The sequence below is a fragment of the Globicephala melas genome, chromosome 16 (assembly GCF_963455315.2).
Source record: "Globicephala melas chromosome 16, mGloMel1.2, whole genome shotgun sequence".
In the NCBI taxonomy this organism is placed as follows: domain Eukaryota; kingdom Metazoa; phylum Chordata; class Mammalia; order Artiodactyla; family Delphinidae; genus Globicephala; species Globicephala melas.
In genome coordinates, this window is record NC_083329.1 from 80,456,209 (window position 1) to 80,948,899 (window position 492,691).

General features: G+C 45.0%; 1 protein-coding gene and 1 non-coding gene across 8 annotated transcripts; both read right to left on the minus strand.

The window, feature by feature from the left end:
• Nucleotides 1–116,397: 116,397 nt before the first annotated feature.
• DISC1 (DISC1 scaffold protein) lies at nt 116,398–464,546 on the minus strand. Of its 7 annotated transcripts, none has more exons than XM_030839535.2 (14): nt 464,203–464,546; nt 408,522–409,477; nt 402,134–402,203; nt 368,560–368,707; nt 354,622–354,751; nt 345,984–346,210; nt 327,412–327,466; nt 322,409–322,511; nt 308,771–308,959; nt 188,780–188,840; nt 147,860–148,136; nt 130,174–130,292; nt 120,319–120,482; nt 116,398–118,731 (listed from the first exon to the last, which is right to left on the minus strand). In XM_030839535.2, the coding sequence occupies exons 1-13, from the start codon at nt 464,537–464,539 to the stop codon at nt 120,344–120,346; spliced, it is 2,811 nt and encodes a 936-aa protein (XP_030695395.2). In that variant the 5' UTR covers nt 464,540–464,546; the 3' UTR covers nt 116,398–118,731; nt 120,319–120,343. The 7 variants fall into 7 exon arrangements, with proteins under 7 accessions (XP_030695395.2, XP_060142253.1, XP_060142259.1 ...); XM_060286270.2 differs by lacking the exon at nt 464,203–464,546 and adding an exon at nt 443,552–443,615; XM_060286272.1 differs by lacking the exons at nt 116,398–118,731; nt 120,319–120,482; nt 130,174–130,292; nt 147,860–148,136; nt 188,780–188,840 and adding exons at nt 297,594–301,283; nt 302,207–302,320.
• Nucleotides 174,319–174,445, minus strand: LOC115843543 (small nucleolar RNA SNORA25). Its single transcript, XR_004035804.1, has one exon. It is a non-coding gene; the product is annotated as a small nucleolar RNA SNORA25 (small nucleolar RNA).
• Nucleotides 464,547–492,691: the final 28,145 nt, after the last annotated feature.

Genomic DNA, 492,691 nt, shown 5'->3' on the forward strand with positions numbered 1-492,691 from the left:
ACCTGGGAAAAGAACTTTGACGCCAGTTGTGTTGCAATCGTGAGAAGAGCAGCTGCATCCGTGGCAGGTCACTGGCATGGACCATGATGGGGGCGCGATTCCTCCAGGACTGGATCCTCTTACTGGGTTTCTGGGAAAGCCTGCATTCTGGGGAATCACTCCTGATGGTAAAGACACCAGTGAGAATAAAGGGTGTGGGCTGAGATCGTGTGTTGGGATGGCCTGGAATGCTGAGATGCTAGGAAAGAAAGTCAGTTGTGTGTAACATTGACTCGGAAGCACAGAGGAAAGGTGGTGAAAGAAATGAGATTTGGGTCAACAGGGCTGGCAGCTGACAGCTCCCTCCACTGCTTCCCTGGGATCTCTCCTAACTTTCTCTCTATGGGATTCTAACTACTGCGGGGACCAGTAGCTGGAGGAGTGGTTACGACAAAGGTAACCAGGACAGGAAGAGTCCCGAGGAGACCAAGGTTTGAAATGATGTTAATACATCGGCTAAAGTATAAGGAGCTCTAAATGCCAATCCCAATTCTAAGGGCTTTACCTGTGTTACCGCTTCAAGCTTCACATATGCTGCAAGGCACAGTACCATGATTAAGTCCCTTTTAGAGATGGGGACGTGAGGTAAAAGGAGGTTAAGAACTCACTGATGTTTACAAGGTAAGTAAATAGCAGAATCCGTCTGTCTGTCGGTCCGTCTGTCTGTCTCCAGAAACTGTGCTATTTTCTTATACTGCTGGGGGAAGAGGTGGGTGGCACAGAAGGATGGAGACGTGGAGAAACCTAAGCTGCCTTAGGACAGGCTTGTTCCGATACCGCCTTTGGGCAGTATCTTGGTGTGGCGTCCTCCCAAAAGGCTTTTCAGGACCTTTTATTGACAAAAGGAGCACCTCACCTGCTCGAGGTTCAAACACCCACAGCCCTACCTGGGCCCAGATGTAGGCACATCCCTTCAGGGCAGGGAGCTACCCTGTAGCTAGCTGGGTGGGTGGTCCAGGGTCCTGGGGTGCCAGGACGAGCATCGTACAAGGGCCCATTCATTTGTCTTGATGACTCAAAACATACCTGTAGTGTTTGCTTTGAGCTACCTCGGCAGCTTGCCCCGTGGCTTTTGTGCCCTTAAAACTTCTTTATTGGTAATATCAGGATTGACTGCGAGAATAATACTGTTTATTTCTGCCACGTCTCAGGCCATCCGAGGAGGTACCTGGATGGTCAAAGGGCTTCTTATGAGCTCTCTCCTTTGCCCTTTTAAAATCACTGAATTTTGTTTCTTTTTTTCCTTTTTTTTTTTTTTGCGGTACGTGGGCCTCTCACTGTTGTGGCCTCTCCCGTTGCGGAGCACAGGCTCCGGACGCGCAGGCTCAGTGGCCATGGCTCACGGGCCCAGCCGCTCCGCAGCACGTGGGATCTTCCCGGACCAGGGCACGAACCCGCGTCCCCTGCATCGGCAGGCGGACTCTCAACCACTGCGCCACCAGGGAAGCCCAAAATCACTGAATATTCTTGGTTGTTTAATGCAAAAGGAAAGAGAATATCAGACCCTTTGGGCCCAGGCAGTTTGGGAGGAGGGCTGGTGACAGCCTGGACCACAAATCTGAGGCCTCATAACTGTGGGATCGTATTCCCAGCCCACCCTCACCCCGCCCATCCTTACCTCCCCGCCACCACCCAGCTACAGGGTCCCACTTTCTCCAGGGCCACTCCACCAGCACACCTCCACCCCCATCTTCTCTCTGTGTCTCTGTCTGAAAACTGAGTGTCCTCCTTCCTCTGTGTGTGGATCAGACACGGCTGCCCCAGCCTCGGTGTTTAATCACTTCCTATTTCAAGACCCCAGAAGGAATTCTGAAAGTCCTCTGGTCCTGATCCCAAATCCTAAGAAAGAAGATGCAGGGTTTCCCTGGTGGCACAGTGGTTAAGAATCCGCCTGCCAATGCAAGGGACACGGTTTTGAACCCTGGTGCGGGAAGATCCCACATGCTGCAGAGCAACTGAGCCCATGCGCCACAACTACTGAGCCTGTGCTCTAGAGCGCACATGCCACAACTACTGAGCCTGCGTGCCACAACTACTGAAGCCCGCGTGCCTAGAGCCCGTGCTCTGCAACAAGAGAAGCCACCACAATGAGAAGCCCGTGCACCACAACCAAGAGTAGCCCCTGCTTGCCGCAACTAGAGAAAGCCCACGCACAGCAATGAAGACCCAACACAGGCAAAAATGAAAACAAATAAATTAATTAATTAAAAAAGAGAAAAAAAAGAAGATGCAATAGGCTGATTTTAGCGGGGGTGAGGGAGTGCAGCGTCCACCCCGGGTCCGACCAGCAGGCTAGAGGCGGATTCCCTTTTTCCTCTGTCCACCCAGCTGGGGTGCAAAAGGCTCCCTGAACAGGGCTGCAGGGGTTTCTGTAAGAAGGAGCGCATCGGTCAGAGGTGGCCGCCTGCCTGAGAAAGGGGGCACTGTCTCTCCACCACGCCTGTAAGGAAGTGACTCTCAATGGAGCCTGCTCTGGCCCTGGCCGTCCCCGCACACTCCACAGCGGAGAGGGACTGGGGTCTTCTCTGCAGGCCTCACAGATGTTGGGACGTGTGTCGCCCGTGCAACACAATGTCTTATCCCATCCCTCTTTCCTACATCCTGGCCCTCCCCCATAGGACTGATCTGCTACCCTGAAGTCCTGGGCGTGGTCAGAAGGAAGGTCTGCACCTTTTTTTTGTGCCCAGTGCTTTTTCAGAGTTCATAGAAAACAGCTCTAGGCCAAAGAACAACTCTAGGAAAAGGAAATTCTATCCTTGGCCGAGATCCCATGTTCTATATATACTGTTTCCTTATTTTTTTTTTTTTTTTTTTTGCGGTACGTGGGCCTCTCACTGCTGTGGCCTCTCCCGTTGCGGAGCACAGGCTCCGGACGCGCAGGCTCAGCGGCCATGGCTCACGGGCCCAGCCGCTCCGCGGCATGTGGGATCCTCCTAGACCGGGGCACGAACCCGCGTCCCCTGCATCGGCAGGCGGACTCTCAACCACCGCGCCACCAGGGAAGCCCCTGTTTCCTTTTTTTAAAACAAAAGACTGGAACAACGTTTTAAAAACACATGTGATACCCTTACAAAGTGACCATCCACAACCCGTGAGTGCTTGCTTCTGCTCATTCCAGAACCTTCGGGCCGGCTCTCCTGGCCTGAGTCCACACCACGAGACCCCAGGAGGTGCCGCGGGGCCTGAGCCAGGCACGAGTCAGGAATGAATGGGCGTCGGGGTCACACTCCCCTACACGTAACCTGCCACCACCATTTGGTGTGTGCCCTGCACCCTCGGTGTCTCGATATTTTATGAATGACACCGGCCAAGATTGGCTGGTCCAGGCTGGGACGCCTGCCACGCGGACATCCTGACATGTCCTTGGGAAGAGGCGGTGCCGGCCGAGAAGGTCCAGAGGGCACAGGCTGTCCTGCACCAGCACCAGCTCCTTGCCAGGCTAGGCAAGTGCAGGTTCTTGACCTCACGGAAGTGGGGTGATGGGGGAATTTTTTTCTCCCTGTGGAGTATTTACCTGCCCCCCAGCTGGGTCAGCAGCACACCCAGCTGACAGAGCGCCCACCAGAGCTCCTGGGGTCCCCAGGCCTTTATCGCGCCCTCCACCTCTCAGCCCGGTCTGGACCTTGCTGCAGAAAAAGTGTGCCTTCTAGTGGTCTGAATCCCACAGAGCTTTTGAAACCACAGACCTCGCAGTCCCTCGTGATGAAGACGGACGAAGTCTGCATCAGCGCTTCCCCACCTTCCCCTATGCCCACCCTCGGGGGGACCCGGCAGTCCATCGAGGGAGGGAGGAGATAGAGAAATCATTCATTTTTCCCATCTCAAGAGATAGAAAATAAATCATGCTTTACTGATACTGATGTACACAGTGACCATAGCGGACATACATACACCACCAAATGTAAAACAGATAGCTAGTGGGAAGCAGCCGCATAGCACAGGGAGATCAGCTCGGTGCTTTGTGACCGCCTAGAGGGGTGGGATAGGGAGGGTGGGAGGAGACGCAAGAGGGAAGAGATATGGGGACACATGTATAACTGATTCACTTTGTTATACAGCAGAAACTAACACACCATTGTAAAGCAATTATACTCCAATAAAGATGTTAAAAAAATGTATTTAAAAACTGACTTTTTTTTTTGCTTCTGATGGCGTACGCAATCCAAAACACCTGGACACCAGTGATTCAGAGCAGGGATCTGGGTCGGAGAGGTACTGGGAGTACTGGGAGTACTGTCTCTGCTGTTTTTGGCTTGTGTGACGCTGGGCGGTGCTCGAGCCTCTCAACACCCCCGTTTCCTCATTTACGGAATGAACTTGACAGAAGACTCGTAAGACAGAGGATGAAATTAGACCATGCAGCGCAAGCACTGTGCCTGGAACACAGGGATCCCTGGATAAGCATCATTTATCGTTATCACTCACTGTTCATGTCCGTCCTCAGCACATGGCAAAAGCGGAAGCCCCCAGATGGCTCAAGTGCAGCTGAGCCTGCAGCCCCAGAGGGGACCGCACAGACTCAAGAGTTAACCTGTATCCATTCCGTGGTTCAGCCACATCTGCCCTGTCACGAATATAAGCACTTGATGTGGAGACAGACGCAGAGCCTGGGTGGGCAGAGGGAGCTAGAGCCAGAGATGGGACCTGTGTCGAAAGGAAGTACGCCTGAGTGGTCCACGCGTTCCTGTATCGCCAGTCTCCCCACTCCCTGGCTGTGTGACCTTGGCTAAGTTACTCCCCTTCTCTGTTCTAGTTGGAATGATGCTAGCTGCCGTGTAACATACAAGCCTCAAAACTGTAGGAGCTCGGCGTGATAGAAGTTCACTCTTCACTGCCATCTGCACCCCACTGCGGGTGATCTTGGCTGAGCACAGCTTCCCTCCACAGCCTGATTTGGGGACCCCTTGTCACTCTGTCTTGCAGCCCCATGGTCCCCTCAGAGTTGTCAGCGTCCAGCAAACATGGGGCGAGAGAGTGGAGAAGGTGCCTTTTGATGCAAGGAGGGCTGGGAAATGTCATCCCTGGCTGGGCAGACACTTCTCAGAAACCACTGAGAAGGTGACAATGGAAGGTGGGGAAAAGCTTGGGTGGGCAGTTCCCTGTCTGCCACACGCTCTGGGCCACCGTTTCCTCCTCTGTGAATGGGGATGAGAATAGTAATACCTGGCTTGTATGGTTGGCGGGAAGGTTAAATGTTAATCACGCAATAATCATCAGTTGTTCTCATTACTGCTGGGAACTAGACCTTGCTATCATTTACCAAAGATGAAAGGCTGCACCTTGAAAATGAATCCAGATACCTGTGAGGTCTGAGCTCCGGGGGTTTAAGAAGCTATTCAGGCACAAAGTCCCAAGCAGAGAAGTTATATCTGAATGTAGGTCCTTCACCTGGCTGTCCCGCGCCTCTGCCGTTTTTCACCCGCGTGTGCCTGTGTGTTTGGCATGTCCGCTGTCCCCGTGGCCGCCCCCTCCCCATGCAACCCCTCGCCTCGCCTCGCCTCTGTCCCCTCTGTCTTTCCAGCCCGCAGGTCTGCCCTCTGGTTTCTGGCTGTGTGTCTGCTGCTCTGGGCTCCCAGCCTTCCCAGCTTTACCTCTAATTCCACCCAGACAGAGAGAGCATTACCTGCCCCCAGGGCTAGACCCTCCGTGACATGGGTAGCTGATTTATGGAATTGCCTGAATCCACTATGAATTCAAATAGGAAGTGATTTTTATGTTGTTGTTGTTGTTGTTTTAAATCACTCCCTGCAACTACACCCTTTCCCATCCGTTAACGACACTGGGGGCAGATTCCACAACATTCCGGGCACTTTCAGTAACCAAAACAGTGCGGCCCGGTTTCACATGTCAATTTCACAGACAGTTTAATGATGAATTCCTTCCTCCTGTCCAGTCCACAGCCACACTCCATCTGGGGACCTGGACTGGGGAGGGAACCCGTCTGCTCGCCCTTCCTCCTCTGTCTCCCCTGCAGAATTCATTCATTCAGGAAGGACTGGGAAAAGGATCAGGGTCCCTTAGCTGTCGGGCAGGTGCTGGCTCTCTTGTGGACCCTGGGGAGTGGACCAAACCCGTGACCTTCCGCAGCCTCGGGGCCCAAGGGGCCCTCACACTCTCTGCCATGCCCGTCTGTGCGGGCACTGACTGCCCCATCCTCTCTGCCCCGCCCTCTGGGCCCCGTCTCCTCTACACCTGCTCACCTAGCAAATCTGCTGCCTACGCAGATACTCGCCTGGCTGAGGAAACGTCGGTCTCCGCTTCTGCCATCCCCACCTCCCCTGTGTGCCCCTCCCTTGCTGGGGACTCGGCTTCACAAAGGACATGCTTAGATTAGCTCCCTGGCGCAGGGCTACCTGGGGACACCTGGAGCTGTCCTGAAAAAGTGACAGAGCTGATGAAAGTCCGTCTTGGCACCCAGACCTTCTTGGAATAGGCTTGGTTGTTGCCCGGCCCCCAGCTTGGCCTATGCTGACTTTTTCTGACCTTCCCTCTGCCCTCCCAGCCAGATCTGCCATGCTAGCTCCAGTTCCTATCTGAAACTAGGGTCAGACAGGCATGTGGGCACCCTAGGCAGCCTCGTAACTTGGCCCACTTTCAAGATAAAGCACTTTAACTATTTGTTCAATAAAAATTTATTAGGGCCAAGGAGAAACCGATTTTCTGATGATGATTATAGAAAAACAGATTTCCTTTATCATTTGTTTCTCCCGGCCAAAGAATTGATGTTCTGAAAACTAAACAGCCAAATGTCTGGTGAAACATGTCTCACTGTTTTCCGTTCATTCTCCTCTCTTCAGTCTTTCCAGTAGTTTCTGAAAGGAGGTAGCTTCTTAGGAGGCATAAACAAGAGCTTGAAATTTAAATAACAGAATGGAACTCATTCTTAATACACAGCGCTACACTATGCTTTATTCATTCTCACAGTTCAAACTGACTGTCAGCTTCTAGCTGCCATGAATACACGAGAATGTGATGAACCCACAGAGGACGGGCATCTGCCTGGGTGAGAAATGTGTTTACTTCCTTCTTTCTCTTTCTTGAATCTTTCATCTTTTTCTGGTTGTTGCTTTGCTGGTTTATTTTCAAGGTCCGCTCCAGCTTCACCCACTATGTCAGAGTGGGAACCGTTTATGCCCACGGTTAGGTGCAGCTGGCGTGGGGACCAGGGTCAGCCAGTTTGATTCTGGGGATGGTTTTGTGCCCTCGGGTGCTACCCAGCGGGGGCATCTCTGCTCTGGATCCTTTACAGGGACGCCCCACCTCTGCTCCAACGAGCACCTCCACCTCTCACTCTCCCAGGCCACCCTGCACCTAGGTCTCTGCTTCTTCCCTCCAGTTCTTGGGCAACTGTGTGGTCTTCGCATGTTCCCCATGGTCAGTTCTGAAGAGCTGAATCCTGCCACTTTAATAGCTAAAGCAGGCGGGAAAATGTTGTTCACCTGTTCAGACTTGCCTGGCTCGAATCCAGGCCCAGCCCCTTACTAGCTGTGTGGCTTTGGCAAGAAATTCAGCCTCTCTGAACCTAAGCTTAGTCAGCTGTAGGATGGGGTGATGGTCCCGGCCTAGCCAAACAATCGAGAGGATTCCAGTTAGCATATGCGCAGTGAAGCCCCGGGAGGCCCACAGCACAGGCATAATACCCCTGTTAGGGTTACTAGCTCGGGGGCTGATTTGCTTGAAAGTGAGATCAGAGTTCCCCAGTTTTCACGTAAAGATCTCAAGCTGGTAACTTATGTCTATGATTAGAAGGCCACCCAGACATCAGTTCTGATCTCCCCTGTTGAGGTCTCGATCCCTTTAGGTGGAATTGGTACTAAATGGCTTCTAGTCAGTGTGGAATTGTTGATGGGGACCCAATCCTATGTACACCAGCCAGACCCCCATCTCCTGCCCACGGTGACATCACACCAAAACGCGCCAAAGGAGAGAGACCATAGGTGATCACCGTGCCAAATCTTGGACGCATGCATTCCTGAGTCCTAAGCGAGCAATGGCTTAACGGCTCTCACCAGCTGGTCGATCCGGGCAAACCAGAAGAGTGCATCTTCATCACGGGGTTTTTTGAGGACTGAGTCAGGTGATGGGTCTGGAGTTCTCAGCACGTGTCCAGCAGGAATAATTACTTCCTTTCTTTTCTCCCACCCAATCTGGCCTGTTGCTGATGCCTGATTTGTTTCTTTGAACTTACTCTGCTAAGTAAATGAAGAGTCCACTATCTGACTACAGTATTCCAGGGAGGGGGGCTCAGGACACCGTGGTTCCTCCAAGAAGCATTTAAGGAGGCTGAGGGCCATCAGGCAGCATCACCGTGGGTTTGTCAATCTCTTCTGAGAGGCAGCTCAGCCCATCTCCCTCTGCCACCTCCAAGCAGTGATGGTGACAGAGCAGAGATGGCGTCTGAGGGTATGCACTCCTGGGAGGGCAGACCTGGGCATGATGTGCTCATGGAAAGTCACAAGGCACTAGGGGACCAGACTGAGATGCTGGACCCCTGTGAACGGGAGATGATCCAAGAGGAAAAGAGAGTCTGGCGGTAGAGTCTGTCTACCCCTCTCTCAGTTTTGCCTTAAGGACACTCAAAGTGAAATTGGATCCTCTTAACCAGTCGTGGGTCAGAGGACACAGCAGACAAGTCTCCCACTTCCCAGGCCTTGTCTATCCTAGAGTTGGAAGGAAGAGTTTCCGTAATGACCTTTAGGTCAATGTCACCCCCTCCCCAACACTAAGCAGGGCTGGCTGCCCGAGCACAGGGGGCCTGGGGCAGACCTGCAGGCTCAGCTCCCTCCCGACAGACACCGATCAGAAACAGGCACGTATGCAGTACATTTCAAACAAGCAAAGAAACAACCCACGCCTGTCAGAGAAGACCAAACTGTCTATTAGAATAATGAAGTGTCAGAAAAAGCACAATTCCACCAAGGAGAGAAAACATAAAGAACCTTGAAAGACCTGCTGTGACTTGGAGAATGATTCTGTACAGATTTCCTGGTCGGGGAAAGCCATGCTGAGAATTAGAGGGAGAGAAAAGAAAGATGAACAGAATAATATCATGTGTGACTTGCAAGGAAGTTGTAAAGATAATGCTAGTAGAAAGGGTTAAAGGAATAGGAGGGCTTTTTTTTTTTAACCAATGCATCAGGGGAAAAGAGATACTGAAGTTAAAATAGGTCTGCTAATAAATCAGGCTGGGCATGAAATTAATGTTGGGTCTGAAATGGCCAAGATATTGAACTCATTCTTCAAAACTGTCTTTAGCAATAGAAATAAAAAGGAAAATACAGACAATGATGGGGTAACAGAAATCTTTTGAAAATAACTACCGGCAGAAGCAGATATGGGACTCTTGGAACATCTGAGGACCACACTGAAAAAGAGTAAATATGCTTCTTGGGGATTATGGGAAATTGATTAGTATGTACTGGATCATGCAAAACGGTGCCTTAAAATGCCTTTGTAGGGCTTCCCTGGTGGCGCAGTGGTTGAGAGTCCGCCTGCCGATGCAGGGGACATGGGTTCGTGCCCCGGTCCGGGAGGATCCCACATGCCGCTGGACCCGTGAGCCATGACCGCTGAGCCTGCGCGTCCGGAGCCTGTGCTCAGCAACGGGAGGGGCCACAACAGTGAGAGGCCCGCGTACCGCAAAAAAAAAAAAAAAAAAGTCATTGTCATAATATTGTATTCAAAATAAATAAAGTTAGAGGAGATTCTGAAAGAAGATGTCCAACATTCTGGGTAAAAACATTAAAAGGAGGGAGTTCAAAGGACCTGTGATCCTGTTTGGCAAATCTGATGGTAATTACCGGGAAAATTGTGACACCATGTTGAGGACCACCTAAAAGCTCAAAAGGCTAAATAACCCTAACATTTATTTGAATCAAGTTGTGTTTAAAAAAGTGGTTTCATGCCCCTCTTTCCCAGCCCACAGGCCAAACTGGCGAAGAAAAGGCTGCTAACTGGGTCTATTTGTATCAATATTTTCAGTGTCTCTGTATCGGCACAGTTCACAGGACGCAGCAGTAGGAGAATATACCAGAAGGGCCCGTGCACAGGAAATCCAGGAGAGGACCGCCCCCCCACCCCGTCGACGACCCTACCATTGTGACGGCCACCCCCAGGTCCTGGAAGGCAGGGCTGTACAGAGCTTTTTGTCACCTCCTCGTGGCCCCCTCCCTCCCTCTCCCCCATGTGCGGGCACATCATTGCTCCCCGCTGCGCCCCCTGCAGGTTCCCACATCACTGACATTCTCAGGGCTCTCTTCACACCGCTGCCTGACACTGCAGGCTGGGCCTTTCCCCGGCCTTATCCTCTTAGGGCCTCACTTGCTATGGGGTGACAAACAAAATTACGCTAAATACTGAGAGGGTCAACGTGCCAGTGTTTTCAAGGCCCTTTAATTGATAAAGTGTTCCTCCAGAGAAATAGCTCATGGCGGTGATTCAGACTCTGTGGTGAGGCTGTTAGTAGTCTTTTGACTCATTTTCGAGACAGGTGCACCTGAGTAGGGTTGATCCTACTCTGATGACAGGTGTTACTTATGATGGACCCAGGGCCAGGGATGTGGCCCCTTAGTCAGGGGCCGCACATAGGTATGCTGGGGACACAAAGAGGAGGCTAACTCAAGGTCTATTAAGTCCTACCTCGTATCTCAATTAACTCACTACTGATCTTTCAGAGAAAGAAGCGGCAATGAAATAACCTCATTTGTGTGAATCCCTGCATATCACCACCAAAAAGGATTATGTTAGATAATACCTTTATTTGGCCGAAACTTATGGAATTAATTGAGCTAAAACATAATGAGGTGTGCGCGTAAAATCTATACACACCCTAGAGCTACGTACTGATGAGAATTATTATAGGTAACAGATGTAGTCTTGAAAAGTCGTATGTAAATATAAACGTGTACCATTTTCAGATGCGCTGAGGGAAGGGCTCCTGCTCCTTAAAGAAAGCCTGTAAGGATACCTATTTAAAACCAGTGCTTTATAAAATGATCCATCACCGCTAAACTTAGAATCTTTAGGCTGCTATTTATAGTACATTCTACTTGAACGTGCACTTATATGCCACAACTGTATACATATGTGTGCATATGTGGGCGTATGCAATAGGTATTAGGGGCATATATTTAAACCAGTGGTAAATGTCTTGCCCAGGTCTTGCATTTCTTTTTTTGGTTTCTGCCCTAATCTGCAGCCATGAACAATTCAGATCCTACTGAAGGCCAGTGGAGTTGTCCCTGCAACTTCCATAGGAAAGATGCCCCCTGGGGGCCCAGCCACGCAAACACATCCACATTGCTCCCCATGGTGGGTAATTATTAAAAAAAAGAAAATAGGACCTTCTATTTCCAAGAAAGACTCAGCAAACTCTTTGTTATAGCGTTTCCTTTCCTGCAAACTGTTTTTCTTATTTTGCTTCTGATTTTGCCTGGGACCGGGGAGACCTGAGCGGACCATTCCAGATGGAAATGTTGCTGGTTCAGCTTGGTTGGGAAAAGGGAGACCGTAACCTTATAGATTTGACTGCAATGTTCTGAACAGGGGCTTTCCTTTAGCCGTTATTTATTATCTGGGCTTACTGGTTTTGTAGGTCACTGACTGTTAACTTTATTCTATTGCTGTTTTAATGAACAAGTCCAAAAGCTTCCAGTCTTAAACATGTGAAACGATTACATTTGTGATTTCTGGGCTGGCCGTAACTGCCATATAAGAATATGTTTTAGGAACATGCTTCACATAGAATCCTGATGTTTAATTCACAGAAAATACTATGTGACACTGAAGCGGTCAGCAGAGGAAGGGAGAGGAATGGCTGGTTCCTTTCTTAGACATTTCATTTTATTTCTTTTTTGACTTAATAGTAACATCACAGGTAGGGGGTCTCCAGGCCGTTGAAAGATAATCTCTTCCCACTAAATTAAGTAACTCCTCTGCATGTTATTTCTCATTGAATACCCCAAAAGTTCATCCTCGATGGTCAGCCATCTCCCCAAATGTCTTCTAGCTCTTTCTCCGCCCATCTACATATGCCCCCATATTGGTCATCACAGCTTCTAACAGCCCGCTTCTCATGCCAATGGTGTAAAACCTAGGAAGCTCTTGTACTGTATACCCTGATTCAAGGTTTGGAAAATACAGTCACAGTATTTATCAGCTAAGAAGCTCAGAGTTACAAGGGGAGTGGGAGAGGCAGAGGCCCAGGCAGGGAAGAGATGAGTAGCTACACGGAATGATGTGGAAGGGTGTCGACTTGCTCTGAACCTTTATCTGTGCAGGATAGAGAAGGGCCAGCACTGGCCAGCTCCCACTGACCCTCTGAAACCATCACGAGGAACAGCCTGGGGTCCTATCGTCTCCAGAGCAGGAAGGGACACATTTCACCTTATCCCTCGCGCATCCAGAAAGATTCCCCGAGGGCTTCTACTGTAATGTTCTGAATATGAGGGTAGAAAAGCTAATCAGATTTTTGTTCATAAATTGCTGAGTTGGTGCCTTTATTTGTAGAATAGAGTTAAAATGTTAATGGTATTCAAAATGGATGGCATGTAATTAATTTATAAATCACCTCATCTATATTTCATAGGCATTGAATTTGGTCCTTCCTTGCCAACTGTCTCTCCTCGATCTCAAAGAGCTAAGATGTAATAACAGTGGAGAATCCTACCACCACCGTCGCAGCTTCCTTTTTTAGGTACATGTATTGATTAGACGCTAATGCGTGTTGCCTCCTTTATAATATGGGTGATTCTAATGAAGTACGGGCACTGGGCCATAACAGTGGCGCTCAGATGTCCACATAGCATCTCCTGCTGGATCAGCTAGGTTTTTGTACCAGAAACGACAGAGACTCAGAAAGAAAACTGAATTAAGGGGCCAGAGTCCCAGGTTTAAATCCTGGCCCTACCGTTAAGTTGCTGTGTGATTCTGGACAAAGTCATCTCAGTTTCCTCGTTTGGCAAATGAGGGGATAGCACCCTATTGGGTCTCCAAGACCCTTTACAGCTCTACCATTTTATGGGCCTGTGATGTGGAAGTTCTAATAGTCGGGGAAATGGAGAAATCAGTGGTGGCCAATGGCACTGAATTCCTTGTGTGCGATCAGGAGAGCTAAGTAAGAGAGCCATCTAGCCACAGCGGGAGCATCTTGGGGACACGCTAAATCAGGAAGACTCACAAATAGGGGAAAACTAGAATTATTGTCAAGGGGAGCCACGGTTCTGATGAGGAAATTGGCACTCAGCAGCAAACAAAAACTTGTGGTTCAAGGGCAAACAAGGGCAAACAAGGGCCATCGGTCAGTAGTTGGGAGACTCCGAGCAGAGGACTTCAGGCTTGAGAAATGACCCAGGAGTACAGGTCAGAACCGAGACCACAGGTGATGGGTGTCTCCTGGGCCCCCCCTTTAAGCCATTCCAGGCATTGCTTTTTATTAGAATTGCAGATGCTGTACAGTAATATCTTATTTTTTGAAATCCAAATGACAAAGCCAACCAGAGCTTTTGAGGACTATTTTCAGAGTGGTATTTCAGCATCAGTGGCTCACGGAATCAGCCTCTTCATGTCACCCTGTTCTCCGTGAGGAAGGACACACACAACAGCTAGTCTTTTGAGGGAAAGATGGATTATTCACTAAGTGACGTTAAGATTTGGGAGAGAAAAAGCCAAGCATTTAGATAAAAGATTAGATTCCCTACTTCATATCCCATGCCAAAATAAATTCCAAAAGCATTAAATACTTCAGTGAAAAAAATGGCAAACTGGAAAAAAAACTTTTGAGTTATTTCTGGAGGCAAAGTTTAACATCTTTAATATACAAATCCTGCTTATAAATAAATTAATAAAAGAAGAATTTCTAATGAAAAAAAAGAAATGAAGAACAGAAGTCAACTCATAAATTGAGACATAAGATTGACCAGTAACCTGATGAAAACATGTTCAACCTCATAAAGAAATCAAAGAAAATGAACATTAAGACATTTGAAATACAAGTTTAGCCCATCAAAGACTTTACTTTAAATGTTATTCGGTGTCAGTGTAGATTTGAGGGAAGCGTGAACCCGCTCTCTATGGGTTGCAGATTTTCTGCTGGGTGTCAGGGCCCCTGGGTTGAGTTCACGTGGATTATACTGGTACCCTGGCATGGCGACTAGCCAACGGCTTGCCAAACCCATTTTTCTTTCTTCTGGGCTTACAGCTGGACTACATTTCCCAGCCTACCTTGAAGAGAGGTGAGGCCACGCAACAACATTTTGGCCAAAGGCATGTGGGCGGCAGTGAGGTCCACAACTTCCGGGCCTGCATAGATGCCAGGCAGGTGACCCTCTTTGCTACCTTCCCCTGTCTGCTGACCAGAGGCAGAGGACTCAGGAGAGGACCCCAAGGCCCTAGGAAGCCACCAGTTAGAGAAAGCCAGAGCAGAGCAAACCCCTGCTCATCAACCAGCCGCCATTTTGTTCTTCATGGACAAGGAATAAACTTCTTTTGTGTTAAACCACTGAGGATAGAGGTCCATTGTAATATCAGCTAACGAGCATTGCTGTCAGAGATTTTTTTAACAATGATGCCTCAAAGTCAGCTGCTATAATGAAAAACTTGAATGTGTGACAATGGCTTAGTGATTGAGTGACAGGTGGAGAAGGAAATTGATGGAGTAGGCTGGATGGTTAGCAAGTCATGTAACTATGGCAACTCTTTGGTAAATCTGTTGCCTATCATGTCTTGGAAGGGCAACCTCAGGTCTAACGAGCCACAGCTCTGGGCAGAGTAGTGATAGGAGTTAAGGTGACCTGCTAAATCTGTCACTGGATGCCTTAGTTAAGGTACTCCAAGAAAGAGATGACCTATAGCAATAACTGATTGGTTTTCCAGCAGAGATCAAAGGAATGAAAGTCCACAAATAAAAGACCCTAAAGGTAGAAAGGTCAATTGCTTCGGGACCCCAAATAATAGGAGATAAGACTGGAAAGTCTAGTCAAAGTTCTCAGTCAAACAGAGAATTGGCTGGTGGCAATGATCCAATTACCCAAGGCTGTTTTAAAAAATTACATCCAGGCAATCACCCTGAACTTGAGAGGGGGAGGCTTGGTGAGGATGAACCGAGCAAAGGCTGAATTGAGGATGCTTCTGGGAAAGTCCCTCAGTGAGGCTGCCAGCCCAGGGCACTGACTGAAAGAGACAAGAAGCTACTGAATATTGAATACCATCCTGCCATGAAAACCAGAAGAACAGACCATAAAAGTCTTTCATTTGTTGAGACTAAATCACTTAGGTCTTGAGCAGGAAGGGGATTATAATATTGATAGATGGAAAGTCTCCTGTATTAACTACATCTGTGATTGGCTGTATTCTGAGGCTTTGACACATGCAGACTAGCTGGCTCCGGAACGACTTCCCCTCCCAGGATCTGTCAGTTCCTAGAGATAGCAAACAGTGCTGAAGCCCCAAGGATTGCAAATGCAAACTGACCAATCCAGATCCCCCATCCCCACAACCTCTTCAGTCAGGTTTTAACTCTCTAGGCCATTACCTCCAGGGCCAGGTACCAGACAACTAGGGAAGCCCCTAAGCCCCAGAGCCCTGAAATGATTCAAACCAGCCAATCCTAGCCTGCTGACCCTGCCTCACTGGTTCCTTCCCCCAGAAATCACAGTAAAGGCTCCTGCCCACGTTTACCCTCTCCCTCTGCCCTCTGCTGACCCTGGTGCTTTCCTGTGTGGCCCCAATACAGCACAGTGTGCCCTCTCCTCTTGGAAGCTGTAAGTAACAACCTTTTCAACGGCAGTCGTCTTCTGATCTGTTAGCCTTTTACTATATTTCACATTTTCTATTAATACACTCTATTTTAAAATAGCCCCAGGTAAGGCAAACTCCTTAATCCCATTTTACATGTTACGATGAAGAAAACTTGATGAATAAATTCCTTCCAATGAACAGAATCACATCTAATTGAAGAACCTCTCTATCCCTAGGGTAGGGAGCCTTTATTATGCCTGCCTGGCAGGATTTCAAAATTGCTATGGACAAGTGGCTGCTCTGTGTTTTCTGTTCTTCCCTCCTCTAAATGGGAGTTTTACTGTGTTATCCTGTCCCTGGTTCACAATCTTGTATTGGGTATAAGGAGGGGTAAATGAGTCTTTTGAATTTATAGGTTGCTGGGTCCTTAGGAGCTGCCTAGGGTCCTGAGAGAGAGGAGGGCTCATTACCCAGAGATCCTGGAATTCGGGGATGGGTGGGTCTTTGGGTTGTTCTCCATGGGGAGGTTAAGTTTGTTCCATGTGGAAAAGAAAAAGGAAAGGGAAAATAAACCATTGGTGATCAGAAAGGTAGACCATGGCCTAGATGACTAAGTTCCTCACAAGATTCTTCCTGTTTCCTGGGTTCACGGCTGATGTACATTTCTCAATCTCCACTGGCAACAAACATGACAACATGTCTGATTTTAAGCAAGGGGATGGGGTTGAAAAGATGAATACAATTTCCAGCCCTAGCTTGGCCTCCTTACTCTCTTTTCCCAAAGAAGTAAGAACATGTAAAGAATCCAGTATGGGAATCTAAGGCCCTGGAGACATAGATCCGGGATAGAAGGAGCCTGGGTCCCTGAATGACTGCCTGGAGCAGACCCTCCTGGCTGCCAGGTGGACTTTATGTGAATGAAAACATTGTCTGCCTGGAGAGTTGTGTCACCTGGCAGTCCTGGCAGGGACAACCTGGAAATACACCGCAAGCCTTACCGCCTGTTATACCCTCTGATCCACTGTGGAGTAGTTAAGAGCATGAGACCCAAAGCCACATGTCCTGCCACATACCAGCTGTGTGACCTTGAGCAAGGTACTCTATTACTTTGTGCCTCTGTTTTCTCACCCACGCACTAGGTATTCTAATAGCATCTAATTCAAAGGTTGTGGGGAAGATTAAGTGAATTGATATTTGTATAGATTTTAGAATATCTAAGCTTCAGGGTACTCTAGAAGTTAACTTTTATTTGAATTTGCAATTTCACTTCTAGTGTTACTCTAAGGTTGAAATCATAGCTTTCATTTACTTATTCAGCAAACACTTAGGGACCTCTGACCATCTGCCGGGCACTCTGATAGGCACTAAGTAAAACAGTAGTGAAAAACTGATGTGACCAAGGATTTGTAAACAAGCCTTTCATTGCTATATTGTTTGTGCCAAGAAAAATCTGAGAACAACTTGGATGTCCCCAAATAAGAGATTATTAAATAAATGATGCTATATCCATGCAGGGGAACAAAATGTTGACACTCATGGATCAAGTAGAAAAGCTTCTAAATACATAAAAATATTAAAAGATATCCACAATGTAAGTGCCTGCCCCAGGGCCTTTGTACATGCTCTTCTTTCTGCTTAGAAAACCTGAAACATAGAAATTGCTCAGTAAATAATTGTGAATGAATGAATAAAGTGAAAAAGACAAATTGTAAGCAATGCATACTATATAGTTGTATTTTCTAAATACATACTTTAGAAAGACTTCAGAGTTTATACCAGAATATGATGACTGTTGTAGATTGATGGGACTGTGGATGATTTTGACTATTCTTTTTGCCTATCTATATTTTCATAATTTTCTCCAAACAACCATGTATTTTTTTAATTTAAAAGGACAATTTATTTTTAAAAAGGAGTCTAAGTATGAAGGATCAAATGCAGTTCACTTTCTGAGTAAAAATAATAATAGTAATAATACAAACCCAGGGACTTCCCTGGTTACGCAGTGGTTAAGAGTCCGCCTGCCAATTCAGGGGACATGGGTTCGAGCCCTCGTCCGGGAAGATCCCACATGCCGCAGAGCAACTAAGCCCGTGCGTCATAGCTACTGAGTCTGCGCTCTAGAGCCCGCGAGCCACCAGTACTGAGTCCACGCGCCGCAACTACTGAAGCCCACGCGCCTAGAGCCCATGCTCTGCAACAAGAGAAGCCACCGCAAAGAGAAGCCCGTGCACTGCAGCAAAGAGTAACCCCCGCTCACCGCAACTAGAGAAAGCCCGCGTGCAGCAACGAAGACCCGACGCAGCCATAAATAAATAAATAAATAAAATAATAATAATACAAACCCCAGAACACTAATAGGAGCTAATTTTATCAAATACTGACAACGTACCAACCAGTGTGCTGTTGCCTCACATGCATCGTCCCCTTTGTGCATCACCACAGTCTCACGGGGTGGGTACGACTATTATCCATCAGTGTCTGACAGCAACCGTCCGAAGATTCCTATGCCTGGAACAACCTATTCTCCCCAGAACTGCACTGATTTGTTCCTAGTTCACGACCCAGCAATATTTTGACATTTCTTTTTTTACTGTGGCAAAACATATATAACATGAAATCTACCGTTTAACCATTTTGAAGTTTAAGGTTCAGTGGTGTTAAGTACGTTCATATTTTTGTGCAAGCATCACCACCATCCATCCCCAGAACTTTTTTATCTTCCAGTCAGAAACTCTGTCCCGCAATAAACCCTAACCCCCCATTTCCCCCTCCCCTGTCCCTGGCACCCATCATTCTACTTTGTCTCTATGCATCTGTCTACTGTAGGTACCTCATACAAGTGGAATCATACAGTATTCGTCCTTTTGCGTCTGGCTTATTTAACTTAGCACAACGTCTTCAAGTTTCATTCATGTGTCAGAATTTCTTTCCTTTTTAGAGCTGAATAATAGTTCACGGTGCATCTATACCGCATTATGTGTGTCCATCCATCTGTCAATGGACACTTGGGTTGTTTTCACCTCTTGGCTATTGTGAATAATGCTGCTGTGGACACGGATGTGACGCGTAAGTTTGAGTCCCTGCTTTCAATTCTTTTGAGAATATATGCAGAAGTGGAATTGCTGCGTTATTGGTAATGCTATGCTTAACTTTCTGAGGAACAGCCATACTGTTTTCCATAGCGGTTGCACCGAAGTCCCGGAACTCAGAGGAAGCCAGTCTGGTGCCACGTTCCTCGGTGTTTCTTCTTTCTTCCTTGGTCTCTCAGTACTCCTTGTCTTACTCTTTAGCAGCCCACTGCTCTCCTTTGCCCTTCAAGAGGACCACAGAGGAGAAAACATTAAGTAGTTGCAACAACTCAATGCCAAATTCAAGGTGAGATGCTTTTGCAATCACCTGCTTCCTGCATAGGAGGGTAAGACTCCGTGGGTCCTTGAGTTGTGTGAAGATGGCAGTTAGGATTCTAGCCCTGACTTCACAGATTACTAGCTGGATAGCACCCCTGGGAAAAGTCAGGAGCTCAGTTTTCTTATCTATAAAATGCCTTTTCGGGGCTTCCCTGGTGGTGCAGTGGTTAAAAATCTGCCTGCCAATGCAGGGGACACGGGTTTGAGCCCTGGTCCAGGAAGATCCCACACGTCACAGAGCAACTAAGCCCGTGAGCCACAACTACTGAGCCTGTGCGCCACAACTACAGAGCCCGAGTGCCACAACTACTGAAGCCTACATGCCTAGGGCCCGTGCTCCACAACAGAGAGAAGCCACCACAATGAGAAGCCGTGCACCACAACGAAGAGTAGCCCCCGCTCGCCGCAACTAGGGAAAGCTCGCGTGCAGCAACAAAGACCCAACGCAGTCAAAAATAAAAATAAATAAATAAAATAAATTTATTTTTTTAAAAAAAGCCTTTTCTTTCTGGTTCTCAGAACCGGGCTCCAGGTTGATGACTCTAGACATATGCATGCTTAGACAAGAACAAAATGTTACGCAAAAATATTTCAGTTTTGAGGAAACACTATTCTGAGCAAGGAATATCCTCTCGCTGTTGGGAGAATAGTCCTGACCACAGATTGTATCCATCAGGGAACAACTCAGGTAATGCCACACCTGGCCCTTCCATCCTGCCCCATGCACAAGGGATACAGTGCACCACGAATGCCTTCTCTTCCTGCTGCAGATGGCTGTCTCTCTCTACTGCACATCACCAGAGTTTTTATGTTCAAAAGATTAAATCTTAGAGGTGACACTTGCAAAATAGCTGAATCAGAAAAACAGCACCAACAACAATAGCAAAGGCCCTGGGAACCAGAAGGAAAACGCTGTCGCTTTTGCATCTGATGGGAAGCAGGGTTCTTTGATGGTCCCTGCATCTCTTCTCTTTTCCTCGCTTCTCCTAAGAGATGAGGTTCCACTCCATCACCCAGGGACTCACCATATCAGTCACGTGAGCATCCAGGCAGCCTTTCTGGCACCTTCCATCGCAGGGGATTGATGAATTTGCATGAGGTTAGGGGAGGGGCACCCCAAATAACCTCAAAAGATGGACCCAGGGGCTTCCCTGGTGGTGCAGTGGTTGAGAGTCCTCCTGCCGATGCAGGGGACACGGGTTCGTGCCCCGGTCCGGGAAGATCCCACATGCCGCGGAGCGGCTGGGCCCGTGAGCCATGGCCGCTGAGCCTGCGCGTCCGGAGCCTGTGCTCCGCAACGGGAGAAGCCACAGCAGTGAGAGGCCCGCGTACCGCAAAAAAAAAAAAAAAAAAAAAAAGATGGACCCAGGAGATTTCCCACAGACCACCCCAAGTCCAATCCTGAAGGGATACAGCTTGGTTTATGATTTCTCGCACAGATGTTTATTTTTCAGATTTACCCAAATTGACCTTTGGAATGTGCAGCTGCCTGAGCTGTGCACACCTTCAAAGCTGGATGTAAACCAGACAACCTGCCCAATCCATCACCTCAGATCTACACTAACAAACAGACAAGCCCAGAAGCAGAAGCAGCGACTCTGTCCCACAGCCTTCTGTGTCATTGTTATGATTTTACGCCTTTGCAATAAACTACAGGGCCACGCTTCCCCACCCCCAAGCAGCCTTCTGTCTGCTCCAGGAACAGAGAAAGAGAGAATCTTGCGGTAGATGGAAGCTGGTGACCTATAAAGCAGGCATTGCTGGTTACCTGCCTTTAAAACTTGACTCCGTTGTGAAAAATGCTCACTGACTCCCGATTTTCATAGGTGATAATGTCCTAATGACCGAGCTTGGTCTTGAGGCATTGTTACGTTTTGATCTTCATTTACATTTTTAGCATCTCCTTACCCTGCCCTGGTGTTACTTGACTGTGATGCTCTCCAGTGGAGGGAAGTCCTCTTCCTCATCTTTGCAGCATATAATAGATGTCAGGCAAATGGTTGTTGAGAAGAGAAATGAAGCCCCCCATAACCTCAAATTCAGTGCACAGTGGCTTTTGGAAAGGGCATGGAAGTCCACCGTCCTTGGAATGGCGAGCGGGCACTTAAGAATTCTGAGGATCCACCCTGCTGACCTGGAGTCCCCCCCAGTCCTAGTGTCTGGAAGGGAAGCCCATGCTCTCAGGCAGGGTATCCTCACGTTAGCCGAGGAGAGGAGAGGGTCTGGCTTACGCCTGTTGGTGCATTCTCCCACAAGTTCAGAAGACCTTGCCAATCTTTTTTTTAACATCTTTATTGGAGTATAATTGCTTTACAATGGTGTGTTAGTTTCTGCTGTATAACAAAGTGAATCAGCTATACGTATACATATATCTCCATATCCCCTCCCTCTTACCTCTCCCTCCCACCCTCCCTATCCCACCCCTCTAGGTGGTCACAGAGCACCGAGCTGATCTCCCTGTGCTATGCGTTGACATCCATACACTGCCCTTGCCAATCTTACCAAAGTCAGTCTCGAGCCTCACAGTAAGGAGGGTTCCCAGTTTGGGCAGGTGGTCTTGCGGCAGACAAGCCTGTGCACTGAAATCCCATCTCGCCGTCTCTACCTCCCAAGCTCAAGAAAATGCCACTAACATCCTTGCTTTTTGTGCTTTATAATGCTAATGCCACCGTGTGTCATACACCTCGTAAAACAAATGCGCTTACCTGTGATAATGCATGCGGTTAATTTAGATGTTAAATACAAAATGAGTAACGTGATAAACATCGTGCTGACTGATTAAAATGAACCCTACATTTCTTGCAATTGTTCAAGAAGGAAATTGCAGGAAGGTGTTAATGCTTTTTATAATGATAACTTCACTAGGGGCAAGCAGAAAGCCACTATTTTCTCCTGGGATCTCATTTGTCCCAATTCAATACAATGAATTCAATTAGAGGCCCTAGTGCCATTTTAAAAGGCATTCTTCTACCCAATTTTAGCAACAGACAGTATCTTTAAGCTTTCACGTGGATTCATGGAATTTTAGATCTAGAATTAACCATTGAAGCCATATAGTCCAATATTTATTACAGACAGGGAAACAGAAGCCCCATCCGTTAATGACCTTGTCCGTGGTCTCATAGGTAACAATGGCAGAGCAACATAATGGCACATTTTAGGGAAAAATATTTGGAGAATAGATTTTCTCCACTGAAGCCTATGTCATTGCAAGGTCTTGGCAATCATAAAAGCTATGTTTTCTCTAGGTTAATTAATCTTTAGCCAAATGAACTCCTTCAATATGATGCTACGTGCAGTGCTTCTTTCTTACTTGCCTCTCCCAGGCTCACTTCTCCACACAAGGCTACAAGATCTTTGACACCATCCAAGAGCGGAGAACTAAGTGTGGGCTTGCAGACTTCAAGGAGAGGGTTCATCAGGGGAGGAGATCAGCAGGTCCCTGGGGGAGTGCTTTCCGGCTGCTCTCATGTCACGTGCCGCGCAGACTCGTTCTATGAGGCTGATGGGAATGCTCCTGGCTGGGGCAGCTGATTCTGGGGCTCCAGCTGCCCCAGGGTCCACCTGGCAGCCCCGAGGGCTCAGAGATCGATACCTCAGCTCACCCGCACCCGTCCCTGAAACACAATTTGGAGAGCTGTGGTCTATGGGAGGTCCAGCCAATAACTGCATCCCAACTCCTGAGGCCTGGTTCTGAGGGGTCACCAAGCCCCAGCTCCTGGAGGCTTACGTGGTAGGAACTTATTTCCTGTTCCCTCTGCGTTCACCTTGAGCGATCAGAGATTGGATTCAGGCTTCGGTGCGATCTTTACTTAACCAGAGCCAAGCAGCTGAACGCCCCGTGAGGTCATGTACAGGACACCATTCTGAGGCTGAGTGGACCTAAATATTTTATTATTCACAGTGACCTCGGGTACCTCGAAATGATAGCTAGGTGGGAGCACAGAAGATTAACCCTGCTGGAGAGGACCTGGACAAGGGGCTACCTTTCGGCGGTAGCTCCTCTCCAACTCTCTCTGTTGCTCTCCTGGCTCCTTTGGTGAGATATATCTTTAAGCACTTTCATAACTGAGTCTAGCCAAAAAAAGGACAGTGAAGTATTGGGGATTTCGTCTGCCCTGTCCTAAAAGAGACGGCATATGTGAAACACCCAGCATGACGCATGGCCCCTGACCGGCACTCTCTGAATGGCGCTTCCCTACCTTCCTTTCTGTCTGCCTCTTTAGATAGTTTTTGTTTTTTTCAGAAAAATGCAACTTTTGTCTTAGTGTCCTTGGTGATATGAGAAAGTGAGTCGCAGTGAAACAGGTCAGGTCAGCCAAGTAGGAAAAAAAATACATTAAAAAATCTTAGAAAAAATTAATGAAAAAGAAAAAAAGGGCTTCCCTGGTGGCGCAGTGGTTGAGAGTCCGCCTGCCGATGCAGGGGACACGGGTTCATGCCCCGGTCCGGGAGGATCCCACATGCCGCAGAGCGGCTGGGCCCGTGAGCCATGGCCGCTGAGCCTGCGCGTCCGGAGCCTGTGCTCCGCAGCGGGAGAGGCCACAATGGTAAGAGGCCCGCGTACCGCAAAAAAAAAAAAGAAAAAGAAAAAGACAAAAAATGGAAAAAATATCTTAGAACTTCTAGAGGACTGGCTACATGCTAGCTACCCTTCTAGGTACTGAGCATGTTGCGGCAAATGTTGAAAATATGTATGCTCAATCCCTTCCAGCTTTGCTCTGTATGATGGAGGCTGGGAGATAAACTCTGTATTTGCCAGATTCCTTGCAGGTAGGGTGCTACGTGTGACCTGGGTTCTAATTAGCAGATGCACCTGGTAAGCCTGGGAGATGGCCGTGAGCAACACGGACGAGGAAAGTGCATGTTCCGCTGGAGCAAGCAGACCCCTCCAGGCTGGTCTGGCGGAAGTTCTGGTGTGCAGCCTGCCCTGTCAGTTCTGCTGAGTGAGAGGCTCTGATGGTAGTTGTTTATCACTAGGACAGTCCTGTCCCACATTGGGCATCGTCGCCAGCCAAGCCTGGTTCTCTGGCACTCTCAGAAATTCTCAAAGCTAATAGCTAACTTTAATTTCCGGTAGCTAAAGTTTACTCTGTTGTCTTCAGTTAAAAACCCAAAGTAGTGTGACAATTAGTATCAGAAGTGGTTGTAGGTAATAGAGCCTTGAGAAGCGAGGGTCTAGCATTGGTTACCAAAGGATCCAGTTGATATTAGAAGGTGGAGCAGTGACGATCCATGGGGTGCAGCGGTGAAACATTTGCTTAAGTTATAGTCTGCGTTCATCAAAGATGAAGAGCCATGAAGGACAGGCTCCTGCTCTGGACAAATATGGAGGACATTAAGAATATCAAAACTGTGAGATAAATTGGCTACTTCTATTCCTGGAAAGCTGAATGAAAGAAAATAACAAACTCAAGGTTTTAAACTCTCAACTCGAGGCGTAGTTGGGTAGGCTGCCTCCAGGATGACCCCACTTAGTCCCGTCTCTTAGGATTCATATCTTGTGTGATCCTCTGAGTGCGGGCTGAGTTTGTTGACTCATTGCTAATGAATGGAATATGGAAAAGTGAAGGAGTGTCACTCCCAAGATTAGGTGATAACATGACTGTGGCTTGCATTCTGGGAGCAACCTCTTCTCTGTCTTGGACGGTTCACCTAAAGGAAACCAGCTGACATGGCACGAGGCAGCCCCGTGGAGAGGCAAGGTCTGCCAACAACCACGTGAGTAAGCTTGCAAGAAAACCCCTCCCCCATCTCCAAGCGAGTCTGCAGATGAAACCAGAGCCCCAGCCCAGAGCTTGACTGGAACCTCATGAAAGACTTTGAGCCAGAGGCACCCAGCTCAGCCACACCTGGATTCATGACCCATGGAAAAAGGTGAGGTAGTGATAATAAACGTGTGGTGGTTTGCACCACGACATTTTAGATGGTCTGTGACGCAGCAGTAGATAACTAATGCGGATTTCGCTGACCACCAAGTTTCTTGGATGGTCCTAGAAGAACCCCTTGCCTGTTTTAGCTACAGGGAAGACACAGTTGAAAAACAGGTTCTGAATCTGATTTTGCAGGGCTGATGGATGACGAAAGTTGTCCCGTGCAGAGGGACAACAACAATCAGGTGGATGAGACGGGTGGCTGTGAGTCTCTTTTCCCAGCCACTCTCGTGCTAGCCCCATGGGTTCACAAACAAAGGAGCCAACAGTGGCAGGGGCAGGGGACTACACGGGCTCTAAAACGAAACTTAGCTTCACCAAGGCTTTGCTAGCTACTATCCAACCGCAACAAAATTCAGCCCCCAGTACAACACCATACCTCATGGGAACCTAGCTGACTCAGAGGCAGGTCTTTATTTTTAGCCCCTCCTATCCTTGAGGGAGAAGCGATTCGTTCTCATGAAAAGGACAAACATTCTAGATTTAAATTCATGCTGTCTGTCTGCCATGCTTCTGCAAGGAAAACAATCCCTGAAGTTATCATTCACCATGACAGTATCTTACACAATATTGCTTCTGTTCAAGGAACTGACATTACAGTGAGCAAATTAAGGCAATGAGCTGCTATGGGAGGTGTTTTAAAATATAGGCATGGTGAGGCCAATAGATCAGGAGACAATTGCCATTGAAAAGACAGCTTATTACTCACAGCTCCAAGGAGGAGGGGGTATGCCTCATACCAGGAGGGTATGCCCCCTCCTGGGGGGCACAGGAGGAAGCACCAGAGTCAGTCAGGGAGCAAAGGGAGAGAGGAAACATGGCTGAGAGCCTTTACTATGGCTTCTGCAGGGGGATAAGAAAGGTGGGTAAACAGGCTGGTCTAAGTAATTGCAGGGCTCTGAGGCATAGGGGCTGCCCCTAGTTGTCAGGAACCTGGTTCTGTGGTGATTAGGACAGGGAGATAGTGGCCTGGAGCATAAAAGCCAGAGAGCAGAGAGGGTGGGAGTGTGGCTTTGGGTTGGTTCGTTTGCATATGAAATGTATACTCACAAGCCAGTCTCGTACTATCTCCAGGGACTGGCTATGCTCGGAGGATACCTTTAGGGTCAGCAAGGCCTCAGATATCCAAGCACCAGCATACAGAAAATAAAAAGGTATGATTGACACAGGTAGGGTTCTCTGCTGTAGCATGTATCCCTTCACCCAGGAAGCCGCAGAGAACATGAAAATCAATGTATTAAAGACTTGGGAATTACACTACCTCAGAGACACCTCGTGAAGTTGGAGTGGTGTCATGATGTAGTAGAGGCTCTTCGTTGCTATTTCTTTCACAGTCAGAATTCAAGAGTTGGGAAACCAAGAGGTGGAAGCGGGGATGTCTTTTGGCACTATTACAATTAATGACCCACTTGCAAAATATTCACTTCCTACCCCCAGGACTGTAGGCACTCCTGGATTAGAGTAAGACTCATAATCTAGGGTCATAATGTTGGTTCTGCTCGTCTGGGGCTTGAGAATCCCTAGACCTTTCTCATGCCGTGGAATGAAAAGCAATAAAGGATAGGCTGATGGACCCTTATGATCAAAAGAAAATGAGATTGCTGCTTGTCTATAGCATAGCCTTACCTTCAATAAGCTCTTAATTTCAGATGAGTACAACTAATCATTTAAACGTGGTGTTGTGAAAAGTATATAGGGTTTGAGTCCATACATTTGTGTTTGAACCTAGTATCTATCACTTACAGGTTTGGCTATGGAAAAATTATTTAAACTCTCCAAGCATCTGTTTTTTCATCTGTTTCTCCTACCCCCCTCTTCTTCTCTTTCATCCTCTTCTCCTGGTCTGCTAGATTCATGGGGGTAACATAATATAAAGGACAATAGTATGGGCTTTGGAATTAAACTACCTAAATTCAAATCCTGCCTTCCTGCTTACTAGCTTGGAGTTCTTGAGCCACTCTTTGTTTCCATTTCTTCATCTGTAAAATAACATCAATGATAATAGAATCTTCCTCATAGAATCACTATGTAGATCAGTTTGAGTGTAATGGGGCTCTTAGTTGCAGAAAAATACATATTCTAACTAGTTTTAGCATAAAATGGTTTATTAAAAGCTATTACTTTTCCTCTAGAATTTCTCAGAGAGCCCTTCAGGGAACCAGGCTTAGAGAGATCTTTCTTACTTTCCAGGAAGGAAGACGTTCCAGGCTTCTCTGGTACTTTGCCTCGCCCTGACCTGGAATCAGAATGGGATAGAAGTTTTAGATACCAGGTGAGTTTATTGGTATCAGATGCCATTGCTTCTAGCCCCTCTCAGTGAGTGGAACTGGGAACATATCCACAATTCCATACTGATAGAAATATGTAATTGAAAAAAGAAATCAAGGGAGAAGGGGGAGCTCTTTGCTCAGTAGGAGATATGAAGAAATAGAAAATCACCATTTGGCAAATACCACAGACGTAATTATCCCAAACAAGGATCATCAATGGAAGCTAAAATTAAGGGGCAAAAGTATGATGGGAAACAGGGCACTTACATCATCTCGAGGTACCCCACCCACAAGACACTTATTACTTACAAAGAGAAAAGTAATCAATTTACAGTGAAGGAAACTGGCAGACACACAACTTAGCCAAGAGATCAGAGTTACCATCACCAGCAGTGGGACAGGCAAGTTGAGACTGTTGTGATCCTTTGTGAGAGGCACTGAGAAGCACACAAGACTTCTGTGCCCGAGGTTCATAATCTGAATCTAATCACGAGGACACAGCAGGCAAACCCAAATTGAGGAACGTTATCCAAATTAATTGGCCAGTATTCTTGAAAAGTGTCAAGATCATAAAGGGCAAAAGAAAGACTAAAAGATGATTCCAGAGTAACGGTGACAGGAAACATGATGACTAAAGGCCACACGTGATCCTGAATTGGATCCTGAATTAGAAAAATCTCATAGGAAAACTGGTGAAATTTGAATAAGGTCTGTAGACTAGGTACCTGCCCTTCCAGAAGACCAGGTAGGGGAAGATTCTTACCTACCCCATGGGTACCCTAGGGGATATTTATGTGAGAAAAGACAATACTTTTTTGTTTGAAATGTACTTTTTAGTTTCATACTTAAAATTTTTGATATGATCTCCAGCTCCCAGAAGCCCACTCTTGACATTATATATTTTGAGGTTATATTGAAATGCACAATCAATGCAGCTATTTTGATGAGCTATCAGTTGTTCATTTTTATATTTTGCAACTTGGCTACTATGGTCCAAAGAGTTGGTAATATCCAGAGTAAGGGATATTTAGAAATCTGCCATAGCTTAGATTTACATTATGAAGAATAAGCACTTCTTTTTTGCAGCATGAGAAAATGTTTTCTGACTTCAAGCACTTGTAATAAAATGCAAAATTAGTGAAGTGGTAATATTTTTATCCTCTCCCTGAGGGAAGAGACTTTAATGGCATACTTTGTCCACGATATCTTGTATAGCACTCAACTCAAAATAGGTTCTCAAACAGATTTTGAAATGATTTAATATTTGTTGACCCTCACACCTCATCTGTTTTGGAATATTTGCCTATACATTGACTTTTTAAATTTGTTTTGTCTTACATCTGCCCTGGTTTGTATTGTCCCTATTGGAACAAATGTCTGATCATCAGTAGAAGTTCGTCTTCTTTGAAAACTAGCTTCTTTTTGAATTTAAGAGTCCAACAGTCTTGTTTTTCTCTTTTGGTAGTTTTCAGTTCCTGCAGCCTCCAGGGCGGGGTGGGTACCTCTGAGGAGCTCTTGCCTCCCTGGCCTTTCCCTGAACTTTCTTGACGGGGCCAGTGCTGTAGACCCTCTTCTTTCTCCAGTATGTCTAAACATCCTTACACTATCATTTTTTACCTTGTAAAAAGGAGCCCTCTACCACACTGAGTACACTTAACAAGGCCTGCAAGCCAACTGTTAATCTGTAGGCTATACACAGGAAGTTTAAGATATTTAAGTATATTATAAACCATATAGTTGACACACCACATGCATTGACTCACGCATATGTATACCGTGTACACAATTCTGGGTGTTTATACACATGCAACTAGGAATAAAGTGGCTGACGCTTGCATAGATGAACCAGACACTCTGCTGAAATCATAGTGTCTTGGATAATAATATGAGTAGGAAAATCCCCAACGCTCACAAAAGCTTCAATGAGAACAAATATGTATAATATATTTAAGTGACTGATACATTTTAAGTGTTGGAGATTAGCGCTGTGGAACAGTGGAGGGAATATTGGACTTGAATTAAAATATACACATTCTAATCCTAACTCTACTGCTTTTTAAAGCACCATCTGACTTGTCTGAGTCTCAGCTTTCTTTATTTATCAAATGTTGTAACTATGCCCATCTTCCAAGTTTGAGTGGTTTAAATAGGAAATGAATGTAGTCACTCTTTGTAAGTATTAAGCAGCTTTGTTCAGGCATTCCTCAGATAAGTCCTGAATGCCTCTGCATTACATTCTAGGGACACAGCCTTGAATAGGTGGAAGTTATCCTGCCCGGATGGACTATACCTTTGGTGGAAATGAACATTAATAATAATAATAAGCTTTTGACAAGAGGACTTAAACAGACCGGGTCTGGGGAGTCAGAGAAAGCTTTCTTGGGTGGGTACGTGCTGAGCTGAGTGGGAATTAAAGCTGGAAGTGGGAGGAGGGAAGAGAGCATTCCAGGCAAAGGAAGTAGCATGTCCAAGGCCCAGAGCCTCGCCCTCCTTGGTAATGACAGCGATGGTGCATTTATCCCCAATGCAGTGGGAGGACATCCAGAGTTGTTGTCATTGTCATTGTCTTAATAGATTTATTTTTTAGGGCAGTTTTAGGTTCACAGCAAATTTGGGCAGAAAGTACAGAGTTTCATATACCCTCCACGACATACATGCTCAGACTCTCCCACTATTGACATCTCCCACCAGAGGGGTCCATTTGTTACAAAGGATGAACTTACAGCGATACGTCATCATCACCCAGAGTCCAGAGCTTACACTGGGGCTCACTCTTGGGCTTGAACATTCTATGAATTTTGACAAAGGTAGGACACGTGTCCATCATTATAGTATCACACAAAGTATTGTCACTGTCCTAAGAGGTTTTTTTAATTTTTAAGAGTGTACAATTTAATGGTTTGTAGTTTATTCATAAAGGTGTGCAACCAACACTACAATCAATTTTATTTTATTTTTTGGCTGCATTGGGTCTTCATTGCTGCACAAGGGCTCTCTCTAGCTGCAGTGAGCAGGGGCTACTCTTTGTTGCAGTGCACGGGCTTCTCATTGCGGTGGCTTCTTTTGTTGCAGAGCACGGGCTCCAGAGCGCAGGCTCAGCAGTTGTGGCGCATGGGTTTAGTTGCTCCGCGGCATGTGGGATCTTCCCAAACCAGGGATCTAACCCCTGTCCCCTGCGTTGGCAGGCGGATTCTTAACCACTGCGCCACCAGGGAGGTTCCTGCAATCAATTTTAGAACATTTTCATCTCCCTGAAAAGAAATCTTGTAACCTCATCTCTTGTTATTCCCCGTTTCTCCCAACCTCCTCTCCCAGTCCTACACAGCCACGACAGCTGCTTTCTGTCTCTGTAGATTTGTTTATTCTGGACATTTCATATAAATGGAATCATACAATATGTGGTTTTTGTGATTGATTTCACTCGTTTAGTATAGGGTTTTCAAGGTTCATCCATGTTGTAGCCTGTATCCGTGTGTTGTTCCTTTTCATGGCTGAATAATATTCCACTGTGTGGATAAACCCTTTTTGTTTATCCATTCATCCATCGGTGGACATTCAGGTTGTTCCCACTTTTCAGCTCTTGTGAATAATACTGCTGTGAACATTTGTGTGTAAGTTTTTGTGTAGATGTATATTTTCATTTCTCTTAGGAATATACCTAGGAGCGGATTTCCTGGGTCACATGGTCACTGTATGCTTAACATTTTTAAGAACTGCTAAACTGTTTTTCAAAGTGGATGCATCATTTTACATTTCCACCAGCAATGTGCAAGGTTTCCAATTTTTCCACATCTGTGCTAACACTTGTTATGGTCTTTTTGATTATAGCTGTCCTACTGGATGTGAATTGGTACTTCACTGTGGTTTTATTTGCATTTCCCTGATAGCTGATGATGTTAAACGTCTTTTCATGCACTTGTTGTGTATCATCTTTGGAGAGATGTTTATTCAGATCCCTGGCTCTTTTTTAAAGGTGGTTCCGTGGAGTAATGGATAGCACAGAGTGGTTTTGGTAAGCGGAGACACATGTTCAAAACTGCATTTAACAAGATCTCTGATGGCAGTGTGGAGAATGGATTGAAGATGGCCAAGAGTCGGTGTAGGAAGACAAATGAGAGAGAGTAAGACAGGGATAGAGCCCAGTATAGGGTAGCAGGAAGTGGGCCAGAGCAGGGAGGCAAGCAGGGGCTCCCCGAGGAGAGCCTGTGTTAGATTCACCGTAGGCAGACTAAACAAGGTTTGTGCCAAATCAGAGACACCAAAAAAAGTGAGTCAATATTTTTGGAATAAAATTTGATATAGGATATTGGGAAAAAAAACCCTCAAAGTCTTCAAGTACTCAGCACTGTGTTCTTACACTGTGTTTTAATTACACCTTGGGGGATAGGGTGGGTTCCACCTTATTTTCTGTGTGTGGAACCTACAGAGACTTAACTTGGCTCTAAGGAGAGTGAAAAGAATGCCAGACAGAGCAAATGATGGCCAAGTTGGATCCTCTAAAGGCTTGACATCTAGACAAGATGACCCCATCCTTCCCTCGTAGGCCCCGGGAAGCTGCTCTTCCACCCAGAGGTGTATGACAGGTGGGCCGTTCCTTCCTTTCCCCGCCCTCACCCAGGGGTGAGTGTATTTCAAGGCACACAGTCTAAAGCAACGGACTCCCGACTTTTCTGATTGTGAAGCCCTGTTAGTGAAAACTGTTGGACCATGGGCTTCCTAGGTATTATCACAAATATAAACAAATATATTACATTATGTACACTTGCTCAAATATAGAAAATATAACAGAATGGGAAAAGATAAAATGAACCATTTGAACTTCCTTGCCTTCTAGGTTATGTTCCCCGGGTACAGGCAGAGACTATGGAGGCCGTAGGTTTGGGGAGAGCCATTGAGCTGGACTTGGGCTCTGCTGGGGCTCCCAAGTGCTGGGTGAGGCTGTCTGAAGCCTGTCACTTGGCCCCTGGGGTGGGAGGGACAGCAGGCCGGTTGGGAACGAGGTCAGGTAGCTGCCAGGGCCCTCCACAGAGCTGGGCCAAGATGAAGGGCTGAGGCATTGAACTGGGTCTGGTGTCAACACAGATAATGAGGTTTTGGAGGTAAAGAAACATAAGTTTTGGAAAAATAAATAACAGTATCATTGGCAATATTTGCAAACTGCTCTCTCCACACCATGAGACGCTCCTGAGAAGCCTTCCCCTTCTCACTGTCAACTCGTCGCCTCTGTGCTATGTGTGGTTTTGTGCTCCGCCTGGACGTGCATGTTCTGTCTGGTCTTCAGAAACATCCTACTCACAACGATGTCATCACCAAGTAGTCTCCACATTCGGAACATTTGTTTTTTTGTAACTGAAAAACGTCTGATTCGTCTTTAAACTTTACAACTCTGATTTATTTGCCCTGAGATTCCTTATGAACCTCTAAGAGGTATAAATTATTTTCGTGGTCGTTCCCTCATATTATTACAAAATATCACAATGACTCCCCCTTCTAAGATAACATCTGTAGGACTATTGACAAAATTTCCCTCCTTGCCTAAGCGCTAGCCAGGCTCTCCTGAGCTCGATTCTCAATCAGACCTACAGAGACTTGAAGAAACACTAACACACTTTCTAACAGCTCAGGCCACATCCATAGGATGACCCTTGCTGCCCTTAAAGGGCTTGTCTGAGAAAACTCAAGGCTGCAAAAGAATTTACTGTTTGTTCCAGCCCAAACCTGAAGACAGGGCTCCTGTCTTCCAGCTCTGTGGGAGGGTAGGAGCATACCTTGCTAAGTGCCAGTTAGCAAACCCAGATTTCATACCGACCTACCCTCTCCTTCTGATACTTTGTAACTTTCCCTTCCCTGACTACAGCTGTTCCCCCATTCTCCCTTTAGCATGCCCAGTCACATCTGTACAAATCAAAGTTGAATTCCATTTCCTATTACAATAGTATATGACTGATTAAAATCTGTCCTTACCACGTTAGTGTCCAGCTTTGTTTATATTTGACACGATTTAAGCCCAAAATAGGTTAACTGCAGATCACAGCATAGAGAAGATAAACAGACATGGGACATTGCTGCCACAAACCCCAAGGCCATGTGGAATTTCCAGGGAAGGGCAATTGCTTGATACAGACTTCATCAAGATGCCAGTGTCAATCTACGTATTAAATATCAATAGAGCTGAAATTTTTTCTTATCTTCATTAGACCAAAAAGCAAATGTCAGTTGACCTTCTAGTATCTTCCTTCTGCATTCCAGTGAGCCATCTTGTCCACGCCCCGATGCACACACCATACTTTTAGGACTCCTGATCTGTGGAGCAAACTTCTGTGCAGGGAAGCCGAGTTAAAGTTCACACCCCACAATCCTTACCCCATAGGAGATGGATTCTGGACGGGGTGACTCAGGCTTTCCCCCAGTTACTCCAGCCCAGAAATGCCAGGCTCTCTCCCAGCCTTGGCAACCCGGGCACACATGGTATTCCCATCTGACAAGGAGGGCTTTCTTGGACCCACTGGCACTACGCCCAGGAGATGAAAAATGCAAGCAGGACAGATTTGAGCCACTCTTGTCTTCTTAAAATAAGCAATTCATTTTGTAGGGAGTGAGAGTTATTTTTAATAGCATGAGTTACTTGGTAACTGTTCCCAAAAGGGCTTCCACAATTCTGTGGCCTGGCAGGGTCCTGGGTGCATGGAGATTCCAGGGGGAGCTGTAAATGTCACCTTTCGTGCTCAGAGTTCACAAAGCCCTCTGTAAGGCCAAGGGCCAGGGTCGGCAAATTCCCGGACAATGGCAAACAAGAGCCAGTATTCAGTTGTTTGTTGCTCAGACACTCTTGTGTTTCCCAGAATCCTGTCGGAATCACAGACACTAGCGACAGGAAACCACTGAGGTCTTTGAGTCTGTTCCCTGGGTGCCTGGAAGGAATCACTTCCTCACGGGCTGTTTTCTGGCACCTGCTTGTCTTCACATTTGCTTGTATTACTTTTTGCTTTCAGTTCTATTATGTAAATACGTTTCAGAAAATAAAAAAAGGCTGTGTAAATTTATTTTGGTTTTTGAATGTTTCAATTGGTTTTATTTGCTCTTCGTACTTGGTATAAAAAATTTTAAGCAAGACGAAAGCATGGAAAATGAAAAGTAAAAGTCTCCCAGCCAACAACCCTTTCCTCACTCACATTTTTCAGAGTTAATCACTGTTTGAGTTTGTCTTATTTCCCTTTTTACATATTTTATGTAAATTAAAAATTATGAGTTTATTATGCCATATTTAAGACAGATGAGGTAACCACTATTACCACTTGGTTAGATATGCTTTGAGAGAGTTTCCAAGCATACACATACCTACACATATGTTTACATATTTATTACATTTATTTTTGTTTTTCTGTTTTTAATGGGGTCACACTATGTTCACTGATCTCTATTTTGCCGTTTAACTTTGCATTTCTTTCCACACTGACACAATTGCCCTTATAATGGTTGCACAACATTTCTCTTATAGAAGCACTATAATTTATTTCATTGCCTTGTATTAATGGAAATTCGAGTTGCTGCAGGCTTTTACTATGACAGTGTGCTGCAGTAGGCATCCACACACTTAGCAGTCTTAGCAAATTGGTAAATTTCTAACCGTGGGATCATTAATATGCATATTATAAATTGACTAAACATCTCCCAAATGCATTTGGAGAAAATTTCACCTTAAGAGTCCCACCAATCTTCATCCCCGTCAGCACTGAAAATTATGTTTAATGTACTTCAAAATTTTTTGAATTGTGGTTAAATAAACATAAAATTTACCACCTTAATCGTTTTTATATGTACTGTTCAGTGGCATTAAGTACATTCATATTGTTGAGCTACCATCACCACCATCCATCCACAGAACTCTTTGCATCTTGTAAAACTCAAACCGTCCCTGTTAAATAATAACTCCCCATTCCCCCTTCCCACAGCCCCTAGCATCGACCATTCTACTTGCTGTCTCTATGAATTTAATTCCTCTAGGTACATCATATGAGTGGAATCATACAGTATTTGTTCTTTTGCGACTGGCTTGTTTCACTTAGCATCATGTCCTCAAGGTTCATCCATGCTGGAGCAGGTGTCAGAGTTTACTTCCTTTTGAAGGCTGAGTAATATTCCACTGTATGGTTATACCACATTTTGTGTATCCATTCATCCATCCATGGACACTTGTTTAAGGTATTTTAATACCCACTCCATTGCAAATTCTCTGATACTTCAATAGTCTAATTTCAAATGGAGAAATTTAAGAAAACATATATAATGTAATCGCAGGTCTACAGCCCCCTGACTCCCCTCATAGATGAGAGGGTAGCTATGCTTTGCCCTTTTTCTATACAAGCATCTTTGGAAAATTCCTTCAGAGGGGAGATGCCATCACCACCCTTCTCACTGAACCAGGGGACTCTGCCTTCACCCAGGGCCCCCGTGGCGGGCACAGCCCCTGTCACCCAGTCAGAGGAATGCATGGGGGGAATTGCTAACACTCAGAAGAGATCACTGAATGGCACGATTCTTCTGGTATTGTATTTTTGTACATTTCTTTCTCATTTTCCATGAAACTTGGCAGAGAAATTTAAGAACTGTAGTCAAAGTATCTGCAATTGAATTTTTAGCCCATTGCCTGTATTCAGAGAGATGCTGTGGGCTTAACCTACCCCATGAGTTTGTCAGGTTAGATTTTGGGAACTCATTTTGCCAGAATTCCAATAGGATTTTTATCTGAATAACTTGTATTGATTTTTTAAAAATAAAAGTCTCGGGCTTCCCTGGTGGCGCAGTGGTTGAGAGTCTGCCTGCCGATGCAGGGGACACGGGTTCGTGCCCCGGTCCGGGAGGGTCCCACATGCCGCAGAGCGGCTGGGCCCGTGAGCCATGGCCGCTGAGCCTGCGCGTCCGGACCCTGTGCTCCACAACGGGAGAGGCCACAGCAGTGAGAGGCCCGTGTACCGCTGAAAAAAAAATAAAAATAAAAAATAAAAGTCTCCCTCCCAACTCATTATAGAACACAAAATCTTGATTCCTTCCTACTTACTGCCCCCAAACTCCCAACTCCACCTCATGTTCAGACTAATAAATGGTAAAAATGAGATGGAAAACAAATTGCATATGCACTCCAGCTGCTGCTTGATGGAAAGCAATAAATCTAATTTTCAAATAAAGCAAAGAAAAATATTTTTAGCAATAACTGAATAGAACTAGTGTACTATTGACGTTATTATTGTTGTCCTTAAATCTCAAGCTTTTCTACAGGTATTGCCTTGTAAGTCTTTTTAAAGGCACCCGGAAATAGAGAAGGTACATTAGGCTGAGTGAACAATTGAGGCTTTGAGCCGCACCTGGCGTAGAGCGCGCACCAGATAACCATCTGCTGAAGAAAAGGATGAAAAGTGCAACAAGTCATGTTACAAACCACAAAGTTATTTATTCTGACACTGGGTAAGAATCTCCATGTTTAAAGCCACCGGCTTCCCTGCATACATCTTTTGCCAAAACAGAACACTTTGAAGGAGTTACACTATTTTATTAAAACCAATCTATAAAGGATGTTTAGAGAAAAGAGCCTCCCAGCACATTACTTGTAGTTCACATACAACATTTTTCTGAGAAACGTATCTAGTGCCAAACACGTATACAATTACACCACATTTCCTCACAGATGGTTTCCTGTTCTTTAAAAATTTTTTTCCTAGTGATTATTTTAATCTCTTATTATAAAGCTTTCTTAGAAGAGATGATGGCCATTCTTCCAGGGAAATGAACAAACTATAACTTTTTTTTTTTTTTTTTTTGGTGGTACGCGGGCCTCTCACCGTTGTGGCATCTCCCGTTGTGGAGCACAGGCTCCGGACGCGCAGGCTCAGCGGCCATGGCTCACGGGCCCAGCCGCTCCGCGGCATGTGGGATCCTCCCGGACCGGGGCACGAACCCGTGTCCCCTGCATCAGCAGGTGGACTCTCAACCACTGCGCCACCAGGGAAGCCCTATAACTTTTTTTAAGGGCATAGTTTAAAGGAAATTAAGAACTTCCTGGGTGAAATTAGATTTTTTTCCTTAGAAATATGATTTTTTTTAATTTATTTATTTTTGGCTGCATTGGGTCTTCATTGCTGCTCGGGCTTTCTCTAGTTGCGGCGAGTGGGGGCTACTCTTCATTACAGTGCACGGGCTTCTCATTGCGGTAGCTTCTCTTGTTGTAGAGCACGGGCTCTAGGTGTGCGGGCTTCAGTAGCTGTGGCACGGGGGCTCAGTAGTTGTGGCTCGCAGGCTCTAGAGCTCAGGCTCAGTAGTTGTGGCACACAGGCTTAGTTGCTCCGCGCCATGTGGGATCTTCCCAGACCAGGGCTCGAACCCGTGTCCCCTGCATTGGCAGGCGGATTCTTAACCGCTGTGCCACCAGGGAAGTCCTAGAAGTTTTTATTTAGAACATCGACAGAAAAAACATCTAGGAAATATGAAGAAAGTGGTTTTCAAGGTCCACGGGCATTCTGAGGTTGCCAAACTTGTGTTAGGCAAAAAGCAGACAAAACTGCTGGCTGTGAATTGGCCAAATGCCACAAATAAAAAGACGTCAGCAGACCCCCCCCCCCCAGCCAGGTCTGTGCAGGTGCACACACTCCCTCTGTGACTTCGATACTGGGGAAGATCTCGCAAAGTAGTCAAGACAGTGGCCCTTGCATCACCGAACAGAGGCAGGAGAGGGAGCAGGATGGGATGCAGGGAGCGGCGCCCAGGATTCTGTGGAATTGCGCCTGCAAGCTGGGTGCCGTAAACCGAACTTGGAGGGCAACCCACTCTGTAGACTGTCCACCCAGCTGACTTTGGATGGCAGCCAGCTCGTCCCCACAGCAGTGACACGAAAGAGAAATAGGAAAGGCGCTGGCAACTTCTGTACCCATCTCTCTTTGCTCCATTTTAGAGCAACTAACGTTTTCCCAAGTAAGAGTTAAAGGCAATTAGGAAAAGTTGACTTGTAGGTTATTTCTTTAGTACATCACAGACAGATCACGGCATTATTTAAGACAAAAAGGAAGAAGAAATTAAATGAAATGTAATGAAAAAGAAATTAATTTAAAGAAATTAATGCAATGTAATTAATGCAATTAAATGAAATGAAACAGGCAGGTCTTCTTTCATCTCTATAGCGGCAATTTAGGGAAGCCATAATCCACAAAGAAACATGTAATATCTACTGAAAGCCTGGGCAGAAGGGCTGTGAGTGGTCACCCGTGTCCACTGCAGGTCAAACAGTGCGTGTTAAATTTCCCTTGTCCCACTTTATGGACCCTTCACGGTCGTAGTTTGAACCTTACACTCTCTCTCCCGCTCTTCCAATGGGAGGACTTCAGCTACATCGCAGCAAGAAGGAAGAAGTGTTTGTTTTCTCAGACCCTCCTGCGTCCTGCGCCTGCTTATGCTTGGACGTGGGTTCTGCCTCCCTCTTTTCATCACTAGACTTTGCTTAGGATTTATACTCACCAGGAGACGGAGGGACAACGGAACCAAACAAAAGGCCTCTCCACTTCAGGCCGGCGTGAGGAAAAATAAACATGGTGGCGCTTCTGTGCAGCCCGCGATCCAAGCACAATGCTTATGCTTTGCTCTCAATGGCAATAGCTGAAAATAGCATGTTTGGGAGGCAAGAGCCCAACGAGCGGGAGAGAGGTGGGCCTGAGTGTGCAGCTCGGCCCCCCAGGGACAGTAATTACGGAGGGCGTCCTTGGAGGGAGAGTGTGACTAATGAAGGTTGCGGGCACAGCAAGCCCTCCGCCGGGCTTCCCATCCTCCACTTTCTCCCAAGATAATGGAAAGTGACTTCGTTCCATGCTGGTAACGTAGCCTAGCGCTGGGCCTCCACATACACACAGACGCTTGCCAGCCACTGGGACTCGGGTTTGGCTGACTTGGCCGTGGTGGGCATTTCATCTCCCGAGAGGTCACCTCCCACTGCAGGACTGCAGCCTGCAGGCCCTCCTGGGCTGACGGACACTGTGGGCGATGGGACCCCGGGTCCCAGAACGTGGCTCCACGTGGAGACGCCAAGCCAGGTAACAGAGACCTTCTTGACGGTGCTTGTGTTTCCTTAAGCTGTCCTTGCAGGATTTTATTTGCATCTTGGAAAAATATTGTATTAGCCATTTTTAATTTTTTTTTAAGTTTTTTTTTGATGGGAACCATTTTAAAAGTTTTTATTGAATTTGTTACAATATTGCTTCTCTTTTATGTTTTGGTTTTTTGGCCACAAAGCATGTGGGATCTTAGCTCCCCGACCAGGGATCGAACCCGCACCCCCTGCATGGGAAGGCAAAGCCTTAACCACTGGACCACCAGGGAAGTCCCACCATGTTTTACATTCTGATGATTTGACACCTGGGGCCTTATTGACCCTGTCGGGACTGCCCGTCCCAGGGTTAGTCAGTTCCTGGAGAAGGTAAGCAACTGGCTTGGGAGTGTACCATCCCACAGTCCATACCCTGACCACCTGCTCCATGGGGGGCCTCTCACACTCTGGGCCACTCTTCCCCCCACCCTAGTCACCCCAGGGCCAGTACCAGACAACCAAGGACAGCTCTTACACCCAGAGTCCACTGAAATGATTCAAATGGGCCAATCCTGAGGCTGCTGACCCTGCCTCACCAGTTCCTTCTCATGGAAAGCACAGTAAAGGTCCTATAGTCCACATTTCCCCCTCCCTCTGCCTCCTGACAGACCCTGGTGCTTCCCCCTGTGGCTCTGCATAGCATGGTGCCCCCCACCTTGGAAGCTGTGAGTAACAGACTCTCTTTTCAATGGCAGTCATCTTTTGATCTGTTGGCCTCACCATACCTCAAATTTTTTATCAATAAACTCTAGTTTATTTGGTTTTTTTGTTGTTGTTGTTTTTCTTTGCAGTATGTGGGCCTCTCACTGTTGTGGCCTCTCCCGTTGCGGAGCACAGGCTCCGGACGCGCAGGCTCAGCGGCCATGGCTCATGGGCACAGCCGCTCTGCAGCATGTGGGATCTTCCCGGACTGGGGCACGAACCCATGTCCCCTGCATCGGCAGGCGGACTCTCAACCACCGCGCCACCGGGGAAGCCCTGCAGCCTGTTCTTGATGGCCCTGGGCTTCCAAGCAAAATGACCCCAGGCTTCCAAGTGAAATATTCTAAAAGGCTTTTATGGTTATTAATAAAAAGTCTTGTTATTTTTATTTTTAAATTTGTTTATGTGAATTTGTTGTTTGGTCCATTACTGTTGATTTTAGTGTTTCTAAGTAAAGTTGGTCACCCCTGTGATGTTTGCCATGGCCTCCTTCATTTGACCTTCAGATTTACAAAAACAGCTCTATAGAGGTTATCTTCTTTCCTCCCTCCTTCCTTTACCTTTTCTTCTTTCTAATGTTTTTTAATTTTGAAAACTTTAAAAATTTTTAGAAAAGTAGTGAAAGTCCTGAAATAAACATACGTGTGTCTCCTTCCCAGACTAGCAATCATTATTTATAATGTTTGTTTTGTCTTTTTTTTTAAGTAAATGAAATGAAACATTTACAAGTAAAACTACAGATTCCTTTGTCTTCTATTCCAGGCCTGTCACCTCCCTTCTTCCTAAAACTAACTACTGTTATCAATTTGATGTATGTTTTTCTACCTGCTTTTTATAACGTTACATTGCATATACATGAGTCCCTGAGCAAGAAAAACATTGTGCTTTAAACTTTTGCATAAGTGGTTTCATGCTGTAAGCAGTATTCTGCAGCTTGTTGAGTTTTTAAAGCCTTACCTGTCTATATCATCTCTTTCAGTAGTTTTTTAATGATTGTATTGTATTCCATCATATGAATTGCCACATTTATTCAGACAATCCCCAACTGATTCTGCAATGACAATTCTTCTGTGTGTCTCTCAGGCAGACATGCCAGGCTTCTCTTGGTAGAGTCATAAAACAAGAGCTTGCTGGGTCTGAATTTATGCACATTTAAAATTTACAGGGACTTCCCTGGTGGTCCAGTGGTTAAGACTCCACGCTTCCAGTGCAAGGGGCGAGGGTTTGATCCCTGGTCAGGGAACTAAGATCCCACAAGCTGCATGCAGAGTGCGGCCGAAAAAAAAAAATTATGTAGGAACTGTTAAATTTCTCTGCAGAGGAGTGGTGCTGGTCATTTCTTTCTCTATGAAATTGCTGCAAGGTCAATGCTAGGCCTCCAAAATATTTGGAAAAGTAAGAGAGATATGCAAATGAGTTTGTGAAACTCCAAAGTTCTACTAAATAATGACAGGAAACATGAACAAGCTATTACTACTACCTTTTATTATGTAAACTTATGTCCAGATGCATACCCATACATTTGAAACTGAATAAACATTTGGTGCCCTTGCTGTTGCCTCTAACCCTTACCCACAACCGTGTCATGAATGCTTGTCTTTCCATTCTCTCTGCTTTAAGGACAAATTCTTACCTTTCCATTCTCTCTGTCACATTGAGCACTTGCAGGACCTCGGTCTTATAACTATGCACAGCTCTTCAGAGAATCACTTCTGGAGCTTCTGCCAACGCCTCATTCCATAGCTGTAGCCATGCTGTCCCCTGGGGTTTGAGACACTGCGTCTTCACAAGCTCTCAAACTTGCATGGCTTCTTTCATGCCTCACCCTTGCCCCTAAATTGCCCTTTGAGACATTCTAGTTTATTCTTATCCTCATGGTTAAGGCTAATTTGAAGGAAAAGTATCTTTAGTTTTTTTTTTTAAAAAAATTATATTAATCCCTAAGATACTCTCTTTCCAATGAGAAAAACAAACAAACAAAACACTTAATGGGACTCTTAACTGCTGATCACTCACTCACCTCTAACTGTAACAAGAAGATAAGGATATTAGAAAATAATAAATATGCATGGCTTACTTTTTTTTACATGTATTCACCATATACATGGTAAATATACATAGTAAACATTTAAAAATTTTAACTGCTTTTTTTACATAGCTTTTCTCACTCTTAAGTTGGATGTTCCTCATTATAGTTGAAAATTTTTTAAATTATTTGAATTAAAATATATACATTTTAAAAACAGTTTTTAGGGACTTCCCTGGTAGTGCAGTGGTTAAGAATCACCTGCCGGGCTTCCCTGGTGGCGCAGTGGTTGAGAGTCTGCCTGCTGATTCAGGTGACACGGGTTTGTGCCCCGGTCCGGGAGGATCCCACATGCCGCGGAGCGGCTAGGCCCGTGAGCCATGGCCGCTGAGCCTGCGCGTCCAGAGCCTGTGCTCCGCAACGGGAGAGGCCACAACAGTGAGAGACCCGCGTCCCAAAAAAAAAAAAAAAAAAAAAAAAAAAAAGAATCACCTGTCAATGCAGGGGACACGTGTTCGATCCCTCTTCTGGGAAGATCCCACATGCCGCGGAACAACTAAGCCCGTGAGCCACAATTACAGAGCCTGTGCTCTAGAGCCCGCGAGCCACAACTAGAGAAAGCCCACGCGCAGCAACAAAGACCCAACACAGCCAAAAATAAATAAATAAATAAATTTATTAAAGATAAGTAAATAAATAAATTGATCTTTAAAAAAATGTTTTTAAGGTTTTTCTTAAATTTTCTTAGCACATCATAATTGACACAGTTTTAAGCTTAATTTGTAGTTTTTTCATTAAAAGATCAATGAGGATCTTAGAAAAAAAGAAAGCCCGAGAAAAAACGAATTGGTTTGAAATTCTTCAAGTCCTTACATGTATTATATAGAAAATGCACTAAGCATTCTAACATGTATACTTTGCACAGCAGGCTCAAATGTGTGTTGAAAAATGCTGCAGTTATAATACACCATGACTGAGAAAGGGCATCCCCAAGGCAATAGTATTGGTTATTTTAGTTCCTGGCCACTCAAGAAAATAAGTATAATATTTGGAGTGACTCAGACTCCAATTGATATGTCTACATTAATTAGATCCAGCCAGAAAGCTTTTATTAAAAAGCAGGAACTTCATAGGTAGGGTCAGAAGTCTTTGATCTATAGATCTCTATCTCTCTTTTTAATATTTTTCTTTTAATATCTTGACAAGCAGGGTGACCAACTTTCCTGGCTTGCCTGGAACTGAAGAGGTCCCCAGGACACAGGATTTCCAGTTTTAAAACTGTGAAACTTCCAGGGAAATCAGAATGAGTTGCTTACTCTATATTTATGATTACAAATACAATTAGTTTGACTGCTGCCAAGATCAGAGAAAGCTCAAACAGGTGAAGGTGGAAGAGAGTAGCTGGTTTGGGGGATCTCATGGGTACACTTAGCTGATGAGTGATGTCAGTAGTCTGGCTATAAGGTCTAAAGCAAGATCAGAAAGTTTGGGACATGATTAGTCAAGATGGAGAGGGAATGAGAGTCAAGATCAGCCATGAGCCAGGTGTGCCCAAGATGTCAGAGTCCCAGCACTCAAAGACAGCATTAAACACTTCCACATCAAGGCTTCTCATTTGCTTTTCCTTCTTTCTTTCTTCCCTTGCATATGGACATGCTATCGAACATCCTGAATGGGTAAGCCAGGTGGGCTTACATGGCAAAGAAGGTTGCTGGGCCATTCTGTACTAGAACTAGGTTGATATGGTACATTATATAGATTCATTCTTGGAAAATGAGAACTTGTTTCTTGTTGTTTTTTATAAGACTCTCCCCAGTCTTTCAAGATCTCAGACTTATTGTGGTTGGGATAGTCAAGGGTTTTCACAAAAGTTGGTAGTATCTTACCTTTGCTTAATACTTTTAACTTCTCAAGGTACTTTGCATCTCTTTTCTTTTATTATTTGTTCTATAGCTCCAGGAAGTACATAGAGAATTATTATTACCTCCTTTATGTAAGTGAAGAAAATTAAAATTCCAGGGCTATAAACAGAAGAGCCAGCCTAGAATCTATGTATTTGAATTTCTAATCCTCTCCTAAATTAGTCTATACACTTGATAGAGTACAGAAAAGGTTTTTTATCTGAAAAAATCCTAGAGATTATCTAATTCAGTGGTTTCAAATTTTTAATGTTGAAGAATCATATTGTCAGATAAAATCTTACATGGAACTCAAATAAATAAAACATAAGTGGAGCATCTCAGATTGGCATAAGGAGCCTGGAAATCCTCCAATTCCACCTTTTTACTCTGTGAACTTCTTCCAACCTCCTTGGAACTCAGTTTGGAAACAAATGGTGAGGTCCATCCCATTCATTTGCCAGGAGAGGACAAGCCAGAGAGAGCTCAAATTCAAAACTATTCATCATTGCTTGAGTTTTTCATAGTTTTCCACATCCAAGCCACTATCATAAGCTGTGTTCTTGTATAAATTCTTTTGCTCTCATGACTTCATTTGTGATTGCTAATTTATTTATTTATTTATTTGTAGAGCAAAGTTGAAATTGTAAATAAGCAAATTGCTTCACACTTGACTCCTTTAGTTTGTTTTTAATTTAGTGGAATTTTTTTCAAGCATTTAAGCAATCACATGGTTAAGTTACCATAGACAATACAAAATATTATACTTGGCAATCTCAGCCTATCAGTGTCAACACATAGAGCAGAGAGAAAAATTTATCAAGAAAAAATTACAGTGATATCAGCAAAACGGGAGAGTAGGGAGCTCCAAGCTTGTATCCCTGACATCAGCAACATGGAGAGTAATTAGCTCAGAGCTTGCATCCCTCCACAGAAACATTAAGAAACAAGCTGAACTGCCAGAACCAACATTGACAGAACTCTGGAAGACAGTCAAAGATTTACAGAATCAAGTAAATGCTGACTCAAGAAAAGTCAAGTTAAAAATGGTAGGAAAGTTTTGTGGTATTTTTATTTGCCCTTGCTCCGCCAGTTCAGTAGAGGTCTTGAGAATGGCAGCCTGCATTCCCAGTGTGGGAACCTAGTTTCTGGCTCTGGAGATGGCAGAGCAGACTTTTTTTTTTTATCATTGTGTTTGTCTCTTCGACTCTGTCTGGAGGCTACCTGAAGAACTGATACAAGCTGTACATGTCCTATTTGCCTGTCTCTGTTTTGGAACTCACTCAGGGCTGAAAAGCAGCAGGCATTGCTCAAAGATAGTGTAAAGTGAATGAAAAACTTGTAGCTGCAAAAGATTATAATTGAGACAAAAAATAGAACACCTAAATTTTGTAAGGAAAAGCTGGGGATAGCGTTTCTTTTAGGATATAGGCCATTCAAAAACACCTATGTACACTGAGAAATCTAGAAAGCCATATGCATGCCCAAGGAAGAACATATGTTCAGAAAAGACTTGAGACGATCCTAAACTTTCAACTTCAGTTTATTTTTAGGCTCATTGGAGCCAGGAAATGAAGGCTGAGGCAGAGTTATAAGAGCCTGGCTAAGTGTTGAAGAAGTGGATCAGCACAGAGCCATCTACAAGACAAGGAGAGGTGGGCTTGAGGGTTTTGTCTTGGTTTTTGTTTTGTTTAGTTGTTTTTTGTTTTTAGCTCTTAGTATTCAAGAAAGTTGTTGCCAAAACCTTAGCTGGACTCAAGCTAAAGGAACAGAAATTTCAGGGATCACACACAACATAGAATATAGTTGGTAAAAACAGCTTGCATGAGTCACTAAAGAAACAAATGTCTGTAGCCTCCAATAATCAAAAAGAGCAAGTCTTGGAGAAGAGAAAGAATCTGATTTTAAGGGTTACAATATTATAGTATTCAAATATTCAGGTTTTCAACAAAAAATTACAAAGCATACAAAGAAACAGGAAAGTCTGGCTCATTTAGAAAAAAATATGGACAGAAACAATCCCTGAGGAAGAGGAAGCTCAGTCATTGGACTTAGTACACAAAGACTTTAAGTCTTTGTGTCTTGATTATTTTCAAAGAGCTATAGGAAATCATGGACTGAGAATTAAAGGAGACCAGGAAAACTGAGAAGTCCCACAACCTGCTGTATACAGGCTGGAGACTTAGAAAAATTGGTGATATAGTTTGAAATCCTGAGAGCTAAAGAGTTGATGGCATAGATTCCAGTCTGAAGGCTTAAGAATTAGGAGCACAATGGGCAGGAGAAGATTGATGTCTCAGCTCAACAGAAAGATAGAGAGGAAATTCAACCTTTTTCTCCTTGTTCTACCCAGGCTTTTAATAGATTGGTTGATGCCCATCCACATGGAGGAGAACCATCTGCTTTATTCAGTTCACCAATTCAAATGCTAATCTCTTCCAGACACACTCTCACAGATATACGCAGAAATAATGTCTGACTGAATATCTGGGCATATCTTGGCCTGGTCAAGTTGAGATATGAAATTAACCATCACAGATATCAAGAGCAAATTAGAGCAGGCAGAAGAAAGACTCAGCAAACTTGAAGATGGGGCAATCAAAATTATCCAGTGCAGTGGTAGAAAGAATAAAGAGTGAAGAAAAGAGAGCAGAACATAAGACCTGTGAGACACCATCAAGTGAATCCACTATGCATTATGGGAGTCCCAGAAAGAGAAAAAGAAAGAAAGGGGCAGAAAGAACACTTGAGAAAAAAATGATTGAAATATTGCCCAATTTGATGAAGCACATGGATTTACCTACAGATACAAGAAACACAAGAAATTCTAAATAATAAAAACTTAATGAGAACTTCACCAAGATACATTATAATCAGAATTGAATCTAAACACAAGAGAGAATTTTGAAGCAAGAGAGAAGTGATTCATCGTGTACAGGGCTCATCAGTAAGATTGACAGGTGATTTCTCATCAGTAGTCCAGGAGACCAGAAGGCAGTGGAATGACTTACTTAAAGTGCTGAAAGGAAAAAAAAAATCTGCCAATTAAGAATTTTACATGCAGCAAAACTACGTTTCAAAAAATGAAGGAGAAATTAAGGTATATGCAGATAAACAAAACCTGAGGGAGTTTGTTGCCGGTAGATGTCCTACAAGAAATGCTAAGGGGGTTCCTTCAGGTTGAGACAGAAGGACACCGGACAGTATCTCAAACCCGTATAAAGATATAAGTATCTACTGTAGTGGTTACTACATAGGTAAACATAAAAACCAGTATTATTACATTTTTTTTTGCAGCTCTACTTTTGATTTCCTAAATGATTTAAAAGACAATTACATAAATACAATTATAAATCTATGTTGTTTGGCATGCTATATATAAAGATGTAATCTGTGGCAACAACATAAGGGGAGATGGAGGTGCATGGGAATAGTTTTTGTTTGATACTGAAGCTCAGTGTCAATTTAAACTAGATTGCCATAAATTTAGGATGTGAAATGTAATCCATGGTGAACACTAGGTACAACTTTTTTAAAAATACACAAGAGGAAATGAGAAAGGAATCAAAGCGGTATACTGCAAAAAAAATCAGATAAACACTAAAAGGGCAATAATGGAAAAAATGAGGGACATACAAACTATAAGACATACAGAAAACAAATATCAAAATGACACAAATAATTTATGTCTTATTAGTAATTACCTAAAATGTAAATGGATCAAACTCCTCAATCAAAAGTCAGAAATTGAAAGAATGGATTTTTTTTAAAAATCATGATCCAACTATATGTTCTGTCTACAAGAGACTCATTTTAGATCCAAGGACACAAATAAGTTGAAATTGAAAGGGTGGGAAAATAAATTCCATGAAAATAGTAACCAAAAGTGATGTGAGGTAGCTATTCAGATATCAGATAAAATAGACTTTAGTCAAAACCTGTCACAAAAGACAAAAAAAGGACATTATATATCAATAAAAGACTTAATTCACAAAAATATTTTAACATTTATAAACATGTATGCACCAGTAGAATCCTAAAACATATGAAGAAAATACTGACAAGATTGAAGGGAGGAATACAGTGTTTTACAATAATTGCTGGAGACTTCAGTATACCATTTCAATAATGGGTAGAGAATCTAGACAGAAGATAATAAGGAAAAAAGGCACTTTTAAAACACTCTAAGCCAACTACAGCTAACAGATACATATAGAACACTATATCCAACAGCAGCAGAGGACACATTCTTCTAAAGTAGAAATGGAAAATTATCCAGGATAGAACATTTATTATGCACAAAACAATTCTCAAGAAATTAATATAACTGAAATTATGCAAAGTATCTTCTCTGACCACAATAAAATGAAGCTAGAAATCAATAACAGAAAGTAAACTAGAAAATTTATAAATATGTATCAATTAAATAACACATTTTTAAACAAGTAAATAGTAGAAGAAATCACAAGGAAAATTAGAAAATACTTAGAAACAAATGAAAAGGAAAACAGTGTACCAAAACTTATGAGATGTAGTAAAGGTAGTGCTCAGAGAGAAATTTAAAGTAAGTAAACATTAAAAAAGATAGAAGATGTCAACTCAATAAACTAAATTTATAACTTAAGGAACTAGAAAAAGAAGAACAAACTAAACATAAGGTGAGAAGAAGGAAGAAAATAATAAGAATTAAAGTGAGAATAGAAAATCAATAGAGCAAATCAATGAAACTAATAGTTCATCTTTGAAAAGATCTACAAAATTGATTTAGCTAGACTGACAGATTAAAAGAGAAAAGATGCAAATAACTAAAATCAGAAACGAAAGTGGGGATATTACTACTGAACTTACAGAAATAAAAAGGATTTAAATGAATGCTATGGATAGTTATATCCCAGTAAATTAGATGAAGTGGACAAATTTTTAGAAACACACAATACATCAAAACTGACTCAAGGGGCTTCCCTGGTGGTGCAGTGGTTGAGAGTCCGCCTGCCGATGCAGGGGACACGGGTTCGTGCCCCGGTCCGGGAGGATCCCGCGTGCCACGGAGCGGCTGGGCCCGTGAGCCATGGCCGCTGGGTCTGCACGTCCGGAGCCTGTGCTCCGCAACGGGAGAGGCCGCAGCAGGGAGAGGCCCGTGTACCGCAAAAAAAAACAAACACTGACTCAAGAAAAAAATTATCAGGTCAATAATAAATAAAGATATTGAATCAGTAAAACAAAAAACAAAAAAAACCTCCCAGCAAAGATAAGTCCAGGACCAGATGGCTTCACTGGTAAATTTTACCAAATATTCAAAGAAGAATTAACACCAGTCCTTCTCAAACTCTTCCCAAAAGAAGAAGATGAGGGAACATTTCCTGGCTCATTCTATGAGGCCAGCATTAACCTGATACCACAGCCAGACCAACAAATCACAAAAAAAATCACAGACCATTGTCCGTTGTGAATAAAGAAACAAAACTCCTCAACAGAACACTAACAAAGCAGATACAACAGTATATTAAAAGGATGATTCACCATGACCAAATGGAATTTATTCCAGAAATGTAAGGGCAGTTCAACATAAGAAAACTAAACAATGTTATACATCATATTAGTAGAATGAAGGGGAGAAAAAGCACATGATCCTCTCAACTGATACAGAAAAAAGTATTTGATAAATCTAACACCATTTCATCATAAAAACACTTAGAAAAATAAGAATAGAAGGAAACTTTCTCTACATGATAAATGACATTTATGACAAACCTACAACTAACATCATGCTCAATGGTTTCCCCCTAAGATCAGGAATAAGACATGTATGTCTGCTTTTACCACTTCAATTCAACTTTGTACTGGAAGCTCTAGCCAGAGTAATTAGGCAAGAAAAAATAAATAAAGGGCATCCAAATTGGAAATAAAAAAATTAAACTACCCCTATTTACAAATGACATGATGCTTTATATAGACATTCTCAAAGAATCCACAAAAAAATGACTGGGACTAATAAACGAAACAAAGTTAACAAAGTTTCAGGGCAAAACATCAACACAATAATCAACTGCATTTCTGTATAACTGCAATAAATAATCTAAGAGGGAAATTAAGGAAAAATTCTATTTATAATAACATCAAAAAGAATATATACTAGGAATAATTTAAATCAAATAGTTGAAATATATATACCAAAAACTACAAAATATTGTTGAAACTTAAGAAAACATAAATAAAAGGAAAGACATCCTGTGTTCACAGAAAACTTAATATTCTTAAAAAGCCATTATTACCTAAAGCAATCTATGCAGTCAATGCAATCCTATCAAAACTACAACTGCATTTTTTACAGAAATGGAAAGATGATCTTCAATTTCATATGGAAATGCAAGAGACTTGGAATAATCAAAACAATCTTCAAAAAGAAAGACAAAATTGAAGGATTTACATTTGCTGGTTCCCAAACTTACTGCAAATCTACAGTAATCAAAAGAGTGTGGCAATAGTGTAAGGATAGAAATATAGATCAATTAAATAGAATTGAGAGTCCATAAATAACCCATGCATCTATGACCATTTGATTTTCAACCAGTGTGGCAAAACCATTCAATGGGGAAAGGATAGTCTCTTTAACAAATGATGCTTGGACAACTTCTTATCCACGCGTAAGGGAGTGAATTTGAACTTCTGCCTCTGGCCATATACAAATTTTAACTCAAAATGGGTCAATGACCTAAACACAAGAGCTCTTAGGATAAAACATAAGGTTAAGTATTCATGATCTTGGATTTGGCAATGGAGTCTTAAGTATGACACCCAAAGCACAAGCTATGAAAGAAAAACTAGATACATTGGACTTCATCAAAATAAAAATCTTTTGTAACATCAAGAAAGTGAAAAGACATCTTACAAAAGAGGACAAAATACTTGCAGATCACATATCTGGTGTGTTTAATATCCAGAATGTTTAAAGAACTACAACTCAACAGCAAAAAGACAACCTCATTGAAAAATGGGCAATGGATTTCTCCATAGAAGATATACAAATGGAAAATAAGTGCACACAAAAGATGCTCAACATCCTTAGTTGGATATGCAACTCAAAACCCCAGTGAGGTACCACTTCACACCAACTAGGATGGTTATAATAAATCTAAAGAGAGAGAGAGAGAGAGAGGGAAAGTGTTGGCAAGGACGTGGAGAAATGGAACCCTAATACATTGCTGATGGGAACGTAATGTAAGTGCAGCTACTGTGGAAAACAGTCTATAAAAATAAATCAATGATTTCACATTAAGCTGGCTAATGCCAATTGTTTTGTGGTTCCTCAAAAAGTTAAACATAGAGTTATCGTATGATTCCACTCTTCCACTCCTATGTATATACTCCAAAGAATTGAAAATGAGCCAGTGAAGACATTATCTGGTTATTTGGGGAATGTATTTTTCCTGATGTTATTTGAAACCCTAGTTAATAATTTTGATTAACCAGTTAACCCTAGCATTAGCCAAATCTTACCATTAATCAAGCATTCCCATATGTAATGGGTTTTGCTGAATCTTACAGTGGTTTCACAATGTTATTTAGACAGGAGCTACCCCATCATGTCCTTTGTTTATTTCATAATCCAGTAGGTTTGGGTCAGGCACAGAATAAGCATAATCTGTAACTCAGAATAATTATCCAAAACTAAGCAAATGCCCTTTCATTTCTGCTGAAGCCTTTTGTGAATTCAGCTATTGTCTCCATCTTCTTGTATGTCGTCTCTAGACTTTATGGTATTAACATACATGTTTGTTACGTATTATCAACAGAGAGAGGTATGAACTTTACTGTAACTGGTATGACACAAAGTAGAATGACCTATGAGGGGAGACCTTGACATACTCAAATGGATACTCAAATCTTTGGCATCTTGCCATCTCATCCTGAACCTACTCTGCTGTGTATTGAGGGCTGAATTAACACTGCTACCAAGCAAGGCATGCATTAGATCTTTATAAGGGATAACTTTTTAATCTCTTTATAAAACTAATCTCCTCTAATTGTTTCCCTATTAAATGTCATAATCAAATTCAAGATGCTGGAAAAAAGAATTGACTTGGTAGCCAAGATGCTAAGTCCAAACTGTGTTATTTATGGACTGCAAGTATTACATCAAGAGTCAAAAGAGGGGCTTCCCTGGTGGCGCAGTGGTTGAGAGTCCGCCTGCCGATGCAGGGGACACGGGTTCGTGCCCCGGTCCGGGAAGATCCCACATGCCGCGGAGCGGCTGGGCCCGTGAGCCATGGCCGCTGAGCCTGCGCGTCCGGAGCCTGTGCTCCGCAACGGGAGAGGCCACAACAGTGAGAGGCCCGTGTACCGCAAAAAAAAAAAAAAAAAAGAGTCAAAAGAGATTACTCAGAAGATGGTGATGAATAAGAGTGCTTAGCAAATTGCCTGGTTTCATCACCCTGGGTTAGAATATCTAGTGGTAGATAATAATAACAATAATGACCATCTATTAAAATCTTACTATGTGCTAGGCCCTGGGCTAAATGATTTATTCTACATAATTCCATCTTACAAAGAAAGAAACAGAACAGTTAAATATTTTACTTTTATGTGGCAGATCCAGGATCTAAACCCAGGTTGGTGTGACTCCATAGTCTGACTGCTTAACTCTCACCATTTTATAGAGCCTTTCACGCCGTGATGTTTCTCTTAACCCCGGAGAAGACACGCACAGAATCATGTGAGATTTTCTCCTTGGCCAATTTCAATTTGATTTAATGAAAGATTGTTAGGAACTAAAAGGGTACTTTGTGCAACTGGGTAGAACTTTTAAAATATCTCTAAGATTCCTCACCAAGATCCTGACAAGGTGTGTATAAAGGGGAAAACAACGTCTTTAACATATACTATTGATTGAGTCTCACATTTATCAAGGGTTTGGATTTGAAATGTCCACGGGCTTTATTTGCAGTCACTTTTGAACCACCACCTGCCAGTTTGGGATCTATGGCCTTATGTTGGTCGAAAGGAGAGAGAGGTTCACTTGAGTTTGAGGTTTCAGGTAGAGCCTGAAGGAATCTCGCTCCCTGGCCTAACTCAGGCCAGGTAAAGAACAATTTCATCATCAACATATCACACTAGCATTTCTTTTATGGAAGCCACTGAAAAGGGGGATCTAATCCTCAATTCAATTCAACTCCATTCTAATCCAATCCAATTCAGTAAACATTCACTGTGTGCCTTTGACACCACGTGGGACACAGACATAAGGAAAAGGTCCCTGCACCCAAAGAACTCATAGGCCAGTGTCCAAGACAGGGAGTCAATTCCACTCTGGGAGACAGTCTGAGGCTGTTGATTCAACCAGGACAAAAAGAGGGATTCCCAGAGAAGGCCCTCACCGAACTGAGTTTTGTGGGATAAATCAGACTTCATGGATAGACGAGGAAACAACGGTCATCAGAGGGAATGGAAGGGCATAGTGTAAAAACAGAGCAGGGCTGTTCAGGAGACTATAAGTCGTTCTGGCAAGGGTGGTCCTATCCACTTGTTCCTCACCCACCGATTTTCACCTACCCTCTGCCGCATCTGTGTCTCCGCCTATCCACAGTCCCTCCTTGGCAACCTAACCACGGCCAGTCGTACCCACTCATGGTTTAGGAGCAGACTAGTAAACACCCAGGGCTCCCAACGTGGGGCTGGAGAGACTGGGAAAAGCTTTACGTTCTATTTTTTCTGACGAAGCTAAGATAAAAAGTCTTTCCCAGCAAGATACTATTATTATTCTTGAATACTTCTCTATTTTTGAAATTTGGGCCAGATCATGCCTATCGCTTTGGAGTTGGGTCAACTGAGATCATTCCACTTCCCAGCCCACTTTATTTTTAAAATCACCGTCTGTATTGAATTTGAACTTGAGCAGGATCTGTTTCTGAGATTATCTTGTCACAGCTGACAGTGCTCTGGTGCCCTCTTGCTTTATATGGGTTGGCTTATAGGGCTTACTGGCTGGTCTAAAGTCAACTTTTGGGACTTTTCATCTTCCCATATTCTTGTAACAGAAACTCACCGCAAAGAGGAGGTTGAAGAAGGCGGGAGTCCTGGAGAGGAAAAAAAAAAAAAGAATAGGATATTCTTTCAATATGCTTAGCCTCATATACATAATTTGGGAGAAGGGGAAGAATTGCACTGTAAACAGAAATATCTCAGCCATCTGTACAAAGCTCTTCCAGCATAATTACATCACACTGCAGCTGATGGCTGGTTGTTAATCCAAATATTTGGCAGAGAGGGTGATACCCTCCTGGGATGTCACAGCCATCACAGCTTCCTGGCTCATTACCATTTAACCAGTTTTATATTGACAATTAGGATTAATAGAGAGTCCAAAGATTTTACTGCGATAGAAAGTCTCCGACTTGGTAAGTTAAGTTAGCAACTGAGGATGTCTGAGATTAACAGCCTGCATGGTTTCAAGATTTCTTTCTTAAGGTAACGAGAAACAAATTCAACCTGAAAAAAAAATGCCCAGGAAAAATTCAGAAGCATCTTTCATGATCATCAGTCTTCAGACTCACGTGTTTGCACGCGGCAGCCTCAGTCAGCCTCCTTATTTTGTTAACAATTAAAGGTCCTTTCTGATTCTTTTCCATTATAGGTTATTACAAGATACTGAATATAGTTCCCGGTGCTATACAGTAGGTCCTTGTTGTTTATCTATTTTATATATAGTGGTTTGTATCTGTTAATCCCATACTCCTAATTTATCCCTCCCCCAACTTTCCCCTTCGGCAACCAGAAGTTTGTCTTCTATGTCTGAGAGTCTGTTTCTGTTGTGTAAATAAGATCATTTGTACTATTTTTTAGATATAAGTGATATCATATGATATTTGCCTTTTTCTGTCTGACTTCATTTAGAGGTACTGTATATAAAATACAGATACACATACATATACATAACAGAATTGCTTTGCTGTATACCTGAAATTAACACAATATTGTAAACAAACTATTATTAAAAATAAAATATATATATATTTTAGACTTCTTTCCCTCCAGTCTGCCTGGAAGAAGGAGTTTGAGTTTTTTGTTTGTTTTGTTTATTTTTTGCTTGTTTTTTTTTTTTGCGGTACACGGGCCTCTCGCTGCTGTGGTTTCTCCCGTCGCGGAGCACAGGCTCCGGACGCGCAGGCTCAGCGGCCATAGCTCACGGGCCCAGCCACTCCGCGGCATGTGGGATCTTCCCGGACCGGGGCACGAACCCGTGTCCCCTGCATCGGCAGGCAGACTCTCAACCACTGCGCCACCAGGAAAGCCCTGAGTTTCAGTTTTAATTGTGTGAATTTAAATCAAAGTTAAGACAGGAAGAGGGCCCTCCTTTTATCATGTTCCCCTTGGAAGTGAAGTCCACCTTTTCTAATCACCATCCAGAATCTGATGATTCTTACTACCTCTGGATAGTCTACTTGGCTAAACGTCCCCCCAGAAACGTGACAACAAGCAAGTCAGGCCTTAAGACCCGCCCCCCCCCCGATTCCTTTGCCTCCATAATTATCACTCACTCTGGCCTGACCTAGCAGGACAGTTGAGTTTACTTATTTGATCATCTTCACCTCACGATTGCTAGCTGAACCTATCCGAAGTGTTTCTCCTTGGTCAAATTTCTTGCACTGGGTCAACATAAGGCGTGGGGTGGAATTTCATCCCCTTCGAAAGCCCTACAGCTCAAACCATCAGGTCACCCTGGGCACTGTTGCTTATTTCACCCCCTTTTATAAACAGACACAGCGTGGTGTGCAGTTGATGACAGTATCTTTCCGTTTTCACCGCTCTGCCAGGTTTCTGGCTTTGTACCCACAGCACTCCAGAGCAGACGGGAGTGATTCACAGATGGGGGCTGCAGTTACAACTTGCTCAGCTGGCCAGGAGGTGAAAGGTCATGGCAGCGTCTGGGCGGGGTTCCCAGAGGTCCACTTCCCATGCCCCTCCCCCTGCTCCACCCCTCTGAGGTCTCGTGTCAACACTGGACCCCCCTGGTGATTGTGGGAGACCAGAGGCAACGCTCACGGCAGATGGGTGACCACACTGACCGCCTGGTCAGAGGTGCAGTTGTAAGAGGGTGGCTGGTTGGTGGTGGTAAAGCGTATTGGCATTCTCACCTTTGGAGGGGAGAGGGGATGGCCTTGACACCCGAGGGAAGATGTCACAGCTGTGGGTCCGGTTCCACTACTCAAGCTAAGTTGATGGTTTGGGGGCTTATTCAGTCCTGGGGCCAAGTTCTTTCCTTTTTAGTTGCATTTCATGCTGCTAGACCTGCACTGTGGGCGCCATTATTTCATCCCATATGGGGTCCAGATGTATATGGCAGAAGGGAATTTCTGTTTTTCTAGAGACTTTGGATGTATAGAAAAATGCCTTCAGATTCCAGTGTGTTATTTACCTGCATTCTGTAGCACTCCGTGCTCACGTGAAAGGTGCTCTGGGAGCTGGGAATAGAGTTCATAAAGGTGTTGAGGTTACTCAAGTCAAACAGTGAAGAAAAAAGAAAAAGGTTGAAGGAAATTCCAAGGGCTTGACACAGGGTAGACAAAGAGAAGTAGGGAAGAACTGAGGGCTGGATTTGCTAAGACCCTTGGGTTGGTCGATTGCTTGTATGATCAACTCAATAAGAAGTTGGGAAGAAAAATAATTTTAATTGACTTGAGAGAAATCAATCCCTCTGTACGCGTGACCATCAAATCAGCCATCTTCTTTCCTCCTTGGACAATGGCAACACAGTAACCTAAGAGTTACAGTAATAACTTTAATTTTCTTAGAACTCCTACTTTCAAGGCCTTTTCTCCTTGATTCTATAGACTTTCGTATACACTATCTCATTTATCATCTTCAGTCCTTCATTCCACCCCAGGGCTCAGAAATATCCTGGGCTCCTAGAAAAGGCACAGAAGGCAAGGGCTGAGAATCAGACAGACCCTGGTCCAGATCTCCAGTTTGTCACTTGCTACCCATGTGATTTAGGGCAGATTGCTTAATCCTGACTATCCTCGGTCATCTCATCTGTGAAATGGGGGAAAACAATGTGCACCCCACATTTTTGTTTGAGGGCTTAAAAGAGGCATGAGTTAACACTAAACCAATGGTACCTATTAGTTTCTAACCCTATTTTATGCACAAGGAAGTTTATCTAACATCACTTACAACCCTGTACTCCAAGCTGAACTTGTTTATTGAGATCTGTGGTCCCCAAGCCTGCAAATTAAAACAAAATGTGCTCAAAGAAACATTGAAATACAGTAGAATGCATGATGGCATGGAATGAAGAGACCCTGGTTTGTCCTAGCTCTTCAAGGGTTTAAAGAATTGAGAGAATTCACATAAAGTACTAAAAACCGTGTCTACCACATCAAATACAGTCTCTAAGTGTTCTTTCCTCTTGCTCCACACTCAGCTGGATAGAAATCCTGTTGGCTCTAATACACACACACACACACACACACACACACACACACACACACACACACACACTAACTCCTTCTCACCACTTCCACTGCTACTGACTGATCTGAGATGCAACGTCTCTGGCCTGGATTACTGACCGTAGCCTCCTAACCAGGCTTCCTGTTTTGTTCCCTGACCTCCTACTGTCTATACGTAACATAGCAGCCAGCATAACACTTAATTCAAACCATGCCATGCCTCTGCCTAGAGCACTCCAAAGGCTCCCAACTTCACGCAGAGGAAAAACAAATATCCTTGAAATGGTCTAAGAGGTCCAGCCTAATCCACCTCCTGCCTTCCCCTTCCTCCCCAACCCCTTCCCTTCCTTCCCCACCCTCCCTACCTCTCTGATTTCTGACTGCACCTCTCACTACCCTCTCTCTACTCACTCTGCCAGGGACCCTGGGATTCCGGGCTATTCCCCAGGCCTGTCCCACAGCAAGACTCAGCGCTGGCTGGTCCCTCTCCCTGGATCACCTCCCACCATATCTGCGTGACTCACTTCCATACCTCCTTCACACCCTTGTTCAAATATCACTTTGTCAGGAGACCTACCAGGCTACCTTCTACAAACCTGGACCGGCCCCAGCTTGCAGCTCTCCTGACTGCCTTACCCTACTCCCCTTTCCCTGCAGTGCTCACCACTAACTTACCATGTAAGTGACTTATTGATTCACGTAGTCTGTCTCCCTTGATAAAATGTCAGCTCTATGAGAGCAGAGACTTTTGTTGTCTGTTGTGTTCACCACTATATCTTAAGCAACTGAAATGGTGTCACCATACTGTAGGGACTCAATAAATACCTGCTGGATAAATTGATAAGTGGTCGTCTTTTGAAAGTCTCAACCTTTCAGAGTTTGTAATTCTCCTTTTTTACAAATGTGATTGGCTGTAGGGATAAAATAGATGGCCTTAAAAATGTCTTTTAGCTCTGGAAGTCAATTAAAATTCATTCATGCATTCATTCATTCATTTGTTAAAGAAACATTTATTGAGCATTTACTAAATGCTGGGAATGCAAAAAAAATGTAAGTGCCATAGATTCTCTAATTTCAAGAAATTCCTAGTTGAATGAATAAAGCACATTTGTAAACCAGTAAGTGAAGGACACTGGGGTGGGTGTTATAGAGAGAGGTGTATATGGATTCAGAGAAATGAATCATTAACTCTTTTGGAGTGAGGTGAGGGAGCTGGAAGGTTGGGAATGGGTGTAGAGAGAAGATCAATCTGAGAAGACTTCATGGAGGAAATTTGCCAGCTGAGATGGAAAGATGGATACAAATCCATAAGTTGACAAAGAAGGATGACCTTCTAGGCAAAGGCATAGAACTCAGTGGGGGATGGGAAAGGGCAGGCACGAGGCAGAGAAGGAGCTAAGGCCACTCATGGGAGCCCCGATCTGATTTTTAAGCTGTGCAGTAATGTGATCATACTTAAACTTCCAATAGACTGCTATGTCAAGAGAAGTTGGAGGTGGGAGAATGAAGATGGAAGCTATTGCAATGGTATTGCCCTTGTATGTAAGGGTCGAGAACCTAGTGGTCAAGAATCAAATGTTTCGTAGAGGTCACATTCAAATGCATTATTTTGTAACCTGCTTTTATTTCAGTTAGTATGTTATAAACCTTTTTTTGTTGATCAATATAGATAAACCCCATCCTCACCCTTAATGACTGCATTATTCCATTCTCCGGTGTACCTAATATATTTAACAGGTCTCCTAAATCATATTAAGATATCATAATTCTTTTTAATAAACTTATTAATTTAATTTATTTATTTTTGGCTGCATTGGGTCTTTGTTGCTGCACACGGGCTTTCTCTAGTTGTGACAAGTGGGGACTACTCTTCGTTGAGGTGCGTGGGCTTCTCATCACAGTGGCTTCTCTTGTTGCAGAGCACGGGCTCTAGGCACACGGGCTTCAGTAGTTGTGGCACGCAGGCTCAGTAGTTGTGGCATGTGGGCTCTAGAGCACAGGCTCAGTAGTTGTGGCGCATGGGCTCAGTTGCTCTGCAGCATGTGGGATCTTCCCGGACCAGGGATCGAACCTGTGTCCCCTGCATTGGCAGGCAGATTCTTAACCACTGCAGCACCAGGGAAGTCCCAAGGTATCATGATTTTTTAAAGCATTTATACCTATATTTATCATTTTGACTATAATTGTATTAGATCGCAGTCTGAGAGAGCCTTAACTAATTTCAACATATAGCAACTTGACAATAACTCCTGGTGGTAGGTACCCTTATTTTATTTAATAGATGTGGGGACTAAGGTTTCGTGGAATAATCCCCTTGCTTAAAGCCACAGAGCTACAAATGACCAAACAGGTTCCAATCCAACATATGTACGACCTTTCATACTCAGCCCATTGCATTAATAATTTGCATAAATACTCATGGAATCCTCTAGCTGGAAAATAATTTACAGTCATGTAATTCATTCTCCCAAAGTTCTATCAGGTGGTCAAGGCTCTTTATAAGTAAGGATTCAAACTTCTTGTATCTTGCCCTCCTTTTAGAGCAATTTTACCCTAAATTAGTCAGCTGGTGACCAGCCGAGAGCCCAGCCTCTCCTCTATCAGTTGGAGCTCCAACCTACAAAGGCTTTGTAAACCTCACAAAAATTCCCTCCAGAGTTTTGGGGTTTTTTTGCGGTACGCGGGCCTCTCACTGTTGTGGCCTCTCCCGTTGCGGAGCACAGGCTCCGGATGCGCAGGCTCAGTGGCCTTGGCTCACGGGCCCAGCCGCTCTGTGGCATGTGGGATCTTCCCGGACCGGGGCACGAACCTGCATCCCCTGCATCGGCAGGCGGACTCTCAACCACTGCGCCACCAGGGAAAACCCCTCCAGAGTTTTTCCCATGGTTTTGCCTGCTACACAGATATGTGCCTAAAAGTAGTTCAGACTAGTTGTCTAGAGCAGAAACCAAAAACTGGAAGCTATATTTAGAAGGAAACATGCTTTATTAGCACCTGGACCTCTGAGACCATGATCCTCTGGCCTTGGATGATGTGTACAGGGTGGGCTCTTAGCAAGCACACTTGCTCAGCTGGACCATTTCCTCAGAGCATCTTCTCCATGGCGCCTGGTACACAAGACTATACGCTCTGCTTGTCCCACCTCCCTTACGACCCAGAACGTGCCTTCAGATGAGTTACTCCCTCTGATCTTAACCAAAATCATGGATTTGAAAACTGTAGCTAGATGACATCATCACTTGAAATAGGGGAGGGAAAAGGACAAATTTCATCTACTCAATGTCAAGCAACCAGCTTGACTGATCGTTTTTAGCGACTAGACCAGATCAGTAGGTTGTTCAGTCAACACGTTGACATTGATTAAATCAATGCAGTTTGATTTGGAGGGAAGAAGGCATATCTCTGCAGCCAACACTTAAGCAGAGAGCATCTGGGCGCCTATTGTGTGTCCTGGGGTCCTCGTGTGCCCTCAGATCCCTCCAGTGCTCATCCTAACCCTGTGAGGTCAGCACTCTGATTATCCCCATCTTACACGTGAGGAAACTGAGCTTGCCCAAGGTCATCCAGGTGGTGATCTGAGCCTAGTGTGTGACCGCTTTACCTACTTCTATCGCGAATTGCTTGACCAATGCTGCAGCACGTAGCTCTTGGTGGAGGTTCATGGCTCCGTCGCCCTACCTGCCCTCCAGGTGAAGGGCGGAGAAGGGGCCAGAGCCCAGTCAGCACGTCCTTCCTTAGACCGCCTTTGCTGTGCTATCACAGTGCTTTCCTCTGTTACCTAGTGACAAAAGTGTGCTCTGGAAGTCACACACAAAGCTAGAGTGAGTGTATTTATTTGGGTTTTCATGGTTCAATGCCTTGAGGTTGGAAGTGAGGAATAGAAAAGCTTAAGCCTTGGAAAACTTGTGCTGCTGGGCACCTCACGTGCCCAGCTCTGCGTAACGTGTGTGTTTGTAGATATTTATTTCCCTGCCTGTGTCAGCATCACTTGAGCCCCTGTGCTTTCTACTTGAAAGGATCTTCAAAGGGCGACGTCCTCTCAGATGTCTGGACTTCAAGCTTCTTTTCGCCTGCTTTTTCTGTGGTTGTTTAAGATCACAGAGGGATTATCTTTTCTCTCCCTGATTGTGGCCTAACTGTTCTTGCAGCCTCAGAGAGACTTGGTATTCAGCACCTGCCCCAGGCCAAACTGTCCCTGTGGCCAGTGGACTTCAGCAGAAGGAAAGAAAAACAGTGCTCAAAATTTCCAGCCATTTAGAACCTTGTGTTTACCCCTTTTTTGTTCATTGTTTTTATTTCGACTGGCAGAGGTATAATAATACTGTCAAGAAGCGGGTTCCTCAGGGTTTCTGATGCCCCCACGATACTCGTCTCTCTTCCATACCCCACAAAGTTATATTTCAGGAGGAGAGAGAGGGAACAAGCATAAAGAAAAAATTTTTCCAATAAAAATGGAGTTCTAATGCTCTTTCTGCTGATTAGGAAGTTCAGGGACAGAGGCCCACAACATTTTACAAAAGGAGAGTCATCTGAAGCCTGGGGGACTGCCTGGAGGAAGCCTGCTTTGCATTATCGTGATGGAGGAAGGAAAGGCAACCCAGCCATCTTTACAGGAAACTTCACAATAGGTTACAAAGAACCTCGACCATAAATACTGAAGGGTATTATTATTATTATATTTGCTATGGTAATCTGTGATCAACGACCTTGGATGTTACTGTTGTGATTGTTTTGACAATTTTTAGCTATAAAATATTTTCTTTCTTGAAACATTTTTTAATTACTTTTTATTGGAGTATAGCTGCTTTACAATGTTGTGTTAGACACAGAGACACAACGTGAGCAAATGCAGTTGGAAAACGGTGCTGATAGATTTGCTTGACGCTGGGTTGCCACAAAACTTCAATTTGTGTAAATTTGTGAATTGTATAAAATTGTGAACTGCAGTAAAGCTAAGCAAAATAAAATGAGGTATGCCTTAAAAAAAATAATGAAGGGTATGCCAGTCGCGGAGGGCGGGAGGTGGTGGATTGCAATAGGACCAACAGACAAAAGAACAGGATTTGAATTGACTTCAGCAGTCCCTGGGTTGGCTAAATACATCTGCAGAGCTAGATCACTCAAAGGATGTTAAGAGTCTGACAGCTGAAATCTCAAAAAATAAAAGAAAGTTAACACCAGGGAAAACATATAAAAATCGCATTGCACTTCTTCATACTCATTTTATGGTTGTGCATTGCATTGGCATTTATCTGTGCTCTGGGGAGTAGAGTGCTGGGAAGTGACACTCAAACTTTTTGATGGCCGGGACAACTAAAGGTCCGTCTTTCTCAGACTTTCTCCTGGTATCTGCCACCATCTGTGTGACTCTGGGCACGTCCATCCATCTCTTTGAGTCTCGGTTTTCTTCTTTGCTGTTGGGCAAGGTTTGCTGGGGTCAGGGGGATGAGGTAAGGGCGGATGACCTTTAAACTTAAAAAGTCTGGGATTCCAATTAATGTTGATGCTATCTGCTTCCTCCAAGAAAAAATGTTTTTTTTTACTTAGTTTTTAAATTTCATATTGGAGTATGGTTGCTTTACAATGTTGTGTTAGTTTCGGGTGTACAGCAAAGTGATTCAGTTATACATATACAGATATCCATTCTTTTTCAGATTCTTTCCCATAGAGGTTATTACAGAATAGTGAGTAGAGTTCCATGTGCTATACAGCAGGTCCTTCTTGTTTATCTATGTTATATATAGTAGTGTGTATATGTTAATCCCAAACTCCTAATTTATCTCCCCCTCTCCCCCTTTGGTAACTATAAATTTGTTTTCAAAGTCTGTGAGTCCGTTTCTGTTTTGTATATAAGTTCATCCGTAACATTTTTTTTAAAGAAAGATTGTTGATACAAACTATAGACTGGTTGAAAGAAGAGCCACATTCCAGGGCACCTGCTGATTGAAAACGTTTTCTTCTGAAAGCAGTGAACCATCATAGCTTTGGACGAAGGGCTCTGTTGGAATTTGGAGTCTATCAAAGCACCAAAGGGAGCAGAGTGGCTCTAACTCCCAGAAATCTCTTAACATGTGTTAGAGATGTGAGAATGATACTTAAACATTTCCAGTGGCGACTTCATTGTAATTTCAGGTCTAGAAAACAAAAGAACACTTGAAAAGAAAACACAGACCCACGGTTGATTTTCGCAAGCATCGCCGTCTTGGACAAGCGATGACTCAGAGGGGCCGGCTCTCCTGCTTCAACCACCAGACAGGAGGGCCTCCCTGTTACACATCGGACAACCGGTCCACAGCCACGTCCCAGAAGAGCACTCTCCTCCTCACATAACTTATGTTGAAGACTTAACTCTGCATTCCTTTAATATATAATTTCCAGTATTTTACACACAAGAGAAAGAAGTTTATGCCAACCCGTTTCTGCCGGGATATTTAACCTTGGGGAAAAGTCACCTCACCTACCCGCATCTGTCAAACTAGCCAACAGCAGTGAAGAACCCACCAAAGACGCGGTGGTAAATGTTGGCTTTCCTTTTATTAATATTTAAAAAGCTAACTGAAATCAAGTAAAGTGATAACAGTTGCCACCACTTGACATAAAATACCCTTTACTGAACTCACACCACGCCTTTCTAGACGTCCTGTCTTTACTTACTGTCTTTCTCCAAACTGAATGCCCCACCTTGAACCGTTTGTTTACCTGCTTCATAAGAGTAAATGTCAAAGTCCCAAAGGCATGATTACTTTCTCGATTGCAGGAAGCGTGTCTTGTGTTTGTTTAGATGGCCTCAAAAAACGTGTAGGATGTTTGGTGCATAACAAATACCAGCTGAGATGAAGACATCATTTAGAGCTGGTGATAAAAGACAGTCTTTTTTAAAAATTTTTATTTTATATTGGACTATAGTTGATTTACAATGTTGTGTTAGTTTCAGGTGTACAGCAAAGTGATTCTTTTTTTTTTTTAGCGGTACGTGGGTCTCTCACTGCTGTGGTCTCTCCCGTTGTGGAGCACAGGCTCCGGACGCGCAGGCTCAGCGGCCATGGCTCACGGGCCCAGCCGCTCCGCGGCATGTGGGATCCTCCCGGGCCGGGGCACGAACCCGTGTCCCCTGCATCGGCAGGCGGACTCTCAACCACTGCGCCACCAGGGAAGCCCCGCAAAGTGATTCTTAACGGAGCTCATGGTGAATAATTCTGGCAAATGCCACCAAAGCTAATTAGCCCTTAGATGCAGTACCACATTATTTAAAAATCGTGTCATGCATTTGATCTCATCTTCCTTACTGGTTTGTAAGTTCCATGACGGTAGACAGTCTCCCTACTGTTTTAGGTCTACTTTTCTAGGTCTCTTCTACATATACATAAGTACCTAATAAATACTTAAGAAGAAAGTCCTTTATCCCAATATCCTAGACTTACCATGGAAATGGTAAATTATGTCCTGGTAACTTAGAAAAGAGCTCTGTGAATTTACCAGCTCATTGAAAGTGCAATTGGCCTCTTCTTTCAAATACAGATCAAAAGTCTGCCACTAACCCATCCCCACTCGGCGTCTCTGTACCTCGACAGCTGCGTTTCCCTTTGGGCCCTACTTTAGTCACAGCTCTGTTTGGAGTAATTATGGGTGTACCATGGCACATATCCAGCGAAGGAAGTGAAAAGTGAGAGAAATCAGAATTTGAGGACGTAAACACATGCCACTGTCCTCTTTGCAACGCGCTTGGCTTTATAGCTACAGTCTGAACAGAAGACCAGGGGACCAGTTCTCTTCTACAGTGAAACCTTCATTCCCAGGTCCCAGGCAAGAGGCTGACGTCCACTCTGGGACTCTCCCCTGCCTGAACAATACTGTGTAGAAGAGTTGGTGTCTCTGCATTTCCAGAATATTTACTACTGTGCTCCTCTATTCTTAAGCAGTGTGTTTTGATCGTTTCATGTGCCACAAAGTAGGTATTATTTGTCCATTCTCTAGTTCACACAGAAGTGTAGGATGCTGTTTAACTTACTCGAGGTCACAGGGCTTGTACGTGGAGGAAACTTTGTCTCTGCACTTCCAGTGCTCTTTCCAAAATCCTTTCTGCCTGCTTCTGGGTTACCCTCTCTCACTGATCAGGCATCCACCAGGGAGCTTTATAAAGGGAGGTAGAAGGAGGCACAGCCCAATGTACAATCCGATATCACACAGTAGGGAACGCAGACACTGACTTAAACACACAGCAACACACGACTTGGGATAACAGCAGGGTTGTAATTTATAGGTGAGGAACAAAATTTTCAGTAAAGGTGCTGTATCAATTGATTATCCATGTGGACTGAAATAAATTTAGATTTCCTATCTCACACCATGCAATTCTAGATATATTAAAGACCAAATATGAAACATGGAACTTGAAACTTTTGTTCAAGATGTTTTGTTCTTTTCCAGGTGTGGTGGTACAGATTCTAGAAAGGCCAACACCACCGAGAATGCCGCCAGGTGGCCTGAGCAGCCACCTCAAGGAAGGCAGGAGACACCTCTGTTAGGGACCCTTCTTGACCTTGTTCTGTTGAAGTTTGGCGGGATCGATGACGGGGGGGTTGGCTCCCTCGCAATCACTCCTCCGGGATGTAGAAGGACGGAGGGCGCTGAGCTCTCAAGATCACTGCCACATGGCCAAGCTCCTAATCCAGAGCTGGCTTCTTGATGCCCCTGCAGGCTTACAATGTATTCTCGGGTCTTCAATATAAAAGTCAACGGGGGGCGGCTTCCCTGGTGGCGCAGTGGTTTAGAGTCCGCCTGCTGATGCAGGGGACGCGGGTTCGTGCCCCGGTCCGGGAAGATCCCACATGCCGCGGAGCCTGCGCGTCCGGAGCCTGTGCTCCGCAACGGGAGAGGCCACGACAGTGAGAGGCCCGAGTACCGCAAAATAAATAAATAAATAAAATTTTTAAAAAGATAAAAAAATAGGGTCATCTCATTTTCACCTAATCGGGTCCCAGTACTCCTGCTCGTATCTTATCTCCAAGTATCAGCAGGAGACCAGCTGCAGCTGTGCAGCCTGGGGCTTATCTCCTACCTCACGTCCACTAGGCATCTTTTCAACTCAGACTTGGAACCTCAGCTCCTGCGCCATTGCCACAAGCAAGGCTTCTCCCCAACACGCCCAGGTGTGGGTAGAGCCGCTGAGGTTTGGGAGGAAGAGAGGTTGACAGCCCAGCAATGACCCTTCGGGGGAAATAGTTCCCTGCGCCATGGACCATCCATCCCTGGGCAGCTTCACCCGTTCTCACGCAGTCTCCGTCTCCACCTGTCTTGCAAGCTTCTCTCTTCCCATCCCCCCTTCTCTCCTCCATTCAGTTTGTTTGTTTATTTATTTACTTATTTTAAATGGAGGGTTTTTTTTTAAGCAGTTTTAGATTCACAGCAAAATTGAGCAGTAAGTACTGAGATATCCCACGTACCTTCTACCCTGACACACGCAAAGCCTCCCCCGGTTCAACACCTCCCCACTGCAGAGGTACACCTTTTACAATCGATGAATCTTCACTGAGGCACCAGCATTATTATCACCCAACGTGCATAGTTCATCTTAGGGGTCCCTTTTGGGGTTGTACATCCTATGGGTTTGGACAAATGTATAATGACGTGTATCTAACATCATAGTCTCCAACAGAATAGTTTCACTGCCCTAGAAATCCTCTGTGCTCGCTTCTTCATCCCTCCTTCCCCTGTAACCCCTGGAAACCACTGATCTCAAGACAGTCTCCACTGTCTTGCCTTTTCCAAAGTATTATAAAGTTGCAATCATAACAGTATGCAGCCTTTTCAGATAGGCTGCTTTCACTTAGCAATATGCAGTTAAGCTTCCTCCGTGACTTTTCATGGCTTGATAGTTCATGTCTTTTTAGCACTGAATAAAATCCCATTGTCTGGATGTACCACAATTTATTTACCCATTCACTTGCTAATGGACATCTTGGTTGCTTCCAGGTTCCAGCGATTATGAATAAAAGCTGCTATAAACATCCTTGCTCTTCTGTTCCTCTGTAGTAGAAAAATAGCCAGTAATGCCCCTTTCCCACGCAGAGCCCTCTAGTGGTTCGGAGCCCCCGCTGTCCTCAGGGTCTAATCCCTCCCCTCCCACTTGGACTCCTCAGCAAGTGCTCTCAAACATGCTCTCCCCCAAAGAGGATGCTAAAGCCAACTGTTCAGATAATTCTCTCGTCTCACTATGAGACACAAGTGAATTAAACTAATCTTTATGGTAGCATCCTCATGCCTGACTTAGCCACGAGTGAACGGACACTCAGGGAGCTTGAGAAGAGACCATGACAGCATCCTCAAAAGAAAAGGCTGGGCAGGGACACTCTGGGTGCTTTCTCTGCCAGGTGCCCTCAGACCCTTTTCACAGCTGTGTGCCCCCAAACCCCAACTTCTGCCTGTAACTTCATAGGGTCCTGTCAGGCACGGGGGCAGCCTTGCCCTTCAGAGGCCTGGAAGTGCCTGGGATATCTCCCCTCCCTTCCCCAGGGAACTCCATCCATGGTGACGGTATGGGGAGCACCTTGATGAGGGACAAACTCAGGTGTCATCTTCTCACTGGGGCTCCCCAGGGGCTCATGCAGAGCCTGGGGCTTCACCTGAAAACCACCTCTGCTTGGCCTCTCCCTCCTCTCCATACCCTGCTCCCCCCCCTCCCCTGCAGGTTCCCCCTGGGAGTACTTTCTTTCTAAAGTGTTGCATCATCACAAATTCTTCCCTTGAGTCTGCATCCAGGAAGGATCCAGTCTAAGATGGAAGGAAAGGAAGGAAGGACTGACTGCGGTCCCCTCTCCAAGGCCCTGCCAAGGGAGCAGCCCTGGGCATTCAGGCATTCGGTCTCTGAGCTTGTGGCACGTTGACCGGGCTGCCACGTTCACAGAGCCCCTAGTCATCATGTCTCTTACTAAACCCTAACCCTGAAGCCTTGAGAAGGACAGAAATACCAGATGACTTAGGATCACAAGGTAGTCAAGGAAAGCCTGGATGACAAGAGGATCAAAAGAACCAAATAAACAAACAATAACAACAAAACCCTGACTTTGGAAGAAATGAGCTAATGTAGAGAACAAAAAATAACTTCAAAATAAATGTAATTCCTGGAGATTCGATAAGTTACTGCATCCAGAAAATGAGGGGAAAAAAGGGAACCAGAGAATTAGAAAGAGGTCTTAACATTTAACAAAAATTGATTGCTGGGCTTCCCTGGTGGCACAGTGGTTGAGAATCCGCCTGCCGATGCGGGGGACATGGGTTCGTGCCCCAGTCCGGGAAGATCCCACATGCTGTGGAGCGGCTGGGCCCGTGAGCCATGGCCGCTGAGCCTGCGCGTCCGGAGCCTGTGCTCCGCAACGGGAGAGGCCACAACAGTGAGAGGCCCGCGTACCGCCAAAAAAAAAAAAAAAATTGATTGCTAAAATAAGAGAAAGTCAGTACACAGTTTGGAAGATAAAGTCAAAGTAATCTCCCAGGATGCAGACCCAAATATCAAGAGATAAGACAAATAAGAGAAAAGATTAAGAGATTTGGAGATGGTCCAACATCCACTACTAATAACAGTTCCAGAAGGAGATAACAAAGAAAACAGATACATTATCAGGAAAATAACACAAGAAAAGTCCCTAGGCAGAAGAGAGACAAATATTTCCCAAATGAAAGTCATATAAGCAAAAAAGACCCACATCTAGAAACATCATTGTGAAATCCCAGGACACAAAGGATAAAGATAAGATCATAAAAGCCTTGAGAAAGAGAGGAGAAAAAAATAGATCTGCACTTACAGAGAAACGAGAATCAAGTTGACATTTGCTAAAAGAAATTGGACAGAATCAGCTTGGCATCAAAAACTACAGGAAAACAATGATAACCAACTGTATAAGAAAGATATGGCCCAAACATGGCATAATTTTCAACAAATCGTGAATAGTAGCAAAGGAAGCTTCTTTTAAACATTGTTGACATTGGAAAGGAGGAGATGTGCATGTAAAACTGTGCGAACTATTTCACAAAGCAAGTGTCACTCAGAAGCCCAGACCAAGGTTCCAAGGGAAAGTCTTCTGTCACAAGAGGACTCAAGGAGGAGGGAGAGTTGCGGGCTGTCACTGCAAGTCACTCCTTACACTACAGTTCCCTCTACAGGCACCAGGTAAGGGTTAAACTCTACTGGTAGCCGTACTGGAGGGAATTAAGTGTCGTATGTATCTCACCCTAGCGCTAAGTGCTAACACAGGGGCAGCTTTCTCCTCCTCTGGGTTCAGCTACTTGGGAAGATGTTAAAGTTGGAGTCCTGTCCTCCTTGAGGCCATCAGGATGGTGAAAGGGGTAATAAGTGAGAGGTCAGAAGGGGAAAGTGCATCTCAGGCTAGAAAGAGCGGCATAATCCACCTGCCCCTCCCCACACGGACATTCTCTCTCCATTGTCCATCATGAGAGTATAGGTTTTCACGGTTTTTAATTCATTTATCCAACCAACATTTATTGAGGAGCTACCACGTGCCAGCACTGTTAATAAGTGCCGGATGGTGAACAAGACAGAATCCCTACTCTAATGGATTAAAGGAGACAAACAATATCATTATCTCAAGAATATGAGATAAAATTCAAAATTCATTCATCATAAAATTTCTTTGTAAGCTAAAAGTGGAAGAGACCTGTCTTACTATGATAAATTATTTCTATCAGAAATCTATATAAACATCATGTGGACTGTTGGGCTTTAGAGACCGAGAAGACAAAGACCGCTTCTAACTCTCCGTGGAGTTCCGATGGATACAATTAGAAAAATAAAAGAAATAGGAAGCAATCATTGGAAAGAAAAACAAAGATACCATTTTTATTTCCAGCTACAATGTCCACATACATAACCTAATAAGAGTCCAGTAACATAATGAGATACAGATACTCCAGTGTTACACAGTACGGGACCCAGAAACTGATCTAAATATATGTTGAAACATGTTGTAAGATAAAAGTAACATTATAATCTACAGGTAAAAAGTGAGTTTTTCAGGAAAGGTGCTGTGACAATTGATTATGTGGACTAAAATAAATTTAGATTTCCTATCTCACAACATGCAATTCTAAATATATTGAAGACCAAGTATGAAACATATAACTTTAAACTTTTGAGGAAAACATAGGGGAATGTTTTTCCCACTTCTGAATAGGGAAATGTTTCTTAAATCAAAATTTTAGAAGATATTTGATTCCTTTAAGGAGTTTAAATTTATTGACATTAAAAAGCTTCATAATTAAAGGGAAAAGATAGCCAAAGTCTGTAAAAAGATACTGCAAGTCATCCAACTGGCAAAGGATTAGTATTTAAGTACATACACATACATATACAGGTATATACTCACATATATAACAAGATAGATAGAAATCAAGATATATAAAGTACAGAAGTAAAGAATTTGAGACATGTATGAAATTAGCTTAAGATACATGTAGGTATGTGTATGTATAATAAGATATAAACAAACTTATTTTTTTAAAAAGGATAAAACAAATATTTCACAGAGACGGAGGCCTAAATGCCAGCGAGGATGTAGAAAAATAAGAATTCTAGTACAGATAGACCTGAAAATTTGTAGAATCTTACTTCGGAGAGTAATTTGGCAATATCTAATGCATTAGTCTGGGATCTCCAGAGAAACAGAACCAATAAGATACATATACACGGAGAGAGACAGAGACTTACTATAAGCAACTGGTTCATGTGATTGTGGAGAAGAGAAATCCAAGAACTGCAATTGACTTGTGCTTCAGATAAACACAATAACAAGGTCATAATTCCCCCTCATGTGATACAAGTATCGTAGTACAACTGGAAACACACTAACTTCCTTCTCCAGAGAGGAGGTAAAGTCCTTGAGTGACGTTTACTTTTCTCCTAGAAATTCCTTAACTTGAATACTATGATATAAAGTGAATTTTTCTTGTGTTACATGATAAGGAAATAAGAGAAGGAAGAAAACAAAAATTATATATGTAACACATAATACATACACACGAACATATTCATAACAAAATAACCCTACAGTTCCATTTCTGTTAATGACTAAAGTAAATGTTTGCACATACATGCAAGGAGACATGCACAAAACTGTTTATTGCAGCATTGTTTCTAGTAGAAAAACAACCTAAATATCTGCCTTCTATAGATTGCATAAATAACTTATCATATATGCAGATGATGGCATACTACCCAGCAATGAAAATTAATAAACAGGAGCTAAAGATGTAAACATGGGTTAACTCCAAAAAGATGATGTTGAGTGTTAAAAGCTAGTAACAAAACGTCAAACACTGTATGATACCATTTATATAAAGTTTAAAATAAAGCAAAATTTTCAAAAGCAAATTATTTTTGACAATTTTGTATGTAATAATAATATAAAAACTGAATGGAAATGACAAATATAAAATTCTATCCCCTCTGAGGATAAAGATAGGACATGGGATCTGTAACTATGTTTATAATATTTTATGACTGAAAAAAACCCCTAAAGTAAATATGGCAGATAAAGTTGGATGCTGGGTATAGGGTTTTCATTACATTATTTTCTATAGATTTCTGTATGTTTTTAACTTTTTGCAATAAGACCAATTCTCTCCACTCTCACACAATACTGTCAGTGTCCCTGTTACTATTGCTGCTCCAAAAATCATTTTATTATGATCACAGATTTTGTGGGTCAAAAATACAGACAAGGCACAGCAAAGATGTCTTGTCTCGGCACCGTGATATCTGGGATCTCAATATGGAAGACTGGAAGGCTAGGGTTGCCCCAGTGCCTGGGGCTGGAATCCATAGGAGGTATCTTTACTCACATGTCTGTGGCTTGGGCTTCTGCACAGCGTGATGTTCTCAGGTTAGTCAGACTCCTTACATGGTGGCTCAAGTTTCCAAAAGTGTGTGTCTAAAGAGAAGCACACAGAAGCGTCATGGCTTCTTCAAACCTAGTCTCAGTTTTGTAGAATCACTTAACATGGTGTCCCCTTGTTGCCAACTAGTTCAGCCCAGATTTAAGGAAAAGGGACATAGATCCCTCCTCAGTTGCAGGGGGGGGAGTGGCAAAAAATTTGGAAATATGCAAACCAGCAAAGTCCACTCTCTGGACGGTAATTATATACATTCCTCCCATGTGCAAAAGATACGTCCTCTTTCCAAAACCTTCCAGAAGGCCTCATCTATTTGGCGCCAGGTTGAGGTCCTGTTCCTTTCACAAACGAGGTTCCCCTAGGTGCATTTCCTTCAGTTGAGCTGCCTGAGTCGGGTTTCCCTCAATCTGAAGACCTGTGATCTAGAGACAAGCCATCGGTCTGCACACACCTGACGTAAAATGACTGGACAGACAGAGGATAACCATTTGATACCCTTGTGCAAAAACATGGGAAAAGGGAAGGACACAGGGGTCACTGGCCCATAGCAATTCTGAAACCTGCTGGATTCAGTTGCCAGTTCCTTGATTAAAATTCAGTCTTTCTCCCCGGACCTAGTCTCTGTGGCTCTTCACTCTAGTCTCTGAGCTCTTGGTTCAGCCCCTCTGATTATCTTCTTTCTCCATAAGAAGAGTGAGTATGTAGCCAAGTGGCCTTCTCAGCCTGTTTCATGCCTGTAAAACTTGGAGCGTTAAAGGTCTCTGTCCTTTTGGACTTTGTGTCTCTTTTAGCTCAAGCTGGCACTGTTTCTGTGAGAAAAATTCTCTTAAATTGTCTTCAAAGACTTTGGAGGCTCACTCATTAGACAAATTTTATCAGCATAAGCTCTTCACTATCTTGGGCTACCTGTGAGGCTTCCCTTGAGACAACTCCCTTAAGCGTCTTCAGAGCCCAATTGTTTAATGGAGAAGCTTTGCAAAGTACACCATGATGGTCCTAGAAGGCCTTTTGATTGACTGAAAAGGTCTATGTTTCTTTTCCTTTATACTTCCTGTGTGCTTACGAAGTATCATATATCAATAGTACCGTTCTGGATTTGGTCTTTCACCTGGAGACTTTTCTTAATTTGCAAATTCTGCTGGCTTAAAAGACTGATCTGGGCTTTTATATAGTCTCTCAAAATTTCATTAAAAAACGGATTGATTCCTCCTTTAGTTCATCTCTCTCATCTCTCATTTTATTATAGGCAGCTAGAAGAAGCTGGCTGTTGGCAGTGTTGGTTCCTTTTGAGGGCTGTGAGGAGGAATCTATTCCACGTCTCTGCCCTAGCTTCTGGTGGTTTGCTGGTAATCTCTGATGTTCCTTAGATTGTAGACATACCATCCCCAGCTCTGTCATCATGTTCACATAGCATTCCACCTGTGTGCATGCCTGTGTCCAACTGTCCCTTTTTTATAAGAACACGAGTCACATTGGATTAGGGGCATGCTCCACTCATGTGACCTCATCTTAATGAATTACTTCTGCAACAACCTTAGTTCCAAAAGGTCACATTCTGAGGTATTGGGGGTTAGAACATCAGTAAATGAATTGCGGGGGAGAGTGCAGAGGTGCAGGGGGAGTAACTTAACTCCTAGCAGATCCCTAGGTGAAATTATCAGAGGTGTGTGGATAGGGAACACAACTGGATGGAGTTTGTCTCTTTAGTCCCAGCTCACTCACTCAGTGTGCAGCCAGACATGAAAAGAGTCAGCATCCGGCCTCAAGGATTCCTCCAAAGCACCTTCCATGCTCTCAATCTGGTCGACTCTGATGTTGTCTCAACCTACCTTGCTCTCTGAGTCTTGTGGCTAAATCCATATCCCAGACTCCCACACACACTTTGCTCTGGAGATCCTTTTTTGACGTGTGTCTCTGGTTGTGATCCTGAACATTGCCCCTTGGACCTGATTTAGTGGTTTGCTGCTGTTCCCAACTCAGCCATTTGAGAATAGAGATGCTCTTCTCTTCGACCTGGACCCTGGGACTCATGCCAGCCAGCACAGACCCACCAGGCAACAACAAGCAGACTCGGGACTCTGTCTACCCCTGCCATCTTCAACAGGTAGTGTAGGCTAAACCGTGGAATGTGATGGCTTGATGAGTCATCCCGAGTGAACCAGAGAGCATCCGGGTTAGAAAAGGTAGCAAGGCAGGCCAAATCCATGCGACCACTGACCCCATGCAAGAGGAGCAGAGAATGCACACAAAGCTGCTGCAATGCTAGTTTACTTTCAAATTTCCAGAAATATAAATCTGTAATTGCACTCGGCATCCACCTCCAGTCAGGAAAGCCCTCGTAGCCAGGAAAGCCATGGGATACTTCAACCCTGGACAAACAGCTCTTGGTCATCCTCCTGTCATCTCCGGCTCTGGCTCCAACTCCCACTTCAGAAGTGTTCTAGGGCTGCCATCACAAAGCTCCACAGACAGAGGGGGCTTAAACAGCAGACATTTATGTACTCAAAGTTCTGGAGGCTGGGAGTCCAAGATCAAGGTGTCAGCAGAGTTAGTTCCTTCTGTGGCTTCTCTCCTTGGCTTATAGATGACAGTCTTCTCCCTATGTCCTCACATGGGCCTCCCCTGTGTGTGTCTGTTTCCTAATCTCCTCTTCTCATAAGGAGATCAGTCAGATTGGAGTAGGGCCCTCCTGATGACCTCATTTTTACTTACCTCTTTAAAAATACTGTCTCCAAATATGGTCGCATCCTAGAATGCTGGGGGTTAGGACACCAACATGAATTCAGAGGGACACAATTCAGACCATTCTCCCTTGGCTGTGAACTCCTCAAAGATGAATAATGAATCTAATTCACTGGCCTTGCACAGACTGAACTCATGGTAGATGCTCAGTAAATATTTGTTGAATTGAAACCCATCATTAAGATATTTCAAATGCTTTCTCTTTGGACAAAGTGACACTACTTCTTTTATTCTTTTCTACTGAGTTTACCTTTAACCATTTGGTTTCTCTGATCAAAATCTTACTAGTCATTACTTTGAGGGATTAGATGGCAAAGCAGCAAACTAACACAGCAAAAATCCAAAAATGTGTACTACTTTAAAGGAATATTACATAGCTAAAACACTAAATTGTAAAGAATTTTGCATAGTTTAACTTATATCTTTTTTCAATAATAATTATAACTCAGCTATAAATTGCTATAAGACCTTTGAGAACTTTGCTCTAATGAAAATAAGAATACAAGATAATTAGCCCATCTCTGGTTCATACAGGGTTTTTTTAAAATTTTGATCTCCTAATGGTTAGGTATTTTTCTTACACTTGTAAATACTATGGGCTTAACAAAGCTTTGCTTTTGTTATCCTTACAGTTATAACTAGGATTTTGCTAGAACTATTTCCTTTCTAGACATAACAACTAGTGTGGAACCACTGCAATGCAATGTCCTACAATAGAAATAAAGTTGACTATTAAAATGTGACACTATTCCATTATTTCAAATCTACTTGCTCTGAGATCAAGCAATGCTAGATACTTACTGGAAGTCTAAGGTTTGTATAGAGGATGAAAACAAAAGGAGGGATGGCAAATATGAAGGGAATTGGAAATAGGATTAAATGCAAGAATGGAGGAAAAGAGAATTAGAGAGGAGAAATAGAATAAAAGGAAAGAATGGTGAGAGGAGAGAAGAAAGAGGGAGGCAGAAGCAGATAATTGAAAAATTATGATAAAGGTGTCAAACTGTCTCTGGCGTTAGGGTCTTGATCTGTCTCCATGTGACAAAATTCACTTTACAGAATGTCCTTTGTATTAAAATTAAAACATGACACATGTCGCTGTGATGCCCCATCAAAAATATTCTTTGGAGATAACAGTTTATTGGACTAGAGAATTCCACTAATCCCCTCACATCCACAAAGCATCTGGTGGAAAATAGCCTCCAAAGACAGTCCACATCTGATATTTCTATACTAGCTCCATGAAAAGAGAGTCTTTCAATTAGTGACAGGAATTACACGTGTGTTACCGCGGGTCGTGTTCACAGGATGGAAGTGATTACAATGCAGTTTACATCCCTTAAAGCTAAACGATCTGCTCTTTCTAGTTGCTGGTATCAGAAAAAATAGCAAAACGGTCCAACAGATAACCCCCGAATCATGACAAGTAATACATCTGCCTGCTGAAACATCTTTAAGAAAACTTCCTCTGAGGAAAGGGAAGACGTAGGAGGTAAAACCACATGTGCAGAGTTGCTGATATCAAAATTGCAATATTGCTCCCAGATCAAATTTCCTATTTTATCCTGTTACAATACGAGACAGGACAATGCTGTGAAGCCCTCTTTGTGGAACCTGAATTTTTAATGCAGTGTGGCCTGTGAACCAGACTGAAAGAAAACAGCTGGAAACCAGTACATTTCTGGCAACTGTTATTTTTGAAAACTAGTGGAAGGAATAAGACATCAAAATGGTCTTTTAAATTTTGTCTTCAGCATGAAGCTTCTACCCTGGAGTGGGGAAATGTAAAACTCCAACTGACTTTGTTGATTAATGGAAATTTACAATCATACAATGTCACCCCGAGGAAGAACGGGCACCATTTTGCAGATGGCGAAAATGGAAGCTCAGGAACCAGACAGAGGCGGCTTCCTGGTACTTACCTCTGGGGAGGTCACATGATGGGGGGGCCGGGGGTGCTGGTTTATGGATACAAAACATGAATGCCCACCTTCTGTGATTCCCCCTCCTGACACACATTTGTGGATAGGGAAAATGGAAGAAGGCACTGGAGTTTATTTGATCTTTCTAGATCTACTCATGAAGCAGTGTGTACTGTGAGATCCTACAGGTAATTGTTATGTTTCCCCTTCTTAAATAGTGCTTACTTTCCTAAATGTACTTAGAATGAGTCTACAATTCAAGCCACAAAATCTGCAAATCTCAGACTTCAAAGAAAAAAACCTCAAACTATATTGTCTGTCATTTAAACCCTAACCGTAACCCTCACCACCACCACCAACCCCACAACCTCTCTTTTTTTAAAAAACACAGTTCTTTTTTTTAAAATTTATTTTATTTATTTATTTTTGGCTGCATTGGGTCTTCATTGCTGCATGCGGGCTCTTCTCTAGTTGTGGCAAGCGGGGGCTACTCTTTGTTGCGGTGCGCGGGCTTCTCATTGCTGTGGCTTCTCTTGTTGCAGAGCATAGGCTCTAGGCACGCGGACTTCAGTAGTTGTGGCGTGCAGGCTCAGTAATTGTGGCTCGCGGGCTCAGTAGCTGTGGCTCACAGGCTCTAGAGCTCAGGCTCAGTAGCTGTGGCGCACGGGCTTAGTTGCTCCGCGGCATGTGGGATCTTCCCGGACCAGGGTTCAAACCCGTGTCCCCTGCATTGGCAGGCGGATTCTTAACCACTGAGCCACCAGGGAAGTCCTCCCCACAACCTCTCTTAAATGCCAAAAACCTGGAGGTTCTCTTTAAGCCTTCTCCTCAACTTTTATACCATAAACCTCCTCACTGGTGGTGGCCTGAAAAGGCACCTGCCACATCTTTGCTATGTTTTGTGTTTGCACAAAATTAAAACCATCCCTTCATTCTTTAAGCAAAATGGAACCCCCAGAAGGATGTTAACTGTATCCAACCTGCTAATTTGATTTACCCAGACACACCATCAAGTCTCCATACTACAGTTTGCAAAATGCTGCTAAAAGAGAACTAGACCAAGATCCTTAACTATCAAAATTTCTCTGAATCTTCTGTAAAATTCAGGTAAATAGACATTCCTTAAGAGAGTTACATGAGACTCTGCAGAGTTTATAAATATTTCCAAGAATGGCAGTGGGTCCAGACTCATCCTGGCAAACTCTCACTGTGAACCCCAGACATACAGGTCTCAGGGGTGAGGCATACTCCTCACTGCAGGAAAACAGGAGGAAGGAATTGCTTTTATTTTTATTTTATAATGTTCACTCACTCAGTAATATCTATTGAACCTCTATTATTTGCCAGGCAAAAAAGTTTCTGTTTTTCCAAGAAATATTACAAGCATTTTCTTATTTACTGAGAAGAAATTCTTGCAAATGTATATGAATTTGCCGATTATTTTTATACACAACGTGAAGGCGGTGTGGAAATTAAATCCATGCAGATGCACTGACGTACCCCACTTCCCCTGCACACACTTACATACACACACACATCCATTCTCTTGTATTATTCTTTTTTATGGGAAAAAACAGGGAGGATCAGATCCTTAACAACAGCATGTAGATGTCAGAGATCCAGAGATATGAAAGTGGTCTCTGTTAGGAAACGATCATGGAGCACTTGCCCTGGGGAGAGAGGGAAAGGCGTGCCCACACCAGGGAGGTGGCAGGAAGCCCCACACCTTCCATTCCTTTGCTCTCAGAACGTGTCCCATGTGGTCTGGCATGCTGACCCTGAGTCAGTGTGGGCACTGCAGGGCTTGCTTGGGTGGGAGAGTTGGTGACACTGAGAGTCTTTGGTGCCCAGCTAAGCAAAGCAGGATAGGCCCTCTCGGAAGCCACAGCCTGCTGTGTCCAGCATTCGGGTTCAGGAAGAAATGAAGAAGCTCTGGTCGCCCAGTGCCACTGTGGCTCTACTGCTTTGGCACAGTACTTGCCTCCCTACAGGATTCCCCGTGGGGCTGGGCATGCTCACCAGAGCTTGCCTAAAGATGGGTCAGCTGAAGCTGAAGGATTTGAGTTAGGAATTAAAAAGAGCTTCCTGGTTGAAAAGGCGAAAAGACATTAAAAGTTCCGGAGTAAAGGGAATCTTCCTGCACCGTTGGTGGGAATGTAAATTGGTGTAGCCACTATAGAGAACAGTATGGAGGTTCCTTAAAAAGCTAAAAACAGAGCTACCATATGATCCAGGAATCCCACTCCTGGGCATATATCTGGAGATAACCCTAATTCGAAAACGTACATGCACCCCAATGTTCATTGCAGCACTATTTACAATAGCCAGGACATGGAAGCAACCTTAATGTTCACTGACAGATGAATGGATAAAGAAGATGTGGCACATATATACAATGGAATATTACTCAGCCACAAAAAAAGAATGAAGTAATGCCATTTGCAGCAATGTGGATGGACCTAGAGATTATCATACTAAGTTAACTCAGTCAGAAAGACAAATACCATATGATATCGCTTATACGTGGAATCTAAAATATGATACAAATGAACTTATTTACAAAACAGAAACAGAATCACAGACTTAGGGAACAGACTTATGGTTACCAGAGGGGAAGGGGGGAGGGGTAAATTAGGAATTTGGGAGTAACATATAAATACTACTGTATATAAAATAGATAAACAACAAAGACCTACTGTATAGCACAGGGAACTATGCTCAATATTTTGTAATAACCTATATGGGAAAAGAATCTGAAAAAGAGATATATATATAGATATATATATACATATGTGTGTGTGTGTGTGTGTGTGTGTGTGTGTATAAAACAAAGAGGGCCGTCAGGAGATACAGGTCCAGGGGGTTATGATTGGTTTGGACCAGCATGGCCACCAGGAGATGGAGAGAAGAGGCTGGATTTGAGATGAGCATTTATGAGCAACTGATGGACCAGGTATGGGAAGTGAGGGGAAAAAGGAATCAGGGGTGGCCCTGGGGTCTTGATAAAGCATCAGTGTGGCTGTCAGGCCATTTATTACGACAGGGAAGACAGAGGGAAGAATAGGCTTGCTCTGCGCACGTGTGCGCATGTGTATCGCGGTTGGATTGACAAATCCAAGGAGATGTCAAGTCCGAATTGTATTTTCTGACCTGAAGCTAAGGGAGAAATTTGGATTAGAGCCAAAGATGAGGGTACCTGCAGCTTATTTTCATAGCTGAAGCCTAAGGAATTGATGAAGTTGTCCAAACAGAGGCTGAGGAGTGAGAAAAGAATTGATGGGGTGGGGGGAGTTGATCAGAATAGTAAGGGAACCATATAAAGGATGGCAGAAGAATGGAAGACCCCGTGTGATGCTAAGCAGAGGCCAGAGTAGGAGGAAGAAAACCAAGAGAATAGGGTATCCTGTGGGCAAGGCAGGAGAGAGTTGAGAAGGAGAAATGATCGGGTGTGAGGACGTTGGGAAGAGGTAAGCAGGATAAGCCCAGAGGAGTGATCATGATCTTGGTGAGAGCAGCTTCAGAGAAATATGGCGGGGAAGCTGGGCTACACGGGGAGGGTAGGTCAAGGCCACTTGGAAAGGGCGTTGGCTATGAAAGGGCAGAGACGGGGCCCACTGGGAGCGGGGGTTAGAAGTGTCACCTGCACACCTGCACACAGTCAAGGAGAAAAAAGTGTGAGCCGAGGCATTGGATAAGCTTCCCTCTAAGAAGCACAGCCAGAGCTGGGCCTTGAGCGATGGCTAGGATTAAACCAGCTGGAGGAGGGGGAGAGATTTTTTCCCATGAGGAATGAGCCTGAACAAAGGCCCAGACCTACGCTGCACAATATGGTAGCTACAAGCCATATGGCAATTACAGAAGGCTATTGGGCTCTTGATACGTGCCCAGTTCAAACGGAGATGCACCCAAAGTGCAAAATACACGCTGAGTTTCAAAACAAGAAGAATGTGAAAAATCTAATAATTTTATATGATTACATCTTGAAAAGATAATATATTGGATATAACAGGCTAAGTAAAATAGATTCTTACAACTACTTTCACCCATATCTTTTTTTGTCCAGTTTCATCGATACAATTGACTTACAATATTGTATACATTTAAGGTGTACAGCATAACCATTTGACTTACATATGTCATCCTTTTTTTTACTTTCTTTAAATGTGGCTCTTGAACATTTTTAAATTACGGCTTGCTGCCTGTTCTATCAGCAGTGCTGGCCTAGAGATGAGACAAGAATGCAGGTGCAGGGACCACTAGGGGACAGGTGGGTGTTCCAGTGGGAAAAGAGGTGAGTTTGGATAACTTCAGTGGCATCTAAGTGAAAGGAACTTCCACATGCAAACAGAGATGTGCCGGTACAGAGCTATGGAATTTCCCGAGCAGGAGAAGAACGCTGGTCTATAAGGAAATTCAAACACGGGGCAGTTTGTGTCTTCAACTTGATGGAAAACTAACCCCTTAATCACTAACCAAAGAAGGGCAAGTCATTTGTGAAGGGTGACAGGATGGGAGAGGAAAAGCCAATGGTCCCACAAAACCTCCTTCCTCTGTTTCCTGTTCCTCCAAGCACCTCAATCAGCAGAACAATCTATTCAAAGCATATGGTCCCGACGTCAGAAGCCAGAGCTTGGCTTTGAACGGTGAGTGCCCTGGAAGGGAAAGGGGTGCTCAGTCGGTTGGTCCCTCCTGTGCATGTACCTTGCCCTGTGTGAGGTGTCTTATCTCCCTGAGAGCATGGACTTGGGAGGCAAGCGGCCTGGGGGGAAACCCCATCTGCCCCTCTTACCTGCTGTGGCTTCTCTGGACTCAGTTTTCTCTTTTGTTCAAGGGCTTGGATACAGTACCTGCTGCATGTAGGGTTGTAGCGAATTCTAATAAGGTCATGTATGTATGTAAAGTACAAAGCAGGAGCCGGGAACACTATGAATTCTGGTTAATACTGGTTATTGTTGACGTTTAATCCCTTTAACAGCTCCGCACAGTGGGGATTAGGACTCCCCATTTCATAGATGAAGGTGCTGGACAAGAGCTATAGCCAGAGCATCTGGGTTGAAGTCTTCTCTCCACACCACCTTGGACAGATCACAGGTTAATGGGAAATTTAGCCAGTGCTAACAAACTTGCCATCCACATTTCCTGGAAGCTATTAGAATTTGCACGAGTTGGAAGACACTCAAGACTTCATTGAGTACTCTGAACTTTCAACAGAGACCCCGTGGCAAGCAAGACCATGCCATAAGAGTAGGATAATCTAACCCCAGAGAAAAATTATTTTAGGCCCATCCAAACAAAACTTTAAAAATACTCCTTAATAGCATGAAGCTTGTTTGAGAATAAATTAACCTTTCAGAACAAAAATTGACCTGCAATTAAGGAAGAAAAAAAACCCAAACCACTAAACACCAAGCAACACAGCATTGATGATGCCCAGAACGTAACAACAACAAAATACAGATAAATGTTCAAAATAACCAGGAAAAAAATCTGATAATGAAAATTATCTTGAAATGACAGAGATGATGGAATTAATAGACACACACTTTAAAAACGGTATCAAAAATATGGTAAGGAATTTAGATAAAAACATGAATATAATGAAGAAACAAATAAGGACTTTCAATAGAGAAATAGGACCTATAAAACTGGAAATTTTAGGAGTAAATAATGTGTTATTTAAAATAAAAAAATTACTTCATGGGCCTAAAAGCTGAGTAGACACAGAAAGGAAGAGTGAATTTGAATTCAGGGCTAAGGAAATTATCCAAACTAAAGCAGAGTGGGAAAAAAATGCTGGAGAAAAAAATAACGAGTGCCTCACTAATCTGTAAGATAATGGCAATCAGGTTAAAATATACATAATTACAGGGCTTCCCTGGTGGTGCAGTGGTTGAGAGTCCGCCTGCCGATGCAGGGGACACAGGTTCGTGCCCCGGTCCGGGAAGATCCCACATGCCGCAGAGCGGCTCGGCCCGTGAGCCATGGCCGCTGAGCCTACGCGTCCGGAGCCTGTGCTCCGCAACGGGAGAGGCCACAACAGTGAGAGGCCCACATAGCGCAAAAAAAAAAAAAAAAAAAAAAATATATATATATATATATATATATACACACACATAATTACAGTACAGAAGTAGAGGAGAGAGATGTGGGAGAGAAAAACTATTTGAAAACATAATAATTATATATTTTCCAATTTTGATGACATATTCAAGATCAAAAAAACTCAAGTAAAATAAGCTTAAATAAAACCACACTAAAGTACATCATAACCAAACGACTGAAAACCAATAATAAAAATAAAGTATTAAAAGCAACCAGAGGACAAAAAGGCACATTACACATATTTGAGAACAGTAAGAATGATTCCTGACTTTTCCTCAGAAACAGGACAATTCAGGAAACAATGGAATGAGATATTTCCATTGTAAGAAAAGGTATTTGCATTGCCAACCTAGAAGTCCAGCAAAAACATTCTTCAGAAATGAGGGTAGGGACCTCCCTGGTGGTCCAGTGGCTGGGACTCTGAGTTCCCAATGCAGGGGGCCTGGGTTTGATTCCTGGTGGGGGAACTAGATCCCACATACGTGTTGCAACTAAGACCTCGTGCAGCCAAATAAATAAATAGACAAAATAGTTTTTAAAAATGAAGGTAACTAGACAAAAATGTAATAGATGCATGCCTTCCTACTCCTCCTCCTAAGGTATGGTAAAAAAAAACCCTGAATATTATACATAAAACAAATATAAAAAGACTATGGAAGATGGAGAGAAGAAAACAGATCCAAAGAATTACATGTGGTGAGTTCTTGGATTTTCTTTTAGCCTTTTATATACCAGTCTGGGCACTGCAGAAATAGGTAATGGGGAAGTAGGAAGTAAAAAACACTAAACAAGAAAAGAGCCCAAAGAAAAGACTTCTCTCTCTAGTCAAAGGACCAAGAAAGGGAGAAACATGCAAGAAAGAAAACTTTTAGACAAAACTCCTTAGACTAGTCTCCTACCCCTGCTCGTGTGGTCTCAGAGCCATTGAGTGGGGAGCTGGTAGTTTCACTCCTACCTGGCAGTAATGATACATCACATGGTATCAGTAGAGATGACGTGAGGATACTGGACCCTCATTTAGTAGCTCCATCCTCACCGTCCCTACCTGGACTAGTGTCAGAGGAGGCCAGATGGGAAACCAGGCCTTTCACAACCATCCAGAACAATTACTGAACAACCAACTGTACCTGACTGATATTTAAGAAACACTGCATCCAGCAACTGCAGAAAACACATTCTTTTCAAGTGCACATGGACCAAACACCAAGACAGACCATATATTGGGCCATAAAACCAGTCTGAACAAACCTAAAAGGATTGAAATTAGGCAGAATATATTTTTCAACCAGAAGGAAATTAAATAAAAAGTCATTAATAATAAGCAGCCCAGAAAATCCTCAGATGTTTGAAAATTAAACAACACACTTCTAAATAACTAATGTCAAAGAAAAAAATTACAAGGGAATTAGAAAATATTTCGAACTTAACAAAGATATCACATATCAAAACTTGCAGGGTGCAGCTAGAGGGAAATTTATAGCTCTAAATGCTTGTATTAGAAAGAGGAAAGACTTAAAAGCTTTAAAAATCTATCTTTAGAGGCAAGGAGAAGAGCAAATTAAACCAAGGTAAGGGAAAAAAAGGAAATTTGAAACAGAAGAAATCAATGAAATAGAAAACACAGATAAAAAAGTAACAAGTTTGTTCTCTGAAATTATTAATAAAGTGACTGATAACTTCTTAGCTAGAATGGACAAGAAAAAAAGAAATAAAAGAATATCAGAATGAAGGAGGGGAAATCACTACAGATCCCACAGATATTGTAAACAACTCTGTGATATAAATTTTTAAAAGTAAAAAATAGAAAATCTGAGTAGCCCTATACCTATTCAAGAAATTAAATTTATAGTTTAAAGTCTTCCCACAAAGAAGATTCTAGGTCCAGATGAACTCACTAAGGAATTCCATCAATCTTTTTTTTTTTTTTTTTTGCGGCACGCGGGCCTCTCACTGTTGTGCCCTCTGCCGTTGCAGAGCACAGGCTCCGGACGCGCAGGCTCAGAGGCCACGGCTCACGGGCCCAGCCGCTCTGCCGCATGAGGAATCCTCCCGGACCAGGGCACAAACCCGCGTTCCCCGCATCGGCAGGCGGACTCCCAACCACTGCACCACCAGGGAAGCCCCCATCAATCATTTTTTAATTCTATTAATCATTTAAGGAAGAAATAATAATACCAAAATAATTTCCCAAATAAATCTATATATCAAATCATTTTAAGTCAAATTCCAGCAGTCTGATTTGCAGAAACTGACAAGCCTCTTTTAAAATTTATGCACATGAAAAGGGCTTCAAATAGAATAAACAATCTTGAAAAAGAAGAAGAAAATTGAAGTACTTATACTACCTGTTTTGAAGACATAAATTTATGTTAATGAGGTACATGTTTAATGGCATGAAATTGGGTAAATGGTATCTATCTGAAACAGATACACACTTATACAGTCAATTGGTTTTAGGGCAAGCTACCAAAACAGTTCCACGCGGAAAGGATTTTCAGCAAATGATTCTGAAACAACTGGTCATCTCTTTGAAAGAAAACAATCTCAACTCACACCTCACTCCATACAGATGTTAATTTACAATGGATCACTGACTTAAACATAAAAGCTAAAACTATAAAGCTTTAGAAAATACATATTAGAATACCTTCACAACATGAGGATAAGAAAAAATTTCTTAGATTTCAGAAAGAAGAAACTACTGAAAATGAGTTTATCAAATTAAATAATTTTACTCATGAACATTTATCAGTAACATTTACTAAAAAATGAATAAGCAAGCCATAGATCAGGAGATAATGTTCACAGTACATTTATCTGACAAAGGGCTTGCATCCAGAATACATTAATTACTCCTGTGACTCAATCATAAAAAGACAAACACTCAATTTAAGATTTTTTTCAAAAGCCTTTAAAAATCAATTCACAAAGACAGATACACCAATGGCTACTATAAATATGAAAAAACTGCTCAACATCATCTTTCAACAGGAAAATGAAAATTAAAACCACCGTAAAATATCACTGGACACCCCTTAGATTTGCTAAACAACCACTAAATGTTGGCCGAGGCACGCAACAGCTAGAAGTTTCATAATTTGTTGGTGGAGAAGTGAAGCACTTTGACCACTATGGAAACTGTTGTGCAATTTCCCTAAAGTTGTGTGTACTTACCTTATGATTCATCTATTCCACTTCTAGGTATCTACCTAAGATAAGTGAAAACACGTATTCATGTGTTTCATACCTATAATTTTCGTAATGTATATGTATTCATACCATAGTCAGTTCTTGTTACTTACGGTAGTTCTGTTCTATAAAGCCACTATGAACACTGAATTAGCAAATACTGAACTGTTACTCCCAGGGAGAATAAAGGGTTAGGTCCCTGAGAGCCTCTGGTTACAACATTTTCATCAATCTATCAATACATAACCTTGTTTTACGTGTGTTTCTGTCTAAAGGCACCTTAGTTAATATATATGGTTGATCTGTTAGCATTGAACTCATGGCCAACAGCACTGTAATCCATGAAACAAGCTCATCTAACACACATACTTTCTCCATAGGGCACATCACAGCCTTTTCGCACTGCGAAACACTAGACAGCACTTCAGCACTATGCTTGGGGGTTACTTTAAACAACAAAATCACAAATGCAAAGCACAAAGGGAAAAATTACACGTAGGACACTTGCAGTGTGAGAGCTGAAGCAAGAAGGTGAGCATTGCTTTGTTCTGTCCCAGCTGTGAACATGCACGTTAGCTCAACTCACGTTTTTGGCTGCTCTGCCCATGTCGATGAAGGACCACAAAAACACCACAAGAACTGCAGTATTTGGGGGGTTACAAACACATTTTGTACAGTAGACAAATTCACAAATACAGAATCCATGGAAAAGGAGGAGCAGGTATAGTGATTCTATATATGTAGTGTTCTAGGACAGGCAAAGCTAATCGACAGTGAAATAAGTAGAACAGAGGTTGCTTCTGGAGGGATGGGGACCAGAGATTGCTAGGAAGTGTCATGAAGGATCTTTTTTGGTATGATGTAAATGTTTTATATCTTGACGGGCTGTGTGATACAGGGGAGGGTGTGGTTTGTCAGAAATCATTAACCATTACATATATGTCATCATGTGTAATTAAACCCCAGTAAAATAATAAAACTACACAAAAGGAAATTCAACACTCTCTACACTAAAAGCAAACAACAAAATAATGATGTATCAAAATTAAACAGTGAAAGCAAACCCAAAGAAAAAATGATTAAAAGATATGAGAAATCAGTTCACAAAAGGAGAAATACAATATTTCTATGGTGAAGCGACTGTCTCGAAGCATTTAGTGGCAGAACAAGGGCTTAAGTTTAGATCTCCTGATTTCTTTTCTATTATATCAAGGGAGTGGTGACTGATGTCAGCAATGTGGAAACCATTTAAGGGCAGGAGACATAATAGTAACAACTGTCTCCAAATGAATCACACGGTTGCGTAATATCAGTAGAATTCTCTTCTTGCATCACAAACAGGTTAATTCTGAATTTTATCAGAACAATCAATATGAACGAATACAGAGACGATTCCGGGAGAAAATTTTTAAAACTGACAAAATGACAGCGAGTTACAAATTATTACCGTGTAGCTATAATTAAAATGTATTGGAGTAAGAAAATAGAAGTAAGTTATTGGAACATTATATACACCTCTTCTGTATACAGAATTGTTAAAAGGAGGGAGACTATTAGTGTATTGCACTGGGATAACAAGTAAGTCATCTGGGGGAAAGGTATTGGTAGATTCTCACTACACCATACTATTCCTATACTACAGAACAAGAGGCGGTTTCTGCCAGGTAAAAGATTATCTTTAAATAAGATTTTAATCTTAATTGAAGTGTAATATTTAAACAGAGAGGTGCACAAGTCATCAGTGTGCAGTCATTAACCTCTACTTAAAGGTAACCTATATTCCAACTTCTAATACCGTAGATTAGGTTTGACTACTTTTGAACTCTACATACATGGAATCATATGGTGTATGTTATTTTGTGAATGACTTATTTCAGTCAACACTATGTTTGTGAAATTCCTCCACGTTCTTGGCTACAGCCGTAGTTCATTCATTTCCATGGCTGTAGAGTATTCATTCTACTATCTGCAATTTTGATGTATTAAAATAATGCTGCTATAAACATTGTCAGACATGCCTTTTGGTGCAGGTATGCGTTCATTTCTGCTGGCATACATCTAAGGTAGAATTGCTGGTTTATAGGAATATATACGATCTTAGGTATATTCACCAAACAGGAGATCAGAGTCTCCATTGTTACATATTGTGTACTTGGTATTTCTGTCACCTTTTTTAGCTCTTCAAGGATGGGAGGTGGGGAGGGAATCAGGGGTGTTGTAATACCTTGTGTTTTTATTTTCTATTTCCTCAGTTAATAATGATGTTGAGATACTTGGTATCATCTTTTATGAAATATCCATTGAACTTTTTGGCCCATTTTTTAATTGTTTGTCTCTCTTTTTCTTAATGATTCTTAGGAGTTTTAAAAAATATTCTGGATTGAGTCCTTTGTCACTTACTTATATTGTAAATATCTTCTTTCAGTAGATTTCCCTTTTCACTCTCTTATTCGTATCTTTTGATCAACAAATGTTCTAAATTTTAATGAGGTCCAAGTTATCAGTCTTTCATGCTGTTTTTGTGTGTGTGTCCTTTTAAGAAAGTCTTTGCTTTTCAGGGTCATGAAGCTATTCTCCTATGTTGTCTTCTAGAAATGTACTGTTTTACCTTCCACATTTAGATGTACAGTCCACCTGGAATTTCATTTTGTGTGTGGCGTGAGGTTGGATTTGTTTGTTTTTTTAATGCAGATATTCATTTAACATTCCCCCGACACACACACACATATACACATTTATTGAAAACACCATCTTTTCCCCTTACGTTGCAGGTGCATCTATTTTTTTTTAATTATTTTTTTATTTTTTATTTTATTTTTTTTAGCAGGTGCATCTTTGTCATAAATCACGTGTCCAGGTTTGCTGTGATTGACTCAGTCTATCTGTTTAGAGTTGAAGATTTAACCAACAAGCTGGGTTTTTTTTGTTGTTGTTGTTGTTTATTTTTTAGAAAATTGCAAATAAAAAGTTTAATTTCAGAAACTGAGTTCACCATTTATAAATACACTACAACACAGTCAATGCAAATTCAGATTAATAATAGGTACAGTATTTTAACAAACGACAACTTTTCTAAAAGGTCATAGGCAAATCAGCGACATGTTTCACCCAGAATATTTAAATGAGTTTAGGGGATTATTATTAGATGCCATTTGCTCAGGTTCTATTTATGTTTACATTTGAATGAAAATTTTGTCAAAGGTTGAAAGTTCCAAAGTCCTAGCGTCGTCCATTATTTCTGTTTCCCTGAAATATAAATTAATCACCTGGTTGGAAAAAAGGATCACTAAAGAAGGAATACTTTTGTTGATGGGGGTAATAAAATGAGGGGTGGGGGAGAGGAGAATAATTTGGAATTTAAGAATTGTAAGCGTCTAGATACAGTTAGAATAATAACTTGATAAAAATGTAACTTTGAATTTTCAAGTTATTTAGAATTGGAAGTGACTTTTTGTGTCTGCTATATATGGTCAATAAATGTTTCGTTCCCAGAGAGCTAAAAAGTATTTTGAAATCCCTATTTATACCACACACTTGAGATCCAGCCGTTGGTACTTATTTAGCATCTAACGTGATCACTTTTATTTCTTTCCCTCCCAACTGATCATGCTGTTGACTTGCTTAATTCCAATAACTATGTTGCTAAGGCTGAAGATTTGACACTTTGGGCCCATCTAAATGGTCTTTGTATCAATTCAATTAATCTTCTTATCATTGGAACACCACTACTTTTTTGTGTTCATTTCCTCCTCATTTTATAAATAAAAAATGCAAAATAAATAAATAATTGCATGAGCTAAGACCGAGGAACAAAAACGGCAAAGTTGCCCAAATGGAGCCATGGATGGGCAGATACCACGCTCACAACACCACACCTGGAGAGGTCCCGTTTCCTGCCGATGTGACCTGGGACAGAGGAGGAGATTGGTGAGAAGTTGACTGTGCAATATTTGAAGTCCCTGTGTAATTACAAGCTGCTCCTGAAACATTTCCATCTTCATTTGGAGTACATACAAATAGGAGAGGCATGGGAAGCCAAAACATCACGCCCAGGTTAAAAAAGAAATAATCAGTATGAAGGAATATCTTGAGATGAAGAGGTAGCGCAGAGAATGGGCTGGTAAACTGATCTTAAGGTTCCCTGGAGGAAGGAGGCTTTTAGCTCTAATTTAAAAGTTGGGAAGACTTTGGTTTTAGCAAACCATGTCTAATAGTTGTACATAGATATATGTACATATGAATAAGAGTTTGTGTATATGTTCACGTGTGTGTGTATATATGACAGAGAGAGAAAGAGAAACTATTTAGTTTCTCCATAGCTTCTTTTTTTGGACTATACTTGCTAGTATGTAAATAATAGTAAGATTGTACCTGTATGGTACCATCTTTTTTATTTTTAATTGAAGTATAGTTGATTTACAATGCTGTGTTAGTTTCAGGTCTACAGCAAAGTGATTCAGTTTTTTTTATATATATATGTATATGTATATATATATATATTCTTTTTCAAATTCTTTCCCATTATAGGTTATTACAAGATATGAATATAGTTTCCTGTGCTATACAGCAGGTCCCTGTTGTTCATCTATTTTATATATAGTAATGTGTGTGTGTTAATCTCAAACTTCTAATTTATCCCTCTGCCCCCTTTCCCCTTTGGTAACCATAAGTTTGCTTTCAATGTCTGTGACTCTATTTCTATTTTGTAAATAAGGTCCTTTGTATCATTTTTTTAGATCCCACATGTAAGTAATATATAATATTTGTCTTTCTTTGCCTGATTTACCTAGTATGATAATCTCTAGGCCCATCCATGTTGCTGCAAATGGCATTATTTCATTCTTTTTTCTCCATAGCTTCTTTATAAGTCCGTGTACCAAAACATTAACAATATCCCTGAATAATAGGAATTCAGGAATGGAGTCTTTTTTCTGAATTTTCTAACTTATGTACAATGAACACCTATTACTTTAATAAGAAGAATATATAAATTGAATTTAAAACTATTGAATGGAAAAATACATCCTCAGGGGGTGTTGTATTTTCCAGTAGGAAGACTGTGTTAGGAGTGAAAAGACTTTCTCTTTGTTGGTAGAGACCCCAGAGGGATGTCTCTGGGGAAAAGAGATCTCTACAGGGAAAAGTCTCTCCACGGAAAAGCTTGGCTACCACAAAGTCCCAAGAGCCCCGTGTCAGCACATCATTTAATTTTTTTCATTTCGAATCAGATTATATCTGGCTCTAAGCCTTCGATTTGTCAACTTTGGTAAAAAATTCAATCTCGGCCATTTTCAGGGATCCTCCCTTCTTTCACCTTCTTGGGGTTTTATGAAAGCCTCATGGCTAATGCAGCCCACGACACTGGAGAAGGCCTTCTGGGTTTCAGTCTTTGGAGACTGCACCCCAGGACTCTGGCTACTGGCCAACGTGGGGCTGGAAGGGAGATGCCTGTTAGTCCCTTCTTCCTGCCATCAGACCCTCCCATGGGGACCTTTGCTGTCTCCTGCTATCTACAGTGACCATCCACTCACCTGGAAGATCTCCAACTTGGGAGATCTCCCAGTGTTTCCAAGAGAAGCCAGAAATCTATGGGAAATTTATGGGAAAATCTCCTCAATATTCTAAGGTTGGCAACAAAGTAAACTTTTTATGTGCATTATAGCTGTCCACTTGCCCAAGGGGTGGATTGGCCAGAACCCAGATCCCAGTGGCCTAGCAATCTCTCCTATGAGGGTGCAGTAAGCAATTCAATGTTCTCTCTCTCTTTTTTTTTTTTGCGGTACACGGGCCTCTCACTGCTGTGGCCTCTCCCGTTGCGGAGCACAGGCTCCGGACGCGCAGGCTCAGCGGCCATGGCTCACGGGCCCAGCCGCTCCGCAGCATGTGGGATCCTCCTGGACCGGGGCACGAACCTGTGTCCCCTGCATCGGCAGGCAGACTCTCAACCACTGCGCCAACAGGGAAGCCCCAATGTTCTCTCTTTTTTGCTGGTAAGTCAAAAGATCAAAAATGACAGCCCTAAAAAGGAACGAAACTGAGTTATTTGTAGTGAGGTGGATGGACCTAGAGACTGTCATACAGAGTGAAGTAATTCAGAAAGAGAAAAGCAAATACTGTATGCTAACACATATATATGGAATTGAAAAAAAAGAAAAAAAAAGAAAATTGTCAGAAGCACCTAGGGGCAAGACGGGAATAAAGATGCAGACCTACTAGAGAAGGGACTTGAGGACACAGGGAGGGGGAAGGGTAAGCTGGGACAAAGTGAGAGAGAGGCATGGACATATATACACTACCAAACGTAAGGTAGATAGCTAGTGGGAAGCAGCCGCATAGCACAGGGAGATCAGTTCGGTGCTTTGTGACCACCTAGAGGGGTGGGATAGGGAGGGTGGGAGGGAGACGCAAGAGGGAAGAGGTACGGGAACATACGTATATGTATAACTGATTCACTTTGTTATAAAGCAGAAACCGACACACCATTGTAAAGCAATTATACTCTAATAAAGATGTTAAAAAAAAAGAAAAATGACAGCCCTACTATTAATTTTTCCGTAACTCACCCTGCCATAAAAGGGAGTGTAGGAGCTGGTCGTGTATGTTTGAGGTGCCAGGGAACACCAATATTATTATCTCTAAAATGGGACTCATAAAGCCCTTGCCTGACAGACTTTAGAAGGTTGCTGTGAAGATCAAATGAGTTAAGAGATGCTAAAGAGCTCTCCATACGTAAACACAGTGCACGCGTTGGGGTAGTGCCTGGTGGAAGAAGAGAACAGACAGGGGCTGGAAACAGCTGGCAGGTGCTTTCCTGGCCGGGCTGCAAGCGCTGTCGTGGTCAGAGTCTCTCTTATTGTCTTCATATTTAAAATAACTGCTTGTGACAGTGCACATCAGCAGCCCACATACTGGGCAGGAAAAGGACAGTCCCCCTACCATGTCAAGTAGCTCTGGAAGAGTTGAAAGAGTTTCGAAGGATTGCACATTAATGGACATAGATCACAGGTTGCGTTACCCAGAAAGAACAAAACAGCGATACCCAGCAGCATCGTTCTTTACGGATGAGGACATGATCATAGCCAATATCCTTGTCTCACTATGGGAAGGTCAGCCAGCCAGGGTGTGTCTGTTCTAGGGCATGGAGAGGGGTGACCTCATATCCATCACCTAACCCTCTGGTCCTTGGACAGGTAAATGGAATGGAACTGTAGCAACTAGGAAAAGAGGTTCTGAGTATCATAAACACAGACACTTTGTGTTTTCCAGCTCTTCCTTCTTGCTCTGCTAGTATTATTTATTCATGATAACACGTAATTAGATTGTGTCTTTCAGGGCTGGCTCAACAGATGAGGAAAATGTGACTGGGTATGTGTGTGTGAGTGTGTGTGTGTGTGTGTGTGTGTGTGTGAATGTACACGAAATATGAATGGGGGTCTGTAAAGGCTTCACAAATCACACCACGAATATTTTATATGTTTTACAAAGCTTTAAAATTTTCAAAGCACTTTCTTCTGGGTTCTTGCATAAATGATACATCTTGATGAACATCAAAAGTCTGTGAGAATGGACTGGGGGACACAGGTATCTGAGGTCTAGGTCACAACCACTGGCAAAAGGAGTCAAGTCTCTCCTGAAATGGCCATCAGACCTGAGGGCTCTGTCCTCCTCATGCTGCACCTTCCACCAATTCATCGCAACCTATACCTTCCCGCTCTCTGGGAAGGGCTGCTAGGGACAGGACAGCATTTCAGAGGGTGCAGGGGGAGCAGGGCCATCCGGAAGAGGCCGCTGACATCAGAAGAGGCACAAAGAGGGATGCATGGAACAAGTGCCCAGGCGGTGCCGGCAGCAGGGCCCTCCCCGGCCTCCTGCAAGAAATGATGTGAATGGTAGTGGTTGGAAATGTACCAATTGTGTACAAACATGCTTCATGCAAACAAGGTCAGCTGGAGTCCACTTACACCCTCCTCTTCGCCTCATCCCCTTCCACAAACATGCCCAGACTCACTCACAGATACACACATGCAAACACTTTCAGGTCCGGTGTCCTCCCAAAGATTCACCTGGTGTGGACAGCTGGCTAGCTCTCAGGAGGGAGAGTTAGAATAGAACCGAGCAGATGCCAGCCACAGGAAAACGCTGAAGGAGAAACACAGAAGGGCATGCTGAGCCGGAGATGGAGGACGAAGATGCTTTAGAAACCGCGGTAGCAATCATGAGGTGGTACCTGAATCTGGGTTACACACCAGCTCCTAGCCAGAGACCTGAGGGCTTTGCTAGCATCCCTGGAGAGGGGCTGTCACTTCCATTTTGGCCGAGGAAATGCATAAGGGAGAAGAACCAGATGCACCTGACCAAGGGCAATGAGTCATTCTGATGGGGAAAGCGCCCAGGGTCCTTGCTTTGCACCCTCTCCATTAGATTGGTTCAAATAGCTGGGAGTCCAGCCTGCGCGGTAACGCCAAGCGTCCCTACCCTGGACGCCCCCAGTGACTGAAGATTGTAAGGCTTTCTCTCCCATTTATCATGAATCCCATGCCACAGGAAGGGAGGTCTCTAGTCAAGGGCTCTATCTTCAGCCCCACCCTGCTAAACATTTCTAACAAATTTTGTAAAACCAAAGACCAACCTGTTTACTAAATTTGCAGCTGCCCAAAGCTTGGGGAGAGGACTCTTTTCTTGGATGACAGAATTGCACTGTGAAAAAGTTTTTTTTTTTTAAGCTGGAATGATGGACCCTAAAACTAACATCATAAAATTTAAAAGGAATCAATGTGAAGTTCTTAAGTCAGGTTCAGAATGTCAACCTCACTGGTACATGACAGAAGACACTAATGATAGCAATCTCTATGACAAAAGCCTTGAGCGGAAATTAACACAACATTGTAAATCAACTATACTGCAGTAAAAAAAAAAAAAGGACGTTGAGTGTTTAGTTGGCTCCAGTGTTTATAGAAAAACTTCCAAGAAAGCTAATTCAACCAGTCAAGTTCATGGGTGTATATGGTGACGTAGTCACAGAAAAGCATTACCGTAGGTGACATTAGAGGTCATTGACCCACCTTCTTCATTACATGAAGTCTTTAGAAGTTACATAGGCTGGTAGGTAGAAGGGACATGAGATGGGTCCCATCTTGGGTACCAACTCTAATTGATAGGGAGTCACTGCTTGGAGAGCTGATTTTGAGAAGGATGCTGACTCCTTGCCTGATGGTGCCCCGCACTGCACCCCTACCCCCAAGCCCCATGGAGCTCACCACTCCAGCGTGCACTGCAGCGTGTCCTGCTGCAGGCACCTGCAGTCTCTGCCCAGGCACTTCCTGCCAGGCTGCCCCTGGAGCCCGTGGATTAAATCCCTCTGACGGACGAGAGCTGGAGGATAAGTATCCTTAACTTCCACACCCCGTGGAGGGCAATATTCAGAAGTGTGCTCGATGCTCTCCCAGAATTGGCTCAATAACCTGCCCAGAGTGTATCCTTGACTGGCGTTCTTCCTTGTCTGTCTCACTTCCACACAACGTACAGGGGCTTCCTGGAATCAGCTCCCCAGTAAACCACGTGTACTCAAATCCTCTCTCAGGATCTGCTTCCGAGGGGGCTGACCTAAGTCAGCTACATAGTTGCCATCCCAGCAGAACAAAGGAAATAGTAATCACCCAGAGCTAGCCAGGTGACTCAGCAGTGTGTTGAGCACCAGATCATCGTCGGACCAGGATAAACCTAAGGACAAAGAGTAGGACCGCGAAGGGGTCAGTGGCTCTCAGGCAACAGGGCAGGGCTCAGATGCAAAAGGGCATTGTGTCTGGAAAATGGAGAGGGTGGATTTTCAATGAGATGGAGGTAGTTTAGCCCCGGCTTTGGTTCCACCCTCCTTGGTATACAGGTCAGATCTGCCACCTACTAGTTGTGTGGTCTTGGATACGTTTTTTAATTTTTTTAAACTTCTCTAAACCTCTATCCATGCTAGAGGAATTAATAACATCTACGTCTTCAGGTGACTTTGTGAATTAAATGCGATAAATGCATGACCCAAAGTAAGCACAAAATTAGCCCTAGTTACATATCAGAGAAATAAGGCATCTCTTCCTGGCTCTTGAATATGCTACCAGAGCAGTGTTTTCATATGACGGGCAGTCAGAAGCAGGTGTGATCATCGTATTTAAATGATACTAGTAGTGTCGTGTCGTCTGGTGATGAGACTGGCTTCCTTATGATTGTCCAGGATGGATGACCTCTGTTGGCCAAGATCTATCTGCTCCTCTGCCTGTCTCCAGCCCCTTCTGCCAGCTTTCTTCCTATGTCCCATCCAAGGCCCCTGACTGTTTAAAACCCCCAGGGCCTCCTTTGTTTTCTCTCCTTCTAAGCATGTCCCCTGCCAGGCCGATCTCAAGAGGCTATTTGGTACCATCTGGAAACAGCACATCCAGCCTCCCGGCACTGCACTTCAGAGACGCGTTTGCAGGGAACCTCAAGGCAAGTCGTTGGCAGCACGCTTTCAGGGGAACATATGGAAAAGGGAAGCCACCCACAGGGATCCTGGAGCTGGAAGGGGACCTCCTTTCTGCACTGACCTGGGCCGTGAACAAAAGTTTCGTGCGGGGCCCTGAACAAAACCAGTGTCAGTCCCCAGCCGGGAGCGGAATCCAGCCCTCCGGGACTGAGCCCCTCCGACTGGCTGGACCATAATAGCCACAAGAGGTTGCTAGCCTTCCTTACCCTCGTGAAGCCTACCTTCCCTGCCTCTCCACATCCCACACTGTATCCTTAGACTCTTCAGAGGGAGTACACACACACAGAGCTGGTACACTATTAAAATACCTGAAACATGAGAAAAAAACTGGCTCCAGGTCACACACAAAGCGCTCCCAATCATATCAGAATTAACAAAGGATTATTCATGTGTTCATTATTCATATGTCCACCCATTACATATTTAAGTCACTACTCATAAAAATATACCGTATTTGAAAATGATTTGAGTTAGAATTAGAATTCTAATAATTAGCATTTCCAGTTCACAGGTTTCTGCGCAAGCTCATGGTACTGGATAAAACACAGCCAACTGTAAACTAAAGGCCCTACTTACAATCATCATTTTATTCTGTAAGGATTGATTGATCGTCTTCATGTTGTTTGAGGTGCTGGAGATCCAACCGTGAATGAGAAAGATAAAGTCCTTGCCCCTAGGGAGAGAGTCTTTCAAACATGAAATACCGCCCAGGGTGGGATGCAATTACCTAATGATGTGGGGTGGAGCTATCAAAGTTGGAGCGCCCGGGTCCACAGAAGTCTAGACCCGCCAACGCCCACTGCTGCCTTGACCACCTTGTACATTGTTAATTCATAGCTACAGAATATAACGAAGTAGGAAGGGAATGTCTCGTGGTGTGGAGATGTGTTTCTTTTCACACGAGGCCACCTAGAGAAAAGAGTATAGACCATCAAGCCACAATTCCCTGGGCCCCAAGGTTATATTTTTAATAATTTTTATATCTCTAGCACTTAGCACATCATAAGAGCTCAATAAATGGTTGTTAAACTGAAAAACCTAAAAGATAAGGTTGGTATTACAGCTAATCTTTTTTATCCTTAGGACTTTATGGTTGAATGTGGTTTAATTTACTGGTCCGCACACATTCCGTGACTGTGATTACACAGGAGCTATTCCCACACACAGTGAGGCATTTCTCACTTCTGTAGCTTAATTAGTCCTCATTTTACCTTTTTAAAACTCAGGTTTAATTGCAAGAGAAGCAGAATCTACTGTGAAAAATACCAACAAAAAAAGAAAAGAAAAAATGTTATTTTTCCTGCCACCCAGTAATAACCAGTATAAACATTTTGGTGAATGTACTTCTATATCTTTTGTGATGTGTAACTCGAGGATCAAAAAGTCCCTGACTCAGGCTAAAGGGGATAAAGATATATAGAGATATATAGACATAGATGAGATGGGTATAGATATATATAGATATCTCCCTTACCAGGAATAAGGGACTCTGTATCTTTATGCTGGTTATTCAAGCATTAATCCAGCCCAAGGTCATTGCAAAGTTTAGCCCTATCTTTGTGTGGCCCCAGCGTTAACCACTGGAGGGAGATGGCTCTGTTGTTAGAAAAGGCATCACATTGGATGCTGTTGCTTGTGCACCAGGAGAGCTTCGGCAGAGTCAGTGCAGGAGGCTGAACAAGGTAGAACTACATTCCTCTGAGGAACATTATCTCCGGTGCGGGCAAGGCAACTTTTGGAGATTTTGTTGCATTGAAGAAATCGTGTCTCTTCCTTTCTTTGGATTTAAATCGTGGACTCTGAGATGCAAGCCTGTACGTTTCATCCAGCAGGTGATCCCTGGAGGGTCCCAGGAAGAATGTGGTGTGTGTCTACCTCACAGCAGATGACAGACCTCATTGGGAGGCAGTGCTGGACTTGAGGTAACAAAACCCAAGTGTTTTCTCAAAAGTCTTGCCATCTCTACTCACTTCCCAGGGTAGTAGCTTCCCTGACTAGTTCAGAATTTGGGAGTAGAGTCTGTTATTGCCCCGATGGTAGAAGACAGTAGGATTCTAATCCTGTGAGAAGGTAGTGGGATTTTTCCAAAAGAAGGACGTAGCATGCATCACTTAAGATAGAGGTCAGTGGATCTCCTTCCAAGAAGAGAGAGGGCAGATTTCAATACAGGGGGCAACCCCATAAAAATGTTATTTAGCATCCAGGATCACTTTTAGCTCTCAGCCCCATCCGTTATGCCTAACCCTACACTTACACCTGTGCAGACTTGCACAGGTGAAGTCATAGGACCTGGTGAAGGGCGGTAAAGGAAAATGTGTCCACCCTCATCTCCACTCCCAGAACGCTGGTGACGTTGAGTCTTTCTGTCCAAGAACATGGGATGCCTTTCCATTTGTTCAATTCTACCTTCCTGTCTTTCAGGAGTGTTTCCAAGTTTTCTTCACATTTTAAGATATACCTAAGCATTTTATATGCCTCATCATCATTGTAGATAAAATCTTTGATGTCATCTTCTAATTGGTGACCTACGCTTTTCAGCTCTATTCTATCCTATGTCTCTGTGTAGAGACTATTAGATGTATGTACGTTAAATTGTTGGCTAATATTTCAAAACCAATGCAAAATAGTAGTGACTTTACTGTTCTTGACTTGAGCAGGAATGTCAGTGTTTCCTCATCAAATAAGACGCTGGGCTGGGGGCTGAGATAGATATTGAGATACTTGTATGCTTTTTATGTTTAGGAAATATATATTTTTTCACGGTTTTTATTCATAAATGGGTGTAATTATCCTTGTGTTCCTGGAATTAATCCCACTTGCTCGTAATGCACTACTACATATTCTTGGAACTATTCTATCATTATATGTTTTCTGGGAACAAACATTAAGTAAGGTTTTGCTATGTGAATTTATCCATAACACTAAAATAAATAAAAGGAAAAATTAATTAACTGATAATGCACAATATTTTTCTCTCTTTATGTGATAGTCCTTTATAATTTTCTAAAGATTACTCCTAGTGGCCGTCAAATAACTTCAGCCAGCCCCTGAGCAACTTAGGATATAAATTATAGGGTTTTTCAGATTTGGACATATTCCATTAATCTGAGTAATTTTAACTATATTTTCTCTTATTCAGTGTGTATGGTAGCAACACAGTTGTTTTTTGACACAGATTAGGTCCAAATTATATGATATTCCAGGAGGTCTTTGGAAACATCTGTATTTTCAGTCACAAAATTATTTCTTTCCTTTTTAGTTAAGAGAAGCCTTTCCTTTTAATCTTGTCATGAGTCTCGTACATGGACCAACATATTTCTAGTTCCTCGCCTGGCTCTTGAAAAATGCACGTTACTTTTCAATTTTGTTGTTTTTTTTTTTTTTTTACATCTTTATTGGAGTATAATTGCTTTACAATGGTGTGTTAGTTTCTGCTTTATAACAAAGTGAATCAGTTATACATATACATATGTTCCCATATCTCTTCCCTCTTGCATCTCCCTCCCTCCCACCCTCCCTATCCCACCCCTCCAGGTGGTCACAAAGGACCGAGCTGATCTCCCTGTGCTAATTTTGTTGTTATTACGTTGGTTCTTTGGCTAGTTTGTTTCCTTCCCCGCTTCTTCCTTTTTCATAAGCTGTTATGGTAGATTATTCTCTTTTTCCCGACATTTACTTCCCCCTGTGCTGCATTGCCCACAGCTATGGGACTTGCATGCCTCCAGTGAGAGGAATCTCCATCCCACCCCACTTGAACTGTGATGTCGGACTTGGCCCTGCAATGTGCTTTGATCAATGGAAGGTAAGTAGAGGTGACACATGCCATGTTTGAGCAGAAACTTTGAGAGTCTTTGCAAGTTTCATAATTTATACAACCACCAAAATGCTGTTGACTCTTTGGGAAACTTTGTATTTTTTCTTGTGCTACTGTTAGAATGCAAAACATCTTTCAAACTTCTCTTTTGGAATTGGCTTGAGAGTCATTTTCGGAAATCTTTAAGGGTGTCAGATCTTCGTTTTTGGAGGCATATTTACTCATTGTAAAGAACTAAAGTCAATCACAGCCAAGTACATCGTAACGGTTAACAGCATGAGCTTAGATTGGGGTAAACCTATATTCAAATGCCCTTTAGTTTACTCAGGGTAACCATCTACAAATGGGAGCAGTCATCGTGCTGGATGTTTTTGGTAACCAGCATCCTTTCTCACTCCCTTCTCATCTCTTCACTCTGTCCCAGGAAAGATTCCCAGGCTATCTTGCCTCTGACCACCTGAGTGGAATGAGATAGTCCCATGTGGAATTGGGACGTGGAGGCCGCATACACATCACTTCTCTGGCCAAGGGTGATCGTGCACAGACGTGTGTACCCGGGTGTGGTGGGGTTCTGCAGTGGCCTCCAGACGTTCCCTCTGCATTCACTCACCTCTGCGCTGTAGGTTGACTAAGACATTGGCGGAGGTTTCTTGTAGTATACCATAACCGAAACCATAACCATAAACAAACATTAGCAGTGACCTTCCATAACTTGTTCTCCTTTAGTTCTCCTAATGACTGATTCCTTACCTTAAATCCCAAACTGCTTAGAACACTTAGCAAGGTTCTGGTTTTTTTCTAAGAAACTGTATTTAAAATGCTTAAGATATGCCAAATATGCCATAGGTGTTATTACTATTAGGAAGGTGATCAAAATGGGTAATATGCCCTTAAGTCAAAAAAGAGGTGTGACTATCTAGGTGAGATTGGTAGTCACAAATGGTGTAGAAGCTGGACCTGAAGACAATCCCAGAAGAGGAACTAGACTCACTAAAGTAAGACTCTCATCTCCTGGAAACCTTACCTTTTAAACAATAGTCACTTGCATTGATAACCTTTGATCTGTTGGCTGTTAAATACTTCATTAATTTTTAATTGTGCTTTGGAGTATTCTGCTCCGATCTCTCTTCTATGTTAGGGAACATAAGGGCTGTGAATCAGAGGAAGAAAAAATATCTCCTACCACCACCATTTCTACTTTTTGTCCTCCTTCTCAAACCCCAAGAATAGGGAAGAATTGAATTGACCAGCATCTTCTTAGATTTTCCATGACTGTTGTCCTCAGACTCAGTAATACCAGACAAAAATCCAAACATCACTTGCACCTTGGGAAGGGATTTACCTTCTTCACATTTGATGTGGGTGTCCAGGTTTCCCAGACAACGAGGAAAGGAGGGAGGGGCAGAGATGGCCTCATGAAGGGCAGATTACTCTGTCATGTATCTATAAATCTGGAACACCAGAGAAGTCCCGTTGTAGCAAAGGACCGAGTACCTGGGCTGAGGCACTGAAGTTCCTGAAAGGAGAGAAAATGATGTAGAAAGAAGAAGGAGGACCCTAACTATAAACTTTAAGTTGTGATCTTATTGAAAACGGGCTCTGCTGCTGAGTACCAATTAAACAATTTACCAATTAACAGTGAGTGCTCATCAGCTCCCACTGCTTCAAGAGTTGCCTAAGACAAACTGGTCACGCACATCACAAGCTGTTGCTGTATTAGTTCTGTGTCTACCTAAATACCGTATAATATGCAGTAAGAAGAGAAACAGATTTGCGTGTGCATTAGCTAAAGACCCTCTATTTTCATCATAAAATACCATGAAAATGGAAGCAAGGTGTTTTTATTTCCTGGTACCATGGCTTTTTTTGGATATCTGGACGGATGGAATCCAACATACATCCTCCTTATAGGTAGTAATCCATAAGTTTAAGTTTCCTTATCCGTAGAAGAGGGATAATAGCAACTACCTTGCGGGGTTGTTGTTAGGATGAAGATTAGTTATGCAAATCTCTTGGAAGTTCCCTGCTGTCTACAGCACCACATCTCTGCTGTTCTTCACGTCACAACTCCTCCCGAGCGTTTTGTTAATTCTTATAATCCCCCGTGACTCTGTCTCCTTTTCTGCTCTTGGACTTCTCTCTCTCTCTTCAATATTCCTCTCTCCCTACTCGTTCTTACAGGGTTCTACGGCTTTAAGTACCATCTATGTGACATGACGCTCCCATCCAAATTAAACACATACTGCCTATTCCACATCCCTTCTGGCAAGTCTAACAAACACTTCAACTCAACATGGCAAAACTACTGATACCTTTTCCCCTTCTCTGCACCCTTCCCCCAACGCGCGCGCGCACACACACACACACACACACACACACACACACACACAACACATCCTCTCTTCCTCAAGGCCCTCTCTGCCTCCGTAGTTGATACTACCATTTACCCACTTGCTCACACCCCAAACCCGGGGCTTGTATTTGATTGCTCTTCTTCCCTCACACTCTGAACAAACGAGCGTGAGATACCTGAAGACCAGGATTCAAGGCTGAGAGCACAGCCGTGAGAAAGGCCCACGTGGAGATAGATGAGGAGCTGAGGAACGGTGAGTAACCCAGAGCAACTGGAAGGATAGTTTGGCTACAGACAATGATCGTCCTTCAATAAAAATTTTGTTCTTTGGGCAATAGGAAATCATTAAAAGATTCTGAGCTTGGGGCTTCCCTGGTGACGCAGTGGTTGAGAGTCTGCCTGTCGATGCAGGGGACACGGGTTCGTGCCCCGGTCCGGGAAGATCCCACGTGCCGCGGAGCGGCTGGGCCCGTGAGCCATGGCCGCTGAGCCTGCGCATCCGGAGCCTGTGCTCCGCAGCGGGAGAGGCCACAGCAGTGAGAGGCCCGCGTACCGCAAAAAAAAAAAAAAAAAAAAAAAGATTCTGAGCTTGATCTGACCATTGGTTTAGGTAGGTAACTTTGACCAAGAATTTAAATTATGAAAAATGAGACACAGAGAAACAAATTAGAAACCTATAGCAATAGTTCAAGGAAGTATGATGAGAATCTGGACTAGACAGTAAATAGAGGGAACGTGAGAGATATAAAAACTTGACATGACAAAAGCATTAAGACTTGCCTGCTTGGATGTGGGACAGGAAAGAGAAGGAGCATAAAGTAATTGTGAGGGCTCCTGTCAGTTTTTCCCGGAAGATGGACGCATCAGGAACTGCAGTCAAGGACAGCTGAAGGGTAGGCAGATTTTTAGAAGGAAAAACAAAATGAGGTTGGCTTTAGACACGTTGAATTTGAGATGCCTGTCATGTAGCGATGGGAATGTCCAACAGAATCTAAAACTCAGAAAAGAAGACAAAATCCGAGAATGATTGGAGGGTCTCGAACCATACACAACTTTCAGTTAGGTACCCAGTACCTAACGTATGGTGGGCACTCAATAAATACTGTCAATTGAATCTTATACCTTTGGGAATAATCACTATGAAGGTGATGTTAAAATTGTTGAAGCAGATGAAATTGCCCAGTAAGAAAAGAGATCTGAGGATAGAGCTTTGGGGTATCCACCTTTTAAGCACAAGAAAGAGCAATCCTGCAGGAACACTGATGTAGGATGAGACCTCGGGTAATGTAGTATCCTGGAACCCCCTAGAGGAGGGAGACTCAAGAAGGAAGAGGTCTGTTTCAACACTGGACATTGCTCCCAAAATGTAGAGTAGAATGAGGGCAGAGAAAATGCTGTGGGATTTGGCAGGTCACGTGCAAGAAGAGTTAATGAAGTGGGGGAATAGGAGCCGCATCCCGGGGGCTGCAGAGTGAGTGTGTACTGTGAGAGAGAGCACAGTGACGCAGAAGTAACTCCTAGGGCTGAATCTTTATCCCAGATGTTTCCATGGTCAAGTTTCACAGTTCTCTGGTAGTTGTGTGGGCATAAATGAATTTTTTAGCCCTTCCAACCATACGTGTAACCATTTCTTTGAGCATAGGAAGTATGCCCATTTTGACAGTTCTATTCAACTTTCCATCATGGTTCAAAACCAAAGTACAAGTCTGATCACAACAACACCATCTGGCTGACATGTGGGAATCATGTGTCTGTCCCCGGAAATATCTGGGGAATAAAAGCTTTCATTCTGTGTGCCTTTATAAATGTTTTCTTCCTAATTGGGGAAGTCTTTCAGTAGTTCAAGAAAATCCTTCACTTCCTCTACCGGAGAAAGGCATCTCTTTATGATTGAGTAATAACAGTACAGCAGAGTGAGTCATAGTCTCTTTTCTTTCTTTTTTTTCTTCTTAGCTATCCATTTTATACACATCAGTGTATACATGTCAATCCCAATCTCCCAATTCATCCCACCACCACCCCTCCCCCTGCCGCTTCCCCCCCCCACTTGGTGTCCATAGTCTCTTGATAGCATAACAAAGGGAAAAATAAGAACTAGGCGATTTGAGAGAGATTATTGCAATCTTCTTAGTGCTTATGAGTTCAGATTTGCTGTAACTACCACAAATGAATAGATGATTTAACGAGAAAGAGGTTTAACGAGAGAGAGAAAGGGAGAAGGGGGCAGGCTGGGGTGGGGAGAGCAAGGAAGTGATTCAATGTTGGTCCTCAACCTCCCCACCTGAGTCACTCTCAGTTCCCCACGTGGCTGCACTGGTGTCGCCCCCGAGGACACTTGCTCTGGGTGAATCTTCCGCTGGCCTGTGCCCTGACTGCCTTTGAAATTCCACCCTGGGCTCCTGACAGAGCACAGACTCCCAGGGCAAGGACCAGATCTGATGCCCATACACCACGCTGCCCCTCAAGTACTGCTTGCTCATGGGACAGAGACACGGAACCGAAGAAACCCTTTCACTGTGACTTTGCAGCCGAGAATCTTCCTCACAGCCGAGACATACCGTGGTGCATCTGTCTCACGATGGGAAAGGACTCGGGATGTTCCCAGCACAAAATACCCAGACGCCTTTGCTTACTTCAGCACCGCTCAAGGTTAAGCATCTCCCTGGTGACTGCCAGCTCCTCAGGCCTGGAAGAGATGCTTTTCTGCACTTGTCCTTAAAAGTCAAAACCCCACTTAGCAAGATTCTGCTTGGCCCGTGCCTTCTGCGTGTCTGATTTTCCTTGTGTGGAAAAATAATGAATCAGAGATTGTTTTCTGTGCTTTGTGTGGGACCTGCCATTGCACAAAAGTCTTTTACATCCCCCACCCCACCCCCTGTAGGCTACGACACATCATTTTCCTCCCTCTGGCCTCATGACTATTTTCTTATCTTCTCCCATCTTTTGTAAGAGTGCATTGTTTTATTGTCATCTTCATTTTTCTCCCACATTATAGATCTTTATTCCCTATATAAAGATCTTTTTTATTATTATTATTTTTGTCTGCATTGGGTCTTTGTTGCTGTGCATGGGCTTTCTCTAGTTGTGGCGAGCGGAGGCTACTCTTTTTTTTTAACATCTTTATTGGAGTATAATTGCTTTACAATGGTGTGTTAGTTTCTGCTGTATAACAAAGTGAACCCGCTATACGTATACATGCATCCCCATATCTCCTCCCTCTTGTGTCTCCCTCCCACCCTCCCTATCCCACCCTCTAGGTGGTCACAAAGCAGGAGCTGGTCTCCCTGTGCTATGCGGCTGCTTCCCACTAACCATACGACCCAGCAATCCCACTACTGGGCATCTTCATTTTTTAAAACAACCTCCAGCAGTGTCTTTGCACACAGCGTGTATTATCAAGGTCTCTCCGGGTCCCCTCGTGTTCCTGTCAAGGAGGACTTACTCATTCTACTTGTAAAGGAAGGAACTCTGGGCAGACACAAAGCATCAGACACTTCCATCCCGCTGAAGAAGGACTTGGCGCGGGGTTTGTATTTACAGAGGCTCCTGGGGAAGCAGAGTCTCCGTTCCCAGCGTCTGCGGCTGTGCGGTTGTTACAGATGTTGTTGTCCTGCTGAGAGCAGAAGTGCCCTCTGAAGGCGAGATAAATGCCACAGCCCCAGCCAGGGTCCCTTCAAGGTTAGCAAATGAGGAGGGTGCTTTCGAATCACTGAGTTCACCCTGGAGCTCTCAAGTCATCAGGAGCTGCCACGTTTTCTTTCCCCTCTAAAGAGGAAATGCAAATAAAGTAGGTAAGAAAAAGACATCTAAACCCTCAAAGCCCCAAGGGGGGAAGTATTAGTTAACAGTTAGGGAAAGGTGTGGTTGGGGTGGGGTGGAGATAAAAAGCACATGGCGAGTCAAGGGGGCAGGCATGGAAATGCATCTTTGGAAGGAGACCGAGAGCTGGGGTATCTCACAGGTGCCTGGAATCTGCATTCCCACATGCTCTGGGGCCGAGGATGTGAAGTGGGTGGGGGTCAGGCAGGGAGAGTGCTCTGGCTCTGGGCATGCAAAGCCAGGGTCAGGTTCGTTTACAGATCTGCACTGGGGAGGATGCTTTAGAAAGACCCTTGGGTGTTTATGAGAATTTACCCCTCAGCTAGGCTGGGCCGCGTAGATTAAATAGAAGTTCTCCAAAGCACTTTCTATTTCAACCTTTCACGTTCTCCTGAGCGTCTGAGACCACCTTGGGAGTTGGAGCAGGAAGCGGCACACGAAGCCACCAACTTGAAACACCCCTTTTTATACTAACAACAACAAGAGTCACCAGAGTGGCCACGTAAACCTCAGGAGTTATCCCTTTTGCGGGGGACACAGTAATCTTGACTGGGCTGCCTTCCCACTTAGATTGATTTTGTCCACTCCCTACACTAGAGATTTTCCTCATTTTAAAATGCCTGTGTATGTTGCTTTATCTTTAAAGTCCTTCATATACATTGACTTCTTTGCGTTTTTTTCCCACAACCCTGAACGGCAGGATTTACTATTATCAACTTCATTTTGCAGATGTTCAAACAAAGGATCAAGAAGACCACTGGCAAGTAGGAAAGGACTTCAGTTCAGACCTTTGGTCTTTAAATCCTGGGTTTTTGCGGGACCCTACTTATTTTATCTGGAGACAGAAGAGCGTGGGCACAGACCAACGAGAGCAGCATCGGAGATCAGTGAGATGCAGCTGCGGAGTCGATGCTGTTCATTTTCGTGGTAGAAACGGCCCAACTGTGATTTGCCTGATGTGGCGATCGTGGATATATTCACGACAAGAGGAAACACCATGAAATCAATGAAACCCATCAATACCTGGTTGGGGATCCCCCCAGCAGAGGAGGGGCTGCTTGCAGGGCTGGCTGTTATCTTCAATTTGTTCACTAATGCAAGTTTCATTTTAAATGTGGCACTTTTTCTTACCTTTTATTCCAGTATTCTCACTCCTGGGAATTTCTCCTAGGGACATAACTCAAAGGAAAGAAAAAGCTATATGCATGAGGATGTCATTGCAGCTTTATCTATAACAGCAAAATACTGGAGAGATTTAATGCCCAATGACATAGGAATATCTAAGTTATAGCAGATCAATTTGATAGAATATTATGCACCAACAAATACAATGATTATAACGATTATGTAGCAAAATGGAAAATACCATCACCTTAAACGTAAAAAGCAGAATAAAAAACAGACCAGCTACAGTTCGGTGAAAATATGTTTTTGCGTAAAGACTGGAAAAATGAACATATTGGTTTATACATGAACCTTTTTAAACAAGTTCTTTTAAATGCTGTTCCTAACAAATAAAAATAATATAAGAAAAATAAAATAATATAGGAAAAATAAAATAATATAGGAAAAATAAAATAATGAGTAACTGTTGCTTAATACTAACGAACTGCTATTGGGTGTCTGTGTGTGTGTGTTTCTGTGTGTGGGCATAATCTAATTAAATTTTTCATGTAGATTTAAAATGAAGGGCTTCCCTGGTGGTGCAGTGGTTGAAAGTCTGCCTGCCGATGCAGGGGACACGGGGTCGTGCCCCGGTCCGGGAAGATCCCACATGCCGCGGAGCGGCTGGGCCCGTGAGCCATGGCCGCTGAGCCTGCGCGTCCGGAGCCTGTGCTCCGCAACGGGAGAGCCCACAACAGTGAGGGGCCCGCGTACCGCAAAAAATAAATAAATAAAATGAAGAGTCCTGAGAAGCAACACACAACATTTTCATTACTGGCTGCATGATTTTCACTAAGCTTTTAACCTCTGTAGTCATAAATTCATTCATCATAGAAGAACAATTTTTATAAAAAGAGTTCAATAAATGTTTCTGGAGCAAATGAATAGATAATGGGAAGAGATCAAATTCCTCTGATGAAACTGAGCTTAGTTTCTAGTAGATGCTTTTCCAACTCTTGAGAAGGAAAGGACAAAATCAAGAAGTTCTTTTGTGTTATTGTAATAATGAGGAGAGGTAAACATATTTTCTAGACTGTCCTTCACTCTAACGTCTGTCATAACCTCCTTTCTCTAGTGTGAAAGTGTGTGTGCTAGGTATATTTAAAAGCATACCTATTTGAATAAAACACTGACTGCACAAGTAGCTCTTGAGGAGCGATGGGGGACAGATGTAACTCCATTCCCCCAGCCCTCATCTGCCCTCACAACCAACCCACAGCCCTCTTTCATCTTGTGTTTGAAGGAATGAGGCTTTGCCCAGCTCCCTAAGCCAGCACCAGAACTGAGATTACAGAAGGGACTGACTTTCTGGTACTTTACCACTGGACATCCTTGTTCAAGTGTCTAAAGAAAATTCATTCCTTGTCTTTAAAATGGTAATATTTATAATATTAATTACTTCCTTTAGATTATTTGATCATAATATGTCACAGTTGTCTTTTTATCACCAGTACGTGGCACTCTCCCCAGTGTGGTGCTGTGCACATAGGGCGTGCTGATCAGGTGGTGAACCCTGCAGCAGCGTGGTGGGGGCGTGCCTGGGCTGGTGTGCCTGCCCTACCCAAGGGCCCACTCCCAGGCTCCAAGATCATGTTTTGTTTTTTTTTTAAAGTTTTATTCTTTATTAAGCAAATAAGAATTTGGTGATCACTGTTACTGATGTATTTATCTCTTTACTGGATTAAAAGTTGTGAAATAGTAGTCCCATTTCCCACCCACTCTTTTTTTTTTTAGTTTATTTTTTACACAGCAGGTTCTTATTAGTTATCCACTTTATACATATTAGTGTATATATGTCAATCCCAATCTCCCAATTCATCCCACCACCACCCCATGCCCCACGCACTTCCCCCTTTTGGTGTGCCCATACGTTTGTTCTCTACATCGGTGTCTCTATTTCTGCCTTGCAGACCAGTTCATCTGTACCATTTTTCTAGATTCCACATACATGCATTAATATACGGTATTTGTTTTTCTCTTTCTGACTTACTTCACTCTGTTTGACAGTCTCTAGATCCATCCACGTCTCTACAAATGACCCAGTTTCGTTCCTTTTTATGGCTGAGTAATATTCCATTGTATATATGTACCACATCTTCTTTATCCATTTGTCTGTCGATGGGCATTTAGGTTGCTTCTATGTCCTGGCTATTGTAAACAGTACTGCAATGAACACTGGGGTGCATGTGTCTTTTTAAATTATGGTTTTCTCAGGATATATGCCTAGTAGTGGGATTGCTGGGTCATATGGTAGTTCTATTTTTAGTTTTCTAAGGAACCTCCATACTGTTCTCCATAGTGGCTGTATCAATTTACATTCCCACCAACAATGCAAGAGGGTTCACTTTTCTCCACACCCTCTCCAGCATTTGTTGTTTGTAGATTTTCTGCTGATGCCCATTCTAACTGGTGTGAGGTGATACCTCACTGTAGTTTTGATTTGCATTTCTCTAATAATTAGTGATGTGGAGTAGCTTTTCATGTGCTTCTTGGTCATCTGTATGTCTTCTTTGGAGAAATGTCTATTTAGGTCTTCTGCCCATTTTTTGATTGGGTTGTTTTTTTTAATATTGACCTGCATGAGCTATTTATATATTTTGGAGATTAATCCTTTGTCCATTGATTTGTTTGCAAATATTTTCTCCTATTCTGAGGGTTATCTTTTCATTTTGTTTATAGTTTCCTTTGTTGTGCAAAAGCTTTTGTTTCATTAGGTCCCATTTTTTGTTTGTTTGTTTGTTTTGCGGTACGCGGGCCTCTCACTGTTGTGGCCAGCGGCCATGGCTCACGGGCCTAGCAGCTCCGCGGCATGTGGGATCTTCCCAGACCGGGGCACGAGCCCGTGTCCCCTGCATCGGCAGGTGGACTCTCAACCAGTGCACCACCAGGGAAGCCCTATTTCTGTTTTTATTTCCATTACTCTAGGTGGTGGGTCAAAAATGATCTTGCTGTGATTTATGTCAAAATGTGTTCTTCCTATGTTTTCCTCTAAGAGTTTTATCGTGTCTGGCCTTACATTTAGGTCTTTAATCCATTTTAAGTTTATTTTTGTGTATGGTGTTAGGGAGTGTTCTAATTTCATTCTTTTACATGTAGCTGTTCAGTTTTCCCAGAACCACTTATTGAAGAGACTGTCTTTTCTCCATTGTGTATCCTTGCCTCCTTTGTCATAGGTGCGTGGGTTTATCTTTGGTGCTTTCTATTCTGTTCCATTGATCTATATCTGTTTTTGTGCCAGTACCATATTGTCTTGATTACTATAGCTTTGTAGTATAATCTGAAGTCAGGGAGTCTAATTTCTCCAGCTCTGTTTTTTTCCCTCAAGGCTGCTTTGGCTATTCAGGGTCCTTTTTGTCTCCATACAAACTTTAAGGTTTTTTGTTCTAGTTCTGTAAAAAATGCCACTGGTAATTTGATAGGGATTGCATTGAATCTGTAGATTGCTTTGGGTAGTATAGTCATTTTCACAATGTTGATTCTTCCAATCCAAGAACATGGTATATCTCTCCATCTGTTTGTGTCATCTTTGATTTCTTTCATCAGTGTCTTATAGTTTTCTGAGTACAGGTCTTTTACCTCCTGAGGTAGGTTTATTCCTAGGTATTTTATTCTTTTTGTTGCAGTGGTGAATGGGATTGTTTCCTTAATCTCTCTTTCTGATCTTTTATTGTTAGTGTATAGGAATGCAAGAGATTTCTGTGCATTAATTTTGTATCCTGCAACTTTACCAAATTCATTGATTACCTCTAGCCGTTTTCTGGTGGCATCTTTAGGATTCTCTATGTATAGTATCATGTCATCTGCAAATAGTGAGAGATTTACTTCTTTGTTTCCAATTTGGATGTCTTTTATTTCTTTTTCTTCTCTGATTGCCGTGGCTAAGACTTCTAAAACTATGTTGAATAACAGTGGTGAGAGTGGACATCCTTGTCTTGTTCCTGATCTTAGAGGAAATGCTTTCAGTTTTTCACCATTGAGAATGATGTTTGCTGTGGGTTTGTCATATATGGCCTTTATTATGTTGAGGTTGGTTCCCTTTATGTCCACTTTCTGGAGAGTTTTTATCATAAATGGGTGTTGAGTTTTGGCAAAAGCTTTTTCTGCATCTGTTGAGATGATCATATGGTTTTTATTCTTTAATTTGTTAATATGGTGTATCACATTGATTGATTTGCGTATACTGAAGAATCCTTGCCTCCCTGGGATAAATCCCACTTGATCATGGTGTATGATCCTTTTAATGTGTTGTTGGATTCTGTTTGCTAGTAGTTTGTTGAGGATTTTTGTATCTATATTCATCAGTGATATTGGTCTGTAATTTCCTTTTTTGTAGTGTCTCTGTCTGGTTTTGGTATCAGGGTGATGGTGGCCTCGTAGAATGAGTTTGGGAGTGTTCCTTCCTCTGAAGCTTTTTGGAAGAGTTTGAGAAGGATGGGTATTAGCTCTTCTCTAAATGTTTGATAGAATTCATCTGTGAAGCCATCTGGTCCTGGACTTTCGTTTGTTGGAAGATTCTTAATCACAGTTTTAATTTCATTACTTGTGATTGGTCTGTTCATATTTTCTATTTCTTCCTGGGTCAGTCTTGGAAGGCTATACCTTTCTAAGAATTTGTCCATTTCTTCCAGGTTGTCCATTTTATTAGAATAGAGTTGCTTGTAGTAGTCTCTTAGAATGCTTTGTATTTCTGCAGTGTCTGTTGTAACTTCTTTTTCATTTCTAATTTTATTGATTTGACTCCTCTCCCTCTTTTTCTTGATGAGTCTGGCTAAAGGTTTATCAATTTTGTTTATCTTCCCAAAGAACCAGCTTTTAGTTTTATTGATCTTTGCTATTGTTATCTTTGTTTCTATTTCATTTCTTTCTGCTCTGATCTTTATGATTTCTCTCCTTCTACTAACTTTGGGTTTTGTTTGTTCTTTCTCTAGTTCCTTTAGGTGTAAGGTTAGATTGTTTATTTGAGATTTTTCTTGTTTCTTGAGGTAGGCTTGTATTGCTATAAACTTCCCTCTGAGAACTGCTTTTACTGCATCCCATAGGTTTTGGATCATAGTGTTTTCGTTGTCATTTGTCTCTAGGTATTTTTTGATTTCCTCAGTGATCTCTTGGTTATTTAGCAACATATTATTTAGCCTCCATGTGTTTGTGTTTTTTATGGTTTTTTTCCCTGTAATTTATTTCTAATCTCATAACATTGTGCTCAGAAAAGAGGCTTGATATGATTTCAATTTTCTTAAATTTACCAAGGCTTGATTTGTGACCCAAGGTGTGATCTATCCTGGAGAATGTTCCATGTGCACTTGAGAGGAGAGTGTAATCTGCTGTTTTTGGACAGAATGTCTTATAAATATCAACTAAATGTACCTGCTCTGTTGTGTCATTTAAAGCTTGTGTTTCCTTATTAATTTTCTGTCTGGATGATCAGACAGAAACTTACACGTTGGTGTAAGTGAGGTGTTAAAGTTCCCCACTATTACTGTGTTACTGTCGATTTCCTCTTTTATAGCTGTTAGCATTTACATTATGTATTGAGGTGTTCCTATGTTGGGTGCATATATATTTATAATTGTTATATCTTCTTCTTGGATTGATCCCTCGATCATTATGTAGTGTCCTTCCTTGTCTCTTGTAACATTCTGTATTTTAAAGTCTATTTTATCTGATATGAGTATTGCTATTCCAGCTTTCTTTTGATTTCCATTTGCATGGAATATCTTTTTCCATCCCCTCACTTTCAGTCTGTATGTGTCCCTAGGTCTGAAGTGGGTCTCTTGTAGACAGCATATATATGGGTCTTGTTGTATCCATTCAGCGAGCCTGTGTCTTTTGGTTGGAGCATTTAATCCATTCACATTTAAGGTAATTATCAATATGTATGTTCCTATTATCATTTTCTTAATTTTGGGGGGTTTGTTTGTGTAGGTCCTTTTCTTCTCTTGTTTCCCACTTAGAGAAGTTCCTTTAGCATTTGTTGTAGAGCTGGTTTTTTGGTGCTGATTGCTCTTAGCTTTTGCTTGTCTGCAAAGCTTTTGATTTCTCTGTCGAACCTGAATGAGATCCTTGCCAGGTAGAGTAATCTTGGTTGTAGGTTCTTCCCTTTCATCACTTTAAATATATCGTGTCACTACCTTCTTGCTTGTAGAGTTTCGGCTGAGAAATCAGCTGTTAACCTTATGGGAGTTCCCTTGTATGTTATTTGTCCTTTTTCCCTTGTTGCTTTCAATGATTTTTGTCTTTAATTTTTGTCAATTTGAGTACTATGTGTCTCAGCGTGTTTCCCCTTGGGTTTATCTTGTATGGGACTCTCTGCACTTCCTGGACTTGAGTGGCTATTTCCTTTCCCACGTTGGGGAAGTTTTTGACTATAATCTCTTGAAATATTGTCTCGGGTCCTTCCTCTCTCTCTTCTCCTTCTCGCACCCCTATAATGCAAATGTTGTTATGTTTAATGTTGTCCCAGAGGTCTCTTAGGCTGTCTTCATTTCTTTTCATTCTTTCTCTTTATTCTGTTCTGTGGCAGTGAATTCCACCATTCTGTCTTCCAGGTCATTTATCCATTCTTCTGACTCAGTTATTCTGCTATTGATTCCCTCTAGCGTATTTTTTATTTCACTTATTGTATTGTTCATACCTGTTTATTTGTTCTTTAATTCTTCTAGGTGTTTTTTTCTTTAATTCTTCTAGGTCTTTATTAAACATTTCTTGCATTTTCTTGATATTTGCCTCCATTCTTTTTCCGACGTCCTGCATCATCTTCACTATCTTTATTCTGAATTATTTTTCTGGAAGGTTGCCTATCTCCACTTCATTTCATTGTTTTTCTGGGGTTTTATCTTGTTCCTTCATCTGGTACGTAGTCCTCTGCCTTTTCATTTTGTCTATCTTTATGTGACCGTGGTTTTCATTCCACAGCCTGCAGAATTGTACTTCTTCTTCACAGTTTTTTTCTTAAAGAACTTACTTTATTTTTTGTGGAAGTAAACATAAGCACTTGGTACAAATTTTTAAAAGAAGAACAGGATACAGGAAGAGTAAGTCTCCTTCCATCCCTCTTCCCTAAGTCACATGGGCCCATTTGGAGTGATATTTCTGCAAATGCAAACAGACGTGTGTAGGAAGATCTTTTAGCAACTCCAAAGCATTCCATAGCGTCACTGTACCATGATTTATTCAAAAATAGTTTACCACTGATGAAAATTTAGGTCGTTTCCCATTTTTGCTCTTACCAACAATGGTGTTGTTACAAAATATACTGAGGCACGTTATACATTTTAAGAGGTTTTTTTAGCAAAAATCCATCTGAATCAGGAAGTGCCACACCGGAAGTGGTTGGGAGGCACCACCGACAGGAGCAGGAAAAACTTTTACAGAGAAAAGCTGGAAGCAAAGAAAAGGGAGTATTGACTGGCTACAGTTCAAGGCCTAATTGTCCGTTTATGATCAGTCATCCTCAGGTTTCAATTTCATAACCTTGAGGCATTTACAAGCTTAGCTGTGGGTTTGCTGGTGTAGGCTCCAGGGCTTTAGAGCCCCCTCGGGCTAATGGCCTCCTTGTTTAACTGCTTTAACAGTATAAATGCACGTGGCAACTCTGCAAGTGTGTAAGTACATCTGTAGTTCAAGTACGTGGATGAAGAATTGCTTGAAAGGATGAAGCAGAGAATGGATACTGGGAATAGCTAGACATTTGTGACTCAGGATCAGGTAATATTTATGAATTAATTTACAGAGATTTGACAATTTATGATGACTTCTTACTCAAAAGTTTCACGTGTCTTCCTCTTTATTCTTCTCTTGTGTTCTTCATCTTAAAATTTCCTTCATCTAAGACTTAGACGTTTCTTATTTAAATTTGTTCCTAGCTGTTTTTTCTTTTTTGCTGCTATTGAAAGTCAGATCTTTCCTTACACTTTATTTTCTGATTATTGTTTGGATATGTAAAGCCTATTGATTTTGGTAAGTTGATTGTGCTGTTATTTGTGTAAATAAATTTTGTGTTTGTGTTTTTGTTAATTTTCTTTGGTTGTCTGTCTTACAGCAACATCATCTGTCATTGTTAATGTTGTATCTCCTCCTTTCCAGATTGTAACTCTCATTTATTTTTCTTGCATAACTGAATTAGCCAGTATCTCCAGTAAAATATTTCCACTAGTGTTAATGGGCACCCTGTCCTGTTCCCCACTTAGTGGTGATGCTATTTTCAATTTCCTCAAAGGGTCTGGAATAGAAAATTCCATCGTTTTCTGACTGGTTAATATCTGAAAGTAAACACATACACAACTTCAAAGCATTGATTTATTAGAAACATTTGGTGCAATGTAAGTAACCATACAATGAATCATCCTGTAACAGAAAGATGAGATGAGGAAAACTGATACATTTTTCTGTCATCCACACTCCAGAAGATAAAAAAATGTTAAAGGTGCACCATGGCTTGGATAACAGTTTTAATTTCACATATGAAAAGTAAGTTTCATGAAGTAATAAATTACATGACAAAATTCAAAGATTAAGTAAGGTGAGGATATTCAAAATAAGAGCATCGAATCATTTCTCAAGAAGGCATTAAACAATGAGTGCAATGTTGCTATCTTGACTGTTTTCTGAAAAATACCGATTAGATGGGGGTTTTCAAGAAAATCTGCCTGCTGTCAGGCAGTAAGTGGTTGTTCCTGGCATGGCTTTTGAGGTGGATGGGGAATGAATGGCTGGTTAGGACAGTGGTGGGTGGTAGGTCTGTTGAAGGCTGTCTGAGCCTAGACTTCATGGTCACAGAGCAGCGGGGCTCACCTGGGGGTGTGGGAAGCCAGGGTTTCCCCAGGCTCAGTTTCTCTGATTCTCCAGTCAGGACTCCCACGGTGACCATGAGTTCTTAAGGGAACAAATAAGCTCCTTGGGTCACAGTTCCAGAAATACATTAAAGGCACTTTAGGAAGAGCACAGTTAAGAGCGGTCTACCTGTCTCTAATGGCTGCTGCTGGCCCCCCGCTCAGCAGCTCTGTGCCACGGGGAAAGTTCATTGGTCTCCTAAGGCTCGAGTGCATCACGTGCAAACACCTACCCCATAAGGTCGGAATAAGAAGTCAGATGATAATGATTATAAAGGTCTTGGGACAGTCCCAGCACACACGTGTGAGCCCTTCTGTGCTCCTGGGGTGGGGAAACCAGCCTTACTGCACAGAAAGCTAAGTGTCCAATATGATACCCATCAGAGATCCCCAACCCCTGGGCAGTGGACCGGGACTGGTCCACGGCCTGTTAGGAGCTGGGCCGCACAGCAGGAGGGGAGCGGCAGGTGAGTGAGCGAGGCTTCATCTGCCGCGCCCCAGCCCTCACATCGCCACCCGAACCATTCCCCCACCTCCAGGCTGTGGAAAAATTGTCTTCCACAAAGCCCGTCCCTGGTGCCCGAAAGGTTGGGGACCACTGATATACATGCTCACCTGATTTGAGGAAGATCATTTTGATGTTGAAATTTCAGGAAGGTGCAAGGAACCGGGAGTGTCACTGACTGAGAACATGCTCGGGCTGGTGGAAGGTAAATGGGTGGCATTTGGATGCTAGCGTCTCAGCGTGGAGGACCATGTAATCTATCGTGGATTCTCTCGCATGGTGCCACAGTGAAATCAGACCCAAAGGCAGCATTTTCCACCTGCACTTGTGCTTGTGGTCTTCACTGTCTCCATAAAAGCTTGGATTTTTATTGCTATTGCTTTGTGGCTTTTAAGTTCAAGCCCTGATCTCTTCTTATGTTGCCCTGATAGAAACTGCCCTATATAATGATTTGGGATACACAGTCCTGGGTCTTCTGGGGTCACAGTGGCAGAAGAGGGGCTTGTCCTGAGAAGGTCATGTGGCCAGAGGAATCACCCTGGCCTTGTACAGGCTTCCTGGTTGCCTCTGACACCAGCACAGACCCCAGATGAGCTGTAGCATCATTCACCTGCCTTGATCTGCCATCTCAACAAGGAGATGGACATGTTGCCCACTGGGGCCACCGGAGAACCCTTATGTGGGGCACACTCAGACAGTCATTAGCTTCCAGAGTTTTCAAATACATCATAACCTCACAGAATTATTCATGATGGTGTCTGAGTAAATACAAAACACTTGGGTTAGTGACTGTTAAGATGCCTTGTGGGGCTTTTTAAAATGACACTTCTCCAAGTAGGGATTCATTAGAGACAATCCTGACTCTTTCCAAGTTTTGCTTCACTGGAATTAATTCAAGGATTCAAGAATTCCATGTGCCATGTGACTAGTATATAATTATTTTTTAGACATGATAAATAATTCAGGAATTTGCTCCAGCATTGCAAAACCAAGCATTCCTGGAACAAACTAATTATACCTATTATTAAAATATGTATAGTATACATTTTTAAATGCTCAACAGAAAATTGCCGGAAATACAATCAGAAAATTCACAATGTTGTGCTTTTGCTTTGTTCTCTGGACTATGGCCACTTGCTGGCTTAAGCAGGGCCATCTCCTGACGGAAGCACAGCACAGCACGGAAGGCTGAGCAGAGCACCAGCTGCCTTCTGGAAACGGCAGCATGACTTCAGGAAATGACAAAGACTGTCTAGTGTCCATGGATCCTGATGGAGGCAGGAGCATCTCACTCCTGTATCAATGAGACAGAAGCACAAAAAGACCAGTTAGTCAATTACACTCACAACTGCGGCAAGTCATTATTAACTCAACACTGCAAAAGTTTTGAGTTTCATCTCTAATGCATACATAAGTGATGTAAATCAGCGTTTGGATCACGACGCTCCTGGAGAATGCAGTGCTGCACAGCACTAGACTGATGGAATATTAATAGAATTTAAATTTAAAAAACCCTATGATCCATTAAACGTGGGAGTTCGGGGTTAGACAAAAACAAGAGGGTTTCCTCATTCCAAGCATTATCACAGGCTGATATGCTCATTGCACCGTGGTCTCCAAGCGGGTGATGGCATGGCACACTTCTCAAATGGACTCACGCCAAAGGAGAGCCGTACGACTGTGGAGCATCTCTCAAGGCTGCCTTCCTCAGCGCACCTTGAGGAGCGCTGCCTGGTGAGCTCAGCCTGTTTTACAGCTGCCTCAGCAGGGAAGGGCCTGCAGTGCCCCACGTTGCTGAGTACAGCACTGATGAACTGAGTATAGCACCGCCTCACTGAGTACAGCACTGATTCACTGAGTACAGCACTGATTAACTGAGTACAACACTGATTCACTGAGTACAGCACTGCCTCACTGAGTACAGCACTGCCTCACTGAGTACAGCACTGATTCACTGAGTACAGTACTGATTCACTGAGTACAGCACTGATTAACTGAGTACAGCACTGATGAACTGAGTACGGCACTGCCTCACTGAGTACAGCCCTGATGAACTGAGTACTGCACTGCCTCACTGAGTACTCTTCTGCATTGAAGGTTTCTACATCCATGTCCTGCCTGACACTAAGTGAAACAGGTTCAAGGGAAAATAGGAGAGGATTAAACGTTTAAACACGTCCCCTGACCAATTCATGCCCCTCACTCCCTTCCTGCTCTCGTTGTGGGTGAATTTCAGAATGTCCTGATGAAACATCAGGGACACATCCTGGAGAGACAGGCAGTGCCAGACAGGACAACCAGAGGGCTACATGTGATAGTCTGTCTCTTTAAAAAAATATATATCGTTTGGAATTTTTCATCTTAATTCTTGTGAGATTATAGAGAATCACAGGGGAAATTAAGGTGAAAAGCTGTTAATTCCAGATTCTGGGGTTAATTAGCTCCCTTATATCATGTGCCTGTAGGAAGGTAATGGGTATGATAAGAGAGACATGTATGGTTTCTTTTTTATAAGTTCTTAAATCAGGAGATATTTTAATTGCATCAGGAAGCAAGATGGTACAGGAAAAGAGACGTCTTTCTAGCAGAAATCACCCCAACTTCTGTCTAATGGGGGCTGAAATGGAAAGATTTTTCAAGTCCTGTGCAAGATGTTCCTGTTAATGACAGTAAAGGTGCCTCGGACCAACATTTATAAGGAAATCGGCAGTTCACTCCCCCTGCCTATTCCAATCTGCAGACCCCCTGATCTCAGGATCGGGAGAGCGGACCACTCTTCTGCTGGGCGACATCCATCTCCGTAATTGTTTTGGGCACATTGGTTATGCAGAGGAGGTGGGAGAGGCCCCGGAGCACCCACGGTGATGACGCAGTCACTCACCCTCCTTCCCCCATCCTGTGACGCCTCAGGCCGGTGCTTCCCGGACACCAGCTGTCCCACAGGAAGCTGCAGCCTCCCTCTCTCCCGCCTCCTTTGCTGGTTGGAGCTGCAGGATCATGGCCTGCAGAGTTTCCTTCACCATCTGGAGCTCCCTCTTGAGAGACTGTGCACACGTTGTTAAGGAACACAGGCGAAGGTGACAGGCGGCCCTCTGCAGCCTCTCGGGGATCTGGTGAGAGCCACATGCCTGCTGGAAGCAGATGGGCACTCCCCTCTAACTGCGGTTTCAAGTTCCTCCAAAGTGTAGGCATTAAATATTAATACCAATGCTACGCTTCTTTTAAGAGCAATTGCAATTTCTATGAGGCCTGAGGTCATTCACTATCTCAAGTAAGGTTTCCAAAAGGAAAAGGAAGAGTCAGCTCTTAGACGGAGACAGATGGCAAACTGGGACGCTCCACGGAATATGGTCAGTGTGACTGTATCCCTGCTCAGCCCCAGGCTGGGGGAGGGCAACTGTCACATCCAAATGCTCTGACAGTGGAAAGGGCAGAAGGCTGGAACTCAGAGCTCCAGGATTGGGGGCCACCATACAACCAGACTCCGAGCGATGAGCTACAGTCCCTATGGGTCATCCGCCAGCCTTGTCACCTTGTGCAAATCACTTTGAACCTCAGTTTTCACATGAAACAGTGACTTCTAAACCCCGTTAGGGTCTAATCTGCTGTCACGTGTTATTATACCCCCAGGTGCTCGTAAAATAGCCATTCGGGGCCTTGGAGATTTGACGGAGTGCAGGGAGCTTGCCTTTTCTGGGTTGGTTGGTTGGTTTTTCTTTAAATGGTTGGGTTTTTAGTTTCATAACCTGTAAAGTTGTTTCTCATATAAATAAAACAATCATAGAGAACTCAGTGAATAATTATATGGAATAAATAATATGCCCGCCATTCTCTTAAAAGATGAGCTCTCTTCTAGGGGTTTAAGCTGGGGAACATTTAACCAACAGTGAGTTTCCTGTCTGTCCACAGTCAGGTCCCTCTGTTCCTTCCCTTTTGTACCAGAACAATCCTAAGATAAATACAGGATGAGTGATGGATTGAATTCTTTTAACTTAATAAGCCAACTAATTTAACTTCATCTAACAGGAACTAAGAGGAAACACAGAAATATGTTCACACCACTTAGATGCTGTTAAATCGTCACAAGAGGTCAGACCACTTAACTATTACGAGATCAGATGCGGAGCAAACAGAAAGCTTCGGGAAAAGTAGTTTGCAGAAATCTTCCCACTCGCAGACTGTCCACACCTACTACAATGTGGTTTTACTTAAGTACAATGTCAAGAGAAAGAGATACCTTTAGGTTATGACTATGGAAAGCTTTCTTTTTTCCTGTTTAAATAAGGAACTCCAAAGGATCCTGGGAATTATGCAAATGAACCTCACCTAAGCAAAAATGCTGAGCCACCCCGACAAGCCTCTGGCAGCTTTTCATCCTCTTGAATCCCCACCAGACTTCATCATTCATGTAATTTACATACACCTACCATGATGCTTCACTCCTTGCACTCGAACTGGAGGGGAATGAGGATGGGGCTGAGGAGACGGGCAAGAGGTGGGGCAAGAACCCAATACTTGTGTTTTCTTTTTTCTTTTTTAAAAGACTTCATTTTCCTGCATTTCTCTGAACAGCTCTACTAATCTTTAGTGAAAACACACATGACTTTATACAAGCGAGAGCGTAAGTGGTCCCAGACAGAACAAGCTGCAAAGGAATCACAAAGTTATGCTACATTTATAAAGAATAAGCGTGGCGCTTAAGCAGTTTATGAATCTCGACAAACTCCCGAGACTTCATTACCTTTGATATGCAGCCCGGGACTACAGGCCCCGCTCTGTAATATGCTGAATGACGACCAAGGTTTTTAGAGAGAGAAACTGAACCAGACTGAACTGCTTCTTAAAGAACTCGTAAAATTTCTAGCACTGGCAGAACACACTGAAAACGTTTTTAAAAAGAGAGTGAGAGAAGCCACAAAAGAAAAAGACTAAGTTATATAACACATCAGCCCCTCAGACAACAGACAACAGTCTCCAGGGACACAGGGAGGAGTGACAAGCAGAGGGATTTGAGGATGTGACCACCAGCTCTGGAACCTGGCAAACCATAGAATGCTTTCATTGTCTCACTCATAAAATGCAGATTCCCATACCGTCTTCACAGGGCTAGGGTTAAAAGAAATATTTTTTTCTTGTGAGAGTATAGTGCCTTTTGTGAGATGAGATTTAAGGTTTATTTACTAAAATAGCAGAGGTTGTTCTGTCTAAGTAGGGCCAGACCTCAGAAATCCTGGGAACCTCCTTTAGAACCTATGGGGTAATAATCATCAAAATGATTAAAATCATGTTTTATTTACAAAATACTTCCCTCTAACCAACCTGCTTGTATGATTCCATACTACATGTGAGTTCCAAAACATTTTGAATGTGCTTATATGAAAGAGAGTCCAGGATAAAATGTGGAGTGAGGGGGGGGAAAGCTAGTTGTAGAACAATGTGTATGGAATGATCCTAATTTTGCAAAAACAAAAAGGAAAATAGGGATAAGCCATGTCTAGCTGGAAAAGCACCTTAGAGGACACAGGGGTGGACTTCTCCTAGACATTGGTACTGGGAGGGGGATGGAGCCTTTTTTTTCATACTTCTGTAATATTCACAATGGACATGCATCCTTTCATAGTTCAATCAATGTGTTTGTTCAAAAAGATACATGCATCCCAATGTTCATAGCAGCACCTTTCACAATAGCCAAGACATGAAAGCAACCTAAGTGTCCATCCACAGAGGAATGGATAAAGAAGATGTGGTACATATATACAATGGAATATTACTCAGCCACAAAAAAAGAACGAAGTAATGCCATTTGCAGCAACGTGGATGGACCTAGAGATGATCATACTAAGTGAAGTAAGTCAGACAGAGAAACACAAATATCATATGATATCACTTACATGTTGAATCTAAAAAAAATGATACAGATGAACTTATTTACAAACCAGAAACAGACTCACAGACATAGAAAACAAACTTATGGTTACCAAAGGGGAAGGGGGTGGGGGAGAGATAAATTAGGAATTTGGGAGTAACATATACACACTACTATATATAAAATAGATTATCAGCAAGGACCTACTGTATAGCACAGGGAACTATACTCAATATCTTGTAATAACCTACATGGGAAAAGAATCTGAAAAAGAATGTATATATATATATATCTGAATATATATACCTATGAATATATATCTGAATATATATATACGAATATATATCTGACTATATATATCAATCACTTTGCTGTACACCTGAAACTAACACATTGTAAATAAACTATACTTCATAAAAAGATAAATTAAAATTTAAAAAATAAAAAAGCAGAATAAGCATTTAGTGAAAATAATTTAGAAATATCTTAAGAGAAGTATCTTTTTATCACAACTCTTAAATATTAGGATAGGCTTAATTTAATCTATTATTCTGATTCAGCAATTTTAAAAAGTTAAAAAAAAAAGAAAAGAAAAAACACTGGAAACATTTTCCCATCTAGCAGTTGGGAAAACAATCATGTAGCTAGAGATCCTCACTCTTTCCTTCATTCGATCAAATAAACATTTCACAGCTCCTACTGTGTGCTAAGAAATGTTCTAGACATGGGAAGTAGGGGAGTGAACAAAGCCACTGCCATCATGGGGCTTATGTGCCACTGAGTGAGAAGAAAATAAACACACAAGGGCATGCGGATAGATCGTGAGATGGAGTCATGGCAGGGTTTGGAGCCGGGGAGAGACGTGATCTCCCTGGCTGCTTTAATCGTTAGTAGGTTAACGGATGCGAGGGCAGAAGCCTGCAGATAAGAGGAGGATTTTGCAATAATTCGGGCCATAACCAGGTGGTGGCAGTGGAGGTGGTGAGAGATGGTCAGATTCTGGATGTTTTAAAGATGGCGCCAATGGCATATGTGACAGACTGGAGGTGAGATGTAAAGGAAGGAAAAGGCAGCAAGAATGACTCCCAGATTTTTTTATCTAAGCAACGAACTGGAAAAATAGACTTGCAATTGATCAAGAAGGAGAAGACTGGGAATGAGTCAGGGTTCTGGGGGGTGGGAGTGGGGAGGAACTGGAGTTTGGACACGTGAAGTTGGAAAAGCCTATTTGTCAGCCAAGTGGAGATGCTGAGGAGGAAACAGACGTGCGTCTGAGGTTCAGAGAGAGGTCCAGGCTGCAGATGTGCACTTGGAGGTTATACTGAAAAAGATATCTTTACAAACATTTTTGCAACATTTTCTCACTGATTTATAGAAAGATTAACTAACCCACTGGATACATCTAACCAAAATCTTTTTTTTTTTTTTTTTTTTTTTTGTGGTACGTGGGCCTCTCACTGTTGTGGCCTCTCCCGTTGCGGAGCACAGGCTCCGGACGCTCAGGCTCAGCGGCCATGGCTCACGGGCCCAGCCGCTCCGCAGCATGTGGGATCTTCCCGGACCGGGGCACGAACCCGCGTCCCCCGCATCGGCAGGCGGACTCTCAACCACTGCACCACCAGGGAAGCCCCTAACCAAAATCTTAAGACTACTAGAGTTGGATTTTCTGATTGCTCCTCCAATAAGCTCATTGTTTTTTGTCCAAGTGCTGAGGAAATAAATTAAACTCCAGTACTGGAAGTTATGTGTATAAGAGGTGCTCACTCCATCTAAGTGCGAGAATAGGTCTCAAAAGAGTTAAATGATTCTTCGAACGCCTGCGCCCTAGAAACCTCTCTAGCTAAGTATGTGTACCATTCCTCTGTAACAGATATGCCACCAAACATCTGTGGCACCTAAGAAAATTGCACATTAATTACAACAGTGGCACAAGGATTAACATGCCAACATCTTTAAAAACACCTTTGAACCCAAGACCACCTTGGGATAGACTACACCTGAATTAGGCAAGAACATTACTTCTTTTTTTATCTCTTTTTTTAAAAATTAAGTTTTATTGGAGTATAGTTGCTTTACAATGTTGTGTTAGTTTCTGCTGTACAGCAAAGTGCATCAGCCATACATATATCCCCACTTTCTTGGGTTTCCTTCCCATTTAGGTCACCACAGAGCCTTGAGTTCCCTGTGCTATACAGTAGGTTCTTACTAGTTATCTATCTGATACATAGTGTCTATGGTGTATATATGTCAATCCCAATCTCCCAGTTCATCCCACCCCTCGTCCCTTTGCCACCTTGGTAGCCATACGTTTGTTCTCTACGTCTGTGTCTCTATTTCTGCTTTGCAAATAAGATCATACTCTTGATAGTAAAATTGTGCAGACCGTGTTTGAACTAGTTTGCTTCCAAAAGAAACAACAGTATGTCCTTTGCAACAGCTACTCATTTGCTAAATTATTTCTTCATATCAGCAGTGATTCCTCAGTCCTGGGAATTTTCTTTCCTTCCCAAAGCCAAAGGTGAGGGACACAGTTGTTGAAGAGCAAAGAGGAAAGCCCCGCCTACATGCGACCTGCTTCAGTGGATGTGATGCTTGGACAGGGGCCCTCCCTGTGGTGCCCACCTAGGGCTAAGCCAGCAGTGCCAGCCCGGTGCCCGCACCCTCTCCTGGGCTCCCTCCTCTCCCCCCTGTGAGGCTCCAAGTCCTGCTCTTGCCATCCCACTCCCTTTGGTGGGAGCCAACGGGAAGAGCACCGCCCGCCATTTGCATATCAGCCCAGGGTACGCAGTGTTCAAACAGCAGCCTCTGAGGGTCTCAGTTTTCTCATCTGTGAAACTGTGGAGCTCCACGATGGTCACAATCCCTCTCGCAGCTCTTTAGCGCTAGAAGCAGACAGCATTTCCAAGGAGGCAGAGCAAGCCCCTCAAACTCCCCTTCCCTTTGTCTGCTGCAGCTGCACATCTGAAAGCTGAACCAGGCAAGGGCTCCTAAGGGGATGTGGGGTTTGTGCAAGTGCCTGGATGCATTCAGAGTATTTGCACGCCATCAAGCGCCACCAAAACTAATCGATTAGGCACCACGTGTTCCAAATAAACAGAAAGAACGGAATTCCAGGAGAGCTTCCCGGATGTGAATGCAAATAGAAACACAAACAGAATAAGTCTGTCCCTGTCTTATCTACGACTCAGAGGCGAGCAGCGCTGCCCTGGGGACTCCGAAAGATGCCCAGAGTCCAGATCCTAGGCGTCCTTCTTTCCTTTTGAAAGTATGTAGTAGAAGCTGAAAGAGAAAGGAAAAACTCCCTGCTAAAAAAATCCACTTAACCTAGATGGTTTTCAGTTCAAGCATTATAAACAGGGAGGAACCATTCCATACACTCAAAATGTTTTTCAACACCCAACTGCTAATTAGGATCCCAAATGACTGAAATTATACTAGAGAGTCAGACTAATGCCCCTGAAAATCCCGGCTTGAGTGGCAGTGAAGTCACACCTCCCATCCTCGCCTCAGACACCAGGCGTGAGTCACCTCTGCGACGCCAGCTCTTCCAATTAATGGTGCAGACGCTTCTCACATGCTCGCCCCCAGGTGGCTGACGGGCTGGGGGTGTTATTTGACTACTTGTAATTCAGTGAGCCTGTCAGGATGATGAAGAGACACGGCCTGTCTTCTCCCCCTCCTCCGATCTGTCAATCCAGTGTCTTCTTCATAAAGGCGAGAGACTCCCAGCCAGTTGCCCGTGGCCTTGATGTTAAGTCAGGATACCCAGAGGATCTGTTGGGAAACTCAACCCCACTGCTGGCGACTGGTCCACCCTCTGCTGATGCCACACTACCAGGGCCTTATCACACGAAACGGTTTCTGCAAAGCTCCGTGCCTTCCACTCGGGGAATGAACATCTGGAGTGTCCAAGGCTTGAAGCTTCTGGACACAGACACTGATGGGGACGCACAGGAATCACGTTCACTCCGCAGCTTTTGAACAGGAGGCCCTGGCGGAGCCCTTAATGGAATCAGACAAAAATATTACACTTGCTGGGAAATTCTTTCCTGTTGCTGACGGCAAGCTGTTTCTTTCAACTGCACTCAGCTTTGTCTCTTTGATCAAGAATGGAAACACAAACCAGTCGGAGTGCGGCCAGAGGATTTCAGCGGCCTCTTGGAATCTCTAGATAAGTTCTCATTGGAAACGAGGGCTTTGGTTTGTGTAAGAAGCCTCCGCAGAGCCTTGTATATATGTCTTTCTAACTTAGGGCGCCGAGTCCACTTGAAACTAAGTGCTGCTTTGTTAGAACTCAAAGATACCTTCTGTGTATTTACTGTCAATCCGTGACGCAGAACGAAGCCACGGTTTCAGAGGAAAGTCTGCGTCGAAATCCGTATTGTGGTGTAGAGGTTATTTTTGCTGGGGGAATGATTTCAGTACCTAAAGCAGTGCTTCCCAACCCTGGTTTGACATGCCCCCTCTAGATCCTCACTTATCTCAGCAAGGATCAGCAAAATTCTCAATAAACGTAACTTCACTAAACAACTTTTGTTATAGCTTAATATTTTTATAGTAACTGTATGTTCCACAGAACAGGCCTGTCCAGCTCCTTACAGGCATAGCTGCCTCCTGACTGGCCGTGAAGGACCATGGGGCTTGTGGCCGGATGCTTCTGGCCCCTCATCAGAAACGACCTTGGACCAGCCACGCAATCTCCAAGCCTCAGTTTTCTCAACTATCAAGGAGGAAGAATAATCCCTGTCTATGGCAGTTTTATTAGAATTAAATGACCACATAAGTCACTGTGTAGTTACCAATTAATTCTTTCAAGGATTTATTACAAAATGATTGAATCAACTTACCTTGAAACCTCATCTACAAACGGGATGTCTGAGCTTGTGACAGACACTGAGAATGGTTTTCTACCTAAAACCAAACACTTTACCATGTGTAAGAACTATGTTAAACATATTTTCTGCATATAACCTCATTTAGCCCAAATGAAAACCTAGAGGTACATGTTATTATCTGACTTTACAGATGCTGCAAGAGGCTTTATCCACTCTCTGTGATTCCCACCGCTCCTGAATCTGGCTTGGACTGGCTGTGGGAAAACCAAAAGCATTTTTTTTAAAACATCTTTATTGGAGTATAATTGCTTTACAATGGTGTGTTAGTTTCTGGTTTATAACAAAGTGAATCATTTATACATATACATATATCCCCATATCTCTTCCCTCTTGCGTCTCCCTCCCTCCCTATCCCGCCCCTCTAGGTGGTCACAAAGCACCGAGCTGATCACCCTGTGCTAAAAGTATCTTATTTATACACAGCTCTGTCTCTTCTCAGCCTCTTGCCTACCACCCAACCCTGTTCAGGAGAAAACCCCATTCCCTAGAATCAAACTAACCTTCTGGAAAATTTCTAAACAAGAGACTAACACAGACCCTGATTGCAGCTCTCAGAACTGCTACCTGAGCCCACCACAAGCTGGAGGGATTTCCCACTGAGGAACAAGCCCACCTGCTAGACTGCAGCCAGGAACCGCTCTGTGTGCACTGGCCGTCTGCAGGGCTTTGCTCCCAGGTACTCACAGCCGGTTACTTGCCCATCTGCTGGAGGCTGTGCCACCTTACGACTGCTCAATTCTGCGTGATCCATGAACGTGGAATAAACAAAATTGCAGAACAGAAATGCTTCTACTGTTTCTTTGGCCAACTTTTTCATAAGAGCTTAAACACCAGTTTGTAAGGGGCAGGGAGTTACCAAAAACAGAATGTCTGCTTTTAAAAATCCACCTTGAGCCATGTGAAAATAATCACGGATTAAGTTGAAAAAATCTCCTGCTAAGTTTAACAAGCAAGGCAAAAGATTGAAGTTTGTAAGGAGGAAGGAAACGCAACATTGAATCTGTCATTAAACCGCGGATCTGAATACTTGTGATTAAGATTAATCCTTGACCATCCAAAGCTCCTTAAACATACACATACATCCACACACACACACACAGACTCCCGATAAAGCATGGTAAGAACGAGGATTCTGAAGAGTAAGACAGCGACGAGAAGCAAAGTCCAAAATAGCTACACTTCTCACAAATACATCTAATAAAAGTCACACTACTGAACAGAAATGATGAATGAATAGAGAAGTACTTTCATCTAGAGGAGTGTCAGCTTACGATTAAGTAACCGAAAAGGTACAGAATGGGGCTGTATATGCCTTCATGCGTCTTGCGCCCACCCATCTACCCTCGAAAGAACTAGGCAGGGACACACGGAACGCACGCACATATCTACATGTGATTCAGTGCTCCACCGGCTTGCACACCTAAGCCAGGAGATTCTTGTGCATCTCGGTCACTGGCAACCAGTTTTGATAAAGGTTATTTGCAGATGTGACAGGAAATGCACTGAATCTTGTACAAAGGACTGATCCAAAGTCCTGTTACTTGTGACACTCTCCTGCCCGTTATACGGCAGAATTGTATGGAAAAGAAAACCAAAGATGGATTTGGGTTTCTCGGTATTCAGAAGGCCCCTGGAACACTGAGGCAGGCAGACCCATAACCATCTGAGCCCCACAAACCCAGCTTCACAGCCCCTGAAACTCCATTTTTCTTTGGCCTCGTCGTGTGCTTGTCTGAACTGCACTGCTACTTTTTAGCCGTCAGGTTTAATAATCAAAAATGCTGACTTACCAAAAACTAGAGAGAAACATCGCATACTGAATAATCTCAGGGATCTGAGGTGTGTTGAACTCGAAATACCAGGAGTATCTATTTGTTTGCATCTGCTGAGGCATGGGGAAACGGTATAATTTTTTAAGACTTTCTTTTACAAAATAACCTAACAGGTGCTTAACCTGCAGGGAAAAAAAAGGATATGAATGAGATCTTCATCGTGACTGTGGATCGCAGTGTGAAGTTGATCTTCTAAGTATAATAATTTCTTGCCAATGGCTTCACATTTTTCTCCAAGTTCTGCCGAAAGGACGTAAGATTCCTGGCCAGAGAAAAAGAAAAAGATCACTCATAAACTACTGAGTTCTTCAGGGCTGTGAACACATCTGTGATTTATCCAATGGTCCACAAAGGGAAGACTCCCCTACAGAGCTGCACCAGCTCCTGCACCCCATTAGAATCATGCTGGAACCTCTGTCTCCCCTGGAGGTCGTTCTTGAGAATGACAATTTCAGGTTTTTACCGAATGATAAGCTGTGTCTACATAGCTCCACAGCTGACCTCCCTCATCCGGTCATTTCAAAGACCTATTTCCAGTACATCAACCCCTAAAGTGGATTTATCAAAGGGGAAGCCTGGGTCTTCAAGCCGCATCCATGGGCAAACTCACACTAAAATAGGAATGCTAACCAAAGAGGGACTGGGCAAGTCACGAGAGCAACTGAGCTGACCTGTGAGAACAAAGAGATGCTCCTCTAGGGGTACAGGAATCTAATAGGACACTGAACGTTGTTCGCATGCTGTCACAGTCCCTGAAAGCTAGAATATTGAGGAGACTTTAAATGCCACGAGGCGTGTGTTATATGTACAGCTGCTGCCACTGCCAGCATAGGTATTGATTTTCCCTCTCCCTCACCAGAGCGTAAGCCCCATAAAAGCAGGAAGAATGAATGTCAAGCCCCGTAAGAGCCCAGGCAATGATGTCTTGCTAGCTGCTGGGTCCAGAGCTCCTGGCACAGTGTCAGACACATGGTAGGCACATGGCATTCATTTGTTCCGTGAATGAGTAGCCAAGTCTGGGAGCTCCCTCCTTCTCAAGTGTTTCCCCTTCGTACTTGTATTCTACACATGAACCAGCAGAGAGCCTTCTTTATGTCACTTTCCTGTACAAAACCACCACATGGAGAACAGTATAGAGGTTCCTTTAAAAACTAAAAATAGAGTTACTGTATGATCCAGCAATTCCACTCCTGGGTACATATCTGGAGAAAACTCTTAATTCGAAAAGAAACACACACCCCTATGTTCACAGCAGCACCATTCACAATAGCCAAGACATGGAAGCAACCTAAGTGTCCATCCACAGAGGAATGGATAAAGAAGATGTGGTACATATATACAATAGAACCTTACTCAGCCATAAAAAAGAATGAAATAATGCCGTTTGCAGCTACATGGATGGACCTAGAGATGATCACACGAAGTGAAGTAAGTCAGACAAAGATAAATATCACAAGATATCACTTATATGTGGAATCTAAAATATGACACGAACTTATCTATGAAACAGAAACAGACTCACAGACATAGAAAACAAACATGGTTACCAAAGGGGAAAGGGAAGGGGAGATAAATTAGGAGTGTGCGATTAACATATACACACTACTATGTATAAAATAGATACACAACAAGGACCTACTGTATAGCACAGGGAACTATATTCAATGTCTTATAATAACCTATAATGGAAAATAATCTGAAAAAGAATATATATATGTGTGTGTGTATATCTATATCTATATCTATATATATCTGAATCACTTTGCTGCACACCTGAAACTAACACAACATTGTAAAGTAACTATATTTCAATTTAGAAAAGCCACCGCAGAGCAGAGTCGGAACCCTGCCCTCCTACAACCTGGTGCTAGGCCCACACTTCATTCCGTGCCCTCTGTTCTCTTATGTACCACCAAACCTGTGCCACCTGGAACGGACCCCACTGCCTTCCGTCACATGAGTCTTCCTGCCTGTGCCCCCTCCTCCAACTGTGTCTGAACCCCAGCGCTTCCTCCAAGGCCCCAAACAGTGCTTCCACCTGTAGCACAGATTCTGACATGCGTCAGTTTCTCACAAGTGATTGTAAACTCCCTGTGGGCAGGGCCTCAGGGTAATGCCGGGCATCTAGAGGGCCATGGATTTTTAAAAGAAAAGAATAAACAATGTCAAGAGAATAAGGAAAGAAAAGAGAGAATCTTAGAATAAAGGTAAAGGAAAAAAGCAGCACTGTGCTTGGCGAGATAAGCCAGACAGAGAAAGACAAATACTGTATGATGTCACTTATATGTGGAACCTAAAAAAACTGAACTTGTAGAAACAGAGAGTAGAGCAGTGGTCGCCAGGGCCTGGGGGTAGGGGAGTTGGAGAAAGGATGTTAAGAGTATGAACTTGCAGTTAGAAGATGAATAAATTCTGGAGATCTAATGCACAGCTGAGTGATTATAGTCAACAATACTGAATTACATACTTAAAAAATGCTAAGAGGGCTTCCCTGGTGGCGCAGTGGTTGAGAGTCCGCCTGCCGATGCAGGGGACACGGGTTCGTGCCCCGGTCCGGGAAGATCCCACATGCCGTGGAGCGGCTGGGCCCGTGAGCCATGGCCGCTGAGCCTGCGCGTCCGGAGCCTGTGCTCCACAACGGGAGAGGCCACAACAGTGAGAGCCCCGCGTACCGCAAAAAAAAAAAAAAAAAAAAAAAAAAAAAAATGCTAAGAGACTGGATTTTTTTTTATTGGAGTATAATTGCTTTACAGTGTTGTGTTAGTTTCTGCCACACAGTGAAGTGAATCAGCCATACGCATACACACATCCCCTCCCTCTTGGACCTCCTTCCCCCCCGCCATCCCACCCAACTAGGTCATCACAGAGCACCAAGCTGAGCTCCCTGTGCTACACAGCAGGTTCCTACTAGCTATCTATTTTCCACATGGTAGCGTATTTATGTCAAACCTAATGTTCTCACCACAAAAAAGAAATGATAAGTATGTGTCGTGACAGAGGTGTTAGCTAAAGCTACAGTGGTCGTCAATTGCAATATATAAACGTATCAAATCAACACGATGTACACCTTAACTTACACAGTGTTATATGTCAGTTATATCTCAATAAAAATATAATAAATAAACATGCAGCAAAAAGTGAGCTCAGAATTGAAAAGTAACCAAATGCAAAAGTAATATTTTCCCATCTAATGGTGAAAGTCTTAGAAGGCATACTAAAAAGAATTTTGCATAGGAAAAACAATTAAGATAGATATTCAGATTAAACTGCAGAGTTACTACAAAAACTACAATTAATGCCCAGCAAAAGCAACAAAATCCCCAGGTGTGGTGATATTTAGAAAGTCCTTAGAGGCCGTGAGTTATATAATATTATAATTGGAGTCCAAGAATAACCATTTAACCCAGATATGTGATTTAACATTCACTATACCAACTCCAGAATGCCCTAAAGTTTATATCCCAAATGGTCAACTACATCAGAAGAAAACAGCGCTGATTGGAACTACCCATAACTACCGTAAATATTCAAGAAGTCTAATAAGCTACAAAAAAATGTATGTACAAAAGAATTCTAGTGACAACAACATAAGATTTTGCAGACAAATGGACACAATTACACAAGAAGGCATGTGAAGCGTACTTGAAGGTTTGTTCAGAACTGACCATAGCAGTGATGATGAGAAAACAGCAAATACATAAAAATCACATATACATATATATTTTACTGATCCTAAAAGTAGTAACATTATCATTCAAAGATGCAGAATTATGGAGTAGACAAATTACATGGAAGTTAAGACAATGGGCAATGAGTAACGCCACAGTCACGCATGAACTAAATGAGACATGAAGAAAGAGAACATCTGGAGAAAAATGATTGACAGCAGTGAAACCACAAGTCATACACGAAGGAAAAAAATACAGTGTTCGTGGGAAAATATATATGACTGAGAATACACTTAAAAGAGACAAAAAAGCATAGAAACAGAACGTGGAACCGAGGAATGTAAAACACTCTTCGATGGAATCAAATGATTCAATCCTGATCTTAAGTCTAAAACAAATAGAAATCTAAGCTGAATTAAATCCATTTAAAATATGTCTTTACATCTTCCTCCAAACACATAATCCCCACCTATTTTCCTTTTAAAATTATGTACAAATTGATAGTGATTGTATGAATTCAGGAAAGTAATTTAAGACCATGTAGCAAAACTTTAACTGTTTATACTCTATGATCCAATATTCCCCTTTCTGGAATCTATCAAAAAGAAAATTTATATATTTAAATTTAAATAATTTTTATTAATCATTTTAAATAAATATAGAAAAATGTCTATCATATATGTTAAATAATAATTTATTATTTTAGTAATGCAAAAGTAATTGCATTGAGTACAAGAAAGAGGAAATAACATAAATGTCCAACGATAAAAGGGACAGTTAAAATAGGTCCTGGTATATTCAATTTGTATTTAGCCATTAAAACCATTTTAATACAAGAATATTTAATGATGAGGAAATACTCAAACAGGCAAAGCACTAAAATATTCACAATTATTTGAAGGGGCAGCATTATAGCACATTTTTCTTTTCTTTTCTATACGTTGTTGTATTTTCCACATCTCTGAAAAATAATAAAGAAAAAAGTTACTAAGAACACTAACTCAAGCCATAATGGAAAAGTATGGAAGAAATACAACTGAATATTTTTAAAAAACAATTTTGAAGATTAAAAAGCACAAGACATAGAAAACAAACCTATGGTTACCAAAGGAGAAGGGGGGATAAATTAGGAGTATGCAATTAACAGATACAAACTACTCTACATAAAACAGATAACCAACAAGGACCTACTGTAGAGCACAGGGAACTCTGTTGAATATCTTATAATAACCTATAATGGAAAATGTTTTATATATAACTGAATCATTTTGCTGTATACCTGAAACTAACACAACACTGTAAATCAACTATACCTCAATAAAAAAATAAAGACTAAAAAGCGCAAAGAGGCATAAGGAAACAAACTCAGCGAGATCAAGGTTCTCTGACAGTAACAGAAGATCTGATTGGCATTCTCTCGTAGGGCTGCTCCTCCAGGTTACAGAATCCCCATCAAGTTCCTGCACAAACCACTACGGACAGATGCTGATCCTGTATTGAAAGGATACCGAGTGTGACCTGGGTGAGTATTATTTGAGTGGTTTATGGCTTTACCATAATGCTCTCACAGGGAATCTTGGGCATGACATTAGTTTAAGACCTAAACTGAGAAGTGACAGCCGATGAGAGGGCAGATTTACATATTTTATCAATCTGATGAAAAATTCCACTCCATCCAAAGAAATCCCATCTGTCCACAGAGGGCAGGACTGGACCAGAGTCACGAGCATCAGGCGGACAAAGTTGTAGAGGTCCTGCCTGTGAACCCTACCCTGGAGCGGCCAGGCAGAGCTTCATTGTCATTTCCATGCTGTGCCCAGGCATGACGGAGTGTGTGTCCAGGCACAGCAGTATGGCCTTCAGAACCTTTCCTCTCTGCTGTCAAGAGACAGTTTATTACTTCTCCCCCTTGAACATGGCTGGGCCTTTAAGGATCCTCCGATGAAAAGAACACGGTAGAGGTGACATGCCTGACTTCCAAGGCTAGATCATAATAGTTGATATGTCTCTCAGATCACTTGCCCTGGAACCCAGTCTCCATGTTGTGAGGAAGCCCAAGGAAGCCCAAGCCACCTGGACAGGCCAGGTGTAGGCACCTGGTTGAGAGCCCCAACTAAGGACCCAGCCAACAGCCACGTACGGGAGGAACTGAGCCTTCAGACAATTCCAGGCTCCACCTTCAAGCTATCCAGCGAACACTCAGACATTACGGGGCAGACAGCCCTCCCCACGGATTCATGCCTATAATAAATGTTTTTTTTAAGTCACTGAGTTGGGGGTGATTTGTTATGCAGCCATAGTAGCTAAAACAGCAGGATACATGGGTATACCCCACACAGGAGCCTGCCTGGATGGACAGGACCTTTGCAAACGCGAGCAGGAAGTACTCCCTCACCAGTCCCTAGACCAACCGGATCTTGAAGTTCACTAAAGTGCTAATGCTCTGACTTGTCTCGGGGTGGGCAGCCAGCTGAGAACTGTGGCTATGAGGCCGAGAAGTGCGAGAAAGAGATTTCAATGAGTGGCCAGCGCTGTTGGTCACTGGTCCCCAGATCCCTGGCTCCTGGTCGAATGTGCAGGAGCAGATTCTGAACACCATATTTGCTTAGCATGTAACCAAGGGGACCTTGCTTCCTTCTAGCTTTGGGGAAAATGACTCTTTAGTGGACACGGCACTTCACAAGAGGCAGAAGGGTAAGACACGAGTGAATTCCTGTCTCGGGATCTCACACCCCCCTTGGGGGCACACTCACTGCCTGGGATGAAGGACGAAATCGCTGCCCTATTTAAATGATTGCATCCTCCTGGGAATATGAGTCTCTGTGTGTGTGTGTGTGTGTGTGTGTGTGTGTGCGCGCGCGCTACAGTCAACCGGGATGGCAGGTCTCTTCAGGAAGCATAAAGCCTGTTACCACTGGTTTCTCTCTTGCTGTGAGAACACTTTTCTCAAGTGTGTCCTTTTAAGCCAGTGGGTTTTAGGCTCACTCTGCAGAGAACCCCCTGGCAGGAAAGCAGAGAGCTTTACTGTCAATTCTACCCCAGTCTCTCATTTTATCCGTATTATTTGTCTAAGCCAGAGTGGAAAGTTAAAAATAAAAAGGGAAATAGGAGCTACTGAAGGGCTTTTGTTTGCGTGTTTAACAGAAAGGAAACTTCTTTTCAAAAAACTTGTCCTTCAATAGATCTTCAGAAACAGCGGCATTTCTCTTTAAGCCAAAATAGTGACCTGTAAGTCAGGTGCACTGCTCTGGAGGCCCCAGCTTGGGATGTAACTGCAAGAAAGTGGAGCCCCTCATTTTCGCTCCCACCTGTTTCCCAGGACGTCAAATGCCAGCATTTACAAAGGGCCACCTCAGTCAGGGCTGCTAAGAATGTCACGAGCCCGCCCCTGCACACCTTCACACCTAGAAGCAGAGGGAATTGGAGCTGGCGGGGGGCTAGGAACCTCAGCCCCATCTAGTTGAGTTCCCCCTTATACACACACTGAAGGCGTCTCCAAGAGTCCTGTGACTCGCTGAAGGTCACACAAGGGGACAGCGGTGGGTTGGGGTCCAAGATGCAGGTCTCCCCACATCTAGCTAGCTCTTTCTTCTGGATCTGACTTGTGGGGGGGAAACACAGAAAGGGATCTGCGTTGGGCTGGCCCAGGGTGGGAATGAGGGGGCTACAAAGTGATGACAGAAAGAAATCAGAGAAGCAAACGGCGCCTGAAGATGTCTCTTCTCCTCCCTTTCCTCCCTCAGAACTCTGCAAAGTCTGCTCTGATTCCCAGAAGGCTCACCCTCACCCAGTTAGGTGGTCCCTCCACGACTTGGATACACATCACCTAGAAGTGGCGATTATGGTAACCAGGACAACGTGGGATGCAGTGATGAGCGAGGGACCTTTGGTCCCCATGCCCATGAAACACAAGGCTGGAAGCAGAAGACAGCAGGGGAGTGTCACTTGGGAAGGACCGTGAGTTTCTTCTTTCTGAATAAGAATATGACAGCTTTGACTGCCCATCGTTCGCATTGCCTTGCTAGATTCCCAGTGAACATTCTCTGAACCACATCCAGTAGCTCTTCATGCACGCGGCTCTTCTCAGCGTGAAATTGGTAACGTTTGCTTTCACTTTATTATTTAATTAAATGTGGCAAAAAAAAAACACAAAAAACCCTACATCACTACATGACGGATACTCGAAAATTAAAATATCACCCACTACAAAGTCATTGGTATTCGTAGCTGAAATGGAGTTTTGTAGGATTTGCAAGACCGAATGGACAAAGTACAGGTTTGTTCGGCATTTCAAAGTGGCTTTGAAAACCCTCCAGTCATTCGTCCCATCAGGCAGTCTTTTCAGCCATTCAGATTATTACTTTTTCTTTCTATACATCCATTCCATCGTTTAGCCCTAGGAGTAACTATTTTCCCCGTGCGCCAGAATGAAAGAAGCAGTACCAGGAAAAAGGCCTCTTAAGGAGCCTTTCTTCCCTCCTCGGCCTGGCTCATGCTCCCTCTATCTTCCCTCCAGGCAGGCTCCTGGATCCCTGAATCTCCTACCACCTCAACTCTGCTAGGAGTGTTCCTCCAGCACCACGAACAGAACTTCTTCCGCACGTATATACCTGCCTGTCTCCCCAGCTACACGGTAGCAGAATGCGGTCCTGCCATCCCTGGAGCTCCAGTGCCACCTGCCTAGTTCTCAAAAGATGCTCAGGACACATTTGTCAACGCAAGGAATGGAGAATTCTTTTTCGCCACGTCTCGAGGAAGCGATGCTGTTTCTCAGCCTGCCTTAGCCAAGGCCGCCTCTCACCAAGTGTGAAGAGCCTGGCAGAGACAGTAAGACCTCTCTGAACAGCTCCTTTCTCTGGAGGCAGCCAAGAGCAGCCTCGCCTGGGGTAATTCCTTGCCTCTAGGGCAGCCGGCGGGTCCCAGGCGCCTGTCCCAGCCCTTCCGCACAAACACGCCTTTTATCGGCCTCAGGAAGAGCCCTAAATCTTCCATACCGTCCCTTCACACATGTCTGATTTGGTAGCCCTAACTCGGTCAGACAATATTTCAAAGAGAATTTGCTTAACTCACCTCATGTTCAGAACCCGTAGACTTTTGAGCGTTTAGGCAGAAATTTTCAGCTGTGTTGAATTAGACCTGATGTCAAATTTCTGTCCTGCTCACCAAACTCGGGAAGCGTGATTTAAAAGAGAAAATAGGATTTCCTTTGTTGGGAAGGATTTTCTCATTAAAATGACTTTCTAAAAACATTTATCTAGAAAAGTCTATACTCAGATCCAAAAATGCATTCAGTTGCTATGCTGAGCAGATGCCTGCACACACTGGTGAAAACCACAGTCACAGACTCTGGGGCCAGGCTCAGCAAGGAGTTTTTTACTTAGTGATTTTCCCATAAACAAGACTATGCCCTTGCCTATGAAATTTGGAAAATATCAACATTGAAAGTTTTAAAACTGGAGGACATATTGAAGCTCCCTACCAAGGGTAGGGAATATATTATATTATAATAATAATTGTTTTGATAAGAACGAGTATCTGGTGAAAACATCTCACCTAGTTACATCCAGAGTGATAAGGAAATTATATATATATAATTTTTTTTTCCCGAATAGAAAATGTATTTGGAATAGAAACTGTTTGGGTTAAACTGCTAGTCAGGCAGGTACTGCTGTAGCTACCAACTTTACTTATGAAAGGCTACCACACCTAACAAAGCAACACTTTCAGAAATGTTATTCGTCAGCGGTGACCTGCCACACGTTTGAGCAGACTGGCTCCACCTTGGGTTAAGTCATTGCATCAAGAACACTGAAGTGGCTCGTGTTTTAAAATGTTGTCAAAAGTAGTTCTAAAGGCAGAGGCAGTACGATGTCTGGAATGACATCAAGTAGTAGAACGAGAAAAGCCTGATAACTGAAGTAAGAAGTCTTGCTATGATTTAAAAATTAATCTGAGGAAATCAACAAGTACCCTTCGGGTCTATATATCATGTGGGAAATGCACTGTGCTGGGTGCTGTGCTTAAGGAACCCATCAGTACAGACGAATGGATAAACAAGATGTGGTACGTATATACAATGGAGTATTACTCAGCCATGAAAAAGAATGAAATAAGGCCATTTGCAGCAACATGGATGGACCTAGAGACTGTCATACTAAGTAAAGTCAGATAGAGAAAGACAAATACCATGTGATATCACTTATATGTGGAATCTAAAAAAATGATACAAATGAACTTATTTACAAAACAGAAACAGACTCACAGACATAGAGAAAAAACTTATAGTTATCAAAGGGGAAGGAGGGGAGGACGGATAAATTATGAGTTTGGGATTAACATATATACACTACTATATAAAGCGAGAAAGAGGCATGGACATATATACACTACCAAACATAAGGTAGATAGCTAGTGGGAAGAAGCCGCATAGCACAGGGAGATCCGCTCGGTGCTTTGTGACCGCCTGGAAGGGTGGGATAGGGAGGGTGGGAGGGAGGGAGACGCAAGAGGGAAGAGATATGGGAACATATGTATATGTATAACTGATTCACTTTGTTATAAAACAGAAACTAACACACCATTGTAAAGCAATTATACCCCAATAAAGATGTTAAAAAATAAATAAAATAAAATAAAATAGATAAACAACAAGGACCTACTGTATAGCACAGGGAACTCTACTCAATATCTTATAATAACCTATAATGGAAAAGAATCTGAATATATATATATATATATAATATATATATATATAACTGAATCACTGTGTTGTATACCTGAAACATTGTAAATCACCTATTCTTCAATTTAAAAAAAAAAGAAAAAAAAGAACTTGTCAATAGTTCCCATGCTTGCCAGGACCCATGTTCCCATGCTTCCCTGTGGCGTAAGGGAAGGTCCCCACCTTGGACATCCCACTCTGTGTCCAACTACCCTGCTCGGATCCTTATTTTCCTTGGTCGTGTAATAAGGAATCAGCAATAGTTGCCTATCCCTAAAAATGTCTAATTCCTGCAATGAAATTCACAGGCTACATCATAAAGAAAGGACAGGTGACGGAGCAGTCTGCATTTACAGACTGCTGAGCCATAGAAATACTTAAGTTTAAAAATCAATTAAAATCCCTGCATGCGCACATACATCCTTACCCACCAAAGACGCGGCTTGAGCCTTAAGATGTTTGTTCTGTGGTTAAGGTTCATTCCCTCTCCTATAGCTTGAGGTAAACCAGATGTGATTACCACCATCCGTGAGCTTAGCTGATGCATTAAAGCATTTCCTTAGTTCGCTATTAAAATCACAGCCTTAAATATGTTTCTCTGGGCTGTTTTCCAAAATATTTGCTTGGCAAATACATTCCAGAAATGTTATATGGTTTTCCCTTTTTTTAATCGCCCACATAAAGAATATTTACCTCAAACTCCTGTCCAATACCACAAAGAGTATCTTTCGCATCTATTTGAAATAGCTTTTGTAAGTATGCGTGTTTTCACATAAATGCTGAGTTCTGCAGTCATAATGTAATGCCAATAAGCAGAGAGGCACACATTAAGACACTAACGGTACATCATTACTACTCCATATAATACAAGTATTCATCCAACTATTCAAATTATATGGTTACACCCTCAGTAAGTGGGCATTTTTTTTAAAGGCATCCAGATGTTGTCAGTGGTAAGGAAAGCATCCGAAATATTTAGATGTCTTTAGATCAGAACGAGCAATGAATTGTCTTCAAGTATCTGCACGCTTATTACAAAGAAAAGTTCTGAAGCATTAACAGAACCAAGGATATGGATGAAAGAAGAAATGGCCTGATAATTCATGTATGCTCATCGGCCTGTGGTTTCTAGTTCACGTGAAGGGCGAGCTTCAGAAAGCTGTATTTCCTATTCCATGATCACGTGAGAGAATTTGGTCTGCTTCCGTTTCACACCAATGTTGTGTAAGGCCAAACTCTGTTAGAATCTTCGGAGGAAAAATCTATTTATAAATGAGATTCACAGCATCAGCAAATACCTAAACAGTCTCTATTTAGCACAAGGGTTCGGATTCTGGGGATAGTGACATCAAACCCTAAGACCTTTTTGTATGAGGAAATGAAGACAGAACACCTTTGGGGGCACTGCATTTCAGGGGATGTGCCCTGCCAACGGCCTGTTGCTCAGAAATACTGAACTACAAGGAGGACAGAATCAAATACCAACTTTCATCTGTGTTCATCTTAGATTAAAATTTTTTTGAATTTCTAAATGCTTTTTGTGAACTATGCAACTATGAGATGACTAGAATGACTGCTTTTAACAGACTGTTAGTTCACTTTCCAGAAAAGCCTGGATTAAACATCTCTCAGCTACTCAAAGGAAAACACTGCATATTCGTTAGACCAGCCGCCTGTGCTGTAAGTACCATAACTCAATCCTCACCAGCCAGCCGGTGACCAGCCTCTATCCACCCCTCAGTGTTCATCAATGAGTGACAAGGAATTTCCAAGGTGAAGGAGGCTCCGAGGGCCCCGAGGCTGTCTTCTTCAGAAGCACAGAGCTATTTTTAATTAGTGGAAGAAGTCACAGTTAGGCCCTGGAGCAAAGAAAGTGGTTTCGTAATTTTCCAAAAGCAGGGAAAGCAGCGGATCCGAGGCCCCCATTTAGTCTCCTTGGGCAGGAGGCTGGCAAGCTAACATTAATTAACTGAGAGAACCGGCATGAACCAGTTAACTGAAGGCCCAGAAGCCTCTTCTTCCCACCTGCCAGGTGTCCTGGGCTCTGCTCCGCCGCCCCTCCCCCCATCAAAGGCAGGGGCCAAGGCCAGGGCCGGGACGTAGCCTGTGAGCCTGCCAACTTCCAATCCTATTGGTGGAGCTGTTTCTAAACCTATTGATGCCCAGTCGCACTTAAATTAATTACATAATTAAAATAAATACTATGTAAAGCAATGAAATGTTAGTGGGAAAAGAAGGGGAGTTCTTGTCTCTACATAAACCAAGTTGAAAACCTTGGGAAAACTCAACAATATTTAAGAGAGGGAGAGAGAGGGGGAAACTGAGGACTGTTTTGCAAGTGTTCTTGAAATTTCCAGTCCTCTTTAAAGAAATGCAAACTGGTAGTTGTAGATGGTGCATTATTGGTGAGGGTTCTGCAAGAACGGCCACGGGAAAAGCCATTCAGGAAGACCTATACAAACAAAAAGCCTTGGTCTTATAGCAAGCTTAAAAAAAGAAAGTTTAAAATGCACATGTATCATTTTTTTATGATTCTCTGGCTTTTTCATTCATCAACCAATTACCAATCCTGATGGCAGCCTGATTGCTTCTACTGCTCTACTCTTGGGCTAAGGAGGATGGATTTGCAACACGAAATACTAAATTGTAGAGAAGGTGGAATTTCTCTTCACACCCAAGCTTTTTGCTTTCTTCCCAGAGACAAAAAGAGTAAAAGCAGCTGATGAGCGAGTGAGCAGTCCTCCCCACCCCCGGGGGTTGTCTCATAAGTTCCAAGGTGTAAGAACGATCAAGACGTGTAGTTCAGGATCTGCTCTTTCAACCCCGCTTCGCTGGGGGGGCTGCTGCCCCTCTGAGAGCTCAAGGGAGCCGGGAAGTGAGAGCAAAGAGAGAGAATCAGGTCTGCATCTGTCAGGACCAAAGATGAAGCCCTTTGACCACTTCAGGTGTTTCTAGAATTAGAAACCAGTTTAAGATGGTGAGGACACACATCTTCACCCCAGATCCATTTTCCCAGCTTTCTTTTCTTGTGAAATGGAGTAAAAAGGAATTGGGAGACATCAACAATCATTTCTGGAGACCCATCTAATAAATAAAACTGGAAATCAACTAGACTTCCATAAAAAAATAAAAATGAAAAACATAAAGCTACCCTGTGTCTTATTGCTAATTCCTTTCACCGCAGATATCTTAACCCTGGCTACTCAAATCCTGCATGAGATGGCTCAAAGCTGCTGGATCTTTTTTTGGCCTCTTTGAGCCTCTTTGGTGGCAGCTACTGGCTGGGAAAGGAAGCAGCTGGAGGCTGGGAGGGTGACGCTGTCCGGGGGAACTCTGCGGGAGGGGAGCCCACTCTGTAGTAAAAACAGAAAGCACCCCAGCAGCGCAGGCTGCAGACAGGAAAGAGACAATTACGCAGGTATAATGGCCAGTACAGCGAGTACAAAAGAGCAACTTCAGAGCAGAGGAAGCTAGCTCACTGATTTCCCCAGCTCCTGTCTGGCCCCCATGCAATTTCTGTAATGTCTATAAAGCAGCGGCAAGGGCACCTGATCGTTTCCAGGGTCCGAGAAAAGGCTTGCAGGAGAGCTGTAATGAAACTGAAAAAGAAGAGGGCTCTCACCACTGGGGAAGCGCAAGAGAAAGCTGGCCCTTCGCCCTGTGGCTGACTTCCTCGGTAACAAAGCTCCCAGCAAATTACTATGCCTTAATGGGCCCAGCTGTAAAATGGGGAAAATGGTGCTGAGAAGCCCGGTGGGACCCTAAACACAGCAAAATCTTTCATTAATGACAAAGCACTTGTTATAACCAGCGCAATCAAAATGCACGCACCCACGTGGGGCAGACGCGCACAGGGAAGGCTTTGAAAATCCATCTCCCTGTGGACCTTCCTAAGGAGTCAGCAATTTTTCATGGAAGATTCGGGTTAAAAAGAAATTGACTGCCTTCGGGGCATCATATGCTTCAGTAGAGAAACCCGGGCAGGGTGGCCAGACCCAGCAGGGAGTTCCACAGCCAAACCAGCTCACAGCTGCAAAGCAAACAGACACTGTAGCCAGGGGATAAATACACAAGGACCCAGCCTTCAATGACTCCCTAGAAACCGAGGCAGGAAAACAAAAACACCTTCCGAATGAGACCCTTGGTTACAGTTTGCGCCTTCAGTAGCCTGAGATCGGCCATCCAAATACAAACACGACTTTTCCTTTATTAAGCCTTTCTTTTCTTGAATATCTTCCACTGATTCATTGCTCAGCGCTGCTTCTTAATAAAGGAAGCAAGGTATATTATTTTTAAAAGGTCTTAGAGATTCTTGTGACTGCCGGAAAGAGTGATAAACACACACACAAAACATTATTTAAGCCTCTACTATGTACGTATCGCTCACTTTTTTTTCAAATTGGGATATAGTTGCTTTACAATGTTGTGTTAGTTTCTGCTGTACAATGAAGCGAATCAGCTGTACCGATACATATATCCCCTCCCTCCCACCCCACGCCCACCATCTAGGTCATCACAGAGCACCGAGCTGAACTCCCCGAGCTATACAGCAGGTTCCCACTAGCTATCTGTTTTACACATGGTAGTGTATTTATGTCAATTTCAATCTCCCAATTCGTCCCACCATCCCCTTCCCCGCTGTGTCCACATGTCCGTTCTCAACGTCCGTGTCTCTATTCCTGCCCTGCAAGTAAGCTCATCTGTACCATTTTTCTAGATTCTCCATATATGCGTTAATATCCCTTTAGATGCTATTTTATTTAAATCTTCACAGCCGCCTCATGAGATAGTTTTCATTATCCTCATTTTTTGTTTTGTTTGTTTTTTTTAGCAGATAAGGGAATGCGCTTGTACACAGCCCGGCAGCCTCAGCTCTGCTCATTCTGCTGTACCGTCTTCCTATAGCCCTAAGACAAGGGCAGCCAATTCCAACATCTGTAGCCTCACTTTTAAATAGGGAGATGTTATTTTTTTAAATTATAGTCACTTTTGTAACATTACATGCAGTAGAGTTTTGGGTGTAAAGTTACAAATTTAGACATACGCACACAGTTATGCAGCCATTGCCACATTCAAGATACAGAACAGTGCTGTCACACACTGCCCCCCACCCCAGTTCCTTCATGCAGCCCTTTGTGATCGGTCCCTTCCCCCCAGTCCCAATTCCTGGCAACAACTGATCTGTTTTCTGTTTCCACAATTTTGCCCTTTCCAGAAAATACCTACCATCTTAACATTCCTGCCGCTCCCGAGTTCAGAAGATGCCCGCCTCCCTCTGTGAATATAAACCCAGAAAAGCAATGCAGGGACAGCACATGGGACGGGAAAGACACAGGATGGGAGATGGCACTGAGCTGGCAGGAGCTTTCAAGGCCCCTCATCTCTCTCCCACCCCCAAAACTACAGAACATCCTCAGCGCTTCAGCTGGTGGAGCAGAGCTGGGGGCTCAGTCCTGGAGCTTGAAGAGGCAGCCACTGTGCTCTTCTGCTCTCTCAGTCACAGCCCGCACCTCCTTCCCACAGAAACTTGAAGAATCATTCTGTGATAAAGCTCTACGCCATTCATCCTTGACTCTGATTTTCTTACTTTTAAGCAAACAAGCTGTTTTCCTATAGCCAGATTGGCAGGTGCTTACAATCTTATAGAGGAGGAATAATCCTCCTATACTTAGGAGAGTCATCCCCCAGAGAGCCTGGAGGGACACATGGGCACAGTGATGAGGGAAGGAGGGAAGGAAGGAAGAAAGGAAGGAAGGGAGGGAGGGAGGGAGGGAGGGAAAGAAAGAAGGAAGGAAGGAGGAGGGAGGGAGGGAGGGAGAGAGGGAGGGAGAGAAGGAGGGAGGGAGGGAGAGAGGGAGGGAGAGAGGGAGGGAGAGAGGGAGGGAGGGAGGGAGAGAGGGAGAGAGGGAGGGAGGGAGAGAAGGAGGGAGGGAGGGAGGGAGGGAGAGAGGGAGGGAGGGAGAGAGGGAGGGAGGAGACTCCACCTACAAGGTCCGACCTGCTGAAGCAGGCATGACCTCCAGAGGTGTTCACTGCCCCAGCAAACCCCACCATGTACCTGGCTTGGCTCCTGTCCTGGCACTGAGCTCCCGGGAGCCCCCTTTGGAGAGCCAGCCCTACTTTCAAAGACTCAGCCCCAGGGCCTGCAGTTTCTTCCACCCAGGGCTCCCTTCCCCTCACTCAGGCAGTGTGTCTCTCGCATCAGAATATTCTTTGAACCTGGCCAACTGCAACTGGCCACAAGTTTTCAACAACTGTAAGCATGAGCTCGGGCAACCAGGATTTGTGGAGGATTCCACCTGCAGGGCCTCAGCTAACAAAGGAGTTGAGATCACTGACAGCTCAGTGTAGAGCCTAATTTTATGAGGCCAGCAGGATTCCAGAGAGTGACAACCGCCTGCTTTCTCATCAGGTTGTCCAATTCAAATATACGATCAAGTATCAATTTTCCCAGCAGTCCAGAAGACGGTGACTGTAGGCACACATTGTCAGCGAGCGTGTGCTCTGTAAAGACCATGGTCCTGCACACAGGACGGTGGGGAGGCACCCAAATGGGGTGCGTTCCCTGGTGAGTCGTGGCAGAGACCCAGGGAGGGGGCACAACTAATGGCAAATGTGAGATGTGAACGTGAAATGACACGTTCCTCCAGTTCCACCAAGGTTTTACTTTCTTTTAATATTCAGAACACCCAGGAATCTGGCCAGAAAAGCGCTCTAAAACCTCCTGTCATAGCATTAAAACTGGAAAAAAATTCCTGGAGCCCTTTCGTGAAAGAATCTTATTAGGGTTAGAGGGGAAAGTGGGAGAGGGGAGGGGAGAGAGGAGAGATGAACCAGGGAGAGGAGGGGTGGGGAACTCTTCTCTGTTGATCTAGGTCAGCCTTGGGGTAAAATGCTGAATAAATCTACACTTTAATTTTTAATGCATATATCACAGGCCAAGTATTAGGTTGTTTTAAATGAAAAGAGCAAATTCTAACATTCATTATGATCTTGCTTTGGCAAAAACAGTTACTGGAATATATACATATATTTGTTTGATTCTAATGAATCGATATTGTAAGATATGGATTCTAAATACAAAATTAAATATCATATATGACATATATAATATATGGGACATACAGTAGCTATATCTTATATATGACATACATAGTGTGGGCCATATATATAGTAATTATATATTAGATTGTATATTCTAACTATAGCCATGAAATTAGAATAAAAATAGAACTAATTCTTTCCATTCCCCTATATTTTAAGCAACTTCTATAAAAGTTCTACATCATTTTGTAATCATATTCAGGAGTTGTTAAATCTTTAAAGAGTCTGGGTGGTTCAGTGGGAAGCCCGCCCAGTATTTACTGCTCTCACTTGAAGTGTGGTCCCAAATCATCCCTCAGAGTAAGGCCCCTATTGAGGCTATGAGGATGGACAGACCTCTTTCTGTTCGCTGCCAGCACAGGGAGGAGAAGGGGTCAGGTGCACCTTCCACTCTTCAAATGCTTGCAAAGGGGTCTTCCTCTCATCTTCAGAGTGGGGCCTCGGGGGGATGGCCGGAGCTGTTACACAAGCACTTCCCCCTAAGTCATCCATCTGTCTCTCATCTTCTGCCAACAGGCTGCCCCTGGCCTCCTGGAGCTGCAGGCTCTGGATAAGCAACCGACAAGCTTCCAAGTCAGCTTCCCACACTTTTCCAAGCAGTGGACACTTGCAGCTAAGGCGGAGAAGAAACAAAGGCATAAAAATTAATTCAGTGATGTTTCATCATACCAAACCAATAGCTTGTCTACCTGGCTAAAAGTTAGAGTTAACAAGTTAAGTTTACGTAGCGATGGATTATTTCAACCAGAAGATTCAGAGGGGCTAAATCTCTTTACCGTGAAATAAGTACAGTCCTTCTTAGCTACTTGGTCTGTAAGGCTACACAAGATCCTAAATATTTTTCCAGACTCAGTGGCCCAATACAACACCCCCACTCATGTCTGTGCTCTAGTCCTGCTGCCTTAATTTGAGTCCCCAGACCTGCCCAACTCCCCCAGGGTAAGTACTTTTTCATGTGCTATTTCATCTGCCTAGATTGTCCCTCCTCCACCATTTTCCCTTACTAAACTCACCCAGGTAACACAAATGAGTGAAGCAGTGCAGGGGTAATATAAACCGTAACAACTGATATTCAGCCTCAGTGGCAGAAAGCAATAGAGAGAAGTGAACTCTTGCTAGTAGAAAGGACATATCCCTGCACAGAGAGTCCTTCCTCAGCTCAGGGCAACTAAAGCTATGAGGAATGTAGACTCAATGTTCACAAACAATTCTGACTTTCATGGAAAGCCAAAAACCTGAAATTTTAAATGAAAGTATGTATTTTTCATCCATTCATTCAGCTTCAGGCTGGATATTTTCTATACACCTATCTTCCATTTAATAATCCTTCCTTCTACTGTGTCTAATCTGCTATTCAATTTATCTCTGTGTTCTAAATTTTAGTTGATGTATTTTTCAGTTCTATAATTTCTATTTGATTTTTAAAATATATTTCAGTTCTCTGCTGAAATTATCTATCATGTCCTCTATCTTCCTCAACATATGAATCATCATTATTTTAAAGCCTGTATCTATAAAGGATGAAGCCAGAAGTAAAAAAGAAAGAATGAGACAGAAGCCATATTAAAAGAGCTAGTGTTGAGAATTTTCAAATAATTGACAAGAGACATCAAATTACACATTCGGGTAGCACTACAATCTCAAAGCAGGGAAAATCAAACTAAAAAACACACCTAGGTTCATCTTAGTGAAACTGCTGGACAACAAAGACAGATCGCAACTCTTGAAAACAGCTAGTGGGAAAAAAAGACATTCACTTCAAGGAAGTATATCGGTGACAGAAATGGTGGATGCCAGGAGGTAATAAAGCAACATCTTAAAAATCGTGGGAAAAAACCTAACAATCTATAAATTACACAATTATTTTTAATTTCCTTCAAAAATAAAAGTAAAAGAAAGATATCTTCAAATAAATAAAACTGAAAGAATTCCTTGGCAGTATATCCAAAATAAAGGAAATGATTCTAGCTGGAAGCAAGGACATGCATAAAGGAATGAAAAACAATGGGAAGAGTAAATGTGTGGGTAAATTTAAGTGGCTGTTGATATAAAAAACAGTAATAATAATTTCTTTTGTGATCTAAAATATATGAAGAATTAAAATACATGATAGCCAGCACAAAGAGAAGGAGGGAGTGAAAGGAATTAAAATAGTTTCAGTTCCTTGTGTTGTCCAGAAAGTAGTAAAGTGCTCATTCGTATTAAACTTTAAAAAGTCATGGATTCGGGCTTCCCTGGTGGTGCAGTGGTTGAGAGTCCGCCTGCTGATGCAGGGGATACGGGTTCGTGCCCCGGTCCGGGAAGATCCCACATGCCGTGGAGCGGCTGGGCCCGTGAGCCATGGCCGCTGAGCCTGCGCGTCTGGAGCCTGTGCTCCGCAACGGGAGGGGCCACAACAGTGAGAGGCCTGCGTACTCCCCCCCCCAAAAAAAGTCATGGATTCATATTGAACCCCTTATGGTAGTCATAAAACAGAGAAATTAAAAGAATGTATAACTAACAAGCTTGGGAGAAATGTTTTTAAATTAAAAAATACTTAAGTATTGGTTTAGTGAAAGCAATAGAGAAGACAGGAATGAATGTGGTACAGATAGGGAAAATGGCAAAATAGAACTATTTCTTCCCTAATATATTAGGAATTACATTAAATATAAATAGATAAATACTGTATTTAAAAGTCAAAGATTTTAGACTAGAATAAAAAATTCAAAATCTAATTACATGTTGCTTACAAGAGATATACATAAATATAAGGATACAAACAGGCTGCAGACAAAAGGATGGAGATATGTCATGAAAGCATTAGTGATAAAGTGTAGTGGGGAAAGGACAGTCTTCTAAACATGCACTACGTCAGCTGGATATCACTATAGGAAAAAGAATCAAATTCATGATTACTGGCTCATACCATGCAATCATCAATTTCAGGTGGATTGTAGATCAAAGTGTGAAAAATAAAGGAATAAAACTTCTAGAAAATAATTCAGGCATACCTTGCTTCATTTTATTGCACTTCACAAATAATGAATTTTTCTCTTTGCAATTTGAAGGTTTGTGGCAACCCTGCATCAAGTAAGTCTATCAGCACCATTATTTCAACAGCACTTTCTTATTCCATGTCTCTGTGTCACATTTTAGTAATTCTTGCAATATTTCAAACCCTCCACCAGCAAAAAGAGTTTCAGCAAACTCGCTGAAGTCTCAGATGATGGTTAGCATTTTTAGCAATAAAGTATTTTTTAATGAAGGTATGTATATACATTGTTTTTTAGATATAATGCTATTGCACACTTAATAGACTACAGTATAGTGTAAAAACTGAGAAAACAAAATATTCATGTGACTTGCCTATCACAATATTTGCTTTATTGCCATGGTCTGGAACCAAACCTGCAATATCTCTGAGGTATGCCTGTGTAGGATAATATCTTTATGACTTTATAGTAAACAAAGATCTCTCAAACAGGATATAAAAAGTACTAACTATAAAGAAAACAAATGATAAATTTGACTATTAATATGAAGATGAAATGGTAAGCCACAAAGTGGGAGAAGCTATTTGTAATACATATAACCAGCGAAGGACTGCTTCTGGAATATAAACAGGAATCCTACAGAACAATAAGAAAGAGACAGACAACCCAATTTTTTAAAGGGCAAAGACCTGAACAGACACTTCACAAAGGAGGGCATCTAAATGGCCAATAAATACCTTATGAAAAGATGCACCATGCCGTCAACCATCAGGAAAATGCACATTAAACTACAGTGTGATGTACTGCACATCATCAAGATGGCTAAAATCTAAAAGCCTGACAATACCAAGTGTCAGAGAAGGTAAAGAATGATTAGTCCTCTCCTATACTGCTTATGGGACTGTACATGAACACAGTGTCTTTGAAACCTCTTTGACAGATGTACTAATGTTAAAAATATGTCGATCACATGACCCGGCACCACGACTCCTAGGTTTATACTCATGAAACGCACATATTCTCAATGTTCGCAGTAGTCACGGTCTGTAGTCACCATGAGCACTGAATGAGCAGATACTGAACCACTGCTCTCAGGGGAAATGGAGGGTTAGCTTCCCGTGAGCCTTTGGTTACAACGTTATCATTAACTGATCAGTATATAACCTTGTTTTATGTGCGTTCCTGTTTAAAAACACCTTATTTAATATATATTGTTGATTCACTGACACTGGACTCATGGTCAGAGCACTGTAACTCAGGCCTGAACAAAGCTTACGAAACACACAGGTTCTCCATACGACACATCACAGCCTTCCTGCCCTCAGGAACACCAGACAGCACTTCAGCACTGTGCTGGGGAGGGGGCCATTTGAACAGCAAAATCACCAAGAAAAAAGCACAAAGATGTGAAAAACACGGCATTAACCAGACAGCAAAAAGGGCACTTGTCTACAGTATGGAAACTTTAACGAGGAATCAGAGCACTGCCTTGTTCGACCTCAGCTGGGATCGTGCACATCAGGTGACTCAAATTTTTGGCCACTCTGGGCACGTCCATGAATGACAGGGAAAGCTCTGCAGGTACTGGTTTGGGAGTTACAAATAAATTTTAGTAAGTAGACAAACTCGCAAACACAAAATCCACAAATAATGAAGATCAACTGTATGTATGTATGACTGGACAACATTATGTGTAACAGCCAAAACCTGGGAGGGAAAACAAATGGTCATAAATAGAAGAGTGGATAAATTGTGGAATGTCCATTCATTGGAATTTTTGCAAAGAAGATGAACAAATTAGTACAATCTGCAACAATATGGCTGAGTCTCAAAAACATAAGGTTAGACAAAGAGGAGGCACGAGGATTCCATTTATTTTATGTTTTTAAACATGCAAAACTAATTGATGGTGTTAGACATCAGGATAGTGGCTTCCCTGGGGAGAAGAGGGGTAATGACAGGAAGAGGGGGCTGCTGGCGTAACTAGAAGTGCTTTATTTTTCTATGGTGGTAGTGATGAGTATGGTCATTTTGTGAAAATTCACCAAGCAGTATATTCACAACATGTGCACTTTCTGATCGTGTTATATGCCAATCTAAAATTTAAAAAAGAGGGGAATTCCCTGGAGGTCCAGTGGTTAGTGATCCGCACTTCCACTTAGGGGGCACGGGTTCAATCCCTGGTCGGGGAACTAAGATCCCACATGCCACGCAGCGCAGCCAAAAACAAACAAACAAAAAAACCCAACAACAATAACAGCAAAAAAACTCCTAAAGTAATAAAAAGAGAGAAAGAGAACACAGATATCTGAGCCATGTCCTGGAGCAAGAGAGCAGGAATGGGGTCTGGTACACATGAGAAGAGACCATCCTTATTAGAAAAACTGGACTCTATCGTCCAGTTTCCTAACTGTAGCCAATCTGATACGTGACAAGAGGCATCTTGTCTGAAGTTGTGTTTCTCCACTGCAATCGCTTCACAGCCACTCAGATCTCGTCCTGTGAATTGTCTTTACCTCTCCATTGCCAGTTTATTCCTTGGGTTCCCCATCCTTTTCCTAAGGCTTTTGCTGAAGAAAGCATTTTATTGCCAGTTCAATATCTTTAATTTTTAGTCTACTGATTTTCTGTTTCTTCTTGTATCCAGTTTAACAATTTATATCTGTTATAGAAATCAATCCATTTTCTCACAGGTTTCATATGTATTGTAATGTTTGTTCATAAATTAAAAAAATTTTTAATTAACTATTAATTACTTTTTGGCTGTGTTGGGTCTTCGTTGCTGCGCGCGGGCTTTCTCTAGTTGCGGCGAGCGGGGGCTACTCTTCGTTGCGGTGCACGGACTTCACATTGCGGTGGCTTCTCTTGTTGCAGAGCACGGGCTCTAGGTGCACGGGCTTCAGTAGTTGTGGCAGGTGGGCTCAATAGTTGTGGCTCGTGGGCTCTAGAGCACAGGCTCAGTAGTTGTGGTGCACGGGCTTAGCTGCTACGCGGCATGCGGGATCTTCCCAGACCAGGGCTCGAACCCGTGTCCCCTGCACTGGCAGGCAGATTCTTAACCACTGCGCCACCAGGGAAGCCCTAAAAATTATTCTTAAAATCAGTTGTCTCCATAGACATTTCTCCTTTTCATTCTGTACTTTATTTAAATATTTATTTACCTCTTTTCTGATTTATCTTGTTCAGTCTTATCAGAGGCTTGCTAGCTTATTAATCTTTTCAAAGAACAACCTTTTGCCTTGTTAATCTTTGTTATTGATTTTTGTTCTCTCTTTCCTTGATTTCTCATCTTATCTTTATATTTACTTTTTTGTCATTCTTCAGATTTATTATCTTTTTATTAGTTTCTGCTGTTAAATGCTTGTTAGTTTTTCTTTGATTTTCCTCTCTTACTACTTAATTTTTAGCTAATGTATTTAAAGCTCTAAATTTTCATCTGAGTAATACTTTAATCATCTCCAATATTTTTGTCTTTTATTACAAAATTTTTTTTAGTTTTAAAAGTATTAAAATATTTTAAATATACAGAAAAATATGGAAAACAATTTAACAAACACTTGTATACCTACCATCCAACTTATTCATTTTCATATTTTTCTGTAATTGAATTCCAGAATTGGCAACATTATTGTCCCCAAAATTTTACACATAGTGCTAGCTTGTCTGACATTATAATTGTTACCCCAATATTCTTTTAGTTCCACTTTTCCTGGCTTCTATTTTTACCACACTTTATGTTCAACTTTATTTTTACTTTTTTTTTTTCAGAAATGAATGCAATACAAAACATTTGGCTGAGTTTTATAAAAATCCATTCTGGAATTTAATCTTTGGGATTACTGGCTTTAACCAGGGTGTTGTAATTACTGTTTAACTGTTGCTGTTTTTGTGATATATTACAACGAAGATTTCTAATTTTAAAAAGTTGTATATGTCTTTGTTTCTTTTCTCCTACCTTCCTTTTTCTTTTTATTAATTCACATAAAATTGTGAGAAAGAATACAGAGAGATCCATGTATCCTTTACCCAGTTTCCCACAATGGTAACATCTTGTAAAAATATAGTACAGTATCACAACCAGGGAATTGGCATTGGTGCAATCCACTGATCTTATTCAGTTGTCCTCTCGTGTGTGTGTGTGCGTGTGTATGTCTATAGTCCTGTATGATTTTATCCCTTGTGTAACCTCCTGTATCCACCACCACATTCAAGGTACAGAACAACTCCACCACCACGAGCATCCCCATATGCCGTGTTATAACCACATCACTGCTTCCCACCCTGGCGCCCATCCCAAGTGTCTGGAAACCACTACATCTGTTCTCCATTTCTAAAATGTTACATAAATAGAATCATAAATAATGCACCTTTTGGAACTGGCTTTTTTCATTCTATACATTTCCCTGGAGATTCACATACCAATAGTTTGTTCATTTCTATTGCTGAGTAGTGTGCCATGCTCTGTCTGGACCACAGTTTATTCAACCATTCACCCACTGAAGGACATCTGTGATGTTCCCAGCTTGGGAACATTATACATAAAGTTGCTATGAACATTTGTGTACAGGCTTTTACGTGAAATTAAATTTTCATTTGTCGTCTGAGGGACTTGCAGTAGATCAGGGGAGGAATGAGGCTACCTGGGCTGCACCTTAGCAAACGTCCACCACCTCCTCATTCTATCCCCATCCCATCTGCAAGGTGATACATTTGTATGTATCTCGAGGCCATATTTTAGTTCTAAATTTTTACTAAGATACATTTTTGTTTTATTGTAAGCTCCCTATTTCCTCAACAGTAAAATTTACTAAAGTTTTTTTTATGGACTCTCTCACATACTCACACTGCCCTCCTGAACTTATTTTTCATTTAAAACGTTTTTGTTTTTTAGTGGTTTGAGAGACTGCCTGTTTATTTATTTATGGCCAGGTTGGGTCTTCGTCGCTGTGCACAGGCTTTCTCTAGTTGCAGCGAGTGGGGGCTACTCTTCGTTGTGGCGCACAGGCTTCTCCTTGAGGTGGCTTCTCTTCTTGTGGAGCACGGTCTCTAGGTGCATGGGCTTCAGTAGTTGTGGCATGCCGGCTCAGAAGTTGTGGCACACGGGCTTAGCTGCTCCGCGGCATGTGGGATCTTTCCCGACCAGGGCTCGAACCCGTGTCCCCTGCACTGGCAGGCGGATTCTTAACCACTGTACCACCAGGGAAGCCCTGTAAATCTTAAGAACTTACAGGTCTGAGAACATCTTTATTTCACACCCAAACTCTAAATAATGGTTTGGCTTAATATTCTGCCTTCTCGCCTTCTATGCTGTTATTGAAAAGTCTGCGATCTAATTCTTATCCCTTTCTAGACGATCTGCCCTTAGAAATTTCTTTTATCTTTGTTATATATAAAGTTTAATTACAACCTATTGACCACCCCACCCTTTTCTATTCTGTTAGAGTTATTAAGCCCATCGGTAAAAGGTCTTATAGCTTTTCCTTTTTTCTGGGCAACTTTCAGTCATTAGTCCTTCAAATATTTCCTCTCTTGCCTCTATTAATTGTTTTCTTTTCTTCTGGCATTTTTTTTCATATGAACTTTGATCAAATAACCCTATTCTGTACGTTACTTAACTTTTGTTTTTTTTTCCTTCTCTCTGTTTCTCAGGCCCTCAGAGTTTTTGAATGTTCGTCTGGCTCACTAGTTAGTTCTTCAACAAAATCCACCTAGCTGTTCAACCCATTTACTGAGACTTTTTTCAACTTTTACATTCTGCCTTCTCTGAATTTCCATTTGGGTTTCTTTGTGACTTCCTGTCTTACTTCCTGTCTCCAGTATCCTCCCTTATTTTATTTATTTATTTATTTTTTGCGGTACGCGGGCCTCTCACTGCTGTGGCCTCTCCCGTTGCGGAGCACAGGCTCCGGACGGGCAGGCTCAGCGGCCATGGCTCACGGGCCCAGCCGCTCCGCAGTATGTGGGATCTTCCCGGGCCGGGGCACGAACCCGTGTCCCCTGCATCGACAGGCGGACTCCCAACCACTGCGCTACCAGGGAAACCCTATCCTCCCTTATCTTTGGGAAATACGTGATACATCTATTGAACATCTTGTGTCTAATTACACTTCATCAGGTAACGGTCCTTCCACTGTTGTTGTTCCTTTATAGCAGTTGCCCTCCTAAGAAGTCTTGTGTATTTTCCATATGAGTTCATGTTTCCTTGCATATTAACCACTTTGGCTGGTGATGGGTCCTTGGAGAAGGGGATGATGCCAAGGCCCTAACTTGTGCCCAACCTAGTAGGTTTATGTGGTGGGAGGGTGGGACATCGTCTCAGGGAAAAGAACCTCTGATGGAATAATCTGTACGTCTGTGCTTGAAGAAAAACATAGATTCCCTCAGTTGTAATTATCTACCCCTCATGGAACTGGGAGGGCTGGAGGAATGCTCGAGATTCAAGCCCTCCCATGGTGGCTCCTCTGAGGCTGGTCTTCTGGTCCTACCTCCCCTGATTCACTGGCCAGCAGGCGCTTGTGTCTTTCCAGAAGCAACGCAGTGGGCACTGGCCTTCCCAGGCAATGTGGGAGAAAGAAAGGGACGTGCCCGATAAACCTCTCTTCCACTTTATCATCTGTTTCTTCCCCACATGGAGACCAAATCATTTTCAGTTGCCCTGGGGCTTCTCGGATAGTTTTTATTATTAACTTGTCAGATCCATCAGCATCTCTCTGATTTCTCATGGTGTGTGCAGGGCTGGATTGAAGGGAAAGAGCCAGCAGCCGACCTCTCATAAATTTCCTAAGGGAAAAGAGTTTGCTCATTTTGTAAATAATTTTCTACATTACAGTGATTTGAATATTAGAACTCTGTGTTCATTTTCTTTTTGATGAGATATAGTATGTGTGGTCTTTGGGTGAAAGTGAAAGCTATTTATCCTGAAATATCTCTTAGAATGCATATGTCAAAGTTTGGAAACCAATTTTAGAGACACATACTGAATGGTGAGTAAATCGCTGTAGATATAAAATTGCAGCGCTTCATTATAGCCCATGTAATAATTTCATGAAGCTTTAGATTTTTAAAATATCTTCTTACTGAATCCATTTGTAATAAAGAGAGTAGTGGCTCATTTCAGAGTCTTGCAATGTTTTGCTATTCCTGTACAGAAGAAGAATTAGGTCTTTAGTAATAATCCCTTAACTGAATGACTTACAGCTATTTGAGCTATGTGAGATCTTTGGTGATGTTTTCACAACTAATAATGAGGCAATTTGAAGATACAATTTCAGTGTTTGGGAGAAAGTTCTTGAATAGAGAATTGAGATTCATCATTTCTGTTATTCCTCCCAGTTAAAAGTTAAATGAGGTCCAAGAGAGATCATCTGATTGTGGCTTGAATCCTCATGGAACTGAGGCATGAGTGTGTTATTTACAGAGAATGATGTTAATAGAGGGGGTAGGCAGGAAATTTGTGGGCAAGCTTCTACCCATTTTAGAAATGGAAATACTGAATTCTAACACAGACACCTACAATTTCAGTTCTTCTTACCAAACTCTCTTTCCTGACTTATTAATATTTTCACTTAAAGAGTATTAGCATTTGGGGACTTCCCTGGTGGTGCAGTGGTTAAGAATCTGCCTGCCAATGCAGGGGACACGGGTTTGAGCCCTGGTCCGGGAAGATCCCACATGGCATGGAGCAACTAAGCCCGTGCGCCACAACTACTGTGCCTGTGCTCTAGAACCCGTGAGCCACAACTACTGAGCCCTCGTGCCACAACTACTGAAGCCTGTGCGCCTAGAGCCCGTGCTCCGTAACAAGAGAAGCCACTGCAATAAGAAGCCCGTGCACCGCAACGAAGAGTAGCCCCCGCTCGCCATAGCTAGAGAAAGCCCATGCGCAGCAACGAAGACCCAATGAAGCCAAATTAATTAATTAATTACTTAATTAAAAAAAAAGAGTATTAGCATTTTACCTCATTCTTTAGAAACTTTGAAAATAACCAGGTCTTTTTCTATAACTACGATGGAGGAAACTATCAAACCGATATGTGAATGCCCAATGGTACTAAACTGTCAACTGCAAATTGCTTAAACACTACTAGCCCTCATGTGTCTAAAATCTTTCCATTCCTTGGGCAACAAAGATTTAATCTCCAATTTTTAAAAACTGTTTTTCTTAGAAATATTTAAATTTTATTCCTTTGTCTTTTATTTTCCAAGAAAGAAGATTAACACAATTCTCCCCTGAACAAAGACTTTTGGGTATTTTAGCCCACTTCCCAGAATGCCATCTGATGGTATGACAAGAGGAAATGTAGTATATGAAAAAGTGTTTGTCTAGGAAACTGTAGTGGACACTGTTGTGTTCTGAGCCAATGCCCCTTCTTCTTTTTACCCTTCCTAACAGAACTAGGGGAGTATTCAGGTAACCAATCCTCCCTCCTTGGGACTTACTGGATAGTAACCCCATCCTAGCTCCTCAGCTAGACTGTGATTTGATGAAAATAGTTGACCTATGATATTCTACTGGACAAGCCTTTATGGTCCAGGGGTTGGCAATCCCAGATAGCTGAACTTAGCTCAATCAGACCACGTTCTGTGGCCCATGCTGGGGTGCTGGTGGGTGGGGAAGAGTTTTTACTGTCTCTCCCCAAACAGCAATGAACAAAGAAACCACTGTATCTATCTTGTGACCCTAATGGAAGCAGCCTACAAGCAAAGCTGATGCACTGTGAATGGAAATGGCTGAAAAAAAGAAATGGAAAGAATCTGGGTGTTTGAGGACAAGTCTTAGTTGCTGAAGCAACCAATGCAGGTGTCCATTCCTGCTTTTGTTTAAGCCATTTAGAGCTGGTGTGCCTATTAGTTGTGGCTGAACAGAGCTGATTCAGCCAAAATCAGATGACTTTGATGGGAGTTTAGCCTCTGCTACAAAGTTGGTGACCTTTGAGAAGTACTTTCTCTCCGTTTGAGTTTCTATATTTGTAAAATAATATCTCATGTCTATCTCAGAGGATGGAGTATAAAAAGGAAGATATGAAATGATATATACAATATATAAAAGAGCTACAGTAGTAGAAAAAGTATATAAGTTCTCAAATCTTAAATAGTAGTAGGCACTAATAAAATGAAAATCAGTCTTAAATGTGCATGTATGGTGGCCAAGGTTTGACCACTGTGGTCCATATTTATTTATTATTCTATTATTATGTAAGAAATATAGATTGGGTGAGACCAGCAATTAATTCCATCCAAGAGTAAACGTTCCAACAATAATAAAATATATTTTGCAGAAGGGTAGTGCAGTCCCTCACCCCCATCACCCCCGTCATCTCCACCATCCCCATCATCCCCATCACTACCATCATCATCACTACTGTTAATTAACAGTGATTGGTCAGGAGCTGTTCTTAAGGTTGTTAATCCTCAAAATAACCTTATGAAGTAGATAGTATTGCAACACTGTGGCAGCTTAAAATCACAATTCAAATTCTTTGACATTCCTACAATTGAGAGGTGGAGTCTCAGTCCTCTCCTCTTGATTCTGAGCTGCCCTTAGTGACTTTCTTGTAAGCAACGGATTCTAGAAAAGGTCACGCAGCTTCCACCAACTCTTCTGGGACACCTGCCCTGAGGGAAGCCAGCTGCCGGGCAAGAATTCCATCTATCCTGAGATCCATGCTGAGGAGACTACATGCAGTTGCTCGGTCAATGGCACCAGCTACAATCTCAGCTGCCAGTCATGTGAGTGAGGCATCTTCCCATCCAGCTGAGTTGACATGACTGCAACCTCAGTTTCAGGACCACAACCCCTAGTGAGAACTGCCCAGCCATGCCCTTCCCAAGTGATGACCTACAAAATTGTAAGCAAAGTAAAACGACTGTACTGGGACAGACCTCCATTTTACAGGGGAGAAAATTAAGGCATCCTCAAAAGCCAAAGATATATTCTGACCATGGGTCTGCTCAGTTCCCTTTCCTTTGTGGATAAGCCAATCAGCCACGAATTTTAGAAGGCTTTTCCAACTTTGTAGCCTGTTTAAAACTCTAAGCAACAAGTTACCTTTCTTCCCCCCTACATCACTCAGTTGTAAACACCCAGATTAAGAAGGAAAGAGGGCTTCCCTGGTGGCGCAGTGGTTGAGAATCTGCCTGCCAATGCAGGGGACAGGGGTTCGAGCCTGGTCTGGGAAGACCCCACATGCCGCGGAGCAACTAGGCCCGTGAGCCACAACTACTGAGCCTGCGCGTCTGGAGCCTGTGCTCCACACCAAGAGAGGCCGCAATAGTGAGAGGCCCGCGCACCGCGATGAAGAGTGGCCCCCGCTTGCCACAACTGGAGAAAGCCCTCGCACAGAAACGAAGACCCAACACGGCCATAAATAAATAAAAAAATATTTAAGCGAAAAAAAAAGAAGGAAAGAGAATACTATTAGAAACAACTAGGTATATAATTATCTGGAACAATTGAACACTCAGTTTTAGAACATGAAGTCAAAGTCATCAGGTATCGCCATCAACCCAGCTCCTCCCCTTAATTTCTCTATTTATATTCATGGTCTCTTATTCCTGCCTTATCCTGGCTTATGTGCTGCTCTTGCACCATTAGAATTCAGTCCTTTGAGAGCAGCAGTCCTGTCTACCGTGCTGACTGCTCTGTTCCCAGCGCCCAGCATGTTGACAGGTACTAGGACTCAACACGTGCTAAGAGTAAGTTGACTGTGTACATGTCAATCTCAACTGACATGTACACAGTGCTATATTTAAAATGGATAACCAACAAGGACCTACTGCACAGCACAGGGAACTCTGCTCAATGTTACGTAACAACTTAAATGGGAAAAGAATTTGAAAAAGAATGGATTCATGTATATGTATAACTGAACCACTTTGCTGTGCACCTGAAACTATCACAACATTGTTAATCAACTATACTCCATTATAAAATACAAAGTTAAAAAAAAGTAAATCAATTAATACAACATTGTAAATCAACTATGCTTCAATTTTTTTTTAAAAAAAGAGTGAATTGAATGAAGGTCAGAAATCATGGTCATTTTCAACATTTTTCTTTCCCTCCATCAAACTGTAGATCAAAAATGGAGAACATTGTTCAGGTCTATTCTTCCCCTTGTTGACTCTACCCCAAACTAAGCAATTCATTTCTTCACCCCTGCAGTTAATGATGAGGCGTTCTGCCTTCAGACATTTCACGCTTCCAATCTATCCCGTCCATTATTGCTCTAAAAACGTTAGTGGCTTTCACCGCTTGCCAGATGGAAAGCCAAGTCCCTCAAGGCCTTTCACCAGTCGACCTCAGCTCTGCTCCGGATGCCTCCCCACGGCTCTCCTGTGTGGTGCTAGATGACACCCAAGCGGACCACTTGCTCTTCCCAGGACAAACGGACAAGTTTCTAATTTCAGACTACTACTTCCCTGACTTTTCTTTTCCAAAATCCCCACCCACTAAAAAGCCAACCAATTCATCAAGGCCCATCTCAAACGTCACTTTAGTAAAGAACTCTTCCCTGATCCCCACACCCTATATAGTCTCCATTCTCTGAACTCCTATGACATTTTATAGTACTTTTAAGACAGTTATTATATTCCTCCTTGATGTCTGGGCTTTATGTACGTATACCTTCTACTGTAGGTACTTAATGAGGTTTGAGAATAGGTCATACTCATTTTTTTTAGTCCTAAGAATCATATGGTCTAGCAAGGTATTAAGCATGATAGAACTCAGTAAGTATTTAATTAACTGAATGAACTTTCAGGGAAGTTACACTTAAAGGACTCCTCCAATTTGAAGCAGATAAAACAATTAAGTTAAAAAAAATATCCATCCTAATAAAGGTTAATAGGGGAAAAGCTTTCCTGATAAGTGATCCCAGTGGACTGACTACATGAAAAATTAAAGTCAGAGTAAAATCTCAACACGCCACTCAACTGTGCCTCTGCTGCATTGTTTTCTAAGCCGTGCAACGACTCAATGGAAATTTTAAATCATTTGACTACAATTTTAAAGTGGGGAAGACACAAAAACCTGGAAGTCAAAAAGGAAAAAAATGGACAGATCTGGATACATATAAATTGCAACTTCTACACAGTAAAAAATGCCATAAATGAAAATCAAAATACAAATGACCTATTAGGAAAAACTATTTCTAATATATAGCATAGTCCAAGGGTCAAATTCCTTAACTTTCAAGGAAAATCAATAAGAAGAAAAACAAACATCCCAAGAGAAAATAGGCAGAAGAAGCAGCAGAAGAAATACAAATGGCCAAAACATATATAAAAACATAATCAGCCACCTCCAAGGTAAAGATGCACAAATAAATCATTACCCTTTTTTAGGAAAGTCATTTGGCAATGCTTGTTAAGATTAAAAAAGCACATGGTCTTTGAGCTAGCTATTCCACTTTGAAGCATGTACCCTACAGATATATTCAGACAAGAAAAAAGAGCTGTGTGAAAACGTACAGTAATTGCATCGCAAGAAACAACTGGAAACAACCAAAGGGAGAAAACAAATCAACCAAAGGTATGGTTACACACCGTGCAACCATTCACAATAGAAGGCTAAGCTAAGCCCCTTAAAATGGAAAGGCTTCCAAGAAAAATTAAACGAAAATAGGTGAAGCACAGAACAAACAATATTCTGTTAAGATCTCATTTGAGTTTTTTTTTTTTTAATAAATTTATTATTTATTTATTTTTGGCTGTGTTGGGTCTTTGTTGCCGCGCGCGGGCTTTCTCTAGTTGCGGTGAGCGGGAGCTACGCTTCGTGGTGGTGCACGGGCTTCTCATTGCGGTGCCTTCTCTCGTTGTGGACCACGGGCTCTAGGCGCTCAGGCTTCAGTAGTTGTGGCTCACGGGCTCTAGAGCGTAGCCTCAGTAGTTGTGGCGCACGGGCTTAGTTGCTCCGCGGCATGTGAGATCTTCCCGGACCAGGGCTCGAACCCGTGTCCCCTGCATTGGCAGGCGGATTCTTAACCACTGCGCCACCAGGGAAGCCTTCATTTGAGTTTTTAAAAATAACAAAAGGGCAGGCATATACATCCATATATGCCTATGAATGAGTGAAATATTTCTGGAAGGATATACTCGAAACTGTTCCCTCAGCTGGGGGAGGAACAGGGGATTTTCTTTATATTTTACCTTTCTTTCTTTCTTTCTTCCTTCCTTCCTTCCTTTCTTTCCTTTCTTTCTTTTCTTTCTTTCTTTCTTTCCTTCCTTCCTTCTTTCTTTCTTTCTCTTTCTTTCTTTCTTCCTTCCTTCCTTTCTTTTTCTTTCTTTCTTTCCTTCCTTTCTCTCTTTCTTTCTTTCCTTCCGTCCTTCCTTCTTTCTGTCTTTCTTTTTCTTTCTTTTTTCCTTTCAAATAAACCACATGCATACTTTACTTTTATAACAAGAAAGAAATTTAAACTATTTTTGAATTTGTCCACTTCTTTTCCTTTGGCCTTTTTGCCAAAATCTGTAGCCTTACCTTTGGCGCTAAACGTCCTGCTCTGCAGAGCCCCTGTCATGGTTTGTGGGGACGTGTTTGATCAGTGGCAGCTGTGGAAAGGGCTTCTAAATCAGAGCTCTTCAGAAGTAGGAGAGCTACACTGAGTCCTGAGCGCCACAGGATACATGTAAACACACGCCCACACCGAGGGCAGACAAGGAATTTTAAAGGGAAGCAGGAGCCAGACGGGGAGAGACAGTGTCTGGTACATCGCATCCCAGCTTATCTCCTGGGCACTTCCAGCAGCTCCACTTGAAAAGAGAAGGAGCCAGACCGCACCCTGTAGGTGAAAGCTATTATTCTTCCCGCCTCTCAGAAGAGGCGCCTTTCCAAAGACACCTCAGGGGTGGGATGGAAGAGGGACCTGCCAAAGAGCTCCCACCTGAACATTTTATGGGACAAATGTGCAGCCAGACAGTCAAGGAGGCAGAGCACCCACGCAGCTCTGCAGACACGTGCAACTGGCCGTGCAGAAAAGAAAACAGAGAAATGTCCCCAAACTGTGTTCTATCAAGAACAGTAAAAGCTCCTTGGGAATGAGCGACGCCGTGATGCCGCGAGGACCAGCCTGGTGATGCTGTCGGCTCAGCGTGAGAACCGTGGGGATACAGCGGGGCTGGAGCCGCAGAAGCTCATCCTGTCATCGTGAATGCCTTAGGTGGGCTTTCCCTGGTGTCGGTATTCTCTGTCCACAAACCACAGGAGGTGTAACGTGAGCTCCAAACGGACAATGGTCACGGCTCCTGAGACAGAGAACAGCACACTTGCCAGGGACGGAGGCTTTGTATCTAACTTTGAAAAGGGAGCCCAGCCAGCCAGCTGCAGCCTCATCAGGGTGGCCACAGGCTGAGCCGCAGTCCCCAAAACAAAAGGCGTGATCAGTGTCTACCTCCAGCCAAAGGAGCTCAAACGAGACTTCTTCACAAGCGATAGGCCACACGGGCGAGAAGGAAAGGGCAGAGGGAGACACCTGCACGGTCCGACAGCGCCAGGCACCGGGGAGGTGATGCACGGACGGGACGGGACGACAATACTGGGAGCGGCCGGTATACACCACGCTCATCCTCCATTCGTGGTCCCGCAGAATCTTGCCCATACCTCTGTTTTGACGTATATCCTAGATTGTAACCATCCACATACATTTGCTCCCTCCCAAAGCGAGGATGCCTTCAAGGTCAGAGCGTGCCCTTGATAAGTCAGTGAGTGAACAGACTTCTCCCAGGGTGAGCTGCAATCCGCCTTGTGCTTTCCTCAGGCCACCATCGAGGCTGGAAGAAATCAAAGCCCAGAGCTCCCAGCGGGGCCTGCAGAACGGACGCCGCCAGCAGAAAGAGTAAGAAGACCTAAGAAGCCTTCCTCTCCTCTCAGGAGCCCACGCGCGTGCGCAGGCGCCTTGGTACCGATACCTCTCAGCTGCTCCCACCGCAGGTTATTCTAAACCCACTGGCACCCTGGCCCTACACTGAGGATGGAGAAAGCCAGAGAGCAGAGCGGTCCCACGAGTAGCATGACAGCAAGGGCTGGTAAACGAGAGCTGCAGGGGTGAAGGGGCTGGAGAGATGACAAGTGTCTACCTTAAATGTACGAGATCAGGCATCAGAGTGAAGGTTAGTCCATGGAACGACCCAAGCAGCAACACGGGTCAGCAAGGCGGGGGGGCCCATGGCCTCAGGGATCCACCAGGCACACCCCCAGATTCCCAGAGAGGGGTCTTACTGAAGTTCAGGGAACCGCACTCACTAAAATGCCCTGCAAAATCTTGTGTGTGGGTGCATTTGCATGGAAATAGGGTCCACAGATTTCATGAGATTCTAAAAAAGCCTTGTGATTTTAAAAAAGAAAAAAAAGGGATTAATGTGCATATGAATCACTTGGAGATCTTGTTAAAATGAAGTTGTGGTTCGCACGCCGGGGTGGGCCTGAGACTCTGCCCTCCAAGCAAATCTGGATGACTCTGATGTTACCGGTTCACAGCCCGCACCTTGAGTAGCAGGCACCTGACTGGGGGCCCTACCTGCTGAAACCTAAAGCCTCTGGATGGCCACGCCGCCGGCACCCACAGGATTCAGTGTGACACTGACTGATCTGGATTTTAGCGCATGTGACAGGAAACACCCGACACGAGACAAGCGCAGACAGGTATTCCTGGCACGTCCTAAATGCCTCTGGAGTTTAGGACCAGCTCATCGTGAATATGGAAGACCTAGAAGACTGCCTTCCATCACTGCTGAAAAAAGATAGCCTGGAGTCCCAGGTGTCTAGGCCCTTCTTGTTAGTTCAGAAGGAAATCCAGCAAAGAGAGAGTTTTCCCTCATTCTGGCTTTCACCAACCACCTCCGGGAAGCTGACAAGAAAAGCAAGGATGGTCAAGTGACCTCGTTTTGTTTACAGAGAACGTGCTGAATATCTATGCCTATGAAAGATCAGATTAAACCTTCCCGGGCAAACTGAAGCCCGGCGGCCAGCAAGTTCCACTGGCAAACACTGGCCATACGGAGCGCGTCTTAGCCCTCCCGGCCTGGCTGGGCTTTCGGCCACCAAGCAGGGCACTGACGGCTGAGCCGTGCTGAGACCCCGTCCTGAGACAGGAAGCCTGCCGGGGAAAGTAGAAAGCCCAGGATCTGACAGCCAAATTGGGCATCAGCAGCTCCATCCCCAGTACACAGAGTATCCTAAAGGCTGAAATCCAAACTGGTCTAAAACTAGCACAATGAGAATATTTCCTTCCTTCCCTCCACCGGAGAGCAAAGCAGCTGACATCAGTATCCTCCGGGCACAACTGACTTCTCCGAGTTTACATGGAAAGAACGATTACACAACTGCCCTTTCTCACCATCAGACCTACTGTCCCAGGAAAGAAGGAAGGGGAAGCAATTACACTGTTGCTGAAAACCCATAATGGATATGTGATTCCGATTATTAATGTGGAAAGAAAGAGACAGACTGCTGAGCTCCAAGCAACCACTAAGTGAATCTGCACGAGATTCCGAGAGGGGGATTAAGTTTTTGTTTTCTTTTCATCTCTCAGCCAGTCATTGGAATGTGACCCCAAACTTTAAGCATGGCCTGTCACATCCTTATCAGTATTCACTGCCACTGCACTGTGGTCACATTATCTCCCCTGGATTCCCAAGTGACAGGTTCCTTGCCGTAGGGGATTGTTTTCTCTTTGCCTCTAAAGGGGAGGCGGGTGCGGCAGGGAACTGACTTGTCAGGTGCAGGAAATTAACTAATTTTCAAGACAACAGAAAGACATTTTGTAGCAAATATTTACTTCTCTGTTTCTTTCCTACTGATATCGAAAGTACATTATCTAATCTGAAGGATGCCGGATTTACAATCCCTCTGAACAAAGGGATGTTATGGCTCATTCTAAAGAAATAATGCCGTCAATTCCTTCAGCCCCTGGTGAGAACACTACTGCCGCAGGAAGTACATTTGTCATAAAAGAATAGAATGGACACTGAGAGGTGCAGGTAGAGAGGAGAGTGTGAGATTCCTCTGACTTTATATGACACCCTGAAAGCCCGTTCCCCTATACCACTTACCTATCCATCGAATTTCCAATTACTATCTGGCTCAAGGTCCGTATAAACATGGCAGCTTCATCCAAAGTGGGCCATTAGAACTGGAGATCCCCAGGGGGGAAGGCTGGGAACAGGGATGCTGCGTGAGGAGGAGACCTGTGTGTATCACCCTCTCTGTGCCTGGTGGGGCTCTAGGCAGTTTTCACGCCTTATTTCATTCTGTTGTACGATTTCACCATGAGGTGAGTATTACTACGATGATGCTCTCAACTTTACAGATCGGCACAGAGACCCGAGCTTCTGCTGTTTGCTCAGTCGCCCGGCTAGCTAGTTGGAGGAGCCGAGACTGAATGCCATCCCGAGGACAAAACCCACGACCTGATGGCGCCAGAGTCTCGCTCATTTTATGAGAAATATTTAGTCTCCCTTCTCCACCTGGGAAACACGATTTCCTATCCTATACCGAAACCAAACAAAACACACGGGGACTCATTTGACTACTCTCAAATACACTGCCTAAGACCCACAAAGCCACTCTTACTCTTAGGTCATTTTTTGGTGGTAGATCTTTGCCCATTTTTTGTGCAGATCTAGGAACATTTCCCTTGAGATGACAAGAATAATCGTAGTTGTTGTAAATGGTGACAACATGGGCATTCATTATCATGGGCAAAACTGAGCATTTCCCTAGGCTGCCTGTCACAAAAACAAAGGTTTCAACTGAAAACTATTTAAAAATTCTATATACATACACACACATGCACATATGTGTCATGAAACACTTTTTTATCGAATCCTTATTATTCTTTCCTGGACTCTAATATCCAGACTTTTTCAATAATAATAGCAATAATCATTATTATTATGTTATAAATAATATTATTATTGCAAATAGTAATAATAATGGCAACAAGCATTTTACTGAGCACGTGCCATCGCCGGTGAAAACAGGCTTCACGTATCTCATTTAATCTGTGCAACAGCTCTGTGAGGAACATTTCTATTCTATTTCTTTTTCTAAACAAGAAAACTGAAACTTAGATTAAATAATTTCCCAAGGTCACTAACGTAGAAAGGATAGAGGAGGCCTGGATTAGATCATGGGACCCAGAACCATCTTCTTGGCTGCGTATCGTCCTTCTTCCCAAACCCCCATCGGTCCGGGTCCTGGCCAGACACTGGCCCTGAACCGACAGCGTCTTCCAGCTCTTCATCCAGCTCATGTGCTACCTTTTCTTGCCACCTTCCCTTGACCCCCTGCACGTGCAGAACCAGCGGGCACTACCACGCTGCCTTAGACCTCAAGAAGCAGCCGTGTCTCAGCCACAAGACAGGGCAGGTCTCCCTTCCCTGCCCACCCAGCCCGGTGTCGGGTGCCCCGTGAATGCCACACATTCCCATCCCACGAGCCCATCCACGGGGACCATGGCTCTGTCCCCTCCCCACCCAACAGTGATGAGAGAAACATTGTCAAGATCTTCTGGGTGACATTTCTTCACACCCGTAACAGTAATTTTGCACTTTCCCCCTTTTCTCTGGTTTTGTTATGCTCAAGGAGCCCCCAATCCATCAAACCACACTCAAAATGCTATTTTCTAGTATTTTAATCACATCACCCGATTTCTTCACCTTCCCCGCACATCCTGTTCTATGTGCCCTGGTACACGTGTAACTTACTTTAAAAGTAATTAAAATGACAGCATTTATACAATATATAAAATAGAGGTGGCTGGTTTAATCACAGAAGGCTTGACTGCAAAGTTCTTTTAAGTACTTATCTCTCCTGACAGATTTATCTGTTGGTTCAAAGATCAGTAATGACTTGAGTCTGTCAGGCAGACTCGGGGCCAGGCTGCTCAGGTTTGAATCCTGGCCCCGCCCCTCACGAGCATGTGACTGTGGGCAAGTGACTTCACCTCTCTATGCCTCAGTCACCTCGTCTGTAAAGCGGGGATAATGACAGCATCTGCCTCACTGGATTGTGAAGATAAAATGAGTTAAAATACATAAAGCGCTAAGAACAATGCCTGGGCGTGATGGGTACAACTACCAATACTTCTGCTGTCATCACCGCCATCACCTGCATTACAAGGCCCTCCGGGATCAGGGCTCTGTGTGCCAGTTATGAGTTCACTGCCTCTCAGCTCCAAATCTATGCCTCACTGCCTGCTTGGCAAACATTTAGCTGGGCCCTTTAAAAAATTCTCCTTTGTCGGTAGAGGGACGGGGGGAGCCTTTCTAAGAGGAGGCAGTTTCCTTCCTTGTTCCAGTGTGCTCTCAGCAGCCTCCTAAGGGGATGGCTTGCCTAGACCCTGCCCCCAGCGCACACACAGCTGCTGCAGTGCCCAGCTCCCGGAGCACCTGTGGTTTCCCAATTCCCAGCTCTTGCCGTGGGGCTGGTTTCCCCAGCGCTCGGCTTCCGTGGCTTCTGCTGAACAAGGATGCTTCACACACAGCTTCCCCCGCGTCTGGCTCCTGCCGTGTGGACGGCTTCTCCTGCACAAGCCTCTGCAGCACGCACAGCTGCTCCGGCACCTGCGTGTCAGCGGCTCCCAGGAGCCAACCGTTTCCCTGCAAACTCCTTCAAGCCCTTCGTGAGCAGACTGCCTCTGGTGAGACAACTCCCCATGAATAATCTTCTTTGGAACCCTGGAAGGTGGGTCCCAGAAAGTTCCAGGTAGACGCCTGCCGGCAGGTGCACTGGTGCAGGACTCGGCACTCCAGACAGCATCGTCACGCCCTCTTTAAGGAGGTCTGCATCTTAGCCTGGGGGCAGGGGTTCCCGATCTTAGCCCTGTGGGTGGTGGCTAAGTTCTCTTTACTTCTTCCTGGTGGATCCTCCATTACTCCAATCGTTTGTTGTAATGAATAATTCTTTGCATTATGCTATCCGTGTTCAAGTTACTTGTTTGGGTTCTGTCTCCTGATTAGATCCTGACTGAAACACTCTCTGTCCTCATCTCCTTGCCCTTACTGGGAACCATCCGGTACCCTCAGCCTTCTTTTTGTTTCATGCTCTCCAAGTCGGTTCTTGTCTTAAGATTTTTTTTTCATTTTCCAGAATGTCCTGAAATGACACCAAGCCTTCACATGGCTGCTTCCTCTGAGTCACTTTCCAGAGTTTGCAACCTGCAGTTTTCCAACCCAGGCCCTACAAACCTCAGTCACCATCCAGCACATGGGCCTGTTTCACTTTCTTCACAGCACTTATCACTGCATGAATTATCTTATTCTTTCTTCCGCCTCCTTCCCTAATTAAATGCAAGTTCCGTGACAGCAAAGACTGTGCTTGTATTGTTTACTACTAGAGCCCCAGGGAACAGTTGTCAGATATGAAAGCACTTGATAGAGAGTTGTATTAAAAAGATGAGAAGGAAGAATAAGAAAGGTTTAAAAAAAAAAAAAGGAGGAACCTGGTTCCCAGCCATAATGCTCCTGATCTAATGAATTGCTTCCATCACCCATTCTCCCAGTCACTGCTGCCTCAAGTCCTGGAAGCACCACTGTCTCTTACTTCCCACACTCATAGATTATTTTCTTTAAATGTGTCCTTCCTTCTACTCTCTCTTCTCCTGTAGTTTCATCATTCTCCATACATCAGTCCTGTCTCTATGAACTCAGGACTTTATTAGCTCCATCGCCTCCTTACTGGCCTCTCTAATTCCAAGTTCCTTCTCTTTTTCAATCTATTCTGAATAGCGTTGACAACCAGTTTTTCTAAAACACTGCTTTTCATGAGCCCTCCTCTCTTCTTTACAGACCAGTCGTTACTTGTTTTATCCAGCTAAACGTACTTGTCTCCCTTCTAAGGCCCCCCTATGCTGGCTCTGTGCTGCGTGACAAGCTGCACTGCCCATCTAGGCACAGCAACCCTTCTGCCTGTTCACACTGGTTCTCCCTGGCCCCATGAATAAGCCAGGCCACCCCCGTCCCGGAGCCCACTCACAGGGGCTCTCCCCGCTGAGATTCTGGAAGGGGGCAGCTCAAACTCTCCGCCCTACATTGGCAACCATGGGATCACTTGATAATCTCCTTCTCTCACCTCCTCTACTCCAGAAAACATCTGAAACTTTTTTAATATAAACCTATGCTGTCTTTTCCTCATCTTATCAAAAGAAACGCGTAAGCTCCTCAGTTCTCTGAGGCTTCAGGTAAGGTATTGAACAAGTATGGGGAACGATGAATGATGAACAACTGATAGCCTCCCGGTTGAGGATCGATGTGAGTTCTCGGACCTGGAGAACCTGCCTTGGGGTAGTCTAAGATCCTGTCCCGCTAGCAGGCTCTAAGAGACTCATCTGACCCAAGTCACCGTCTTTATCATCATTCACGTATTCAATCTAATATGACACACTTTGCATGTACCTCGTATAAAAATTTTTCTTTGGAAAAAAAACAGAAGTGAGAATTTTTCACAAAGGTTTTTGTTCTGTTTAAAGGTCCTCCTCCTGTCTATTTTCATCCTGTGTATGTTTTGTATTTTCCTTCTTTCGAAAGTGTTAAGAAAAAAGACTTTCTTTGGGAAGAGCTACATCGTTCCACACACTTCCACCCCTGGAAACAAGGACCCGAGGAAAGAACACAGGTGCCTGTTAGGTAAGGGTGTCAGTCCCATCAGTTCAATAATTCAAGGCTCTTGAGCAAAGAGAAATTAATTTTTAAATTTGCCATGTAACAAAAACAGGTGGAAAACAACAAAATGCCCTTCAATGAAATAGGGTTAAGCAAATTGTAATACGTGTGCTTATTGAATGTTCATTACTACTAAAACCGTGGTTAGAATCGCCATGTAGTAACATAGAAAAATACTTCTGACAAGCCACCTGGTTAAAAAGAAAAAGGTATTTCCAGAATCAGTATTTGCAATTAATTATAACTGTTGTGAGTCCTGGGAGATCTTGGGGGTGGTACAAGCTAAGTATGAGGAAGATAAGTACGAGGAAGAAAATAAAAATGTCAGCACAGAATGGGTCTCAAACAGAGCTGTGCAAAGTTGAAATCTAGAGGAGTCTGGCTCCCAGCCCTTTAGGGCTTGACCCCTTTCTGATTAAATGGACTGCTGGCTCAACGCTACAATATGTGGGTTCTATTTCCTATTCTCAGGGAATTTTACATTCGCAAGTCATCTTGGCAGGTGTAGAACAGCGTGTGTAGTACTGCACCTTTAGTCTAAGAGAGGATATAAATATATGTGGCTATGTCGTTAAAAAGCAGTGGCAGGATAAAGCAAAATTGAACTAAAATGGTTTCCTGTAGGAGAAAGTCAGGAAAAGGCTGAAGAGAGGGAAAGACAGCTATACTTTTCTGATTGCACCTTGTTTTGTACATTGAACTTTGAACCATAAAGTTTGTGTTATATATTTGTTTGTGTTGCTAAAAGAAGCAACCACTCACTTTGTTATACAGCAGAAACGAATGCACCATTGTAAAGCAATTATACCCCAATAAAGATGCTAAAAAAAAAAAGAAGCAACCGCTAAAATAAAAGGCAAAATAATAGAGGTGAGCCTACTGTGCAATGAGCTAACTATGCATTGAGTTGATGGTTGAACTACACCCAGGGGAGTTAATTAAAGTGACTTTAAACCTCTGTAATTTAACTGTGCATCCCCGGTGGGATATATCCTAAGAACAAAAAGAACTGCAAAGAAGTCTTAGGTTGTTTTCAGTTACCATATTATTAATAAAAATGTCAGTATTATTATTCTGAAACCATACACAAAATGGATATACCAAATATAATATAATATATATACACGTATATATAGTCAGATATACTACGTACATGTAATCAAATATATTTCATAATAGAGATAGATAAATATATAGATAGGTATAGAATTCTTTTAACGATATAAGGAATAAAATTTTTCAGCATAAGGGAAAAGAAATACCCGTATAAAATCAAAGAAGTAAAACTATGTAACCCTGAATTTGAACTGGAAATAACAGTGTGAACCTGTGATATAATTTGTCTGAAAAAAAAAAATCCTAGCTCTGTCTACTGAAAAGTTCAAAAATAATGATAATCCAGTAGCTGTGAGCAACCGCAGGGCCCAGTCTGTGGTCTCTAAGTATCATTTCCTACTAAAAATAATAAGAGCTCCTTGCAGAAAATGCTGATTCTAGATCTGGGCCATGAAATGTGCAAGATGAGCCTGAAACATCTTGTTCAATCAGAAAACAAGGAAGCATTTAGGTTGATGTTAAAAGATTCAGGGGCCAATTTGAAAGGGATCTCTGCCAAAGATGGGAAAATTTGAAAAAGAACACTTTCTGCAAAGAATTGAAACATAGCAAATATGTTAAAAATCCATGACTTGGGCCTTCCCAGGTGGCGCAGTGGTTGAGAGTCCGCCTGCCGATGCAGGGGACGTGGGTTCGTGCCCCGGTCCGGGAGGATCCCACGTGCCGCGGAGCGGCTGGGCCCGTGAGCCATGGCCGCTGAGCCTGCGCGTCCGGAGCCTGTGCTCCTCAACGGGAGAGGCTGCAACAGTGAGAGGCACACGTACCGCAAAAAAAAAAAAAAAAAAAAAAAAAACCATGACTTCATAATGCTACATGCACACACACACACACTCTTTTTGTTCACCTTTAGAGGATTCTAGAAAACCAATTATTATTCTGAAACAGGTGCATAAAGAGAAAGAATCAAACATTTCTTTCTTTTGTCGATCATAACTCAGGACAATTAAATAGATGTTGAAGGAAACTTTGTTTTTAAACTCTGAGACATTTACTTACTTTCTCACATCACGAATCATGGATTATTATGAGTGAAACTGAGTGTCTGTATCTTTCATCTCTTCAGGAAAGCAGCACTACTGAGTGCCTGTGACATCCTATGGAGAATTTTAATCTTTGGTCATAGCATTAAGAGCTCCCTGTTTCACAAACCCACAGACCCTCTCTGAAATAACCTGAAGAAATTTCTTTTCTTATAGAAAAATTTTATGTAAAAAAATGATGACTGTGATGGAATTAGAATATGACTATTTCACAATCCACTAATGAAATAATAAGTCTAGTCAATAATGACCAATTTAGGTATAAAAAGCTGATGGAAAATCTGATACAAAGAGGGCGGGGCTCCCAGTCCTGAACCCAACAACCAATCTCAACACCACAGGAGAGAAAGAACAGATAATATTGGCTTCCTTACGTAGAAAGTAATAACGCTATCAGTGAAGCACTGTGACAATAAAATCAAACCTCAGTGTAATCAAACCTATAGATCTAACTACCAGTTTATAGGAAATCCATGGGAAAAAGAAACATGTCGATGAGCACAAGGACACAAGTAGCCAAACTCTGCAGGACAAAAATACTGGTTAATTCAACAACAAGAAAGTGAAGTAAAAGGAGTAGGAACCCGTAGGTTAAAGAGCCCTGACACATTTCTTGATGTGAATAAACCACGTGTCAACATAAAATTAGGAGACAATTTGGGAAAATTGGATATCTGATGATGTGAAGGAAGTCTTGTTAATGTTTTTAGGTGTGATAATGGTATGATGGTTATTTTTTTTAAGTCTTTATCTTTTTGAAGATATGTGTTGACATATTCATGGGTTAAATAAAACGAGATTCACTTCAAAATATTCCTGTGGGGGGCAGGGTGGATGTGGTAGGCTGAATAACGGCTCCCCAAAGATGTCCATGCCTTAATCTTCAGGACCCATGAATGTTACCTTATATGGCAAAGGGGACTTTACAGATATAATTAAGTTCAGGATTTGGGGATGGGGAGATTACCCTGGATTTTCTGGTCCGCCCAATGATGTCATCCAATGGTCCTTGTGAGAGGGAGGGAGCAGGGTCAGAGTCAGAGGAGAAGGTGATGCAGAAGCAGAGACTGGAGTGATGTGCTCTGAAGATGGAGAAAGGGGCCACGAGCCAAGGGTTACAGCTGGCCACTAGCAGCTGAAGAAGCTCATGAAGCAGATCCTGCCCTGGAGCCTCCAGAAGGAAGCAGCCCTGTCAACACCTTGACTGTAGCCCAGTGAGACCCACATCAGACCTCTGGACTCCAGAACTGGAAGACAGTAGATCTGTGTTGTTTCAAGTTGTTCACGGCTCTCTGTTTCAGCAGTGATAGGAAACTAGTAGAGTGGGGAAGTGGAGGGGAGTACAGCTGCAATCAGTCCAGCCATGTACTGAAAATTGTTGAATTGGTGAGATGTGCACATGGGGGTTCCTTATAAGTTCTCAAGTTTTGCATGTGTTTGAAAATTTCCACAATAATTTGGATTTTTTTAAATAACGTCTTACTAAGGGAATTTAAATCAAAAAGTTCATTCTTAAGACACAGTTTTCAAGTTTCATACCTCTGTCCCACACCCAACTCCAGAACGTTGTGGTAACGTTAGTCTTGGAGAACGAGGCGCTGAGGGGGTTTGAGACAGACAGATTACAGGTCCCTGGGGCACCTGAGGGAAGGTGCTTGATCTCTGCCAGCCTCAGCCCCCTTATATATTCAGATAATCACAAAGCCTGAAGCTCACTGGCTGGTTGGGAGGCTTCAGTGAAATAATCCATTTAAAGTGTTTCGTGGATTACCTGCATACAGTATCTCTTAATAAGGGTCAGCTACTGATATATATCAGCATTGCATGTCATTCCTACAAACATGTGAAGAACGTCTCCAGTCAGTCTCAATCCTAATTATCACAATCCTCTAAAATGTATCTGTGAGAAAAGACACACGCACCCCAATATTCATTGCAACACTATTCACAATAGCCAAGACGTGGAAGCAACCTAAATGTCCATCGATAGATGAACGGATAAAGAAGATGTGATATACATACACAATGGAATATTACTCAGCCATTAAAAAGAAGGAAATAATGCCATTTGCAGCAACATGGATGGACCTAGAGATGACCCTACTAAGCGAAGTAAATCAGAAAGAGAAAGACAAATATCATACGGTATCAGTTATATGTGGGATCTAAAATATGACACAAATGAACGTATCTACGAAACAGAAACAGACTCACAGCATTGAGAACAGACTTGTGGTTGCCAAGGGGGAGGAGAGGCCGGGGGAGGGAAGGATGGGGAGGTTGGGGTTCGCAAATGCAAACTATTACATATAAGATGGATAAACAACAAGGTCCTACTGTAGAGCACAGGGAACTATATTCAATACCCTGTGATAAACCATAATGGAAAAGAATATGAAAAAAGAATATAGATATAACTGAGTCACTCTGCTGTACAGCAGAAATTAACACAACATTGTAAATCACCTATACTTCAATAAAATTTAAAAAACAAAAAAGAAGCACCCCTAAAAGGCCCTGTTGGGTGATGAATGAGAGCTACAAAATTATCTTTTGAGGCTTAGCATAGAATGCAATCACAGAAAATTCTTCCAGCTCAAGAAATGGCATCTTTACATTAGCAGCCACAGAAGGAAAGAACTGCTTTCCTCCCTGAGGTGTTTGTGATCAGGGATTTAGAACCCACCCTGGGGTGAGCTCCCTGATAGAAGGGGACACAGCATAGCACAGAGAGCGTCTGCAACTCAGTGCTTGCCGCTTTGCAGCTAATGTTTGCACAGCTGCTGTACGACTCAGGGTGCTGGGAGGGAGGGATGCGGGGTCGGGGAGTGAGGAGGAGAAAAGGAGCAAAAATGAGTCGCAGACAATGTTGTGTGTAATATTTCGTCTAACCTACATTTGCCAAGGATGCTGCAGCCCTGTCACCTCACTTTACGTGAGCTAAGAGCACTGAGCAGAGTCTTAAAAATGACTGCACACTGAAAGTGAGCATCGCAGAAATTCCAGGAGGAGCTCTACTTCTATTAATCATGCGTCTGAAGCTAACAGGTTCATCCCATGTTAGCAAATTAAACTATCACACAATCTTGACAACGCTTCCTTAAATCGTTAAACGTCTTCTCATTTTAATTAATGACAAATTGGATATCTACCTGCTGGGGTTTCCATTGATACAGCAATTAATTTTTCTTTAAGATTTCTCAACTCCCTGCCAAAATGCATCAAAAACACTCAAGCTATATGGTTTCTCTTGAGCTTGTAAAAATCATCTTAGGGCTTCCCTGGTGGCGCAGTGGTTGAGAGTCCGCCTGCCGATGCAGGGGACACGGGTTCGTGCCCCGGTCCGGGAAGATCCCACATGTCGCGGAGCGGCTGGGCCCATAAGCCATGGCCGCTGAGCCTGCGCGTCCGGAGCCTGCGCTCCGCAACGGGAGAGGCCACAACAGTGAGAGGCCCGCGTAACGCAAAAAAATAATAATAATAATAAAAAAATCATCTTAGTTTGGACATTCCGTATTGATTAGTCATTATCGCCTTTTTAAGAATGTGACAGGCCCCTTGAAACAGGCACATCGTGAAGCACACTGGCATATCTGGGGGACAAGGGCACACGGGCCCCCAGAGCACAGTGGACAGAACGTCCACTCGACGGCCTCCCCAAGTTCAGGTTTACATAGTAATTGCAATGGAATGGCTTTCCACCACCTAAACCAAACGGAGTAAAGAAAGAGGAATCCCTGGGCATCTTGCCAGGCCTCAGGCCTCCTTAAATACTGGTTGATTTCTTAATTGATCTCAGTGGGCAGAATGATCATATCATTGCTTTAAAACACACGCTTTGGGAGGAACTGGACAAACCACAGGGGAGTCTGTTAGCAGAGCCTTCTGTTTTAATAGTCAATCTCCTATTTGCTATTAGACAAGATCACGGCCATCTTTTTTATTTTTCAGGCCATCTTTTCAGAACAGCCCCACGTCCGATGAAGGGTTGAAATATCAGTGACAGAAAATGATGCCAGATGACCAAGACCTTTGGTCCACACTTTTAGTTCTGATGCTGCAGTCAAAAATCTGTCTTGTCACATACAGATGACCAACAGGCACATAAAGATATGCTCAATACCACAAATTATTGGAGAAACGCAAATCAAAACTGCAGTGAGGTGTCACCTCTCACTGGTCAGAAAGTCTACAAATAATAAATGCTGGAGAGGGTGTGGAGAAAAGGGAGCCCTCCTACACTATTGGTGGGAATGTAAATTGGTACAGTCACTATGGAGAACAGTATGGAGGTTCCTTACTAGAGTTACCATATGACCCAGCAAAACAGAGTTACCATATGACCCAGCAATCCCACTCCTGGGCATATATCTGGACAAAATTATAATTCAAAAAGGTACCTACACCCCTATGTTCATAGCAGCACTATTTACAATAGCCAAGACATGGAAGCAACCTAAATGCCCATCGACAGATGAGTGGATAAAGGAGATGTGGTACGGATATGCGATGGAATCCTACTCAGCCATAAAAAAGATTGAAATCATGCTATTTGCAGCAACATGGATGGACCTAGAGATTATCATATTAAGTGAAGTCAGACAGAGAAAGAAAAATATCATATGATATCACTTATATGTGGAATCTAAAAAAAAAGGATACAAATGAACTTATTTACAAAACAGAAATAGACTAACAGACATAGAAAACAAACATATAGTTACCAAAGGGGAAAGTGGGGGAGGGATAAATCAGGAACTTGGGATTAACAGATACACACTACTATATATAAAATAGATAACCAATAAGGACCTACTGTACAGCACAGGGAACTATAGTCAATATCTTGTAATAATATATAATGGAAAAGAATCTGAAAATGAATATATATATATATATATATATATATATATATATATAACTGAATCAATTTGCTATACACCTGAAACTAACACATTGTAAATCAACTATGTTCCGGAAACTATACTCATCATTAACTGAACATTTCAGGGGAAAAAGTTATTTCTGAGTAAAAATTCATTACTAGAGTTCTTAGAGAATGGAAAGTATTGTAGTGAACGGTAGCGCAAATGCAGACCTCCAAAGTTTACTATAAATTCTACCATTCACATAAACTTTTTCAAACATTACTTAGTTTTATATACGTATCAGTCATACTTAATGTCTAGAATAGAAAACGGCTGTGGTGGTGACTCTAATCCCTATACAAATGTTACCAATATTTTCCCTACCCTTGTTTTTCCTTCTTTTTTTTCCTACTTTCTAAATTCATGCCATCTTCTTGTATTTTATGTATTATTTTTCTGTAAGTATGTATTTTTATATGTTTAACCATTATTATTTTAAGTATACTGAAGGATTTTCTGTTATAAGATGAAATAAGATTAAAAATGAAATGTGAACAATCAATGGTTACATATTAAATTAATGGTTATGTAGACCTTTGTAGAATTAACTGCTTTAAGATTTCTTATCAGTTTGAATTTCAAAATAGTATTTTAGATCCTTGTTTCCCCTGGAAAATTAGACAGTATAGCCAAATTTCTTCAATATTCAAAAGTGGGAAAATCTAACAACGAATATTTTCACAAAGGCTTTCATGTACATGATGTGTAGGATCAATTTATCCAGCTTTAGAAGGAAATGTGGACTTGCGGCAAAAGACCAACAATGGATGAAGCCACAGTATCTCCTGGGTGGAAGGACTGAGCCCTGAGTGGGCAATTGAGGTGAGAAGGCAGAACAGGGACATAAAAGGAAAATTCATGTCCCAAGACAGTGCGATCAAAGGGCAGGCGAGAAGCAGACGGGAGACAGGACAGGAGCCAGAGGACAGAGAAGTCCCTGTGGGCTATACCTCCTCAACAGAGTCTGAAAGGACAGACAGGAGTCAACCCAGTAGAGAGATGGCTTATCGGGAGGGGATGAAAAGGGCTGATGTACTTCCAGCCTCTGCATCCTGAACGTCTCCTTCTGCTAATGAGACAGAGACAGAGAGAGATAGAGAGACAGAGAGAAAGAAAGAGAGAGATAGAGACAGAGAGAGACAGAGAGACAGGAAGACAGAGAGAGATAGAAAGACAGAGATAGAGACAGAGAGACAGAGTGACAGAGACAGAGAGACACACACAGAGAGAAACAGAGAGAGAGACAGGGAGAAAGACAGAGAGACAGAGAGAGCTGGCACAAATACAAATAGCTCCCAGCTGAGAACAGAGGTGAACGCAGGAGGGTCACGCCAAACAGAGGAGGGAAAAGAAAGAAGCTGAGAATCTGCCTTTCTGAGACGCAGAGGAAGAAAAAACGGGGCTGAGGCTGTGAAGTCAGGGTGAGCGAGGCTCTGGTCTCCCAGAGAAGCAGCGGGGTCTGGGGAGGTACTAACGTGTCTGGCTCGTGCCTCCTAAGAGGGGAGAAGGGACGCCTGGGTCAGCAGCAAAACAATACAATAAAAATGCGGAAAACAGAAGCAGGTGTCCACCCGCGCTTGGTCGCTTATCTCCTGGCCGCCATTTCTTATAGTCACTTCCCCCGGCAGTTTTCAAAATAAGGTCAATGTGGGTTGTTCCAGGTGCACCGAAACGTCGAAATCGCCTGGCATAATTCGGAATAAAGAACATTCTATATGGGATCCCAAAGAATTCTACTCATCGTTAAACGCCTGTTGGGGTGCTGGTGTGCAGCCTCCAGGCTGCCGGGAAGCACAGCTCGGTCAAGTTTGGAATGTACCCCTGGGAGAAGCAGCCTCCAGGGCTTTCAGCTGTTATGCTTTTAAGGGCCGCACACCCGAACAAGGCTCGGGAATTCCGGCCTGAAGTTACCAATAGCTCCACGCTGTAAACTCCCTCTCCCCCGCGCCTTTTGTAACTCTGCCCATTCCCTCTTCATGTCTCTGCCTCTTTCATCTTCTTTGTGCGTGAGTGCCAACTCTTCTGTTAGACAATGAACTCCTTTTTTTCCTTTGTGGACGTGAAGACAAAGACAGCTGCTGCATAGGCTGGTCACACGCTGCACGTGACATCTGATTCAGTCATCGGAAAACAAGCGAGTGTTAATGTCAGCACTGTCTCATCAGTGAGAAAATTACAGCCATGCGCTCTGATTTTTGTTTCACAAATTGTATGCATGTACTACTACACACATATATAAACAGGTTCAAGGTCAAACCTTAAATGAGTGAAATGAAAAAGTAAAGCAGAAATTCTAAAATGTTCTTCCCACATCCTAGTGGGCCGCCTCATAGGCAGCTGCCTTGGAAACTAGTGTTCCAGGGACCCCATCTTCAGCCCTCATTCCCATCTTCCTGAGATCGTGGGCAGGTGGTCATCAACACTTGCTTGTAGTCATGACTGACCGGCTCCAGGTGCCTTCGGTGAGGGGACAGACCTTGACCTCTGAGGCACACTCTGGGCAGCGCACTGCTCCCACTCTAGACGGCACGTCCTCTGGGCAGAGAAACGGTGCCTTAGTCTCTTGATGTCATCCATATGGTACACTGTGCCGACTTAGACAGAAGGTCAGGACAGCACTGCCCAACAAGTACTCTCAACTCCAGGAAGCTGTGTGCCTCTCAGGCCTTGCTGGTTTCTGGGCTGAAGGCAAAGCCGTCCAGACAGACCAGCTGGGAAGGTGATGGTGCCCAGGCAGCAGCCACCACGGCTCTCCCTCCCTGCTTACACCCTGCTGGTCACTGAGCAGTGAGTCCCCTGAGCTACCATTTCGTGGCAGGCTGTCCATATTGAAACTGCAAGATAATGAGAAACTAAACATAAATTAAAAAAAAAAAAAGAACAAAATCACCTTTAGAAAAATATATGTCTCTAAGTAAATTTCAGGTAAGACCAATGAGTTTTTAATAGTTTCCTCTAAAGCTAAGAAGACCTCTGAGAAAGTCTCTATTTCTATAGTCAAAACAGACTTTAATGATTTTTGTTTTCTTTTCTGATTATGAAAGTATGATGCACATTCCAAAACAAAAAAAAAAAAACGTGCTTGAGAAATACAGAAGAGCACAAAGAAACAGAAATCACCTATAATCCACTAAACTGTGCCTATAGTTTGTGGCAGTTTTTATGTTTAACCTTAGAAAAAATGCTAGGGAAAAAAAAGAGAAATTTTCCCATCAGTCATGCATACAAGAGACTCTGTGAGTTTAAATGGAGCCTTAGGGTGGAGGGCTTGGTGCCCACGAGCCAGAGATGTGAGCTGGCCATTAGACAGTAATAAATTTCTCCGGTACAATGGTTAGATACAAGATATAACATAGGATCAGTAAACAGCGTAAGCCATCTACAAGACTTTTGAATATTCCTTTTGCCTCTTTGAGAAAAATGGCTACCAGAGAATACGAATACTTGAGAAAATAAATACCACATCTTCTATATACAACGGAATATTACTCAGCCATAAAAAAGAATGCAATTCTGCCATTTGCAAAATGTATAGACCTGGGGGGTATTATGCTTAGTGATTTAAGTCAGACAGAGAAAGATAAATACCATATGTTTTCACTTTTATGTGGAATCTAAAAAATAAAACAAGTGAACAAATATAACCAAAAAATAATAATAATTGAAAAAACAGAAATTCAAGCACGGTTCAGCTGTAAGGAAAAATGAGCAGGGCCAAAATATCAGGCTTAAGTACTACCTCCAGAAACAATAAACCTCGGGGGTAAGAAGTGGAGAAAGCTCTTTAAGAGTAGATTTTTTTTTCCCTTTTCTATTATATCCCACTGAGATCTGATGTCAAGACAAATGGATTTCTGGAGCATTACATCTTCTTAGGCTGCCTTGACTTTTTGAATCAAACAGTTGAAAATAACATTTCAAGATACAATGGCTATTTATCCATTCATTCTTTTTCTTTTTTTGCGGTACGCGGGCCTCTCACTGTTGTGGCCTCTCCCGTAGCGGAGCACAGGCTCCGGACGCGCAGGCTCAGCGGCCACGGCTCACGGGCCCAGCTGCTCCACGGCATGTGGGATCTTCCCGGACCAGGGCACGAACCCGCGTCCCCTGCATCGGCAGGCGGACTCTCAACCACTGCGCCACCAGGGAAGCCCTCTCCATTCATTCTTGCATTAAATATAATTTTATTGAAATTGTGCCAGACAGCATGCCAGCCACTTGGAACACAGAGCAAGTGAGCGTCCTCAAGGATCTCACAGTCCAACGGAAGCAGACAGAAGTCAGTGCAACAGACTGTTGTCAGTGGCTCCTACTGTGAGAACCAAGAAGGAAGCAGGAGGAAACCAGAGAGGCTTTGCAGAGAAGATACGGTGCTGAGCCGTGAGGTGAGCGTGCACCCAGGAGCTGGGAAGGGGAGGGCTCCCCAAAGGAGCTGCTGGGGGCGTGAATTAAGGAACTGAAAGCACAGGCTAGTCTGGGGCACCGGGCACCCAGTGAGGGTGGGGACCCCAGAGACGAGGTGGCAGTAGGCTGGAGCCCCTTCACGGGGAGACTGGGGGCCTGATGAGGACTGTGGGGTTTATGGTGGACGCAAAGGAGCCTAGAAGGATTGTAAGCAGGACGGTAACGAAGTCGTCCTGGCTGCAGGTGAACAGTGCGCTGAAACCGTGTGAGCCCAGAAGGGAGGCTGTAAGATGCTTTACTGACTCAAGTCAAAGGTAGCAGCGGCGGGAATGGAAAGGAAAGCAGCGAGGGAGTGGGTCTGTGGAATGATCACGACCCTGTAACTGACCGCAGCCACCCTCCGGGCTCTCTGGCTGTAGATAAGGGGAAGGCGGGACATCCCTGAAACAGGTGGGGAAAACATCCACAAATCCCAACTCCTTTGTAGAAACGAGGAGAAGCAACGTACATGCATCTAACTTACAACTTGGATTATTTTTTCCATCGGTTCATTTTCTTCTTGAGAACAAGGTGTATTTGCCAGCGGTCTGTTGCTTCTCTGCCCCTCACTGATAGAGAGATAATAAGCCAGCTTCTCCCCAGCCTCTAAGTCACTCCCTGATCGTAAGGCTGGATGTAAAGGAGAGAATGTCACCTCCTCCCGATCCACGAACTTCCATTCAATGCCTTGTTACTGAAGGGGAATTTTCCATTGAGACCGACACATATACACTATTGATAGTATGTATAAAATAGACAACTAGGGGCTTCCCTGGTGGCGCAGTGGTTGAGAGTCCGCCTGCCGATGCAGGGGACACGGGTTCGTGCCCCGGTCCGGGAAGATCCCACATGCCGCGGAGCAGCTGGGCCCGTGAGCCATGGCCGCTGAGCCTGCGCGTCCGGAGCCTGTGCTCCGCAACGGGAGAGGCCACAGCAGTGAGAGGCCCCCGTACCAAAAAAATAAATAAATAAAATAAAATAGACAACTAATGAAACATACTGTAGAGCACAGGGAACTCTACTCAGTGCTCTGTGGTGACCTAAATGGGAAGGAAACCTGAGAAAGAGGGGATATATGTATACATAGAGCTGATTCACTTTGCCGTACGGCAGAAGCTAACACAACGTGATAAAGCAGCTCTACTCCAACAAAAATTAATTTTAAAAAGGGGAATTTTCAAAATAAATAGAGTAACTGTGAAATGTTTATTTTTCAATTGCAAGTTTGCGTGTTTATACATGTGGAAGTGGATGTATACATGCATAGGTGTATATATGTCTATATTTATTCTCCTGTATAAGAAATAAAGAGTTTATGGGTGTAATTTACAAATAACGATTTTACTATTGATCTATTTACAATTATACTTGACTGAATAGATACCCTGAGTACATAAAATAACATAATTGAGATACTTTTAAGTACATCAAATATTTGGCAGCCTTAACATTGTTTGATAGCAAATGAAATCATGGTTTTAAAAATCAGGTTTTGTAAAAACCTTTTTGACGAACATTCAAACTTAGAGGGAAATTTCCTTTTTTATATAACTCAGATTATTAAAAGGCAAATCTTTGTTTACTATATACTAGAAGCCCCTATTTAATATCTGCCCACTTTTTTGTTCCGTACCGTGCAGGAGATCCTTGTGAGCTGCTGATAGCATCAGTTACTTCCTAATTTCTAATTCATTTGACTTTTTTGATAGAGAGGGAGACACTGAACCCACCCCAGTTTGTCTCAGTACTTGAGTCTCCAGGTCTCAACAAAGATATTGTTGTCATTTAGATTGGTCTCCAAAATCATGACTAGCCAGATCTAAAGCTCGCCGTGGCACTGACGATCAAGTGTGTCCTCAACAACTTTCTAACGGGAAATAAGCATTTTAGTCAATTCTCAGCAACTCTCCTTCTAAACCCCCGTAAGGCCCAGAGATGCTCCAGACAGTGCAAATAAATAACAAAGATCTTCATCGGCACCTATCACCTTGCTTTCGTCAACATCTCGCAATATTAATTGAGCAGCTACCATGATGCCAACCACCAAGGGCTAAAGACTGGTTTTGTGTTTCAAGATGTTGATCCTCTTGAAAAGAAACATGACTGAGGCAGCATCGTGCCACCGTCACGCCTCAGGCCTGCTGGGAAGGGCAGTTCTGTCCCAGGAAGGAGAGCCCGGCACTCACCACACTTCCGCCGCCTCCAGGCTGGCCTCCCGCTCCAAGGCAGCAATAACGCCCCTGCGCGCACCTCAGGGCGCAGCAGTTCCCAGCCTCTGTCTGCCCTTCTACCCACGGCCCAGGGGTTACAGAGCCTGCTGCCTTATCTCCTCTCTATTTGGGTGGTTTCAGCACGGCAGTTCAAACAAATCTGAGGCAGACCTCCTCACAGCTTGAAACAGCAATGGAAAGAGCCCTCAGGAAGTAGGCTGGAGGATGGGCCAGCCACCATCCTGGTCCCCGGAGACTGTTGACGGATCCCAAGTAACGAACCTACGTGAGTCACGCAACCACACTGGCTGGAGAGGTGATGGAAACGAGACCGGGCTGTCTACAGATTGGCTGCATTCATTCAGTCATCTATTCAATCATTCATTCAGCAAATATTGTTTGTCACCTACCCTGTTCAGACCTATCAAATCACTGAGGATACATCCTGAACAAGACAGACATAATCTTCCACACCTGACGTGAAGCACTTTGAAAGCAAGAAGAATAATTCAGTGCAAGCACATGACTCAGTCCTGGGGAGTCATGGAAGGCTTCAAAGAGGAGACGTCTAAAACTTGAAGGAGGCACGAGGCTTAGACACATGGAGGGCTGGTCAGGGCTGAGCTGGGAGAGGCCCCCAGGGGCACATGCCAAGGGAGAGGTGAAAGCCCGCACATCCATGCACGGGCCAGCGCGCCGTGGGGAAGGACACTGGCCCGTCTCAGGCCGTAGCATCGGACCTCCTGAAGATTACTCCAGATCGCTAAATACTGGGCTGCGCCGTAAACGAGCGCCATCTTTCTAGGTCGAAATGGTCTGATATCAGTAATTTCACACGGTTCAACCTAATACTTCCCAGAACAATAATCCCTTGACCATTTTCCCTTCTAAATGAGTTTCTCTCTCGAAAAAAGCCACAGTGGCATTGAGAAACATACGAGAATCAGTAGGACTGGAGTAGGGCAGTGACGGGTGGTGATGGTTGATTCCGAAGGACCCACAGAGGCCACGTGGAAGAACGCATGAGCTGCAGTGGGACATTTAGGCTTTATCCTTCAGGGGATGGGGAAGCACAACGACCAGATGTGCACTTTAAGATGCTCACTGGAGATCACCCGGAGAATGGAATGGAAAGGGCAACACTGTACGGAGAAAAATGGAGAAAGCAGTCCTCACGGCCATTCAGCGAGAGAAGACAGACCCGCCCTAGCGTGGTGAACGCAGGTGGGCTGGAGGATGCTTGCAGGGGCCTAAGTGGCAGGACTACAGACTGACTCCAAGGGGGAGATGAGGGAAAGCGCAGTGAACCTGAGTCCTGGTTCCACACAGGCACCAGGTGGGAGGGCCTCAACAGGTGCGGCGGGGGGTGGCGTTCCCTGGACTGCATACACAGCACAGGGGCCTGGCTTGGAGGGAAAAGGATGAGTTCTGGGCATGACTGTTCAGCCAGCTCTGACGATCAGGACAGCAAAGATCAGAAGCAGCAGGAGATGCAGGGGACGAAGGTTGGCTGACAGCTGACTATGAGGGTGCTCTATAGACAGCGGATAATAAAAGGCACACACCTGGAAGGTAGGTACCCACCCTTCTGTTTAAAGATAAAGAAATTGAAGGTGAATGCTTACCTGAGGTTAGGTAGCTGATAAGTGATAGAGCTGCTATGTAAAGGGGAACTTCTCTACCTATACCCACGTCTCACAGCTCCAACCTGCCACCCACTCACCTAACAGAACGCAGGGCGTGTGGGATGCTTACGGCTAAAACACGGTAAGCAGAGTTCAGATCAAGAGGGATGTGCAGAAACCTGGCCCGGCAGAACACGCGGTAGAGGAGGACACCAGCCTCAGGGCAGTGCACCTGACCCAGCGGAGTGCCCTACTTTCTAAGGAGGAGAGACAATTCCTTAGAGGATGCCTTCTACCTGCAAGCCCTCTCACCCCACACCTGCTCCAGGCCACCTTCGTTGAGGTTCCTCCCCACATCTAGGGCACAGGGCTCAGGGCAATACCAGTCAGTGGTTGGAAGAACTTGCTTTCCAAGCATTAGAATCAACCCTGCAGCACCTCACCTGCCCTGTGGAGCAGAGCTCAGCTAGGCAGCTCCCCTTAATATCTCTTAAGGGAGAAGCGGTATTTTAGCCGATGGCGTTACCCTGGCAGACAAAGGTTTAAGGCATAGCCTGTTTAAAGAGTTATTTAACAATTTCCAAAGTAGTAGCAGAACATTTTCCATAGAGCTAAACGCGTCCCAGGGAGCAAAGCACACAGTACATTTTCCTACTTTCCTTAATTAGGAACAGATCCTGGTGGCTGGGATTTATTTTCACGAGTACCCATCCACAAAAACCAGAAACACCTTGACACGATGCAGCATCCCTAATGTTCCTCAAACCTGAATTCCTAATTGGGTTTAAAAAAAAAGGCACAAGAATTTTTCACACTTGTTTTGATTCAGGATTCAAAACAGAACCTAAGATGTGCATTCTTATATTGTTCTAAAACGTAGATAAGCTGGGTCAAAACCCATGACATCCACTTCAGACATTTCAAAGAAGAGAAAGACAGACCAAGCCATGATTTCTGAATTTAACATACCAAGAAGATTCTTCTTCTTCTTAGGAAACATGAAAACAATCTTGTGATCTCCCCGGACGCTTTTCAACATCTTAATCTACTTACTTTTTATAAAAAGAGAAAAGCTCTGGGAGATGTCTGTACGGCACCTGCTTCTTCTGTTACAGGATTCAAAGGACTTCTTTTCTTGTATTTTTCTTTGTTAATTTATTGTAGAAATTGGCTAGCCTTTTTCTTTGCTTTCACCAAATTCTGATATAATAAAGAATCCAGACGTGCCATGGAGTCTGTAATGAAGAAGTTACCATCCCTACCTGTGCAGTTTATCCTCAAGCATTTCCATGTACTTCATAGTATTCACCTTCACACTGGTTTCTGCAAAACAAAAATCCGAAATTGATGCAACTGGAGTCAGAGATTGAACAAAACCCAGAACTGCTCAACTAAAAGCCCAAACCCGAAGGATTACAGTTGAGCCGCTAGTAATGATAACATCCTATGTTTGGAAAACACTCGAATCCATTGGACGGCTTGCCTGGAGGGATGCGTTGGAAGGGGTCTGAGGCCTCCAGGCACTGCCGGAGTCGGAGCCGGGGATCGAGGGTATGATGCCTTTCACTACGTGTTTTCAAAGGCAGCTTAACCGGTGCCTGGCGTGGATCCCGTTGTGCTCTGTGCCCCTCACTTTTCCCACCTGGTAGCCAAAGGCTTGGGAGTTTGGGAGTTTGGGAAAGAGTGAGAGAGAGAAGAACACCCCATCCTGTGGTTTAACCAGAGAACCTCACCGATGCTACCTGAGGATTACAGACCCTTCCGTTGAAAAACAAACAGGAACCGGATGCAGCCAGTGAGCTGACATCAACTACTCAGCTCCCAAAGCTGTGAGATCAGCTTCTACTAGAGGTAAACTCAGTGCCTCATAACCACCGAACACTGAAGGAATAGATGACTCTTATGGCCCATTGGGTCAAAGAGGCACTTTGCTAATGTAGAAGAGATCTGGTACCTTTGGGACAAGCTCTGACACCCTCTGTTTCCTCCTCCTGTGAGGGGTGAAAGTGCCTTGGTCTGCAGGTGATCCCCGAACGAGATGGGACTTCCAGCCCCAGAAGAGCGGCCAGCAGAGATGCCTCTGGAGGATGGTGGCGGTAACCTATTGATGTTGTACCCTTTCTGTCCTCACCGGTATTACGGCCATTGTGATATTTACCATTCTTTTTATTCCAACCTTCATTCTCAAAGGTAATTTGTGCTGAAGGGCTCATGAACACCCAAAAGTTGGGGTACATGGAAAGCATGCTGCCTGGCTCTCAGCCCTGAGTGTCCGCCTGGGGGACACTCAGGACCCCACCTTGGTCAACATGTATGTGTGGGGTGAGGGACAGGGGCTGTATTGGAAACTGGAAAAAGTACCTTGAAATTCCTCATCAAGAAACCAAATATTCCCAGGAACTACAGTACTTCATTGATCCCATTTTGGGAAATACTGCTCTAAGAATACAAAAGCCAAACTGATGACCTTTCCGATGGGGGAAAACACACCTTATCAATGAATCAGTAAGACAATTATTAAAAGGCTATGATTAAACTGATTATTCTGCTTCAGTTGGAGTTACATGAAGTTATTTAATAAGGCACTGTAATTAATTTTCAAGAATAATTAAGCTACTCTTAATCCACACTCTCAGACCACTCTGTTTTGTTTTCATCAAAACATTTACCACTACCTGTTTTTTGTTTGTTTGTTTATATGCTTTTTATTGTCTATTTATTCCCACTACAAGGTAAGCTCCGTAAGAACTGGGATGCTGTCGGTCTTACTCAATGCTGTACCTCCAGTACTTTGAATAGCATTTGTCTGTACTAGTTTCTCAACAAATGTTGACAGAATACTTGAATAAATCTAGTACTTTTCTCTTTGTTAAAAAAAAATAAAAAGAAAAGAAAAGAAACCAAATATTTAGATGGAAATGACAACAAAAGTTCTGGTTAATTCGTTGATGATAGTTAAAACAGAGATACATACAGTGAAAGGAACTGTTGAAGTTGATCTCTTATTGATCTGTGCTTGCCTAAGCTACAAGTTAAGGTTTGCTAAGTTTTTTCTCCAAATAAATCCGTTAAGTATGTGTTGTCAGCTCCTACTATGAGTCAGGTCGTGTGCCAGCATGGGGATTTAGTCACGGGGATGTGGTCCTTCAGAGCAGAGATCTCACTGGTTCACCTGGAATAAGTACTGCAGACTCAGAATATCCCAACCAGACATGCTGTTTCACAACATCAAGAGAAGGGGGTCAGAGTGGGGCTGCAGAGTGCTCAGGGCAGGCTTCGTTGAGAAGGTGACATTGAGTAAAAGCATGGAGACGGCGGGGAGAGCATGTGAGCAGTACGCCGGGAAGGGCAGAGACGCAGACCGGCCAGCCAGGGCAGGAGTCTGCCTGAGTGTCTCACCAACATGTGGCCAGAGCAGAACGTTCCCTGGGGAGAAGCGATGAGGGCAGAGAAACAGCTCAGGTCCAATCACGCAGGGCACTGCAGCAGACTCTATCTCCAAACACGGCCACAGTAATATTGCTGGCCCCATACGCTCTTCCAGAACTTGGCCACTGTCCATCAAACAGGGAAACCTATTTCCCTCCCCTTGAACCTGAACAGGCTAGGACTGTTCCCCCAGCTGCGCGTGGCAGAAGGATGCTGTTTAACTTCTGAGGCTAGGGTCCAGCTCCTGCCTGGCTCCTCCTCCCGGGAACCCAGCCGCCATGCCGTGGGGAAGCCCAAGCCACACGAGAGGCTGTGTGGAGCTGTTCTGGCTCCCGGCCGCCGGGGCAAAGGGCTCAGCCTACAGCCCGCATTTTTTTTTTTTTTGGCCGCAACATTTTATTCAGTTAAGCAGGCTCACAGAGCAGGAGAGAAACGCCAGCTGCAGGGGGAAGGTCCTGCAGATCCATGCCCTGCATCCCCTCAGAGGAGGAGGTGGGGTCCTGGGGACAGCTCCCTCCGTCCATCTGTCCCTCCGTCCAGAGTCCCAGGGAGTGGGTGCCCCCGGGCAGGGAGTGGTTACTGGGAGGTAGGGTAGGAAGAGGGTGGCTGGCTCCCTGCCGCTCTCAGCAGAGTCAACCCTGCCATGGCTGCTGCTGGGCCTCCACTAGACCCTGGGCGGGACTGTGGACCCAGAAGCCCAGCACGTGGCTGGGGACAGGTGGGAGGCAGTGTTGGGAGCACACGCCACCAGGAATTGCTTTTTTAAAAGTATAAAGTGTTTTGGGAAAAAAAAAGGAAAAACATCTATATAAAAATGTCTTCACATATAAAATCCTGAAGAAGGTACAAGGTAAGACCCAGTGCTAGGGGCGTGCTCAGATATGCAGAGTGAGTGTGTGTGTGTGTGTGTGTGTGTGTGTGTGTGCGCAGACGTGTGAGTGAGCGAGCTTTCAGATGATTTGGGCCTTTCAGTCTGAGGGACCCGGACATCACGGAAGGGAGACAAGCCATCCCTGCTACTCTCCGTCGAACCCCCTGACTCACAGAATTTGTGCACATAATAAATGGTTGTAAGTCATTAAGTTGTGGGGGTGAGTAGTTTTATAGCTGTAGTAACTGGAAAGCCATCTCGGGATTTGGGGTGTTCTGAGTGAAATGGGAAAGCACTGCATAAGAATGGCAAGCAATTGGCTCGTGGCTGCTGTGTTGAGACCAGACTGTAGGAGGAGGTGAGGTGATGGGGACTGAGACCAGGGCGTCAGCAGAGGCGGCGATATGAGGCAGATTTTAGGTATACGTTAAACAATAGAAACAACAGGAGTTCCTGACGGATTGCATTTGCATGTGTGAAAAAGAGCCACGTCGAGAATGACCACAAGGTTTTTGCCCTGAAATAAAAACAGAGTCGCCATCAACCGAGAAGGGAAGATGGCGGTGAAACCCGTTTGGGGAGACAAGCAGGACTTTAATTTTGGATTGAAATTTGCTAAGAAAGTAGAACTCTGATGTCCCCCCCGCCAAAAAAAAAAAAAAAAAAAAGATAAATACGTGAAGTGATGGATGTGTTAATTAACCTGATGAGGGGAAACTCTTTCACCATGTATATCACACATCACGATCACGTTGTACACTTTATCTCACAACGCTATTTGTCAATTATACCTCAATAAAGCTGGAGAAAATAAAAGCAATCGAAAAACTTAAAAAGAGTCCAATTTTGGATACGATAAATTTAGGTTTATTAGACATCCAGCAGGACTGGCAAGTATAGAGTTGGATATATGAGTCTAGAGAAGCTCTGGACTGCAGACGGACCCTCAGAAGACCCTGGCGACTGAAGCAAGGAGACGAGATGTCATCACGCAGGGAGTGAGAGTAACTTAAGAAGCCCTTGGTGATTCCATATAACTATGATTATATTGTGATAGCACTTTTCACGCAAGGGACAAAAATTCACAGCACCTCCCTTGAGGACAAGACAGCCATATTCTCGTGTTTAAAATAATCCAGAGGTACACCCTATGAATGATTTTGTTAAGAAATCGGACACCAAGTACTTGAGTCATCTAAGCACTTGACGCTCCAGTTAGTAACCTGCTAGACCCACAAGGAACATCTTGCCCACTGGCCCGGAGGCTGTCATCTGCAGAGGATGCTGTGTTGATTGCCTTCGCTGGATCCTGACTCATCTCCCAGGCCAGTCTTTGCTCACATATTCCTGGGTTGACTCATAACCTTCCAGAGAGACCCAGACCATAGACGGGGAGTTTAGGTTTTTAACTTCCTAAGAGCTATGCAACTTCCTAAGAGATACGCCCACAGAGGAGACACTGACTGAGAACAGAGCTCATCCTTTCTTCCCTTATCACCAGCCCTCCTCTTCCCTCCTTTCTCCAGCATCTTAGAGCAGGGACCCAGGGAATGGCAGTGGTGGTGAGGCAAGATTCCAAGAACCAAGGATGGTACCGAGGGAAGCTGAGTACTAAAGGGAAAAGGAGACCAGGGGTCACCGGGCATCTTGATGTGGAAAAGGCAGGAACACTTCCCCTCCTCCCCTCATGCTAAGAGAATCTGATATCCAGAATCGGGCCAAAATATCAGAATGGACTTCATATAGTTTTATGAATCCAATTAAACAAGAACTGATTGATCATTAAACACAGCAAAACTGCGAAAACATTTATGGCAGTGCATGGCACAGACACAAATCAACGTTACAGGAATGGAACCTGGGTCCCACTTCATGCGAGACACTACGCTAGGCACTATTTAAGTATAATAGAGATACGGCCTCGAGGAGCCCAGAGAGCGCTGTAGGGCGAGATGCTAACATTGATTTCTCCTGGGAGTGCACAGCAACATTTTCCGTAAGTCTTCATCATAAGTGATGATCCAAAAGTATCCCTATGAGTCTAACGAAAAAAAAGAAATTACCAAGCTACCCAGCAATAGCCTTTTCAGGATAAACTAGGAAGGTAGGAGAATGTTAAGTAGAAGCAGGTCTGACTAGGTTTCATTGCATGAGCTCCTTTGTTTGCATAATAAAAGGACAGCAGTATTTGTCATGATAATAGTACAGGGAATGAGTGACACCCAGGCAGCCTTGCCTTCAGATTGAATGAAGCAGTGATTCCAAAGAACTTCAGGCCCGCCTCAATTAACAAGGCAGCGTCATGAGATCGGTACAGTAGGATCTCAAATTTGAAAACGGAAGCTGAAGGGACCTCATCAGTTTAGCATCAATCACAAATTTTGTCTAACGTTAGCCGTTTTATTGACGTTTTTCTAAGATAACCTAAGCACCAAGTGAGGTCTGACCTCGTTTTATGAAAATAAGCCAGCAGATTTCAAAGGTAGATTTAGACAAGATGAACACCCATTAGTGAAATCTTCCAGAAGGAAGATGTGAAAGACAAAGGAGAAATTTTAGAATTCTGAGAAACGTTTGAACATCTGAAGTATTATTCTTCCGCTTGAGTTAACGGAAGGACTTCTGTTTACCTGGGTAATTAAACCACACAAGGAGATGAAGTAGTAAAGCGGCACTAACGAAGAGCCAGGTAGGCCAACAACATGGGAAAAATGGACTTGCAGTTGGATTGTCTTAGTAGGTGGGATGGAACAAAATTGTGTGACCTTGAAGTCTGGCAGGATCTGTTACAGGAGGTGCTACACAACTCAAATCTTACACTGAAGATGGAAACACCAGCCTGAACCCTTGCTGCTACCAAAGTGATCTTGACTGTCACACTGGAAACCCAATATGCAGAAATACTTGATATCAAGTTAATGACATCAATCTAGTTAACATTCGATTGAGCACTTCCTACGCGTCAGGTACTGTTCAAAACATCTGCTCTAAATGCCACACAATAATAGTACCTATGAAGCAGTTATTATCATCCCCATTTTGCAGTTAGAAAAACAAAGGGGCAGTGAGGATCATTCCAGCTCACACAGCTAGTGAGGGACAGTCCCAGGGCCCCCACTGTTAGAGAACACAACCGCAATTTTAAATAACAGGAGTGAGGAAATGCACACTGAACAAACACATGTGAAACTTCAGCCACCAGCAAAATGAAGCAGGTGTTCAAAGAGAATCAATTCAGGAGAGGCCAAAGACTGCTGTAAAAGTCAGAGTTACAAGGAGCACCGGCCATTACAAAACAGCCACCAACAAATGGAAACCTAATAGCATGTAAACTGTGGGGAAGAATACTGCTAACATAGCAGCATAAGATACATTACCATTGTGTAATATATTTATATCATCTATCTGCTGACATATCAGCATAAGATACATTACCACTGTGTAATATATTTATATATCTGCTGACATATCAGCATAAGATACATTACCACTGTGTAATATATTTATATCATCTATCTGCTGACATATCAGCATAAGATACATTACCACTGTGTAATATATTTATATCATATATCTGCTGACATATCAGCATAAGATACATTACCACTGTGTAATATATTTATATATCTGCTGACATATCAGCATAAGATACATTACCACTGTGTAATATATTTATATCATCTATCTGCTGACATATCAGCATAAGATACATTACCACTGTGTAATATATTTATATCATCTATCTGCTGACATATCAGCATAAGATACATTACCATTGTGTAATATATTTATATCATATATCTGCTGACATATCAGCATAAGATACATTACCACTGTGTAATATATTTATATCATCTATCTGCTGACATATCAGCATAAGATACATTACCATTGTGTAATATATTTGTATCATATATCACATATATACGTGTGTACATATATGCATACGTGTGTGTGTATCTATATATATATTGTATAGGCCAAGGTGATTTCAAAGTAGTTTGCAATGAGAAAATAATTACTAATTTTCCCAGGCTTACATTCAGGTTGGGTCATTCCTCCCAATAATAAGATGTCAAATTCATGTGGTTTTACAAGGTTTTTGTTTGCCTCTATGGAGTTGTTCACAGCATTCTTCTGCCATCACTATGTGTAGCGGTCATTTACATAGAACTCTCGAGAGAGAGATCCTGAATTAAACAGGATATAATCCTTCCTAGGCTTTAGACTTGTCACTGCATATCCGCTGGGGTTGGAACCAAACGAACACACCATCACTAGATTAGCAACGGACTCACTTCTCATCGGCAGGACATCATTCCGTGTGGTGTTGTCAGTTCTCTCTGATGTTGGTAAGAGATTTGCAGAGAGAAGAAGAATGATCAGATATGGGTCCTACAGAGCTAATAAACACTAACGAAGAGCAGGCGTCTCTTTGGGGTTGTATCTGACTCTCATTCTTACATCTATCTAATGCTTCTGAAATGCCCACCACGTGCTAGGTTCTGCATTAGGTACTGCGGCTTCAGACATGAACGTGATGCTACCCTTCGCCCGGGGAAAACCAGGTTTGGTGACAGTCACACAAATAGGTAGCTAATAAAAGCAATGAGTTTGGTCCGATGCTAGAAACGTAAAGCAGCGGTCACTCTGGGAGCATCGCGGAAGGAGATTCAGCCCAGCTTGAGGGGATAAAGCATGAGTCCCAGCGGAAGTGACTGAGCAGAGATCTTAAAGGATTTTCCACGCTGGCTGAAGCCGGAAGAGGCGTGCGTAATCCAAAACATCAATGGCACATAAAATAAGATTTGCGTTTTAGAATATCAGACATTTAACGCCATATCATTCTACCTTCCCAATAATTTCTGAATCATTTTTCCCTAAGCTTACACGTAGATTACTCGCTGTAGGGCATGATTCCACACCAAGGGAAGATGAGGTGGGCTATAGGAGATGGGCAGGTCCAAATGTCCCAAGGCACGGGCTCTAAGCCTCCATCACCACTGTCACGGCGACTCTCGGAAGTGGAAGCAGAGATTCACAATTCGTCCAGATTTTCTCCTCTGGGCAAGGTGAGTGGGGCTGTCCCGTTACGGTAACTTCAAAGGCAGAGAGTGGGAAAGTCTTTTCAGAAGTGGAGCATATCCTAACATGATTCAGTTGTCCGTGAAGAAAGTAAAAGCAATTATTCTTGGCTGTGTTGATGTTTATGCCACTGCTTCCTACCGTTTTGTGCTGTGTGACGGTGTCTGGCCGCAGCTGCCCCGCCAGAAGCCCTGCCCTGTCGCCCTTGAACCCAGAGTGCATCTCAGGGACTTAACCCGGACACTCATGTCAGTAGAAACCATGCCTGCTTAGACGGGAAGAAATCGTGGGCAGGAGGAAAGGGAGGAGAGTGAGGAAGGAAGCTCCCCGAGGTTTAAAAACATTAACTAGATAGTGAACGCTTGCTCTACGTAACAGATATAGCCCCACTTCCAATTTGACCTGCTGTGCTTATCACCAGTTAATTGGGTATCATCTGATACAGTAATTCTCACTTTCCCTGTTCAAACCTGCCTCTACATGCAATCTCCCCGTGCCCTTGAAGCACACAGCCTATAAATCAGCACCATTCAATGACAAAAAGAAAACCAAGGGCACACGGTATGGAAAGCTAGGCGGAAAAAAGCTAACACTGTCAGTTCCATGCAGCCTCCCTCCGCAGCTCCCCTCACTCACACACCCTCGCCAGCCACGCGCTCCCACTGACTTCCCAGCTTTCCCTGCTGACGGCAGGCCTTCGGTCTGCTTTCTTGCTTCCTAGCACGTAGCCTTGAAAGAGCTGTGACCTGGAGACCCGTTTACAATATTTTGGAAGTTGCTTAAAATGTCTATTTACTAGTTTTGCCTGGGAGTGTCCGTTTGAGACTATACACTCACGTTCTGTGATTCTCTCTCCTCCCTTCCCTCAAAGACACGCACACCTCACACATGCCCACGTGATTTACTTCTCTTCGTCCTTTTCAAAAGGCAGACAAGGAATAGAATTGGGGACTTTATTTTTAAAGTGGAACACTATTTTCTTAAACAACTAGTATTAAAAATAGTTTAAGCCCAAATCCACACTTGATCTTTTTTAATTTTTATTTTATATTGGAGCATGGTTGATTTACGATGTTGTGTTAGTTTCAGGTGCACAGCAAAGTGATTTCAGTTATACTTTCTCAGATTCTCTTCCCATTTAGGTTATTACAGAATACTGAGTAGAGTTCCCTGTGCTCTACGGTAGGTCCTTGTTGATTATCTATTTTATATACAGTTGTGTGTATAGGCCAATCCCAAACTCCCAATTTATCCCTCGCCCCGACCTGGATCTTCTAAAGCTAAGGAGAGTGAGCTCACACTGGCTGCCAGTGTGATGCTTTCAGTTGTGTACGTTATTATGAGAATTATCTCTAATTCTCATGGTAACTCCCTAAGTCCCTTTTGAGGATAAGGAGACAGGCTGAAGGAAGTTCATTCCAGGAGTAAATAAAAAATAAAGGTTCATTCGGTTTTATTCCAGAGTCTATGTTTTTTCAAATGCGCAATACTGCTGCCCAATTGTTAGGGAACATAACTTAGGAATTCCATGAAGGAAATCCACATTTCACAGAAGGAAAGAATTTACTTTTGCCTCTGAAGCAGAGGCTTTACATCCATTAAAGGCCTGAAACTGGAATCTCTCTATTTGACACAAAACCATCCTAGTCTGACGGTCTGTCTGAGCTATTGCCCTTGGAAGAGAGATCCCAGACCGTGGGTGGGGAAACTCAGATTGTGCTCCAGGGCAAGGACTGGCCCGTGTTAAGCTGGTCAGATCCCCGACAACACCGTGTATCCCAGGTTGAAGATGCCCTGCTGCACCGTCTTGGGACATAACTTGCGCCTGGCAGGTTGTGGCAGGGTGGCGCCGGGGAGGGAGAGGGGAAGATTTTAACATCAACCTCTCCGCTTACGTGAATCACACCCACGTCCCCCTCCTCCGGCACAGGGACTCCCTGCCCGACACCCTTCCCTCTGGGGGCCCATCATCCTCAACCCAGCCCCCTGCTAGCAGGTCCTAGCCCTCACCTGCTTCTCAGCAGTCTGCGGTCTACTGAGGGCACACGGATGGGAACAGTCAAGCTCCCTGTCCCGGAGTTTCCAACGCTGCACTGAGTGAAGAGGCCCTTCCCTTTCCAGGGCCCAGAATGAGGGCTGCAGCCACCGCAGCCAGGCTTCTGTCGCAGCGGGAGGATGAAGGTGACACTCAGAGGTCAGCAGAGGAGGGACAAAGGGGAGGGAGTCCTGACAGCTCCTGAGGCCCCCTCCACCTCCAGGAGGGTGACCTGGGCCAATACAGACCCTCCTACTGTTCCTGGAATATCCTCCTCACATGTTTCTGCCTTTCTGCCCACCGAGACGTTCCCTGCTTCCCACGTGTTCTCTCCCTTTCCGCACTCCTACACACATTCCCCACCTTCCTATAGCCTTCAAGCTCATTTCGGGCACGGCTGTCCTCTCTGCCGGAATCATGGACGTTATGTCCTTTGAACCCTTAGCGCCCGGCACAATCACGGGCCCAGAGAAGGTGCCCAGCGCCTCAGGCACCAGGTCCCAGGGGCCAGGGCTGCGCCAGCCTTGACGGAAGCCACAGTGAGGAAGACACGTGTATGTTCTCAAGGAATCGACAGCCTGATGAGACAGAAATCAGAACAGATTCTCAGGATGCCGAGTAACTGAGGTCATCAAGCAGTGAGTTACCGGAGAATGGAGGACACACGAATGCAACCCAGCCTGAAAAGGAGAGAGGGGGCCGCTTGGGCTCCCTGGAGCTGAGAAGGATGTGAATACAGGGCTATACTTCAGTCTCTAGTACAAACAAAGCAACGCATGTGGAAGAGGAGAGGGGGTGTGTGATAGGGAGAAAATAAAGAGGGAAGATTCCCAAACTCCCATCTTTGGCACTAAGCCATTCACAAGGCCACCAGCATCACAGACCGTCGGCATCCTGCCCATCCCTGCTGCAGGTATTAACCTGCTGGGCACCCAAACAGTGCAAATCCAGATGAAATCCATTTACACATGGACTACACAGACGTTCCCAACCTCTTACAGGCTGGGACAAAGTCCAAAAGTGAACTGGCTTTTTTTTTTTTTTCCTAGATAAGGGCCAGACAGGGGCCAGCACTACACCTGAGGTGGAAAACTTGGAATCTGGTTCCACGTGAGGCTCCGAGCGCGGAGTGTGCCCATCCAATCAGTGCGTGTCACTCAGCCCCAGGCATGAGCACAGCTAACTCAGCCCCAGGGTCCAGCTCCCAGCCTCCCAGCCTCTCCCCGTGAGGGCAGGTGGACTCAGGCATATCAGTAAGACACCCCAAGAAGACAAGGTACCTGTGACTTTAAACTCTAAGATGCAGTGAAAGGTAATGATTATTCTGATAAATCTTCTACATGTGCTTTGGAAAGACTCTACCTACAGGTTTTTTATTGCCTTATTTTCTCAAGCCTTTTGCAGAAGAAGTGGGTTTTCAGTTGGCTCTGAGATTCCACCCCCAACACACGTGCACAGGGTGCCCACGTCCAGGACCGTGCATCACTCCCACATGGCCGCACAATGGGGCCACACGTGGCTGGGCACCTCTTGCTTACAGGCCAAGTTTTGTCAGAGGCCAAACCCACATGCCTGTCCTCTCCTTCCACACTCAGACGATGCATAGGCGACAAAACAAATAGGTTTTAAAAATCAACAGAGAAAAAATATGAATCTTTGCATACCTGCTTCATCAGGACAAACACATGCCAGGTGAGAAAGGACCAGGCAATATGAAATCTCACAGGAAAACAGCCCGTATGAAGCCTCTTACTTCTGCCTGAAGCAACTCATCCTCCCAAACTCTTGAATCCAAGATTGTATCATGACGCATGCAAGAGCGCCACCTGCATGTTCCCACAACATGCCTAGCGTCCGGAGGAGGCCGCCTCTCCTTCCAGGAGGGAGGTCAGGGCAGTGCAGGCGAGCCTCACCACAGAGGAGTGGCCAGAGCTAGGACACGCAAGCTGGGCTGTCCACACGCTTGTATGCGAGGAGCTCATGGGGGCAGATGACAGAGGTGGGCAAAGACGGGGGTGCTGGGGACTGTGGCCAACTCTCCCTCCCCTCTGCTTTCCAGCACGGAATTCAAGGGATCCGAGAATTCCAAACTCCCACCTGGTCTCCTAGCCATCAGAGTTATATCTGTCAAGTGTATTAATCATATTGTTTTATTTTCTGCATTTTAAGATGCTTTGACACCTGAGCCTTGCTGACCCTGGAGGGACTGCCCCTCCCAGGGCTGGCCAGTTCCTAGAGACAGAAAACAACTCACCTGAGAGCGAGCCTCTTATATGCAAACCAGACATGCCCAACTATCTCTTCTGTCACTCTCCAGGCCACTCTCCCTGCCCTAATCACCCAGGGCCAGGTACCAGACAGCTAGGAACAGCCCCTATGCCCCAGAGCCCTGAAATGATTCGAACCGGCCAGTCTGACTGACCCTGCCCATCCCTTCTCAGGGAAACCACAGTAAAGGCTATTGTCCACATCTCCCCCTCCCTCTGCCTCCCAACAGACCCTGGTGCGTCCCCCTGTGGCCCTCCCATGACACGGTGTGCCCCCTTCTCTTGGGAGCTGTCTTCTCAACAGCAGAGGTCTCCTGATCTGCTGGCCTCACCATACCTGAATAATAATAAAACCTACCTTTTAAACCTCAAGTTAAGACAATGGAACACGCTGTATTTAGCCACTCACTAGACTGACTCACAACTTTAAACATCTAGATCTACAGTATCTGCGCCCCGTGCTGTGTCTCTGCCCCAGCCCCACACGTATTAGTGATAAGCCTGCTCTCACCAGCATTTGCAGTTAATTCTATAACGGACGAGGGGAAAGAAAGAGATAGGCTTTATCAGCCACAAACACAACATTGTGAAAGAGCTGGATTTCAGCCTTATCAGGACAGCCGACGGGGAATGCAATCCTTGATCTCCCAGAGCCTGGGCAAGAACGTGTGTTATGAGACGCCCAGCCGGCACCTTCCTGGGGGCAGCATCTGCACAGAGACAGTGTAGGGGCCTCAGCACAGGGGTAGTGAGTTGGGGGCTGGGAATGCCCACCCTGGCTGTGCCTCTGTGGCCCCAACATGGTGCCCTGAACCGAGGTTTGGCACATCTGGCTACTGCATTTTCCACGTCCACGCAGTAGAGCTGGAAGGCAGAGGAGGCTGAGTGCAGAACTCAGATGGAGACCACGCGTTCTCCGTCCTCCAGGCCACTGCACTGGGCCCCAGCTCCCCCTCTTCACACGGGCCCTTCTCACTGGAGAGAGAGCCCACAAAAAGCAGCTTAACGCGTTGCGTTGGCTTCTCTTTGCCCTTGCAACAAAACACAAACCCTCCGCGGCGCCTGCAAACCCTCCAGATAGCGCTCTATCGGCATCGTGTCCACTCAGCCCCTCCACCCACGTCTGGCCTCACCAGCACACCGGGCTCTTTCCTCGTCCTCGCCTGGCATGCTCCCCCCCTGCACCCCCAGCAGGGGTGGTTTTCTTTTCCTTTAAGCCTCAGTCTAAATGTCACTGCCTCAGAGGGCGCTCCCCCTCCAGCCATTGGCTATCTTCCCCCTGGGTTTTTTTCCTTCTGATCCCAGACTGTTGCCTCTGTAGGCCTTAGAGCTTCTCTCCTGTAATTATTTTATTTATGGGTTCATTCACATGTTGTTTACCATTTTCCATTTTCTGTCCCTCCCATTAGAATTCAAGTTCAGGAGGACAGCACCCCACAGTGTGTTCCCGCTACGTGTTTGTTTTTGGGTTTTGGTTTCTTTGGCTGTGTTGGGTCTTGCTTGTCGCGCACGGGCTTTTCTCTAGTTGCTGCGTGAAGCGGCTACTCTTCGTCGCGGTGCGCGGGCTTCTCGTTGTCATGGCTTCTCTTGTTGCAGAGCACGGGCTCTAGGCAGCCAGGCTTCAGTAGTTGTGGCACGCGGGCTCAGCAGTTGCAGCACGTGGGCTCTAGAGCGCAGGCTCAGCAGCTGTGGCACATGGTCTTACATGCTCCGTGGCACGTGGGATCTTCCCTGACGAGGGCTCGAACCCGTGTCCCCTGCACTGGCAGGCGGATTTTTAACCACTGCGCCACCAGGGAAGTCCGCTGTGTGTTTGTTAGTTAGATTATGTATTCACTCTATTACAAAGTGTGTCTGATTTCATGTTCCTGGCCTCGCTGCTGAGTCCCACTCTTGCCCTGTAAAGCCGAGAAGGGCACGTGGGGAAACATCCTGGTTATGAGCACAGGCGCTGGGCGTTCGGCATCCCTGGGGAAAGCTGGAAAGCCGGCTGTGTGCCGGGCGTTAGGAGACACTGGTGCCTTACACACTGGACTTGAGTGTCAACACGCAGCACCGCCCGGCTGCAAGGAATCTCTAACTCACACCCCAGGTGTGCAGAGCGGCCGCAGGTAGAAATCTATGTGAAATCGGAAGGTTTGGTACCAACTCCTAACCTGAGAGCAGGGATTCAGGACTGTGGGTGAAGAAGGGCCCCCCAACCACCAACCTGTTCACAAGGATGCCTAAGAGAGCAGCGTTTGTAAACCGGGGCCACAGGCCCCCTGCTAATGCTCTCATCTTCATCTGCTCCCACCCGCTGTCTGCAGTGGGCACAGTGGAAACGGGAGCATGTTGGCTGGGAAGCAGAAGACAGAAGGTCAAAACTCCTTCCAGGACTCAGGGTGCAAGCCCGCCACGGCCCCTTGTCACAGTTGAGAACGTAATGCAGCAAATGTTGAGACTGACTCTGATTTTCAGTCTTTGTATTTGGGGCAAAGCTAAGTATGAAAATGAAAGGTACTAAAACAAAGTGCAACAACACCTCTAACAGCTTCTGAGGGCCTCCCTCCCACGCACACCCTGAAGAGCACAAGATCCATGAGAATTTAAAAATAGCCTAACATGGGTTTCAAATAGAGTAAACGAAATGAGTCCAATTTTCTATGCCTTTCATTTTAAATTATGCGCCGTCTAGAAGCAGACGATGCGAGTGAGGCGGATGGGACATTCAAAATCTAATTTTCAAAAACTGGGTCCTAAGGCAGAACGGTGAAAATGCATTTACACCTGTAATTGCGCCTGCAGGTCAATCCCGGCTGAGCGAGTGGCCCTTTGGCTGGCAAGGGCGCCTGGCCTGGGCTCACGCAGCCTCAAGAAGCCAATTCACAGGCTCGCGGGTACCTAGTGAGCCCCTGCTAGGTGCCAGCTGGTGTGCTAGGTGCTGAAGGAGACCCCGCTCTCCAGCCCAGTGCCTCAAGAACGTGGTGAACTAGCAAGAGGGTCGCACAGGTAAAGGGGTCTTTACGGCACATGGGGAGAGGCCGGGACAGACTAGCTGGTGAGCGAAAGGCAAGCACTTCACGTGGTGGAGACGGATGGAGACCACGGAGGTGTCACGGGGAGGGGCGTAGCCAAGTAGAAATAGGAGGGATGGGCAGGGAGCAGGGGGGGTAGCAAGGAGTGAGCTGGGCAAGGAGCCAGATGCCAAGGCTTGGAAGTAAGCAGAGAAAGGGCATAGTTGGGAAACTGGATGTTGGGGCCACTGAAGACTGAAGTGTAAGGAAGGAGGGGAGGGTGAGAAATGAAGATGGAGAAAGCACGTCAAGAAAGGCCGTTCGAGCGTCTACCAAGAAGCATCGTGGGCCCGGGCTCCTGGTCCATTACATCGCCTGCAGTGCACAGAGTGGATTGTAGGTGGGTGGGATTAGATGTAAGAGGACCGATGGAATAGTGCTGCTGAGATGCAAGAGGCTGGGAACCAGAAAGTGCTTGTGGGATGTAAGAGGACCGATGGAATAGTGCTGCTGAGATGCAAGAGGCTGGGAACCAGAAAGTGCTTGTGGGGTGGACAAAGGTGGGCTGATATCAAAGATACTAAGAAAATAGAATTGACAGGACTAGTGTTCGGTTGAATCCATTCATTCATTCATTCACTCAGCTGCCGCACACCAAGCAGGCACTCGGTGCTAGGCACTACCATCAAAGCTAGAAACACCACAGTGAAAACGGAGCGTGAAATAAGTGGGTATTTGTAAAAATGCTTAAAGCAGTGCCCGCTATTTGGGAGCTATTGGGTTATTGCTTAAATAGAATGAATAAAATAGAACAGCCGTGGAGCTTACGTTCCGAGTGGGGAGAGAAGCAAAGAAGTAAGTATGATACAGCAGCTGCTGATAAGGGAAAAGGGACCACACGTGTATCAGGCGAGGGCTGCCATCGTAAATAGGGTGGTCAGGGGAGACCTCCTTGAGACGGTGACAGTACAGCAAAGACCCGGCAGAGGTGAGACTACACGAATCGTAAAACCAGAGAAAAGGACCGGCCTGATGCCAGGGCTCTGGCTTGGCCAACTGGCAATGGACAACACCAGAAAAAAAGATTTGGGAGGACAGAAAATTAAGTTCACTTTCCAACATGTAGAGCTAGATCTGTGTTTAAGATATCCAAGTGGAGTTGCCCGACAGAAGGTGGTCGTGAGGGGCAGGAATTCACGAGGTGGAGGACAGAGATCCAGCCAGGAGTGGGGCTCAGCTTCTAGAGGCCACCCACGTTCCCCAGCTCATGACCCCCTCCTTCCAGCCTCAAAGCCAGCAGTCCCATGTCAGGTCATTTCCTGCCTCAGGTTTCTCCACCTCCCCTTCTGCCTCATCTCTCCTCTGCTTCCAGCCGAGAGAGTCCTCTGCTTTCAAAGGCGCTTATGATTCGATTGGGCCCCTCTTTATAATCCAGGACACTCTCCTTCCTCAAGATCCTTAACCTCAGTCATGTCTGCAAAGCCCTTTGTAACATCACATATTCATAGATTCTGGGGACCAGGGCGTGGCTATCTTTGGGGCCATCATTCTACCTAGTATGCCAGCCACGTAGCATGACAAGAAAAGGTAGCTGGGGACAGAATCCCAAAAGGAACAAAACCTTAAAACGATGGGCAGAGAAGGAGAAACTGGGAAATATGACAAAGATGGAGTGGCCAGAGAAGCAGCAGGACCCCCGGAAGGGCAGGGTCTACGGAAGCAAATGAAGGATGAAGTGTCCCTAAGTGTCACCAGGACTAGACATTGCCAAGAAGGCTGGAAAGGATCGCCTGGCACAATAAAAGGATTACTGGGGATCCACAACTGCCTTTACACACACACACACACACACTCTCTCTCTCTCTCTCTCTCTCAGAAACCCCTCTTTCACATGGCTTCCTACCAGGCTGCTGTGCCCCACCCAGCACTGGCCAGCAGAGCTGCGTGGAGGGGACAGGGCTTCAATGGCGTCACACAGGCTGGGTGCCAGGACCTCACCCAATACACATGAGCCTGGTTTTGCAATAATCAGCCTGACTTGCATCCCACATGCTCACTCTCCCTTCTGGGGAACAAAATGAAGTCTCCACGTGAGAAGTAGGAAAGGATGGAGCCCCTGACTACTAAATCTGCTGAGATTGACCCCCCCGATACGGAAAGCACTAAATGCCGATGGAAAATCTATTCTCCCATCCCCATAGTTTCCTGGCATTTGTTTTAGGTATTTAAAATGCATTTGCTTTGACTCTAGAATGGTTAATAAGTTAATGTCCTAGATATTAAGGAAGAGGTAGGTATAAAATCATTGGCTTAAAATGATCCCAGTGAAACCATTTCTTCTGACAAGATCATAAAATGCACTTTCCCAGTGAGCCGCCATACATAACCGGCTCAACTCTGTAATAAAGCGGGGCTGCAGGTTTAACGGAAGACAGAACCGGTTCCACCACAGATTAAAGTGCAATTTTCCTCTGCCTTGCCTTGTGGTTGAGGGATTGCAGTGCCTTTTTTCTGATACTCTTTCTGTCATCGGACCCAGAGATAAGTGAGCAGTTTCTCCTTATCACGGGGCCACGTTATAAATATGTGAGTTGGATGGTGACCGCTTTGACCAAAATGAAAAAGAAAAGATAGGAAGTGTCAGCCATGTTTTTGACTTTACAGACAATACCAGAAAGGCCCTGTTACCATCCCAGGTTTTAACAGGGAGTTAGTTTTAAGGGTTAGGAAAGTAGATCTGTTTTGTTTAAATATCAGGAAATAGAGTTTCCCTAGTGGTGCAGTGGTTAAGAATCTGCCTTCCAATGCAGGGGACATGGGTTCGAGCCCTGGTCCGGGAAGATCCCACATGCCATGGAGCAACAAAGCCTGCATGCCACAACTACTGAAGCCCGTGCACCTAGAGCCCATGCTCCACAACAAGAGAAGCCACCACAATGAGAAGCCCGCGTCACATCCAAGAGTAGCCCCTGCTCGCCGCAACTAGAGAAAGCCCGCGCGCAGCAATGAAGACCCAACACAGCCAAAAATAAATAAATAAAATAAATTTATTTTTTAAAATATCAGGAAATAACATGGGTGAAACTCCTATGCACTTTTTCTTTTCTTTTTAAATTTATTGAAGTATAGTTGCTTTCATATATTGTGTTAGTTTCAGGTGTACAGCACAGTGATTTGGTTACACGTATACATGTATCTACCTATATTCTTTTTTTTCTGATTCTTTTCTGTTATAGCTTATTACAAGGCATTGAATATAGTTCCCTGTTGGGTTTGTTCTTTTTTAAAAAAAATTAATTTATTTATTTTTGGCTGCGTTGGGCCTTCATTGCTGTGCGCGGGCTTTCTCTAGTTGTGGCGAGCGGGGGCTACTCTTTGTTGCGGCGCGTGGGCTTCTCATTGAAGTGGCGTCTCTTGTTGCGGAGCACAGGCTCTAGGCACAAGGGCTTCAGCAGTTGTGGCACGTGGGCTCAGTAGTTATGGCACATGGGCTTAGTTGTGGGATCTTCCCGGACCAGGGCTCAAACCTGTGTCCTCTGCATTGGCAGGTGGTTTCTTAATCACTGTGCCACCAGGGAAGCCCTGGGTTTGTCCTGAATTACAGGTGTTGGGATCCAGGGACATTACGGAAAGCGGCCTCGGCCTCTAGTGTGACAGTGGCCATTTTGACAGTTGAGTATTTTGAGACAGGTTTGTCTGCCTTTTCGTAAACCCAGCCCTGCCAGTTTCACACCTATACCATTTTAAATATGTGATTCTTTTTGTCATCTACCTTCCACCAATAAAAACCTTTAAAAACTCACTTAAAACAAAGACTATAATGTTGTCACTGCTTTCCCTGGTGTGGGTGGAGGGCCTGCAGAGGGACAAGATCTACCCCACATAATTGCACGTGGCCGCCTGGTGCCCAGAAATGCATCGCTGACTCCTGGACAGAGCGTATTGCTTTGTCCTCTGTGACATGCCCACCTCTATCCCCGCTTGGCTGGAGAGTGACAACAGTGCCCAAGTGTCTGTCCTGAGGGGTTGCAGAACTATGAACTGGGGCCAGGAGGGGCTGGATACTGGGCGAGCACAGGCAGGATGAAAACAGCCGGTCTGTGTGGGAGATAGCAGAGGGTGGCTGAGCTGGGTACCAGGTGCTACGGGTAAGTTCCATACATTCAACTAGGTGAGTTTTCAGTCATGCACCAAAAATATGGGAAAATCATATTCTGCATGCATTTTCCATTAAATGTTGTGCATTGTACATTTATATATACTCAAATCAGGCAGTATATATATACACACACACACACACACACACACATATATATATAACTTTATAACATTATCTATTTTATTTCATGGGCAGCTTAAGAGATTTTCAAGGGCAATTTTAAATGTGCTTAATTTTTTTTCCCGCGTGTCTCGCGGGATCTTAGTTCCCCGACCAGGGATTGAACCCGAGCTACGGCAGTGAAAGCACCAAGTCCTAACCACTGGACTGCCAGGGAACTCCCTAAATGTGCTTACTTTTTGCCTTAAGTGTTACCTTTAGAACCCAACCCCTGCGCAAGGTGAATGTCCCTCTACCAACTGACCTGGCTTTATAAGGCTGACCAGTTAACACCAGGATTAGACAGGGATGCAAAGTAGTTGAAAGGTGCTGTCCCGGCTTTCCTGGTAAAAGGCTTTACGCAGGTGTGTTCCCTGAAGTCAGCTCTCTCTCGTTGAGCAATGCTGTGAAGGACACGTGCAATTCGGGAGATCTTCCCGACCTTCAATCTAAACTCTTCCTGCTTTGGAAAACTCAGGATCTGAAGTTGGAAAACCACTTTAATAAAATGTAGCACTTTCTCCCCACCCTTTTGTGGATTTATTTCCCTTGTATTCATAAGATCGTTGAAAAAAAGAATCTGTGTTTAAAAAAAAAGGAAGGACCCACCCACCATTGTTCCCAAGTGGCTTGACTTCCCTAGTCTTCTGTCACTTGCATATTATACCGTGGGGATGTGCTCCAGTCCCTGGAGGCTCAGTTCAGCGCTCCCCATAAAGCCCAGAGAACAGATGGGATCATCCTGCTATATTAAGATGTCCTGAGCTCTCTTGACCACAATCCCGCCTTGTCCCATTTTGGCAAGAGCTCTCTCTGAATGTGAGCACACAAGGCCTGTGTCATTTATCTCTCTGGCTCAGACCCAAACAGGAGTTAATCCCTGCAGGCTGCACAAACAGGAGGAGGCTCAGAGCTAAACCCCTTCCTCGGTGCACCAAACCTCTCTCTAAATCAACCCCAGTACAAGTCACATGTCCAGAGTAAGCTCTGTCCTCCAGTGGGGGGAGCGTGGACACCCCCTTCACTGCCTGGAAGCTTCAGATCACCTCCTCGGAAATGGAACTCAAGCTTTGATTGTGAAATTTAACCATTTCCCATCCAATGAAAATAAGAATATATAGATATATTTCTAACGGAGTCGCTCTGCTGTATAGCAGAAATTAACACAACACTGTAAACCACATATACGTCAATTAAATGTTTCAGAAATTTAAAAAATAAGGAACTACACATTTTCTATCATTTCATCAAAGCATTCACCTACGACACCTAAGAATAATTGATTTAACTGTTTTTTATCCAATTAAGTGGCAATATATAAAATACACATCTTTCAACTCCAAAGGACTGTATATTTAAGAAAAACTAACACAAAAAAGATTTCACCTTCTAAGTTTAATATTTCTATTGGGATTTTTGTTGCTTAAAAAAAAAAATCATTCCCTTTTTCTTTCATTTATCTGTACAGCGTGGTGTCCACGCACACCCAGCACATATACTCTAAGAGTCCCCGTCCTTGACCGCAGGTACTGTCTCCCTGAGCATGGCTGTCAGGCGGTGGATCTATGCTGAGGCTGAAAACTACTCCCATGAAACCAAAGGAAGAAGAAGATGGGGGTGGAAGCAGTGTCCCTAGACCAGAGGCTGTGCCTACCTGCGACTGGGTGGCACTTACAACCACCGCTACACAGGCTTCCTCCACCTTTGCTCCTCCTTCTTCTCCTCTCCCACTCCCTTTGCTGTCTCTTTCCTCCGTCTTTCCTTCCAAAGACATAATGGGATAAGTCTCGGCTGTGCTGAAGGTTGTAAACATAAGTTAACATTGGCTTCCTCCTTCTGCCTCCTCTTCGAGTCTCCTTTTCACAACTAGAATTTTGCGGGCTCCAAGAGGGAAAGCCTGTAGAAGGAGTGAAGAGCGGCTCTTCCATGTGCCAGGGAAGGTTCTCGGTGACCCACACGCACGCGGATTTGGGGAGGGTGGGAGGCCCGGCCAAGGAGAGGACTCTGGCCAGTGAAGAAACTGCTTGATTTTGTCCCAAACTTTTGGGTTGTAAGTATATCCCTACTGAATTTGGGACACCAAGCCTTCCCCACTCTCTTGGTCCACTCAGGCTGCAATAACAAAAACAAAAACATAGACTGGGTAGCTTACAAACAACAAAAATATGTTTCTCACGGTCTGGAGGCTGGGAAGTCCAAGATCAAGATAATGCCAGGTTCGGTGTCTGATTAGAGTGATACTTTTCTGGTCATTTCACTGTGTCCTCACATGTTAGGAGGGGCAGGCAACTTCTCTGGGGTCTCTTTTATGAGGGCATTAATCCCGTTCTTGAGGCATTCACCCTCATGACTTAATCACATCTCGAAGATGCCCCCTCCACATACCATCACATTGGGCATTAAGATTTAACATATGGAAACTTGCTAAAGCCTCTTAGATAGCCTCATCCACCAGAGGGCAGACAGCAGAAGCAAGAAGAAATACAATCCTGCAGCCTGTGGAACAAAAACCACATTCACAGAAAGACAGACAAGATGAAAAGGCAGAGAACTATGTACCAGATGAAGGAACAAGATAAAACCCCAGAAAAAAAACTAAATGAAGTGGAGATAGGCAACCTTCCAGAAAAAGAATTCAGAATAATGATAGTGAAGATGATCCAGGACCTCGGAAAAAGAATGGAGGCAAAGATCGAGATGATGCCAAGAAATGTTTAACAAAGACCTAGAAGAATTAAAGAACAAACAAACAGAGATGAACAATACAATAACTGAAATGAAAACTAAACTAGAAAGAATCAATAGCAGAATAACTGAGGCAGAAGGACGGATAAGTGACCTGGAAGACAGAATGATGGAATTCACTGCGGTGGAACAGAATAAAGCAAAACGAATGAAAAGAAATTAAGACAGCCTGAGAGACCTCTGGGACAACATTAAACGTAACAATATTCGCATTATAGGGGTCCCAGAAAGAGAATAGAGAGAAAAAGGACCCAAGAAAATATTTGAAGATATTATAGTTGAAAACTTCCCTAACATGGGAAAGGAAATAGCCACCCAAGTCCAGAAAGCACAGAGAGTCCCATACAGGATAAATCCAAGGAGAAACACGCCAAGACACATAGTAATCAAATTGGGAAAAATTAAAGACAAAGAAAAATTATTGAAAGCAGCAAGGGAAAATGACAAATGACATACAAGGGAACTCCCATAAGGTTAACAGCTTATTTCTCAGCAGAAACTCTACAAGCCAGAAGGGAGTGGCACGATATATTTAAAGTGATGAAAGGGAGGAACCTACGACCAAGATTACTCTACCCAGCAAGGATCTCACTCAGGTTCGACAGAGAAATCAAAAGCTTTACAGACAAGCAAAAGCTAAGAGAATTCAGCACCACCAAACCAGCTCTACAACAAATGCTAAAGGAACTTCTCTAAGTGGGAAACACAGAGAAGAAAAGGACCTACAAAAACAAATGAATGCAAAACAATTCATAAAATGGTAACAGGAACATACATATCAATAATTACCTTAAACGTGAATGGATTAAATGCTCCAACCAAAAGACACAGGCTCGCTGAATGGATACAAAAACAAGACCCATATATATGCTGTCTACAAAAGACCCACTTCAGACCTAGGGACACAAACAGACTGAAAGTGAGGGGATGGGAAAAGATATTCCATGCAAATGGAAATCAAAGGAAAGCTGGGTAGCAATATTCATATCAGATAAAATAGAATTTAAAATGAAGAATGTTACAAGAGACAAGGAAGGACACTACATAATGATGAAGGGATCAATCCAAGAAGAAGATACAACAATTATAAACATATATGCTCCCAACATAGGACCACCTCAATACATAAGGCAACTGCTAACAGCTATAAAAGAGGAAATCAACAGTAACACAATAATAGTGGGGGACTTTAACACCTCACTTACATCAATGGACAGATCATCCAAACAGAAAATTACTAAGGAAACACAAGCTTTAAGTGACACAATAGACCAGATAGATTTAATTGATATTTATAGGACATTCCATCAAAAAACAGCAGATTACACTTTCTTCTCAAGTGCACATGGAACATTCTCCAGGATAGATCACATCTTGGGTCACAAATCAAGCCTTGGTAAATTTAAGAAAATTGAAATCATATCAAGAATCTTTTCAGACCACAACGCTCTGAGATTCGAAATCAATTACAAGGAAAAAAAACGTAAAAAACACAAACACATGGAAGCTAAACAATACGTTACTAAATAACAGAGAGATCACTGAATAAATCAAAGAGGAGAGCAAAAAATACCTAGAAACAAATAACAATGAAAACATGACAATCCAAAACCTATGGGATGCAGCAAAAGCAGTTCTAAGAGGGAAGTTTATAGCAATACAAGCCTACCTCAAGAAACAAGAAAAATCTCAAATAAACAATCTAAACTTACATCTAAAGGAACTAGAGAAAGAAGAACAAACAAAACCCAAAGTTAGTAGAAAAAAAGAAATCATAAAGATCAGAGCAGAAATAAATGAAATAGAAACAAAGAAAACAATAGCAAAGATCAATAAAACTAAAAGCTGGTTCTTTGAGAAGATAAATAAAATTGATAAACCATTAGCCAGACTCATCAAGAAAAAGAGGGAGAGGACTCAAATCAATAAAATTAGAAATGAAAAAGGACAAGTTACAATAGACACCACAGAAATACAAAGCATCCTAAGAGACTACTACAAGCAGCTCTATGCCAATAAAATGGACAACCTGGAAGAAATGGACAAATTCTTAGAAAGGTATAACCTTCCAAGGCTGAACCAGGAAGAAACAGAAAATATGAACAGACCAATCACAAGTAATGAAGTTGAAACTGTGATTAAAAATATTCCAATAAACAAAAGTCCAGGACCAGATGGCTTCACAAACATTTAGAGAAGACCTAACACCCATCCTTCTCAAACTCTTCCAAAAAATTGCAGAGGAAGGAACACACCCAAACTCATTCCATGAGGCCACCATCACCCTGATACCAAAACCAGACAAAGATACTACAAAAGAAGAAAATTACAGACCAATATCACTGCTGAACATAGATGAAAAAATCCTCAACAAAATACTAGCAAACAGAATCCAACAACACACTAAAAGGATCATACACCATGATCAAGTGGGATTTATCCCAGGGATGCAAGGATTCTTCAATATACGCAAAGCAATCAATGTGATACACCATATTAACAAATTGAAGAAGAAAAACCATATGATCATCTCAATAGATGCAGACAAAGCTTCTGACAAAATTCAACACCAATTTATGACAAAAACTCTCCAGAAAGTGGGCATAGAGGGAAACTACCTCAACATAATGAAGGCCATATACAACAAACCCACAGCAAGCATCATTCTCAATGGTGAAAGACTGAAAGCATTTTCTCTAAGATCAGGAAAAAGACAAGGATGTCCACTCTCACCACTATTATTCAACATAGTTTTGGAAGTCCTAGCCACGGCAGTCAGAGAAGAAAAGGAATCCAAATTGAAAAAGAAGAAGTAAAACTGTCACTGTTTGCAGATGACATGATACTATACATAGAGAATCATAAAGATTCCACCAGAAAACTACTAGAGCTCATCAATGAATTTGGTAAGGTTGCAGGATACAAAATTAATGCACAGAAAATCTTGCATTCCTATACACTAATGATGAAAAATCTGAAAGAGAAATTACAGAAACACTCCCATTTACCATTGCAACAAAAAGAATAAAATACCTAGGAATAAACCTACTTAGGGAGACAAAATGACCTGTATGCAGAAAACTATGAGACACTGCTAAAAGAAATTAAAGATGATACCAACAGATGGAGAGATATACCATGTTCTTGGATTGGAAGAATCAATATTGTGAAAATGACTCTACTACCCAAAGCAATCTACAGATTCAATGCAATCCCTATTCAAATTACCAATGGCAGTTTTTACAGAACTAGAACAAAAAATCGTAAAATTTGCATAGAGACACAAAAGACCCCAAATAGCCAAAGCAGTCTTGAGGGAAAAAAACGGAGCTGGAGGAATCAGACTCCCTGACTTCAGACTATACTACAAAGCTACAGTAATCAAGACAACACGGTACTGGCACAAAAACAGAAATATAGATCAATGGAACAGGATAGAAAGCCCAGAGATAAACCCACGCACCTATGGTCAACTAATCTATGACAAAGGAGGCAAGGATATACAATGGAGAAAAGACAGTCTTCAATAAGTCGTGTTGGGAAAACTGGACAGCTACATGTAAAAGAATGAAATTAGAACACTCCCTAACACCATACACAAAAATAAACTCAAAATGGATTAGAGACCTAAACGTAAGACCGGGCACTATAAAACTCTTAGAGGAAAACATAGGAAGAACACTCTTTGACATATATCACAGCAAGATCTTTTTTTTTTTTTTTTTGTGGCACATGGGCCTCTCACCGCTGTGGCCTCTCCCGTTGTGGAGCACAGGCTCCGGACGCGCAGGCTCAGTGGCCATGGCTCACAGGCCCAGCTGCTCTGCGGCATGTGGGATCTTCCCGGACTGGGGCACGAACCCATGACCCCTGCATCAGCAGGTGGACTCTCAACCACTGCGCCACCAGGGAAGCCCAGCAAGATTTTTTTGATCCACCCCCTAGAGTATTGGAAATAAAAACAAAAAGAAACAAATGGGACCTAATGAAACTTAAAAGCTTTTGCACAGGAAAGGAAACTACAAAGAAAACAAAAAGACAACCCTCAGAATGGAAGAAAATATTTGGAAACGAATCAACAGACGAAGGACTAATCTCCAAAATATATAAACAGCTCATGCAGCTCAATATTAAAAAAACAACCCAATCCAAAAATATGCAAAAGACCTAAGTAGACATTTCTCCAAAGAAGACATACAGATGGCCGAGAAGCACATGAAAATCTGCTCAACATCACTAATTATTAGAGAAATGCAAATCAAAACTACAATGAGGTATCACCTCACACCAGTTAGAATGAGCATCATCAGAAAATCTACAAACAACAAATGCTGGAGAGGGTGTGTAGAAAAGTGAAACTGCTTGCACTGTTGGTGGGAATGTAAATTGATACAGCCACTATGGAAAACAATATGGAGGTTCCTTAAAAAACTAAAAATAAAATTACCACATGACCCAGCAATCCCACTACTGGGCATATACCCAGAGAAAACCGTAATTCAAAAAGACACATGCACCCCAATGTTTATTACAGCACTATTTACAATAGTCAGGTCATAGAAGCAACCTAAATGCCCATTGACAGATGAATGGATAAAGAAGATGTGGTACATATATACAATGGAATATTACTCAGCCATAAAAAGGAACGGAATTGGGTCATTTGTAGAGACGTGGATGAATCTAGAGACTGTCATACAGAGTGAAGTAAGTCAGAAAGAGAAAAACAAATATCGTATATTAACGCATATATGTGGAACCTGAAAAATGGTACAGATGAACGAGTTTGCAGGGCAGAAATAGAGACACAGATGTAGAGAACAAACGTATGGACACCAAGGGGGGAAAGCAGCGGGGGGGGGGGTGGGATGAATTGGGAGATTGGGATTGACATATATACACTAATATGTATAAAATGGATAACTAATAAGAACCTGCTGTATAAAGAAAATTAAAAAATAAAATTCAAAAAAAAAAGATTTAACATATGAATTGCGGGGGCGAACACAAACATTCGGTCTACAGCACCCATAGATATGCTTAATGAAATATATTTCATTTTGAAAGAAGCCAGGTTAAAATCAGCTTTGCGTATTTTTTTCCAGAAATTCACAAATTCAGATACCATGAAATTTCACAAAACTAGGGATAAGAATAAATGCTTTAAGAAGACGTAGCTGATGCTTTATAATCAAAAGGACAGATGCTTTACCCAGAATTGCTTTAGAGGTGGCAATATGGCTGGATAATTTATTTTTGCAGGGTCATTTTTAGGCTCATTATTATAGTACTTACTTGTTTTTGCTTTCAAAGCAAGAGTCTGAAGCTCTTCTTGTAATTGGGAGACTGTAGTGTAAGTTGTTAAGGGTAAGGCCTTGCACTCAGGCTAACCTGGGTTAGCTCTGACACTTATCAGCTCAGTCAAGTTGGGCAAGCACGTCATTTCCTCTGAAAATCAGGTCAATACTTGTACTTCCCTCATAAAGTGGCTGTAAGGCGTCAAGGAAATAATGGGTACTCAGTAACTGTTAACTTTTATCCTCTCCTGCTATTTTCATTATCATCAATTTCACTGTCATCATCATGACAGTGACCATCAGCAGGTGGCCCAGGGACATTAGATAGCCTCCATTTCACATATCATTACATTGGGTTTTTCTAACATGAGTATAAATTGCGCTTAATTTGTAAAGGAGCTTCACAACTTGATTGGAGCTCTCCAGGGTTGAGAATCAGAGGCATGATATGATTTTTCACAGGTTGCAAGAAAAATAGAAGTTTTTAATTATAGTATATTAATACTAGATAAATATTAAATACATCTAGTATAAGATATATTATTATGAATTTTAGGATTATTTCATAGCCTCAGTCGCTCATTGAACCTAAAATACTGAACAGACTTAAGAAATCAGCTCCTGAAGGGGCAGACAGGTGAGGTAGAAAGAGGACAGCTGCAATTTGCACAACTCCAGAAGTACTGTGCACATGACCTCTAATGTGGATGGTGCCCCTGGAGTTGGGTGGTGCCACTGAGGCTCAGAGAAAGAGCATAGGCAAAATGTGATCCAAACCCAGCCCCTGCCATGGGCTCAGGCATGTTACCAAACCTTACATTCACTTCCTAACATGTAAAATGAGAAAAATTATTCCTATGTGTTAGGTTACTGTCAGAATCAGAAATTTAATTCAGACCATTTAATCAGATGGTCCTAATTATGCACCCCTAAGAGAAGACAAGAGACTCATGGTCATGTTGGTAGATTATTTTGCAAGGTTACATCTTCCTAGGTAGGGCTACCACTCTGCATAACTCCAAGGGCACCATTCTCAGGAATACCATGCTTTGATACTGCCACTGATTTAACAGGCACTTTGCTTGCAATTAAGGACACTGCCACTAGGTGTCAGTGCCGAGCTATAACCACATGGTACAAATAGTCTGGCTCCCCACAGGCAGCAGCAACACACAGGTCAATGCTGACACTGAGCTATATAGCAAGTAGATTAACTGTGTGTCCGAACAGTGCAGACTTCCTATTGCTCTGGAAACTTCTCAGCCTACTTTGGTTCATTCGGTCACTCAACAAATCAACAAACATTTATGGACCCTGCTGGGAACTGCTGAGTCAGGTCAAAGGTTTGTAAGTGAACCCTCTCCTGGTCACTACGTCATAAGCAGGTCCCTAAGGCATCTTCTGTAGATCCACATGCCTACAAATGCATAACAGGAGGAGCTGTGCAGAGTTGAACACTCCTCTGTCTGAGATTAGCGTGATTCCTAACAGGGGCTCTGAACATCTTGAGTCCAGGCTGCTTCTGGCTTCTTTCATGCAAGGGACCACCAGGAAATCAGGACCACCTTAAAGAGGGCAGGGGTGGTCTGGCTCCACTCTGGGCAACTGAGAGTGAACTCAATCTCCTGGGAGTCCTCCCAGGATAGAACATGACCCCAGGACTCAGCCAAAGTGGGTCTCTGAAGCATAGTCTAGTTTGGGAATCGATATTCAGAAGTAGACCAAAAGCAGAAGGACCCAAAGGGAAGCAACTTGCCCCACCTTGAGTTTGTCGGGTGAGATACAGGAAGCGCGATGCTGGCTACTCAAGCAGCGAGTGGGGAAGTGACAGTAAATCTGAGTGGTTTCTGGGCCTCCATCCATACCTCTGCTTACCTGTGGGCTCCTGAAACTAGACTTGCATCAGGCTGGCAATCTCCACTCGGTCCCCAAGCCATCAGCGCTTCCTACGACATCATTCTGCTTTCTTTCTGCCCAACAGCTGCAGCAAACAGCCCTGAGTTCCCGGGTCCCCTGGTGCCCATCTGTGCTGATGGGTCCTTTCTCTCTTAGGACCCAGAACACATGTTTCCCCAGGGATGGTATGTTATAAGTGGTGGTTAGGATCTCAGACCAGCCACCAAAAGGCTGAGCGGGCCACGTGGGGTAGCGACCAGGGCACAGCTCCCAGGGCCCACCACCCAGCTGGAATCCCACTGTCACTTCCCAGCCATGGAACTCTGGTTGACAGACTGAACCCCGTTATGCCTCAGGCTCATTGGGTAAAAGTGGATCAAGAGAACGGCAGCAACCTCACAGCATTACGGTGAAGACTCAACCTGTTTAACGTGCAAATCACTTAGAGGGATGCTGGGTGAAAAGAACACGGGACCAGCGGCCGCAAGACCCACACGTGGCCACGGGCTCCCTGTGAACCTGAGCGTCTGAAGCTGCCACTAAACTTGTGTGACCTCACGTGCCTGATCTGTAAGTTGCAAGGGTTAAAATACCCGCTCTCTGAGGTCCTTCCAGTTCAAAACCCAAAGGAAAATGTTAATGGGAACATTCTCTCAATTTGTTTTCTGAAATTCCCCATTTAACTTTTTTCTTTTCTTTTCCAGTGATGTTGATAGTGAGTGCCTGCTTGATCTCAAATCCCCTGCCTTGTAACGGGTCCCAGAGGTTTTGGGTGACCTCTCACTCCAGGCTGGAGGTCCACAGCCTGTGGCCGGCTCCACGGACCCCTCTGCCACTGAGACCCATATTGCAGTCAGGTTTGAGCAGCCACTGCCCCTGCCACGCCCCCATCAAATGCCCCTGAAATACAAGACCTGAGGAAAGTCAGGAGTAGTTGCCCCTCAAGGAAAAAGGAAATCTGGAATGCCCCCTTTCAAAGCACCTTCCCCTCACAGTCTCCAGAGAAAACCAGGCTTCCCCTGCATTTGTTTCCTTCTTCCCATCTGATTTTTAAAGCCACCAAAAGCCCCTCTTCTGCCCCCCTGAACTCCTGAGCCACACTGGGCTTCCTGCCCCAGATCCACTGCAAACAGTCTGCAAAAAGCATCTGCCGGCGGGTCCTGAGCTTGGCGGTCCTGAGCACCTTCCCTTGGCTGTTCCGAGGAGGCCGATGACTTGCACTTGGATGAGCCGTCCCGTCTGTGCCCGGAGCCGGCCACGTGCTCCGGGCAGCGGGGCTGCAAGGCTTATTACTCCTGGGAAAAATAACAAGCCAGCAGCAGACTACTAGACGACAGCAGGACCGATTTAAGCCATTCTCGAAGGCTCCGGGCTAAAAATACATTCTTTTGGCTGTGTGATGGTGTATTGTGATCACGACTACTTGGGGACAGGATTTCCATATTTTGTCAGGAGTTGGGGAGGCGAGCAGGAGAGGAAGGATGGCGAGAACAATAGCGTGGCTCCGTGGACGGCTCGCACAGTGCAAGCACAGGAGGGCACGGCCTTCCCACCGAGGACACCCGGGCAGAAAGCAAGCAGAGGGCATCTCCACATGCCACTCCGATGTTCACAGCAGCATTATTTACAACAGCCAGGATATGGAAGCAACCTAAGGGTCCATCAATAGAGAAACGGTAAAGAAGATGAGTTACGCATATATATATATACATATTCTATATAGAGAGTCCATATATATATATATATATAATGGAATACTGCTCAGCCATAACAAAGAATGCAACGACTTGAATGGACCTAGAGAGTTTTATGCTGAGTGAAATAAGTCAGACAGAGAAAGACAAATACTCTGTGTTATCACTTATATGTGAAATCTAAAAAACAAAACAAACAAACGTATATAACAAAACAGACTCAGATGCGGAGAACAAACTCTCTACTGGTTACCAGTGGGGAGAGGGACAAGATAGGGGGAGGGGATTAAGAGATACAAACTACTATGTATCAAATAGATAAGCAACAAGGATACAGCACAGAGAAACACAGGTATCATTTTGTAATAACTTCAGGTGGAGTATAATCTATACAAATATGGAATCACTGTGTGGGACACCTGAAACTAATGCAACATTGTAAATCAACTCTACTTCAATAAAAATAAATAAGTAAAAAATAAATCAATAACCTGATGATCATGTCTCAATGTTCCTAATCTTGAAGTGTGCATATATGCCTCATGCTTTGGAGCAACATTGGTCTTGGAATTATAGGCCAATAATGGGCTATCAGTGGAGATCCTGTGACCCAGCTGCAATAGGGTGGAAATCCAGACAGGGAATGAGAATGCTGAGGCTTCCCATCCTTTGTCTCAGAGAAAAGGGGATTCTCTTTGCAGTGAGACAGTGTTGAGTTGGAAGGACAAACCCTGGCGCTATCGCTGTTCCCAAAGGCTTTATGATTGGGCTACAGAAACACACTGCAGCAAACACATGTGCCATCCACGGTGTGGGTGACAACCATGGTTCTTAAAACACTATTGCTGGACTATCTGGAATTCTAAGTAAAAATTCCAGGAAACCAATGGATTTCTGAGAAACGTACATGAAGTGATAAAGACAATGTATCATACCCCTTGGGAAAGTCTCATTTTTCAAAGCCAGCTTTTCTTAAAGGAGGTCACGAAGGGAGCATGAGAGTTGAATTCACATTTGAACCCGCTCTCCATCCAGGCTCTCAGTCCTTAGATTTGGTGGAAGATAAATCTCTGCCCCTGTCTTTCAATCCAAGGAGCTTCCTCTCTCTTTGTTCCCCTTGGCTTTCCTCCTACTGTGTGTAAAAGTGTTATTACCTGCCCTCCCCCAGCTCTCCTTCAGCCTGATCTCTTGACATTCAGACTCAAAGGCAGCCACTGAAACTGGGTCAGGTACAGATATGAAAGCCTGAGACCGATCACCAAGTTTATAAAAGTCACAACAGCTAAATCCCCAGATCCCGCTGTCCTGGGCCAGGAGGATAGACGGCTGTTGGAATGTGTAGGTAAGACGGTCATCCAGCAAGAGCTCTCTCCCCGCCATAACTGACGTTGTCACACTGGATCTGGCATTCGGACTTTTACTACCCTAAACTTTATATTCTATACTTCCTGGAGGTAACACACTAGTGCTTTTTATATAAACCTACTTTTGATATGGGTTTGGATTGTAGCAACATTCTATTGATTAATACCAATAATAATTCTATTGATTATTCCTAAACAAGCACCCTTGCTCTCTGAAGTCTATCCACAAAGAAGAAATAAAAGTCGAAGAGCTTCTACTTTCAGTAGGTCAGCTGACAACAACATTCTGGGTCCCGGAAGGTTCTCGGAAGTGGAATAACTAATTCTCTGCAAGAACACCTCGTCCTCCTGGGGCTAGCAGTCACCGTAGCGGCAGTCTTCGCAGCTAGCATTCATGGGGTGCTTCTTATGAGTCAGGTGTTGAATTCGTTTCCTGAAACGGCTGTAACAACGTACCACAAACTGGGTGGCTGAAAGTAACAGAAATGTATTGTCTCACAGTTCCACCAACCAGAGGTCCAAGATCATGGTGTGATGGGGCTGGTTCCTTCCAGAGCCTCTGAGAAGAATCAGTCCCAGGTCTCTCTCCCAGTCCCTGGTGGTGGCCACTAACCCTCGGCATCCTCAGTCGCAGACGCCTTCACCTCCACATGGCTTTCCCCTCTGTGGTCTCTGTGCCTCAAACCTCCCTCTCCTTTCTCTTGAAAGAGGACCAGTTGTTGGATTCAAGGCCCACCCTAACTCCAGGATAATTCCATCTCAAGAAGCTAAAATTAATTATCTCTTCAAAGACCCTATTTCCAAGTAAATTCACATTCACGGGTACCAAAGGTTAGAACTTGGACATATCTTTTTTGCAGGGGGACACAATTCACCCCATGACAGGTATAATCAGGCGGACTCTGTATGTGTTATCTCACTGGTGGAGGAAATCTCTGAGGTCATCTTGTCCCCTCCTCCATGACTGTGAAATTCTCTGCTATGATCCCTGACAGCAGCCAATCAGCTGCAGCTTGAACAGCCCAGTACCAGGGAATTCTCGACTATGACGGAAGCCTTGACCGCCCCACACGGCTCTGCTATTTCTAAAGATCTTCCTGGGTGCACAACTTCATCACGGAGGTGCTAATCCTATTATCACCAACATTGTAGATAAAGACCAGAGGCCAGAGCAGTCTCCCGTAGGAAGAATGCAGGGGGACCGGCAAAGTTTCCAGACAAGTTCTCAAGTCCCTCCGTAGCGCTATCAGGATGCACCTCCAGCTACCCCCAGAATTACCTTGCCATATATGAGGCCATCCCAACTTCACCTTGTCCATAAGACAGACAAATGCTGAGCTGACGGACACAGGGCAACAAGAGAATCATTAAAAAAAAAAGTTGCAAGCGTCCTTCCATTGTCTCAACAGAGCAGTTGCTTCCCTCTTCTGCTTGGCCGGGGAATACCATGCGTCTCTCTCAGGAGAATTAGGGTTCCCAGGACCGCCCCTCTTCCTCTTCCGCATCATTCATGTGGCCAGTTATCTTCATGTCGCCCACACAGATGTAGTCACACCCGCCCCAAACACTCTCTCCTGAACATCACACTGAAAGTGTTTCATTAGATTTTCCAGGAGAATCGTTTTGCCCCGTAGGTAACTCTGGTGCTCAAATGTGGTCTCCTTTGACATTAACGCTCCTTCCTTCCCGGTTCCAACAAGTGAACAGACTCACAGCCTCCCTTGCAGGTGCAGCTGTGTGTGCTCAGCCTGAAGGCTCCGGGGGCACAGGTGTGGGCTGTCCCCCCAGTGCGGGGGGACAGTGAGGGGGACAGACCTTTCCTTGGCCCTTTCTTCTGCTGCTTTCCTTGGATTGACGGTCACCCTTACTCACTGGGGGAAAACGTTCATCTTTTTCCCTTTACATGTATTTATATAACAAGCTCCTTAAATTCTGTCATTAAATCGTTACTGAGCTTTCAGGGAAAATAAAGAGACATTGAAACGAGCCACCCTTAAGCCCGTAATACAGGAAAGAACAAATAAAGGGACACAGCAGGACTTGTCCAATGAACCCAAATGAGAGCTCGGTTTTATGACTTCAGAAACCAAACACATCCCCCTAAGCCCCCGCCAGGCCTCCTCTTGTGCAAACAGTGCTCCGGCCAGAAGACGAAGCTGTTCAGAGCAGAATTCCTGCTTCTGGGTCTCAGGAGGCTCTGGTTCTCACCATCTGACGCCCTACGTAAAGTCATCACAGGAGGATCTTGAAAGCCACAGAGCTAACTGCCGACACCCTTCCTGCATGATGTAACACACGTGGACCAAATCCACACCCAGAAGCCAAGCTTTCTTGGGCAGAAACCCTAAGAAGTAGCCTGTACATGCACCCCACAGGTGCGTCTGAAAGTGTGCACGTGGGTGTGAAGTTTTCCAGTGAAGAAAACCAGCCCAGGTGAGGTGAGGTCTGCCCGCAGCAGTCAGTGAGGGAAGGTTCCTTCCCAGGCCCCAAAACATCACAGAAGAAAGAAAGGCCACATTTCCCATCAAAAGTTTAAACTGTTAACACCTTGGAACACCCGGTGAGTGGGTGGGTTGGGAAGCAGGGTCCGTAGGAGAGCAAGTGTGCTGAGCCCCGGGAGCCCAAGGCCATGGTTTCCCACCTGCAGGAGAGCTAAGTGGTAACTGCCTGACTTCCTATTTGAGTCAGTGTAGGAAAATTAAAACCATTTTGGTTTCTGTGAAAAATCAGTATTGCATTTTCTCAAGCTGGGCATTGGTGGCTTGAGTCCTGACTGCCGTGATACTTTGCCAGGTCGGGGCCGGGGGGAGGAGGGCGAGAGGTTCTGAGTAGGTTGGAAACACAAAAGGTGTTCTAGAAGGAGCATCCTTCCTGGGGCTGGGCTTGAGGGGCTGCAAAGGCCCCTCTCCTGGAGCCTGAAGGGAGGGACCTCCCGCCTCAGTGATCCCCACGTGTGTCATTTCCACTCCCTGTGTAGACAGCAGTGTAGCTGAGTGGTTAGGATGACTAGTCAGTCTGGAATCAGGATGCCCCAAGGCCAACCCCAGCCCCACCACTCACTTCCAGTAAAGTAAACTTCTCCGTGCCCCAGTTCTCTATCTGTGAAAGGGGATTATAATGGTCGAAACCTCATGAGCTCAATGATCCTCACGGGATCAAAAGCAACAATCCATGCAAAGGCTTTAGGCTGGTACACAGTAAGCATTTAATAAATGTTAGCAATCACTGCTACCTTTCTGCCACCAAAACCTCACCCCAGCTCAAAGCTGAGTCGAGTTGAGCACCTATGTGTACCCGATATTCCCACAGCCCGAGCTGTATCCGAATGACCTCCTTTACCCTCCTGGGGACCCCACTGAGGAAGGCATTCATGTCATTTTTTTATCCTGATGAGGAAACCGAGGCTGGCGGTGCAGAGCCAGGATTCACCCAAGTCCCTGTGCCTCGGAGGCAATGCTCTAGGCGGCCACATGTGACTGTCCTCAACCAGGTAGAAATAATCTATTAAGTGGCTTCTCTGGGTGGTAGAAAAAGCAAAATGGAAAAAAGGAAACAATTTGAAATGGAGACAAGTAGCCAGTGAGGATCCCACCTTGTTTCTTTAAGTTGACTTTTTGAAGAATCTGATCATGATACTATTTCTCTACAGTCACCTTAATACACGTTAATTTACCAGAACCACTGTGGGTGCAAAACAGAGCGAAAACAGTAGGTCGATACCTCCATCACTTTTCCCAAATTGAGAGCAAATTGCTGTCGATTCACGAAGTTTAAGGAAAGTAGACGTTAATGGTGTCCACATGTTCTGCATGAGCTTCTCTGTGCTGGGGGGTCTTGGAATCTCCCAGATTTTACCTGCAAGTCATATGTGACAATCCCAGGGATGACAGCTGTCCTTGCAGCCCCGAGCCAGGGCCCAAGGAAGGAGGGCAGCGCCTAGGGCCATGGGTCTCCACTCAGTAGGATTACTGACCGGATGAAATCAAATACAACAGCTTGATGATGCCCAGATGGCCAGTTAATGTGAGTATCCGATAAACAAGGCATATTTTTAACATATAAGTATATTCTGAAATTGCGTGGGACATATTTTACTAAGAAATCATTCATAAGCACTAACGTTCATAGCGGACTATTCACACTAGCTGAAATGTGGAAACAACCCAAATGTCCATCAACAGACCAATGGATAAATAAACTGTGGTACAGTTGTACATAGGAATATCATTCAGGCTTAAAAAGAAAGGAAATTCTGATGTGTGCTACGGTATGAATGAAGCTTGAGGACATTCTGCTAAGGGAAATAAGACAAATGCTAAAGGACAAATACCACACGATTCCACTTACATGAGGTACCTAGACTAGTCAAATCCACAGAGATAGAAAGCAAAACGGTGGTTGCCAGGGGCTGGTTGGGGGAGGGGCTGTAAGAGGAGGGGAGAGGGAGTTAGTGTTTAGTAGGGATAGAATTTCAGTTTGGGACGATGAAAAGAGTTCTGGAGATGGATGGTGGTAAAGGCTGCACAATAAAGGAATGTACTTAATGCCACTGAACTTTATACTTAAAAATGCTTTAAATGGTCATTTTTATGCTGTGTATATTTAATCACAATAAAAAAGTGTTTACAGTTTATCTGAAACCCAAATTTAACTGGGTGTCCTGTGTTTTTATTTGCTAATTCCGGCAGCCCTAAGCCCAAGGGACATTTGGCAAAATCTGGAGACGTTTTTGATTGTCACGACTGGGGAGAGGGTACTATTGACATCGAATAGGCAGAGGCCAGAGATGCTGCTACACATCCTTCAATGCACTCACTGGACAGCCTCTATAACAAGAGTTATATGGTCCAAAACGTCGACAGTACCAAGGTGGAGAATCCCTGCTCCAGAGGGATGCAGGGAAACCCTCGCAAGATGTTGCCTGGGGCCTGGAAAGCTGAACTTCAGCCACTGATCACAAACAATAGGTTGCCACAGGAAAATAAAAGTACACAAATCCTAGTTGTATCAAAGGACACCTAAACATTGTTTTGAAGCACTTCTCACGTTATTTTTATATTCAAAATTCTGTTTGTGAGAGAGACCGCAATAGCTCTTACTTATAGCCAAAAACAGACGTCCTAACGGGACTCATTCCAATTAAGATTAAGAACTAATCAGAAAAGGTCTTTATATCCAATCTCAGCAGCAATATGCCTGGTAAGGCACTTCAGCCACAAAAACAAAACATAGGAAATTAGCTAAGGATGGATTAGCTAATCCCCACAGCAAAGTTCCATGCAGCAGACACGCACTTCGGCCACTGTGACAAACACACCCCAGGGGCAAGCCAGGGAGAAGCTTAGCTGTCCCCATGCGACCTTCCATTCACTCGCTAAACCTTTTAAGCATAACAAGAAAAGAAAATCCATGAAGAACTTGAGAACAGCAGCACAGCGAAGTCTGAAACACATTCCTCACTGTTCCGGATGATAACAGAAATGGATGTTTTATTAATGCTGAATTCAGAATCAAAGACAAAGGAGCGGCTTATTGTCAAGGCTGTCCTAACAACAACAACAAAACAAGACCAGTGTCACTGAACTGTGTATACATTACACAGATGATCCATCCAGAAAATCAGTCAGTGAGGAGAGAAAATGGTATTTCCTGCTTCTTCAAAACCATCAAGATGCATTCATCCACAAAGACTTTTTAGTGCAACCGGAAGGGTAAAGTCCGAAAGAAACAGACATTGGTTAAGTTAAGCGCTAAAGGCTGGAAAATCACAATTTTTTTTAAATTGTGGGGCTTTATAGAATGTTATACCAGGAAAAACCTCTACGGAGAAGGGGATGTAGACAACATATAAATAAGAAAGGATGTCTATAGTCAAAATTAGGTCACAATGGGACAGCTGCTACTGAGGTTTCAGAAGCAGGTGCAGGTGTACAAGTGCACGCTACCTCACAGGTGTGGAACTTTACCTGTTTCCTCGGCCTGCTCCCATCTCTTTCCTTCCTTCCCCAGCTGTCCCTTCCTTCCTGCTGGCCTAGGGTCTCACAGCCCCTGTAAGCATTCAAAGAGCCATTGAAAAATCTCAAGGAACCCTCAGAGCAAGAGAGATCTATTTCTCCTAAACGGGGGCCCTACGGGATCATTGCAGGTGAAATGCAAACTTTAAAACCATCCTGAGATTTTACAAATGTCCTATTCCCAGATAACACCAGCTCGGTACCAGTTACCTACAGTCACACGTGTAACACACGAGCGTGCAGAGGCAGGGTGAGGGCTATGACCTGACTCGACTGGAATGCAACATCACAGGCTCCGTGCCTGGAACACAGCCCAGAACGAGGCATCAAATCTGAACACTCACCCAGGAGCCTACAGGGAGGTCACAGGGTTTGTGAAGCCGCTCAGTTCAGGCTCTGTCTCTAGTCAATTCCATTAACACTTAGAGTTCTAAGTGGTCTTGGTTCTCTCATTTCTGAGGAGCCATCAGATGAAAACAAACAAATTAAATAGGAAAGAGCTGAAATAGACAGGAACATCGCTTGCACAAATATAGGTCACAGCCTGGATGGGGGGAAAGGGAAGAAAATGGAAAATGACGAAGGAGATCACAACTTGAAACATAGCAGCCCCGCGGCCTTATGTGAAGGGGCCCAGGCCACACACTGCTCCACAGACCCTGAGGGTATCACCCTGCAGACAAAGTCATGAACTTGGAGTCAGATGTTCCGGTTCCAGTTCTAATTTTCGCTGTTACAAGCACAGGTAATTTAGCTTCCTGGAATCTCAGCTTCTTTCAATCATAAAGTGGAGATGACCACATTGCCTCTCCTGGTCGTCATGTTTCGCATGAAAATGGTCTTAGAAATAAAGTGTGATCGGGCTTCCCTGGTGGCGCAGTGGTTGAGAGTCCACCTGCCGATGCAGGGGACACGGGTTCGTGCCCCGGTCTGGGAAGATCCCACATGCCGCACAGCGGCTGGGCCCGTGAGCCATGGCCGCTGAGCCTGCGCGTCCAGAGCCTGTGCTCCGCAACGGGAGAGGCCACAGCAGTGAGAGGCCCATGTACCACAAAAAAAAAAAAAAAAGAAAGTGTGATCATATGAACAGTCAAAGAATACTACTTAACTAATAATTAGTATTCATAATATTAACCCTAATTCATCAAGAAGAGGTGAAAGTCTGTGTCTGGAAAGCAAATACCCTATTTTCTTATAACCATGCAGGAAGGGTGAAGGGTAGGCTCTGTAGGGGTGCAAAATTGGCCATCCCCAAATGTGCCACTCTGGTATGAGGATTACTTGGAACTGAAAACAGTCAAGGCCCAAAAGACTAAGGCAGAAATTTTAACCTCCCCCTCACCGACTAAAAGAATTTGGATAGCCGACCTGTCCCAGGACGGGAGCGTTCACATCCATCAGTATCGTATGAATTAGGTGGGAGACAGGGAGGAATCTAGCAAAGCCTGTTTGTTTGTTTTCAACATCTTTATTGGAGTATAATTGCTTTACAATGGTGTGCTAGTTTCTGCTGTATAACAAAGTGAATCAGATATACATATGCATATGTTTCCATATCTCTTCCCTCTTGCGTCTCCCTCCCTCCCACCCCTCTAGGTGGTCACAAACCACCGAGCCTGTTTGTTAAAGTTCCTCTCTGTGTCCCATTGTTTCTTTCGGCCCAGCAAACAACCGTTTAACAAACACGTGCTTTTCCGTCTTCCTGTGAATTGTCTTCCGCGACATCCCCACCGTCCCCTTAGCTCAGAATAGCACAGCCTCCATTGCCTGACTGTCCTCATATTCTCATGGAGCCCCTGTATGTAACTAAATTTGTTTGTCCTCCTGTTAATCTGTCTCTAGTTAATTTAATTATTAAGCCAGCCAGAAGAACCTAGAAAGGTAGAGGAAAATTGTCCCTCCCAAATGCCTTGTCTCTCTGAGGCCAGCCACTGTGCTCCCCAAGCCCCAACCCGCCGTCTCCCAGCCCTACTCCTGACCCATCCTGGCTTCCTCTGGCTTGCAGCATCTAGAGAAGAAAGACACAGGAAGAGGAGACATGCTCCTCCCTGCGCAACCTCAGGAAAGCAAACAGAGCTCTTAACCTGAATTTTCCTCATTATAAAAATGCCTGCCTATGTGATTCTTAACTGTACATTATCCTATCTGGAGCCCCCAGTATTACATAAAGCATCTTGGAAACCCTAACACACTCCCCAAATGCAAGAGATCACTGTGATTCATATTACCCGACGCATCAGGCAGTAACACACACCTGCATTTTCTTTACGGAAAGTGAGATGTATTCGTTCAGTGAGGATGAAATACACTCCTCCTCAAGTTTGATTTCTCCTCAGTAGAACAGAAGACTTTCAAACCACTAGCTCTGTCCAGTAAAGCCGCAGGAAAAAGATGGAATGATCCTTTATCGAGCATATTCGAGACAGGTAGCCTTCATTATGTGAAAGGATCGTGTGAACGCTGCTATTTCCAACTCTTGGAGTTTTCTTAATCTTTGTTCTTAATGATTAAATGACGGAGTATTTGCGTTTTAATAGTACGATGATTCCCTCCAGCTTTTCCATTTCCATTTCTACGTCACACCCCAAGAGCGGGTGTGGATGACCCAACTAGTCACTGAGAAGAGGCATTTCTGGCACAATGGAATCCATATAAAAAAGCAAATCCCGAGAAGATGTCAGTGGGGTTTATGACCCTTGTGGAGAGCAGGTGCACAGAAGCCCACCTACCGGTCCAAGTTCTCACCTGCTAGGCATCCCCTGGTAATCAACTCATGCGACGATGCTCGGCCACTAGAGCCAAACTGAATTCACCTTCTCAAGGAGGATAAATTCTTTGTCTACAGTATCTGCATCATCAACAAGAGCAGTGGATTAAATACAGCTCTAGCAGCTTTTCTAGACCAAAATGAAATGTCCAAAGAAAAGAAAGATGGAGCATCAAATAAGAGGTCTCAGGTCAAACAAAACGTGCCTCTGTGGGTCACAGGAGGGAATGCTGTGCTGTGCAAATCCTACGCGGGAGAAAGGCAGAGATTTGAGATCCAAGAACTCTGAATCCTTCTAAAAAATTTCAACCTATGCAGTTTGATGCTATGGTGCCTCCTTGGAGAATTCAGTTAGGTGACTTCCACGGGAAAACTTTCTACTACTCTTTTCTACCGTAGCTAAAAATGAGTGAAACTTCTTTTTTTATTTTATTGAAGTACAGATGATTTACAATGTTGTGTTAATTTCTGCTGGACAGCAAAATGATTCGCATATATATATATACACACATATATACATTCTTTTTCATATTCTTTTCCATTATGGTTTATCACAAAATATAGTTCCCTGTGCTATACAGTAGGACCTCGTTGTTTATCCATTCTCTATATAATAGTTTGCATCTGCTAACCTCAAACTCCCAATCCTTCCCTCCCCCATCCCCCCTCCCCCTTGGCAACCACAAGTCTGTTCTCTATGTCTGTGAGTCTGTTTCTGTTTTGCAGATATGTCCATTTGTGTCATATTTTAGATTCCACATATAAATGGTATCATATGGTATTTGTCTTTCCTTATCTGACTGACTTCACTTAGTATGATAATCCCTAGGTCCATCCACGTTGCTGCAAATGGCATTATTTTATTCTTTTATATGGCTGAGTAATATTCCATTATATATACATGTACCGCATCTTCTTTATCCATTCATCTGGACATTTAGGTTGTTTCCATGTCTTGGCTATTGTGAATATTACTGCTATGAACACAGGGGTGCATGTATCTTTTCTATGGTTTTGTCCAGATATATGCCCAGGAGTGGGATGCAAAACGTCCTGTGCTGCCAGGATTCTACATTGTTCTGTGGAGAAGAGCTATTCTTTATAATCCTGTAAAAGCTGCTACTGACACTCCCCAGGCTGTTTTCAGAGGTACGATCCACCCTTGTAGGAAATGCCCATGGGCTGCTGGGAGGAACAAGTACAGATTCATGCCACCCAGGTCCCCTGGGAGCCACGGCTGGGGGATGCCTACACTGACCTTCAGACAGAGCGGCTAACAAGAGTCTGTGCCTCCCAGTATCCAATCTCCTGCCCACCCGCAGAATACAGCCTGCAGCTGGGTCCACCCGCAGAATACAGCTTGCAGCTGGGTCCCTCAGAATACATTTCTTGGCCTCCTTGGGAGGGAGGCCGTGAAGGAGGAAAGGTTTCCACACACTAGGAGCCCCTTCGCGGGCGGAGACTTTGGGTGGAGGAGGGGGGAAGCTTTGGAGCCGCGGAGGAGAGCACAGCAACAGGGGTGCGGGGGGCAAAGCGGAGAGATTCCCGCACAGAGGATCGGTGCCGACCGGCACTCACCAGCCTGAGAGGCTTGTCTGCTCACCCGCCGGGGCGGACGGGGGCTGGGAGCTGAGGCTCAGGCTTCGGTCGGAGCTCAGGGAGAGGACTGGGGTTGGCGGCGTGAACACAGCCTGCACGGGGTTAGTGCACAACGGCTAGCCGGGAAGGAGTCCCGGTAAAAGTCTGGACCTGCCGAAGAGGCAAGAGACTTTTTCTTCCCCCTTTGTTTCCTGGTGCGCGAGGAGAGGGGATTAAGAGCGCTGCTTAAAGGAGCTCCAGAGACGGGCACGAGCCGTGGCTAAAAGTGCGGACCCCAGAGACAGACATGAGACGCTAAGGCCGCTGCTGCCGCCAACAAGAAGCCTGTGTGCGAACACAGGTCACTATCCACACCCCACTTCCGGGGAGCCTGTGCAGCCCGCCACTGCCAGGGTCCCGGGATCCAGGGACAACTCCCCCGGGAGAACGCACAGCGCGCCTCAGGCTGGCGCAACGTCACGCCGGCCTCTGCCGCCGCAGGCCCGCCCCGCACTCCGTGACCCTCCCTACCCCCCTGGCCTGAGTGAGCCAGAGCCTCCGAATCAGCGGCTCCTTTAACCCCGTCCTGTCTGAGCGAAGAACAGACGCCCTCCGGCGACCTACACGCACAGGCGGGGCCAAATCCAAAGCTGAGCCCCTGGGAGCTGTGAGAACAAAGAAGAGAAAGGGAAATCTCTCCCAGCAGCCTCAGAAGCAGCAGATTAAAGCTCCACAATCAAATTGATGTACCCTGCATCTGTGGAATACATGAATAGACAACGAATAATCCCAAATTAAGGAGCCGTGTGGATGAAAGGCTCTTGGTGCTGCAGCCAGGAGTTAGTGCTGTGCCTCTGAGGTGGGAGAGCCAACTTCAGGACACTGGTCCACAAGAGGCCTCCCAGCTGCACATAATATCAAATGGCGAAAACCTCGCAGAGATCTCCATCTCAATGCCAGCACCCAGCTTCACTCAACGACCAGCAAGCTACAGTGCTGGACACCCTATGCCAAACAACTAGCAAGACAGGAACACAACCCCACCCATTAGCAGAGAGGCTGCCCAAAATCATAATAAGTCTACAGACACCCCAAAACACACCACCAGACGTGGACCTGCCCACCAGAAAGACAAGATCCAGCCTCATCCACCAGAACACAGGCACTAGTCCCCTCCACCAGGAAGCCTACACAACCCACTGAACCAACCTTAGCCACTGGGGACAGACACTAAAAACAACAGGAACTACGAACCTTCAGCCTGCAAAAAGGAGACCCCAAACACAGTAAGATAAGCAAAATGAAAAGACAGAAAAACACACAGCAGATGAAGGAGCAAGATAAAAACCCACCAGACCTAACAAATGAAGAGGAAATAGGCAGGCTACCTGAAAAAGAATTCAGAATAATGATAGTAAAGATGATCCAAAATCTTGGAAATAGAATAGACAAAATGCAAGAAACAGTTAACAAGGACCTAGAAGAACTAAAGATGAAACAAACAATGATGAACAACACAATAAATGAAATGAAAAATACTCTAGATGGGATCAATAGCAGAATAACTGAGGCAGAAGAACGGATAAGTGACCTGGAAGATAAAATAGTGGAAATAACTACTGCAGAGCAGAATAAAGAAAAAAGAATGAAAAGAACTGAGGACAGTCTCAGAGACCTCTGGGACAACATTAAACGCACCAACATTCGAATTATAGGGGTTCCAGAAGAAGAAGAGAAAAAGAAAGGGACTGAGAAAATATTTGAAGAGATTATAGTTGAAAACTTCCCTAATATGGGAAAGGAAATAGTTAATCAAGTCCAGGAAGCACAGAGAGTCCCATACAGGATAAATCCAAGGAGAAATACGCCAAGACACATATTAATCAAACTGTCAAAAATTAAATACAAAGAAAACATATTAAAAGCAGCAAGGGAAAAACAACAAATGACACACAAGGGAATCCCCATAAGGTTAACAGCTAATCTTTCAGCAGAAACTCTGCAAGCCAGAAGGGAGTGGCAGGACATATTGAAAGTGATGAAGGAGAAAAACCTGCAACCAAGATTACTCTACCCAGCAAGGATCTCATTCAGATTGGATGGAGAAATTAAAACCTTTACAGAGGAGCAAAAGCTGAGAGAGTTCAGCACCACCAAACCAGCTCTACAACAACTGCTAAAGGAACTTCTCTAGGCAAGAAACACAAAAGAAGGAAAAGACCTACAATAACAAACCCAAAACAATTAAGAAAATGGGAATGGGAACATACATATCGATAATTACCTTAAATGTAAATGGACTAAATGCTCCCACCAAAAGACACAGATTGGCTGAATGGATACAAAAATGAGACGCATATATTTGCTGTCTACAAGAGACCCACTTCAGACCTAGAGACACATACCGACTGAAAGTAAGGGGATGGAAAAAGGTATTTCATACAAATGGAAACCAAAAGAAAGCTGGAGTAGCAATTCCCATTAAGACAAAATAGACTTTAAAATAAAGACTATTAGAAGAGACAAAGAAGGACACTACATAATGATCAAGGGATCGATCCAAGAAGAAGATATAACAATTGTAAATATTTATGCACCCAACATAGGAGCACCTCAATACATAAGGCAAATACTAACAGCCATAAAAGGGGAAATCGACAGTAACACATTCATAGTAGGGGACTTTAACAACCCACTTTCACCAATGGACAGATCATCCAAAATGAAAATAAATAAGGAAACACAAGCTTTAAATGATACATTAAACAAGATGGACTTAATTGATATTTACAGGACATTCCATCCAAAAACAACAGAATACACATTTTTCTCAAGTGCTCATGGAACATTCTCCAGGATAGATCATATCTTGGGTCACAAATCAAGCCTTGGTAAATTTAAGAAAATTGAAATTGTATCAAGTATCTTTTCCGACCACAACGCTATGAGACTAGATATCAATTACAGGAAAAGATCTGTAAAAAATACAAACACATGGAGGCTAAACAATACACTACTTAATAACGAAGTGATCACTGAAGAAATCAAAGACGAAATCAAAAAATACCTAGAAACAAATGACAATGGAGACACGACAACTCAAAATCTATGGGATGCAGCAAAAGCAGTTCTAAGAGGGAAGTTTATAGCAATACAATCCTACCTTAAGAAACAGGACACATCTCGAATAAACAACCTAACCTTGCACCTAAAGCAATTAGAGAAAGAAGAACAAAAAAACCCCAAAGTTAGCAGAAGGAAAGAAATCATAAAAATCAGATCAGAAATAAAAGAAAAAGAAATGAAGGAAACAATAGCAAAGATCAATAAAACTAAAAGCTGGTTCTTTGAAAGGATAAACAAAATTGATAAACCATTAGCCAGACTCATCAAGAAAAAAAGGGAGAAGACTCAAATCAATAGAATTGGAAATGAAAAAGGAGAAGTAAAAACTGACACTGCAGAAATACAAAAGATCATGAGCGATTACTACAAGCAACTCTATGCCAATAAAATGGACAACCTGGAAGAAATGGACAAATTCTTAGAAAGGCACAACCTGCCAAGACTGAATCAGGAAGAAATAGAAAATATGAACAGACCAATCACAAGCACTGAAATTGAAACTGTGATTAAAAATCTTCCAACAAGCAAAAGCCCAGGACCAGATGGCTTCACAGGCGAATTCTATCAAACATTTAGAGAAGAGCTAACACCTGTCCTTCTCAAACTCTTCCAAAATATAGCAGAGGGAGGAACACTCCCCAACTCATTCTACGAGGCCACCATCACCCTGATACCAAAACCAGACAAGGTTGTCACAAAGAAAGAAAACTACAGGCCAATATCACTGATGAACATAGATGCAAAAATCCTCAACAAAATACTAGCAAACAGAATCCAACAGCACATTAAACGGATCATACACCATGATCAAGTGGGGTTTATTCCAGGAATGCAAGGATTCTTCAATATACGCAAATCAATCAGCGTGATACATCATATTAACAAATTGAAGGAGAAAAACCATATGATCATCTCAATAGATGCAGAGAAAGCTTTTGACAAAATTCAACACCCATTTATGATAAAAACCCTGCAGAAAGTAGGCATAGAGGGAACTTTCCTCAACATAAATAAAGGCCATATATGACAAACCCACAGCCAACATCGTCCTCAATGGTGAAAAACTGAAAGCATTTCCTCTAAGATCAGACACAAGACAAGGCTGCCCACTCTCACCACTATTATTCAACATAGTTTTGGAAGTTTTAGCCACAGCAATCAGAGAAGAAAAGGAAATAAAAGGAATCCAAATCGGAAAGGAAGTAAAGCTGTCCCTCTTTGCAGATAACATGATACTATACATACAGAATCCTAAAGATGCTACCAGAAAACTACTAGAGCTAATCAATGAATTTGGTAAAGTAGCAGGATACAAAATTAATGCACAGAAATCTCTGGCATTCCTATACACTAAGGATGAAAAATCTGAAAGTGAAATCAAGAAAACACTCCCATTTACCATTGCAACAAAAAGAATAAAGTATCTAGGAATAAACCTACCTAAGGAGACAAAAGACCTGTATGCAGAAAATTATAAGACCCTGATGAAAGAAATTAAAGATGATACAAATAGATGGAGAGATATACCATGCTCTTGGATTGGAAGAATCAACATTGTGAAAATGACTCTACTACCCAAAGCAATCTACAGATTCAATGCAATCCCTATCAAACTACCACCGGCATTTTTCACAGAATTAGAACAAAAAATTTCACAATTTGTATGGAAACACAAAAGACCCCGAATAGCCAAAGCAATCTTGAGAACGAAAAACGGAGCTGGAGGAATCAGGCTTCCTGACTTCAGACTATACTACAAAGCTACAATAATCAAGACAGTATGGTACTGGCACAAAAACAGAAATATAGATCAATGGAACAGGATAGAAAGCCCATATGGTCACCTTATCTTTGATAAAGGAGGCAGGAATGTACAGTGGAGAAAGGACAGCCTCTTCAATAAGTGGTGCTGGGAAAACTGGACAGCTACATGTAAAAGTATGAGATTAGATCACTCCCTAACACCATACACAAAAATAAGCTCAAAATGGATTAAAGACCTAAATGTAAGGCCAGAAACTATCAAACTCTTAGAGGAAAACATAGGCAGGACACTCTAGGACATAAATCACAGCAAGGTCCTTTTTGACCCACCTCCTAGAGAAATGGAAATAAAAACAAAAATAAACAAATGGGACCTAATGAAACTTAAAAGCTTTTGCACAGCAAAGGAAACCATAAACAAGACCAAAAGACAACCCTCAGAATGGGAGAAAATATTTGCAAATGAAGCAACAGACAAAGGATTAATCTCCAAAATTTATAAGCAGCTCATGCAGCTTAATAACAAAAAAACAAACAACCCAATACAAAAATGGGCAGAAGACCTAAACAGACATTTCTCCAAAGAAGATATACAGACTGCCAACAAACACATGAAAGAATGCTCAACATCACTAATCATCAGACAAATGCAAATCAAAACTACAATGAGATATCATCTCACACCAGTCAGAATGGCCATCATCAAAAAATCTAGAAACAATAAATGCTGGAGAGGGTGTGGAGAAAAGGGAACCCTCTTACACTGTTGGTGGGAATGTAAATTGATACAGCCACTGTGGAGAACAGTATGGAGGTTCCTTAAAAAACTACAAATAGAACTACCATATGACCCAGCAATCCCACTACTGGGCATATACCCTGAGAAAACCATAATTCAAAAAGAGTCATGTACCAAAATGTTCATTGCAGCTCTATTTACAATAGCCCAGAGATGGAAACAACCTAAGTGTCCATCATCGGATGAATGGATAAAGAAGATGTGGCACATATATACAATGGAATATTACTCAGCCATAAAAGGAAACGAAATTGAGATATTTGTAATGAGGTGGATAGACCTAGAGTGTGTCATACAGAGTGAAGTACGTCAGAAAGAGAGAGACAAATACCGTATGCTAACACATATATATGGAATTTAAGAAAAAAAATGTCATGAAAAACTAGGGGTGAAACAGGAATTAAGATGCAGACTTACTAGAGAATGGACTTGAGGCTATGGGGAGGGGGAAGGGTAAACTGTGACAAAGCAAGAGAGAGGCATGGACATATATACACTACCAAACGTAAGGTAGATACCTAGTGGGAAGCAGCCGCATAGCACAGGGAGATCAGCTCGGCGCTTTGTGACCGCCTGGAGGGGTGGGATAGGGAGGGTAGGAGGGAGGGAGACGCAAGCGGGAAGAGATATGGGAATATATGTATATATATAACGGATTCATTTTGTTGTGAAGCTGAAACTAACACACCCTTGTAAACCAATTATACTCCAATAAAGATGTTAAAATGGAAAAAAAAAAAAACAGTAACAAGGAGATTTCAGCTTCCCTTGCAGACAGGGTTGCTGGAGGACACAACAGTGACCAAGGGGACAAAGCATGAGCTCCTGGCTGCGCTTGTGAGAAACTACTTACTACAGAGGTAGACTCCTCTGGCATGCACCTTTTGCCCATTGTCTTCTCTCTGACTGGAATGCAGATGCAATGCTGGAGAAGGGGCAGCCATATTGTGAACACAAGGTGACAAGCAATGCTAAGGATGGTTCAGTGGGAAGACAGAAGGATCCTGGGTCTCAGGAAGTCACCACGCCAGCCCTGGACTGCCTACCTCCAGGTTTCTCATTGCAAGAGAAAAGCAAATTCATTTGAGGCACTGTGTGGAGGCTTCTGTCACTGACAGCTGTATAAAATTCCTCAGTGATACAGAATTTCTTACCTGGAAGTAGGATGCTACAAGAAACAGAACCAAAATGAGGCCTTGGCCGAGTAGAGAAAACAGAGCTTTGGGTATGTGGCTGGAAACTTGGTATCTCGTGTGATGGCAAAAATGTGATGAAACTGTCACCTACTATACCCTGGAAATGCTACTTGTCAAAAGAGGTTATGATATCGGGGAGCATGGTGGGAAAAATTCCGAGCATTGGCATCTCCTGGCTGCTTCTTGACACACAAAAGAGAGATGAACCCAGATGGTCGTGGGCCAGGCTGCAGGACCAGGACCAGGACGAGGCAGTGAGGTGCCTACGACACATTTAAGAAGGCGCCCACCCTGCCCTTGCACAACCCTAAGAGTTGAATTCTACGTCCTGGGGCTTCCGTGTCCACCCCACCACCCACCCCCACCCCCGTCCCAGCCCTGCCCTGCTGCAAGCACAGAGGAAACAAAGGAAATGCAGCCTTTCTAGAAGAGACCTCTGACTGAAGCTTCCGAGACAAGCTGACTGAGAATGCCATCATTTGAAGACTTTCGTGGCTGAAAAGGCCAATTTCTTTTCTACCCCAGAGTGAAGCATTACTAAGCGTTCGCCACAAAATGACAGCCTTAACAAGAGATAAAACTCGTGCCCCACCAGCCACGAGGGCAAGCTTGCTGGCAAAAATGGGATTACGGATATCCCCCTGGGGGAGGGACAAAGCACAGAAGTGAAAGACAGACGCGACTCTTCAGCTTACAAAACTACATCCCGACAGAATGTCTGAATGCCGTCATTCGCTCATGAGACTCACTGGAAGGAAACAAAATAGAATCCACTGATTTTTTTTCTTTTTATACTTCCTTCTATTTGTGTTTCTTCTCCAGTACATATGCCGCTCATGTTTTGCCTTCAGATATAGTCAAGAAACATGACCACGATATCTGCCCAAAAGCACAGTCAAGGCACCTGAGCGGCCTTGGAGAACCGACATCATCAATTACAAAGCGGGCACAGCCAGCTCCGTGCAGAGCTCAGCCTGGCCATCGGAGGGACACGGCAGCACTTGTTTTGTTTTGTTCTCATTTGCACACACCACTGTGCTATCCCGAGGAAGGGCCTGTATTCGCCTTGGACTCGCCCTACCTCCCACTTGCAGCGAGCACCAGGAATACTTTATGATCTCTAAACACGTGGGAGAGCATTTTGTGGCTGTAGGTTGCCAGCCTTCAGAAGAGGCCAAACAATCGGGCATTGTACCTCTGTCGCCACTGATTCGTGGATTAAAATGCCTGCCCTCAGTGAATTTACTGTAAACGATCCCAAGGTTCAGAAAAGTTGCAAATACAATAGGAGAAACTTTTTTTTTCCTGAACCTTTTGAGAGTTGACCCTACGCCCCTTCATTCCTGAATACTTCAGTATTTCCTACAAACAAGCATATAACCTACATAAACACAAGAAACCACCGAAATCGGGAAATTAATACTAACAGATGACTATCATCAAATTCTCAGGTTTCATTTAAATTGTTTCAAATGTCCCAATAATATTTTATATAGTTTATCGCAAGATATTCAATATAGTTCCCTTGTGCTATATGGTAGGTCCTTGTTGTCTACCTATTTTATATATAGTAGTTTGTATCTGCTAGTCCCAAACTCCTAATTTATGCCTCCGCTACCCTCTTTCCCCTTTGGTAACCATAAGTCTGTTCTCTATGTCTGTGAGTCTGTCTGTGTTTTGTAAAGTTCATCTGTATCATATGTTAGATTCCACATATAAGTGACATCATATGATATTTGTTTCTCTGTCTGACTTACTTCACTTAGTATGGTAAACTCTAGGTCCATCCGTGTTGCTGCAAATGGCATTATTTCATTCTTTTATATGACTGAGTAGCATTCCATTGTATATATGTACCACATCTTCTTTATCCATTCGTCTGTCAATGGACACTTAGGTTGCTTCCATGTCCTGGCTATTGTAAATAGAGCTGCTATGAACATTGGGGTGCATGGATCTTTTCAAATTAGAGTTTTCTCTGCATATGTGCCCATGAGTGGGATTGCTGGATCATATGGTAGCTCTATTTTTAGTTTTTTGAGGAACCTCCATACTGTTTTCCATAGTGGCTGTACCAACTTACATTCCCACCAACAGTGTAGGAGGGTTTCAGAACATCCCAGATTGAGGTCGTGTTCTTCTCATTGCTTCCCATCGAGTGGCACAGGACTTCGATCTGGGAGTTACTCATGTTAACTTTGATCACTTGATTAAGATGGGATCTGCTGGACTTCTCACTGTAAAGCTACTCTTTGTGTGTGTGTGTGTGGGGTACGCGGACCTCTCACTGTCGTGGCCTCTCCCGTTGCGGAGCACAGGCTCCGGACGCGCAGGCTCAGCGGCCATGGCTCGTGGGCCCAGCCGCTCTGCGGCATGTGGGATCCTCCCGGACCGGGGCACGAACCCGCGTCCCCTCCATCGGCAGGCGGACTCTCAACCACCGCGCCACCAGGGAAGCCCTAAAGCTACTCTTTTCATCATTGTATTTAATAAATATTCAGAAGGAAGGTAAATTAAAACTAGGTAAATATCCCATTCCTCAAGAAACTTTACGCGTTATTTATTTGTATGCACATGGGGGCAAAAGAAAGTTAAATCCCAAACACAGGCTGAACTATTCAGAAGAATGTGTCTTAAGTTAATGCTATAATAAATAACATAACTTTATTTGCATAGTTTCAGAAGCTTTTACTCTACGAAGAAAATCTTTATCCTAGATACACTAAAATGACGTATGTACTTCTGTATAAGTCACGAAAATCCAATAAATCTAGTCTTATATGTCTATTTTGGGAAGCAGGGCAGGAGTAGGATGTGTAAAATAACATGGAATGAAAACTCTATTTTTGGTCACTGTAGACAAACCTATTTGGTACTGTATGTACAAAAAGTGCTTTTCTCTTTTATTGGCAATTACTGGAACATATGACAACCTCAACAGAAAATAATAAGTGCTTGTGCTTGGATACTAAAACTACACTGGGGTGACTGAGATCTCTGCTGTCTCATTTCAGCATGAATGATGGTGATGATCCAAATATATGTATAAAGAAATCAAACCTCAGGCTTTGATAGGGAAAAGAGAACACTCTAAATAAATACTTATTGCCGTAGGAGTAATTTCATCCACAAATTAATCCGACCATTCAAAACCAGATGCAGCAATTTTTTTTTTTTTTTTGCGGTACGCGGGCCTCTCACCGCTGTGGCCTCTCCCGTTGCAGAGCACGGGCTCCGGACGCGCAGGCTCAGCGGCCATGGCTCACGGACCCAGCCGCTCCGCAGCATGTGGGATCTTCCCGGACCGGGGCACGAACCCGTGTCCCCTGCATCGGCAGGCGGACTCTCAACCACTGCACCACCAGGGAAGCCCCAGGTGCAGCATTTTAAGTAGATGAAACTTAGAGCCACTTTAAATAACAAAAGGAAAGGACTGGATTCAGTAGTAGACCAAGATCCTCTTCCATAGTTTGATTTTTTCCAAAGTGATCTCAGTGTTGATAAGAGCCCAGGGGCCAACACAAGAACTTGGTCATGGGCCCCACTGGCCCCAAAGGAGTGGTTCTCCAAGTGTGGTCCCTGGGCTAGCAGCATCAGTGTCTCCCGAGAATTTCTTAGAAATGCACATTCTCAGGACCTACCTGTGGAATCAGAAACTGTGTTTTAAACACGCCCACCAGGTGAATTGGATGCACACTATATAGTTTGAGAACCACTGCCCAAGAGATTTAGGTAGGGAGCGTAAGGTAGAATTCTATCCTTTTCCTGACTCCTTGGAAACTAATCTGAAAACCCTCAGGACAGACAATCAGTTTGTGGCTGACTGACTGGGGAAAACCTCACTGTGTTATGGGAATTTTCTGGTGTTATTTGTTGCCGTCTGGTCTAGTTAGATACTGATGGAAATTTATTGATGGAAATAGGCAGCAACTATCTTCAACTCTACTCGCTGACTTTCAACATCAATTCCCAAATTACATTGCGTTTTACGGTCTTCTATTGACTCTAGAACTTTCCACAGTGAAGGAATCAAAGTCCAGGTTTTTCTCCTCTTTGCCTCCCTTGCAATTCAGTTAAAGGAAACCTTTGTTTAGCCAAAATATCCTTCCCTCCACCCCCCTGCCCAGCACAGATCTCAGGCCCTCCTCGCGAGCACCCCTCGTCTTCTGGACGTCTGTCCACTTGAGCGGCCTGCAGTGCCCCTCGGCACGAAAACGTGGAAGAACAAGAATATGTAATTCTTCCTTTCTAGAGTCAGTATGTTACTTTTTTAAGATCCTAAGTACATAGACAAGTACACGGTGGGATAATGATGTGTGGTTGTACGAAATCTTATCATTACCATTATTTAACATTTGCTGGAGGTCAAAGTCATGATGGAACTAAACCAAGTATATTTGGCTTTAGCCCTTCTCTGTTCACACTCCTGTGTACATTTTATACTGCTTTAATTCACATGATTACATCTTGCTATTTTATCTAATATTCATACCTAATACTTAATATAATTCTCCATGATTCTAAGCTCCTTGATGGCCACAACCACATCTCCTTCGTCTCATGAAGTAGAAATGCTCTCGTAATGAGACTCCATATGTATTTTCTTGCATATATTTAATCAAGTACCTTCTCCCCCTGGCCCCAGGAATGAGCCTCTAATATCCTCCTTTGGTGATTTACCACTTGAAACTAGATTTTCCCCGATTTTAAGAAAAAACAAAAATTAAGACACCCCTGGCTTAAGATAACCTTAAAGGAAACACTGACAGAGAAAGCGCTGTCTGTTCCTCAATATGCCAGTGATCGGGTGTGAAATAAACAGCGTGTTACAATGCACCAAGGGGCCTGGTTGTGACACCAGCACGGGCAGACCAGCTCAGAATCAGCCACGTAACTTTGCTGTCCAGCACTGACAGCAGCCCAAGGCGGTAGACTCCACAATCAATGACTGCAAAACGTCACTGCAAAGAAGGTTTTCAGACAGTACAAATAGGCTGAAGATTGTTGCAGAAAAAGGAAAAGGAAGGGAATGGACAATTTAGTCAGCACTGTGTGTGAAAGAAATATTGTGGCCTTGTTCCATAAATGATAACTGAAATGCTATCTGGACCAGTCAGTTTATCAAGGGAAAATAAAGCAACCTGCCACTGTAACCCAGAGAGGAGAAAAACAAGGATAAAAGATGAAAAATCTCCATTCATTTCAAAGAAAAGACACAGTGACAAAGAAACGACAGCAAGGTTGACTATTAATCCAAGACCTCCTATGATTCCGCAGCAGCACGCCCAAGGCGGTTCACCAAGGTCTGTCTGCAATCCGCCCTCCCTCTGTTCCAAGCGCGCTACCCACATCCTCTATCTGATGAAATTTCACTCTTCCGTCAAGATTTACCTCCAGTGTCGGGCTTCCCTAGTGGCACAGTGGTTGAGAGTCCACCTGCCGCTGCAGGGGACGTGGGTTCGTGCCCCGGTCCGGGAAGATCCCACATGCCACGGAGCGGCTGGGCCCGTGAGCCATGGCCGCTGAGCCTGCACGTCCGGAGCCTGTGCTCCGCAACGGGAGAGGCCACAACAGTGAGAGGCCCGCGTACTGCAAAAAACAAAAAGATTTACCTCCAGTGCCACTTCCTCTCTGAAGTCCTGCAAAACCCTGCCAAGCAAAATGAACCACCTGCCCTTTCCTGCTCCCAGCTATCACTGCTCTGCTGATACAGACTTGGCCCTGTGACTTCACAGGCCTGCTCGTGTGTGATTCTCATCCCATGCCAATCGGTGATGCCGGAAGGGTGGGGGACCATTTCTCAATCACCTTTTTTTTTTGCCCACGGAACCTGACAAAAGGTCTGGTACCAGTAAGCGCTCAAAAAAATCTTCTACTAAATTGTTAAACTGAATTAAAGACAGTGCTTCAGTCCCCAGTGGTGGGAACTTTATTGGATGTATACTTCACGTACCACCTTCTTTAATTCCTCATGTCAATCCTATGAGGACACTGGTGCTCAAAGAAGTGGAGAAACCACAGCCCTGAGATCAAAACCAAGTCTGACCATAGGGTGCATTTCGTGCCTCTGCTCTGCTGCATGGTCACATGTGTCCCGGGGCCACTTACACAACTTCTGTTAGCCTCAACGTTCTCCTCAATAAAACTGGAATGATTATCTTTTAGTGCATTAGCCCACTTTCTACAAGGGCATCAGGAAGGTAAAGGAAATCCCACCATTTATTGATGAAGGGAAAACAGTGAAAAGCATACACTAAAATGGAAAAAATGTTGCACTTGACATATTTCTTTGGGAAAAGTTTCAGAAATGGCACCTTGCCTGCATCTCTGGAAGGAATAGCTCTAAGTAGAAATTATACCTCAGAGGGTTGTCTCCACCTCTATGAAGAGGCAACATTTTTTGCACAGATTTTTATACCAATCATTTAAACACTATATCCTGCTGTAACAGTCTGCCCTGGACCCCAAATTCAGGGAAAATACAGAGAATGTCAAGTCACTGCATTTGCAATGCCATACCCATGACCGTTCACTAAATGTTCCCCATCTATTCAGACTCCAGATCACACCACACAAGTAATTGCATGAAAAATGATGGTGGGGCAGTAGCTGTTAACACCACCATTGGTACAACTGAAACTCCACATAAAGTGGGAATATGGATAGAAAAGCTGTTGTGACCCAATACTGGTCTTCTGGTCACATGACATCATGGCAGCTGATACGGTGGTAGAGAAACCCCAGAAAAAAAATAGTTACTGAGTTACTAAGATGAGCTCTGAACTGTTCAAGTCAAGGGATGTGTATTTTTTAAAATTTATTTTTAAACATTAGCTCAGATTCCTAATTTTTTTATTATAAATTTATTTATTTTTGGCTGTGTTGGGTCTTCGTTTCTGTGCGAGGGCTTTCTCTAGTTGCGGTGAGCGGGGGCCACTCTTCATCGCGGTGCACGGGCCTCTCACTATCATGGCCTCTCTTGTTGCGGAGCACAGGCTCCAGACGCGCGGGCTCAGTAGTTGTGGCTCACGGGCCCAGTTGCTCCGCGGCATGTGGGATCTTCCCGGACCAGGGCTCAAACCCGTGTCCCCTGCATCGGCAGGCAGATTCTCAGCCACTGTGCCACCAGGGAAGCCCTATTTATTTATTTATTTTTAATTGGGGTATAGTTTCTTTACAATGTTGTGCTAGTTTCTGCTGTACAGCAAAGTGAATCAGCTATATGTATACTTATATCCCCTCTTTTTGGGATTTCCTTCCTATTTAGGTCATCATGGAGCACTGAAAAGAGTGCCCTGTGCTCTACAGTAGGTTCTCATCAGTTATCTATTTTATACATAGTAGCGTATATATATAATCCCAATCTCCCAATTCATCCCACTCCCCCTTTCCCCCTTTGGTGTCCATATGTTTGTTCTCTACATCTGTGGCTATTTCTGCTTTGCAAATAGGTTCATCTGTACCATTTTTCTAGATTCCACATATATGCGTTAATATACGATATTCGTTTTCCTCTGTCTGACTTACTTCACTCTGTATGACAGTCTCTAGGTCCATCCACGTCTCTACAAATGACCCAGTTTTGTTCCTTTTCTGGCTGAGTAATATTCCCTTGTATACATGTACCACATCTTCTTTATCCATTCATCTGTCGATGGACATTTAGGTTGCTTCCATGTCCTGGCTATTGTAAATAGTGTTAGAAGAATCACTCCATTGTGGGAAATAGTCTTGGGGGCAGAAGTGTGTGACAAGACAAGAGTGAACGGGTAAAGATGAGATCCCAGGCTGCTGCAGCAGCACAGGTGGAGGAGGATGGCAGCCAGGGAATATAAAATGATGGACAGTTTCCCAGTCATCTTACGAGACTGGTATAACCTCAATGCCAAGACTGGAAAAAGGTAGTGTAAAAAAACAAAATTCTACTTAATTTAACTTATTAATATGAATGCAAAAATACTTTAAATTAGTAAAAATCCAGCACAGTATTAAAAATCACAGAGTTTATCCCAGGAAAAGGAACAATAATGTAATTTTGAAAGTCTTATTGATTTGTGTTTATAATATATATAGAAGTAAAAGAATGACAACAAAGAAGAGGAGGGGAAAATATAAATATACAGCTGTAAAATTCTTACTACATTTTATAAAAATATGTATTACTTTATTTAAATTAATTATATTTATAGTATACATGGTATAACATTGCCTGAATACAAATTGTGATAAATTGAAGGTGCATCACATAAACCGTAGGGCAACCACTGCAGAAAATAAAACAAAGTGCGATAGTAATACTCCAAGAGAAGTGATAAGGTATAATAGTGAAAGATACTCAACTGTAAATGAAGGCAGAAAAAGAAGAAAACAGAAAAAAGAAACATAGGAAAAATAGAAAGCTAACAGCAAAGCAGTAGACTTACACTCAAACATAGTAATCACATTAAATATAAATGGATTAAAGATAGCAGTTAAAGGAGAAACTTGCCAGTCTGGACAAAAAAGCAATATCAAACGATAGTATGTTTCCAAGAAATCCACTTTAAATATGAAGACACAGATAGGTTAAAAGTAAATGAATGGGGCTTCCCTGGTGGCACAGTGGTTAAGAATCTACCTGCCAAGGCACGGGACACGGGTTCAAACCCTGGTCTGGGAAGATCCCACATGCCACGGAGCAGCTAAGCCCATGCACCACAGTTCCTGAGCCTGCGCTCTAGAGCCCGCGAGCCACAACTACTGAGCCCTCGTGCCACAACTACTGAAGCCTGCACACCTAGAGCCCATGCTCTGCAACAAAAGAAGCGACCACAATGAGAAGCCCGCGCACTGCAACTAAGAGTAGCCCCGCTTACTGCAACTAGAGAAAGCCCGCGTGCAGCAATGAAGACCCAATGCAGCCAAAAATAAATAAATAAAAATTTATTTTTAAAAAAAGTAAATGAATGGAGTATAAAATAGATAACTAATGAGAACCTACTGTATAGCACAGGAAACTCTACTCAGTGCTCTCTGGTGACCTAAATGGGAAGGAAATCCAAAAAGGAGGGGATATATGTATACGTATAGCTGATTCACTTTGCTGTACAGTAGAAACTAACACAACGTTGTAAAGCAACTCTACTCCAATATTAAAAAAAAGAAGAAAGTGGGAAGGGTGGAGGATGTTGCTGTGTTACTTCTGTCAAACAGCTAAAGGACTAGAAGAGAGATGGATGTTAAAGCAAAGAGTCCACAAGATGGAGAAAGGGTGCTATAGTGAGAACACACTACCTATGTGTGCATTTTTATGTAAAACCCTCAATCAAAGCCCATCTGTAAACTTTACAGTAAAGTCTACATTTGAAGTAAAAAAAAAAAAAGTAAATGAATGGAAAAAGATACATCATGTTCATGCTAATCATCAGAAAGCTGAAATAACTGTATTCATACCAGACAAAGTAGACTTCAGGAAAAAGGAGTATTGACATAGATAAAGAACATTTCATAATGATAAAGTGGGCACTTTGTCAAGAATACTTAAAATTCCTAAATGTGTATGCTTTTAATAGAGCATCAAAATACTTGAAGCATGAAATGCTTAAATAATACAGGGTTGAAATACATTATCTGATAGAATTAAAAGGAGAACAGACAGAATTATAGGTGGAGATTCCAACATACTCCTCCCAGTAGGTCAAGTAGACATTAAGTCAGTAAGAACAAAGAACGTTTGAACACTATCAATCAACATAACTTAATCGACATTACAGAACATACACCCAATCATTGCAGAATTTACATTGTTTTCATGTGCACGTAGAACATCACCCAAGATAAACTATATGTTGACCCATAAAACAAGTCTCAAAAATTTCAAAAAAGATTAAAATCATACCAAGAATGTTTTTTTGAACCCAACATAATTTAATTAGAAAGCAGTAACAAAAAGATACCTGGGAAGTCTCCAAATGTTTGGAAATTAGGCAATCTATTTTCAAACAATGTTATACCATATATACTGTAAATATAATTAGATGAAATAGAAAAGTTTCTCAAGAGTACAAATTACCAAAAAAAAAAAAGACAAGAAATAGATAATCTGAAAACCTTATATCTATTTAAAGAAACTGCATTTGTAATCTGAAACCTTATTTAAATAATTCCAAAGTCAAGTAGTTTTACTGTTAGATATTATCAAACATTTAAGGGGGAAAAAAGACACTAATTTTATACAAACTTTCAGAAGGGAATACTTCTCAATTTTATAAGGGCAGCATAACACTGATCTAAAATACAGACGAATCATCTTCATAAACACAAGCATAAGAATCCTTAATCAAATAGTAGCAAATCAAATCCAACGATATGTAAAAAGCATAATATTTCATGACCAGGTAGGGTTTGTGCAGGAAATCCATTATTTAGCATGTGAAAATCAATCAATGTAATTAGTCACATTAACATAATAGAGGTAGAAAACAGATAAAATAGATTTCCTGAAAATTAGAAATTTTTAGTCATCAAAAGATACCATTAAGAAATAGACAGGATAGACTTCCTGGCGGTCCAGTGGTTAAGACTTCACCTTCCAATTCAGGGGCTGAGGGTTTGATCCCTGGTCAGGGAGCTAAGATCCCACATGCCTTGCGGCCAAAATAAAAACCAAAACATAAAACAGAAGCAATAGTGAAACAAATTCAATAAAGACTTTAAAAATGGTCCACATCAAAAAACCCTTTAAAAAAAAAAAAAAGGAAATAGACAGGAAAGTCCCCAGATTAGGAGAAAACAGCTGTAATAAATATACATGACAAAAGACTTGATACCAAGATATATAAATAGCTCCCTTCCAAGTTAATAATTCACAGAAAATCCAACAAAACTCTGGCAAAAGATGTGAACAGGCACTTCACACACACACACACACTATATATATATATAAATGATTAATAAACACATGAAAAATTGCTCAATATCATCAGTCATCAGTACATAGCCACTAAAATGGCTAAAATGAAAAGGACAAATACCGTCTAATGTCGGTAATGATATAGAACAATTATAACTGTCCAACATTGTTTACAGAAGTATAAAATGGCACAATTTTGGAAGTTTCACATAAAATTAAACGTGTGCCTGCACACTGTGACCCAGTAATTACACTTCTAGATATTTACTCAAGCAAATGAAAACAAGAAAGAAGTATACAAGAATGCCCACAGAAGCTTTAGGCGTATTAGACAAAAACCAGAAACAACCCCAATGTCCATTAAGAGGAAAATGAAAAAACAAATTACATGCATATAATGGAATTCAACTCGGAAACATTCCCAAAGGAAAAAATGGACCAAGAACTCCTTGTTTTGTGCTGATGGAATCAATCCTGTTGAGGCGTCGTTATGGGGGACGAGGCATCACTTCTGTGGAACCCACTTCTTGTTTCTGACATCCCCCTCCTCCACCTGAAGCATTCACACGCTCCACCTTTGGGTGGTCATTCCCAGGTGTGTAAACACGCTCTCAAGTGTCAGGGGTTTCTTGCTGTGTAGGGCAACTAAGCCCAGAAGAGGCTCCGAGGTGAGGGACCCCCTCTTGTGATGTATGTGGAACCCCTAGCCGGAAACCTTTGTGGCATTAGGCCACACAACCCACCTGGGGCAGTCGACTCAGGGCAACGTGTCTGTGTTGAGCTGAGGCTGGAGTGTGCCTTGACCAAGGGGAGGCCATAGTTTACAGCCACTTCTCAAACACGGACGCTCAAGCCCACGTGGATCTGTGGTGCCGTAACACCCAGAGATGCTGCCTCTCTGCTGGGAATGACCCAGTTTTGAGGTCCCGGCTAGAGGCCGGCCAGTTCCCCTCTGAGCAGCCAATTAAGTCCATACCTGCTACCACCTCCTCTATGGGGTGCACACTCTCCCTCCACCCTCGTCACCCAGGGCCAGGAGCCAGACACCTAGGGAAGCCCCTACACCCAGGGCCCTGAAGTGATCCAAACCAGCCCGTCCTGAGCCTGCTGACCCTGCCTCACCTGTTCCTTCTCATGGAAACCACAGTAAAGGCTCTCACCACGTTTCCCCCCTCCCTCTGCCTCCTGACCGACCCCGGAGCTTCCCCACGTGGCCCTCCCATGGTATGACGCACTCCTCCTCTTGGGATCTGTGAGTAACAAACTACCTTTTCAATGGCAGTTGTCTACTGATCTGTTGCTCTAACTTTACCTCAAATTTTCTATTTAATACACTACACTTTAACACAGCGGAGGGCAGCTTTCCCCCGAGCCAGTGGGCAAGGAAGCAGTGGGTAAGATAACTCCATGTGAGTGACCCCACCCTTCCAATCCCGTAAGACTTCTGTGCGTCTGTCAAACAGATGGTGAGAGACGAGTGCCCCGATTCCCACTCTTTGTCATGGGGGGAAAATGAGAGCATGGCTTTAGCTGTTAAAATAATCTAAAATGCTGAACAGGGCACCCAAAGGAAAAGAATCAAAAATGCGTTCAGTATGGAGAGAGAATACATTCTCAGGTGGGATTACCAGTAGATGGGAGATGTGTCTGAAATGATCAGGATATAGTGTCTTTTTAAATTTTTTTATTGTGGTAAAATATACGTAACATAAAATGTACCATCACAGCCACTTTTAAGTGTATGATTCAGCAGCACTAAGTATACTCACACACACTGTTGGGCAACCATCACCACCGTCCATCCCCAGAACATTTTTTCATCTTCCCAAACTGAAACTCTGTGCCCATTAACACTAACTCCCCATCCCCCCTCCCCCATCCCCAGACAACCACCCTTCTACTTTCTGTCTGTATGAATTTGACAACTCTAGGTATCTTATATAAGTGGAATTACACAGAGCATCATTTTAAAGGAATTCCAAGTACTCTGTGATATTATTTTAAAAATAAAAATATATAGCAGATGCGCCTTCTCTCTTTGACTTTCATTTTTGCTTTGTGAAGGTAAATTTGTGCTTGATGAATGCCGTATAGACAATTCCATATTTTGCGTATGCACAGCACATAATTTCATAGGGACCTTACTGAAAAAGAAATTCCCTTCCCTGTATCTCAGCAGTCACTATGTGTTTTGCTTACACAAGATCAGAGCCATCAAAGACACAGATGACGCCCATGGACAGAGTTAAAATATGCACAGTTTACATCAAAGCCCTGTGCAATTGAAGAGCAACTGTACAACTTACGGCACACCTTGAAAAATCCATGAGAGGAAATCAAATTTTTAGCAAATCAAAAACACTCACTAAGCAAATTCTGGAGGCTAGGAGAAACAATTTCTCATAACAACAGTTCCAAAGCCCAAAAAGTACTAGAACAACAAATGTGGAACAAACTACAGCTCCCTTTAGTGTTAACCGATTTCAGTCTTTTGAGCACAACCTGAATGACCGACTGCATGTGATAAGCAACGTTGTTCTTCTAAAAAGCTTTTGGAAAGGCAGTTCTCAAAGGGAGCAGCTTCTACTTCTCATAAGCGAAGCCGATGAGGCATCACCTCACACCAGTCAGAACGGCCACCATTAAAAAGTCTACAAACAATAAATGCTGGAGAGGGTGTGGAGGAAAGGGAACCCTCCTACACTGTTGGAGGGAATGTAAGTTGGTGCAGCCACTATGGAGAACGGTACGGAGGTTCCTTAAAAAACTAAAAATAGAGTTGCCATGCGATCCTGCAATCCCATTCCTGGGCATATTTGAGGACAAAACTATAATTCAAAAAGATACATGCACCCCAATGTTCATAGAAGCACAATTTATGATAGCCAAGAAGGAAGCAACCTAAATGTCCATAGACAGATGAATGGATAAGGAAGATGTGGTACATATATACAATGGAATATTACTCAGCCATGAAAAGGAATGAAATAATGCCATTTGCAGCAACATGGATGCAACTAGAGATTATCACATGAAGTGAAGTAAGTCAGACAGAGAAAGACAAATACCATGTGATATCACTTATATGTGGCATCTAAATATGATACAAATTTACAAAACAGAAATAGATTCATAAACATAGAAAACACACTCATGGTTACCAAAGGGGAAAGAGGGGAGGGGTAGATTAGGAATTTGGGATTAGCAGATAGAAACCACTACACAGAAAATAAAATTGATACAGCACAGGGAACTATATTCATTATCTTGTAATAAACCAGCACGTAAAAGAATCTGAAAAAGATTATACACACACACACACACATATAACTGAATCACTTTGCTGTACACCAGAAACGAACACACAATTGTAAATCAATTGTACTTCAATTAAAAAAAAAAAAAAATCTATTGTCTACATGGAAAAGAGGAAAAACTGCACAGTAGGAAGCTCGTGTGCGTCTGGCGAGAGGAACTCTAAGCAGAGCCATCAGGAAGCCCATGTTTTAGGTGCAGTGCTGTCCCCTCCTCTGCTGGCCCAGCTACCTTCACCTCCCAGGGTAGGGCGCTCCCGCAGATCCCAGAAACAGGGTGGAATGCTCCGTATCGAAAAGGAAGACTCGCCATTCACTCGCCAAACACAATGCCTGGCCCTCTTCAGTAAGCATTGAGTTTTGAGGTTGTACCACACTGACGATGATTAGAAAATGAAGCCCCACATACAAAATGTTTTTTTTTTTTTTAACAAAATGTTTTGTTCTCCGGCTTCAGTTTCCCATCTCTCTTTCTTCCCCTCCACTGGATATGCTTCTCCGCATTCCTAAATGCTCTTAGTGCCACCCAGGCCTCGGCCTCAGTCTCGCATTCCACACAAGGATGGCTTGTCCTGCCGTGTCTCCAGGCCATCCCACCTCGCAGATGAGGATACTGAGCCTGGGAGAGGTAGACCCAGAACTCGGAGCCCCTGCCAGCAACTCAGGTGCTTTCCGGCTGGAGCCTGGAGGCCTCGACCTGCTGAAGGCCACAAAGTCTGCCATCTAACGGTGCCTCTTGCTGCAGGGAGAGTGGTCAGGCCTCCAGGATCATGGCACTGGGGCCCTGAGACAGGGTGGAGACACTCCTCACCTTCAGCCTCCCCAGAGGGTCCCACACAGGGCTGCAGCAAGGTGGTCCCCACCGGAATTCTGTTTTCTAATCCAAAGCTCGTCACCCAGTCAGTGCCTGCATCCCACAAATACACGCCTCTGTGCTTGACGAAGCAGCTGGAGAGAAGGGGGACGGGGCAGTCATTCCTCTGAGCCTCCAGAGAAAGATTTAAGGCTGGAGTTGGGAATCGTGAAACTAAACTTCTCGAACACACCATTAGCAGCAGATCTCTGGGATTCCCCTTTATTACCATACAGATGCATTAGAAAGGAAGACGGATCTTTCTAGATGCTAGAGGTTTTAAACAGGCCTTAGCATGCCTCTGTTGGGCACCTTCCAGAAAGTTAGAAACAGCAGCTCCTATGTCTATTGTGGTGACTTGAATGTCAGATTCAAGGGCCCCGCCTCAAAGAAAATTGGTTTTGACTTTTCATAAGCTAGGAGAAGCATGTGAGGTGTTCATACAAATGTTAAAGAGCCTGTCTTTCTACCAAATGATAAACTAGAAAGAACCAAAAAGAAGAAAAAGAAGGAGAAGAGGGGAGGGGAGGGGGAGGGGAGGGGAGGAAGGGGAGGGAGGGGGAGGGGGCGCAGTGGTTAAGAATCCGCCTGCCAGTGCAGGGGACACGGGTTCAAGCCCTGGACCAGGAAGATCCCGCATGCCGTGTAGCAACTAAGCCCGTGCGCCACAGCTACTGAGCCTGTGCTCTAAAGCCCGCGAGCCACAACTACTGAGCCCGCGAGCCACAACTACTGAGCCTGCGTGCCACACTAGTGGCACGGGAGGGCAGGGGAGGAGGAGGGGACGGGGAGGCCCCTGTGACGGCAGCCCGGGCCAGAGCACACCGCAGCTCAGAGGTTGGGACCCTGAGGAAGACACACTTCTCCAGGCCTCCTAGACCAAGGCAAGGCTGCCTCTGTGTGGATCGTCACCTCCCCACGACAGAGAGACTCGCTGGCATCTCTGGTCTCCTTCCTCCACCAGGAACCTGCCCCTCCCCCACGCTCTGCCTGCCTGGGAGCCTGGGGCTGGCGTGCCTTCCAGGTACCTGCACTTGTTCTTCTCGACTCTTAAATCCACCCTGTTCCTTCTCATACCTCACGCACTGCCCAGCTTTTCTCCTTTTCTTTATATGTGTTATGGGATACCGAAAATACACAAGCGATGAAGACTGTAAAACAAGCACTATGGGCCAACAGTCCAGTTTATAGAAGAAGATTTTACTGAAACTGGTGAAGACCCCCCAGGCTGCTCTGTGCCGCACTGCCTGCCCCAGAGGCGACGGTTTTTAGGTGTTTATCATTCCCACACATGGATTTATGCTCTACCTTCAAAAGTATGTAGCCTTAAACATATAAAATGTTGTTTTGTGTATTTCTGAACAAAATAATTGTTACTGTACTGCATGTATTTTTCTGGAACTTGCTTTTCTCACTGAGATTACGTATACAGAATGTATCCATGTTGATATGTGTAGCTGTAGTCCATTCACTTTTATAACTGTACAGTATTTTGTTTACTTGTTCATAAAAGAAATACTCCAACTATAAAGCAAGGATTCTGGACAGCAAATCGATGTGAGGAAATACTGTAAAGGGTCCTAAAATTTGAAAGAAACAGATCGTAGTTGTCAATCCCTGCTTTATTTTCCTTACTTCCTCACATCGATTTGATATCCGTAATTAATTTAAATGCTAGGTTTGTTTCTAGAGTGATTACTTACAGATAATTCCATGTTTTAAAGAACAGAAATAGGTACTTGTAGCAGAACACAGAAAAACTGGACTAATGGTCAGGTAAGAACTACCTGGTCCCGTAGATCTCATGGCATAACTCGCAACATACAAGTCTGAGAGAAAAGCCATGGGGAGAAGGATTACACATCATCTAAAGGGTGCACCGGGGCTCAGATACTCCACAAAGGGAGTGAACTCTTACAGAAATGGAGCAAATCCATCTGCCAGTGAATACAATAATCCAGTCTGGCACCTTATGTTCATCTTCCGAACATCAAATGAAAAATAAAAAGTCAACTCTAGACAACTGCTTGGTGCCAGGAGAACCGAGGCTGGCATGGGAAGAAGTTGGGGCAGTGAGCGGGTTGGGAAAACGGCGGCCACAGAAGCCGCCAACACTCTGAAGAAATGGTCGGTCCATCTGTCTTCACGAGTTGTTTCAAGAAGGAACCAGCTGTCTGATATTGGGGAAAGTGGAGTAATAACTTGCATTTAAAAGAAAATTATATTAGAAAGCAGACGGATCTGTTCTGTCTTACTTGTTTCCAAATCACACCCAATGTCTTCATCCCAGTTTATTGGCTTTTGGAGCTAAGCACTGGGTATTTTAAATCATTTTGCAAAATTTAGCTAAGGGGACTAAATTGCCAGGAAACTTGAGAAATCCGTATTACTTGTATTCCACAAGACACATATCTGGAAATACACATGCCAACTGGACTGACCCAGCTACAGCATTCAGCCCCAGGGGAAGGAAGGGGGAGACAAGGACATTTCGGTTGTCCTCAAGTTTGTGTCCTTTCCTTAAAAACTCAGACACACCTTTCCTTCATGAAAATTCTTTCCTCAGTAACCAAGCTCACTTGGAACTTTTAAACCACAGAAACTACCTGAGGGTTTTGAAGACATACCATAAGCAAACCACAGAGAAGGAGCCTTGCCAATATTGTTTAATAAGTAAAATCGCCATGAGGTTATTGCTCATTGCTCTAAGGAGTGTGACAGCTGAGGGAGAGTAATTTGACTTCATAATCTCAGTTCTTTGATTTTAGGTGCAAGCTCCCCACAGCTCTTTCCCTTGCTCTGTCCCCACTCCTCCTCCTCCCCCTTTCCTTCCCCTCCTCCTCCCCCTTTCCTTCCCCTCCCCTCCCCCTCCCCCTCCCTCCCCCTTCCCCTCCCCTCCCCTTACCCTCCCCTTCCCCTCCCTCCTCCTCCCCCTCCCCTTCCTCTTCCCCTCCCCTCCCCCTCCCTCCTCTTCTACTGCCACCACAGACAGGATCAGGGAGAAAATTCCTCAGAACCTCATTCATTCATAGAATGCTTATCCACAGGATTAACACATAAACTTACGTTATCTGGAAAGATCCAGAAAATGGTGACACTGTTCACACACACAATCCCAGGCCAGCCGCACACAGGAGCAGGAGAAGGCACTGTTTTAAAATTTTGAAAGAGGGGCACCTAGACTTCAGCCCGTGGTCTTCAGCTGAGGCTTCGCTTTCCCGCTGGGTTGCTGTGGACAGGCTAAACCAGGCTTGACTAGCCAGCTGCACGCTTTCAGACAGACAATAATTATCAGAGGAGTGGGGAAATTACTCCCCCACTGCACGCCTTCCCTCCATCTTATCTCAATAGTTCAAAAATGCTAAAAATATAAACTATGATTCAGCTTTTAAAACTTCTGTGGTCCTGTCATAATAACAGCAGCTAGACGCCAGCGGGCAAGAAAGAAAATCCAATTACCCCTTCCCTGCTGGGCAAACCACCTTATCAAATATTTTCCTTTAGCCCCAGCAGTAGCTTTGCATGAAAGATCCCACCTGTCAGTTTTTCACATGTTGCAGTCCAAAACTCTCCGAGGCAGCATTTTTATTTTAAGTCAGAGGTAAGTTTTATTAAAAATGCCGGTTACAGCCAGCTGGTGTCAAACTGTTGGTCTGCTAACTAGGCAACAACTGAAGAGCCTGTTTCAGGAGGATGAGCACCACAAACTATAAACGACGACTTCTGAAGCAGGTCTGCCCTGAGCCGGGGGACCACAGAAGGGGGGAGATTCTGGCGGAGACAGGAGGATGGAGGAGAGGGGCATCTCCCTTACACCCCCTTCAGGTCACATACTCCTGTCTTAAATTCATTCCTTCTCCCATCTTGGACTGATTCCTTCTGCAAAACCCGATCACACAAAGACACATCACAGATTCACATCCCGCGTTTCCTGTTACCATATATGTTGTATTAGCGTAACATATGATATCACATACCAACAACATACATGTCAGACACAAAACGCCCCAGAAAAGACTCAGAAAAGGTCCTTTCCTACGGGGAGGTGTTTTCACAAGCAGGTCCGTCACAGCCCAGAGAACTTACCCACCAGGCATGGGCGGGCACTGGCTGAGCGGCCAGGATGGCAGATGCGGAGAGAGCATTTCTCACCTGCCGAACTCCGATAAGGAATCCAGACGTGCCCCTCAGCTGCTACCCTCCCTAGATCCCTAGACACGGGATCCCGAGAACCTCACGTTAGGACACTAGGAGTTGCCATCCACCTGGCTGACGCTCTGCCGTGGGCACTGCGAAGCTGCAGGAGGGCAGGAGCTGCTATCACCTACCTTTCCCTCCTGGGGCTCAGGCAAACCCTGTTAACAAACCCGGGGGGGGCTCTTAGCGGAAGACCACTAGTCTGGAGTCCCTCACCCCAGGCTCGCGCTCTGGTTCCCCATGCTCTGCTTTTTTTTTTTTTTTTGCGGTACGCAGGCCTCTCACTGTTGTGGCCTCTCCCGTTGCGGAGCACAGGCTCCGGACGCGCAGGCTCAGCGGCCACGGCTCACGGGCCCAGCCGCTCCGCGGCATGTGGGATCTTCCCGGACCGGGGCACGAACCCGTGTCCCCTGCATCGGCAGGCGGACTCTCAACCACTGCGCCACCAGGGAAGCCCCATGCTCTGCTTTTTAACCAACGCCAGCCTTGGTTTCCTTTCCCCACAGTGGAGGTGTGAATAGTCCCTCATATGCCGAGGGCATTGATGTCTTTGAAGATTACGTATGGGGACCAAGTTTCCACAAACAGTAGTAAGAAGACCTTGTACTTCTGATGTGCTCTCAGGTGAAGCCTGCGGAATTTCAGAATTCACAAGCAAGATGGCCAGATATGCACTGGTCACAACTCCCGAGACCTGACCCTCTTCATCGGTCCCAGCCCTCAGTGGTTGGCACTGTCACCTAGTGGAAAGCTAGAACTCTGGGGTCATCCTGGAATCCACACTCCTAATCTTCCCTGCGCCTCCCCACCATGGTATTGCTCATAAGAGCCGGATGCCCTCCTGCCCCGGCGTCCGTCGCGTGTGTCCACACGTGTGTCCCCTCCTAGGGTCAGGCCTCTGCCCAAGCCCTGCTCCTTCTACCCCGCATGCTGCCGCCAAGCGCTCCAAGTCCAAAGGCGGGACCCCCACAGAAACCAGCAGGGCTCCTGGTGGCCTTTGGAAGACAGTTCCTGCTCCCTGGCTTGGCATACAGACGCCTCACTGGGGGCCTGGCAGTGGCCCTGCCTGCCTCCCTCTGACCAGCCCCAAATCCCCTGGGTTGTGCAAACCTCACTCTGAAGCCTGTGCTGTTCCTAGCCCCAGGCCCACCCTTCCCACCTGGCTGCCTGGCTACCCCGTACCTACAAGGACACGAGCTCCCCGAGGGCAGGATGGGCATGGCTTTGTTGTTCATTGCTCTATTTCCTGTACCTAGAACAATGGGTGGTACATGTGAGCAGGCATCTGATGAATACAGTTGAAAGACGAAGGGAATGTTCTTCAGGATTCAGAGTAAGCATCGTTTTCTCTTGGGAACGCTTCTTGGTCCCTATGCTTAATCTCAACAACGACATTTGTGGTCCTCCACTTGTGTGTCTTTCTGCCTACATCCGCCTGCAGGTACCTGTCGTATAGCATCTGTTGCTCTGTGTTCTGACTGCTGAGTTTCCCACATGTCTTCAGCGCTACGCTACGTGCCTCTGAGAGCGGAAGCTGTCTTATGTCTGCTCTTGTGCTCTGTCTCTGCCTCTCTCTCCCTCTCCCCCTTTCTCTCTCTCACACCATTCCCTCTTCTCCTGCGTATCTGATACAAACAAGTAGGTACTCAGCCGTGCACCCTGCGTGCTGTAAGCATCTCTGCGGGGCCCATCATTAAGCACAGTGATGAATACATCATGGGCTACTCATACATTTTAGGCCATTCCACATTCACACCCGGATAAGGAATCTCTTTTCCAAGCTAATTCACGGGCCTAATGTTTTCAAGGACACGTTCAAATACACATCAACCATTCAGTTCCATGATGCAAATCTGATGAGCGACAGCGATTGGAGCTTTCTCACCAGGAATGTAACACCACCTCATTGAACAGACAATGGATGGTGTACAAAGGACAATGCATGGGTACCGCAGTGAGACAGGACGAGATAAACATGACATTTCCTACTTAATACGCTTTGTTTATTCAAGCAATGCCTGAAGGCTTTGTGTAAGGAGAAAGTGAGCCAGACAGATGAGAAGAGCAGGAAATAAACTGTTCTGAGGTATGGAACAGAAAACTCAAACACTTTTCCTCCCAAAGATTTCCAAATCTAATTCCAGTCAGGTTCCTTTCTCTCTTTTTCATGAATGGATGAGACAGGATGTGGGGAATTCCGGAGATCACTCCGTTTGAGATGACGGGGAGTGTGTGCCACCCTGAAAGATGCTTCTTTATCTGGTGTTTCTCATGGCTCTGGGAAGTATTTAAAGATGATCTCTTTCCCCAGCTGTAGGAGCCCTAAAAGCCCTGCAAATAAATCAGCCTGAGTTGGGGAGAACAGTACATTCACCCAAAAGGTAACTACTAAAAATCACTGTGCCAGTATTTGCTCTGTCTGGCTAAGTCGTGTCTGTGAAACCTAAGAGAGGAGCCAGGTCCCCGTGTGTCCCTCGTGGGCCTGAGCCTGCAGCCGGACAGAGAGGGGCCGGCCAGCGGGCCCGGGTGCAGACGCCGCATCTCTACTGACCAAGCCTGTGAGCCGAGTCCCAGGTTGCTCATCAATTCAATGAGGTGGGAAATAATACCTCCTTCACGGGGCTGCCGGGAGGGCTACGTGTGAATTTGCAAAGATACAAGTTAAAGAGCCTGGTACACACGAAAGGCCCGTGATCATGATTATTATGGTTTTGCTTCAACATTTCTGGTTGGTTGGAGGCCTCGTAGGTAAGAAAATTTTCACTGACTCCAGAAATTGTAACTGACTAGCTTGGTTGCCAAGGAGACACAAAGTGGGTACCAGGTAGAGTTCTCTGAATGCGGGGGGGGGGTGGTGAAGGACGGGCGAGCTCTGGCCTGGAAGCAGTATCTTGGCTGAGAGGGTATCACAGGATAAACCATGTCCCCCTGGGAAAGAAACGTTGGAGTCCTTAACCCCCAGGACCTCAGAATGACGTTACTAGGAGACAGGGTCTTGAAAGAGGAAATCAAGTCATCAGGCCGGGCCCTGATCCAATCTGACTGGTGTCCTTTGAAGAGGAGATTAGGACACAGACACAGACAGAGGGAGGATGGTGTGAGGACACAGGGAGAAGACGGCCATCAACAAGCCAACGAGAGAGGCTTCAGAAGGAACCAGCCCTGCCGACACCTTGATCTTGGACTTCCAGACTCTAGAACTGTGAGGACATAAACCGTTGTTGACGCCCTCAGTGTGTGGTACTTTGTTAAGGCAGCCCCGGGAAATTAATACAGAGACACTCTGCCCCGGCCCCGTGACGCCCTGCAGCAAACACAAACACGTTTCCCATTTCCTGGCCCACAACACAGCATCCCTGTTCCCACCACATAAACAATGGCCTAACGATCTTCAACCTGAAATAAAATGGAGAGAAAATTTTCCTTTAAAGTGTGTTCAAAAGTTTCATTAGAGGCCTTCCCTGGTGGCGCAGTGGTTGGGAGTCCGCCTGCTGATGCAGGGGACACGGGTTCGCACCCCGGTCCGGGAGGATCCCACATGCTGCGGAGCGGCTGGGCCCGTGAGCCATGGCCGCTGAGCCTGCGCGTCCGGAGCCTGTGCTCCACAACGGGAGAGGCCACAACAGTGAGAGGCCCGTGTACCGCAAAAAAAAAAAAAAAAAAAAAGTTTCATTAGAAAAACTGCTCTGAAACTAAGAAATTATGGGACTGGATTGGCCCTGCTCTCCCCCCGCCCCCAGCCCTGGTGACCTCTACGCACCGGTGCTCCTGTGGTTCTCCATGTGCGGTAGTCCTCCCCTGAGTCAGTCCCCTCTGTCTAACTGCCTTCGTCTCTGAAGACCCTCAAATCAACGTGTCCAGAACTAGAATGAGGATCCACACCTCCCCACACCCGGTCCATCACCAGAATTCAGACGAACACCACCATCTAACCAGTCACGCACGGCAGCAGGAGGTGACGAGGTCTTCTTGTCACCTCTCCCGCTCCCCGACCCAGACCAGCCCCTGGGACCATCAGCATGGTCCCCACCAGTCTCTCCTGCAGCTGTGCACTTCTCTCCACCCCAGCTGGCTTCACCCACCCCATCCCCACCCGCCCTCCCTGACCCACCGGGACAGCCCACCTGGGTCCCTCCAGGCATGCCACCCTCTACAATCCACTCTCCTCCTAGAGGCCCACGTGGTCTTGGAAAAGCATAGATCCGATCACGGCACTGTTTGCAGAAAAATCTATGAAAAACTTTCACACGTGGCTGACAGGGGAGCAAATCAGAACAGCCACCTTAGAAACCTGCTCGTCAGGATGCGTTACAATTTAACACACGTTCAGACGGCCCAGAACTTAGGATGGCTGGATTTTTCAGCTTTCCGACGGTGCAAAAGCGACGTGCGTTCAGTAGAAACCTTACTCTGATTTCTGAATTGTGCTTTCTTCCCAGGCTCGTGATGTGTGCCGAGATCCTCTCTCGTGAGGCTGGGCAGTGAACAGCAGCTCCCGGTCAGCCCTGAGATCACGAAGGTAAACGACTGATACGCTTACAACCACGCTAGACCCAGATGACCACTGTTTTCCACTTTCGGTATGGTATTTAATCAATTATATAGACATTCAATACTTTATTATAAGAGAGGCTTGTGTTCGATGACTTTGCCCAACGGCAGGCGAAATGGAAGTGCTCTGAGCACGGTGAAGGTAGGCTGGGCTGAGCCGCGATGCTGGGGAGGTCAGGTGTATTCAATGTGTTTTCAGTTTACAGTATTTTCACCTTAGAGTGGGCTCACGGGGAAGTGACCCCATCGCAAGTCAAGGAAGAGTTGTACACCTTAAATTCCAGAAATCCCAGTGTTAGAAAAACAGCCACTAGAAAAGTGAAATTGAGTCACCAAGTAGTTCCCGGGAGCGCTATTCCAAATAGCCAAACCCAGGAAGTGACCCACATGTCCATCAACAGTAGAACGGATAAATTATGTTATATTCACATAGTAATCTATTGTTACAAGCAGCAAGTGGATGTGTCTCATACTGTTGAGCGAGACCAGCTGAACCAAGAATACAGGGTATGCCTCCATTTACGTAAAGTTCAGAAATGGTCAGAATCAGTCTATGGCATTACGAGCTAGGAAAGGGTTACCTTGGGAGCATGCTAGTAACCAGGTAGGTTCTGGGGTGTTAATAATGTTCTGTTTATTGGCCTGGGTGCTGGCCACATGATGTGTGCACTGTGAAAGTTCATAAGCTGACCCGTACAGGCACTTTTCTGTAGGCGTGACTGTGGAGTAAACGTTTGTGTCCCTCCCAAGTTCATATGTTGAAACTCTACCCCTGAATGTGATGGTATTAGGAGGCGGGGCCTTTGCAGGGTGATCAGGATTAGATGAGGTCCCTGCATCACAGGAGGAATTAGTGCCCCTGTAAGAGTCGAGGGAGCCCTCGCTGCTCTCTGCTGCCCCACCAGGTGAGGACACAAGGAGAAGGTTCGTGTCTGCAACCCGGAAGCACGTCCTCACCGAAACTCTACCATGCTGGCCCCCCGAGCTTGGCCTTTCAGCCTCAAGAACTGTGAGACATGAATTGATGTTGCTTATAAGGCAGCCAGTCTGTGCCATTCTTCATAGTAGGCCGAACAGACTAAGACAGCTTGTTATACTTCAGTTAAAAAAAAAAAAAAAGACAAGATATGGGAACATATGTATATGTATAACTGATACACTTTGTTATAAAGCAGAAACTAACACACAATTGTAAAGCAATTATACCCCAATAAAGATGTTAAAATAAATAAATAAATAAACCACCCATCATTACAAGATCCAAAGAAAGCTACTCTTAACCTTAAAAAAAAAAAAAAAAAAAAAAGACAAAATAAACGACATTGATGACTTTCCATTGCTCTTTATATAAAGATCCAAGTCATTAAAACTTGCTTCAGGAAAGAACCTTCCTGGTTGGGTCCTTGGCTATATTTGAACCCAGGGCTCCCCACTCTCCTCTCCCTTTCTCTGGGCTCCAGGTGCACCGGCCTCGCTGTTCTCTCCGTGCTCTGAAGCCACAGCTCCCTTGGCCTGGGGTCCTCGCAAAGGCTGCCTCCTCAGCTGGCCTGGGCTACACATTCTGCTCCCTTCGCCTGTTCCTTTCTATTCATCCTTCAGATCTCAACTCAGCCTTGGAGAGATCTTCCTCTAACCCCTGGCCCCAGACTGGGTGCCCATTTTACACTCTTGGACTGTCCTTCATGGCCCTTTTTCACAGTTTATAATTACCCGTTTGTGTCTTTGCCTAGTATCTGTCTTCCCCACTAGACTTCAAAGCCACGTAGTCAGGGTGCGTATCTGTCTGTTCATCGCTGGATCTGTAACACCAAGCCCAGCGCCTGCCTTGTAGTATATATTCACTCCAGAAAACCTTATGGGCTTAAAGAGTGAGCCATCATAAGACATCAGCAGCGTTTCTTTGCATCAGACATCTCAAAAGACCACCCTCTAAAGTTATGAAGTTTCCTTCTTAAGATCTAATTCCTTTCTGCTGCAATTTGAGTTCATTTATCCTCATCTTGCCCTCCGTGAATATGAATGGAGGTACTTAGCATGGAATTTCCGTTTTCCATACACTCTCTACAGCTTTGAAGTTAGCTATTAAGTCACTTTTGATTTTCCTCTGTTCAGCAGAAATAAGCTAATCCACGCAGATCAGTCATTCATGCCTATTCTCTAATTGTGTTTTGTTTAAATGTAAACTCAGACATGCAGAGTTACGTGGAGGAGAAAAATGGATCTGAACATCTATGTTTCACCAGGGATGGTGGACAGCCGCTTCACACAGCCTCGTGGAGGGTACCTAAAATAATACTGACAGCCGACCTCCACTGAACACCCCCCCCCCCAGACAAGGAACCATGAACTCAGAGCACTCCAGTACGTGTCGAATAACCCAGCTCCTAAGAACCCGAGACAGGACGAGGGCACGGCAACCTCGAGTCAGCATCCAGACCTTTACCCAGACAGAACACAGAAAGACTTCTTACTTTCCCTCTGCCAGTAAATGAGCTACAAAAATAACAAAACGTTTTATTTATATTTCATCTTAATTCTTTTGATGTTGTAAATGTACTTTTTAAAAGATGGATTATTTGAATGTTTATGACACCTACCTTGAAAAAACAAACTACAAAAAATACATTAGAATCACTAAATTGTGTCCCTGTGTTATCAAAAAACAAAAACAAAACAAAACTTTGGATGCCTATGTCTTGACTTTTCTTTAAACAGTAACGGATGGGACTTCCCTGGTGGCGCAGTGGTTAAGAATCCGCCTGCCAGTGCAGAAGACACGGGTTCGAGCACTGGTCCAGGAAGATCCCACATGCCGCAGAGCAACTAAGCCCGTGCACCACAACTACAGAGCATGTGCTCTAGAGACCGTGAGCCACAACTACTGAAGCCCACGTGCCTAGAGCCCGTGCTCCACAGCAAGAGAAGCCACCGCGATGAGAAGCCCGCGCACCACAACGAGGAGTAGCCCCTGCTCACTGCAACTAGAGAAAGCCCGTGCGCAGCAACGAAGACCCAATGCAGCCAAAAATTAAAAAAAATTAAAAAAAAAAACAGTAATGGAGATAAGGTTTAGTCCTAATGTACACTGAATTTAGCTACTAAATTCATGATGAGTAACTAAGTAGAACATGATCTTATCCCTTTAGTGTTCAGAGTCATAGCATAACTTGTCCATTGTCTAGATCAGATCATGAATATTATAAATAAAAATGACATATGGGACCATCCAATTAATCCTTCTAGCTGTACAGGTTTGGGCTAAAAAGACAGACTCTTTTTAGCCATAGCCAGAATTGTGGGTGTCATAACACGTTATAGACGTCTCGATGGAGAAGGGCATCCTCATATTATGCTAAATGTCTCCCTTCTCATTTTCAGCCCATCTCTTGTGGGGGAGATTTCCCTGTGACTGCTGACTTGGCCCTTTGATCACGGAGCCCCCAGTCTACTCTCCCTCCAGCGTGGCCCTTTAGCTGGGTATAAAATCAGCACCTGTTCTATGGCTCCCACTGGGACTGTTCTCCATCCAGATAGAACCGTCTCTCCTAAGCCGTGGGCATGCTGTACACACCCCACAATCCCCGAAGGCTCCTCACTTCACCATGAGCAATGGGGGGAATAAAGGGAGGTGGTGGGGGACAAGAGAGCGGAAGCGTACGGGTCCGTGGCCCAGGGGTTGGGGCCCCCTGCTCTATTGGAAAGATCTGATTGTGAGGTAGATTTTTCCTTTAACAGCTTGAAATTTATTATGTCAATGTTCCTTAATGGGTTTCCGAAGATGCTTTACCGTTGGTAAAACCTGTGCTTGTAATCCTAAACCCTTTCTACTCAGTCCCTTACCTGATGGCTCTGTTACGTTCTAGGAGTACTGCCTTCACTCCAGTTTTTACATCATTCATGGGCTGGTGCATAAGTCCTGCCATGATGGGGCGCTGGACAGGGATGCTGGGTGGGCGCTTGGCCAAAGGTGCTGAGACACAGCCCCGGGACTGCTCACCAGGCCCACTTCTGCTTTGCTTCTGATGTGTCGCCCTACTAGAAATCCCTAACCTGTTCTCCGCTTTAGAATAACCAGGAACCCCTGTTGATCATTCTGCCCCCTCTCTCTTCCTCGTCTCTCATCAGGTCCTGATGAAGAAGGATGCCCAAATCGCTCGTGGTGACTCCACGTTAGATCATGAGGTTTCTCCTCCTCAGGGCTCCTTAAAATGGTGACGTATGCAGGTCTTGTCAGGGTCTGGGCGAAGAGAGGACCCTTGTGGGGCTGGGCTCAGGTGTGGAGTCCCTTCCACAGCTGCAAGGGAAGGGTGTCAGGGCCCCTCTAGTGATCTTCCACGACCGCCTCTGTGGGAAATAAACTGAAGCTCACGAGAGGATGCCTGGAATACATCTTTATACGTGGTGGCGGGAAATTACATGCAACAGGAAATTATTTTAGAACGTAAAAGGAAGTATTAACACTGAGAGCATATGTCAAAACCAATTGCTTAGACAATTGCTTCTCTGGGGTAAAGGAACCTGTCTCAGAAACACGCACTTACCTTGAAATATGCAGTAACCCCAATAATAGACTGTATATGGAAAATGAGTTAAGTAGGCGAGTAATTAACGACAATATTCTTCTACTGGTTCCCAAAGCACTGTCGAGGTTGTGTTCCTGTTACCTGGACTGGTTTAAAATAAAACTCACTTGCTTTGTTGTTCTTCTTTGTTTTAAGAACAGATGGAAAGAGGGACACAAAGGCGAACAGGAGGCAAACAACAGCCGAATTTCAGACAGCGGTGGGTCAAGGAGTGGAACATAAACGTGTAAGTCTAGGAAATAGCTACAACTTCAGCCCTAGAAAGACATCCTCCAACCTATTCCGCAGGCGCTTTCAAAATAAAGAATCTCTGTCGCTCTGTCTTCAGCCACGTCAGACCGTGGACCTGTTAGGGACCCAGACACGGAGGGACCAGGAGACCAGAGTCGGATTGGAGGAGCTCTTCCAATAGCTAAATCAATCAAAGGGGCTGGGAGTGATAAGCAAGAGTTTTCAAGTGAATGGAGAGAAATGAAGCTTACAACAAGAACCAGTATGACACATATATTGTTTTTCATTACTAAGATGAGGAATTTTTGAAAATAATGAAAGAAAGCCGATGTAAAATGCCTACATAATTGAACAGAGTAGACGATCAAGTACCAAGGCAAAATTCTCACTTTTGAGACACGGGAATTGATCTGCCCGGACAATTGCGTCCGCAGAGACCGCATCAATCAGGCTGCCTGCGTGCTGCAGAGCAGGGGTGTGGAGAAGGCTCCCCACGCACCACCCACGGAACTGCCCGCCACACGGGCGAGGGTCTGGGCGCCGCACAACCGCAGAAAGACCGGAGGACGCCCAGGGCTCACCTGCGGGGGTGAGATGGGGTGTCTGGAACCTCCAAAAGTGAATCCAGTGCCCACAGGCAGGGGCTCCCCTTGAGGGTCATGTCAGGTGTGGAGAGGAGGGAGACGCCAGGAGCAGTGGCAGCCACCCTGTGCCACCACGAGGCTCTGGGAGCAATTCCTAAGTGACCTCATGCCCCGACTCCACACCCCACACACCCACGACACACACCACACACACCACACATGCCCCAAATGTACTCTATCGTTCAACGCCAGCATCGACCTGGATGTCTGTTCTTACAAGGGCAGGGCTGGCACCTTAGCACCGACGTGGCTCAGGGTACCAGGGTCAGAGGTCACATAGGTCTGAGTGAGTGCTACAGCAGAGGCTGGGGCGGGGGGTCGATCCCGGAGAAGTACATGGGGTTCTGGGCAGGCAGATTAAGAATCAGCGCCCTGCCCCCGTCAGATTAGGGACCCGACGGCAGCGCCGGCTGGGCCAAGGCGGCTGCAAGGCAGGCCGCGGGCTGAGTTTACTTCTCTCCCTCTCCCTTGACAGTGACCGCCCAGCACCACGGGTGTGGCTTTCCTAGTTCAGGAGACGCAGCCTCAGCAGGGGGCTTGCCCACTCCCGGAGGGCACGCGGTTGGGCCCCCGAAACAGGGGAAATGGATGGAAAATCATTCTACTGTGGTGAGAGGCTGTCAGTCAGTGCTGAGTTAGGCATCTTAGTTCCCCAAGCACATGACCCCAGAGATAAGACTATTTCCGATGCTACCCCAAAAGCAGAGGGACCGGCCAGGCCCATCTCACTGCCTCGGGGCCAGGCCGGAAGGAACCTGCAGTAGCTGCAGGCCACCTGTGACGGACTGATCTTGCAGGGCACGCTCTCCCAGCATGACACTGAGTCTGAAGACTATTATGGGCTGTTTATCCAGATCAAAGCAATATTCCCTTCCAACGCGCCTGCAGAAAGCTGACGGCACGCGCTCCGCGCTCCAGGTAGGACACGACACACAAACATTTTCATCAGTTACCGAGTTAGCGTTCAACCCCAAGAACAAAGGACTCAGAAATGCAACCAGGAAATCAGGGCACCTGTGGGGAGACAGGCAGGAGGAGCAGGGGGCGGCCCTGGGGACGTGTCGATGAGGCATCTTGGTGTCACACTGGCGTACGAACCTTGGTGTGCAGACATTCAACCTGGACTCAGAACGCTCTGTCTGGGTGACCTGAAAGCAAACTTGATCATTAAAAGGAAGAAAAACATGTAAGATGCGACCTTGATCACGTGGCTTCTACAATGCACACAGCCCTACAACCCAAAGCAAAAGCCAGTCCAGCGGAAGAAACCGTGAGTGTCAGGAATCCAAACGAGGGCTGGAGGTGAGGGATTATACTGGACGTGAGAAAAGCACGGAGGACACCTGAAAGCAAGTCCAAACCTGACAGCAGAGCCAGAGGCTGCTGGAATTAACCTCCCCCAGCAGACAGGGGTGCGCTGCAAAGGCCGCAGGTTCGGTTTCAAGACAGTAATGGGGCAGTTCACCAGGCAAAGAGGTGGCTACGAAGACAGGGTCGGCCCATCGTGGTAGAACCCACCAACGGGAAGGTGCCACCAGCCACAGATGGTCTGAACGCAACTGTTCTCCTCCACCAATGGCGTGGTCCTGGCCAGAGAGCTGCCCCACACCCGTGGGCAGAAGGCTGAGTCACCACTGGCGGCGCCCTGACCAAATGCACCAAAGGGAACGCGGGGGTCTGTGCCCAGCCAGCAACTGCTCCCACACCCTTCCCTCTGCCCAGCGGGGTCTCCTCTCCCTGCAAAGGCCCAGAACTTTCTATTCTTCTCTTACCCCTGCCCTCAGAACCCACCAAAACCCTGAGGAGACAATGCCAACTAAAGGTTGCACAGCGTATAGAGCCCAATCCAGGGGGAACCTGTCACTCCAGGCTCCAGGCAGCAACCCAGCAAGAAGGGGAAGATGGCAGGTCCCTGGGCTGCTGCATCAGCGGGGGAGGCCCGCACCGAAGGCCCTGGAAGGTCTCGGTGAGCCTGGTCCACGCCCACCCGGCCTCAGCCCATCCTCAACAGGAGCAGGCAGAAAAACGCTGGGCGCGCACCCCGAAACGCAAGATGCGGCTTCATTCTCAGAGACCGGATTCCTGGAGCAAAATTAAAGTCACGATATTCCATACAGAAGATCACTTTAAGAAAAATATTTATTCTTTAAAATATCCGAATCAATGTTTAAAATAAGCCATTTCACCGCTCACAAAGACCCCCAGGCATATCTCAGTTTAGGAAGGCAGGACGATGGCACAATAAGGGAAAAAACAGGTTAACTGCTCACCTCTAAAAGCAGAGCTGTAGTGCATTAGCATGCTAGCCATAGTGAGAGTATGTCCACCATTCTTTTTTATAATTAATTTTTATTGGAGTAGAGTTGCTTTACAATGTTGTGTTCGTTTCCGCTGTACAGCAAAGTGACTCAGCCATACGTATACGTATATCCCCCGTGTCCATCATTCTAGCTTGTCTTCATGAACAGGTTTTTGTGGCCTGTATAGGCTGCGGCCAACGGTCACTCCTCGTCAAGCCGGCCCCAGGCAGGGACAGAAGGAGCTACAGCCAGCCACGCCCCCTGGTCCAGTGGCCTTCATGGCACAGGCTCAGGGCGACACAGCAGAGAGCGCAGGCCCTGAGGACAAGTCCCACGAGGCCTGCGCAGGCTGGCCACCTACTGAGCACACGCGGGTGAGACACAGCACCGCTCCACCCACCAACCCCCCCCCCCCCCGCCCCAAGATCATCTGACGCGCTCAGGGGAAAGGAGAGAAGACGGGCATCAATAATTAGAACCTTCTGCCTCTCTGGTCTAAGAAAGAACATTAAAATCGTAACAGTCTGTCCATGTTTTATTCTGAGCACTACACGGGATGCCCAAAGGAGCCCCATGCGCTCGCCAGGCTGGCTCTGGCCCCCGGGAGGAGGAGGGCCAGTCCTACCCCGAGTGAATGGAGTGGATATCTTTGCCACCTTTGCCCCACCCTGGGAAGGATGCTCCCACAGCAAGAGCCCTCCCGGTGGTACCAGGCGTTCACACCTCACCTCGGTGCCTGCCTCACTCTCCTCTGGCTTCCCATCCCCTCAGAGACCCACCTGCGCCCGGGCTCGCAGGACCTCAGGCCCCGTACACCCAGCCCTTGTGGACTCCAGGAGCACCCCCTAGAGATGCTTCCTCTTCTAACGTCTTCCTTCTTGAAGTCCAGCCTCGGACTAGGTTCCTCAGGTGCCAGCTCTCCTCCAGGGACCAGGGACAGTAAGAGCTTTCATCCAGAGAACACTGGTGACGACTGAGGTAAGGCGAGACTCCTCCCAGGAACCCAGGCCCGAACCGTTTCGTCTCAAGGTCTTCACGAGGAGCCTGTAACCCTGAAAACCTCCAGGCCGCGGGTTACATAATCCTTGCCAGGGCCGACGATCACTGTTGTGCTTCTGAGAGAAGCGTGGCTGGGAAAACTAGACACACTCCTCCCAGGGCCAACCATCTGCTAATTCCGCTGCCTGTCATCCCCCCTCCTCCCTCCCCCGCTCCAGCAGCCTGATGTTTCTGAGCATTTTCCCCCTAGACTGCGTCTCGTCAAGGTCAGCACTCTCTCTACTAAGCTGAAGAACCCCCCATTACGGGTCCAACAGTATCCTTTCCTCTTTCCACTCACGGAAGCGGGGGGCGGGGGGGGGGGTGAAAGGCGCTACCCACCCGGGCGGGGCGGGGCGGGGGGGGGGAGGCGCTACCTACCCCAGTTCTCGTCCTAATTATTACCAGCTCTGTGGTAACAGTCAGATGACCTCCGGGGTGGTAGAGCGGTGCTGTGTACCAGCTCAGCACTTCCCATCACTAGTTCCAAAAACCATACAACCACTGACCCTTTCTAAAGGCCCTGGACTGGATTTCACGTCAGTATCTTCTTCACCTCTCTGGCAAAGACAGCAACAAAACTAAAGTCTGTTTATGCTAACGGCTGCTTTGAGGATGCACGGCTGGAAGGGTCTAAAGCCGGCCCAGGAGCCAGTGCAGGCCTTGGGCCGGATCCTGCCCACCAGGCAACCACAACCAGAAGAAGGAGTAAAGAGAGATGAGAAAGAAATAAAAGGAGGAGAAAAGGGATGGAAGGGGAGAAGAGGAATAAAGGAAGGAGTGGGAGAGGAGAGGGAGGAAACAGGTAAAAATGAGACAGAAAAGAGAGAGACACAGAAGGCAGGTCCACACAGGGAAGCGAGAAGGGTTTGGGGCCGGGTACGAATTCCAGCCACATGCACGTGGCTTGTTCAAAAGCAGAAATAACTGTTTATTTTTATTCCCCCAGAGATGAGTGTCCTCTGAGGTTTGTGTTCTATGTGTGTTTTTTGTTTGCGTTTGGGGTTTTGCCGTGTCAGCTAAGCAGGACCTTTGACGTTCACGCAGCACCAAGACGCACTCCTTGCAAAGCAAATGGGTTGTCAGCAGAGGGATGCTAACGGTGGCGGGGGTGGACTTTTCTGTCCCTTTTCCCAGGAGTGGGGTTTCAAGTGTTCTGCTCACTTTCTAGAGATGATCTGAACCAAACGAATGATTCAAGGCTCAGTGGATTAAAAAGATGGTCCTTGTATTAAACCAAACACAGAACTGTGATTGCCTCCTAACCAGGCTTTGCAGTGCTTCCGTCTAGAATCATTTACAAGGGCTTAACATCTTTTCCTAAGCAAATATAACCGTATGGGAAGACCTGTTTTACGTAGAGACACAGTAGGAGAGGCAGCAGGACGATGACACCCGGGCCATGGGGCTGAACAATGAACCCCTCTTGTCCTGCACACTCAGGCGGGTTTATCAACATCCCAACTAATGAAACTCTGTACCTCACTGGACTCTCCCGTGGCTGAACAGGCACTGCTGTTTCTCCCAGGTACCTTGCGATTCCCTCTACTATTTTTTTTTTTTTTTTTTTTTTTGCGGTACGCGGGCCTCTCACTGCTGTGGCCTCCCCCACTGCGGAGCACAGGCTCCGGACGCGCAGGCTCAGCGGCCATGGCTCACAGGCCCAGCCGCTCCGCGGCACGCGGGATCCTCCCGGACCGGGGCACGAACCCGTGTCCCCTGCATCGGCAGGCGCACTCTCAACCACTGCGCCACCAGGGAAGCCCCCCTCTACTATTATTTTTAAACACAGTTCCAAATGGCTCTAGGATCCAGGCACAGGGAGCCTTCCACGAGCCAGCCCCAGCTCTTTCGTGCTGCTTATTCTTGTCTGAAGCAAAATAGGTATATCCGTTGAATATTAAACAATTGCTTTCTTCAAATCTGTCTGATTTCCCATCACATGGGATGGCAGTGTGATCGCGAAACGTACATGTGAATAAGTAATGAAAGATAAAGAGTGGATTTAAATAAAATATCCCTCATTATCAGGCTTAAGTCTCTCTGCTGCTAAAAAGACAGCCATCTGGGACACTGCAGCAAGGTGGGCTGTAGGAAAACACGCAGAGCCAGGGAAGAAGGCTGTGACATTATCAAGGAAGAGTGTGATTGTGTTTATTTATCTGTTAGTTTTATTCTGAATTTTACAGGAATCATGACTGGCTGACCCATGTTGATACGTGGAGTCCTCGAAACGCCATGTGCTTCTTTGGAAGTTGGTCCCAGGAACTTGTGCCCTCCTGAGGTAGAGGACGCGCGGACAGTAAGCTTTGCCAGGGAGGCCTCTAGTGTCCAGAGAGCCACAAGGATGCTATTCCCTAATTCCCCTCCCTGTCTATGAAACACTATTATTACTTTAATGACAGATTTAGTACATCCTTTCATCAAGGTTAGAAGAATCTATACAAAGCACGATGGCTAGAGGGTAGAAGAGGTGCTTTTTGCTTCTTATTGTGACATCACAATAAGATGTGACATGATTTCTTTTCAATGCTTTTTCAATGTAGTGCTACTGTCGTTGAAAACTGGGCTCTGGAGTCAGACACTGCGTTCCAGGCACAGTTCCCTGGCTTTCAGGCTGCCCTTGGGCAACTTAGTAATTCTCTGTGTCCAGTACCTATTTCCTAAGGTAGCTGTAACAGTAAAGGCAAAAGGACTTCGAAAGTGCCTGAAGCTTGTAACACATGTTAGAACGCTCGTCGTTATTGTAATTGTTTTAATAAATCAGAGAATTGTTACATTTGTGCTTGAAGTGACTTCAGAGATGTCCAGCCTCCTTGTATTCCAGGTGAGAAATCTCCAGTTGGAAGGAGCAAAGTGACAGTCACCCAGCTATTCCACAGCAGAGCTGACACAATTCTTCTGGCTGGACAAGCCCCAAGTCCTCCACTCTCGATGCTCTGAGTGCATAGGTTATGGACAGCTGGGGCAGGACCACAGGCCGCGAGGGATGCGTGAGTGCCAAGCCTCATAATCAGAGGTCTGGGCTCCGGAGTAACGGTCATCCCTGTCTGCTTTTTATTAGGATAGTGTCAGGGCGATGACACCTATAGCCCAAGACTGAGAACAGGACGCTGTGAACCACAGGCGACCTAGAAGGACTGGCCTCACACACTTTCAGGAAGCCTAAGGTGACCACACACAAACAAGGAACATCTAAGACTTGTAAACAGATGTGCTTGCAGACTACACTCCCAACCCTCCCCATCTTCTGAGATGAGCTGATTCCAGGGGCCACGTTGTCTACGGAGCTGACTTCTCCCACGGAAAGGTTCTGTTCATTTTGCTTTCAAAGAAGATACTGTACCGCAAAAGGACAAATGTGGTAGGATCCCAGTTACAGGGCGGGGTCCCTACACTCGGCCAGTTCGTAGAGACAGCAAGTAGGACAGAGGCTGGGCAGAGGGATGGGGCGTTCTTGTTTTGTGGACCTGGCCTATATCGCCAAGGAAATATATGCCAATCTGCAGATTAATTAGTTCTTGTGCTTTCAAATCTCAACCTAATGTTTATTTTCTTGGGCTAAAGAGTATCGTATCGTGGATTAAGACTCGTAATGCAACCAAGACTTAATGAGGCAACACGTTACGTGAACCTCTTGAACCAGCCTCTGGGACTTCTTAACCTCCTTTGGTTTCCTGACAGCACTGAATACTGACCTATCAACAAACGGGTGTAAACACAATTACTGGCCAATGTATCTGGTGGTCTTGGGCACACGTGAAGAGTGGCCACGAATGAATGGTACAAGAAAACTCCCTTCCAAAGCAGACACAGACACGTGGACTTCAAATATGAAATCAGCACATGGCAATTTACCAGACTCACCAAGTCAGCACGCTTGTATGACACCAGCTCCAGCACAGCACTGGGAAGATGGGTTCTCATCACAGCTCAACCGCTCACGAGCTGTAGGACCCTGGCCAGGGGCATGACTGCTCGGGGCCTCAGCTTGAACCTTCATACGGCCAACTCACTAGGGGATCTCTAAAGGCTGTCAATCATCTTTCTGTGATCTGAGCCGAAAACTGGTCATGGAGTAAGGTACTATCCCCAGCTGCGGAACTGAAAAACTTCCAAGAAAAGATTCAATTGTACTAAGGTTACGATATTATCCGCCCAATTTTTAAAATTCTCTCTTCCCTTTGTGGACTAATCTGCCAATGCGGAATGAAAAGCTGAACATGTCCGAACAAAAAGCAACTTGGGAGAACAAGGTACAAGAATTTTGGGTAAGATGTTCTTCTTACCACCCATTCTTTTTAAACACGCATGCATGCAGTGCGGTCCTGAAAAAAATGATGTCATATCCCTTCCTCAGATTTTCTGACGACAATCCCAATAGGTAGAAAATAGAGGCAACTCTGATGAGTCATATAAATGGAAGACCAAGCCTTTCTTGAAATCCAGACAAGATACATGCGAGCATGACCTGGGGCAGGGGGTGAAAACTTCTAAACTTTCTTCCTTCTTTCATCTGAAAATTTCCCCTCAGAAATGAGAGTAATGAAAACTTAGGAATATCACTGTATAAGTAGGATGAGTCTCGCATGTTTTATATTGTTAATCTTGCACGGCTAAAACTACGTTTAAGCTCAGATGCTTATATATTGCTAGCTGGCTGTTCTCTGCAAAAGGATGTATGAAAAAGATCTTCATTAAAAAGTACCTATGGTGTCAGCCATTACAGTCATTTCATCTGAAAAGGCACTAAAACAGAATTCCCCTGTGCAAGACTTGCAAGGGGTATTTTTCTCTTTAGGGGCAGAGATCTCCCCAAGTAAGGGAAGAACCCAGTACCCTCTTTATTCTGAGTTTCCTCTTGTGGACTTCTGACCTAGCTGGTTCTATCCCTCCCCATCATGCCCCGGGGGACTGGGAATAAACTAGACACTGGCAGAGCTTCCTTTTCTTCTTACAGAGAGTAGAGACAAGGGACTCATTGCCCTACTTTCTGAAAAGTTCAGGACAAAGAAACAAATGACCTAGTCTAAAGATTCTGGTGTTGGAAAGAAGTTGTGATCTGTCTCTTGACAGTCTTATGACTTTAATCTACACAAACGATCGGAAAGAAACCCCACCGTCTTATTAAAAGTAATCGTTCAAATTTATCTGAATTTGACATGAAACTATACTTTCATTAAAAGAACGTTTTATAAACGATGTCAATCATAACTGGATGCTTATGAACCCGACATTTTTCTGGCAATGAAGGCTGCAGGCCCCGAGGGGGCATCGTTATGAACTTTGTGCCTGCTGCCCTTGGGGCTGACCCAGAAGCTGATGAGGGCACGTTTGTTGTTTATTACCCCTTATCAAAATGGGGAGACCACTGATCATATGAAAACCAGAGCAAGCCTTCTGGAGTCAGGCAAAACTGGTTCAAACAGCAGCTCTTGTCACTTACTTGCCATGTGAACATGGGTAGGTTTTACCTACACAGCAAACTGAAAACACTAGCGTTTACCTTCAAGGTGACAAACTAAGTGAAGTCCATCCAGTCCTCCCAGCTGTGCCAGGCACCCCAGCAAACGGCGGTTGCTACCATCATCCTTCTGCACTGCAAGTCGTTTCGAGATGACCACGCTCGTAATGTGAAAATACTGCTAAACAAAATGTTTTTCCACATGCAACAAAGACGGTCAGAAGTTTCCCGGATCGCTTGAAATGGCTTAGAGACATTTATTAAATCCTCTATAAGAAAAGAGGAACAAAGAAGTTCTTCTGGTTCTGCTTCTATAACATTACACAAGGGTTGCCTAAATACTGCTCGTAAGTGATAAAATATTACAAAGCAATCATACCCCAAACACTTTATCTGAAGATAGAAATGACACCCAGAGATCAGAGAGAAAAAATTCTCCAAGCCTTTTTATAAGCAGGATACTGAAGGATATCCTCGAATAATTCAACAGGAATGATCAACTAAAACAGGGGTTCCCAATCCCCGGGCCACGGACCAGTACCGGTCCGCGGCCTGTTAGGAACCGGCAGGCTGCACAGCAGGAGGGGAGCAGCGGGCGAGGATCGCAGCTTCATCTGTATTTACAGCCGCTCCCCATCGTTTGCATTAGTGCCTGAGCTCCGCTTCCTGTCAGCGTTATGGTGAGTTGTATAATTATTTCATTATGTATTACAATGTAATAATAATAGAAATAAAGTGCACAATAAATGTAGTGCGCTTGAATCATCCCAAAACAAGTCCCCTGCCCCGCCCCGGTCCGTGGAAAAACTGTCTTCCACGAAACCGGTCCCTGGTGCCAAAACGGTTGGGGACCGCTGTACTAAAACAACAGAAAACTGACCAGTCATTTCTTTTTTTTTTTAACATGGTCAAAGTAGGTGCATTTTATTGTTAACCAGTTGTTTCTTGAGTCCACCTCTTTAGAGTTCCAAAGTGACACCATTCAGGGAATCCTCCCAAAGGGCCCCAGCTGCCATGAGTGACAAGAGAACTCCCCCCCCCCCCGCTCTGCCCAATACCAGTCGCCAGAGCTATTCCCAGTCCTTGAGGTTCATCGGGAGCTCCACCATTCACACAAAGGGTTACTTTGTAAACCAGAAGTGAAATCATTAACGCTTTTCATAATCTTTAAAGCAATACTTTAAAGTAATTCCAGGGGCCACGTTGTCTACGGAGCTGACTTCTCCCACGGAAAGGTTCTGTTCATTTTGCTTTCAAAGAAGATACTGTACCGCAAAAGGACAAATGTGGTAGGATCCCAGTTATAGGGCGGGGTCCCTAAACTCGGCCAGTTCGTGTTTGCAGCCAGCTCATACCCCTGGCAGAGGGCTGATGGGTAAATTTTCAAGAATTTTCAGAGATACCCGTTAAACCACTGGTAGCTGGAAATTAGCCATTTACACCACGGAAATGGTAGACCTTGCAACTCAATGCTTTTTTTTTTTTTTTTTCCTGGAGAACTTGTTAGTCAGCATTTATCAGCATACCACTGGTTCTAGTCAATATTGTAAATATCTGTGACGTTTCCAAAGCCTACAGATGAGTGAACAAAAAGTTGAGGGAAAAGGAACCTACTGTGAGATGATATATCTCAATTTGATTCTTAAAGAACATGGTATTCAGAGAGAACGAACACAGTGTAGCACATAAACGTGATCAATCAAAAGATAATAGAACAGTATTTGTCTTATTAATAATGCAAGTAACACGAGAGTGTCCTAGGAGATGAAAACGGAGAGATAGCACGAGTTACTGAAATCTTCTGTACATCCTGTGACCTGAATTTGATCTTGAGTGACATCATCAAGATGCAGTCATTAAAGAGCTACCAACGGTGGAGGGGAGGGATCAATTAGGAGTTTGGGATTAATAGATACACACTACTATATATAATATAAAATAGGTAACCAACGCGGATGTACTGTATAGCACGGGGAACTCTACTCAATATCTTGTAATAATCTATAACGGAAAAGAATCTGAAAAGAATAGATAGATGTATAATTGAATCACTTTGCTGTACACCTGAAGCTAATATAACATTGTAAATCAATAAACAAAATTTTTAAAAAGAACCACCAAAATGTAAAAACAAGTTAAAAGATAGGCAAAAGTTACACAAGATATAGAGGCTATCGTAGTGAAACCAGGAAAAAAATACAAAGAGGTAAATAACACTTAGGTTCTGAGCAAAATTCAATAGGTAGGTCCTTTCTGAGAAAGACGTTTCCAAAGCAGCAACCACCGAAAAAACCTTGTGGAAACAGAGACAGGAAAGATTCTCCAAAGGACCCAAAAACGGAAGGAATACACCACCTGAAGGAAATCTCATCCTGTATCGTGGGATCTTTGCTGGACACATAACCGGTCTCCCCCCGAAAGGATCCCCATTCGTATGGGGCTTCACCAGGGAGCCCGGAGAAAAGCCCTATTCCTGCTGCTGTTGCAGCTCAGGGCTCACACGTGCCCACATGGGCAGGAACAAAGGGAAACAGAGGTGGAGACTTTCCTCCGATACAGAAAACAGGAAAAATATGGTTCTTACTAATCTCGTTCAAAGGCCGAAATGCTGTCTAAAAACGGCTGATGAGGCCAGAACCATTTTCAGATGCTTGGTCCGAGAACGCCATCTGGAATTCTGCCAGACTCCCCCGAATGCTGCGGACACCCTGGCTCCCCGGGTCCTCGCCTGGTACGGGTGAGCCCCCCGTCTGTGGCACAGGGTGGGAAACCGGCTTACAACTGCAAAGATCTGCCCAGAGTCAAGAAATGGACTTGAATTCCTTGGCAGCGATGAGAGGTAGAGAAATGGGTCTCATTCAAGCCAAATTTCAGTTTTTATAGGTCCTTATAAGTTTACTAAGGCACATAAAGGTAGCAAAAATGAGGAATGAGAGGAGTATAGAATGCCTGGTAGTGGCAGGTCTGAAGTAGACTGTCTTCAGTGGGCAAACTCCTCGCGACTTGGACCAAGGGCGGGAAGAAAGTCAGCCCTTGCTTTCTTCAATTTTTTTCCTGAGAATGCAGACTTTTCACATCCGCTTGACTGAGGAGATTCCAAAGATGCCCCTACCTCTCTCTCTCTCCGTCTCACGTACACACACACACACACACACCCCCCACAGAGACATTACCGATATATTATTATGCTGAATGTGTCTTTAGCTTAGAGTACTCAACCTTTCATAACCTAGAAAAATCAATCAGAGCCCAGATTCCTTAAAGTCTTAGTAGCTTTCTAGATTAATTTATCATAAGCTTTCAACTATTTAAAATTAAGTTAGCTCATAAATAGGAAATAGTCTGAAAATAAGAGACACCACTGCCTATCTTAACGTCAGCACTTACATTTTGAGGTTCTTTAAGGAGCTTTCCTATCATCGTTTCTGACAATTTCTTAAAGACACCCCTACATTTTGCCCTTGATTTCCAGATGTCTGCGGTTTAGATGTAAGACCTCCACCCAAAGGCGGGCTGAAGCGCTACATTTAGCCTCGGTCCTCACCAAGCTCTTTACAGGCCGTGAAAGCAGGCAGTCGCTTTGCCGTGTAACCTCACACGTGCTATGTACTGTCGAGGCAGCAGATGGGCAGAGGGAGGGAGGACCCCCCCCCATAAGGGGCTCGGCCGGGCCCCCTCTGGATGCTCAGTCTTTGTCTAACTCAGAACTGGCGGGAGAGCCCCGGCTTCCTGACTTCCCAGTGCTCAGAGCACCCCATCTTCTGATGGAGCATCTTGTTTCCTTAAGAAGAAAAGAATTCAGTCAAAATGCAAAAGGAGAGGAAAGTGAGAGCTGCATAGAAATGTGCGCTCAAAAGGAGCCGAAGAGATTTTGAGGCAACAAAACATTTTGAAGTCAGCATAAAATGGAGATAAACAGAAAAGGAATACAGCAGGGTAGACAGACTTGGACAACGGATGAAGAAAGGGGCGAACGTGTGTCAGGTAGACATAGGGCACTTTGCAAAAATCTTGGAGGAAAAAAGCTGTAAAGGAAACAGAAGCTTCTTCTTTTTTTTTTTTTTTGCAGTACGCGGGCCTGTCACTGTTGTGGCCTCTCCCGTTGCGGAGCACAGGCTCCGGACGCGCAGGCTCAGCGGCCATGGCTCGCGGGCCCAGCCGCTCCGCAGCAATGTGGGATCCTCCCGGACCGGGGCACGAACCCGTGTCCCCTGCATCGGCAGGCGGACTCCCAACCACTGCGCCACCAGGGAAGCCCAGAAGCTTCTTTTTAAGTTGGATTCTCAGAAGTATGCTGGTTCCCAAAATGTCCCAGGGAACGAGACCCAGCTCCCATAGATGAGACAGTGAGCTCAGGCCCCCTTCCCCCGGGCCACCGGATACTGAGTCAGGACTCAAGGGTTATTATAACAAGGAGGTGCTTCCAAATAGGTGGCATCTTTTGCATTCTGAAGGCTTTTCCTGGAAACCACCGACCGATCAATACCATTTATCAAGGTCACAGGCAACTCATCAGTGACTTACATCCAGGGCCCATTCTCTGACATTTCCACTTTCCCAGACACCCAGCATGAGGACATCCGAGCAGCCAAGCAGAGATATCAAAATACCAACGAGGCCAGAAGCACGAGACCAAGGGGACCCTACAGCGCCCTGGAGGAAGAGAACATGAGGGGGAAACTTGGACCTCACGACAGCTTTCTGAAAATCAACAGAAAAGGGAAACCACAGGAATCCACTCCAAATTATGACCTGCAGTTGAACAACAACAAAAGTCATCTAGAATGGTGAGTGGGGGGGACAGTAACGGAGACAGGCAGGAAGGGACTGTCCCAGCCAGAGGCCAGCACAGCAGGAGGCTTCCATGCAAAAGAGGGCTCTGCCCTCTTTCAGAGAGTCCACAGGGAGTCAGCCAGTTTCACCCATCTGAAGTCTGGTGATCAGTTATAATTATAAACTGAGTGAATATTAGAGTTACCTGGAGATCGGACATAAAGGCCACCCACCCCCGCCCCTGCCATTCTGAGTGCGGCCAAGGAGGAAAACCTGGCTACAAAGGGGCACCAACCTACTGTCTCTGAAAACACGGCCGTAAAGTCAGCTAGGCTCTATTTCACGGGCAACTGAATCACTGACTGAGTTAGTAAAATCGGTTTTACTTTTTTGTTGAAACAACTGAATTAGCATAGATGGTTGCTTGTTTTGACGTCCTGCGGGCTCAACCTAAAACCCGCCCTGAGCACCGCAGGCCCAGGGATGAACTCCCCCTGGGATGGGACCCGGGCGGACAGCTGAGCGGGGACACCCTCTCTCTGCTCAACGTGGGATTCGTGGCACTTCAGGGCCGGGTGGCAGCAGGTGCAGGGCAGGCGGTGTCTCTTCAGACAGGCTTAGAAGGTGCTCGGAAAATACAGCCACAGAGAGCAAGTGCCATTGGATGTGGGAAGCGAACTCCCCTCCCCGCAGCCCTGCGCCGGCGGCGCCCGGGTGCCACACCCAGTTCTGACTATGGGAAACCACAGCTGCAGTGCGGCCAGAAGAAAGTAAACCGACTGCAGCTAACTTCAAGATTCTAGCCAACAGTGCTAGGTTACTGTTTGCCTGTGTTGGTTTTAAATTCACAGTCTCACAAAAGAAATACTGCAAGGCCCCTGCAGAGTATCTAGTACAAACCCTTACTTTGGCCACCAGGAAACCGAGGCCCTGGGTGCCTATGGCCCATGGCCAGTGCCATCAGCTGATGAGAGACCATGATTCCCAGGCCGGTGGCTTTCCCACACACCAGGAGAGCTGACACCTTGTGTTCCCCTTTCCCGCAAGTGGGTTCAGTGACAGTCATCCACGTAAGTTGAATATAAAAATTTTTAATCGGTTAAATAGATCAAAGCTTTCCCGTGCTCCATCGGCTATGCTATCCACGCTGGACTGGCTCCCTTCGTCCCGGCTACACGAGGACCCGCAGCCTGCGTGGGGCGAGGGCTTCAACCGTAAGTCATGCTTCTGAGCACAGCACAATTCACCTGACCAGGAGCCGGGGAGGAAAGCAACGCACGGGCCTGCAGTAGCTAAAAAGGCATAGAAGCAAATTCATCTGTAAAACAATGAATTGTTCGAACAACTCTGATTTTGAAAGAGCTTTTGCATCATCCACCGCGTTGTAATCGGTAACCCCGAGAAGCGGAGAGAAACACAGCGAGGGGAAGGGGACGTTTACTGTCCTAGAATCCCAGACTTGTCACCGTCTTCCTCTTCATCACGCTGGGTTTCTGCCCTTTACCATCCCACAGGTCACAGGATACAGTAAATTTCAATACACTGTGACACATAAATATACAATCCAGCTAAGGGCTCATAAAGGTCACCATCCAAATCGGGCGGCCCATCTTCCACCCAATAACTCTAGCAGCTAATGAACTGTTCAGCTCCCACAGCCTGACAAACATTCGTAGGAATTTATGTTCTCCAAAGCCATCAGGATGAGCACCAAGCCAGAAACAAAGCTGTGAGTACAGGGCCCTGAATCACAAGGAGAGTGACAGCCTAAGTTTCCCAGCCCTCACATTCTCAGGGCAATTTTAGGATTTGAATTTAAACAGTAGGGTGGCTGTTTGATTTGCATATTTCATCAAACGGACCTCGTGATGACCAGCTCTTTTAGACTATGCGTGTGAATATGGCCCGTGAAGACAGAGGTGTCCGGGCTTTTCAGGCTTTGAATCAAGTTCCAAACTGGAGGGCTCACTGTTGTGGATTGTGAAATGGGTCAACTGAAGAAAAAGGAGGAGGAGGGGCCCTTCCCTTTGGAAATAAGCGTCCATAAAATAATCTCACAGTTAGCAAAACAAATCATACTTAGGGAACAGAGAGCAGGGCAGAGTTTTGGTTTAAGGATATAAGTAATGTCCCAATTTTATTCCTCTCCCCAGTCCCTGCCCTGCAGTATGTGTGATTGGAGTTGTACATTATAAATACCAGAAGAGGGACTACCTTATGAAGAGAAGGCAAAAAAAAAAGTGGAATTTCAAGTTTTGGAGAGAAGACTGTTTGGATGAAAATCAAGTTTAATTGCTTGTATCATATGGGGAATTTTCATCACTGTGGGTGAGGTGACTAGACCATTTATAGAGAGGTATTATTTAAACATAAGACATTCTTATCTGATTCTTTATACTATAGTATACAATTAATGCCTAGAATGAGGCGTAAATGTTCAGAAGTGTCATTTACAAATGTAATAATTTGTGGAGGAAAACTGCATGGACATTGAAAACCACAAGTGCTTCCATTTTAAAAACCTGCCCAATAAGCCTCTTTCCTTATCTAGAAAGTTTCCTGAGATCCTTATATCACCTCCCACCAAGTACATGGTAATACACTAGGCAGCACATGGAATTACAGGGACAGCTTTGCAGTCTCAGACGCAAAGATGAACATTTTCAGTACATAACACATACAAGACACGCCTGCAAATGTTTACAAAAGGATGAAAAGCTAAAAGGAGCAGCAAGGGCACATGATAATTCGTAATTGCAGCCAGGTATTTGGTTAGAGGTTTTATACAGATTCCTCTGTATGGTACATAAGAGAATTAAACGTAGTAGCATACGTAATATACATATGTAATTTACATATTACATGTACGCTACATATAGGAGTAGTATATGTAATACAGATATTAGCAGGCGTATCTGCTAGGAGTTGTTCACACATTTGACAACTTAGGCACTTTACTAGAAGTTTTACACATTCTGTACCGTCACATCGATTATATTTTATATTATCATATACGTTACCTCAGTTATCCCTCACGATGGCTGTAACACAATCAAACAACCAGTGAGAGGTTCATGAGGTTGAAACCCAAGCAACAAAGCCCATGCAAAAGGTGGTCTCATTTTGTGTGTTCATTTGTTAGTTTCTGGGTTGCTTTCAGCCCCAGGGTAAGGATCTCCCATGACGTCCTGTGCCTTTGTGCCAGGCCCTGCCGCCCTAGGCCTGCTCTTTATCTGCAATGTTGCTACATTCATCCCAATCCTATGCAGACAGCATGTCTATTTAGCTGTCAATTTAGCTGTAAAGGAGGTTAAAGGAGACCCATCAGGGCCACTAGGCTCCACAAGCTTCAAGGTCAACCACAAACTCAGAGATGCAGCCACGGAAGACGCAGGGCCAGCCCCGGGCTGTATCTTGGCCCTGGAAGCAGCCTGGAGCCCATCCGCAGCCCACGTTCCACCCACCAGCTCTGTGAGCATCCCTCACCATGCAGCCACCTTTGAGAAAAGAGGCCGTACCTGTTCCCTCTGCGCCCTGTCAGTTCCGAACCATTTCAAGACTAGGGTTTGATTATTTTGTCTCTGACAAACGTTTCTCTCTCCAGTCCTTTTTCCAAGGACGGCAGCATTTGACTAAAGAAGTCTAAACACCTCCAGAAAGAACACTAAAGGCAGAAATATCAGCAACGTCGTCTAGCACAGCTTCCGGGCATACATAAACGGCATCACTCCTAAAAGCAGAAAAGAGTGGAATTCATCTGGTTCTGCTGAAAGATCAAATCCAGAGGGCGTTCTCCAGCAAACGGCCATCTAACCTTGGAGAGCTGCTATACGGTCAAATACCGAGCCCAAGTCCAAAACCATCTGGCATAATCCCTTGTCCTTTAAAATGGGATTCGCACTGCAGAGAAACTGAAACTTAGTTACAATAAACTGAAACTTAGTTACAATTCTAAAACTTAGCTACAATTCTATTTCCCCTTCATGCTGGGGGAAATAAAGGCTCCGACTTCTTTCTATTCAGTATCACTGAGAGTCAGACAAGTGCCTTCTCCCGGATAATCTTCACTCCTGACTCATCCCACACGGGGACGGAATGGGTGGCCGTCCTCACTGTGACCAAGCTGACGGGCTAACGCAGCCCGTGACGCCGATGCCGGATTAGGCCGAGAGGAAGCCTAAACTGAAAAACAAATGTGACTGTTAAACCCGGAAGCTGAGGACGTAGAAGCAGCAGCCCCTCTTGCCAAACTGACCCGATTTAAACAAGATCACGAGCATATCGTTTCCCCAATGTCAGCATCTGAATGCTTACAAAATACTAGAAAAACTAGTCGTGATACTGACTGTCTTTTTTTGGTGAAAGCTGATGTGTACAAGGAAGACGCATATAACAGCCGCATGTGTGTTTCTATCCTTGGAACCCTTGCTGTATTCATCTCTGCACATACTTCTCCCACTTTTCTTTACTTCTGCAAAGAAGAGGGACACCAACCACAGCTTTCTAGAGCCTTCCAAATCCAAAACCTGAGATAAATAAAGCTCAGAGATAAAGATTCAGAATAACTGAAGAAATGATCAGTTCCAAATGCAACCTTCAGATGTCGTGACATGAGACAGCCCTAGTCCACTGCAGAAGAAAGGTAAGAAAAATTTTGAATTTTTAGGTCCGTCCTGTTTTGGAGGTTCCACCACTCACTAGCTGTCTGATCTTGAGCCAGTCACTGAACCTTTCTAAACCTCAGTTTTCACTACTGTAAAATAGGATTAGCAATCATCCTCCTTACTGTGCTCCTACCACACCCACAGAATGTTCCGGCCAGGCACACACCTTAGAGGAGAGATCTCCTGCTAAGCACCCTCTTCCATAAAGGAGAACATGTTGGCCTGGTGGTCCCTTCACCTTATTCTCCAAAGCTGCCCTTATTCATTCTTCTCCCAGGTTGACCCTTTGCTCCTCCCTCTTCAAATACAACGTCCCGATTTTATATTCTAAGCCTTTCGTAAAATAGGGGATCAGAAGACTAGGGGGCTCCACTTTCCTCAAACGATGGTCTGAAGGTGCATGTGTTCCCCCTCCTGCCCCCAGCCTGCTTTCCACTCCACCTGCCTTTATCGCTCTGTTCTTCCATCATCTCCCTCGTCCCCATGTCCTCTTTTTGGGGGGGGGGGTACGTGGGCCTCTCACTGTTGTGGCCTCTCCTGTTGCGGAGCACAGGCTCCAGACGCGCAGGCTCAGCGGCCATGGCTCACGGGCCCAGCCGCTCCGCGGCATGTGGGATCTTCCCGGACCGGGGCACGAACCCGTGTCCCCTGCATCGGCAGGCGGACTCTCAGCCACTGCGCCACCAGGGAAGCCCCCCATGTCCTTTAAATCCTATAAGATGGGCATAACCGTGCTGGGGGAGACCCTCCTCTCCTTTCAGGTTTGCAGTTCCACTGGAGGCATAAAATGGTCACGTTTCCACCCACTTTGAACCAGCCGAGTTTTCTTCCCAGCTCCACCTCCTGTGAGAGGAGACTCAGTTGCCCAGGGGTGTCATCTCTGTGCTCACAGTTTCTCTAAAGCACAGAGTTGAGGAAAAGAAGTGAATTATCCACTCAGAAGACTTCTGGGTCTAAAGGTAGATACCAGTGTGTTCTTAGGCACTGAAAGTTGTCATAGACAAATACAGCTCAAAAATATACTCAGAGGTTCTTGTAATCCAAAATACCATCGACGTGTAAGGATACTTACAGTAACGACTACTAAGTGTATGTATTGAAATGTATGGAAGGTGCAGAAGCAGCAAGTCTCACCCTGTGGAATGCAGGGCCCCTTGGAAAGTCAGGGGCCTCACCAGACGCAGACCTCACCCGACACGTGCTTCTGGGCACACTGCTGCCCTTGCTCTGACCTTCACATACTCCTGACGCCAGTCTCCCTCTAAGGGTGTCTGAGATGACTAGGTGACAGTGACAGCCTGAGGAAATCTAAAATTAAAACAATGAGCTATTTGTGGTCCCCACTCCTGCTGATGATTGGCTGAAATAGAGCAAAAAGCCAGAGCCTCAAATCTTCCCAAAAGGAAGAGATATCAGGACAATTCAAGATAAAGAATAGGGCTTCCCTGGTGGCGCAGTGGTCGGGGGTCCGCCTGCCGGTGCGGGGGGCTCGGGTTCGTGCCCCGGTCCGGGAGGATCCCGTGTGCCGCGGAGCTGCTGGGCCCGTGGGCCGTGGCCGCCGGGCCTGCGCGTCTGGAGCCTGTGCTCCGCGGCGGGAGGGGTCGCAGAGGTGAGAGGCCTGCGTACAAAAAAAAAAAAAAAAGCATCTGGACTCCTTTGCAAGCTCACAGTTACCTACAATCTTTGTCTTTAACTTAAAGGTACATACCTGCATAGAACCCAAATGATTATTTGACAAGCAAAGTGATATGAGATATACACACACACACACACACACACACACACACACAGACACCCATCCTCAAAGCCCTGCAGGTTGCTGACCTGGGCACCTTGGGCATCGTGGGCATGTCGTTTAACCTCTCTGAGCATCAGTGTCCTCTTCTGTAAAATCAGGCTAATTCTGGAAACCTTGCAGGATTGTTGTGATAAGTAACATGTATCACGAGCCCCGCAAGCAGTATCTGCACAACAAGCAGTGTCTGTTGATACCCAGGTCAAGAAAGGTTAAGTAACCTGTTGAAAGTCGCATATCTCATTTTTGGACAAACGAGAATAAGAACCCAGGCCTTCCAACAACAAATCAGCTCACAAGACTGCCCCTGATCCTGCTGGCAGACATCCCAGCACATACACCAGAGCCCAGCTGGGCAGAGGAAGGCCTAGGCACCAGTGGCAGCAGAGCCTGGAGGCTGGTAGAAACGTAGACTTTCAGGCCCCTACGCCCTCCTGAATCAGAATTGGCATTTTAACCACTCAGGCATAAAAAAGAATGAAATCTTGCCATTTGCAGCAACATGGATGGACCAAGAGATGATCATACTGAGTGAAGTACGTCAGACAGAGAAAGACAAATACCATATGATATCACACATACGTGCGATCTAAACTAGGACACGAATGAACTTATCTACAAAACAGAAACAGACTCACAGACATAGAAAATAAACTGGTTACCAAAGGGAAAACGGGGGTGGGGGAAGGATAAATTTGGAGTGTGGGATTAACAGATACACACTACTATATATAAAATAGATAAACAACAAGGTCATACTGTATATCACAGGGAACTATATTTAATATCCTGTAATAACCTATAATGAGAAAGAAAAAAAATATATATATATATGTATCACTGAACCACTTTGCTGTACACTAGAAACTAACACAACATTGTAAATCAACTATACTTCAATAAAAAAAAGTTTCAATTAAAAAAAAAAGGAGTCAGCATTTTAACAAGCTCACCAGGTGATTCAGAGACACATTAAAGTTTGAGAAGTGCTGCCTTAGGAAACTTCAAAAGACTGTCAGCTCTTATCATTAAATATTTGCTCATTTAGTCACTGTTTCACTCTGCAAACATTTACGGTAGGCCTGCTGCACGCAACACACTGCAGGGGATGAGACAAGCATAATTCCTGCATCACAGAATATAGTCCAGTGGCCAGAGTTCGATGTTGCCCAAAACTTGCTCCAAGATATCACGTATGATATGCAAGGAAAAGGGAGAAACAGGGCATCTGTGCACGTCTCCAGGTCACACTGTGGACAAAAATGTCATCTGCTTGTGATAAGTAACATGTATCACGAGCCCCCAAGCGGTATCTGCACAACAAGTAGTATCTGTTGATACCCAGGTCAAGAAAGGTTAAGTAACCTTTTCTTGTTAAAATAGTCCTGGTCACAGAACGGCCAAGCGCCCAAGTCAGAACAGCCTGCTGCCGCCTCTCCCTAGCATGGGACCTTGGGCAAGTTGCCTCCCTGCAATGGGTCCCATTTGAAAAAAAGAGTCTTGGACTTTGGGAACTCTGTCTTCTTCTGACTTATCTAACTTTATTCATTCATTCAGCAAATATCTGAGTGGCACTATCCCCTGGGGACCACTTCGGTGGTGCTGGAAATGCATTGGTGACGGGGGAAAGGAAGCCCTGTAAGCCAGTGCAAAGAGCTCTGTGGAGAAGGGTGGTGCAGCGGGGCTCCAGTGGGATGGTCAGGGGGCTTGGTAGGGGGCAGGACTCAACTTGAGGCTGGAAGGGCAAAGAGACAGCACCGTGTACAACTGCAGGGAAGCATCCAGAATGTGGGGACAGACTCTGAAGGCGCCCAGCCTCGTGCAGCTAGATGAGTAAGATGGAAGGAGGGCTCGGGGCGTGTGGGAGAGAGGGGGTCTGACAGCGAGGGAGGCCCAGCCCCGGAAGCCTGCCCAGCCAAGGGACGGGGCTGTGTTATTCCCTGCATGTGAGCAGAGGCCCCAGAGAGTGTTAGGCAATGACCTGATTTTAAGTTCCCTTACTATAAAATGTAGCATTGGGACTTCCCTGGTGGCGCAGTGGTTAAGAATCCGCCTGCCAACGCAGGGGACACGGGTTCCAGCCCTGGTCTGGGAAGATCCCACATGCCGCAGAGCAACCAAGCCCATGCGCCACAACTACTGAGCCTGCGCTCTAGAGCCCGCGAGCCGCAACTACCGAGCCCACGTGCCGCAACTACTGAGCCCACGCGTCTAGAGCCAGTGCTCCGCAATGGGAGAAGCCACTGCAGTGAGAAGCCCACGCACCACAACGGAGATTAGCCCCCGCTCGCCACAACTGGAGAAAGCCCGCACGCAGCAACAAAGACCCAACACAGACAAAAATAAATAAAATAAATAAATTTATTTTAAAAAAAGAAATGTAGCATTGAGTGACCCGGTATGGCCTGAACTGTGCTCCCCCCAAATTCATATGTTGACATCCCAACCCTTGTGCCTCAAAATGTGACTGCAGTTAGACATAGGCTCTTTAGAGAGGTAATTAGGGTAAAATGAGGTCACTGGGATGGGTCCTATTCCAATATGACTGGTGTCCTTATGAGAAGAGGAAATTTGGAGCGCACACACACACACACACACACACACACACACACACACACAGGACAATGCGAAGACGCAGGGAAGAGATGGCTGTCTACAAGCCAAGGAGAGAAGCTTCAGGAGGAACCAGCCCTGCAGACACCTTGACCTTGGACTTCCAGCCTCACACAAGAACTGCAAACTCAACAGGAACCAGAGAAGCTGTTCAGGAGACCGCCTGAGGCCAGATGAAAGGAACCACAGAAACTCATCAGGCCACCTGAGGCCAGATTAAAGGAGTGCAGGCCCTGCACACACCATAATCCTTATCAGCAAACCCGTCCTCGAACCCATTGCTATAAAACTCCTCACCAAATCCTCCTGGGATGGGACACACAGTTTTGAGAAGCATGAGTCCACTGTGCCCCCGCTTTGCCTTTGGCAAAGCAACAAAGCTCTTCTTTTCTACTTCACCCGAAACTCTGTCTTCTTCTCACCTCCAAGCCCTGCTTTCTCCTGCCCCAAATGTGCTTCCCATACTTTTCTGTTTCAACTTTTCCGTGTCCTAAGTCACAGCTTAGGTATCATTTATTCCAGAAATCTTTCCCTGGCACCCATGCTTCACCATCACAGCACTTCTCAGGCTGTACTGCAATTGTCTCTTTTCTGCTGTATCTCCCACAGTTCTCCCATCTCTGAAGCCTGGACACAGAGTGACTGCTACAAAAATTAATTGAAAACAAGGGCAGATTTTCCATAAATCTAATAATACATACACCCCAGGGCCCCTCACCTTCATGGGTCCCCCCCAAGCCCTGTAACTAATTTTGATTCATAATTTCATGTCGTTTTTCTTAAATAAGACCTACCTCCAAATTGCGTATGTTTCAGGGATCCCCTGCTGGTTACATGAGTAAATGAGGCAGAAACTGAGGCACACAGAAGTGAAACAGCTACCCCATCTCGGGTCCCACTTCATAACACAGCACAATCAGGATCTGAGTTTGCATGTATCTGACCATACAGCCTCTGCTCTGCCGGTGCCCATACTCAGAAAGTCAGCTCGTCATGCTGGCCTCAGGAAAGAGAATACATGCTTCATAGGACTTTATAAGGAATTATTCCTAAAAATCTCCAAAAGTACCTACCCAGGAGTTGGGACATGAATGATTCTGAATATAGGACTGTTGGGTGAATAATACTTTGAAACACCTCACGTCACAAACTCCATTCAGTTCTCAAATTCAGCATCCACCTAGTTCATCCAGGCTTTACTAAGCCCCTATTCTATATGCAGACCACAGACCCGGGGGTTGTGTGTGGGGAGACTAACGATCTCAAAAAGCTGTCACAAAGGTTGGGAAACTAGATGTTTAAACAAGTAACTATGAAATCTGAAAAAAGATTTCAATTTTTTCATCTTTTTTTTACTGTTCCTCTTTGTTTAATATTTTGCTCTTTTTTTCTCTAAGGAGGTATCTCCCACCCTCTGCTCTAAGTCTGACTATGTTGATGAATTACCGGCTCTACTCAGCCACGGAGCTGCCTGGGTTACAACCTGAATGATATTTAAGGGGCCCAAGTGAAAGCTGTGAACTGGACAACAATTGCACGAGATTTTCACAGTGTCACTGTAAACACCCTCTAGGGAAGTAGTATTTCCTTGAAAAGAAGCCAAATTGAACTTAGCCAATAGTATAAGTTAAGAAGTTAGGGATGAAATAGGGAATGGCCAATTCCCTCTCTGAGACTAAGCACTTACAAAAGCCATTTCAAACTTATCCCATTTGGGGCTTCCCTGGTGGCGCAGTGGTTGAGAGTCCACCTGCTGATGCAGGGGACACGGGTTCGTGCCCCAGTCCGGGAGGATCCCACATGCCGCGGAGCGGCTGGGCCCGTGAGCCATGGCCGCTGAGCCTGCGCGTCCGGAGCCTGTGCTCCGCAACGGGCAAGGCCACAGCAGTGAGGGGCCCGCGTACCGCAAAACAAAAAAAAAAAACCTTATCCCACTTGTAAAATTTGAAACAGCAGGGTATACAGAGCACCAGACACTGACCGTCAGCTGGATAACTACTGTGCAGCCTGGCCGTGAGGCCAAGAGAAGTGGCTACTGCCCCTCTCCACCTCCCTGAGGGCCGGCATGCAATCCCTCAGGCCTAAAGAGGGACACAGACCTGGCTGGTGCCAGGCTCCGCCTTCCAGAAGGGATGTGACCTTGGGCCAAACCTCACGAAGCCTCAGCTTAGTCAATAACAATAATAGTAGTAGATAATATGATAATAAAGATAACAGCATCGACCTGTTGGAAGATTAAATGAGATAAAACAGGTAATGCATGCAGTTAATGAGCTATTAGAGTTTTCAAAGATTTTTTATTTATGTACAGTAAGATTTACTTCTTTGTGTGTGTGTGTGTGTGTGTGTACAGTTCTGTGGGTTTTAGCCCATGGATGGATTCCTGTAACCATCACTATAAACAGGTACAGGGCAATCCCAACATCCCCAAAGATTCCCTTGTTTTGCCTCTTTTCGGCCAAGACCTTCCTCAACCCCCTGACCTTGTCCCCGGAGGTCTGGGCTGTCCAGAGTGTCATATAAATAGAGTCGTGCAGGATAAAGCCTTTGGAGTCAGCTTCTCCGATGTGGCATAATGCATTTTAGATGCACCCAAGTGTTGTCATATTAATAGTTGCTCCTTTCACTTGCTGAGTAGCATTCTACTGTGTGGATGGACCATAGTCTGTTACTCCACTCATCCACTGAAGGACATCTTGCTGGTTTCCAATTACAGGCAATTGTAAATCATGCTGCTATAAACATTTGTTACACGGCTTTGCATGCACATAACTACTTATTCCTATAGGATAAATAAATATCTAGAAATTGAATTGTTGGGTCACCTGGCAAGTGCAATGTTTAACTTTATAAGAAGCTGCAAAGCCATTTTCCAGAATGGCTCTACCCTTTTACATCCCACCAGCAACATATGAGACATCGAGTCACTCCACGATATTGTCAGCACTTGGCATTGTCAGTACTTTTCATTTTAGCCATAATAGGTGTGTAATGTTAGTTATTTAAGATGGAAACATTTATATGTGACTGTACCTAATCATCTACTTTATAAGGTAACAATGTTCAGAAGCAGCTGAGGTCACAGAAATCAAGTTTCTTTAATGGCTAACCACCACCTTGGAAAAATCTAGAAATTTCCAGCACGGCTAAAAGGCATCTCATGGTCTGGCTCTTCCCCACTTCTTCAGCCTCATCTCCTGTCGTTCTCATTCTTGGACCCTTCAACCAGCTAGATCAATAATAACATTAAGTAAGATGGATTGAGTCCTGACTACGTGCCAGGGCACTAAGCCACATCCGTCACATGTATGATTTCATTTCCACCTCTCACTGCCCTGTAAGGCCCATATTAGCAGGAATCTTATTTCTGTATTACAGAGGAGAGCACTGATACTCAGAGAGATTGGGAAACTTGTCCAAAGATGCACAGCTGCTACATGGCAGGGCTGGGATTCGACCCCATCAAGCCCCAAACACGACGTGCTCCCCAGACCCCTGAGTCTGTGCTCTCCTCTTGCTGAGAGGCTCACGCTTTGCCTTCTCTGGGAAACTCTCTCCGGCTCTTGCAAGGCACGCGTAGCAGTCCTCATCTCAGCTCTCTCATCAGCCTCTGTTTCTTTATTTCATCCCTCTCCACTCGGTGTCCTGCTTGCCTCCGCCACCAATGGTCACAAGCATCTCGAGGCAGGAATCAGATCTTTTCACCCTTCCTTGCCCGGCGCCTGGCACCTACGAGGTCCTCAACCCCCGCTGTAGCTATCCAGCCGAATGAGGGACCAGGCAGGTCCTACAAGAAACCCTGTTGCACAGAAATTTTAAACATAAGCTGACAGTCCTTCAAAATACATCCATCTAAGACCATTACATACCGAGTAAAAACTTACAGTCAGAGAAAGGACATTACACAACCTTACACATAACTCTTGAGACAGACTCAGAGCTCCATCCCTGTCAGCATCAAACAGAATTTGGGATATAATACAAGAGGACAACAGAGACATTCACCCAAGGTTAACAGCTTTAGGCCAAAGGGCAAAAAAGAGTGGGAGAAAGAAGGAAGGAGCCCTTTCTCACATTCATGCTATAATGGTTTGCCCTCTTGTTTACATAAGCACTGTGGGGTTTTTTTTCTCCATTTATGTGTAGCAGGGCTATTACGATGTTTTATTCCTCTCTTTCTATCACTCTCAATTTACAAGGATCATTTTTGAGAGTAAATTAATTAAAAAGCAATTCATTAGCCCAGAAAGCACCTTGAGGGATGTGGACTCTTTGCCTCTGGAAAATCTGACTGCAAACCATTCCAGAAAGATGGTGAATCTGCCACTGGAGCACAGCTCACACCCAAGAAAGGTCTGGAAGAGGCAGCTCTCCACACTGTCTGGATTCCATGAATAAAGCTGAATGAACAGGTTAATTTTTTAAATTGAGGCATTAATGGTGTCAAATGGCAATAATCAGATGTTTCAGGGGACACAGACTCTTCTCCACTGTTCTCCCACGTAAGGAATTTGAAAACTATGGAGACATATGTACAAACGAATGAATCCAAGGCTTTCTATCCAACTTTCCCATCTATTGATAAGTGTTTGCAAATTCTAAAGGCCTGAATACAGCAGTTTAGCCTCTCACAATTCAGAGCAAAGCAGCTTAGGGACAGAAAGAAGGAAAGTGAGGGGCTGTTCGTCCGCAGAAATTTATTAACATTCCCACCATGGCAAACCTAATTTGCTGTTCCCAAGGCCCATGAAGAAGCATTTCCTCCAGCCTAAGCTCCCGTGACCCACTCCTCCAACTGCATTATCAGGTTCCCAAGAAATACCTGCTTGAGCTCTACGGTAGGTTTGTCCCTTCACAAGCTCCACAAAAGCCCCATCACCCGGACTCAGGGTCATCTCCTCACCTCATCCTGTCATCCAAGTTCATACGTGGAGAATTAAATACAATATCGTTCCCGTACTTAAATGCAGATCATCTGTTTTTTAAAGTAAGGCAGAAAAAGAGATAACAAACCAGTGTCTTGAAGTCCAATGTCTCTACACAAGGTTTTGGAGACCCCACCACCGTCATGCTTCAAGAAAGGAAAAATCACCTCATATAACTGAGTCACAAAGAACACAGAGGAGGATTTACTTCAGAAGTTTCCATCTCTGTGTCCACATAGTATCTGAGGCCAAACGACAGGCGTGTTTCGTGTTTGTAGTCAGATGTAAACAGCTCTCCTTTGGAATAAGCAGCATCATGTCTTCCCTGTATGTATGCGCACACCAGCGCTCTGGCGCATTTCCCAACGACAGCCATGAGCTGGTTGATGTATCACACAGCCTGGCAACACAAGATGACCTTCCTAATTGTCACGATGAGAAGCACCATTGCAAGGGACTTGGAAACGTATGGTAAACGCCACTATGCTAAAATATAATAGCTTCTTCTGTGGGGCTCATGATGAATATTAATGTCAGGGCTCCTGAGGAAAATGTGCCCTCAATTTTATACTCTATAAAACCCCTTCAGTACCAAAGAGAGCATTTATTTATTGTCTTCAGGCTTCTTCACAGACGCTGTTAAATATTCCATTAAACGTGGCAAAATGGAATGAATAATCATGGAACACTGGAGAGGGTTGGGATAAAGATCCCCTTAACAGTATCAAGCCAAGCTCCAGGCAGGACAAGAACAAAATGTCTTGGACTAAAAATACAGGTTCAAGGAGGACACAGAGTATACAGAGAGGGGCCTCCCTGGTGGCGCAGTGGTTAAGAATCCAGCTGCCAATGCAGGGGTCACAGGTTCGAGCCCTGGTCCGGGAAGATCCCACATGCCGCGGAACAACTAAGCCCGTGCACCACAGCTACTGAGCCTGCGTCCTAGGGCCCGCGAGCCACAACTACTGAGCCCACGAGCCACAACTACTGAAGCCCGCGTGCCTGGAGCCCATGCTCCACAACGAGAGAAGCCACCGCGTTGAGAAGCCCGCGCACCGCAACAGAGAGTAGCCCCCGCTCGCCGCAACTAGAGAAAGCCTGTGCACGGCAACAAAGACCCAACGCAGCCAAAAATAAATTCAAAAGAAAAGAAGAGTATATAGAGAGGAAGTCAGTGAGCTCTGCTGCTAGAGAGCGTCTTCACAGAGATCTCAGGGGAGCTGCTCCTGGAGAGATGAGGGAGCACTTCACATGCTGCATCCGAGCACGCGGAGACCGAGGGAAGTTGAGCAGGTCAGAGGAAGCGGTCAGGGTAACGCCCAGAAGGGACGTAGGGAGTGAGCACTTGGGTGGATGAGGGTGCGGGATATTCCAAAGGTAGAGGAAAGAAACCCACAGCCAAAAGGCATAGGAACAGGTGATTGGGGCGGTGGGAGAATCTGATACCCAAGAGCGGCAGTAGGCAAGGCGGTGCCTTCCTAAACCCCAATCGTAGTCATTTACGGTGATGACACATCGTCCGTGGAAAGGGATCTTTGACTTAACACCCAGCACCGCTTATTGTCTGTGAAGAGAAGGGGAGAGACATGCCGCAGGCCCAACTGCTCTCCATGAAAAGCCAGTGACAGTTTCCAAGGTCACCCCATCCGTCTGGCCCTCACCACGCCAGGCCAGCCTCCATCACCAAGTCCTGTGACTCTCCCACAAACTGCAGCCTCAGCGGCCCTACACACCATCAGCAGACACGCTCCTTTAGTCCGTGAGATAACAGCATGCTTGGGAAGAAAAAAATTCCTACCGGCAGGAGCGGTTTTTCTAATGGATCTATTTAAGTAAATGGGAAATTTTTTTAAAAGGCCAAAATACAGTGAAGTACTCAATGTAAGATGCATCGTACAGAAAAAGTAAGGCAATGGACATGACACTGCACGTTTCTCTCAGCTTCTTTATTTTAATGGTCGTGAAAATGTAAAACGCTCCCTTCCACAGATTTCTTGTCAAAAGCGAGATTGGTCTATTATGGTCCCAATTGCAGCTGTTCCCTCTACATCACAGTTGTTTTAAAGGCCAGGGCCAGTGAATGTTAATACACCGGGTGCAAACTGCCTCTACTCGGGAAAACCTACGTTGCTTGTTAAATGCTTTGCACCCTAAGCCTCAAGAGATTTCAGAATTCACTCTGTTACCTCAACATGTTATCATTGTTTATAAAGATTTCTCCTCTTGGTCCTTTATTAATCATGATACTGGGTTAATTTCACACATATACACACAACATACAAACAGGAAAAAACAATAATAACCATATTAGGTAAAGATTAGGAAACCATCAAGTTCCCCCCACCACTCCCCCCAAAATAGGACAAGGGTTATGGACAACACACAATGGAAAAAATCATAAAGGCACCAAAAAAGCAAGTTCAACCTCATTATTAGTCAAATATATGCCAAAATAAATCATGAATCAAATACCATTTCATTATTGTTATGATGCTACATAATTTTTTTAAGAAATAACCTTTAGTGTTGGAAAGAATGGACTGGGAGTATCAATTAAACTGGTATAATCTTTTGGAAAGTCTTTGCAGGATGTATCAAGTCATAAAATGATTGTGCTTTTTGGCCCAGAAATCCCATTCTCACTTCATCTTCAGAAAGGAATTCATAAACTGATCATTAACCGAATCAAAATAAGGAGAGAGTTAAGGAGGTCATGGTATATTGATCCTTAGAATGTTATACAGATTCTAAATACTAAACTGGAACGCTGTGTTACAACAAGGAAAGGAAATACGTGATGAGGAATCCAGCTCTGGAAACAGACAGGTCTGAGTCGCGTTCCAGCTGTTCACTCCCATCCACAACGCTCCCAGCTCACTGAGCCTCTGTTTCAGCATCCGTAGAATAGGATGATTCATTTTTCTGAACGTACAGCCATAAGGATTGAATGATGTAATGCTTTCATTACTGTCACATAAGGCTAAGAAGGTACAGTTGTGCCCATACTCTGAGTACAAGTGTGAAAAATGCCTACATGTGGTCCAGGCACTGGAGGGGACAGCAAAAATGCACCCAGGGGCTCTGCTACAAAAGTTGGATGATGGACAGTTTTTGTTCGATTTTTCAAATGTGTTTTATTCTTATGATATTTTGTGAAATAAATTAAAAATTGAAAAGAAAAAAAAAAAAACCCGCTAGAGCAACTCCAGGAATTTCATAAGCTTCAACATCAGAGGATTCTTGTGTAATCCGTCAGGAAAATTACTTCACCTCTGAAGGCTGCTACATTCTCAGGATTCCAGACACTGGGGAATTTCAGTGTTGGGTGACCTTCTCAGGGCAGACCTGGAGTTTGGTATTCAGTCCCTACTGTTCCTCAGTCTCTGAAAAGAATACAGGGTTGGGTGAAGGGCAAAAAGACATTCGCCAAATGCTAATTTATGTGTCTTGCTGATACAATTGGGACACATGGACCAAAGTCAAACGCTGGATCAGATACAAAGTTAAAAAGAGGCTCAAGGACTTCCCTGGTGGCCCAGTGGTTAAGAATCCGCCTGCCAATGCGGGGGACACGGGTTGGATCCCTGGTCTGGGAAGATTCCACATGCCACGGAGCAACTAAACCCATGCTCCACAACTACTGAGCCTGCGCTTTAGAGCCCAAGAACCACAACTACTGAGCCCGCGTGCTACAACTACTGAAGCCCGCGCGCCTAGAGCCCGTGCTCTGCAACAAGAGAAGCCACCGCAGTGAGAAGCCCGCGCACCGCAACGAAGACCCAACGCAGCCAAAAATAAATAAATAAATTTATTTTTAAAAAAGAAAAAAAGAGACTCAAGACTCTGGGACTCAGTCACCTTGTCCCAGCAGGACCAGGCTTCCTTTCATTAATTATACCCTGAAGTCATAATATATTTGCATTAGACTCTTTCTTGGGAAAGGCAATATAATATTTAGAAATACATAAAGTGTAAAGCAGCTTTAGTAACACAGATGAAAAGAGAGCTGCTCAAAACAGCGTAAAATAACCAAAAGTTTAACATCATTTGGCAAATGAAAAGAAAAGAAGTCTGGTTATCATTAAATTTAAAAGCAAAGTATGCAATCAGTTGTTAATGAGTTATAAAAACTTTGGACAGTTTAATGTCAAAAGACAAATAAAATTACCTTCTATAACTATGTGAGTATGTGAGCTATCAGCATATCTGGTTTACACATTTTTGATGTCAAGTCAGTAGATCTTTAAGCAATTCTTGATTGTTTCTGCCATGCTATAAATATTAAATTGCAGTGTATTGGCTTAGAATTGTCCATCCCAACAGGGATCCAACCCTCCCCAATTACATAAAAATCTGGAAGGAAAGTGGATGAGGCAGGCTGGCCCTCCCCAGAACTATGGTGGGACCTGGGCAGCAAAATTTGGTGCGACAAAATCATGAGGGCAGAAAACACTTACGAGCATACTCTCTCTCCTTTACAAGAGCTAGGAAAACCTGAAAAACCAAATTAGCAACAAAGGATCTCTCAAAAAGAATTGTCTCTCTTGGGTTGCAAAACATATGGCAGCTTCAAAGAAGAGGAAGTGCACAGCAAAAATGGCAGGAGGCCATAACTCATGGCAAAGCCAAAGAGGAAAACAAGGCATTTCTTATAAAATTAAGCATTGAAAGGACTGTGACAGTATAAAATAGGTCACAGCACCAATAAAATTGAATTCTGCAAAACCTCACAAAGTGGGACTCAGAAAAACAAAAAAAGAATCAGTCTTAATCTTGCAAAACCCTGAATTAAAGAATATAATAAATGTTGTTTATTTAAAGTTCAAAAACTCACTCGAGAGAAGCTTAGAATGGCCATCACATTTTGCAAGTTAATTCCTTGTAATTAATAGGGTGGCATGTTAGTAAATTCTTACAGGCAAACAGGGCTTATCGTGGTTCTCCCCCAGAAACTCTGACTGGGGTATCAATATACTATTAATGCCTGAACTTATAGGAATACAAAGGAAAACACTGACATTTAAGCATTTGTGAACAGGAAGTTGAACTAATCATGGTTCTTCGAAAAAAATATCAAAAAGTGATTTGAAGTTACCAAATATGTATCCAGTTGAATTGCTATAGCTCAACCTTTTTCTCATTTGTGGTAGTATGCTAAGTCCCTGTTAATCATCCTTCCAAAATAAAGAACTTGGGTTTTAATACAAAATATGTGAGTATCACAGGGGTGATAACCTATAGAACCTCCTAGCAATTTCAATGATCCATCAGGTGTAGGAAAACTGCAGGCAGCAGATCATCATTTCAGGCATGAAATATAGAGCGTGTACTCAGAAATTTCAAAAATGAAAACAGCCTCTCTTTTCAGGACACTCAAGAGCATCAAGAGATCCTGTTAGTAGACTTTTGTTTCATAGTCATGACTCTGAGTGTGGTACTGAGGTAGGGGGTGGTGAGGGTGAGGGAGGGTGGAAAAACCTCATGTTTGGGAATCAGGTTCATGAAGAACATAAAAAGTGAAATCGCAGGAAAAGGGGATTCAAATCCTGGCCCCGACCCCTCATGTCTGTGTGACTTCGGACAAGGCGCCCATTCTCCCTAAGCCTCTGCGTCTTCATCTGTGAAACAGAGATGGTGCTGGGTTAGCCACACAAAGTGTCCAGATGATCAGATGAAATGCACGTGCAGCCTTGGCGTAAAAAGGAGAGAAACCAACACTTGTTACTGAAGAGAAAGGGACAACATACAGGGGATCATTCCTTCCTTTCAAAGAACATATCAAATCCATAAAAGCTAGAGCGAATCTGCACACCCGGTCAAGGGATCTAATAAATATATGCTAAATATATACAATAAAGATCAAAGGAAGAAGGAATCCCAACAGCACTCACTTTTAAACCCATAAGGATTTATATGAGGATAATATGAATAAGAGAATTAAGTTCCACTAATTCCAATTCAGTTCTAATAATCATAACAATAACATGCTATTTTCAGATCATAACATAATGCTGAAGTTGTTCAGGTAACTGAGGGTAGTACAACTCCCACCCAGGGACGTTTGAACACAGGTGTGGAAAGATATAAATGGAAAAATAAAACAATGAGGCTAATGGAAGAAGAAGCAGGAGAATGTCTTTGTGACTTAGGATGGGGAAAGGTTTCTTAAACAAGACCCAGATATACAAAACTTCAATCACTAAGATGTATACTTTAAATATCTTACAATTTTGTTTGTCAATTATACCTCAATAAAGCAGAAATTTTCTTAAAAATGAAGAAAAAAAAAACAGGTGTGGGAGGTACAGGGGCACAAAAGACAATGCTGATGGATGTGAAACATTCTACAATACAGGATACAGGCCCACACCACAAACAACCCCCTCACCACCCCCCCACAGCCAAGGGCACTCCTCCAGGAATCTTGGCATCCCACTTACCACTATGCTTAGCTTAATCTTCAGGAAAGAGTGTATGAGTGTGCACAAGTGTGCACACACCAAGGTCTTCAAAAGCCCTGAGTCCAAATGATGAAATGTAGCAAGGGACTAGGACAGGCACTGACTGTCCTGTCAAACACCTGTCAAATACCTAAGATTCACATGTACCCACCTTATAATACAGAAGCAAGTCCCTGCTCCAACAAATCAGCACGTCAGAAAACTGCCTGTTGCAATTCGGTCTGAAATACCGTTGACGTTGTCATTGTATTCCCACCTAGGGGCTCTGTTAAGGGAGTATTGTTACGGGAGTATAAAAAGCAAATGGAGAGACAGGTAGAAAAGGAAGTAGCATCAGTAAGGATTTCTAAAAAATAACTGCATGGATAAAAATAGGAGAAGGAAATCAGAAATAGTTGAAAGCAAGAAAAAAAGGGAACAATGCTGGAGAGAATCATGGGAATTCAAGACCAGTAGGGACTAGAGTAACTGGAGTAACATGGAGACTTCCTCTCTGGCAGAGACTGTCTGATTCATTCTGGAACACAAAGGTGAGCACGGTGCCTGGCATATTGTAAGTGCTCGATAAATGCTTATTAAAATGATGGATGCACGCAACAGATGAATGGATAAAGAAGATGTGGTACATGTATACGATGGAATACTACTCAGCCATGAAAAAGAATGAAATAATGCCATTTGCAGCAACATGGATGGACCAGAGAGATTACAATACTCAGTGAAGTAAGTCAGAAAAAGAAAGACAAATACCATCTGGTATCGTTTGTACATGGAATCTAAAATATGACACAAATGAACCTATTTACGAAACAGAAACAGACTCACAGACATAGAGAACAGAGCCGTGGTTGCCAGCGGGGAGGGGGTGGGGGGAGGGTCGGAGTGGGAGGTTGGGATTAGCAGATGTAAGCTTTTATATATAGGATGGATAAACAACAAGGTCCTACTGTATAGCTCAGGGAATTATATTCAATATCTTATGATAAACCATAATGGAAAAAAACATAAAAAAATGTACATATATATATAACTGAATCACCTGCTGTACAGTGGAAATGAACACAACACTGTAAACCAACTATACTTCAATAAAAAAATTAAAATGATGAATGCATGGGTGGCAATGAAACTTAGAGATCCGGTTCTCCTGTGTCATACATCAAGCACCTGGGAAGCAGAAAGAATTTCATCCACCAAACCTCACACCGTGATGCTATACGTGCCAGGTGTGACGCGGGTGATGGGAACCAATAGAACGGAAACTAAACTGAGGCCTCCTATGAACTAATACAGGCTTTTTGCACTGCTGTGGGGATGCCTCCCAAAGGGATTATCACCATTGTTTAATAAAAGAGGAAGGAAGTTAATTACGAATTTCAAGCTTAGAAATTCACAGGCAAAAGTGGCTGAAGAGAAATAACCATACTCAGAGAGAGGCAAGAATAAACTAGAAAGAAGACGACCTTGGAGAGAAACAAAAAATGCAAATGCATGTTTAACTGGGATCCTGATAACATAATTAATAAGATGAATCAAAGATAAATGATTAGAGATGTGAAGGCTCAGCTCACAGAAAAACCCGAGAAAAAAAGATTTTGTGATTTTAGGAAGAAGTTTCCCTTCAAAAGGTTCATATTATACATATATTCAATCTAAACAAACAAAAATTTCCACTCAGAGAGGCAGACACAATTAAGATATTTCCCATATAACAATCTAAGTTCCTTCACGTACAGAACCTGCAAGGGTCATCTGGTTCCCAAACAAATAGCTCGGGTCTCATTTACCGAAAACTCTATCACGATTCTGGCCCAAAGACAGCCAAGTTGTCCACCAAGCAAATTTTAGTCAAAGCTCAGGGGAAGAAGAGACATTTGGTGTGTCTACAGAATGGGATCTCTAACCATCCCTTTAGGTTCTAGGGACCTAGGACCGGTGACGTCAGGTCACTGGAAGATTCCATATTTAAACTCAATTAGCCCAAGCCCTTCCTAATTCACTTCCATGGCATTATACGTTAACATAAGGTTTCTTAACATTTGGAGGAACTTAGAAAGACTCCTTCAAAAATCTGCTGAGTAACTGGATCTCTGTGTGGAAAAAATGTACAAAATCACAGATATGAAATCTGTGTACCGTTTCACAGTCTACCCATGAACTCCTGCTTTCATCCGCTAACTTTTTTTCTCAAAAGTGGTTGGTAACAGCCATGTGTGCTTTTGCATTTGCTATAAATCTATTCATGAGGACTTCCCATTACACTCTCAAAAAAATCATCTTTAAGAATTTAACACCACTCCACATTCCTGAAAACTTCGGGCTTTAAGCTACTTTTGAGGAAAACAGACGACGCTTCACCTATCTTTTTTGCTCTGGCTTCTAGGAAGTTCATGATCGCATCATATTCTCAACCAAAATAATTAACACTCATCATTAGCATTTTCTTGTCTCGACTTTTCCATTGTATCTGTTAATTTTGTTGTTTCCATCTTTGATATGTACTTATATATATTCCAGGCCTCCATTTCTTCCCCCCTCCAAAAATAAGACAGATTTTATTCCCCTGTTCTCATTTTTCTTGAAAATTTTATCTAAATATAGCTAATAAATGTGGAAAGGGAGTGACTGCCTATATATGCAGAACCTGTAAGGCACACAATCTCTTAACCAAAAGCTTCTCCTTAAAGTGACTTATGAAAGATGTTTCACCAGTGGACTTAAGAGTTAAAAAAACGAATACCTCACTAAGGGGCATCATACTTCCTTTTATTAGCTATCAGGAGGCAGTCCAAAGATAAGGGCAGGATTGTGTGGGTGTGGCCTTTCTAACCTGAAGCAAAAGGTAGGTACTAGTCCCAAACCATAACTGAAAAGTTACGCCACTTCAACTTTATCACCCTTAAAAACTGTCCCTTGGGACTTCCCTGGCGGCCCAGTGGTTGGGACTTCGCCTTCCAACGCAGGGGGTTCGGGTTCGATCCCTGGTCCGGGAGCTAAGATCCCACATGCCTCTTGGCCAAAAAACCAGAACATAAAACAGAAGCAGTACGAATTCAATAAAGACTTAAAAAAAAAACAAACCTGCCCCTTACCTGCCTTCCACTTCCTCCTTGCTCACTGAAAGGCAAATAAGTGAGTTTAAGCTGGACACAGACAGCCATCACTCCCAGAAAAAAACAGCCTTTGACACCCACACTGAGAATCTCTTTACGCATTTCACAGACCCTACACAGATTCCTGACAGCTCACTGGGCCACAGGCCCCGCCAGATTTTTGAGCTACATCTGCAGTATCTTTTCTACTTGGGCAGCTCGCGTAAACTGGGAAAATTCATTAACATGCTAATGATACTCTATTTAAAATTCCAGCCCTGATTATTCTGTGATTAAATCTCTCCCCTTGACGTCTGCTTCCTTTATATCTGAGTTATAGTACGAAATCAACAATATTAATAAAGTACAATACACATTACCAACTTATCCACAAGGGATGGAAAAACAGTTATGTAAATCTCGGGGTTGTCTTTTTTTTCTGAAAAGCAGATGTAGCAAACTGTAAAAAAAGTTACTGATTTTTTTTCATCCCACTAGTTCTGTCTGCTGCCACCCCAATCTGAATATCCAACTCAAGCATCTTCCATGAAAGACAATCAAACTTATCACTGCTCTCATTAAATTGGAAAATGAATTTTAAACTTTTTTTTTTTTTTAAAAGAAGATCCAAGGTCTGGGTCTGTGATTCAAACTAAGGGAAGAAAGGACTAATGTTTCATTTTAACATCTGGCCCCAGTAAATGAACAAATATTTGTGGTCTATTTAACTATTTTTAATGACATCGTGCTGGGTACTGCCAACGACGCAAATGAAACCTAAAGACAGTGTTTTCACCTCGATGGACTTACAGTCAGGCCAGAGACACAGGATGTAATGACATGGTAAGTGATCAGCAGAGCAAGTTCATCTGTGATGAGGCATTACACATACTCTTCCCATCATTAAGAATCCTCTGAATGAGACAGACTGTGCCCTAAGACTGCAAATCTCCCCTCCCGCTATAGAAACAGAACCCTTGTACACACACACGGCTGGGTCAGCCAACTTGGAGCCAGTGTCACAGAGCCTGGGTCCCTGACCGTCAAGGAGTGACTTGTTCATCCCTGAATTGCCTTTTGCTCCCAAACGCTGCATTCTGCAATCACTGCTGGAAGTCAAAATCTGTTTTTGCAAACACCACACAGCGCTCATTTTTTGAATAGTCTTATTTTAAAACGTTTTATCTAAGATTAAAAAGAGTCAGCTCACGGTAATACACGCAGAAGCGCACTACGTCTTTGTATGTGCTCCATGTTTAAACTCGAGCACAGAGCTCCCTCCAGACTTTTAACTCTCAAAATGCAACAAATGAGAGAATATGGTCTCTGGTCTAGTCTGATTACTATCCATGGGTAAAAGCTTCATGTTACCAAGCAATTCTTTTTCTCTTTCTTGCTTTGTCTCTCACACTATCTCCAACCCAAGATTATTAATTTGGTTCACCCAAAGCCAAGTCACCTCAGATTGCTTAAAAATTAGCTTCGGCCTAAAGCAGAGGGAAAAGGGTAGCTGATCCAGCAAAATCCAAGTATGAAACATAAAGAACGCCTTCACCACAGTAATGAGCCATCTGCAATTTAGACTCATCCATGGTAACAATCTCGCGTTCCATTTGTTTATGTTTTATTCATCATTTTGAAAATACTTAGTCAAGTGACAATGATGAGATTCAAAAAATACTTTACAGCTCTTTTTTTTCAAAAAAGAGATATTAATGGCTTTCAAGAGCTCAACTGTTCAAATGAAAATATTGCTGCATCCTATTATATATAGGATGGATAAAAAAAGGTCCTACGGTATAGCACAGGGAACTATATTAAATATCCTGTGACAAACCATAATGGAAAAGAATATGAAAAAGAATGTATATATATATATATATATATGTATAACTGAGTCACTTTGCTGTACAGCAAAAATTAACACAACATTGTAAGTCAACTATACTTCAATAAAATTTTTTTAAAAAAGAAAATATTGCTGAACTAAATTTGTCCAAACTGGTTCACATCTTTATTCTTAGATATAAATTTCCCATTTTGCACCAAAAGACTTGGGATGATAAGGTGAGACATTTCATAGTTATCATTTTTTATTATTTTAAAAATTTATAGCAAAAATTCATTTAAAATATACAAAGTTAATCCTATAATAATGTAATAAACTGCACCGTCACATCTTAGAGGAATGTGTTGTCATTTCTCAGGACTATAGTTATATATTAAGCCTCAAATGCAGTCTCTAGTTACATATTTGGCAAAAACAAAGCTTTGACCTACAAAAGTGAAAAAAAGATAAGGCGTTCTGAGTTGTTGAACAAACTTGAGGGTGTCCACGGCTAAGAAGACACGATAATGCTTGACCATCCCATCTTTCATTCAAATAACTGTGAAGAAACCTCTCTCTACAAAATTTAGTAAGTCTTTAAAACTAAATTTATTCATAGTGAAATGACACACCTATTTCCGCTAGCTGATTTCATATTTATTTATTTGGTTTTAAATACTAATCTTCATTTACTTCAATTTGTGGAATATTTTCAAATAGCCCTATTTCAAATCTGGCTAACTAAAATCTCTATTCTTTTCTTATTTCTTTTTAAACAAGCATACTTTGTAAATACAGTCCTTTATTTGTATATATGCCTTTCACTTTCCTAGTAAATACTTATTTAGGGAAATGATTTACTATGCATGAACTTTGCCTTCCCACAACCTCTGGTTCCCAGGGGACGTGCAAGGGTGTGTGCGCGCGCGCACACACACACACACACACACACAATCTCAGGATCTTGATAAATTACCTCACTTAATTTGTACCACTTAACCAGCCTATGAGATGGAAAATACTCTTCCCATTTTACTGATGAAGAAACAGGTTCCAGCATCTAACATACTTTAAATCTAAATTTTCTTCCTATGATTTCATTCTGTATATTAGAAATTGAATCATCAGAAATTCTTCACTGTGTGTGTGTTTTGGGTTTTTTTTTTTAAGAAATAGGTTTGGCTTTATCAATTTGGACTGAACCAACATCTTCTGAAAGTATTCCTCAGAGTGAAGCCTCAAGGTGACCTCCTTTACAGTTAACAACGGGACAGGAAAAGACCACACGAATACTTTCACTCCCCCAACAAACAGATACTTTGGCCAAGACAGCACCAGTTATCTTCGGCATCATTCTTCCTGGGGAAAGCAGCTCTCAGAAAAGCCCACACAGAGAAGAGGCACTTCCTGGTCTTTTCTCAGTTTTCCCAGAGCCAGCCTGCTTTCATCTGCGAATGTGCAAACCAGAAGGCCGAGGCAAGGAACAAAAGGGAGATAATTGTCAAACAGAGAAAATTCTCAAGAACTGTGCCAAGGGGGAGATGGCTCTGAACGATCACAAGGCCATTAGCAAGTCCAGGGTAGAGGAGGGGGGAAAGACAGAAAATGAAAAGGCATCTCATGCGATAGCCAAACAAAAGCTGACAAGAAATTCTGCCGCATTGGCCGAGGCTCCTGCCAAAACTGTCCTCCAGGAAAAGGGCTGTGTGTCTCCAGGACACCCTTCCCAGTGACGCTCACATAAAGCAGTACAATAAATAGCACACAGACACGAGACACCCGTGTGACCACTCACCATAGGCAGTTCTCCCCTGGTCCAGTTCTCTCCTGAGGCTACTGTAATCTTCTTTAACACTTGCCAATTTCTGGACGTTCCTGGAACTCAGCACCAACAGTTTGTGGAGAAGTCCCTCCAGCCCTTCCCTCTCGGATGTTAATGATCTAATCTCCTCCGTGAGCTCCTTGGCTGTACAGAAATGGTTTCCTGCGGAAAAGGAGGGAAAACAAGCGTTGCCGCATCCCTACCTATGGAAGGTGCAGCGAGCGTGCACTAACGGTGTGGGGAAAGGGGGATGAACTTTGCAGCTACATCCAACTGCATTCACGTCTTCTGTGGAGGAATCTGGAAACACACTGACTGTCCTCCTTAAGCTGAAAAAACCACCAGTCCCTTTAGCAACTTATTATATTCTGTTTTAGGGGGGTGCATTGGCTAATTCACGTCCTTCTGAAACATGACGACACAAAAATATCACAGTGAAACCCAGGGCAGCCACATGGCATCATTCCATACAAACGTCCAAACGTCAAAGAGGTGAAAGATTCCAGTAGGGTGGAAAGGGACCGGGCCTTGGAGTCAAACTAGACCTAAATTCAAATCCCCAATTCAAATCCCGGTTACACAAACTGCATGACCTTGAGCAAAGAAATCAGCATATGGGATTTCAGGGCAAACTTCTTATAAAATATGATTGTGCATTACAGGTGGCTACAAGAATAAATGTGAAATTCTGTAAAGCTCTGAGCATTGAATTTATTAGCAGGGTTGCAAGAATCAAGGTCAATATACAGAAATCAATTGTATTTCTAAGTATCAGCAGCAAATAATTGGAAGGTGAATTTTTTTTAATATCATGTATAAGATATTTTAAAACTCAAAACACTTAGGGGTAAATTTAAAGAAATATGTGTAAAACCTCTACACAGAAAACCATTTTAAAACTTCTGAGAGAAACTAAAGGAGACTTAAATAATTAGAAAGATATACGGTATACACACACATTGGAAAACTGAATACTGTTAAGGTTTTCATTTTCCTCAAAATGACCTATTGATTCAATACAATTCTAATCAAAACCTCATGTGGGTCTTTTGTAGAAACTGGCAAGCTTATTCTAAAATGGTAAAAGAAAATGCAAAGGCCTAGCTAAAGCAAAACAATCCTTAAAAGGGAGAACAGAGTTAGAGGACATTTGCTACTTGATTTCAAACTAACACTGAAGCTACAGTAAATGCAGACAGAATGGCACTGGTGTACAAACAGACAAACAGATCAATGGAAGAGAACAGACAGTTCAGAAGTAGACCCACCCTCACACAGTTAAGTAATTTCCAACCAAAGTGCCCAAGCAAGTCAATGAGGAAAACAAAAGACTTTCAACAGATGGTACGGGAACAACTAGCTACCTATATGGGGGAAACATTAACCTTGATACATACCTCAAATCATACACAGAATTTAATTAGAGATGGATCACAGACCTAAACGTACAAGTGAAAACTATAAAGCTTCTAGAAGAACATATAGGAGAATATCTTTCTAACTTTGGAGTCAGAAAAACTTTAGATAAGACACAGAATATACTAATTACAAGAGAAAAAATGAATAAATGGGCTTCATCAAAATTATAAACATCTACTCCTCAAAAAATACCATTAAGAAAATGAATGGGCAAGCCACAGACTGGGAGACAATATTTACAATGCATACATCTGATGAAGGACTTGAGTCCTGCAACTCAACAGTTAAAACACAAATAGCCCTATTGAAAAGTAGGCAAATGACACCACAGGCACATTACAAAGATATATAACTGGGGCCGAAAAGCGTATGAAAAATGTTGATGATCATTAGTTGCCAGAAAAATGCACATTAAAGCCGTAGGGATTCCACTACAAAACCATTCAAGTGGCTCAGATTAACTGGACTGAAACTGCCTGGTTGACAAGCACGAGGAGTTACCAGAACTCTCCCGTGTGACGGGAGCATGAAATGTACAAGCACTTTGAGACAGGTTCTGTCCATTTCTCATAAAGTTAACATACACCTATCCTTTGATTCAACAATTCCACTGCTAGGTATTTACCCAAGAGAAATTGTTGCAGGAAGAGGGACCCCTTCCAGGGCCCGAGAGCGGGCTCTTCTCTAACACTCAGAAATGAATTGTCCGAGGAGACACACGTGCTGACAAAGCAAGAGACCTTATTGGGAAGCGGCGCCCGGGCGCAGAGCAGCGGCGCAAGGGAACCCAGGAGGACTGCTCTGCCACGTGGCTCGCAGTCTTGGGCTTTATGGTGATGCGGTTAGTTTCCGGGTTGTCTCTGGTCCATCATCTTGATTGGCCCACATCTGGTCTGACTCGGGGTCCTTCCTCGTGACGCACGCATCTCTCAGCCAAGATGGATACCGGCACAAAGGGTTCTGGGAGGTTGGCGGGACATATGGGCTGGTGTCTCCTCCCTCCTTTTGGCCCCTCCCGAATTCTTCTGGTTAGTTTTCAACGGCAGTCCCTTATCGGGAACTCCTACTGTGAGAAAACTCACAGTATTATTATCGTGCCTGGCCAAGACAGGCAGTTTCGGTCAACAGTTCCCTAATAAAAATGAAACATGCAATCAACAAATACTTGACTCAAATGTTCACAGTTGCTTTACTCATTGTCCCAAACTGGAAACAACCTAAATGTCCATCTAGAGGAGAAGGTAGAAACAGTGGTACGTCGGAACTACCCAGCAAGGAAAAGGCACAAACTCTACATACACGCAGTGACGTGGGAGTATCTCAAGAAAAAGACACAAAAGAAGGCATACGACGGGATTCCGTTGATATTAACTTCTGGAACAGGCAAAACTAATCCATGGTAGAAGACGTCAGAACAGAGGCCATCTGGGCAAAGGGAGATGATGACTGGGAACAGGTACAAGCGTGATGTTTCTGGGGTGATGATAACACAGGTGTCAAAATTCATGGCACTGTACCCTTAACATCTGTGCATTTCACTGAATGTAAATCATACCTCAATAAAAAAGGAAAACTGTATTAGGGAATATTTAAGTATGAAAATGATACCATAATTAATAACATATCACATTAATAAGCACTCCATAAACAACAGTTATTGTTGTCAGAGGGCTCCACTATATTTCCTAAGAGTTTATTATAACCATAATCATGATAACAGCTACTAACTTTCTCTCCTTCAAATCTCACCACAACCCTTGGTGATAATACACTCTATGTTATCTATTCCAAGATGCACTTTGTTTTTTACATTTTAACATCTCTGAAACGGATGTGTCTTACAATTACTGTTATCTAGGAGGTGGTCTGGATGAAGTTGCTGTTACGTGATTGTCATTCTTGGTGGCCTGACTGAGCATCTATATCCCCCTGCTGTTTCAATGTACAAACCATTTAAGGACACTTTGAGTCCTGTTACCTTCTGTTGAAATGGATTTGTAAGATTAGGAAAGCACCAGCATTTAAAACTTGAAGAATGGTGTTAGCAGCTTGGCAGAAAATCCTACAGAAAACAGTAGTTCGTTCTTGGAGAAAAAGAAAAAAAGTTGCATCACCAGTCACCTCACTGATGCAGAGGATGATACTGTGTGGAGAAACAGGAGGCTTGACTTGAGTCGAACTGTGTTTTAGGCCAGACTAAGCATGAAACATCTTAGGGAAACCTTAATCCATTCATTTTCCTTTTTAAAAGAGTGATATGTGATTTTTTCAAAAGCTTAACTACATCTAAAAGAGCTATTTCAATAAGTATAAAATAAAAACTCTAAGCCACAGAAAGCACCGTATCATTGTTTAATTGACAGCAATGTTTCCTTCTTAGTAGTATATAAAATAATGGCTCATTTTATGGTCACTAAAATATACATTGTTATCTCTACGGTGGAGAAAACTGAAATCTAGAGAATTACATATCTTGCTGAAGCTTCCATAGCAATAAAAGGCTGGGCAACTTTCCAACTCAAACATAGCTCCAAAATCCCTCCTCTTAAGTATTAAACTGTGCTGTTTATTTCTTTATTCTTATTATTTCATAAGGCAGATTTCAATACGGTATCAGTGTGGGAAAGGTTACACAATTTTGTCCCACTTTAAGGGCATTCTGCACACCCAGCCCATGCCATTTCTGTTACTGAAATCCATAGTTTCAGATTCCATGATTGCATAAATATCTTTTGAGACTATTTACTGTCTCTCACTATGTGGGCACATACGGAAAGGGACAAGGCACTGGCCCTTCTCTCCAGGAAGTTACATTGAATAAAGGGGATAAGATGTACAGTAAAAAAAAAAATAGGCAAATATGCTCTAGGAGGGCTCAGAGAAGAGTGATCATTCCAGAAGGGGAGACAGAGGCAGGTTCACCAGCAACGAACGTAAGGTTCCCAAAAGGCGAAACGGGAACCTTGTTAAGCAAAGGGCATTGTCTTGCGGGGGGTGGCGCTAGCAGAAGAGAGGCACGTGACCAAAGACGGGCCAAGACGTTGACAAGAGGGCTCCAAATGCTAATGGGTTTGGACCCATTTAGGAGAAACGAAGTCCTGATAAGGAGAGCAGACTGGATGCCACAAACTTTGAGCTGTCAATGGACACACAATGGAAACGTTTCTGGATCCGCGATTTCTACGTGAACAATGACCGGTGGGGGCCGTTGCGAGTGGAGCCCCCTATGAAGGGCCACAGAGAAGCCATGGGGAGACCGCGGGAGGAGCCCGCAGCCCCAGAAGTGTGACGGCCTCTGGACAGAACTGCGTGAGCACCCGCGGGGCCTTCAAGTTCCCTTCTCGGCCTGGGCTGAGGGAGCTCCCACCTTTCTGCTGGGCCATATTTTCAAGCCAGAGGGTTAGCAACATGGTGGGGTGAGCACCGAGACTGCCCCAGAGACACCAGGCAGGAGATGCCAAGTGTGCAACTTCCTCTTGAGAACAATTCAGAGAGAAAAGACCTCCCAAAACAAACAGGAAGACACTCCAGAGACGGAGTGAGTGCCAGCATGGAAGGTTTCCTGGAAATACATCCTCAGGCCCTCCTGCGACTCATCACCGGCTCTAGAGGCCAGAGCCTTCCTAAAACATGAGGAGAGATCACTCATTAGGGTCCCTTGATCCGAAGGGGTGTGGCTTGGGAAACGCAGCGTGCTGTGCACGCTTCCCATACACAGAATGAGCGTGAATTCCCAGAGAGACAGATAATATCAAAAGCCGTGCCGCGATAAATGCTACGCTGTCCTCGGTTAATATTTCATAAGCATTTTGGCCTCAGATCCAAGCCCATGGGGCGAATCTTGCCTGACGCAGCCCTCCCCGACTGCTGCAACTGACCAGAGCTCCGTGATGAAAACTGAGAAAAGGAAACGCTGATCCCTGTAGGAAGTCCCATCAGTGACCGGGGACCCCAATCTCCATCACCCTGATGCGTCTTCCCCTAAAGCCAAGGGGGAATCTGTGTACGGATGCACATCCGCCTTTGCATCGAGCTGCGCATATGCCTGCCTGCTCTGCGGCAAGCGAACCGCACTTGGGCCCTCATGTAGGTTTTCTAGAGCACCTGTCAAAATATTTTATGCTACAAGTAACACAATTAAAACCCTCTGGGTGCCTGCCAAAGCTGAAACTGATTTTACTCAACCTGCTGTTTCTAAGTACATCCTCAGTGTCTCTGAATTTTAAATCGTTACCCTCCTCTACTTCATGCTATCTGGGGGTTATTTTTTGAAATCATTATCTGAGTCTCATTTTATAGATGACAGGGCTCTTGTGAATTCTCATTTAGTCTTCCCAACAATCCAGGAAGAAGGTCTTGTAATGACTGCCCTTGGTTTCCAGTTGAAGAAACTGAGACCCAGAGAGTGACCTTCGTAAGGTCACAATGTTTCGGAGTTCTACGATCACACGTGAGATTACTGAACTTGAACTTGGTTCTTCCAACCTCATGTTAGGTGCTTATTCCATCAAATACATCTCAGTAAGGGACTTGGTCAAAACACGGCCACGAGTCATCCATAAAGGGAGGGAGAACAGAGATGGCTGAGGTTAAATCCTGTGCTCAGACAGGCTGTCTCACCCAGTCAGTCCACGGGCCTCACTATTACCTTCACCGGGGGACGTGCCCACGCACGGTACTCGCTGGGCCACAGACATTTCCATCTGTGACGATCCTCCTAAAGTTATCCTCTTCTACCTACCCGAATTTGAGCTATACTTCTTTTCGAGGGAAAAAGAAATAAAGCCAGTGTTGAACACCATCAAACCCCCAAATCATAGAGTGCTACACCTCTTCTCTGGCCTGACACCAGATCTTTCGAGGAATTCCAAGCTCAAGTCCACACCCGCTGGTTGGGCAGGACCACACCCTCTGCCTTCCAAGCCTCACGCTCAGCGATGTCAAGGCCACGATCACCAACCAACTGTTCCCCGAACCCCCTCTGCACGGAAGCTCCTTTGGCTGGAATTTGCCATTTTCCACTCGTTTTGTTTCTTTCTTCCAATTACCATGATTTCCTGAGATACCGAAAAGCATTTTCTGTGAGCAGAGCCCCGGTTTTGCACATCAAACATTTTAGAAATGGTCACATTTGATAGAGAAGACAAGGGGAAGAGAACGCCGGAAGACAAGGGGAAGAGAACGCCGGAACACGGCATTTTACATGAAACACAGACTGCTTCAAATAGCTTGAGAAAGCGCGGTGCCTGGCGAGAGACAAAATATACAAACAGACGATGGTCACATCATAAATAGAACAGAAGCCCAGCCTGCAGCAGCCTGCCCGGGAAACCCACCCCTGTGTACAGTGACCAGCCCAGGAGGCCAGCTTGTAGGACGTCAGATGCCATCTCTAGTCACAATCCAGGAAGCTGAACAATAACTTCTGTAACAACCAGAGTAAGTCAAACATGCTCCCCTTACCAGTCACATTGGACGCTCTAGTTAACCCACCCCCAGCTTCTCCAGGCCAACAGCCTCCAATCACACGTGGAACCTTCCTCTGTTCCACCACGAAGCTTTCCCTCTCCTCTGCCTGCCTCAGAGTCTCTGCTGAAACACAAGCGCTGGTGGCTGCCTGCCTTGCTATGGTAAGCTCTGAACAATACCCTTTCCTTCTTCTCACGTGGTGGGTCTCTATTTCCACCCTGGATAAACATCATCTTTGAAAAATCTTTACCGAGCCGATCAGCTCCCCCAGCCATTGATCTAAACCATGAACTTTTTTAGAGAGAAGGAAACATTTTGCACTTATCTAGAAAATCTCGTGTTATTTCTAAGAATGTTCCTATTTCCCTCCAAATCATAAACTAAGAAAAAGAAGAATTCAGGTAATTCCCTAGTGGTCCAGTGGTTAGGACTCCAGGCTTCCATTACAGGGGACACGGGTTCCATCCCTGGTCGGGGAACTGAGATCCTGCGTGCTGCAGGGCGCAGGCAAAAAAGAAAAAAAGAGAGAAAGATTTCAGGCTGCCGTTTAGACACATTTGTCTCTAACTAATGCATTTTAAGTAGAGGTCATTTTTATTCTCTATAAAGGAAAAGTCAAATCAGATAGAACCATCTTTAAAAAACAAATGGCTTGGAATACCAGAGATATCTGGATATGCTATTTAAGAATAAATGGTTATTGGAACTGTTTGTTCTTTGGAAACAGACAATCGGAGGCAGATGAGAAGGAAAATACACCACAAACGGAGGGGAGATCCTGAGGTGTGGAAACAACAGATTCTGGGGATCAGAAATCAACAAATGAGGGTCCCATTTTTTCAAACAATTACTCTCATCGACTGTCTCCTGAGCGCCAGACATTAGGCAAAGCCCAGGAAAAAATAACAGCAAAGGTAACTCAACACGTGGACCAGAACAATAAGGGGGCTGCTTCAACAGGGAAAGGATGGAGCCGGAAACTCACGCAGGATGTCAATATAAGCAAAGCTTCAGAGCCCGCGCATCAGAGAGCTGGGCCTTGATGCTGGGGGTGGGGAAACGGTCAGAGCACAGCCGGCCCCGTGCAAGATGACCATGGGACACCAGTCAGGTTACAGAGCATGACGGAAGCAGAGCCCAGTGACAGGACCCGGAGCCCAAGACGGAAGGCCGGGGACAGCCGGGAAGGATGCCTGTTGCGGAGACACGGACGTAGGTTCCCGCCACTGAAACATCTTCTGTTTCTGGGAAGAGAAGGAGGGTAAGGAGGCCACAGCTGTGAAAGGAAGGAACGGCAGGCAGAGAGGGAACGGAGCTAAGCTCAAGACAGGAGTGTTCATCGCCAGAGGTCAAAGGCTGGGCAAGGCCCGGTTCTAGAAAAGGAGATAGGCCATTGACATCCTGACCACAGAGCCTGAGGCAGGCACACCCATCACACCCTCCTTGGGGCACCGAGACCACCCCCTCGCTCTCCCCGCAGCAGCCTCTGCCCAGCCTAGGGAGAGGCCAACGCAGTCAAGCTTCACGTGAAGCGGGCAGTTTGGGAAGCACAGCCTCACGGAGCCCTGGTCTGGGCGGTTCCCTTTGGTGAAGCACCCTCCTGAGATCTTTGCTCTCACGTGCTGTCCAGCCCGCCAGTCGACAAGGTGGGCCTGAGGCTGCCTCTTGCGGAGAATGGCCTCTCGAGCTCCAGCCAGAAAAGCCTCAGTGAGGCCCGGGGGCCCGGGGCCTGAAGTGGGCAGTCAGACCAGACCTGCTCCGGGCCTCAGGGAGATGCCCCGAGCCCAGGAGCTTGGGATCCAGCCATGACATTGACCGGGCCTCCAGGGCTAAGGTTAATTTCCGGGCCTGGGGAGGGGACCAGCAGGGCTCTGGGCTTCTGAACTCAGTGCTGGAAACCAAAGGGACAAACTGAAGGCTGGCCATCAACGAGCAGCCCCGCCTAGTTCAGCGGGCAGGAGGCTGTGCAGGCCTTTGGGGCCGAAGCCACTTTGCAAGAAGGGACGTAGGTGCCACCACAAGCCCTTCCGCTGCAGGTACACGAGCCAGTCACCTCCTGACGAAACCTCCTCCTGCTTGGACGCTAGTTAAGCATCCGTTGCCTCTGCACACGGAGCTCACACACATTAACTCCCCAGGTGTCGGTGTACTGGTGCGCCATATTAGTCTAGTTCACCCCCCATCTAATTCTTACAGCGCGCTAAGGTAAGAGTGTGACTGTTATCCTCCTTCTATAGATGAAGAAGCAAGATTTTAAAAGATCAAATAATTGGCCCAAGGGCACCCAGCCAAGTGCCGATTAAGCTGGGCTTGAACACAGACCTCTCAGATTCCGAAGCCAAAGCTTCTATCTGCTACGCAGGGTGGCCTCTGCTCTCAAGAAGCAAGAGATCCGTCAGCCCCGGTCAGCTCCCCATTCTAAGCCACTACGCACAGACGTGGGGGGATGACCTTCTCTAGGATGGACTTGACAACAGTACCTACCTGTCCACAGGGATGAAAGATGGGTGTGTGCTTTCAACCACGCTATTCTCTGCCAGACATCACACGAGTTAAGGCAGAGACAGAGAAGGGAAAGAAAAGAGAGGAATAAGATACAGTTTAGTCAAGAGTTGCGTAGGTGAATGAAGACCGGGAAGAAATCTAGGTTCCTTGGAGTTTTGAAAGCCACGGGAGCGGCAGTGAAGAAGAAGGCTGAGTTCCGTGGAGAATCCACTGTGTATCGTGAAATAAAATCTAGATGATGGTTGCGTTTGATGTATTACCGTGGTCTCTGTTCTTATCTCATGTGACCTACACTTAAAAAGACATGATAAGCTTTCTAGGTTTTCTTAACGTATATGAAACCACATTCAATGGGCTATATTAATGCCACCACAGCTCTTCTAAGCATCTGTAGAAGAGTTCATACGCTAGCCTTCTTTTCTCCCTTTTTCAATGATAGCATCTTAGTTAAGTCAGTGAGTTCCAGCCCCAGACATTCCCACCTCTATCCCACCGTGTACCCCACTGCAGACTGGGCTTCCTAAAGTCTGGCTTTGATCATGTCCTTGCCTTGCTTAAAAATAAATTATCGCTGCTCCTAGATACGTCTACCCTTAGCCTGCTGTACAGAGCCCTGGACAGCCAGGTCCTAACCAGTGATGACTAGTTTATTCCTACCACAGTACTGACCCTACACCGGAGTCAATCTCAACAGCTCTTCCCACTCCGAACACAGCCATGTTTTTCCACCACATCCAGTCCAGGCATATCTCGCTCCACGCTACTGCATAATTCTCATGAAGGAAGGGTTCTTGTCCTGTCCACTGCTGCACCCTCAGTACCTACAGCCAGGCCTGGCACTCAGGTGCCTGATGCCACTACCTGTGGCTGAAAACCTGTCCACGTCTTTAGTTCACGGGCTCCTACGGGCTCTTAAGTCACCGTGGCACACTGTAAAACATGGCCCCCAAACTCTCTGCACCCCTCCCACCGACAGCTGTCCCCTGTGTCCCTTCCTCTTGAACCAGGGCCCCAGGACTGCTCCAGCAATAAAATCAAATGGCTGCTGTGATGGTTTTAAAATGTGCCCATCAGATTCTTCAACGCTCCTCCCTTGGGGTGGCATCTGTCTCCCCTCCCCTTGAGTGTGGGCTGGACTTAGCAATTCCCTTCTAGTCGCTAAAGCAGAGATGACTGTGCGAGTTTGGAAACTAAGGTCCAACAGGCACTGTGTCTTCTGTCCTGTTTGCTTTCACTCTCAGATCACTTGCTCTGGGGGAAATCAGTGACCGTGTCATAAGCGCCCTACGGCGTGGCCCACGTGGCAACGAACCAAGACCGTCTGCCGACAGCCAAGTGAATGAGCTTGGAAGCAGATGTTTCAGGCCCCATCAAGCCTTCAGAGCACTTCAGCCCCACCCCGTATCTGGACAGCAACCTCGCGAGAGATCCTGAGCTAGGATCACCCAGCTAAACTGCTTCCAGATTCCTAACTCTCAGAAACCGTGGGATATGATAAATGGTTGTTGTTCAAGCTACAAAGTTTTGGGGTAATTCATCACCTATTAATAGAGACCCATGCCAGTTTCTGAGTCCAGGCCTTAAGAAATAAGAAACTTCCATGTCGTATCTCTTGGGACACTCACTGTTAGAACCCGGCAGCCACGTTGTGATGAAGCCAAGCTGGCGATAGCGAGGTTACCAACAGACGTGGTAGAACCAACGTGGAAGAACCAACAGACAGGTAGACAGACCAGCCTGCTAGTCCCAGGAGTCCTGGAAGGGGACCCTCCAGCCCCCGCTGCCACCCCCTAGCTGACCCTCCCACCCCCTGCCCAAAGAGCAGGTTCACAAGCAAAATAAGTGACTGGTGACGTCTTAAGCCACGAAGTCTTGAAGCAGTTCATTATGCAGCAATCACTAACGAGGACAGATGTCGGCAACTGAAAGGAGAACGCGGCTGCTACAAATCCTACAACCTGAGGCGCTGACTTTGGGACCGGGTGGCAGGCCTCAGCGAAGCCTGAAAGGAAAGGAAGAGAAGTATTACTGGAAGCCAGAGGAAAAGGGACCCCTATAAGATAGTGACAGAAAGTCTGGTAACATTACCAGCGAGGCAATATAGAAAACAATTCCTAGTGAAGTTAACCATAGGGCCAAAGAGATTTCCAGGCAGGATACAGAAGTGGCTTCTGGTCGCTGCCTGTGATCAGGTGCAAGAAAAGGGAGATGAGTTAGAGCACATACATTTAAATACAAAGGAGCCAGGACTTCATATTTAAAATAAAAATAAAGTTTTGAAACAAAACTGTTTCTTATTCCCCGTCTCTGCAGAGAGCAGATGATTCTCAAATGAAGAAAAGACCTCAGTCCATAGATCAAATCCAGGATGAGAGCTCTAGAAACTTTCAAACAGATGAAAGGCCCTCTAAGAACCTAAGGGTATCCCATTAGATCCTCTCCATTCAATAGGGCTTCTGAGAATCTCAACAGCACTGTCCCAGCACCTACACAGAGAACCCAAAATAGGCCTCACTTGGAGAGGTTTGTGGTCGTGGCTTTTGTCTAGTGGAGTGAGGGTCCAAAACATCGGCACCACCAGCACCCTAAGTGAGGTACCTTCTCCCTCCTCGGGCCTTCCCTGCTGTGGAGCATAGCTCGAGAGGAAACAGAAATCGCATTACGTGTGGAAGCTAACGATGATCAGCCTGCCGCTAGCCCAACCCATGCGGCAGCCCGTTGACTGAAAGTCCTGTTCTCCAAGGGGCTCAAGAGTGACCAGGAAATAGGGGGGTCGGGAAGTGAGTTCCCACCCCAGTTAACTCCCTCATCCGATGAGGCCTCACCAATTTCCCAGCTGATCTAAGAGCTACACAGAAAACCCAGGCCCCGTATGCAAGATACCATGCTAAGAATTTTCCCTGGGATCCTAACAGGAGATCATGCACATGTGAGAGCGGGTTCCCCTTCTGCTCCAATGATGCATCTCCGCCCTTGGGCTTAACACAGACACATCCACCTGTATTCCCGGGAAAGATACATTGATTAAGAAAGGCAAAAACCCTAACTCAGAAGCAAGGCTGCGTTCAGTCTTCTTTTTCCCTCTTAGCAAGTGGGGCTGTAATTTCAAGTACATGGCACGTGAAGCTGTTAACAGCCAAGTCCCACATTCACATGCGCGTGTTCTGCGGGTTGTAAATAACACGCGTGACTACGCCGGGCACCAAACTGCTCGTTAGCTGCCGACATTCGTTGTTTAATGATCTGAAAAGCAGAAGCTGCCGATTACTGTATTCCTTCTTAAAATGCCACTTAAAACCCACACGTGTAATTATTATACCTTTTCATTAAATTTTTATGCTTCTTCCGAAGCTGATGAGCTGTGGATTCATTCAACCTATACAACTCAGAATCCTTGGAGGCCGTCATTACGTAACTGGGTTAAGAATCCACCTCTCACACCTGGACTCTAGCCTCCCATCCATCACCCCTTAGCTGATGGAGTGAACTTCACCAGAGGACACACCCCAGGGCCTCAATCTCCCCCTCTGTTCCTCAGCATTGCAGGATCTCTCCCTCCTACTTGATAGAGCTGATGTGAAAATAAAATAAAATAACCGATGCAGAGGAATGTTCAAAAACACTGTTCAGGTGATGGAGTAAGATCCTATTTTCAGAGGCTTGTGTCTTCAGCCGACCGATTAATGGGAAAAGACATCCCTTAGTAACTACCGGCTTAAGGAAGGAGAATAATCCACTGAGTACCCTCCAAGAATCTATAATCTGTGACTAGATTGTTACGCTGAGTACCTCAGTTTATCTCCTCTTACCACTCCTTCCGCAGAGGAAGGGGCTGATCACACCCGATAACCCTCACTGAGCTTCTCCAGATACACCTGAAGCTGTAGAAACATCGGCTAGAATTGCATGGCATCCAGAGTACCTAGTCTCTAAACTCTTAAAGCAACAGGAACTGCAAGTCCAGACTACGGCACCTACACGAGTAACTATTTTATATGACGTGTGCATGTGTATTTTTAGGAGTCTCATCCCTCCCTTATAGGGAAAAGCACGCTGCCCATCTATCCCATGGGTTGTAGTGAAACTCCCCAGAAAGGCTGTGAGCTGTTGAGCATGACATCAGTTACAGGGAGAATGTTAATCCAAGACAAGATACGGACGCGGCAGTTGTCATCACTCGCTCCAACTGCCTCCCATGGTCCCTCTGCCCCCAGGTACCTGAGATGGCAAGCGCTTTGGCTTCAAGCAACGCCGGCAGTTGGGTTTCAATATCGTTAACTTTCTTCCTCAGGGCACTGCAGAGTCTTTCGCTCATACACACCTAGAGGGAGAGAGACAGCCATGAGTCATCATGTATTTACGTAAAAGTCAGAGGGCAACAGAGCGCCAGACAGATTCCTGAGTTTATGAGTAATAAAGGGGGTGATAAAGAGTAACTGGGGACCTCCCTGGTGGCACAGTGGTTAAGAATCTGCCTGCCAATGCAGGGGACATGGGTTCGAGCCCTGGTCCGGAAAGATCCCACGTGCCACGGAGCAACGAAGCCCACAAGCCACAACTACTGAGCCCACATGCCACAACTACTGAAGCCCATGCGCCTAGAGCCCATGCTCCACAACAAGAGAAGCCACCGCAATGAGAAGCCCGCGCACCACAACGAAGAGTAGCCCCCGCTCGCCACAACTAGAGAAAGCCCGCCCGCAGCAACGAAGACCCAACACAGCCATAAATAAATAAATAAATAAATTTATATTTAAAAAAAAGAGTAACCGCAGGAGAGTTCTTAAAAAGCAAGCAATGCATAAAGGAAGGAAGGAAGGATGGAAGAAGGGAAGGGAGGGAGGAAGGGCTAAATAAAGCAGGCACTGGCATATTCCCAGCATAGATCCTACAGCTCTCACACACCTGAACACAAAACTGAGAGGCCCTCACACAGCAGAGCACAACCACAAACTAAAAGAACTCAAGCCCTCTGCCTGCTCCCTCCCAGGGCCTCTGCGTTCTTACTCCTTCCTTCTGAGTGGCTCAGCTTGTCCCTGGTGACTCAGTTCACTCACAGCCCTCAGGGCTCTGCCCTGGGAAGAAGGGCCTTGCCGGCTACCCACAAAAAAACAGCAAGCCCTCGGCCCTCCCTCCCCTTCCACCTGCCCCCTGCTGGATGTTTATCCGTAGCGCTCTCTCCAGCCGACACACTGTCTTCCCTTGTTTTTTTATTGCCTTTCTGGGTAGGATACGTGCTATGGGAGCAGGGATTTTGATCTGTGTCTAGCACGTAGTAGGCAGGCAAAAATGGTACACAGATGTTACAATCAAGGGCAGAGCGTTCCCAGTCGACGTTGTCTGATAATACTCGAGGGCAGCTACTTGCTGGGACGTCAGATTTGCAAAAAGAGACAAGTAGATCTCAAGGAGGTTTGCAGGTTTTATCATTTCACTTCCTACATGTTTCTTGTTTTTTAAAAAAAAAACCAAAAATCTTAAATCTCAGTTTCTTTTTCTCAGTTTCTTTTTAGGTCATTTTGTATCTGTTCGAAGCTAAACTATCACAATGTTTTTCTTTTATTTAAAGCAGAAACCTCATATTCAATTGCTATCTATACTCAGGTTAATGAGCTACCAAAAAAAACCTCCAGTGCAACAAAAGCACAGAGCACAGTTGAGTAACAATGAACACATACGTGGACACATTTGGGGGGGAGCCCACAAAGGACGTTACCTAGAAGCATCCCTCTTTTCTTGCTAACAACCTTAAATTCCATTCCGACACCAAAATTAACCCAGTTGGGTTCACAGAGCCCAGAGAAAATGTAAAACGTCATCTCCCCAGAAGTTTCCAGATCTTGCTAGATACCATCAACTTGAAATCCTTTGTGTACCGCAGACTGAAATGGAGATTGTTTCTAGAAGCAACGCAGACCTCACCCCCCCCTGCCTAAAGTGTGACACCATTTCCCCCATGGCCTTCAACATGTTCTTTCCCATTAAGCGGCTGTAATTTCCCACATCTCTTTATAAAACTTACTTGCTGGGTGAAGGAGACGGCGTGGAGGCCTCTACCCCAAAACTCGTACCAGGAGAGCTGGGCAACCATCACCCAAGGCCATTCATCTGGAGACCCCCTCTCAACAGTCCTGAGGTTTGTCAGGGTGTGTCAGGACACCCGCCCCGGCACCAAGTCTCACGGGCTCAAGGCCAGGGACGGGCACGGCCCCTCCCATTGGTCTAAGCCTGTCACCAGAAGTCCCAGGACATTTCTGTGAGCTCCGTAACACCAGCCACAATTGTGCCTCATCCAAGTCCATCCAGTATTTCTGGGTTTAGCTCGCAGCCTCTCTTAATCATAACTGGGTCCGTTTCTCTTTTGTTGAGCAATCTGTCACTATTCATATGAAACCACCTCTAAATCTTCTTATTAAATTGCAATGTACATTCTTTCAGGCACGGCTGGATGTAATCTAATATCTACCAACCTCCGGATACCCCATTTATTTCCAATGCTTTCTTCCATCTCATTTATCCCCTAATTACCTTTGGTTTGGGGAACCCGTAAGAGTTGAAAAAATGTAATGAGTGGAAGGCAGGTGCCAGCTCTCTTTGAGGAAGGATTTGAAAGAATATCAGATTACTCTGTCTAAGTCACTGAAGAAAGAAAACTGGGCCAAACTGCGACTTTTACCTCAAGGTCACCAGTCCAGAGGGGAGAGAGAGTTGTTGCGTGTGACTGGGCAGTTTTGTTCTAATTCTCTGTAGACTAACATATGCCCCCCCATACACACACGCATTCATGTATGTGCACGTGTACACACCCACCTACATACACACACGCGCGTGCGCACGTGTGCCCCAGAAAATCTGCATCTCCTTTCTAATTCCAAATTAAATTAGACCCTGAGGAACTCATTATCAAATGGAGCTTTTAAGTTTACACTTTAAGATCTTAGGCATGCATTCCTTAATTTTATGGAAAAGCAAGGGAATTGTAAGTTTTTGTAAACGTATTAGAGAAAGGATGCGAACGAAACAAACCACTTCTGGCATCTGAGCCACAGTAGCTGGAGATGATCGACAAATCCCAAGGTCGTGTGCATATGCCTACGGGTGTGTGTACACAATATAAAATGTCATAGAAAGCACACACAGATAAACACCATCTGTGTTACATATTATGCACACCTGCACCCTCACTGCTGGGATAGAGACTCATTTGTGTTACACACACACAGTAGGGTCTGATGCTCAGTAAACCCAAACCCAAGAGTCCTTCCACATATGAATACTACACAGAAATTAGGACACACCTGATAAATGGCACAGTTTACAGCAGGAAATTCAGGAGGACACCGCCACCACCGCCCCCATCCCAGAAGCTTTGGTCTCGCCTCACCTCCCCACTGGCTCCACCTCGAGGTCACAGTGGCAGCTAGGGCACGAATGCCAGTGGGCGACATCACCGTCACTTATAAGGCAGAAATTCAGGCCTGCTCTCCAGCATCCCCTCCTGCCTCGTATAATAAAACTGGTGGGGCTTCCCTGGTGGCGCAGTGGTTAAGAATCCGCCTGCCGACGCAGGGGACACGGGTTCGAGCCCTGGTCCGGGAAGATCCCACATGCCGTGGAGCAACTAAGCCCACGAGCCACAACTACTGAGCCCGCGTGCCACAACTACTGAAGCCCACGCGCCTAGAGTCCGTGCTCCACAACAAGAGAAGCCACCGCAATGAGAAGCCCGCGCACTGCAACGAAGAGTAGCCCCCATGCGCTGCAACTAGAGAAAGCCCACACGCAGCAATGAAGACCCAACACAGCCAAAAACAAAATAAATTTTAAAAAAAAAGTTTAAACAAAACTGGTGAACCAAGCCAGTCGTCCTTGACCTGCAGCTGGGCAGGGGGCAAGGTCTCAGCCGCGCTCAGCCTGGGAGCCTGAGACAAAGCCCTTTCCCGAGTTCTGCCTGCGGATTCAGGTCCCCGCACGGCCTTGAGTCTCGTCCTGCCCTTCCTCTCTGGGTAAGCACCCCTGGGTGGTTCTCTGGTTCTCCAGGAAGGCAGGGCGGGCTTCAAGCATTCCGCGGTTCCAGGGCCCAACGCAGTCCAACTAACTGGCAAGACAGTCCTCACAGGAAGCTCTCCTTCCATGCAGGGCAGAACTGCCCATCAAACTGCTGCTGTGTGATTTTCAGCAAAATCATTTAATGTTTTTTTCAGAAACAAATTAGACACAAACACTGGGAAAAGGACCAGAGCCGCTGTGGACATTTTTGCCAACAACACATCCCCCATCTCGGCTCAGCCAGGGTTTCCAAGACCCCAGAAGGTCTTCCTGCTCTGTTCCCCGGGGAACCGAGAACAAGAAAAGCTTCCTTCCAGGCCAGCAGACTCTTGTCTGCTTTGCTCTCCGCTCAGAAACCTGTTCTTTTCACATTTCAACTATCTTATAACCGCCCTGGTTCCCAAACCTAACACAAATCATTAATGATTAAGACCTAGCTCTCAGCCTCACCTCTACTAATAAGTCACAGGGTAATTGATCCTACTTCACAGTTTGGCAATAAGTCGGGTGGGGTCTAAGTATCTCTGCAAGGAAGGGTTTTGTTTTGCAAACTGTGGTTTTCCTAACTAACCAGACACAGACTATTTAAGTGAATTGACGACGTGCTCCCAGGGAATAACGAAGGAGGCCTCTATCACTACACAAACCAAGGTCTGAAATGAAGTAGATAGCAGATAAAACAGGCAAAATGATTTTGAAGTCCATTTAACTTTGAAAAACAAAAGATAATCATCCACTATACCACTTCCCGTCTGTTTGTGAGAAACCTGAACCCTGCCCTTCCCGAAGGAAATGTAATTAACTGCTCAGTTCACTTCCATCCTGGAAGCCTTTCAAGCAAAGGCATTCGACTGCACTGCACGGTAGCAATCACCTTCCCTTCCCCAACACTGCAGCTCCTGCTGAAGCAAAGGCCAAAGCCGTCAGTCCCCAGGGCCCGCAGTCAGGCCCTCCACCATGGGGGCAGCCAGTCCCCAGGGACCGCAGTCAGGCCCTCCACCACGGGAGCAGCCCTCGGCCCTGGCTCTCTTGGCTGGCTCATCGCTTGGGCCTGTAGGATGGCTTTCCCAAGTCTGTATTTTGTCCAGAGCGCAGGTGTTCTGTGACATGAAATTAAGTCGAAAGGAAACTTCAGAGACTCCTTTAGAAAGTGGGCATGGAAAGGTACTTACCTTAGCAGTGATCTCCTTAAGTGACAAGTTGAGGGATTTTATCCTTTCCTGGAGGCTAGAAGAATTAGAAAGAGGACATTGGTCTTCTTGGTAACAGTTCAGTCCCACCACATGTAGGAACACTGAGAAACAGTGAACCTTGCATCAGCCTAATGGCTGAAGAAGTACAGTAGCAAAGACAATGCCAAATTGGTTCCATTTGACTGTAATTAATAGGTTACTAAGAAGCAGATTTTTCCCTCCCTAATTATTCTCTACTTAGGCTGGTATTAAAATCTGTTATCGTTTCTATAGTGCACTTCTACTGACAGAATGAACAACCCAGACGTGCTCCTGGCAGCAAAGGATTAAATTCCATTCCTACAAACTACCTTCCAAGAAGGATGGTCTACACAGGGTACTGTTTCACAGGCAGGTAATCCAGGATTATCTATTTGGGTTTACTGTGCAATTCAACCAATATGTTTTCCCCTGCTTCTTTTTTCTCCTTAGCACTATGCATCTTCACATATTTATTTACTCTTGGAATTTCTCTCTTCCCCCTTTGGAATAAGAGCTCCACAATCGCGGCAACTGCCCACATCCCCTTGTGTCCGCTCCTGTATCCTCAGCGCTTAAAATAATTCCTGGAGCTTATAGATGGGCGCTCAGTCAACATCTGCAGAGTGAACGAATGAACAAATGAATGAATGAAACTAACACTCAGACTTTATTCCCAGCGTTGTTCTCTAAAGGAGAAGAGGTATACGCGATCATCTATAACATAAGCTAGATGGAAAAGTTACGATAAGGGGAATAGAAACCCAATACTAGAATCAAACTGCTACATTAGAACTGTCACAGGCGGCATACAGTTCCCAAGAGAGCAATAGGACAATAACTTGTGTAGCGATTTAGAAAACTAGGGGATCGACGGGAAAGCTCCCTGGAAGAGGTGGAAAGTGAACTGGGCCTCAAAGGTAAAGGAGGGAGAGGGAAATTTCAGGAAGAGGAATCCAACTGGCCAGAGGTTCACAAGGGTGAATTGTGAGAGATAAAGGTAAAAAGGGGAGTGATGGGGGCAGGGACAGGAACAGGAGGTCTACCTGCATCTATGATGTTTGTTTATTTAGGAAAATAAGTGGGGAAAATGCTAGTATTTGTTTAATCTCCATGGTAGGTAAATGAGTATCTGTCATATTTTTCAAAGTGTCTGGGATATTTACAACTCAAATAATTTTTAAAGGAATATAAAGGACTATCCATCGTCAGTATTGAATGAAGGCTAAGGAGTTCTGAGCTTCAGCCCACAGCCAATGGGAAGTCATACCATTTCTGAGCAGGAGAGCAATAGGAAAGAAATGGGGGTTTGTTCTGGAAAAGTGATGGCATTTTGATCAGCGAAATGCTGTACACCTGAAACGAACACACTAAATCAACTATACTTCAATTTTAAAAGTAAATTAATTTAAAAAATAATAATGATAGTATCTTATAAATAGGCTTTCCCAGGCACACACAAAGACTGGCTCATGTGTCAATAATTAAGACAAAATTAATGGCAACGTTGTTCCAAGCAACAATGTGAGAAGGGATTCAGAGGAAGAAACACTGAGTGCGACAAACCAGGCAGGCACCTTGAGCAAAATTTGTGAGGTCTAAGGGCTGCACAGAGTGACAGAAGTCAACAAGGAAAGGAAAAGCAGTGAGGGCATCTGATCTAGAGCTCTGCACTCATCCATTCCTTCACAAACGCATTAACTCTCCCCTTATCTATAGGGCACCTTCTAAGTTAGAAACTTGGAGCATAAAGACAAGGCTCTTGCCCTCAACTCCTCAATGCTGCTAGATGGGAGGCCCCCTTCAAAAAAAAAGTTACAAGTACGAGAAGGGAAGTGGTCACTTAGTTAACCTGTGAGCTGCAAAAGGGGAAGGTCAGGTTTTCTGGGGTCTTGCGGGGTGTCAGAAAAAGCTCCTATGCAGGGGTTGCAAAGTATCGGAGCTAGGTTGCCAATTTACTGATTGCTGCCAATTTCTTCAACTCTAAGAACTGGTTTTGAATGTCATCACCTCCACCAATCTGTGATTTCTGAGCACAGGCAAGCTCATTTCATTTGCAAATGCCCTGAAACTGGTGCAGGTACATGCTAAGCAAAGTCATCCCCACTTTAGACCTACATTCAGCAGAGGAGGGTGTCCCAGGGCAGCTGAGGTCAGCCCAGATGACAAACCGCAGGGCACATGGCAGCAGATCTTTCTGAATTCAGGAGTCACGGTATGACGAAAAGCAGTGTGATCGATGGGAACAGTGGGATCCCGCCTGGAGAATTCTAGACACTGGCTGCGTGGAGATTGGGTCTTTTGAAGGGAGGTAGGTCTGAAGGGCAGGCTAACGTCTAGAGCGGGGAGCTGAGCAAGACGCTGGAACTGCTGGGGAGAGATGGGCAAAGGATACCCGAGATGGGCCCCTACTGATTCTAGTGGCAGCACCACTCTGCACTGGTGCTGTCAGGTCTCCAAACTTGGGCAGAGATGCACAGCCTCTGTCAGGCTCGTGGGAGTTCATTCAACTAACGCCTTCTCAATCAACGGTTTTCCACAAAATTGATCCTATATTTAATAGTATCTTTTTTTTAATGTGGAATCTAAAAAAAAAAAGATACAAATGAACTTATTTACAAACCAGCAACAGACTCACAGACTTAGAAAACAAACTTATGGTTACCAAAGGGGAAAGTTGGGGGAGAGGGATAAATTAGCAATTTGGGATTAACACATAAACACGACTATATATAAAATAGATAAACAGCAAGAACCTACTGCATAGCACAGGGAACTCTACTCAGTATCTTGTAATAACCTATATGGGAAAAGAGTTTGAAACAGAATGTATTGATATATACGTATAACTGAATCACTTTGCTGTACACCTGAAACTAACACATTGTAAATCAGCTATACTTCAATAAAAAATCAATTAATTTAAAATAATAAGAATAATAGCATCTATAAATAGGCTCTCCCAGCCTCACACATAGAGACACGTGGAGAAGACGGTCATTTACGAGCCAAAGAGAGATGCCTGGAGCCGATCCTTCCCTCACGGCCTCGGAAGGAACCAACGTTGCCCACGCTTTGATCTTGGACTTCCAGCCTCCAGAACTGTGTTTAAGCTCCACAGTCTGTGGTCCTCGTCATGGCAGCCCTAGCAAACTAATATATGTGGGATTTTCCATTTTCAATAATACGGTTAATCACATGTGTTATTAAGATTCTACACGCTGGTGCTCCAGGGTCCAAAGAAAAAAAGTATACACTGTATGGCAGCCACCGGACGACAGGAGACAAGATGCCTGTTCTGTTTGCTTCAGACTAATAGATGGTTTCATTTTCAACCCACCCAAGTGGGAGACTGAGAGCCCCTCCAACCATAGAGTGTAAATATTCTTGTCTTATAGTGTAGGCGCTAAAGACTACACAGGTGGCTATAGGAAAGTTGTATGTGAGAATGTCTTTGAGTTTTTAAAAAAATGATTATGGGGCCATTGGGTTAGTACAGAAGCTCACAAACGCCTTAGCTTCAGGTTAGGTGTGCAAAGGGGCTCCCATAAATCCTCCTGCAGTATCACAAGAAAAACACTCCCATGGATGTCGAAAATATCAATAATAAAACATTCGATATGGGGAGGGACAGACTGCTTTCCAGCAATCATGAGAAGGCAAGTGGAACTGAAGTCAGTCATAGTAACTAATCTAAAGACTTGGCCAAGGGCAGAACGAGACATTTATAGGGAAGCGTATCAGCCAGACGATTTGGGTTCAATGACTCAGGGTGAGACACAGTTCTGAGGAAGAAAGGTCCGACCAGAGGAGCACCTCTGCTGCTGCCATGCTGGCCCAAGCCATGGACACCCTCCTCTGAAATGCCCCAGTGGCCTCTGAACTGGTCCCCTGCTTTTGCCCTCACCCCTCTACAGTTTATTCTTAAGCCTGTAGCCAGAGCGAGAATTCTCAAGCACCGCAGTGCAAATCCCTTCTCTAATGCACCCAGGTAAAGCCACATCCAACGAGGACCAACACGGCCCATCTCCCATCACCTCTCTGACCTCGCCTCCTACGACAACCTCCTCTGCTCGCTCTGCCCGGCCACAGAGGCCTCCTGCCTCGAATCCACCTTGGCTGGCGCAGACCCCTCTGCCTGGACGCTCGACCGCCCCCCACCTAGACACTCGCCAGGTCAACTGCTTCCTACCTTCCAGTCCTTACTCTACTCTAACCCCTCAGGGAGCCCAGGCTGACTACTTAAGTGCATCTAAATCCCGTCTCCTAGAAGTCCTGGCCTCTTTGACTTATCTGTTTTGGCTGGTTTCTTTTCATAGACTGTGTACGGGTTGAATTGTGTTAAAGTCCTAACCCCCCATATCTCAGAATGTCACCTTACTTAGAAACAGGGTCACTGCAAATGTAGCTAGTTGAGACGAGTTGCTAGGGTGGGTCCCGCGCCCATATGACTGGCGGAGAATCTGGATTCAGAAGCACACGTGGAGGAAAGACAGTGTGAAAAGACACAGGGAGAAGATGGTCATCTACAAGCCGAGGAGAGACTTGGGACAGACCCTTCACTCAAAGCCCTCGCCCACCGTCACCTTGATCTTGGACATCTAACCACAATAAACATCTGTGTTTAAGCCACCCACCTGCAGTACTTTCTTATGGCATCGCTAACAAATTACTACAGACTGGCGAGGGAAGGGAGACATGTGGAGAGCCAGAGGCTGGAAGTAAGGTCCACGGCTGTGCAGAGGGCACCCGGAGGTCTCAGCCTGGAGCCCACCTCCAGCCGATGCTAAGTGAGCCCTCACTGCTGATACACTGCTGAGACCAGAGGGTCACTCTACAAAATTCAGTGACGGTGCTTAGAGCACCTTGCTCATCTTCCTCAAAAGCCTACAGCTGCATTGGGCAACTATTTGGTTACAGAATCCCATGTCCTAGTCTAAGAGGGACTAACTCTTTACTCCCTGTTTCTCCAGATGCTGTCACTTAGGGAAGCATAACTCAAAGGCTCATAAGACACTTGAACCCGTACTCTCTCGCAGTAATGCTTTCAACACCTCTCATAGATCCAGGCAACAGAGGCCTCTGCCTGATCTCCTTAATCCTGGAGTGAAGCAACCCCAGGGTCAAAGGTACACACCCACCCGGAGCTGCTCCAGGCAGCCGAGACCAGAAGTGCCTCCCCAAGGGCTGCGGGCCTGCTTCCCGCCAGGGCCCCTTCTCAAGGCCTTGCTCCCAAGCGTGGCCCACACTGCAGGGGTCAAGCACTGGCTACCTGGAAGGTGTGGACAGTTCTTGGACATGCAGGCCAGGGGTCCCGTCACGGTGCGGGACAGACCTCACGATGGGAAGACAAGTCAGGAGTTCCACTGCTCTGGGCCACGATGTCGGGGGGCCTGGAGGACTCCTCTGTGTTCACGTCGTCGAGAAACCGCCCGTGTGCTCTTCCCCAATTTGTTATGCTCGTTCCCACCCCCGGGAAGCCAGCCACCACCGCCTTCAGCACCAGCGTCGGCCACCAGCATTAAACCCACAGCCAGGACGCCAACCACACACGCACCCCCAGACAAGCCTTTGCAGGACGAACCCTACTGCTGCTCTTGTCCAACCTCTGATGCAAAAGAATAGTAACGGCGCACAGAGAATTCCACTATCACCCCGCTCGCTTTCTACAGAACCTCCTCACCTGCAAAGCGAGGAAGCTGGAGCAGGTGACTTCTGAGAACGTCCCAGTCCTACCATCCAGTATTCCTTTACTGTTCTACCACTCAAGATGCTTCTGCTAATGTTATGTTATTTGTAGACATCTGGAGAATCTAAAAAACACACAGGTCATGCAAAGTGCCAGACAACATTAGTGACAGAGGCAGAAATATAGGCCATTTTTACTAAGCGAGACACGATTGTTTCAGCCCTCAGAACAGAGTTGTGCAGAAAGTCTGCTGTCTGCTGGCTGTTGCCCGTCCGTCTTCCTGTGGGTGTATACCTGGCCGTGCGCTGAAGTCCCGTTTCAGCAAAAAGCTACAGGAGGAGGAATGTCAGTTTCATTTCCAGTCTTCTCCCTGTCCCCTGTCCTCGTCCCCAGTTCCATCCCCTGTGCCTTGTTTACTAAAAATAAGTTTAAGAATGAGAGATTGTTACCGAAGCAAACTAGAAAGACATAAAGGGCAAAATGACAGCTGCCCTGGCATACGCGCTACCTGGGTCTCAAATTAAAATACATACACATATACAGGAATCCCTGACATTAACAACGTTGCCAATTATCACTCAGGCCTCTAACCTTCTGTCAGGGGCAAGTGGTTAAGAAAATGGCAGCAAAAACGGCTCTAGGAAATGCAGGATTTTATCTGCTTGGCTTTTTCCTTCCTTCGACCCTTCTCTCCTCACAGCTGATAACGTCACATGTCACCAGTGGGACACAGATGGGGCACAGACAACAAAAAGGCCAAGAACTTCTCCAAGCTTCAGATGATCTCATAAAGGCACGATGGGACACATGTAGTCGTCAGAAGCAAGCCATTCTCTGTGGCTGTAAATGCTACCAAGCTGGCCGTCTGAGACATTTACTCTTGGGAAAGGCTGCATGCAGTGGAGAGAGATTTGTACCAAGGGCTGGCACCCCTGTGGACCGTCTTTGTCACCTTGGGTACAGCACGGAATCTCTGTGCAGTTCAGTAGGGTGGACGGGAGCCACACACAGGACAGACCGATTCACGCTCGTCAAACAGCTAGCTAATGTTTTGGGGACCTTGGGCGGAATGAAGTATAGAAACACTTTTTAATAAATCATTTCTACAAATAGCCAAACCTATATTAGACTAATAAATATTTCTGAGTAATCTGACAAAAATCAGCCCATGAATTTTTAACTAATATATTGGAGGTTTTCCTCTCTGGCCCAAGCTGGGGAGATAAAATGAAAGAACCAGAGCAAAACTGGCCAGAGAAATACTTGCACTTTTAGCCTTTTGATCCTTCCTCTGAATCTGGATCGCATTAGTGACTCATATCCTTACAGAACATTTCTCCGAATTTCAGAGATCCTGGGTCTCAACTTGAACGAGGATACTTCACTCCGCTGCTTTTGAGCCTCTGTGGTAAAGTCCAAATTCTCCAACTGACTCAGCAAACCGACACTGAGATGTCACATGTGATTAGGTCATAAACTCTTTTTAATAAAATACATCTATGTAGCTCCTATAAGTACTCCTAGAAGGGATAGCTGGGAGAGAGAGATGAAATGCAAGGATTTCCAATTTCTTAAAAAAGACTTCCTGGGGTCAAGGTGTGACGTGAAGATACAGCAGAGGAAAGAGCCCCAATACTGAATTTGCAGAATTTCCCAAATTAGCTGAGAGGAATGAAACAGTGCACACAGGCATGCACGCGTGCACACACACACACACACACACCCTGGTCCCAGGCCATCCCTTGTCAATTCCCATCTCCACTGAGAAACTCTGCCTGACTTTACAGAGTCACAGCTTGCATCTAAGTCCAGTTCCATCAGGAATCGCAGCTTTATTCTGAGCTGGTGAATCTGGTGTTTGGCTTTATCCACATATTCCAAGCGTTAACTCAATCTGCTCTTTCTCACCTCCTCTCACACAATTTTATTCCAAACCGAAACTAGAATGCATAGGCCAAAACCATTTTGACTTACAGACATTTGTCTGGAATAGCTTTTAGCTGTCCAATAAATAAAAATAACACGAGACAAAAATAGAGAACAGCCTTATGTTTAGATCATAACTACTCTCCTTTCTACTCCTTCCTCCCAAGTTGTTTAAAGATAACTTTTTACACACAATCAGAAAATAAAACACTGGCCTCTTATTTTCTGAAGACTGGTAACCAAGATGGTACCAGATTTTCAACTACTGTCATAACCCAAATGTATTTGAAGATTCAAAATGATTTCAATTCCTGGGCCTCTAGAGCTCTTCTCCGCACAACTCCTGTTGAGTTCAATCCTTCAAACACTACAATTTGATCCAGGGGGAATACGATCCTGCCTCTGGGTTTATTCTGTTAAGCGATCCAAAGGCAACATCAGATTTCCATTTCAACCACTGTCCCCCTAATTCTGCCTACTTCATAACTAAGATCCCATCTTTCCCAGGGTTTTTAAAAGAAATGCTTACATTTCCATTTAATCCTAATTTTTTTTAATATATGTGGTTTCTTCTACATTTCTAAACACGTATACTTTCCCTAATTCTGAAGTTTACCCAAAAGGTTTTACTTCCTGCTCTGTGTCCATGGTGATTTTCTGAGTCATCTTTAATTACCTGCTAAGGACAAGCATATTCACATAAAGCTGCAGACACAGTTTACACCTTACGTTTCTCTCAGGCTCTTCCGAAATCCGCTTACAAAGCTAAAACAGACTGCTGATGAACAAAATGAATAGACAGCAAGAAAAAACATCCAGTTGACTCAACAAGTAACTGCATAAGGAATCAAACACCAATACCAGTACCGCTCAAAGAGGAAGCTGAGGAAATCTGCCCAAAAGGATGTACAAAGTAGTTACGACAGTGGTGGCCAGGATGAGCACAGTAACAAAAACGACCCTCACGTATAAGGCACAGGGGCCCCCTGCACGGAGCTAAAGGAAACCTAGAGGTTTTGGGTTGGGTCCTCCCCAGCAGCACAGGGAAGATCAATCAGCCCTTCAGCAGTTTGGAAAAGATGTGCTAATGACTGACTGAAGTCCAGCCAGCAATGAGCGGGCGTTCCCAACCTGGGGGTGTTCGCTACAGTCACTGGGAAAGGGTCTCTCTGAGCAAAACTGAATTACTTCTGCTGGAAGAGCTTAAACCCTTCAGCTCAAGGTCTGAAAAGCAGTTTAGTTTGGTGTATTCCTTTAACATCTGAGAAGTTAAAGCAGGGAATAAAAACATATGACCTGCAGACAGGAAAACACTCTTGGGATATGTCAGGAATAAGAAAGTCTGGTGAAAGGGAATAGAGGATTGCAGAAGACACCCAAACTACACAGAAATTAAGTGCAGGACAGTTCTCAAGTTGACAATAATGAAAAATAACAATTGAAATTGACCAGAAGAAAAGCTCTTAAAATAGGCCGCAGGCATTCACATGGGCCGAGAGCTAACCCAGAGTCACAGCACTAGGAGAACCAGGTACAGTCATTTCAATCTTTGAGAATCCATGAGGCTCCAGTTGAAAATAATTTATCAGATACCTAAGATATAAAAGAGGAGTGGGGCTTCCCTGGTGGTGCAGTGGTTGAGAGTCCTCCTGCCGATGCAGGGGACGCGGGTTCGTGCCCCGGTCCGGAAGGATCCCACATGCCGCGGAGCGGCTGGGCCCGAGCCATGGCCGCTGAGCCTGCGCGTCCAGAGCCTGTGCTCTGCAACGGGAGAGGCCGCAGCAGTGAGAGGCCCGCGTACCGCAAAAAAAAAAAAAAAAAAAAAAAAGAGGAGTGGATGAGTCTACATATTACAAGCTTCCCAAATGAACTACCTAAATAATAATAAATGTTGTAAATTCCTTGAAGAAAATAAAGCACAGAGAATTCGTAAAATATTAAAATGCAATATTTAAAAATATATAGGCATTTTCCACCCTCCTTTGGTCTATGTTTGTTTTAAATCTTAATAAATTTACTCCAGCACAAAATAAAGGTTTTTTTAAAATCTGTACCTGAGATGAGACTCCTGCTTTGAATTCCCCAAACACACCCAACAAAAAACAGAAGTCAGGGTCCTGTTCTTCAGGGTGAGTGGCATCTGGACCCACCCAGATAGGTGGCAGTTTCAAGTCTCTTCCTTCTTTTCCAACCCTTTCCATCTTTTCCAAGTTGTGCCTTGATTAATATTTCCCATTGCCTGTGACAATGACTTTCCAAAGAAAATGGGAGGACACAATGGTGAGTTCCCAATTCTGAACAGCGGCCGCACGGCGATTTCAGCTCCATCCATGTCTAGTGCCTGCTCGTCATAAGCATTAGAAAAGAAAGAACCTGAGCACCGCAGCGGGGATGGTCATGGGCTGCCCAGGGAAGGTTGAAGGGAAACTTACTTGGGGGCTAGGAGGAACAGAACTACTGTTTTTTTAAAAAGCAATTTATTTTAACCTATTTCACAAAATCTGAAAGTGCAAAGTGTTCTATTGATAAATGCAGAAGGGACCTCCAGCATCACCGAGTTCACACCTTCATTTATAAGCAAGACTTCCTGTTCCTCTGGCGCTGGCTGGTCCTCTCCTCTGGCAGTTCCTCTTCTGCTCTCCTGTCTTTGGAACTGCTACCCACCTCTCTGACCCAAGCCAGTTGCCTGGTGGTCTCCCGGGGTTGCCCGTGTTTAGAGACCCGTTTGCTCCGATCCCTTTCAGGGGCCACCAGGTGATCCGTGGGGCATAGAGAGAACTCACTGGCCTGGAATGGCAGTGTTCTCTTTTGCTTGGACCCATGACCCATGCTCTGCCCAGCTGCACACCTTTCCATTGCCTTTCCATTGCTTGCATGGGCACTTGACTCCAAGCCCCGCTCTCTCCCAAGCCATCCGTGTTAACCTTTTCTCTCCCTGCCCTATTTCCAAAAGTGGTCAAAGACATCAGGACACTACTGCTGTGTGAATCTAGACCCTCGGCAGCCTCCTCCGCAAAATATACTGCAAAAGGATACAAAATTAATGCACAGCAGTCTCTTGCATTCCTATACACTAATGATGAAAAATCTGAAAGAGAAATTAAGGAAACACTCCCATTTACCATTGCAACAGAAAGAATAAAATACCTAGGAATAAACCTACCTGAGGAGACAAAAGACCTGTTTGCAGAAAACTATAAGATACTGATGAAAGAAATTAAAGATGATACAAACAGATAGAGAGATATACCATGTCCTTGGATTGGAAGAATCAACATTATGAAAATGACTATACTACCCAAAGCAATCTACAGATTCAATGCAATCCCTATCAAACTACCAATGGCATTTTTCACAGAACTAGAAAAAATTGCACAATTTGTATGGAAACACAAAAGACCCCGAATAGCCAAAGCAATCTTGAGAAAGAAAAACAGAGCTGGAGGAATCAGTCTCCCTGACTTCAGACTATACTACAAAGCTACAGTAATCAAGACAGTATGGTACTGGCACAAAAACAGAAACATAGATCAATGGAACAGGATAGAACACCCAGAGATAAACCCATGCACATACGGTCACCTTATCTTTGATAAAGGAGGCAAGAATATACAATGGAGAAAAGAAACCCTCTTCAATAAGTAGTGCTGGGAAAACTGGACAGTTACATGTAAAAGAATGAAATTAGAACACTCCCTAACACCATACACAAAAATAAACTCAAAATGGATTAAACACCTAAAGGTAAGGCCAGACACTATAAAACTCTTAAGAGGAAAACATAGGCAGAACACTCTATGACATAAGTCACAGCAAGATCCTTTTGACCCACCTCCTAGAGAAATGGAAATATAAACAAATGGGACCTAATGAAACTTAAAAGTTTTTGCACAGCAAAGGAAACCATAAACAGAACGAAAAGACAACCCTCAGAATGGGAAAAAATATTTGCAAATGAAGCAACAGACAAAGGATTAATCTTCAAAATATACAAGCAGCTCATGCAGCTCAATATCAAATAAACAAACAACCCAATCCAAAATGGGCAGAAGACCTAAATAGACATTTCTCCAAAGAAGATATACAGATTGCCAACAAACACATGAAAGATGCTCAACATCATTAATCGTTAGAGAAATGCATATCAAAACTTCAATTAGGTATCACCTCACACCAGGCAGAATGTCCATCATCAAAAACTCTACAAACAATAAATGCCGGAGAGGGTGTGGAGAAAAGGGAACCCTCTACACTGTTGGTGGGAATGTAAACTGACAGCCACTATGGAGAACAGTATGGAGGTTCCTTAAAAAACTAAAAATAGAACTACCATATGATCCAGCAATCCCACTACTGGGCATATACCCTGAGAAAACCATAATTCAAAAAGAGTCATGTACCACAATGTTCATTGCAGCACTATTTACAGTAGCCAGGATATGGAAGCAACCTAAGTGTCCATCGACAGATGAATGGATAAAGAAGATGTGGCACATATATACAATGGAATATTACTCAGCCATAAAAAGGAACGAAATTGAGTTATTTGTAGTAAGGTGGACAGACTTAGAATCTGTCATACAGAGTGAATTAAGTCAGAGAGAGAAAAACAAATACTGTATGCTAACAAATATATATGGAATCTTAAAAAAAAATGGTTCTGAAGAAACTGGGGGTAGGACAGGAATAAAGACACAGACATAGAGAATGGACTTGAGGACACAGGGAGGGGGAAGGATAAGCTGGGACCAAGTGAGAGAGTGGCATGTACATACATACACTACCAAACGTAAGGTAGATAGCTAGTGGGAAGCAGCCACATAGCACAGGGAGATCAGCTCGGTGCTTTGTGACCACCTAGAGGGGTGGGATAGGGAGGGTGGGAGGGAGAAGCAAGAGGGAGGGGATATGAGGATATAAGTATACGTATAGCTGATTCACTTTTTTATACAGCAGAAACTAACACACCATTGTAAAGCAATTATACTCCAATAAAGATGTTTAAAAAAGTATATTGCAAAAACCAATATATTGCCCAATATATCTTACAGGGTTGTGAGCAAAAATGAGCATTTTGCAAACAATGGTGACATTTAAATTAATGTGTTATTATTATAAGAAAGACGTCATGATAAATATGAGAGCTGTCCCAAACGCTGAGGATGCCGTCTAATCAAGGAAGCCTTCCTGCAAGAAACGTCAGTCTCACGCTCCTTATATACTCCAAACTCACTGCATTGACTCTCTGGGCAAAGATCTGTCTGCCTCAGGAATTCCTGGGAAAAGCAAAGTATCTGCTTTAAAAATAAAGAGAAGTCAGAATCTCATCTAGCACTTTTAGCAACACAAAGCAGTCCTTCTCCTCCAGATGAGCCCTCATGCTCTCTGTCTCATGGAGCCATTGTTCCTGACAAACCAACCAGGTGAAGAAGGACAAAGGCAGAGAAGGAAGAAAAGCAAAGACCAGAAGCAGAGACTGAAGAACAGAATCACAGCAAGTGGAGAAGCAGCCTGGAGACCGCGGGCATTTCTTCGGAAGTCTCTAAATTGTCCCAGTTTGGCACCATCCCCCGGGCGCATCACTGGGACACACACAGCTGTCCCCCTGCACACACCCACTGAGAATCTGCCTCGCTCCTCCCGGGTCCCGGAGTCTGTTTTCCGATTCAGGCCTTGCTGTTTCACTGTCTTTTCACTCTAATAAGATACGTATCTGAGGGGAAAGTGGGACGATTGATTTTTTTTCCAGTCAGTTGTGAACTGCTGAATTTCATTATTTTAAATCTCACTTGAAAAGAGCCGTGACAAGAGCCTGGCTGCTCATCGTGGGCTGAGGGCAGGTGTCATGGGGAGGCCGGAGCACCTCCAAGAGTCGGCCGGCCTCGCCGGGGGGCCCTGAGCGGTTAAGCAACGGGGACCAGGGAGCAAGCCCGGCTCTCCACCACCACCCTTCCCCAGCTCAGATGCGCCCACCGAGGTCTGGCCAGCCTGGCCGTAACCAGGGCTTCAGTTTGGTTTGCAGTTTGTGCCAACGGCTTGTAAAAAGATGTGACATGTTTCTTCCAAATGTACAACGAGAGACAATCCATCCATGAGCTGCCACAACACATTTCAGGCAAAGCATGAAAAATTCCAGGAGCTGAGGAATGAACTCAACCACAGACTAATACAAACCAGCCAAGCGTCTCTGAAGAACGCTGGAAAGTAGCGTCCACAGCCCTCACTCAGCTCTGTCGTTGCTACTCTGATTACTCCTACCTGGCTTTACGGTCAGCCAGGGTCACAGCTGGCCCTGTCCCCACTGATGTTCAAGGCACTCAGACCAAAAGAGGGGCAGAGCTGATGGCCCTCGAGGCAGATGAGCTGCAAATCACGACCCCCCTCCACTTACAGAAATAAACAGACGGACACTCACACCCTGAATGCAGGCACGCCGTCCAGGAAAACCGCAGAAACTGTCACCTCCTTCCTCCCTGTGTCCCCATCCTTCCCCTCCCCTACCCCACACCCCAATCCCACTACAGAGAGGGGGGAGGATGGGTTTCCGTAGGGGAGGATCAGGTTCACTAGAGAAACCCATCCTTCTAGACCTCTCCCATCAGAGGAAGACTTGCAGGAGGAAACAAGGAGTTTGTTCTAAAGCTGAGGGATTGGAATCCCAGGGATGAAGGCAAGTCCAACTAATGTACAACATACATCTTTTGAGTGGCTTTTGTCTTTCAGCGTCCCTGCCCTGTAAGCTTCCATACTGCAGAGTTCCTGATACCCAGGTACTTAAGAAAGTTCTCCTCTTATTCATTGGAAGACAACCATTCTCTCTGGCTCTATCAAAAGGCAGCTCTGGTGTCTGGGAAGGCAGCTCTTTCATTCCATCCTGCTAAGACATTTGATCCAAAACACAGATGTCAGAAAATTCAACCTGTTGCTTTGATTTCTATGCCTCCCCGTGGAACTTGAACACTGTGGAATCAGTCAGAATCAGCTCCTCCCCAGACAGCACCGTGAGTTTCTAGCTGGCCTCTCTTCATAAGACCAAGACTTTCCTATTTCACAATTTGTCTGGATCTCTTCATCTGGCCTGAGAAGAAACTACAGTTGACCCTTGAACGACACAGGTCTGAACTGCAAGAATCCACTTATACACACATATTTTTCAATAGTGAATACTACACGGTCAGTGGTTGGTTGAATTCCGGTATGCAAAGGAACCACAGATCCAGAGCGCCAGCTTTGAATTACACGGGGATTAATCCCCACATTATTCAGGGGTCCACTGTACTCTCACAACAAACAAAGACAGCTACTGATGCAGATAAGATGCGTTCTTCTAGCTGGGGCATCTATGGGATATCGTTCTAAAAGAAAACCAATCCCTCATAGCAAACACTGTGATACAATTAGTTAAGATACTAGGTCAAGCAATCTCTGCTCTGTTGGCCAATAAAACCACATCGGCTGCTTTCAAATGCTCCATTTCTAGGAGTGAGTACCGCAGCCTGTCAGCTTGGCAAAAGCGTGCCTTCCTTCTTATGGAAAGCACACATATCAATGATGGTTTTTCCATTTGATATCTATGGCGAGGAACAGCACGATGCCGCCCTCCTCCAGGTGGAAGAGACGAAGCTGACCAGACGAAACCTGCACCTGGGAGGCGCCCCCTGCGCCACCAAGTAAATAAAGGAGATGCCAAGGGTCAGCTCCTGCAGGGTCCCCCAGATGACGAGAATGCCTCAGGGTGGTCCCTCTCCAGCAACATGGAACCCCACTCAGTGCTGGCGGTGCTCTCAGCACAGGTGGGAGGTCACACTATGAACTAGCCATTGAATTGCCCGTGTTGCTTTTTGTTTGCAGTCACTCTGGGACTTTCCCTCCCACCCTTGCCACACAACCGTTAGTCCTTCTATTCCTAAGACTCCCTCCTACACTGAGCCCTCATGGGTTCAGGTCACTGAGATGCCCAGGTGTTCCTGCAGGCAGATCAGCACAAAAAGTGAGAGCCTGGGGCTTCCCTGGTGGCGCAGTGGTTGGGAGTCCGCCTGCCGATGCAGGGGACACAGGTTCGTGCCCCGGTCCGGGAAGATCCCACATGCCGCGGAGCGGCTGGGCCCATGAGCCATGGCCGCTGAGCCTGCACGTCCGGAGACTGTGCTCCGCAGCAGGAGAGGCCACAGCAGTGAGAGGCCCGCGTACCGCAAAAAAAAAAAAAAAAAAGTGAGAGCCTGCTCCTGACCTGAACTCTGTAACCTCCGTGGGCACAGGTGGATTCGGGGATGATGGGTCCTCCCCGAGGAGCCCCCAGACGGCACTGCAGCACGTTCAAGAGCCATCCTTACATCGGATTTCCCTAACAGCGTCATAGAATCAGATTGCCACAAACCTTGAAAGGTCTTTCAAGAGTCTGTTCAGTTGATTAGAGCACTGGATGACTCGGCTAAAGTCACACCTCTATTTCGTCTGCATCTCGTCCTGGTGAAAAGGCAGCCTGGAGCACATGGGCAGAATAACAGACTAGACATGGTAAGGTCTGAGTTCAGGGGCCCAGCTCCATCAGCTGCCACACTCTGGAGCTCTTTGCTTTAGACTAAGAGCTCTCTAAGTGGAAACTATCTAAGTTAGGTCTCTTACTAGCTGCATCCCCAGGAAATTTTCTGAGTTCTTATTTCCTCAACTGTTAAATGAGAATAACGAGGACAGCCTGCCCACCACGCCGGGCTGCTCTGCCTGCCATGAGTCAGCAAGTGAGAAAGCAGGCGCCCTGCCTCCTGTGTGTCTCTGTATGGGGACAGGGCACACCTGCAGGGACGCTGCCCGGGAGTTCAGCTCAAAACACAGAGGCTTTGTGAAATACTGCAGTGGGCTCTAAGCTAAGCACGTCCTCCTTCTTCCCCTCGAAGTGCTTGTGCGAGAGATGAGAGGAGTGAGACTAACCTCTGCGCTGTTCAAAGCAAAAGGAGAAATAAGTAGGACACATCTGGGTGGCGGGACCACTTTAAGCTTCACGTGTAAATGTGTGCTTTTATACACAAAATAAAGGCACATGTGTATTTCATCTTGTATGTTACACACACTCCACATATACATCTAATACAATGCGTACGTCACACGGATAATTACATGATACGTAATGTGTGTTATCGTGTGCGTGCATTGTGTATGTGCGTGCATTTGTATGTGTGTGCGTGTGTCTGTGCATGTGTGTGTGCATGTGTGTGTGTGCATGTGTGTGCATGTGTGTACTGTGTGCGTCTGTGTGTGTAGCATGACTTCCATAGGAGGGACAAGGGAAGCAGGAGTAGGAAAGATCCCTAGAGGCCAAGGCTATACCGTAAGGACGCAGGCGAAAGTGAAGCAGAAAGAGCGCAGGCAGACTTGATGGTGAGTTTCTTCTGGCTGAAATCTGGCAACAACACACATCTCTTCCCCCTCTCCACGGGCATGAGCCCGGGGTTAGAGTTCTGCAGGGAAATACCAGGGCTGGGAGGGGAGGGGAGGACACCATGGGCAGCTCCCTGGACAAGCGTCCAGCTTCGATGGGCTGGATCGGGTGTGGGACACGTGTGAGAGGGGACAGGTACTCGCTGGATAGTCTAAAACACATTTGGAAGGCAGTTAGAAGGCTTCAGAAGACTGAAAGCCCCGTGATAAAAACGACAGGCAGTAAGCATGGTAAAGCACTTGTCGCCACCCAGGCACCGTTATGCGAGCTTTATATGTGTTAACTCAGTGCATCCTCCTAACAGCCCGTCCCTCCCCCAATAATAAGTGGTTCCAGCTAATAAGCGGTTGAGTGAGGTAATCAGATGGTAGAGTCCACATTCTCAACCGCTACAGGGGGTGACGTTTTCTTAAGTATTTTCTGCAGCGTAATAACCAGGCAGAACTTCCATCCCCCTCACTGCTCCACACCCGCCGCACCTGCAGGCCTCACCACACCTGCGTGTTCATCCAGGCACGGCTCACTTTCTGTCTAACATGAGTAAGGGTGGGTTCTGCCTTTCGCCATATAAGGTTATGACCTCCCCAAAGGCAAGAGGTCCACGTGTATCTCTTGGGTCTCCCAAGACACAGAACACAAGGAAAGTTCTCCCTCTATAGCAAGTGGATAAGAAACTAGGCTATGAGAGGGAGGGAGACGCATGAGGGAAGAGATATGGGAACATATGTATACGTATAACTGATTCACTTTGTTATAAAGCAGAAACTAACACACCATTGTAAAGCAATTATACTCCAATAAAGATATTAAAAAAAAGAAATTAGAAAGTGAAAAGTAAAACTAAAAAAGAAAAGAACTAGGCTTTTGACGTAATGAACAGGAATTTAAGTATCAGTTTTGCTCTTATTAATTGGGACTTTGGGCAAATTATTTGACCTTCTTAAACGCTCTTGTCCTCCTCTGTGAAATGGGTATAATAATAGAAGCAACTCATAGAGTAAAGCTTAGCACAGTGCCTGGCACATAGTAAGACTCAGTAAATGTTAGTGCCATGAATAATGTCTCATTCTCCCAGGCCACTGATTGGGCCTCCTCCCTCCAGCTCACCAGCCTCTCCTGTCTCCAGCTGGTCACCCTCAGCAAAGGCTGGCATCCAAATCTCCAACCAACTGAGCCCCAGCAGATCTCAAAAGGGAAGGAAGGCACCCCTGGGGCGTTTGGACATGGGAAAGGTCCGTATCAGAATGGAGAGGAATCGTGGTATTTAGCGGGTATGTAGCCAGGGTGTAAAATACCCTGCGATGTGCAGGACTGCCCGACACCATGAAGAATTTTGCCACTCGAAATATCAACAGTGCTTCCCTTGAAAAAACAAAGCGCTGCTTGGAAAATAATTTATATATGCGGGCCAGCAGACAAAATCAATCCCATAAACAGATGAACGAGATGAGCGATCCAAAATCAGTTAGGAATCACCAGTACCTCCTGATGGTTTCGGGCGGCTCTGCACGCACGGGAATCTGCTCGGCCAAGGCCAGGGTGTCCTGCAAGGTCTTGCTGACCTCCTGCAACTCGCCCAGGGACAGCCCTCCCATGAGGTCGCAGCCCTGCCACGGGAGGACCCACTCCTGCTCTTCTAGTTCCCGTCTCAGCTGTTGATCTTTTGCGTCCAGCACAGACATCCTGGCTTGGAGGGCTTCGATCTCTTTCTGTAGAGAATAGAGAGAGATTGTGTAAATTCCCCCTGCTCGCGGCAGACTGCACTGCTGAAAATGAGTCCTTTCCATGAGAGTCCGCCATATGCACGAGAGCCGTGAAGTTGCCCTTCTGAAGCAGGCAGATTTTTGGAGGCTTGCTGAACTGGAAAAACCACGCCAGCTTTGTATTTCTGATTAGTTGGCATAAGGAGAAACATTCCCTCCCAAGCGTGAAATAACTCCGGGTGGCGAGCCAAGAATTTGACTTGGAAGAAGGCAGCAAATATATAAACGACTTACTTCATTTCAGGTGACAGAGCTAGAACACAGGGCGGCAAACTTCATGGACTTGAGACACCAGTAAGCAGGAAACACAACCCACAGACCAAAAAAGAAAAACAAACGAGGCTTGGCTGGTCTGTCCCCAAACATGCAAATTTACCATGTAGAGAAAGATCAGAAATAATAGCCTCTTAAGGATACAGGATTGCGAGAAAAATGACATGCCACAGATAGCACTCTCCTGTCTCGGTTCATAAAAATAGTAAATAAATTTAACTTCCACTAATACAACAAACCAAAATCCAAAGAATCGAGTATTGTCCAATCTTGAGGTCAATGGATAAAACAAGCAGCAGGTAACTGAATGCCCGCTGTGCGTAAAGTGTTACGGCAGCTCATCATCTCACTGACCATAGGATTCTGAAGCTAAAACGAGACTCTTTTAATTAACATACTCCCAGGTTCCATGCGCTGGTTTCCAGCTGATAAGAGCATAGCTCTAACCCTGGCTGTCCCCCCATCTCTCACCCACGTCCTCTCAGCCTCAAGGTACAGATCACCCACTGACCCCTCTTCCAGTAGGGGAGGAAGGACACACAGCAGGAGGTACTGAGGATCCACCCAAGACACCCTAAGAAAACAACAGCGTATATCCCACTGGTCCAAGATTATGGTATTACTGACACTGTCTCCCATCTCACCTCCCTACTTCCAACCTTTGAACTCCCATCCCCTATTCTTTTCTTTTCTGTTTGTTTTGGGGTTTTTTTAACTGTGGTAAAATACAGGTAACATAAAATGTACCATCTTAACCATTTTTAAGTGTAATTCAGTGGCATTAAGTATATTCATATTGTTGTACAACCACCACCACCATCCGTCTCCAGAGCTCTTTGCATCCCGCAAAACTGAAATTCTGTCCCCATTAAACGCTGACCCCACCATTCCCCCTGCCTCCAGGCTTGGTGGTCATCATTCTGCTTCCTGTCTCTAGAATCTAACTCTTCTGGGGACCTCGTATACGTGGAATCATACAATATTTGTCTTTTTGAGGCTGGCTCATTTCACTTAGTATAATGTCCTCAAGTTTCATCCATGCTGTAGCACGTTTCAGAATTTTCTTCCTTTGAAAGGCTGCACTGTACGTATACACCACATTTTGTTTATCCATTCATCCGTCGATGGACCCGTGGGTAGCTTCCACCTTTTGACTGTTGTGAATAATGCTGCTATGGAGATGTCTCTGGGTCTCTGCTTTCAGTTCTTTGGGGGCTTATACCCAGAAGAGAAATTGCTGAATCACATGGTAATTTTACTTTTAATTTTTTAAAGAACCACCATCCTGTTTTCCACAGTGGCCCTCCACCCTATTCTCACACAGATGTCAAAGTGACTCTTTAAATTGCGGTCAATTACATAACTTCACTGCTTAAAAACCCCCCATGGTTCCCAATCCAGTCAGAGAAGAGCCCAAGACCTCACAAGGCCCTGCAAAGGCCCTCTCATCACTGACCTTCTCCTCTGCTGTTTCCGCAATCCTGGCCTCCTGGCTACCCTTTGAAGGCATGGGGCACACTCCCACTGCAGCCTTCGAGTGACTGTCCCCTCCATGGGGAACGCTCTTACTGGAGATTTCTGCAAGGCCCCTCTCCCTCTTCCATCAAGCGTTCGCTTCAATCTCCCTTCTCAGTGAGTAGACTCCCCTACCCCAACACTCTGGTCCATGCACTGTAGCTCTTACCACCCTACAACATTCTAGGCATAGAATTTAGGCTTTTATCACATTTGCCACTTCTTGTCTATCTCCGCACTCCCACCCCCACTAGGACATAAACTCCACAGGAACCCTGAGCATTGCAAACAGTACCTGGCATGTCACAGGCACTCAAAAATTCCTGCTGAATAAATGAATATCCACCTTCCCCCAGAGTTCTGCCACGAATGCTCCCTCCAAACACTGAGTATGTTCTGTACACTCTGATGTCATCAGGAATTGGGGAGACCTTCAACTGGTGAATATTGTTCAGAACCAAAAACCAGACTTCACATTTTCAGCTACGCGAACCTTGCAGTGATGCCCACTGAATCTGAAAGTGCCAGTTTCTCATGCACCAGAGGGCAGACAGCAGAAGCAAGAAGAACTACAGTCCTGCAGCCTGCAGAACAAAAACCACATGCACAGAAAGACAGACAAGATGAAAGGCAGAGGGCTACGTACCAGATGAAGGAACAAGATAAAACCCCAGAAAAACAATTAAATGAAGTGGAGATAGGCAACCTTCCAGAAAAAGAATTCAGAATAATGATAGTGAAGATGATCCAGGACCTCGGAAAAAGACTGGAGGCAAAGATCGAGAAGATGCAAGAAATGTTTAACAAAGAACTAGAAGAATGAAAGAACAAACACCCAGAAGAATTAAAGAACAAACACACAGAGATGAACAATACAATAACTGAAATGAAAAATACACTAGAAGGAATCAATAGCAGAATAACTGAGGCAGAAGAAAGGATAAGTGACCTGGAAGACAGAATGGTGGAGTTCACTGCCGCGGAACAGAATAAAGGAAAAAGACTGAAAAGAAATGAAGACAGCCTAAGAGACCTCTGGGACAACATGAAATGCACCAACATTCGCATTATAGGGGTCCCAGAAGGAGAAGAGAGAGAGAAAGGACCCAAGAAAACATTTTAAGAGATTATAGTCGAAAACTTCCCTAACATGGAAAGGAAATAGCCACCCAAGTCCAGGAAGCACAGAGAGTTCCATACAGGATAAACCCAAGGAGAAACACGCTGAGACACATAGTAATCAAAGTGGCAAAAATTAAAGACAAAGAAAAATTATTGAAAGCAGCAAGGGAAAAACGACAGATAACATACAAGGGAACTCCCATAAGGTTAACAGCTGATTTCTCAGCAGGAACTCTACAAGCCAGAAGGGAGTGACGATATATTTAAAGTGATGAAAGGGAAGAACCTACAACCAAGATTACTCTACCCGGCAAGGATCTCATTCAGATTCGACAGAGAAATCAAAAGCTTTATAGACAAGCAAAAGCTAAGAGAATTCAGCACCACCAAACCAGCTCTACAGCAAATGACAAAGGAACTTCTCTAAGTGCGAAACACAAGAGAAGAAAAGAACCTACAAAAACAAACACAAAACAATTAAGAAAATGGTAATAGGAACATACATATCGATAATTACCTTAAATATGAATGGATTAAATGCTCCAACCAAAAGACACAGGCTCACTGAATGGATACAAAAACAAGATCCATATATACGCTGTCTACAAGAGACCCACTTCAGACCTAGGGAAACATACAGATTGAAAGTGAGGGGATGGAAAAAGATATTCCATGCAAATGGAAATCAAAAGAAAGCTGGAATAGCAATACTCATATCAGATAAAATAGACTTTAAAATAAAGAATGTTACAAGAGACAAGGAAGGACATTACATAATGATCGAGGGATCAATCCAAGAAGAAGATACAACAATTATAAATATATATGCACCCAACACAGGAGCACCTCAATACATAATGCAAATGCTAACAGCTATAAAAACAGGAAATCAACAGTAACACAATAATAGTGGGCGACTTTAACACCTCACTCACACCAATGGACAGATCATCCAGACAGTAAATTAATAAGGAAACACAAGCTTTAAGTGACACAATAGACCAGATAGATTTACTTGATATTTATAAGACATTCCATCCGAAAACAGCAGTTTACACTTTCTTCTCATGTGTACATGGAACATTCTCCAGGTTAGATTACATCTTGGGTCACAAATCAAGCCTTGGTAAATTTAAGAAAATTGAAATCATATCAAGCATCTTTTCTGACGACAATGCTATGAGATTAGGAACGAATTACAGGGGGGAAAAAACCCGAAATAAACACAAACACATGGAGGCTAAACAATACGTTACTAAATAACCAAGAGATCACTGAAGAAATCAAAGAGGAAATCAAAAAATACCTAGAGACAAATGACAAGAACATGTAGATCCAAAACCTATGGGATGTAGCAAAAGCAGTTCTAAGAGGGACGTTTGTAGCGATACAATCCTACCTCAAGAAATAAGAAAAATCTCAAATAAGCAATCTAATCTTACATCTAAAGGAACTAGAGAGAGAAGAACAAACAAAACCCAAAGATAGTAGAAGGAAAGAAATCATAAAGATCAGAGCAGAAATAAATGGAATAGAAACAAAGAAAACAATAGCAAAGATCAATAAAACTAAAAGCTGGTTCTTTGGGAAGATAAACAAAATTGATAAACCTTTAGCCAGACTCATCAAGAAAAAAACGAGAGGACTCAAATCAACAGAATCAGGAATGAAAAAGGAGAAGTTACAATGGACAACGCAGAAATACAAAGCATCGTAAGGGACTACTACAAGAAACTCTTTGCCAATAAAATGGACAACCTGGAAAAACTGGACAAATTCTCAGAAAGGTATAACCTTCCAAGACTGAACCAGGAAGAAATAGAAAATATGAAGAGACCAATCACAAGTAATGTAATTGAATCTGTGATTAAAAATCTTCCAAAACACATAGGCAGAACACTCTATGACATAAATCACAGCAAGATCCTTTTTGACCCACCTCCTAGAGAAATGCAAATAAAAACAAAAATAAACAAATGGGACCTAATGAAACTTAAAAGCTTTTGCACAGCAAAGGAAACCATAAACAAGACAAAGACAACCCTCAGAATGGGAGAAAATATTTGCAAATGAAGCAACGGACAAAGGATTAATCTCCAAAATTTACAAGCAGCTCATGCAGCTCAATATCAAAAGAACAAACAACCTAACCCAAAAATGGGCAGGAGACCTAAATAGACATTTCTCCAAAGAAGACATACAGATTGCCAACAAACACATAAAAGGATGCTCAACATCATTAATCATTAGAGAAATGCAAATCAAAACTACAATGAGGTATCACCTCACACCAGTCAGAATGGCCATCATCAAAAAAATCTACCAACAATAAATGCTGGAGAGGGTGTGGAGAAAAGGGAACCCTCTTGCACTGTTGGTGAGAATGTAAATTGATACAGCCACTATGGAGAACAGTATGGAGGTTCCTTAAAGAACTGAAAATAGAACTACCATATGACCCAGCAATCCCACTACTGGGCATATACCCTGAGGAAACCATAACTCAAAAGGAGTCATGTACCACAATGTTCATTGCAGTTCTATTTACAATAGCCAGGACATGGAAGCAACCTAAGTGTCCATCGACAGATGAATGGAGAAAGAAGATGTGGCACATATATACAATGGAATATTACTAGCCATAAAAAGAAACGAAATTGAGTTATTTGTAGTGAGGTGGATAGACCTAGAGACTGTCATATAGACTGAAGTAAGTCAGAAAGAGAAAAACAGATACTGTATGCTAACCCATACATATGGAATAAAAAAAATGGTTCTGAAGAACTTAGGGGCAGGACAGGAATAAAGACGCAGACGTAGAGAATGGACTTGAGGACTCAGGGACGGAGAAGGGTACGCTGGGACTAAGTGAGAGAGTGGCATGGACATATATACACTACCAAATGTAAAACAGATAGCTAGTGGGAAGCAGCCACATAGCACAGGGAGATCAGCTAGGTGCTTTGTGACCACCTAGAGGGGTGGGATAGGGAGAGTGGGAGGGAGATGCAAGAGGGAGGGGATATGGGGGTATATGTATCTGTATAGCTGATTCACTTTGTTATAGAGCAGAAACTAACACACCATTGTAAAGCAATTATACTCCAATAAAGACGTTAAAAAAAAAAATCTACCAACAAAGAAAAGTCCAGGACCAGAGGGCTTCACATGTGAATTCTATCAAACATTTAGAGAAGAGCTAACACCCATCCTTCTCAAACTCTTCCAAAAAACTGCAGAGGAAGGAACAGTCCCAAACTAATCCTACAAGGCCACTATCAACCTGATACCAAAGCCAGACAAAGATACTACAAAAAAAGAAAATTACAGACCAATATCACTGATGAATATAGATGCAAAAATCCTCAAAAAATACTAGCAAACAGAATCCAACAACACATTAAAAGGATCATACACCACGATCAAGTGGGATTTATCTCAGGGATGCAAGGATTCTTTGATATATGCAAATCAGTCAGTGTGATACACCATGTTAACAGATTGAGGAATAAAAACCATATAATCATCTCATTCGATGCAGAAAAAGCTTTTGACAAAATTCAACACCTATTTACGATAAAAACTCTCCAGAACTAGGCATAGAGGGAACTTACCTCAACATAATAAAGGCCATATATGACAAACCCACAGCCAACATCGTTCTCAATGGTGAAAAACTGAAAGCATTTCCTCTAAGATCAGGAACAAGACAAGGATGTCCACTTTCACCACTGTTATTCAACATAGTTTTGGAATTCCTAGCCACGGCAATCAGAGAAGAAAAAGAAATAAAAGGAATACAAATTGGAAAAGAAGAAGTAAAACTGTCACTGTTTGCAGATGACATGATACTATACATAGAGAATTCTAAAGATGCCACCAGAAAACTACTAGAGCTCATCAAAGAATTTGGTAAAGTTGCAGGATACAAAATTAATACACAAAATTCTCTTGCATTCCTATACACTAACAATGAAAGATCACAAAGAGAAATTAAGGAAACAATCCCATTCACCATTGTAACAAAAAGAATAAAATACCTAGGAATAAACCTACCTAAGGAGGTAAAAGACCTGTACACAGAAAACTATAAGACACTGATGAAAGAAATCAAAGATGACACAGACGGAGAGATATACCATGTTCTTGGATTGGAAGAACCAATATTGTGAAAATGACTATACTACCCAAAGCAATCTACAGATTCAATGCAATCCCTATCAAACTATCAATGGCATTTTTTACAGAACTAGAAAAAAAATCTTAAAGTTTGTATGGAAACACAAGAGACCTTGAATAGCCAAAGCAATCTTGAGGGAAACAAATGGAGCTGGAGGAATCAGACTCCCTGATTTCAGACTACACTACAAAGCTACGGTAATCAAAACAATAGGGTACTGGCACAAAAACAGAAATATAGACCAATGGAACAGGATAGAAAGCCCAGAGATAACCACACACCTATGGTCAACTAATCTATGACAAAGGGGGCAAGGATATACAATGGAGAAAAGACAGTCTCTTCAATTAAAAAAAAAAGTGCCAGTTTATTGGAGAATATTTTCAAATAGCAACAATGTTTGCTTCCCTTTGCCACCTTGCTATTGTATGGACTTGGATGGGCAAACTCAGATAAAAAGAACACTCTGCTTGAGGCGGGGGCAGCGGGAGGGCTTCCAGTAACATGTCTGAGCCCCATTAACTTGTCTAAGGTCATTCAGCTGTTTGGAGCCTAAGCCAGCTCTTGGACTCAGTGTTAAAGCCCTCTGCTCTTTCCAGACATCAATGCTCCCCATTCCTGCCTCAAGGCCTCCAGGCTCAGGCAGGTGTGGACAGAGTTGCAGGGCTCCTTGTCTCTGGGGCACACTGTCGACTTCCAGAGCTCCTGGTTGCCTCCTGGCTGGAACTCAGGGCTGCACCAAGATTTCTAGCCCCTGATGATTCTCGGCCAACTTGCATCCACTGCTCTGGGCCTACCTGGAGCTCCCACGGAGCCCCAGTCATTCCCAGTCTTTCCCAGTCCCGCCCACTTTGCCCAGTCCACACTTACAGCTCTGCCTCCTGACAGGCGCTACTCAGAGTCCAAGCTGACGGCAGTTGCCATAAAGCACGGCCACAGCTCAGATTTTTCTCTGCCTCTAAAAGAACCTTCTTCAGGGCAAAACGAGAAGAGGTGACAGACTGGCCTGGCAGACAAGGAAAGCATATTCAACAGGTAATGAGGAATAGCAAAGACAGGCACACACACCGCCAAGCTTTCAACCCCTCGTTGGTAATGAAACTCCCGACAGACCCCCTAGTCACCACCCTCCACCCTGTGCTTCCAGGTGGACAGCCAACGCTCTAATTGCTTCACTCAAGCAAAGCAAAGACCCACTTTGCTACCTTTGGCTCAAATGGATAAGAAAAATGATGTCTTGTTTCTTGAAGATTCTTCACCCGCTTACCTGTAACTGCTGCTTTTCTTGGAGAAGCCAGTCTCGCCTGGTGATGGACACAAGCAGGTTGTCCTGAGCAGTGGGTTCCAACATCTTCGGCTCCGTTCTGAGCTGGGCTTGGGTGTCGTCACTGCCAGCTCTTAAAACAAAACATACATATTGGTACAGATATGGATGAGCTGAAATCCTCAGATCTACAAGAATGTTAATGGAAAGAAGGTCCACAAAGTGGCCCCCAGCGGCTCTCATCCTTAGGAGGGTCATAGGGATGAGGTCCCTAATGTAAGTTTTTGTTTTAATGACAATCTGTCGGGGCTTTGGCTGTTTCCCAGAGCCACCTTGCTTAACTGGACTGGGCACTGTCCAGCACCGTAGCTACGCGTGTGGCTATCTGCACTGAAAGTATAAAATACACACCAGAGTTTAAAGACTTAGTATGAAACGAAGAGTGTAAAATAGCTCATTAATGATATTTATGTTCATTACCTGTTGGGATGACAATGTTTTTGACATACTGGGTTAATTAAGTATATTTTAAAAATGAATTTTACTTGTTTTTTCTTACTTTTTAGAAATGTGGCTACTAGAGCATTTAAAATCATGTATGTTTTGCATTATACATCATTGGACAGCTCTGCCTGGGCCATCCAGAGCAAACTTCCAGGGCTGATCTTGGCTGTGGAGATGACAAAGAGGGTTGACTGATGCCTGGGTCAGAGATTCTCAGAAAAGATTTGCTAAAAGACTGTCAAAAACCACTAAAAATCTTTCTCCCATGCTCGCAAGAGTTGGCATGTTTGGTTGAAGCAACGCTGGTGAAGATGTGGCCCAGGCTGCCACCTTATGCTGGTGAGTTGCCGTTGCAGGAGCCTTGCAGGTGTTTCTCATCAAAGGATGACAAATCAGTTTATAAGCGGTTACAGCTGTAAACAAGACTTGTCCCCTGCGCAGAGCAGAGGCGATGGGTAAACCAAGGCCACGGACAAATGCTCCCCCCTGGGCTCAGACTTACTCACTGTAGGAGTGGAAAGGTAGACGCCCTGCTCCCATTTCCTACATCTTAACATGGCCCTTACGTTAACAAGGGGGCCTACCCAGCAGCACAGTGAAACAGCCCTAATATTCTTAGAAACAATGATAGAAAATATGTCACCTCAGCTTTTCTAAGTTAGAAAACAGTGGCCACAGAAAAGGGAGCCTTGATTGAATCTCTGGGCCAGACACAGATTCAGACTCAATAATCTCGAAAGCTGCTTACTTAATATAACATACCACGCAATTTAGAAGCTTATTTTAAGACCTGTTACTCTCTGTAACAAGTCTCTGTGTGCGTAAAGGCAAATCACAAGAGTAGTAGTAGTAATAAAAAAATTTAACTGGTAATAACAAAATAATCCGGTATAATTGAGAATTTACTGTACGCCGGGTGTTATCAGTGTTGCCAACGAAGAAACAGAGCATCAGGGAGATCTGAGCAACTTGCTCTGGTGTAACCAAGCAGGACCCTATGGGGCCTTCCCAGAGCAAGACTCCCCCTCCAGGTCCTCCGCCTGCCTTTCGTCTGTAGAAAAACTTTAGTCAAAGAATAAATTTAACTGGAGAAAAGAAAATGCAGAAAGAAAGGAAACTTTCAAGCAAGACAAAATAATAATGGTTTAGCCATTAAACAAAGAAGTCAAAAACCTTTTGTTCCTCCCCAAGGGCTATAGATAACATTCTGAGCCATGTCCTTAGAGCTGTTTTACAGAGACTGAAACCCTCACCAGGTAGAAGATGTTAACTGTATGCTGCTCACAAGCACACAGACCCCAGACCAGTTGGAACCAGAAGGCTGATGATGTTGACTCCCAGTTACCTCACCACCAACCAATCAGAAGAAGGTCCACGAGCTGATCACACACCCCACAGCCCCCCTCCCTCACCCTGTCTTTATAAACTTTTCCCTGAAAACCATCAGGGAGTTTGGGCCTTCTGAGCACTAGCTGTCTGGACTCCTTGCTTGGCGCCTTCGATAAACACTGCACTTCTCTTCACCACCACCGTGTGTCAGTAGATTGGCTTTCCTGGGTGTGGGCAAGCGGACACAAGTTTGGCTCCACAACACTGGGTCACACAGAGAGCAAGAAGCAGAGGTGAGGAGTCCATCAAAGGGCCGTGAGGCTGGTGGCCACTTTCCAGCCCTTCCCTGGACACCATATACCAGTCAGGCTTCAGCAAGATTATAAACTCCTGTTTCTTCCTGGCTTCTAGCCACATGCCACCCACACCTGCTGGCTAAGTCCCCTTGCCCATGATTCAACACAGTCAGCTGAGAGTGACAGCTTCAGGGAGGTAGATGAGCACGGTTTGAGCCCTAACTCCACCTTTTTCTAGCTATGTGTCCTTGGACTTACCAAACCTCTCTGAACCTCACCTCCCTCGTTTTTAAAATGAGAATGATGGTGATGGTGATGCCTTCCCTATATGGCTCCATATGGCTGATTACGGGATCAAATGTATTCAACAAATGGCCACTGAGTGCCTACCCTGTGCAGGTCCCACCCTCACCCTGGGGCCACAAGGGGACTCTGTCCTCGGGGAGCTGGCCGCTTCCCCCCAACCTCAATGTTGGCATCAGGAGACTGGACAGTGTGTCACGTCCACTGGACACACCGTCCTTTGTAATGAAGAGTAAAGATGAGATGTTTCCAAGGACCTTTCCATGTATCGGAAGGGGGAGGGGGTCCCTGGAAGGAAACCACCATCAGCTATTGTGGGAATGGAACCCACCTCCTCCCCTGGGCCCCCAAGTCTCAGCCTGTCCGCCCAGCCTCTCGCTCTGGACGGCAAACCTCAGCCCATCTCGTGCTGCTGTCCCCAGGGCCCAGCACTGAGCAGGGCTTAGCAAATATTTACCGAGTGACTTCATGAGTCCACGGCCTAGAAAAATCCAGAAGCTGTTTATATTCAGCTTTCGATTGCATTAGATCATTTCTTCACACTAATTTATTTCCCAATTTGCTCTGCTTATGCAAATATTAAGAGTTTCCTGAATTTCCTAAATAGGTACCATCTGGGTCGGGATGGGAGTTAGTGAAGGGAATCAACACAGAATTGAAAATGAGCTGCAGGGGAACTACAGGTGGGTAACTGGGAATTCTCCTTATTATCGTTAATCACATTCATTACTTAATCCATAAAAAAAGCCCCTGTGATTCACCGAAACTCCTGTGTCTCTCAGACTTTAACTCTGGGTAGAGAAAGCCGTGCACAGATGGCTGAGTGGTGGCCCCAGGACAAAAGACAGCTCAGGAATGAAGCCGGGGACCGGTTTCCATCTCAGCCCATCAGCCCTCAGAGCCACGCTCCCTCTGCCTCCTACAATGTTGTTCCCTTTATTTTAATAAACCCCAATGTGTAAACCCAAATGTCAGTGCAAATTAGCCTTGCTATAAACTGATCAGTATGGAAAACGAGCAAATCCCTCAGGGGCAAGAATTAAAAACACGTGGGTTGGAATGTTAGCACAGCACTCGGTGCCCACGGGGACTCGGGGTGTCTAGGACCACACTCTCAGCCCCAGGTTTCATGCAGGTCCCCATCTGCCCAGTGCTGGAAAAATCCTGGCCTTTCTACTTTTGTCTTTTCCACCGATCACTTAAAGAAGGATAAAACCCATCTGTAAAATAAGATCCTACACCACTGCAAACAGTATAGATCCAAACTGCACAGGACAGCATACCGCATCCCAGGGATAACATGGACCGCGTGACTTCTGTGAGTACAGAGTTCAGTAATTCAGAATAAATCCCACCTGGGGGGAGGTGTTTCCTGAGAGTGTGCACCTGTGATGAACCCACCCGGTCACCTCCTCTGCAGCTGGCTCGCTGGGCCCGGGGCCCTCCAGTGCGCTGCCTTTGCGCGGAGGGTCGCCTTCGGGAACGTCTAGAGTGAGACAGGGCAGAGGGGAGCCCAGACATTCCACCGGCTGGGACATCCCGTGCCAGAACGGCTCGTGACAATTGCTGTGGTTTATACAGTTGTACGTATAACACAGAGGGTCCCTTTCCAGACAGGAGTGACGGACGGTCATCACGATGCCAGAAAAATTGCTCTGTGGTGCCACTGCTGGAATCGTAGAGTTTTAATTGAGGAAAGAACCAAAACGGATGCTCTCATTTTCATAGTGAGGAAAACCTCAGCTCAGATGACCACTTCCGGCAACAAGACTTGAGGAGGACCTTCCGAATACCTTTGCCAACTGCTGCTCCATATCGAGGGCTATCCTATCAAATTTATGTCATCCGACGAATGTGTTTCCATCTCTCCCTCGGTGGGATGATGGCGATAAGGAAGTGGTTTGGGCCAGTTATGCAATCAATGAAGTGTGCGTTAAATCTGGAAATAGCTTTCTTAGCCAAACAATGTCATAAATGACTAAGGCCACTCTGATGGCACAACTGAACATTGTAAACTTGCCAGGGACAATGAAGGTAACTTTACAGTTCTTCCTTATATATCTGACTTGGGTCTAAAAGTAAGGAGAGTGGAGTAAAAGTCATACACCTTAGAAAAGTGGACATCACTGGTTTCTACAATCTCATCCCACATATAGAGGTGACAGCCTTGCAGGAGGGGCACGTGGACATTTACTTGGGTTTATAATATCCATGCCCAATACAACAGGCTTCAGACGGACTTCAGCTGAATTTGAGCAAAGAGGATGACACAGGAGACCTTTATTTGGAAGTTTTATCTATAAGCCACTGATTTTAAAACAAATTCCGATGAGTCTTCTGTGACTCCCTTCAACTGGTTTTTCTCCTCTTTTCCTTCCTCCCTTACTTCTCAAGGTGATGACAAGGGATCAGAGGTGGGTCTCCTGGGAGAGACACAGGCCGTGCTAGTCCCCATTTGGCTCGAGCTGTGATCAGGGGTTCAGAAACGTCTCCTGCCACGTTGGTAACCGGGATCATTTTTATGCCACCTCATTTTACATCTCTGGTAAAATGTGTCTGTAACAGTTATTTTCTTCTGCCGTGTGTCTCCATTCCAGCCTGTGAACTTAGAGCTGATCATCGTTGAATTCTGCGGTGTGATGGTCCCGACATGACAAATGGAAACAAAGTATCACATGTTTCAAAGGGAAGAGAGGAAGAGCGGGTCAGAGGAAAAATGACTCAGTCCAGAAGCACTGTGAGCTACACAACGTTCATCTGTTCCAATCAGAAAGGAAGTAGGTGAGCAGGAAGTATCCGGACAGGCAAACCAGAGCCCTGCCCTGATAACCACATTGGAAAACCATCGTATAGCTTTGTTTTTAAACTCTGTTGTACTTTGTTTACTTGTGTTTTAAGTTATCTATTGGGAAAAGGTCTTTGATAAAGGACACTTTGCATACACACACACACACGTGCACACACACAACTGAAGATGTAAATATGACCCGTTTTCATGTACATGGTGGTGAAGGTCCAGTGGGAAAACACACAGGATGTATAGTCAGAGAAAAGCAAAGTATTCCTGAGAAAATTATCAGTCATATGTGCACAGTAGACCAAACCTCTCTCTTAGGAGAAAAGAAAAAATAACTTTCTTTGGACTGGGTGAAAGATACAGCAAAAGTAGATTCCCGATCATTGACTGCTGTGCTAGGATGTTGAGGTGGAATTTTCCAGTTGCTCCAGAATCAGACGCAAACGCTGAAGGACACAGGCCTAAATGCCCTCCACCCCAAATCGGGAGCAGCGAGGGAGGTGTCCACCCAGGGCTGCACAAGTTGCAAACCACCAGCACCCTCACTCACCACCATGTTGACCGTGCAGGAAATGGAGTCTTCATGAGAGATGCTTCTCTGCCCAAGCCCCCAGCCCCGCATGGGGGCAAACAGGGAGTAAGCTCTCCCACCCAAACCAAAGGAAGGAAAAGTAAGTCCACTAGACCCCCTCTTCCAGCCAGGGGGTGTCCTACAAGGAAGGCTGACGTCTGGTTCTCCCATATGAACTTCTATCTGCGTCTGGTTCTCCCATATGAACCTCTATCTGTGTCTGGTTCTCTTTGGAGCAAAATCTGAGACAAGGAGCTGAGTTCGGGCTGCTTTTTGGCGAAGTGATTCCCAAGAAACCAGAGTGGGTGGTAGGAAGGAGGAAACGTCAATAAACCGTGTGCTATTGAGCTGATCACCACAGAGGCAACTGGGGCGCCAACCAACTGGGAAACGTCCTGGGAGAAAATGTATGCAACACTCCTCGAAGCTGTCCCCCGGACGTGGGGGGGCTGGAGCATTAATCTGCCCTCAGGGGCATCACTCACTCCCCTTCCTCGCGAGAGGCAGGGAAAGCCCCGTGGCAGAGAAGCCTGTCGGGCGCAACGCTGTCAGTGGGCACAAAAGCGTCCACAGCTGGAGAGGGAATCAGAGGGAGGCCAAGGGGTTGGGACGCGGGGCATCAGGTCTCTGCGGCAATCCCCGCCCACACACCGACTTTGTGATGCACCGCTGCCCGTCGAGCAGGGATGAAGGATCGGGAGAGCCACAGCAGGGCAGACGGCCTGGAACCGGCGACCCGCATGCCCACCGTTCAGTGCGGCGAAGATACTTGAGCTTCCTGTGAACCAAGTGAACACAACAAAAGGGATCCTCCCAACGAGGGCGCCCACTGGCCAAGGAGACCCAGAGAAAGAGGTTGGGTGACACATGAAAAACGGTGGTTGCCCCATGAAAAACGGTGGTTGCCCCTGTGGGGTGGAGAGATTCTGTTCACGTCAGGATCAGGGAGGTGCTGCAGTGGCCTCTGGGGACCCCGCATCTGAGTCCCACAAGAGAGGGAACGTGTCAGCACATATTCACGGGGGTATCAACACCTCTGTTGGCCGGGGGGCAGCGATGGCCCACAAGGAGAGGATTACAAACTCTGGACGGGGAAAGATTTGAATTGGACGTACGAATGATGCTTCAAACTAGACTCACTGGATGAGCAACGGTAACTGAAAATGCCCCAGACATCTGTATTTTCTGCCCAAGACACCATAGAGACAAACCACGATGCCTTTGTACCCTGCTGAGTAGAGATACCCCAGTGACCCAGTTATATTACAGAGCAGTGCGGTGCCAAAGACAGAGAGAGACGGATACCAAACCATTTGAGTACCAGTAATCTGCTTTAGAGGAGCCCAGTTAACCCCTGGGGTGACAGCTAACGCTCCCTGGGCTGCTGGAAGGACCTGGACAAATCGAGCACGATTCAGGGTGACACACAGAGAATTAACCAGTGCTTTTTAGAACGATGCATTCAACAGGGATTATCATGAACAAAATGACAGTGAAATTACAAATGAAGTACCTGATTGTACGTGGGAGTTTACATTTCCTCAGATCTTATTCTAAACCAAATTCTCTTAACTTGAGAGCCAAAGGCCCCCTAGAGAGGGAATCCATAAGCTCAGAAGATCTGCATGCAAGTGTCTGCATGCAGTTGTCCGTATGTTTGTACATACGTGGTTCTGTGATGGAAGAAATCTATAGCTTTCATTAGATCCTCTAGGAAACGCTTGATCCCAACAAGGCGAAGAGGTACTTATTTGTGCTGTTATTAATCAGTATTGAAAATGTGCCATATGCCGATGCAACTTCTTTATTTCTACAGGATAAGCACCATCATTGGGAAGCATTCTGTTTCTCCCTGGACTCGGAAAGCCCCTGGCCTGGGAGAAACCTTGCCACCCAGGCGCTGGCTGCCTGAGCTCGGGCCAGACACCCCGTCCCCCTGGTGGCCACTGTGAGAACTGCAGTCAAAGCCCCTGGTTCGGGGGAAACCTGTGAGTCCACATAGTCCTGCTGATGACGAACGTCACAGGCTGGATGGGCAGTCGGCACGGAGAGAGGCAATTCTTTAAATTATTAATGACTATGCAATTATGTTAACACGCAGCAGAAAAGCGTAAGAAAGGAACTAATTTTGAGGCATTGTTCTCTAATTGTGTTAATCATGGGACAGATGGCTTTGGCACGAGAAAAGCCAAGATAATGCTTAAATAACTGAAGTGTGGAAAAGAGCGATCTAATTCAACCCCCTCCTTTTCTCATGAGGGGAGTGAAGTGTGGAGAAGGTAGGAAACTATGTCAGGTCACACAGAGCTGGGTAGCGCAAGAGACAGGACCAAATCCAGGTTTCCTGGAGCTCCAATCGGGGGTTCTTCAAGATACTGTGGGGACTTCCCTGGCGGCGCAGTGGTTGAGAATCCGCCTGCCAATGCAGGGGACATGGGTTCGAGCCCTGGTCCGGGAAGATCCCACATGCCGCAGAGCAACCAAGCCCATGCGCCACAACTACTGAGCCTGCGCTCTAGAGCCCGCGAGCCACAGCTACTGAGCCCCCGTGCCGCAACTACTGAGCCTGTGCTTTAGAGCCCATGAGCCACAACTACTGAGCCCATGCACCACAAATACTGAAGCCCGCACACTCTAGAGCCCGTGCTCCACAACAAGAGAAGCCACCGCAATGAGAAGCCTGTGCACCACAACTCTGCCCCCGCTCGCCACAACTAGGGAAAGCCTGCATGCGGCAATGAAGACCCAAGGCAGTCAAAAATAAATAAATGAATGAATTAATTAATTTTTTTAAAAGAAGATACTGTGAACCTCCTCCTTGCTGGGTGTGTCAAAAGCAAGGCTGAAGGAGTGTTTTCTCCAGGGCAACTGAACCACGTTAGAGTGAAGGTTCTTCCTCTCTCCCTCTCTATACACATGCATCTTGGTGAACCTACATGTAGATACACATATGTATCACATTCATTCATTCAGTGAATATTTACGGAATACTTATCATAGGTCAGCCACTGCTCTAGTGTCTAGGAATAAAAAGATAAATACAATACAGTCTTGTCCTCGAGGAGCTCACCGTCTGTCAGAGTAGACAGACGTTCAAGGAAACAGATTAATTTGAAAGCCAAGGCAGGGGTGAGGTCATTCAAGGGGCTCCAGTAATTCAAGGGGTAGATGCTGTGACTGACACGGGCAAGGCTTCACAAGGATGGGAGCTCAGCTGAGTCGTGAAGAATGAGCAACAGTTAGGTGACAACTTCTACCACTTCCGCGTGTGTCAGCGGCAGGGGCTGGTGGCGCCTAGTGAAATTCCGGCTGCTGGAAAGCTAGGCAAGAGCTGCACTGGAAAAGCTTTGAGTGTCATGCTAAGCAGCACAGACCTTATCCCAAGGACCATGAGGGCCGCCGTGCATGACACGACATTTCCACCTGAGGCATCGCGGAAGGTGAATGAGAGGGAGTAATACTGGGGTCAGGAACACCAGAAGGAGACCACTGCAAGAATCCGGATTACAATTATTAAATCAGAACTGAAGCCCTGACGTGAGGATGGGCGAGGGGAGCAGGGATGCAGTAAAAGACAGCGGAGTCCACAGGACGTGGTCCCCAATTAGACTGGGGAGTAAGGCCTAAGGGGAGGAGCCAAGGCTGAACCCGAGTTCTTACTTGGGTCACTGGGGAGATGGCGGCATAAGTCACTGAGACTGGGGGTGCAGGAGCAGGGACTGACCGGGGACAAAGAGAGTGAATTTAATAACTAGATAGTTTTAAAAGATAGTCAATTTAGGGCTTCCCTGGTGTCGCAGTGGTTGAGAGTCCACCTGCCAATACAGGGGACACGGGTTTGTGCCCTGGTCCGGGAGGATCCCATGTGCTGCGGAGCGGCTGGGCCCGTGAGCCATGGCCGCTGAGCCTGCGCGTCCGGAGCCTGTGCTCCGCAATGGAAGAGGCCATGACAGTGAGAGGCCCGCGTACCGCAAAAAAAAAAAAAAAAAAAAAAAAAAAAAAAGATAGTCAATTTAGTAAAGGCAAGAATAAAACAACAGTAAATTTTTAAGGTAAAAAGGTAGTACACTTAGTAAAGCTCAGGGAGTTGTTCAAAAGAAAGCCGAGTTGTGGGCTGGAATTTTAGAGAGAGACCAGGGGTAGGGATAGAAATTTGAGGGAAATTAGGAACTTCCCTGGTGGTCCAGTGGTTAAGACTCCACGCTGCCAGTGCAGGGGGCCCGGGTTCAATCCCTGGTCAGGGAACTAAGATCCCACATGCTGCATGGCGTGGCCAAAATAATTTTAAAAAAAGAAAAAGAAATTTGAGGGAAATTAGTCCATTAGTGGTACCTGAAGCACAGGAGTATCTGAGATCCCCCAGAGAGAGTATATAAAGTGGGAGGAGAGGATGGAGAAGAGAAGACAGGGGAGCATCAGTATGAAGGGGTTGGGAGAGAAACAGGAGCTCTTCAGAGATGGAAAGGAATGGCCAGCAGCGCAGCAAGAGCAGGGAAGAGTGATTTGAGAAGGCCAAGGTGAGAGAGTTTTAGGGATGAACCCGATTGATCAAAAGTTCTAGACGGTGCCGTGACAATGCACAGAAGAAGCATTTTAAGATGTTTTTTCAATGAGCAACTAGAAAGTCATTACCAACTCTGGTAGCGGCCGAGATAGAAATCAGAGCCCGGTGGGCTCAAAAAGTGAATGGGAACTAAAAACAGCATCCAGGTAACTCCTGTGAGGAAAGGAGGCAGGGGGAACAAGGTGCGCCACGGGTTTACATGGGCTTCATAAATGATTAATAATATACTTCTGTGGGGAACGTATTCGGCTGAGCGACGGCAACATGCTACCTTTACGGGTCACAGTCAAATACGAGAAAGGGCAGGGGGTGTAACCTGAGTGAGAGAGCAGGACACTGCCTTTATTTTAGTTCACCGTGTTCTACGAGACACTCAGCTGAGACCATAACAAAGCATCGCTCTCCAACCACAACACGTGTAGCTAGAGACATGATCATTGGAGAGCAGGGGCCAGCTTGGACTCAGAGGGAGAGCGCGGGAAGCTAGTTCCAAACCGGGACTCAAGCCAGACGCGAGGTTTGTGCCCAGGCTCAGTACCCACCCACTGGAGGCCTGCACAAGTCCCTGAAGCCTTCCTGGGCCTCGTTCCCTCATCTCTAAATACAGATAGGGAAGCAGATGATGATGAGGTAATCTCCACAGAGATACATATATCAGTATACAAAATCTGCAACCCCCTGGAACTGTCTTGAGGATTCAGCGAATTACTTCTTATTCATCAAAAGAAGAACAGATAAGCAAACTGTGGTACATAATACAACGGAACGTGATTCAGCCTTCAAAGGGAGGAAATTCTGACACGCCACAACAGAGATGAACCTTGGCTCAGTGAAAGAAGCTAGTCACAAATGGACAAATACCATGTGATCCCACTAAGGTGAGGCACTCAGACTAGTCAAATTCATAGAGACAGAGAGTAGAAATGGTGGTTGCCAGGGGCTGGGAAGGGGGGACAAGGAAGTTAATGGGTTTTGTTTTTGTTTTTGTTTTTGCGGTATGCGGGCCTCTCACTGTTGTGGCCTCTCCCGTTGCGGAGCACAGGCTCCAGACGCGCAGGCTCAGCGGCCATGGCTCACGGGCCCAGCCGCTCCGCGGCATGTGGGATCCTCCCGGACCGGGGCACGAACCTGCATCCCCTGCATCGGCAGGCAGACTCTCAACCACTGCGCCACCAGGGAAGCTCAATGGGGTTTTTTTAATTGAAGTATAGTTGATTTACAATGCTGTGTTAGTTTCTGGTATACAGCAAAGTGATTCAGATACATAAATATATATATATATATTCCTCCTCATATTCTTTCCATCATAGCTTATTACAAGATACTGAATACAGTTCCCTGTGCTATACAGTAGGACCTTGCTGTTTAGCTATTCTATATAGAGTAGTGTGTATCTGCTAATCCCAAACTCCTAATTTATCCCTCTCCCCCCCATTTCCCCCTTTGGTAACCATAAGTTTGTTTTCTATGTCTGTGAGTCTGTTTCTGTTTTGGAAATAAGATCAATTGTATGATATTTCAGATTCCACATATAAGTGTTATCATATGGTATTTGTCTTTCTCTGCCTTTGTCTGACTTATTTCACTTAGTATGATAATCTCTAGGTCCATCCATGTTGCTGCAAATGTCATTATTTCATTCTTTTTTATGGCTGAGTAGTATTCCATTGTATATATGTACCACATCTCCTTTATCCATTCATCTGTCGATGGACACTTCGGTTGCTTCCATGTCTTGGCTATTGTAACTAGTGCTTCTATGAACACAGAGGGGCATGTATCTTATTGAATTAGAGTTTTCTCTGGATACTTGCCGAGGAGTGGGATTGCACGATCATACCATTGCTCTATTTTCAGTTTTTTAAGGAACCTCCATACTGTTTTCCATAGTGGCCGCACCAATTTATATTCCCACCGTCAATGTAGGAGAGTAGGGAGTTACTGTTTAATGGGGACAGTTTCATTTTTGGAAGATGACAAAGTTCTGGAGATGGCTGGTGGTGACGGCTGCACAACAATGTGAATGTACTTAACGCCACTGAACTGTACACTTACAAATGGTTGAAATAGTAAATTTTATGTTACGAATATTTTATCACAATGAAAATTTTTTAAAAATGAGTTACTTCTTAAAGCACTCAGTAATTCTTATGCAAGTAAGAGTGTTACGCAAGTGTTTGTTAAATTAATAGAAACACAATACACTGGCAGATGCTAAAAACGGCCTGAGACTGGGGTGGAGGACCAGAAACACCCCCAAAGATCAAAAGAAAGAAAGAGGGCTTCCCTGGTGGCGCGGTGGTTGAGAGTCAGCCTGCCGATGCAGGGGACACGGGTTCGTGCCCCGGTCCGGGAAGATCCCACGTGCCGCGGAGCGGCTGGGCCCGTGAGCCATGGCTGATGAGCCTGCGCGTCCGGAGCCTGTGCTCCGCAACGGGAGAGGCCACAACGGTGAGAGGCCCGCTTACCGCAAAAAAAAAAAAAGAAAGAAAGAAAGAAAGAATTAAGTAGAACGTCAAGCTGGGAAGGGCCTGTGTGAGAAGCGGACAGGAAACAAGGTGATACTTCAATGTCAGATGAAAAAAGAATAGAAATGGGATGTGAGATTCACCTGTTCTTTAAGAGAATCATGTAAAAGTTCACTCAACCAACACTTGTAAGGAAGCACCTACCAGGCGCCAGGCACTCTGCGACGTGATTCCTGCAAAACTGCAGGACAGGCACGTGAGAAAACCACCAGCCTCGCTGTCAAGACAGGTTCTACGGAGCTGCCAAGATCAACCGAATGTAAAATGAGGACTGGGCCACACAGGCCTGTGATTGTCAGAGCCAACTAGAAGTTGGAAGTGCAGTGTAATTGCTGTGGCCGTGTTTACACCCAAGCAGAAGCAGACCCGCGCTCTGATTAGCCTAATCGCATTCATCACTACCGCTTCCGCCTCAGGCCTTTACCCAAGGAGAGAGGTCACCAGCAGACAGAGGAGAACAATGGTTCACAGACTTTTCCAACAGGACAGCACCTGGGACCCGGCGCCAGACAGCCTGACTTAGCTGGTCTGGGGAAGAAGCTGGACGTTGAAAAACTCTCCAGGTGATTCAAACGTGCAGCCAGGATTGAGAGCCACCGAATTAGAAGTAGCTTCTGGCCTCCACCTAGTCCCGGTCCTGGGAGACCCTTGGGTAGCCGAAAGAGCAGAAGATGCTCCGGAGGAAGAGTCAGGAGGAGGATGTGTTTTCATCCCTCGGTCAGAGGGGACCATGGGTGGATCTTACAGGATGACAGGAGACCCAGCTGCCCTCGGCAAGAGGAAATCCACCTCCACCTTCTCAGCGGGTGGGCTTCCCGAGGGAGCTTAGCACCCAGCCGCGCCTGTGCTTGTCGACGGGCCCTGCTGGCACTTAGCAGAAGGGCTTCTTAGGGCGTGTGACCCACCCCGGTCCCTGCCTCTGGAAGGAGCCCCCACCTGTCCAACCGGCAGAAGGGTGCTTCCCGGGAAAACGCAGCGAAGGGTCTCCCGGGCTCTTCGCCACTCAGGAGCGGCGAGAGGGAAGCGGGCCCCCAGGGGAGAGCACGTACCTCTGGGCCGCCTGGTGCAGGGTGGCCTGGGCCTGTGCCCTCAGGTGGCCCAGGAGGCCACTGACGGCCGGCTGCTGTGAAGGGAGCTGAAAGTGCAGGCTGCTTCTCTCTTTCTCCAGGGCTTCTAATCTTTGTTGGATCATCTCAGCTGGAAAACAAAAATGATGAGAGGGGAATAAAGAACCATAAAACTCAAAATAGACAACCCAGTGTCCCTGGGCTCCAACCCCAGCCAACGGTCACCTCAATGACATAATACAAAGGTCACCTGTTTCTAGGTCAGCACTTTCATCTCTTGGTTCACGCTTTTAAGAATCTTCCATCTTTTTATTGAAAACACAGCCCCGCTAGCTTTCATTCTTCTAGCTGTCGGAGGTTACAGTCTATGTATTTATATGGTGATCATAATTATGACCATCACATAGGAGGATACATCATACTAATTATTTTTAAAACCATGATGGCTATTTGGGAGAAAACCTGCTAATTTTGATGAGTCTGTATAACCGGTTGAAAAGTATCAGTGCTCATGGGGCTCCCCTGGTGGCGCAGTGGTTGAGAGTCCGCCTGCCGATGCAGGGGACACGGGTTCGTGCCCCGGTCCGGGAGGATCCCACATGCCGCGGAGCGGCTGGGCCCGTGAGCCATGGCCGCTGAGCCTGCGCGTCCGGAGCCTGTGCTCCACAACGGGAGAGGCCGCAGCGGTGAGAGGCCCGCGTACCGAAAAAAAAAAAGAAAACTATCAGTGCCCAAATGTTGATTTTTGAGAATGTTTCCTTAGAAACTGTCCATCAACAGAGAACCAGTCACAATTACTGAAGCCACAGAAGTGATGTTCAAACTGTCATGCTACAGCTGACCAGAGACCTGCTGCAGCTTGGGTGGAGGGGACGCGGGCTCAGGTGTCGTGTGCAGCAACCCTGAGTCTCTGGGGATGCCAACTGCAAGACCTCCCCGTCAATTTGCCGTATGCCTTGTGACCAGTAGCCAGAAACTTGCTCAGAGAATTTGCCAAGGATTCATTCTAGCAATACCAGAAAGGGTCGTCTACTTCCTGTTCAAGACCAAATGACAGCTACTGCCAGGGCTCTCCGTCTGTGCCACCTGCTTCAAAGAGACAGCGGAGCTAATTCAGACGCTACACTTACAACACACGGTGGCGTCTGGCCTGACAGGTCTGCTAGGATAACACCGAAAGGTACCAGCCCCGTTCTCTAACACCAAGCTTCATACTTTTAAAATATTTTAATTAATTTTTACATTTTTGTTAATTTATTTACTTTAGTATTCAGTTATTTCTTGCTGTATAAAATCAAAACTTCAGTGAAAAGCGATCAAGTTCTTACCTTGTATGCTTTAAAATAACATACTGATGCAGTCCTGAAGCAGTAGTAAAGATATGTTAAGATACTGTTACGTAGGGATTAGGAGAAAACTGAGTTTGCACCTCAACTCTGACATTTCTAGCCGTCTGACCTTCAAGTGACTTAACCTTTCTACGCTTCAATTTCCTAATCTGCAGAAACAGGCCTAATAATAGTCTGCACATCATAAGATCTTCGGAGGATTAAATGAGATAATACACACAAAGCATTTAGCACCACGCCTGGCACCCAGCACGCGTCCAAAAGGAGTGGCTATTATTAGTGGTACCAGCAAGTCCTGGCCTTCAAGTGTCCACAAGGAAGTCAGAAACCCAGGCTGGCCTCCCTCTGCCGGCCACCACATTGTAAACTGCACCCTCCCACCGCCAGGTGAAAAGTCCGCAGAGAACACAAGCTGATCCAGCAAAAGCAAACACTGCAGATGGGAAGGCGACCGCTACAGATCACATTCACAATGAATGGCAAAGGAAAATATGAATTACCCCAGGAAACAGCTGTGATTAGGTATGTTCCGTGCTGTCATTCATCTGCAGAAGTGTGGCTATCTTAAGTTATTTCTATTTTATGATTTTTAAAAGTGCACTAGATCACTCCACACCAATCAGAATGGCCATCATGGAAAAGTCTACAAACAATAAACGCTGGAGAGGGTGTGGAGAAAAGGGAACCCTCTTGCACTGCTGGTGGGAATGTAAATTGATACAGCCACTGTGGAGAACAGTATGGAGGTTCCTTAAAAAACTAAAAATAGAACTACCATACGACCCAGCAATCCCACTCCTGGGCATATACCCCGAGAAAACCATAATTCGAAAAGATACATGAACCTCAGTGTTCACTGCAGCACTATTTACAACAGCCAGGACATGGAAGCAACCTAAATGTCCATCGACAGAAGAATGGATAAAAGAAGATGTGGTACATATATACAATGGGACATTACTCAGCCATAAAAAAGAATGAAATAATGCCATTTGCAGCAACATGGATGGGCCTAGAGATTATCATACTAAGTGAAGTAAGTCAGAAACAGAAAGACAAATATCCTATGATATCACTTACATGTGGAATCTTTTAAAAAATGACACAAATGAACTTATTTACAAGACAGAAGCAGACTCAGGGACTTCAAGAACTAACTTATGGTCACCAAAGTGGAAACGTGGTAGGGAGGGATAAATTAGGAGTCTGAGATTAACATATACACACAACTATGTATAAAGTAGATAATCAACAAGGACCTACTGTAGAGCACAGGGAACTCTACTCAATATTCTGTAATAACCTACATGGGAAAAGAATCTGAAAAAGAATAGATATGTAAATACGTATAAATGAATCACTTTGCCGTACACCTGAAACTAACACAACATTGTAAATCAACTATACTCTAGTATAAAATTTTTAAAAAAAGAAAAAGTGCACTAGGATGGTCATCACCGACTTTATAGCTTACCATTGTCTCTAATTTCTAACTTATCACCCACTCCATCCTCCCAATGGCTATCCCATTTCGCACAACTAAATGCTGTATTTGTGACTTCACGTCATTTGCGTGAATCCTGCTGTTTCTCTAAGAAAATCTCTCCCATCCTGCTCTCTATTTGGCCAGTGGTTTGAGGAAACATAACTTCACTGTCTCTGGCTTTTCTTTCTTGTAAACGTCTGCAAGATTTCTGCAGACACTGTTCATCTGATTTCAGTTTGTAGCTCAACATCGAAAGCCAGAATTGCAGAGAATGCTGCACATGGCAGGTGCTGAATAAATGGGGTTGACTAACCGTCTGACTGATAGAACACCAACAATTTAGAATTTGGGGCCCATTTATAAACAACGCTGAACAGTAAAAACAAAGTTAACCATGAAAGACATTACCAAGCGCTAAGCAAAACGATGCATTGAATAATATGTTCTTAATGACACTGCAAGTTTACTTTATGATTCTAACACGCTTCATTTGTAGGACCTCAGCAAAGAAAATGCTAACCAACCTCTCATTCCATTTTGGATCAAGCAAATGCGTTTTTTGATGCTGCTACAGCGTACTTATTAATGTTTAATTTAGGGGCAGTGCTCATCTGTTATTCACCGGCACCTCAGTCCTAAGTGCCTGTTCCTTGGGCGACAGTATGGAAACAGAATGAAAGAAAAGCACTTTCTACGTCTATGCATAAATAAGCAAATAGGCATTTACAGAGCATCCTGCTAAACAGATTCAATTCCTACCGCCTTGTTCTGTCTGTGGGATGACAATATATGGTGTAAACCATTTTCTTCGCTGTGCAGCCATTCTACATTCTAAGGAGGCCCTTTAAAGTTAAGAAGCAATCAATGTCTTCCTAAGTCATTTTCCCTTGGTTTGTACATAAGAAATGCTATTCACTGAGAGCAGAATATTGTAACAATTCCACATCACCATACACATCGTGCGAGATGACCAGTTTACAAAGAACAAGACTGTGATGAAAGGGCTTCCCTGGTGGCGCAGTGGTTAAGAATCCGCCTGCCAATGCAGGGGACACGGGTTCGATCCCTGGTCTGGGAAGATCCCACAGGCCGCGGAGCAACTAAGCCCATGTGCCACAACTACTGAAGCCCGCGCACCTAGAGCCCGTGCTTCGCAACGAGAAAAGCCACCGCAATGAGAAGCCCTCACGCTGCAACAAAGAGTAGCCCCCAACTGACACAACTGGAGAAAAGCCCACACACAGCAACAGAGACCTAACGCAGCCAAAGATAAAATAAATACATTTAATAGGAAGAAAAAGACTGTGATATAATGTATTTCACACTAATCCAAGCCAGCCTCTGACATTTCAGTGTGTTGGAATTTGCTGGACTCATTATCATAAAAATCAGCCACTATTGGGGCACTAAAGCCTTCAGGCATAATCATCATTTCTGAGCAACTATTACACGTCTGGCACCATATATACATTATTTCTGAGCTTCACAGAAACTTGTAGAGCAGGAATACGAATGCAGAACCTAAAATGCAGAGAATTTAAGTAATGTGCCCAAGGCCTCAGGATGAGTAAGGAGCAAAGTCAGAATCTGAACCTTGACTCTTCTGGTGCCAATCCCTGGGGTTTTTCTATTATACTTCCCAGGAGCCACGCCTGAAGCCATGCCTGCTCCTATAGTTTCCCCATCACACAGGGATGCTGTCTCTCTATTCATCTGTCTGGCGCCCTGGAGACTGGGATCCACTGGGCAGGGCCGAGCCTCAGTCACCTCTGCCAATATCCAGTTCAGCGCTAGGCACACAATAGGTACTGGGTAAAGGTTGAATACATAAATGCATGTCTACATTTGTATGAAGAGCACTGCAGACGCAGAAAAATAACCACCATTCTACCTTGCTATCTGGCAATCACGTTATCCTCACAATGACCTCGTGAGGGAAACACGGTTGTTCCCACTTTGCAGATTGAAACACTGAGGCTCATGGAAAGTTTAAGAGATTTTTCTGGGTTAGTCGCACCGCTATGTGGATTCAGAAATAAAGCCAAGGTCTGTCTGACTCCAAAATCTGTGTGCTTCACACTGTGTTCTACAGGGACGATCCCATCCTACGGTGTACACCATAACCTGAAATACATACCCGGATGCGTCAGGCACATGCAAACGATCAACTCATCTTTCACCTGACCCACCTTTCTCACAGAAAGCAGTCCGAAGCCAAAACAAACAAACTGGCAATAGTGAAACAGCCTCAGATCCAATTCTAGGGGAATGGTTAAATAAACTATGGTATGGCCACTCATATGGAATGGTATGTAGCAAGTCAAAAAACAATTAGAAAAACTGTGAGGGAATATTTTAATTTACAAGAGAAAAACAGGATACAAAATTATATGCACATAGGATCTGTACTGTAAGATATAAATATGGTTTTATAGCTAGTGGGAAGAAGCCGCATAGCACAGGGAGATCAACTCGGTGCTTTGTGACTACCTAGAGGGGTGGGTTACGGAGGGTGGGAGGGAGGGAGACGCAAGAGGGAAGAGATATGGGAACATATGTATATGTATAACTGATTCACTTTGTTATAAAGCAGAAACTAACACACCACTGTAAAGCAATTATACTCCAATAAAGATGTAAAAAAAAATCCAAAATAGATTTTTAAAAAAGAAAGAAAGAAAAAAAAAACCCAGGAGGAACTAAGAGTTTTGGCAATCATTCGTGCGATTGTAGGTGATTTTTTTCTCAATTTCACTGCTTATCAAATCAGCTGTAAAATCTTGAGCTGTTTAGTATTTAGAAAAGTATTCCATTTTTTTAAAGCCTACTGGTTACTTATACTGCTCTTTGATTTCTGCATTAAAAACGGAGATTTGATTTCCTCAAATTCTTAATGCTAAACTGCTTAGGGTAAGCTTGGTCTGCCTGGGTCACAGAGCTTTTCAGTGTATCCCAAAGAGGACTGCCAGAAATGTTATATTTTAAGCTCACCGATGTGTGGAAAGAAGACTAAGAAATCACTGTGGTTGTGGCATAAAAGGAAAAACAAACATTTGGGGGAGATACAAAAATTTCGGGAGACAAGCAATAATTTAACCATGACACTTGCCCACTCAGCAGTCAGCCTGTCACCTTGTTCCTAGTACATGTGTGTTGATTCACTCTGAAGTATTTCCACAGAATATCGGGTTTGAAGCATCTGTTCTTCCTCAGTAAGGCTCTACCAGCAAAATGAATTGTGAGTGATCAAAATAACAAAAGTAATGATACGTCCAGGTTCCTCCCCAGGTCTTAGGTGTGTCATAAGACTAGCAAGCACTGTGTGTGAGCGTGTGTGTGTGTGAGTGTGTGAAGGGTGTACACACAAATGCTGTCACTTGGCTTGCTTCAAGTAGCAGTATCCAGACACATCAGAAAACACCCAGAATTCCTCAGGATCGTGAGCTTTTCACAGGAAGGCATGGTGACGGGTCCCTCCAAAATACTCTTCGCCTCAACTCTTAAAACTAAATTCATAAGAAGATGTTTCTTTCACCAAATGTCAATCACCAAATGTCTTAGGGAAGTAACCGACCAACTGAATTTTGGTTACTTTTTATAAAAGCCTCAGATTTTCGGAACCCTAAAAATCGTCTCTAAAGTATGTTTTCACAGATGCCGTGGAAAACTGGATCACTGCATCTGTGCGCTCTGTGCTCATCGTTCAGAATCTGCGGAGGCTGAATTTCCACTGGCAGCTCAGTTGTCCGTGTATTTCTAAGAGCCACGGAAGGGGCCCCCCAGCAGTCCAACCGCTTCCGACACCACTGTTATCACCACTTCCACTCCCACCATCACCACCAGCCCTGCCGCCACTGCCTCGTTCTACTGAATACGTTAGGAAGAGAGACCCATCCAGCTCTCCAGCTGTTTACTGGGAGACATGAGTTGAAAGCACTTACAAGATGGAGGAACATTCATTTCCAAATAGCTGCAAAGCAGAGAACCCAAAAGAGGACAAGGGAGGAAAAGCCACTTAGCAGCACAATGAAAAAAGTTCAAAGGAACACACCCCAGGGCTCCCCTGGTGGCACAGTGGTTAAGAATCCACCTGCCAGTGCAAGGGACACAGGTTCAAGCCCTGGTCCGGGAAGATCCCACATGCCGCAGAGCAACCAAGCCCATGCGCCACAACTACTGAGCCTGCGCTCTAGAGCCCGCGAGCCGCAACTACTGAGCCCGTGTGCCACAACCACTGAAGCCCACATGCCTGGAGCCCGTTCTCCACAACATGAGAAGCCACAGCAATGAGAAGCCCGCGCACCGCAGTGAAGAGTAGCCCCCCATCACCGCAACTAGAGAGAGCCCGTGCGCAGCAACGGAGACCCAACATGGCCAAAAATAAAATAATTAATTAATTTTAAAAAACACACACCCCAAAATATTAACAGTGGCTATCTCAAATAAAGGTGATTTTTTATTTATATTTCTGAACTTTCCAGATGTTTTTACTATGATCATGTATTGCTTAAAATTCCACTTTTATATAAAATCATCTAAACACCCCAGTGAAAAGGTAGAGATAGTCAGATTGGGTAGAAAACCAAGACTCAGTTATATGCTGCCTAAAAGAAGCCAGTCCAGCTTTGTTTGGACTAGCATTAGGATGATATCTCTCTTTTCATGGTATTACTTTAAACCTTTTTATGTTTTTACATTTAAAATATGTTCCTTAACAAGGACCTATGGTATATCACAGGGAACTATACGCAATACTTTGTAATAACCTATAAGGGAAAAGAATCTGGAAAAGAATATTTTATACACACACACACACACACACACACACACATATATAACTGAATCACTTTCCTGTGCACCTGAAACTGACACAACATTGTAAACCAACTATACTTCAATTAATTAATTAATTAACTAATAAAAATGAATTTTGATAGATTAAAAAATTCCATTTTTAGAAATAAAAGGCAATTATCAGCTGGTTCATTCAGGCAACGGCAAGCAGAGTTCCTACCTGGAGTCAACTAGCATGAATTATGAAGTAAACACAGCTGGGTGTGATTTTTTTTTCAGCCATTTAAAAATGTGTAAACTGTGAAAGAGAAACCCTTGTTTAAAATGTAACGGCAGATCGTCCTCCACGAAACAATTTTTATGCCATGTTCTTAATTTTAATTGAATTTAGATATATGATCAGCCATTACCCAAATGGCTCAATCACTGCGGCAATTACTAACTCACTCAGCAATCTAGGTGCACGGCTGATAAATGGAACACCTCTGTGTCCTGAATATTGAAGTTTATTGGTATGAAAAGAGCAATGCTTTACAGCAGACTGACCACACCAACAAGGCTGTGGGACATTTCTGGAAAGCAACAGCGCAACTTAAGGATTCGGCCATTGATTCCTGGGCCTCCTATAGGATGACACTACTGCAAATCCAAGCGGCCAATTTTGAGCCTCTCCTTCACGGGCTCCTTTATCTTTCTCCACCTCTGTTAAAGGGTCTGGGACCATTTCATAGTTGACACGCCTCTCAGTCCTCCGAACCTTCTACTGGCACCGAGGTTATTTTTAGAAATCATACAAATGTAAAAAGTTCAAATGCCTGTTCATTCTCTCTGTCCACTGGTTTGGGCTACACTCCACTTTCACTATCAAACTGGACATGGCGTTCAATTAGTTCCTATGAGCAGATTTCTCATGAGTAATTTGCTCTGCTGGTATTTTCAGACAAAATTAGCTGGACACATCTGCTTGTCACCACTCAAAAACCACAGGCTCCCCCAACCCTTTTCATAGTAATCGCTGCAACCTGTAATCTTTTCAGACTTAATTGTTCTCTTGTAGAACATCTTTGAAACACAGTCATCTCTAATGGAATTCGGGATATTAGGAGTGCACTGTTGACCAACCGCTGTCATTGTTTTAAAACTATAATGCAAATCACATTGATGTGTCTGTCCCTTTCGACAGTGGACAAATGGAGCACACCAGTGTGCTCGGTGCCCAGAGGATTCTACTCAATTGATCTCTGGCTAATGACATGGCAACACGAACAGCTTAAATTCTTTGAGTGGCATAAAGGGATCGAGGCAAAATGGCATATTCCAACAAATAAAACCGTGACCTTCGATTCAAAGGCGACGCTAATGGAGAGAAATCACAAACCAGCAGCCAGCGACCAGAATTACTAACGAAGAGCAACCGTTTCAGCGTGCTGTGAACCTGCAAACGTACTGGTTTCAAGCAATGCCTCTATAAAGGGTGAGGAGAAGCTATAGGACGCAGAAGGCTCTCTAGTTTTAGAAGCATCTTCCTGGAGTCCTTAGGCACCTTGAAGATTTTAGAAATAAAACTGGAGTTGGTAGGAACATTCTCCCGGAGCAGGAAGGCGATAGTAACAAAAAGCAGATACAAGAAACACCTTGAATCCTTTGTGGAACGAACTAAAAATCCCCACATGGTCCCAGGTGGCAGGAGGTCACGGTCCCCGGCCGTTAGGCCCTTCAATACTTAACTATAACTCCAAGGGCAGAGCTTCCAAACCCCTGAGCTACAAAAATAAGAGTGGTTGGCGGATCAGTGACCCTTACTTGATAAAGAAGTCCAACTCCTGGACCCAGAGGGGGACTCCCGGCCGGTGCGGACCCGGGGCAGGAGGACCGAGCTCCTGAAGGCGGAAGATGATGTCGCCTTGTTGATGGCTGTCTCCCGCCACCTACCACAGTCAATATTTATGGACTTAGTCAATATTTATGGAGTGAGTGGGGAAGGCTATGTGCACAGTCTCAGGACAAACCTTGGCTTTCAATTCCTGAAAACTAGAATCTTAAAGATAAACGTCACAGATTGTAGGTTACCCTAAAGATAGTATCTAAGGATGTATAAAATGATCAGGTAAACAGTTTAAAGGGGAGTGGTGTGATTCCTCTCTCTGTGTATAAGAGCCTCTAGTATGAGAAGAAAATCAAACATGTTTAATGATTTCTTTGCTTAAGGATCAGAAGCCCCAGGTTTTAGTCCCAGATCCACTGGGCCCAACTTTGTAATCCTGGGATCATTTAATTTCTCTAAGACACAGTTCCTCATCTGCGGATATCTGAAGAATCATATTAATCAACTTGTGCCACCGGCTTACTGTGAAATGGCAAGGAAAAAACACCTGTGAATGGTTTTGAAAAATACAAGTGGCAGAGTTATTACAAAAAGTAAAAATGATTCGGAGAACTGCTGTGATGGCCCAACTTGTTGATTCAGATTTAATTCAACTCAAATGACATCGCTTTAGAATGCAGCATACATTCCGTGTGGCCCAGCACCTGGAGGGCTGTCAGCTATGGAGGAGTTTATGCCAGGTCTTGCTGTGTGCATCCTTTAGCGTAACGTAAACCGTACATTAGCTTCCTGGCTCCCTGCCCATCCTCCGTTCACACACGTAGGCAGCACAAGCTTTAGCTTCTAGGGTACCAATGGTTCTGAGCCACCCAGACGTCAAGAAGCCCCTGGAGGAACATCATGACACACTGATAGACTAGGAACTCACAGAAACATCCATAGGTTTGCCAGATAAAATTACAGCAAGCGGCTTCCCTGGTGGCGCAGTGGTTGAGAGTCCGCCTGCCGATGCAGGGGACACAGGTTCATGCCCCGGTCCGGGAAGATCCCACGTGGAGCGGCTGGGCCCGTGAGCCATGGCCGCTGAGCCTGCGCGTCCGGAGCCTGTGCTCCGCAACGGGAACGGCCACAGCAGTGAGAGGCCCGCGTGCCGCAAAAAAAAAAAAAAAAAAAAAAAGACTGGCAACAACTTGGGTAGAGGGCCTGGAGCGAAAACAGGCCATTAGGGACCCAGCTCACTGCTTCTAGAAACAGACAGGGACCCCACAGGCAATGGAGAGCCCGTCCATGGTGAAGGGGACAATAAAGAACAGGAGTGGACAGGAACCCAAGCCTGTAGAGAAAAGCACGTACCTGGTCAAACGGCAGTGGCATGCTGTTTGTAAGAACAAAGCGGTGCTGGGCACTTGGTCCTCAGGGTCACCTGGATGACTAGCCTCACCGGACAGAGTGAGACTCAAGACGGCAAAATAACCATCGCGAACCTTTCCCTCCTAGGGAGAGGTGGAATCGTTCAGAGGAATGTCGGGATTACAGTGGACACGGGCCACAGTTCAGAACAGAAGGTAACGAGGCGGCCCATCCATAAGGCCAGACTCTGGAGCCAGCTCTCCGCCCACAGACCGCGGAGAAAGAGTTCCAGGACACGTCTGCCCTGTGTCTACACACAGGAGCCAAAGAGGAGAAGCAAGGAGAAGAGGCTGTTTGGGAGGACGGGGTGGAAACAGAGCCCACAGCACTGCACAGTCCTGCAGGGCAGGGGTTACTGCACACTGTTTCTCTCCCCGAGGTCAAGGACCTCAGAAAAGCCACCTTGAAGCTGGGGGGTGTCTGAAAGAAGGGTAGCTGCATCTCACTTGGGGCTAAATGTTTGCCAAGTTCAGAACCCGCAGGCCACTCTGGTGCTACCTTCAAACATGGTAAGAAGTCCTCCGGGAGAAAGCAGAGTGGGGGAAATGGCAAAAGTCTCTCCTGGAGCCCTGCTGTTTCCTGAAGAGCCAGGGATTTCCAGGCTTCCCGAAGACCCAGGCAAGCAGGCAGGGGCCCCTGGTGTCCCCAGAGACAGCCCAGAGGAGCATCACTGCCCCAGCCCCAGGCAGGGCATGTGGCAGCTGAGTATTCAGTCATCTGAGGAACAGAACTGTACTTTACGAAATGCTGGCCCAGCCCGTTAGTGGGTGGTAATATCAATTTAAAGGATGGAGACCAACATTCACTTCTCCTGAACTAGAATAGAACAAATGCCGTGTCGAGTGGGCTGTGTTTTCGTCTGTGCATGTATACGGTCAGGGTGGATTTTTTCCTGTAGGTCACTGCCAAAAACCATGAAGTTCACTGACCTGGGCAATGAATTGTCCAGACAGCAGCACGCTTGCCACCAAACATGTGAGGTTCCTCAGGTGAGTGTATGAAGCCCTTCCACAACCCCCAAGAGTGAAGAGGAAGGGTGGGAGAGGATGAACCTCTGTTCCGGGCCCTCCTCATCCCAGTGGGTCCTGGAGGCTGCAGAGGCTGATGTGCAGGGGAGGAGGGGGCAGAGGCTGGAAGGCTGAGTTTGAGGATAACACTGAGTAATAAGCCGATCGATGAGACAAAAGTCTCCAGAGCAGACTATATAAGTTATAAACCAGAAAAGGACCCATATTTTAAAATGTCTGCTATGGGCTGACTGTCAGAGAAGTCTGATGTGGTCATTGTGTTATAAGAAATCTAACCGTTGATGGAAGTGTGAGAAGGAAGGACTCCCACTTCATCTGGACCAGAAATAAGTTCCATGAAAAGAGTAAGTCCATAGCCAGTGCATCTGACCTCATGGCAACATTTCTGGAGGAGAGGGGTGACCGTCATCACCTTACAGACCTGAGTCTGCAGGCAAGCGACTTCCTGCCCAGGCGCTCTGCCTGCAATTAGTACATGTTGCCACCAGGGGGAGAAGGAGTGCTCAGTTATGGTCCTGGAGGCCCCAAAAGCTAAGTTCCCATAATTCACATTAATCGCTGCATATTTTTCTTTTCACTTTTGGGTGGGACTTTTTCCCTATAAAAATCTAATTGTCCTGCTCATTGCAGCACTGTGTACGATAGCTAGGACATGGAAGCAACCTAAATGTCCATCGACAGATGAATGGAAAAAGAAGATGTGGCACATATATACAATGGAATATTAGCCATAAAAAGGAACAAAACTGAGTTATTTGTAATGAGGTGGATGGACCTAGAGTCTGTCATACAGAATGAAGTAAGTCAGAAAGAGAAAAACAAATACCGTATGCTAACACATATATATGGAATCTAAAAAAGTGGTACTGATGAACCTAGTGGCAGGGCAGGAATAAAGACACAGACGTAGAGAACGGACTTGAGGACACGGCGGGAAGGGGAAGCTGGGACAAAGTGAGAGAGTAGCATTGACATATATACACTACCAAACGTAAGGTAGATAGCTAGTGGGAAGCAGCCGCATAGCACAGGGAGATCAGCTCGGTGCTTTGTGACGACCTAGAGGGGTGGGATAGGGAGGGTGGGAGGGAGGCTAAAGAGGGAAGGGACATGGGGCTATATGTATACGTATAGCTGATTCACTTTGTTGTACAGCAGAAACTAACACAACATTGTAAAGCAATTATACTCCAATAAAGATGAAAAATATTCAAAACAAAAATCCAATTATCCAAACAGATGTTGAACAATAGTGGTTTTTCACACCATAATAGGGGACTGGGACATTAGTGGGGAAAGTCTTAGGGTGGGAAGAAAGGCCCAGTTGACTTTTCTCAGGCCCATGGCCAGTATCCAAACAACTGCTATCCTGAAAGAAAGAGAGAGAGAGAGAGAGAGAGAGAGAAGAGGGGCAGGATGCCTCCCTGATCTGGAATGAGCATATCCTTCCATCGAACTCCTCTTTTCCTTTTGTCTACAGAAGTAATGGTTGGCTCTGTGTATATCTGTTTGTTTTGTCTCATTTAAATTTTGGAAGTTTCATTAATAGGAGTTTGGTTTAGGATGTCGAGGTCTCCCTGGTGGATCCAAAGCAATTGGTTCCACTGCCAAAAAGAAAATACATCCCTCTAAGTGGTACGGACACAGAATAACATCACTGACCGAGACGAACAGCGCTGGAAGCGCCTGCTGTTTATGCTGGAAAGCCGCACTTGTATGAGCTCATCGGACGCACCCGCGCTATGTGGGTAGCTAGAAGGATTTGTTTCATAGCAAACCACGCTCGCCAATCCTGTCCTCACTGGTCAGGACCAGGTTAGACTCAAGTTCCATTGTCCTTCCAGGCTGAGCCCTTCCAGCATCCTATGTGTCTTTGGACACTCACAGGTCAAGCTTCCGTTACATATGAGAAAGAAGCCTGGATGTTGAAGGGCTCTCTTCCTTCCTCTCATCCAAGTTTCAGAGTTTCTGAGGCATCATCTTTAAGTCCTTATCATGGTGCTTTTCAACTATTTTTGTTTACTTCTTGGTCTCTCATTTTGTTTTGTTTTGCTTTGCTTTTTTAGCAGCGGAACACTTTTTGCGATGAAATCTCAGAGGAGTCCTAAGAACAGAGAAAGCCAAGGCACTCTGGTGCTCCGGACGGTTCCCCAAGGCAACGCTGGGACCCCTCAGAACACAGCTTGAAAATCACAGCCTTTCTGCGTTCTGAAGAAACTATACAGATTCAGAAGTGTTAAGGAGGCACCAGTCCCGAGTTGCCAAGCGTTGTTGCTGCCCCAACTTCATACGATGTAAGTGAGCATTTCACTGTATGAGGTCTTTAAGAACAACAAAAGGTTTACATCTTCATCCACTGTTTTGATAGAGACTCTTATTTCAAAGATGTGGGTGAATTTCTGATTCCACAGATATGCATAAAATATTAATCTCAGCAAGATTCACTTACTTGAAACATGAGGCTAAGTCCCCAGCTGTGGTACTGAGGGCTTTATCAGATTTCTAACTTTCCAAAGCATGTTTTTAATATTTTCTTTTCCCTCTTAAAAACTTTTTTCTCTTTCTGTTTTCTTTTTTTTTTTTTTTTTTTTAATTTCTAGAGACCACTATCCACGGCTCCCCAGAGACAGGTCCAGCCAACATTTTGGCAAAGTTCTTTCAATCAACCCACTTTCTGTATCCATTATTGCCTTTGTCTCCCACACGGGTTCAGAGAGGGGGACAGGGCAGATGCAACTGTCCCCATTTAGCAGATGACGACGTGATTTCTCACATCAAGCAGCTCTGGCTTTGGAAAAAGTTCCAGAATGACACACTCATTTTCCATTTTTAATTTTCATGATTGGGACCACCCGCTGCCCTCCACTCCAAACAAAAATGTCATCCTTCCAGGGGTTTCCTAAAGCGATGAAGTTGATCACCTGCAGTCATCCATGCAGTTGGTACCAGAACTAGGGTGACAACCTAAGTGGACTGGTGCTCAGCAGCATGTCCCTCCACCAAACCCACCAGGCTGAACCTCAGCATACGGCTTCCCGCTTCCCAGAGCCACTCCTGCCCCACCGCTGTCTGGGGACGGAGCAAACGTGCGAAGGTCACTGGCCAGCCCTCCTGGGGAAATCACTCCATGGTAGAAAACTAAAGGGAAGTATAAAGTATAGAGAAAGGCAAAAATGAAGCTACAGAAACAGTGGGGAGACAACATCCTGTGACGTTTTGGCAAAGAGAGGAAGAGAGCTAACAAAGACAGAAAGTCACAAGAATACAGAGGGATCAAGTCCACGGCAATAAAGATTCATTATGAACAAACCTCAGTGAAAAACAAACTCCCAGAGGAGCTAATTACACAAGATGCTCTGGCAGTGACTCAGGCAGCAGGCATTCTAAGCCACCCCCAGGGACAGGCGAGTCACCGCATCCCACAGCTAACGGGCTGCCTCAGCGACTATCTCCTTGCAAACAATAAGCTTCTGTCAGGTTAGCGTTCTCTCAAGCCTGTCAATTGTAACCCAGTTTGTGTTAGGAGACAGGCTGGCACATTGTATAAAGGTCAAGTGGAAAACTGTCCCTTCTGCTACATCACTGTCATCAGCTGATAAAGGTCATCCCACCCAATACACTGCCGTGACAGAAAATAACATAGCTTGTCTACTGTAAAATATTCAAGAGTCCCGCTGCTATGGGCCTTCTGGTCTCTCTCTGCTCTCGGAAGGCATTGAACTGGGCACTCCAAGGTATTCCAGCTGCTACTATGACAACAACTTGTTTGCAAACAAATTTGAACAGAAAAACACAAAGACAGCAAGTTTAAAACACTGTATAGACTCATACTATGTAAACATTTTAATGCTGATTATAATTGTAGTAACTGACGTTCATTCAGCATTATATATAACCCAAATATTTAGCATACACCATCTCATTTAGTTCTCAGAACAACTCTATTATCCCATTTTACAGACGGGAAAACTGCAGCTTGGAAGGATTAGGTAATTTGTCCAAGCTCATACAGCTACAAATTGTCAGGTTTTTAACGAGGCTGACCTGAAAGGCACCAATACTTTATGATTCAATTGTTAGAATTATCAACTATTAATAACACGGTAACTAACACTGCTCATCATCGTTCATAGATAAGATGTATCTTAAACGTTCATTTGTTCATCCAACAACCATTTCTTGAGAGTCTACTTTGACCAGGCACGATGCTAGGTGCTGGGGATAAAGGCTAAAATGAGAGAGGGTCTCTGTCTCTCCCCGCAGGCAGCCTACAGTTCAGGCAAGGGCACAGCCAACGGCTACATTAAAACATAATATGGGACTTCCGTTGTGGTCCAGTGGGTAAGACCCCGTGCTCCCAACGCAGGGGGCCCGGGTTCGATCCCTGGTCAGGGAACTAGATCCCACATGGCGCAACTACAGATCCTGCCTGCCGCAGCAAAGATCCCAAACACCGCAACTAAGCCCCGGCGCTGCCAAATAAATTAAAATAAATAAATTTAGTGTATACGAGGCTAGGGAAATGTGCAGAGCACCCAGAAGAAGGGACCCCGAAACCAAGTCCTGATGGCCTAGTAGGATCTAAGGTGGAGAAGGGAGTAGCAGGTGCAGGCAGAGGTGAAAAACCATACGGGAAAAGGCACCCGCCTCCCGTACGGGAGTTAGGCTGGGTGGAAAAGGAGTGGTGAGAAATGAAATCAGTAGGCCAGGCAGTGGCCAGAGCGAGAAGGTGTTACCCGAGGCCAAGTTTAACATTCGTCTTGAGAACGTCAGTCATGGACAGAGGGGAAAGGGAAAGTGGTCCTCTAGGCACTGGAGAAGGACGGCTGGCTGCAGTGAAAGCCAAATTGGAGAAGGGTGGGGAGGGAAGCAGGGACCCTGGAGGGACTAGTGTGTGAGTCCAGGCGAAAACGGATGGATCTAAGGACAGAAGGAAGAGACCTTCAGGAGATGAAACCCAAGAGATGGAGTGGCTCAACGTCCAAGGAAACGTGAGAATCCGGCACGGCTCTCAGTTTTTCTTGCTCGAGCTGCCATTCGCTGCAGGAGGAAATGCAGCAAGAAGAGCTGGGCTGAGACCTAACGGAGTTCAGGACTTTATACGGGGAGGGGTGGCGGGAAATGTAGTCTTTGGATCTCAGGTTGGACATTTTATACAGTCGTATTGGAGGGGGAAGTGATGCCACAAATTCAGGTCCAGTTTCTCTATTTAGAGACGTTTGACCGTCAGAAAACAGACGTACGATGAAAACCATTCTCAGGAGGCAACTGACGTTAGGAGGTGACAGAACTGTCTGATGAACGTGCTGATAGAACACGCAACGGAAAGGTGTTCAGTTCGTGGGTTTGGAGACTGATGGCCGAGGTCGTCTCTCTCTTCGCTGCTTTATTTTATGACCCCATTCAGTCCCTGCTCCGAATACATGCCTTGCCACCTCGACCCACTTGGTCTTCCTTTCCTCCTTGACAAACAAGACCAAAAGGGCAATGACCCAGTGGCTGATGACCCAATGGCCAATGACCCTTTGGCCACTGGACACACACTAATGTGAGGCTCAGTGAGGCAGAGGCAGCGGGGGAACTGGTTCCAAACGGTGTCAAGACTCTGGGTTGTGGCGCCCAGCAGCCAGCACCTAAGCAGAGGTGAATAACTCCTCCTCCACCTTTCCACCCACAAGCCAAGAGACGTCCTTTCCTTCTGCAGAGTGTCCGACTCCTTCCAACTGAAGACCTTGGTAAACCTTCCACTATTTATCTACCATAAAGGTTTTTGTTTCCATGTCTTATAGAAAACGTATTCAAATTTCCCTAGATAACTGTTTTTTTAAGTGGGTCACAATTAATCTCCCAAAGACAGGCCTCCAGAGCCGCTGATGTCTTCACACCGTGCCTTCAGTCCTCATGGATGTGGGAGCAGTAGCAAAGAGGGCAGCAGAAGGTGGGCTGCAGAGCTTGCGAAATCCGGGGGGAATCCCCACTTGTTTTCTTCTGGTGTGTCTCTGTCACCCACCATGCGTTAGTAGTATATTTGCTGTCAATTTTTTATTAGAGGGAATGCAAGATTTAATTAAGTGCCTGGGCAGTTTATTAAAAAAAAAAAAAGTGTCTGTCCAATGATGCATCACCCCGTGCAAGAAGCCATGAAGAAGCAGGGGCACCATATCATTGCCGTTATGCAGAGGAAATGGACACCGTGTTTACAAATGACTGTGTTAAATGGATTAAATCATTGTCTGGGACCTGCACCTTCACCCTCTCTGCCCATGAGGGTACAGGTCACAAAACAGCAGAAAAAGGACCAGAACAGAGAACCAACCTTTCGTCAATCTCTTCGTCTTCATCCTTGTCTTTAGCCCTCCATGTATGTCTCATTTTCTTCCTTTTCCATTTTTTTCCATGCACACTCAAAACCAGGAAAAGCAATTCTTTCAAAGCCCAAGCAGACATTCAATTTCGTTTTCTCAGTGTCATCCAGTGTCATGCAACAGAGAATGAGGCAGAGAACGAAAGACTCGAGATCACGAAATTCAGACTGCAGGGAAGAAAAGCAGTTTGCCACAGGAAGACGTGAAGAGTAGTCAGGCTCTAATCCCTCATTATAATTTGCAAGTTTTATTATATATTGCTTTACCTCATTTCCGAATTTTTTGGGGCAGCTTGAAAGAAATCAGGCTCTATGCAAATAAGCTGCTAATTGCCAAACAGAAAATAAGCCACATGATTCTATCTTATTTTCTGCGTGCTACTGATGCTAACTGCTGGCAGAGAGGTTATTCAGAAGCAGCCACACCCTACACCGCAGTTTCCAACACGTGGTACCCAGGTACGCGGGATGAGGGTGAAGGGTGGGCAAAGAAAGAAAAGGGAACGAGCAATCCATCAATATCTGTGTACCAGGCACCCCACATACCCACATTAACCATGATCGTGGTTAACCTTCCACCCACACAGCAGCACAGGGTAATCCCTGTGCTATTCCTAGTTTATCCAGGAGCAAGCTGGTGCCCAAGGACAGATGACAGGACGAAAGGGCACCACCACACTGACCCTGGGTCTCCTCGCCCACTTCCAGGACTCTCCATTCCGCCTGCTGAGCTGGTGAGTAAACACTTCACAGCTCACTGTAAGTAAATTACACCTCAACTAAAAACATACAGAATTGAAACTAAATATGTAAATAAACACTCGATAAATTTTTCACAGCTCCCGAAGGTGTTTTTAACTACTGACTCTCCGGGGTTGAGTAAGAGTAAATTATTTCTATACAGCAGAAACTAACACAACATCGTAAAGCAATTATACTCCAACGAAGATGTTAAAAAAAAAGAGTAAATTATTTCTGATTGTCACTTCATGTAGAAATAGAAGAGTTGATCCTGCCAAGTGAATTCACCCATCTATCAATTCAGTGACAGGATGTGAGCCAATCAGTCCCACCTTATACATATATATAAAGTAACCTGCTGATGGACTGAACTGGCCCCGAGTCAAACACACAAAGCCCCCCTAGATGCTGCCACAGTCAGAGACAAATCAAAGGTTACCTTGCTTCCCTGGGAGGATTAGGACAAAAGTCTCCGGAAAATCTCTAATAAGAGGCAATCTGTGAGAGCAGGTTTGCGGAAGGACTGTGTGTAATCCAACCCACTCCCCACCATCCAGCAGTGCTGGGAAAAGGTGGGCATCCAATGGACGCTTCCTGACGAAATGAATGAACTCTGGTGAGTGTTTTCATCGTAATCGCCTTGCATGTTGTTAACATCCCTCATTTTGAAATTCATGTTGCTCTGAATCATTCTTTTTATTTAATTATTTATTTGTTTGTTTATTTTATTTATTTATTTTAGGCTGCACTGGGTCTTCATTGCTGCGCGTGGGCTTTCTCTAGTTGCGGCGAGCGGGGGCTACTCTTCACTGCGGCGCACAGGCTTCTCATTCCGGTGGTTCCTCTTGTCGCAGATACCGGGCTCTAGGCATGCGGGCTTCAGTAGTTGCGGCGCATGGGCTCAGTAGCTGTGGCTTGCGTGCTCTAGAGCACAGGCTCTGTAGTTGTGGCACATGGCTTAGCGGCTCTGTGGCATGTGGGATCTTCCGGGATCAGGGCTTGAACCCATTTCCCCTGCATTGGCAGGTGGATTCTTATCCACTGCGCCACCAGGGAAGCCCCGCAATCATTCTTAGTTACCTTCATGTGTGTGCGTTTCACTCAGCATTAAGTGTCCTGGATACTATTTTTACCTGCTCGGCAACCTCATCTTCTTGTAACAGATGAGCCCCACCTCATCACAGACACAGACAGGTAAACATGCTTGGCTAACGGCGGTACCTCGCCACTTTAGCTGCAGTAAGTGGTCCAAAAGAAGTTGGCACCTAACCCAAGCTCTCCCTGAAAGTTTTTGTACTGGATCCAAGGAGGGAGGTTCCCATCCTCCTCTAGTCATGGTCCTGTTAGCACAAAAGCTTTGAATTGCCACATGGAATGAAGTGGTGTGATCATTTTAAAACATACCTCCAACGAAAAGTGGTCTACTTCCTCTCCCCTTGAAGGTGAGCTAACTTTAGTCACTTGCTTCAAATGAACAGGATGTAGCAGAATTGACACCACATAATTTTTTAGATGAGGTCATAAACGATGATAGAATCTCTAGGTCCATCCATGTTGCTGCAAATGGCATTATTTCATCCCTTTTCATGGCTGAGTAATATTCCATTGTCTATATGTGTGTGCGTGTGTGTGTGTACACACACACACGCACACACACTACATCTTCTTTATCCATTCCTCTGTTGATGGACACTTAGGTTGCCTCTATGTGTTGGCTATTGTAACTAGTGCTGCTATGAACATTGGGGTGCATGTATCTTTTTGAATCTCTGGGTATATGCCCAGGAGGGAGACTGCTGGATCATATGGTAACTCTATTTTTAGTTTTTTAAGGAAACTCCATACTGTTTTCCATAGTGGCTACACCAATTTACATTCCCACCAACAGTGTAGGGGGTTCCCTTTTCTCCACACGCTCTCCAGCATTTATTATTTGTAGACTTTTTAACCGGTGTGAGGTGATACCTCATTGTAAATGATCTGATTCAGAAACAGACTCACAGACATAGAAAACAATCCTATGGTTACCAAAGGGGAAAGGACGGGTGAGGGATAAATTAGGAGTTTGGGATTAAGATACTCACTGTTATATATAAAATAGATAAACAACAAGAACCTACTGTATAGCACAGGGAACTGTATCCAATATCTTGTCGTAACCCATAAAGGAAAAAATCTAAAAAAGAATACGTATATACACACACATATATACGTACATATATACGTAAAACTGAATCACTTTGCTACACACCTGAAAGTAACACAGCATTATAAATCAACTATATTGATACTTCAATTAAAAAAAAACTTTTTTAAGATGACAGAGCTTCCTTCAGCTGCCTCTCTTTCTCTCTCTCTCTCTGTCTCTCCCTACATTCACCATCACGTTGTGAGAAAGCCAAGCAGCCCCCATGAGCCGCAGCCCCTGCTGAGCCCCAGTTCAGAGCCAGCACCAACGGCCAGACTTGAAATCGAGCCTTCACGTGATCACAGGCCCCACTTCATGCCAAATGGAGCAAAGAAGGGCTATCTCGACAGAGGTCCCCAGATTACAGATTTTTTGAGCACAATATATGTGGTCGTTCTGATAAGCCCCTAAGCTTGGGGGCAGTCCGTTACACAGCAACAGATAACGGGAAAAGGATTTTGGTCCCACATCGGTGCTGCTGTAACAAAGAACCAAACACGTGGCAATAGGTTTGGGGCTGGGGAGCTGCGTGGAAGTTGGAAGGGCCTTGAAGAGATGGTTAGGAGAAGCATGAAGGATCTCGAGGAGGCTACTGATGAGGAAGGAAAGGAAAGGAAGGAAAATGTTATTGGAAACCGGAAAGTGCCTTGTTTAGCGGCTTTTTTATTTGAAAACTTTTAAGTTCTAGATTTATTTTGTAACCAACTTCCAAGGGACCACCTGGCTGCTTCTCACTCCCCATAGTATAACGTAAGAAGAGAGAAATAAGCCAAAGAAATAACGTTACCATAAAGGAGCCAGAACTTACAGGGCTTGAAATTCAAATTATTTCTTATTCCCAGCCTTTCTGGATGACAAATGACGCTAAGATTAAGAAACAGCTTCCAGGCAAAGATCAAATCCAGACTGCTGTCAGGAAAATATGGTCAAAAGATGAGGCCAAGGACATAAACTGTAAAACCCTTTTTAAGACCACAGAAAGATTTAAGGTAGCGCATCACAGACCTTTTCAAATAGTCGAACAGCCAATTAAGACTTCTGAGGAGCATTACCCTCTCCTCCTCCAAGCCTTAAAGGAAGCCTGAAAAAAGAGACTTATCTTGAAGATATTTGTGGGTATAGTTTTTGTCTGATGGAGATTATAAATGGATTCATATAAAACCCAAAACGGGGACTTCCCTGGCGGCCCAGTGGTCAAGAATCCACCTGCCAGTGCAGGGGACACGAGTTCGAGCCCTGGTCCAGGAAGATCCCACATGCCGTAGAGCAACTAAGCCCATGCACCACAACTACTGAGCCTGCACTCTAGAGCCTGCGAGCCACAACTACTGAGCCCACGTGCCACAACTACTGAAGCCCGCGTGCCTAGAGCCCCAGGCTCCGCAACAAGAGAACCCACATCGATGAGAAGGCTGCGCACCACAAAAAAGTGTAGCCCCGGCTCACCGCAACTAGGAAAAGCCCACACGCAGCAACAAAGACCCAAAAGCACCCAAAAATAAATAAATTTTTAAAAGAAAATTTTTAAAGAATTATGCCAAGTTGGAAAAGAACAGAGAAAGTACAAAATGAAAAACAAAAAAGGCATTTGGACCCCCAAACCTGTATGAGTGGGAAGCAGGCTACTTTCATGGAAAAGGAAGCATGACTCAGAGTATAGAACCAAGAGCCCGGAGGTCAGAGCCTAGAAAATCATTTCCAGGCGGGAGGCCTAAACCCTAATCAAGGAACTGACCACGGGTAGATTTCAGAATTGCTATGCACCAGTGGCTGCTGGGTGCCCCCACTTTGCCCCGTTGTGAACAAGTATCTTTAGCAGTTATCCTATGCCGGTCCCACCATCGTAGGTTGGGATCATGGGGGCTGACAGCCTATCTTATTAGTGCACAGGTGTTCAGATCATCCAGAGAAACTGAACTCAAGAAGCCATGCTCAAGGAATCACACCTAAGGAGCCTCACCTGCACCTGTACCTGAGTTAGACCTGTACTCATCAAGCCTGAGCCTGATGCCTTCATACATGAGAACTCTGAGGGGTTTTGAGAGGGAATGAGTATATTTTGCACATGGAAAGAATGTCAAAGCATCTGAGAATAGAGGGCAGTCTGTGGTGGTTTAAAAAGATGCCCACAAATTTACAATAGCCAGGATGTGGAAGCAACCTAAATGTCCATCAACAGAGGAATGGATAAAGAAGATGTGGTACATATATACAATGGAATATTACTCAGCCATGAAAAGGAATGAAATTGGGTCATTTGTAGAGACATGCATGGACCTAGAGACAGTCATACAGAGTGAAGTAAGTCAGAAAGAGAAAAGCAAATATTGTACATTAACGCATAGATGTGGAATCTGAAAAAAATTGGTAGAGACGATCTTATTTACACAGCAGAAACAGAGACACAGACGTAGAGAACAAACGTATGGACCCCATGGGGGAAGCAAGGAGTGGGATGAATTGGGACATTGGGATTGACATATATACACTATTGATACTATGTATAAAATAGATAACTAGTGAGAACCTACTGTACAGCACAGGCAACTCTACCCAATGCCCTGTGGTGACCTAAATGAGAAGGAAATCAAAAAAAGAGTGGATATATGTATAGCTGATTCACTTTGCTGTACAGTATAAACTAACACAATATTGTAAAGCAACTATACTCCAATAAAAATTTTAAAATAAAATATTAACTAATTAAAGATGCCCACAAATTCTTTAGACCCTCCTCCCATCAACAGATGGAGTCTAATGACCCTGTGCTTGAGTATGGGTCACCCTTAGTGACTCACTTCTAAAGAATAGAATGCAACAGTAGTAACACTACCCGACTTCCAAGGTTGTCCACAATAAGTGATAGTTTTTGCCTAGATCTCTCTCTCTCAGGATGCCATCACTATGCTATAAGGAAGCCAAGCAGCTACATGGAAAGGCTACAGGTAAATGATCCAGCCATGGTCCCAGCCAGGTACCAGTAGACAGTCAGCATCAACCACCAGTGGCATACTGAAGTCTCCAACGGTTGGAGAACCATTTCTCCCTTCAATTCTGTCAATATTTGCTTCATATGTTTTGGGGCTCTTTTGTTTGGGGTATATATGTTGAAATTTGTTAGCGCTTCTTGAGAAATTAATACGTTTATCAATATATGATGCTTCATTTATCGCTTGTAACAGTATTTTACTTAAAGGCTATTTTGTGTGATAGTGTAGACATTCCAGCTCTCTTTTGGCTACTATTTGCATGGAATATTCTTTTCCATTTTTTCACTTCAATCTATTTCTGTCTTTGGGTCATTTGGGTCTAAAGTGAGTCTCTTTTAGACAGCATGTAGGTGGATCACTTTTTTAGTATCCATTCTGCCAGTTTCTGCCTTCTTATTAGAAAGTTTATTCCATTTACATTTAATGTAATTATTGATAAAGAAGAACTTACTTCTGCCATTGTTGTTTATTTTCTGTATATATTCTTTCTGTCCCTCATTGCCTCCATTACTGTATTCTTTTACGTTTAGGTGATTTTTTAGTACTGAACTGTTTTGACTTATCATTTTCTTTTGTGTATATTTTGTTGATAGTCCTTTGTGGTTGCCATGTGGATTGCATTTACTATCCTAAAGTTACAACAATCTGATTCAAATTGATACCAACTTAACTTCAATAGCTTACAAAAACTTTGCTCCTATACGGTTCCATGCTCCCCCTCTGCATTATTTTTGTCACAAATTACATCCTTTTAAATAGATTTATAATTTTATAATAACATAATTTAGAATTTTATAAATTATAGATGTTATGCATTGTCTTTTAAATCATGTAGAAAATAAAAAGTGGAGTTATAAACCAAAAATACAATAATACTAGTTTTTATATTTGCCCACGTATTTGCCATGATTGTATTCTTTATTTCTTCATATGGCTTTAAGTTACTGTCTAGTGTCCTTTTACTGCAACCTGAAGGATTCACATTAGCATTTCTTGCAGGGCAGGTCTAGTGGTAAAGAACCCCTTTAGCTTTTAATATCTGGGAATGTCTTAATATCTCCCTCATTTTTTTAAAAACCAGTTTTGCTGGATATAGAATTCCTGATTGACAAATTTTTTTCTTTCCACATGTTAAATGTATCTTCTCACTGCCTTCTGGTTTCCATGGTTTCTGATGAGAAAATTGCTGTCAGTCTTATGGAGGATCACTTGTATGTGATGAGTTGCTTCTCTCTTGCTGCTTTCAAGATTCTGTTTTTGGCTTTTGACAATTTGATTATAATGTGTTCCCATGTGGGTCTCTTTGAGTTTATCTTACTTGTAATTCATTTAGTTCTTGAATTTTTAGATTCATGTCTTTCATCAAATTTAGGAAGTGTGCAGCCATTATCTTTTCAAATATTCTTCTGCTCTTTTCTCTCTTCTTCTTCTGGGACTCCCATAGGTATATGTTGCTCTGCTTGATGATGTCACAGAAGTCTCTTGGGCTACCTTCAATTTTTTCCATTCTTTCTTCTTTCCACTCCTCAGACTTAAAAATTTCAATTGTTGTATCTTCAAGTTTGCTGATTCATTCTTCTGCCTGGTCAACTCTTCTGTTGAACCTATCAAGTGAATATCCATTTTATTATACTCTTCCGCTCCAGAATTTATTTCATTCCTTGTCGTAATATCTATCTCTTTACTGATATCCTCATTTTGTTTGTACATCATTTTTCTGATTTCCTTTAGTTCTATGTCCATGTTTCCTTTAGCTCTTTGGACATCATTACGGTAACTGCTTTAAATTTTTAGCTAACAAATCCAATGCCTGGGCTTCCTCAGGAATGGTTTCTGTCCATTTATTTTATCTCTTTCAATGGGCCATGTATTCCCATTCCTTTGTATGCCTTTTGATATTTTGTTGAAAATTAGACATTTAAATATTTGGTAACATATTACATAATGTGGTAACTCTAGAAATTAGCTTCTCCTCCTTCCCCATGGTTTGCGGGGCTTTTTTATGGTTGAAAGCTGTAGTGGTCCATCTTTTTAGGTACTTTTTCAAATTATTTTTGCCTCTTCCAACTTCCAGCAACAGCCAGCATTCCTTGGCTTGTGGTCACATCACCTCCTCATCTTCTGTTTGTCTAATCTCCCTCTGCCTCACTCTCATTAGGACACATGTTATGGCATTTAAGGCCCACCCAAATAATCCAGGATAATCTCCTCATCTCAAGATCCTTAACTTAATCATATCTGCAACAACCCTTTTCCAAATAAGGTAATACCTACAAATTCCAGGGACTAAGATGTGGCTGTCTTTTAGAGGGGTCCATGTTTCAGCCTACCACATGAAGCAACAGATAAGTGAAACAAGTGTTTTGAGAGAATAAGTCAAACAACAGAGAGAAAAGTGAGTGTCCTAACACCCTTGATCCCCTGACCCCAGTCATCCCATCCTCTTTTCTTCTGGCACTAGTTTAAATTGGGTCTCTTCCTCTTGAAAGCAGAGGTCCTCATGCAAAAACAAAACAAACAAAAAAAAAAACAATTCTAATGTTAACTGAACTTTCATATGTTTCTATACATATTGTTTATCCCAACTAAGCTCACATTCCTTGAGGGGAGGTCATCGCTTACACACGTGTTGGTTCACCACAGCCTGGAAAACCTGGCAAATATTCAGTAAATAGTTGTTCGTGTGAAAGAGTGATATACATGATGTACTGGCTTAAGAGCCAGGCTCTGCTCTTAACTTGCTGTGGAGTTTTGGACAAAACAAGATGCCAGTAACAGCCAGGCTCCTTTGTGCGCAGGGAAAGGAATAGTCAACCCACTTACTCAAGTCACAGAATTTCCCCTTTTTTTAAACTTTTCTATCAAATGTCTACATGTGACCACAGAGTGGTCAAACCAAAGTATTCAAACGTTTGTAGAAATACCTGTATGTGTTTAGTATCTAACTCTGCCCTAAGTCCATTAGGTCTCTCATTATGGGCTTAATTGTGTGCTCCCAAAATTTATATTTTGAAATCCTAACCTCCAAGACCTCAGAATGTGGCTGTATTTAGAGACAGGGTCTTACATAAAATGAAGTCATTAGGGTGGGCCTTACTCTAATATGACTGGTGTCCTTATAAGAGGAAGAGATTAGGACAGAGACACATACAAAGGGAAGACCATGTGAGGACACAGGCAGAAGACGGCCATCTACACACCAAAGAGAGAGGCCTCAGAAGGAACCAACCCTGCCCGCACCTTGATCTTGGACTTCCGGCCTCTAGAACTGTGAGAAGTAAATGTCTGTTGTTTAAGCCGCCCAGTCTTGTGGTGCTTTGTTATGGCAGCCCAAGCAACTAGCACATTCCTCCTGCTAAAGGAAAGTCAACCATTTGTACTGAAAACAGAGTTTGGACCTGAAATCACTGTAGTGGGAAGATTCAGTCCTGTTTAGGCTTTGGCCCCAATCACAGACACATCCCTTCCAGGTGTGTTGGCTACTTCACAGTTGGCAGACAGAAGGGAAATGCTCCTTGAAAACAGCTGAAGTTTCAATTTCACTTGAAAAAGTGCAATTGTTGACATTTCTACAGTCCTGAACGCCCTTACAGGAGTGGTGATCACTGTACCCCAGTGAGTTGGCCCCAGATAATCTAAGTCACTGCCTTGTCCTGTATGGCCACCTGTAGAGCAGCTGAGCTCCTTGGACCCAGATGGAGCATTCCCGCAGGTGAGCCTGTTGTCCTGGGATCCCAGCCAGCCTGTCAGCCACTCTGGGAGAGAGGCAGGAACACAGAAAACCTGTGGGAGCAGCTTCAGCACAGGAGGAACTTCCTGCCTGCCGTCCTGCTGCATCACAGACTCTCCAGCTTGAGAGACTGGTGTCACCTGCAGAGCCTCAGGCACGTACACAGAGAGAGAGGAAGACGTGTCCACTATCAACACAACCACCTACTAACACCAGTTTAAAAAGTGCTGCAGTTCAGCCCGCAAGAAAGTGTGTCCAAGTTCCAACTAATTAGACAGAGGAGGAGGAAAAAGAGATTTTTTTTTGTCTTGGTGTTTGGTATTCAGCAGCACGGCTAACTTGGAGCTGTCAGGTTTCATCACGAATAATGACCGTGACCACACCCCACGTGACCCTCGCAGGGCAGACCAATTTCCTCACGACTGGGGAAGCAAAGCAGAGGCCACCTGGAGACCTGTGATGCGGTCACGAAGAGGGACATCCGCTCCCCTGTGCTTCTACCCCCAGAGCACCAAGGGGTCTAACATCCCACACTTAACACCAACGCAGAAAGAGCGGGGTGTGCACCCAGCTGGAACACGGGGAAGAAACGGCATCACGCTGAAATCATGCTTTAATCTGCCACAAATGAAAGGGATAGATATCACATGTAGAGAAACCCTCTGGGTTTATCCAGCTCCAATCCCACCAGGTGTTACATGACTGCGCACCCTTAGCACGCGTGAAAAATGCCAGCACACAAACCTGCACACACGGTGATGCTAAAAGCCACCATTGGCTGAGATCTCCGCCCTTAGCTGACAGAATCAGAGATTCTCCTGTAAAGAGGAAAAGACCCAAAGACAATGCAACCAAGGGACGTAAATGGCATACTGTACATATGCTCGTTCTGCGGCGTTTGTTTTTACGTTTCGCCTGTCTCCCAACTTTTCAATTTTTACCTAAAATAGGAGGCAGACACACAAGCTTTCATTCTTGTGAGAATGATGCTAGAGACCAGCACTGAGTTAACGCGAGTGCTCAGCTCCTAATAACCTAATGGTTTTAGAGAAAATCACGGACCGTTTTCCTGATGCATCCCCAGCGTGGAGCCCTCATCCGTCCCTTCCCTAGTGGTCACAAAAATAAGAGTTTCCAGAATCCAAAACCTTCCTAGCTAGGTTTTATCCCCACAGCTCCTACAGAGCTGTTTTCCACGTTGGGATGCAAGATGCTTTAGACCCAGCGAGGCCGGAGGCAAAGCAGAAGGACGGCCGGAGCACACGCTGGTCCTCTCTGAGCAGCTCCCATGGCCTCGCCTGACAACGAGGGTGGTGACACCTCCTCCCGGGAACTGGCCAAGGTCTCAGTTGATGGTGACTTGGATGTTTCTTGTGGCATTTTTCACAAGTGATAAGGGTGCAATCAGTTGAGTAACACCTACTTGAGATTTGAGCTTCTGTTTGTGTGTTTAATGGAAGCCCTGGCATCCCAGGACAAGGGGAGACATTACAAGCACCCCTCAGAGCAACAGAGGGTAAGCCCTGTGGATAACATGCCAGAAGGATGATGTTTCCAGACCCTGGGAGGTGGGGAGAGGAGGGAACGGTGTGGGCAGGAGGCTGCGGACAGACGCTGCACCCACATTCACATCGGAGTTCAGGGCAGCTCTTTTCAAGTCAGAACACAAAAAACAGTACAGGCTGCCGAGAGTCACATTTCTGCTCTGGGGACCCCAGCATGGTACCCGCCTCCCACCGACTCTGCTGTCCTGCGGGTATAGAAATGACCAGATTCTACTCAAGCTTGTTTTCTGCTTCCTAGGCTCGGATGAAATGCAGTGAAAAGGAATCCGGGGGTTTTCGCTGTGCTCAGTCACGTCTGAGTTCTGAGACGAGAAGGCATTAAACTTCAGGAAGCCCCGGGAGGACATTCAGAGTGGGGTCCCCGTGAAAGAAAGGGTGTTGGCTTGGATAATCTGCACACTCCCCAAAGAGCCACTGTGGATAGAGAAATCTTGCTAAAGAAAGAATTCAGAAAAAAAAAGGAAATGATGGCAACTTAGACAAGAACCGGCCACTTTCTAGCACAGTTTCATGCGTGGCCTCTGCTGTGATCATTTTTCTCTCAATGCCTCACATTTTTATTGTGCTAGAATTCTGTCACAATGACTATTGGTTGAGACAAAGAGAGAGAAAGGAAGTCAGTGCCGGCCATTCTTCACTCCAAGAAGCAAAGTCCAGACAAGCAGGAAGGCCAGCTCTGCGATGCAGGTAGCGGACATGGTCACTGGGGGACACGGGAGGCCAGGGCGTGTGAGAGGCCACGGATCCACGCAGGAACAACTAGGACAGTAACCATATTGAAATCCGTGGTCCATCACAGACTTAGAGAATGAATTTACGGCAACCAGCAGGGAAGGGTGGAGGGAAGGGATAGTTAGGGAGTTTGGGATTGACATGCACATACTGCTATATTTATTCAATAAAATGGATAACCAACAAGGACCTACTGCACAGCAGAGGGAACTCTGCTCAATGTTATGTGGCAGCCTGGATGGGAGGGCAGTTTGGAGGAGACTAGATACACGTTTGTGTATGGCTAAGTCACTTTGCTGTGCACCTGAGACTATCAAAACATTGTTAATTGGCTCTACTCCGACATAAAATTAAAAGTTTAAAAAAAAAAGATTAAAAAAAATTTTTTAAGGTGAAAGAAAGGAAGGGAGGGAGGGAGGGAAAGAAAGAAAGAAAATCATGGTCCACGCTCTGCTTTTCTCCCTCCCAGCACATCACAGACCCTGGTCGCTCCTCCCCCATCTCTGGACAGCAGTGTCTCCCACTGTGGGACTCTGAGGTCTCATCCTTGCCCCCCAGTGGACATGGGATAAGCAGTAATGTGCTGAAGCATTTTGAGCCTCTAGGAGAAAGACCCTAAGCACATACCAAATAGCAACATTCTTTTTCTCCCAAGCCCTCACAGTTTTATGCAAGAATATAAGGAAATATTAATCTTCCTTCCCTAGTGAGGGAGAGATGTATTAGAGGCCTGAGAAGGTTTCCCCACAAGGCATCAGCGGGTAACTCTGCCAGCGCTTTAATGAGCTAAAACACAGAACTTCCTATTCTGGGCTTATGGCTCCTTGCTCCGGAACACAAAGTCATTTTTATGAGTGAATCTAGAAAGAAAGAGAGAAAAGCAAAAAAAAACCAAGGGGATAAGGTCACCCTCTAGATGCTACTAGCTAACCTCATGGACACCGGCAGACGCCGTCCCCAGAGACAGAGCACAGCTGCACAGCTGCTGCTAACAGAAAAAGAAGGGAGCCCACACGAAGACTAAATGCTGAGTGGCAAGGAATTCTCAGCAACTCTGAAAATGTTTATTAGTAACCCTGCATAAACTAGAGGAGAAAGGAAATTGTATTCAAATCCTATCTCAACGAATCTCATGACAACAAGCTCTCCACCTCAACGCTGTCCAAGCTTCCCTAATGCCATAGCGATCAGTTTACGAGAATTTATTGATCACCTACTATGTGCTAGTCCATGCCCATGCACTGGGCCCTGCAGCGATCCGTTTCAGACAATAGCCCGTTTCAAATCTCCTTTCAAGGCGAGCAGACTTTGGGATGGGAGCTTAGAGCAGTGGTGGCTCTTCCAGCTCTTGGCCCTTCTGTAAAATGCCCTTCCAGCATATCCTACTCACCCCTTAGGGCCTAGATACACTGCCACCTCCACCAGGAGGGACAAGGCCCGTGGACTGAACCCCACCTGCCGGACTCAGCTGGCCACTGTACCACAGGCCTGATTCTCCATGGAGGAAAGTCCTACACCAGCGTTTGCCCAAATGTCAACATGCACCCCAAGCACCTGGAAGGCTTGGGAAAGTACAGAATGCTGGGCCTACCCCAAAACTTTTCCTTCGGTACCCAGTGACATACAAACAAGGAAAAAAGATAGGCAGAAACACTGGATGAAGGTGCCTTTATTCTTTTAGCTTCCCTGTGAGGTGTGTCCCGTTCAACCTCGTCCCCTGAGGTGTTTCAGAGACATTTGGAGAAAAGACTAAAGAAGTGAGGCCTTCATTTCATGAAGCCCGTCGAAAGAACCACGCCCAGAATGTCCAAGTTTTTCTTGATCAGAAAAAGAGGGCGTGGTTTTCCACCTGTGTCAGAAGCTTTGTGTGTTCCAGAGAGAGCCGTGTTGTTAAAGGAACCAAGACTCAGCCCGTGGAAGAGAAAATAAACGTGTGCCACAGCTGGGAGCCTCAAAACCGAGGTGTAATTGTCTTCCGGAGACAGAAGCCCCCAGGGCACCCTGGTCCAGGAACAGCTCATCTGCTCTTGGTCTACAGCTGGGCGGGGGGAACGGGCTACTTCCCCAAGCCTCGGACCTGCTTCCTCTCCCGCACCCCTCACCCTCCATCTGGCCTCATTCTGAAATCGAAACGGCCTGTCAAAGAGAAGTGGCAGAGTTTACAGAGTTCCGCCTCCATCCCCAAATTCCTCTCCTTCCTCCCACCCCCATCACTCTCTACGCCCCACCCCAATGGTGTATGAGGACTCCAGACAGCAAGAGCTCCGGATGTCTCCTAGAATAGCATTTGCACCCTCCTTGTGGAAGTCGCTCACCCCATTCCTGTAGCGCCCCATTTCCTAATGGTCTGTGACAAATCCCCTGGGAAACCAGAATATGGGCCCATGAGGTTGAAGACCAAGCCTCAAGGCTACCCAGCTTCCTGGGGACCCTTAGATCTACAGCATTTCCAGACCAAACGTCGGTGTGCTAAGCTTGGTTATCACCGGCAGTCCACATCAAGTTCATGAGAGGCTGGGGGAAGCTGGGAGTCCTTTTAGGCCCTCTCTTTTCCCCTGACCCAGCAGACATGGGTGTGAGATATTGCAGTCGGCACCTGCGTCCTTAAGATCCTTCCCAAGCCAACCATACCTGCGACCGTCCCTTGAACACAGCGCACCCTGCGTCCCCTCGGCTGCCTTGACTGCCCTCGTCTGCTATGACCCAACTCCTGTTTGGGTGTCTCATTCTGTTTCTTCGGGCTTCTGACCAGCTCTTCCGTCGTCATGTTATGACTCCTCCTTTCCAGCTTGGCTACTTCAGGCCATCCACACGGGCATTTGGATACATTCGTGCCCACTGGCACAGCCTGGCATCATCTCTTGAGCTCATCCCATCTCCTACACCTGGTCCCCGAGACCATGAAGTCAGAAAGCTCCACGAGGGCTCATACCCACAGGCATCCCGAGGTCAGATACTGTATCCACCTCACTCTCCTATTCCTTCCACAGTGCCGAGCACACAGTAGGTGCTCAACAAACATTTTCTGATGCGTGAATAACGTTTAGGTATATCACACCTTAGGCAGATAGATGATGAGTTAATATAACTTATATTGTGCCAGTACTCAGAGTGTTTCTGGACAATCAATAAAGTTATACTTAGGACCCAAAGGATTATTGCTCATCAAGTGCTTCGAAATCCACAAAATAACAGTGTTGTAAAATAGTCAACTGTTACTGAGTGGAGGTGATCAAAAGAACAGAGTACGTGATTCATCTGGGGTGTGGAGGATAGGGGTAAGTAAGGAGGGAAAGAGAAATTGGACATTATGGAAAAAAGGAAGAAAGAATCAATAAGCAAAGTAAAACTCACCCTTATCATAATCATCTTCCTCAACCGCTTTTTCTTGAAGTTTCTGAAGCTTTAATCTTAAGGATTTTACCTATGTTGGTTTGAAGGGGGAAAAAATGAAAACCAAATTACAATCGCATTCACGCAAACTTATTTTGCTAAAGCTAAGAACACTTAGAAACTATTTCGAAGCTGAACCACTTTATTCTCCTTTAAAAAAAGAACCACAAATGTACGTTTTTTCGATGCCAGATGCATTTGTTTCTCCAAAAAAAGTTATACAGAGAAAAAGTGTAATTGGAGCATAAAATCCACAAAAAGAGTTAGAATGTTATTTTAAACAAAAACATCACGTTGTACCCTTACCTGTGTGAAAAATGCATAACAAAAAGGAATACTAATTTCCTGACCTGACCAAATGGTTCCTGTTCAAAACACCACATTAAAATTGTGGAAGTAAACACACCAACGTTAGAGGAGAGACCAAGAGAAGAAAAGCATGAACTTCAACTCGACAGCGTGTCCTGAGGGCGTGGCAAGAATGAAAAGAAGGACTTTACCAAAGACGTCCTACGGTTCACACCCCTTCCATTACAGAAAAGGGCACTGTCTGACTTAACACGCATGCGGACTCAACGATCCCATCACTTGTCTGAGAATCACCAACGTGTTCATTTGTAATTATTTCTCTTCTCAACAGGAGGCCCCGGGATTTTCTGCAGGGAGATTCTTAGCCTATGGATGAGTGGATTTAAGCTTGCTCCCTGAAAACCTGCTTCCTCCCATCCTTTGCCAGCTCACACCTACCTCTCCTTCCATACCTGGCTCAGGTGTCACCCCCACCAGTCCATGTGTAAAGTCCTTCCTCTCTCTGGCCGTCGTCACCTGTACTTGTACTTATGCACAAGATCCGAGCCATTGAACAAATATTTACTCTAAGTGTCAGGCATTGTTTGAGGGCTTGCAGCTAACGGCACGAAATTCTTAGCCCTCTAGCTTTACAATTTCGTGTAGGAAGGCAAAAATATAAACATAATAAGTAAGTTTTATGGAGCCTTAGAAATGGATTAGCGTTATGAAAGAAGGAAAAAGTCGAAACACGTCGGGGGGTCAGGAATGCTGGCAGACGGTGGGGTTGCGATTGTCAGTAAAATCTCATTGAGAAGGTGACATCTGAGCAAAGATGCATATACATGGTTAGGGAGTGACCCGTGAGGCTCTCCGGGAGAAACACGTTCCAAGAGAGAGAGGAGCTGGCACAAAGGCTCCGGGCAGCAGTGCTCTGGGCTCAGCGAAGCAGAGCAGGAGGCCACCGGGCCTGGAAAGGCTTGGTTAAAGGCGAAATTGTAGGAAGTGAGATCAGAGGGGTAATGAGGAATGTGGGACGAAGAAACATGAAGTTTAAACATTTAAAAGGTCTGATTTCGGGGCTTCCCTGGTGGTGCAGTGGTTAAGAATCCGCCTGCCAATGCAGGGGACATGGTTTTTCAGCCCTGGTCCGGGAGGATCCCACATGCCACGGAGCAGCTGGGCCCGTGAGCCATGGCCGCTGAGCCTGCACGTCCAAAGCCTGTGCTCCGCAACGGGAGAGGCCACAGCAGTGAGAGGCCCGCGTACCGCAAAAAAAACCAAAAAAAGAAAAAACCGGAATCACTTCGCTGCTCACCTGAAACTAACACGAAATTGTAAATCAACTAGACTCCAATAAAAACAATTTTTTTAAAAAAACTTTTTACCAAATGTGAAAAACAAAAGGCCACCAGAGAAAAGGGAACCCTCCTGCACTGTTGGTGAGAATGTAAACTGATACAGCCACTATGGAGAACAGTATAGAGGTTCCTTAAAAAACTAAAAATAGAAGAAAAAAGAAAAACTAAAAATAGAACTGCCATACGACCCAGCAATCCCACTACTGGGCATATACCCAGAGAAAACCATAATTCAAAAAGAGTCATGTACCACAATGTTCACTGCACCACTATTTACAATAGCCAGGACATGGAAGCAACCTAAATGTCCATTGACAGATGACTGGATAAAGAAGATGTGGCACATATATGCAATGGAGTATTACTCAGCCAAAAAAGGAAAGAAATTGAGTTATTTGTAGTGAAGTGGATGGACGTAAAGTCTGTCATACAGAGTGAAGTTAAGTCAGAAAGAGAAAAAACAAATACCGTATGCTAACGCATATATACGGAATCTAAAAAAGCGGTACTGATGAACCTAGTGGCAGGACAGGAATACAGACGCAGACACAGAGAAGGGACTTGAGGACACGAGGAGGGGGAAGGGTAAGCTGGGACAAAGTGAGAGAGTGGCATGGACATATATACACTACCAAATGTGAAATAGGTAGCTGGTGGGAAGCAGCTGCATAGCACAGGGGCATCAGCTCGGTGCTCTGTGACCACCTAGAGGGGTGGGATAGGGAGGGTGGGAGGGAGACGCAAGAGGGAGGAGATATGGGGATATATGTATACGTATAGCTGATTCGCTTTGTTGTACAGCAGAAACTAACACACCACTGTAATGCAACTGTACTCCAATAAAGATGTGAAAAAAAAAATAGTCCAAACGGACACTAGCTTACAGTCTGAGCTGAAACAAGACCTCAACTAGAAACTGCATGTCGGGTGGCTCAAATTTTTAGCCATTCTGTCCATGTCCACAAACGACCAGCAAAGCACAGTGAGCACTGACTTTGGTCTTCGATAAATCTGAGCAAGTAAGTGAATTCTCAAATACAGAATCCGCGAACACGGAGGATGGACTGTATTTAAAAGGAGCTAAAACTCAAATTCCTGAGATTTGCATTTTTACTTAAGGAGAGGGGAAAGGGGGTGAAGGGAGTAGAATATAATATCTGAAAGGTGCCGGAACACTAGAATCCCCATCTTCCAAGGGATCTTTTGGAAGAGCCCAACCCTCTCCCCAGTCCTGTAGCCCAAATGAGCAATCTAGGGTCTCCGCACAAACATGATGGAAAAAGCAAGGTCTCCCTCATCACACACAGCTCCACCTCTTCCTCCACCTGAAGCAAAATCTGCCTTCCTGTTAGTCCTACACCCTGGCCCGAGTCCCTTCTGTCACTCCCACCGCCCTGAAACAAGGTCGTCCCTCTTCCACACATCAGACATTCAAATCACTGGAAACAGCATCATGTTTCTCACCGTCCAGGTGCTGGACGACCATAAACAAAGATACTTAAACAACAGATAAACTGTGTCCAGAGCCTACCATTCGAGACAAGATACGAGTTTAATTTGCACTGTGGGGAGATGACTGAATTCTTTTTTGAATTCAAATTCTCCTAATCTGAATTAGGAGAATTCAAATTTGAATTAATTCAAATTCTCCTAATTTGAATTAGAATTCAAATTTGAATTAATTCAAATTAGAATTCAAATTCTCCTAAGCTGAGCTATTTCTTTAATGTTAATAATGAACAATATTCTGGTTTCTTGCTAGGCACCAGGACCGGTCTGAAGCCCTGCACATGGACGGGCACTTTAATCCTCACGACCATCTAATGAGGTAGGGGCTGTGGTTACCTCCACCTTCTACAAGAGTGTCTTGAGGCACAGAACAGTGAAGCAAATGACCTCAGGTCACACAGCAAGGAAAAGAAAGCGCCGGGCTCCCACCCAGGCAGTCCCACCAGCCTGCCAGGAGTGCGAGCCCACGGGTGACCCAGCAGTAACCAAGACCCCACAAAATAACTCTGCAGTGGGTTATGACCAATTATTCATTTTGAAAAGCTGCATGTGGGCTATCAAGGAGAAAAGAAGAGCTATATCTAGGGTGGGTTTTATTTCTTTTTAAAACTAAAAATCATGAAATCCAAAAGGTGAGTCAAGGTGGTTCTCCCCAGCCACAGACCCTGGAATTCCAGCTCCCGGGCCCCCCAGTGTCTCGCTAGTGCAGAGACTGGCATGGTGAACCCGTGGCACAGCTGGGCCCCCAGAGAGCACATCTACTCAGGGTTTCACAGACTCCAATTTACCAAAACTCCTAGGTTCACAGGAGGACACGATCTACATCTGGGTAAGAAGAGTTAAAAGGAAGGGAAAAACTATTGGTACCGCCAAAACCCAGGGGGCCGGATCTCGTGAACTGACGGCAGCGGACCCATTGCCAGGCAAGTTTCTGTTTGTTTAGTTATTTGGGAGGTAGGGAAGCTAGTCTTTATAACCGCATTCTACTTTTGCTTGACTTGGGTCAAAACTTGGATTTTTGAAACAGAGAAATGCAGATATGTTGCCGAGATTTTTTTTTTTAAAGCTCACAGAACTAACGTGTTGGAAATTGGCATTTAGAGTCTGAAAAGCACAATGGTGCAAACCTCCACTGAGTGTCTGGATCCTTGTATGTGCAGCTCTCAGCATCTCTCCTTATGCCTCTGACAGTCAATCCAAGAAATCTATCAATCAGATACCTGTGGCCCATCTTAGCAAGATAAATTATTTCACTAAAACTAAAAGTTAATCAAGGACCAGGCAGTATGCGAGGCATCAGGCATCCAAAAATGTCTCAGCAAAGTGACCTGTAGCCAAGGAGCTCATGGTCAAGTGAGGAACTTGGACGCCAAACAAAGGATTATGGACGTGACGAGTGCTGTAACGGGGCACGTGCAAAGGGCTGTGGGAACGGAAGAGAATGGAGGGAATCATTTGGTCTCGGGCGGTAAGAGAGGTCTCACATGGAAGTGGCTTTGAAGTCACACCAGAAGGGAAAAGGAGAGCTGGGCAGGTGGCACAGTGCAGGAAGGTCATTCCAGGCAGAGGCCAGAGGCACGGGAACAGGAAGCAGCCCCCCGCGGCTGAGCCGGCAGCAGTAAGGCATCTGGATAGCCAGGCAGCTGGAGCAGGTCGGGAAGGGTCTCAATTGTGAGGATGAGGAATTTGGAGACCGTCTGAGAGAAGCAACAAACCACCCAAGGCTTTAAGCCAAAGAATGACGCCATCCCAGCAGTGTTCCCGAAGATAACGCTGCTGGCCACGCGGAGGATGAACTGGGGAAGAGAGACACTGGAGGAAGGTAACTACATCAGGAACCTGTTGCAGGACCCAAGTGCAAGATAAGGCTTTGAACCAGACAGGGGCCGTGGCCGTGACCGCGAGAGCGGGTTAGCTGCAGGACTGACGGAGCTTGGAGACGGAGAGAGGTGGGCAGCAAGGTGGAGGGAGGTGTCGAAGAGGCTGCAGCTCCTCTCAGGAGCTGGATGGATTGTATTAACTCAAATCGACAATTACAGATCGACAGCGAGGCCCATTAGAGCGGGTTTGGTGGGGAAGACAGTGGCATCAGTTCGGAACCCATCTGGCTCAAAGATTCCACGCATCACCTGGGAACAGAGACCCCCACGCTGGCCCAGCTGCACTGTCTCCCTGGGTGACAAATCGATGGCTGGACTGGGACAGCACAAACAGGGACGGGGCCAGGAACATCAGGCCACAGGTAAGGGATCGAGGGTGAATGAGATCAGCTGCTGGGAATGAACCTGAGCCTCCCATTTTCAGGTACTCCTTCCAAATCCTGATGAGATGGGCTCTACTTCCCTGCTTACGTGTACATATGCCACACACGCGCGCGCGCATACACATGCACGCATATACATGCACACACATACTCGTGCACACACCCCCGAAGGGAAACAGTCTTTCAACAGGACGAGCCAATGGGTCCCCACAAAGCATCTCCGCCCGGGTTTCTCTGGGAACCCTTCGGCGTAGAACACCCCGCCTACTCCCAGGTGTACCCACCCCTCAGATAACTGGGTGGACAGCAACATCATGATGCTAGGACTGACATCTATACGTCCTGTCCCAATTTCCAAAGCACTGACATTCCCACTTGAACCACAGAACAATCCCGCGTGGTGTTATCGGCTCTAAATAAGGAAACTGAGGGGCTGAGAGGTTTAGCAACCAGAAACAAAGTGTCCCGGCTCTATGTCAGGAGCTCCCACGGCTACAGCACAACATGAGTGCTGTAAACGCAGAAGCAGCTCTGGTTCGCCGCCAGTTCAGAGCAACACTGTGTTTATATCCCTCTACCCTGTCCACACACCAGCCAGCTGCATCTCCCCTGTTCCCTGGCCCCAAGCCCCTGTTTCAAAGCAAAGCTCAGCTGAGCTAACCCTGCATCGCTCAGGCTAGGTACTGCGGAGGACCTGCAGCCCAAAGGCAACGAACCTAAGCATCTAAGGGACAGAGAAAATGAGAACAGATTCGAGTTCAAGCTGAAAGAGAAGAGACAGCAGGGAGGCGACATCTTTTTGCAGCCAGCAGCCAGGGGAGCCGCCAGCAGGGAGCTGGGCAAGCCCAGAAGTGCTGTTTCCTGCCCTCTGTCCAGAACTAATCTGAGCCGTGACCACCACCTGCCCACAGGCTGGGGAGACACCCACCTCCAGCCGCCTCTGCTGGCCCTGCAGGCAGTGCCACAGTGCCAGCTTGCATTGGCTAAGCAGAGGGTCCCAACGGAGAGCATCCCCCGAGCTGCCGCCCTCCAACCACGAGGGGTCCGGGGCGCGGGAGGAGGTGGCATCCGTGTCCAACAAGGGAAGCGTCTCACACTCCAGCCTGGGGCCGCCCCCCGAGGTCTGCGCAGCGTCTGCCAGGCCCGGAGGGGCCTTGAGAGCGAAGGGGGAGGAGAGGACCCGAGGGTGCTCGCGGGCTCCGTCCAAGCTGGCAGCCTTGGCCTCCGTCTCCTCGGGGCTCCGACGCGGGGCCTCGGCCTCTCTGGATGGCGGGCAGCCTTCTGCTTCTCCCCGTTCCCCAGCGGAACCCAGGGAGAGGCGAATGAAACTAAAGCTGGAGGTGAAGACATCCTGAGAGCCGGCAGCGGGGGAGGGGGCCTCGGGGCCACTTCCGCGGCCGCAGCTGGTGCCCCTCACCTCCTCCGGGGACAGACAGCTTTTGGTCCAGACTGCTTCCTGGCGAGGGCTTGGGGCCTCGTGACTGTCCATGGATGGCAGCTCCCCCGGACACCCGGCGTCCCCGGGGCGCCTCTTGGGCAGGGTGGTACCAGCCCTGGGCTGAGTCCCACGGAGCCCTGGGCTTCCTCTCACGGCCACCAGAGCCAGGCCTCGGTGGCCCACGGAGGTCAGAGCTAAGGCTGCTGTGCTCCTGGGAACGGGGCTCCCAACCGAGGGACCTCGCCACTGGCCTCCGCACGGCTCGGCCCTGGACTCAGCGTGGTGGGACTCCTCACCGCGCGCCCCTCCCTGGGCCCGGAACAGGGCGCCCACTGGCGGAGAGAGGAACCCGATCCGGGGCCCAGCTGCGCTTCTCATGTAGCCCGGCCTCCGTGCCAGCCGCCTCCTCGGAAAAGACGCTGCTGATCGTAAGCGATCTTCACTGCCTGGGAAGAAAGAGAAAACAGCACCGTAAACACGCACATCTCCCTGGTTCAGCTGGAACTGCATCTGGAGAACATCCCCGGGTTCAGAGGTCATCCCTCGGGGCATCCGTCAGAGACGCTGGCTCAGTGGTCCCGGGGCCAACCTGGTATGAAAACTCTGATTATCCTTGGAAAGCGTCCGCCTAGCACGTGCAGACACAGCACAGCATCCCAGCTCCTCTGCTGAGCCGAACGGCTGGCACTGCTGTGAGTTGTGCCGACACGTCAGCGGGCACATTGCAGGCACAACGTCGGCAGCTCCTCTGAGCCTCCAGCATTCCTGCCCGGTGGTCTCTTAGGAGTATCAGCACTTTCACCCTGGAGCGGTCTGGAAGGCAAACGATCTGCAGCCGAATGCCAGCGCACTCCCCCAAATGCGATCCAGTCACCTAACACGGCTCCTCTTAGCACGTACGTGTGGTTTCATCATCTGAGTTACCCACGTCCCTGCACACCTGCAGACCGTGGAAAGCTGGCAGGGACACAATCTATGCCCATCTATTCATCTCACAGGGAATTACAGGAGGCCCTGCTCGCTGTGCTCTCCAGACCAGGGGCTGTGTTCCCTTCCCAGCTATGCGAGAGGGACAGAAACAGTGAAAACGGCTGATACCTGTCAGAGGCATGATGCTACAGCAGTTGGAGGGCGCAGGCTCTGGCACCTCATTGCCCGGTGCAAACCTGGTTGTGCCACTGCTGGCTGTGTGACCTTCCACAAGTTACTCAGCCTCTCTGTGCCTCAGTTTGCTTATCAGTAAAGTGGAAATACCCACAGTACCTCTCTCCTAGGGCGGTTGTGAGCATTAAACTAAACGAGTTACTAGAGGCAGGCAGCTCAGAACAGTGCCTGGCACTCATAAGTGCGATGAAAGCGTCAGTTACTATTTCGACATTTTAAAGCACCCCGTTACTCATGATGTGTCTTCATCCGCATTAATTTCCTTTGCTCCCTACCAAAGTCATGTGAATCAAGCAGACCGGGAATTATAACTTTCCTTTCGTCATTAAGGAAACTGAGGCTCAGAGACATTAAAGCTGCAAGTGGCCGAGTGACCAGGGCCAAAGTCTCCTGACTCAGCCCACGCAGTGCTCTCGCTTTGGGGCCCTGCCGCACCTCAAATGAGACTGGATGGGGAGGGTAAAAGCGGGAGCAGACAGCACGAAGCACGGCCGTACATACACACAGCCTGTGGCAGGAAGCGGAGTACAGCTCCCCGGCGGGTCCACGCATCTCTCCCCACCTCCCAGAACACAGATGCTCCCAGCATCCTCGTCATGGTAAACAGACAGCACTGGGCATCTAGCGTACCACTGTGTTACGATCGTGCCCTGCATTTAAGTTGCTCGATAAATGGTGAATGAATGAATGGATGCATGGATAGATGGAGGGAAGGTAGAATAGATGGATGGATGAATGCATGGACGGACGGACAGACTGGGGCCCATCTGAGCCCCAAACACACGCTCTTTCTGTACCCTTTGCCTCAAAGTATATCACTTAGGATGACAACTTGAAATGACAAAAAGTCAGAAGAAAGAATTTTCTTTTTTCTTCATTTATTTTTGTTTTCTTCCATGCAAAGTTGCAATCAGTAGAAAAGGACATATGGAAAATGTATAGAAAATGTACAGAGGGATCATTAATAGGCCAAATTGGACCACTCATTAGGATGGCTACTAGCTACTACTAAACACACACACACACACACACACAGAGAAAATAACAAGTGTTGATAAGGATGTGGAAAAATTGAAACCAGTGCGCACTATAGGTGGGAATATAAAATGGTACAGCTGAAAAGAGCACGAAAATTCCTCAAAAAATTAAAAATAGAATTACTACACGGCCCGGCAATTCCACTGCTTGGTATATACCCAAAAGAATTGAAATCACGTCTCAAAGAGATATTTGTACACCCGTGTTCATTAGTGGCATTATTCACTGTAGACAAATACGGAAGCAACCCAAGTAGCCCTCAATGAATGGATGGAGAAAGCATGGTCTATCCATAGTGGGAAATTACTCAGCCTTACAAAGGAAGGAAATTCTGAGACCGGCTACAACATGGGTGAACCTCAATCCTGAGGACAAGATGCTAAGTGAAATAAGCCTGTCACAAAACGACAAATATAGCTTGATTCCGCTTATCTGAGGTCCCTAGAGGAGTCAAATTCATAGACAGAAAGTAGAAGGACGGTTGCCAGGGGCCAGAGGCAGGCAGTGGGCTGGGGGGGCAGGGGGAGTGAGTGTTCAGTGGGGACAGAGCTTCAGTTCGGGGATATGAGAAGGTTCTGTGGATGGATGGTGGTGACAGCTGCACAACGGTGTGAATGTGCTGAATGCCACTGAACTGTACACTCACCAACGGCTAATAGGGTAATTCTATGTTACATGTACTTTACCACAATAAAAAAAAAAAATTAAATAGACCGAATGGCGTCACCATACTCTCTGGTCCCAAGGAGACCCGTCCTTTCCCTCAGGGCTCTCGCGCCTGCACCAATGGGGCAGTCAGCACAGAGCTGCAGGGGCTCGGGACAGGGCGAAGGGAGGCCTAGAAGGATGAACTCTCCTCTGCCTGGAGAACCGGCAAAACAGTTTTTCAAGAACAAGGAATCCAAAAGAAAGTAGAGAACACTGAATTCTGGCTTCAGTTACCAAAGGCAAATGATCCAGCAATTCATATCCTGAGAACGAAGTCCTGTGACATCTATATTGTCTTTTGGCTTAAAGAGACTTCTAACTAATTTTTTTATACAAGTCCAATCACCCAAATAACCCTTCTGAAGTTAAAAAGCAATGCTACGTGGAAAATAATTTGCTTGAAATTTCATTTCTTTTCAAAGGCCTCTGGGCCCTTGGGCCTGAGTAGCCCTTCGTAAAGCCACTCAACTAAGGGTCCGAAGTCCCCCCAGGCCAGGTCCAGCTGCCGTGCCAAGCAGTTCCCCGAGGGGAGCCCGTGTCCCTGGGGGTGGGAGGAGTTTCTGGTAAGATGCTGTCAGGCCACAGCGAGAGGCAGCGGTCGGGAATGGGGGCGGCCCAGCCTCTGAACCCACCTGTGCTCCAGACATGCCCCACTCAGGGTGTGAGCCTTCCAGAAGGCGGCCTCAGAAACAAAGCCTGTCACACACTATCAATCCTCACCCTCCAGAGAGGGCGGAGGAGCTGAGAGTCGGATCCGGAGGGCACCTCTGGAATGAGCTAGAACGATCAGAAGAAACCCAGATGGGGCACACAGCTGCTCTGAAATCTCTAGGGAAAACCCCAGTTCCCCGTAACCAAAGTCCCCCTTTCCACTTTTTTTTAATTGTTATTTTTTGAGGAAGTTTATGATGTCCCTCTGGCCAGAAACCAATTATTACTTACATATCCTGCCTGCGATCTGACCTGAAATCCAAGCCCTGCCTACACACCCGGCATTTGAGAAAGGGTTATGACGCATTCAGCGCTCGAGAGGAAGATTCCTTCCTGACACCTTGCAGTCAGCTCTGGGAACAGAGATTCGAGGGTACAGGAAGTCAATCCTGGCAAGACGAGGGAAGGCCCGGAAACCAGCCGTGCCCTCTGCTCTTTGTAAAACCCAGAGATGGCTCCATTCTGCCCATCTGGCCCCAGAAAGGCTGGGGTGGAGACAAAGCTTCAGGCAACCTACTCCATCCCGTGCAGCCCACGCTCCATCACAGGTTCTAGGGAGGGGAGCGCAGGTGTCTTACTTCCTTCCCATGGCGCAGACCTGCAGGTCCCTGTTTATGTGGGATCCCCACTCCACCCCCATCCAGCCCAGAGAGCTCTGAGACTGAAGGGAAGTGAAAGACAGGGGCTTTGACTAAACCCAGATGTCAAAGAGCTTCCATATACCGTCTGGATAATGTACCCAGGAACGCCTACTTACATAACTTATGGGAAAAATTGGAGAAAGCCGATGTTACCGGCCAGGTCAGCGAGAATCCTGTCTGCCCTGCCTCTAACGCTCTCCCTCCATCTCTCCAAATCCCCCCCCATCCTCCAGCCCCTTCCCCATCAACTACTTCGTCCAGATCACCCAGCTCCCAGGCCTTCACCACGAGGCCACACCACTCCTCTCCCCAATTTATTAAAACCCAGCACTGTCAGTTATCTTCTTTGCTGTATATAAATTGTCCCCAACTTATGCTACTGATAAGCTCCCTGAAGTCCTTACAATTCCCCCCGAAACTCCTAGTATACAGAGAAGGCATCCATATACGTCGGTCAGATCATACTCATTTTTGAATAGGAAATCTCAAATACGCAATTAAAAAAAACGATACTCGTGAATTTACTCAGAAGATCTTAAAACCAAGCCCCAAAGTTAAAATCTACACAAAATGCTCAGGTGGGCTTGGGCAAGACCCTCAGTGACTCTAAGGCCCCGCGGGGAAAGCACGTCTGCCTCGGGAAGTGTAAACACAGGGGCTCAGAGGCCGCCGCTGAGGACGCAAAACATAGTTAGAGAAAAGCAAACACACAAACACTCTACGAAATGTGACCTGGGTATAAATGCACAGTGGAAACATGAATGAATTTACGGTTTGCATGGAAGGAATTTTAATCCCATTTGTCATGGTCGGGGCATACACTTTCATAAAACGTTCAGATGAACCAAAGCTTCTGAGTCATAAAGAAACCACACATCCCTGTGGATTAACTTGTTTTCCAAGAAGCAGAACCCAATCAGATACACTAAGCACAAACACCTGCCTGAGCGACTGAGCAACTGAGCGCAAGTTCGCCTTCCCCGGATAGTTCAGAGAGCACCTGGGGATTCGGAAGTACCTTCAGGTCACCGTAATAAGCACCTCGTGAGCAGGACAAGTGCAGGTGCGAAATAAATCCAGTTTCACCACGTTTGCCTTTTAACTGTGCGATCCACGGCAACAAAACCGGTCCTGGTTGAACGTGGGATGCTGGGTGGGGGTGCAGACAAGGGCAGGACACCGCCCCCGCCCCCAGATTTCTTACGATCCAGCAGGGGATGTAAGTCATGCACAAAACTTGTCGCAGATGGAACGGCTACTCAACCACAGAGGAAGGAGAATTCCATTTGAAGTTAAATGAGTGGCTCCCCTGGTTGGCTCAGTCGATTAACCTGATGTTTCTCTGACCTTCAGCAAAGCAGAGGACTCCCTGAGCCCCAGAGTGTTCCCCAATGTATGTGCCACCCCAAAACTCACCTCCTGGGGTGGAAGGGAAGGATGGGGTGAATGCGGACCAGGCCCGGGGGGTTCAGGATGACTCTGACAACCACCTTGGGTCCGAGAGCTCCCCGTCAGCCGGACCAGAACTTTCTTGCTTGTGAGACCTCCTTCCTTCCATCCCGGGGTCCTTGGCAGGCTCTCCTGCCCCCTCCCTTATCCTTCAGCGGCATCTCCCTCAACCTCTCCCAGGTCTCTGGGACTTCCCTGGCGGTCCAGTGGTCGAGACTCTGCGCTTTCACTGCAGGGCGCACGGGTTCGATCCCAGGTCAGGGAACTAAGATCCCACATGGCTTGGGCAAGCACAGCCAAAAACGATTAATTAATTAATTAGATACAAACAAAAAACCTCTCCCACGTCTCGCCCCCTCTCGGCATCTGCCTCTCGGAGGACCCAAACCCTGTCCTAGAGGAAGCACGGTGAGTGATCACAGGGGCCCCGCCCTCCTGGGGTTGGCCATCCTGGGGGCGGGGCAGGGGGCAGGTGGCAACCACGCAACCACACGGATGAACGCGGACGGGGAGAAAGACGGACAGATCGGTGGTGGCCAGCCACAGGGGACAGGGCCCCTGGCTTTGTCAAGCGGGGTCTTGGAGCGGCATTTGGCTGTGACCTGACAGGTGAGTGGGAGGTATAGGGAGGTCCCGGAGGAGGCTGCTGGGAACAGTCTGAGAGGAAGGAACGGGGCTGGAGGGGCCGGTGGGCGACACTGGTGACAGGCAGGGGACAGGACGGAGCCAGACACTGCAGTGCCTGTGGGCTGCATCGGGACTGGGTCTTCGCCCCAAGAGCAATGGGAGGCCTTTGGAGAGAGACAGGATCCCACGTGCAAATTTTAAGAGATCCCTCTGTGGAGACCAGACGGGAGCAAGAAAGGACACAAGGAGACCAGTCAGGAGGCACCAAACCGAGGGCAAAACCAAGCCTGCGGCACACAGAGGAGAGGGGCCCTCTGCTCCACACACCACATCCATCCCAGGTCCCTTATGTGACAACAAGCAAGGAGCCCACTGTCCTCTGAGCATTACAGGCACCCCTCCCCCGACAAACATTTAGACACAGAAATACTTCAGGGCCAAATGAGTGATAATATCAATCTTTCTACAAAGAACCCCTTCCAGAAGCATCCTAACTAGTTACCCAGATGCCTACATTTTTGAAAACATCCCTTAGGTCTGCAATGTCTTTCTTTTTCCTTGTCATCTTCCACTATTACGCTCATATCCATGTTAAACATCCCCATACCCAACACAAGCCAGCCGCATCCTCAAGAACCTAAGCCTCCGTCGGGGTTAAAACTAGAAGTCCAACAGGAAGTATGTTTTCAACAGCACCGTCTATGGGCAGGTAGGACCAGGCTGTGTGTGGGGGGGGGGGTGTGTGTGTGTGTGTGTGCGTGCTCGTGGGTGCACACGTGCCTGAATGTAATAAAAAGACACGTGCAAGTGTGTGCATACATACACAAATATTTATAGGAATACAGATGTATAGACAGAGACGGGGAATGTCACACAAGGGAGGAGTCCTCCCCGGCCCCTCCCTTCCAAATCTGCCCTCCAAACCAGCCGGTAACCGCCACAGAATCGTGCATCGGGCTTGCCGACATCTCCAGTTCACAAGCTGACACTCTCCATCCCCTTGAAAGGCAGCCTGTTCCCCAGACATGATCACTCATCAGCTGCCCTGGGCGAGCAGAGCCCCCTTACCCTGATCTAGCATCACCGTCATCTTCCAAGCCGCGTGCGCTGCAGGTACACACGCCAACAGGTGTGCAGGCTCGGGGCCCCTGTAAGAGCAAAGCTCTGTCTGTTCTCCCGTCAGCCTTCTGGTCACCCAAAGACCAGGAGCTTTGACTCCGGGGCTGCTGACATCTCTTATAACAGTCTTGCCGTTGGAAGTGCTGAACTGCGATTTAATTGGCTACAGTGTCAGCCCTGAGTCAATGAAACCGAACAGACTCTTCTGCTTGGAACATAGGACACAACAATGTGCTAAAAGTATGAAGAAAAGCAAAAGTATGATAAACAACAGCATAAACTGGTCGGGGGAGGGGGACAGGATGCAGGAGGAATTTCAAGGGTAATATTCCACTTCTCAAGCTGGGTGGTGGTTACATGGGTGCTGACTGTGTTACCATTCTCTAACGGTATATGCAATTATACATATGTAATGTATAATTATACAGCAGACACATATATATAAGTTTTATAACTGTGAGATATTCTATGCCAGTTTTTCAAAGCTGCAGTCCCTGCGCGAAGGCAGAAATACCCAGAAGCAGACACAGACCAGGCTGTGAGCAACCCCACACGGGAGGCGGGGGAAGGCTCAGGGAGGAGGTGCCCCTGGAGGTGGACCGAAAGGATGAGACTCCAGAAGCCAAAAAGGAGGGTGAGGCCATGGCGGGTGGAACGAACAGCAAGTGCTCAGGAACGAAGGTATGACAGCATGAAGGAGGTCACGACGGCTGGGAGCAGGCAGGGCGAAGCCACTGGGGAAGAGGGACCAGAAGGTTGTGTGCACGCCCGGAGGGCTTCCAGGTGGAGGCGGGACGAGGCAGGGCCCCGCGCTGGAGAGAAGAGGGTTGGAAGCTCACCAATAGGCAGGAGAGTGGACAATGCCATCTAGGGAGGAATTCTGGAAGAAGAGGAGGGCTCGGGAAAGAAAGAACCAGAAGGGACCCAAGGAAGCCACTGGTGATTCCAGGAGGTGTTGGGTGAGGGACATGCAGCCCCTGTGTCCAGCCCCGCTCACGGTCACCACCATCCTCGGCTCTGGCTCTGCAGCTGAAACGCTGAAACTTTGGATCCATGCTTCCCAAACAAGGCTGCACATTAGAGTCACTTTGAAATGTCATCTTTTAAACGTTCCACAGTCCAGGCCACACCCCAGGCGGATGACGTCACACAGGTGGGGAGGGAGACTCAGACTTGGGTCCTGGGGACGCTCCCCTGATGACTCCACGGGCAGCAGGGCTGGGAGCCTCTGCTTGAGGGGGAGTCCTGTGTAACCTCCCAGCACACTTGGAGTTCAAGCCCATCATAAACTTAACATTCACAGCACTGCAGACCGTGTCTCTCTGCAGAATCTTCCTCTCTTGTTTCTCGAAATGCTACGCGTGGACAAAGTCGGCTCTGTATGTAAAACTTGTCCCCATACGTCTGTTCTAAATCTTCTCCCCACACAGGGTTTCCGCTTTCGATCAGACAATGGGAGCCCTGGGTCCCACGACGTGACCGCCCATGCCAAAGAGGCGTGAGGCCGGCAGCTGCCGGGCAATGTCTCACTTCCCCAGCCTGCAGTCTCCTGACTCAGGGCCCAAACGTGGCCCAACGTTCAGCCCACGTTGGTGTTTGAGGGTCACAACCCACACATGCAACATACAGTGTGGGATCCTGGATTGGATACAGGAACAACCAAAGGAGATTGGTGGGTGAAACTCGAATAAACTCTGTAGTTTAGTTCATTGTACCAATGTTAAGTTTTTAGTTTGAATGACCCTACCATGACCCTACCATGATTTTATGTATATATAAAGCTTTTAGCATGGGGAAGCTGGATGAAGGGAACTCTGTATTATCTTTACAACTTTTCTATAAATCTATAAGTATTCCAAAATAAAAAGTTCATTTAAAAAGCACACACAAACACACACACACACACACACACACACACACACACGATTCATGGACCTGTATTTTGCAGCAGGAAACGGTATGGGCTCTGGAGACAGATTACCTGAGTGTAAATTTAGCTCTGCCACTTCTGAGTGAGTGTTGTTGGGTTACTTGCCTCTCTGCTGCTCGCATTGTCTCGTCTGTCACCTGGGACTCCACCTCATGGCATTGCTGGGAGGGTAGAGCAGGTTATGAATTTGTCTACCGTGCCTGGCACAGAGCAACCATTCAAAAACTATCTTTATTTGCAATTCAGGCATAGAGCAAAGACAAGAATATCACCCTAAAACCAAGGCACTTGGACATGGCCACCTGTAGGCGGAGTTCAAGGCAAAGCCAAACCCGAGCTGCCTCAGCTCTGACTGTAAGCTGTTTTCTGTACTGAGGAGGCTGCTGGGGGCCAACATGCCCACACACACACACACACACATACACACACACACACACACGGCATACACACACTGCATACACACACACACATAGGGCATACACACACACGACACACACACACACGGCATACACACATACACACGGCATACACACACACGGCATACACACACACACGGCATACACACACACACACACACACACACACACACACACAGCATCCAGTGTGGTGTCTCTGGACACTCAACCCATGCTCTGTTGTTGGCCAATACCTGCCCAACTCTCTGATCCAGTTTCCTGAGTTGTTCTCTTTCCTGTTTACCCCCGATCTCCTTCCTCCACTTGAAACAGGTAGTTGAGGAATTTAGCAGTTAGAGACTCATAAGCCCCGTGAAAGGGCTGCTCTGAAATCACTGAGCAGCCTCTCGCCACGGCGCTATTAATTCTCATAAACGATTGTCTTTTTCTTCCCATGTAAAGAGCTACTCAAAATCTGATCAGCCGCTGAACTCCCTCAAGAGTGCTGTTAACTGCAGATGGGTGTCGCTAATGAATTTTTTAACTGCTGCCCTAATAAAATATGGATGAACCAGAAGGAGCCCTCTCTGTAGCTGTTATTTCAAAACAACTTAAGTTTCTGCTCTTATTTTTGCAGCAAAGAGCTGCAAGCTCTCACATCCACCCTAACAAAAGAGAGCTTTGCTCAGGCTAGTCATCTCTAAAGTTCACAGTTACCTTCTTAATGCCGTATATTTTATGCATGGGCTTATTTTCAAAGCCTTCTACATGCCCCGCTTTGCATGCCAAATTTGAGATGTGTTTATTAAAAAATGATCTTAAGTTGTCAGTACTTCACACATAAGTAGTGCCCTAGGGACTAGACTGTCTTTCAAGGAAGTCCCTGCTTGGCACTAAATTTTTATAATACTCCGAATTTAAGCCCACATCAAAGGTTTGTGCCACTGTAAATGCCTGCCCTTAAAAATGATACAATTATCGCATCGCAAATGTCTGCTCTATGATCCTACTAGAAAACAAGAGTAAATTTGGGGTTTTTTTTTCTACATTCCAATATCGCACCTTGGAGCACTGGTGCGAAGAAATAAGACAGAAACTGGCATTAAATAATTCCTAGGTTATAAAGATGCTCTAAACAGCTATGAGCACGGGGGTGGGTACTGAGGGTGACCTGTCACTTAACTGGTCTCAGATGTAAGGAGACATTTTATAACAGAATATGACTGTCTTTTGTCTACACTCGAGGATTCTTCCTTCATAAAACTTTTCCGGTCTCACTTCAGATTGAGATACTATATATAGCTTCCAAGTTTTAAGAGGTCATCTCTCCATCCAGAAAGCTCAAATCTTTCCGATTGATTCAAACACCATTAGTGTTTTGAGTTGATGAAAACTAGGCATAGGCTGGACTGGAGTTAACCTTTGCACCACCTACAAAGAAGGGGTTTGTTGAAACAGTCCTGCTTTCTGGAAGATGACAGTGGGGGAATACTTAGGATGTTTAAGAGAGCAAACTGTTCAAGTACCCATCTCCATTCAGCCAGCGCAAACTAATTATACAGAAATCTTGTCTCTTCTTGCCTTTATAGTGCCTCTTCGCTCTGGAATCATCTTGAACAAAGCAATACATCTTACTGTGAAGAATAATTCTCCCCGGATGCTTTGATGCTTAAATATCTGAAGTGCACTTTGGTTATATCAATATGCTTCCACACTGTGGAAAGCAACTAAACACCCTCACTAGATTCCTTTTGAAAGCTTTTGTTCTCAAAGTGGCATATTTAGTGATTTTTTTTTTTTATGAAGATGAGACGCTAGTGTCTTCACCAGCCACTACTATCAGAAGGGTATCACATAAACTCTCAGATAGGACCTGCCAGAGGAGGCAAAGAGCTAGAGGTGCTGGCCGCTTCCCTGAGGGCTGGCATTCACAGTACGGTGATGACACACTCAGATATCACAGCCGGGCCCAGGCCAGCACTGAGCTAGGTCACCAGGCGAAATCAGTCCTGCAGTCCAGGCTTCCCAGGGAGGTGCGTGTGCGTCGAGGGATGCAACGTCCCGGCGGGCGCACGTGGGAATTCAAGCCACCCACAGAGACCGGGCCCTACAGTCAACCATCTCTAGAAAAGAAACTAAGGCTCAGCATCCCAGGGGGGACAGGACTTGAAGGAAGCAGAATGACCTTCTCAGTAGAGTCTGAACCTACCTCTGCCCCTCAGAGCTCCTTGTCTTGCCAAAGTAAACCTTCTCCGAGCTTGGTTTTCTCCCCTGGGGAGTGTTACCAATCTCCTCCTTGCAAGTGGGGAGCCCTAGCATCTTTCTTCAGGTTAGACCCATACAGTGTGTGAGATGTCAGTTTTGTATTCCAGGCCTGCCTTCCTGAGACTGTAGTCAAGTCACCTTGAGGGCACAGTGTCTACAGACAAGCCCTGCGTTACCTCCAGAGATGACTCCTCTCATCTGTCAGATATGAGATCACCAGTTCAAGACTCAGAGAGGGTCTGGGACCACAAACAAGAGCTGGATTCTGTTGGCTCCCATCTGAGCGATCCAAGAAAGTTACTTAGCCCTTCTGTGCCTCAGTTTACTTGTGTATAAAATGGGCATAACCCCCATACCTTGAAGGACTGTTCTAAAGATACGATAAAATCACTAACGGGGATTTTCAAAAGCCCATCAGAGCTTATGATAAGCGGTGATATGGGCTCAGAAAATTAGCTTCTTTCCCCAAGTTCTTCTGGGCACCTAAGTCATCACTGTATTCTAATAACACCTTACAATTTTCCTGGATAGTGTTATTCAATGTTATCCAACAGTCTGCTTCAGAGTTAGTTTTGTGTTAGGTTTTTTTTTTTTTCCTCTTCCTATCTTCCTAATAGGGTCTACCCTATTAGGAAAGAGAAAATAAGTGGGTGACCATAAAACACAGAAGTCCATGGAGATTTCCAAACTATCAGAAAAATATCAGACAAACTGCAAGCAATTTCTGACACACAGAAGAAACTCCTGAAGATTTTAGTTGATCTATATTCTCTCCTAGAGCTACAGAAATCCTTGCCACGTACATGCCTCACCAGCCATTGCTTTTAAAATCTTCTCATTTTCCTTAAGGCAACGGTTAAGGGAAAGAATGACATTTCACACTTTTTGCTGAACACTCAGAATCAAGTGTTTTGTCTCCCTCTCTCTCTTTATTTACCTTTTTGGTCTTTAGGCTATCTTTCTCAACTTCCAGCAATATCAAAAGGCCGATTCCTTTTTCAAAAAACATGTTTAATAGCGAAAACAAACTAGATGAGTCTGTTTTTCTCTAGAATGGGTTTTAAAACTTGAGTTAACTCTCGCTAAGGGAATAGAGTTTCCTCTGTACACAGCCTATTTTGAAACAAATGAGGCAAACCTGGGTAATAAATTGGATTTAATTCACTTATACTAAAGGAACGTGAAAATGAGATCGGGCAATGGCTGAGGTGTTCTTTGAGAACAGGAGAAGGTCGACAGACTGGAAACACACAAGCATCCTGCCGGGTTCTAAAAAGGGAAACAGATCATTCCTGCAAATTGAAGCCCAGCGATTTCAGATCAATGAGCAGGACACAGACACCAGATGAGCTGCAGAAGATCAGTAACAGGGTTGTTTGTGAGCACTTACTTATGGAGAGAGCCTACGTGGGTTTATTAACAGTAAATCATGTCCAGGACTTCCCTGGTAGTGCAGTGGTTAAGGATCCGTCTGCCAATGTAGGGGACATGGATTCAAGCCCTGGTCCAGGAAGATCCCACATGCCACGGAGCAACTAAGCCCGTGCGCCACAACTACTGAGCCTGCGCTCTAGAGCCCGCGAGCCACAACTACTGAGCCCACGTGCCACAACTACTGAAGCCACACACCTAGAGCTCGTGCTCTGCAACAAGAGAAGCCACCGCAATGAGAAGCCCGTGCACCGCAACGAAGAGTAGCCCCCGCTCGCCGCAACTGAAGAAAGCCCGCACACAGCAACGAAGACCCAACACGGCCAAAAATAAATGAATAAAATAAATAAATTTCTTTTTAAAAAAAGACAGTAGAGAGAGATCAGCCAAGATGGCGAAGTAGAAGGACCCTGAGCTCACCTTCTCTCACGGGCACACCAAAATCACAGCTACTTACAGGACAACCATCAATGAAAAAGACCAGAACCTACCAGAAAAGCTCTTCCACAACTAAAGACGTAAAGAAGGAACCACGACGAGACAGCTATGGAAGGGCGGACTCGCGATACAGTCAGGTTCCCCCCGGGTGGGAGACACAGAAGCTGGAGAATCATTACAACTGCAGAGGTTCTCGCAAAGGAGTGAGGGGTCTGAGCCCCACATCAGGCTCCCAAGCCCAAGGGTCCTGCACCAGGAAGAGGAGCCCCCAGAGCATTTGGCTTTGAGAGCCCAGCAGGGCATACTTTCCGGAGTCCCAGAGGGCTGAGGGAATAGAGACTCCGGTCTTAAAGGGTTCACACAAAATCTCGCATGCTCCGAGTCCCAGGGAAGAAAGCCATGAATTGAGGGGAACCTGGGTCAGACCTACCTGCTGATCTCAGAGCGTCTCCTGGAGAGGCAGGAGACAACTGCAGCTCACCCTGGGGACACAGACACCGGTGGCAGGTGTTTGCGGGAGCTCATTCTACCACGTGGACACTGGGCTGGCAAGGGCCACTGTGGAATCCTCCCTCCAGCTATTAGCCCCAGGACCCAGCCCTGCCCTGGCCCAACAGCCTGTAGGGGCCAGTGCTGGGGTACCTCAGGTCAAGCAACTAACTGGGTGAGGACACAGCCCTGCTTACCAGCAGACAGGCTGCCTTAAGACTCCCTGAGCCCACAGACCCCTCTGGACATGGCCCTGTCCACCAGAAGGCCAGGACCCAGCCCCACCCACCAGTGAACAGGCACCCACCAGCCCCAGGGAGCCTGCTCTCGTGTCCAGAGCAGCCTTACCCACCAGGGGCAGACACCAGACGCAGGAAAACCCCAGTCCCAGAGCCTGCGGAAACAGCCCGCCCACCGGTAGGCCAGATCCTACACTGGGACAGGCTGGGCCCTGGCCCTGCCCACTAGCAGGACACCCCAGACCCTGCACCCAACTGTGCAGGAACTGGCCCCCAAACACCAGCAATCCAACACCACCTCAGGGACCCCTGGGCCCTGCAATCAGACTCAAGACTAGCTCTGCCTACCAGCAGACCAGCACCAACCCCAGGACCTGGCTTCACCCACCAATGAAGGGACAACAGCCCCGGAGTCTCCAGGACCCTGACTCTGCCCATCAGTGAGCCAGCACTGGCCCTGGGCCCCCAGGGTTTGGCAGTCAGCCACCCCATGACTGGCCCCTGCCAACCAGTGGCCTGCCACCTCCACACAAGGCAGGGCCTAGCAACCAACCAGACTGGGGGCCAACCAAGCCTGCTAGACCACCCACATAGCTCCCCACAACAGAAGGACCCAAGCAGCCTCATACAGGGAACCCCTAGAGCATACAGCTTGGGTGACAAGAGGGGAGTGTGCTGCTGGGACACATGGGGTATCTCCTACAGCAGGCCACTTCTCCAAGGTTGGGAAACATAACCAACCTACCAGATACGCAAAAATGAAAACAGCAAGTTAGGGAGAATAAGGCAATAGAGGAACATGTTCCACAAAAGATAAATGCCCAGAAGAAGCGTGAAGTGAAGTGGAGATAGGCAATCTACCCAGGAGTTCAGGGTAATGATCGTAAAGATGATCAAAGAACTTGGGAGAAGAACGGATGCACAGAGTGAGAAGTCAGAAGTTTTTAACAGAGTCGAAGTATAAAGAACAACCAAGCATAAATGAAGAATACAATAACCGAAATGAAAAATACGCTAGAAGGAATCAACAGTATACTAAAAGATACAGAAGAACGGATCAGTGAGCTGGAAGACAGAGTAGTGGGAATTACTGAGGCTGAACAGAAAAAAAGAAAAAAGAACAAAAAGAAGTTAGGACAGTTTAAGAGAACTCTGGGACAACATCAAGCACACTAACATTCACATTATAGAAGTCCCAGAAGGAGAAGAGAGAGAGAAAGGACCTGAGAAAATATTTGAAGACATAATAACTGAAAACTTCCCTAACCTGGGAAAAGAAAAAGTCACCCAAGTCCAGGAAGCACAGAGACTTCCATTCAGGATGAACCCCAAAGAGGAACACACCAAGACACACTGTACATTAAATGGCAAAAATTAAACATAAAGAGAGAATATTAAAAGCAGCAAGGGAAAACCAACAAATAATTTACAAGGGAACTCCCATAAAGCTACCAGCTGATTTTTCAGCAGAAACTCTACAGACCAGAAGGAAGTGGCATGATATATTTAAAGGGATGAAAGGGAAAAATCTACAACCCAGAATACTCTCGACCCAGCAAGGCTCTCATTCAGATCCGATGGAGAGATCAAAAGCTTTACAGACAAGCAAACGCTAAAACACTTCAGCACCACCAAACCAGCTTTACAAGAAATGTTAAAGGAACTTCTCTAAGTTGAAAAGAAAAGGTCACAACTAGAAACACGAACATTACAAAAGGAAAAAGCTCATCAGTAAAGGCAAACATACAGTAAAGGTATGAAATCATTCACGCACAAAGCTAGTAGGAAGGTGAAAAGACAAAAGTAGTAAAATCATCCGTATCCACAATAAGGGCTATGTTAAGGGATACAAACAACTATTCAATGTAAAATATGATATTAAAAACAGTAACCTTAGCAGAAACTAACACACTATTACAAAGCAATTATACTCCAATAAAGATGTATAAAAAAAAGAAAAATGTAACCATGATGGGAGGAGAGTACAAATGCAAAGTTCTTAGAAAGCATTTGAAATTAAGAGATCAGGAACTTAAAACAATTATATATATATATATAATTATATATATGTATAATATAAAAATCATGGTAACCACAAACCAAAAATCTATAATAAATACATACACAAAAAAGAAAGAGGAATACAAACATAACACTAAAGATAGCTATCAAAAATCATAAGAGAACAAAAGAGGAAGAAAGGAGCAAAAAATATCTACAAAAACAACCCCATACATATCAATAATTACCTTCAATGTAAATGGACTAAATGCTGCGATCAAAAGACATAGAGTTGCTGAATGGATACAAAAACAAGAGTTGAACGTATGCTGCCTACAAGACACTCACTTCAGATCTAAAGACACACACAGACACACAGTGAAGGAATGGAAATGAAATGAAAACGTCATGGAAATGAAAAGAAAGCCAGGGTAGCAATACTTATATCAGACAAAATAGACTTTAGAATAAAGACTGTTACAAGAGACAAAGACATTACATAATGATCAAGGGATCAATCCAAGAAGAAGATATAACAATTGTAAATATACATGTACATAGGAGCATCTAAATACATGAAGCAAATACTAATGGACATACAGGGAGAAATCAACAGTAACAGACTAGTAGTAGGAGACTTTAACAACCCACTTACATGAATGGTCAGATCATCCAGACAGAAAATCAATAAGGAAACACCAGCCTTAAAATACACATTAGACCAGATGGACTTAAATATATAGAAAACATTCCATACAAAAGCAGCAGAATACACATTCTTTTCAAGTGCACATGGAATATTCCCCAGGGTAGATCACATGCTGGTCACAAAACAAGCCTTGGTAAATATAAGAAAACTGAAATCACATCAAGCATCTTTTCCAACCACAATGTTATGAGACTAGAAATCAACTACAAGAAAAAAAACTGCAAAAAACACAAACACATGGAGGCTAAACAATATGTTACTAAACATATCACAGGAATGCAAGGATTCTTCAATATATGCAAAGCAATCGATGGGATACACCATATTAACAAACTGAAGGGTAAAAACCATATGATCATCTCAACAGATGCAGTAAAATCTTTCAACAAAATTCAACACTCATTTATGATAAAACTCTCCAGAAAGTAGGCATAGAGGGAAACTACCTCAACATAATAAAGGCCATATATGACAAACCCACAGCCAACATCCTTCTCAATGGTGAAAAACTGAATGCATTTCCTCTAAGATCAGACACAAGACAAGGCTGCCCACTTTCACACTATTATTCAACATAGTTTTGGAAGTTTTAGCCATGGCAATCAGAGAAGAAAAATAAATAAAAGGAATACAAATTGGAAAAGAAGAAGCAAAACTGTCACTGTTTGCAGATGACATGATACTATACACAGAGAATCCTAAAGATGCTACCAGAAAACTACTAGAGCTAATCAATGAATTTGGTAAAGCAGCAGGATACAAAATTAATGCACAGAATCTCCTGCATTCCTATACAGTAATGATGAAAAATCTGAAAGAGAAATTAAGGAAACACTCCCATTTACCATTGCAACAAAAAGAATAGAATACCTAGGAATAAACCTACCTAAGGAGACAAAAGACCTGCATGCAGAAAACTATAAAACACTGATGAAAGAAATTAAAGACAATACAAACAGACGGAGAGATATACCATGCTCTTGGATTGGAAGAATCAACATTGGGAAAATGACTATACTACCCAAAGCAATCTACAGATTCAATGCAACCCCTATCAAACTACCAATGGCAATTTTCACAGAACTAGAACAAAAAACTTCACACTTTGTATAGAAACACAAAAGACCCTGAATAGCCAAAGCAATCTTGAGAAAGAAAAATGGAGCTGGAGGAATCGGGCTCCCTGACTTCAGACTATACTACAAAGCTACAGTAATCAAGACAGTATGGTACTGGCACAAAAAAAAAGAAATATAGATAAATGGAACAGGATAGAAAGCCCAGAGATAAACCCACGCACATATGGTCACCTTATCTTTGATAAAGGAGGCAAGAACATACAATGGAGAAAAGACAGCCCTTCAATAAGTGGTGCTGGGAAAACTGGGCAGATACATGAAAAAGAATGAAATTAGAACACTTCCTAGCAGCATACACAAAAATAAACTCAAAATGGATTAAAGACCTAAATGTAAGGCCAGACACTATCAAACTCTTAGAGGAAAACATAGGCAGAACACTCTATGACATAAATCACAGCAAGATCCCTTTTGATCCACCTCCTAGAGAAATGGAAATAAAAGCAAAAATAAACAAATGGGACCTAATGAAACTTAAAGCCTTTTGCACAGCAAAGGAAACCATAAACAAGACCAAAAGACAACCCTCAGATTGGGAGAAAATATTTGCTAAGAAAGCAACAGACAAAGGATTAATCTCCAATATATACAAGCAGCTCATGCAGCTCAATATCAAAAAACAAATAACCCAATCTAAAAATGGGCAGAAAACCTAAATAGACATTTCTCCAAAGAAGATATACAGATTGCCAACAAACTCATGAAAGGATGTTCAACATCACTAATCATTAGAGAAATGCAAATCAAAACTCCAATTAGGGGCTTCCCTGGTGGCGCAGTGGTTGAGATGCAGGGGACACAGGTTCGTGCCCCGGTCTGGGAAGATCCCACATGCCACGGAGCGGCTGGGCCCGTGAGCCACGGCCACTGAGCCTGCGCGTCCGGAACCTGTGCTCTGCAACGGGAGAGGCCACAACAGTGAGAGGCCCACGTACCGCAAAAAAAAAAAAAACTCCAATTAGGTATCACCTCACATCGGTCAGAATGGCGATCGTCAAAAAATCTACAAACAATAAATGCTGGAGAGGGTGTGGAGAAAAGGGAACCCCCTTGCACTGTTGGTGGGAATGTAAATTGATACATCCACTATGGAGAACATTATGGAGGTTCCTTAAAAAACTAAAAATAGAACTACCATATGACCCAGCAATCCCAGTACTGGGCATATACCCTGAGAAAACTATAATTCAAAAAGACACATGTACCACAATATTCATTTTAGCACTATTTACAATATCCAGGACATGGAAGCAACCTAACTGTCCATCGACAGATGAATGGATAAAGAAGATGTGGCACATATATACAATGGAATATTACTCAGCCATAAAAAGAAACAAAATTGAGCTATTTGTAGTGAGGTGCATGGAACTAGAGTCTGTCATACAGAGTGAAGTAAGTCAGAAAGAAAAACAAATACCGTATGCTAACACATATATATGGAATCTAAAAAAAAAAAAAAAAAAAAAGGTTCTGATGAACCTAAGGGCAGGACAGGAAAAAAGAGGGAGACATAGAGAATGGACTTGAGGACATGGGGAGGGGGAAGGGTAAGCTGGGACAAAGTGAGAGAGTAGCATTGACATATATACACTACCAAAGGTAAAATAGATAGCTAGTGGGCAGCAGCTGCATAGCACAGGGAGATCAGCTCGGTGCTTTGTGACCTCCTAGAGGGGTGGGATAGGGAGGGTAGGAGGGAGAGGCAAGAGGGAGGGGATATGGGGATATATGTATACATGTAGCTGATTCACTCTGTTATATAGCAGAAACTAACACAACATTGTAAAGCAATTATACTCCAATAAAGATGTTAAAAATAAATTAATTAATTAAAAGCAAAAAAAAAGTCATTGATTAAAAAACAACTCTTCTGAAAAAAAAAGAATTTCTTCTTTTTGCTGCATTTCTGTATACCAAAAATGAACTATCAGAAAGAGAAATTAAGGAATCAATCCCATTTATAATAACATCAAAAAGAATAAAATACCTGGGGACAAACCTACCTAAGGAAGTAAAAGACCTGTACTTGGAAAACTATAGAACAGTGATGAAAGAAATTGAGGATGACACAAACAAATGGAAAGATATATCGTGTTCATGTATTGGAAGAATTAATATTGTTAAAATGACCATACTACCAAGGCAATCTACAGATTCATTGCAATCCCTAGCAAAATACTAAGGGCATTTTTCACAGAACTAGAACAAATAATTTTAAAATTTGTATGGAGACACAGAAGACCAAATAGCTAAAACAACCTTTGAAAATTAGAATAGAGCTGGAGGAATGAGGCTCCCTGACTTCAAACTATACTACAAAGCTACAGTAATCAAAACAGTATGGTACTGGCCTAAAACCAGACCCATAGATCAATGGAACAGAATAGAGAGCCCAGATATAAACTCAAATATCTATGGTCAAGACAAAAGAGGCAAGGATATACAATGGATATGGTGCTGAGAAAACTGGAGAGCTACATGTAATAGAATAAAATGAGAACATTCTCTAACACCATATACAAAAATAAACATAAAATGGATTAAAGACCTAAATGTAAGACCAGAAACCATAAAACTCCAAGAAGAAAATATAGGCAGAACACTCTTTGACAAAAATCATAGCAGTATTTTTTTGTATCTGTCCCCTAAAGCAAGGAAATAAAAGCAAAAATAAACAAACGGGACCTAATTAAACTTAAAAGTTTTTGCTAGCAAAGGAAACCAACAATGATATGAAAAGACAACATACTGAATGGGAGAAGATATTTGCAAATGATATGACTGATAAGGAGTTAATATCGAAAATATATAAACAGCTCATGCAACTCAACATCAAAAAAATAAAAAATCCAATTAAAAAACAGGCATAAGACCTGAATAGACATTTTTTCCAAAGAAGACATACAGATGGTCAACAGGCACATGAAAAGATGTTCAACACTGTTAATCATCAGAGAAATGCTAATTAAAACCACAATGAGATATCACCTTACACCTATTAGAATGGTTATCATCAAAAAGAACACAAATAACAAATGCTGGAGAGGATGTGGAGAAAAGGGAACCCTCAGGCACTGTTGGTGGGAATGTGAATTGGTTCAGCCACTATGGAAAACAGTACAGAGCCTTCTCAAAGAACTAAAAATAGAACTACCATATGACCCAGCAATTCCCATACTGGGTATCTATCTGAAAAAAATAAGAACGTTAATTTGAAAAGATACAGGCACCCCAGTGTTCACAGCAGCATTGTTTACAGTTTCCAAGATGTGGAAGCAACCTAAGTGTCCATCAACAGACTAATGGATAGAGACGATGTGTACCTATAGACAATGGAATCCTATCCAGCCATAAAAAAGAATTAAATTTTGCCACTTACAACAACATGGATGAACTTGGGGGGTATCATGCTAAGTGAAGTAAGTCAGAGAAAGACAAATACTATGTATAATTTATACATGGAATCTAAAAAAATAAAACAAACTAGTGAATATAACAAAAAAGAAACACAGATACAGAGAACAAACTAGTGGTCACTAGTGGAAGAGGGAGGAAGGAGGGGCAAGACAGGGGTAGGAGTTTAAGAGGTACAAACTACTATGTGTAAAATAAATAAGCTACAAGGATACACACAACACAGGGAACACAACCAATCCTTATAATAACTTTAAATGGAGTAAAACCGTTGAAAATTGTGAATCACTATGTTGTACACCTGAAACTTACATAATAAGTTGTACATCAATTATACCTCCATTTTTTTAATGTTTAAAAAAAAGAAAAAGACAGTAGCATTTATTGAGAACTCTACTATATGTCAGGTACGGTAAGTCAGGGGAAAGGTGGTAGACGTAAATATCTGGATTTTACCGAAAAGATCTGAAAAGACCTCTCCCGATTTTCCGGTTTACAAGTAGAGTCTGGAGACAGGACAGGTAGAAGAGGCAAGTGGGTTCACAGCTGGTGATTAACAGTTCCAGGCCAACGGATGGATGGCTCACTAGAGAGAGGGTCCCAGCTCCCTGACGCAGGGGTCCTTCCTTTGCCCTATCCTATTCAACATGATAGGTAAGAGTGTTAAGATTGAAAAATGTTTCCAAAGGGATGAGACTCATATAACTGTTATATGCTGTGACAAAGAAAAATAATTCAACTAAACAACGGGAAGAAAAGGGAGAGGACTATAATATACCTGCCGTACACTCACAACTACAAGTGTAACTGAGCAGGACCCTGTGAAGCCCTCCCAGGACAAACCCCTCCCCCATATCCTCTGCCGTAGCTCCTCTCTGAAGTACCCAGATAACAGTACCTCACGCATATTTCCTGAATTTTTTAGATGCTAAAACCACCACCAAATGGAAGAAATTAACTACTTGATGAGGATGATGAGCACACAGTCCCTAGACCTTCTGGCACCTAAGGATTGATCTCCATCAACCAATCAGAGAACTGCGCACAAGCGGATCACATATCCCGGATGCCCCTCCCTCACCTTGCCTTTAAAAATGTTCTGCAGAAACCCTTCGGGAGTTCAGGGTTTTAGAGCACAAGCTACCCATCCTTACAATAAACTCTAACTTTCCTTCACCCCAAGCCGGTGTCAGGAGATTGGCTTTACTGTGTGCCAGTGAGTAAACCCAACTTTGGTTCAGTAACACCAGGACCAGGGAAATCCAGCTCGTGGGGAAAAGATGTCACACAGGGGGGCAACAGAACAAGGAAGGACCCGTAAGGATGGAAGGATGGAAGACAAGACAAGGACAAGCCCTCCACCAGAGAGCCTCTGAAGGAGGCACAGCAATGGTGCACACGGGCCTCTACCATTCTCCATCACGGTAGCATCTCTAAGGATGCAGGCAATGCCACACAGGTCCTTCGAGGAACCCTCAGCCACCTCGAGAGACCTACTAGCTGAGGAAACTTTGACAGTAAACGTGTGTATGAAGGCAAACTTTATAAAATTATATATATATATAAAATTATAAAATGAACTATATTCTTGGAATCAAAAATCAACCTATGACTGTTTTCACATGAAATCTTCCTTCTTACCAGGATTCCTATCTCTGAGAATTAACATTAACAACCGGAGAGGCCCCAGAGCAAGGCCACTCTGAGAAGTGTGCTAGGGTGGGGTCGTGGGCACAGGCAGGGAGAGGAACCCCAGGGCCCAGCAATCAGCCAAAGGGAAAACAGATGTGTCATTTCTGCAAAACACAAGACCGTGCCACACGCTGGGGCCAGGAGGAGCGCAGTGAGCCGCGGGCAGGACACACAGAGACGCGTGTGAACCTACGCGAAGTCCACACGAGCCGCGTGCAGAGTCTCAAGGTCCTCAGCTTTTCATTATCAATACATATTTTAGGAACAGGATAGAAAGCCCAGAGATAAACCCACGCACATATGGTCACCTTATCTTTGACAAAGGAGGCAGGAATGTGCAGTGAAGAAAGGACAGCCTCTTCAATAAGTGGTGCTGGGAAAACTGGACAGCTACATGTAAAAGAATGAGATTAGATCACTCCCTAACACCATACACAAAAATAAGCTCAAAACGGATTAAAGACCTAAATGTAAGGCCAGACACTATAAATCTCTTAGAGGAAGAGATAGGCAGAACACTCCATGACATAAATCACAGCAAGATCCTTTTGACTCACCTCCTAGAAAAATGGAAATACAAACAGAAATTTAAAAATGGACCTAATGAAATTAAAAAGCTTTTGCACAGCAAAGGAAACCATAAACAGGACGAAAAGACAACCCTCAGAATGGGAGAAAATATTTGCAAATGAAGCAACTGACAAAGGATTAATCTCCAAAATTTACAAGCAGCTCATGCAGCTCAATAACAAAAAAACAAACAACCCAATCCAAAAATGGGCAGAAGACCTAAACAGACATTTCTCCAAAGAAGATATACAGACTGCCAACAAACACATGAAAGGATGCTCAACATCACTAATCATTAGAGAAATGCAAATCAAAACTACAATGAGGCATCACCTCACACCGGTCAGAATGGCCATCATCAAAAAATCTACAAACAATAAATGCTGGAGAGCGTGTGGAGAAAAGGGAACCCTCTTGCACTGTTGGTGGGAATGTAAATTGATACAGCCACTATGGAGAACAGTATGGAGGTTCCTTAAAACACTAAAAATAGAACTACCACATGACCCAGCAATCCCACTACTGGGCATATACCCTGAGAAAACCATAATTCAAAGAGTCATGTACCACAATGTTCACTGCAGCTCTATTTACAATAGCCAGGACATGGAAGCAACCTAAATGTCCATCGACAGATGAATGGATAAAGAAGATGTGGCACATATATACAATGGAATATTACTCAGCCATAAAAAGAAACGAAATTGAGCTATTTGTATGAGGTGGATAGACCTAGAGTCTGTCATACAGAGTGAAGTAAGTCAGAAAGAGAAAGACAAATACCGTATGCTAACACATATATATGGAATTTAAGGGAAAAAAATGTCAGGAAGAACCTAGGGGTAAGACAGGAATAAAGACACAGACCTACTAGAGAATGGACTTGAGGACACAGGGAGGGGGAAGGGTAAGCTGTGACAAAGCAAGAGAGAGGCATGGACATATACACACTACCAAACGTAAGGTAGATAGCTAGTGGGAAGCAGCCGCACAGCACAGGGAGATCAGCTCGGTGCTTTGTGACTGCCTGGAAGGGTGGGATAGGGAAGGTGGGAGGGAGAGAGACGCAAGAGGGAAGAGATATGGGAACATATGTATATGTATAACTGATTCACTTTGTTATAAAGCAGAAACTAACACACCATTGTAAAGCAATTATACTCCAATAAAGATGTAAAAAAAATAACATATTTTAAAGAGAGATATTCTTTCCATACACTTAGAATTGGAACTCTCTAATCGGCTTTGTTTGAAATCCACCAATCCAGAGATTATGTTTGTGGGCACATTTTCAATTATACAACTAATCCTGGGAAAGGGCCAGATGGGGTTGAAATCAGGGGTGAGTCTGGATGGGGGTAGAGGTGGGGTGGAAACAAAGGGACATCGGAGACACCACACAAATCCTCACTCCATGTAGGAGGTGAGTTTCAAGGTTATTTTTGGCATGTTTTCTGTCATCAGGTTTTGTCATTACATTGGCTCTAAGTCCATTTAAAGATGCTCTTAAGCAGAAGCACATATACACAGCTGCAAAGATACAAAGCTATTTTTCTCATAACACCCTTCGGTGCTTAGCATAGTTCTGGGTGCTCTACACACCCCACAAGCGCTCCAATAAGCCACGAAGAGCAGTTCTGACAACATCTCAGCTCTGAAACTGCACACCTGGGTCAGACCCAGCCTGATGATGGGACATAAAGAAAACCCGTTTTTCCCTACACTTCAGTTTTTCTTTTTGTTTAAATAAGACAGGACATGAGAAAACACATGTAAACTGTAAAGTGCTTTGAAACACTTCAGAAATGCAAGTGTTTCATTTCATTTAGAAATGAAAAGTTTCCCTAATGCTATTTTCTAAGATTGATAACCCAGTCTTATCCCAATAGCTTATGGATCACACGTTATTATCGTAACAGCCTGGTTACTGCCCACGATATTCCATCCCCGCGACCACCTTCTCCCCACCCAAATTATCAGACTTTATGGTACACACAACAGATGTGGTCTAGAAAGCAACTCAGAATGCAAGACACATGAAAATGACATCAAAAACCAGCTTGATGAATTCAACGTCATCTGATCCAATATTCACTGAGCATCTGCTAAGTGCCAGGCACATGCTAAATTCTTCACATATTTCATGTCATTTAATCCTCACCAAAACCTAATAAGGACAGGATTATTATCACCCCATTTTATTTTTTTTTATAAATTTATTTTTGGCTGTGCATGGCTTTCTCTAGTTGCAGTGAGCGGGGGCTACTCTTCGTTGCGTTGCACGGGCTTCTCGTTGCGGTGGCTTCTCTTGTTGTGGAGCACAGGCTCTAGGCCTGCAGGCTTCAGTAGTTGTGGCACGTGGGCTCAGTAGTTGTGGCTCGCGGGCTCTAGAGCGCAGGCTCAGTAGTTGTGGCGCACGGGCTTAGTTGCTCCGTGGCATGTGGGATCTTCCGGGCCAGGGCTCGAACCCGTGTCCCCTGCATTGGCAGGTGGATTCTTAACCACTGTGCCACCAGGGAAGTCCTATCGCCCCATTTTAAAAATAAGATCACTTATGGAAGAGAAGAAATTTGTTCAAAGTCACACGGCTGGTTAATGTTGAAGCCAGGACTGGGAAGTGTGGCCTCCACTCAACCTCAATGCCATCCTGCAGGCCACAGGCCCTGACTCTGGAATCAGAGTCTGAGGTACGAACAGGTCTCTGAGAGCTGGGACTGGACCCCAAGGAGTGTATATGGCCTGTTTCCCATTTGCTAACGCTCAGGTGTGATCCCCAAAGTGGAAGTGCTCAATGATATTCACTTATTGCGTGTAAAATACTCCAGAATAAGGAGATTGCTAAGAGCTCTAAGAGCAACAGCAGTCAGCAATAATGTCCCAATGTAAGTACCTTGCAGGACTTATAAAGTCCTTTACACAGAAGTTTCCAGCCTGAAAATGTGCCAGAGTCAATCTGGTTTAAAGCAGAGGCTCCCACGGAAAGGCCCTCCCCAGGGAACAGCGTCAGGTTCCATCTGACGGCCACACAAAATCTATCAGTTACACAAAAGGGAAGGGAACCTCTGGAGACAGTGACCAGGTCAAGCTGGAGTCAGAAACTGCCCCCAAAGGGGCTGCTGGGTGAGTCGGGCTCCCACAATAAGGTGACAGCACACCAGAGATGGGTCGGGAGTAGTGAGGCACTAAAGCTGTGGGTAATTTAATTTGTTAAAATTAGAACATACTTAAGTCCACATTACTCTCACTCACATTCAGTTTTTTTTTTTTTTTTTTTTGCGGTACGCGGGACTCTCACTGTTGCGGCCTCTCCCGTTGTGGAGCACAGGCTCCGGACGCGCAGGCTCAGCGGCCATGGCTCACGGGCCCAGCCGCTCCGCGGCATGTGGGATCCTCCCGGACCGGGGCACGAACCCGCGTCCCCTGAATCGGCAGGCGGACTCTCAACCACTGCGCCACCAGGGAAGCCCTCAGTTATCTTCCTTGAACGGGAAAGGAAGGGACAGAATTAAAGCTGGTGAAATGGTCAGGAACGGGGGGCTGATCCTGGGGTCAGCCCCCCGGAGAAGCCCGCCCATGAGTCACCCTCACTCATGGCTTGAGAGAGGAAGGAGACTGGCTGCTTCTGCTCCAAAGCAGCTGGGCTTGAGTGTGTCCTGGGGATCACTTGCATCAAATCACCCAGAAGAGCTGTGAAAATGCAGGAAACACTTCAGGGCCTTTCCCCAGCCCTCCTGAACCGGAATCCCTGGGGCAGGAAATCTAGCTGTGCTTTTCACAAGTGCCCAAGGCACGCACGTAGCACAATAACCCCAAGGTAGCATCTATAAGAACTTCTGAGATGGAAGGGAAGCTTTCCAAGAGGTAGAAATTTTCAAAGGGCAAAAATAAACAGACGGGAAATAACTTGGAATAAGTACAAAGGGATCATGAAGCAATAAGAAAAACGTCAAAAGACTAAAAGCCAGAAGGAGGTACACCTTCTGTAAAGATGCTAAGAACAGCAAAAAAGGTGTGCTTCAAATAAACCAACCAGTCATCCAACAAACAAACCAGGACAAGAAAGTCAAACCGACAGGGACCAGCCCACTAGTTAGGGGACAAGGGTAACAGATAAGAGAGAAGACAGGGTAGGATTACACAGCTCCAAGTTTCGGCCTCACCTCTGTTCAAGAAAATGATCTTCAGAGTGGAAAGGATAGCGGTAGCATGATTCAGGAAGCTCAAGAGAGGAGAAAAGATAGAAAGAGAACACCTACCCCTTCAAGGGAGTTCATGTCCCCAAATGAGGTCAGATAAATTAGGATCTAGCACTAAAGGAACTCACGGGCATGACCACAGAAATGGACTCATGGGCTTTGAGAAATCCCGGGCCTACCAAGGACAAGTGTTCTGCTTCCAAGAAGGAAAAAAGTCGAATCTGAGAGCCATAGATTGGTCAGCCAGATACGTATCCTGTAATGGATACAATTCTAAATGAATGCCTAAACAAACATGCTATGAGCAAAGAAATCCAGCAACCTCAGGGGCAAGAGAAGGGAACAAAGACAAGTTAATTGCATTTCTGTGAAGCCCACTGAAATAAACAAAGAATAAGATGTTGGGGAGAAAACTTTATTGACAACGCAAGATCACGTGCCATGTCCATTTAAGATGCCCTTATAAGGTGCCTGTTTATTATTTGTGCCACAGGCGTTGTTATCATCCCTTTACAAATATTAATTCATTTCATTCTCATAACAGCCCTATTACTAGCCTCTTTCTACAGATGAGGAAAACTGGGAAATCAAGAGGTTAAGTACCTTGCCCAAACTCACACAGCTGGCAGCCGGCAAAGCGGGAATGAAAACACAGGCAGTGCGCTCCAGAGCCATGCTGCTTCTCAAAACCGTGAGGAGTATGCTCCTAACACTGTGAAATGTGGATGAAATTAATAGCAGACACCCAACCCAATGCATTCCTCGCCAGTTCTTGAGAAGGAAAGAAGTGTATTTCCAAGGTGTTTCACTCAGAAGAATGAAGAGGGCAGCCATGAGATGGGAAGAAGGAAGCTTGTGGCCCGCTGTTAACTTGAGAAACAGTAACATTACAATTTTTAGAAAACAATACCTAGGACTTACCATAGGCCAGTGAATGCCCGCCTGGGTGTTCTGTTCAGTTCAGTTATAAAACGAAGCCATCTTGAGGTAGGAGGTAGACGGGCCCCGGGCTGGGCAGCTGGAGCTCATCAAGCAGAGGAAAGTGAAGCTTTGTGTTCCGTCGACACTCCCAGGACCAAGTTAATGGCAGGAGCTGAGCTCTGCCGGAGCAAAGAGATAAGACGACCACATCTACCACTCCTGAGGTCAGGGAAACCTCCCCAACTGCACATGCGCAGGAAGGCTCCTCGGGGGTCAAAAAGGAGGGCGTGCCACCCCATAATAGGTGATGTCAAACCTCCCACAGGCCTCTGCACTGGAATCCATCTTGGCAAAAAGATGCGCGTGCATACTGGGCAGGGTTCTAGGGCAGGTCAGATGTGGGAAAAGAAGTGAGATAATTGGCCAGGGGAGAACAAAGACCTGGAAGAACTGCCCCATATAAGTGACTTAACCACCCCTTTACCGCACTTCTCCTCATTAGGGAGAACGCCCACACCCTTTCTCTCCAGGTGTGTTATTTCTGCCTTGCTTCTGTCTTAAATAAACAAACTGTTTCTCTGTGTGTTCTCCCACATGTTGTGCTGTGTCTCTAATAATAAACTTTATACCTGTTTTTACAGTTTTTGTCTCCTTGAAACATTCTTGCTTTCACATGGGGCAAGAGCCAGGGTAACTTTGCTTCTAACCTTTATCCCCTGATGGAGTACCAGCTAGGATGCCTGGTTTTCATCCAGGCTACTCAGGTTCAATTCCTGGGCAGGAAAATAAGATCCTGCCTCCAGACCGTTCACTGTTGTCTCTCCAAGAACAATCTCAGAAGCAGCAAGAAGTATAGTTTCAGCTGAAAATAGAGTCACTAACTTGGAAGGTCAGCTTAAGAAAATGACAAAATGCAAGAGAAAAGGTAAAGAGAAAAATAATTGAAGAGAAGATGATATACATACAGGGTAACAAACATGGAGGATAGATGCCCCTCAAGAAGAAAAAAGACACAGGGAACCAAAGATGTAATAGAAGAAAACATCTACGTAATTAAAAAATCTGAATCTATAGATAAGAGGTACACACAGTATCCAGGAACAAATATGGAAATATTATGACCAACACCAGGATATCTGGTAAAATCACTTAACTGCAAAGAAAAAGTATGAATCCTATGTAAATCTCAGAGAAAACTCAAGTCACATATATAAAAGGCAAAATTCAAGCTGGCTTCCAAGGTAACATTCAATGCCAAGTGACACTGTCAATACAGTTTGGGGGTTGGGGTGGGGACACTCCAGAATTTTATACCCAGCCAAGTTGCCAAACATTATAAAGAGAACAAAAAGTCGTTATTCAATATGCATGGATGTTGGACAGTGTAACAGCCATGGAACTTCTCGATAAAAACCTCTGGATGGTGAAATCCAGACAGCCAAGAGATAAACCAAGGTACAGGACCCAGAAATGGTAAGATCCTTTCATGAAAGGACTACCAGGGAGCACCAGGTCCTTTTAAATAAAGCACTAAGGCTAGACAACTATGAAAAGTATTGATATAGAATAGAATGTAAATGTTGTAATGGGGACAATATAAAGTAATAATACAACTGACGAAAGAACAATCATTTTTGACATTTGTATAGCACACCCCGACTAACCAAAGCATTTTCCACGCAATCCCTCATTTAATCGACCAAACAATCTTAGCGATGACAAATCTTTAATAAAACTCAGAGAAGCAAGCCACAAAGACATTCTCACAGACTTTCCAACCTGAATCTCAAAGAGTTTCCAAATTCTCTGCCTGATGTGCATATTCCAATTTCATTTTGCTTACAGCCTCTATTTTGTGCATCTATATAAAGCCATTTGAGGACAGAAATATCACTCTCGAATCTGTACCCAACTGTTCCTCCTGACAAGCCCCAGGCAACCTCCCTGCTGTGATTCTTCTTTCCATGTCATCCCTATTGGTCCCTAATTTCCCTTTCTCATCTGATTGGAGGAACTGCTCCCTGATATCAGAACAAGGACTGCCACTATACACACGATGAAAAGGGAGATTCCCCGAGAGAGAAACAGACTCACACACACCCAGGGCAGGGGCAACACAACAGCACATGGGGAGAATGGGAAGGGTGAGGCAGCATGAAAGAAAGGCCCAAGGGGAACATGAGTACTGTCTTCAAATATTTAAAAGACTGCCATGTGAAACAGAGTAAGTCGTGTTTTTTCTGTTATAAAGGACAGCACTCTGATCAATGGCCCATCCCTCAAGGCCAACGGAGAGCCACGTGTCCAACCAACCTCACGGTGCTTGCTACAGCAGAACACTACCTGTATCAATATTTTTCTTTATACTTTCGCTTAAATTGGCTCATTCCTTTTGCTCAAATAAATACATTTTAAAGAATACTTCACAGTATTACTACCATAAATGGGATATGACAACCACTTGCCGGATTTAGAAGTCAGCCATTCAAATAAAGACAATGAAAAGAAACTAGCATTTTGCGGGAAGCCTGCTCGGCTCCTTCTTTATTACAAAGGGAAATTAGTTTTAAAGAAGGTTAAGGGCACACTAGCAGCAAATTGAGACTTTCTCCTTGGCAGCAAGAAAATATAAGAAGGTGAGCCCATGGCGTTCCATGTCACATCCTGGGACTCTAAAAAGCATCTCTTGTACCCCTGGGGACACATCCCTCACCTGTATAGGAATGAGTGTGTGAGGGGGAAAATGTTACTAAATAATTTATAAACTTATTTTACGTTATATTCACAACAAGCCAAATAGGAGTTCAACATGAAAATGCAGGTTATAAGGAAAGCTGGCAATGATGGAAAAGGCATCTTTACAAATGCTAATAATAGTTAATATTTGTTGATCAACTATACTTCGATTAAAAAAATAGTTACACCTGTTGAATGTGCTACAGTTTACAAAGCATTTTCATTTACCTCGTTACGCGTAATCTATTTGAAGTAGTGACTATTCTGCCCCCAGAAGAATTCGACGAAGCATCCCTCAGGACAGATGACAGCTAAGGCCCCTTCCAACAGCAACAGTCTCAGGATCTGAGCTGCCTCACCAACCTTGCAAAATCTGAATTGCTAATTTTTAAAAGAAATGGAATTTTAAATTAAAACTTTAACCTATGGTCAGTTAGAAATCTGAATTGGATTTACCAAAGTAGAAAGCAATTTAACTCAGCGAGGATGAAGCACATCCCGGGGACGTTAAAATGGCAATCACTCTGTGTGTGTGTTAACACAACACAGATCATACGAGCAAGAGAACTTCCCCTTAGTGATCAGGGATGGAGAGCTGAGGAAAGGTCACTGAAGGTGAGAACGCATTGAAGCCCTGCTTCTGCCACTAGGTAACCTCCAAACGGATCAGACAGACGACAAAGCTGAAGTGTGCAAATTAAAATTTTCTTCCTATATCCCCTTGGCAACCTTTGGACTGCCCCAGATTCATCCAAACCAGACCCCCGTGGTCCTCTCGGGTAACTTAAAGCTAATGGAGATCATCTCACCAATTGCTTTCCTCCTTCTTTTAGGGGCACTAACTCCTAGTTGTTCTGCAAGGACTTGCTTTGGGACACGCGTTCCTGCCCTGCCTTCCCTCTACCAAGTGTGCAAGGTGATCACAGCCAGGAGCCAACTGGTTTAGCCGCTTCGGAGGTACAGCATCTTAGCTGCATTGTTTGAAACGTTTTCCTGGGAATGCATAAACATTGAAATACAAAATTCTAGGAAGCCCAGAGGGTTCAGGGCTCAGCCGTTTTGAATTTTTTTTTTTCTATTTAGTCATCCAATTTTTTTTTAAACATCTTTATTGGAGTATAACTGCTTTACAATGGTGTGTTAGTTTCTGCTCTACAACAAAGTGAACACACATATACATATGTTCCCATATCTCTTCCCTCTTGCAGAGAGAACTATTGAGAATTCTCGATAATCTCACCAACCTCCTTCTCTGATGCTAGCCCTGAACTCTCCTCTCCACATTCTCAGGTTTCCAGTCATCCTCTGAGCCCCTAATGCCTGGGAGGATGAAAGCCTTTTCTTCTCCCTGACAGCATTTTACCCTACTCTTCAACCTGGCAGCGTCACAGATGTGTCACGGATGGAAATGGCTGGGAGATCGATGCCCTCTGAACAGTGGCACTGGAACAGCAGGAGGGGGTGGCATAGAGGATGGGCAAGGACCTAGCCTGGGTCTCCCCGCTTCCCTCAGCTTCTTTTGTATCATACCAGTATTTGTTTAAAAATAACCTTTCTGGGCTTCCCTGGTGGCTCAGTGATTGAGGGTCCGCCTGCCGATGCAGGGGACACGGGTTCGTGCCCCGGTCTGGGAAGATCCCACATGCCGCGGAGCGGCTGGGCCCGTGAGCCATGGCCGCTGAGCCTGCGCATCCGGAGCCTGTGCTCCGCAACGGGAGAGGCCACAACAGAGAGAGGCCCGCGTACCGCAAAATAAAATAAAATAAAATAAACTTTCTATGTCATGCTGAAAAAAATAATGAGATTGGATATTTGCTGAGGGTTTCTTAGCTGACACTGATTGTCATGTTTTATATATGCACCAATGAAAAGTTCTCATAGCCCTTTAATTAGATTAGCTCCAGAATTTGCCATCTTCCTCTCAGCATTCAATCTGTCTCTCCTTATTAGCCTGGTCTTTAAATCTTTCCCTGGAGAGATTAAATCAGTACATTTTTTCCCCCTTTGAGCCCAAAGCTACATGATCCAAGATGGCAGACATTCTACAAGATACAAGAACAATTCATAAGGTCTCTTGCTTTACTATGATATGAAAAGCTTAGGGGTTGCAGTTAATAAACTCAACCTGAGTGGCCAGTGTGATGTGATGTAGGCACCAATATTAAGCATGATCTTGGCTTGCACTGGAGAGCCTTAACCACATTTGGACCATTCTTTTCCTTTCTTGACACCACCTTAAAAGAGAAAACAGCCAGGAAGGTAATCCGCATGGCGTGGCCTTAAGCAGAAGCGAGAACTTTTCCACACCCACGGGAAATGCTGACCCAGCTGGTGAAGTAGGGCGCCGGAACACCCCTTGGAAGGTGGACAGAGGGAGGGAAAGATGTGAAGGAAAGGACGGCAAGGAAAGCAAAAACACCACTGTGTTAGCTTCCTAATCGCTGCCATAACAAATCACTGCAAACTTAACAGTTTAAAGGAACGCAAATCATTACCTCACAGTTCTGGAGGTCAGAAATCCAAAATGGTTATCACTGGGATAAACTTGAGGTGGCAGCAGGGTTACTTTCCTTGTGGAGGCTCTAAGGGAAAATCTGGTTTCTTGACTTTTCCAGCTTTTAGAAGCTGCCTGAATTCCTTGGTTTGGGGCTCCATCCTCCATCTTCAAAACCAGCAGCAGAGGGGCTTCTCTGGTGGCGCAGTGGTTAAGAATCCACCTGCCAACGCAGGGGACACGGGTTCGAGCCCTGGTCCGGGAAGATCCCCCATGCCGCTGAGCAACTAAGCCCGTGCACCACAGCTACTGAGCCTGTGCTCTAGAGCCCGTGAGCCACAACTACTGAGACCGCAAGCCACAACTACTGAAGCCCACGTGCCTAGAGCCCGTGCTCCACAACAAGAGAAGCCACCGCAATGAGAAGCCCACGCACCACCACGAAGAGCAGGCCCCGCTCGCCGCAACTAGAGAGAGCCCGTGCAGCAACGAAGACCCAACGCGGTCAAAAATAAATAAATGAAATAAATAAAAATTTTTGTAAATCTCTAATAAAAACCAGCAGCAGAGCATCTTCTAATCTGTCTTTGACTCCTGCCTTCCCTGTCCCCCTCTAAGGACCCTGTGAGCACGTCGGGTGCACCAGGATAATCCATGATGGTCTCCTCATCTCGAGTCTTAACGTAATCACATCTACAAAGTCCCACTGGCCACGTAAGGCAACATATTCCCAGGTTCCAGGGATTCGGATGAACACATCTTTGAAGGGGCATCGTTCTGCCCACCAGAGCTACCACTGGGGGAGGGGGAGAACGAACGGAGAGCTTCAACTTAGATCACAGACAAGCTTAAGAAGTTGAAGGATTGAACAGTAGGTATTTGTGGATCTTTAAAATAAAAATAAGCAAAGGAGTTGGGGGACCTGGGTTCAAATTCTAGCTCTTCCATTTATGAGTTGGGTAACTTTGGCAAGTTACTTAACGTCTCTGGGCCTCAGTTCTCTCATCAGAAAAATGGGGATGAGAATGGTACCCCACTCCTTAGGTTGTCATGACGCTTAAGCAAGAGCATTAGCATATGGCCTGATACATAGAAGAGGCACAAAAAATGGACCTCCAGATCCAAAAATAAGGAAACCGAGGCTCACAAAATTAAGTAGCTTAACTCTGTCTGTCCAACTTCAAACCTGTGATGCTCCCATTAGCTAATCCTTAGGGTTAAGATCAGTGTTTGGGCCTAATTTTTTTTTAAGATTTTTTTTCATGTGGGCCATTTTTAAAGTCTTTATTGAATTTGTTACAATATTGCTTCTGTTTTTTATGTTTGGTTTTTCTGGCCGCGAGGCCTGTGGCATCTTAGCTCCCCGGCCAGGGATTAAACCCACGCTCGCTGCATTGGAAGGCGAAGTCTTAACCACTGGACCACCAGGGAAGTCCCTAGGCCTAATTTTTAAAAAACATCTATTGATTCGACAGAAAAATAAGATTCTACATTCAGGTTACAGTGCTGAGTGCCAGTGACAAAGCAGCATTCACTCCCAAGGAACTCAAGACCTATCAAACAAATAGACAAAATAGAAATACACGGCTGGGAGACTGGGCTTGATATATACGTACTACCATATGTACAGGTAGATAACTGACAGGGACCTGCTGTGTAGCTCGGGGAGCTCTTCTCAATACTCTATAATGACCTATATGGGAGGGGAATGTAAAGAAGAGTGGGTATATGTGTATGTCTGGCCAATTCACTTTACTATACAGTAGAAACTAACACAACACTGTAGATGAACTATACTCCAATAAAAATTTAAAAAAAAAGAAACCTGACTAATACAAAGGCATATAAAATCATCAATTCTAGAACTTGGAATCTCAGATCATTCTGATCTTAACCCAGTGTCTTTCCAAACTGAATATTGGCTAAGTCTGGGCCATACTAATGAGGAACACTTTCTCCCTATCTAGAAGTGAGTCGTAAGGACCAGTGCAATCGTGCTGTTCCACCCACGTTCATGCTTATCCCACAGTTCCCGCACAATTTTTTTTCTTTTCAAAACACATGGAAAATGTTGTAGTATAGAGAAAATAAATAGAGCTTTTTTTTTTTTTTTTTTTTTTTTTTGTGGTACACGGGCCTCTCACTGTTGTGGCCTCTCCCGTTGCGGAGCACAGGCTCCGGACGCGCAGGCTCAGCGGCCATGGCTCACAGGCCCAGCCGCTCCGCGGCATGTGGGATCTTCCCGGACCGGGGCACGAACCCGTGTCCTCTGCATCAGCAGGCAGACTCTCAACCACTGCGCCACCAGGGAAGCCCAATAGAGCATTCTTCAGTGACCATTTTATTCATTTTAGGAGAGGGTATGTATCACGAAATGCATTTTTGCTCAGAGATGAAAAGGGTCAACTCTGCTATTGTCAAACTTGTTTTTATAAACTCTATTTTATATTTCATTTTGGTATATCAATCTTGAGTACTTTATTGTCAGATCTTCATTTGTAAACCTCTTCCCTATGACAGTACAGTGTGCACTCAATTTTGGAGCATGGAAAATACATGTACTTGTTTTGTACCTGTAGTTTGGATATATACTTGACAGCTTTGTGCTTTGGTGTTTCAAAAATTTTAAGGCTGTAATGAGGAGTCATATGTACAACCATCAGTATATTCTCTACAATGAATATGCTCCCTTAATTAAATCATGATGCTGGAAAAACACACACACGCAAATTAAACTAAATTAAATTTTAAAAAGAAAGAAATACACGTGTCAGATAAACGCGCATGATTTGGTAAATGAGAGGTACAGACAATCTGTACCCCAGGCTAGGGGCGAGTGATGTAAGTCATTAATTTGGGCTCGTAAAAACCTCCCTAGAGGGGATGGAGTTTGGAGGAAAGAGAGGCCTTTCAGGCAGCAGGGTGGGAGGGGACACAACCAAGCTGGGAATATGCTGATCACCAAGTAGGAGGGACAGGGTAGCCAAGGTCAGAATTCACGTGCAGCACTGGGACTCAAACGCCAGCAGGCAGCAGGGAGCTCCTAGAGACCCAGGTGCCCACATCGAGGGGAGTGGGGAACGTGAGGGAGGCTGGCCTGCCTGCTGCACTGCACAGGCGCGGTACCCTAGAGCTACTCCTCCCTTCAGTTCTGTCAATGTTGGCATCATACCTTTTGGAGCTCTGATATTTGGTACATATATGTTTATAATTATCATACCTTTTTGGTGAATTGACCCTTTCGTCAATATATAACGTCCTTCTTTGTTTCTTGTAACAGCTTCTCGCTTAAAGTCTATTCTGTCTGATACTACTAGTACTGATACCCCAGCTCCCTTTTGCTTACTATTTGCAGGGGATTTCTTTCTCCACCTTTTCAATTTCACTCTCTGTGTGTCCTTAGACCTAAAGGAAGTCTCTTATAGACAGCATGTAACCGGATCATGGTTTTTTATCCATTCTGCCAATCTATGCCTTTTGACTGAGGAGTTTAACCTATTTACGTTTAAGGTAATTACTGATCAGGAAGGAATTACTTCTGCGGTTTTGCTATTTGTTTTCTGCATGTCTGATAGCTTTTTTGCCCTTCATCTCCTCCTTTATTGCCTTCCTTTGTGTCTAGTGCCACATTTTGATTCCCTTCTCATTTCCTTTTATGTGTATTTTATAGATATTTTCTTTGTGGCTACCAGGAGGATTACGTATAAAACCTAAAGTTATAATAATCTAATTTGAATTGATACCGACTTAACTTCTATAGGGAACACAAACTCTACTTCCACACAGCTCCATCCCCTTCTCTGCATTCCTGATGTCACAGATTACATCTTTATACACTGTGTGCTCATTCAAATAGATTTATAATTATTCCTTATGCATTTATCATTTAAATTCTGTAGAACCTCCCATCTTGAAGGTGGCTCTTTGTTCTCTGGACATTCACTTAGTTGCTGTAGTCCTCTATTTTCCAGAGCTGCTGTAAAGTTGTCTGAGCTGGTCTCTAACTGTTATTTGTTGTTTGTTTGTTTTTAAACTTCCCATGGAGGAACAAGGGCCTGGCGCTTCCTACTCCCCCATTTTGCTGACATCACTCCACTCAGGCACTGTAGGGTCCGTAAAGGAGGGGAGATCCCAGGTCCCCCTCTACCCCTCAGCTCCCAGCCCTGAGAATGTCTACTGGGGACCCCTAATCACAGGTGTTGGTTCAGATTGGAGCACTCTGAGAGCAGGATTTACACTGCTACTTCTTGTACCTGTTTCTGTGAATTTCTTTTTAAAATCCCAATTGTCTTCTAAAGAGTGTGTCATTTTTCTATCATTTTAGTTTCATTTATCATTTTTGGTTTAACTTTCTTCTTATTTTGCCTATAGGAAACTTCTGTTTTCATTGTTTTGAACCTTAGCTGTATTGTGTCTCACTAAATGAGTCCTGAGTTTGCCTTTCTTCATATTTTGAGTTTCACTTATTTAACTCTTACTTTCTCTTATTTAATATTTTTATTCTTTTGTATTATTTCACTATTTTCTCACTTCATCTTTGGGCTTTTTTTCAGTTTCCAGTTACTTTATAAGTATTTTTTTCCCTAATTTCCAGTTTCTTTCATCTTTATCCATTGTGTTTCATTTACCACATTTTACCCTCATTTACACTGAAGGCTGTGTATCATTCTTTTAAGCTTGTATTCTTTGCTTCTCAATTATAGTTATTTCTCTTTATTTTATGTAATTTTTAAATGTATCACTTCTAATTCTCACTTTTTAACCTTTAAATCTGTGATCTTTACCTTTATCAATTTTTACATTTAACTTTTAAGTTTTAACAATATTCTGCGTTATCAGTATAGAGTAGTGAATAGGGCCAGACAAGGTAGTCTGGATTCAAATCCTGTCTCCACCACTGGCTAGCTGTGTGACCTTTGGGGAGCTATTTAACCTCCCAGTGCCTCAATTTCCCATCTGTAAAATGAGGATATCAACAGTTTCTATCTCACAGAATTAAAGAAGTTCATATATATAAGGTCTTTAAAAGAGTCTCTGCTACATAGGCATCCAAGCAGAACCTGATAGCTATTCACCAGCCCATTTCCCTTTTCTCTGAGACACACAGTTGAACACATTCCCAGCTTCCCTTGAAATTATGTGCAGCCATGTAACTGAGTTCTGGTCAATGAAATTGTGGACAGAAATGACGGCCACCCCTTCCAGGCCTAGCTAATAAAAACCTCCTTTGTAGTCATCTCACAGTCCTTCTTCCTCTATCGATGAAATGTCAATGCTCTAAGGGGACTTTGGAAGCCGCAGGTTGAAATGGACGTGCACTGGTCCACCTGACTCCCTGAATGCCCTCCCCTCCCAAACCCCATCACCAACAGCCTTGCCTCAAAATGTAATTTATATCAGCAAGAAACGAACTTTGAAAGTGCTATGCTACTGAGAATTTAGTTTTTATATGACAATAGCAGGGGTTAACGCATACAAAAACTGGTGCCTTAAAGTAGGCACCAATAAAATAAGCGGCTTAACAACCAAGCAGTGGACAGCAAGGAAACTGATATCAGAGGCTGGAAAAGTGGAGATCCGAGTTATGCAATGCAAAATGTTTCGTCAAATCATCACCTGCAGTAACTAAGAAAGACCTAGTGTCTACCAAGCTGGCGGCTCCAGTGGGGGAAATGGGAAAGTAGAGAATTAGTAATAAAATAAAAGCAATAGTAAAGATGATATTAAAGTAATTTTAAAGAAAGAGATATGATCGGTCAAGAATTTGTTGGTTTGCAGGCGTAAATGAAAGAGGATAGAATCCATCAATTTGTGTGCCTGAAGGGTTGGAAAACCTGACTGTCTCAAACACTAAGAAATAAGATTGAAAACGCTTATAAGTGACAAAGGCCCAAAGCCTCAGCCCTGTGGCAAAGAACTGATCAAGAGTGATGCCTTCCCATCTGAATCTGAGGGCCTCAAGGTAACCACCATTCAGTTGAGAAGGAAGGGTATGGGTGATACAGTTATATAATAAATCAAGCCTGACAATAATGTCTAAGAAAAAACTTTGGGATTAGCCATTGGTATAACGAACTTAATGGAAGAAAACAGAAGAGAATCCTACTAAGTTGTTGACAGAAATGTACGGCCTAAGACATCATGAGCCTGGACTTTGAATACAGAGTCTATACGAGCCTTTAAAAACCTCAGGCCACTAAACAGAGGGCGGAAAAAGCTGTGCACGCCCTCGCCCTCGTAAAGATGGCCGACTCCCCAGCAACGCTTCAAATGTTGCCATGGAGACTGAAGGACAGGATGAACCCGGCAGCACAGAGCCAGGGGCCATGCAGACAATTAACAAAAGACTCCCTCTCAGAGAGCAGAATCAAGGCCCCGTGGAGAAAGTCCTCCCACTCCCTGGCAGGGGGCCTTCACCTTGCCTACCCACTGGCTTCCAGGATTGCTTTGAACCTGGAGATGCACGTGACTATGGTCAATCTCCTATTTCACCCTGTTCAAAGGGGAGTTTTTAGTCTTGTGTCATCCTGTCTCTGCTCCATCACTGAAAATTGGGAGGGGTTCAGGAGGAGGTAAATAACTTATTCCTTTTTAGTTCATAAGTCACAGAAGCTCATTTAGTAAGGCTCGTTAAGCCGGGATCCTCATTTAGACAGAAAGGAGAAAAGCCATCTGCAATGACTGCAAGGGCCGCATGGTGTCTCCTTGCTGGGCGGCGGACGGGCGGTGCGGTTTCCAGATGTGAGAGGAAAAGAGAACCAGGATTTGGAGACCACTAGGGGGAGCTCTAGTAGAGACTGGTTGCTGTTCACCAAACGGAGGTCTTTTCCTCCCTCATACCCAGCTAAGAGAATTTCCCAGCCTCCCTTGCAGCTTCCTGTGGCCATGTGACTCAACCCTGGCGAATGGGATGTGGGCAGACGCAGGGTCAGCCACTTCCAGTTCTGATCCTTGAACAGCCCCTAGGAAGTCTTCTGCTCTCTCTTTTCCACTATCCGCTGGCTGGGTGGCAAAGGCCAGGGCACCCTTGGAAGCCACATGCTAAAGGTGGCAGGGCCTTTGTCAGCCTGAGTCCCTGGACGGCAGCGTAAGGCAGAGCATCCCCTCCATCCGAGCGGTGCCTTAGGGTAGCCAGCAGTAAACGGAGGGAGAAGTGAACTTCCCCCAGCAGGGAACCGCACTTCTGATGTTCTAAGCACTGACATCTCAGAATACCTTAGATTCCCAGCATCACCGTAAACACAGGAACTTAATAAAGGCTAGCACGTTCTACGAGGGGACGACCGTAAACATTCCAGTTTAATGTGGCTGGGTGAGTAATCAACAGGGCAAACATGGGATATTGTGTAGCCATTAGAAATAATAAAGTAAAGCAGTATCTACTGACATGAAAACGTTTCTGTGCTGTACTAATTAATGGGAAAAAATAGATTAGAAAACAAGGGGACATAATCCCACCTCTGTAGAACTGCATGTGTGTGTAACACAGGCCTGAAAACCCTCCAGAAGGGTGCTCACTAAAGCATTCAGTGAGGAAGGAGAGGCTTCAGTGATCACTTCTTGTACCGTGTATATTCCAGGCTTGCTTGATGTTTTATAATGCCTATGTTTTGTCTTTTACATAAAAACAATAAAGCTACGTTTGAACATTAACCATAATATTTTTCCTCCAGTTGACCTTATAACGTCCCCTTTCATTTCCATTAAGAGATTCTTCCCACCCCCTCTGCTCTGGAATTTCCTAAAAACATTACTTCAAAGAAGTCAGAAAATTTATGGGGGTGAGAAACCTCCCGTCCCAAGACAATGACAATCTCATCTAGGCTCACAGCTCATCTGCACTTTTCACCGTAATCTATTTCCATCAGTTTATAAGAAGTGACACGGTTTAAGCTTCCTGGACTCCACCTCCCTAATCCCGGGACATCGGGCCGACCTTGTACACTGACTGCTGTCCTCCAGGAGAGGAAGAGGGGCCAGTGCAACCTAAGACCCTGTCCTAAAGGCCCCGGCCTGACTTGAACAGGAACTGGTGAGGGGAGGTAAGGAGATGCGGCAGAAGCCACCAGCAGGCTCTGCAACCTTTCTCACAGTCACACGACTATGGGTGTGTCTGCCACTGAGCCAACTACCTGCCCCCGAGCCAGGGCGAAAGAACGACCCTCGGAGTATACGGACCTGTACACAGTCTGTTGTTAAGACTGTGGAGACAGTGCCATGTTATGACGCTCACCAATGGGGTTTAGGTCACAGGTGACTAGACCCTTACCAAACGGCTGTAAAGGCAGGGATTTTTGTTTTGTTTTGGTTTTGGTTTTTATTGTGGTACGCGGGCCTCTCACTGTTGTGGCCTCTCCCGTGGCGGAGCACAGGCTCCGGATGCGCAGGCTCAGCGGCCATGGCTCACGGGCCCAGCCGCTCCGGGGCATGTGGGATCTTCCCGGACCGGGGCACGAACCCGCGCCCCCTGCATCGGCAGGCGGACTCTCAACCACTGCGCCACCAGGGAAGCCCAAAGGCAGGGTTTTGAGCAGAGGTGTGAGCTGGGTGAACTAGAGTTTTAGGGAAATTAATCTGACTATAATGACACCATGATTAGAAAGAGGCTAAAGGCTGAAAACCTATTGTAAAGGCTACGGCAGTAATGCTGACACGTGTGAAGACGGAAACAGGAAGGAAGAGATCCTGGGGAGTGGACCCAGCCCTAAGCACCCAACAGATCCAGAGACCACACACAACGTGCAGGAAATTGAGACCACTCCAAGTATGCCAAACAGAGGACGTTTAATACAGAGAGTTGGTCACAAAGGAATGGAAAGAACTGGAAAAGCACAAAGAAGAAGGAGAGCTAGAAGGGATAATAGCTAGAGGTCAGACACTGGTGCTCCGGGCTGCATCCCTGAGGCTGCTCAGTCTGCTGGACTGTTGCAGAGCCCGTGCCCATCGGTTCTGGAGCCTGGGGAAAGGGCTTACCTGTCAGGGCTGCTGGAGCCCAATTCACCCATCCTTGCCTGCAACTGCCCCACTGTAAAACCCGAACCAGGAAGCCTTCTCTCCCTCCTGCCTCTGGTCTCCCACCACTACCTCCAGCTGGCAGAATTTAACAGGAAGGGAGCTGGCAATGGAGCCAGGGATGTGTCTGACTCCCAGCCCCGGCAGTAAAGTGCAAAGCACCGAAGGATGGGTGAGAGGCCAAGAGTCAATAACCAGCACCCAGCTGACACTCTTCCCCATTCTTTTCCAACCTGTGTTAAGAAATGTGCATTCCAAAGACAGCAGACGTAGAGAATGGGCTTGAGGACACGGGGAGGGGGAGGGTAAGCCGGGACGAAGTGGGAGAGTGGCATGGACATATATACACTACCAAATGTAACACAGATAGCTAGTGGGAAGCAGCCGCATAGCACAGGGAGATCAGCTCGGTGCTTTGTGACCACCTAGAGGGGTGGGATAGGGAGGGTGGGAGGGAGACGCAAGAGGGAGGGGATACAGGGATATAGGTATATGTATAGCTGATTCAGTTTGTTATACAGCAGAAACTAACACATCATTGTAAAGCAATTATACTCCAATAAAGATGTTTAAAAAAAATGTGCATTCCAGAGGACAGGTGAAAGGCAGTGGTGACGAGGGGGCCTTGGAAGGCAGGAAATTATAGCCCTTGGCCTCAAGGAAAATTCTAGAGAAAATTTAGAATTGAGGAAATAGCAAAATTGCTCCTCTGACTATGGTGATCATATCCCTGAAATAAAAGTGAAATGACCAAGCTGGAGCCAGGTAAAGCATGCGATACACGCTCTCCCTCCGGAAGGGTCTGTGTGCTGCACTAATAATAGCATCTTGCTTTTGTCCACAGGGCTGCAGCTACCACACACGGTGCCACTGTGCAAATTTTTTAAAAGGCGCCCGCTCTGGGGTGATGAACTATAAAAAGATGTTCCCTCTGGGAGGATAAATTAGAAAAAGGTGGCCCCTCTGAGCTGATGGATTGGAAGAAGGCACCCCTTCTTCAGCACCAGGGCCCAGGCCAGGGGTCAGCCCCGCTACCCCCTGGGCCCTCACGTGTACTCCTGGCTGGACATGGCCCGCACAGCTCTAGGCCGCAGCCCACCTGTTCTAATCAGCTAGTATTTTCTAAGCCCCTTGTGTGTGTCTCATTATCCTCACAATGGTTCTATGAAATAAGCACTGTTATTGCCCAGTTTACAGCCGAAGAGAAATTAAATGGCCTGCTCCTGGTCATATACCTGGTAAGTGACAGAACTGCTGGTAGAAATTTGAAATCTAACGTTAGCCCCATTGAGGGCCGACGATGGGGCAGAGGCCGGGCTCAGATCTTTACTCACGTGACCACAGTTGATTCTCAGAATGTCACCGAGTCCAAGCTCGCTCTGTTCACCGAACGACAGGCCAATAAATCGGGAGCCGAGGCGTTGAGGCAGGGAATACGACCTTATTCGGGAAGCCAGCAGACCGAGAAGACGGCAGATTAGTGTCTCTGAAAAACCATCTTATCGGGGTCTGGATGCCAGTTTCTTTTATAGCACAGAGAGGGGGAGGGGGTGAGGAAGTAAAGTTTAAAAGGCCGTGTAAGTTTTGTAAACATCCCCTGGAACGGCCAGCCTCGGGCAGAGGGTGTGTTAACTTCTTCTTTCTTGCAGCCATGCACAGGTGGACAGGGTCCGGAGGTTGCCCTGAACAAAGGCACTTTGGTTTAATATCTAGGCAGAGGGGCAGGGTTCCCTGAGGCGGGCCATTATGTACAGACAGGATCCTTTCAGTGACCCAAAGTAGTGGAAAGCAAAGGTTAAAGTAACAGAAACAGATCCAACATGGAGTCAGGTTTGGCTCTTCTCTGTTACAAGAACAGCATGAAGTGGCCATGACTACGTTCGGTTCACCAGTCGAGCCCTCTCTGCAGGGGGAACCTGGGCCCCAGGCCTGGAGGAAGGGCCCAGCCTGCATGCTCGTGTGCACCACCCCGGCCACGGAGAACGGCATCCTTCCATTTATTTATTTTCTGTTCAAGTTACTGCCTCCCTCAAGGGAGGCCGGAGCACAGTCAGCTCTGATGGGCAATGAGGCTGCAGAGGAGTGTCGGAAGCTGAGGCTTCCTGTGGGCTTTTCTCCTGGGGAAACAAAAAGCCCCTTTGACTCTGGCTCCTTTGGGGTTCCAGGGAACAATCTGGCATTCTCTTTGCACTGAAGCGCCTTTGACTCCTACAGTCCCTGCAGACAATGCTGAAAGGACACCCAGAGGATTTGCCAACTAGACTGCCAAGTCCCCAGCCTCACAGTAGTTCTCCCTCAGCGAAAACAGCTCCCAAGTGACAGCTCCAGAAATGTACAGGGAGCTGGTGAGGTTTGGTGGCAGAGCAAGCAGCCGGGTCCCCCTTTGTCCCCGCCAGCACTCAGGTTGGGTTCACTTCCATAACGGTCTTATTAAATAAGCGTGGACTGCAGCCAAAACACCTGAGAAGCCAAGGGAGAGGCCAAACTCTATGCTTAGAGAGAAAGGCATGGCAGGCGCGCTGCTGAGCTGAGCCTCTTCTGAGGTTAGAATGCCCTCTTTGGGTGTGAGATGATACCAGCAAGAGCGGGGAATTTGCTGCAACAGGAGAGGCAAACTATCAGAGGGGATTCCAAGAAACCAAATTCCAACCAGTGGATCATCTTGCAGAGAGAACGGAGAATGTACATTTCATGTAGATGAACATTTTATAAAGACAAACCCAAAACTAAATTACACCTTGAAAAGGCAAAGATCGACTGGCTCTAGGACCAGAATTCCAGAATTCCCTTCCCAGAGCCAACCTTCAAGTGCTCTGTTATACCACCTTCACTCTCCGCGATCATTTGCTATCGATCAGCCATGCGAAGCTTCCTCGTCACCAGCAGCCCCCTCCAGCGCTCACAGCCCAAGACAGCAACGTAGGAGCCCAAGGCATCGCCCACCCTGGCTGCCGGCGGGGGTGGACATTTACGGGGGCACCTTGACAGTTCCAACCCCTCTTCCTTCCAGCTTATCAATGACAGCAGTTGCCTACGGCTCCCTCCAAGACAAGCAGGGGCTCTGGAGCCCGGGAGGATTAGAGGGTGGGGCATCGTTTGCCCTCGGGCTGCAAAATGTGGCCCCCAAGGATTGATCCAAGAGGCAGCAGCATCAAGAACAGAGTCAGGGCTTCCCTGGTGGCGCAGTGGTTGAGAGTCCGCCTGCCAATGCGGGGGACACGGGTTCGGGCCCCGGTCCGGGAAGATCCCACATGCCGCGGAGCGGTTGGGCCCGTGAGCCATGGCCGCTGAGCCTGCGCGTCCGGAGCCTGTGCTCCGCCACGGGAGAGGCCACAACAGTGAGAGGCCCGCGTACCGCAAAAAAAAAAAAAAAAAAAGAGCAGAGTCAAAGCCAGTGCAAGGCAGACTACACAACCCGGCCCTCCCAAAGGGCGAGGCAAAGCCCGAGAATCCAGGTGTCAGACCAAGGACCAAACACCAGCCAGGCCTGGTGGGCACACCGTCTTGGAAGCTGAGCACGGGAGCCCCCGGACCCCGCAGAGCAGACCTCCTGCCAGCGCTGCCTTGTAGAAGAGCCAGTCTGCACTCCTGCGCCGGCAGCGTGCTGAAGCTCTCCCTCCCCTGCAACGCCGCCTCTGTCCCTGGGCTCACCCCGTATGCAGGCTGGGCTTGTGTCTCACAAAGGCAGCATACGGGGGGCCCATCTCGGGAAGAGCAGAGATAATACAACAGCCACTGAGGTTAAGAATTGGAAATGCAGCAGGAGAAAATGAGGGGAAGGGGGGGAGGAGAAGAAGCAAAATGAGGACAACAACGATTAAGTACAAGCTCGGGATGCATCATCGAGAACCGGGAGCTTCCCCTCACGCATCCTGCAGGAGTCTGCAAGCCCTCGTGTGCACAGATGTAAGGCGACGGAGAGTCTATCCAGCCCACTGAGTTAAGGGCACGAGCATCTATTTCGCTGCAGAAACACTAATGCGATTCAAAGGATCAGGGACCTGGATTAGGGTGTGAGGGACAAGCTATAAGGCAAACTGAGATCACAGGCAGGATTGATGTTAGAGGCGATATCAGCGAGTTTACCATCAAGACAATGCTTTACACGTAAACAGTACAGATTATGATGCGCTCATATAAATGATCGGATTAGACCTTTACCACAATTCTACACTGAGGGCTGACAAGGAAGGACACTGAGATTCAGAGAGATTAAAGGACTTGCCCAGGGTCCTGACTCTCAGTCCTATCCATCCGGCCACTCGGCCAGTCACAGTTAACCATCACTTACCCACATCAATGACGAGTAATTGATCACAATTTAAAAGAAATCTGCCACCCACCTCCGCACTTCCATTAAAAGGTGCATTGGTCCATGTTTCAAAATTCACAGTACATCTTGATACCTGATGAACATCCTGGGTGATAGGCTCTGGAGGGGCAGGGGCAGTGCCAAACGTCAGCTTGGGGTGCTGCAGTCCCCACATGTTTCCTGGGTCGTCTAAAGCCACTCCAAACTAAAATCATCAGGGTGTACTTTGATATGGGCAGCTGAGGTTTTTCTCTTATGCAACGTGTGAATGGCAGAGCCTTTAGAAATTTTCACCACTTGTATAGATCTTGAACATGCAGCGTGTTCAAGACTGTGTTCGCGTGCAAAAGCAACTTGAAGACACGTGCCCTACCCTGCCTTTCCAAACCCAGCTGCTGCCCGAGCCTCCCATGCCACATTTCAGGAGCCACCACCGGTTGGGAAGCAATTCCCCTGCGCGCCATGGTGGTCAAATTACAATGTTAGTTTAAACCCATGCAATTCGGTAAGTCTCTATTCCTACTACGGGTCTAACACAAATGATAAGAAGATAAATAAGACAAGAAATTCAGCCCAGACTAATGCAAAGGCATATTCTCTCCACTAAATTTCTGGTTGACTCACCCCTTCCTGGCTCTGTAATGATGAAGAATTATTCATTGTACTGGGAAAGGCAGTCTCCTAATTTGGATAGGATACTGTTTTTTTTAAAGGGTCTTATGCTCCTTAAAAATAATTTTAAAAGCAGAGTCAATATAAATGTACCCCAAGATCAGCCTAAGGTAAATAACCCCTTCGGGATATCTCATTTTATTTTCACTGAGCCCTACTCCACCTCAGCAAACTGGGAAAAATAGGTGTAATATCAATACCTTTCCTTATATATCACCTTATGCTTTTCAAAAAAGTTTCAAAAACATTCCAGTATTTATTGGAATGAATGTACCTAGATAATCCCAAATCCTAAAGTCAAGAAAATGTAACAGTTGCATTAAAATGACAGAATTTGTCCATTTTTCCGTTCAAACGACTATTTGAGTCAAGCAGAGGAGGACACACAAAAGCTGCCCTGTTGGGAAATAGTTCAGAACTCATCCTACAATCCCCAAAGCCAATGAGGCGGCTGGGTGGAGGATGAGGTCATGAGTGTGGGATCAGCGTGAACGCTCCCCTTCGCTCTGCCCCCACCAGCTGCGGGCCTCCCAGCTGCTGGATTGACTAAATGGTAACACCACGGCCAGGAAATTAACACAGAGTGTCTAGAGATGGACTAGTCTCTCTCTTCCTAGATGAAGAGCAGCACATTCTATATACAAGTGTGGAAATCAATACTTGCCTAAGTTATCTTCAAAAAACTTCCCTGGTGGCACAGTGGTTGAGAGTCCGCCTGCCGATGCAGGGGACACGGGTTCGTGCCCCGGTCCGGGAAGATCCCACATGCCGCGAAGCGGCTGGGCCCGTGAGCCATGGCCGCTGAGCCTGCGCGTCCGGAGCCTGTGCTCCACAACGGGAGGGGCCACAACAGTGAGAGGCCCACATAGCGCAAAAAAAAAAAAAAAAATTGTTATACCCAGCAGTAAACATTGCAATTGATAAATTCTAAATTAAAGAATTCCTTCTTTCTTCCTCCACTCACCTGCCTATCTATCCATCCATCCTATATTCACTGGGTACCTACCAGGGGCTGCTTACTTCTTGATGATGTTGGTGTATCCCAACTGCCATTCTGATGAAACAGCATCCAGAAACTTCAAAAAATTAATTCTCTTTTTTCCCCTGGACCGTGGCTTCTCAAGGGTACGGACAACAATCTACACGTTTTTTTAAAATCTCAACAGCCACCACGGTGTGCGGCAATGTGATTTGTGCATTTCAATAAACTCTTGAACTGAGAGGAACTTCTGGAACTCTTGGTTGGTTTCGAAAGACATAAAAATAACAAGACGGGGTTAATCCACACACGGGATCGCTCAATCTAAAATATAATAAATCGTTTAATTCAACTCAGTCAGAGTGGAATAAACCATGAATGGGCTACATACAGGAGGGGAAAGGTGATCAACCAGAGAGCTTCCTTGAGTCGAAGGGGTTTACACTGGAGTTGGGAAGGCGGGTTAAATACACAACAAACTGTAACAGAAGAAGTGGAAAAGAGTAGATGATCCCAGAAGACCAGAGAAGGCTGGGAAGTATTACTGGCAAGATGTGGAGAGACTGGGGGCAAAGAGGACAGATTCCATCATGTTCTTGGTGGACAGAATAAAGTGTGCAGGAAAAGGGTCAGAGTAACCATTTTAGGGATTTAGTGGCCTGTTTACGGAAGGCCTGGAAAGGAATGCTAAGAATTTGCTTGCAGGACCATACTGAGTCTTTGCACGGGGAACAGGGACCTAATCAGATCTCTGCTTTAGGAAGATTATCCTGGCAGCAGTGTGCAGGCCCGACTGGCAGGAGGTACTAAGCAGAGAAATACTGACACAATTGTCGGGACTGGGAAGACACAGGAAGGACTGAGATGTCTTTGGAAGAAGCGTCCTAACGGTGGCTGCGAAAATCTGAGGGTTGCCTTAAATCACCCGGAAAGAGTACCAGGCTTCGTTAGATCTCCCCTTTCGACTGGATGGTCCTTGTGGACAATCTGATACATCTTTAAACACCCTGCTGGGTACACCACAGTGCCATGCATACAGTAAGTGCCAAGTAAATGTTCCTGGACGGATAAATACAACGGAATGAATAAATGGATAAATTAGTGTCTCTTCTACGAGAGAATTCCATAACCAGAGGAAAACAAAAGCATTGATAAGAGTCAGATCTACTATTTGAATTGAATGCAGATTATCTATACCCAAGGTCAGCTGTCTCACATTCCACTATGCCCGGCTCATGGCTATAATGAAAGCATCAAGGAAATAGTAATAAATTGTACGGAGTTGAGACCTTACAACTTCTCATCACCAGAAGAAAAAAAAAAAAAAACTTTGTAACTTTCTAAGGTGAGGAACGTTAACTAGACTTACTGGGATGATCATTGCACAATGTACACAAATACCTGTTCCGCACCTGAAACTAATATAATGTTAGTGTCAATTAAACCCTAATTAAAAAAAAGAATTGTACTGAGATACACAAACTTTTTTTCAGCAGAGGATCTGTAATCACAAAACAGCTTTCACAAGTCTATGTTTCCAGTGTATGAGAAACAGAGCCCCCATTTATCTTCTCTTTGCTTTTTTTCTTATTCCACCGCTGTGAAATTGTCCTCCTTTGCCTATCAGTATTTTAGTAAGATGAGATATGCTTTCATTTATAAATGCAAAACACATACATTCTCCTGTGTCAAAAACAGAGCCTAGGGGGGCTTCCCTGGTGGCGCAGTGGTTAAGAGTCCGCCTGCCGATGCAGGGGACACAGGTTCGTGCCCCGGTCCGGGAAGATCCCACATGCCGCGGAGAGGCTGGGCCCGTGAGCCATGGCCGCTGAGCCTGTGCATCCGGAGCTTGTGCTCCGCAACGGGGGAGAACACAACGGTGAGAGGCCCGAGTACTGAAAAAATAAAACAAAAAAAACAGAGCCTAGGGCTTCCCTGGTGGCGCAGTGGCTGAAAGTCCACCTGCCGATGCAGGGGACGTGGGTTCGAGCCCTGGTCCGGGAAGATCCCACATGCGGCGGAGCAACTAAGCCCGTGCACCACAACTACTGAGCCCGCGTGCCTAGAGCCCGTGCTCCGGAACAACAGAAGCCACCACAACGAAGAGTAACCCCCGCTCACTGCAAATAGAGAAAGCCCACGCACAGCAACGAAGACCCAATGCAGCCAAAGATAAATAAATGAATAAGATTTAAGAAAAAAAAAAAAAGAATCTAGGTCTATTTATTTCAATTACCTCATTTAAGATCAGGCCCCCTACACCTATGGTTACCATTATAAGGACCAAATATATATTTCTCAGCAGCTGCACTTGGTAAATGCACTTGTCCGTGCCTCACCGGCCAGAGCTCAACAGATTTGACCACCTGATCGTTTGAAGCTTCTTCCAGCAACAAATTCTGTGATTCTGTTTTACAACACCCGAAGACCAAGAAGCGACCCTAGTGATCTCAGGAAGCCTATCTCTACATCCACTTATGAGCCATGACAGGAGGCAAGTGGCCAAAAGGAAGGAGGGCCGGATAAAAGGAAGCAGACAGAAAACCGATGGTCATGTCGGCAGCTAAGCACACCATGTGGGCCCCTGACTGCCTTCCAAAACCAAATAGAAATACCATGTCACTCACTGGTCAGCCACAGTTCTCCTCTCCCGCTACCACTTGGTATGAAAAAATGGGAAGCTGATGGTGAAGTCTGTGCTCAAAGAAGCAGCTGGTAAACTCTGATTTCAAGAGAAAATGGATTTGGCACGGTCAGAGCATCTGTGGCAAGTATTTTTTAAACTGCATGACTGTTGCACGAAAGATACTTGCTAAGGAATTTTCACCACAGTCATTAAAATCGAGAACAAGAGAAGATTCCCAAGGGCTAAAAGGCTTACATTATAAATGGTGCTGGCTGGAAAGTGGCACAGCTATGCCAGAGGGGACCCGCCCCAGCCCCAGGGTGGCCGCCCAGGGCATCTCTGGAAGCACTGGTCTCTGCTGGCTTTGCATGAGAACCTGGCATATAAGCTGAATTAGTATCATCATTGTCAAAAAGATTATTCTAATTCTGGTCGAATGATCCTAATCTAAAGATTTTATACTCAGAAACTTTGTTCTGTGCTGGTCTTTAGATCTTATTATTTAAAGGTCACCCCTGTATCCTCTCTTCACTCTGAAGATCTTTCATCAAACTCTGACCAAAATCACAATAAAATTCACACATTAACCATTTAATCGCTAATCCTTCTTCGACCACAATTTTAAGAATTTTTTTAAAAGGAAAAGTTTTAATGAACATAATAAATGTGGGCTTTTTTTTCCTAATGTTTGAGCAATGAGCTACTGTTATTTTTGTCATCTAATGAAACAATAATAGTTTGCATGCAGTGTTTCGGAAGTAGAAATTGATGAACAGGGCACAGGAATGGCTTACAAGAAAAGAAACACCAAACTACTGGTCTGCTTTGCTGGGATTATGGTGGTTTTCAGTGTTCTTTTTCTTGTTTGTAGTTTTCCGTGCTTCCTGTAACGAGCACCCACTACTTTTGGAAAAAGAAAAAAGAATAAAAGAGGAAGAAAAGAATAAGGGAAACAGTTGAATTAGGGATTGTTTCTGCAACACAGAAACCTGGCACACACTCTCCCTCAGGTGCACAGACTTTGCCTGACGGTCCATTTCTGGGGGCATCTCAGGTGAACAGTGAGGTCCTTGCAGAAATGTCCTGGGTCCCAGCCCTGCCAGGTAACCATGACACCAAAAGCCTCAATCCCAGTTTACCCGTCTTGTGCCATCCTAAGGGTCCTGGCAAATGTATGTTAAAATAAAATATTCATGCAAACTCTATTTAGTTTTGAGATCTCTGATGAGTTCTTTCTTTTTCCTTTTTCTCAAAGTGTTTATTCAATACTCTATTATTTTAGGGGATTTCTGATGAGTTCTTGTGATACGTTCTTTGAAGGTTTTAGTACGTTTTTTCTCGGCAAATTTTCACTGCTTATCTTTACAAGAAGACAGCTTAAAATGGGATTTCTTTTTACACAGGGATGAAAACAATTAAGATTATTTCAAAGTCTCTTCTGCCAGGGCTAACAATTCACTCGTATTTTAGAGTCTATAAATATGCAGGGTATATTATTATCAACTGTTCTAACACAGGTCTGCTCTGAACTACAGTTCGTCTGCATAACGTCAGCTTGGCCAGTGGTTGAGAACACAGCTGTGAGAGGCACCCACACCAGGGTTCTAATCCTAGCTGTACCCTCAACAGCCACGTGACGTTTGGAAAGAAGCAGGGTGACGCTGCATCTCAGCTTTGTACAGGGAGAGGATTCTAAGTATCTACCTTACAACAGTCTGGGGCAGATTTCACCAGAGCGATTCCTGATAGACTGCCTGGCACACACCGCAAGCGGTAAAAATAAATTGCAGACGTTCTTATCCCTCTGGGTAGCCGTGATGTCTTCTATGCGAGCAGTGACTTGCATGCCTCAAGGAGCTCTCGGGTCTTTTACCTCATTTGAGTCTCAGGCAGCTCTATCAGCCCAAAACGTTACTGTCGCCGTTTTATCTTTTTCGTAAACAGATGAGGAAACTGAGGCTCAGGGTCACAGAGCTTAGAGAGCAGCTCCCGGCCTCTTTTTGCTCAGGTCTCGACTGACCCTCAAAAGACTTCATGCGCCAGGCCTGAACTTAACAAGATTAAATTTCCTTTAAAAAAAAACTCCGCTATTCATACTTTACTCAAATCAAACTGGTTTTTCTACACCACTCCAAGTTAATGAGGTTTTGCTTAGTGAAAAGAGCAACTGAGCTGATGATTTAGAGCTTACTGTGTATCTCAGCTCTGGGCTGGGGGTTCGAAATCGAGGCTCGGAGATGTTAAAGGACTTGTCAAAGTCGCCCGGCCCTCTTCTGACGCAGCAAGGACACATACTGCCTGACTCCAAACCTCATTCTCTTCCCAAGTCTCAAATTCCTGTGCATGTATTTTAAAAGTGAGGATGGTAGGAGACGTCCTGCCGTTCCTGAAAAGCAACTGTGCACTTAATGGCCTAAGTGTCAACCCTGAGTGTTGACAGCGTGACCCGTACTCGGGGCGGTGGAAGCGGAGGGATCGCTCCGAGCCGGGCGTGGGCGTCACTACTGCCAAGGAAACGCGAGGTGAAACTGCTCGCCGAGCAGCCACTTGGGGCGGTACCAGCACCAAGTTCCTCAACCCACCCCAACCTCCAGGTCCCCGATGCGGTGGAAGCCGAGGCTCGGCCCGGGGTCGGGCCGCGGTCTCGGCACCGGGCGCCCGGGCATCCCCTGTCCCGCGATTGCGCGGGTGAGGGCGCACGGCGACCCGAGGTTCGGGCGGCGCAGTCCCCGGGCTCATCCAAACCCGAGCGCGCCCCGGCCGCCTTCCTCGGCCACCGGGACCCGCCCGGGCGGGTCCGACCGGCGCTGCTGCCAAAACTGCGGCTCCCGGGATCTCAGCACGGTCTTCGGGGAGGACCCGGCGCGACGTCGACCCCAGCGCGGCGCGCCACGCGGTCCTGCTTCAGTTTCCCTCACCTCACAAGGATGCATAAACCCAAAATGTTAACAGCGGCGCAGCCCGGACCTGCACGATTTCCAGACGTTACAGCGCACCCTCCCCGCCGGACCTCCGCCCCGACCCGCCGGGCCGCCGTGACAGCACCCCTACCTGCGCGGTGGCCCCCGCCGCCACCGGCCGGGGCGCCCTGGGGACCCCCGCCCAGCATGCGCCCCGCCGGTTCCTCACGCTCCGCCTCCTCCGCCTCCAGCTCCGCGGCGGCCGACGGGCTCCGTGCGCCCCGAGGCCCGCGGCGGGGGAAGCGAGCGGCCGCGCCGGACGGGAAGTGGGGAGGGGGCTGGCGAGGAAGGGGAGGCTCCTTCCTCCTCACGGGGCGCGCGGGCGGTTTCCTCCCCAGCCTCGGCCCCGGCACGCGCGCGCGCACACACACACAGACACACACACACATACGCACACAGCACGCGCACACACGCACGCACACACACATACGCACACAAGCGCACACACGCACACGCGAGAGGTCGGGGCGGGCGGGGCCGGCGGGCCTACAGCCTGCGTCCCGGACCTCGGGAAGTTTGCTTTTCGCTCTCGCCCGTTTGCTGGAGGAAAGCGAGAGGGGAAGTGCGGTGGGGAGAACGGGTGGTTCGGAGAAGGAGAAACTGGGAGGCCTTCCTGGGGCGGGGGGCGGGGCGGGTCTACGAGGGTGCCTCGCAGACACTAATTAGGGAAGTGACCAAAGGGTTGATGGAAGAGATGGAGGGGAGGAGAGGGGCGGGGGGAGGAGAACGAGGGGAGACGACAGACCACACTGGGAAAGAGGGGGGCGAGCAGTTCAACATGAAATGAGGGTCCAACTATTTGAATCTTCTGGCAGCACTGGACTGGTCCCAGATCCCCCTCTCCACTTGGGGCAGCCATCCCAGGACACAGCTGCGATCCGTGCGGAGCTCGAGTCCCTTCACTCTTCGGTTCCTTCAGGGGGGATCCTGGAGCATCGCTGAGGCCGCACCTGTCAGACACGGTTCTTGCCCTTAAGGGGCTCCCCTCCAGCAGGGAAGAGACATATGTGCGTATAAAACTAAATAACAGCATGCAGTGGAATATGCCACGAGCCAGAGGTTTGGCACAAAACATTGCAGAATATGGGGGTAAGAGGGAGTGTCGTGAAGAAGGATCGGAAAGGCTGTCTGGAGGAAGGGAAAGGATCCTGCTAGAACTACAGGAGGGTCAAGGTCCTTCATGAAATAAGAACCGTGTGCGTGAAAACACCTGGACATGCTTAGGAGTCGGAGAGTTGTGGGATGGAATGAATATGAGCGTGGATGTGAAGCATGTGGGGAGATGGTGGAAGGAACAAAGAAGTTGGATCAAGCTGAATTTAACGGTGTAGACCACGAAGCAGAGATCTGGACTCAGTGCTGTGGTTTGAGAGATTAGAAAAAAGCTGTTTGTTTAGCTAGTTGACAGAAACATGGGGCAAGAGGTGACCTCCACTAAATGAAGTGGAAATGCCGGAACTGCCCTGGTATCCTGGAAAGGCATTATCTAAAGGCTTAGGGAGGTTGCAGTATTAGAGTGGATTTATCACATATGACCTGCTTACTCACTCCGAGAGAGTCCACAGGGCACACCGTTCACCGTGACCCTGAAAAATAACTTTGTGACCCAGCATCGTTGGTCAGCTCTTCTCTGTAGGTCAGAAATTATAGTGGGAACTATGCCACTGCAGTGTGGGTCCTTAAATGCAGTGAGGATAATTGGACCCCAGGGTAGCTGGGGCCACATGGTGGCAATGAATCACCAAAGGCAGGGTGGGCATGGTTTCTGTAACGGACAGCAGAGTCAAAGCAGCAACTGGAATACTCTGACCGCCACAAACCTATGGCATTGGCCAGTTAATCATGGGGTTCTTCGATGAGAATGCTACTGAGTTCTTATTTGATCTATATGAGCAGAAAAGTTCTAGGTCAAGGGAACAAAAGCCGAATTTTAATTATCAAAACAGAGAGCCTCCATCAATTCCCAGACTTGCATCAGTTTGCAGACCCAAAACTCCTTGAACGAAAGAGATGTCTGTCTCTTCCAGGAAAGACCTCGCAACGCTGCCAAAATATATATATACTGTTAATCTTTCTTCAGCCTTCCCCAAAGGGACATAGGGCCTTTTACTCGGGTGACTGTGCACTGGGAGAAAGGAAGTAATCAGACTTTTCAGGAATTAACTGGACACTGGCTCTGAACTGACCCTGAGTCCAGGAGACCCAGACCATCATTGCAGTCCACTAGTCCAAGTAGGGGCTTATGGAGGTCAATGGAGTTTTAGCTCAGGTCCATCTCCTGGTGGGTCTCTGCACTCATCCTGGGGTTATTTCTCCAGTTCTGGAAGGCATCATTAGAATGATAGTCAGCAATTGGCAGGATCCCCACGACGGCTCTGGGGCCTGTGGAGTGAGGGCTGTTTTGGTAGGAAAGGCCAAGTGGAAGCCACTACAACCTGCCTCCGCCTTCGAAAAGAGCTAACCAAAGGCGAGACTGCGTTTGTGGAAAGATCACCGAGATCAGTGCCTCCATCAAGGACTCGGAAGATGCAGGGGTGGTGATTCCCGGCACCTCTCCGTTCAACGTGCCCACGTGGCCTGTGCACAAGGCGGATGGGTCTTGGAGAATGACAGTGGATTATCATAGATTTAAGCCCACGCTGACTCCCCGTGCAGCTGCTGTACCGGCTGTAACATCGCTGTTTCAGCAAATCCGTACATCGGCTAGTATCTGGTATGCAGCTGTTGGTCTGGGAAACGTTTTCGCTCCATACCTGTTAGTAAAGACCACCAGGGCAGCTTTCTTTCAGCTGGCAAAACCAGCGGCGCAGCGAAGACTGCCCTACCTCAGGGATAGATCAGTTCTCCAGCCCTACATCATCATTTGGTCAAGCAGGCACCCTATCGCCTTTCTCTTCCAGAAGACTTCACACTGGTCAATTCCATTGATGATGTTATGCCGGTTGGACCTAGTGAGTGGGAAAGACTAGCTATTCTAGGCTTATCGGTGAGACATTTGTACGCCAGAGTGTGGAAGATAAATCTGACAGAAATTCTAGAGCCTTCCATCTCAGTGGGATTTCTAGAGGTCCGGTGGTATAGGTGAAGGATAAGTTGTTGTATTTGGCCCTTCCTATGACCGGAAAAGAGACACAACACCCAATGGTCCTCGTTGGGTTTGGGAAGCAACATATTCCTTATTTGGGGGTACTACTCAAGTCCATTTACCTAGTGACCTGAAAAGCTCCAGTTTTGAGTGGAGCCCAGAACAGAAGAAGACTCTGCACCACGTCCGGGCTGCCCTGTGAGCTGCCCTCTGCCATCCGAGCCACATGATCCCACAGATCCCGGGGTCAGTGGTGGTAGCTTCTGGTGGGGGCTGGGTCAGACCCCTATGGGAGGGTCACATCACAGACCCTGAAGGTTACAGAGCAAAGCCCTGCCATCTTCTGTGGATAAGTATTCTCATTTTGAGAAACAGCCTTTTACTTACGGCTGGGCCTTAGTACTAACTGAACGTTTAACCGTGGGCCACCACATCGCCGTGCAAGCTGAGCTGCCCTCCGTGAACTGGGTGCCGTCTGACCCACAGGCACGACTCTGGGCACGCACAGCAGCATTCCATCATCAGATGGAAGTGGTACACGTGAGATGCGGCTCAAGCAGACCTGGAAGGCACAAGTAAGTTACATGAGGAAGCGGCCCAAATGCCCAACGTCCCCACACCTGCTACACTACCTGCTGTCTCACAGCCTGCACCTGCGGCCTCATGGCCAGTTCCCTAGGATGGGCTGACTGAGGAAGAGAAAACTTGGGCCTACTTTGCAGATGGTCCTGCATAGTATTCAGGTACCACCCAAAAGTAGACAGCAGCTGTAGCACAGCCCCTTCTGGGATATTCCCGAAGGACAGTGGTGAAGGAAAACCCACCCAGTGGGCGGACCTTTGAGCAGTGAACCTTGTTGTTCAGTTTGCTTGAAAGGAGAAATGGCCAGAGAAACAAGTATATGCCAATTCAGGGACTGTGGCCAATGGTTTGGCTGGATGGTCAGGGATTTGAAAGGAACATGATTGGAAAATTGGTGACAAGGAGATCTGAGGAACAGGTATACAGATAGACCTCTCTGAATGGGCAAGAAACTCAAAGATACTGTGTCACAGATAGATGCTCTGGTCTCAACAGAGGACGATTGTAATCCTCAAGTGGATGGGATGACGCGTTCTGTGGGTACCAGTCAGCCTCCTTCTCCAGCTACGCTTGACATTGTCTAATAGGCTGGTGAGCAAAGCGGTCATGGTGGCAGGGCTGGAAGTTATCCGTGAGCTCAGCCATACAGACTTCCACTCACCAAGGCCAACCTGACCACGGCCACCGCTGAGGGTCCAAGCTGCCAGCATCAGGACCGACAACATAGCAGCCTTCCCCAGGGTGATCAGCCCGTTTGCTACTTGGTGGCAGGTTGATTGCGTTAGACCACTTCCATCGTGGGAGGGGCGGCATTTTGTTCTTACTGGAGTAGATAATTACACTGAATACAGATTTCCTTTTCCTGAACACAACGCTTCTGCTGAAACTACCATCCGTGGACTCCTAAAGTGCTTTATCCACACAGCACGGCTTCTGATCAAGGAACTCACTTCACAGCAAATGAAGTGCGGCAGTGGACCCACACTCACAGAATTCACTAGTCTAACCGTGTTCCCTATCACCCTGACGCAGCTGGCTTGACAGAGCAATGGAACGGCCTTTTGAAGACTCAGTTACAGCACCACTAGGTAGCAGTACCTTGCAGATCTGAGCACAGAACAATGGAACGGCCTTTTGAAGACTCGGTTACAGCACCACTAGGTAGCAGTACCTTGCAGATCTGAGCACAGAACAATGGAACGGCCTTTTGAAGACTCGGTTACAGCACCACTAGGTAGCAGTACCTTGCAGATCTGAGCAAGGTTCTCCAGGAAGCTCTCTGTGGATGCCCTGAATCAGTGTCCAGTATATGGCGCTGTTTCTCCTGTGGCCAGATTCATGGGTCCAAAGAATCAAGGGATGGAAATGGGAGTGGCATCTCTCACTATTAGCCTTAGTGATCCACTAGCAAAAGTTTTGCCTTCTATTCCCACAACCTTAGGTTCAGCTGGCCTAGAGGTGTTAGTTCCGAAGGGGGGAATGGTTTCACCAAGAAAAGCAACAATCATGCCATTTAACTGGAAGTTAAGATTGCCAGCTGATCTGCGGCAACATGGAAGGACATAGAGAATATTATGCTTAGTGAAATAAATCAGAGACAGACAAATACTGTATGATATCACTTATTTGTGGAATCTAAAAAATAAATGAATGTAGATAGCAAAAAAGAAATATGGCATTAAGAGATACAAACTACTATGTTTAAATTAGATGAGCAAGGGCTTCCCTGGTGGCGCAGTGGTTGGGAGTCCGCCTGCCGATGCAGGGGATGCGGGTTCGTGCCCCGGTCCGGGAAGATCCCACATGCCGCGGAGCGGCGGGGCCTGTGAGCCATGGCCGCTGAGCCTGCGCGTCCGGAGCCTGTGCTCCGCAACGGGAGAGGCCACAGCAGTGAGAGGCCCGCGTACCGCAAAAAAAAAAAAAAAAAAAAAAAAAGATAAGCAACAAGGATATATTGTACAGCACAGGGAATTATAGCCATTATTTTGTAATAACTTTTAATGGAGTATAATGTATAAAAATACTGAATCACTGTGCTATAAACTTGAAACTAATATAATATTGTAAATCAATTATACTTCAATTTAAAAAAAAAAAAAAGATTGCCACCTGGCCGCTTTGGGTGCCTTGTGTCTCTGAATCAACAGGCAAAGGAGGGACTTACGGTGTTGACTGCAGTGATCCTCACTACCAAGGGGACATTGGACTGCCGTGCCACAGTGCAGGTAAGGAAGCGTATGTCTGGAATATAGGAGATCCCTCGGGGCACCTCTTAGTATTTCCATGCCCTCTGACTAAAGTCCATGGGAAACTATGACAACCTAGTTCAGGGAGGACTACTAATGGCCCAGTCCCTTCCACAATGAGGGTTGGGGTCACCCCAGCAGGTAAATAACCAGGACCAGCTGAGGTACTTCCTGAAGGCAAAGGGAATGATTCGTTGAAGGAGGTAGTTACACATACCAGCTCCAACCAGGTGACCAGTTACATACCTGAAAACTGTAATTGACGTGAGAATCTCTTCCTTACTTTGTTATGACTCTGTTTCTACATGGATAAGAAAGGGAGAAGATAAAGACGCGTGATGTATTATTTTATATTTTATCTTTGTTTTCTTCTCTTCCTTATCCACTTACATAACATCAGAGGTACTAATAATAATTAAATTTACAACACAGTATTTAAGTCCGAGGACGTGAAGGGGAAGACTGGACATCACCTAAGGACCATGCGTCTTCCTCTGGGGAGAAGGTTAGTGAGCTTAGGGTTATAGTCAGGGCAGTTGCGTCATGTTAAGCGGAAGTACTTTGCTGCTGTCTTTATTTGGAGGCTATGAGTGGCTTAAGGTGATGTGTACGGATGCCAGGTCAACAAGAGTTGGACTGTGACATAGGTCTTATGTGTCAGCTGGGCCAGGCTATTAAATCAACCGAGCCATTTAATCACACTCTGATTTAGGTGTTCCTGTGGAGGTGCTTTTGTAGATGTGGTTATATCTACAATCGGCTGACTTGAAGTAAAGGAGATGACCCTTCATAATGTGGGTGTGTCTCATCCAACCAGCTGAAGTCCCTAAGAGTAAAAACTGAGGTTTCCTGAAGAAGAAAAAAATTCTCCCTCAGGACGGAAGCCTCAAATGCTGAGTTTCCAGCCTGCCCACCTGCCCTACAGATTTCAGAATTGCCAGCCCTGACAAGTGCATGTGCCAATCCCTTACAATAAGTCTCCGTCTTCTGTCTGTTATCTGTCTAGCCATCCAGCCATCCACCCCTGTGGTCCTCCCTTGTCTGCTCCCCCACTTTGGGTCTCCTTTGGTTTCTCCTTTCTCCCCATCCCTTCTTTTTTTTTTTTTTTTTTTTTTTGTGGTACGCAGGCCTCTCACTGTTATGGCCTCTCCCATTGCGGAGCACAGGCTCCAGACGTGCAGGCTCAGCAGCCGTGGCTCACGGGCCCAGCCGTTCCGCAGCATGTGGGATCTTCCCGGACCGGGGCACGAACCCGCGTCCCCTGAATCGGCAGGCGGACTCTCAACCACTGCGCCACCAGGGAAGCCCCCTATCCCTTCTTTGAATCTTCCCCAGCATCGCGCCCTTGGCCTTCCTCTTTTGTTGAGCATCCCTCATCCTCCACCTGACTATCGTATCCACTTCCACGGTTTCAACTACTCTGATACCACCTCGACTGGCATCTTTCACAGCAACCTCTCTCCCAAACTCGATTCGTATATCCAACCTAGTGGCTCTGCTGGTCTCCCAAATGTAGTAACTCCAAAAGGACTCTCACTGCCCTCTCCTGCCCGTTCCCCAAACTGCTGCTTTCCCAGCATTAACTGTTTTCCGAAGGTAGCTTTACTCTCCCCTTGACCCCTCCTCTCAGACTGGAAACCCGGGAGACAATGCTACAGACTCCTCCACCTCGTCCTTGGTGCTCACTGCACCCTGTCCCTTCTACCCCAGAGCTGTCCTTTGTGTCCATCTGCTGCTCTCCACCCCTGCCACCCCTAATTGTATTTTCAACGGCTGCCTGAACATCACCGCTTGGATGTCTAAGAAGCCGTTCAAGCCACCCAAGTTCAGAGCTGTTCTCATCAGCTCCCCCTCAACCCTACACTTCCAACTGTTCTCCTCACCTCACTTCACCTGCTGGCCCTACCATCCCTCTAATCAGCCCAGCAGCACAGTTTGGAAGGCATTCTACGCGTGGTTAGGAGCACAGGCTCTGCCCTCAGATAAATGCGTTCACATCTAAGCCCCACCACTTCTTAGTCTTAAACCTTGGTAAGTTATTTAACTTTGCTAATCTTCAATTTGCTCATCTACAGAACAGAATTAATGATAGGATGTACCACATCAGGTGGTTGTGAGAGGGTCTGATGTATGGTCTGGGGTGGGGAGTAAACACTGGGTTTTTTTTTAAGTCCCCGAGGTGATGCTAAAGTCCAGTCAGGGACTTCCCTGGTGGCACAGTGGTTAAGAATCCGCCTGCCAATGCAGGGGACACAGGTTCGAGCCCTGGTCCGGGAAGATCCCACGTGCCACGGAGCAACTAAGCCCGCGAGCCACAACTACTGAGCCCGCGTGCCGCAACTACTGAAGCCCTCCCGCCTAGAGCCTGTGCTCTGCAACAAGAGAAGCCACCACAGTGAGAAGCCCCCGCACCGCAACGAAGAGTAGCCCCCGCTCGCCGCAACTAGAGAAAGCCTGCACGCAGCAATGAAGACCCAATGCAGCCAAAAAATAAATAATAAGAAAAAAAAATTTAAGTGCAGTCAGGGTTAAGACCACTGATGTAATGGTAGTATAGATGGGTCTGTGGAAGATACAGAAAGACCAGTTAGGAAAGAGACAACAGTCCAGGTAAGAGATCGTGAACATTTGCAATGAGCATAGAGAAGAGAGACCACGTTCAAGAAGAAAAAGTTTGTAAAACTTGGTGACTGGCTGCTGAGGGTAGCTGACAGGAGGGCATCTAAGATGACTCCAGTTTTTACTCAGTTGACCGGGCTGAGCAGATGGTGGTACCATAAGTCTGTGGTTCCTAAATATGTTTGTTCACTATAATCACTTAGGAAATTTTAATATTTTTCCTAGTCTTATATCTTACCTACTGTGCAGGATTGTATATTCCTAGTCTATCAAAGACTTGTGTACAGGAGTGTTCTGTCGTCAACTCGATTATTCTGGGAACTCTGTTCTGCACATGCCTTTCCCTGGATGGTTCCCCGTTATCCTTGGCCAAAAGTGTGATACCTGGGAAGAGGCAGTGAAGCAGCAGCCATCTGACTTGAAAGGTCATTGTTGGTCAGCGGCAGCAGAGACAGATGCAGGGGTGCTGGCCAGTTCTGGCTTGTCCCTTCTCTTCCCCGTCTAATGCCTGGGTATCCTTCCCAACTACTAATCCTGCCAGCCAACAGAATCCCCAGGCTCGTCACCGGATACTTCTCTGTGCACTCATGGACACAAAGGGGCATCGACCTTCCATATCAAGCCCTTCACAGCCCTGTTCTAACAGCCGGACACGCACAGCTCCCCGGTTTCCTGCACACGCCAACTCCTTCACCCATGCCACAGCCTCACCCTTTCTCCAACAGCTGTGTGAGCTCTGGTTCCTATAATATATTCCCTGTTCCACAGCACTCACGGAGGTTCTGCTTCTCCAAGTAAACCCTCACTTACAAACCTACTGATTTCAAATCTCTGGCACAGATATTGCAGAAATCTTCCTTTAGTGTTCTCATTCCCACACGATGCTGAATTAGTTAGGGCTCTTTGATTACAACTAACCAAAACCAATATACCCTAACTTTAGTACAAAGAAAGTTGGGGGACTTCCCTGGCTGTCCAGTGGTTAGGGCTCCGTGCTTCCGCTGCAGGGGGCCCAGTGTTCGATCACTGGTCAGGGAACTGAGATCCTGCAAGCCGGCCACGTGGAAAGCCTGACCCTCGTGGAGCCAGTTCTGAATCTCTACAACTGAGATCCTGAATAGGTCAGGAGCCCCGTCACTGCCATCAAGAGTAGCCAAGGGCCCACACACGAGCATAGTCCCTGGAAAGCACCTCTGAACACAGGGGAAGGACCAGGGTGGGGACCGCTGTGAGATGGACAGCCACCCCAAAATGTGTCTCCTTCAAATGAGGCTCAGGCCAAGGATCCCGCTGCGTATGAGCAAACAAGTGACCCCTTTAGTTTCCCTTTGCTTTTAATGTTGTGTCTCCATCATGGCTATTCCCTAGCAGTGTTTGCCATGGATGTCAGTTCTGGATACTGAGATAGGTAAAGGGCGTCTTACAGGAAGAATAACTGAGAGCAAAGGATGACTGGATAATTGGGCTAGGAATATTTTTTAATTTAAATTTTTGGAAAGTTTTTCCTCGTAAATACTACCAGACTCTTCAGCAGAGCAGAAATGGAGTAGCTTCATTGATGCCAACGCAATCTGAGGCTGTAGCCCGAGAGTCCCGGCTCCGCTAAGGGAATCATCAGTACTTCTGCTATATTGAAATTACACATACCTACAGATCGCACTGACGTAGACAACGAACATTAAATGCTGCAGGTGTAAATGTATAGCAAAAAGCTAGGGCCTCAGAGGAAAAAACTGTACGGCTCTTCTGCCAAAGCAGTGAAATTCAAAAATTGTGCTTAAGAATACGGGAGTCTCTTAGAAGTTTACTAATAATAGCTACTGTTTATTGGGCACTTACCACCAGCCAGACACTGCTCGACGCAATTTAAACTTGTTAACCTTATGTCACCTTTGCAACAGCCCAATTATCACACCCATTTTCAGACTGGATAACTGAGGCACAGAGAGTTTAGAACTTGCCCCAAATCACAAACATAGTGAGTGGCCGCGGAGGGATTTGAACCAGGCAACCTCAATGGACAGTCCACATTCCTAACCACGATGATATACTGTCTCTCACTAGACAAAAATGACATTTTCTGAGGCCTCAGAACAAACAACCACTCTCCTTTCATATAGTGAGACATACTTAGGTAGTAAGTCTTCATACGGTTGCATTTTCATACACAATATTCCCTCATCCCACCCTTCCCTTGGTTTCATTCCCAGAAGTGGGTCAGAGGAGAGAAGTTAGGACATGACAGTCTCCTATGTAATTAATGTCCCTTTGCATCTCCCCTTCTAGATCATAAGCTCTTTGAGGGCAAATGTCACCCTTGTTCATCCTTGCATCCTCTGGCCAGAAACTTATTAGACTGAATGTTCTAAACTGGGATTCTGACACTGGACAGGCTAGTGGATTTATTTCTCCCGTCTCCTGCGAAGTATCTGAGCATGGCAGTGAGAGTCACAAGAATTCCCATCAGGTGACATAGCTGGAGTTAAATAGGAAATATTCTCATTGAGAACAAAAACAATGCTTAAACAATTCTGGGAAAGTTAATTGTCTAAAGGAGATCTTTTCTTTAAAAAAAATAAACTTGAATGCATTGGAGAAAATAAATCTATCTTCAGCTCAGGAAATAACATTAGACAACATGAAGCCCCTCATTTGTTAATGCCTGGAAGCAGGAAGTTGGTTCAGTTTCAAATACCATCAGATAAAGGCCATGCCAAAGGATGTTATCATAGTTTTAGGCTAAATATATAATATAAATAACCTTCCTTTTGCAATGCACATTGTCTGAAAGCTCTCATAGTGAGATAATACATGGGAAGTGTGGGAGCTCGTTCTAGACGTGCCGTCCTGAGACACCCCTAGCTGAGGCACATCGTCATCTGCAGTGATCTGTGCCCACTGGAGAGCTGGCATTCAGAATGGGCTTGTATGTCAAACGGCTAAAGCCATTCAGGAAGGCTGCCTGATTTTATGCTGCATTAACATCCACCTCTCGGTGTCTCTCTAACCTGTTCTGGCCTCAGTTTCCCACACGCACAATGTAGGAAGAGCTAACACCACTGACAAGAATCTCTCCACTCAGAGATTCGTTCACAGGTAAATTCTTCATCGAGGCGTGGTCTTCCCCTTGCTGCTTTCTGCCTTGAACAAATAGACGTTGTTCTCCATTAGAAATTCAGTATCTACACCGATTCCAACTTCCTCCGGGAAAGAGACACCTGCCCCCCGGCCCTCACTGCCTCTCACTAGAGCAGTAGTCTCCTGGCTCAGCCTCGTCACCTGCTACATCCACTCAACAGCTACCACCCTGCCCCCCGTCTCCTTCAGGTTGACTGTCTCGTGTGACCCCGGACAGATGGCACTGTTACTCTCGGAGTTCTCACACACAAGGGACAACATTAGCCACCATAGTAATTCGTGGCAACCTCATTGTCACTGAAAAGCTCAGCCACCCCAGGGCTTCTTTTTTCCGACTTTTAATCTTCCCTCCCAGTGATGAGGAGAACTTTGCTGGCCGTCTCCGTGGCAAAACTGTTCTAATTCTCTCACGGCTGATTTCCATGATGTCTGATCAGAATCCATTCCTGGCTCACCTTTTCCTAATGGGAGAAAGGCAATCACCCCCCAAAACGGATACACGCCAAAGCCTTCAGGAGCTTGTAACCCCCCATCGACAAGGCACGTTCGTAGAGAACGCAGCTCAGCAAATCTCAGGACATCACTCAGCAGTTCCAAAGTGGACGGCAAGGGTCCAAAGTGACAAGGCAGCCTCATTCATAAAGTGCCCAAAGTTGGCCACCCCTAGAATGCTTTCCTAGATAACCCTTTGCCTGCATGTGTTTCACGATGAGTTCGGTAAATGTGTTCTTTAAACTTCTCTGGCAAACAGCGTCAATGGTCACGTCTCTATAAGGCTGTTCCTGGGAAAGAAAGGCGCACATCATTTAGCTAATCTGAAATTTGAATCCAAGCATCGATAGAGGATTCTTTCTCCAATTACATGTGTGTTTTGGGGACGCAAATCGTTTTATTTCCTAGTTTCCTTCTTTGCAAACAAGAGGGAAACCAGATGAGCGGCTATCAGATGGTCAGAGTTTGCAAATGATGGGTAAAAAGTTAAGAAAAAATAAGATGGTCAGATATATAATATTACTGACATTTTATTTTAAGGAAGTTTATTTTTCAAAAAACTTTCGCCAACTTCCCTCACCATTATTTCATAAAGAAAAGCCTTTTTAGCCTCAAAAAAAAATAAAGACATGATATCAGAATACAGGGCACTCCCTTAAATGGAATGAATTTTTGCTTTTGGAAAAATTCATTACTTTATCCTGGCTTTTTTGTTCTCATTTCGCCTTGACCCAGTGAAACTTCCATGGTAGGTAGGATCAGCCTCCGAGTGGTCTCTTAGGGGTCAAGTAATGAGACTAATGTCTGAGCTCAGGAGCCCAGAGAGCCTCTCTTTTACGTGTGATGCACAATTTACAACAATAAGTCCATGAATATATCAATAATTAGGCTTCATGTGATGAAACTGTTTGCCTATTTTTCAGGTACAAAACTGTTCATAAAGGTTTTTTTGTTTGTTTGTTTTTAATTTATTTATTTATTTTTGCTGTGTTGGGTCTTCGTTTCTGTGCGAGGGCTTTCTCTAGTTGTGGCAAGCGGGGGCCACTCTTCATCGCGGTGCGCGGGACTCTCACTGTCACGGCCTCTCTTGTTGCGGAGCACAGGCTCCAGACGTGCAGGCTCAGTAGTTGTGTCTCACGGGCCTAGTTGCTCCGTGGCATGTAGGATCCTCCCAGACCAGGGCTCGAACCCGTGTCCCCTGCATTGACAGGCAGATTCTCAACCACTGCGCCACCAGGGAAGCCCTGTTCATAAAGTTTTGAACTTCAGGTTTGGACTTTCGGAGGACAAAACTGGCACATAGCTGGGAGTAGAATTAAGCTAGTAGTACTCGCGGTGGCATTCCCCAAATGGTGCTGAGCTGCCTTCCGGGCACCCAGTGGGAGTCCCTTCCCAGCCCCTTGGAAGCCAGTGTGGCCAAGTGACTTGTTTGGTCAATGGAATGTTGAGCAGAGGTGCCACGTGTCGCATCTGGGTAGAAGCAGTCAAAACCAGTGGCCTCTTGTCTGGGGTAGCACCCTGGATAATGGGAGCCTGTCTTGAAGTGAAGCTTCTGTTAGCCTCGGTCCCAAGGTGACTCCATTACAAGAGTCCCCCCTGTAGACCCCACAGAACAGGTAGCATGAACAAGGAAAAAACTTACACTGAATTAAGCTCTTTGGATTTGGGCGTCATTTGTTGCCACAGGACAGCCTAGCACACCAAAGACCATTACCTGGATGGCGACGTGATGTCTCAGATGATGATTCTGGAGCTGGGAGCCACCTTCAGGCTGTCACCAACAATACTCATCTTCTTCAATAGTGTGGAGTCCCCCAAATTCTAACTAAACGTGTTCTAGTATTTAGCAAGGCATTCCTCCAGGAATGAAGGCGCAGTCTTGGCCATAGCAAAAGCACACCAGAACAGTCTCCTGGCAGCACTGGTGGAGGATGTTTCTCAGGTAGAGCCTCCCTCGGAGGACTCCTTGCTCTGGGTTGGAATGAGAAGGTTAAAACAGCTTCCAGTCTGGTCTCGCAGTGCTTTATGGGACTTCAAGCAGATTTTCTTGAAAGGAAAGGGAAGAGCCTTCTTCCTTTCATCCACCCTGCATCCTGAATTGTGGATACGATGGCTGGAGCTCTGGAAGCCATTCTGGACCAAGCAAACAAGAGCCACAGCCTAGGAATGGCAAAGCAGAGAAATGGAATTAGTCTGGTTCCTTGACAACCTTGTGGAATTGCCAGACCACCCCTGGACTGCCTTCCTTTATGTGACAGAGGAAAAACTGTTATGTTGTTTGTGCTACTATCAGTTTACCTTTTTCTTATATGAAGCCAAATCTCGATCTATTATATACGTTTTTAAAATTATTTTTTAAATACCATGTATCTCATTCTTTTTTAATTTCTGTTTCAGGGGTTTTATAGTTTTAAAATAATGTATATAACTGATTTTGAAAGAAATATGAATCCATTGAGGAGATGTATTTTTTTTATTAATGGATAAACCGTTAGCCCACTGATGTGGAACACAGAGCATGAGGTGTCACCTGGGTTCCAGACTGTTCTTCAGGTGTCTGAGTCTCAGCTACCCTGCACAGGGCCAGGGGAGGATGGCTAAGAAACTGTTGCTTTGATCATCTTGGTGGGATTTTGAGGACTTTTGTTACCCAACGCTCTCTTCTCAATAGGTTGGCATCTCAAAGTCTCTGGCATGAAACCTCTGAGGATATGATTCCCATTTCCCTTCCCCCAGAGCAGAAAAGAGAAAAAAAGCCACCTCTGCTTCTCTTGCTTTGACTCCAACTAGCTTTCTGTGCTTTCTCCAAGACCAGTTAGTCATTAATGTTCACCTGGCCTTCTAGAAACCCAGAAGTGTGAAGTCTGAACCCAAGTGTGTATAGTATGCATACGTAGTACGTAGGGAAATGTAGAGGTCCGATAACATCCCGTGTGAAATTAATAGAACCTTGAGGCAATATTAAGCAACTTCCTGTTTTACTCTCTTAGGACCTGTTTAGTGTCTAGGCTCTTAACCCTTCAGTACATGATTTGATTGAGAACTATACCTGCCCAAGGACCACAGTGGTGAGGCGCCTCTACAAGGATTTCCCTGGGGAGAGGATGAGAAGAGGGACAGACTCAGGCTGTGTCACAGTGTGAGAGTCCTGGCTGCCTGCAGTGTAGACAAGGTTCCCGGGAGGAGGAGGGCTACGGAGCTGGTGGTGATCACTTGGGAATAGTTTCCAGTTTCACCAAGGATTTTCCCTGCTCCTTGGCCACCCACGCCCTCCCACCCACTGGGGTTTGCTTAGAGAGCGACAGCAGCTTTATGACCATCCTGGTTCACGTGGAATCGATAAATCTGCAGCTGCCTACCTTCTATGCAAGCAACTAACTGTGAATGCTACAACCAAGTAGACATTTTGGAAATTATCTGTGTGAAAGACTCCTCCCATTCATGCATATTTACAAGAACGGACTCTAAGGAAATAACTTATTTGAAGTGGGTGGCACGTAATAGGGGTCGATCATTGCTACTTCCTACCTTCCTTTTGCCTATTCTGCTGTTACTCATTTCACTACCCCAACTGAGAAATGAGACGGTCCAGTAGAAGTTCACATGAAGCATCTTAAGGAGACTTGACCATCTTATTAGCAAGACATCTCCATCCATTCATTCTTCAAAGGAAGTCATCCCCCCAAATCAAACGCGTCTATTGTCTTTACCTGCCGTTCCAGGAAATGACCCGGAGTGAGTTACTGGTACGGGGGGGGGGGGGGGGGGCGGACTGGTGCTGAATTTCACTGCTGCTTTCGAAAGAGGCTTTGCTTCACTCCTGTCACATCTGCCAGGAGCCACCCGAGGGCCCTGGGTACCTGCCAGAGCCCGCGCTGAAACACGGCAGCTTGTTGACAATCCAGCTCCTCCTCTGGCCCAGGGCCAATGCCAGGAGCTCCTCTGACTGGTTTTTTCCATGGGCCCTTTAAACAGCACGCCGAGCTCAGACCACAGCCCTTCCCTAAAGATGCTGACTGAAGCACTTTCTCCATCAAGAAGATTTTGTCCTAATCCAGTGGCTTCCCACCTTCTTGCTCATGAAAAGCTGAGACCATCCCATGATTTGCTAGAGACTGTGGTCCCAGAAGCAATGCCTGTGCACACAAGAGTGTGTACTGATAGCCACACAGACACTCAATCCATGGTTTACTGTTGCCGCTAACCAGCCAATGTGGGTGTAATTAGCACCTCCTGGGTACACAGCCCAGTGCTGGGCCCTGTAGAGGACAGAAAATTTCACAGGCAGCCTGGGGATGGGGGAAGGGGGAGAGGGATGGATAGATGGAGCACGAGGGGATTTTAGGGCAGTGAAACTACTCTGCGTGACACTGTAGTGGTGGATACATGTCACTATGCATTTGGCAAAACGCATAAGATATACAGTATGAAGAATGAACCCTGGGACTTCCTGGGTGGTCCAGTGGGTAAGACTCCGACCTCCCAATGCAGGGGGCCTGGGTTTGATCCCTGGGCGGGGAGCTAGATCCCACGTGCGTGCCGCAACTAAGAGTTCACATGCCACAACTAAAAAAAAGAAAGAAAAATATCCCGCGTGCCGCAACTAAGACCCGGCACAGCCAAAATAAATAAATAAACTTTTTTTTAAAAGAAGAGTGAACCTTAATATAAACTATGGATTTGGAGTAATAATAATGTAGGAATACTGGCTCACCAATTGTAACAAATGCAAGATGTTTAATAAGAGGGGGAAGTGTTGTGTGAGGGTGGGGGTCGGGGAGGAGTATATAAGAACTCTATACTTTCAACTCAATTTTTCTGCAAACCTGAAACTGCTCTTTAAAAAAACGAAGTCCATCAATTAAAAATTTGTCAACAGGTTGCTGAATAGACAAGATTGGCCCACGCAAAACAAACAGGGCATGCAATGAGGCAGCAGGTAAGTAGGCCTGCAGCCATGCGGTTCAGGCACCACGGGCAATCATTCCTTCCACCTCTTCTAATTCTCTGCGTTTGAAAGTCTAGGACCACGAGAGTTCCTTCAGTGAGGACCGATGAAGAATAACTCTGTAAACTTGGCTCGAGAGCTGTCAAGCACTGCACGTATCTAAATAAAGTTAAACCAGTGTGTCGTTTTTAATCCTAACGCGGGGGAGATGGAGAGGAGGAAATGAGGGCCAAGGAGGGAGGCGAGAAGACCAGCTGACTGCCAGTCTGAGAAAAGACAACAGTGACCATTTGGCGGTGGTGGGACGTGGAGTGAGCAGAGGTGGAATTCCCGCATCCCGCTGGTCCAGTGGTAATGGAGGATGCGTGAGTGTCAGGGCCACACCGGGAGAACGTCCTGTTTCATCGTCCTCAGGATGCCTGAGAGCCTGAGGTTCATGCCTGCGTCAGAGGTGTGCTGTCAGCTTGGAATCTGAGCCGCCTCCCAGAGCAGGAGCCAGACGCCTTGACAGATGGCTGGAATCTGCTGCTCCGGGGTCCCGTCATCTGAGCAGCGTGGCAGGAGGAGCTGCCTCCCTGTGCCCAGCTGGTGATCTTCTTACGTCCTGGGGCTTCAGGAGCCACCGTCCTTGGCAATTGTTCTTCTCAAGCAACACTCAAAGACGCACAGTATGATTTAGACCCGACTGTTTATAGCAAGAAAGAGACATGGACAGGGCCTTCCCTGGTGGCACAGTGGTTAAGAATCTGCCTGCCGGTGCAGGGGACATGGGTTTGAGCCCTGGTCCAGGAGGATCCCACATGCCATGGAGCAACTAAGCCCGTGCGCCACAACTACTGAGCCTGCGCTCTAGAGCGCATGAGCCACAACTACTGAGCCCACGAGCCACAACTACTGAGCCTGCAATCTAGGGCCCATGTGCCACAACTACTGAGCCTGCGCTCTAGAGCCCGCGAGCCACAACTACTGAGCCCATGAGCCACAACTACTGAAGCCCGAACAAGCATGAGGACGGGAGAGAAGATGGCTTGGGGGAGCATTTCTTGGAGATCCTGGTGCAGGAAACAAAAGCCAGATGTACAGCCTCCTCTTTGCAGAAGTGTTGCAGAGAAGGGAGGGAATGTTTAGGGAAGGAAACTTCAGTGGGAAGCAGGAAAAAGAGAAGGTTCTTTCAGGATAGAGTAAACATGTTTATAAACAGGCAGAGAGGGGACTTCCCTGGTGGGGCAGTGGTTAAGAATCCATCTGCCAGTGCAGGGGTCACGGGTTCGAGCCCTGGTCTGGGAAGATCCCACATGACGCGGAGCATCTAAGCCCGTGCGCCACAACTACTGAGCCTGAGCTCTAGAGCCCGCAAGCCACAACTACTGAAGCCCGTGCGCCCGAAACCCGCTCACCTAGAGCCTGTGCTCCAAATCAAGAGAAGCCACCGCGATGAGAAGCCTGTGCACCGCAACGAAGAGTAGCCCCCGCTCGCCACAACTAGAGAAAGCCTGTGCACAGCAACGAAGACCCAACACAGCCATAAATAAGTAAATAATTTAAATTTTTTAAAAAACGGCAGAGAGGAAAGAGATAAAACAAAGAGCCATTAAAGAGAGGAAAAGAAAGATGATGGGATTGCTGGGATGAGGCATAGGAGAGGGGAGACGAGGTGAGAAAGCCCAGCAAGCCCAGGAGGCAGGGAAAGGCGTGCAGGCTGGGTTCCTCCCACACTGGATGGGGGCTGGAGCAGGTAGGTGCCATTAGTCACCCAGCTGTCCTTTCCCATCAATACCACAGGGGAGCCCATTAACTGCAATAGTCTAGACGGGCCAACTGAGAAGATGCTCCTCTTATAACTAGACACCTGGAGAGCAACGGGTATAGGGAGGCAAACAGAAAGAATAAGAGGGACTTCCCTGGTGGCCCAGTGGCTAAGACTCCGTGCTCCCAGCGCAGGGGGCCCGGGTTCCATCCCTGGTCGGGGAACTAGATCCCGCATGCATGCCGCAACTAAGAGTCCGCGTGCCGCAACTAAGACCCTGCACAACCAGAATAAAATAAATAAATAAATATTTTAAAAGGAAAAAAAAAGAATAAGAAAAGCTGACAGAAATGAAGAGCTTACCTAAATGGCTTCTTGCCATAAGGCTAAGGGCTTTATTTTGGCATTTTATTTGGTTCTCACAACACACCTGCAGATTACGTACAGTACTACCCCCATTTTACAGAGGCTGAATGCCACGCCCACACACAGGATGTAAGCAATGGAGATGGACACCGTGGGACTCCAGAACCCATGCTGGCTTACTGCCTCGGGGGAACTGGAGGGACCAGAGGAATTGGAACCAGAAAGATCAGTCAGGGAGCATTCCCCGAAGTGGCGGGTTTAGTGCATGCAGTGTTTTGGTGTGAAAGGTGAAGCAGGACGGATATCAGGAAAGAGGCTATCAGAGGGTATTGCGTTAAAGGGGGGTTACATGTGCAGTGTGTAAGCAGTAGGATCATGCAAGAGCCTAACTGAATGAATGGCATTCTGACCCGATATCGAAAACCCCAGATTCTGTCATAGGTGCCTCTCGCTTTAAGAAAATCTGACATTCCGTATCCAGACTTAAGAAGTAGAAGCAACAGCTCGCTCACTGAGCGTCTACTGTGTGGTGTGCCGGGGGGTGTGCCCGGCATCGCACCGGGAGCTTTCTAAACGTGACCTCACAGCCGCACGACGCTGCAGGGCGGGAATCCCCAGCTACGCTCCCGAACCAGGTGTCATAGGCTGAGCTGTGTCCCCCAACCAAAATTTGTATGCTGAAGTTCTAACCACAGAATGTGACTGTATTTGGAGAAGGGACCTTTAAGAGGTAATTAAGGTAAAATGAGGTCATTCGGGTAGGCCCTAATCCAACATGACTGGTGTCCCTATTAGAGGAGATTTGGACACGGATGCACACAGAAAGAAGGGGATGTGAAGAGACACAAGGAGAAGACAGTCATCTGCAAGCCAAGGAGAAGAAGCCTCAGAAGAAAGCAACCCTGCCGACACCTTGGTCTTGGACTTCCAAACCTGCACCCTGTGAGGAAATAAATGTCTGCTGTTTAAGCCACCCAGTCTGTGGAACTTGTTATGGCAGCCCTAGCAGACTAACCCACCAGGAAATCGGGGCTAAGGGGCCTATTTCTGGTCCTAGATCACAAAGATGGAGTCACAGCCAAGACGAGAACTCAGCTGGTGAGACACCAGAACCTGCGCAACAGAAAGACCCTCTGTTGAACCAGGAGGTTTGCTCCAGGCTTCCTCTGTGTTTCAGAAATACAATATTCATTTTACAAAAACAACCTGCTCTTTTAGCAACAGGTATTTCAAGCAAAGAAAATTCTACTGATTTCACTAATGTTTTGTTTATAAATGGTGATGTTCCTATGATGATGAGTTGTGCGACTCTGACCCCACATCGGAAAATTCAGATTCTTTTTATTTATTTACTTACTTATTTTATTTATTTATTTTTGGCTGCGTTGGGTCTTCGTTCTTGCGTGCGGGCTTTCTCTAGTTGTGGCGAGCAGGGGCTACTCTTCATTGCGGTGCACAGGCTTCTCATTGCTGTGGCTTCTCTTGTTGCAGAGCACAGGCTCTAGGCCTGTGGGCTTCATTAGTTGTGGCGTGCAAGCTTCAGTAGTTGTGGTTCGCAGGCTCAGTAGTTGCGGCTCGCAGGCTTAGTTGCTCCGTGGCATGTGGGATCTCTCCGGACCAGGGCTCGAACCCGTGACCCCTGCATTGGCAGGCGTATTGTTAACCACTGTGCCACCAGGGAAGCCCTGAATTTTTAAGTAATGTTTATTTTTCATGTTATACGAAGGTTATCTGAAAAATAATCAGTTTAAATGTTTTTCTTTTTAACCGTTTTCCACATTCATATTTAATACTCCTTTTGCCCTAATTGCCAAACTGTATTCTTCCTCAAAATGTCCCCTATTTATATATTTTTTTTAACTGTATTTTTTTCAGGGCAATTTTAGGTTCACAGCAGTTCCCATATACCCCTCCCCACACGCATGCACAGCTTCCGCCAGTATCAACACCCCCCCACCAGAGTGTTACATTTCTTACAATCAGTGAACCTACACTGATACATCATCATCACCCAGACTGCATGGTTTACGTTAGGGTTCACTCTTGGTGTTGTACAATGTATGGGTTTGGACAAATGTATCCATCATCACAGTATCATACTGAACAGTTTCACTGCCCTAAAAATCCTCTGTGCTCTTCCTATGCATCTCCACTGGCAACAACTGATCTTTTTACTGTCTCCATAGTTTTGCCTTTTCCAGAATGTCATAGAGTTGGAATCTATGCTACACAGCATGTATAAATAGCATTTTCAGATTAACTTCTCTCATTTAGTAATACTCATTGTAGGTTCCTCCATGTCTTTTCATGACTCTTGCCTTTTTATCATGATAATGATAATATTGAATAATGATAATAGTGAATAATATTCCATTCTCTGGATGTACCAGTTTCTTAATCCATTCACCTACTGAAGGACATCCTTGTTGCTTCCAAATTTTTGGTAATTAAAAGTAATTAATGGAGGGCTTCCCTGGTGGCACAGTGGTTGAGAGTCCACCTGCTGATGCAGGGGACATGGGTTCGTGCTCCGGTCAGGGAAGATCCCACATGCCGCAGAACAGTTGGGCCCGTGAGCCATGGCCGCTGGGCCTACGCGTCTGGAGCCTGTGCTCCGCAACGGGAGAGGCCACAACAGTGAGAGGCCCGCATACCACACACACACAAAAAAAAGTCATTAATGGGACTTCCCTGGTGGTGCAGTGGTTAAGAATCCGCCTGCCAATGCAGGGGACATGGGTTCGATCCCTGGTCCGGGAAGATCCCACATGCCGCGGAGCAACTAAGCCTGCGCACCACAACTACTGAGCCCGCATGCCACAACTACTGAAGCCCATGTGCCTAGAGCCCGTGCTCCACAACAAGAGACGCCACCGCAATGAGAAGCCCATGCACTGCAGCGAAGAGTAGCCCCCGCTCACCGCAACTAGAGAAAGCCCGCGTGCAGCTTCGAAGACCCAACCCAGCCAAAAATTAAATAAATAAAATAGATAAATTAAAATAAATAAAAATAATTAATAAGGCTGCTATATACATCCATAAGCAGGTTTTTATGTGAACATAGTTCTCAACTCCTTGGTATTTAACCAAGGAACAAATGCAAGTGCTGGATCATATGGTAAGACTATATTTAGTTTTATAAGAAATCACTGAACTGTCTTCCAAAGTGCCTACACCATTTTGCGTTACCATAGCAATGAAAGAGGTTTCCTTTTGCTCCACATTCTCTCCAGCATTTGGTGTTGTCACAGTGTTAAATTTTCACCATTCTAATAGGTCTGGAGTAGTATCTCACCTTAGTTTGCATTGTCCCCATATCAGGGGGAGCACCTTTTGTATGCTTGTTTGCCATCATTCTCCCCATATCAGGGGGAGCACCTTTTGTATGCTTGCTTGTTTGCCATCATTCTCCCCATATCAGGGGGAGCACCTTTTGTATGCTTGCTTGCCATCATTCTCCCCATATCAGGGGGAGCACCTTTTGTATGCTTGTTTGCCATCATTCTCCCCATATCAGGGGGAGCACCTTTTGTATGCTTGTTTGCCATCATTCTCCCCATATCAGGGGGAGCACCTTTTGTATGCTTGTTTGCCATCATTCTCCCCATATCAGGGGGAGCACCTTTTGTATGCTTGTTTGCCATCATTCTCCCCATATCAGGGGGAGCACCTTTTGTATGCTTGCTTGTTTGCCATCTTTGGTGAAGTGGCTGTTAAGGTCTTTGGCCCATTTGTAAATTGGGCTGTTTGTTTTCTTTTTGTTGAGCTCTCTCATTTATATTTTGACCAAAAGTTTTTTCAATTTAAAAACTTAAATCGCATATGATAAAAGTATCATACACACATGACAGTCAAAATCCAAATATTATAGTATAGAAAGGACAGACTAAAACACGTGTGCCTGCCCCGAGAACCCTCTCAGAGCACCTCTGAGTGTTAGGGCTTGTGATGGTTACTTCCCTTTGTGGTACTGTGTTATTTTGCTCTTAACATTATTAAAGAAAACATGGATGGAGAGATACGAATGTCTTGGCACACATCAAAACTTTTTAAAATAAATAAAGGGGAAAAGAGCTTCTCAGAAATGACCACTAGGTGGTGGAAGTCGACCGAAAATGCATACGACGTACTGCCCTCACGATTGCTCCTTTAAGAAGCCCATGTGAGAAAGAATTTTTCCAGCGTCCTCTCCTGATATATCCAACTTCCCCTCCTCCAGACCCCTTGCTTTAGGTTGTCCCGGGGCCATTTCAGACTTTGCACAAATGGAGATGAGAGAACCTACATCTCACCTGCCCTGAGAGCCCGACAAGGCTGTGAAGGCAGATCTTTCAACGTGAAAGGATGAGACAGGCACGCTCTATCACGTGCAGCATGTCCAGATGTTGGTATGGCTCTGTACAGATGATGGCCTGCATGCCCCTGCCCCCATCCTACCAAAGTGAAGGTGCCACTCGTAAGAGACTAGCTCTCAGTGCAGGGCCACCTCTGGCCCAGGAGGAAGGAAACTTCCAAACAACAGCCTCTGGACTAGTGGAGAAAGTGAGTTAATTCAAGTCAAAGTTTCCAGAATCTCTTTTGCACATTGGTCTGTGTTCACTGTACATAGTAAATGCTCAATAAAGACCTGTTGCTTTGACTTGATCTCAAAACCACATTCCTAAAGCACTGAAGGAGTAATTTTCCATTCATTAGATGTTCCTTAAGCTAACACAGTGCCTAAACAAACAGGGGAAGAGGTCTCAAAGATAAACGAAATGAGAACATTCTGTATACATTTCTTTATAACCCAAATATTTCATGATTCTAAAAAAATATTGGGAACAAAAACAGTCAAGCAAGTAAAAGAGAAAATAATGCTTAAAGAAAATAAATAAATAAATATGAACAAGTCTTTAACCCAAGAATCTTACTTCCCAAAATTTATTGCAAGAAAATATTTCAGTAGAGGCAAAATATTATAAAAGGAAAAGGAAGCCGTGGAAATACATAAATATCCAATGATTAATAGTTAATTATTACATATTAATTTCTTAGATTATTATCTATAGTGAAAGTCATTTTGAAGACACGAAAAATGATAAATAATGCATTGTAGGTTCACAAATTTTTTAGGCATGAATATAATTAAGCTCACCAAAAGGCAAAGCAAAATAAGCAAGATAATGTTTCTCCATAACAGTATGCCAATCGTAAGACCCAGAAGTTGAGCGAAGCCCTGTGTTTTCCTAACAATCACTAAGAATTCAACCTCTCAACCCCAATCTCATGTCAGGTACAAACGACGTGATATGGTGTCACACTACGGTTATCTTTTATTCGTTGTCTTTCTGTTTTATCGTTGCTATAGCAGTAAAACTTATTTTAACAGAATTATTACATTTTCCTTTACTAATTAAAGTATATTTTATTTATTTTGAAACCATAGTAATATAAATTTGCTCTCAACTCTGCCACCACAGTGTTTACTGAAAATTTTCAATCTGTAATAAAATGTTTACAAATATACAAATGTCCTTCCTGGGCAAGGTAAGGAGCTGGGTTACCCGCGGAAGGGTCCGGGCTCTCACGGCAGTCAGAGGCTAGAGCACGCTCCCCCAAGGTGAAAATAAGTCACTTATGCCAATGTTTGTATGGGAGGATGAGTCACACTCAAATTCATACTTTAGGAAAAAAAGGAAAAGTGGTCCACTTCTAGTTGTTATTTGCATGTATTTTGGCAAGGAAACTGAGCTTCCCAGGACTAGCTCCAGACCTGCAATCCCAGGACCTCCACAAAGACCAAGGGGCAGCAGAGGCTGAAAAAGCCCAACAGAGAGATCTGTTTCCTGGCTGGTGCCCAGACACAGGCTTCTGACCCTACAGAATCTCACAGTGTGCAGAAGGTAGGAGAAGTGGCAAATTTCACTGTTTAGAAGGAACTGATAATGACCAGGGTTCCTGGCCTCCCCCAGTCGATAGAAATTAACTAGAGGCCAGACAAGAAATTCAGGCGAGGCTTTACTGGGGCCCCTGCAGCGCACCTAACGGGGGGCGGGGGGGGCTTCCCTGGTGGCTCAGTGGTTAAGGAAGCCGCCTGCCAATGCAGGGGACATGGGTTCGAGCCCTGGTCCGGGAGGATCCCACATGCCGCGGAGCAACTAAGCCCGTGCGCCACAACTACTGAGCCTGCACTCTAGAGCCCGCGAGCCACAACTACTGAGCCTGTGCTCTAGAGCCCACGAGCCACAGCTACTGAAGCCCATGCACTTAGAGCCCGTGCTGCGCAACAAGAGAAGCCACTTCAGTGAGAAGTCCGCGCATCGCAACAAAGACACAACTCAGCCAAAAATTAAAAAATAAAAAAAACAAAGAAAACTGGGTGGGCTTCTGAGTCTTTCCCCCAGAGAATGTGACTTACATATCGTGGAGTTATCTAAAACAGAGAGGTTTAAAAAAAATTTTTTTTGGTCCAGTTTTATGTCTTCTCATGGGAATGTATCTAAAGTTCCAAAATGTACAAGGTCTGCAAAAATTAAAATGAGTCTGCTCAGCAGGCATCCATTGTCCTCTTAGTCGTCAGGGGAGAGATTCTAGAATTTCCTTCTGGAGTTTCTCAAAATGCTGCAGAATGCTCACAGGCCATTCATCCTTGAGCAAGGACTCAGATTATAACTCACCCGAATACTAAATTTCTGGCCTATTGTCCTGAATTCAGGAAAGATCGAGAAATTGTAATACCTTTTTTGCTTTTGCTATTATGGAAGTTTATTCACAAAGCCCACGTGTAGGGGGTGGTGGGGTTTTGGTGGATAAGCAGGAAGCCGTCACTGGAGCCTCATTTCCAAGCAGCCAATTGGCGATGTTCCTTTAGAGTGGACCCAGCACACGATGAACTTTTTTTTTTTTAACATTCTGGTGCATTTATGCTGAAAGCTTTATTTTTTTTAAAAGTCTTCATTGAATTTGTTACAATATGTCTTCTGTTTTATATTTTGGTTTTTTGGCCGAGAAGCATGTGGGATCTTAGTTCCCCGACCAGGGATCGAACTCGCACCCCCTGCATTGGAAGGCGAAGCTTAACCACTGGACCGCCAGGGAAGTCCCAATGATGACCCTTCTCTGGCGCGTCCCCACCAGCCCACAGCTGAGCTCCTGGCGGCCCTGCCTGTGTTAAGGAACCTCCCTCCCTGACACCAGTTCTTTCCTTGGGAACCTGGAATTGTGATTCTCTGTGTGTGGCTGGCACTAAAAGATGAAGCCGGCAAGGTCTGAGAGCCCCCGATGTCCTCCTGTTCTCCAGGTCTCAGTGCCGGGAACCCAGCTGTCCTTCCCCAGCCTTCTACACTTCCCTTTCTTGATTAAAATACGTCCAAATGGTTTTTGCTGTTTGAACCTTGACTAAGAAAGGCTACGTTTGTGCCAAAATATTAAGTGATCCATTTTTTCGGGACTATATTATGTACAAAGCAAATAAAGAAAGGAAAGGCAGCTCAACCATTAAGAAATGTACTTTAACAATTTTTAGAAGTATAAACATGGACTTTATTCCCTCTACCTCCCCCCAAAACAGCCCTCTGCTGTTTATATTATTTAATCTTTATAATCGTCTTGTGACATGGCAAGCAGTGTATTGTTATTCCTTTTTGTCCCCCCAACGAGAAGACTGAGCCTGTGAGACAGACGATTTCTGACTCTCACTCCAGATTACTTCCCATACACAAGTGAAAGCACGTGCACGACTGTAATGTAAGTCTTGATAGAGGCTTTGCAGTGAATGCTCTTATGTAGAAAATAGATATGAAGATATATTTGGAGGAAAATTTACAAGCAGCTCATGCAGCTCAATATCCAAAAAACAAACAACCCAATCCAAAAATGGGCAGAAGACCTAAATAGACATTGCTCCAAAGAAGATATACAGAGTGCCAACAGATACATGAAAGAATGCTCAACATCATTAATCATTAGAGAAATGCAAATCAAAACTACAATGAGAGATCATCTCACACCAGTCAGAATGGCCATCATCAAAAAATCTACAAACAATAAATGCTGGAGAGGGTGTGGAGAAAAGGGAACCCTCCTAAACTGCTGGCGGGAATGTAAATTGATACAGCCACTGTGGAGAACGGTATGGAGGTTCCTTAGAAAACTAAAAATAGAACTACCATATGATCCAGCAATCCCACTACTGGGCATATACCCTGAGAAAACCATAATTCAGAAAGAGTCATGTACCACCATGTTCATTGCAGCTCTATTTACAATAGCCAGGACATGGAAGCAACCTAAATGTCCATTGACAGGTGAATGGATAAAGAAGATGTGGCACATATGTACAATGGAATATTACTCAGCCATAAAAAGAAACAATATTGAGTTTTTGTAGTGAGGTGGGTGGACGTAGAGTCTGTCATACAGAGTGAAGTAAGTCAGAAAGAGAAAAACAAATAACGTATGCTAACACATATATATGGAATCTAAAAAAAAAAAAATCGTTCTGAAGAACCTAGGGGCAGGACAGGAATAAAGATGCAGATGTAGAGAATGGACTTGAGGACACGGGGAGGGGGAAAGGTAAGCTGAGATGAAGTGAGAGAGTGGCATGGACATATATACACTACCAAACGTAAAATAGATAGCTAGTGGGAAGCAACCGCATAGCACAGGGAGATCAGCTCAGTGCTCTGTGACCACCTAGAGGGGTGGGATAGGGAGGGTGGGAGGGAGACGCAAGAGGGAGGGGATACGGGGATATATGTATATGTATAGCTGATTCACTTTGTTATAAAACAGAAACTAACACATCATTGTAAAGCAATTATACTCCAATAAAGATGTTAAAAAAAATGACCCCAAAAAAAAGAGATGGGAATTTGTAATATGATTATGTTGAAGGAGAAGGGGACATTACAGCACCTTCCTATTTAAGGTAAACATTTTATATCTTATCACATATAGATGGCACATTTGTCACTGACTCTAAATAAAGCCTTTAAAATCTATATACCATAGACAAAAACATAATTGGTTTTTGGACCAAGCGCAGTAGGTTTGAAAATGATGTTCTTTTTATTGTGCTTTAAATCATTTAATAAACGAAAATACATAACTAAAAAAAACCAAGATATATTTGGAGGGAAAAAAGACTGGGCATACAACCAGGATTTGTAGCAAAGTTAATACACACCTTTTTTTTTTAATTGGACTATAATTGCTTTACAATGTTGTGTTAGTTTCTGCTGTACAGTGAAGTGAATCAGCTGTACTGATACATATATCCCCTCCCTCCCACCCCCCATCCCACCCATCTAGGTCATCACAGAGCACGGAGCTGAGCTCCCTGTGCTATACAGCAGGTTCCCACTAGCTATC

Excerpts from the sequence above, each read along its gene's own strand:
- DISC1 (XM_030839535.2), bottom strand. The coding sequence starts at position 464,539 with ATGTGTGTGTGCGTGCGTGTGTGCGCGTGCTGTGTGCGTATGTGTGTG. Across the intron at positions 346,211-354,621 it reads AAGAAAAGCAGCAGTTACAG|AAAGAGATCGAAGCCCTCCA; the intron begins GTAAGCGGGTGA and ends TATTCTCTACAG. Across the intron at positions 322,512-327,411 it reads TTAAGGAGATCACTGCTAAG|GTGTGTATGAGCGAAAGACT; the intron begins GTAAGTACCTTT and ends CTCTCCCTCTAG.